This window comes from Lepidochelys olivacea, assembly GCF_965140295.1.
Source record: "Lepidochelys olivacea isolate rLepOli2 genome assembly, chromosome: 9".
Lineage (NCBI taxonomy): Eukaryota > Metazoa > Chordata > Testudines > Cheloniidae > Lepidochelys > Lepidochelys olivacea.
In genome coordinates, this window is record NC_140419.1 from 75224404 (window position 1) to 75793179 (window position 568776).

Below are 568776 nucleotides of genomic sequence, written 5' to 3' on the forward strand. Positions count from 1 at the left end.
TCATCTTTGCACCTGGAAAGTGCTCTGTACGCTGCCAGATACCTCAGAGGTGGTTTCTGAAGAAGCAGCTTCTCCATACTGGCCCCCATAATAGTAAGGAAAGATGGACTCCAGCTGGTGATCACTCCCAGGAAGCATGTAGGGTCCCCTGCTTTATCTCAGGGTGAAAAGTCCAGCTCTATTCAGACCTGCCCCGATTACCTCCCTGGGCTGCTTCTTACCATCACCTTTTACCAGGCCACTTCCCCGCTACCTCTCTATGTTCTATCTTCTCCTGGAGCCAGGACTGACAGGCCTCCTCATGGAATACCCCCATAAATCTCAAACCAAAAGTACAATTTAACCTCTGCCCTCCTTGGGCTTGACCTGTCACTACTCAAGTTTCCCTTACACAGTTCCTCAGTTAAATGCCTTTCAGGTCTCTCTCCTAGGAAGTTCCTGCCTTTTTATCAGGGCTCACCACCAATGCTTGCTCCACCCCAGTGGCTGCTCCTGGTTAGTCCTGGCCTTTTGCCAGACTTCCCTGCTTCAGAGAGGATCTCCCTGGGCCTTCCTCCTTGATCCTGCTGACTTTTCTTCAGTGCCAGGAGAGAAACTGTAGATCTCCTTCCCTTTCTCTGCCACAGCTCCTTCTGCTCCACATGTCCTGCCTTTAAAGCAACCATCCAGATCCTTCCCCGGCTGACCTTCATCTTTGTCTGGCCCATCCTCCAGGTGCAGCCAGCTAGCATAATTGGCCTCTGAGGCCCCATTAACCTGTTCATTGCTTAACATCCCTCTAGCAGTTTGTGGTTCATGAGCACTCCAGCAGGAACAACTTGGAATTCTCCCTGACCTGTGCCAGCTACTGCCAGCAGCTCCTAGACGCTCACGTACCAGAAAAAGCCCCCCCAGCTCCAGCCCTCTGGCCTCCACAGAGCAAGGCTTACTTGTAAGCAACCAAACAAAAACCCAGGCAAGTTGATCCATGCTATAAGGCTGCCTTGTTCTCCACAGTGGACTTTAATGGTAGGATGTCAGGATTTTTTTTTTTTTTTGGACAGCTCAGGCAGTTGTCCATTAATGCAAACACCCAGGACAGGGTTTAAGCAATCCTGGCCAAAGTGACAGTTGGCAAGAATGATCCAGTCTTCAGAAGGGCATGATTGTTGCAACTGTTATTTAGCAATCAAGCTGCATACCCTGAAATACTCAGACTAGCTTTTTGAAATGCAGCAGCCCTTCCCCTTAGGATGTTCGTTCTTCAATTGTCCATTTTCAGGCTTCCTGTTCTCCAAAGTGACTCATGTTGGACTGCTCTTTGCTCTTGTGGTGAGGGGACCTGGGGCTGGCTAGTCGTAGATTCCAAGGTCAGAAGGGGCCATTATGATCATCTGGTCTGACTTGCTGGATAGCACAGACCATAGGCCTTAATTTCTGTTTGAATTAGAACATATCAAGGCTTGATTTTAAAGTTACCAATGATAGAGAATCCACCACAATCTTTGGAAAGTTGTTCCATTGCTTAATTACCCTGACTGTTGATATATGCCTTAGTTCTAGTCTGAATTTATTTAGTTTGAACTTCAAGATACTGGATCTTGTTATACCTTGTCCATGATCAAATGTTTGTTCCATGAGTAGGGACCTGTAAACTATGCTCAAAGATGGCCTACATTCTTTGTTCCTAGATGTATACACTTACATCTGCCCATTTTAAAATGCGTATTCTTTGCTTGTTGCCTTGCTTTCCAAATGATCTGGATTGCTCTGATCAGTGACGTGTCCTCTTCGTTTTTTACCACTCCCCCAGTCTTTGTGTCCTCTGCAAATTTTATCAGGGGTGATTTTGGTTTTCTTCCAGGTCATTGATAAAAATGTTATAGTATAGAGCCAAGAACCAATTACTGTAGGACCCCATTAGAAATACACCTGGTGGATGATGATTCCCTGTTTACAATTAGGCAATTTTTAATCCATTTAATATGTGCTATATTGTTTTTGTATTATTATAGTTTTTAATCACGTCATGTGGTACCAAATCCAATGACTTACAGAACTGTTACAAACACTCTTACCTTTATCAGCAAAATTTGTAATGTCTAAAAAGGATATCAAGATAGTTGGGCAGGCCCTATTTTCCATAAGCCCAAATTGGTTAGCATTAATTATATTACCCTTTTTAATGAGTCCTGCATCAGCTACTCCTTTTGCCCAGGATCTGTGTCAGGCTGTCATGCCTATAATTAGCTGAATCATCCCATTTACTCTTTTTAAATATTGGTTCCCAAATCCTAATCTGTGTGCCTGAGAATCCCCTTTCCCCGCAGGTTCCTGTCCCTGAGCCTTCAGGAGGCAGGAATTAACTTCAAGAACAAATACTACACTCAACAATATAACACACTCATGAGTAGAGACAAGCCCTCTGTTAATATTAGGAATAGATTGGGGGTGGAGGTGGGTCTACAAGGAGTTACACACTTACCCTGGCAGTCATGCAATATGTGCAGACCCTCAACACCCCAGTGTACAGATTAACACAAATAGTTTCAGCCCCAGTCTCCTAGTCCCAAATGGTTCCTTCCAAGTTCCAACCCTTGCGGAGGTCACTGTTGGTTGGGTAGTGTGAACTTGGAGGTGTAGGGGTCTTGGTCTCTGCTGCACGGTTGATGCCTGTAGATCGGGTGACCAGATAGCAACTGTGGAAAAATGGGACGGGGTGGCGGGTAATAGGCACCTGTATAAGAAAAAGTGCCAAAAAACGGGACTGTCCCCATAAAATGGGACACCATTATTCCTAGTTCTTTAAATAGGTTATTTTGGCTTTTAAGGTAAGGGGGAGGGCTCTGAAGCCTACACTCAGGACACATATATGGAGGCACTGACCATGCCATAATCTGGCACTGGTCACAGGCATGGTCAGCGCATAATCTGCACAATTGGCTAGGGCCATTAAAAGTCCAGTTGGTGGCACAACAGAGCTTGTAGGCTCCCTGTCAGGCTCCGTGCAGCTCCTGGGAAGCAACCAACATGTCCCCCCGGTGTGGGGATGCCCAGGGGGGCACAGTGTGCTGCCTCTGCCCCAAGCGCTGGCTTCACAGCTCCCGTTGGCCGGGAACTGCAACCAATGGGAGCTGCGGTGGCGGTGCCTGTGGGCAGGGGCAGCATGCAGAGCTCTGGCTGCCCCTCCACCTAGGAGCCGGAGGAACATGACGCTGCTTCCCGGGAGCACCTGAAGCCCCTCCTGCACCCCAATCCCTTGCCCCCTCTCAGAGCCCCCTGAGCCTGCATCCCAAACCCCTCATCCCTGGCCCCACCTCAGAGCTTGCACCCCAACCCCCTGCCCCAGTCTTGAGCCCCCTCCTGTACCACTAACCAGAGCCCTCCCACATCCCAACCCCCTGCCCCAGCCCAGTGAAAATGAGTGCAGGTGGGGGAATGTAGTGGGAGGGGGCAGGGCATGGGTGTTCGGTTTTCTGCAATTAGAAAGTTGGCAACGCTACAATAGACACAGCTCTACCAATGCTGCTCAGTTTGAAACTGCACCCCACTCTTGCGGGGCCTCTCCTTATTGATGTCTGCTGAACAGATCTGGATAAACATCTACAGAGAACTAGGATGAGCCCACACAATGCACTTTCACTAAATATACTAAATTCTTTTTTTTTTTTTTTTTTTTTGGTGTGGTAAACCAATGCTAATGGATTGTATGAGTTTGATAGCGTGGGTGACCAACGCCCTCTAGTCACAGAACTGGTTATAGTGCAGGGAGTAGCAATACAGCATTCCACCCTATCCTCCCACTTGTTTATGTTCTGGTGCCCAGTGGTTAAAGTGCCCCAGGTCTCAATCCTTGGAAATAAAGTTTATAAAAAGCAAGCTGGGCTGCTGAGGGGTGCACGTTTTTAGTAGCACCTGAGGGAACATCCCCTTGGATTGGATTTTTTCTCCCCCACTTGCTTGTCTCCTGAGGAAGAGCAACTAATCCGGGCTGCTGCAGGAAGCAGGCAAAGCCCTCTTCCCTTCCTCTCAGGAACCAACACCCCAAGCTCACTGGAAGGAGTGTGGGGAGTCCAACAGCTCAGGGTGGTTCCACTCCCTCTTTCTACCTTCCCACTCCCTCCCTGCAACATCCAGCCTGGGAATGGGGAAAGGAACCCTGATGCAGCCTGTCCCCAACCTGAGAGGGAGTGGGGTGAAGAACCCTGGGAGTTACTGGAGGAGTAAAGGTGAGGCTGGACAGGGCAGAATTGATATGGGGCTGGAGGGCAGGATAGATTTGGGTGTTGGGGCAGAACTGATGGACCAAGGGTATGGGCAGATGTGGGGGTAATGACAGACCCCTTACACACACAAACACACTTTTCAGACTGCTTTAAGCTCTGCTGGTGCCCCACCTACAGGAAATGACAGGTAATCTAAAATGTCATGATGCCTCTATGGGGACTGCCTACAAACATTCTGCGTGTGACTTAGTGATACGGACACTGTCCACTAAATGCTGGTCTGAGCCCACCAACCCATTTTGCATAGGTAAGGCTACAATTTTGTCATGGAGGTCACGGAATCTGTAAGTACCAAAAACCTCTGTGACTTCAGCCTAGGGTCTGGGAGCTGCAGGGTCCCGCCGTCTCTGGCAGTGGCAGGGAGCTGTGAGGTACCCACTCCGCCTGAGGCAGGGCCGGCTCCAGGCACCAGTGTTCCAACCAGGTCCTTGGGGCGGCAATCTGCAAGGGGCGGCAGTCCGGGTGCCGTTAGGGCATTTCTGTGGCAGTGGTAATTCTGCAGCAGCCTCTCTCTTCAGCCGCCCCTGGTGGCAAATCGGCGGCAGCTTCTATCTTCAGCCGTCTATGGCAGTGGCAATTAGTCGTGCTGCTTGGGGCGGCAAACACAGTGGAGCCAGCCCTGGCCTGAGGCAGCGGGCCTCCAAGTTGCCATGGGCAGTGGGGGTATCCCACAGCTCCCCAGATGCCATGGCAGGGCAAGGGGACCTCTGCAGCTCTGAGCCCCCATGGGTGGTGGTGGCCCCAGAGCTGCCCAGACCCTTCCCGTTTTATCATGGATATATTTACTAAAAGTCAAGGACAGGTCATGGTTTCCGTGAATTTTTCTTTATTGCCCAGGGCCTGTCTGTGACTTTTACTAAAAATATCCATGACAAAATCATAGCCTTACATATAGGCCACTGCACAGCTCTGAGAGGATAACTTTGGGGTTCTGTTAATCCTACCTAGACGTGACCTAGCAACCAAGACATGAAAGGCTCATTTTAATTTAATCTGCTCAAATCTGAAGCAGGATTTTTAGCTATGAAAATCAAGTGCATTTACCAACTGCACCACTTAGCAGCCACTACTCAGGGCCTTGTTGTCAGAGAATGTTGACAAAGGAAATCTCCCCTATTCCTAGAACGCTATTCACAAAGCTCTCCATTTATTCCTTTTCCTCCGTACTTCTCCTTTTGGCCATTAGATGGTGCCATTACCTAAATTAAACTAATGGTACTATCAAAACGGTGCTACATAGTATGACGGGAGTACAAAAAGTATGCTTCATTTACTAGACTGAAAACTCAGGCAGTTAACCTTTCCTCTTTACCATTGAGTAATCCGACTGAGAGTTTACAAACCTTTTTATTTCATTAAATAGATTTTAATCTGTAATAATTATTAAAGTCAGATTATAATTAAATGCTAAATACTAAAAGGGAGGATTGAAATTCAATTTTTTAATTACATTTTTACCCGTAACCATTTTGTGGACAAACCTTTAAGTCTATAATCACGGCAAAGCATGCTACTGGGACATAGCTGTGGAGGTGTGTTGACAAACTAGGCAAACTATCTTTTTGTCAGCCTCCATAAGTCATCATAGCAGATCTCTTGTATTTTTCCTGGATCCCATAGAACCTCCCTAGGTCTTTTCCCTGACCTCTCTGCATCTCATCACCTGTCCGTCATAGGGCAAGTAATGTCTTCTGGCTAGCCTACCTCCTTTTCCAGCCTGCACTTTAAGGAAAGGTTGCCAGAACAGTATGTGTTGTCTGGACAGAACGTTGCGTCTTTCTGCAGCATGGAACCATTTCTTGTTATGTTGTAGGTCTGTGGAAGAATGAGGCCAAATTTCCAATGTTGGTGTATATTTGCATGATTCCTCTTTGTTTTAAACATGCTTCTAGGATATTAATATCAATCTTATGTAAGCCTATGGCCTAAAGCTCCAGAGGGGAAAGAGCACTTTACTTCCTCTATTGCTGAAAAGGGGAAAGTGCTGCCACAGAGAGCTTCATTTGCCTAGGCTACTACCCACAGTTCCTGAAGTGAAACTGGGGAAGTTACCATAAACAAACATGAACTTATGTTTGGAGGAGGGGGATAGTGGGATTCTTATCTTGTGGTAATGAGATCATTTCCAATCAGTAAGGACTATGCTTAAGGTTCCTAAATGTTCTTGGTTCCCTGCTCATGAAAATTTTGCTGCGAGGGATAACTCTGAGCTGAGTGGCCTCCTGTAAGGCCCAGCCTACCCAGAACTTAAAGAAAACTGAACTGCTGAGCTAGTCCAGGTGGTGATGCCTCAGTGACCAGGCAAGCAGCTCCTTTAGGACTGGAGACAGACCCATAAAGAGACACATGGACTATTGCTACTAACTGATTAAAACTGCGAGTGCAGTTTCATGGATTGATGAAGTGATGCAGCCAAGGGACTATCCCCTGTGAGATTCTTGCCAGTGGAGGAGGAGGAGGTTAGATGTGCTACTGCCGAAGTTGCCAAAAGGGGGAGATGGTATTTTATTCTTTATTTGCATATATGTACTGTTGCTGTATTTCCCCAAGTTTATGACTGTGTTCCATTACCCCAGAAAATTTTCCTTGTGTGTACCCTATCTTGGAGGGCTTGTGAGTGGGCAAGATCTGTCAGTTAAGGGTACCCAGGGAAGGTGTATTTAGTTTGCCCAGATTACTGAGAGTTTGAGCCTGTTTAGTTATTTGCTGAGAAGGTTAACCACCTGTCAGAAGCAGTTAACCTTTTTGCTGCTGTTAACCACCTGTCAGAAGAGTTATGTTTGGAGGCTCCTACAGGATCCTCTAGGTTAGTGTCCCTCACAAGCATTTCCTGAGTAATTCTTCGATGTGGGAAAGCAAAATATTTGTATTATATTTTAGTTACATCAGTGGCATCACAGCAGTTTACAGGTGCAAAGTGGTGTGTATTGACCCCCAAAATATCCCTTTTGGTAACAGTGATTGCTGAAGCCTACAGTTAATGATCAGTTGAGACCAGCCATGGAGTGCCTGGAGCAAAGTGTGAGGGCTTGAGAACAGGAGGGAGGATAAGGCCTAGGTGGCTTTATGTGAACTGCTTGATTGTAGTGGAACCCCTGCAGTTCCCTGCAGAGAGATGTTTATGGAAGATTGTGATCTGGAGATGCTCCCTCATCTGGGACTCTGTTGTGAGTGTGGAAATTTGGCTCTGTGCCCTGTAGGTGGTGGTTGGGAACACCACATGGCTTTGTGCAGCAGTTCAGCCAAGATGCTCTCCAGTTTTGTTAAAGTTTTATTCCTTTCTCATTCACTGGCTTTTTATTTAATGAATCCCAAGATTGTTACAGTCCCCAGTGATATAGCCATGGAAGATGGCTTGTGGAAGCCAGTCCTCATAAGCCAGCCCCCCGGCTTCAAAGGATGAGCTTTTAGACAAGATGTCAGCCTTCTTGGCAAAAGTCTTTGGCTGACGTGCAGGGCTTTAGATCCTCATCCTACAGCCCTTCCCCTGTGCGCTGTTGTGACATCTGATGTGTGGGCAAAGACCAAGGGAAAAGCATTAGAGAAGCCTGTATAGCCCCATCTAGAGTTGGCCCCATATCAGAAGTTAAAATGAAAGAGGATTTGATGCCTAGCTAGAATGGGCCATTGAAATGACACAGGAGTGGCTGTGAGTGCAGGTTAGGTCTTGTGCAACAATTCGTGCACATCAACTCAGTGACTTAGCACATCAAGCTAAATCCCCAATGTGGATAAGCCCTGAGGAGGGAGTCTCAGGGCCTGGCCTTATATGTGGGCTACACCTGGAAAATCAGCAGAGCTCCAGATTTGTCACTGATGTTCCAACTGTCATTGCTATTGTTCCTTAGCAAATTAAACCAAGTAATCTATAGAAAATGTAGACAAACAAGTACTTCATTTGGAAGGGCAAATGCCCCAAATATGGTCTCAATTACAGAAACCAAATAATGTGAGACTTGTGTCTACATTTCTAGTGGGGTTTAAAGCAAAACTGAGCCAGATATTATATCTCTATACTGTACTGATTGCATCATAAATCCATGTGGTCCTCATTTAGACTGGACACGAGTTCCTGGCACCAACTAAGTCATATTTAACTTGAGCTGTCAAAAGACCAGGATAAAGGTCATCTGCCAGGTAGATCTGAAGAGGAGAGCAGCTGGTCTGAACATCAACTTCCTTGTAGTTAATGTTTTAGGATATCTCCTGCTCCACAGAGAGGCTGAGTATCCAGCTCTGTTATCTGTTTGTGGCACCCAAAACATGCAGTTTGTAGCCTCAACAATATGTTTATCATTCTAGCCCATCTTTAACAACCTGATCAAGATACCTGAGGGTTTGTTACAAGTACTACCGTGTAGGTGTTGTGTGCAGAGGCAAAGAAGTTAACCACCATTAATATCAAGCATTCTTTAACTAATTCCCCACACACCAAACTGAAAACAAACCCTGTAGCAATCTTGTTAAATTTTCATGCATCTCATAAAAATGATCATATTTTTAGCTGGCCAAAATAATTAATTTAAATGCACTGGCAATGGCAATCAGTGATGAACTATACCACCAGAAGGGTAAATTTTGGAACATTAGTAACATAATTGAAAGTTCCTAGCAAACTACTGACAAAGGCAATATAAACTTGGTTTCAAATTAATTAATGCAAATAAACATATTAAACGCTACAGGCCAAATTAATATTTCAAAATTCTTCACCATTTATTACTGTGCTTAATTTTCTTAACCATATTATGAGCTATAGACAGATAAGAATTTAATTTTTAAGGTAGTTTAATGAGTTATAAAGCATGTTTCAAATAGGAAGGAATATCTAATACATCCCAAAAGTGATTAATCCCCATATATTTCAACTGGGCTCCATGTGGGTGCAGCAATTTGCCTGTGTGCATTTAAATGCAGGATCAAAGCTGTAGTGTGCTTAGATGGTGTGAGGGGGGAGTGCTTATTTAGTTTAACTACTCCTCTGATATTTTAAAAATAAAACTAGTTCCTATGTATACATTCTAACTTCTGAGAGCAAACTAAAGTAAACCCACTAAAGTAAGCCTATAACAGGTAAATATTTAATGTATTGACAATAATGCTGAGTGAATTTTGCGTTGGTGAGATGTACCTGCTTGAAGTCTGTCATCAAGAAGACTTCAGATGGAATTTTTTTTGTCACTACTGGAATTGGGACTGAGCTGTTTAGGTCCAGATCCAAACTCCCTCAAACTTCACAGGTATTCCAATCTGGAGTTTTGGTTTGTCCTATTATAAAGACAGGACAAAGTGTAGATACTGTTGCCTGAAAGCTTGGGGGGTATTTTGAGCCAGAGATTTCATTTGGGCTCATCACTGGGCTCTGTTAACGGGAGCAGGATTTGAACTGGGGACATAGAGAGCAGAGCTTTTTCTCTCTATTACCTGAGCCAGGCAGATCCCAAATCATGGTTTATTAATGCAATGATGCATCCACCTTTGAGAAATACTGGAGTTTAATCAAGATTAACTTGTCAAGTGATGACTCTGACATTAAGTGGTGTTGTGGGTGAAAGAATCAATGATATAGGCTTAGTGGTGGGATTAGAAATAAATGCAGTGTAATGAAATGAGAACTGGTCTGATCTTTGTTTTTTAGTGCAGGAGTGGAAAATAAAGCCCCTTGAGGGGAAACATCTGGGTGACTTGTTGATTACTATGTAAAAGTGTGGTGATTTGTGGACTTGATGGGACAAAATAGAATATGTTTGTACAAAGGGTAATTGTGGCTTAAAATGCAGATGCAAATTAAAAAAAGACATAGTAGGGGCTAGAGCTCTAGGACATTAGACACCCATCTCAAGCAATGAAAACTTATGTCTGGTAATACCCCCACTCTGCCTTTTGGGTGACTCACTCCATTAATTGCTGCTGATCTGCTTCCTCTTGGTTCTCTGATAAACTGTTTCTTAAAAGTAGTTTCCTATGTAGCTTTTGCAGTGCGCCATCCACTTTCCACAGGGCATTCATAGCTGAAATGAAAGGACTTTTCACGAGATTTCATGTATATTTAATACCACTGGTGACTTGACTTGATCACCAGGGCTGTTGCTGCTACCAGTTTATACCTTCTTTTTGTAGGTCTGTCTCTACTAGAAATGGTTCTAAATTGTAGAATAGTAAAATATAAAACAGTAATTATGAGTTAAATTTCTGTATTAAATTATTTCCTAATCCCATTACCTAGGGATACATACAGTCTTGAGTGCGTGTAATAATCTTGGGACTGATCTCATTATCTGGATAATGCCAACACGTGCAAAAAGACATGAAGACATGGTTTTGGAGGGAAGATTTTCTGTGGTCTAGTTGAAAGAAAAGGAGTACCTGTGGCACCTTAAAGACTAACAAATTTATTTGAGCATAAGATTTTGTGAGCTACAGCTCACTTCATCGGATGCATGCAGTGGAAAATACAGTGGGGAGAGTCCTCACAAGGGAGGGTCAGGGTTTAGTGGTCTTGTGGATGGAATGCCTTTTAAGAAGATTGGATGCTGAAAGGCCCAGCAGTTAGTGATATACCTATTTTAGAAAAAGCAGTCTGGTGCCTCACTACTGTATGGTGAAAGGCATCTTAATAATGGGACATGTTGCTCTTGTAATGGAAAGCATCAGTGATATCAACTGGGTAGGCTTGTGATGTTCAGACTAAAGTAACCCTGTTTTAATAAACATCGTGAGGAACACCCTAATTTAATGAAAAAAGAAAAGGAGTACTTGTGGCACCTTAGAGACTAACCAATTTATTTGAGCATAACGAAAGCTTATGCTCAAATAAATTGGTTAGTCTCTAAGGTGCCACAAGTACTCCTTTTCTTTTTGAGAATACAGACTAACACGGCTGTTACTCTGAAACCTAATTTAATGGTTATAAATGATCAAGCACTCTTCCGTGGTCAAAAATGTTCAAGAACCAAATGGGCTCTGATGACTCTAAGGGAGATAGTTCTGAAACTGGGGAGTTGGATTTTCATTTTTGATTTTACTATTCTTGTACTAAGAGTAATCTCCATGAATGCAGAAATGACGTTGTTGTTGTTGGTCATAAGCCAGAGCTGACACATTATTTCCCACATGCTTGAACTGACACAGCATTTCTGCAATATGTTCTCTTTGTAAGTTTAACTGAATGCAAGTGCTGAAGCATGCATTAATCTGAACAACTTTTTGTGAAAGTGGTATAAAAATGTGGAATGAAAGTAACAGCACAGAATGACATAAATTAAGAGTTTACCTTACTACATTAGGGTTAAAATATACTTTTGAGTGTTCCAAACATTTGCACTGAAATGTATTCCATGAACAATGGATGTTGCTAGCCAAATGTATATGGCAAGGTACTATCAAGGGTACCTCTGAAGAATGCAGCACAGGTTCCATTTACTGTTCCCTTCCTTTGTTCCACAAGGTTATTTTTAAAGTTAATATATTTTAATTAGATACAGATATAGTACATGGTTAGTATTTTTTTCTTACATTAAATATAATCAATTGGAACATGGAACAAAAAATTGAGTAAAATATATACAAAGTTATCTGTCAGATGCAGTTCAGTTCAGATACCAGTGTGGACACTGTATTTAGATTTGTGTTGAAGTCATGATATTTCTGCTTGCCACAATGGACAGGTTGGGAGGCCTTTGTGGTGGTGATATTGGATTCATCAGCAACATTTGCCATGGCTGATTGTTGCACTACCAAGTGGAGGGTATGTTAAGTATGTCTAGAATGCACAACTGGTGTTGGCTGTATCTGACAGAACATCCCAGTGACGCTGAATCAATTCTTATTGGCCTATGCGGTGATCAAGTGTACACTCCCCATGCTGCATTTCTCTGAGGTGCCTTTGGGAAAGCTATACCACGGATTATATTTGCTGTATACATATTACATGGCTCAATATTTCTCTCTTCTAGCAAACCTGTATTATGGTATGAAGCAGGTGACATTTTCCTTGGCTGCTTGAGCTTTGCTGGGGAGTTACAATTTCAGTGTGTCAGGGCCAGGAGCTAATTAAAAACCAGATATCTGGTGTGGTTTGGGATCCTTGCTTATTTTTACCACTTTTAAAAAAAAAAAACCTAGCTAATGGCATACACCTGTGGCATCAAGTTTGGTATACTCTGTATTCGGCTAAGTAGGAAACTGAGTTTGTGCCTTCTGCAGATCACAGCAGTAAGATTATTATTGGGAATGAACGAAGAGGATTCTACCTACCCACTCTTACATGATTTGCTCTGGCTGCCTGTTGCTGTTCAGGGTGTTAGTTTTAACATTTAAAAACCTCTCAATGGACAACCATGTTGAGCTTCAGGCACCTTACAGCTCATCTTCCCTTTTAAGGTCAGAGAAGCAATGCTCCTGTGTTTATGCATTTCTGAATATGTGGCATGCCCTTCCTTTTGAAAATGTCCTGGATTTGGTGTGCAGTAGTAAAGAAGGACCAGAAAAGCTCCAAGTGCAGCTGAAAGTCTGTATTTTAGAAAATGTACAAGAGTTGTTAAATTGCTCTTATTGTTGGAAGTTTTAAAACTGAAATTCAGAGCAATTCTTTAATTTATGCACATGGTAGGCAGGAGCAATTTGACTTGAGTTCAGCAGATTCTCCTCTCTGGCTGGCCTGTGAAATGCAATTGTTGTAATACTTGTTTTCAGTAGGTGGCATAAATTGTTTCAGTTTGAAGTGCTTTTCTTCCACAGGAAGAGGCAGCTTGGGAAGCTTTTTTTGGAGCAGAAGTGCACTGCTTAGGAAACTTAGGGTTTGTTTTTTGCCTGATATAAAGTTTGTGGTTAAGGTCTTGTCAGAGTCAGCTTTTAAAAACTAATTCTTTCCCATCCCCTCTATCATTTTTAATCTGTCTGTGGTCTGTCTTTATTTTATGATGTTGCGTGTTTCACAGGACTTTTTCTTGTAAGCATATGATGAAAGTTGATAACATGACCCCTTGCACTTGTCCAGGCACTCACCTGTTTTGATCACTAGCAATCATCAAGGAGCTGGTGCAGGGGTGAATTACATACTCAGCATAATAGATAGCATAATTAGACAGGTAAATAACCTGCCATATGCATCTCATAGAGTTTTAAAAGTAACCTGCTGGAAACCTCATTGAATCTTACTGTATATTATACACTAATATTTGTACTCTGGAAAACTGAGTTTATTTTAATAAAAATGTTAAATGCCAGGAGAGCAGATTTACTATGCCCTTATATTTTTACATGAGAAAACCCAAAACAATTTTCTTTCCTAACAAATTAGAAGATGCAAATGGGGGATGGGGGTTGGAGGAAAGACTAAAGAGATCACATGAGGGACTTGCAGACACTGCTGGGCATAGTCTGGAATTAACTCTACTTGGAAGTTTCACTTTGCTCCATGGCATTCAGCGCTCTCTCTCTCTTTGATTCTTCTCACCAGTCACACAAATAACAGGCCACTCAAACCACTTGCTCCCACTTCAAATTATAGAATGTAGAGAGATTGCATCAGTGCAGATGCAGGACAATTAAAGAAGTGAGCACTGTGGTATTTTGCCAAAATGATAATGGCAGTTCTGTGTTAATGGAAGTATTGCTCTATAATGAGCATGGGCTGTTCTACATGGGAGCTCTCAAGGTTCCTTCCCCACTCTGAACTGTAGGGTACGGATGTGGGGACCTGCATGAAAGACCCCCTAAGCTTATTCTTACCAGCTTAGGTTAAAAACTTCCCCAAGGCACAAACTTTGCCTTGTCCTTGAACTGTGTGCTGCCACCACCAAGCGTTTTAAACAAAGAACAGGGAAAGAGACCACTTGGAGACATCTTCCCCCAAAATATCCCCCCAACCCTAGACCCCCTTTCCTGGGGAAGGCTTGATAAGAATCCTCACCAATTTGTACAGGTGAACACAGACCCAAACCCTTGGATCTTAAGAACAATGAAAAATCAATCAGGTTCTTAAAAGAAGAATTTTAATTAAAGAAAAAGTAAAAGAATCACCTCTGTAAAATCAGGATGGTAAATACCTTACAGGATAATCAGATTCAAAACATAGAGAATCCCTCTAGGCAAAACCTTAAGTTACAAAAAGACACAAAAACAGGAATATACATTCCATCCAGCACAGCTTATTTTACCAGCCATTAAACAAAAGGAAATCTAATGCATTTCTAGCTAGATTACTTTCTAACTTAACAGAGTTTCTAAGACTGCATTCCTGATCTGTTCCTGGCAAAAGCATCACACAGACAGATGAACCCTTTGTTCCCTTTGCTCCAGATCTGAAAGTATCTTGTCCCCTCATTGGTCATTTTGGGTCAGGTGCCAGCGAGGTTATCTTAGCTTCTTAACCCTTTACAGGTGAAAGGGTTTTGTCTCTGGCCAGGAGGGATTTTATAGCACTGTATACAGAAAGGTGGTTACCCTTCCCTTTATATTTATGACAGGAGCAAATGAACTGTTTGAATGGAGGGGAGACTCATTCTAGTCCAGGATAAATCAGAGCTGGAAAATCTTGCAAGGCATGTCACTAAATGGATGGATTTTCAATCTTAGCAAACTTTGTGAACCCCAGTGGTGGGGACTGATGTTGAAATAACAGATAGATAGTCATATTGGTAGTACCTTGTAGAAACAGCCAATATAACCTGGAGGGAAAAATCCATTTGCTTTAATTTCTTCACACACATACAGCACGCCCTTTCACTCACAGAATCACAACCGAGCAAAAACCTCTAAATTTAATTGAGCTATTTTTGCTATAGGCTGGGAAGAAAGAAAAAGAAAAAGAAATTTCTTTAATTACTTGGGAGGTGCTCAGATTCCTCAGTGATGGAGCCCGTTTAAATAACTAGAAAGACTGAAAAATTTACACTGCTACAATGATGAACGTTCCCCATGATATACCTTTCAAGATCCATGGGTCCTACACGTCTCTCACAGTAAGTAGCTTCCCTCCTTCAGTCCACTAAATGCCACAATAGCAACTATGTGGGTGAAACCAGACAATCACTATGCTCTTGAATGAACTTACACAGGAAAATTATAAAAGACGAAAACACCCTGTCACCTGTGGGTGAACACTATTCACAAAGTGATTGCTCTGTATGATCTCTCAGTCCTCATCCTCAAAGAAAACCTGCACAACACTTTCAAAAGATGAGCCTGGGAGCTTAAATTCATAACTTCGCTAGAGACTAAAAATCATGAACTAAATAGAGACACTGGATTCATAGTGTATTACAACAATCTGTCACCCACTAACAACCCCACCTGCACACGTTTCCTTTCCTTCCTGTGACTGGAGGGGTTTTAGTGGGCCACTTCACCTTGAATGGTCCTCTGAAATTTGTGTTTACTACTTATGCTAAACAATCTGTTCCAACTTGTATTTAGCTGTGACATTCCGAGTACGTTTCCCAGACCTGAGGAAGAGCTCTGTGTAAGCTCAAAAGCTTTTCTGTCTCACCAATAGAACTTGGTCCAATAAAAGATATTACCTCACCCACCTTGTCTCTCTCAAAAAATAGACTAACCAACTAAAGTGCAGAGATTTTAACATTTGCAGATGAACAAACCCAATTTAAATTACCGCTTCACATTTATATAGCACCTTATATCCAAAGATCTCAAAGTGCTTTACAAATACGAATTAATAACCTCACAGATGGTATGGATAGGTGTGATTAATATTAGCCCTCTAATATAGCTGGGGAAAACGAGAAACCGAGAAGTTAGATGACTTGGTCAAACTCTCAGAGCCTTTGTGCTGACTAGAATTTAAAGGTGTGGTGCTACCTCAGGCTAACACCTTCTAAAACTCTGCTCAACCTGTGGGTGTCTACTTTTTCATAGAATCATAGAAGATTAGGGTTGGAAGAGACCTCAGGAGGTCATCTAGTCCAACCCCCTGCTCAAAGCAGGACCAACGCCAACTAAATCACCCCAGCCAGGGCTTTGTCAAGTTGGGCCTTAAAAACCTCCAAGGATAGAGATTCCAGCACCTGTCTAGGTAACCCATTCCAGCGCTTCACCACCTTCCTAGTGAAATAGTTTTCCCTCATATCTAACCTAGACCTCCCCCACTGCAACTTGAGACCATTGCTTCTTGTTCTGTCATCTGCCACCACTGAGAACAGCCTAGCTCCATCCTCTTTGGATCCCCCCTTCAGGTAGTTGAAGGCTGCTATCAAATCCCTCGTCACTCTTCTGCTGACTAAATAAGCCCAGTTCTCTGTCTCTTCTCATAAGTCATGTGCCCCAGCCCCCTAATAATTTTTATTGCCCTCCGCTGGACTATCCAATTTGTCCACATCCTTTCTGTAGTAGGGCACCCAAAACTGGACCCAATACTCCCGAGGTGGCCTCACCAGTGCTGAATAGAGGGGACTAATCACTTCCCTTGATCTGCTGGCAATGCTCCTACTATTGCAGCCCAATATGCCGTTAGCCTTCTTGGCAACAAGGGCACACCGTTGACTCATTTGCAGCTTCTCGTCCACTGTAATCCCCAGGTCCTTTTCTGCAGAACTGCTGCTTAGCCAGTCAGTCCCCAGCCTGTAGCAGTGCATGGGGTTCTTCTGTCCTAAGTGCAGGACTCTGCACTTGTCCTTGTTGAACCTCATCAGATTTCTTTTGGTCCAATCCTCCAATTTGTCTAGGTCACTCTGGACCCTATCCCTACTCTCCAGCATATCTACCTCTCCCCACAACTTAGTGTCATCTGTGAACTTGCTGAGGGTGTAATCCATCCCATCATCGAGATCATTAATGAAGATGTTGAACAAAACCGGAGCCAGGACCGACCGCTGGGGCACTTTGCTTAATACTGGCTGCCAACTAGACATCGAGCTGTTGACCACTACCCGTTGAGCCTGATGATCTAGACAGCTTTCTGTCCACCTTATAGTCCTTTTAACTCAACCAGCTTGGCATGTGCTAAAGTACAACTTGCCTTGAGCTTTTAGATGATGTTAGTTCAATCAATTTAGCCAACACAGTTTAATGTTATACCTTTAAGTGCTAGTCTTGACCAAGTCTCCATGAGTAGAGTGGCAGACCTGGAAATAGAATTTGAGCCACCTGATTCCCAGTTCTTAGCTCAAATGCTTGATAACACTGCCTCTGTATCTTTCCATTAAGATCTGTCAGCTCTGGGTCAGGCCTTTTATGAGGAAATGGGCATAAGTAGTAAAATCAAAACAATGGCTACATCATTTCTTCTGACTACTAAAACATATTGCACCAAACTGGATTTCATCTGCTTTGATTGTGGCAAAACCATCACAAGATGGAGCATTTCTAAGGTTTGTTTTTTTCTGTGTTTGTTAAACCCTATTATCTAATGTGCAGATTTTTTTTAACTGTTCTACAAGGTGTTCATTGCCACAAGTTTAGTTTAAAACTTGAAACTTCAGGTTTTATTGCAGCTGGTCACTGGCTAAATCCTTAAGAGCCTTTCTAGCCTGTTATGGAAGGAAGATTTCAAGATTATACCCTCCTGTAACCTGGCTTTTGCCTGCTGTTTAATCAGCTCATGTGGTCTCCCTATAGAAATCCCAAGCTGTCAGAGGGGTTGCAGTCTACCCTGTGGTACATTTTTGCTGTGTAGAATGTCATAATGAAGAATTACTGGAGAAGACAGAAATGGGGAGGGGATGCTGACCATCCCAAGAATTCTTGAGGAGCCAGCTGCTAGAGAAAAGCTTGTACAGTAATGCCATCATATGAAATAAACTTCTCCCAGCAAAAGTTCTCTATCCACAGCATGGAGATTTGGCACCAGGAGAACCCTGTTCAAAGTTGCTTGGAGTTTAATGCATATAACCATCTGAGTTTTATCATTTCCTGGTTGCATGATGGGAGTTATCTCACAGGTCACCTGCAAACATTGTTGTTGTTTTTTTTTAAATTGGGTTAATGCCATTCTCTGCTTCTTTAAAAACCCTTTCTATCTTCTTAAAGTTTATTTTTTCCTGCAATGTTTTTTTAAGAAAAAAGAAAAGGAGTACTTGTGGCACCTTAGAGACTAACCAATTTATTTGAGCATGAGCTTAATAAATTGGTTAGTCTCTAAGGTGCCACAAGTACTCCTTTTCTTTTTGCGAATACAGACTAACACGGCTGTTACTCTGAAACCTGTCATTATTTTAAGAAAAAGTACGCCAGCCCTGTTGTTCCCCCTTTGCAGATCATCTTTAGGGCAAACTGAAAATAAGTGTAAGTGACAGAATGCCTTAAATATGGTAATAGAATCATGGGCTGTAGTGTTTTCTGCTACAGAGTAAATTTGCCATTTAGCAAAGATAGTGTGATGTCTAAGGGAGGGAGGGTCAAACAAGGAAGAGGACTGTAGCATATAGAGAGGAGACAAAGTTGCTGCTACTTTTGTAAGGGCAAAATCCTTTACTGGTTGGGGGAAGCAGAGTTGCAGCTCGGTGCCGCCTCTGCCACAGGGAAACTACTGCTTACCACAGCCAGATTATATAGGGAATGGCAAAGCAGCTGTATACATGCTCACCATGTGCTGAGTTTGTTGGGGGTCATGGTGGATAATCTTGGAACATGCGCTCCCAACATAATGCTGTGACCAAAAGGGCTAATGCAGTCCTTGGATGTATAAACAAGGGAATGTAAAATAGGAGTAGAGAGGTTTCAGAGCGGCAGCCATGTTAGTCTGTATCCACAAAAAGAAAAGGAGTACTTGTGGCACCTTAGAGACTAACCAATTTATTTGAGCATAAGCTTTCGTGAGCTACAGCTCACTTCATCGGATGCACGCAGTGGAAAATACAGTGGGGAGATTTTATATACACAGAGAACATGAAACAATGGGTGTTACCATACACACTGTAACAAGAGAGAGTGATCACTTAAGGTGAGCTATTACCAGCAGGAGAGCAGGGTGGGCCCCGGGAAACCTTTTGTAGTGATAATCAAGGTGGGCCATTTCCAGCAGTTGACAAGAACGTCTGATTTTACCTCTTATTTTACTTCTGTATTTATCACTGGTGTGGCCATTGCTGGAATAATATGTCCAGTTCTGGTGTCCACACTTCAAGAAGGTTATTGGTAAATTGGAGAGGGTTCAGAGATAAACTATGAGAAAGATAAAAGGGATTAGAAAACATGCCATATAGCAATAGACTCAAGGAGCTCAGTCTATTTAGCTTAATGAAGAGAAGGTTATGGGGTGATTTGATTACCATCTGTAAGTACCTATATAGAGAACAAATATTTAATAGTGAGCTCTTCAGCCGAGCTGAGAGAGACATAACACAATCCAATGACTGGTGGTGGAAGCTAGACAAATTCAGACTGGAAATAAGGAGAAAATTGTTAACCGTGAGTGTAATTAACCACTTATCAAGGGTCCTGGTGCATTCACCATCTCGGACAATTTTTAAATCGAGGTTGGATGCTTTCCTTAAAAATCTTCTCTAGGAATTATTGTGGGGAAGTTCTATGGCCCATGCTATACAGCAGGTCAGAATAGATGTTCACAGTAGTCCCTTCTGGCCTTAGAATCTGAGTATGTGCTATTTCCTAGGGTACCTAGATACGCCCTCTGACACTTGAAACTGCTTTGGCATGGCATGTTAGCCAGGCCTAGCTCCTAGTGTATTGTCACAAGGCTCCAGTGCTGGCTGGTCGCTAGTGTGGCACATCCACAGACAGGCAGCCTCTAAAAAGTTGTGGATCCTCCCAGAGGGAAGGAGCCTTGACTGAGCAAGTAACCCAGAGAGGCAGGGTGGGGATATTCTTCCTTCCCAAAAAAGGGAGAGTGTCCTCCGGGGTCAGCAAGCACCAGCAGCTGGAGGGGAGAGGTAATACATACAGTAATAATCACACGTTCTCCCGTTACTGAGCATGTGTCTGTACTGTCATTCCAGGGACTCGGCCTGCTTGTGCTAGCCCGCAAGAAGGAGACTGCAAGGTCATGCACCGGTACTCTTGTGCATTAAGGAGGGATTTTGCCCTGATGCTTGCATAGTGGGAAGAGGCTCCCTATACCTATACTCTCAAGGGATAAATATCAGTGAAAAGTTTAAAGTTGCCCCAAGGCCTCTGTGAGGCCAGGCTTCTGGTGGACTCTGACTCTCTCACATAGACAGGAAGCAGTTGCAGAGAGTGAGGATATGTCTTCACTGCACAGTTAACCTGGGTGATTGGCAAGATTGGGTTAGCCCAGCCTGGGGTGAGCGTGCCCACAGCAAAGTCCTCCACATGTTACTGTGCCCTTAGCTTCTGCACTTGCCTGTGTGTGTCTGGGGGCATATCCTCTGGTTCTTTGTGTTGTGATGCTCTCGGACTCTTTCCCAATCAGTTGTGGGAGAACTTGTCTGTGCTTTGGGAGGCATGGTGGGAAGGCATTGGAGGATTATTGGCACTCAAGTGATTTTTGCTTGTGTTTTCACTGGAAAGTGACTGGGTTCTAGCCTGAATTAAGCTGAAACTTACCTAAACGCTGACCTACATTCCCAGCCTTGTAAGTGAGCCCAGGCTTAAAACACTTCCAAACCCAGGTCAGGGGTTTTCTGTGTGGAAGGTGGGGGGAGAGGGGTTTGGGCTAAAATCCAGGTAAGATCATGGGTTAACTGTGCAGTGAAGGCATGTCCGGAGACTTGGGCTATAGGCAGGCTAGATTATAGCAGTATCAATATTTATCTCACTTGTTTTCTCCAGGGGTAAGAAGGCAGCCCTTTGAGAGAGATCTAAATCTGCTGTGGGTAATTTTGGTATTAAAACAAATACAAATGCAAGTGCTGAAATGCAGATAACTGTACTCACCCCATAGTGAAATACTGCCAGGGAAAGGGCAGCAGGTGTTCCAACAGACATGGAATTTTTCCCTCCCTCCCCCCAGGGTTTGCCATTTTGACAACACATGAGAGGGGTTTGTCTTGGAAAAATTGTAAAATTCCTCCCTCCCCTCCCCCCGTCCCCATTATTTTAAAAAAGAACAAATGCCCTCCCCGAAGGGAGGAGGGGAGAAGGAAAATAGTTGCATTTAGAAAGGAAAAAGGGAAACATGTTTCAAGGTCAGATCAAGCGAACATGTCGTGATCATTTATCTTCTGATTTGCTTTGTTGCTTGCGTAGGAATGGAGCTGGACTGCAGTTCACCTGCCACGAGACCATGTCCATGAGAGCAGTAAACATGAAGCTGCTGCTTACAGAAAGGCAGAGGGGAATCCTATATTTTATCTCTTCACTCCATCATTCTTACTTAAGCCTGGCTAATAGCAGGTTGGGCTGGTCCTGCAAAGTGCAGAGCATCCTCCAGCTCCCACTGACTTTGCTAGGGGTTGAAGGACATTCAGCACCTCCTGGGGTTTGGCCCCAAGATGATGATGCAATTTCTTATAGACACGTTTCAGCATCCTGACTTGAACTGGGAGCACAGAACACATTCAATTTGATGTGATAAGGATCTCCATAAATCTGGTTCACTTTTTAACGGAAACTGCAAGAATGATCTAATTAAAGTTTGTTCAGTGCACTCATCTGAATCTTATTTTAAACCAGTATGTCTCTCCTGTACCCCTTCTTCCCTTCATTTCAACAGTTCAGGCCATTACCAAACAATCTAATTACCTCTATAAATCACTGGTGAGCAGTGGTTTTGTGTGCAGCATGGTTACTCGTGACAGGGTTTATTTAGTAACATTTGATGGGAAGAACCATTCCTTGCTACCAGCCTCTGTATGTGCTATCCACAGGGAAGCAGGCTGCTGCAACTGGAAAAGGATTCTTTCTTTAGAAGAATTTTTGGACCCATTTTGCTCCAGGCTGTGGAATAAGAGACACGAGAGAGAGAGAGAGCAAGGGGGGAAAAAGACTTAGAGGTTAAAATGGTGTCAGTGTTCCTCTTCTAATGAACTTATGACTTAAGTGAGAGATCACTATTAGGTTCAAGCTCCTCATCCATAGACTAGACCACTGGTGCTCAACTTTTTCCATATTGGGGAGTCCCCACCCTCAGGACATCATCACATCCCCTAGCAATATTGGAAAGGCAGGGTGGTCACAGCCCTCCTGACACCTGTTTGCAGTCTTATGAACATTGCAAATCTCCAAATTGAAAACACATGGTCTAGACTAATTATTATCTGGGACTGCAGCATTCACTGGCTTGTGTAGACAGTTGTGAGGATTGGTGGCCAGTTGGCTACTCTTATCACTTACAGCTTTTTCCACTCAGATCTTTTCCCCAACCAAGAGCTGAATTAAGGCATGTGCCATGTCTTGACTATAACAATGTCATCCACTGGCCTGTCCACTCATTGCTATGCAGGAGTGGGCCCAGAATTTGTGGGGAAACGTGCACCTGGCTTTTTAAAAATTGTCTGCCTGGTTTCTTGTCAGGGTTGCCAGCCTTTCTAGCCAAAAAGAAAAAAGAAGTGTAAAGAGTCTACAGCATAATGTCACTGAACTCTGAGTGAACTCCAAAATTATCCTGGGATTTGATGACCCCTTTGGTCAAGCAGAGTCAGATCATTTGTTATGCATAACTCTTGTGGCTTGCAAACCAACATTAGGCTAAAATAAGACAATGAAGCATTTAAAAACCATCAACCAGCATCATAAAAAGGCAGTTGGGGTTATGTATTTTACAGCATCCTCTATAACTTTCCTCAAAATTCCCAATGCAGGAAGCCAGTGCCTTTAGGAAATCACCAGGATTCTCTTTTCTCTACTCCCCACCCCCAACTAGAGGACGCTTTTAAAATTCAGTCACTCCTGTTTAAAGCCAGGAAGAGAATAGCTGCCATAAGAAAATCACCAGGAGGAGAAAAGAGAAAGGAATGATAACCAGCTCAGAGATTAGCCTTACAAATCAGTGAGGCATCCTGAAAATTTGTTAGAGTGGAGCAAGCTATAAATCAAGAAATGAATTCATTTTATATAGGGTTCCTGTTTAATCTCCAGGTAGGAGTATTTGAATACTAGAGAGTTTGAACTTCAGCTAAGAATGAAGTGTATTCTGACACCTGGGTTAGCGCCAGGTGATTTGGAGAGAGGCTGTCACAGTTCATCTTTTCCCTGCTTGATCTGTTGAAATTCCTAGTGGATCATTGTTAGATGTTGGGGCTCTAAGCTCTGGTGCTGGAAAGCTGGTGTGAGGGGTAACGTGGTGGCTCAGACCTAAATGGGCCACAGCCAAGGAAATTAGGAAGTGTGCGGATCTGACCACTCCCCATGGGGTTCCTACCAGCTGGGTTTCCTGAAGCCCTTGAAGAAATGAAGAAAGAGATTTTTAAAAGTGCCCTGCATTGGCTTAACTTTTTGTCTCCCATTGCCGAATAAGCATTTTACCCTTGGCTTCAATAGGAGCAGAGTTAGGCCAGTGCTGAGTGTTTTTTATCCCCCCTCTATCCTACTCCGGCACAGTCCCCATAGAGTGCAGTGACACATTGCTTTGGATTGCAGGCAGTGTGCTATTACTCCTCCCTCCATGCAGTAGGCTGAATTGGCACTGGGGGCAGAGCTTTGTCCCTTCCTGTGCCAGCTTTGCTGAATTTGGCCCCATGTTTTTGGCTGTTCTAACTTGCTGAGCCTGAGCCTCCAGGTGCACCATGTGCTGAGCTCCCATGTCTTCAATGGGTGTTCTCTTAAGCACGGGGGGTTTGGAAGGTCAGCCCTAGTGCATGTAATCTTGTATAAATAACTTGTTACGATTGCCAAATTTTTAACGTAGCAATTTAAAAAAAGCTTGAAACAAATGTGCTTACCTAACTGTAATTCTTTTGCATGTAAGTCAGGGCCATAGTGCAAAGCTGGCAACTTAATGTACATCTCTTATTGGTTATGAAAGTAGCAGTAAAATGTATCTGGAAACTGAGCAAACAGCACTGATGTGACAACTGCAGAGGGGAAATTCTCCTCATACTGGATAGCATAGAAGGTGAGCAGAACACCTCCATTTGGTTCTAATAAATTATCTTTCAGCAACAAGAAGAAAAACTGCAGTGGCTGAAAGCCATAAACATTCCAGGGCCCAATTTCTAAACATGAGGCATCCAAATCCTATATATGGCCAATCAAACGAGCACATATGGTAGGTTCCCTAATAGTTTGTGTGCTTAGGTACCATTTAATATAATCCATATAGAGGGTTTGGGTGCCTACATTTGACATGGAGCTCCCCATCTTCTCAGATTTCATTCATGGAACCATTCTGAAATATTGCAGGTTCTTTTTCTTTTTCTTTTCTTTTTGTTGTATGGACAATATGAGCTAGCTTCCATCAAATCCAGGATCACCCTGGGAATGAAATGCTTTCAGACTACTCTTTTAATTTGTCTCATATCTGAGTCCCAGCAGAGATAAGCTTACCAGAGGTGCAGACCTTGACACGGCTTTCTTTTGCAGAGATGCCCCAGGAGTCAGTGCAGATGTAGCTCTGTTAAAGTTTGTCATTTCTCCAGGGCCCTTCATAGTAGCTCCAGATGGGTCACTAATACTGGTAATTGCTTGGGTGTCAGTAGTTGATTTGACCGAGGTGGTGGATAACACAATAGTGGATTGGCTTAATTTGGGAAGCACTGTTTGACCAGCTGCTAGATGCGGGGTTGTGACTTCCAAAGATGAAGGTGAAATACTGGTGTTCACTAGAGTTGAGCTTACCTTAGAGGTAGCCTGGGTAGTTGAGGAGGAAGCTATAAGATCTGGAGGTGACTTGGTTTCATTGGTCATTGAAGGAAATGTCGAAACAGAAACAGCTTTAGAAGCCAAACTGGGAGATACCTTTTTGGTTCTGGGAAGTAAATGTAATTTTAAAAACCCTTTGCGTGACCTTGATGGCCTGGCGGTGGGAGCCTCAGGCAGCACTGGGGTAAGGGCCTTGGAGGAAGACTCTGGTGATGGGGTAGAAAGTTGCAATGTTGAAGATTTAGAATTTACCTTAGCATGTGAAAATTTGGATTTATCCTGTTCCTTGAAAACAATTAAATCACTTTTCTTAGAGGTAGCCTGAGTAGTTGAAGAGGAAACTATAAGGCCTGAGTGTGATTTGGTTTCATTGGTTATTGAGGGAAATGTTGAAACAGCAACTGCATCAGTAGCCAAAGTGGGAGATGCCTTTTTCTTTTTAAGGCATGAAAATAATTTTAAAAATCCTTTGTGTGACTTTGATGGCCCCAGGGAGGGATTCAGGGTGGGTCCTGGCACGAGATCTTGGGAAGGTTGTGGGGAGGTTTCCGATATTGGTCCCTGGGAAGGGCCCGGGGAAGTGGGGCCCTCGGAAGGGTCCTGGGTGGGCTCCTCAGGAGATGGCTGTGATGGTGTCTTTGAAAGTTGAAATGCTGAGGTTTCTGGGGTTATTTGAATGGGTGGAGACTTCAGTTTATCCTGTTTTGTGAAAGATAATTAGTTTGCACGTTAATAATGATCTTAACCACTTTCTTCCTTTCCAAGAGATGGCAGCTGGGAGAATGCAGAGCTAACCCATCATGAACCTCACACAGTACCTTATGGGGGAAAACTTCAGTGTACATTTGCCACTATTTTGTCCATTTTAGTTTTAACTGTCCCAAGCTTTAGGGATTTCCACCACTTCCCTTGAAAAGCTATTTCACAGCTCTAATAAGTCTTAGTATCAGGAAGTTTTCCCTGATATGCAGCCTAAGTTTTCCTTTTCTTAATGTTTACCCCATAAATTCTAGCTTTACCCATTTGTGCAGTTGGGGTTTACACCATTTGGATCTGTATAGACGATTACCGTGTCTCCCATTAGCCACTGATGTTTCTTCTGCAACATGGAAATAGGGTTGCCAATTTTGGTTGGCTGTATTCCTGGAGGTTTCATCCCATGACAATCTTTAATTAAAGATTAATCTTTAATTCCTGGACACGCCAGGACAATCCTGGGGGCTTTGCAACCCTATATAGAAACCAGTATCCACACTCCTAGAATCATAGAAATGTGGGGCTGGAAGGGCCCTTCCGTCTCAGCTCTCATGGACAGGGCTGTATAGGCCAAGTTCAGGCTATTTCTTTTATGTCTTCATAAAAGTTAACCGGCAGTAGATGGTACAGTCAACTATAGAGTGGCTCACAGGGTGATTGTCAGATATCTGCTATCAGCAGACAGTGTAATTGGAATTCTATGTGACGCACTTACTTCCATGGATAATACAAACATTGCATTTAAATCAATAAAATTTTGTGGCATTTTTAAATACTTACAGTAACTTTGTTTGTTTGCAAGTCTGAAGGCTTTGACCTCACCTTTGTACCTGATCGGGGTGGTTTTGGAAAGTCCAGAGAAAAACTTAGTGTATTCCATGAGCTTTGTACTAATTTATAACTTTCAATATCTGAAATTAGATGGAAGAAAAATACAAATTAGTCAAGAAAAAAGTAGCAACTCCATGGATATGACACATAAAGCTGAATATCTTGGGCTGTTCAAAAAAATAAGGAAACTAAAAATTTAAGAGAACTCAAATGCTACTTAAGAGAAAATGGCTTCTCAAAAATGTGCCTTTTGCATTTGCTAAATGCTTTGTCATAGTTAACGTGTTTAATTTACAGTAGGACATAGAGCAATATTATATATTTTACGACTGTCAAATTATTAAAAGATTAATTGTGTGATTAATTGCACTATTAAACAATAATAGAATACCATTTATTTAAATATTTTGGATGTTTTGTACATTTTCAAATATATTGATTTCAGTTACAACACAGAATACAAAGTGTGCAGTGTTCATTTTATATTTATTTTTTATTACAAATATTTGTTGGCTTCTCTTGGCTTCCTGATCCAAAGAAGGGTGGACACATGTTCATCTTCATCATTCTCATAATTTTCATCATCATTTTATTTGTTTTTCTACCAGCAGAAAGTTGATATTCTTTTTTGGTGGTTCGAGTTCGGTAGTTTCTGCATTGGAGTGTTGCTCTTTTAAGACTTCTGAAAGCAATCTCCACACCTCGTCCCGATCAGATTTTGGAAGGCACTTCAGATTCTTAAACCTTCAGTCAAGAGCTGTAGCTATCTTTAGAAATCTCACATTTGTAACTTCTTTGAGTTTTGTCAAATCTACAGTGAAAGAGTTCTTAAAATGAACAATGTCCTGGGTCATCATCCGAGATTGCTATAACATGAAATATACGGCAGCATAGGCGTGGGCTTCCTCCGGGCCCGGGGGGTGCTCAACCCCACCACTCCATCCCAGGTTCTGCCCCCACCTGCCTCCTTCCCCCAAGCCTCCCGTCCAGCCTCTTCCTGCCTCTGTTCTGCCTCTGCCCCTGCCCCCAACCCACCCCTTCTCCCAAGTCCCCACCCCCATCCTGTCTCTTCTCCGCCTCTTCCCACCCAGTTCCACCCCCTCCCCTGAGTGTGCCCTGTCTCTGCTCCTCCCCTTTCCTCGCAGAGCCTCCTGCATGCCTCAGAACAGCTGATTGTGGCAGGCGGGAGGAACTGGGAGCGAGGGGGAGGAGTTGATCAGCAGGGCCCCTGGCGGACGGGAGGCCCTGGGGCATAGGGGGAAGCTGGCTGCCAGTGGGTTCTAAGCACCCGCTAATTTTTTTCCATGGGTGCTCCAGGGCTGGAGCACCCACAGAGTTTGCACCTATGAATGGCAGAATTTGGGTAAAACAAAACAGGAGACATACAATTCTCCCACAAGGAGTTCAGTCGCAAATTTAATTACCACATTTTTTTTAAACGAGCGTTATCAGCATGGAAGCATGTCCTCTGGAATGGTGGCTGAAGCATGAAGGGGCATATGAATGTTTAGCATATGTGGCACGTAAATACATTGCAATGCTGGCTACAAAAGTGCCATGCGAATGCCTATTTTCACTTTCAGGTGACATTGTAAATAAGAAGTGGGCATCTTTATTTCCTGTAAATGTAAAGAAACTTGTTTGTCTTAGCGATTGGCTGAACAAGAAGTAGGACTGAGTGGATTTGTAGGCTCTAAAGTTTTATATTGTTATTGAGTGCAGTTATTGAACAATCTACATTTGTAAGTTGCACTTTCACGACAGATTGCACTACAGTACTTGTATGAGGTGAATTGAGAAAAACAATCTTTTGTTTATCATATTTAGATTGCAAATATTTGTAATAAAAATAATATAAAGTGAGCACTGTACACTTTGTATTCTGTGTTGTAATTGAAATCAATATATTTGAAAATGTAGAAAAACATCCAAAACTATTTAATAAATTTCAGTTGGTATTCTATTGTTTAACAGTGTGATTAATCACGATTAATTATTTTGAGTTAATTGCGTGAGTTTACTGTGATTAATTGAAAGCCCTAATAAATATAAAAGCCTTTAATGGGACATGATCAACTTGATGTTCACATTTTTGTCTAGCAGTGTTTTGCCATGCCTTGGTACAAGGAAGACCTTGTTTGAACACACAAGTTGTACCACTTCAACTATCCCGATATACTTAAAGCAGTACAACCCTCCTTAATGTGTATATGTTATATCAGTATAAAAGTGCTTATCCTGGCATAGTGCATTTCCATACAGAAAGGGGAACAAATTTTATATGGGTATAAGGTATCTTTATACCAATATACTGCATCCACTGTATATTAGGGTTGTGTATGAATAAAAAAATCACACCCCTCCCAAAAAGAGTTATACTGGCACAAAAGCTGTGCATAGATCACATCTAAAAGAACCTAGTGGAAAATAATTGTTTCTCTCTATTGTTTAACTTGTTTACTTGTGCATTCCACAGCTTTTTGTGTACCATTAGTTTCAGTGTTTTATGGATGGCTAGTCTGCACTGCTCTGGCAGAGCTTATCTGCACAGTCTTCTCTGAGCCCAGTAAGAGCACTTTTCCAGTAACGGCAGCAGAGCTCTGGGTGTCCTTTTGTATTCCTTTGGTCACTTAACATCCTTACTTTAATCCTTCCTCTATATGACTGATTTTTGCTAACTCTTTATCACATACTTTCACCCTATTTTGCAGGTGCCCAGGTTAAAAAATATCTGACAACAGCTTGGACTTATAGTATTTTGATAGACTAGTGTGTGCCTAGGATGGAAAAGGCTAACAGACCACTAGGAATTGATGCAAGTTGGGTCTTGCTCACTCCAAACCCATGTGATATCTTCAAATTCTGGGCAATAATGTTTCCCTCCCACAGGTTTTACCCACCCTTGCTGGCAAACATTGAATTAAATATTCACCTGTCTTTGGTTAAAAGTTAATTCTTTCTCTCTCTCTCTCTCTTGTTCGTGTTTTTAATCAAATTGGATGAGTACTCAAAATGGCAAGTAGTTTGAACTATCTACAATGCTGAATACAACAAACTCGCTATAGCCGTCTGCACTGCTTCAGCTTCTTGTATTAGTCTCTTCTATTCATAGTCCCTTTTATTGGCTCAGTTTCAGGTAATAGCATGGACTGTTCTCAGAGAGCAGGACAGACCTGTTTTGTAGGTCTCATGTGAAAGTCAAACATCATGCTCCTTCTATCCACTTTGGATGCATGAAGGGCTGAGATCACCCTGCTGGGATGGGAAGCTATGATTCAGACTGAGTATATTGCAGTCCTTGGACCCAGCACTACAAGACTCAGCTCCTCTGAGATAATGACACACAGCACCTAACAGGACTAGATGCTTTCTATTTAGGTCACCAAGTAATTTCCTCTGGCAACTGAGTAATGAGTTTAGGCCCTCCCCCCCCCCAGTCACACTCTTACCTGGAACATACTTTTCATACAGTGCAAGTCTTGCATTTTGACTAAAAAAGAGAGGAAAAACTGAGCTGCTGACTTTGTTCTACCATCACTAATTATACTTCCTTAATGTCTAGCAGTCTGAGTTGCATGCACCTGGAGGTGGAAACTGTAGCAATGCGACTAGACTATTAAAACAGTGCATGTGGATGGAATTCTGTCTTCCACTGATTCCCCCACCCCTTAAATTATATTCTATTTCACCACTGATGGCAGTAACCAGAATACAGGCCAGATGGAGTTTAATCTAGAGTTTGGAGAAAGCTACTTGGCCTGCAAGTGATCCTTGTTTTACTGCTTCTGGGCCTAAGGCAAGCAGAACAGAGAAAGAAAGGAGGTGTGCTCATTTGGTTGAGGGTGTGTGTGTATGTGTTGTTTCTTTTTAAGTCATGAAATAAATATTATATTTGCTCGGTTACAACACCCACATCAAATTCAAATACAATTCAGGTTCCCAGTGTTTGTCTTTATGATGTGTACAATATTATTGGGCTAGTAGCATCAGAAATATTTGTGTGTGAGCATCAGCATCTAAAAGGGAAATTGTGACTGTGTGCTGGGCAAAGGGTTGCAGATTCAGCCCTGTGTCATGCCCACTCCTTGTTATGGAACAAATTAGAGCAGGCTGGAGGTAACCAGGCCCTAACTGGGGAGGCGGTGACAGCTGCTACCTAATTAGCCTGGGCCTGCATAAAAGCCTCAGGGGAAGGAAACCAGAGGAGAGCAGGAGGAAAGGAAAAAGGCAGGGAATGGAAGCAGGGAGGTACCTCCTGCCTGCAGATGGTGAAGGGTTACTTGTACACGGTGAAACAGTGGTGGGAACACACCTGAGAATAAAGTGCACCAGTGGTTACAAAACCCAGAGCCTAACAGAGGCAGAAGCCAAGAGGACCCTGCCGCACCCTGCTACAAAAACCTAATAGGGTGATTGTACATGGAGTCAGAGTGATTCAGGAGTGAGAGTGCTGGGAGTTGGAAGATCTGGGTTCAATTTCCTAACCAGCCACAGATTTCCTGTGTGACCTTGGGCAGGCCACTTAGTTCCCCATCTGTAAAATGGGGGTGTTGTGAGGATAAAAACATACTATAGTAATGGGGGTCACATAAGTGCCCTTGATGTCTAAATTGCAAGACTGGCTGTGATGTATGTAGTGTGCATCTTCTTATAACTCTTTATCTTGTGTCAGGTACTTTTAAAATCTCATTACTATGCTGTCTTTAGAGATAGGCAGCCATTTTGTGTTCATCTGAGCACAGGCTCTCAGAAAGGAAATACTCTCATAAAGATGTTTTTCCTTTTGAGTTATTTGGAGTGAAAGTATTAGCACATGGTTGCTCTTTTAGTATTGGGAAAATACAACTGCATCAAGTTAACATGGTGGGCATTCTAGAAGGCACTATGTATGAATTGATTGGTTAGGAAAGATTTTAAGAGCTTGTAAATGTTTCTTCACTTCTGGCCTAATATCTGCAATATTTATCCAGGCAGGACCTCCCAATGAAAGTAATGACAATGTCCATAAATCCTGTAGTCCATAACCAGACAAGACAGTGGGTGAAGGCTGCAGGACCTTGGGGCCCCATACAGTTTTCACTGAGGTCAGTGGCAAAACGTCCACAGAGTTCTGGGAAGAGGTGTGGACCCCTTGTCCTTTGAGTGTGTTGCTGTTTGTTTGTCAGTTTTTGAGAACGTTCACCTAAGTTTGAATTTTTTGTGCTGATCCTGCGCTTCTTGAATACCTAAACTCGCATTGGCTTTAGTACGATTTTTGGTTCTATGTGTATTGGGTCATATTTAAGCAACTTGCCCTTCAGTTTCTTCCTCTGCAGTGTACTGATAACTTGACTGGCTGGTGGATGCCACAGAGGGCAGGCATGCTGTCGCTTTGTTGCTTTGATTTAATTCCTCCAGCTTTCTTTACTCTCTCCCTCATTTGTCATGCCCTCTTGCTAAGAAGAAAAAGCTGATATGGAAATATGTATTAGCCTTGTTCTGAGATTAAAAATAACTGGGCAGACCATAGCTGGGTTAGGCAGCAGTTTTTCCTATTCTAAAAGAAGTGTCAAGACGCTAAAAATAAATGATCAGTTAGTGATTACATATAAAAACAACCAAAGAACTGGTATATTTGGTTTTAAAATATAAACAGGGGCATGCACAAGCGGGGAGCACAGGCCCCTCACCCAGTAATCGTTGTGGGCACAGAACTCCTCCAGCCCTTGGGCCGCAGTGGTGGTGGTGGTGGTGGGGGGGGGAGGGGCGGGAGAGCGGGATCCTGACAGGTAGGGGGGAGGGAAGAGCGAGCTCATGCCACAGAACCTGCGTCCCCCCGCCCCGGGATCAAAGTTAAATTTCTGCGCATGCCCTTGAATATGTACATCTGTTCAATGTTTAAAATAATATGAACTCATCTTGGCATGGGTTTTATGTGCACAACTTCCTGCCCATTGAGATGAGAATACCTGCCATTAGTTGTGTGGCTCAAAGTTGATTGTGATTTAGATGCTTCTCTTCCCAGGAAAAGAGACACTTTATAAAATCATCATAGTTCACTTTGAACCCAAAACAATTAGCACTATCTTTAATTTCATGAGTCGATATACTGTGAATGATTTATACTCAGGTACAGTGCGTCAAATGTTCTTGCCACTCATAAGTATATAAGAATTGAATGATTTGCTGCCAGGAGCACTTTGTGGCCTCTTTAGTTCACGCTGTTAGAATTTTCATAAAATGTTCATAATTCTTTCAGAATTATTTTGCTTGAGAGCCTTTTGAATGCATGTAAAGATTTTGTTGTTTTTTTCTTTCCTTGTTAATTAAATCATTCATCCAAGACAGCCTTGGAGAAGAAAGATCTAATTTGCAGACCTATCCTTGTGAAAAGAAATGAGATGATGAATAGTCTGGACCATCCAAAGGATTATTACAATTTTCAAGTAAGCTATTTAAGTAAACATCAATGGGAAAATATCTGGAAATGTAATAATTTAATCCTACATCAAAAAACAAAGAGGATAATAAAATATATTGTCGAGACAGAGACTATGATTAGATACAATGACTCGTGAGGGGGAGGCTTACTTCCAACAGGAAGATAGTCTTATTTTGTTTATTCCAGTGCAGGCTGGTACTTGCGGAGGGCTGTTGTGGTTGAACTTTTTCATGATGCAATGCTGTTTGATGCATAACAGGGCAGGGTCTCCCCATTAGAGTCCTGGCATCAAGGCAGTTAGATTAATAGCTTAAGGCCAGAAGAGACCTTTCTGATCATTTAGTCTGAACTCCTGGATGACACAGGACAGAATTTTACCCAGTAATTTCTGCATCAAGTCCTTCTGGTTAGACTAGAACCTCTCTCTTAGAATATATTTTTATTTTAATGTAAAGACTTAAATTTCAAGTAATGGCGAATCCTCCACATCCTTAGGTAAGCTGTTCCATTGGTTCATTACTCTTGCTGTTAAAAATGTGCACTTTATTTCCATTTTGAATTTTAAATGAGCCAGGCAATTATCAGAGCACATTTTTGGTGTTTAATAGAACCTTCTAATATTTTCCTTCATCATTCAAGTGAGATCATAACAGTGAGGCTTCATTAGCCCCAGATATACCTGAATCAGCAGATGAGGTTTCAAGATATGACACTCCTGTCCTTCCACTGGCACTGGTGGAGGAGAGAGAACAAAGGGGAGTGGAGGAAGGGAGAGGAGCTAACAACAGCCTTAATGATGCCAAGAAAACCTGCACTCTGCCCATTGCTAAGGAGACACATAACTGTTCTTCTTGCAAGAGATTCACCCCTAGGAAAGTCTGAATCACTGAGAGAGAACTTCTATCTCTGGTAAGAAGAGACCATTGTGCTGCAGTACGAATGAATGAAGGGCACATTTTCTTGTACTGGGAAGAAGAGACCAGTAGTCTTGATTCAGTCAATGAAAGAGACCTTTCTCCACTGGCAAGAAGGTATCATCCTGCTTCAGTTTAGTTGATTTAGACAAACTTTCCTTTCTAGGGACATGTCTGCACCACAAAATTAAGTTGACCTAACTTAGGTTGGCAAACAGCTGCCTCAGTAACTACATCACTTGTTTCAGAGTAACAGCCGTGTTAGTCTGTATTCGCAAAAAGAAAAGGAGGACTTGTGGCACCTTAGAGACTAACCAATTTATTAGAGCATAAGCTTTCGTGAGCTACAGCTCACTTCCTCAGATGCATATCGTGGAAACTGCAGCAGGCTTTATATATACACAGAGAATATGAAACAATACCTATTCCCACCCCACTGTCCTGCTGGTAATAGCTTATCTAAAGTGATTTCCAGCACAAATCCAGGTTTTCTCACCCTCCACCCCCCCACACAAATTCACTCTCCTGCTGGTGATAGCCCATCCAAAGTGACAACTCTTTACACAATGTGCATGACAATCAAGCTGGGCTATTTCCTGCATAAATCCAGGTTCTCACATCCCCCCCCACCCCCATACACACACAAACTCACTCTCCTGCTGATAATAGCTCATCCAAACTGACCACTCTTCAAGTTAAAATCCAAGTTAAACCAGAACATCTGGGGGGGGGGGTAGGAAAAAACAAGAGGAAACAGGCTACCTTGCATAATGACTTAGCCACTCCAAGTCTCTATTTAAGCCTAAATTAATAGTATCCAATTTGCAAATGAATTCCAATTCAGCAGTTTCTCGCTGGAGTCTGGATTTGAAGTTTTTTTGTTTTAAGATAGCGACCTTCATGTCTGTGATCGCGTGACCAGAGAGATTGAAGTGTTCTCCGACTGGTTTATGAATGTTATAATTCTTGACATCTGATTTGTGTCCATTTATTCTTTTACGTAGAGACTGTCCAGTTTGACCAATGTACATGGCAGAGGGGCATTGCTGGCACATGATGGCATATATCACATTGGTGGATGTGCAGGTGAACGAGCCTCTGATAGTGTGGCTGATGTTATTAGGCCCTGTGATGGTGTCCCCTGAATAGATATGTGGGCACAGTTGGCAACGGGCTTTGTTGCAAGGATAAGTTCCTGGGTTAGTGGTTCTGTTGTGTGGTATGTGGTTGTTGGTGAGTATTTGCTTCAGGTTGTGGGGCTGTCTGTAGGCAAGGACTGGCCTGTCTCCCAAGATTTGTGAGAGTGTTGGGTCATCCTTTAGGATAGGTTGTAGATCCTTAATAATGCGTTGGAGGGGTTTTAGTTGGGGGCTGAAGGTGACGGCTAGTGGCGTTCTGTTATTTTCTTGTGCGTGTATCACTTGTGCGTGTGTATACTTTGCTCTTTTTGTCGGTGGTGCACGTCCTTACCCTCACCAGGCACACTTGTATCAATTGTACTGTCACTGTGGGGCATTGTGGGACAGCTCCTGCTAGTAACAGTCGATATAAGCAACCCAGTGCCTACACTGACACTGTGTTGACCTAACTACATCAATACTGACTCTACGCCTCTCATGGAGGTGGAATTAAGTAGGCGGGAGCAAGATTTTAGTATAGACTAAAATTTTAGCTGCCTATCATTGGCCTAAATCTGTAGTATAGACCAAGCCTAGGAAAGTCCTAGAGATCTGCATGACTACATAATTTGTATAGATCTCCATAGCTACTTCCTAGTGTGATTCAGTCTGTCCTTCATTGGGAAGGAGACCACAGTAGTACAGACTGATTTGGCAAAAGACTTTCCATCTTTGTACATCAGAGACAGTGGAGAGGTTTGCCAGGCTTTGAAATAAAAGAATTGTATGTGAGATGTTTTCTGAAGCGGAAAAAGGTCAACATGTAACTATAATAAACCGGCCTTTAGGAGCATTTTTTGTTGTGTTCCTCTTATCTTGGAGAATAATATGGAGGATAGATTGGTTAGGTATTCAGATTAATTTGTGATAAGGAAAATAATCAGTGCAGTTTTTCTGCTGAAGGGGGAGAGGTGAAGGAGGTGGGTACAGTTGATTTATATATTTCTATAGCACTTATATCAGTATATTATTAATATGAAAGTTCAAAGCCTCCCCATTGGTCTGCACTGGGGAGGTGAGGGGAGGAATGTGCAGTTACTGTACCAGGAAGAAGGGAGTTTCCAGCTCCCTAGCTGGTTAGAATTATGGGTGCATCTACATTACAATAAAAAATCTGAAATATCAAGTCTCAGAGCCGAGGTCAATTGACTCACGCTCTTGGGACCAAAGATAGCAGTGTAGATACTTGGACTCAGGCTGGATCCTGGACTCTGAGACCCACCCCACTCACGGGATTTCAGAGCCCAGGCTCCAGCCTGAGCATGAACATCTACACTGTAATTTTTAGCTCCGTGAGCCCAAACTTCAGTCAGGTGACCTGGGCCAGTCATGGCTAGGCCATGGGTCTTTTATTACAGTGTAGACCAGAGATTCTCAAACTGTGGTCCGCAGATAGTTCCGTCTATGGTGCACTTCCGGTGGCTGCACATGAGAGAATGAAGGGCCAGCCACCTAATTAATGGAGCCATGCCTGCATGGCTCCACTAATTAGGTGCCTGGACCCTGGAGAAGAAGCACATGTAAGGTGAGGTGGTGGCCTTGGGGGGAAAAGGGGGTAGATGGGAGGGGGCAGTGGGCTGAGAACAGGGGATGTGGGAATTTGGGATGTGCAGGGCAGCAGCAGCCAGAGAAAGAGGCGACTTTCCCCAGCTCCAAGGCTGTGGCTGCTGGGGAGAGACGGCCCTCCTTCCCAGCCCCAGCTCTGTGGCTGCTGTGGTGGGGAAGAGACTATCACTGCTTCCCAGCCCCAGCTCGGGCTGCTGCGGCAGGGGAGAGAGGGCACATTCATCACATTAGAAAGGTAAGACTACTTTTATTTATAGAACAAAAAAAGGTAATTAAGCGTTTTTTTATATAGTGCTTTTATCCAAAGCTCTTTACAATAGTTAGCTAATGGTACAATCAACATTTGGAAAGATGATTAAGTGGTCCGCTGAGACCCTCAGCAATTTTCAAGTGGTCCATGAAAAAAAAGTTTGAGAACCACTGGTGTAGATGTACCCTGTGAGGCTAGCAGAAAGACATGCTAACTGGCACTATTTAATCCCTGCTTGCTCTTGGTGAAATTCATGCAAGGGGCCAGCTCAAGGTTTATGCATCATTTTAAGTCCTTGGGCTAGCAGAAACTCTGAGGTACTGGTCATAAAGATGGCAATCCCCACCCTGCATGGCTAGTTGGTTAAACGGAAAGATTCAGCCCCTTTTTGTTTGTTTTTTAGTATCTCAATGTGTAGCTAAAAGTTATATGAACATGCACTGACTTGTTTGTCAAAACTAGGGCAGCCTGTATAGATTAGTATTGTTATGAGTTGAGTCCAACCTTGTTGTTGTGGGTTGGGTGTAACCACTGCCTTTCATTTAGGATGAATATAAAGAAACAACTGAAATAAGTCTCCAAACACAAAGCATAGGTATGTGTCTCTGGCCAAAAAGTGCAAGTCTGCTTAGAAATTTGAATGACCTGGGTGGACCTCCTTCCTGGGCACTGTTTTTGGGTGGGAGGTGGGTGTGAGAGTGAGTCAGCAGAAGCAAAACAGACTGAGGTTCTGTCTACACTGCATTACTATGAGGACTACAGGGATGTGAATCGCAGAATATACCAAAATGTAGCACTCTGCAGGGATGAATTAAAAGGTACTTAAGACCAGAAAATACTTGACTCTATCATCAATTTCTTTTTCTACATGGAACAACCCACAAGACCCCAAATTTAGCTAGCCACTTTTCTTGCCATTTTCAACACACTTTTATAAGGTAATAAATGTTTGCTTTGTCTAAAATCTCTGATTTTATGGCAGGAAAAACACCTCAAAAATCCAAAGCACTAATCCTGAATCAAGACAAGTTCCATCTCTCAGACATTTTCATCCCAGCCTAGTATTCACAAGATCTTACTCTCGTGCTGTGGCCATCTCCTCTGTAGCTGTGCCTTGTTCTGTCAGGCTGTTAATGCTTGGCAGATGACATCATAAAGAGAATGAGAATATTATTAAAGGGGAAACGCATCCAAACCATTCATACAATGTACAGGCCACTTTGGAGGGTTAGATGGAAGTAAATAACTGATGGATGAGCATTTCTAAATAGATTCCAGTTCGTCTGCACAAAAAACTGTAATGCCTGGAATTCACACAGTATTCCATGAAGATACTTCACTCTTTCCTCCATAACTCTTTCACTTCATTATGGAATTTGAATTCTTGCATTCAAAGCCCATTAAAATGAAGTTGGTTTTTAAAATGTGGCATTTTGTGTGTGTGTATGTGTGTGTAAAATATTATATTTAGTTTTTTTAAAAGACCAGATTAATAAATAGACCATTCATGTCTGTCCACCAACTGTCTTGATGCAAGATCTAGGAGGATACAATGTGAGAGGATAAATATTTTGCTTGATTGCAAATGTTTTCATTAATTTGGAGAAACTAAGTGGGAAATGGTGAACATCTGATTATTATGATTTCTATTAAGAATGGCAAGATGCTATAATCTCTTTGCTGTGTGTGTCATAAATATAAAGGGAAGGGTAAACCCCTTTGAAATCCCTCCTGGCCAGGGGAAAGCTCCTCTCACCTGTAAAGGGTTAAGAAGCTAAAGGTAACCTCGCTGGCACCTGACCAAAATGACCAATGAGGAGACAAGATACTTTCAAAAGCTGGGAGGAGGGAGAGAAACAAAGGGTTTGTGTGTCTGTCTGTAGTCGTCTTGGCCGGGGACAGAACAGGAATGGAGTCTTAGAACTTTTAGTAAGTAATCTAGCTAGGTATGTGTTAGATTATGATTTCTTTAAATGGCTGAGAAAAGAATTGTGCTGAATAGAATAACTATTTCTGTCTGTGTATCTTTTTTGTAACTTAAGGTTTTGCCTAGAGGGGTTCTCTATGTTTTTGAATCTAATTACCCTGTAAGATATATACCATCCTGATTTTACAGGGGGGATTTCTTTATTTCTATTTACTTCTATTTTTTATTAAAAGTCTTCTTGTAAAACACTGAATGCTTTTCATTGTTCTCAGATCCAAGGGTTTGGGTCTGTGGTCACCTATGCAAATTGGTGAGGCTTTTTATCCAACATTTCCCAGGAAAGGGGGAGTGCAAGTGTTGGGAGGATTGTTCATTGTTCTTAAGATCCAAGGGTCTGGGTCTGTAGTCACCTAGGCAAATTGGTGAGGCTTTTTACCAAACCTTGTCCAGGAAGTGGGGTGCAAGGTTTTGGGAAGTATTTTGGGGGGAAGGACGCGTCCAAACAGCTCTTCCCCAGTAACCAGTATTAGTTTGGTGGTGGTAGCGGCCATTCCAAGGATAACGGGGGTAATATTTGTTACCTTGGGGAAGTTTTGACCTAAGCTGGTAAAGATAAGCTTAGGAGGTTTTTCATGCAGGTCCCCACATCTGTACCCTAGAGTTCAGAGTGGGGGAGGAACCTTGACATGGTGGCACAGTGGTGGGATTAACCTGAAATCATTTTGAGATCCAGTTGAGATTTTTTGAACTAGAAATACAGATTTTAAAAAGGAATTTTTAGGAAGTCCAGAAAGCAGCTTTGAAACTGAAAGCAGCTTGGTTTCTCTCTGCTTTGTGGCCAAGCAGAGACAAAAGGGGATTATCTTGTGAATTGCAGGTTTTTTTTGCCTGGAGGCAGGGTACTTAACTTCTGCAGGGAAATTCACAGTCTTCCAACCCAGAGGTTTTTTTTTTCTTTTCTTCCTAAAAGTAAATAGGGGGTGTGTGCTCTACCCATTTGCCTGGAGACAAAAGTGGCAGGGTTTTTTTTTAGGATTTTGATTTTTTTTTGTTTTACAAGGAGCACAGGTTTGAAAAGAAATTTTTTTTTTCTTTGGGCTGGGTAAGCGGGTTTCCATATAGTTGGAGGTTTTTTGCTTTAATTTGGGCCCAGAGCAGAGACAAGGGAATTGTCTTTTTCTGTAGGCTGACAATCACTATCAGAGAATAGGTACTCTATTCCAGCACAGCAAAAGTTTACAGCCAAGTTTTGTTTGTTTATTTCTAAACCTCGGGTGTAAAGTTAGTTAAAAACAGAGAGGTTAGAATGGCCAAATCCTCAGCTCGACTACAGCTGGAATTAGCCAAATTTCAGGCTGAGGAAAAACAAAGGGAACATGAAAGACAGATAGAACTCATGCGGCTGGAGAAGGAGGTACAGGAGGCTGCCCACAAGAGGGAAATGGAGGCAAGGAAGCATGTGGAGGAGATGGAGAGGATAAAGGCCCAGCAGAATATACCAACAAACCCTAGCAATCCTTCTCCAGGTACCACTTCCCATCCCAGAAAGTTCCCCACCTACAAGGCAGGTGATGATACTGAGGCCTTCTTAGAAAACTTCGAAAGGGCCTGCCTTGGGTACAACATCTCTACTGACCAATACATGGTAGAGCTGAGGCCGCAGCTCAGTGGACCCTTAGCTGAGGTGGCAGCTGAAATGCCTAAAGAACATATGAACAAGTATGAACTGTTTAAATCCAAGGCGAGAGTCAGAATGGGGATAACACCCGAGCGGTCTCGTCGGAGGTTCCGAGCCCTAAGGTGGAAACCAGACATGTCATTTACCCGACATGCCTACCACATTGTGAAACATTGGGATGCCTGGATATCAGGAGCAAGTGTTGAATCTCCAGTAAATTTGCCCTTCCTAATGCAAATGGAACAATTCTTAGAGGGTGTTCCTGAGGAAATAGAAAGATACATCCTAGATGGGAAACCCAAAACTGTAATCGAGGCAGGAGAGATTGGAGCCAGATGGGTGGAGGTGGCAGAGAAGAAGAAAACTGGTCGCAGTTGGAGCGGAGACCAGAAGGGACCACCCCAGACCACACCCTATTACCGGGGGGCCGCCCAAAGCCCCACCTACCTCCCAAAGAACCCTCCAGACCCCTTATCGTCCCACCACCCCGTTCTCCAGCAACCCACCTCGCCCCGGTGACCCGTCAGCTGGACGATGTTTTAAATGTAACGAGCTGGGACATGTAAAGGCCAACTGCCCCAAGAACCCCAACAGATTACAGTTCATTGCACCGGAATCACACCAGAGGTCCACAGGCCCAGATACCTCCCAGATACCCTTGGAGCGGAGGGAAACTGAGAGTGTGGGCGGGAAGAAGGTCACCGCGTGGAGGGACACCGGAGCACAAGTGTCAGCTATCCATGCTTCCTTAGTGGACCCCAATTTAATCAACCCAGAGATCCAAGTGACGATTCAACCCTTCAAGTCCAACTCTTTCAATTTGCCTACAGCCAAGTTGCCTGTCCAGTACAAGGGCTGGTCAGGAATGTGGACTTTTGCAGTCTATGATGATTATCCCATCCCCATGCTGTTGGGGGAAGACTTGGCCAATCATGTGAAGCAGGCCAAGAGGGTGGGAATGGTCACCCGCAACCAGGCTAAACAAGCCGTGAGGCCTAGCTCTGTTCCGGAAACTTCTATCAGGACCCAGTCAGAGGTGATGGACCTGGACCCCAGGCCAATGTCTGCAACAGCAGTAGTGGATCCAGTCCCAGAGATCCAGACGGAACCAGTCCCAGAACCGGAACCAGCCAAACAACCAACACCAGACCCCGTGCCAGCACTGAATCCAGTACTTGCAACCTCAACACCAGAGGGCCCCACCGAACCTGAACTGGCAGCAGCCGATAACCCTACACAAGAGGCTCAGCCGGAGCCTGAATCCCAACATAGTGCACCAGCGGAGAGCGGTTCACAGTCAACAGAAACAGCTCCATCCCCTATATCGCTTCCAGAGGGACCAAGCCTATGTCCCCAATCCAATGAGGAACTGATGTCTCCAGCATCAAGGGAACAGTTCCAGACCGAACAGGAAGCAGATGAAAGCCTCCAGAGAGCTTGGACGGCGGCACGGAGCAACCCACCGCCTCTCAGCTCTTCTAATCGATCCAGGTTTGTTGTAGAAAGAGGACTTTTATACAAGGAAACTCTTTCTGGGGGACACCAGGAAGACTGGCATCCTCAGAGACAGTTGGTAGTTCCAACTAAATACCGGGCCAAGCTCTTGAGCTTAGCCCATGATCACCCTAGTGGCCATGCTGGGGTGAACAGGACCAAAGACCGTTTGGGGGGGTCATTCCACTGGGAGGGAATGGGCAAGGATGTTTCTACCTATGTCCAGTCTTGTGAGGTGTGCCAAAGAGTGGGAAAACCCCAAGACCAGGTCAAAGCTCCTCTCCAGCCACTCCCCATCATTGAAGTTCCATTTCAGCGAGTAGCTGTGGATATTCTGGGTCCTTTTCCGAAAAAGACACCCAGAGGAAAGCAGTACATACTGACTTTCATGGATTTTGCCACCCGATGGCCGGAAGCAGTAGCTCTAAGCAACACCAGGGCTAAAAGTGTGTGCCAGGCCCTAGCAGACATTTTTGCCAGGGTAGGTTGGCCCTCCGACATCCTCACAGATGCAGGGACTAATTTCCTGGCAGGAACTATGAAAAACCTTTGGGAAGCTCATGGGGTAAATCACTTGGTTGCCACTCCTTACCATCATCAAACAAATGGCATGGTGGAGAAGTTTAATGGAACTTTGGGGGCCATGATACGTAAATTCGTAAATGAGCACTCCAATGATTGGGACCTAGTATTGCAGCAGTTGCTCTTTGCCTACAGAGCTGTACCACATCCCAGTTTAGGGTTTTCTCCATTTGAACTTGTATATGGCCGTGAGGTTAAGGGGCCATTGCAGTTGGTAAAGCAGCAATGGGAGGGATTTACACCTTCTCCAGGAACTAACATTCTGGACTTTGTAACCAACCTACAAAACACCCTCCGAACCTCTTTAGCCCTTGCTAGAGAAAACTTACAGGATGCTCAAAAAGAGCAAAAAGCCTGGTATGATAAACATGCCAGAGAGCGTTCCTTCAAAGTAGGAGACCAGGTCATGGTCTTAAAGGCGCTCCAGGCCCATAAAATGGAAGCATCGTGGGAAGGGCCATTCGTGGTCCAGGAGCGCCTGGGAGCTGTTAATTATCTCATAGCATTCCCCACCTCCAACCGAAAGCCTAAGGTGTATCATATTAATTCTCTAAAGCCCTTTTATTCCAGAGAATTAAAGGTTTGTCAGTTTACAGCCCAGGGAGGAGACGACGCTGAGTGGCCTGAAGGTGTCTACTACGAAGGGAAATGTGCTGGTGGTGTGGAAGAGGTGAACCTCTCCATGACCCTTGGGCGTATGCAGCGACAGCAGATCCAGGAGCTGTGCACTAGCTACGCGCCAACGTTCTCAGCCACCCCAGGACTGACTGAACGGGCATACCACTCCATTGACACAGGTAATGCTCACCCAATTAGGGTCCAACCTTACCGGGTGTCTCCTCAAGCTAAAACTGCTATAGAACGGGAGATCCAGGATATGTTACAGATGGGTGTAATCCGCCCCTCTGAAAGTGCATGGGCATCTCCAGTGGTTCTAGTTCCCAAACCAGATGGGGAAATACGTTTTTGCGTGGACTACCGTAAGCTAAATGCTGTAACTCGCCCAGACAATTATCCAATGCCACGCACTGATGAACTATTAGAGAAACTGGGACGGGCCCAGTTCATCTCTACCTTGGACTTAACCAAGGGGTACTGGCAGGTACCGCTAGATGAATCTGCCAAGGAAAGGTCAGCCTTCATCACACATCTCGGGCTGTATGAATTTAATGTACTCCCTTTCGGGCTGCGAAATGCACCCGCCACTTTCCAAAGACTTGTAGATGGTCTCCTAGCGGGATTAGGAGAATATGCAGTTGCCTACCTTGACGATGTGGCCATATTTTCGGATTCCTGGGCAGACCACCTGGAACATCTACAAAAAGTCCTTGAGCGCATAAGGGAGGCAGGACTAACTGTTAAGGCTAAGAAGTGTCAAATAGGCCTAAACAGAGTGACTTACCTTGGACACCAGGTGGGTCAAGGAACTATCAGCCCCCTACAGGCCAAAGTGGATGCTATCCAAAAGTGGCCTGTCCCAAGGTCAAAGAAACAGGTTCAATCCTTCTTAGGCTTGGCCGGTTATTACAGACGATTTGTACCGCACTACAGCCAAATCGCTGCCCCACTGACAGACCTAACCAAAAAGAAACAGCCAAATGCTGTTCAGTGGACCGGAAAGTGTCAGAAGGCCTTTAACAAGCTTAAAGCGACACTCATGTCTGACCCTGTACTAAGGGCCCCAGACTTTGACAAACCGTTCCTAGTAACCACAGATGCATCCGAGCGTGGTGTGGGAGCAGTTTTAATGCAGAAAGGACCTGATCAAGAATTCCACCCTGTAGTGTTTCTCAGCAAAAAACTGTCTGAGAGGGAAAGCAACTGGTCAGTCACTGAAAAAGAATGTTATGCCATTGTCTACGCTCTGGAAAAGCTACGCCCATATGTTTGGGGACGGCGTTTCCACCTGCAAACCGACCATGCTGCACTAAAGTGGCTTCACACCGTCAAAGAAACTAACAAAAAACTTCTTCGGTGGAGTTTAGCTCTCCAAGATTTTGATTTCGACATCCAACACATCTCAGGAGCTTCTAACAAAGTGGCTGATGCACTCTCCCGTGAAAGTTTCCCAGAATCAACTGGTTAAAATCGTCCTTGAGATGTGGAAAATATTGTTAGTCTTTATGTACTTGGTAGTATATTTAGAGATGCATGTGTCTTATTAACTCTGTTTTCCTAGAGCTCCAGGAAGAAATCCCAGCCAGTGTTTCACCCTAGCTGAGATTTGGGGGGCGTGTCATAAATATAAAGGGAAGGGTAAACCCCTTTGAAATCCCTCCTGGCCAGGGGAAAGCTCCTCTCACCTGTAAAGGGTTAAGAAGCTAAAGGTAACCTCGCTGGCACCTGACCAAAATGACCAATGAGGAGACAAGATACTTTCAAAAGCTGGGAGGAGGGAGAGAAACAAAGGGTTTGTGTGTCTGTCTGTAGTCGTCTTGGCCGGGGACAGAACAGGAATGGAGTCTTAGAACTTTTAGTAAGTAATCTAGCTAGGTATGTGTTAGATTATGATTTCTTTAAATGGCTGAGAAAAGAATTGTGCTGAATAGAATAACTATTTCTGTCTGTGTATCTTTTTTGTAACTTAAGGTTTTGCCTAGAGGGGTTCTCTATGTTTTTGAATCTAATTACCCTGTAAGATATATACCATCCTGATTTTACAGGGGGGATTTCTTTATTTCTATTTACTTCTATTTTTTATTAAAAGTCTTCTTGTAAAACACTGAATGCTTTTCATTGTTCTCAGATCCAAGGGTTTGGGTCTGTGGTCACCTATGCAAATTGGTGAGGCTTTTTATCCAACATTTCCCAGGAAAGGGGGAGTGCAAGTGTTGGGAGGATTGTTCATTGTTCTTAAGATCCAAGGGTCTGGGTCTGTAGTCACCTAGGCAAATTGGTGAGGCTTTTTACCAAACCTTGTCCAGGAAGTGGGGTGCAAGGTTTTGGGAAGTATTTTGGGGGGAAGGACGCGTCCAAACAGCTCTTCCCCAGTAACCAGTATTAGTTTGGTGGTGGTAGCGGCCATTCCAAGGATAACGGGGGTAATATTTGTTACCTTGGGGAAGTTTTGACCTAAGCTGGTAAAGATAAGCTTAGGAGGTTTTTCATGCAGGTCCCCACATCTGTACCCTAGAGTTCAGAGTGGGGGAGGAACCTTGACAGTGTGATATACCAAACAGCTCTCCACTTTGACATTCTGTACACTGATATTGATTTTCTTTGTACACTGGACCGCAATCAGCAAAAGTGTTGAACAATTGCCCAGGGGACATCTGAGAAATGTCTTTAAAAATCTGTATGAACATATGCAACGCTGAAAATCTACTGCAAATATATAAACATTTTTTTTTCTGGTCAAGACATTGGCTCCATGTTTCAGAAATGGCCAAGCTTAGTTAAGGTTTGCCATTCACAGATTTATGGGGAGTAATATAATTTATTCATACATCAGCAAATTACACTTTCTGAAAATGAACTTGTTAAATTTTCTTAAAACTGTCACCTCTCATTTTATTAGTTAATTAACTGCACAAAAGCTGCAGTTACTCCTGAGGTTTAGTAAGGTAGCCTGCAAAGAAAAACAAATTGTGTTACACCCTTATTAGATTGTTTTATAATCTAGAGGAGGCCTGAAAGGATTTGGGTTTTTTAAATAAAAGAATTGTAATGAAGAGCAGGGTTTTTTTACTTCCCTGGACTAGAGAGCTAGAGAAGGAGCTTTCTCGCCTCTCAATTAAAGTAGGGGTTTTGAATCTTATTTCCCAAAAAAATATTTTTCCAAAGTGTTTTGTCATCTGTTTGTTTAACAAAGATGAGCAACTTCTATCAGAATTTTAAAATCTGACTACAAATCCTTTCTTCTGTTGCTCCGGTTCCATTCACTTGTATCTTATCATTCCATAATCAAGCTAGTGCTCCAATGAATTACCAAGGAAGTCAAAATCTAAATGTGCAGTCTGCAACTGTTGCCTTGAGTTCCTTCCAGCTCCATTCTGTATCCCTTCCAATACGGCTTCCACCCACTCCTTTCCACTGAACTGCACTCATCAAGGTCTCGACAATCTCTTCCTGGCTGGATCACATGGTCTGTACTTCATCCTCACCCTCCTGGAGCTCTCGGCTGCTTTTAACACTGATCAAGGGCTCCTGATTAACATCTTATCGTCCTATGGCTTTTGTGATCGTTCTCTTACGATTCTCCTCCAATCTCTGTAGCTATTAAAGAGAATGGGGCCACTTCTAGAGTCAGGTGCTACCCAGTGAGAGTGAGCGAATTGGAATCTTCCTCCTTGACAAACAATACATCCCTTCACCCATCCTTTCTCTCTTTGCACTTTTAAACTGCAAGCTCAGGGAATGTCTTTCAACTGTGTTAGGATTACAGGTGGTTGAAAACATTTAAATGGAATAGGTTTCAGAGTAGCAGCCGTGTTAGTCTGTATTCGCAAAAAGAAAAGGAGTACTTGTGGCACCTTAGAGACTAATAAATTTATTTGAGCATAAGCTTTCATGAGCTACGGAAGCTTATGCTCAAATAAATTTATTAGTCTCTAAGGTGCCACAAGTACTCCTTTTCTTTAAATGGAATAGATTTCCATGGAAGAAAGGCAGTTTTGTTGAAACCAAATATTTTGTGGGAATCTGTAGATTGTAAATCTGTAAAAATTGATGCGGGGGGGAATTCACAATGTTTCATTTCATTTCGTTTTAACTTTTATATTATATTACAAAATGTCGAATGGTCCTGCATTGAATTTTTTTTTTTAATTTTCATTGTAAGGGTAATTTGAAAATGTTAGCTTTTCATTCCAAATCAGAATGAAAAATAGTCAAAATATTGGAATTCCTCGCTGAACAGAAATGCTGGTCCCTGACCAGCTCTAGTTAAGGAAGCAGCTGGCATACCTTGAGCACCATCACTGACTAATAATGAGTTAAAGGTGATAAGATTTATAAGGTAAAAACCAGGCAAAATACACTTAAAATCCTTTTCTTTTGATATCATAATGAAGCAAAAATAAAATTGTTTTTATTTTCCATTGCAGGTAACCTTTTCAAGATATAGCTAAAGGGCAGAGGTGCATGGGCGCAGCAGGGAGAGAATAGAAAACACCTAGCGACTCGTATAGTATTGAAAGAAAATTATTTCAAATGAGCAAACTTAATCTAAGGAGCTGTTTCACTGTATAACAATTCAATTTTTGATTTTATCTTCCCTGAAAGCTTGGAGAGTCGCTGCTAGAGATTACATGAGACACACTACTGCTACTGTATGTACTCAGAACCACCTGCGACAATGTTTTAGCCCCATCAGGCACTGGGATTTCTACCCAGAATTCAAATGGGCGGCGGAGACTGCAGGAACTGTGGGATAGCCACCCACAGTGCAATGCTCTGGAAGTCGACAGTGGCCTCGGTACTGTGGGTGCATTCCGCTGACTACCTGCTCTTTGAGCATTTGTGTGGGGACACACACAATCAACTGTATAAAAACGCTTTCTACAAAACCGACTTCTATAAATTCGACCTAATTTCGTAGTGTAGACATACCCTAAGATTGTTCTCTCCAATGTATCTTCCTGTTAATGAGGGGATGTTTGAGATCCATTTTTCTCCAATGTTGTCTTGTCGAAGACCCCATTGTCAAGTATGTGCACATTTAAAAGGGCGTGCAAATCTTATATCTGGCCATTTGTATAACCACTTGAGGCTGTAAACAGGCATTTATACACCTACGTTCTGGTTTGAGCATCCAAACATTGAATTTGGACATCCTGTTAACATGTCCACATTTGAAAATTGGGTTCCAACTATACATTTCTGAGAGCGCATCAACATTTTGGATTTCAGCTGAGCAGAAAGGAAGGCATTAACTAATAACTCTAACCCATGTTAGTAAGAATGTCTCCCACACAAAATAACTTGTAAGATAGAAATACTGTCTGGTCTCTCAGTAAGATTTTGTGTTATCTATTTAGATTATAGGCTCTTCGGGACAAGGGCTGTGTCTGTCGTCTTCTGTGTCTTGTACAGACTCATGCACAATGCTAGTGCTTAACAGATAATGTGGCATTATAAAACTCCCACAAGGAAGAGAATTTATCTTATTCAGATTCTTTATATCACAACTAAATGGAGTCTTGTCAGAGTTCTCACAGCAGGTAGCATTGCAGGAGAACAGTGCTTAGAGAATAGCAACCAAGCAGAGCGCATGATGAAGTTAATGTTCCGCTCCCTCAGAGAGTCACCACTCAGATTTTGGGTTTATTGCACAGGCTGAAGCAGAAGCAAAGAGTCTAATGCAGCCTAAATTAGTGAAGCGTGCCTGCCCTGCTGAGTCTTGCTCACAGGAACAATTCCTCACCGGTGAAGAGTGGGCCTGGCACAGGCACAGGCATGGCCAGCATCCCACCAATACGCACAAAACATTTTCTCACGTTTTCATATTGATCGTCCTTTTCCAGAACGTCAGCGTTCACTTCCGGATGTCTCACTCCGTCAGCTACAAAAGTCTTAAATTACAGTAGAGAAAAGACTATTAGGAATATAGTACATATAATAACACTTAAGGCAAGCACCCACTGTTGTTAATCCAATAAGCATGGGCATAAATCACCCCTACAAGCTTAAAATACAAGTGGTTTACCTTCCCTCCATCATCAAACAAAAATCACAAAATATACCCAGAAATGAATGCATATGGTGAGACCTAAAATGCTCTCTTGGATGCATCCGATGAAGTGAGCTGTAGCTCACGAAAGCTTATGCTCTAATAAATTGGCTAGTCTCTAAGGTGCCACAAGTACTCCTCTTCTTTTTGCGAATACAGACTAACACGGCTGCTACTCTGAAACATTCTAAAAGGCATCGTTGGTGTTACTTAGATTATCGTACAAGGCCCAGATTTTCAAAAGATTTTAGGTCTCTTAAGTGCCCAGTTTGAGACATCTGAAAGGGATGTGATTTTTTTTCAGGAAGAACTGCCTTCTGAAAACCAGAGGTTTGATCTGTAATTTTAAAAGCTTGCATCTGACTTGTCACTTAAAATGGCCTCGGTTGCGTCTGCATTTTTATTTCACCAGGTTTTTAATTTGCTCTAAAAGAAAAAAAAACCAACCAACAGCATTTCTGTCTCTATACTTACTCCATGGTTGAGATGTCAGATGCTTACCTCTTTGCTGATGAAAAGTGGATACCGCTTTGTTTGTGGTCTTTGTTTAGGACGTGCAGGCTTTGCGAAGAGGAGATTGGTCTTGATCAGTGATTTTGGAGGCAGTTCACCAAAAACTGAATCTAGGACTAAAATCCAGTAACAAATTCATTAGGGAATCAACAATTAATGTTTCTGTTACCATCACACAATTTATATATTGAAGTGATCTTATGAACCAAGTTTCAGCTCATGGTGATCTTCCTGGGAGAAATGGCCATGCTGTGTTTGTTGTAATGAAGACATTGACATATCTGTAATTATATAGGGGGCTTCTGAAAACGTTGCCAGGTTTGTGCTTCAGAAGATTATTGAACTGATGAGCAGGTATATGTACATTAACTCACATTGTGCAGTGAGGAGGAAAAGAGGTGCAATTTTTAAAATTTTGTATGTTAAAGATGACCCCTGGTGCTATCAGCCATTTCATGTAAGCAACCACACAAATCTTATTTTGAAAACTTCGTCTAACTTCAGTTCTAACTTTCCTTCTTCTTTGAGTTCCTATGCATGGTGTGGGAGCACCTCCAGCACAGGAGTTCAGAAGTGCAGCTAGCAGTGTCCGGTAGGGGTCACACATGCACCCTTCACGCCGGCAGACCCCTGATCAGCATAAAGGGTGGCATGATCTGTTTCACCCTCAGTTCCTTCTAATGCCATTCAGCACTGAGTTGGAACACTTTGTATCCTTATTTAGACGGTTAGTTTAGTTAGTTAAAGTTATTAGTCTTTTTACTTGGTTATTGGTTATTTAGTTGTTAGCTACTTAGTTAAAAACAAAATTAAATAAAGAGACTGAAAAGCAGCAATCTTTTCCTTTCCTTTCCTTTTGTCAGAGAGGCTAGTCAATTATATTGTCAATTCAGCCTTTATGCCTTCCTGCTGGAAAGTCATTTCCCCTCACAGATGGACACAACCCTTGGCTTTTTTGCTTAGGGGAATCTCATGTCCTCTCAAAGTGTGCCATCTGCAGGGCTTTTAAGAAGTGCGCTCAGAGATCCAGAGAACATAGACGGGGGCTCTTTTTAATGGAAAAATCTTTGACACCTAAACTTCCTTGTAGATTTCCACCACAACTTGAACAACTACCAGCCATCCATCAAACTCTCTCTAAAACACTCCCACACTAGCATCAATTTCCTGGACACCATGATCAGCTTCAACAATGGAACCCTACAGACAGCTACATACAAGAAACCCACAGATCACCATACCTACCTTCACAGACCCAGTAGCCACCTCAAACACATCAAAAAATCTGTTATCTACCACCAGGCACTCAGCCACCACAGAAAATGGTCAGAAGAAAAAGTCCAGGGTACACACCTTAATATACTTAAAGCCGCCTTCACCAAACAGGGACACTCCACCAGAGAAGTAGATCACATCTTGGAAAGGTCCACCCAAATACCCCAAGAGAACCTGCTTCAATACAGAAAATACACACACCCTAGCCCCAACTGCACAATCCTAGTTGTCACCTGCCACTCCACATTGGAACCCATATGGGGTATCCTTAAACAATTACAAACTATACTTGATATAGACCACATCCTGAAAGAAATCTTTCCTGAATTCCCCTCCTCTGGCCAACCTCATCATCAGAAACAAGCTCCCCACAGATCAGGACCCACCAACCCAGAGAGCACCCGATCCAGCCAGAAAAACAGATGCAAAACCTGCATTCATATTTCCATTGCTACAATGATCAATACCCCCCACAACATGCCTTTCAAGATCCTTGGGTCCTACACATGCCTATCACGTGGTATACTTCATCCAGTGCACTGAATGCTCCAATAACTATGTGGGTGAAACCAGACAATCACTACGCTCTTCAAAGAACTCTCACAGAAAAATAAGACAAAAGCACCACATCACCTCGGGGTGAATACTTTTCACAAAATTATAACTTCATATCTTTCCTCTGTCTTCCTGCACAACATCTTCAAAAGACAAGCCTGGGAGCTTAAATCCTTAATTTTGCTATACACTAAAAATCATGGTTTTAATGAAGACACTGGATGTATGGCTCATTACAACAATCTGCAACCCACTAACCCCCCTTTTTTGTCCTATGACTGAAGGGGTGTTAATGGGCCACTTCACCTTATGCTAAACAATCTGTTCTACCTTGCATTTAGCTGTGATGCTCTGAGTACCTTTCCCAGCCCTCAAGAAGAGCTCTGTGTAGCTCAAAAACTTGTCCCTCTCCCAACCTGAAGCAAATATTCACCAGCAACCACACAACAAAAACACTAACTCAGGAACCTATCCTTGCAACAAAGCTCGTTGCCAACTGTGTCCACATATCTATTCAGGGGACACCATCATAGGGCCTAATCACATCAGCCACACTATCAGAGGCTCGTTCACCTGCACATTTACCAATGTGACATATGCCATCATGTGCCAGCAATGCCCCTCTGCCATGTATATTGGCCAAACTGGACAGTCTCTATGTAAAAGAATAAATGGACACAAATCAGACATCAAGAATTCTAACATTCAAAAACCCGTCGGAGAACACTTCAATCTCTCTGGTCACTCGGTTACAGACCTAAAAGTCTCAATTCTTCAACAAAAAAAACTTCAAAAACTGACTCCAATGAGAGACTGCTGAATTGGAATTAATTTGCAGACTGGACACCATTACATTAGGCTTGAATAAAGACTGGGAGTGGATGTGTCATTACACAAAGTAAAACTATTTCCCCATGTTTATTTCCCCCCTCCTACTGTTCCTCACATGTTCTTGTCAACTGCTGGAAATGGCCCACCTTGATTATCACTACAAAAGGTTTTTTGTCTCTCCTGCTGGTAATATCTCACCTTACTTGATCACTCTCCTTACAGTATGTATGGTAACACCAATTGTTTCATGGTCTCTGTGTATATAAAATCTCCCCACTGTATTTTCCACTGTATGCATCCGATGAAGTGAGCTGTAGCTCACAAAACCTTATGCTCAAATAAATTTGTAAGTCTCTAAGGTGCCACAGGTACTCCTTTTCTTTTCACCAACAGAAGTTTGTCCACTAAAAGATATTACCTCACCCACCCTGTCTCGCTATAAGACCTCAGGCGACTCTGACCTAATGTTGGGAGTCCAATCAGTGAGCTCCAGTGACAAGGGAGATAACCTAGAGCTCGTTACCCCCTAGGAAACACAAGACCTCCAAGGCTCAGCAGCTGGAGCAATCCTGCTGCCCACTGAGTCGAGGATACTCGGGTAGCTCTTCAGCCAGGAAGAGGCCACTTCACCAAGACTTTCACTAGATAAAAGTTCACCTTGCAGTGATCTCAGCCTTTCTTCCTCCTCTCCAAGGTTCCTTGGTGTTTTCTCATACAACTGTCAAAAGATTTCTTAAAGGCTTATGGCACATGTATCCACCGATAAAGGAAATACCACCTTCTTGGGATGTAAACTTAGTCTTTTCTTCACTTATGGATCCTCCATTTGAATCTCTGGCTTCTCGCTCCCTCTCTCACTTATCAATTAAAGTGGCATTTCTGGTGCCACACAGGTCAGCGAGTAGAGTGAGTGAGATTCCGGCACTCACGTCTAAGCCCCCATATACAGTATGCTGTGCAGATTGGGGGACTATGCAACATCACCGTAGGTTTATCCCTAACATTGTCTCAGAATTTCATATTAATCAATATATACGCTTACCTATATTTTTTCAAAGGCCTCACCTGTCCCCAGATGAGGCAAAGTTACATACCCTACATGACAAAAGGATCCTATTGTACTATCTTAGTAGAATGAGAGTTCAGAAAATTTCCTAGACTCTTTATAGCATATGGTAGTGCATCAAAAGGTAGGCCACTCTCCTCTCAAGGATTATTGAAAGGGATTGTGGACTGTATCAAGATTTTACATCGTCGATAAATTACAACTACCAAGCTGGGTAACTGCTTATCCCACCAGGGCCCAAGCTACTTTGGCAGCATGCTTCAGCAGAGTCCAATCATTGACATTTTGTAGAGCAGCAATGTGGTCCTCATTGACCAACCATTTCTCTCTAGTATGAGCATCTAGAGTGGATGCTCAACTTGGAAGATCAGTTCCGCAGTCCATGTTCAAATTAACTCTTAGCTCCCACCACCTAATTCACCAAACTGCTAGGTAATCACCATAAGTAGGAGCCACATATGCAAGAACTTGAAGAAGGAACAGTTACTTACCTTAGAGTAACTGTTGTTCTTCAAAAAGAAAAGGAGTACTTGTGGCACCTTAGAGACTAACAAATTTATTTGAGCATAAGCTTTCGTGAGCTACAGCTTACTTCATCAGATGCATCCGATGAAGTGAGATGTAGCTCACAAAAACTTATGCTCAAATACATTTGTTAGTCTCTAAGGTGCCACAAGTACTCCTTTTCTTTTTGAGAATATAGACTTAACACTGCTGCTACTCTGAAACCTGTTGCTCTTCAAGATATTCTGTGCAAATGGATCCCACTATCCACCCTCCATCCCCACAGCTCAGAGACTTCTCTTGAGACTTTGGGTGGCAAAGGAACTGAGCATGCATGGTTCACTCTGCCCCTTTATGTATGTGAGGGGGTGTGCGTGGGCATGAATCTATTTGAACTTCTGAACTCCTGTGCAAGGGGTTCTGCCGCACCATAAGTGGGATCCACATGGACCAAAGATCTCAACAAAAAAAAATTGCAAGTTTTGTACCTACATAATTTATAGAACATCTAATCTTAACTACTTCGGACACATAGACTATGGGTTTTATCCTGCTGTCTTCACACACGCAAAACCTCCTTTGATTTCATGGGGAGATTTACAGCAGAACTGGACTGAATACTAGGAAAATTAGGAGTTTATTTGCTAGCATTTCCTTTATCTAATTTCACATTTTATCTTGGACCATGATAAGTGAATAGCTTAATAGATTGCATACATGCTTTCTCTGCCATTTCCTGTTGAACATGCAGCTTCTTAGAAGGCTCAAACTTGGTTGCAGAATGTGCAGTATCAGATATATCAAACAATTTTGATGCAGAATCTGATCCATCAAAACATTCCTCTCTTTCACCATCATCACTGTCTTTGTTCATTTTTACCATCATTCCTTCATGAAGGATTTCTTCATCCACGTCAGTTTCGTACAGTTGTTCATTATGTCTGGGAAAAGAGTGGAGTGTGACTAAATTCTTTGATTTGAAAATGATTGTTACATATTCTAGAAAAAGTCTTATTACTGAGACCTTTCTAATAATACTTCCTTCTTCAGTAGATTCACTAAACAGGGGCAGGATTCTGATTTGAAATGTAAATAGTGTCTGATCGAATGCAGTTGAGTAGGTTTAGAATTTTTTTTATTTTGTCACAAAATCTCCTTACAGAAACCAAAGGAAGAAGTGGGAACATTTTAGGGCCTGATCCAAAGACGATGGAAGTATATGAAGATGCTAGGATCATAATTTCAATATTAGAATTGCCATTAGGGGTACGTGTCTTCCTGGCCCTTATGCAGGTGTGTAATAAAAGAGAGGGTATATGGAGCCTCCACTTCCACTCTCCTAGATGGCCAGAATCTGACCCTCCTGACTCCTTTGGATACACAGGAAGAGAGTGGTGCTAATGCTCTGAGCACCTAATCCACCAGTTAGAGCAGTTGGCTGGCTGTGTGCAGTGGAAAAGTAAGCTGCTCCTTACAAAGGGTTGTATTAATGACTGTGCAACTATTGCACGCCCAGGAGTGATGGGAAGCGCTCTGCCTTCTTAAGGCAATATGCCCAATAATGGTGTCACTGGGATGGGGTAGCCTTGCGTGGCTCCTCGCTGCGGGCTGTGCTTAAATGGCACAAATGAGCCCTAAATGATTAAATAATGACAGTTAAGATGGTATGTCACAGTGGGATTTCCCGCTCTTTTTGGTGTGTGTATCAAGGGTGATAGCGTTGGGGAATTGAAAGTGAGTCTGTTAGACCGGGGGTGGGGGCTCTTTATAGAGTGTATTGATGGGAATGAGCTAATTCTTGGAGAATGGTATGGTTAGGTGGGAAGGTTGCCTTAACTTGCAATTTTCTTGCCTTTTAGTGTGTGCATTGTTATGAGGGAAATACACCTGAGAAACTTCAGCGCTAACGTAAAAAAATTTGTTGCATTTGAATATACACTTATCACGGGAATTTTCCTTGAGAAATCACCATGGATTTATTTCATGAAATTTTGGAGATATAGTGGAATGGAATTTAAGGGTCTATTTCAAATCCCATTGAAGTGGGTTTTGGATCAGGATCTATCTGATTAGAGACATTTCATGATTCTAATCCATATTTTAGTTTTATTTTGTACCGCACTCAGATGCTATTGTGGTGAGCTCTTTGAAAGTGTATATACTACTAATGAATATACAACATATACGCCAGGTTTTCTATTAAAATAAACATAAGTTCTTGAGAGATAATGAATACCGCATGTAAAAGTGTTACCTTTTGCCATTTTCCTTAGTAGGGAAAAGTGAAACTTTAATCTGCAAATGAAAACACTAAGAAATAAAATCTTCAACTGAATATGAATAAGGGAAAATATTTCTTGTTTGTACTTACTCTTCTGGGTTCTCCATTTATTTATATGTTCCTCCCTGGTCAATAGCCTAGGACCCAGTAACACTTATTGTAAGTTTTAAAAATGTAGGCAGTTTATTTGATGTGTGCAACATTATTACATCATCAGACGATGACAGCATAGTGTTTTTATGATGTTATGAGCATCTTTTTCTGTTAACTTTTTTTTCAATTTGAGGTGGCAGCAAATGATGACATTAGCCAAACACTGCCTACGATCTCTCTGGGCAATGAAGAACCTGAATGAGATGAAGTAGCTATTATATAATTCCACTGTGACCGGTGTGGGCTAAACCATGGAGAGGGAGTCCAGAGATAATCCACATCCCCTGCATGCTGTGTAGTTCTTCTCTTCTGTGCTCCCCTACATGGCATTGTGGAAGGGGCCTGGGACTTTCAGCAAGGGCAGGCTTGGAGAGAACAGTGGGACTGCCACTTTGCAGATCCGTTAGCTAATTGCTGCTTGTTATGCGTGCTTAATTTAGAGGCAGCAGATGCTGCTGCTATCAATTGGGTGATAGTAGTCACGGAGGGGTGACTACTGAGTTGCTCCTCACTGAACTGCTAGGGAGCTGGAGAGATTCTTTCCCTCTAGTCTATCTAGCTCCTCTGTTCATTTGTGCAAAGTCTATTTACTCTCACTTTTTGGGGGGTTGGCCAATGGAAACAGTATTTTATATTCTAAACGTTTCCCTGAAGCCTTTGCAATGCTACACTAGCAAGACAAAAATACTTAGAGAGCTGAGAAAATCATTTGTAAAGTAGCATTCATTTGTTCCATATTGTGCCTTCAGCTGATTGTTTTGTTGTTATGATATAAAGTTCAAAATCTACCTGGTGAATATGAAGTGGTTTTGGAATGCTGAGCATGAATGGAGACTTCTGCCTGTCACTGGGGTTCTTCCTGTATCTGTATCTTTGTCGTTTCTTTACCAAGATTAGGAGGGGTCATGGATCGGATAACTTAATAGATCTTTTTCTATTTCTGATTTTTGTGATAATGGTCCATAACTGTGCAGTTCACCTCTGGTTGTTTTCTAGGGTGGTTTTTTTTCCATTTAGCAAATGAGTGGGCAACAGTGATAAGATTTTGTAAAATGGCAAGCCACGCAGGCAGTATAGTTGGTGAAGCATGCTGTCAGATCAGAGCCAAGGCTTTGAATAATTGTTGGAAAAACAATTTTTAAAAAACTGCTGTAAAACCACTAGAAATGTTTACATTAAAATAACAAGAAGAACTCTTCAATGGAAACAATATTTTAAATAATAATCCCTGCAACCCCAGACTATGCTAGTGCACCAGTTAATTTTCATTGTACAATGCAACAAACTAACATTAATACTGAAAAATAAATTAGAGCTGAAAAATTATTTCAGTTGAATAATCTTAAATAGGCATGGTGATTAATTTTTTTTAAAAATACAATTTTTAACTTGTATGTGTCCCGTTAAACTTTTTATGTAATTGCTCAAAGCTGTAAATTATCCATTAGGTCCCAGGGAATTTGGCCACTTGTCCTAAAATTAAGTGATTTATTATCATCAGAGTCCACCGATAATCTCAATTAGCATTAGTGTTCCAGGGAGCAAAAAGGGAGCCCTGTGCATGTGGTCAGAATAATGCAAAATAGATGAATTTGTCTAATATAAATATAATGAGCTAAATATATACAAGAAAGTGGGGTTATAAAATAAGAGATGAACTGTATACACACCTTTAGATCCAAACCAGTCACTATCTTTATCTGAACCTCTGTTGCAAGAAGCAATAGCTTCTCACAAGGAATCGGATTGTTGCCGGCACCCAGTGCCGAGAGGCAAAACAACAGCAGGGGTTGGTTCGCTACCCGGTGTGCTTCACCCAATAATCACAACGGGGTGGAGAAGCAGAAAAGTTTATTTGAAGCTTCAAAAAGGTACAGGGAGAATAGAATCTCAGATCCTGCACCCAGAGCAGGAAGTTACACAGGCTTTTATACATCCTTTCTTCAGCATACTTATCCAATAGCAAGCTGCCCTAAGTATCCATATAGCCAGCCAATCCAGTTACCAGCTAGTTCCCTTGTTTTTTGTACCATTTGTTAAACTATACATAAAGCTGCTTTATTCAGCATTTTTCTTCCATATCTGCCCTGTTTGGCCTTGTTTAGTTTCAGGCAGTCTGACTCTGCCACACATTGTTGCAGATCCTCAGCATAACTGCTGTGAGTGCCTCCAGGCGGGGGGGCCAAGGACACTTGGGCCTAGTACGCAGAGCTGCTGCGAGTGCCTCCAGGCGGGGGGGCCCAAGGACACTTGGGCCTAGTGCGAGGGGGCTTCATCGACACTCGTGGTCTTTCATCCCCTTGAGTTACCTAGTGGCCATGCTCCAGTGTCCCCAACAAGGTCACCCAGGGTACAGCCTATTTATGTCTATTTAGATTTCTGAAGGAACTTCGAACAGTCACTGCTTTATTGTCTGACCATATGAAGAGTGAAGGAGAGAGATTTAAGTCAAAACTCTGAATTAGGCTGTAGAAAAAGTCCCATCTCAACCCTCTTTCAGCTTTGCATTCAAAAATCACGAGTTGGGCATCACTTAAGTCATGAGATTGACTTGAAAATTGTAAGATTTTTTTAAATTGGACGTTCTTAATTTGCCTTCTGGTTTTGGAGCCTTTAGGTTGCAGCCAGCTCACATTTGCTTCACAACCATGGGGACTTGATTTTTTGTTAAAATAGAAACTGAGATTATCACCTAATCACAGGATTCCAAGAGCCAGGGCTTTAAAAAACTACCAAATATCATGAGATGTGTGATATAAACATGAGTCGTCAGACTCTCCTGGTCTAGCTTCTAGCTCCAAAAAGAAACTAGGGAGCAGTCAGTCACTAGAAAAATAATTGCTGCATGGTATACACCTCCGTGTATTGCCATGGAGATGCTGGGTAGATAGTTCAAAGTTCTGCTGCACTTGGCTGGAATCTTTTGGCACCACATAACTCCCTCTCCTAGTCACAAGACTGAACACTGAAGTCACCATCCTTCTAGCTGAGGTCATAATGTGAACTGGATGAGGCTCTTTTGGGAGCCAATGTCAGGAATGGGTGGGACTGAAAAGTGGACTCAGATCTCCTCCTTGATGTAAAACACACCACTATCATTAGACCACTGAGCTAAACCATGTTTTAGAATGCTAATCATCCCACCATGGTGTGATAAGTGTATTGAGTGGACAGATATTTATGAGCAATGGAGCTAAAGACTACCATCCCTCCCCCTTCTCGGGTTTACTAACTTGTTTCTGGCCTTTGTTATTTGACTTTTTCATGTATTTTAGGGAGCAAAGTTAAGGTTGAATTGGGCAATGTAACTGAGGTGGTGTGACAGTGAGTGATGAGGACTATATGGCCGTGGGAAATAGGCTGAATCCTTTCCTTGCTGATTTTATGCTTTTTAATGTTTTGGGTTTTTCTACAAAGGGATAGAGTTTTTATTAAGAAAGTATATTATTATTTTTTCTTGGGGATGTTGGCTGGCTTCATTGAAACACTCTTTCATAGTCAACTCTTTTCAGAGCAGTTTTACTTCCCTCTTGGAATGTGTACTTATATGGTAAATATTTATTTATCTACTTAAGACATTAGAGAGAATCATTGCAGTTTTCCTTTAAATTACAGATTTTTTGGTAATGCACATGTGGTTTTCCTTGTTGGGGTTCTTGCTTCAAAGACCCCTCTTCACTTTGATGGTTTCAAAGAGATCATGTGAGTGAGAGGGTTTCCCTCCACCAAAGAGTATTCACTGCTCGAGGGTTCACTCCTCAGAAAATTCACGTATCTAAAGGGATATCTTCTGAAATCTCCTTTGATTGGGGGATGTCCCTCTTCAAATAACTAGAGATTTCCCCTTGCAAGCATTTATTTGCTTCATTCCTTGTTTGTTGTTCATAGGGAAAACACAATACTGTCTTCTACACTTAAAGTAATTCTGGTGGCACTTTACATTCTATTTTTAAGTATGCAATTAATTAAGATTGACTATAGCAGAAATTGTGAGGAATTAAATACCAATTGGGGTCTTATATACAATACATATAAAGGAGCTTTGACAGAACCAGCAAAGTGACTAGCTGACAGGGATTACAAGTTGCGCAGTTAAGGAACCACATCCACAAAGGTAAGAGCTCATTAGTCTGAACTGCTGAAAATCCAAGCCATTTAGCTTGTTTTAAGTTTAGATCATCCAGTTTCATGCACTGAAGGGGACTTGGATTTTTGCCCATACTAATGATGATCTCTTTATATCTTCAAAATTATAAACACTCCTTGGATAATTCCAGCATTTTACATTGGAAAAAGTATATTTAAAAATGCTATATTGGGTGGGAAAGAATATTCTACTTACAGATTCTTATAGATTCTCTAACCATTTAGTTTTTTCTCTTGTTATAGAGGCCAAGGGCCAAATACAACTAATAGACCATTCATAATTAATCATAACACATAGTAATAAACAAATAATACATCACTCTTTAACTTGAAGTTATTAAGAGTTAAAGTGGAGGGAGGTACCTTCAGTAGAAAGAGTTTTAGTAGTATTGGGACTTCAGAAAAAAATGAATGAATGAACTATGGACACCTCTGGTATGCTGACAGGCATTTCTGATATAAAAGCAGAATGTTGATGTCAAGGTTCCTCCCCCACTCAGAACTCTAGGGTACAGGTGTGGGGACCTGCATGAAAAAACCTCCTAAGCTTATCTTTACCAGCTTAGGTCAAAACTTCCCCAAGGTACAAAATATTCCCCCCGTTGTCCTTGGACTGGCCACTACCACCACCAAACTAATACTGGTTACTGGGGAAGAGCTGTTTGGACGCGTCTTTCCCTCCAAAATACTTCCCAAAACCCTGCACCCCACTTCCTGGACAAGATTTGGTAAAAAGCCTCACCAATTTGCCCAGGTGACTACAGACCCAGACCCTTGGATCTTAAGAACAATGAACAATCCTCCCAACACTTGCACCCCCCCTTTCCTGGGAAATGTTGGATAAAAAGCCTCACCAATTTGCATAGGTGACCACAGACCCAAACCCTTGGATCTGAGAACAATGAAAAAGCATTCAGTTTTTTACAAGAAGACATTTAATAAAAAATAGAAGTAAATAGAAATAAAGAAATCCCCCCTGTAAAATCAGGATGGTAGATATCTTACAGGGTAATTAGATTCAAAAACATAGAGAACCCCTCTAGGCAAAACCTTAAGTTACAAAAAAAGATACATAGACAGAAATAGTTATTCTATTCAGCACAATTCTTTTCTCAGCCATTTAAAGAAATCATAATCTAACACATACCTAGCTAGATTACTTACTAAAAGTTCTAAGACTCCATTCCTGGTCTATCCCCAGCCAAGACGACTACAGACAGACACAGACCCTTTGTTTCTCTCCCTCCTCCCAGCTTTTGAAAGTATCTTGTCTCCTCATTGGTCATTTTGGTCAGGTGCCAGCGAGGTTACCTTTAGCTTCTTAACCCTTTACAGGTGAGAGGAGCTTTCCCCTGGCCAGGAGGGATTTCAAAGGGGTTTACCCTTCCCTTTATATTTATGACAGTTGATAACAATACTTAGCCCTTAGTACCATTCAGCAGAAGATCTCAAAGCAATTTGCAAAGATGAGTGATGAGTATAAGCCCCATTTTACACATGGTGAAACTAAGGCGCTGAGAGTCTAATGCTGAAATTTTCAGGAGTATCTGCTGATTGGACGTACTTCCTTTTTAAGTGTCTAGTTTGAGAGACCGAAGTGGGAAGTTTTGAAAATGTAGGCCTAAGATCACATAGTGAATCCACTGGCTGACTCCCACTTGTTTAACTAGAACCACTTCTCAAATAGACCTTTTTAGGTGTATTTTTTAGTTCGTCGCTTGACACTATTACCCAGCACCTGAACAAAACATGAGGAATCAAATTGACCTTACTATGAGCAATGAGGCACTTTACAATGTCCTAGATTTTAAAGTTCTCTAGAACTCTTTCAGATGTTCTCATGTTTTATAAACAAATCCAAAGTTCTAAAAAAGGAAAATCGTCTATAGGATAATTCCTAATACAATTTTAAAAGCTTTTAAAAAATTGTAATTAACTGTATTATTACTATTGTGGTAGCACTCCGGTTATGGACAAGGTCCTCATTGTGTGACACCCTGTACAAACACAGGATAAAAGGATGGTCCCTGCCTTAAAGAGCTTATATCATCTCTTATGTCATAAAATAACAACCCTTGGAAGTCACAGCTTCCCTGGCTGAGCAGATCTTTAAAAGCTTTATATATTCGTCTTTAGAGTGATAGCTTGCATTTCAACAGCATTTTCCCCTCTAAGGATATCAAAGCACTGCCGCGAGTATTAATTAACTTTAGTCTCTCAACACCCCTGAGAAGTACATAAATATTATTTCAGTTTTACACATAGAAGAAAGTGAGTTTCAAGGAATGTAAATAGCTTGTCCCAGCTCCCTCAGCAGGTCATTGCAAAAGTCAGGAATGGACACAGTAACTCCTGGCTGCTGGTTCCATGTTCTTATCAGTAGAAAACATTCCCATCAATTCCCAGGGCTCTGTTAGTTCTTTTGTCTTCTCCTGTTTGTTTCTGTGATATCAAGATATTCTCTGCTTCCAGGCCTTGTAACTTCCCCTATCTCCCATTCAGCCCCAATCTTTATTTATTTCTAGAGTTCTGTGCTCCAAACCCTCCCTTCCACCTACTCCCTTCCCCTTTCCACTTTGTCCTGGGGCCTTGCTTTTAGGATCTTGGAACTGCAGTACCATTAAAAGGTGCTGAGTGATGAGATGAGGAAACTTTCAAAACATTGAGTTCTTCATTCCAGGAAGCTGGAGGAGGCTCAAAACTTAATTCAACATGATGTTCTTCTGGTATTATGTCCGTAGCAATATTATGCTTAACATGTGTATGATACACAGGTTGCAAGTACTAAGTAGTGAGTTAATCATTCCTGTTGCTGATAAAACTAGGCTTGTCGCTCTCATTACACCAACTTTAACACTGTGTTAGTGACCTTCATGCCATTATTAACAATTTTATATTATGTTAGCAAATTGCTCAAAGAGCACTGCTGGTCTGATTGCATTCTGAAGGTCATTAATATGATTTAAAAATCTTACTGTATTCTCTGATTTCATATTTTATTAGCAATATGGAAAGCAATAAAAAGTCTGATTTTTGCTGGAGGGATTCCCCAAGAGACAGGCACAACAGCAGCAGTGTCTCACATTGGGGAGTTCAATTTCTCAATCATTAATTATTTAACTGTATTTAACTGCTGTAAATTCTCAGAGTAATTTTTTTAATGTTGAGTTTAGTGACCTATAAATATACTGGTATTAACCATTACAGTATGAAATCCAGTTGCTTAATGCAAATAAAAGCCAACTCTTCCATGAGGACTTGCATGTGGGGGATCATAATGGCAAATTTAATTTTTGCTATTGAGACACTGAAGTCTTATTGTATTACGGTCTTTGGTATAAATTAACATTACACAATGAAGGATGCAGACGACTCCAGCGGCTGAATTAAGAATGAGCTCCACTCCTGTTAGTGTCCCTGTAAACTTCTTTTGATCACAGCTTCCTGGTTTTTCTAGAGGAAAACCTCCAGCAACCCCATCGCTGTTTTTATTAAGTGAACTTTCTAGCGCATTCAGTGGCTAAATCAGGTAAAACAATAGGATGAAAACTTGGTAACACAAGACAGTGTTCATATTTGTGTGTTCCTAAACTTTTATTTCCCAAAGAATATAATACAGTATAATCATGTGTCTGAAGTGATAGGTAGAAAATTTTCCCATTACCTAAAACCACAAAATTATAAAGTCAAGTCCTTAAGTAGTTCTTGTCCATCAATTAAATGAAAAAAAAACCTTAGAATTGAAGAAGCAAGAGACAGTAGAGACATACCAGAAGAAAGATCATCCTTACACAAATGCAAAATATAGTACCACGTTAGAGGATGTATCCTATATTGAACTGATACTATACCTAATTTGAGTCAAAAGACTGACAAATGATAATTATCCATCCATAATAGTGTTCCCTGTTTTAATAATTTTTTGGCACTAAACTTGTCCTTGATGATGACTTATGCTTTGGTACCATTTGACAGATCACTGTTGTCTCCTCTTATAAATGTTTTTGAGCTATAAAAAGACTCATGTTCAATATTACATTAGAGGCAGTGCTCACCTTTTTCCCCCAGAATGCCCTGATACGAGGACATGCAAAATCGTTTGTGTTAAGTTTGTATTTATCACCCTACGATGACAACTTATATTAAATTGATATTATTTAACATCGTCTTTCTTACTGTGCGGGAAATAGTATAGGAAATAACCTAAAGACCACTTTGCATTTTCAAATAATTTCAAAAGACCAGTAGCATTAACTAATTAAAAGTTGCTGGTGTGGTTCAAAATGACTATTTTTCATTTCTATAGCATCTGTCAGCCCGAGACCTCAGAGCCCTTTACAAACCACAGTTAAATCTGTGAGGCAGGCATGAGATAACAATTTTATTTATTTATTTATTTTTGTAGACAAGGCCATAGGCTTCACCTTCGCAGGCCTAAAAACATGAGGGCAGGTCCTTGCTTGCTGTAAATTGTCATACCTTCATTGACTTCAAGGGAGTTATGACAATTTATAATTGTTGAGGCTCTATCCATGGGGCCTGATTCTGATCTTGCATATATTTGGTGTTCGTGTGTCTTCCTCAGAAATGTGTGTTGCTGGCACTTGCTGGGGACAGGACACTGGACTTGGTCTGTTGGTTGATTTAGTATGGCAATATGTATGTGCCTTGGATTAACTCCATTGAAGCCAATGGAGTTACACAGGTATAAAACCAATGTATTTGAGCTGAATCAGGTTTATGGTGCCCAAACGGGTTTTTTAATTGATTCAGGCTAAGGTTGTTTTAATAGAGTTTGGCCAGCTAATTTGTTTCAATGTTTGTTTTTTTACTCTGATCCAGTTAGAAACTGTTTAAAGCTGGTTAGAGTGACATGGTAGTAGCTCCAATCTAGACAAAATATTTGATTTCAGACTGAGTTAGGGAACAAATTTTATTCTCCCATTGTGCTGTGTTGGTAATGTGACCATTATTCCAAAGGCATGGAATGTTTCACATACAGTAGGTCCCTATTTGTAAATACACTTTCAAAAGAAGTTTAAAACCTGGTTCATTGACTGATTGAAGGAAAGTTAATAATCTGCAGCATTTTGAAGAATGTGGTGAAAATCCCAGCAGAATTTTCTGAAGTGTTCGTCAGATTTGTGTGGAATAGCAATAAAAAAGTAAGCAAGCAATAAAAAAAAATAAACCAAACCAAAAACAACAACCTGGATTCCAGTTCAACAGATGATCAGTACCACAGTATATAGTGGCAACACGCAGCAGGTGACTCATTGTGCAGAAGTAGCATAAGTCTCTGTAATATTCAAGTTTCCCGCTCAGAACTATTTTGTCTCACACAAGTAAAAATTAGGTCAATGGGGAATTTTGCCTGAGCAAGGACTGAGTGAAAACCAAGTATGATCTTCAAAATTTGACCTAAATGTTTTCCCTTCTCGTTAAATAAAATCAAGGACCTGAGTCAGCATTGCTCTGAGTCAGCATTCACATCGGTGCAAATGTGGGTCTCAAATGCTTCCTTTTTGCCTGGGTAGCATTTTACTCCCACTTTTCACTGATGCAAATAAGTATGCAAGAGGAAGAGATGTGTGGTGAAGCAAGCCCCAAATGTTTATCTTGTAGTGATGCTTTTGATGCTGCAGATGGCAGCCTTACACTAATTTTGCCACACAGCGTTACACTGAACATCAGAACTCAATAGGAGCCTCTTGTATTCATGCTAAACCCATAATCATTCAGGAAGGAATCTGTGTAAACGTCACACTAGCGATACTTTTTTTGCTTCTGGTGTATTCATTAAATTATTAATGGCACAATTGCTAATTGCTTATAAATTAAATATGATAGAACAAATTTTGTTCTGTCACAGTGATGTGAAGTTGGAGTGATGCCATTGTGCTTAATTCTCTTTGGCCCTTATGTGTGTGCACAGTGTAGGGAGGCAAATGAGTGTGGCGATTGCCCCTGTTTGAGCAGCCCATGTAAGGGCTCGGTAGAATTACAGTCCCTGTGCTCAGGGGAGTACAGAGGCTTTTCCTTCGCTGCACCTCGATGATGGAGAGTAGGCTATGGCATAACTTGTCTCCACTGCCTCGTGCACCCGCCAGCAGCATGGGGTAGGGGGAGAGGGAAATATGCTATGCTCCATGAAGGGTGGTACCAGTTTGTATACTCCCCGACCACCCTGGGAAGCTCTAAACATAAGAACGGCCAGACTTGGTCAGACCAATGGTCCATTTAGCCCAGTATCCTGTCTTCTGACAGTGGCTAGTTTCAGATGATTCCAAGGGAATGAACAGAACAGGGCAATTAGTGAGTGATCCATCCACTATTGTCCACTCCTAGATTCTAGCAATTAGAGGCTTAGGACATCCAGAGCATGGGGTTGCGTCCCTGATCATCTTGGCTAACAGCCATTGTGATGGACCTCTCCTCCATGAACTTATCTATTTTTTTGAACGCAGTTATCGTTTTGGCCTTCACAACATCCCCAGCAACGAGTTACACAGGTTGACTGTACCTTATGTGAACTAGTACTTCCTTTTGTTTGTTTTAAACTTGGTGCCTATTAATTTCATTGAGTGACCCTGGTATGTTCTGTGAAGGGGTAAATAACACTTCCGTATTCACTTTCTCCACACCATTCACCATTTATAGACCTCTATCGTATCCCCTCTTGGTCTTCTCTTTTCCAAGTTGAACCAGACCCAGTCTTTTTAATCTCTCCTCATATGGAACCTGTTCCATACCCCTAATCATTTTTGTTGCCCTTCCCTGCACCTTTTCTAATTCTAATATATCTTTTTTTGAGATGGGGCAACCAGACCTGCAGGCAGTATTCAAGGCATTAGTGTACCATGGATTTATATGGTGGCATTATGATATTTGCTGTCTTATTATCTATCCCTTTTCTAATGGTTCCTAACATTAACTTTTTTGACTGCCACTGCACATTGAGTGGATGTTTTCAGAACAGTAGCCACTATGACTCAAAGATCTTTCTTCGGCGGTAACAGCTAATTTGGACCCAATCATTTTTGTATGTATAGTTTCGATTATGTTTTCCAATGTGCATTACTTTGTATTTATCAACATTGAATTTGATCTGCCATTGTGTTGCCCAATTTTGTGGGATCTCTGTAATTCTTCACAGTCTGCTTTGGATTTAACTATCTTGAGTAATTTTGTATCTGAAAATTTTGCCACCCTATTTTTACCCCCTTTTCCAGATCATTTATGAATATGTTGAATAGCACTGGGCCCAGTACAGATGTTTGGGGTGGCACTGCTATTTACCTCTATCCATTCTGAAAACTGACCATTTATTCCTACCCTTTGTTTCCTGTCTTTTAACCAGTTACTGATCCATGAGAGGACATTCCCTATTACCCCATGACAGCTTATTTTGCTTAAGAAACTTTGGTGAGGGACCTTGTCAAAGGCTTATCTGAAAATCCAAGTACACTATAGCCACTGGATCACCCTTGTCCACATGTTTGTTGACTCCCTCAAAGAATTTTAATAGACTGGTGAGACAAAAAAATCCTTTCACAAAAAGCCACATTGATTCTTCTCCAACAAATTGCATTCATCATTGTGTCTGGTAATTCTGTTCTTTACTATAGTTTCAATCAGTTTGCCTGGTACTGAAGGTAGGCTTACTGGACTGTAATTGCCAGGATCACATCTGGAACCTCTTTTTAAAAATTGGCATCACATTAGCTATCCTCCAGTCATCTGGTACACAAACTGATTTAAGTAATAGGTTACATACCACAGTTAATAGTTTTGCTATTTCCATATTTGTGTCCCTTCGGAACTCTTGGGTGAATACCATCTGACCCTGGTGCCTTATTACAGTTGAATTTTCAATTTGCTCCAAAATCTCCTCTACTGACACCTTTTATCTGGGATAGTTCCTCAGATTAGTCACCTAAAAAGAATGACTCCATTTTGGGAATCTCCCTCTCATCCTCCGCAGTGAACACCAATGCAAAGAGTTAATTTAGCTTCTCCCCAATGGCCTTGTCTTCTGGAGTGCTCCTTTAGCATCTCAGTCGCCGAGGGGCATCTCTTCAGTGCTCCTCTCTGGGGTTCTACAGTCCTCAATGCAGGGCTGATCCGAAGCAGAACAACAAGGAAGTGCTGAAGCAAAAAGGTGGCATGTGTTTGATTAGGTTTCCGGGCTGAAGGAAAACGTTAGTACACGATGGTGGTGCTTGTGGCATTGTTGGCTTTGAGACATTTTTAGTTCCCAGTTAAAATATGGAACATCATGTACCCACCGACTTGGCAGGGGCATACTGAGCCACAAAAGGAATGTTATTGAAGAGAACAAGGTGTTTCAATTTACAGGGACAAGATTAATTCTACAAGCTTGATATTGGTGAATATTGACTTCGAAAACTTACTTAAAAAAACCACAACAAAACTCTACTGACGGTAGGACCTTGTGGACTGGCTATATTTAATCTTAAATAGCCCACTTCAGTAAGCTTTCTTATTCTGGGAAAGTGTCCAATTCAGACAATCTCTTGCATTCTGCGGTGTGGGATCTTTCATTTCAGGAGCATCAGAGGAGTCTCAGGAGACCCTTTAAAAAAGGGACAGGAGCCTGGGATGGAGGCTTCAAAATGTTGGCAAATATACAAACAAAATATGCTTCTGTCTTAAATTCTTGTAAAATATGATGAAACTGTGTCTCGGAGACTATTCCCAATGTGCTGTTAAAACAAATTGGCCAGTGTTCACAATGAAAAATGCATTCTCCTTCCTAACCTCTGAAAAAGAAAAATCCAAACACACCTATTCGTGAAGATTCCCATTCACTAGCTAATCATTGTAAAAACTGTATTTTATTTTGGAAATCTCACAATATATATTTCAGCACAAAATGCATCAATTCATCTATTAAAAATATTCTCTAGCTTGCCAACTTTTTGCAACTCTCTCCCCAAACCAGGCAAACTTTCAGGGAGAGAAGATAAATCATTACTATCTGATGCCTGTTCAGTGGCCTGTGTAAAAGGAGCTGGTGTTCAGTCCGATTTGTACTAGATAATGGTCCACATAATAAAAGCTGTCCTCATGTTGAACTAATCAGCCCTCTTGCTTATAGAGTCAGCACAGAAACTGAAATACCCTCTGACCGACTACAGGTGCTTGCTCCAGGTCCCCAGTGAAAACATGTTTGCACGGTTAGCCTGGGCTATATCGGCTCACTAGATTCTTGGTTCTCTAGGACTGTACGGGACTCTCTTCAGAGTCCATCTTTCCAGTAACAGATTGTCATGAACTGGAATGTTGAGCAAGAAAAGGCTCCCTTCCTGCAAGGGCTCCATATTATCAGTCTGGAAGCATGTTGCTTGTTTGGGGAATTTTGTCCAGATCAGAAAGCAAAGAGGGCAAATCAAGAAAAGAAAGCCAGGTAGACAAAGTCTGAACAAGGAAGGAATTTGAGCAAATGAAATAACATTAAAATAATAAATGTAATTAATAACCAGCTAATGGACAGCAAGTCTCTATAAACCCCGTAACAGTCTCCATAGTAACCTAATTGCCCCTCAGCCAATGAATACATGCGGTGTTACAATCCTTTTCATTTGTAAGTGGGAGTAATGACTTGTAGGGACACCTTGGAGGGTGGTGAAGCACTGGAATGGGTTACCTAGGGAGGTGGTGGAATCCCCTTCCTTAGAGGTTTTTAAGGTCAGCCTTGACAAAGCCCTTGCTGGGATGATTTAGTTGGGGATTGGTCCTGTTTTGAGCAGGCGGTGGGACTAGATGACCTCCTGAGGTCCCTTCCAGCCCTGATATTCTATGATTCTATGATGTGCTGGGGTTTGTACAGTCAACATCACAGTATAATTAACTGGGTCAGTTTCCTTGCCAGCCAGTCGTCATAGACACAGATTTGACCATGCCCCTCCCCTCCCCATTTGCATGGCTGCCATTATACAGGAGCACAGCTGAGGGCAGAGCAGTGGCATCTGCAGATGGGGAGCTGAGCTGAACTGAGGAGTACAGCAACAGACACTACCCAGTAAAGCACCGTAGTGCTCCAGATTGACCAAGAGCAAACATTGCCTTTAAGGGAGAGTGAGCCACTGTCAGTCTGTAGCAGCAAGACTAAGAGGAGCATTTTGCAGTCCCATTGCTGGCTTACTGGAGAGGGGAATGGCTTGTAGACTGTACACTCCTCTGAAGAGGATTTTCTGGACAGTCCCCAAGTGGAAAGGAGGTGTGACACTATGAACCAAAACCAGAAACATGTTAATTGAACCCCAGGTGAGCCATAAGTGCCAAATTTCACTCTGCTTTACCCTTTATTTCAAATCTTGCCAGCCCATGGAATGAAGGACTGGGATTTTGAGTCCTGGTGACTCACCTGGCAGAGTAAAGCAGTACCACACAGCAGATTCCCATCACTCAAAGCTTAAAGACAGAGACATGTTCCTACATATAGGAGACAGATATTTTTTAATTTAAAAAAGGAGCTTGGAAAATATAAGGGGCACGAGAAATGTTTTGGGGAATGAGCACTGTTATCACCAGTTCTGTTCCTTCGTTCTATTATGTAATTCACTGACAATGTGTTTTCATGGCATCCTCCATTTCCTCCTCTCCTATTTTCTCCTAATCTATTTCTGCAATTGCAGTATATCTGAATAGCTGTAGGTGCAAGGCTGTCTGATTTTTTTCTTCTATCTAATGTAATTTATCTAGAAGTTTATACCTCGACACATTACCATCTTTCTTAGTAAATCTCGATGTCTGGTCTAGATCTACATATAATGAAAGCAATTAGTAGCTGCAGCCAAGTGGCAGGCTGTAGAGAGAGAGAGAGCCACATGCATGCTTCTGTGTGTTATGTATGCTACATTCATATGCAGTTTAGTGATTAAAAAGTGCAAATGGCTTGGGAAAAATCTTTTTCACAAAGTAAGGAAGAACCAAGGACTAGTTATATGTTCATTAATTATTTCTTGACACTGTACTGTCAGATTAACTTTACTGAAGATCTATTGACTGTGACCTCCCATAGAGATGGTTGTAGAGGGCACTCTTAGTATATTGCTGTAGGTAGAAACGAACAGCTAAAGCAAATGTTGACTTCACTCCAAGTACAGTATATGAGTTTCAACTGTTTTAGAACTAGCCACAGTCTTTTAACAAATGTCTTCTAACCTGCCAGTGATACAAAACCTTTGCAAATTAGGAAAGGATATAGAATGACCCAAGAAAAGGGGCATGAACAAAACAAAAGGCTTTTTTTTATTTGAGGCAAAGAGTTTATTAGAGAATATTCTGGTCTTAAGTTTGGTGATTCCTCTACCCGTCCTGCAACCCTCTGTGATAGAGGAACTCTGCAGATGATTGTACCTTTTATTGTGGTGGTCACTGTGGAATGGGACTCAGGTCTGGATTCTTAAAGGTACTTTGGTGCCTAACTCCCACTGCTTTCCCACAGATTTTCTCAAGGATAGCAAAGGGCACATCCCTGTGACACAAAACTCACCCCCTGCCAAATTCCAAGTCCCTGCCCCAAAGCATAGGGGCAACAGAACTTTTCAAAGAAAGGGTTGCCCAAATTTTTTAACGTGGGTAAAATAACATTTTATTCCTAGCCTTGTTCTTTGACATGACTGAACTGGCATGGAAAATTGCAGCTCCAACAGCTAACATTCAGCAAAGCTATAAGCAACTGAAAGCAGGTCTCACAATGGAAAGTGCTGTGCAACCTTAAAAATAGGTGGTGCTGATAGCTCTGCCTATAATTTGAAGCTATTTTTTGCTCAGGCCTTTAGCTAAATTGTGGAGGGGAGAACCCCCAAAAGCTCAGAAAAACAATACTTTAAAAATCCCACAATAGTAGCTCTTCAGATAATTTTAACTTTCCACAGTTCTAGTTGAGAAAAAATGAGACTACATAATAAGAGCTGGATCTGTTTGATGCATATAGGGTGCATACATTACTCCTTGTCTAAATATTCTGATCCGTTTTCATTTCACCATTGGAGGGATATCAGAGTGTGAATTTCAGGATACAACTGCTGAGTCCAGGCCAGGATATAGAGAATGCTCTGCCCTGAATCCCCTATCATTTACACCAATATTACCCCACTGTAACTCAATAGACTTGAGTGGCTGTTGTGATTTACACCAGTGTGAGTGAGATGAGAAGTAGGCCCGGTGCATGGTGACATCAGGCAGCACAACTTGGTTAGTTGGTCTCGGAGCTACAGGGTCCAATGATTGTCGAGCAGCTTCAGTAAACAACCCCTTTTCTTTTCATTACAAATGAGCCCTGTTTCTCCTCCGCTATTAGGGATACTATAGTCTGGAGTATGGCCTGTTCCCAGGACATCTGCAGGAGCTGAGGCTTTTTATTTTATTTTAAAAACTGGAGCTTTGAGGACTTTAACGCTCACAGATTGGGTAGGTATCATGGCATTGCATCTCTGTGTGTTCTAGAACATTACCCTTCTCCCACTGAGCAGCTTTGCCATTAACTTCAATGGGATCTGACCTGGGCCTCCAGTTACCCTTCTGTGACTTCACTGGTAGTTTTTAGAATCCATATTGATCTCTGTTCCACTTGCTCTTAATAAAGTGCATCTGCCATGGAATTTAGCATCTAAATAGATATTCCTTCTTTGTCTTGTTACTGTTACATATACATCCTTCTTTGAGCCATTCCCTCCACTTATTACCCCCCTTATGAAACAATTGGCATATGAATTAACACCCACAAAGGATTTTAAAACTGTTTCATCTCTTCCCACCATAATACCCACCCACCCCTGCTGAGTAACTACAGCCTCAGAGGTATTTAGGTGTCTGTCTATCCCACTGGAATCACAATAAAATTGGTTCCCAATGGTACATGAGTGTCCTTTCCTCTGTACCTCTTGTGCCTGCCTTAGAAAAGCAGCCATACAAAGGTAGGCACAGAGTGGCACTTTCTCTCTTAGATGGGATCACTGGTCCCCTCTTCCTTGAGGGAGCTAACTAGCATATGGTATGCATGAACATATCAGCTGTAGTGCTCAGATAAAGTGGTGATGGGCATGCTAGAAAAACGTAGATTAGATAAGCCAATACAATGCCATCAGAGGCAAGTAAAGAAATAGCAGAGATAATGTAAGACTGTTTCTTACTGCTGTTCTCTGCTCTTCATATAATACAGGTAAGAGAATTGTACTTCTTCTGTACTTTCATTTATGTTCTGTGGTAGAATGTGTTTCATGTCCTTGACTACAGGAGGCAGAAGAGATTTCCAAACTTTCAGTTTACAGACATGCATTAACAAAAACAATTAAATAACCCCTCTCCCACATACACACACGCTTTTTTTTTTGCTTATAAATAAAGCACATCTGCGTCTACCAGTGTAGAGGAAACCTCTGAACTTAGATCCTCAGTTTCTGTGACCTAATAGGTCGCCATAAAACATGCACATAAAATAATGGGTGGGGGAAAAAGTTTTTCCTACTATGGTGAGTGGCTCAACCCGTCCCAAACCACTTTTGATAGGGCCATGTGACATTGGCTAACAGAGATGGGAGGCACACCTCTGATGTATCCATGTAGTGTCTTGTCACTGGGGGAAGAGGACATTCCTTGTGTTTCATTGTTGTGAGGCTGCTACGACACTCCTACTGTTTCACTGAACGTTTTTTTTTCTTTCCTAAGGCTGATAATCACAAGAGACAACATCATCATTTGCCTGGGTTGTGTTGCTAGGTGACACTTCAGCACTTTGCACCCATATTCCACAACTTCGGAGAACAAACACAAAGGACTGTAGTGCAGCAACACTGTCCTCTGGCAGTGTGTTCTCTACATCCCTTAATCTACAATGTAAATTTCTCTTTCAAATTTAACACATATATTTTATATTGTTTGCTTCACATCCTTGCATAGGTTATTCATTCAGTTCCTAACAACCACATACTATTTCTGCAGAGTTTTGTCGTTCCTGATGATGAAGATTCAGATAATGTAGTAGGCAGGCCTAACAGAAGTATAACAAGAGGACAATATACATATGTATGAACAAACTGGATGCCAAAGACTGTGTGCCATTTCATTAGAATTTAATATAGAAGCATCCAGTGCACATCAGGAGCCTCTTAATTCATTACATCTTTTGAATTCTAATTAAACCTATGTAGAATAACCAGTACAAAACACCATTGACTTCAAAGGCGCTATGACAATTTACACTAATTGAGGATCTGGCCCAACATGTTTTAAAGCTGAGTAATGTTAATCTTGTTGATTACTCTTCACTGCGATGTGAGAATTGGGTGTTGGGGGATGGGGTTAAGTCTATCCAACAAGTTATGCTTTGTGTTATCTTTTATCTTTTCTGGATGAATTGTTTTTAAAGGAATTTTTCAGTCATCAGCATCAGTGAAATGAGTTTATGTATTATTAAATGCGACTGACTACTTCTTCAGCTTAAAGGAAATGCTTGTGAAAGCTGCCTAATCACTCACTGCTATATTTCAGACGTCATATTGCCATAAGGGACAAAAGGGAATTTCATTCTTATAAGGTACTTCTTTGCACTTGATAATAGTTTAACTATTTACCTTGATTATATCCAATCAAATTAGTTAAAAATAAAGGATATTTTTGTGGATTACAACCAAGAACCAGATGGGTTCTACTTAAACCTTCTTGCCAAAAGTCTTTTTTTTTTTTTAACTATCTTACACGTATATTTGGCAGTATGAGACAATCAGATGAATAAACTTTTTTATTGTAGCACATTCTGTGGGAGATGCAATTTACAGCAAAGTCTCTGCATCTGTAGCTTTAAGAAAAAAGTTTTTCTCCAGTTTTTCTGTCCTCCAACTAGTTTAGCTACTTGTCGCGTACCTGACCTCAACTCCTCCAGGCTATGTTTGTGTCAGCCTTCAGCTGACTGATTTACAGTCCTGTCTGCCCTAAAATATCCACGTTAGTCATTATCAAACTCTCATTGGTTGTATACAGGGAGACCCAGTGCATCTACCTGTTGGTCTACAGTAATCAACTATGTGTAAGCTGAATCCTGTAGAAAGAAGTAGAAATTAGAGAGATGATCTAGATGCAAACATTTGGGTTTGGTCTGGATTTTTTTGGGGAAAACCGCCCACCAAATTTCAGGGGTGTTTACCTAGAGGATTCCAAGTTAGCTCCTTATAAAGAGTCCCTAATCAAGAAACATGGATCTGGATCTGGGTCTAGGTGTGGATAACTCCTGAACTATGGTTGTGGTTGATATCTGAATTAGGGATTCTGGTGCAGTCCATTTTTACGATACACTCACTTTAGCTTTAGTTTCAGAGTAACAGTTAGTCTGTATTCCCAAAAAGAAAAGGAGTACTTGTGGCACCTTAGAGACTAGCCAATTTATTTGAGCATAAGCTTTTGTGAGCTATAGCTCACTTCATCGGATGCACGGTATGCATCCGATGAAGTGAGCTGTAGCTCACGAAAGCTTATGCTCAGATAAATTGGCTAGTCTCTAAGGTGCCACAAGTACTCCTTTTCTTTTGGCTTTAGTGTATCTATTAATTCTGTAATGGGAAAATATTTACTTAGGAGTTTTATTCATTCAGTCTCACAGGTGTGCCCGGCATTGTAGACATACAATGAGATTTGACATTTCAGATAATCTGGTGGCCCTTTCTGGCCTTAAACTCGGACTCATTTTGCCCTGAGGAGCCTATGATCTCCAGTAATGTAGGCAGATAATTCAAGAGAGTGAAGTGGAGAGACAGTGCTATTCAGTGGGGAAGGAATATACAGTAGCTGTTGGGACATTACTGTTCCATGAGGAAAGTAGGTCATGTGTGTTAGCTGGTATGTTTCTATTTGTCATTTATAAATTTTTTTATGGTGGGGTCCCAGAGCAGGAGAAGATAGTGTTGCAGTGGAGATCAGCAATGGAAAACCAGCCAAAGAGAGGTCAGTTCTGAATTTCTTGGAAAAGGGACTAACTTTATTGAGAGGCAGGAATTTGGCTTTGACTGACTAGGGAGAATTCTACAGTTCTGAAATTTCCTAGGCCTTGTTTTCACTGAGAGGCATGCTGATGGTGCAGATATCAATTTGAATTGGTGGATTGAGGACAAGATTTTTCAAAGGCAGACCTAGCAGTTACACACCCAACTCCCATTGAAATGCATTGATAATATTGCTACTTGCCTTCTCTCCCTGCCTGCCCCACCCCCAGAGGCGTATACACAAATTCAGTAAAGGACTCCCCACCAACTGAATCATCGTCTTCAACAGAAGAGTTTGTGGTAGTGGCACCAATTAGGAGGGCCTGGGGGTGTGAGAGAATGCCCCTGCTCAAGGTTTTTGCACATGCCCAAAGTCGCACAGGCTGTGGAGCTGGGCGGGGGGCATGGCCGGACCACTTTTAAGCAATGATAAGTACTAAATCACTATGGTTGCTTCCAGAGTGTTACTCCAGCTGTGTGGTCATAACACCCTTCCACCTGTCCGTACAGACAGAGGGGTGGCTGGGCCAACTGCTGTGGAGACCTGATACATTGGGAGTCTGTTCCTGTACAGTGGAGTGCAGGGGAGTCTGCTGAGAACTCTACTCCTGGCAGCACCAGCTCATGCACCGTGTGGGTAAAGGAGAGGGGAGACTCCCCAGCTGAGAGATCCAGAGTCCCTACAGCAGGGTGGAGGTCAGGAGAAGGGTCTGGAATGGGATCCCTGCCATGGGGAAGGGAGACAGAGGGACTGGAATTCTCTCTCACCTGCCAAGAAATATCTGAACTGGCATCACTTTTGCGGGGGAGATTTTCAAAGACTCAAATGGCAGTGACATCTAATCTCATTTGACCTTCAGTGGGTTACTTGAGTGGGGGAGTTCTTTGCTGGCTTTGTAGATCTGCCATCTATTGTCTTTGGGGAGATTATGTCGATTAGTGTACTAATAGCCAAATCTTGTAAAATAATAGCATGGGATCTGCTAGGTTTTGTAAACTGGAAAATATAGCTATAACATTAGCCATAACTTAATTTTACCATATCTCAAGTTATCTTTCAGAGAGAGCAAAGTTCTTGTCTCTGGGGAGAGGACCCATTTTTCCATTTCAAATTCTCTTAATGATGCCTTCTTTTTCTTCCTGGTATCCTCATGTTACCTAATTCCCCTAAGAGGGTGTTGTCAGCTCCTAGAAGTGCTGATCATACCCTTTACAAGTTAACTTCAAGCTTATTTAGGGTATGCAGAGTGATAATAACTCTGTCAAAACAATGTGTTCTTTGGTGCATGTCAACATAATTTAAGCATCATGTATCCAGTCTGAAATTTATGTGAATAATTAAAGGCCTGATCCAAGCCCAATGTACTTAATGGGAATATTTCTACTGACTTCACTGGGCTTTGGATCAGGCCTGCCCATAGTGCCACTACGCAAGATACTGGTCAGCTTCCCTACTGTGGCAGAAATATATTGCCAATTAATAATCTCAAACTGAATTTGTATCACCTATTTAAATATCTGCATTCCAAAGACAAATGAGGCTCTTTTTACATTTGTATTGCTTTTTATTCAAGTCATTATACAATTTTCATGGGTTGTATTTTCTTTATAAAAATAAATGAGAGAAAAGTAATAGCTCTACAGAGAAGCACAGAACTTATCGGTGTCCAATCTTTAACCTATTAATGGCTTTTGAAAACCCTGAAAATGCACTTACCCTTCAGGACTGTTGCGCTTTAGAAACAAGCCTCTCTCTTTGTCATTACAGTAGCAAAGCTCCTTTCTGATGAGATTACGTCCTTTTAAAACAAAGTAACTTTTATTAATCTTATGCATATGTGACCACTTGCAGTCTTGACATTTAGGGGGGAAAAACCCATCAAGGAGTTCATTATGATTAATCACATTTATTCATTGGTATTTCATATAACTTTACTAAATCCTAGCAATGGTGTGCAGGTCAGTTTCACTATTAATGATGATGATGATTATGTCTCTTAGAGGCTGTCAAAAAAAAGAGAGAAAGCATTTTTGTACAAATCATCACAGTGTAAACAGAATGCACAGGCAGACCCTACCCTTTATACCAATTGGTAAACAAATCTTTGTTAAGCTCGTCTTGATAGTCTTACTTTGTTGCCACATTTTAATTACTCATCCTGTCTGTGTATATTCTATTGCATTGTGCTGAAGATAGAAGCTTTAAAAATCATTGGTATTTAGGAAAATCCAAAGCTGGGGTGAGGCATGCTCAGGTGCTAATTTATTTACATCAATTAATTTCAGGCCCCTGATGTAAACCAATTAGTATTCAACACTTAATGGAGTCATTCTCTGTCAGATTAGCTTTTTAGAAATGCTTGTCACTACTACAGGACCAGGCAGCAGAACTTTGCTAATAAAACTAGCAGAATTAATGGAGTGAACAGCATAGATAATGACTTAATGTGGAACATACAGTATAGAAAAGAGACTGATCAACTGTCTCCAACAAATGAAGATGTCACTGAGGCAGCTACTTTATTCCAAAAAAGGGCTTAGACAATGTTATTCAAAAACATGGCAAAGTTGTGTCATCATAACTAATTTTCAACCTTTGTGCGCTCGCGCGCGCGCGCTCTCTCTCTCTCTCACACACACACTCATACACACACACACACACAAATTGTCCTTTCCAGCATGACACAGCGTGCGAATAAAAGCTCCATGTTGTGCTGACCCACTGTAATATGAAACTGTTAATTCCAGAGGAATTAGGGATTACTAGAAATGACAAAATCCGAGTTACTGAGCCAATGGGTGGGCATTATTTCCAAATAGAGTTGTGCAGAACATAACTCTGTAGGTGAGACCTAATTTGTGACAACACACTTTTTGCCTACCTTCCGGGGAGCGGGGCAGTGGAGAATAAATTTTATTTCACAGAAAACATCCAAGAGATTAAAATTCTGCAGATGAACAATACAGGCATATCACTTTCAGTATTTGATGAAGGGAAATATCTGTATCCACAAACAATAATAACCCCCTCCAGAGCAGTATCAGTGATATGTAAGCTTTCCTCCTGGAGATAAGATGACTGTATTTACATTTTATGTGGTTATTTTGGGTTTTTTTTTTCCTTTCTCAGAATTCACTGGGACAAAACTTTGCAAGCTTTCTACTGATAATTCCGGTTAGTTTGACTATGCATCTTTATTTATAATTTCAACGAGTTAAAATGTTCTTCATGTGCAAATTTTATGTGTAAAATTCACCTTTATGCAGAGGACAGGCACAATGCATATACACCACTTAAATCCCATGCAAGCCTTTGGAATAGGATATAAACGAGACTTTAGAAATGCGTTGACATTCTGCTGGGCCTCTGCATCCAGGTGAATTTCACCCCATGTGAGAATTGGAGCACAGAGAAATACACTGTAGGGACCAATCATGGATTTCCAAGGGACTGGATTAAATGACCTAGTGAGTTTTTTTCCATCTGTAATTTCTATTATTATGTTCGGTGGAAAATCTTGGAAAGCATCTTTTCTGCAGTGTCTGGCTGCATGCATATTATCATCATTATTACATGCATTTCTGTGATTCCCCTCTACCATCAACTCTTGGGCATCCTATACCGGGATTAGAAACACAATGCTACAGAACTCCCTTTTGCTTTTTGAGTCATAGCCGCCACTTAAGGAGACCAGTCTTTCATTTTCATTAATGTTATACTTCTTGAAATACTTAAAAAAGAAAAGAGAGACAGAAATAACTGTGAACTGTTTGTTAGGTGAGTATTCGTAAACCTTAACCACTTCACATTTACCACAGTCCTGCTCCAATTTCTCTTTGGGGATTGTAAACTCCTACTGAAGGGCCAATTCCCAGTTTCATTTCAGCCCTTTTTCATTGCTCCAATGGAACTGAGTCCTGGGGGAAAACCCCTCACAACTCTGACATCATAATCAAAAAGGCTGACAAAGGAGGTGCTGTTGTCATCTTGAATAGGTCGGAATATGAACAAGAGGCTGCTCGGCAGCTCTCCAACATGAGTTTCTACAAGCCATTACCCTCTGATCCCACTGAGAGTTACCAAAAGCAACTACAACATTTGCTCAAGAAACTTCCTGAAAAAGCACAAGATCAAATCCGCGCACACACACCCCTGGAACCCCGACCTGGGATATTCTATCTACTACCCAAGATCCATAAACCTGGAAACCCTGGGCGCCCCATCATCTCAGGCATTGGCACCCTGACAGCAGGATTGTCTGGCTATGTAGACTCCCTCCTCAGGCCCTACGCTACCAGCACTTCCAGCTACCTTCGAGACACCACTGACTTCCTGAGGAAACTTCAATCCATCGGTGATCTTCCTGATAACACCATCCTGGCCACTATGGATGTAGAAGCCCTCTACACCAACATTCCACACAAAGATGGACTACAAGCTGTCAAGAACACTATCCCCGATAATGTCACGGCTAACCTGGTGGCTGAACTTTGTGACTTTGTCCTTACCCATAACTATTTCACATTTGGGGACAATGTATACCTTCAGATCAGCGGCACTGCTATGGGTACCCGCATGGCCCCACAGTATGCCAACATTTTTATGGCTGATTTAGAACAACGCTTCCTCAGCTCTCGTCCCCTAAAGCCCCTACTCTACTTGCGCTATATTGATGACATCTTCATCATCTGGACCCATGGAAAAGAAGCCCTTGAGGAATTCCACCATGATTTCAACAATTTCCATCCCACCACCAACCTCAGCCTGGTCCAGTCCACACAAGAGATCCACTTCCTGGACACTACAGTGCTAATAAACAATGGTCACATAAACACCACCCTATACCGGAAACCTACTGACCGCTATTCCTACCTGCATGCCTCCAGCTTTCACCCTGACCACACCACACGATCCATCGTCTACAGCCAAGCTCTGCGATACAACCTCATTTGCTCCAACCCCTCAGACAGAGACAAACACCTACAAGATCTCTGTCAAGCTTTCTTACAACTACAATACCCACCTGCAGAAGTAAAGAAACAGATTGATAGAGCCAGAAGAGTTCCCAGAAGTTACCTACTACAGGACAGGCCTAACAAAGAAAATAACAGAACGCCACTAGCCGTCACCTTCAGCCCCCAACTAAAACCCCTCCAACGCATTATTAAGGATCTACAACCTATCCTAAAGGATGACCCAACACTCTCACAAATCTTGGGAGACAGGCCAGTCCTTGCCTACAGACAGTCCCGCAACCTGAAGCAAATACTCACCAACAACCACATACCACACAACAGAACCACTAACCCAGGAACTTATCCTTGCAACAAAGCCCGTTGCCAATTGTGTCCACATATCTATTCAGGGGACACCATCACAGGGCCTAATAACATCAGCCACACTATCAGAGGCTCGTTCACCTGCACATCCACCAATGTGATATATGCCATCATGTGCCAGCAATGCCCCTCTGCCATGTACATTGGTCAAACTGGACAGTCTCTATGTAAAAGAATAAATGGACACAAATCAGATGTCAAGAATTATAACATTCATAAATCAGTCAGAGAACACTTCAATCTCTCGGGTCACGTGATCACAGACATGAAGGTCGCTATCTTAAAACAAAAAAACTTCAAATCCAGACTCCAGCGAGAAACTGCTGAATTGGAATTCATTTGCAAATTGGATACTATTAATTTAGGCTTAAATAGAGACTGGGAGTGGCTAAGTCATTATGCAAGGTAGCCTGTTTCCTCTTATTTTTTCCTACCCCCCCCCCCCAGATGTTCTGGTTTACCTTGGATTTAAACTTGAAGAGTGGTCAGTTTGGATGAGCTATTACCAGCAGGAGAGTGAGTTTGTGTGTGTATGGGGGTGGGGGGGATGTGAGAAAACCTGGATTTGTGCAGGAAATAGCCCAACTTGATTGTCATGCACATTGTGTAAAGAGTTGTCACTTTGGATGGGCTATCACCAGCAGGAGAGTGAATTTGTGTGGGGGGGTGGAGGGTGAGAAAACCTGGATTTGTGCTGGAAATGGCCCACCTGATCACTTTAGATAAGCTATTACCAGCAGGACAGTGGGGTGGGAGGAGGTATTGTTTCATATTCTCTGTGTATATATAAAGTCTGCTGCAGTTTCCACGATATACATCTGATGAAGTGAGCTGTAGCTCACGAAAGCTTATGCTCAAATAAATTGGTTAATCTCTAAGGTGCCACAAGTACTCCTTTTCTTTTCACATAATAGGGGTTTCCTGTGTGGTATAGACTTGGCAGAATGAAAAGGAGTACTTGTGGCACCTTAGAGACTAACAAATTTATTTGAGCATAAGCTTTTGTGAGCTATAGCTCACTTCATTGGATGCATGCAGTGGAAAATACAGTGGGGAGATTTTATATACACAGAGAACATGAAACAATGGGTGTTTCCATACACACTGTAAGGTGAGCTATTACCGGCAGGGGCAGGAGGGAAGGAACCTTTTGTAGTCAAGGTGGGCCATTTCCAGCAGTTGACAAGAACGTGTGAGGAACAGTGTGTGTGTGTGTGTGTGGGGGGGGAATGAAGTGAGCTGTAGCTCACAAAAGCTTATGCTCAAATAAATTTGTTAGTCTCTAAGGTGCCACAAATACTCCTTTTCTTTTTGCGGATACAGACTAACACGGCTGCTACTCTGAAACTTGGCAGAATGACACTCTATTGCCCACCTCTCCCACTTTGTAGAGCCAGTTTAGAGCTCACATCCCAGATTGTGTCCAGGGAGGGGTGGCACGGCCAGATTGTTGCTTCATTGTGACTATTCTTGGCTGTCACAACAGCCCAAATGGCGTTGTGATGGGTTCTCCTGGGGGTGCCACCTGGAACTGGGGTACCACTGAGCCCTCTGACCCACCAGCCTGGGCTCCCTCTCACACTGTGCTGCTGTGGCAAGCTGCAAAGCCTTCTAGCCTGCACTTTCACCAGCATTCATACAAGTAGGGACACACCCAAGTGCAATTACACACAGTGTCTCTAACCACCAGCTTCCCAGCTTGGGACCCCAGAGCAGTACCATCCTGCCCTGGTCAAATCTTGCCAGTAAACGGGTTTAACACCCGGACAGCCTTTCCCTCAATGTGAAGAGGACAATACACACTTGTAGTAACCAAGCAGAGATTTTCTTCAAGCACTCCAGTCAAAACTCACTGGTTTAGATTAAAACATAAAATAAGTTTAACAACTACAAAAGAATAGATTTTAAGTGGTTATAAGTGATAGCAAACACATCAAAGCAGATTACCTAGTACATAAACAAAACTGCAAACTGAGCTTATGGGCAGGTTATTTCTTAATTGTCCACTGTGGTATTTTTTTTAAATCTTTCTCTGAAACATCTGTTGTTTGCAGCTCTCGGAGTCGGGCTACATCTAGTCTAGTTCTGCTGGTCTGATCCAGCATGGCAACTCGTAAATTAAGAAACATATTAGTTTTTTAGTTTCAAGAGTCTCCTTGTGGGAAATGGTAAACAGGAGCTTCTGATTAGCCTTCTCCATAGCCTCCATTATTTTATCCTCTGTCATGTCCCCTCTTTCTTTTACTTCAAAACTCCCATTTGTGCCTTTGAAAATCTTGCCCATAGTATTTTTAATCTCTCTTCCCATTTAAGTTTCCACCACCTCTCTCCAGTGCCTGTAATTATTTTACCTGGATCTTCTCTGGACCTTTCCTATTTCTTCTATTTCTTTGAGTTGCAGTACCAAAAACTGAGCTCCCGGTATAAAATGAGACTGCATAGTGCATCTGAATTGTATAATGGCATGATCATAGTGATGAACTGGGCAAAAGTCTGGGGAAATTACTATGAATTTTACTTGTGACTCATTTCCCTATTCAATTGTGTGAGATCACCTTCCCTGGATGCAGAGAGCTAAATCAAAGGAGGCTGTCAAGGCGGAGTTGAGGGGTCAGGAAGGAAAGGTAAAACAATGACACAGATAAAAGCCTAGTAGGTACTCAGTTTCAAAGGAATTAAGATGATAATGGCTGGGCCATCAGTTGGGGGGAGAATTTACCTACCTAGATTCATCTGGGCTAATATGTTTTACTCTTCACATAACTAAACCTGAGATCAAAAGACTCCTGACTAATTAAAAAGTTGCCCTGGCAGAAAGGGAGGGTATTTTGGGGTGAATTGAGAGTGGTTGGCCAGGCTGTGTCAGTGAAAAGGGTGGCATTTCAACTGAGACGCTCGGAGACAGAGGGAGAAGACTGCAAACAGTGTAGGCTGGGTCTCCTAACTCTGAGATGGGGAATAAGCCAGAGCCCTCTGACCTGTGGATAGAGAGGCTAAGATTAGGTCAGGGAATATGGGTGTACAATTCTGTTACTTTAATTGACTTCTCTAAGTGTTGTGTAATCTCTTTGGCAAATGAAATCAGGCTTTATTCTGAATCCAGTTTCTGTATCATTGCAAGCATCTGCTGTTACAGGCTGCCCAAGAGGAACCCCAGGAGGGTCCAGCCCCACTTGGATCTGCTGAATTGGTATCAGAGTTAGTATCCATGGGGCTGATATGAGAGTGGGAGAATTGTGGAATTTCACACCAGGAGAAGTGAAGGCCCAAGGCCTGACACCTGTTTGGGGTACAGACACAGAGTATGTCTCCACTACAATTAGACATCTGTGGCTGGCCTGTGCCAGCGGGCTCGGGCTCGCAGGGCTCGGGCTAAGGGGCTGTTTAATTGTGGTGTAGATGTTTGAGCTCGGCCTGGAGCCCAAGCTCTTGGACCCTGTGAGGTGGGAGCATAGGCACCAACTTCCACTCTGCCTCGTGGGTGCTTGACCCCCCCCCACTCCTAGCTGTGCCCCTGCCCCACCTCTTCCTGCCCTTGTACTGCCCTCACCACACAACCATTCCACCCCCAAGTCCCTGCCACTGCCAAGCCTTTTCTCCACCTCCTCCCTTGAGCGCACCATGTCCCCGCTCCTCCCGCTCCCTCCTGGAAAGTCCTAAGCACTGCCAAACAGCTGTTAGGCAGCGGCCGGGGGGGGGGGGGCGGGGAGGAGCAGGGATGTGGTGTGCTTGGGGGAGGAGGAGGGGGTGGGGACGGGGGGAGCTTGGCTGCTGGTGGGTGCGGAGCACCCGCTAATTTTTCCCCTTGGGTGCTCCAGCCCTGGAGAACCCATGGAGTCAGTGCCTATGGGTGGGAGGGTCCCAGAGCTCAGGCTGTATCCCAACATCTACACCAGAGTTAAACAGCCTGGTAGCCCTGCAAGCCTGGGCCAGCCACAGGGGTCTAATTGCAGTGTAGACATATCCTTAGGGAGACCCTGAGAGGGGATAGCAATGAAGCTAGGTGGGTAATTTGACAATAATATTTCTGTATTATTTTTCCATCCCCTTCTTAATACAGCCAAAACATATATATTCTTTTTTGCTGCATGGCTCAGATTTTAGGCTTGAATAATCTCTTGTTCCTCGTCATTTGACCATACTACGGTTGTTTTGTCTTAGTTCTGAAATATACACTGAGGTATGTGACTGAAATAGGGCCTTAATTAGCTTCTGGACTGATTTCATGTTAAGTTACACTATTTAACTTCCTAATTTTTGTTAGGTCTGCCTCCTTGAAATATAGTGTCAGGCATTACCTCTTGGCCTGATTCACTCATCCCAGTGAGGATGTCACACTTAGCTATGATTACAGCCATTGATACTTACAGCTTAACCACACTTTCTGAACCAGCTCCTGTGTGTTCTCCATAGCAGTGCTGTTGTAAACCTGCAGGGTTCATTTGTGTTGGCTTTGCCATCTCAGACTTGCTTGTTTGGTTTGCTAAGTGTCCACTCCTTGCAGGTTTGCTGGAAATTTCAGGTTAATGGAAGCTCAAAAATCCAAGAGGAACCTCCTGAGAACCCTCCATCCCCAACACCTATATGCCCTTGAATTCCGTCTCCCCACTCACCCCTCCTGTTTTACTCCATTATTGTTCCCCTCCAGGGATGCTCTGGTGGGAAAGTGGGCTAAGTGGATGTTATTTTCTGTCTTCCACCCATGTTTGGGAGGGAGCTCTCTAGCCCTCCATCCCCACTGCCCCCAAGTCTTTGAGATATTTGAGGGAAGAGGTACAACTTGCTCTCTTCTCTCCTTGTCATACCCGTACAGCAAGAAAGCTGGAGCAGAGTTTGGCCTTTTTTATTACACTGTGATGGGTACCTTCAAAATATTAATGACAAAGGGATAAGAAGCTTTTCCAGTAGTTGCTAGGGAAAACCCGGTTGTGAGGGATCCCAAAGGAGAGAAATGTCCCTCCATATCTCCACCCAAAGGAAAATCCTGGAGGGAAGAGCTTGGGCAGAGTTAATGGGGGGTTGCTGGCTAACCTCAAGATGATACCACTGTTAGAGGTTAAAATTTTAGGCTTTTTGGGGGGAGTGGGTGGGAATTGAGATGCCTATGAGGAGGTAAAGGGCTGTAGGCAGGAGGAACCAGCAATTATGGGCCTGAAACACCACTGGGTTGATGGACTTTTCACACATCTGAGCTACATTTTGAGTTCAGAAATTAAACCTAAACCCAGGCTAATTTTGAGTAGGTTCAAGTTTCACTATGTCTGTTCTTACAGCTCTCCATATCCTCTCCTTTTGTGCGTTCCAGAGTGAGCTGTTCTAATGCACAGCTGCTTATGGTGTCAAGAGTTTGTTTCTGCAAGCCATGTTGCAATGTGATATTAAAGATCAGCCAGTTTATAGTTGGGTAATTGAAATCACCTATGGCGATTGTACTGTTCTAGTAGATTTTTTTCTCCTCCCAGGTGTGTCTCAATAATCTGCATTTACCATCACTATTTTGATCTGGAGGCTTGGCGGTTCAACCTCATTGTTATGTTGTAATCTGTTTACAGTGTAGGAATTCTATCCATATGGATTCTACTTGACAGTCCTGTCCAAGAGAGATGCTCTTCAGAAAGAATTTGCAGAATCCTTTTTGGATAGAACTACTCTCTAATATGGAATGATTAACACTGATATTGTGCTTTTATATTTTCAAAGCACAGTATTAAAATTTACTAATTAATTTACAAATATTTACCATTTAGTGCTAACTATATTGGAGGAGCTGGTTCAGTGGACTGGCAGGCAGGAGACCAGAGTTCCATTGACTTGGTGGGTGTCCCTGGCTCTGACTCATTTAACCTCTGTCCATTTTCCTATCTGTAAATGAGGATAATGTTTTCATTTTTATTTTCCTTTTCATAGTGCTTTGAGATCTACAGCTGCAAAGTGTTATGGAAGTGCTAGGAAATATGATGAGTAAAAATGAATCCTCACAACAGCCATGTGGGAAAGGCGGGAGTATTTTATATTTCCCAGATTCAGCTGGGGAAACCACAACAGAGGTGGTGAGATTCCCAGACCCACACTGTGAGACAGTGGCAAGGTGCAGTAGAAATGACAAGTGCTAATCTCTTCTCTTGCTCAGTGCATGGTCAGTCCCTGCAACCTAACCTCTCTCTCTCATGTTGTTCACTGTGAAGAATTATGTGGGATGCCACTGACTTACACTCATCCCACAAATTCTCAAAAGATATCTAGGGCTCTTCCCAGTGCCAGGCATCCTAGCTTTTAGCTTCCCCTCACTGCTATAGAAGCATTTGTAGTTTTTATTTATAATGTGTGCCCATTTTATGCACCTTTTTTGGATGAAACTGTTACCTGATTGCAGTGCTTCTTCTGCCCCCTGCTCCAGGTACAATCATCATTGTGGCCTGATTGCTTACAACTAGAATCCTCGACTATACAGGCCTTTGAGTGCAGGTTTTAGGTTTTTCCTTCTTTATAGCTGGTCTCTATACAGCCTCTCTGTGAGACAACAATAGACGTTCTCATTAGGTAAATGAATTTTCACACAAACTGACTGTCTTCCTTTGTGAAACCCATATATTTGTAAATTACTGAATAAACAAAAACTGATTCTATCCAGTTTTCAGTTCTCCCAGCACCAAGCAGTGTTACCACACCTGATAAATAAAGGACACAAAGTTAATTCATTTTTCATTTGCATTCCCATCTAGGTATGGATTAGTGAGGCCAGCATTACTGAAGAGCTCTGAATTATGGAGGGTTCCTACAGAAGGATTTTCCCCTCATCTTAAACCTCTTCACTCACCTTTTCAAGCATAATCCCACTCTGTCGAAAGGGATCTCCTCACCTTACAGCCTATGACAAAGGTTCCCCTTCCAATCGACAGCATGAGTGTGATCCTTCATTTGATTTGTTTAACAAGCGAAAAAGGGCAAGCGGAGTATGAGGTTCAGGCATCCCCTGTCCTTAAAGAAAAGCGGTGGTTGTTCTTTCCATACCACAACCCAGGGCACAGCCTCAGCTGAAGATCTGCCCCATTTTTCTTTTCACAGGATGCCAGCTGTCAATAAGTGCCCTGTGTGTCTGTAAACAAACAATTAAAAAGTTTAATTTTTTTGTAAGCAAGTAAAAATGGCAAAATGATTTAGAATTCTTTCCCTTTGCCCCAGTGTAAATGTCCAAGGAGTGAGAGTGGTTTTAATCAGTGACCTAAACTTGTTGAGAGGAGTTTTGATTACTTGAAATGTGCAGATTCTGTAAAAAATTGACATGCATGGCTATTAAAAGAAAATTTTATGCATTGAGAATGCTTCTGAATTCCTAATTTTCCAGCCCAGATGAATACATTTTCATACAAATTCTAGATATGTAATGCACTCTTAAAATGCTTACATTTTTAAGTAAATAACCAACAAAAACTGGTGTCAAATTATATATACATATTTGTGTGTGTGTGTGTGTAAAGCTAGTACATGTTTGATGGGTGGAAATGATTATTGTTCTTTTCTGCATTTCCCAATTCGGTCCTTTTCCCTCATATGGCCAGTAGGGGGTGCTATTGGAATATTGTGTCTTAACTCTTCCTTGACACTTCTACCTACTGTATAAGGAAATCAAAACAGTTCTTCTGTTTTTATATTAACACTTGAATTTTCTTGTTTGTAATAGGAGTGATAAAAGTTGAATTCCAAATATATATTAATGGCATTCATCTCACAGTACATAAAGCAACTGGTAAAATGTCCACATTCTCTGTTGCAATAAACCTAATTTAGAAATAGTTATGATTAGAAAAGGGCCTAGCCTAATCGGTTGTGGTATGCATGGGAAAAGTTCAGGGTAAGTGTATAAGTACTAAAAAAAGATAGCTGCTTGTGCTCGCAACGTATAGGATCACATCAGCATTTTGAACCATAGTCCCGCAAGGGAAAACAAAAAGAAAACACAGAATAGTGTGAAGCTGGTGCAGAGTGGGAGAAGGATGACGGATTAGTAGAGTGGGAGTGAAGGAAAAAGGCAATTGCCTGCAGTCATTTGTTTATAAGAACAATTTACCTGTGATTGCATCCTACATCTGGAAGAGGTTTGGGGAGGTCATGGTTATATTTATCTGTTTGTCTCCAGCCACACCACCTGGGCCTGTGATTTCACCACAACTTGCAAGCTAAGGAGGGTTAGACCTGGTGAGCCTACAGAGCGGGGACTGCCCAGGCAAACCCAAGGTGCTGTAAGTAGTGGTATGGAATTCCCTAAGAAGTAGCATGCTTTCCTTTGTTAGTACTGAATCAATGACCCAGCATAATGCTTGGGGTCACTATCGTGCCAGACAGGTGTCTTTTGGGTGAGTTATAAAATGGAGGTTTTGACCACTTGTCATTAAAAATCCTATGACACTTTTCACAATAGGGGAGGTGTTTGCCCAAGTCTCCTACGCAAAGTCCAGCATGGCGTTCTGCTTATCTTAATTTCCTTTGCAGTTTAAACTGGAGATAGCATTTGTTTTAGCTGCCTGTCCTAAACTGTTAAGTAGTGTTGCTGTGTGCTTTTAAAATAGCTGAAGTGCTCTATCCCAGTTAGAGCTACATTTCAGTAGCAGATGGAAAGATTTATGTAAAACTTTGCAAAGGGCTTTGGGAAGAAAGTTGCTAAATAATAAATGTAAAATATTTCATGGGTTTGCCCTGTCTGAAGTCACCAGTAAGAAAATGAAAGCAGTATGTGTCTGTGTTTCTTTATGAAACATCCATGCTATCTGTAGTAAACATAGGCATAGGTTTGAGCTTTTAATGATCAAGGCCTTTTTCCTTTAATGGAATCTCCTCCCATTGTCCTTTAAATAAATTAACTGAAAAAAGAAGCATTTGATCTGTACTGTAGATGGATGGGAAATAATTTGTGTCTGCTCAATACACAGGAGATGTAAGAGTTTGATACACCTCTCAGCTTGAGAGCCTGGGATTTGCGCTCAAAATTCATGTTTTTAGCTGGGGAGGTCCCTAGTTCAATCACCAGTGGCAGCCAAAATACATAAGTGGGGCATCAAACAAATTTTGTCAAAATACTTCATAAAGGGGGGTTAATACAATTTTCTCTCATCTGCAGAAAGGGAAAGAGAAGCACAAGGTGATTGGGTCATTTGCTTAAGGTCATGCAGTGGGTCAGTGGCAGAGACAGGACTTAGGACCCAAGTCTCTGTGCTCCCAATCCCTAGCCCTATGGTCTGTATTAGACTACCTCTGACAGGTGCTGAGATAACCTGTGTTATGTATCTGTGGTGCTTTCTGCAATACTAGCTGGTGTCACAGAGGAGGGAGAGAATTGTGATTGGCCAAGTGAAGGGACAGAAACTGCTTGCTGCTATTCAACTGCCTGGTGGTTTTTCTTGACTGACAACTGTCAGTTTACAGGCATAGTTACGCTACAAATAGCCAGTCCAGGTTCTAAATTTACCGGAACTCTTATTTTATTTTTTGAAAACAGAGCAAATAGCCTTGGACATGCCTGTCATAATAAACTTGTGGGTGGGGAGGGAAGGGAATTCCACAAATCACATCATGGTATAGGTTCTTTGATTAATTTCAATCAACTGTTTAACAAATAAAGAGCTGCTTTCTCTCCCTTTGGACCCGTTGATCATTTACATTGCACTGAGTGGGGAGCATTTTTTCCTATGGATTTTTTTTTTTTTGAGTAGCAGCTTCCTTCTAAACTGTGCCAACTACAAAGTTTAATTTAGCAGATACCGAGTGGCTCAGATTAAACCTGCCAATTGGAGTGAAGGCACCAAAACAGAGGCGACAATTAACTGTTGATAGTGGAGGGGCACAATTTAAAGGTTCCGGGGGGCATGTGACTGCCCCACATATTGCCTCTGGATCTAGAACAGAGGTTTTCAAACTGTGGAGGGTGCCCCTTAGGGGGGCAGGGAGGAACGTTCAGGGGGGCAAGTGATGATGCCGTGGGGCTTGGGTAGGGACTGCCACCTCCACCCTCTGACTCACCTTAGAAGCTGTTGCTAAATGGAAGGCAGGGCAAGCCCCACTGCAGTGTGAGGGGAGCAGTTTCCCCTGGCCAGAGCCCTGCTGTGGGAGTGGGAGAGGGAGAGCAGCCTGTGCCCTGGGAACAGGCACGGAGTGTGTGCTCCATGGTGATTTGAAAAGCAGGCACCTGGAAGCGCTGGGACTCCAGCAACAGGGAAGAAGAAGCAGCCCCATGTAGCGGTGGGGTGGGGGGGCTCAGCCTGCAGCTGGCTGCCCTGCTGCTTCCTCCCTCCCTGCGCTGCATAGACACAGGGTGAGTGCTGCGGCCAGGGGGAGCCACTGCCTCCTCACTGCTGGGCATCCTGGCGAGAGGTGGCCCAAGGCCTTGCCCACCGCTACTGCCCTATGGGGCAGAGTCTGCAGCAGCCCGTCTGGATGGGTCCCCTCGGAACATTTAGCTGTTGCTAAATGGAAGACAGAGATCTGGGGGTGCAGGTGACCTCCCTACACTTGCCTCCGCACCAAAAGGTTAAATAATGTCAGGGATCTACGTCTTTTGTGATTTCATACACACCTGAGTCGCTGCCCCTGCCCCAAGCACTGCCCCCACAGCTCCAGTTGACTGGGAATCCTACCCTGAATTAGAGAGAGGCCCAAGGTGCAGTGACAGATTTCTACTTCCCTAGAAATTGGGGGTGAGAATCCAGCTTCTAGGTTTGGTCCATTATGCAAAGAGATTCCAGCTGCAAAATTAGGGTGTGCATGGGCCTGGAGTTTTGTTTCAGGTTCTGCTGAAAACTAACCATGACGACTTTGCTCAATGATATTTATATACCTAAACTGACATAATCAATTCACCACATAATGCACGGCTTTAAAACTTGCAAAACCAAAAGTGTACAAGAGCAGTTGCATGCACTAAAGCCTGCAGTTGCTGGGAGATGTAGGCCCTTGGTGAGTCCTAGAGACAAAGGGTCTTTGGGGTCCCCCCTTGCTATGTGCTTGAGGCATGCAGTCCATATCTCACAACAGTTCCATGCTCTGGTTTGTGTTAATCCTTACATGTAACACGGGGCTGCCTGTACAGTTTGTGATAAGGCAGTGAAATTAAATCATTCCTCTGTGTGTTCAAGGTACAGTATTTAAACTACATTATAATAAAACACCAACCCTGTTATGGTTCTGAACAAGAAGAATCACCAAAACCCTATCCCTTGTCTACAGTGGTGTTGCTTGGGGTATAAATGAGACCAGAATTTGGACCATACTATTAAAAGGTATAATCTGACTGCAATTCTTATAGGTTTTTATAATCTTAATTTAGACTGTAAATTCTTTAGTTCTTCAGGGCAAAGACTGCATGTTTGTGCAACACCTAGCATCATGGAGTCCCTATCCTGACTGGGGAAGTTGGGCACAATACAAATCTCCAATATTAATAAACTCTGATTTTCATGAGATAAAATGGCTTTGAGACCGTGTTTATATTGGTGACCTGATCTAACTGAAAAGCTGTTTCATCAGCTTGATACCAGCCTTAACGCCGAGTTCCTTTCCCCATGAAAAAGCAAAAGCCAATATGAGAACATGGACTCCCCTAGCATAGCTAGGGGAGCCACAGCCCTTCGACAGTGAAAATAACATCTCTGAATTTCCACATATAATGATAAAGGCTGTGTTCCTTAATAGAGAAAGTGCCTAATTTATATTCCACCTACTGTAAATTCAACTTCTTTTTAAGGTTGATAAAAAATAATACCTACCGCCTGATGGCACAAGGAGCATGCCTGCTAGCTTCCCAAGAATCTTCCTTCCTTCCTTCTACTTCTGCTCCTGGACTTAGGCCAGCCTCCATTCCTTGCTGTCCTTTCTCCCTGCCAACCTCAGCTGGATACAAAAATAATAACTATAGCTTCCTTTCTGCCCTGTTCTTCCTCCCACTTGACCCGGTCTCCTTTCAGCTTCCTGCTTCTCCCATACCCACTCAGGCTGGGTTCCCCACCTGAACTTGCCCCTTCTTGCTGTTTCAGTTGTCTGCTTTTCTGTTGCTGGTCCTGTTAGCAAGCAGGTAAGTGGAATTTTCATGTCCAGTTAGCAGGGAATGATTTTCCACCAGTGCAACTCTAGATTAATGCTTACCATTTTTCCAAAGCAAAGCAATTACCTGCTCTAAACTTTTGTCACTGACAACCATGTTAGAAATGGTTAGTAAGCTATTTAAATAGACATATGGACACTCCCTTCCAATTTAGAGCTCCCACATATTTATTGATGAGCCCAAAGATTGCAACCAAGTTACCTCTAATTATGTCTTGTTGATTATCTAAACTTGGCCATTTAAACAGTTACCCCAGTGATGTCCTGGAGGGAAATCTGACACCTGGAAACTCCTAATTAAAATTGTCACCAAACTGAAGGAAGCTGAAAACAAGGAACTCTCCAACCATTGCAAGTTACATTGTGGTTTATGTTCAAAGGGCCTGATTCCCTTTTATACTAAGGCTGCTTTATGCCACTCTGGCAGCATAAAGGAGCATTAAGTATGTGTGTCCATCCTCCCCACCCCCATGTCTTCTGAGAATACTTCTCACCAACCTCCAGTGTGTGGGACAGGGTAGGCAGGAGACAAGGATCATGGAGGTGGAAGGCAGAGGATTGTCCATTGATATGACCAGAATGCACTGTTTTAAGGATGTCCTCTGCTTCCTGGGCTGCTCTAACTTGTGCTGGAAGCCTGTCTGACCCAAAATATGGGGAGAGAGAAAGTAACTTAATGCTTCCTTTGCCCCTCCCCATTCCTGTACTCAAGAGTATATTCTGCGCCCATCTTTGCTCCTTTGTCTCTTTTCCTGGACTAAGTATATCATCTCCAGAAAAAGATGCAGATTCATAAATGATTGTTTGCTGAATGATATTTTCTTCTTTCTTGGCAATCCACCACTGATTTAACTATTTCAAAGGTGGTTGCTTAAGCTGACTGCATCTTTACACAGTTGAGTTGTTCCTTATCTGACTTTGTTTTTTAAGATTAAAAGAACTTTCGAATCAAATGTTATCTATGGATATACATTTGTCTTTGGGCATTTACTCTTCTTTATTAACTGTGTAAGTAAAATCAGCTATTGTAAATATAAATAAAGCCCTCTGTTGGACAAAAACTGATTTCCAACACATCAGATGAGAAATATATCAAATACATACCAAAATGTTCTCTGTTTTTCCTGATATTTATATATTCATTACACCCACAAACAATTCATTATTGATAATTAATATTCATTTCAGACATTTAATTGACAGTATTACCAAGGGGTGACTAGATCAGCTTCCCAATATTAAATAATTTTTGCCAATTTGTACTGCTCTGCTTGCTGCTTTACTGATTTCCCAGTTGCTTCATCTCTTCTGCATCCACAGTCAGACACTGGGGGAATCAGAGCAGCTCAAAATCAATAGATCAGCAGCTAGAATGACTAGAAATATGTGAGTTTGCTGTATGACCATGCATTTCACATGGAAGATCTATGAGCCTTGATATATTTGATCATGCTTTCCCAAGGTACATTTTCCCACTGAAACACCAGATATTTTTACAAATATATTCCTCAGAAATGTTGCACAATGTTAAACACTATTAAGAAAATGCACTTTTTCCTCCTCATGATCTTGTCTATCCAAATTGACACTCATTTTTGTTAGTATTACACTGCATTTTCTTTATCATTCTGGTTTAGAATACGTTTTCACAAGTCAGTATAGCTTTACATTAGTGCAGTAATATCCAAGCAGGATGGTTAAAGTCAGTGGTCAACTGAAAATCTGAGGCCAAGAACAATTGCTTTTATTTTATCTATTTTTGGGTGGAGGGGTAGTGCTTTCCTTTAACAAGACAATTTAAAAATATGCCTGCTTGAGGATTTTGTTTCTATTTAAAAATATACCTTAGTGAAATTTTTGAAGGCGGTTTGTCTATAACGAGGAAGTAATTACATTTCAGAAAGTGAGTTTAGTGATGGTGGATTGGCTGCAGTGAGAGCACAGGAAACCAAAGGCCTGTAAAACAGAAACTGCACGTGCTGCAGACGGCAGACTTGGCACTATAAACTATTATTCTGAAAAGTTAGCATGTGACCCTGACACTGTCCTACGCCATAGACCAGCATCCTGGGTTTATTGGGTGCCGTGTCTGTCTGTGTTACAGACAAAAAACCCCCAGCAACTCATCTGCGTTGCGTTTTACTCCTGCAGCACTGTAGAACCACCAGCGGTGCTGCAGCAGAGCCAGGCCTGACACGTTGAGTACGACTTGTCACATTTCAGTGCTGCCAGCTCTGGCAATTCTGGCTGGGGCTGGAGTCTACTCTGGCAATGTGGCCAGAAGCGCGAACCCTCTCATGAATTTCAGCCCTTTGTCTGTCTTCCCCAAATGCCCCCCTCCGGGGGCTGAACAACCACTCAGAGCTATTGCAGGCATAGTCCTCTCCTCCTACCCCTCTCCTCAGTAACCTGAAGCCATTCTCATTGGAGGGGAAGGAGCTAAAGAGCCCCTTTGCTCAGGGTGGCTCTGCTTCCTCCCCTCTTGCGAGCAATGTGGACAGGATGTCAAATCTGTTCCTCCCCACTTCCTCCTTGCAACACCTATCCTGGGCAGGGCGGGGTGGGGTGAAAAGCCTCTGGAGTCACTGTCCTCCCCCAGCTTGGAAAGGGTCTGGGACCCTGGTGCAACCCCTTTCCCCCCTTCCAGGCTTGGGAGACAGGGTAAAGAACAGCAGGAGAAGCAGAGGTGAGACTGGAAGGGTGAGGAATTGTGGTGGGGTGGGACTGCTGGGAAGTGGGAGAGAGGCAGAACTGAGGAGGGGGCAGGGTGTGGGCTGGGTGGCAGAACTGATGTGAGAGCAGAGCTAGGGGGCTGGGCAGGGGACAGGGAGAGGTGGGGGTCAGAGCTCCTGCAGTGGGGCCACAATCACCTCATCCAATACATTTGGGAGAGTAGGCAACACTAATTGTCTCTCTCCTGTGCTGGGGAATGGGTAGGGGGTGTTCACCAGGCACAAGGCAGGTCAAAAAGCGCAATGTAATCTTTTTAAAAAAATCTCATGATTTATTGTCCCCAACTCATTATTTTTGATCCCTTGAGATTGGCAATTCTGCACTTATTTGCCCCAGTTGCCTGCCCCCTGGGACTGCACAGCCAATCAGAGCTGCTGCAGCAATAGCTCTCTTCTCCTACCCCTCCTGTCCACATGGTCCCGCCAGCCCTGGCGTAATCTCATGTTTACAGCCCTGCTGGACAGACTCTGTGGGATTTTCCTGCAATTTCACCTCCAGATGGCTGGGAACTGCTGCGGGACCAGAATGGAAGAGTGCCGCGGGTATTTTCTCTACCTTCCCTCCAGATGTTCCCTGCCTCTCCTGGTGGCTTGAAGCTGGCAGAAGAGAAGGAAGGAGGCAGAGGATCCCAGCTTCCTCAGTCACTGTGTCCAGCTGATGGGAAAAATGAGGAGCTAATGGGGCTGGGCTGAAGGGTGGGACGGGGATGGAGAGGGGACAAAGGAGGAACAGGGACAGATCATGGTTGGCGGAACTGGGGAGGCTGAAGTCAGCTCCCTAAGTCTTCCACCCAAACCTAACACCAACCTTCAGGCTCTAGATTCCTTCACCCAGCTGCGCCAAACCCCACATGGTGCCCCCTACTGAGAAATCACCCTATTATACTTCCCTGATCCTGCCAAGTCTTCTCCCCCATTAGGAGATGTGCAGGGCATTATTTCATACCTGCTCTGCCCCAGCTCCCATTGTTGTAGGGATCTCTAGGAGGGAAATCGGTGACTGGTCATCTCCAGTGTGAAATGCCACACATGGAGCAGCACAGATCTTGGGAGCAATGTTGAAGAGACCTGAATTTAATTTGAAATTTCCCAATATTTCAACACAGCTTGGGAAATCGCAGCAATATACATGGTGTGTTTGAGAGACTGGGTTAAAATTTCTGTGAAATCTTGTAGTGCTTTGTTTGTAAAAGTCTGCTTTTCATAAAGTATTTGTGAAATAAAACACATAGCTGCTTCTTATTTAACTAAGTAATCCTTTCTGTCCTGTTTTTGGTGACTAGATGTCTCACTTAGCCCCCACTGGACACAGCATAGTAATTAAATTTAAGTATATGGTTTTAAAGTTAAGCAGGACTTAATTCTCTTTTTAGGCTACGCTACATCTTTTAATCTTTTGACAAGTATATTTGATGCATATGGGTCTAGATACTGTGTTAAAACAAATATGAAATCATGCTGGTACTACAGCGCGTAATATAATTTATATAAAATGTTTTGCCATATTTAAAGTCTTATCTATGTTTCTATAATAACATGGAGTTTTCAGTGGTTTATATCTGCCATTTTAAATTATGCACTGTTTACAAGACTTACAAGTTGTCAGACCAGATGTATTTTTAAAATTAAAAATGGAGTAATTTGGAAGTTATTTGATAGCTAATAATTTATTTTAATGTTGTCCTTTTTCCTGTTTTGCAAATTTTCTGTGAACGAAAGTTTGTGGGGGAATTTGTTGTTAGGAATTGTTCAAAGAACATATTGGCTAAAAATGTTTACAAAAAAGTTGTAGATGAACCATTTGCTTCAGCTATTTATTAAGTTATTTGTGGTATATGGTTGGTCACACCAATCATATGGTGGTATTTCTGCTCGCTGACTGAAATATTTCAACTTTTATGAATAGAAGGGAAATCAATTGATTTCAAGAGAGTCACATCATGCTTACTTTGTGTGTCAACTTTCATGCAAATACATTCACATGAGTAGTTATGAGAATTTCACTTGTGCAAACATTTTTGTGAAGGAAACTTACTCATCTGAATATTTGAGGTAAACAAATAAAAGGGTCTTGGGTATTGAAGCAAATTTGTGGTTTTAGTCTAATGGATGTTTGGCGTACTTTTTTCACGATATTTCACCCCCTTTTGTCTCAGAACATCAGAATTATGACATCTAGTAGTTTTTAGCTTTTTTTTGCCAAGAGAAATCAGGTGCTTTAAAAAAAATGGATTCACTATGAAATCATGAAATTTACAAGGCAGTTTTGCTGTATTGGGGAGCCTGGTGTTTTTGAGTTCAGTGGGAGGTTGGCAGGATTTGGTCCTTACTTTGTAATATTTTAATTACATAATTAATGTTTCTTTCAGGATGTTACGTTTTATTCATTTCTCAGTACAGTCTTGGAAGTTGGCATAGAGTTTAGAAGTCTAGAGGTAAATTGTTTTATAGCAAATACCATAAATGAAGACTTTCAAAATGAAAAAGCAGACTATTAGATGACTTTTTGCTAATCTCTTCTCAAAAGCTTGATTCTACATCTGCCCTGCGGGTGGGTTTTCTCCAAAAAGCAACTTCTATAAATGAGGCTTTTAAAAATAATAAGATGGGATAATACGCCACCTTTCAGAAAACCCACAGGTACCACCAAACCATTCCTGGGTATAATTGGGCAGTCTAACAAGAATTATACCAAAAACAGAAAAAGTCATATTTTGGCAAAAGTGATTAAGATACTAAATTAATAATTCCATAGAAATTGTGATACTTATGATGGGTCAACAGTATCTTATTTACTTACACCTGCCTCACCTGGCTCAGTATAATATGTAAGAAGAGGTTTTAGTTGCTGTTAAATTTAAGTAGCTATAGATAAAGGAAAACTCATTCAACCTTCAGAGCCATTTACACAAAGCATAATTCTGCAATTTTGGTGAAATTCATCCAAGCTCAGGGCAGAGTAGCTAGAAAAAAGGACTGGGTGTCAAGCCTTGTTGTCTTGTTTCTTAATACTTTATATTCTGTAAAATTTTTCAACTTTATTGCTCCATAGATTCTGAAACTGCAAGGGTAACACTAAAGGACCTTCAAAGAATGAATCATGGCTCTTTGTGTGGTTAAAACTGAATACTGTGGAAGTAAGAAAGTTAGTGTTTGGAACTCAATCTGCAGGTGACTAGATAATCTAGCTGTCTGGGAAGCAAAATTTGCTGCCTTTGTTATAAAAATAAAATACAAAAATAATTCAGAACATGTTTATCAGAAAGCTATTCAAATTCTCCTTTAACCCTTGGCTGCTGGAAAAAAGCAGTGTATGCCCTACCACTGAACGTTGAAAGTTAAACTCTGAAACAGGCAATGGGACTCAGGAAATCTTAACTTCCACAGTGAGAGAGAGACAGAGAGACAAGTAAGTAAGTGGATTCCAGATCAGGTAGTGCATTGCAGCTTATAACTAACACATTGAAAAGCACTAGGAAATGAGTAGGTAGCCCTTGCAGGTCTGAGAGAGGTGTTATTGTCCGTTCATAACGGCTTGCCCAACTCAAATGATGAACTGTGTGCATATTCTGCACTAGCTAAAGCTTATGAGTCCTTTTCAAGCACACAGTAGCCCTAACTACAGTACTTTGCAGTAATCCAGCCTTCGCGGTAAAAAGGAATGGACAAGTACAGTGAGGCCTACAGCAGTGAGGACTGTTTGGAGGCTTCTGGCTGATTATACATGGAGGGGGGTGGGGTGGGGGGGAAAGGCCTTGTGTGCCACAGTGTCACCTGAGCATCCAGAAGCAGTGATGGATCCAAAACGACTCAGACACAGCATTCTATTGACAAGAGCCAGACATCTACCTCAAATAAAAGGTACTTTCACAACATCCAGGCAGTCCAAAGCCTTTATATAGATCCCCATGACAGAAAATCACTAAAGCACTTTTGCGTGTTAATTATACTACATAGGATTAATATAAATATAAAGGATATAAATCTTCATCCTTGAGGGCATAAGCCAAATACTAAATGGGGGGGGAGGGGGCTACGAAGAAACATTCCCTATAGAAGGTCATTCTGCGGTGAAATACAGGCTTTTTTGCACTGTCTTCTGAACCATCTAGTTTTGGGCACAATTGTAAACAAGATTCTGGACTAGATGGAGCACTGGTCTCCTGTGTTAGAGCAACTTCTAAGCTGACAGCCAATGTTCCCTGAGTAAATATAACACTTTGACTTATAAAAAGAACAGGAGGACTTGTGGCACCTTAGAGACTAACCAATTTATTTGAGCATAAGCTCGTGAGCTACAGCTCACTTCATCGGATGAATGCATCCGATGAAGTGGGCTGTAGCTCACGAAAGCTTATGCACAAATAAATGTGTTAGTCTCTAAGGTGCCACAAGTCCTCCTGTTCTTTTTGCGAATACAGACTAACACGGCTGCTACTCTGAAACTTTGACTTATAAAGTTCCATGATTTGGTGATTTAAACATTTCCCCTCTAAATATTGGTGTAGTGTATCCTTTCCCCTCACTGTTAGTTGTTCACTCTGTAAGATATTTAGATGTTTTCTGAGTTTGTTCAGGAGGGGAAGGGATGGGGAGAGAAATTTTGCCTTTTTTCCCCCTTAGCTATTAGTGGTGCTTTACAGTTTGAGGGGTTTTGGCAAAATAACACCCCAGTGACTTCTTCCTGGTAATACCCAGTCTGTGCCAGTCCTCTCCAGTGCTGCTTAACGCATGCATCTAGCCCCTTATGATTCTTTCCTGGCTTTCCTAACTGCCCCTCGTACCATCCTAGTTCTCTTCCTGATACTCTCACTACCTTGCCAACTTTCCGTCTTCTAACCTGACCATTTCTAATGCCCTTGTGGCTCTTCTTGTCGTTCTCTAGCTATGTCACGGTTCTCCCGTGGTCCCTGATTCGCCCACAATTCTCAGGCTTCTTTGGCACTCCAGTACTGTCCATTTTATAATGCTCTAATGTTGCCCCTGATCCTCTTTGACACTCCATTGGTCCTTTGTACAAACCTCAATCATCTTTGCACACGCCACTTAGCCAGAACTCCTCCAAAACCAATATGCAGCTCAGACTCAATCTTACAAAGAAATTAATATAGGTCAGAATCATGGCTTTAATTCTGTGCATAACTTCTACTACCCAGTGTGCTGATAATGCTGGGGTCCATCTCCTTCCCTTCTTTGTTTTTTCAACCCAGCCCTCTTTTTCTTCTTCAGATGCAAGAGAGTAAGATTAGTTAATCTGATTCATCAGAGCAGATGAGGAAATACGCAAAGCTCTATCTCAAGGGCAGTGGTGGTTCCCAAAATGAATAGTTTCATTTCTCAAAAGGAAAAGGAGTACTTGTGGCACCTTAGAGACTAACCAATTTATTTGAGCATGAGCTTTCGTGAGCTACAGCTCACTTCATCGGATGCATACCGTGGAAACTGCAGAAGTCATTATATACACACAGAGACCATGAAACAATACCTCCTCCCACCCCACTGTCCTGCTGGTAATAGCTTATCTAAAGGGATCATCAAGTTGGGCCATTTCCAGCACAAATCCAGGTTTTCTCACCCTCCGCCCCCCCCCCCCCCCAACTCACTCTCCTGCTGGTAATAGCCCATCCAAAGTGACCACTCTCTTCACAATGTGTATGATAATCAAGGTGGGCCATTTCCTGCATAAATCCAGGTTCTCACTCCCTCACCCCCCTCCAAAAACCACACACACAAACTCACTCTCCTGCTGATAATAGCTTATCCAAAGTGACCACTCTCCCTAAAATGTGCATGACAATCAAGGTGGGCTATTTCCAGCACAAATCCAGGTTTTCTCACCCCCCCCCCCACCACCACCACTCCCATACACACACAAACTCACTCTCCTGCTGGTAATAGCTTATCTAAAGTGATCATCAAGTTGGGCCATTTCCAGCACAAATCCAGGTTTTCTCACCTTCTGCCCCCCCCCCCCACAAACAAACTCACTCTCCTGCTGGTAATAGCCCATCCAAAGTGACCACTCTCTTCACAATGTGTATGATAATCAAGGTGGGCCATTTCCTGCACAAATCCAGGTTCTCTCACCCCCTCACCCCCCTCCAAAAACCACACACACAAACTCACTCTCCTGCTGGTAATAGCTTATCCAAAGTGACCACTCTTCCTACAATGTGCATGGTAATCAAGGTGGGCCATTTCCAGCACAAATCCAGGCTTTCTCACCCCCCCACCCCCTCCCCCGGGAACACACACAAACTCACTCTCCTGCTGGCAATAGCTCATCCAAACTGACCACTCTCCAAGTTTAAATCCAAGTTTAACCAGAACGTCTGGGGGGGGGGGGTAGGAAAAAACAAGGGGAAATAGGCTACCTTGCATAATGACTTAGCCGCTCCCAGTCTCTATTTAAGCCTAAATTAATAGTATCCAATTTGCAAATGAATTCCAATTCAGCAGTTTCTCGCTGGAGTCTGGATTTGAAGTTTTTTTGTTGTAAGATAGCAACCTGCATGTCTGTGATTGCGTGACCCGAGAGATTGAAGTGTTCTCCGACTGGTTTATGAATGTTATAATTCTTGACATCTGATTTGTGTCCATTTATTCTTTTACGTAGAGACTGTCCAGTTTGACCAATGTACATGGCAGAGGGGCATTGCTGGCACATGATGGCATATATCACATTGGTGGATGTGCAGGTGAACGAGCCTCTGATAGTGTGGCTAATGTTATTAGGCCCTGTGATGGTGTCCCCTGAATAGATATGTGGGCACAGTTGGCAACGGGCTTTGTTGCAAGGATAGGTTCCTGGGTTAGTGGTTCTGTTGTGTGGTATGTGGTTGTTGGTGAGTATTTGCTTCAGGTTGCGGGGCTGTCTGTAGGCAAGGACTGGCCTGTCTCCCAAGATTTGTGAGAGTGTTGGGTCATCCTTCAGGATAGGTTGTAGATCCTTAATAATGCGTTGGAGGGGTTTTAGTTGGGGGCTGAAGGTGACGGCTAGTGGCGTTCTGTTATTTTCTTTGTTAGGCCTGTCCTGTAGTAGGTGACTTCTGGGAACTCTTCTGGCTCTATCAATCTGTTTCTTCACTTCCACAGGTGGGTATTGTAGTTGTAAGAACGCTTGATAGAGATCTTGTAGGTGTTTGTCTCTGTCTGAGGGGTTGGAGTAAATGCGGTTGTATCGCAGAGCTTGACTGTAGACGATGGATCGTGTGGTGTGGTCAGGGTGAAAGCTGGAGGCATGTAGGTAGGAATAGCGGTTTCATTTCTGTTAAAGCAGGAGCAGTCCGACAACTAGTTTTAGAAGTAACATATCCCATACTTTCAGAGAAGGATGTTAAAAATGCTTAGCGCTAAGGATACGGGTGGGGATGTTTCAATGTCTAAAGCTGTTCAGTTTGTAAAGGACGAAAATGAAATATAACGGAAGTATGTAAAATAATGAATATTGTAGAGAAGGTCAGCTTTTCCCATTCTTACCCTGTCCTACTCATACAGGAAAAAAAGGCCACCACAGCTGCTCTTTGGGACCCACAAAACTTACAACTATCCCTGATTTTGGGGGTTCTACAAATTATCAAGCATAATATCCATTTTATTGCCCCCCTTCTAAACTAATGGATTAGTCATGAGCCCCCCAACCTCTGGGGCTCTTTGAATCCATAACTGTAGGTGCCTCTGGTTTTAGAGAGACGATAAAGCCATTTGAAATGGGTGGGAGTGCTAATGGCTTCCAATGGCATTTGGACCACATCAAGCTCCTTCCTATTTGATAGCCAGTTGCCTGCACATAAGCTGCCTCCTCTGCTGACCTCCTGGGCATCTATCATCCATTTTTGTTATAGTTTTATACTGCTAACATTGTAGTATCTGATCGCCTTCTATGTAAAATCGATTACCGATAGCAAAGTCCCTACTAGACTTTCTGGAGTTGTTGCTCTTCACCCTTTTGGTGCCGGTGATGGGGGTGGATGGGTGAGTAATATAAGCTCTGCATGCAGTGGCATTATGGTTTTCGTTTTGGGGGTTGGGGGTTTTGGGCAGCAGTTGAGGGATGTTAGTGATGAAACTTGTTTTAGCGGAATAAGCATTGGGTCTAAAAGAGGAATTAGTGCATTCTGAGCCTGACTGAAACTGGTTAAGTTTGGCAAGGGAAAAAAATTGCATTGGCCCTCAGAAAAACACTAGGGTGAGCTCAGTATACCCAATGAAACTTAAAGGTAACCTATTTAAAACAGGAAATACTTTTCTACCTAATGTACAGTTAACAATAGAAGTCACTACCACATGAAACAGCGAAGCAAATAGTTTGGTGAGATTTGAAAGAGAATAGGCATTTGTGGGAATAACACTACCATGCCCAGCAACACTAGCTGGGATCAATAGTCTTTCAGATGTTTATCCTCATATATTAGGGCATAAACTGATCACCAGTTAGAGGTCAGCAAGAAATTTCTGGCCACCATTTAGGCTTCATGATTTCCTGTGACGCATTCAGTATTAGTCAATGCTGGAGACTTGATAGTGGATTAAATGGACCATGCGCAGATTCCAAAATGGCAATTCCTATGTGATATATAGATTTGTACTACCAGTGGGTTAAGTTTGCACCACTTATCTATTCCTTTTGCTACTATTAACAAAGGAGTGAATTAATATTCTGTTTTTGTATTCTTACTGCAAATTTTGCCTTTAGAATGGATTCATGTTTTGCCATTTTCTGTTCTCGTTACTATGTTTGTTATGAGAATGAGCTATCATAACTTTAATGTCCAGGATAGTCTGTGAAACACTATAAACGTTTAATAGACTCATAAACACAGACTTTAACCTTTTCAATATTCTGTATTTTGATTGGCTACCCATTCTACTTCATCCCGACAGGTTACCAAGGCTGTAAACAGGAAGAATGGGAATGGCTAGTGAATCAAACAGCAGAAATACTGAAAAGGTCAAAGTAGTGCAGTTTACTATTATCTTCCTCCGAATATATGAAGCGTTACAATTCTGATACCACATTCTTGTGACTTAGATTGTGGCAAGAAGAAGAAATGGGACAAAATAAATCTGTTCTTAAGACAATTATTATAATGTGGATGGAAACTAGAACATACTTAACTCATTTTCCTTTACCAATGTTTTGGTGGTGCTAGGTTTCTGCACTTCCCTTTCATGGCTTGTCATGTACTGGACAAAAAGCAAACCTGCAATTTCAGAACAAATGCTTTATTTTTGGTTATGGAACTGGGAATGCTTCTCCAAATGTTGGCTTAGTGCTAAAATCTCATTATTCATCATCCTTTTATTCTACATAGCTCATTTTATAAAAAATATCCAAGTACTTTTTCAGTCAAGGATTACAAAAAAAAGTTATGCAGTGGAAACGCACACAGTGAATTTGAGCCCCAGGTGGACTCTAAATTGAAATAAATTGACATTGGTGCACAGTATGGCAAATGGACAAAATACCATCTATACCAGGCAATACAGACCTTTGTTTTCAATCAGACATGAAGACTGAGGTACTGTAACAGGCACTCTGTTTTATTAAATTGGCTATGGATTGCTACTCATGCTATTTTTGTCCATGGAACAATTTCTGAAGCCATCTAATATTACCCCTGTTTAGGAAAGAAAAGGCACTCAGACAGCAGGTCAAGAAGTGAATGTGTTGGTGAACTCTCTTTGGAGGTAAGGTGGAGCATAGTAGATGGGTTGAGGGGAACAGAGGAAACAAACAACTCATCTCAGGTTTAGTATAAGATTTCGAGATGGTGGATTTAATCCCTGTATTTCTAAATACAAACAAAGCTATGCTGTCAGATATGGGATAACAGGAAACACAAGAAGATGAAAACATCATTTGGTTTGTATTTCAACAATAAATTAAAAATGGCAAATATTAAACATTCTTAACTTGAGTTACTGTAAACTTATGTCACCTATGCAACTTATTGCACATCTTGTTCTACCAAACGCATATTTAAAGAAAAAGTCTCTTTCATACCTGCCTTCTGCATCCTAATTTTGGTCTGAACCATCTCCTGTAGTTTCAGTTCTGGACTGCATTCAAAACCTAAAGACAACTGTCTTCTAATTTCAATACAAATGCGACTGAAATAATGGCTAATTGTACAAGATTTCTACCATTTTACACTGAAAGCTCAAAAAAACCCATATTGCTGGCATCCTAGTTCTGATAAGTCTTTAAACTTGAACCCTTATTCGAAACCTGCTCCAGATACAAACACAGCAGCTTCAACCCATCTCCTCGGCAATGCAGTTATCTTCTACTAATGCTGATCAAACCTTTTCTACTGAGAGGGAATGCATAATGGTGTGATACGAAGTATGTATTTTTATACAAACAGATTTTGTTACATTATACAATAATTTCATCACATTTCACCAAAGATCTCTTCTACGTATAGTCAAGTGGGTTCTGTGTTGTTTGCCTGCCTGTCAAAGATGAAGTTTGCGCTCCTAGAACTCCTACTGAAGTTACCAGGACTTTTGGGAGTGTATGTGATACAGAATTTGGACCCATATGTTGTATGTACATGTCATTCTTACATGCTTGTTTGGTTTGACTAGTATTACCCATTAAGGGATTTTTCTACTCCATTTAAAGGTATTCAGTGGAAAGGGCTTGACTGCAGTTTTTCTCAGGCAGAACTCCCATGGGTTAAAATTGGGATTTCCTTTATGGAGAAGTCAAATAACATTTAATAGGGATTAAACATGCTACCATTCTCTATAAAAGTCTATAGATATTTAGACTTGGTGGGTTTAGTGATCCACAAGACATTTACAAATCCACTTGTACAATCCACATTTCTGTCAAAAATAGGTCAAATAGCCAATGTATTTATAAAGCTTGAATGATGCAAACAGAGAAAAGATGAATAATCTAATTTTCAACAGTATGAGGTTTTTAGTTGTTAGCTACTATGTTATAAGAACCTAAAAGTGAACACTTAGTTCTTAATTCTCAACAGGATTCTGAGATATGGAACTGTTTTTTTATTTTAATTTTACTTTTTTGCAGTATCATACTGTAGCAAAAATTGTCATGCAATGAGATCGATTGGTTTTCCACAGTTATTGCACAGAATTTCTGTTTTGGTGTATGATTCCCAACATCTGCTGGTGGGCTTTCAATCTGGTTTAACTAGATCAGAAGTTACTAGCTGTAGATATGTGTAACAAAGACTGATTCTTTAATCCAGACAGAACTACAAAACCTTCCACACTGCTCATATTACCTGCCATTTGCCCTAAGTCTGAAATGGAAGGGAAGTTAAGAGTTAAGATTGTTGTTTATCCTTCAATATTTTATGGTCAGTGAGATCTGTGGGAGGGAGCTATTTTAAAGGCCAACAGTAAATAGGAAAAACAAAACTTCCTGCTTTGAGACTAAAGAGAAAATAATTGTCAGATCTAAAATAGCAGAAATTGTACATTGGATAAATATTATTTGTTCTTGGGATGCAGAAGTTAAAGACTTGCATCATTAAAAAAACAATCTAATGGCAGAATAATAGTGATATTTTTTGTCCTGTAATATTAATGAGCAATGTCCCATAATAAAAGAAGCCGTTTCTAGATTCTGCATTTATTTTTGAAATATTTTTTAGTATTTTAAAATGTACTTTTGCACAGGCCAACTTTTAACTGCCATTTTCATGCTGTTGCATCCTGTCCCTTTCTAACATGCAATTGACCAGGAATAGTGCAGCGCTCCAGAGCTAGAAGCATGGAGATCAATATCGCAGTAAGAAGGGGTCAGCATTAATAAAATTTATCAGTAGCTTCTTAGCTTATGGTTGACAGGCTTTAAACAACAGCAAATATTCCTTCTATCCCTTTTCAAGGTTTAAATTGGTATTTACAATTTTAATCAAGAGTCTGATTTTGCAAACATGTACTATCAGGACAAGCATAGTGCTTATTGTCAGTGGGGCAATGTTGGTTGTAAGCATTATGCCTAGTAGTGATTGAATGAAGGATTAGGCCTCATCTTTGCAGAGTCCCACTGAAATAAAGTCCTGTTGCATATGGGTGTGCTGTGTATATACAGACCTCTTCGCAAGTTCAGTTTATCTAGGTTCTGGTACTGCACACATCACAGAGGTATCTAACCCTCTAAGGTTGTAGTTTTATTTTAATTACTCACCCTATCTTCAAGGGGCTTAAAATTTGACCAAACAATCAGCTTTGTCTGAAATTTGACATGTAAAATTACATATTAGGTTCAAACCTCTCATTATTATTCCTTTTTAGCATATTAAAAGAAAAGTTTATTTAGTTTGGCCATTTTCATAATTTACAAGTTTAAAAAAATTGATGCTTACTGCTTTAAGAATCGTTTTGATTTTGGAATTATTTAGCATCTGGGCCATAGTATGGTCTAATTGCTTTTGATATTTAAAAAATAAAATTAAAAACAGCTGAGAGATGGTGGTTTACAAATTGGCTGTTACACATGTAAAGTAAATTTTATCCCACAGTCACTCTTAAGGATCTTAACAACAGCTATCACATATCCTAAATACGTAATTACTGTGGAGCCTTTCTCATCTATTGGGTACATAATACTTCTTGTAAGAAAGGGGAAAAATGCACATTTTAGGTCCTGATACAATCCTACATATATATTTGCAGGAACTTTATGTGAATGAGTAGTTCAAGGGGACCACTCACATGCATAAAGGTTGTGTATATATTTTTATAGGATGTGAGCTTTTGCATCTGATCCTGCAAACATGCACATGAAGTACTCATAGTGGCATGGGTAATCGCACTAAATTAAATGGGACTGCTCACAAGTTACCTGTGTGTGCTTCAGAATCAGACCCTTAGCAAATAGACTGCAAAAGGTCATCAGCTCCTATTACTGTGCCTTTCTTACCTTGTTGTGGGATGAGTGAAACATATAATACATGCTGACTTCCATTTGTGGATCTGCTACTGATATCAGTGGCAGTTTTGCTACATAAATCCAGGGCATAATATGGTCAGATGGTTTCACCCTGCTCTAGTTGAAGCTGTGGCATAATTTCCATTAAAACAACCCCCCTCCCCCCAAAAAACAACCCTAAAAGTTTTATGTTCAAAGGTTTTTAAAGCTTCTTGGTCAAACTCAGTCTAGGTGTGAACCCACTTCATATCCTGAATTAGCTCTGGAGTAATTCTACAGTAAAGTGAGACACTGTCCCTAGCTCTCAGTGATTTTGCTTTAAAGTGACCAGTTTGATAAATGACGTCTTTCCTAAAAGAGAGAACAACATTGCTACCGTGGGAACATTTAAAATTGAAATTCTAAAAAGTGTCAGATTTTCTCCTTTTCAAATAACATAAAAAAGCAAAGGCAATTCAACCACAAAATTATTAAAATATGGTTAAGGGTCTCTATTAAAATCACAAAAGCAAGGAAATTCAGTCTTACCACTGAAATACATTTTCCAGTCGATTCTTCTTTGGGCTATGTGAGGTATTTAAGCACTAAATTAGTGCCTTCCCTTAATGCTCATGGCCATGAAGAATACCTCTTAAATCCCTCAGACATTAATACTTCAATGGGAGCGATGCCTGTGTGGTGACTGCAGGAACAGGGCCAATTTTGCTCTCAAAAGAGGGCAAAGTAATTCAACCCAATTCTGCTCTCAGTTATGCTGCTGTAAATCCAGAGTAATTCCACTGGAGTCAGGTGCTCAAGTACCATGGTGATGGGCAGTCTTATAAAAGCTAACGTAGCTTCTGGTTTTACAATGCTACAACTGAGAACAAATTATGGACCTCTTCTTATAGTCACTCATAAAAAAAAAAAAAAAGCACAAGGAAGCATATAGGCAACTTCACAAATACAGGATTTCAGGGCTGATTGTTTCTTAGATTTTAATCTTAACTTATTCTTTCCTTGTTATTGGTTTGTCACACCTTTAGCATTTGTCGGGCACCGTATGTATGTTTGTGAATAGGGAAATATACTTGGGTTTGATTTTTTCCCCCCAGAAGGCACTAGCTCCTCAGCTCCATTTGGAAGTTAATGGAAGATGTGGGTGCTCAGCACCTCTGAAAATCAGGGGTGTGTGTATGAGTTTGAGAATAGAGGAGAGGACAGTGATCTATACTTAACATAAGAGGGCACAAAAGAGTTTCATTTTGCTCAGAGGGAAACTAAATTAGAGAGTGAATGGGGTGCTGAATTTTTATTTCCTTTGTGGATTTTCCTTGCGGATTTTCCTTGCTTGTGGTTCTCCACTCACCCCCTCCCTCTATACATAATGATCTTTTAAAACACTTTTGTTTATATTTTATTTTATTCTTTTCCATTTTGCCTATCAACAGCAACTCTAGGTGTATGGACAATTACAAAAACAAAAGCCCTCTGCCATACAATAATCAAATACACACAACATCCAAATGATCCTAACAGGACCCAATTCCAGCTAGAACCTTCCACTCTGAACCAACACCTTTTTGAAAAGCTTTACCCCATAAGGCTCCAAAGTGTAATAGTAATCATAATCACCTAAAGTATTTATTGATCTCATAGGCTTTTCTTAAGAGTCCTTATCGGTGGTGGTTAAAAAATATTTCACTATGTGTCTAGTTGTGACTAAATTAGTACATGGTTACTTTGTATATTTTCCATCTTTTCTTTTATTGTGGAGGGAGGGGTGGTGGGGCAGGATATGAGAAATATAATGACTTTGTAATTGTTTCCCTTCTGCTTTTCAGTCCTTTTTAAATAGTTAAAAACTATGGTCCACAGTTCTGAAACACCCAATCAACATAAGTGCTATTGTGAGTAGCCAGATTTAAGCCAATAGGAATAGGAATACAGCTTAGTGTTTGCAGGAGGCCTATGAGGTGATCAAGGGCCCGATCTTAGTCATTACTCAGCAACATGACCATTGTCTTTTCATATGGGTCTCTGGCCTAATGAATGCAGGCTGACCACTTTGAAAGCAAAGGAAGTTTTGTCATTGACTTCAGTGGGAACAGGATCAGGCCCCAAAACTGTGATCTCCAGTGCAGTGTCAGTAGTTAAAAGATTAAATTGTTTTTCCAAAATGTATTCCTATGATAGGAAAAAAAATAATTGCACATTGTCTACACTCTACACCCCTCTTTTTAATAAATTCAGGATTTTCTGTTTGTAGCCTGAGTGGAGTCAGGGTAGCAGCAGCAGCCTGAGATGTGAACAAATGGAAATCTATGAATGCTAAATACTTTCCAGGGAACAGTGCTTGGTTTATTAAAGACAAACACAGCTCCCTCCTAGCTTTGGTGCTAGTCTCTCTCTCTCTCTCTCTCTCTTTTTAAGGGTTTGCTGCAGCCTGTCAACAGAGGTATTTCTTTCTTTCCCCTCCACTCTCCCCCCCTTAAATTGTACATAGGACTGTTGTATTTTTTCTTCCAGCTCAGGCTGAGAGACTATATATGAAATTGTACTAACAATTCAGCTAGGCTTTGTTTGCTGGTGTCTAGCCATTCCTTCCTCTCCCCCAAGACTTATTTTGCTCCTATAGCTCTGATAAGGTGCTGAGGATGTAGCTTTCCAGTTTCACCCCCTTAGCTATGATTAACTGTTGTTTTTCAATACTCCACTTCTTGTTCACATGGGACAGAGCCCCCCCAGTACTATGAACCTGCAGCAATCTGAACCTAAAGCTGCCTCCCTGGCAAGAGCCATCCGCAGAGGCATCCCTGCAGCTAACCCTCAGACCCAGGCATCTCTTTCACTTGGTGTCCAGGGGAGATGGGGAGGGTGAGCTCATGGGGCAAGAAATATGTAACAAAAGAAACTTCATTCATGCTGCTTCCTGCTGGGGGGCGGGGGGGGGGGGAGGAGATAGAGCCATCATTCTACTGGTATCAGTATGCTTTTATTAATTTTTTTAAATCTGTTCAATGTATTGAAGTCTGGATGAAATAAACTGAACGAAGGAGTGTCTACTCACACAATTGGCCCCTACTGGACCATCAACCCAGTGATACAATGACATTTACCGTAAACCGAAACAAGGATCAGCCTTTCCACTGGGTGTATATAATGTGTACATACATCTTATGTACGGTGTGTTTCTATATAAACCATATTTGTATTTAGATATCTCTCTAGACATAGCATTAATGTAGGGTACAACTGCACCGTCTTAAATAGACGATCGGGAAAATCTAGGTCTATTGTTCCTAGGAAAAGTTACCTTCTAAAAATGGTTATAGTCTCTTCGTCTCTCCAACAACCGTCACTACTTCACGGCTACAGAATAAGAGTCCATACTTTCAAAAATACGAACAGACCTCACCTGCACTGTGTCTCCAGGTGGAGTGGGTGACTCTGTGTAGAATACCCCCCCCCACCATCAAGCGAAATATTTTCCCATCGGTGCCAGCGAAATCCCTGTCGCTACCTCTAGGACGAGGAGAAAGACCAAACAACAGCGCCCTCGTGTTTAAGACACAAACCAAATGCCTCAAGCCACCCAGCATGTCCCCCAGCCCTACCCCAGAAACGCGCTGGCTCCAAACCCTGGCCGCGCTGGGCTGCAGGAGGAGTAAGCAATGCCTCCCTCCATATTGCAACATCAACTCCACCCAAGCCCCGCTAGGCAGCAGCCCTCCGGCGAGCCAAGCGCCCCTCGGGCGGGAGAGCACCGCGAAAGGCCGGGGCAGACCTTTCCGAAAGGAGACCAGCGGTGGCCAGACACCCGCTGAGCTGGGCTCGGGGAGTTGCTCGTCGATTTGTGCCCATTGCCCGGCGCGGGGAGGGTTCAAAACCAGGGAGAACCACGGTGGATCTCCTGCGAGAAGCTTTGGGGGCCCTGATAAAAGATTGAAAGGATCAGAATACAGATGGTCTACAATGAGCCCAAGGCCGGAGCTGAGGTTTGTCCGAAATGTCCCAGTTTATACACCACGCAAATAAAGCAACGTTGTTTTTGTAAAAATGTTTATTTAACCCTTTTTTCCCCCTTTCACAACAATAAAATATTGCGTCAATATAAACCCCTGGACTAAAACTGGTCGACGATCAAACACGACAGCGAATCGTGTGTGTATAATTTTTTTTACACCCATTTCGGCTTTTGGGAACCTTTTTTTGTGTTTTTTAAACATAATGCGGAATTTATTGAAAATAAATAATCGTGGGCAACGGCAATAGGCAATTTTGAATAAAATAGTTGAAAAAAGCAACCTTTAATGAAAATAGCGTTTATTATACATCAGTTACTAAACGAATAAACTAAATGATCTGTCTTTAAATTAATAACTTCCAAAAACGTTTAATATACAAAACTGTACAGGTATAAAGTTGGCAGAAATAGTCAGGTCCTCAGTGTCGAGATTTTAGCGCGTACTGAAAAATACTTGAAAAATATAAATGTCAAAATGAAAATCTTAAGGGGGGGGGGGAGAGAAGAGATCTGGGGAGCGCAGTAATGCAATTTGCTAATAAAGCTGCAGCTTCAGGGATGCAAAGCAGCAGGGTCAACATGGGCCTTCCGTCCTAGCTACCGGTATGTCTCCCCTCCCCGAGCTCAGCCAAAAACTGGGGGAGGCAGGGTTGGCCTTGCCTTTAGGTAGTATGGATTGGGGGGGGGGGTGGTCTCCAGATAGCGAGCTGTGTGCGGGAGTGTATAAATAACTATATTCTATATATACACACACAAGGCACACAACCAGCCCAGAGTATCCCCCTCTATGGAGACAGTCATTATACAGTGTGTTTGGAGCAATATTTGTGCTTTGTGTGCGTTTATAATAGGTGATTTTCCGTGTGTGTGTAGATGGCTGTATATTCACACACATCTGTATACACTCACATATATATAGTATGTATAGACATATTTACACACATACATACTACATATCTGTGTACACACACAGAGTACATCTCTACTGAGGGCTGGGAAGAAGGGAAGGATAAAGCACAGCTCCTTCATATGCCAGAAAAATGGTTACACTTTTTTAGCATTTTTATTCACTTGCCTTTTTTTTTGTTTGTTTGTTTTTTTTAATAAAAAGCTTTTCAACAAATCTAGCATTTCCTCGTGAGACGAAAATAAGCTCAGCATGAAACAAAAGCGGGCATTTCCCCGAAATTCATTTCGACACCTCAGGATCCCTCTTTAATATTGAAACAAAAATACAGAGAAACTGATTTCTGAAGCCAAAGCGCAGAATTATTAAGGTGTTTTACTACAGACCTTCGCAGTCTGCCGCTGATCAGAAGCCCAACACAGCTTCAGAAAGAAAAGAAGGGACACATCCTTTATTTTATTTGCAATGCTTAATTTCAGATCTCTCTTCCTCCTCCCCCCCCCCACCCCCGCCTCCGTGGAGGAGGGAACAGGGAGTCGGGGGGGTTATTTCAGAATTGCAATCTGACCGTTTCGTGGTTTTAGGAAGTTATTTGAATAGAAGGAAAAGCTACAACAAATCAGGCTGTTACTCTTCATAACGTGCAAGCGGCAGTCAGCTGTGTTACAGTCAAAGGAGGCACAATTTCCTGCCTTTGGGGTGCAGAAGGGGGACCCCACTCCTCTAGTATGGAATTTGGGGGAATGAAGGGGAGCGAAGGGAATTATCCCTTCTCCCCACTACAGTAACAGTGATATGCCCAATACATGGAGCGGGGGGAATGATTGCTCAATTCGGTACAAATTATGCCACAAATATTGTGTACAGTTTGTAGTAAAACACCTCAGACATTTAAAAACGCTATATAAGTCTTTAAAAATGCAAAACTAGTCTATTGTAAAACAGATTCACCTGAAATACAGCTGATATAACCAAGGCGCTGGAAGGTTATTCATAGGCACACATCTGTCTTTATTTTTTTTTCTTCCTAGTGGAGACCGAAAACAAACCTTGTTTGATAGTAAACAATATGTACTGATCAGCGAAAAGGTTTGAGAGAAAATATTGCCCAGGCGGAAGAGCAGGAAGCCCCATGCTCTAAGTCTTCGAGTATTTGTTTTTGTTTCCTCTTTAAGCATAAGTTAAAACCCCCTTTAGAAAATCCGCGCTGTTCCCAGTCCTGTCTGCGAGCCGAGCCCTATAGTCAAAGATCGTGGCAGGATGTGTCTGTTTTCACGTTATGAGAATAAACCTCATGTTGCTGCTGATCCCCTGGTGGAGTCATTCTTTTCTCTTTTTGCCGTCTGTTACAAAACCAGACACGCACCACTTCTTTCTCTAACTGCAGGCTGTCTGCCAAGGAGGAGATCTCTTGGGCTGCAGGTTTGGGACATTTAAGAAAATGAGTTTCCAAAACCCCTTTGACACTCACCTCTATCGAGGTTCTCTTCTTTCTTTTCCTGCCTTGGGCTGCGATTTTGTCAATACTAGTTGGGCTGCCGGTAGATGAATCTGCCTCTTCTAGCCACTTGTTTAGTAGCGGTTTCAGTTTGCACATGTTCTTAAAGCTGAGCTGCAGAGCCTCAAACCTGCAGATAGTAGTCTGGGAGAAAACATTGCCATAGAGAGTCCCTAGTGCTAAGCCAACGTCTGCTTGAGTGAATCCCAACTTGATTCTCCTTTGTTTGAACTGCTTTGCAAACTGTTCCAACTCATCTGATGTCGGCGTCTCCTCGTCAGAGTGATCCTGACAGTGATGGGAGCCTATATCTCCATGGTCTGCGGGGTCCCTCAGCACTGGGTGCAAGCTTTGGGTAGTGGCTGAGGCTGGGGGTGGTGTTAGACCCCCATGGTCCAACATGCCACTGACTGTGAAGCCAGGTTGCGAGTAGACATTAATAGGCTGTCCACTGGAGGTTATTGATGAGTTATGAGCTGGACTGGCTCCCCATGCGTTGGGATGATTTGTATGGGGCGAGTGATGAGACACATGAGGCGACCTGTGATGGATGATTGCGCCAAGCTGGAGATCTTCTCTTCCTGGCTTCACGTCTTGCTGGTCGAGGGGGCTCGTCGCTAGCGTGGAGGACCACGGAGTCCCATCACTGAGGCTGGTCACCCAGTGGTGTCCGAGAGGATGCCCATTGCTAGGAACTCCCTGTAAGTAGTCACTTTGGAGAAGTTTTTGAGGGTTTCTGAAAGGACTCCCTTGCTGCATGCCCGCAGAGTCTGCATGGACTAAGGAGCTGGAACTGAGAATGCTGTAGGGATTAGAGGCAGCTGTGGCCATGGTTGGTGTAGGTCCCCTACTAGTTATAATGTGGCAAAGGGAGCAGCTTCAGCCTTTGACATCTACCAGGCAAGGGAGCCAAATCAGCAACCACTGAGTTATTGGCAGCGCTGCTGGCCAATGACAGCATTTCATCTGTCGGGAAGCTTTGGCTGCACCAATGAGGGGTGAAGAGGCAGGTCGCGCTGTCCAAATTAGGTTTGCGAAACCCAGGAGTTAAAGTGAGTCTGAAGCAGGAAGTGAATCAATCTTTAGGCTCCATTGGTTGCTGCTAGCTGGCTGTCCACGGTTCATTTGTTTAACTCTTTCTTCACTGCATGCCAAGATTTGTTTTTAAGATCTTATGAGAGGGGAGGGGGGATGACAGAGCATGGTTTAAATTTGTAGTGATTAATTCCAGGTACAGCAAAAAACAGAGGTTAAATGCCGGCACCGAAGACTGACAATCTATCCTTAGCACAGTTCATACGGACTCCCCAATCGGTCCAGCATTGTAAATGCAACATGAAGGTAATTGTGAGATGATAAACTATAGATTTATATCCCCCAACAAACAAAACACCCAAACAACCCCCCCCCCACACACACACACCTAAAAGCAACCACGTCTCAATCTTTACATTTAAGGTCCATATCCTATAATCAGGAAAATTAATGAATATACCCTGCCCTAAAATAGGATTTAAAACGGGTTAAAGGGAATATTTCCTGGAGGGCAGAGCTTTATTACGAATTTAAATTTTTATTTTGTTGTTTGTTAACCAACAGTCAACCGCTTCCCTGATTTAAATACAAACCTTACAAGCTATTAATAGCATTCAGTTATTCTCCCCGATCGTCTGGTCAACTGGGGTCCTTGCTTTTATGCCTATTACATGTCATTTCATATCAGCAGTTCGACAACTTCTAAATCCCACAGCCACTAAGCACTCCTTCTGGGCGACACACTTCTGCAAGGCTCCAAAATATGTACAATATATTTCCTCTTTCCGGATAATTTAGTTCACTGGGATACGTTTTGCCCATTTAGGAAATAAAAAGGTGCTTTCCAATATTTGTTTAAATAAATTATAATGATTTCTCTTCTCCATCAAAGTTTGAAATAGAAAAAGAAATTAATGAGGTGTATCTTCACTAAACACTGTCGTAGGTATATGAATTTTATGTTGCTCGGTGCAAGTAAGAAAAGGGAAATATATTTTGGTGACCAGGCAAAACAATGAGTGTATGAGAGAGAATGGGAAATGCTAAATTTTCTCTCAAGTTCAATTTCAAATAATCTGTAAGTTAGGTTGGAGGAAGACATTGTGTTTCATGCTTCCTCTTTCAGATGGTCTGCTGAGGAGTAGCGTTAGACAAATCTGAGTATTTCAGATTTGTTGTAGCGCTCAAGCAGAGAAAATTAAACACCTAATACCTTAGAAAATCTCTGAAGTTAAAAAATGACCTTTCCTTGCATAATTTTGGAGGTAACCTAGCTGCGTAATTATATTTGCACTTACAGAAGACTGCATCAGAGTTCCCTTATTGGTTTGAAATTCCATTAAATATATTGCAAGAGCTCCTAGGTTAAGCTTGATTTAAATTTGCATACATTTTCATATATTTAGCAGAAATAAAAGAAGGCTTGCAGCTACCAGAAAGTCATTAAGGCATTAGTTTCTCTGAGAAGACAGATCTGGAGAAAATTCAAGAAAATGAATATATGTATCTATATATCTCTGTATATAAACAAGGTGAGCTTTCCTCTGATTCCTTTATAGGTAAGCAGCATCCGTTTCCTCATTATAATAATAATAATTAATAATAATTTCTCATTGAAGCCTAAACCTGCACATCTGATATTTGTAAATTTGAATGTAATTTCTAAAAAGATGCGTGTGGTAAGTTGTTTGAAATAGATTTCGATATTTCTGAAAAATAAGTTATGGAGAAAGATGCTCATTTCCTCTGTGTTTTCTACCGAATTAGGAATGTGCTTTTCCATAAAGGGCAATGCCATTCTTGTATGGATGGTGCTCCATTTTCAGGGTTTTTTCGCCGCTTTTAACCTAAACGTTTATTGTATTGCATTTATTTATTTCGAGGCCACTTTTGCAGCGAAGTGGGGTCCCTGCCCTCTTTGAGAGTTGCAGTATTTGTTGGTGGCTGCCTCTAAAATCGAACTTCGGGAAACTTTTCAGGTGCAGGGGAGGCGGCTCGCTTGGAAAGTCGTTGGAAAGCGTGTTGTGAAGGGTCAGTTGAGAGGTCAGAAGATGAAAAATGTCTCTGCAAAAGAGAGCGATAGCCCCTTTGCCCGTTTCAGAGCGACATTTCTGACGGCAAAATTCCTAGTCAGACTCCAGCCGGTCAGACTGCGGTTGATCATATGTATGGAAAGATATGAAAATAGATCAGACAAGACTTTTAACATAAATATTACCGCTGCCTGATGCCGGGTGGGCGGGGAGGGGAGAACTACTACTGTATTATAAATGTAACTAAATTATTTAAAGTTAATTTGCACTCTAGAGTCTAAAATATTTTTTCCAGTCCCCTCTGTTCTTGAAAATGAATGTTCACGTCAGCCGTTTAATTGAAGTAGAGCCTTTAACGGGGAAATAAAACCCTGAATATCAGATTTTAATATTTTTAAAAATGTAACCAAGCCAGAAGCCAGCGCCATAAAGGTGAGCTCCTGGTAGAGTCTGATCTCGCCTATACGAGAATATGCTTTATTTTAAAGTCTTTTTATCTGCATATAGTTAAATCTTCTTGCTGTTCTAACTAATCTGCTGGAGAGGGTTTCTTTAGCTCTTTCCTGTCAGTCTAACTTCCCAAGTGTAACAGATGCCGCTCTCAAGCGGTCCTTTCTGCTGCTTTTCTTTATTCAGCCTCGCATATTTCTCCCCATGATCTGGGTTTCCATAGAGAGAGGAATAAAAGGGGGACCATGGCCACAAATCCCCTGTCCCATGCAGAATAAAAGAGCCTTATTCAATAGACGACCCCGTCTGGACATGGGAGAAAAATAAGTACATGCAAAGCTACTGTTGCAAGAATTTGTAACTTATTTTTCATAGACTGAGACCCATTAAAGTAATAAAAGTTTCTGGGTCTGGACTCCGCTCTTCAGCTGTTTGGCTCTAGATGCCTTTGCACTCGAAAGATCCATGTTTACCCAACAAATAACTAGATTTAATATATATATTTTTCTGCTAAATCTCTGCCATGAATAACAATAGCTCAAGGAGCCTGCCGTCTTTGGGAAGCTAGAAGTTGCTATAGAGAGAAACCACCATTGAAATAGAGGAGCTGTAATTGTGTCGAGTCCACACACTTTGCAAAGTAAAAGGCAGGACAGTTGAGTTTCTCAGGTCACCTCTGTACATGGCTCAAACTTTCCTTCTGGTGGTTATTGGACTGACGGCGGTACCAGCCAACAAGGCGTTAAATCAAAGTCTGCAGGGCGAGCGGATTTGCAACTCCTTGTTCTTGTGGGCACTTGCAATAAAGCTTGTCGTGGGCACCTCTGTTAGAGGAGAGGAATGGCTCGCTAAAGGCAGGAAACACAGGTTTCCCTTTAAGAAGCTGTTACTGTAAAACAACGTGTGTGTGTTATAGCTATGTCTATAGACACACGTACATAGTATAATTCGCTGACAGGAGCTATCCAAGGAGTATTGAGTCTGGGTTTATTATCCTTGCAAGATTTGATTTGATTATATTTTAGAGATGTTGCCATTATTCAACTGCAGGGGGAAAAGTGGTCGAGGAGGGGGTTCGTTGTGATTGTGTTTAATACAGCATGAAGCTCCAGGCGGTAAGCTGTGCCTCAGTGTCGTGACCCCTACATTGAAAACTTCACCTTCAACACAAGTTCACTTTAGAGACCGTTTGAGTTAGGTTGGACTTGGTGGGAACAAGTTGACATTTCAAGACAGAATCAGTCATAACGGGGTCTGGGGCATGGGAGGGACAAGTTAACTGTTTCTTAAAGCAGGAGTGAAGTTTTTTAATTGTGTACACTGAGGCTCGTGTTGAACCCCTGCTCACCAGATGGATAGCGGAAAACAGGCTACTGTACCGCCCGAGTTAGCGTTCTAACAACCCTGCCTGCATGGGGGAAGGTAAGGAGGAAAAGGAGAATTTACAGAGTATTACCAGAAATTAGCCGATACCGACACAAGCCCAATTAGTTCCCTTTTTGGGTCTCTGTTGGCTGTTCTCGAACGTGAGTAAATGCTATGCTGGGAGGGAGGCACAGCATAGTGCGATCTCAGCACCACAGCCAGGCGAAGGACAGACACTGCAAATTAAAATATTCCTAATGTAAGTTTTAATGCAACCCTCCCCTCCCCCCCCCGCCGCCCCAAATCTCCCAGAACACGAGCCCTTCAGTAATAGCCCCAGCACTGACGGAGCATTGTTGTGGTGGGGGTTGGTTCTGCATTATGGACAGAGGATGGGGAGGGACAATAAAGCAACTCACTCGCAGAGAAAAGCACAAGGTAAATAACATTTGTATTCTAACGGCTGCATTCTCCAAATCGGTTTCATGCGACTCCTCGCCGCTCTGCTCGAGTCACCTGTTATTTTCACAGGTCCATTGTTAACGTCTGAAAAATGTACTTGCCGGCAAAAAGAAAACGTGTTCATTTGTGCACCATCACGTCCTGTGAAGGTCACTGTGATTTTTGGCTTTAAGTTAATTTGTAGCGGGTATTGTAGTTAACATTTGATTAATTTGCCATTTAGATAGAAAATATTCTGGAGAATCTCTCTCGAGTGCAAATTTTGACAATAGATCCCGCCTTGCCTTTTATTAAAATCAGAGCATTTGAACGTCGGGTTTGTTGTTCTTAATCCAGAAATACGGGTGGTGGAAAAAAGACCCAGATTTTTCGGGCTGAAGTCCTAAAATGTTTGCGAGGTTCCGGCACGCAGTATTTTGAAGTGGGCGGATCAGTTTCTCAGACGTCTGTAAATCGGTTATTTAACTCAACACCCGTTTTTAAGGTCACGTAAAGAATCGCATAGAGATTTTTTAAGGTCACACAGAGCTGCACACAATTGCAGTCCCCTTCCCCTTTTCGTTTGCACTTTTCTTATACTGTGATAATTCGAATCTTTCTCTCTCTCTCTCTCTCTCTCTCTCTCTCTCTCTCTCTGTGATGATTTCATACTTCACTCAGATTCTGAGATTTTTTTTAACGTGTGTTCACACACCTTCCACACCTATGCAAGTCATCAGGATCGACCTTTTCTTAGCAGTGTAAATGTGTAGGCAATAATTACCATATACATTTAAGGAAACAGAAACTAATTCAGTCTCAAAATCAAAAGCCGTGTTGTGCATATTTTAACAATAATTAAAATTCGTTTCCTTTATGTACCGATTTCTGTTCAGGAATGCTTACAACAAAATGGATTGGATCTGAAAATGCACTAAATGGTACACTATTTAACCTCTGTTGTTGACTAATGGGACATCGAAGACAAATAGCTCTCTTCCTCGGATGACAAATACCTGTATGGGTGTTTATTAGCTCGCCGAATAATGTCAGTTTGATTTTTTTTTTTTGACTGTGCATTTCTCCAGCTTTATCACTCCGCGTGCGCATGATTCAGTGGTACTGATGATCCAGAGACCTCTGTGTCTCTTGCCCTTTGGAAGTACTTCGTCATTCTGAGGATAACATGTATTTATTGTCCAGTTGATTTTTTTTTCTGGAAGAGGAAATGTTAAATGGTCCAACAGGAAGTTTATTCACTGTTCCGCGTACATTGGCGCAATCAATCCCGATATGAGAATTGAACCTTCAGACCATATTCAGTACCTAAAAGGTATTTTTTATCTAAACTGCATCCACAAGATGTGCATTTTTAAAACAAGTGTAGAGGGGTGAGACATTGCTTGGTCATCTTAGACATTTCCTATGCAGCTGAATGTTTTGGACCTGTCCTACGCAGCTGCATGTTTTGTAGCAACCTTGTTGTTGCTTGTGTCAGTGGCTGTCCGTTCACGTGTTTGGGGTGTGCAGGGAACAGCATAAACCTGCCTGTAGCAAGACCCATTGCAATGAATCGGTGGAGAGACAGGAGGCTGCAGAACCAAAACAAAGATTTCATACAAGGGACAAATAAGAGCGTAGCAGGGAAGTCCACGGCGAGCTGTGTCTGTTTCCGGAGGGCCAGGCACTCACAACCTGTTGTGTAGGAAGGGGGCTCGGGTAATTGGGGCTCATTCCTTAGTTGGATTCCGGTTTATAACGGGGTCCTTTGCAAACCCCACAAGGGGCGAGCTGGCGAGCAGTGCGTGGGGGCAAAAGAAGGATGACACTTCTAGGCTTCTGGTGCAACTACTGGGCGAAGGGCAGTGTCGATGTTGGGGGGAGGGGCCGGGGGTCGCTTGCTCAGGGTCGCGCCTGGTGCCTGCGGCGCCTCGCTGCAGCAGCGCAAGCCAGGCGCTGGCTGCGCTTCCTTGCACCAGCCCAGCCTGCGGGAGCGGCCGGGGCGGGTCCCCGTTTCCCCGGCACGCTGCTGCCTCCCGGACAGGGAGCCGCCTTTCTGTGGAGGGCTCCTCGGCGTCCCGCTGCCCCGAGAGCCGCCGCTCCTCCGGCCCCAGTGGCCCAGCGCTGCCCCTCTCTGTGCAGCCGGGCGGGGAAGGGCGGCAGCCGCCTCCCGCGAACGCTGCTGGGAATGGGAGAAGCCCTCGGCGCGACGCGCCCGCATTTCCCACGGAGCCTGCGGCCACGAACGAGTTAATCCTGGTGCTGTCAAGGGCAGCAGTGTCCAGCCTTTGAGTTTAACCCACCTAATCTTCATGAAAGGAGCAATTTTCTTTCCTTGAGCAACAAAGGCCCCCAATAAAAACCCCGCGCCGCTGCAAACAGAACTTGTTTGCGATTTTAATCGCGCAAGATGATGCCCTGAAATGCAAATCTAGCAAGACTTCAACCAACTGGAGAGAGACTTTTCTTTCCAGATTTCCAGTTTCTGTTACAGCCTCTGGATTTTTATTTGCCACTGAACTCCGATTAAATCCAATCAAGATTTCATTGCTCTCCCCTTTAAAATGAGAATCAGAGAGCTGAGATATATAGAATGCTCCTATACATAGGGGATAGAGAGATGGGCATATTGATCTCTCTAGTCTTGCTTTTCACTATCTCTCCATCTAGCTAATCGATCAGCGTGTGCACATATGGGGTGAATATATGTGTATATAGCATATAACATGTAGGCCAAGTGCATTTCTACAATTCTCTATAATACACTTAGCAAGGGAAAGTTAGATTTAATAATCATTTGGAAACAAATTCATCCGAGCAAATGCAAAGCAGTTTGAATAATAAGTTATAAGCCAAAGGGCAAATAAAAATGCAGAAGGATGACTAGATATGAGGTGGAAAAATTCAATCTCTTGCTTGCTGAGGTTACAGGTTTGTAAGTGGTATTGTTCCTTATGTTAAAAATAAAAATGTCTAAATCCCTGAATGGAACAGAAGAATGTAAGTAGGCGAATACACACTGGAGATAAGACCCTTTGTCAGCATCATAGGTGGGAATTGGATCTTCAGAGGCCTTTCTCTCAAGGAATGATTACCTCTTATGAAATACAGCCCAGCTTATTTGCTAATTGGATCGAACCCACTGGCACATTGGAAACAATTGGTACCAACTGTTTCTCTCTCCTTCCCCCCAAAAATATGAAGAAGAAAAACCCAGTGCCGTGGGACTCTTTCAGGAATGCCCCCTCCCCCCGCCCCTTCAAGTAACCTCAGCGCGAATTTGGGGCTGTAAGGCGGTTAGTCTTTTCTGTGCCTGGGAATGAAAACCGGGAAGAACAGAAAATGCACTCGGCAAACTTTTAATGAAATTACTGGCGTTATCGATTTTGTTTTTATTGGGCTTCAGACATTTTAAAGAATGTCGCTGGCGGTGGGGGGAGCGAGAGGGGGACAAAGCTGTCTGACCCTTATTGCACACTGAATTATTTCATATTTTAGAAAATAAACTGCGTATATTAAACAAATCTTAGCGAGAAGGAGGCTCACTTGGAGGTTTGGAGACCATCTAATAAAGTTTGGGATTTATAGATGGAGAAACTCCAGGAACAGTTTTATAGGCCTTAGATATTCATCTGCAAATCAGATCCCGTATTCATCTAAGAGTTATTCGAATAGGAAACCAGCATCATCTCTGCTGTCCGCATTAGGTGAGGTACCAGTCTGTTGGTGTCAGGTTTTTTTAGGATTACTTTTGCAGGTCATTATTTATAAGTTTTGCAAACGTCCCCAGGAAGCGGTGTGAAATTCCATACAAACCTGTGCCTTACCAGGTTGTCACAGAGGAGAAAGCGCTTCTAAATCCATAGTTTCTAGCCTGCTCCTGCACTTGGACACTACATTTAAAGATCAACGTTCAAGTATTTCGGATTGCTCCCTTTGCAAACTGTTTAGAAATTACTAGTAGTGGGTAAGTAAATTGCAAGTAAACCTAGTGAATTAGGATGATTCTCTATCAGTTTAATTTATGTTTTATAGTTAGTTTAGCCTTCTATTTGATTGCCTTAGTAATGTGAATTGCCTACAGCTGCTGATGATACAGCTTTAATTCTGTTTTAAAGGTCATGTAAACATGTGCCTCTAGCATAAGGAATGCAAATTCAATTCCCTTTTAATGCTTCCTCACATTCACTTCACAGCCTTCACCTAGAAAATTAGCCCGATTTAATATAAAACTGTTTAATGTTATGATTTCATTAAAATCCTCGTTCAATGCAATGCTCTTCCCTTTTCAGGCAAAGGGCACCTAAGTCTGCCTGCGCCTTGCGCTGTCTTGCTTAGCACATGCCCCACGCAGCACCAACAGAAAACCACATATCGGCTAAGATCCTTTACCAAGAAAGACTCAACTTCATATTCGGCTTTATTTAGCTGTAGGTAAACAACATGCCCCTAGAACTAGAGAATCCAGCAACACTGCAAATTATTGTCACAAAGGAGCCAGAGAATTATGCAGGTGTATGCTCCTCTACAGTTGTTTGTTTCTTGACTATCGTAATGAAAGTTTAGTCTTGAGAAGTGTAAAGAGTAACAAAATACTTGATTTCCATCGAGGCTGACTTGACAGTGGGGTACATCGTCTTTCCAAATTAGTATGACGAGAAGCTGGGTAAAGATCCCAAGGTGGTAGGCTTACATATAAAATATCTGTGCCTTGAAGAGAGACCTTTTCAAATGAATTTTTAAATACCGTCAACCCCCGAATTCATGCAAGATGGCTTCATCACACTGTACTGAAAACTTTTTCAACGGTTTTTTTAATTTCATTCTTTCTTAAGGGGCTGTGTACGTTAGGCGGTGTAGTGTGTAAAGAGATACCAAGTAACTAGTCTCCTTTTTACAGCCCCTCATCTTCTCCACTATCTGGAGAGGTTGCTGGGGGGGGGGGGGGGAGGAAGGGGAACAATGTGTCTTTGCTTAAAAAAAATGGTGGGGGGGGATTTTTCCCCTCCCACATCATCTTTACAGAAGAATATTGCTCCGGCTTTGTGGTACCTGTTTGCCAAACAATATTAAGACTGGAGGACTTCATCCATCATTAACCCCTTGTTAGGGGGTTATAACTGAGTCATGCAAATTTTCTGCTGGCTAAAGCTTTGGTAAAACTCAGCTCAAGCGCCCGCCCACTGTAGCTTTTCATAAAAATAAATGGCTTTATCCACTTTCAAGTCCCGAGCGTTACCAACGCCCCCCCCCCCCCGAATGTCACTACTACGGGGCCCTTCTGAAATAGCTTCATTCATAAAGGACATTTGGGAAGGGATCGACCCCCGTTATGGGATGATCTTTTAGTACTTTGCACCCCACATTTAAGAGCCAACTTGTTACATTTCGGAAAATGGCTTCTGTGCATAGGCACGGTTTCCTGAGGGTTCTTACCAGCTACGTTTTAAAAATGGTCTCTTCGCACTATAGCCTATTACTGGGTGATACTTCCAGTAGCATTATTTAAGTGCTGGTTTAAGTGCCGAGAGTCCGTCATCTTTGACTCTGTGTCAGTTTGACTTTCATTTCTGGGATTTCTTTCCCTTTAAAATGCCCATGAAAAACAAAGGAAATCAACACGCTGATTGACTCAACAGACTAACAAGCGCAGGTTCTTCAAAGTTAACACTGATACTTTCTTTGATTGTGCCTAGTATCACAGGGATGCACCCCACCATACGGTATCCCACAGTACCAGGAACAAAGGGAGCCACATTTTACTCTTTACACCGGTCTAACTCGGGACTGGCTCCGCTGGAGTCCATGGAGTTGCTCCGAATTTACACCGGTGAAACTCCGAGAGCAGAGTCTCACCATTGCGTTGTCTTGCTCCTGTGTGACAACCTCAATGTTACTTCTTTGTATTTTTTGTTTTAAACTAGATCATAGTGCAAGTGTCAGTGATCTTACGGGGGGGGGGGGGGGGCTTTCCCATGAAAGGAAAAGCCTCCTCACCCCCAAGAGGCGCCTATTCCAGCCTATGGATGTCTCCCAGGCTTGAGATTTTCCCAGAGCAGCAGAACTGATCCCCCCCCTGCCCAGTCTCGCTTCTCTAGTGGCCTGTGCACTAGTCATTCTTTTCGCACTACTGGCTTTGACTTCAGGGTGCGGATTATAGCCGCGTTCCCATGGTGGCCTGACACCATCCGGATCAGACTTGGGAGCGGGAGTTCAAAATGTGACTCCAACCCCCTTCCTCCCAAGCCCCACCACAATAAAAACAATCAACCAGGAGAGGTGGCTTGAAGCGACACACAGCGCTTCTGAGCTGCATGATTATCACCTGACTGCTGCCTGTGTGCAATTGATGTCACTTATTCACATGACTCCGCAGCTAGAGGTGTCGATTTCAATGTAGGTACATGTTTTCCTTTGGTGGGAGGATCAGTTCCATTACACTGTCAGAAAGACACAGAGATACCAATCCCTTTTGGAAATTAGATATTTCATGAATGCTCCATATGCGTCACAAACGAACACTGCTTGTGTGTGTGTGTAGCTGATGGGACTCGGGGAAACACTTGACCTCAAGTAGCAAGAGTAGATGTATGGTAAAAGTGAAAAAGAAAACAACTTCTCACGTGGGGGGCCCACACTCCTTTGGGGTATGCTGGTGTCCAAACTCCGGATAACTCATTGTTACTTAGTTTAAACAAATCAGAAATTACCTGTAGTCCTAAAACCAAACCTGACTGCCCTTTATAGCATTAAACTATTAGTCATCTGTCATTAAACCCCCTTCCAGTTGGTTTTGACAATTTTACATTTATCTGCAGTTCCCACATAGACATGAAGTACTGTCCTTATCTAGCTCTTCCACCAGAATGAATGATTTTCACAAAACCTTAATTCTTGTAGTAATACCTCATTGGTGATTCTATTAATGTTGCACACCTCATTAAATAGCCCCAAACACAAGGAGGTTTAAATGACTTTATTACATTAAAAACAGCATAGAAAATTACCCATGGTACTCTCATCAAATAATTACTGTAAACTATACACATACAGTGTGGAATTCTTTTTAACAAATCTATTCATAAAAAGTGCAGAGATTCATAGATTCCAAGGGCAGAAAGGACCATTGTGACCCTCTAGTCTGGCCTCCTGTATAACACAGACCACAGAATTTCCCCAAAATAATTCCTAGAGAAGATCTTGTAGAAAAACTCTAGTCTTGATTAACTTAATACCAGTTGCATTACAATAACTTAGAGCAGCGTAAGTTGCTTAAAATATTGAACCACACTCATGCACTTCCTCATATGTTCTTGTATGTTTCACTGTGTGTTTTTCTTCCTTATCTTTTTTATATCTGAAGTTCTCTCCCCCCCCCTCAATGTATTTGATCATTTTTTCAAATCCCTCTGCTGAACCAATCTCTTTTCATGCAGAGGATAAAAAGAGAAGAACTTCAAAGTAGGTTCAGGTAATTAACAGCTGAGGGGAATATAATGTAAACCATAGGCCCTGCTTTGCACCCAGGTCTGCTTTCAGAGCCAGCCGGCAAGGGAGGGCCTATTCCCTACAGCATCCAAATCTGCTTCCTCTGAACAGCTTTGCCAGGCCTCCAGTTATCACATCTGCATTTCAAACACCATGTCTCTGGCATTAATTATTAATTAGCCTACAGTCACCCCAGAGGATTTAAGTTCCAGCCTGCACACACTTATTCATTGACCTCTATCTTAGTTTTTGTTGGAAAAAACCCACTAGAATGCTTAATAATTTCCTTTCTCTCAGTTCTAGTTTCATGGAGGGGAAACTGTGTATTTTCATAGATGGAGAATCGCAAGGTTGCCTAGAAAGTTGTTTAGAGTAAAACGCTATGTCAAGGGTTTGAGCAAAACCTTTCAAAAGATTTGGAGAGAATTTTGTGTACATATTTTTGCCTTTGACAAATGAATTTATGGATTTCCCAGAACTGAGATATGGTGGGCTACAAATAAAATAGAGTTTAGCTCCATGTGGAATATCACTATGGAGTTTTTTTCACAAAAGTAAAACTGAATGTAATGACTGGATAATGCATTTATATGGTCAATCAAACTATGACTTATCTGAAGGCTCTGGGGTTAGAGTACACTGTTGACACCGCTAAGAATGAAAAATAATGTTACAAAGCACTCTAATCTTTTGTCATAAAATATGCATTTCATCCTCAGGAATATAGTGTAAAAAGTCCAAGTTGTCATTCTTCCGTTCAATTTTTCAATTAGTTTGGAATTTCTTTTTATGTTCAGATAACTACATTTCTCACCTCTTCTTTCTTGGCCATTGTATACCTTGACATTAAATTGCCAGTTTTAAGAATGCAAAGCGGTCAGATAGGAAATTGGTTATATGATTAGAATATTATCAACTTAACCATGCTTAGGAAATTGCAAGTGATTGCTATAGTAAGGGTGTGTTGTGTACTGCATATACTCTTTTGTTAATACATTTTAACATTTTAGCATCCAAAAGAAACTGAATAAGTCCTATATTTAACCCTTTTTGCAATTATACACAAACTTCCCTAACTACTGCCATGTTGTACCATTTTATATGCTGTACTATTTCAAATTATTTTTGAAACATAAAACATATCCATTGTTTCCTAAAGGAGTGTTTACTGTGCAATTACAAAGTCATAACTAGTTAACTTATTTGTCAGTCTAGAATTGATTTTTGAAAGCATTTATTCTGAGCATAATACTCTTTTGAGTTTATTTTTAGTAAACTATATAGTACATATATATGTCAGCTTGATGCACACACATATGCAGTTAGGCTATGTCAATAAAGAAAAGAGACAGTTTTTGAAACTACAGATAAAATACCCCTTAGCATGACTTGTGCTTCAGAGAAATGTAGGGCCCAATCCAGTATTCTTTAGTCAGGGGACTCTCCCCTTGACTTCAGTGAGAATTTTGCCTGAATAAGGGACTTCAGGATTTGGCCTATTATGTGACCTCTTATTAATTAACCCATGTCTCGTAAACTGGTCTGGAAAGCATTCAAAGTTCATCTGTTAAATAGTAAATGTTTTAATCTCCATTTCAAATAGTAGGAACAACATTCCTGACTGAGGAGAGGAATATTTAACATCTCTTATTTAGTTCAGAGAAGAATATTATATGCTTAGAGAAATTTCAAAATAAATCAAAGCTTAGTGCTGAAGAGGGGACCAGATCTGAATTAATGTAATTATGTGTAAAGGATCTTCTGTTGACTTCTCCTACAGTACCTAGGGGAACTAATCTGGGACTAGGGCTAAAATCCATTTTTTTTTACATACCTTAGCATCTTCATATTTGTGATACTTAGATTTTAAACCTCTCCATAGTGTGAATATTAATTAGGAACAAGAATTCAATTTCTCATACAAGGAAATGGAGTGGGGAAAATTATGGAAAACAAATTACAAGACAAGGTAGGTGAGGTAATATTTTTTACTGGACCAACTTCTGTTAGTGAGATAAACAAGCTTTCAAGCTCTGTATAAGTTCGAAAGCTTGTCTCTCTCACTAATAGAAGTTGGTTCAATAGAAGAGATCACCTCACCTGCCTTGTTTCTCTAATATCCTGGGACTGACACAGCTACAGCAATGCTGCAAATTACAAATCAGTCAGTTTTAGCGTAACATCTCTAGACTGTTTTAAGATTATGAATAAATTCTATTGGACACCAGAGAGATTTTGTAGATTGAGCATTAAGGATTCTGAATTGTCCTGGTGCTATTTTGACACACCCTAGCTGCTGTGGCTTTGTTTTGATTGTGCTCCACAGTAGCTGACTTCTGAAGAATGACCTCTGATTAAATACAATAAATCCTATAAGGTGGGCTCTGACCCATCACCACTCTGTGTACTTGGGGATACAAATAATTTGAATGTGTGGGGTGGGAGGGTGTCTCAAAATGCAAGAAAATTAACTAAAAATATTCGCATGAAAGCAATCTTTAAACATTCTAAGGAGATCACTCATTTGTTATCAGAATGGACTGCAGCTTTCATGGATGGTCTATTGTATGGCTGACTTTACAGTACATGTACATTGAGGAGTTCTACTGTATTTGGGAGCCTTTTCTAGTCTACACAGAGCAAAAAACAAGTTGTACATGGGTCTGTCCTCTTTCTCACCTTGTCATTTTCCCTCTTAGCTCTACTACTTTCTCTCTCTCGGTCCCCCGGCCATTGTTAAATAGGCTAATGTAAGGAGATTCTGGAATGCAGGCAGATCCATGCTTACAGAAATCCAGTGGCCCTAACCTCTTCCATCAGCATGGAAGAGTACAGCTGTAGACTGGCCACATTTCATCCCACAGCTTGCCTTGAGTAGGGAAAGAAAGAGTTAATCAAAATGTTACAAATTTTTGAAATTTTGATGGAAAAAGGGCAAGAATTTATCAGAATTTTTTCTCTCAACTATTTTTTGCCAGTTTTTGATTAGCTTTAGGGGAAGTAGATTCTATTCCCCAAGTCCTGCAGAGCTCCCATCAGTAGGTCCAATTACTTCGTCTTTGGGGAATACGTTTTGGGATTGTGGTGACAGGAGAGAAGGGAAAATATGTATTTTACAGGGCAGGATTTCACTGGGTGTGAACGATTGTGTTACTCTTGTTACCAGTGATGAGTTTCTGTAAGAAGCCTATTTGTTTTTGTTTTTAAATATATTTGCACTTTGTTACTTTCATTTAAAGCACAAATGTTTTACCGAACAGGTAATACCTAATCCCTGGCTACTCTGAAATCCCATTTTACCTCTGTTCCAATTCTATCCTTCACTTATTTTCTTAAAGTACAAATGTTTGCAGCAATTTTGTAGTGGAGACTACTAGCCTCTACCAGCGACTGACCTGTGATCGTGGTGGTATATATTTTGTATATTCAGATTTGTAGCATGCTGATTATATTTTGTTTAGAAAGTCAGATGGTTAATCCTGTTTTAAAATTATTTGCACAGTAATTATAATGAAAGGTTCTGTTGATTTCTTCAGCATTGAAAGTCCACAGAACTATGTTTGAATTAAAGCCCTGCAATAGTTGCTGTGTTCCAGGAATCTTGTCCAACTGTGCATAAACATTAGGTGGAAAAGGCTCTATACAAAGAACAGCAGGTGATACAGTGGATCACTACAGATAATAAATATGTAGAATATTGGTTTATATGCCAATGGATTCTTATTGGATTATGAACAATAAATGGGGCCAGACCCTCACCTGGTGGAAATCAGTGTCTTTGATTAGAAGGGAGTGATGCTTATGTACACCAGCTGAAGATCTGGCCCTTGAAGTTTAGTCTACTCTGTTCTAAGAAAAAGATCCGAGAAAAGATGTTAGAATTACTTTGCATTATGTCTGAAGTTATCTATAGTCATATAAAGATAGAATTTACCTTCTGATTATACTGGTATGGTAATGATGCAAGCTGAACTCCAATCTACAGGTCATGCACTCTGTATAGTACCATTAATGCATATACAGAGGTCATCAGTAAGAAGCCACTAATTTGTGGTAAATAAGATATTAGGGATATTTCTAATTCTTTGTGATAACAGTTGGTAAATGTTGGCTTTTTTGTGGTGACCAGTGTTTGACACACTATTACACAATACGTTTTAGCAAGTGGTGTGTAGGATGGTTTTTATTCAGGTGATTTTAGTCAGATATTAATATTCTAGTTTCAACATTTCAATTCTCTGAGCAAGATCCTATAAAGGTTTCTGCTCACAGGGGAATTTGAAGATTTCTTGAAGTTTCTTTTACAGATTTGAGTTTGAAATTTCTAAAACTGAGCTGCTTCATGGCCAAATTCTGGTATCGCACCCATTTTAACACTGTTAAGCATTTAATGTACTCCCATGGTCTGGCTGGCAGCGGCCCAACACACAACCTCCCTGCTAGTGACAGGAATAGTCTGCGTGGGGTTTTTTATAATTGTTACTGCCAGGAAGCGGATGTACACAAATATATGGACCAGGCCTCTTGATCCCGAGGCCCTGCACTGGACCGTTGTTGCAGAGCTCCTGTTGTGAAGAGCTTATAGAGCAAGGTTGTGGGAACCAGAAACTGCTGTTCCTACCTCTCCCCCTGCAACATTTTTTTCTGGCATGTGCTTGTGCATAACTGGCAGCCAGAATTTGGCCTATTATTTGCAAATTTATTAAAGGCCTCCCATTCTTTGTGTATTTTTTCTCTACAATTTTAACCTTTTTATTCACACATAAATCAGGTGTTCTATGTATTGGTTCTTGGCTATTGTTTTGGGGGATGTATGCAATGAATTAATTGGGCCAGATTCTCAGCTAATGTAAATCTGCATAGCACCTTTGTCTTCAATGGAGCTAGGCTAGTTTACATCAACTAAGAATTGGTCCCATTCTGATTGAGAATATGTTCACTGGGAATAAATACATCATATCCAGTGTGCAAACAAATATGATGTAAAACTTCTTTTGCCCACAACATAAAACAGAGGATGCAACTACAGGAGGAATATGAAAGGTCTTTTGAAAATATTTGCTTTTTTATTAATATTATTATTATCATTACATATATTTAATCTTAAAACTGTGTGTGTGTGTTTTGTAGTCACCAGAGTTTACTCCTATCCAAATCACATATACTTCTTGAAGATAATTGTGTTTGTCATTATGGAGTTAGTTGAATTTCTATAATAGTAAAAAACTGGCATATAAAAAGTCTCTCAAGATTAATCTGTATATTTTAGTTGGAGAGAAAAATAAGATCATTTGGAATATTTGCTGTAAATAATGGAGTATCACATGCAGGTGAGGGTGGGATTAACAAAATAACCACCCAAACGTGCAGCCTTACTCTTCCAAAGAAAAAGTGGACCACACTAAAACCTAGGAGCTCCCACGCTGCTCCTCTTTTTCACTTTTAAGGAAACACAACATACATTTAGGTATTTGCAAATTGGAGAGACATGTTAAAGGAGCTTTCTGGTGTGGCCTCATCATCTGTCACTCTTATATTAAAAGTGCACTGAGATATACATGGCTGGATGTGGGAATGTTAAATGGGTGTCAGCAAGATTCTAAGTGTTTAATATCATGATAATGCGGTATTGTGGAGTTAAGGTTTGTTTATCCCATTTGACCTTAAATTAATAGTATCTTTCATATCCCTTTTGTAATCCATTAGGTGTTATAATGCCATTGTAGGCCAAATTTACAATTTACTTTCCTGGTGATTCACAGGGTGTAATACAGCATAGAATTTGGCCCTATGTTTCCATATCTTGGTCTCATATATTTCCAACTGATTTACTCTGTAACAGAAAAGAATGTCTAAGAATTCTCAATTTACTAGGTATAATCCTGCATCTCTAACCATGGGAAAAGAGTCATCCAGCTGAAAATGAGAAAATAAACAACATATGAAAATGCTGATTTCTTGTTTTCACAACTTTCGGGCTTCCAGCTACAGTGTACGGACAAAGGCACAACATGAAGGCCAGCATTGCTTTACCTGTTAACAGCTATGTCTTACTTTCTTTTCTTTCCTAAGTAAAAACATTTTCCTAACAGGACAGACACTTTCCAAATGTATATACTTCAAGAAGCAAGGAAAGTTGATGAACATTTTAACAATAATAAGATATGATAAAAAATTCTCATCTGTCAGTTAACATAGTAATGACCTGACACCATAGCAAATCCAGTTTTCATAATTCCTTTCCAAATGATCATGTACTGCAGTTTCATTATTTTCTTGTGAGATTCATAGCAGAATGTTTCCTTTAAATATCCTGGTTTTATTTACTGAAGAGATGGATTTGGTTTGTAAAATACAAAATATTGATACTTAGACCTGGATCCCACAATTTGCATTATTTCTATACACAGAGAAATTGCTGCAAAGTTGCCAGTTTTTCTTGTGTCACTGTATTATATTTTGCATTATTACTAACCTGAGTTTATGATTTAACTCCCTCCCAAAACAAAAATAAACACCTCCCCAACACACACCACAACTTGGTGGCTTTATTTATGTTGTTTTCTACTTCCTCACAATACTTGCTCCCCTCCCCCAGCAGCTACACTACAAAGCTTGTTGTACAGGGACTCCATTAATCCTACATTTCCTAGATGGTATCTGAGGCACAGTGGGTTTCCACAGAAATTAATTTGTCCTGACAACAGGCCTAAAGATTGGAGTCCAGGGATCACTTGGCAAATTCCCTTTAAACTGAGCACAATAATAAACAGAAAGCTGATAACGACAGTTCTAAAAGACCACACAGAGGAAGGACCCAGAATAGACTTGCTCTGTGTATATCTATGAATACCTCTGATAACTAGCGTACAGAAGCTTTATGAATGATAGGAAAACAAGCATGCTGATTTATGCATGTTTTGATATTACAGCACTAGGCAGAACTCAATTAATCTAGATATATAAATTTATAGCTAACTGTTTTAAGGTATATAGTAATTTAATAAAAATAAAATACTAAATGGGAAACAGTATCTAACAAGCCATTCAATTTGCAATTGAACTTAATGATTGTATGACCAGATTTCTATAATTTTCTGTACTTTAATGTGGCTCATATTTTCTCAGAATATCGGGCTTTCTAAATATTTTAAGAAGATGAATAACTGGCAATATTGCATTTAGTAAAGAATGAGTCCAAAATTACAATTACCTCTGGTTTATGAGAAATGTATTTTCTTTCCAACCCTTTGTAAATGTGTTGATTTTTGCATTTGGTTTGAATTGTCCTTCTGTGCAATAGCTCCTTGTAAAATTAAGAGCAGCTTAAAAAACATTACTGGTTTTTCCTCGTCCCTTTGGTGCATGTCTGAGAGTTATTTTTTTCCCAAAGTTTAGGTTTATAAAATAGTATTTAAGTTGCATGTTGAAATATATACCAATATAGCAAATGAATGATTCATTCATTGGATAACCTAGCCTGTGTAAGAGGTAAGAACATTTTAGCATTTTGTTATTTGTAAATAGTCTTGGAGCTTTAAGGATGTTTGTAATTTATAGTGTGTCAATAAACTGATCCCAGGTAAATTTATGAAAAGCTATCATAATATTATGAATTGGTAGAACAAAGTGAGGTAAAATATATGCTACTTAACTTTTTTCAGCTCTCAGGCATAGGATGGCAAATGTCGAAAGAGAGAGAAAATGGATTTTGGTGCCTGAACAACCTTTTGAAAGTAGTCTAATTTTGCTTTTAATGACCAAAATGCATTATGAAATAATACCTCCTCACTGCACAAAAAGGAATATGAAACTGTGTTTAAAGTAGGGAACTAGTATGGTTGACAGGTATGGTTATATACCTAGATTGCATGAGTCACATATGATTACTTTTAATTCCTTAGATATTTCCTTCTAGATGGAAATTCTTTAATATTTCTGCTTATCTCAAGCACCCGCATAGTTTTACTGGAAAAAAATGGTGGAAAATTATATTGTGCTTAATTATTGTCATTGAATTTGAGGATATCATGTAAAAGTATATTAAAGTTGCAAATCTACAGTGCCTGGGGAAAACAGATGCAAGGTAACTGACCCAATGTTCCAGCATGAAGTGATAGCTCAGAATGAAGGGTCACGTTGTGGTTGTTTCTATATCACTACATAAGGCTGGGTGGCAGGCTGCCAGTGGCTGTGTAGTTAAGGGTTTGGAATGCAGGCTGCCCTTGGCATTTGAGATGTTGGGAATTTATATATAAAAGTTCTGTCTTACATGCTATTTCAGCACAGATAATGGGACCAATTCTGCTTTTATTATAGGCAGTGACAAAACTACCGTTGACTTCAACTGAGGCAAGATAAGGTCCGTTATTCAGGTGCTGAACTAGCTGCAGAGGTGGGGTACATTATACTCTTCACGTATAATATATACGGCATCTCTTCTTGAAAAATAAAAAAACTTGCTCTCATTATTGGCTTTAAATTAGTTTGTACACTAAGAATTAATTAATTAGAGCTGACATACTTTTAACATTAAATTCAGAATGAGTCCAATTTATATTTGTTACACTTAAAGAACTTTATCTATTGTTCTGAAATACAGAAGATTTAAAAACAACTATTTTAATGCTCTCCGGCTCCTCTTTCTTGTTTCTGATGCAAGACCAAATTGACTTGCTATGCCTTTTAGTTCATAGTTCTGTAACAGAGAGAATGCACCAAAAATAAATTCCCCTCATATCAAAATCATTCCATGTGTTTCACTATACAAGCTATTAGGTATTTTGAATTTGGACCAAATCAGCCAATGTTTTTCTGCAGCAAACAGTTCCATAGTGTGCTTTATATATTTGATTCGAAGGACTGTGTATTATTTGATGTTCTTATGAGATAAACAATAAACTTTTGAATATGTTTTTCCATTTGAATAAAAGCCTAGGGATGCTTCACCCTGCATCCTAAAGCCTGATTTCCCCTGGGACTCATTATCATGCAGCTCACATTGTCAGTCACCTACACTGTTGAACTTGCTATCGCATAACCTTCAAAACGTTACTAGTTATTATGTGTCATAGGGCAGATTTATGATAAACTAACTTTGAAACAATAATGAATTCTTGTTCTGTTCTGTTTCTGGTAACATTTCTGGTAATGTCATCAGATTTAATTTTTAAACAATACGTCACATTTTCCTTTTATTCTATCATATAGAAGATCCCACTCCCTGTCTGAAATATTTCCCTCCCTAAACAGGGTTTATGATGATTTGATCACTGCCTATAAAGAATGAAAATGAGAACACTTGTCTTTAAACTACCAAACTGCTCACTAAGGTTCATCATGACTCAAATCCATCCTTTGTGATTAAACTTTCGGAATTCTCTGACTTGGTGAGTTGAAGAAACTTGAAGAAAGTTGAAGAAACTTAACCCTTATTCCAGCAGTCAGTATAGACTAACTAGCATTCTGAATACAAGAAGAAAGTTTATGGGCATATGTGACAGAAACATTTCTCAGTATCATTCATGCTGCCAGTGTCTTGGGATTTTGGCTGAGGCTCTAGTTTAGTGGTGACAACTATCAATAGTATCATTATCTTAAGAAAACACAAGCATGTTTTACCATGTATCTTAATAAGTGACCTGGTTTTCAAAAGTGTTGGGGCCCACAGTAACTCCCATAGAATCCGGTCAGTGCTTACTCAGCATTTTTGAAATGATAGCCATTGGTATTGTGAACTGTTGTGAGATCTTAAAACAGGTATGAAATTCATACTGATAATCACTGTACAACCACCCTGTAGGAACTTAGTATGGAAAATACCCACAAAGAAGATGTGCAATACAAAATATCCTGTGGCAAAAGCCACTAGTGTGGTTAATTTGGATCCAAATCAGCTGGACTCAGTGTTGAGGATTGGATTTGCACCTCCTATGAAGTGAAGAGAGCAACAATGCAATTCTAAAACATATTTTGAAGACACATTGATTTGACATATTGCCCAGATCTACTAGAGATAACTGCACAGACAGAATGTTTCCACAAAGGTGGTGTTGGTGGAGTTTAGGGATAAGGGCCAATATCATCACCCTGGGAAAAATCACTTGCTACCATGGCTGAGGTATCATGCTGTGGTTCTGGTTCTCCAAGGGCACTAGGGGCGAAAGTTTCATATCACTCTATTAATATTTATGTAGCAATTCAGGAGGTAATGCATTGCTAAAATTCAACTCAGAAATGCACCAAATTTAATCATTTTTAGTGCTTGAAATTAAATATTTCTATACCAGCTGAAGGAGGAGGGTGGCAATAATTAGAATACACTTCTTACCCCAAGTTATTTGCTAGCTCAAATGTCCCAAGGGATTTTCTACCTCAGGTACCAGCCCAAATTAAAAGGTCTACAAATATCTCTGCATTTTTAGGCAGAAGATAAAATACAATAAAATATAATGTAAGGCATTCAGACATATTTAAGGCCAGATCCTTCAAACACTTATTGACATGGATGTGCACTTGTTTCCCATCCAGGCCAGTCAATGGAACTCTTCTTGTGTGTAAGGGCTATTTGGATGCATAAGGAGTGGCAGGATTTGACCTTTTGCACTGGGCAATACATCCCACCTAAAGGTAGTCAAGAGTATTTTTGGTCATAGGCACAACCCATTTTTGCAGCAATCTGCTCACATCGGAATAGTAATATAAAGTCTGACAAAGACCACTCTCTCTCCTCTCCAAATCTTATGCAAAATCAACAACTATTACTAATGCTGGTCCTTTTAGGGTCAGATTCTAAGAAACAGTTTAATATTTTATTAGTCCAAAACCAAAGGACATTATAACTATTGTCATGGAAGGTTCTTATACAGCATTCCTTATTCACACAAGATTTCCACTGGTTTCAATAGGATTCTGTAGCAAGCAAGTAATGCTAACATGTCATTAGAGCAAAATAAATTTAATGGAAGTAAAAAAATCAATTAAATTAGTTTAAAAAAATCTGAAAAGTAAGAAGTCTGAGGAGAATATGGTACTCACCAGAAAACACTTTTTCCAGGTCCCTGGGATTTATTATGTAATTTTTGGCAGGCCTGCTAACTACATCATGTGGCTACATCACTTCATGTTCTGAACTATATAACATGACCAGAGATAATGAAAGTGAAAATGCTAAGTCACAGGGCATTTTAAAAATGCTTTATTCTGAAAATTTTTCTAAAACTGTATACATTTTATATTTAAAAAGAATTGCTAATACTCTAATAAGTACGCAATCATCTCTTTTGGGTGGAGCTATTAGAAAATGTGAATGAACAACCCAATATCCCAACAGGTGGCAGATTGAATTGGTCATTTTTCCCAGTCTCCAGTGTAGTTTAGCCCATCTCTGCTTTTAAACACTTTTTACTCTTGAGCACTGAAAGTGTTAACTTCTTGAGACCAGATCTTCAGTTCTTGTAAATTAATATAACTCAGCTGAATTCAATATAGCTATCTCAGTTTACACCATCTGAGGATTTCTCTCTCTCTGTACTTTATTTCCCTAATTTTCTCTCTTCCTGATATTTCATGAACCTGCATCAAAGTAATGCAATCAGCAATATTCCTAATAATACAATCCTGTGGATTATTTGATAGCCCAAACTTCAATAACATATAGTCCAAGTAATTTGAATATTTCTATTAAGGGTAACATTTACCCCAGGGTTCAGTAGGACTTCAGTGGTCCCATTGGCCTTGTTCTGCATAGGTATGAATTTCACCCCAAGTTAACAGTTTGGTGTTCTAGCATATTACACATTTTACATTTCTATGAAACAAGAGCCCTGTTGAACAAGGGAGTAAATAAACTCACCAGGAAGTCAAAAAGATAATACGTCAATTTTTCTAATTTTAAATGCATTTTAGTGCTCAAGAAAGTGAGAAACGGGAGTGCTGATTTTCAAGTTTTTAAGGGCTGTACACTCTGTTGCCCTCAGAACACAGATGTGATTGGGAGCTGTATGCAGGACCATAGGAAGTACCGGTATGTTATATATGTACTGGAAATATGCAATATATGATATTCAGGATTTTACTATGTCCATTTTCATTTATAAGCTTAATTGTAAGTGTGTATTTTACAGAACCATTAGAGTTTGTGCTGCGAATATTTGCAGAATGCTGGGCCCCCCCAAATGGAATACGGAAGGTGCTGTGCAGGTTTCCGTATGGTCTCTTACATTAGGTGATACAGAAAAGAGCTGGTTGTAGCAAGAAACCATGGCCTGGAATACTGTACAACATGGTATGCTTCCCAAAGCAAATAAGTTAAAGTCAGGATGTACCATGATATATCCCTGCCATTGCTTTGCCATGTGAGAAAGGGAGTGTGGCAAAGCAAAAAGGGGAAGAAAGCAGGAAACTCTGTATGTGGCATGCTCCAATGGAAAACATGCATTGCATGGATATTGCCCAAGCATGTTAATTCTGGTCAGAAGATTATTAACTTCCTGTTTCCTTTGAAGGGGTGACATAAATGTTTGTACAGTGGCCAGGACAATGGGGCTGGGACCTTTAGAAGCTACCATGATAGAAATAACAGCAGTAGCTGCTGTGGCTAGTCAATGACAGCTTGGTAAAGGGTTGGGAGACACACACTCAGGGCAATCACTTGGACAAATGCTACTCTCATTTACACTGATGTAAATCTGAGTAACTCCACCGAAGTTTCCCCAACAGAATTACTCCAGATTTACACTGGTGTGATTGTGAGCAGAATGTTGTGCATCTGGTCTGGGGTTCATAGGGTGTGGGCCTTCTGTTTCGGTATGTTCACACATCTCATCCTTTTGCCCTGCTGTTGGCCTCAGGTAATTATGTAGACAATGTGGGATCCGCAGTTCTTTTTCACATGAGGATTTCCCTTCCATTCATACTTTACACAGGGACTTAGGACATGGCCCATGGTTTTCTCAAGTGTATCTCATACCTGCTACTCTAATCATGAGCAAAAGCTGCCTTGTTGTAACAAACTGTGTTGGTTTTGTGCATTGTTGAAGCTCAAGTATTGCTCTAAGTCACTGATATATACTAGATGGAGAAAATAGCCTCTGGGCTGCTAAAAACTATGCTGTCATAGTCACAAAGGACCATTATGCCAGCTGGGGAATCACTGGAGCATACCCTGTAGTAGGGGCCAAAAGAAAGAGTGGGGGGAGGGGAGTATGTGGACTGGTGCAAAGGAACTACAGCAGAGTAGAGAATCTAGCTCACTATATACAGCTGATATATACATAGGTGTTATGATTAAACAGGCCACAAAGCCTCAATTACTGGTACCTGAGATATCAATTATGTACTGTTTCAGACATAGTTCGGGTACTGCACTGTACACATGCTGTATCTCAGATACTACTGGGGGTAACCCTGTGTAAATGCTGACTCCCAAATGGCAACAACTGTTTCCAAACTGTTCAGCTCAGAAGGGTTGGGTATTTGCTTCCCTGTAATCCAGATACATTCTAGTATTTTATCTTGTATTTCAGAGCAATTCTTCAGCTCTACTTCTCTGTATAACCCACTGATAAATCATTTAGGATCATTCCTTTTAAGAACAGTAAAAGTGTCACATTAGCTGATTCCTAAAACGATTGCTTGTCTTGTTATAGGTATCTGTTGACCTGCTCCTTTAAAATTACAAGTCTGCAACTAACTGCTCTCTTAAGCCAATCTACTTCCTTTTTTAATGAAATTGTGCCTTTAGCCCTTTTGCAGAGCTGACTTTTCAACAATGACGTTCGTAACATTGTGCTCAGTTCTTTCCTCTAACACCTTGCCCAGAGCTAACTTTCAGCTTCACTCTGTCAGCTGTAAGATATAGATATACTGTTGTCTTAATTACTCATATTTCTCCTGCTGCTCATAATTCTGCTTGTACCACCAAAGAGCTCTTCAGAGAGCTTTACTGCTTCCTTTTCCCTTTCTTTGGGGGTTTAAAGGTTGTCAGATGTATAAATGATCCTTGTTGTACAGCCTTGGTTATGACAGTGTCTTTTGTGGTAGAGGTTTAGTGGGATGGGAGAACTTAATAAGAGAGCTTTTGGATAGGAGCTCTATGGCAGAAAAGAACATATACCACCTTGCATAATAGAGCATCAGACACTGCCTATGGCAAATCCAGTCTCTAATGGGTGTCTTATCTATCTAATCTATCCCTCTTAAATTTTAGAAGCTGATTGTCAGTGGTAAATGGTTATTTGATTCTCACTCCTTCTCACTGGTTATTTATTGGCAATTGATTTCCTGCTGTATCCTGCTAATGTACTTCTGCTTAAAAAACTACTGGTGAAGGAGGACCAGAAAGTCCAAAAGAGCCCTGTGCAATAGCTCTTACACTTAATCCTTTGTGGTTCCAGTTCCCTCTTTATGAAAATATACTATTGTTTCTGTTATCTACATTAATTAACTAACTAATCCATCTGCTATTGCCAGTTGAGGACCCTTTAGTAAACTGATGACATGACGTCCCTGTTTCGTAGGCAGAGGTTCAAATAAGTTTTGTCAGACCAGTGAGATCTCTAGTATGGACCATCCTTGACCTCAGTCCTTCATTTGCAATTACTTGAACTGAGAATTGTGTCTTTTAGAATATAACAGCTTAACAAGGCATGTATTTTTCATAGATAGAATACATCTTGGCTTGTTTATGGTCCAGTGCAGAAAGTACTGTTGTTTTTATTTTGCTTGAACAGATTCAGTGGGAATGAATTCATTGGACATTACTACATCAGGGCTTGTCAAGTCACTATAGTTAAGAGTCTGTTACTCTTTCCGTTATAAAGCTTTCTGGGATGCTGAAGGTGTTTGAGGTGATGCAGGGCTTAGCACCAGCTCAGATACATGTGTTCTGCTCAAGCTTGGCCTGTACCCCAAAGTGTTCTTTGATTTTACTGGTTTTCTTATGGGTTTTTTTTCCCAATTCAGTTGTGAATACGTTGGGCAAGTGTATCTTGGTAACTAATACAGCAGGGATAGTCAATAGGCAGGCTGTGGGCCAAATCTGGACTACCAGGCACTTTTATTTACTTATTGTCATTGTTTTTTAAATTATTTTCTCTGGAGTCTGGATCTTGACTGTGCCTTGACCAAGAAATTTGGATCTTGACAAAAAATAATTGACCACCCCTGCATTACAGTATCAGAGAAATGACAAACAATAACACAAGGAATTATTACAGAATTTTCCTGACCTTAAAACAGCATTAAATAAAGGTCAAGAGCCTGCAGACAATAGGCTGCAATAGGCTCATGGCCAGGCTCATCAAATAGCACAGGTGTGACTAAAGAGGCTGTTTGAGGCGCTAAATGGAAATAGATGAGATAACTTAATAAGAAGCATTGGAACTAAAAAGCAATTCTGTTTTGTATGGAGGAATTGTGGGGCCTGAGGAAAAAAAGCCTTCTTATGTTAGCACTGACTTCAAGCAAAGGAAAAGGGACAGGAATCTTGCAGCAGGAAAGGAAGCAGCAGTAGGGAGGAGAATGGGCATTAAGAGGAAGGTTAATGCTGATACCAGTCAGATAGGCAATACTGGCAGTAGAATGACTGTACCCAATTGGGCAAGGAATGTGGGCGAACCCAAGCAGCAACTGTTAAGATGTTTGTACACCAATGCAAGGATCCTGGGTAACACAATGGAGGACCTAGAACTACTGGTGCAGGAAGTGAAACCAAATCTTATATGGATAACAGAAACATGGTGAAATCATAGTCATGACTGGAGTACAGTTATTGATGGGCATGTGCTCTTCAGGAAAGACAGAAATAAAAGCAAAAGTGACAGAGTAGCATTGTATATCAATGATGAGGTAGGCTGTATAGAAATTAGAAGTGATGGAATGGATAAGAGAGTCTGTTTGGGCCAAAACCACTTTGGGGAAGAAAGCCATTCTAGGTTCCTCTGATATAGTGCTTGGGATATGCTACCAACCATCAGGATCTGATTTAGATATGGATAGAGACCTCTTTAATGAATGAAGGAATGAGACCTCTTTTTAATGAAATAAATACTAATGGGAATTGTGTGATTATGGGAGACTTTAACTTCCCAGATGTAGATTGGAGGACAAATGCTCCTAATAATAGTAGGGCCCAGATTTTCCTGGATGTGATAGCTGACAGATTTCTTCACCAAATAGTTGCTGAACCAACAGGAGGTAAGGCCATTTTAAATTTGGTATTGGTGAGTAGTGAGGACCTCATAGAAGAACTGGCTGTAGGGGACAACCTTGGTTCAAGTGATCATGAGCTAATTCACTTTAAACTAAATGGAAGGATAAACAAAAATAGATCTGCAACAAAGGTCCTTGATTTCAAAAGAGCCAACTCTAAAAAATTAAGGGAATTAGTTAGAGAAGTGGACCGGACTGAAGAACTCAAGGATCTGAATGTGGAGGAGGCTTGGAATTACTTTAAGTCAAAGTTACAAAAGCTATCCGAATCCCATATCCCAAGAAAGGGAATATTTTTAGGGAAGGGTGGCAGACCAAGGTAGATAAGCAAGTATCTCTAACGGATGATTAAGAGAAAGCAGAAAGCCTACAAGGAATGCAAAATGGGAGGGATCAACAAGGAAAGCTGCCTCCTGTAGGGATAAAGTGAGAACTGCCAAAAGGCAAGAAGAGTTGGACCTTGCAAAGGGAATTAAAACTATCAGTAAAAGGTTCTATAGCCATATAAATAAAAAGAAAACAGGGAAAGAAGAACTGGGACTGCTAGGCACTGAGGATGGGATGGAGATTAAAGATTATCTAGGCATGACCCAACACCTAAACAAATACTTTGCCTCAGTTTTTAATGAGGCTAATGAAGAATTCTGGTGTAGTGGTAGGGTGGCTAATGTCAACGAGGATACAGAGGTAGAAATTACCACATTCGAGGTCGAAGTCAAACTCAAATAGCTTAATGGGACTAAATCAGGGGGCCTGGATAATCTGTATCAAAGAATATTAAAGGAACTGGCACATTGAATTGCAAGATCAATAGCAAGGATTTTTAATGAATCTGTACATAACCTGTGACTGGAGAATTGCTAATATAGTTCCAATTTTTAAGAAAGGAGAAAAAAAGGTGATCCATGAAACTACAGACCTGTCTGTTTGACCTCAGTTGTATGCAAAGTCTTGGAACACATTTTGAAAGAGAAAATAGTTAAGGATATAGAGGTAAATGGTCATTGGGATTAAAATACAACATGGTGTTACAAAAGGTAGATCGTGCCAGACCAACCTAATCTCCTTCTTGGAGAAGATAACTGAGTTTTTTAGACAAAGGAAATGCAAAGGATCTAATCTACTTGGATTTCAGTAAGGCATTTGATACAGTTACACATGGGGAATTATTAGTTAAATTGGAGAAGATCAGGATTAATATGAGAATTGAAAGGTGGATAAAGACTTGGTTAAAGGGGAGACTACAACGGGTCATACTGAAAGGTGAACTGTCAGGCCGGAGGGAGATTACTAGTGGAGTTCCTCAGGGATCAGTCTTGGGACCAATCTTATTTACCATTTTTATTACTGACCTTGGCATAAAAAGTGTGAGTGTGCTAATAAAATTTGTGGATGACACAAAGTTGGGAGGTATTGCCAATACAGAGGAGGACCAGAATATCATACAATAAGCTCTGGATGACCTTATAAATTGGAGTGATAGAAATGGGATGAAATTTAATAGTACAAAATGCAAGGTCATGGATTTAGGGACTAAAACCAAGAATTTTTGCTATAAACTGGGGATTTATCAGTTGGAAATGACAGAAGAAGAGAAAGACCTGGGTGTATTGGTTGATCACAGGATGTCTATGAGCTGTCAATGTGATGCAGCCATAAAAAAGGCTAATGCAGTCCTAGGATGCAGCAGGCTAGGTATTTCTAGTAGAGACAGGGAAGTGTTAGTACCATTATACAAGGCACTGGTGAAACCTCATTTGGAATACTGTGTGCAACTCTGGTCTCCAATGTTTAAGAAATATGAATTCAAACTGGGACAGGTGCAGAGATAATCCGAGGAATGAAAAACCTACTTTATGAGAGGAGACTCAAAGAGCTTGGCTTGTTTAACCTAAACAAAAGAAGACTGAGGGGAGATAAGATTGCTCTCTCTAATACTTCAGATGTATAAATACCAGGGAGGGAGATGGGTTATTTATGTTAAGCTCCAATGTGCACACAAGAACAAATGGGTATAAACTGGCCATCAACAAGTTTAGGCTTGAAATTAGGCAAAGGTTTCTAACCATCAGAGCAATGAAGGTCTGGAACAGCCTTCCAAGGAGAGTAGTGGAGGCAAAAAACCCAACTGGCTTCAAGACTGAGCTTGATAAGTTTATGGAAGGGATGGTATGATGGGACTGCCTACAATTGCATGAGGCCCATCGGCAACTGGCAGTAGCAAAAATCCCCTATGATTGGAGACAGGACACCAGATAGGGAGGACTCTGAGTTACTACAGAAAATTCTTTCCCAGATATATGCCTTGTGAGTCTTGCCCACATCCTCAGGGTCTAACAGATCACCATATTTGGGGTTGAGAAGTAATTTCCTCCGGGTCAGATTGGCAGAGACCCTGTGGGGGATGGGGTTGTCTTTCTCTGCATCATGAAGCACAGGTCACTTGCAGGTTTAAACTAGTGTAAATGATGAAATTTCTGTAACTTTAAGTTTTTAAACCATGATTTGAGGACTTCAGTAACTCAGCCAGCAGCTGGGGTCTATTTCAGGAGTGGGTGGGTGAGGTTCTGTGGCCTGCAATGTGCAGGAGGTCAAACTAGAGGATCATAATGGCCCTTTTGGACCTTTAAAGTCTATGAGTCTATAAGCAGTTTTAGTAAGGAAAATAAAACACTGAATAATCACAATATAAGGGGAAGTTAAGAGAAGGACTCCTAATTTATGACACCTGGGACTACTGAAAATGCATAAGAAAAATATTAGTTAATTTCTGCCAGAGCTAACTCAGATTATCAGGTGCAGGAAAGTCATGTTTATAGCAAAAAGAAAAGGAGTACTTGTGGCACCTTAGAGACTAACCAATTTATTAGAGCATAAGCTTTCGTGAGCTACAGCTCACTTCATCAGATGCATATCGTGGAAACTGCAGCAGACTTTATATATACACAGAGAATATGAACCAATACCTCCTCCCACCCCACTGTCCTGCTGGTAATAGCTTATCTAAAGTGATCATCAGGTGGGCCATTTCCAGCACAAATCCAGGTTTTCTCACCCTCCACCCCCACACACAAATTCACTCTCCTGCTGGTGATAGCTATGGGCTATGGGCTATCACCAGCAGGAGAGTGAATTTGTGTGTGGGGGTGGAGGGTGAGAAAACCTGGATTTGTGCTGGAAATGGCCCACCTGATGATCACTTTAGATAAGCTATTACCAGCAGGACAGTGGGGTGGGAGGAGGTATTGGTTCATATTCTCTGTGTATATATAAAGTCTGCTGCAGTTTCCACGATATGCATCTGATGAAGTGAGCTGTAGCTCACGAAAGCTTATGCTCTAATAAATTGGTTAGTCTCTAAGGTGCCACAAGTACTCCTTTTCTTTTTGCGAATACAGACTAACACGGCTGTTACTCTGAAACATGTTTATAGCAATGGATCTCAGAGCCAAGGAATGCCATTTGAACAATGCAGAGCAAGTCCAGACATAGGACTAGCCATGTAAAAGTAAAACAAGAGTATTGATGAATAATGGGGAAAACGTTTTCTTTGCTGCAGACAGCATTAGAGTATAGAAATGAATAAATATGTCCAGGCAAGGAAATGTGCATCTTAACGAGGACAGCTCCTGAACTGGGTGGTTTGTAATAATAATAATGTGCATTTACTAGTATACGATGCCTTCCCTTTGAGATTCTCAGAGTACTGTACAAACATGGCTGCAATGAGCTAGGTAGTTAAATGCTATTACACTAATTTTACAGATGAGTAAACTGAGGTACACCAAGGTATAGTTAATTTTTTCAAATATGCCCTCTAGCGTTGGGTGCCTCAGCTTTTATATGCTAAACTTGAGATACCAAGATTTTGATTTTCAGAGATGCTGAGTCTCCACAACTCCAGGGGAAGTAAATTTTAACTCTGGATGCTCAGTACCACTGGGAAACAGGCCCTGTGTCTCTCAGACTGGGCCTACAAAAATGGAGGCACCCAGTGAGTGGCTTCCTTTGAAAATTTTGGCCTAACTTGTCCAGAGTTACACAGTGAGCCAGTGGCAGAGCCAGGAATTCTGAATCCTAATCCCTCCCTGTTTTGGATGTCAATCTTCCTGTCAGAATTTTGACCAGTGTACAGAATCCCTTAAAAATTAAACTGTAAATAAAACAAGAGTATTTATGACACTTCTGTTGGCATCACTCATTGCTTTGTTTTCTTTTGTTGCATTATTGCTATTTAATTGAAAAGTCTGAGTCATCAATATCAAATGTTTTATAAGGTCACAATTAAAGTAATTTTTTAGAAATTCACACTTAAGGAAGCAGTTGATTAAAATGTGATTTGTGTTTTTAATATGTAACATGTAAGTGAGTTTTTATGCTTTCAGGTAACTTGGGAACTGTGCCTTTACAATTATCTTCCCCCTCTACAGAAAATAGCAAACTGATGAGAAAGAGATTATATTAGTGAAGGAATTTATTATGCATTTTTTTCTATTGAAATGCAAGGAAATTTTGTGAAATATATACAGTATTATTTTTAAGTGTCACTTCTGCTTGGGCATTCTGTGGTAATACAATAAAAACATTATGGCCCGGATCCCACCAGAATTCATGCACATATTCTTACTTTTTGCACACAAATGTTCCCATTGACTTCAGTGGGACTATGCATGAGTGTAAAGTTCAGCATGTGCGTTCGTTTTTGCAGGATCAGGGCCTTAAATAGCCATTGCAATCAAAAGTCGAATGTGAAGAACAACCAGAGGGAGCTTATACAGGAAAGGGAAAAAAATAATAAATAAGAAGACAATAGAGTAGGAATGATGGTCTAATGGATAAAGCATTGGACTAGGACTCAGAAGAGCACTGTTCAATTCTCTGCTTTTCCAGGCTTCCTGTGTGACTTGGAGCAAATCACTTAATTCACTCTGTGCGTCAGTTCCCCACCTGTAAAACTGGAATAGTACTCCCCTACCTTACAAGGGTGTTGTGAAAATAAAAGCCAGTAATGATTGTGAGGCGATGGTAACAAGGGAGCGTAAGTACCTAAATAGATAAGAAAATGTTCAAATAAATAAAATAATGGGCGGAGGGGCACTAAGTGTTGTTTAAATATGGAGTGGAAAGGATGTAAAAGAGAGCATATTCTGTACTTCCTGGTCCAGCACAACATGCTTGCCTAAGATGAGATGGCAGGTGGTGTCTAAATGCAGATGTTAAGTCCGTCTTGTTATGCTACATATATTGTTGCAAAATATAATAAGGTTCTAAATCATTGAGATTTAAAAAAGTTAAAAATACCCCTCCCCTCAAACAAACCTTTTTCAGGGGGTTATTTTGGTATCTTGGGTTAAGAATCTCGCTCAGTTGGCCTGGGTGGCTAACCTGCAAGGAATTAATTTTTATCAATTAAAAATGACTGTTTACTATTTATAGTGGCATTAAAATATAGAAATGCTAGGCAATGTCATCCAAAGCAGCTGGGCAGGGAGCTCTGTGAGGCTGAACATGAGAAGGTGCTTCATGTAGGGGGACCAGGTTCTAGGTGGGAATACAGTGCTGGGATCCCCAGGGAAGAAAACCCCATTGCACGCATCTGTGCACAGGAGTAGGTTTCCTGTGCTGCTCTTTTCGTCCCTTTTCTCCCTGGGCAGCATGGCTCTTCATGTATATTCCTTACATACATATCCATCAGGTTGACCCCTGAAGCCATTATGGTCATATGTTACCTGTATTCAGAATGAGTATATGTACCAAAATATGCACCACACAGACACTCTCAAGTTGTTACCTCCCCCAAATGTGAGCAGTGTGTACATTGATGGGGAATGTCCCTCAGGGTTTAAATATCTATTAATTTTACATCCAGCTTTATGTGGTTGAGAGTTATTTTAGAGTCACTTGGTCAAAATCTTCTCTCAATTACACCTCTACAACCCCTATTTATGTTTAGCCTTACAATACATGTATACAACAAAGATAAGCCATTTTCATTGGTTAAATCAGGACTGAAAATACTCCAAGGGATAAGATCTAAGGTTCCATAGCAATACTCAGAGCAATTTCACTGAAATTAGTGAAAGGGGATGTAATATTATGGGGGGCAATGAAACCTGGGTTTGTTAGGACTGAGAAGGGTGTTGTTTTATATTTATTTAATCAGACATTGTTCTCTTCTCCTTATGATTTTCTCTTGTTAGGACATGGCACATGCACCCGTGTTTTCTCTCTTGATGAATGAAGCAGAGCTCAAGGAGTTTAGTTGAGATTGGTTTCCACTTCAAGAAAGATTGCTTCTTGCTGACTGAATTATAATTTTAAAAAATGGAAGCTGTTCATCAGGAAGCCAACACTTTAACTCCTTACATCTCTTCTGCCTCATATATGATGGGTGAAATCCTGACCAATTGAAGTCAATAGGAGTTTCGCCATGGACTTTAATAGGGTCAGAATTTGACTGTGATGACCCAGCATCAATGTTACACCATCAATAATATTATTAATAACCCACTCCTGTGTATTTTGATAGTACAAATCCATTTAATGTATCATCCAAATTATTTAAATGTGTTCATCAAGGTACCAAGCCTGAAGCTGGATCCAGTAGAGTGCCTATCGGAAGCCCCATTGACTTCAGTAAGGTTCCTCCTGAGTGGAGATAGAATTGCAGGGTCAGGCCCTTGTTAGCAAAGTTTGGTGTTCTAACATATTGTGATATTTCATGTTTGATGAAGCAATTGCTTTGTGGCAGAAGTGAGTAAATAAACACAGTCAATTCACACAAACTTAGACCATGAGATGTGCATAGTAGGTCATTTTAGGTACACATCATGTATAAAATCATATCAGATTATTCCAGAGGACTGAGCCATGAGAAACCTTTGATTTTTGTTTTGGTTTGGAAATTCCAGCTTCATGCTGTCTATGTCCAAGGAACATTCTGATGAGGCTCCCTGCTGTGTCTCCTTTGGGAAAGACAAGGTGGGTGAGGTAATATCATTTATTGGACCAGATTCTGTTGGTGAATGATGAGCTCCATGGAGCTCTTTCTTCAGTTATTTACAAATTTTGAACATTTCCACTTGCAGCAATCACCTCCTGTAAGGTACAAGTATCAGCTCATGACACATTAATGTAGCTCGTTGTTAACATGATACACTTTCAAATCCGTTACCAAATGGCTGGTAGGCCCAAATCTAGCAAAGCACTTAGGTCCATGCGTCACTGTAAGTACATGAGTGGTCCCATCATAGTCAATATGTTCACCCTTTTACAATGCTAACTGATCCTTAGGAAATTGCCAAAAAAGCATAAAGACAACACTTAGCTTTGCAGTCAATAAGTTTACTTGTGCTTAAGTTTACCCACATGCTGAAATACGTTGCTGGATTAGAATCCTAGTGCATGAGCTGAAAGACTGAACCCATATCTGAACCATGATTGACCAGTTGTCTGCCAAATGAAAACAATGTTCAGGGAACTTCTTTTCAACCTTCATATTGTGTCACATTAGATGCATTTCTGACTTTACATTAGTATGTGTGTGTGGGGGTGTTGTTTTTGCCCATTTTGTAATTTTCTGAGGATTTATTTTGATTTGTAAATAGGCAAACACATTAGTTAAAGCCAGATAGCATCTTCTGACCAGCTCTGCCAGTAAATCACTGAGCTATGTAATTGAGTTTGTGTAAAATTATGCATTGTAACCTTGGGAATAAATAAAATAGGGGGAAAAAGTAGATCTTTTAACTCATACCATTTTTTCAGCACACAATTTCTTTTGATTCTTCTTTTGCCCTCCAACTAGATCATGTTTGTTCTTCTTTCAGAGTTCAAATGAAAAACAAACTACAATATAGAAGTGGTGAAATTTAACTGAAATGGGTAATAATGTCTGATTTGGCTTGTAGGTGGAGTGGAAGACAATGCCTGCATTTATGGTTAACTATAAGTGATACACTAGGAAGATGACGGGATTCAGACAAACACAAACAATTTGATTCAGATAGATTGGATACAAGATTTCAACCAGCATAAGGAGAACAGGTGAGAACCCTTGAGTGTGAAGCTGAAATAAAAAGTATTCTGGTGGACAGGGAAAATATTTCTGCTATAATACAATAGACCTTCTATTATATATTAAAACTCTTAATTAAAATCTTCCCAAAGACACCTTATAAATTAAATGGAAATACAAACATGTTAATCAAATGGGGAGGCATATTTGCAGATAGTCACTAAATCAGTGACACATCTTCACAATTTTAACAGTGTTAAATAGCAGGTTTGCTTTGATTTAATTTAATTCAGCGATTCCTTATATCTTCACAGGTATGTTTTCAAAGAAAATCTGCTGACCCTGACTTGTAACTTCCAGTTTTCCTGTTCACTTAGGTTTTTGTTGTTGTTGATTTCCATGCTATTTACAGCCAAATGATGGGGTCAAAGCTTCCTAACAACATGGCCAACAGATGTAGCACAGAGATGACAACTGGAGGTTTCAGTGCTCTTTTGTTACCTGAGCACTGACTGATGGTTGAGATGCTGGAAGTCTGAATGTCAAAGGGCACCAGAAGGCTCTTACAGTCTTTGGAGCCCAAATCTACTTGGGAGAGAAAAGACCCCCCCAAAATATGCGTTTTGCTTACCTTTATGCAGAACTGAAATGAGCTGTTTGCTGGAGATTCATACTCTAGAAAAGAGGCCCCTTATGTGCTCTGAGGAATTTAATGGAGTTCTCTCATCAACTTTTGGATGGAATACAAGCTTTGAAAGCTGTCAAAGTGTATATATTTAATGTTTGGAGATTTGGTGGTTTTATCTAAAAGTGAAACTAGCTATTGATAGAAAAGAAAAATTCTGATAAACAAAATCAGAACAAAACCAGCCCCTCTGTGTGCTTACCGAAAGTTTTCTCCATTGACTTTGTTTGAACTTTCTTTGGGTGTGAGAGTTTAGAGACTATTTTTTTCCCCTTTATGTCAGAAAAATGATTGCTAATTCATCAGGTGGTGTTTCCCCCTTTCTCCACTCCTACCTGTAATTAAAACAATTATTGAAAATGTTTCAAATCTCTGTAGTCTTTAGTTAACTTTTAAAATTTGTATTTGAAAAAGAGCAGTAAAATTAATTTGCATCTTGCTCAGTAAAGTGCTCATGACTTGAGAGTGGATGTTACTGCATTGCCAACAAAAGGAATGGGATTAATATTAAACTTGAATTTATATAGAGTTATTCAGTTAACTGTTTTATATTGGAAATTAATTTCCATATCTCAGAGGTGTCTACGGACTCATGAATACTATGTTCCCAGTACACAGTCAGATAGATATTCCACTTAATATACATGGTACTCAGAGAAAAAAAAAACTTAAGAAGGAGGTAAAGTGAGGCTTGCCAGGATAACTGAGCGAGTCTATATTCTACAGATTACCCAGTATGTAAATTTAAAAAGTGTCAGGGATCATTATTTTGAAGAAAAAGAAATAAGAAAAAAACTACAGTTTTGTCTTTCTAGAAAGAAAAGTTACTTTGGAAACTCGGAGCAACAGAAACTTACAAAAAGGCATGTTTTTATTTTGAAACACCTTCTTTCCATATCTTTGTTTCTTTAATACTTCAGTAGCTGACTTTAGAATCTTATAATTCAGGCAGTCTTGGAACAAGACTTTATTCTTACAACAAGCTTCTTGGTAATCCGTTCTTTTTCATCCTTTAAAAATAACCCTTAAACATCATTACAAATCAATATACTAGGTCAGTTTAAAGTGAATAATTCAAATTGGATAGCATAGATGAAAAGTATAAATTATGAACTGTGTATATAACAGATAAGTACATGGGATCGAAATATATAATATATATTATATATATAACCCAGCTAGTAACTGGAGAAATATTTATGAAAACACATCTATTCCATTAAAGACTTGTGAGAAGTACATATTCATTGATAAAAAGGGTGTATTGACAAGAAAGCACAGAGTATGCTGCAGAAATAGCAAAAATACTATTTACATGTGCAACAGCTGTAATGGTTCTTTCCCTAATAGCTGAGTTCATGCCTGCAGAATATGCAAACAAGTTGGAGGTGTTCATTCAGAAGTAACTGCTGTACTGACCATTTTTTTTATGCGAACATGTGCTTTATTTATATATTGTTTTAACTACCTCCTAATCTCACTGCTCCTCCCCCTCATTATTTTGGTTTGATCTGGAATTGTGGATCTCTCTGCGATTAAAATGAGAAGTGATAACTGGCAGTGCAGAAAATACTGGTTAGTGAATTTTCAAAACAAGCTTAATTGATGAGGGCTTGTGAAATGACCTGTTTTTCTAAAGCATGTGTACAAACCTGCATGCACATGTTTGCATGCCCCAATTGCATAGATGTAAATGTTACTTGAGAGCACATGCATATATCTACACACACCTGATGAGTGCATACGTGTACCTATATGCATGTGCTGAGGAACACTTTTACACACATGCCTTTGAAAATCTGGACTAATATTTATTAGTTAACAAACAACTGAACAAAAATATCAGTAATGATAGCTCCAAATAGTGATATTCCCCCCACCCCACACACATACGTTTTAAAAAATGGCCTAACCCTATTTGTACAAATATTTTCCAGTGATTAAAGGCAGTGTAGTCTCTTCCTTTTTCTATGCTTTTCTGTGGACATTTTTTGACTATAATATAGACAAAAATAATATACAAATATTAATCTGCATCTTTGTTTCAGCACAACCTCAATTTGACATTGCATTTTTGCCAGGTGGAACAAAGAGCAATAAATTAGTTTTGAACGTTTATGATCTTGTATTATAAAGACTCTGCAACAGACGGTGTTCAAAATCAATTGTCAAAGTGATGGGGGATTAATAACTCTGGGTAAGGGCACATTTCAAGATCAACTGGGCATATTTCAAGATCAACTGCCATATTTCATTATTGCAACTTATATTTAAAACACGTTTTGGATGCTTTTTTAGAAACCGATTAGATTTTAGTAGAGCTGAGTGAATAACTCATAATGAATAACCGAGTTGATGAATTTTATCTTCTGTTTGTGGAATGTTTTTTGAAATTATTTGGTAAAATTTTTTTTCAGTTTCAGTGACTATGTGGCTTGCAATTCAAAATCAGAAATTTAAGCTATATTGCTTAGTTGTGACTTATTACAAGACACATGATATTGTTTCTGTTCCCTGACAAGTTGAAGGAAACTCCTATAATCAGATTTCTGGGGTGAATGTTTGTGGAGGGCAAATTTAAAAATCCCTTTCCACAAATATGCAAGTTTATAATTAGTTTTAAGAAACAGAACGGGTAGTAAAAATCCAATGGTATGAAAATAGTTGGAAAGTAAACACAAAGAGACATCAATATCACCAAGGCAAAGTCATTTTAAAATCCAAATCAATATTTACAGACATTTTTTGTAGTATTTGCCCAGCTCTAGTTTTCCCCTTATTTGCTCAAATACCTATTTTTGAGAAAAGATCACCAAGTTTAGACAATAAATGTAAGGGAAGTGTAAAGGAGAGCTGTGCGTGCTAGGTTCCAAACACTGACAACTTCACTGAATAATTTTAGCTCTCCAAATAGGGGTGGTTTGGATCTCAATTGTATTTCATAATAATGACATACATTCAGTGATAGTTGTCTTGTTCTGGTAAGACCTTAGTTTTCTTCATCCCTCAGCCAATGATTTTGGGTCATCAGTGGGAGATCCATTTGTAGACTGTGAGGCTATGAAGGACGTGTGGGCTATGTTTCTTTTTATATATGTATATTATTTTGACTTGCCTCTAAACACTACATATTTTTCAACAAAATGCACATGCATAATCTCAAGAGCCATGCATCCCATTTAACTGTCATTTCCTTTGATTAACCTTCCCCTGACCTCACTCCCTAAGGCTATTTCATTTCCTTTTGCCCCTCCATTTAAATACTGCACTTTATCAGGTAAGTACATCTGTCATTGAAGAGCTGGCTATTTTATTAGAGCTCACCATACATGTTTGTTATAGAAGACTGTTTGCAGAATCTTTCACTGCTGAGGACAGTTTAGTCCAATGGAAACAGACCTGTTGTGAGCAGTTATGTGCCTCCTTTAGAAATGTGTGCATTCGTGACAAAGAAACTACGTAAATACAGTTTATGCGTTTAAACCCCCCGCATTAGAGAGGTGTGTGGATATGTGTTTTTATTCATAGAGTTTCAGGCAAGAAGGGGCCATTATTAGCATTAGTTGGGAATATTTCAAATCAACTTTTTTTATTGGAAAATGCTGATTCATTGAAATGGAAACTGTTCACAGGAAAGGGGCAGTTTTGATAAAACGACTGATTTAAAAAAATTGAATAATTTTTTTGGAATCCTGTTGAAGCATCCTGTTTCAACACTTTTTAAATGAAAAGTTTTGCGTTTTGTTTGAAATGACATCTCATTTCAAAATTTTAGATATAAGGTAATTTTTTAAAGAAAAGGTTGAAATAGAAATGAAATATTTCAAAATTATCAGGATGCAATGTTTCAATGAACCTGATCCAAATTTTATTTTATTTTATTATTAATTCATGAAAAATTTTGAGACTTTGACTTTTTGTTCCAGGGACAGGAAAAAAACTGAAAATTTCGAAAGGGAAAACTGTCTCCTGATCACTTCTAACCATTATGTCATCTAGTTTGACCTTCTGCATAACCTGGGGCACAGACCCTCACTCAATCATTCTTGCATCAAGCCCATTACTTCTGTTCAAGCCATAGCATGTCTTTTAGGAAAATATCCAATCTTGATTTTAAGACTGCAAGTGATGGTGGATTCTCTATGACCCTATGTAAGTTGTTCCAATGGTTAATTACTCTCACTGTAAAAAATATGCACCTTATTTCTAGTGTGAATTTGTCTAGCTTCAACTTCCAGTCATTGGATTTCATTATGCCTTTTCATACTAGATTAAAGAGATGTATACTACCTGAAATTTGTTCCCTGTATAAATACTTGTACACCATGGTCAAGTCGCCCCTTAATCTCGTGTTTAATAAACAAACTAGATCAAGCTTCTTTAGTCTCTCATGATCAGGCCTGTTTCCCAGTTCTTGAATCATTCTCATACCTCTTTTGTGGACCCTTTCCAGTTTTTCAATTTTTTTAATGCCATTCGGAGTTGGATGGGCAGCTTCAAATATTTGCCAATGTCAACTAAGCAAAAATCTCTGGATACCTCTCAAAATGATGAGACGAGCTTAAAATAGTTTATTATTAATTTATATTGTGGTATCACCTACAAACTCCAGTCACGGACTAGGGTCCCATTGTGCTAGGTGCCGTACCAGCACAGAACAAAGAGATGGTTTCGGACTCAAAGTGTTTACAATCTAATTGCTCTCTGGTTTTTGAGCTTTTAGGTCATGTTTCCCAGCTCTTCTTCACAGCCATGTGGGGATAACAACTTACATATTTTATAAAATGAAAGCTGAGATTCTCACAGATCTAGAGCCTTAACCCCCCCCTCCTCCGCCCCCACCACCAGTATCACAATACTTATGATAAAACCATGAGAGTTGGCAATTCAGAGACCCACAGTTGATTTAAACTGGTGTAGCTCAAATGACTTCAGGACAGTTTTTTTTTCTTTTGCTTAAAAAATATCCAGTAAAAAAAAGTCATGTAATAATGTCTGTTGATCTTAGTGTAGGTCTCATAAAATCTAAAGTTTGGGCCAAACTTTATCAGATATTGTGACTTTAAAGGTTTTGCAAACAATTCTCTAGAGCACATATTTCTCTGAAAAACTCCGTAAAAACAGTCTGTTCTTGATGAATACTCTTTAATGACAGAGATGTACTTACCTGGCAGACTGAAGAATTAAATGTAAGAACAAAAAGAAACTGAAATTGCCTTAGGGATTGAGGTCAGGTGAAGGTTAATCAAAGGAAATGACAGTAAAATGCATTCATGGCTCTTGGTACATTTTTAATCATCTCTCTCTCTCTCTCTCTCTCTCATTCAGACCCACACACAGAGTTTATAACTTTTGCCCAATATATACAGGCAAAAAAGGATTATATTTTTGTGTTTGGTTTTTAAACAAATACTACTTGTTGGATTTCTACTGCGGTTTAGCTTCTTAAAACTTGTAGAGAGATGCTTTAAAATGTCTATGTGGAGCAGAGGAAGAATAAGGAAGGATATTAAGAAAAGATGATTTTAACAAGAATATACCATTGTATACTCTGCCTCTGATACATTGCGTTATGAAGGATTTCCAGAAATGGGAGAATGAACACCTTGATTAAGCTAAATAAGACTAGGCTTTGGAGATAAGGTAGAGAAATGGACCTGTTGGCATAAGAATGTTTTTACTCCCTTCCAGTTCTGTGATAACCTATGAATAATTACTCTGTTTTAAAGTATAGAGTAAATGAATATTTTAAAATGATTTCTACTCCCCGCCTCCAAAACAAAAAATTCCCACACAACTGATTAAATTGTGAAGGGAGCTTTTGTCCCATTATATTGGGTGTCAACCATCTTGTGATTGATTGATTGATTTTTGTGTGAAACTTGTTTTCAAACTTTTGAATTGTCATTTTATGCTAGTCACCTTAGGTAACTTACACGCAGTATGACACAAATGAGGGCAGCTTTATGTAAGTTACCATTGCCTAAGGCATCTCTTTAAAAAATGAGAGCAATGCATTTTTCTTCAAGTATGTTTATATAACTGTTTTTTCCCCAATAATGGAAGGAATTTTTAAGGATATAGTAAAAAAAAAAAATTTAACCTTCAGATATGATGGTTTGTCTGTAGCAAGAATGTTTTCCCCACTGTTTGGATCTTATGCTGCCAAGCACTGAGCACCATCAGCTCTTGCTAAAATTGTTGGGAGTTGAGTCTGCTCAGCACCTTGCGAATTAGGCCTTTGAAGAGTGATGGGTAATATAAAGCTAACCTATTACTGTAAAACATTGTTATATTATCACCCAACAAAATTCTACAATAAGTGATGTGTTAGCTGTATCCACATCTGAGAAAAAGTCTGGAAATAGTTTTCCTTGTATTGCCATGCTGTATATCTACATGATCACTACTGGTAATGTTGCATTTTCCTGCTAGTTCCCACATGCTGAATGCTTTCACATGCATGCCATATGTGATGTTTGACACTGAGCTGTAGAGGGTAGGAAAACAGTGATGTACGTCTGTGAGCAAAGCTGTGAAAAGATGTGCTAGGCTAGAGTTAGTCAAAACTGAGCCATTTATCTGAACCCCATAAATGGTACCTGGTTCCAATCCACCCCTGATTTTGCAAAACCAAAACCAACCTCACTTTCCTTGATTTCTCTTGTGCAAGGGAAAATAAATCAGTGACCAAGCCATGGAGGCCAAAATGAGTACTAATTCTATTAATTGAAAGATTCAGTACTAAGGCCTGAATCTTGTGAAGATTTAAATAGCTGAGTGACTCAGGTGCTTAGGTATTTTAGGGATGGGGCTTTTTGTCATATCTTATATTGACAAAATATTTATATTATTATTCTCATACAATGGGAGTTTCAAAGGTCATCACTAATGGGAGGAGAGTCAGGCCAGTGCTGAGTAGTTATGAAAATCCCACACATAATGTTTCTGTTTTGTAAAACTTTTTAGGATTTTTTTTTTGCTTCTATAAAATGTTACATCAATAGTAATTGATGAGCCTTTGATAAAACAGGAATAATCAAAGTCGAATACACTTGGTAAAATTTTAAATGAAGCCCTCTGTACATTTCAGGTGAAGACTATCAGCCAAAACAATGACAACTAAGAAACAATGCAGAGTCTGACAGTGTATAATGTTTCATTAGAAAGACCAATACTGCCACAAAACATTTCTTTTGGAAAACTGAACATAACAAAATTGTATTGCTATTAAACAAAACCACCCAAGAAGAAATATTGCTATAAATATCCAAGCTACAGTCCTTCTAGACACTGACCTATTTAAACAGAAAGCTAGCAATCAGCAATAGCATTCTCTTCTAAGTCATTCAAGATGGCATCAAGTGCATCCTTACCACTTTTCTTTTGATGTTTGTTTTTAAAAGCTACAGCATTTTTGTAGACTCTTATTTCTTCTTCAGCGGTAACACAGAATTTGGCTGGTAGAAGTACTGAAGCCTGGATGCTTAATGAAAGAAACTCTGACTGAAGATTCTGTAGTTTTCTAATGAAACCTTGTGAATGTTTTCTGTATGAATATATGTAATTACCATGTAGGATGTCCTGAGAGGCCACACTGGATAACCCAATGCAAATAAAGTGATGGGAGATTGGAAGGGACTGGAGTCCTCATCCTCAGCCTGATCCATGCAGCGGGAATCTTGGGCCTGTGCAGAGCCCCACTCAGTGCCATGGGACTCCGTGCTGGTGAATGCTTAGACCTGGCTGGAGGATCATTGAAGCCAATTGAGCTCTGCACAAACACAGGGGTTTCCCTTCATGGTACAGATTGCAGGTTCGAGGCCTTTTGTTAGGACAAAAATGTTTTTATGTGAACTAAAACTGATTTGTATTTTTTCTCTTTTCTCATGTTGCAGAATTGTTGTGGGGGGCATGTGTGTTGGGGAGGGGGAATATCACCATTTGCAGCTTCCCCTATCAGCAAAAAACAGGTTTTTGTGTTTAGCAAAAACTGTCCTTGTGTATTACAATGGATGGGTGAAGCTGAAGGTCAAAGGTTAAATTATACTTGCTGTCTCACATTTGCACTGGCTGAGTTTTACATACTGTATGGGATTAACAGCATTCTCATCCTGATGGAGGGAGTCTGGGGACAAGAGAACTCGTTTGAGCATCAGAGTAATATGATCAAAAAATAATGGACCGGCATGAAGCTCAGGACATATTTGCCATTCATTTTCTATTTTGTTTTTGATTTGGAAGGAAATGTTTATAAGAAAGCATTCTTGGCTTTATTAAATATTTTGGTGGAAAATTGGGAAAGACGGGAGATTTTGGAGAATATAAATGCGAGTCTGGTAGTGATATTATCAGCAATACCACAAATGGAGATGAAACTAGAGAGAGGCATAGAGAGGAAGAGAGAGAAACACCTCCTACCACCATTACCATCAAAACAGCAACAACAGCTGTTTTATTTAATTTGTGTGGTGGGGCACATGCTGAAATAGCAGCTGCACCCACAAAGGTCAATGATATTGATAGTTTCTGCCTCCTCTCAGAGAGTGCATCAATGAACAACTTCAACACTGATCTTTGTGAATCAGCCTCAGCCCAGTTTGTGCCACTACAGTCTCCTAAGATTAAAAGAGGAAGATACATTTTAATGATGCCACAACTAACTGGTGGCCACAATAAAGACCTTGGCATTCTAGTGAGCCTCTCCAATGTCCGGTTATCTAAAAGTGTGGGGGGTGAATTGGCACTTATGCGGGAATTATTAACTTGACTTTCTTGTTAAGCTAGTTGTGTTACAAATTGGTTTGATCCATGCCGGTGATAATAGAATAAAAGTAATCCAACAGCTACTATAGTTTGTTAGCTCAAATGAATTCATATGCTTGGCTGTTTGGTAATCTGTTGAAATAAATCGGTGGTCTCAGTTTGATCCCCAGCATTGGTTGGGATCCAGTGAATGTTCTGGGTTGAATGGAGGTTTCTTTGGACATCTTTGGTATTCCCTAGACCTAGAAACAATCAGAAGGAAGAGACCACCCCTCAAGTTGTGAGCCTCTTCTCAAATGGAGTTGATGTGGTCATTCTCTCTGTGGTCATTTCTGCTGTATATGACATTAATTTATAGTGCAATGCACCCCTAACTAGGCACTAATTTCTTTTATGAGTTTTTGAACTGGAAAATGAGCTCACCAAGCTTACTGCCTCAAATTCCCCTTTGCAGAACTGATCATGCAGAAGGATGGATAATATCCAGAATATAGATCTAAAAAATGAACATGAACAATAATGACATTTCTTTATGGTATTAATTTAGAAATACGAGTAAAGCAGGAGTAGGCTGGCAATAGAAGCCTTCATGTTCCATGCTGTTGTCCTTACTGGGGTCATCAGAAGGTCAGGAGTCTAATATTGGCCTGGACAGCCCTGGGCAACTTTGGACCATTTTGTGTGCCCACCTGTAAGTACTAGTTAAGAATATGTGTCAGCACGTTTCCGTGCTTCTGCTCAAAGTACCAGTTCTGTGAGTTAAGGGCCTTTCAGATGAAAAAGGTAGAATCCATTCCTGCCACTCAATGTCTGTGTTTCGTGGCACCAGCTCTACTGTTGGAAAGACAGCTGTTGGGAAGAGGGGCAAGCAACAGGACAATCTGGAATAATGGGCAACTTCATGATATATTTTACATAAGACTTCTGCCTTTTGCATTTTCAAGGACTTTTATTGCTCATAAACATTAATTTTATTTGATATCAGAATGTGGGGGTCTCCTTTAAATAGTGGTATTTAAATACATTTACAATAACTTAATATTTTTTCAATTAGAGTTTCATAAAATAATACAGTTATTTTTTCCCGTTCTGTCTTTGATGAGCCAATATTTTCACCATTGTGCACTCCCTCCTTCCCACTACTTCCATTTTCTCTTCTTCAAATACAATACCACTTCATTTCTTCAAATGAAGACTGTGTGTTTGTATATGGGGGGAATACTTCTCCTCAGATGGCTAGAATGTGTTCTATTTTTGCCTTTTAAATTGTCTTGGATATTAGCACCATGAACCTGCTTGTATACAGCACACCTACCCAGCAACTTGTCAGGGAGTTCTCATTTCCATTGGATTTGGTCTTCTATAAGTAGCATCTTATGTACTGGAGTAGCCTTCATCAGCAATGCTTCCTTTGGTTCTTCCTTGGTTATGGAACAGTGGATTTCAGTTCTCTATTATGTATAATAACTTCAGGAATCTAGTGGCAAAATAATTGAACATTTGACCTACCAAGATATTCCTGCTTTATTAGGCTAGTAGTTGGAGCAAGAGTTTCTAACAGGATTATGGGACCATAATACTGTACTGTATATCAATAGGAGTTGTACAGAATGCAGATAGTATGTGGCCCAAACTGTTTATCTTAGCTCAGCTAGTTTTCACTGAGTTTCACCATATTATAGGCAAGTGATCAAAAGCTCCAGTAGGTCTTTTAGAATAGGGAGAGAATGCTTGCATGAACTGTTAGATCATTTGATAGTTCTAATTGGAATTTATTCTCTATCCAGAAAGTGTCTGATAATGAGTACAAATAACCTGGTACTAGGGCGACTGAAAATTGGCAGTGCACTAAAGGCTGACTAAAGTGTTTTGGGAGACTATCTTCGTCTCCTGTGAGCTGAGTCAGAGTTCCTTATTCACATGTATCCACACCACGCCTAGTAAAACAAACTTTAAAGGAATTTCTGCGCCTGGGGAAGGACTGAGCCATTTTGGTTTTGTTAGCAATTGTGAGAGAGAGACATTGATTTTACAGCACTGCCCATTGAGATATTTAGAGGATTCTCATTCTTACTGTATTTGGGAGAAATTAAACCTGCTGCCCAACTTGAACCAAAATGATAACTTGTCTTTTTTTATTTCTAAAATAACTTATGTATTTTAAATGTAAAATAAGCTAAATTGGTGTTTTCAGTGTGCATTTGGGTGGGAAGGACTACACAATGGGCTTTGCAGATACTTAAATCTGCCTCTGAAAGCATTCATTATTGCTCCTGATAAAACTCTTACTTCTACTAAAAGGCATAGGACAGATTAAATTTTCAGTCTGAATTTTTCCTGTTCCTTGGGTGTACAGCTAGAATAAGGACAGATCACTTGAATTACGTTAGCCTCTGGAAAACAAGGACAAGGCTATATATATATCGCACATTTTTGGACTCTTCACAGAGGAAAAGCAGACATTGTTTATATGAAACAAAATGATCAATTCTCTATTTACAGAATGCAAATGAAAATTGAGTTAAGCTTCTACATTTTCTGGTGCAGCTATCCTTTAGAAAATAGAGCTGAAAGGAATCTGATTTTGCCTCAATTTAGGCTTAAAGTATAAAATATTTGACAATTAATACTTGTGCGTACCTTTTGAAATAACGGACCTTTTGGGAGTTTACAGAACTATGAGATTAGCCTTTGTATTCTACTCTGGGTCTTTGACTCTCTGCCTTGTGGATGTAAGTTCAGTGGATACAGATCTGAAACTTGATTTCCTCAGTATAGCTGCATTAGCATTCAGCTGTGGGTATGTAAGATAATAGTATTAAAAGCAACCTTCCATCCTGTTGTCATGGATGCAGCACAGCCCAGTACTGGTAGCAGTACACCACTAGTCTTTGTACAATCTCATTTTTATCTACCAATTTTAATTACACCAGAAATTCTTAACTGTATATAAAATGTGATTTTATTTTCTGTTTTAGACATTACAATGTAAGAATTGAGCAGCAAATGTTCTTTGTTCAATGCTCATTTTTTTGGTTTTCCAAATAACTGTCAGTATTAGTTATGAGACTGTGTGAAATAAGTAGCCATGAAAGATGCCTGCTTTTATGACAGAATGAGTGGTTTCATGAATTTTAAAGGAGCACATTTGTATTTTCTCTTCTTGAACTACATGAGGCTACTCACAAATAACTGACAGAAAATAATTGTTTGAGGAATTATGATGCCTTTCAAGATTTTGTAGGCTATTACTATTTTCATAATCTTTCACTTACCAGGTGATATACCTGATTTATTTATGTATGTAATTTGGAAATTAAAGTACTCCCATTCTGTCAGCATAGGTACATGTTTTCTCAGGCTAGCTCAAACTCCTGCTCACAAAAATAATGAATATACTAATTTTTTTGTCAGTTACTAAAGAAATGCAACATAACTGGAGAACAGTCAGGTATTATTCCAGACCACATGAGACAATATGGAACTGTTCGTACTGCTCTGTCAGTGTTTTAGGATTTCTGAAGAGCTGATTTCAATATGCAATGACAGTAACCATGTCACTAGACAGTATATGTAGTGTAGTTTGTCAAGATTTAAATTAATGCATTGCTAACACTAACTTCAGTGGGATTTTGTGTGAGTGAGTAAAGACTTCAGGCCTTTATTTATCTAAGAAAATCTTTTTAGTTGTGATTACAGGGACAGATCCTCAGCTGGTGAGAACTGATGTTGCTCCATTCGGTCAATATTCATACCAAATCTGAAGTCAATGGAGCAAGACTGATTTATACTAGCTCAGTACATGGTCCATGATTTTAAAAATATTTTTCAGATTTGGTACCTGAATAGTACAGTAGCCTGTTTTATCAAAGATCTGCTTGACCTGTGTTTAAAATTTTCATTCAAATCAAAACATATCCTTAGACTGAAAAAAAACATATTGCCTCAGTCATTAATTACTTTAATTCTGTGACAAGGTTGTGTGTCGAAAGCTAGTATTGTATGACCATTTATGTTAGACACATCAATCACACTTTTAAATAATTTTGTATTGAGTGCAAAATTATCTTTTCGTTTTAAAAAAAAAGAACTAAAATTAGACTTCTGTAGATCTAGCTTTTTTTTCTATTTTAATCATGACATACTTATGTTCTTCTCTTGGTAGTTTTAAGCTATTTCCCACCCATTAAGAATTGGGCATTGTTTTCTAATAGCAATATCTTAGCATGTTTATACATAAAGGCTGTTTATAATATCTGTTATTTTGACTTTAAACCTCCAAATTCTGTGCACACCCATAATTAAACTACTATGAAGGCACATGCATCAGTCAGGCACCAACATTATGGAGTGAAAATTAAAGAAGCAAAACATCAGAGTGTCTACTGTGTGTGCCTGCTGTTAGACACTCAAGCATGGAGAACAGGATACACCTCTATGGATGGATAGCTTTCCTTATTAAAAAAGCACAGTACGACTCACAGTAGGGGTACATACTAAAACAAGGCTTTGTAGTAATTTCCTTGAAAGAAATTTCCCAAGATAGCAACTTGAAAAGCTTTTAATCTTATGACTGGCTATATAGTGAGTTTGACTGTAGGTGGTATAAAAAAAGACCATTAGATTACAGCTGATCTGGTAGAGTTGGTCCAAAATCTTGTCGTTCCCCCCCCCACCCCCCGATGAGAAATGAGAAAACAATTTTATCTCATGAAAATGTAGTAGAGTATGTCTATGAATGTTCTGGTGTCTTTGAGAGCGTTGCGATCTTTTTTTAATAGATTTTTCTTTTGAGTTAAAAATAATATTAAAAAACCAGCCATAACGCTTTTGCTGGATGGAACAACAGACCTCTATGGCATATTTACTGCATTCGAGATATTGAACTCATTCATTTGATTAACCAAATGTTTCAGCAGGTGAATACTGAAAACACTGCTTTATCTTTTTTACTTTAACTCCTATTTGTTCAGCTGTTGTTGCATGTTGGTGTTATGGTGTCCTTTTGCAATGTAAACTCTCCAGTTTATTCTTCTCTGGTTTGAAGAGAACAATGAAAATACTTCCCATAAACACCTGTGAACTCAAAGAGCTACTATTTGATATCCCATCCTGCAATGGCACTGTGCACTGGAGTGTATTTGCAATGTTCTCATTAACTTTGTCTGATTTATATTATTTATTGAACACAATTATTAAACCTCAAAACATTTGGAAAAATTCCCATACAAATATACTGGAATGCCGTTGAGCATATTGTAGCCAATTGATGGAACATGTTGAACAGTCCATGGTAATTTGATATTCCTTAAAACTGGAGGATTGTATTCTATGCTTTATACAACAGTGGTTCTATTCATCTGTAAAGTGCCAGATCCTACAGTCCTTTCTTCCATGAGCTTCAGTGGAGGAATTGGCCCAAAGTGGGTGCTTTTTCCATTAGAACAATATGATGGTTTTAGTTACAGGGCCACGTGGACGACAACTTTAGGCCCTGTCCTTGCAAGGTGACGAGTGCCTCTTGGCTGGCGCTGACCACCCTCAAGTGCAGGTGAAGTTGTTTCCCATTGAGGCTAGTCAGCGCCTTGTGGGCTTGAGCCAGAACTGAAGAATACTAAACATCTTGTGAGACACCAAAAACTGAGATCAGGGAACAAATATGCTTGATAATCTGTTTCACATTGAAATAATTAAAGAGAATTGTTGCTGCATGGAAATTTGTCTTTAAAAATTAACCCTGACTTCTCATGGAAAAATCAGTTTATTAAACAAGGGTTTTTTTAAAAAATATTTTTTTTCTAGTTATGCTAAATCTGATTTTGGTAGAGTTTTGTCATTGAACTTCATCTGTTTCTTTCAGCACCTTAGAAAGCAGGAATGTAGAGCCCTATTCTTCAGTGCTTATTTACATGAGTAGTCCCATTTATTTCCTATAGGTCTCGTCATAGGATTAAGGGTTACAGGATCTGGGCCTTAGGAAGTGAGACACCAATATTCTCCTAACCTCTGGAACCTGCATTAGTAATTATTGGAATGCATCTTCCTATTTTACAGAATGTGATTTTACACTAAGATGCCAAAAAGTGACACACTTACTTGTTATGGGGCTCTAGAATATTTGAAAAAAGATTAAAGATACATGAAAGCGGAACTGTTGCTTTTAAAATACTAAATATGACGACAATACCTGAATACTTTTGTTAGTTATGGGAAGGTAAAGATGGAAATAGATATAGACATTTGGAAATGTTTGTTTTCATTACATCATTGGTAGAAACTTCTTATATGTCAATCCAACATTGTACAGCTTTATCCTGATTCAGTAAAATAGCTGAATTTCACCCCTTTCATTTGATCAAAATTTGGGAAATCCAGTGTGGAGAAGTCTTGGATTTCTTTCAATTTGTTTGATCATTTTTCTAATCAATCTCTTACTGCACTATTCATTTAACTAGAGCAAAAAGAGTGTCTAAGGTGACAGGATTATGCGTTTGAAGTCGGACCATTTTTTATCTGTTTGATGTTGTTTTAGCTGTCTAGAATTGCTTAAAAAAAAAAAAAAGAGCTGTTCTTTCTGTGTGCCTGCCTGTAAACACAGGGAATTCAGATAATTTCTTCCAGCCACGTCTCAGGATTCTAAAATTCTCCATCCTCAGGAATGGTTTGGTGGTAGTTACATGTTTTCATTTTGAATTCAGTAATTACTAAATGGAAATGCAAATTCTCCTTGACATTCTGAAAAGTTTGCTGCTTTGAAATGATACCATGTGCTGTAAACCTACAGCAAGAAAACAAAGTTTAATGGGTAGGATTAGGGAAATACTTTTATTATTTGTATTCTAAAACTCACCTTTGCGTTTGCAAACATGGGGGTGGAGGGGTTGAGCTGGGGGTGGGGCGGCAGCAGATCTTCCGCTGGTGTAAACTGGCATATCTCCATTTGGAGCTAGGCCAGTTCAGATCAGTTGATAATCTGATCCTGGGCCTGATCCTGCCCTCCTTACTCCGTCAAGGGGAATTTTGCTATAAGGAGTGTAGATTCAGCCATCTATTTTCTGTACCTTATAAAGTTTAATAATGCACTTATTCAGGGCCCAATTCTGCAAGGTGTTGAGTACCCTTCATGGGCACTGAAATAAATAATGGCAGAGAGCACTCAGCACTTTTTAAAATTGTGTACTTTATTAAATAGAATTTGGAATCATTTTGCAAACACAATATATTTGACACAATATGGAAAGGTATTTACAATTCTTTTTTTTTTTTTTAAACACAGGAAATAGCCATTAGGAGGTGTAACAATTACCATTAAGCTGGCTATACCGGTGCACTATACCTTATACACTACATATTCGGTGCATTCTTGTTGGCTATTAAAAGCTCATTAAAAAAATTAAAGTCTCCACAATTTACAATATTTTCCATTGAAATAGCATGTTAACACATTTCTTTAATCACTGTGTAACTGTCAAGGGAAAGGACAATTCAGCTAGTATGTGCATATACTAGAAAAAAATGATCAGATATAATTTTATTTGTTTTATATTCAGTTTTCTGAAGAAATTCCTGCAGGGAAATGGTTAATCTATTTTTAACTAAAGCTTACTTTTGTAATCTATCCAGTGCTTAGAGTTCTGTCATTGATCTATGATTTATGTGATTTAAACCACCTCTTGGCTGTAACATTGGTTGCTATCCAAGATGCTGAGCTGAATACTAATTACAAGATCAAATTTATGCTGTTGGGCTAAGCAGCTGAAGGAGCTTTCCATGTAGGACTCCCTTAAACCATGCCACTGTTGAGCCTTAGTGAAATATATTTTGAGGGGGATGTAGAGGGGGATGCTGAGGGAAAGAGAAACAATGTTACAGTAAAAAATGTATAATGTCCTTTGAAAGCTGTATTTTAAGTATATTGAAGCAATATACAGAACTATATACAGATCGGCAGTGTGTCTGTATATGTGAATGTATGTATTTATAGTAGAACCTCACTATTTCACAGTAATGATTGGGAAACTCATTGAGGAGCACCAAATGGTAAGAGTGACCAAACAAATAAATAAGATTGAGGATATTTAATCCCAAAATGTATTTTGTGCCTTTATTTATATTATTTCATAGTATACTAGTAAATGTACTGTAGTATGCCACTCCAGCTCTCTCCTATAACATCTTTGCTGAGAAATGCTCTGAGACCACCAATTTTATAAGTGAGCATTATAAGTCGTATGGAAGAATGAGTAAGTTTCTTCAGTTTGTATGTGTGTTATTACCTTGGTAGTGATGGTGGGGAAGGAAGAGCTACTTGAAAAATATTCAACAGAGCGGTTTTCCACTGGAAAATGCAGTTTCACTATAATTGAAATATTTTGCAGGAATGTGTCGATTGACATTTTTTAACCGAAAAGTAAACTAATAAATCATTTTTACTTTCTCATTTTGATGATGTCAATGTTTAATTTCATTTTGTGTCAACTTCTATATTTTAAATATTGATTTTAATATTGCATTTACATTATATTTTAGGAATATTAACTATTTTACATTATAATGTTTCGACATTACCAAAATAAAATGATTTTATATTATCAAAATGAAATGTTTTTATAGGACTATGATGGGGATAGAAGGGGTTAAAGGATGTACTGGGCCCAGCTAGTCCCGCCCTTGCAACCCTGCAGAGCATGATCCAACTGGAGACAGGGTTGAAAAGGGAGCAATCCAACTCTGGAGGCTGGAGAGGAGGACAGACCTATCCTGCAGGCTCCTGTCAAAAGGGGCTAGAGATGCCTCCCTGAAGTATCAGGATTGTATTCTGAGCCCGGTTAGGGCTAAGCTTTTGGCTTCCTTTTCTTCTTTGTTTTTCCTTATCTGGGACCAAAAGTGGAGAGAACCAGTGGTAGGAAGTGACCTAGGGAGGGTAACTCAGGGTCAAACATTGGGTCAGAGCATGGTGGAGTGGGTGGGCCTGGGCTCTCCTGCAACAGAGTGGACGCTAACCATTAGGCATCCTAGACCGCTGAGGACCCTATTACAGGGACCTTGGGTTTTTTGAGTTCTTGGTGATTTTTTGCCTTCACCTGCAGCTTGGGGTGCAGGTTGCTTGCTACGTTCATCTGAGTCTATCTCACCAAATGAATGGTGCCCCTCAGTCCCTCCTATTTTCTGTCTGGGGCACACAATGGATTAGTCTCCTGAGGGCTGTAGTACTTTAATCTAATCCAGGTTATTGGGCTCAATGCAGTGGTAACTGGTGTAGGGATTGGTAGCCTGTGCTGTACAGGAGGTCAGACTAGATAATCTGATCCCTTCTGGCCTTGAATTTTACGAATCTTCCAAGATGTTTCTAAACAAAATTATTTCAGAATTTCTGTTCCACAAAAAAAATTAATTTTTTGTTCCAATTTGGAACAAAACCAAATGTTGAACTATTGGAATTTCCTGAGGAATGGAAATTCTGTTTTTCAACCTGTTGTATTCTTTGGGATTTTTTTTTAACCTTCATACAGTGGATCTTTGAGCTACTCAGGGATATCGAGGATGAGGGGACAAACTGCAGGTGAGGTAGTCAATGGGGCATGATGAAATGCAATCCCAAATGCTCTGGAATTTATCAGATTTGTAGAATAAGTTGTTTTGTATGTTTGTATAAGGAGGTTGTGTGTGTGTGTGTATAGAGGGATATGGAGGAAAAGAAATTCCACTTCTGACTATGTCCTTCCTGTTGAAACTCGCATGCCATATCAGGTGGGAATGTGTGGTTTTTCAGTTGTGCAGTGCCTTTATCTCACAATGACCTTACAACAGCAGCATATGCCCTCATGACCCCAAGGCTCTATTATTGCAATTCTATGTCCGTATTGGTCCACCCGTGCTTGCAGTTGAGAATGCAGCAACACAATTGCAAACTGACTTGAGATATTTCAATTAGATTATGCTCACCTGTGTTCTTCAGTGGCTGTGCATAATATAGTGGCTTGAATTTAAATTAGCGCTATAAGGTTTTAAAGCCCTTCATGGTATTGGCCCTGCCTACACGTGAGACATATGTCTTGAGCCTTGTTCTACTGGGTATATGTGCTCATGTGCCATCCACGACCCACCATTTAGGGGTTACAGCATCATGCCTAAAGTCAGCAGGCTATCACACTTTGGCTGTGGGAGGGCCCTCTGGTGTGGAGCTCTTCTGAAATGGGTGTCATTACATTCCTGCTCGCTTAAAAAAACCTTAAAGAGCTTTTTCCAAGGATGTTTTTAGAATGACCACTATTGGCCTTCCTTTCTTCTTCCTTTTCTAAGGGGGAGCCTCACATTTATTTCTTGTTTGTATTTTTGGTTTATTTACGATATCCTGTTTGGTTTTGCTTTGACAAAATCTTTGTGTGTACATGTTTATGAATACATTAGAAACAAATAATATAATATGCATATACTGATATAAAATATACCTGCACATGTGGATGTGTGTGTAATACATCATTTGGGTGCGTTTCTTTTGGACCAATGTTTTAAAGTCACAATTCCATTCTGCAGAAGCAATTCACAGTGGGCAATTATTCTAATATTTCAGTGTCTAAGTGACTGATTTGTGGTGCATATAGATAGATATCAAAATGCTAGCATTTCCAGCCACAAAGAATTGCTGGTACAACCTTGTACCTGCACAATGGAAGCCATTTTAAAACAAAATCAGGTCCTAGATAAGCCCAGGCACACTCAAGAAACTACAAATCACAGCTATAATTTTAATAAGACCATCTTGTTTACTTACTGTAACCCATAACTAATACTGCATTCCTTCTTATCTTGTATACGTGACACCTGCTTTTTCACTGCTTATGCAAGAAAATAATTTGCACTGGAAACAGTTCTGTTTATCTTGAATAAAAGTAAATAAAAGTGAAAAGGGTGTTTAGTTAATCATTGCCCCACTCTAAGAGACTTCAAAGAACTTATTTGCCCAAAACCTCATTAAATGTGCAGCATATTTTAACACATCTGCCTCCACCAATACGGCTCATTATAGCTGGCCCAGCACATTTTAGAAGGCGTGCAAAAATTCCCAAGAGGGGCACAACTTCCTCTGTGCATGAGATCTCTGTCCCTCAAACCCCACCACCAGCTGTTCTTATCCTACACTCACCCATCCTCCCTTGTGAACCCTTTCTATTGATGCACTCTGTGGCAAGAAGAAAAGGAGTACTTGTGGCACCTTAGAGACTAACAAATTTATTTGAGCATTAGCTTTCGTGAGCTACGGCTCACTTCATTGGATGCATGCAGTGGAAAATACAGTGTGGAGATTTATATACACAGAGAACATGAAACAATGGGTGTTACCATTCACACTGTAACAAGAGTGATCAGGTAAGGTGAGCTATTACCAGCAGGAGAGTGGGGTGGGACACCTTTTGTAGTGATAATCAAGGTGGGCCATTTCTAGCAGTTGACAAGAATGTGTGAGGAACAGTGGGGAGGAGGAGTGCGGGGGGGGAATAAACATGGGGAAATAGTTTTACTTTGTGTAATGACCCATCCACTCCCAGTCTTTATTCAAGCCTAAGTTAATTGTATCCAGTTTGCAAATTAATTCCAATTCAGCAGTTTCTTGCTGGAGTCTGTTTTTGAAGTTTTTTTGTTGAAGAATTGCCACTTTTAGGTCTGTAATCGAGTGTCCAAAGAGACTGAAGTGTTCTCCGACTGGTTTTTGAATGTTAGAATTCTTGACATCTAATTTGTGTCCATTTATTCTTTTACATAGAGACTGTCCAATTTGGCCAATGTACATGCCAGAGGGGCATTGCTGGCATAGGATGGCATATATCACATTGGTAGATGTGCAGGTGAACGAGCCTCTAATAGTGTGGCTGATGTGATTAGGCCCTATGATGGTGTCCCCTGAATAGATATGTGGACACAGTTGGAATGGGCTTTGTTGCAAGGATAGGTTCCTGGGTTAGTGGTTTTGTTGTGTGGTGTGTGATTGCTGGTGAGTATTTGCTTCAGGTTGGGGGGGCTGTCTGTAAGCAAGGACTGGCCTGTCTCCCAAGATCTGTGAGAGTGAGGGATCGTCTTTCAGGATAGATTGCAGATCCTTGATGATGCGTTGGAGAGGTTTTAGTTGGGGGCTGAAGGTGATGGCTAGTGGTGTTCTGTTATTTTCTTTGTTGGGCCTGTCCTGTAGTAGGTAACTTCTGGGTATTCTTCTGGCTCTGTCCATCTGTTTCTTCACTTCAGCAGGTGGGTATTGTAGTTGTAAGAACGCTTGATAGAGATCTTGTCTCCATCTGAGGGGCTGGAGCAAATGCGGTTGTATCGTAGAGCTTGGCTGTAGACAATGGATTGTGTGGTGTGGTCTGGATGAAAGCTGGAGGCATGTAGGTAGGCATAGCGGTCAGTAGGTTTCCGGTATAGGATGGTGTTTATGTGACCATCGCTTATTAGCGCCATAGTGTCCAGGTAGCGGATCTCTTGTGTGGACTGGTCCAGGCTGAGGTCAAAGTCACAAAGTTCAGCCACCAGGTTTGTCATGACATTATTGGGGATACTGTTGCTGACGGCTTGTAGTCCATCTTTGTGTGGAATGTTGATGTAGAGGGCTTCTACATCCATAGTGGCTAGGATGGTATTTTCAGGAAGATCACCGGTGGATTGTAGTTTCCTCAGGAAGTCAGTGGTTTCTTGAAGATAGCTGGGAGTGCTGGTAGCCTAGGGCTTGAGGAGGGAGTCTACATAGCCAGACAATCCTGCTGTCAGGATGCCAATGCCTGAGATGATGGGGCGTCCAGGATTTCCAGGTTTATGGATCTTGGGTAGAAGATAGAATACCCCTGGTCGTGGTTCTAGGGGTGTGTCTGTGGCAAGGTGGGCTGGTGCCAAATAGGGAACCCAATTGCTACAAATCTAGCCACTGCTTCTACACACACGTGCATAAGTGTACAGACACAAACCCCTTACTCCTGCCCCTGTGCCCCCTCCCCTGCACATCTTTGTGGTCAGCATTTTTAACTATTTCACTGCTGATTAGAGCAAGTCTGTAAGAAGAAGGGTGTTAGTATTATGAAGATCTACACAATCTGCTTTGAGTGACAGGTTATTGTGGGGCCAGAGGAGGGTGACACCACTTATTTTCCCATCTGATCCATGGAGCTAAGAAGCCAGAAGGGAGGAGCGAATTGCACACTAAGGGGAAGCCAATCCTACAGAGGCTAGCACAGTATCCAAATCTTACTGAGGGAGAGCCAAGCCAAAATAGCTGAGCAGATCTTCAGTACCCCACTGAAGAGGAATTAAGCCCATTAAAACAGCCAAGGTGTTTGAGGGGATGAACACAAACCCAAGAAGTCCAACAGAGAATTCATGAACACATTTTGAACATCTGTATAATCTACTATGTTGTTATCTTGTTTTGGCTTCTCAAGTGGGCGGAGTTCAGTTTGTGGGTGGAGCCTGGCAGAGTGCCACTGTATTTTTGTCCACATTTTGATTCTTGGCAGAAGTTATTGCTGGAGTGAGGATGGGAGTGTCAGGGGAACTTCACTCCCCTCCTCCTCAACAAAGAGTGCAGGGATCCTTGGTGACAGTTAGGCGGCTAGTTCTGCGGGCACTAACTTCATACTGGCAGTCTCCATCTCCTAGCGCAGTGCTTCCCCATGGCTGATTTTGTTACTTCTTTTAAGCACTAGGGACTAGTCCTGGGGGTGCCACCTGTGATCACAGGTCTTGCATGCCCTCTGCACTGCCTTTTCTGCTCATCAAGATATTTGTGCTCAATTAGAACTATACACCCAAGGCCTGATTCTGACTTATACTAAGGCTCCTATAGATTACTCTCGCAATATAAAGGGGCACTGAAGAGGAAGGAAATGTAATATATGTATTGGGCCCGTTAAAAAACTTACCATTCAGTGTTTTTAATGGAAGATGAGGTTTTTTTCATAAAAAATTCAATGTTTGTAGAAAATTCTGGGGGCTTTGTCAATAAACCTGAAACATTGTAAAGCTAAATGTTGATGATTAATGATTTTGATGATTTTTGTTGTTGTTGTTTTCATTTAAATATTTTTGCAGGAAAAATAAACATTTGCCAACTGGCTCATATATATATATATATGAGCCAGCTGGAAAATGTTTATTTTTATAGTTTTATATATATAGTTGAGGAGATGGACAATGTGCTTCTAAAGCACTTAATGTTTTGAAAGCCATTATGGCTAGCAGTCACTCAGCTATGTGTCTTATCCTAGTGATGTGAACAGGCTTGTTAAGTACCCTGAGTCGAGTTTTATTATATCATCGCTAAAGGCTGTTCTCTATGGCTGGTGCAAGGGGTTCGGCAAAATGGGACATGGTCAGGGCAATCTTTGGCTGCAGGAACAGTTCCTGCTTTATCTTGCACCTTGAGATTGGCCTGGCATAGAATGGAGGAGGATCAGAACAGTTCAACAGGGCTTAAAGCCAATTTTGCACCTCATTTTCTGACTTGTCTCTAATAGTCCTGGGCCAAACTCCAGGATCTGACCCAAATATTTTATGTGATTCCTTCCCTTCTCTAAAATTCTAGCCCAATTCCCTTACACCAGGAGCCATGAAAATATGTTCTCAAATATATCTATCTTCATTCAGCCTTAAACATAGCTGCAGGTCCTTGCGGAACTTTGGGTCATCTGCCACAAAGAGCTGTAGTCTATGTGCTACAGGATAATAGCCCGATGGGATAGTCCCTAAGGGTTTTCTAACTCACGGCTTTAGAGACCACCAGACAGGAAACCGTGTTTCAGAATGAAATGCTGGGAAAACGACCCCTTTCCGTTCAGCAATGAAATTGCAGACCAAGTTCAAATCACCTAATAATGAGTGCACTTGTTTTAATATACTTCTTTCTATTAAGGTCGCTTGTGCCTGCAGCTTTTTGAAATGTTGGAATTGATGGAAAAGGAAGTAAAACCCAACCCTCCTTGAATTATCAGCAAATGGTGATGATAATATGCTGGCTGCTGGAGTTCTCTCTTCTGCTTTTGGGACAAGAGACTGTTAGCTTCTCAGCTGATTCTCAGAATTCATTCAGTCAGCCTTGATAGATGGAGGTTTGCTAATCCCACAGATATAAAGCTGTCTGAAGCGGGAAGGGTCTGAAGTTTAACCCAGATTGCTGAACACTAATCAACAGGAAAAGGAACCACAGTGCAAGTCACTCATAATAGAAGCAAAAAACCTGCCCAGTCCATGGGAATATAGTTACCAACCAAATGTTTTCCCTTCAGTTAAAGCACTCACCCCAGCAATTGAAAACTAGAGAGGAATATATACAATAAGCAAGAGTAGAAGTTTGGTGTCTGCCTTTACTAAGAGAGTGACTTTTCCAGAAGGCCTAAACTGTCTTGAAAATGCCATTTTATTTTCTTGCACAAAGGGCATATACCAGGATGTAATATAGAGTTACACAAAAAGTATATAATTCCTACAACACAAATGAAAATTAATAATGTTTAGAGCTAATCATTTTGATGAACATGAGCACAGAAAGGTATATACCTATTTGTTGACTGGGTGTCATCACAGAGACGATGAATGATGATGGATCAGCACTCATCTGAACTTTTTTGGATAAAACAACAGAAGCACAAAAGTTATTTCCATAATGTACTTGAATGTGCCTGAAGTACCACAAAATATTGTCTGTTGCGGGTTGTGATAAAAATGATAAATGTTTGTGTATATTGAAGTGAAGGGTAGTTTGTGTTATTTGTCTGACTTCTGACATCTTTGATTTAAGAAGCCAATCAGATATATTTTTTAAAAACATCTTGGTTTACCTAGAAAAGTCTATGCTACAGTGGTGAAATGCCCACACATCTCAAGAACATGTGTAATGGCTGACACCAGGCTGCATCACTACTGTGTCTGGGACTTGTTCCAAACAAACCAATGGCACAGACTTGAAGAACTTGTGGGAGGTGCCTCAATGGTGCTGTGTGAGCATGTGATAATCATAATATTGATACATGTCACCACTCTGTGTACTTCAGCGGACAGAGCATTTCCACAAGCCAGCCTCAAAATGGGAATGAATGAATAAGATGTCGTTTTCTCCTTATTTTCTTATCAGAAACATTCTAATCCTATTAGTATCGTTATAAATAAACGTTATAATAGCCCAATTACAAATGTACCCTGGATCATTTAAAAACTGTAATTACTCTAGTAGCTTAGGATGACAATGATCATGGCTGGCTATAGCATTTGAACAAATAACAGAAAACTGTATGTAGTTGTCTCGAACATCCCAAGAGTGTCAGGAGGTTGGATTAGGTTCTGAGTTCAGTGGAGCTATGGCAATTTGTACTAATGTTCTGCCCAGAGCATTTAGTTAGTTCACTGTCAGTACTCTTGATTGTAGGATCAAATCTTTTTTGGTTGAGAATCCTTTGATCTTGTAAGGTGAGTTATTTTCCCCCAATTTAGATGCCTCCATGTACCTTACAATTACTTTATATCAGCAGCAGTGAAACCCACACAGAAAACTTGAGGAACATTCTGTGTAGAACATCTTTTCTACATCTTTTAATGCATCCGATGAAGTGAGCTGTAGCTCACAAAAGCTTATGCTGAGATAAATTTGTTAGTCTCTAAGATGCCACAAGTACTGCTTTTCTTTTTGTGAATACAGACTAACACGGCTGCTACTCTGAAATCTTTTCTTTTGTGTCTCTCACTTTTTTTAATTTGGTACATTTTTATGAAAACAGGAACTTTGAATTTTAAAAGTTCACCTGACCTCATTGTTTATAAACTGTTCATCCATTCAGAGGTTGAAATCCCCTTGGCTTTGATATGATTGTTACTGCCATTTGTGACTTTATTTACTTGAGTTTGGAGATTTGCAAGCATATTTGGTTTTAATATAGCTATCTCAGAGAAGCAAACTGTTGACTTAAACCAAATTACTTGTAACACTGGGAAGATGTATTGAATCTCCTTTCCTTTGGCCTGGCACTAAAATCATTTATCCTCTCACCTTCTTTAAGGTCAGAAATCAGTTTTCCCTCTGGGGTGCCAAACAGTAATTATTCCCATTAACATGCTATGCCTCTAAAAGCAAAAATTATTTGACATGAAGTGGAAAATGAGGAAAACAAAATGAAATAATTTGAAGTAGAATACTAACATGGCAAGACTAGACACCATGGTCAATGTGACTAGCTCAGCTTTAAGGTTAGTTAGAAAGAACTTTGATTAAGTTACCTCAGAGCCGGCCCACAACATTTTGGCACCTGAGGCGGGGAGCTCAAATGATACCCCTATGCCCCCTCGCTTGGGCCAAAACTTTGAAAGGTCTCAGTTCTGCCTTCTTCCTGTTCTACTCCACTCATGGTACTGCTCTGCTACCTATCCCAATAAAGGAGAACTAACAACTTAAAATGCCTTGTTCAAAAATTTTAAGTAACACTTAACTTTCTAACACCTGAACAGCAAATGTAACTTTTCTTGTCTGTATAGTAAACACTGGCATTGTTATCTGTTTGAGTAATCAAAGTGGTGCTTTCCATACCTTCTTAGTTACAAAGATTTGAACTGCTTCCTGAAGGTCCACAGTCTGGGCCAGCTCATGCTCTATTGAGATGGTTGCAAGGCCGACCAGCCTCTCCTGTGTCATTGTGGAGCGTAGATGTGTTTTTATTAAATTCAGCTTGGAGAAGCTGTGTTCTCCACTGGCAACTGTTACAGGAAGTGTTAGAAGTATGTGCAGAGCAACAAAAGCATTCGGAAAGAGGGTGGTCATCTTATTTGTGCACATATATTCCAGAACAGCCTTTGGAGTTGATCCTGCTGAAATGTATCTTGAAAGGGCTTTCAGTTCATCACCTAAATCACTCGCATCAATATCACACATGTCATCATGTGTCAACACTGTCTTTAGTGCCCTGCATTGCTGGTGTAGGTCTTCTTCGGATATAGTGAGGAGTTTTGGAATATCATACAACATTCCAAGTATACTGCTGTGTTTCTTGAACTGCATGAAATGTTCTTCAACTGCCTGTATTGCACAATCTAGCACCTGGTTAAAGAATTCAACTTTGAATTGTTGTTTGGGGTCTCTTATAGGATTATCCTGTGCCTCGTAATCAAAATGTCGTCTTCTTCGGTGACTCTTGTATTCTTGAATGGGTGGGAAAATAGCTTCAGTGTGAAGTTCCTCTGCCAACTTCTGTGCACTCTTCAGAACGTTTTGAAATCCCTCATCTGACCAATAAGACTGTAGGTATGAATTTGCTTTTTCCAGTTGTTCCATTGCTCCAGATATATCAAGATCAACACCTTGGAGTCTCTTGCTTACAACATTTATTTCAAACAGTATGTCATGCCACAACACTAGGCCGCACAGAAATTTGAAGTTATGTATGTTTCTGGTGATTCCATTTCCCTCCGCCACTGTTCTCCCACGAACAGTTCCTGTCATAGCATTATCCTCCATAATGGCAACTATAGCATCATATATCTTCCCAATTTGGTGTTTGATAGGCTTTATCGCCTCCACTTGACTTTCCTATCATGTGGCATTCAGTGGTTTGTGTCAGAGAGGATGTTCCCAGATGTTGCTTCAAAATTTGCCATCAATGAGTTGATGCAGAGAAAAATACATAGATGCTTTGAATTACATTAAAAAATTCAGCAGCCTCACTAGAAGCTGATGCTGCATCACTGACCAAGTTCAATGAATGAGAACTGCATGGGACAAAAAAAGCTTGAGGGTTTAACTCTCGGATCCATGTTTGCACTCCTCTGTTCTTTCCTCTCATGTTGGCACCATTATCGTAGCCCTGACCTCTCATGTCAGCTGTCGCAATTCCCGTATTTTCCAGCTTTTTAAGAAGCACATTTGTCATACCAAATCCTGTAGTATCATGAATGTCAATAAATTCTAGAAAATGCTCTCTGACAGTCACCATTGTAGGGACATTTTCACTAGGTTCTGTTGTTGTTACAAAATGCACCATTAAAGTCATTTGTTCCGTACGGCTGATGTCAGGTGTGCAGTCCAGAATAACAGAGTAATATCTTGCTGACTTCAGATCTGCAACAATCTTCTGTTTGACTTTTGTTGTCAGTAACTGTATGATCTCATTTTGAATTGTTTTTCCAAGATAGTGATGTGTGTACATTTCTTGGGTGGTGACTCTTCTTAGATGCTCCTGGAGTACAGCGTCAAACTCAGCCATCAGGTCCACAATTTTAAGAACGTTTCCATTATTTGGCACATACAGCTGATCTGAAGTGCCACATAGGTTTTGGGTAGCAAGCATTGTCACAATGGCAATCAGCCTTTTCAGAACATTTTGCCAGTAAAGAAACTCTCATGCAATCTTCTCTTGATGTTGATCATTTATGCTGGCCTTTAACTGTAGTCTCATCTCAAGCTCTTTCCACCTATGGAATGCTCTCTGGTGATTTGCAGCCTTCTCATGGAATGCCAGATTTCTAGCCAGATTTTTCCAGTCCTTTGTTCCTGTAGAACCCAATGTGGCTGGAACATTAGACTGGAAGAGTTTTCAACAAAAACAGTATGCAGCATTCTGGGTTTTTGAGTACATAAGCCATGGTCTCTCCACTTTGTCACCATTGGGGATTTCACACCTGTAATGTGTTGGATGGAAACTTCTATTTTCATTGTCTTTGGGGAACATGAAGTTTTTCACTTGCTGTGGCCCATGCAGTACAAGGAAGTCCCTCAGGCTACTGCTCAAGTGGGTCCGCAGTCCTGGATCATCTAGACTTAAGGAACTAAACTCAGCAGCAGCTGTTTCTTGCGCCTCCACCACACTCTTCTCTGATCTACACTTTTCTTCAGGAATGTGCATGGTTCCATCCATTTGAGATGGAGATATGGATGCTGCAGTAGCTGCCAGGTCACCTGCACTCTGACTAACTGGAAGATCAGGCATCTCCTCATCACTCACATCCTCACTGGGGCCGGAAGGCTCACTGTGAACATTTGTGTCTTTGTATCTCAGGAGAGCTCCTTCCTGCTTAGATAGAAAATCTTCCTTTGCTTTCTTTCTTTTTCTGAATGCTGCCCCAGAGGGGTGTTTTCTTCTTTCACTCATGACTGCTATTCTGTGCCAGCTATAGTGGCTCTCAACACTCAATTGAAGGGGACAAATAAGCAGGCTGGTAGCAGGGCCTGAGTAAGGGAAGATTTCAGCGTCTTAAGGGCCTAACTGGCTCCTACTACTTCAGTTGACTGCCTGTGCTCCTCAAGTGGGCTCAGGGAAGCAGCAGGAAACAGGAAGCTCCCTGAGAAGCTGGTGTTAATCAGTCCAGGCTCCTGGGGGTGCTAGAGAGGTACATAAGAGGCTCTTCCTCCTCTTCTCTTTCCCTGCAGCTCCTGCTGCTTTCTGTTATTCCCTCTCACCTTTTCTCCTGCCTGCCTGTTACGTCTCTTGTGCCCTCCAGCACAGCACTCCACCACAGCACTCTTGTGCCCTCCAGCACAGCACTCCACCATCTCTGTGCATCTAGAGCAGAGAGAATACATATGCACCAGCCGCAGACACCATTTTCTATAATCTTGGTCCTAGTAGTGCTCCCCCCACAGTCTGGCACCTGAGGTGGTTGCCTCAGTTTGCCTCATGCTAAGGCCAGCCCTGAGTTACCTGAAGATTTTATATATTATCAAAGTTTCTCTTTCTTGGTCCAGCAAGACGTCAGATGGAGTTTTATTGTCAGCCTGAAAAAATCGTGTCCTTTGTTCTCCAGCCAGGTGTAAAACGCAGTTCCTCCCCTCTACTCTTATAAGGCTCAATCTTGATAGCATTGAAGCCAATGGGCAAAATACCCACAGACTTCAGCGGTGCAAGGTCAGGTCCACAGTCTTGTGAGGCTTTGTGAGTTCAATTTTATTAGCATGTTGTAGATTACCTCGTCCTTTAGTCCAGGCATCTGTACCAAAGTACAATTATGTTTCAAAGTTCCAGAATGTTTGATTTGGATTCAATATTTCTATTCTTTGAATACATGAAATTGTTTAACTGCCTTTTTTTGAAATTTGTGTGAGTGCATATCAGTCTGCCTCACCGGCCTTTCTCCCATTTCAGAACTTTCTGGACAGGTTTAAAGGATGGGCCTTCAACTGGATACAAAATCTTGTGCATAAAAATTAATTAGCCATGCCATGAAATTTATCTTCGACATCACTGAATCTTTTGGGAGTCCTCATCTCCTTTCTGTGTCTGAGCCCATTTCCTCATTGGAGCAGCAGGTTAACATGTTAAAGGGATACTGTCAACTTGAAATCTGGACAATTAAAAAAAGATGTTAAAAGCAATTTCCCATACCACACATGCTTGAGTCTCCCTGCCAAATTTTGCACATATACAATGATTTTCTTATTTCCATTATCATGTCTTTCTTTCCTTGTGAAGTTGCTGTTCAGGCAGAAATGGTACAATTGATGATACAGAAAGGGGCTGTCAAATGCACAAGTGAACAAACAAGAATTTTTCCCTTCTAATCTCTTTCATTTATAGTAATTGTTAAGTGTTATGTCTCTCTGAATTTTTTTTTAAACCTACCAGAGATCCAGGTCTGATTTTTGTTTAAAGTGACTTTTAGGTGTTTTAATAGACACTTCACTTTAGGGATTTTTGATCACAATTTATATTAAGGTTCCCTTTATAAAGAGTTAATAAATGATTAATTGATGTTATGCACATGTTACACACGCCTAGTATGTATTAGAAACTGTTATAAGTGCATCTGTAGAAGGAGTTATAGAAAGTTATAAGACATGTTTATAAGCAGTCTATTTACTTGTCGGACTCTATAACAACTGATTAATGATTTATGAGATCATTTATTAATAATTTATTGTCTTTTAAAACTATTTATAAATGGAGGCTGAATACAAAGTGTGACTGATTTCTCTGATTTCTGGCTGCATACACGTTAAAAAGTTGAATGTACTGCTCTAGTAGATATCCTTCATCTCAAATGGCAAGACATTGCCCATTGGTCAAGTAACCCTTGTTCACATCTATCCACTAATGAAGGTTGCCTGATGCGATGAGAATCAATTTGATCAGATAGCGGGACCCATATCATTAGTAAGGTATCTGTTGTCCCATCCCTATCTATCTGCCGGAGAAGGGTGCTCAGTGTGGTGAGAATCAATACTAGGATGTCATTGCTTGCTACAGCTGTGCTTTCCTCTGTCACCTCGCTGAATGACATAGTTCATATCATGATGTCAGTCTCGTTCTCTTGTTTGCTGAAGGAAGTGTGAGCACACCTAGGAGTGAGCTTGTCTGTGTTCTGATACTTCCATTTTCCTTATTTTGCACACATGCATCTATAAGTTTATAGTATAAAGAGTCTCAAATGACTCCATCTAGTGTAATTGTTTGTATAGCTCAATGGCAGAGTCCATCCAGCTGGAAAACTAACAGGTTTCTAGTTACAAACACAACCTCTACCCTATAAACAACTCTGTAACTGCCTACTAGGAACCTCTGTACAGGCTGTTAGGTCTGTATAATTATGTAGAGACTGATAGACTCTGGGACCAAGCCCATGGCTTGGTGAACTAGTGGACGTGAAACACAGAATGTATATGAATCTCTAACAGCTGGATCTATTATGTTGATTGGTTATTTATTACTGAAAAAGCCTATTGTGATACAAAAAGTTCAAGGCTAAAGTTAAACCATGGCAGGTCAAACTAGAGAGCTTTATTCATTGTAGTGGCCTTTATTCATTGATGGCAGAATACTTAGTGCCAGTGGTCTTAGTGCTAGACTCTCAAATGTCTTGGCAAAATGAATCCAGTGCACCATATATGGTGTTTTACTCTGCTCTGTGGCTTCCTGCTTTTCACATGCAAAAAGAATTAGACTATCTAAAATGTGCTCTGTATTGTATGTTTTACTTGCTTGTGCTATTTTGATCATTCTCCAGCAAGACAATGTGGTAGGCCTCAAGTAGAACTCTCATGTAAGTAGCCTCTGTTTAGATATTCCTTACGAAGTGATGACTATTCTGATCAGAATGTTGCCTTTTCTGCTGGCCTGAAATAAGAACTATACTGCTGTATTGCAGTCACATCTCTTGATCAATGGAAAAAGAACAGAGCTCCTTGAAACCAGCAGGCTATACTGTATATTCAAGCCTCTTAGATTTCATTAACATTTTGTTAATGAAATAGTGCTTTGTCACAGTCTTGAAAACTTAAAAGGGTATTTAAGCTTCTTCCATGAGTCAATACCATATAATGTCAACATCACCACCAATAGATAATTCAGAGATGTCACACAAAGCATATTTTATACCATTCACAGTCTAGCAAAACAGCATAGCATTTATGTTGTTTAATCCATCTTCAAAAATCTTTTGTTCTGAAAAAGTTGTAAATCAATCTTGCTAGTATTTACTGACGCAGAACAGATGTAATCACCATGGCTCTATTGCCTTCCGTGGAGAAACAAAGGATTTACAGCACCTGAGGATCTGGCCCAAAATAGGCTTATAAAACAATTCTTAACACCAAACTTTTCAGGAATATAATGGTGAATGACACATTTCCTGCAAGTGACAATATGGCCAAATTTAAAGTGAAGTAAATAGCCTGAACCATTACAGGACAGCACAGAAACAAGTGCAACAGATTGTAGAAAGATAATTTGAGTGTTAGGTCACATCATGATTTTTGAACTTATTTGAGGAATAATACATTTTCTGATTATAAATAAATGTGCAATATAGAAATATGTATATGTCTAAAGAAACATAGCCAGTTTGATCCTATTCAGACTGGTGTAGTTACTATGTCATCCCATGTAAATGATCAGAATCTGTCCCATAGTCTGGTATATGTACATATCTCTGTAAATGTATATGTCTGAGGTGGTCAAAGAAATCACTGTTGGGATCTGGATATGGTTTTGGCAAAGACAGGGTTTGGGTTCTAGGCTGAATCCTGACCAAGGTTTTGGGGGTAGATTTAAGGGTGCTGATTTCTTTGGGCCTTGATTTCATGAGGTTTCAGACTAAATTGTGGAAATATCACAAGACCAAATGCCCTCATAAGACTTGGGTTGCATCCAAGAAAACAAGCACCTTCTGGTTTGGAATCTGAAAAGTATAGAAACATAGAAATTACCGTAATGGATGAATATTTTGTCCCCAAAACTGGCCAGTACCACCTGAGATGCATTAGAGCAGTGAGTCCCAAACAGGGGTATGCATACTTTGGGCGGAATGCAGAGGTCTTCTAGAGAATACTTGAACTCAGCTAGATATTTGCCTAGTTTTACAACAGGCTACATAACAAGCACTAGCAAAGTCAGTACAAATTAAATTTCATACAATGACTTGCTTATACTGCTCTATATACCATACACTGAAATGTAAGTACAATATTTATATTCCAAATGATTTGTTTTAAAATAATATGGTAAAAGTGAGAAAGGAATCAATTTTTCAGTAATAGTGTGCTGTGACACACGTATTTTTTGTCAGATTTTGTAAGTAAGTAGTTTTTAAGTGAGGGGTATGCAAGACAAATCAGACTCCTGCCAGGGATATGGTCATCTGGAAAGGCTGAGAGCCACTACTTCAGAGGACAGTGCAAGAAGCACTGCAGTAGGCAGTTATGGAAAAAGCAGCCAGAATGAAGGGTTGAGTTCAGATGTATGTATGCAAATCTGCACCCATTCCATCCAAAATCTGGGGTAGGGAGTGTTGACTTGGAGGTTTGGGGTATATCCAGAGTCAAAAATACAGCAATGCTCCAAATTAGCTTCATCATGACATGTTACACAGTAACATTACGTGGTCTGATTGAGTTAATGTGTGTGATATGTCCTCACAGAATCCTATGGTGTGCTTTGTCCTGTGGTTACATAGTCACCAATATAGCTTCTGTGTGCGATATGACATCACCCTGAGATATACTGTACCATGAGGCCACCTAGATTTTATAGAATTCTTATGGTTCATTCTTTCACACTATTTCTTATCTTCTTTCTTTCTTTCTTTGATCTCTGCATCATTTTCTTGACTTAGCCTTTTCAGTTTCTCAGTATTTCAAACTAATTGTCTAATGAGGTAATTACATACGAAGTTTATATTTACCTTTGTACTTCATAATCATGTTACACTAATACTTTATACAATTATTGGAAGTGTAATACAATTTTATATAAAAGAAGTAAACTTCAGATTCATTTGAAGAAAAGATGGAAGGCTTTACTCCACACTTTGGTTGACTGTAAATACTGTTCTTATGGTTATTTCTTAGCTGCATTATGTCTATCTCAGGTTCAGACTCCCTGGAAACAAGATATAAATTGATGAGCAATTCTTTTCAAAAGAATTCTTGTGCTTCTATGGTAAAGGTCTGTGTTTTATTCACATTCAAGAACGTTTTTAAAAAAAGGTAAGCAGGCAACATGGCAAAAGAAAATATCATAGACTTGCTGAAAGAACCCAGCAGGAAAGAGTATCAGCTCCACATAGACAAAAATGTAACTAAGGGAAAAATAGTTCTAATGCCTTATTAGAGTTGGCGATTCCTGTACATTGAGGTAGTTTGCAGTGTCTTCGTTTTTTAGACTAGGGGATGCTTTCTGGCTTCATTGCACACAGCAGGAAGGAAAAGAGTGTGTGGCTCATCATTTGCAGCTTTATGTTGTTTCACAACCCAGGAACCACATGGGGCATAAACGGATGGCTCTTTTCTGTGAAGAAGTCAGAAGGCTTGCAGTCTTGTTGCTTAGAGTGAGGATAAAATATGGAAAGAAATCTATCAATTGGGTGCAAACTAAAAGAACTTGATACAGCATGTTGTGTCCCAGTAGTGTTAAAATAAGTATATGATCATTATACAGCTTTCATGAAATACCAGCTGTATCTGATAGCAAATGAAAATGTATATGGCAACAGATAATATGCAATGCATTCAACACATTGTCTGGCTATGCTGGCTCAGACAAAGGACAGGAGACACTGGATGTGGTTTGATTAGACTGCAACCTTATTCCTAAATGCTTGGGAGGACCCAGCAGATACAAATGTACAGTGCAGATATTTTCATAATCATTTACATTTACTTGGAAGGGGGCTGCTGTCAGCTCTCCCATTTTACCCATTCTGGTTCCCAGCCAACATGCTGCTGGGCCTTGCCCCCCTACCGACTCAAATGAGGTTTAAAGGGGGGACTATAAAGGAGCAGGGGGTTGACTCCCTGCTGTACCAGTCATAGGAGCCTCAACTCTTTCACCCCAGTTTCTGCTCCTTTAAAGAATAACTCCTTTAAATCCTTTGTCAATCCATTTTGTCTTATCACTGTATCGCTTCCCTATGGAGTACCTGCACTGGACACTTGCCCCATGCTCACATAACGAGTTATGACCTCACAGCCCAACCCCCTTTTCATGTCTGCCCCAACAAAGCTACCAACCCACTGCAGGGAAGATGAAAAATCTGCACCTTGATTTGGCCAATGTGGTGGTGAAGGGAAAAAATTCCTTCCCAGCCTCCCCATGAAAGGAGTAATGTCCACAGTGGATTATGACGTACCTGGTATTTCACTACTTTGCTGAGCTGCTCTGCCTGGTCCAGGTAAAAGAGGGCTCTTCCTGCATCTGTGTGAACATAAATAGTCCCCCAGTCTCATTCGGTCACCTGGTGCGGGGGGATGGATCAGTGTCCACACGCTGACCTGGTATAGAACAGCCACTGCAAGTCACTCTCTGGCTCTCTAGCCCTTAACGAGGAACACACCTTTTCCAACAAACCTGAAAATGGCCCCCACCGTTTAATGTGTAGTGAGGTCATTACATTAATGCTAAACAATTGGAATTGTCCCACAAATCCTAGCATATTTGACAAGTCAATTTAAAGCAATAATAAATATACAATTCTAGATGCAAATGAAAATTTGATAGAACAAAGGTTACAAAAGAGAAGGAAAAGGCCATGATCCATCCCAGTCCACCTTTAAAAACCCAACTTGAAGTAAATACATTGAATCTGAAATGTCATAGACAGCACTGAAGTAAATGAAGCATATGACAATGAAAACAATGTTGAAGACTTAAAAGATGTTACTTGCAGTTAAAAAATAAAAAAAGTATTCCACACAAAGTATAATTCAACTATATTGGTATAGTGCCGTTCAGGCAAAAAGTATTCCAAAGTGTGTTACAGATTTAAATTAAACAGTTACAAATAAACGTTAAATAATAGTGGAGGCAGAGAGAAATATAGAGTAATAGGGAGCAAGAAAAGATACTGTATATTTAACTGAGAACTGAAAATAGATGGAGTGCTAATGCAGGGGAGAAATACAGAAAAGCTATTCCAGATGGTAGGAGCTACATCAAAGATTGTTTTTTCACAGACTGTAGTGAAATGGTATGACGAGACAGAGAAGTGGCTAATGTTAGCTGAGCAGTGACAGGAATAGAGAGGTGCAACTTCGAATGAAGGGAACAACTCCCTTAGATGGAACCAACCTTCTGATAAGGGTAGGGGGCACTGATCATTCTTTACTCATTGCAGAGGAAATGGGGATACAGCTGTGATATTGTCTGTCTCTCTGTCAAGGGTATGATTCTATTCTGTTAATCTCTTGCCCTTCTTAAGGATATTGAGATTTATTGACAACAATGACTAACTCTGTGAAGATTTGTCATTGAATTCAGTGCTCATGGAGGTATGGAGATAATAGTGTTGGCCTGAACCACAGAGATGTTGTGGAAGCTTCTCCACACAGCTTTGGTAATGCAATTACTCCTGACTTACCACATCTTTGTTGTTCAGATCCTGGCCATCTGCACAGCAGATGCTGCCAATCACATGATATTAAATTGTGGGTTTATGATATGTGCAATTGAGAACCTTTCCTTTCCAATTAATTGGATAAAGTACTTATTGTTAAAACACTGAACTGGAACTCAGGAGATCTGAGTTTAAATTCTGGTTTTGCCATAGACTTTCCTATATGCCCTTAGGCAAATCACATAGGCCTTGCCTACACAGAGGAGTTGCGCTGGTGTAATCTAAATTATTTAAAAACCAATTTAGTTAAACTGGTGCAAAACCCTACGTAGACACTCTAATTTCAGTTTCAGAGTGGTTTGTTTGGTTTAGCTTAAATCTGTTCCCTATTGGCTTAAGTTAAATTAATAAAAAGCAGGTTTATATTGTTTTAAGAGTATCCACAGAGTCTTTTGTATTGGTTAAACTAAATAGATTTTAAATTGCAGATATTAAATTACACCTGTGGTTAAATTGGTGCAAATATGCCTGAAGACAAAGCCTAAATCTCTCTATACCTCAGTTCTCTATGTGTAAAATCAGGCTAATTACACTTTCTTTCTCCCTCAATTTCTCCGTCATCAGCTGTTTAGATTGTAAACTTGTGGGAAAGGGACGATCTCTGACTTTGTAATTGTACAGCACCTAGCATAATGGAGCCATGATCTCAGTTATGGATGCTAGATAAGATTGTAATACAACTAGTAGTAATAATAATTTAGGCAATACATGGAATATTTCCTCAATGTGTCACACCGTAAAATCCATCCTGTGATTTAAATTAAAGCTGAAATAATTTATCAAAAATCTGTGGATTTCTTTACTCTTTATGCTACATTTTGTATAAATTAAACCCCATTGCCTTGTTCAAGGTAATTTGGACAACAGAGCTGTGCAGTTCTCCAGTGTACCAAAAACGTTTATATTCATACCAAGAGGATGCACTGGGTAGAGGTTCAGCTGTCTGGAGCCCATTATGTCTCCTACAGTTTTTATCAATTTTTTTCTAAGGGAGGCAGTGCTCTGTGTGTGTGTGTGAGAGAAAGAGCATTGCCTAGAAGCTTTGGTCATCACAGTGTATAACTATCCTTTATTTTTAGTTGGAGTCTTCTGAATATCAGGTCCCGCTGCAGCTAGGAGCAGTGACCTTTTAGGTTTTGAATCTGCTCTTCTCTGGCAGATGCAAGACTGAAACTTTGAAGGGGAACCCCCTCCTGTTCCATGTAAAACTCTTTGAATTGCCCCATATATGCTTCTGAGGCTCCCCTCTCATATGTAAGATGCTTTGAAGATGAATACTCCATCAGAAGGAAAACATGAAACAAACCTTACTCCCTTATGTCAGGGAGTGCTGTAGAGCTCTCAAAGATGTTCTGTACAATGGTTGCTCTTTGGTGGGTGGGAGAAAACAGGCTGGTTCATCAGCCTGTCAAAGCATCAGAAGAAAATTTCACAGGGCTATTTGTTGGGTGTGTGTTAGGTGAAGGAAATGGATTTGCAATCCCCATAATATTCAGATACAGCAACACCTAATTCAAGTAAACTTTTGTGTGAAATTTGTTTAACTAGCAGCTTTTAAAAAAATACTTTATTGTTTATAACAAAGATTGCCACATTGTTTAGGGACACAGCACCAAACCCTGCCCTCTCTGCCAAGGGTACAAGATGAACTTTCATGAGGTGGTACCATGGGGGAGATTTCCGGACAATTTTTGGAAGACTACACAGAGGTATGTATCCCCCAGTGCACTACATAGTCCAGGTCCATTCCTAGTTGCCAGCTGCACCAGCTGTTCAAGACAGGACAGGCCTGTTGAGCAACCACTGCCTGGATCCATTGCCTGTTGATCTTCCACGTAGGAGGACATGGATATAAATGGTTGCAAAGCTTAATTCAGTCATAAGGTTGGAATAGGTGCCTGCAGAACAGCTCAGCTGCCATTCCTTGTCTTGTTGTGGGGACTATTTTTCTCTGTCCCCATGGAAATCCTCAACAGCCAGCCCAGTATGTTACAACCAGGATTTTCTTTTATGTTTTTAGCATGTCATATATATGTACTCTGAGAAAGTGTCGAGCCCATGAGTCTTAGGAGACTGGGTAGCTCATAGAGACTGGGAAAGGGACACAAAGTCTATCTAATCTGTCCATATCTGTGTATTTATGTGGTGCTTATTACCAGAGTATCTGACTGTGTTATTGAAGTCTGCGAGTTAATTTCTTCTGGCCCAGGTGAGTGTGTGACCAAAAAGCCGTCATTACCATCTGAAGAATGTTACATGGTCTGTGTTGAATGAATTAGTGGTTATATAATAAGAAAAAATAAAATTGATTGTCATGAACATGTTGGTTAAATTAATCCTGCTTTTTCCAGAGGCAAAGAATAGTGATGGGATTGAGTATAGGAATAGAAGGAGAAGAGAAACAGAAAGACACAAAGTAAAAAATATGTATTGCTTTGTGGAAAGTGACGCTGGCTTTCTTTAGATAACCTGGCAACATTTTTGTGTAACTTCCCCTTCCTTCACACAACCCTATACATTTAAAGTCATCAGACAATTTAAAAATTGCAAAGAGTAGTCAGAGCAAGTGAACAGGAGATGAATTATTTTACTTTTAAATCAGAAATGAAACAGTTGTAATAAAGGGCATGTATTTCTGCTTTTTCTAGCTTGCTCAGATTTAAATGAGCTTCCAGAATATTTACAAGCTTCAAAGCATTTACATTTTAAAGTAAATGTTCATTCTTTGACATGATGGATTTCCATCAAGTGACTATTCAAATAAACAAAGTAAGTGACTCCATTCCCACCTGTTCCAGAAAAGTATCACTTTTCTGTTAAATAATAGGCATGATTGTATTCTTTCTATCTTACTCTATGTATCTTTCTGCCCACCAGTCTACTGAGGAATATTGATGGTTGGAATAATTGGTTCTTTTTTGGTATTCTTTTGTTTTCTCTGGGATGTTTTGATTTCTTCGCTGAGTCCTTTTCGGTTTTATTTGTGTCATGATCTGGTTGTTTTAAAATTTACTAATTCTGGTAGAGCTCTGAGTGTAAAGAAGAGGCAGTATTTTGATTTGCTGTGCAAGTCATGTACTGGTATCTGGTCTCTCTCTATTTATCTTTTCGAGTTGAAATTTCTCAGTTGTTACTAGCTATATTTAGCAAGTGAACTCAATCTCTCTCCTCTGTTATTTTCTATCTGTCCCTGGCTTCAAGGGCTGGTTGTGCACACTACAGTGGATAAATGCAAGAAAATCTAATAATGTCTTTCGAGTACAAACATTTATCTAGTAACATATTTTATTTTAACTGTTAAAGCAACTATATAATCACTACTCCATTGTTATAATTGGATTTGGAAGTGTATTTGCGCAATTTCATTATATCGCTAGCATTTTGTAGGTTTACTCAGAGTATTTAATAATCTCGTAATTTCTACTTGGAAGAAAGTAGAATTTCTACTGTATGCTCAGTTTTTGTCCTTCATACATTTACACTCATTTCCCATGGAAAGATCAAGAATATAACATATTGTAGGATCTTTTCCTCCACTGAAAACGTGGTTGGGGATGTACTGTTTCTGCAGAAAGAGACTGATCCAGCTCCCATTGGCATTAGTGGTCTTCTTTCTGTTGATTTTACTGGGAACTGGGTCAGGCTACAAGGCTGTAAATTGCACACAGTCTTCGAACATTTGTTATATAGGACATACAAAACAACATACAGGAAACTTTTAGTGAGTCTCTGTTAAAGAGATTAAAGTGATGAATATTTCAGGATTCCCATAAACAGGTTATGGACATATGGTATATACTGCTAAGCTACAGTTGCTTGAAAAATGGGGAAATTTTTCACTAAAAAAATCATGAAAATTGCACCCTTTTTATTGAAAAATTAAAAAGTTGATTTTTTTTGACTAGCTTAATGCTAAGTCCATTCACGCCTACAATGACGCTTAATACAAACAATCTCTTTCCCCCACATACCCAAAACTAGAAAATCTTTCCATTTTAGTGGAATTATTATCAGCAAATTTCATTTCCATATATTCACAAATACAATATGTAGGTATTGCCAGTATCTTAATTTTGCAATCACTGGATATTAATTACTCATTCCTATATTACATTATTTTTTAAGTATTGTGGTTTGCTTTTTAAGGAATTATTTTTCTCTTCTGCATTGCTGCCACTCTACTGACTAAAGATTTGTTGCTTTAGTACTGTATATCTCCCTTTTAGGGGATTACTGATTACTGGCAAACCTCTAACCTACCATTTTAGTGGAAGGTTATTGAGAAGGTGATGTGGGATCAGCTGTAATTGCTACTTAAGGTCATGAGTGTCCTTGATCTCTAGTGGCCAGGTTTTAGATATGGAGTTTTAGCATAGAGATGGTGTTGGGATCTATGGTTGAAGAGCTCCTTGTGTGTTAGCTACAGACTCAAGAAGTGTCCATACTGGTTTGTTAGATGTCAGCACACTTTGACATCACTGCTTACAAAGTTTTGCAGACTCATCAAACTGAGTAAACTGAAAGTAGATGGAAATGATGTAGGAAAATAAGGACTGCTATACTAGATCAGACCAATGGACCACCTAATCTAGGCTCTATGCTATTGAACATTTTTATCAATGACCTGGAAGAAAGCATAAAATCATCACTGATAAAGTTTACAGACAACACAACAATTGGAGGAGTGATAAATAATGAAGAGGACAGGCCACCCTACTTAGTGAATTGCTTGTTTTCTATGTCAGTTACCCCAAACTCCAGGTTTCACTTAGTGGTTAGCTGCTTGTCCTACAGCTGATTTGCTCTGTACTTTTTTCTTTCAGATTAGTCCACTAAATATGAATTGACAAACCTAATCCCTTCAGTGCCTAACTCCAACTCATTTCAAAAATCTTTTAATATGTGCTTGCCTGTCACTGCCTCTCTTCGCAGCTCTAGAATGATGTATGTAGTTGGGGAAAGCTTCTCAAGGAATAGGTTAGTGCAGTGAGTATGACTTCTATTGAGGATATCCAGCCTTTGAGGGAGATTTTCAAAGACACAAAGAGCAGTTAGGTGCCCAACTTCCATTGAAAAGTCAATGAGAGTTGGGTGCCTAACTCCCACTTCTGCCTTTGAAAATCTGCCCCTTTGTCAATAAGGGTCAGTCTCAGAGTTGTATTGGATTTCAGCATTGCTTCTGGAATCTTAAATGTCAGTTCTGGCACACAGTGCCATTAAATGTCTATGACTGGCCCAGGGACTGTGACTTTCCTGTCTGATGTGGACCTTGCGTCAGCATGTGATGGATCACCATATGTTTGTATCCTAAAGACTAGATTAATACAATACACTGTATCTGGAATTATCCTTGAAAAAACAGAGATGGAACAAGCCATTATATTATGGATCTCTTAAATTGTCAATGCTCCATCCTGTGCTCTAGCTACTTGTTCACACTTGCTTCCCCATGTAATTCAAGGTGTTATTTGTGATCTGTAAAGCATGGCATGGCCTGGGACCTCTAATGTAAGAAAATGACCCTGTCACTATATCCAATTGCAGGAGTTATGATCCACACTGTCGATGCCAAAATTTTAAATTGTCTGTGATCAGCAGCAGAACATTCTCCTTAGATTCCACTCTTTGTGAAACCTCAGGAGCCTACTTGAGCTGGACTTTTGTTGAGTTTCAGGGCACAACATAAGGCATAATTGTTGGTTGAAGCTTTTGACTGAAAGTAGATCAGCTGAATAGTTTGTGGTGGGATTTGTCTCATTCGTTTAGTGAACAGGATCTTCTATTATTGATCTTTTACTAAATATAAGCTTTTTAACTGAATGTTGTAAATAATAATTTCATGAGGTAATATAAAGCACCCAAATGCCTGATACAAATTTCTAACTAAATACATTCTTTGCTGAAGATGTATATATAATCTCCATTAAAATGAATGGAATCTGTATTCCTGCATCTAGGGGACATTCCTCATCAAAGGTGAAATTTTGCCCTTAGAGGCATATGTGCAACTGAAGTTTTGTCAGAAATTAAGTACTGTTTTGCTACTTTAAAAGCATGGTGACAGCACAACATTCTTTTAGAAATGACTTTGTGAATTAATTGCAAATTACTTATTAATGAAGCAAATATTCAGGTGTCACATGAACTGAACTACAAGATATGCTTAATGATTATTTTGTGAGAAAACAGTTTAGTGTTTGTTTGATCCTCATAGTGTTAACAGCAGTAGGAAAGGAGGAAAGTATTTGGTGTCTGACTGGAAACTTGAAACGTGCAAAAGCACAGTATGAGAAAAGCAGCATAAACTACCAAATGGCTGCCAAGTTGGTGAAGAGATTGAAGAAAAGGAGAGCACTGACAAGTCTGAAAAAACCAATAATGACTAGATATTAAAATGTAAAACCTTTTGTTAGTGTGATCCTGAGGTTCCAGGTGGAAGTCATCTAAGGTCAAGAAACCAAAAAGCGAAGTTTCTTATAGCAATGTTAACGCAGCCACATCCTGCGCCCTGAAAAATGGGGATGAAAGCGTTTACCTTACAGAGTTAAATGAACATTAAAAAAATTTCTTCCAATGTCTCAGACAAAAGGTGCTCTGGAGCTGCAAAACATTATTTAGGTTTTAAAAAAGTAGTAAAAAAAAATAGATGCAGCCAATTATGAATATTGTTTTTTTAACTCTGTTTCTGGTGAGCTTAATGGAGCCCTGATGGATGACTGTAGTGAACCCAGTGGGACCTTTCCCCCTAGAGTTGGCAGACAGTTTGCTGAAGCTCCACATTTTTCCCAGTTGTTCTCAGTTGCAAAGCCAGGTGTGAAGAGATAAATAATACCTTTGCTGCTCTTCAAAAGACCAGAAACACGGGCGTATATTTATCGGGCTGGATTGCCTGAACTTTGAAGCTACAAACACCAGGTGTCCTTGTGCTGTTGCTGCTAAATTATTTACTATTCTGTATGTGCCTGTCTGCATGGGATGTTTAAAGAGGGGTCTCTGAGGTGAAACCCCTTTAGTTTACTCAGAGCTGACACTGGAATATTCATTGTCTCATTAGATTTAACCAAAATTAAAATGAAGGTTTCCATTGATGGAGTGGTAGTACCCACGCTGTCCGCGCTGGCAACCCTGTGTGACAGAGATGTGAAAAAGAAACCAAGTAAATGGAAACAGGGCTCTCTTTATGGTAGGTCTAATTTCTTGAGAGAGATGAGAGTTGACAGATTTATGTTCAATTTTAAACCCCGGGTGGATTATATAACTTTCTAAATCTCCAAAAGTGATACGAGATTAGCACACATCACAGAAGCTCAATCCCAGCTATAAGCATGATTCAAAATTTCCCATAAAATCAAAAATGCAGACTTGACTTCAAGAGAACAACACAGGTTTGTCTTAATATAAAATTAGTTTTATGTCCTCTCGGAAGGCAATTGTTTGATGTCATCACCAGGTGAAACATAGCAAACATGCATGCCACTATTTTAAATAGAAATGAGTATGTTCGTGATCAGTGGTCTTGATTTTAGGAGTCTAGTCACTATAATCAATATATGTTAAAGGCTATGAAGTAAGTTACTGCAGGGGGAGGGGAATAATTATGTCCATGTGCTGAGGGGATCCTGTGCTGGTGAAAGTGAAGAGTTGTGCCTGGGCACACGCTGACTACCTCACCAGGCCCACTGAAGTGCCACTGTGGTGGTTTGGCCTCTGCAAAGCTAGAGGGGGTAGGGAGCCATTTGTGCTTTTCTGAATTCCCCCCTTTCCCTCAAACCTGTAGATCAGCATGGCTCAGTAATATAGCTTGTAATGCCTTCCACTCTGCACTCCTCCTGGAGGGGACAGACAAGGTCAGGGAACCTTTGGAAGCATGACTCCTGCAGGAGCAGTTCTCTCCAGGGATGGTAGGGGCCAATGGGATTGGGCAATATAGGGGAACAAAGGGACATTAAGGAAAATGGTCTCTGTCTCATAGGTCATGAGGTATCTAACAAAAAAGGGAGTTAAATCTTCTACTTGTTTCAGGGTGGTGGCAATGGAGAAATGGGTAGGAAGAGGAGTTGAAAGTCATGGAACTTCCACTGCCTTGAGCAGGTTAATCCCATTCGGGAGACAGTGGGACCCCCAGTATTCTCTTCATGGGAGCGTTTGTCGTAAATGACGTGCAGACAGTGGTGGCATCGCTGAAATTGGAGTCAGTGACGATGAGCACTCTGTATAAATAAATGAGAAAATAAAACCAGTTTCTGTTAATGTTAAAAGTAGTTGCAACTCAAGCAAGTGAAAAGAATTAATTCATAATTAGTGTTTTATTAAAATATGTAAATGTGCAACTGATTGCATTGGCACAAAGAATTTTACAGATGATAAAATTAATTTCCTGGGTCCTTTTAATAGTTTTAAAAGACATTCTACTCTGGCAAATAACAAAGTAACACTCTTAGATCTAATAGAAGGCTTGCTTAGTCATAACTGACAATTGATACATCTTGAGTCGGAGCTATAGTACCTGGGTTGCAATGAAATCGTAATTCTATAGGATGAGCTTTTTTCATAGAACACTGAAGATATTATACAGCACATTCTTTTTATGCCTCCTGTTTTCATCTTTAGTTGTAAATGTACTTAGTAAGCAAGAATAAAATATAAGCAGACATGCTTTAGATAGACATGTGCCAAGCACCCTTAACTTTCATTGAAGCTTGTACTGCGTATATATGGAAAAGAAATGATCTGTAAGTAAAATTTAGAGATAAACAAAAATGTTTCATTAACATTTAAAGGAGGAATTACAGGTGCCAAAAACATTCTTATTTAAAATCCACTCACCTGTCCTGTGTTGTTCATAGTTTGCCTTATCCCTTGTGTCAGTTAATCATGTTTCAATGGGATTTGGGTCCTCATTGTCCATCTTCTCTTCCATTTTTAATACTGTGTTGAAGCGTGAGTGTAAAATTTGCGACATCCCAATAGTATTCCTTACAACACACTTTGATGTCACATATCCAGGGATTATAACTTTTAATTCAGGTTCAAACACACACACACAAAATAACTGGATTGACACATTTTTTCAAATACAAAGGTCTAGTGCTGTAACAAGGGGAGTATGAATAATGAGATTCAAACTAAATTCCTTCTTGTCTGCGACCTATTGAAGTCAATGGGAGTTTTGCCTACAATGTAACTGCATGATTGGGCCATAATGGACACATCCTGCTCCCACTGAAATGAGTGGCAAGGCTCCCACTGACTTCAAGGGGAGCAGTATTCAATAATTGTTCTTTGTACCAAGTTTGTTCCACTGTGAGAATAATCCTGCTAATATCTTAAAAAAATGGAATAGCGCTTGGAGTTAAGAACCTGAGGCTACATTTTCAGCATATGACTCCCACTGGCATGTGCTTCAGTTGCTCAGTTAAATCCCCATGTACTGAACATCAGTTTCTTGATGTGTACTTCCACCTTAAAGTTGTATCACAAAGCCTTACCTGTACAATTCTTTGTGTTGTTCTGAGAGACTTTACAGCCCCCAGAAAATGATGTCATGTTAGTGCAGGAGGATTACAATGTAATGAGAGATATTTGGAAGTGGAAATATTTTGGATTTCCTTTGGATGTTTGTAAGAGCTCTCTCAATGTGGTTACATTCTTTCCTCTGTGCTTAGACACTTCTCTAAAAGTTTATTTTCATACACACCCATCATAGTTTATGGTACAACTACTACATAGTCAATGGATGATTGACCTTGATCGGCCCTCCATAAAGACTACTTTGGGAATAGCCCCTTCCCCCCATGTCTTTGTGGCTGCTGCACATATGCTTTAAGTCCTCATGATAACTCTTGTAAAAGTTTTGTTTAAAAAAACTACTAAACAGCTGCAGTGGCTAGCTTTTCTACCTCAGTTTCTTGACTATTTTTTAAATTAAATGTAAAATGTGATCGTAAACCTTTCCTAAAATTAAATACAGTTGATGACGTTTCTGAGGGTCATTAACTGAGCTCACAGAAATTATTCTTTTTTATTTCCTAAAAATACTTGCTCTGCTTTAAAGAAGATCAATATGTACACATAGCGCGTACTACCTTTGTTACAGAAATCCTGCCCTGTCCTGCGTATGATGGTGGTGAAACTTAGAAGTTCAGAAGATGTCCTGCATCCTGTACTATTCAATATTTTCTTTAGTGACTTGGATAATGGAGTGGAGAATCTGCATATAAAATTTGCAGAGGACACCAAGCTGGGAGAGGTTGTAAGCACTTTGGAGGATAAGATTAGAATTCAAACAACCTTGACAAATTAGAGAATTGGTCTGAAATCAACAAGATGAAAATCAGTAAAGAGAAGTGCCAAGTGGTACACTTGGGAAGGAAAACTCAACTACAAAATGGGAAATAACTGGTTAGGTAGTAGTATTGCTGAACAGGATCTGGGGTTTATAGTGGATCACAAATTGAACATAAGTTAACTATGTGATGAGGTTGTGAAAAAGACTAATACCATTCTGGGGTGTATTAACAGGAGTGTCATATGAAAGACACAAGAGGTAATTGTCCTGGTTTACTTGGCCCTGGTGAGGTCTCAGCTGAAGTACTATGTCCAATTCTGGGCTCCACACTTTAGGAAAGATGTGGACAAACTGGAGAAAGTCCAGAAGCGAGCACAAAGAATGATAAAAGATTTAGAAAACCTGCCTTATGAGGAAAGGTTAAAAACACTGGGCATGTTTAGTCTTGAGAAAAGAAGAATGAGGAGGGACCTGATAACAAATATGGTTTAGGACTGTTATAAAGAAGAAGGTGATCAGTTGTTCTCCATGTCCACTGAAGGTAGGACAAGAAGTAATCAGAGTAATATACAGCAAGGGAGCTTTCAGAAAAAACTTTCTGAGTATAAGGATAGTTAAACTCTGGAACAGGCTTCCAAAGGAGGTTGTGGAAGCCCCATCATTGGAGGTTTTTAAGAACAGGTTGGAGAAACACCTGTCAAGGATGGTCTAGGCTTACATGGCCCTGCCTCACCACCACCAGGGGGCTCAACTTGTGGCCTCTCAAAATCCCTTTCTGCCCCATGTTTCTATGATTCTATGTTTATTCATGCTGAGCACAGCAATGACAAAATACTCCAGAAATCAGATTGACTGATAAAACAAAACTAAGCAGGAGGCCAACCAATTGGCCAACCAAGTTATCTGGCCTTCCACATTGGAGAGAGAAATTTAATTTCTATTTCCTGGAGAAGCAGAGGTTAAAGGGACTTAATGTGAACAGGACAAATACTACATTTCTTACTAAGTTCTTGATCAGACAAAATTCCAATTGACTCGAATGGGACAACTCACATACTTAATGTTAGGGACCTATGCATGATGACCGGTGTTTGCAGGATCAGGCCCTGAGGTAGACAGAGCACACAAAGACATGATACAGTACAACAGACCATGTAAAAAAGGGCTGTGAGGGATCATTTGAGGAGAAGCCAGGAAGAATTCTTTAGAGACAGATTTTAAGGAATGATTTGAAGGAGGAGAATGGATGCTTGGAGAAAGGGTGGAGATTTAGTGTTCCAGGCATGGGATGGCAGCAAGAGTGAAGACATAAAGTAGACAGTGAGAAAGGTAGAGTAAAGAGAGAGGAGTAAGAAGAGTGTAAAAAGGAGGAGGGGGAAAAGAAAGTAGAGTGTATAGTTGAGGGTGAGACTATGCTGGCCCTTGTAGGTAAAGGAGAGGAACTGAACTTTAATGGTTAAGGACAGGAGGTCAATGAATGTATATGAGAAGCAGGAAAAATATGGTCAGAAGTGAGAGGAGGAAGATTACTTTAGAAGTGGTATTTTGGATAGACTGTATAGTATGGGGGAGATGGGAGGCCAGAAGGAAGAAGGTTACAATAATCAGGGTGACTAATGTGTGGGCCAGGGCTTAGCAGTGGTAGATGTTGAGGAAAGCTGGATTAGTGAAGAAGGAGAAACACAGGGATCAGCAAGACATTGGACAATGGAGAATAATATGACACAATAAACAGAAGAAATAAGTAAAGGCTCCCACTAATCTCCCAAGATCCCCCATGCCATAAAAATAGAGCTACAAGTAAAAGAGATTAAATAAAAATCATAATGAAGACACATTTTGTGTGTGTGTGTGTGTGTGTGTGTGTGTGTATTTCACATGCATGTACTTGTGTCTACTTTTCCTAGGAGTGGTCTCTTCTGAAATTAATGAATCAGTCTGATCAATGGAATCTTTTTCTATTTCATAAGTAGATTATGGTACAGTTTATATTGGGTACAAATAGAAAAGATTTTTAAAAGTAATGAGCTTAATTTATTGGGATAAAGATTATTAATTTTATATCAGTTAGCTTAGTTGAACAAATCTGCTTACAAATCTGTTGTATGCATCTAAACATAGTAAGAATCCAACAGGATACATCTATACCATTAACCACTGCAAATTGTTTCCATGATCAGTGTGAAACAAATAACTGTTTATAATAATGATGGCGATTAAGAGACTGATCAGTTTTTCACGTGAATGTACACAATTTTAGTTCTTGACATTATGATGCACTGCACGTGGGCAGAACCCCATTGAAGTCAGTGAGGCTCCATGTGGATGTAGGCGTCTACCCAGGTGCAGTATATTGCATGATCAAGACCTTAAATGTTTAGACTGAAAACTCTTTGGAACAGGTACTATCTCTTGTATTGTGTTGTGCAGTGTTCATCACTGTTGGACACGGATTGGTGACCTGTTGGTGTTACCATTAAAAATAATAATAAAAAATTATGTAAGGACTTATTTAAAAAAAGATTTAATCACTGGTGGTATTTGATAATAGAGAATATGGCCCATTTCTAGCCAGATGTAAAAGATACAATTATATGGACAGTTAAAAGTTCCTTAGCACAACAGAAATATTCAGTCAAAAGTTGTAAAGAAAGTCAAGCTGAACACTGAGAAAAATTCAGAAAGATAAAAAAGATTTCATTTTGGTGGTTCACTGTTTTTGCAGTTTGGCAGCTGTCAACATCTCAAAATATCATCTCACCCAAACTGTTGAAAGAAAGAAACCCTTTGATTTTTCCCTTGAGACTCTGAAGCTGAAAATGGACTCTTTGTAGTCTCAGCCTCATTTCAGAGGTTTTTTTTAAACATCCTTGCTGGCAGGAACAAGTAATTCATAAGTGGAGCCTCGGTTAATTAAATAAGTTTTATCATTTTAAACTTGCCTTGTAAAATGAAAAACGGAAAGTAAATCTCTAACATTTTCCTCTTTATTACAAATCTTAAGAGACTAAACATCACATTTCTTGCATCATTAATAATGCAAATTAGTTTTTGTTTGGATCTCACATAAGTTTATAATTAGAAGTAAATATTTAATGCACAGATCAGGAAATCAAATCATATATGGAAGAATTGTATTCTCTAGTTATTGGAAGTTAATGTAGAAAGATTGCAAGTACTATAGTTTTTATTTAACCTTTCTCACTTGCTTTTCTTTCACCAGCACTCTTTGTAACTTGTCATTAAATACTACTATATTCCTTTAGTATCTGTTTTTCTATCTTTACAGTAGCCGTAGCATTACGCATTTTCTTAACATTATTAGGTAAAGGTTAAGCATATAGGTTAAGTATATAAAATGCTTATTGTTATTAAGGCTCTTTAACTATGTTTTGGTTTTGATTATTGGCAGAAAAGCCAGATAATTCTTTAGAATAATACCTAGAAATTAGTTGACTTTGCATTACTTTTTCTTACTTTCCTTTAAGAAGAAACAGATTGCCAAGAAAGATTAAGCTTTGGTGGTTCATATAGAACCTGCTTTAGTTCTTTAGTTCTTTATGAGGGTACGTGCAAAAAGGTATTGAAATCCTCTAACTTATTTATTTACTAACATAGGGATATGCCACAATTTGTGAATGGGTTGTATAATGTTGTATTCAGCCCTTTGTTTACTTGAAGAGCACTTTCTCTTTGCATATTATTCCCAGAAGTACTTTCTCTCCTTTAAAAAGGTACTTCTGTGCAGGCATGATAACTACAGTGCTGGGTACACCAATTCACATGCAATATAAGATCACTCTTGGAAGTACTCACCCACCTTCTAGTTCTACAAGATGAAAGAAGCCTTATTGCCATAGGGTCACTGGTTTACTGTACCCATGGGCACCCCCCAGTTTCTAATGGTAATATAGATCTGGAAACTCAGTTGCTACTATGTGTTGTACTAATGTTTGATTGGACAATTTTATTTGTCAGACTGAATTATACGGGTACAGTAGTAATGCAGTTATGCAGTTTAACTAAGAGTTGGTATGTTATTGTTTAGTGGTTAATAATACATTTAATCTCACTGTTATATCAATCAGTGACTGACCCTCCTTACACCACATACAGACACACTCTAACTCTGTAAACCGAACAGAACCATTCCACAATGACATCTGTGCCATCACGACTCAATTTATTTTTATTGTACTGGATAACGTAACAAAAATAATACGTGTTATGTTATCTTGTGCATGAAATCTGATAGTGAAAAAGACACAAGAAAGAGAGTTTTCCCATGATAAAAATTTAAATAGATCCATTTATCAATGTGACAGAGAGAAAGAGAGAGCTGATTTGACCCGGGAGTTAAAATGTTTGAAATTTGAGCGAGGTATTTTAAAGAAAGCAGAAAATGTGCTACAGATATACTGCAATTTTTTGTAGATTATTAAACTGAAAAAAGATATCAACAAAGCAATAGATTGTTCCTATCTTCCAATCTCGTTGATGATTCTGGAGCGTATTAAATACTTTATATCCCCTTATGTGGGAACCCCTTTCTTTTCTCATATCTTTTGCTATTCCACTTCAATAGATTTACTTTGTGGTTGGTTTTATACCAGACCTTGCTCAGTTGCACATGTTAATATTCTGCCAGATAACTCATGCTGACTAGCAGCTTGAATAAACAGAAATGAGGGCATTGTTTTCTCACATAATATACAACAGTAGGGTGGTTTTAGCCGTTGAATTTTCATATTGGGCCCTATACTCCTAGTAGGGTGGGCAGAGTATAGAAAATAAGGGACTCAAGTATCTCAAAAGCAAGCAAGGAAGGAATGATTACTTGGTGGAGTTTGTCCCTCTCCTCAGGTGGCGGTGGAAGGATTTCCATGCTGGGGACCTGTGGGATTTGGAAGGGGTAGGATGATTTGGGAGGATGGAGTCTGTGAGCAGCTGCTTTTCAGGGCAGGCTCCCCTTAAACATGGGCATGTTTTGGAGTGGGAAACCATGTGATAGTTTAATGTTGCTTGCATAATGCAGCATAACTCTCCCCTGTAACTTTGATCTTCCTCAGAGAGGGGGCGAGTTTGCAGCTGTAGCGGAGAAAGCCAAACGGCTGCATTTCTCCAGGAGAATGGTGAGGCTGGGCAGCAGTGGAGAGGGGCAAGCCCTCTTTACAAATGACCTAAGCATCATGGTGCTGGAAACTGATTATCCCCTGGCTCCTCAGACTGCATGTGGTTATAGGCCATACCCCCTGTACACAGCTTCTCCACAGAGAAGAGTCTGAGTCTGGTTGTTTTTATCTCGAAATGTACACAGATTTTAGACTATTTTCCCTCCTGTAGATTTTTCCATGCAGAGAAGCATATAAGACATTACTATTTATAGTGCACAGTATGTGCACACAACATAACATCTACTGGCTTTTCAAGCAAACATCCTAGCAGTTTGGAGGGAGGGGGAAGCATTCCCCTTTATCTGGCCCTCGCCTTTCCCACTGTCACAATGCCTCAGGCTTGCACATGCCCACCACACTGGTAATGCGAGGGATATCTGCAGGCTCCCTCAAAGGGGAAATTGTGCTGAGGAACACACATAACCCCTACTAATGTTACTGGGTTACTTCTACACCTTTTCCAGTCTGATTTACTCCTTTTCATGCTGTGGGGTTGATTATAGGGCCCACAATCAAGGAAAGTTAACATGGCTGTCAATGTGAGTAAAGTGCAAATATGGGGAGGGGGAACAGAACACAAGCCAAAATAAGGAAAGAACAGGTTAAAGAATGTTTAGGTAAATTGGATGTATTCAAGTTGGCAGGGCCTGATAAAACTCATCTTAGGATACTTAAGGAACTAGCTGAACCAATCTCAAAACTCTTAGCAATTATCTTTGAGAACTCATGGAGGATGGGTGAGGTCCCAGAGGACTGGAGAAGGGCAAACATAGTACTTTTTTAAAAAAGGGGGAGCAAAGAGGACCTGGGGAATTATAGACCAGTGAGCCTAACTTCAACACCTGGAAAGATACTGGAACAAATTATTAACTGGTTTGTCAGCACCTAGAGGATAATAGGGGTTATAAGGAATAGTCAGCATAGATTTGTCAAGAACAAATCACGCCAAACCAGCCTAATTTCCTTCTCTTACAGGATTGCTAGCCTAGTGCGAAAGGGGAAGCGTTAGATGTGATATAGCTAGAGTTTAGTAAGGCTTTTGACACAGTCCCATATGGCATTTTCGTAAGCAAACAAGGGAAATGTGGTATAGATTAAAAAACTATTAAGTGGGTGCAAAACTGGTTAAAAGTCCACACTCAGTGTAGTCATCTATGGTGTGCTGTGAAACTAGGGGGACATATCCAGTGGGGTCCTGCAGGGATCTGTCCTGGGTCCAGTACTATTCAATATTTTCATTAATGACTTGGATAATAGAATGGAGAGTATGCTTATAAGACTTGTGGATGACACCAAGCTGGGAGCAGGTGCAAGAACTTTGGAGGACAGGATTAGAATTCAAAATGACCTTGAAAAATTAGAGACTTGGTCTCTAAATCAACAAGATGAAATTCAATAAAGAAAAGTGTAAAATGCTCCATTTAGGAAAGAAAAATCAAATGCACAACTACAAAATGGGGAATAACTGGCTAGGCAGTAGGACTGCTGAAAAGGACCTGGTGGGTATACTCGATCAAAAATTGAATGAGTCAACAATGTGATGCATTTGCAACGAAGTTTAATATCACTCTGGGATGTTTTAACAGGAGTGTTGTATGTAAGACACAGGAGGCAACTGTCCCAATGTACCAGCTGAAGTACTGTGTCCAATTGTGGGCACCGCACTTTAGGAGAGAGTCCAGAGGAGAGCAACAAAAAGGATAAAAGGTTTTGAAAACATGACCTATGAGAAAATGTTAAAAACGCTGGGCATGTTTAGTCGGCTGTTGTAAAGAGGAAGGTGTTCAATTGTTCTCCATGTTCACTGAAAGTTGGACAAGAAGTAATCAGTGTAATCTAAAGCAAGGGAGATTTAAGTTATATATTAGCAAGAACTTTCTGAGTATCCGGATTGTTAAGTACTGAAATAGGCTTCCAAGAGGCTAGACTAGATGACCTCTTGAGGTCCCTTCCAGCCCTACATTTAACTGCTTCTGTGATTTAAGACTACAGAAGTTACAAAGAGGTTGTAAAGAGCCAGAAAGTCTGATTGGGATGCTCCAATTGCCCTTGTTGACTTGGGGAGAGTATGGAGAAACCTAACCAGAATTATCCATTTTGTCTTTAAACACTCTGACCTATCTCTCTGTCTAGGTGTTTATCCCACACTCATCACTATGGCATCTAAGTACCTTTCAATCTAGATATCATACCTCCTAATTCACCGGGTATAATACTGTGAAAATGTTCAAAGCAAGTTTGCTATAATCTGATATTTTCAATTCCATAAACCCTGATCCAGCAAAGCACTTAAGCACCTGCATAATTTTAAACAAGTATATAATCCCATTGAAATAAATGGACTACTCATATACTTAAAATCACATATGTGCTTAAGTGCCTTGCTGGATCAGGGTCATAAAGAGCAAGGTGTTTAGAAGGGGATACTTTGTCAGAGAAAGTTTGGTTGCAAGTGATGGAACTATTATATTTTATATTACAGTAGCACCTACAAGCCCTAGCCAAAAATGGGCCTCCACTTTACCATGCACTATACATATATAGTAAAAGACAGTCTCTGCCTTAAAAAGTTTACAGATAGAGAGGACAGACAATGGGTGGAAGGCGAAACAGAGGAACAGCTATGTGCGGTAACTAACCCAAGCTCACACAGATCAGTGGCAGAGCCAGCAATGGAAAGCAGGTTTCCAGTACCCTAACAACTGCACCATACTACCTCTCTTTTTGTTTCTTGATTCCAAAATCAGAAAGTTCTAATCTAAGATTGACTCTTGATATGAAAAAGATGACTGACAATTACAATAAAAATAAGAGGAAACTGTTGGAAAGGCCCAACTCAAATTATGTTCTCTCAACATCTTTGCAATCTGTATAAATATGGGAGGAAAGACAAAACAACTCTGATTTCTCTTTAAGAATGTGGGTAACCATTGGCCTAGAATTATATTAGAATGTTTTCCTTGTATTGTACGTTAAGTCAATCTTTGCAAATAACCCATGTCTATGAGGGCATGTGTATTTTGGGTCTTGTATAGTTTTGGTGTCTGCTAAATACAATGAAATTTGATAGCACACAGAATTATTCACATGGAATGTCACATTTTTTTTGCATGTACTTCTCAGATATCCATAAAAGAGTTTACACATTTCTAATTACTCATTCAAAAAGAGACTCTACAGCACTCTTAAATGAGAGCCAATTTTTTTCTCTGTGTGTTCTGTTTTTACAGCTTGTGGAAAGCTTATTTAATGAAAGTTAAAGGAAGCAGTGAAAGTCACTTCTGAGAAAAGACTGACAGATATGAAGCCCCTTTTCACACTTCAGAAGAAGTGGAGATAGTAGACATAAAACCTTACAACTGAATAGTACTCTATTCATCTTAAACTATAGATTTATTAGTGGTTGAATCATGGCATGGATTTTAAGGAGGCAAAGAAAAATATTTTAAATTATTAAGTCCATGTTGTATAGTTTATATATCATGTGTATGAAAACAGAAGGGTTGGGGTTGTTAATGAGAAAACTGCCTGTACATTTCCATACGGGAGTGGCATTTCTTTCAAATTATTTGTTTGTAGCATTTGGAGCTGAGTTAGTTGGATGGTGTATTAATAACACAGTGTATGCGGCAGTTAGAGAGAATTGCCTCTGGAAACAGAAGTATGAATCCCAGGCCAGGAAAAAGAAGAGGCAGGGCATATCAGGTAAGAGATTAGTCTTTAGGGAAGAGAGCTGCTTCATCTTGTCTGTCCCAAGTCCTCAAAATGCTATGAAGTGACCTAAAAGATTTGTTTTAATGTGTAAACAAGCTGTCAGGTTTTTTGTTTTTAAAAAGCTAAATGAAAACAGGAAGAGCACAGCTAAATTGTGAAACTGAGAGGTTAACAAGAAACTGCTACTCCAGTTAATATAAATGTGTATGCCTCTTGTAGATAATAACAAGCCTTTAAGTGTACGTCTTTTAAATATTGTGAGGTACCCAGATGCTATGGCAATTGGTGCCATACACACATGCTTATATCAATGAATAAATAAGCAAAGTGGAATGAATTTAAGCATCTAAATGCTAAGCTCTCTGCATGCTCTTCCTGTTTTTCGTTGTGCAGTTAGATCTATCTGATTATCCAGGAATGAAATGGAAAAAGTATTAATAATTTTGTATAGTGCTTTGTCTATCATATAATATGAACCATATGGACCGGATCCTATTCCTATTGAAGTGATTGGGAGTTTTGCCATTGATTTCAATGGGAGAAGGATAGGGCTGCTTATCTTCCCAATCAGTGAGATATCCTTCATTCTAACTGTGGCAGACCTCTGCATAACATAGGAATAGTGAAGGGAAGTCACCTAGCCATTGGAGCTTACACCAATATGCAGTTTAAATATGTTGAGCATAATATTTATATTTTTTATTCACTTTTATGTGAACCTAATACAACCAGCCTCATAAAGCTCACTCTTGCACCAGATTAAAGTGGAGTCTCCGTAGCATGTACTAGTTGTTCATAAATCACGGTGGCAGTTTGTTACTGTCCACATTCTGGTTTTTATGCAGAAGGTTTTAATCATTAAGATGTACAGTATTATCTCAGGCATGGCTTTAGTCCTCAACAAATTATGCTGAGTGGTTTTTTTGTATGTATAGCATTTGTAGAAAATGGTGTGTGTACTGTGTGCTGTTTGAAAGCTGATACACATGATACCATTAACTAATATATTAACAAGCACTTTAACTACATGCTGCCTAAATATACAGGAAACTCTCTTGTGTATTCATACAATGCAGCAAAAGTACTTATCGCACCCAGTGTTTACCTTAGATGTCTGTTTCATCTCAATTAAAGGTATTCTGGACTGTGAACGTTTAGATTTCAGGTACAGATCTCCATTACATGAAAAGTGCTTTGATTTATCAAACTCTATAGGTTTACAGCCTTGGTTGTAATATAAACAATTCCTAAATCCTATCCAGCTTGCTCTGAAAACTGTGTTCTAAATGCATCCAGTGATCCTGCATTCAAATGGTTAATCTGTACTATGTTCTGTTAAAGAAAAGGAAAACTGTCACCCTGTCATTTTAGAGTCTGACACTAAGCTTGTCAAAAGAGACAGCTGTTAAACTGAATTACTGTTGACATGCAGAGAAACGGCCCTTGCCAGATGTAAAGGACATCTGCAGCAATGAAGTGGTACAGGGTGGCTTTTAAAATGTGGTCATACTGGTATTTGAATAGAATGTCTATGGCATTAAAACATGGCCTTGACTCAGACAGTTTAAGGCAGCGAACCAGAGCCAATGAGAATCACAAAGAAGTGCTGATCTGTTGCTATATCCATAACTTATGCATGAATATGAAAACAGTGCAGTGTCAAAGCTATTAAGCTCTTATCTTGTAACCAGGAGGATGTGGGCTTAAAACACAGCAGGAAATATTTTGTATTTCAGGTCCTTGAATATATGGATAGGTGAGGTGTAAATTCATAAGGTGGATTATACAGAGAATGAACAGAAATAAGTCGTCTTGTCTTCTGCTAACAACTGTTCAGACAAGAATTGCAAAGGGCATTAAGCTTGTGTACTGGATATGCCTAGCCAATGTCACAGATAAGGCTGCTTCTATATGTAGTGTGTGTGGGTGGGTGGGGAGTTGTCTTTGGAGAGAAAAGCAAATAAAATGGAAATAACTATATGGGGATACCTGTACAATTTTGTCAGAATATTTTAACAAGATCAGCACAAGCAAAAAGTTAGGATACCAAATTCATTTTGTAAAAAACAGATATATTATGAATATTTTATAATTTCATGATTGAACTGGCTGTGGGGAATTATGCACATCAGATAAGTCTGTGGTTCTTTGATTTGCATGATTTTAGGGCAGAAAGAAGAATGTTTGGGAAAAATGTATCAGTTAACCAATTTTGCTAAATGTAGGGAAAATTAAATATTACGAGCTGACGGCTGTATTCATTATTAAATAAAATTGATGTTGGAAGCTTTAAAAAAATGGAGGCCAAGCATTTTTGGAATATGTTAACAGATCATATCTTGATGATTTATTTACATCTTTAGTGGTGGCAGAAACCGAAGAGTTTGTAATCGGTAAGGAGGAAGACAAAACCAACATTTCTAAATCAGCTGGAAGGGGGTGGGGGAATTGCCCTCTTCCAGAAAAAAAAATTGTCTTAGAGAGCAAAAATCCCCATAGTGGTAGGTATGGGAGGTGGAAGGTTTTGCTTTGCCATGGAAGAAGCGGAGAATTCTATCCCAAAACCTCATGGACTCCCAATATGCTTTGAAGGTATGGGCCACACACACAGTGTGAAAGCCTGTAACACGGAGACATCCACCATCAGATGCTGTCTATATTACATTGTCACTGTTTTCTGACACCATAATGCAGAAGAGAGAGGATCTGGTCATTTAGTCTACTCTGATGGCCTCCAGGTTGTTCAAAAGATTAATTGCAGTGTGTGATTTATTGAAGCTACACACAAGCAACTTGGCACATCGCTAGATACTGCTGCCATCAAAACTGATCCAGTGGCCACTCAGACACATAGTCAGTGGTGTTCTCAGTAATCTGTATGGCCATAGTTAGTTGAATCATGGCAGGAGGCACTTCTGAAAATAGTGAAAAATAGGAAAGCAAAAAATGTGTGACCAAGCGACTGCCAGCTTGGAATTGCAAATTTCAACAGCTGTCCAAGGCCTTCTTCCTTCATGTGTGAGAAGGGCAAAAAGTAAAGTGCAAGCATTTTAGCTACCATGATATTAAACAAGAGGGTCTCAGTGAGGTTGTGATAGTACTTATTGTCTTTTCTATAGTCTCCCTGGTCATGCACGTCATCCCACCTCTTGGTCGCTATCCTTTTTAGTGACAATGGATAAAATGCTGTGGTTCTGTAGTGTGAGCAACTGGAGAACTTTTTGTGGCACAATACACTATAATGGTGGGGTCACTTTTTTATATATATATAAAAGTGACCCCACCATTATAGTGTATTGTGTGTATATATATATATGTATATATATATATATATATATATATATCCTTTCCACTGGGACAATGTTGATACCCACTGCTGCTTACTAATGGTTCAAGAGCATACAAATGAAGGTTAATACCCTGGCTCACCCTCTCTGATGTATGATGAAAACCTCACATCTGACAACTTTGGCATTGTATATAAATAGCCACTCTCCCATGAAGACCAGTTTTTGTCTCTGCATAAGAAACATCTCACTGCTGTTGGTGCTAATGATGCTGATGCAGTATTAACCGGAACTATGCCTTCCAGAGCAGGGGATTTTGATTAGGGCAATTGCCTAAGGCAAGGGTTCTCCGAAGCTTTCATAGTGTGGATTCCATGTTAAAAGAGGAATTGTCTCAGAGATCATCTCCTCATCTATTGGCCATCAAATAACTTCCCTGTGGCAAGTACAGGAATTGCTTACATGGAAAACTCTGTTCAATTATGTGACCAGCCGCCAGACTCCCTGGAAGTGCTCTAGGAAACACTGGAGATCCATAGCCCATAATTTGGGAACTGCTAGTCTAGGGGGAACATAAGAAGGCCTAACATTAGAGTAATCACCAGCCCTACCACTCCCTGTGGCTCTGGCTTCTTCGCCGCCATTCCCAACGTTTCACACAACGTGCGTACTCGTGTGTGCTGCAACACCAGTAGCACTTTAGAATGGCAGCTCCTCTTCTATGGCCATGTTGGGATTAGTCTGTTGTTCCACCTCCTAGATGCTGAGATTCCCCACCCCCCACCCCCCACGTCCATGCCCTAAATCACCTCCTTTAAGGCTGCCCAAAGGTTTTTGCAGGGCCTGAAAGAGGTTACTTTGGGCATTTGTTTTCACCATGTGTAGGACAACATCTTAAACCTCCCTTTCACCGAAGGTGGTTTTATACATTAACACAAACAGATTGAAGTTTCAATGTGCATTCTTTATTAACTAGACTGTGCTGTAGCTCATTGGTGCATGAGCTGTATTTTGCAAGATTGTCTAGTTACGAAAGCCTAACTTTTCTTCCCTGCATTAATCCCATTACATGGGATCTGCTCTATGGGGTCCTCTCTGTCTAAAGTGTTCAGTATCATATCCTCTATCACTCTACCGGCTAACATGTCTTCCTTTATGACATCCCACCACTTCTTCTTGGGTGAGCCTATCCGTCTTTTCTCTTCAGTCATGATCAGCTGGATTCTGTTACCTACATAGATGTCAGGACTGCGCTTTACATGACCTCACCACATAAGCCTGCATTCCCTCATTTTTTCATTTAAGGGTGTAAGTTTGAGCATGTAGTTATGTAAGTATTACTACGGCATAATTATTAATTCTGCATAACTAAGAATCATGTGCAAAGTTTAGAAAAGTATATGCAATTATATTATCAAGATGACAATTTTCTCCATGTTAGCAATTGTAATGTAATAAAGTTTTAAGTGTGTGTATAAATGACACTCATTAATATTATTAACTCATTAATGCTTCTGATAGAAAAATCTATAGCTCCTATTCCAAACTAATTCATACACCTTTAAGTTCGCATTTCAAGGTTTTGATTGACACCAAAATAAAATAGCTAACTCTCAAATTATAAAAAGCAATTTAAATGTTGTAATAAGTAAATGTATTTGCAAGTCAATGCAAGGAGCATTTATATCTGTTATTAGTGATGTATATACAATTTAAAAAAGTCTTTAGAACACAATATTTTACCAAGGCTCACAAGAAAGCTGAAGATGCATATAAATGCAGCCTCTTCCTCTGATTATCCGGAGCATGTGCATTAGGTGCAGCCAACCAGAGGAAAACATTTCAGCTGTGTGAATTCCATCATGTAATCAATCCCAGAGTGAAACGTGAAATTCAAAATGTATCACAAAAAATGGACTCAGAATCTTAACTGATATCCACATAGAGCAAAAAATATTCAGTCTGATCCTGGGCTGTAGGCACAGCAGAATGTGGGGTGCAGTGGTGAGGTTGGGCCACATTTATGCCACCCTGCTACTGGGGCCATTCAGCTGCTGGGCAATCCGCTGCCATAAATTACATCACCCTTGGGGCTGGTCTACTTTATGCCATCTGCAATGGGTCATTCTGTCAACTGAGGAGCTCTAATCATGCTCCCTGCACTGGGGAAGGGATTACGATCCTGAAGGTTGCCAGCCCAGGTCTCACTCGCTTGCCTGCTGGAATACCACTTCCAGTGCAGTCAGACGTGGTGCTGGCCACATCACTCCTATGTGTGCCAATGGCCATGAAAACTGATGTGCCTTTGTCACATCAGCCTAATGATCCCTTGGCTTGTGGGGGGGAACCTAACCTTATATATATATATATATATATATATATATATATATATACACACATATATATAAAGCCACTAGGCATTGTAGTTGCTTTGTGCTATAGGATTTGTGCAAAAGGCCACCGTACAGCTGAGACTCGGCCATTTTGAGACCAGTTTCTCTGTCTCGATTTTCTATTCACTCATTGCATGTTTACCAAGGAATCTGAAAGTACAAAATTAAAAAAAAAAAGAAAGAAACAGCTAGAACTGGGTGAATAATAGGAAAAATAACTTATAATTTACTTGAGAAAATATTGCCATATTCATAGTACAAATGAGTTTCTAAATATATCCCACTTAACTATATAGCTGGGTGAATAATAAAGAAATGTATTGTCAAATAATGTACTCAAAATATTTGAAAATATGTTGAAAAAATTATTAGATGACTCTTATTCAACACCTTTAAATACAGAGGGACAGTTCAGATCTCAGTAACTCCAAGTCTACACTGATGTAACTTTATTGACTCCATCAGAGTTACTCCTAATTTTTACAAGTGTGACTAAGAGCAGAATCAGTCTCAAAGTATCCAACTTTTACTTCTACAGCATTTTACAGTCAGAATGACAATATTATGTGTCATGTAGGTTAGTGAATTGAAGGGCACATATACATGTGCTTCTTGGTCATAGGATGTGACACCACTCTGCTACTGAAATGTACAGGCTAGGTGATCAGCCATATCCAAAATGTACCTGCCATTTCACTGACATGCATGTCTCATGTCACAAAATGCTGTAATCTATCTCACATTAGGGATAGGCATTTTCTGTTCTGTTGTATTTATTTAGTCATGGTGGTGTAAAGAACAAAACCTCACCCATTCGGGATATTCCAGAAATCTAATTTTTTTAAGTCATATATAGATACACACACACACACACCTGTTCATCTAAATACGTCAACTAAATCTATATTTCTCATTATATTCAAGCTGAGAGATGATTTCTACCTTTTGAAATTTCAGATTGCTCATCAGAAGGTAATGGGACAGATCTTTACCTGGCGTACACTGGCATAGTGCCATTGGCATTGACAGAGCTATGCTGATCTACTCCAGCTGACGATCTGCTCCCAAAGGTGTCAGTCTCCCATTTAAATAACACAAACAATATTTGAACTAGATTATATTGGTAAAATGAAAATACTACATATTGGTTTATTATAATCCATATCTCGAGGAGCCCAGTGTTCTCCAGGGAGTGTAACAGATCCTGATTGCAATATTTTGAACTTGAGTGTCTAATTAAGCAGATAAATATGTAAAATCATACATAGCCCGATGGCTCTGAAATTACCAAATGGATTTGTATTCATACATAAGTGCAAGTTATTCTGTCTAAGACAATCAATAATGTAAACTCAGAGTTTTCTGTGTAAGGCCAACAGTTTTAAACATATTATATTATTATTTGATGCGCATCATCAGTGTGCTTGGAACTCTACTGTACATGCCCATAGTGGAAGATGGTGGTCCTTCTCTTAGGGGGTTACAGTCTAAAATGGATAAATAGCACAGTTCAGACTAGAGCTGAGTGAATAATTATCAAAGAATAATTTACCTTTTGAATTCAGCCTCTTCCTCTGCTCGGAGATAGTGTGACTTCTTTGAATGTTTTGTTGTACAAAGATACTCAAAAAGCTTTTTGTGTGAAAGTTCTTCACGCTAGAATGAATGTGAGAATGTGAAGTCATTATTTGAAGTTGCAATTGGTTGATTAAGTGGTGTGCAGTCTCCATGAGAGCTTGGAGTGTGTTTTTGTGGCTGGTCCCTCTGCAATTGGGGGCCTGCTGCCACCTAGCATTTTGCTGATTGGACTTGATAGGTCAAGATCTCCAATGATATGCACCCTGTGCAATTCCCCTTAAGTTAAAAGGAGCTCTGTGGAGTGTACATCAATGCAGAAACTGGCCCCATATTTCATCTTCATGGGTTATTTGAATGTTTTTCTTGGTTTTCTTGGTCTCTTTTTCATTAGCAATGAATGTTTGTGGCATTGTGAAAAGCTAGGTAACATCTCTAGCTGCATCCCATGTCAACAAAAGCTTTTAAAGGTTATTTCATGGGTACATCCTGCCTTTCCAAACATCAGTCTCTTCTGTATTTAATAGAAAGCATGATCTGTCCATTCACGCTGCTTTCCCCTCATCTTAGAATTACTGGCCATGTGTCTTATCACACTGACAGATCTGTGCCACTAAATACCAATTTTCTAATAGTTAAATGAAAGAGTCATGTCTTACCCAAGTGTTATCATATAAATTAGCTAAAATATCAGCTTCATGTGGGACATCTTTCTAATGGTGCCCCTACGGCCCTTATTGTTTTAGCTGTTTTACAGTTGAATGTTTCATGTTTTATGTAAGCTATATAAGCTAGGTAAAGATTAAGAAAGAAAGCTACCTGTTTATGACATACTATGATTAGACCAACTACAGTAACTGATTTACAGATATGGGTATCCCCTGGGGCAGGCTTTTAACCAGACGATCAACATACCTTGCCTTTTGTTTATTTATCTTGCTACTTAATACTTCTTACAGCTCCTTTGATATGGATGAATTTATTGCATAAAACACCCTCTGCACTAACCAATGTTCCATTGCATTGATAAAATTGCAGGAAGGATTAATTAAATGAAAAGAACTTAAGAAGAATTTTCTACTTTTGTTTACTTGTGACCCAGATATTTAGTATTTATCTTGTGCTGAGTCCTTACATGTGACAGGAAAGATTTTTACTTTGGCATGCAGGGAGTTCAGATGGTATAGAAGGTAACAATATTTCTTATTCACACAAAATCCAGTTCATTTATCATCAATATCCACAGGAAATAATAATCTCTTTATACATCACATTTCTCTGAGCTCCACAAGATTCTTGTTATGGTTTCTTTCCAGCTGCTTTTCTCATCCTCGTGAAAGAATTGCAGGTGAAGTGTTGCTGCTTACCCATCAGTAATTCTAACAATTATTGACTGAAACCTACTGGTAATTACAACTCTGACAGTTTTTGATAAGGATTTTATATAGTTCTGATGCTCTAAAATATTGTTTCATCCATGAAGGTCTTGAACTTTAAGTTGTGGGACTCCAACACAACCATATTTTCCAGATCCTTGAATAGAAAGAGGTTAATTATGTGGAACATCAAGTCTTTGCATTTATAGAATTGCAGCATAAGGCAGAGTACCAGTTCAACACCCTTGCTTTCTCTCACTCTGGAGCAATGTTATACTGTCAATCAAACTGCTGTTCAGAAGGCAAGCAATTTGGGAAAGAAATATATCTGGCACTTTATGGCTTTCCCCATTTTATCAAAAGGCTTTCTGAAAAAGTATTTTTGCAATACATTAAAGCGATTAAAGCACAAATGGGCCAAAATCTGAGGAGACATTTCTAAAATAATTGTAATTATTAGTCTGTCTTGCACTACAGATTTTAGACTAGAGTATGCCTCAAGAAGTTACTCATTTCTAGCTTCCATATTTTGTAAGAAACACTGTTCATCTGTCTTTAAATACTATTTCCTGATATTTGTTGTAAGTCTCTCCATTCCGTGTACCCAGTATACAACTGCGGGAAAGCTGAATTTTACCATCTGTGAAAGTAGGTATGCTATTAAGGCCCTGACCCTGCTAATGATCAAAGTGGAGTCTGAGTCTGCACATGGGTGCTGCAGTTCTCCCGCTCACGTGAAGTTTCCAGGTTAGGGCTGAAATCTCGAAAGACTTACAGGCAGTCATATGACTTTATGATGAAGTGAAACTATGGCTGTTGTGCACTTTACTCATCGTATGAGAGAGAACAAGAAAAACCACTGAAGAACAAGTCAGCAAACCTCTGAAGAACAAGTGCAATGCAGAAAAGAAGAATAAGTAAAGAGAGGAAAGGAATCCCTGGCTCTGCTTGCAGGGCAGCAGGGGCTATAGTCATTTTAGCACAACAGGGCAGACAATAATTATATCAGAGTTGTGAAGTGTAATACCGTAGATCAGAGATTCTCCAAATGACTAGCGACCCATGGGGATCTGGAAGGTCACATGATACTGGCGCCTTCTCCTTGCTTCCAACTGTAGAATTACATGAAAAGCGGCTAAAATAGATTAATTAATATCTTAATACTGGTTTTGCACATAAGCAATTGTTGTAATTGGCACAAGGACGTCATGCTATCAGATATTGGTTGAGAAGTGGTCCTTGAGGCCCATGCTATGGAAAATATGAGGTCCACACTAGTACCTTTAAACCCCTGATATAGAGGGTCCATGCTTTAAACTCCAATTCAAAATAACAGGAATATCATTGCCTTTCTAAACCTGGGAATTCTTCTCATTTTTGTCAGGGTGTCCAGTGGTTCATTTTGGTTACATATTTGGCTTTGACTTTAATTTTCCTCTTGTCAGCCTTTGTAAATCAATGCGACCTAATCGGTGCTCAGCACTTTTGAAAAGCAGGTGCCTAAATATGGCATATAATATGGCCTAAATATGGATTTAGGATCCTAAATTTAGATTCCTGTTATAGAAATTTTGCCCTGAAGCTATAGCAAATTCCTTGAAGACCCTAGGGAAAAATCAACACTGCTATTAGCGGGTACTTTTTCCAACCGGAGAAATTATTATTTAATCCAAAAAAGATGTTGTTTTATGAGATAGGGCATCAGATATACTCCAATTCTGTAAAAAATGTTACCGATAATTTAAGAACTTAAAAAACAAAACAAAAACCAGTATTTTGAACTCCAGAGGTCATCAATAAATGTTAGACACCAATAAATGGAAAGCAGACCCAGCAACATAGATGGTACAGTGGAAAAAATTAAATTGTGTTGAATGGGAGCAGGACAGGGACCCTATTATATAAAGCTTATGCATCATTCTCAAACATGATTTTAGCATGCCAGCAAAGAAATAAGAACAAAAAGATCAAAAGACTGTGTGGAAATTGTTTGAAAGTAGCAGAGTCCAATCTTAGTTTGCCTTGGGACAAAAATTATGAAATGGTCCTGCCCTTTTGAAGTGAATGAATCATTATGCCATTGATCGATGTTGGAGTAAGATTGGCCCTGATAAAAGAATCAGAATCAAACTGTTTCAAAATACCTTACAGTACCTAGAAGAAATGACAAATGGAGATTGCAAGAAAGATGGAGAAAGGGACAGGCAAAGAGAGATTAACAAAAGACAGGTGTTTTCCTGCTGATTGGTAGAACATGTAAAGTGTGATGAGCTGGCGAATGTCAGATTTTAAAGAAAAATTGGTGACACTTAAGGTCAAGGACAGTTACTCCAAAATGCATGAGCCCTGGAGGATGCACAGAAGGGATTGTTTAAAGCAACAAATACTGGGCCTACAACTGGGCCACGTTGGAGTGAACAGCAAAGCCACCACAGCAAGGCAGCAGAGGCCTTTGACAAGTTCTGGGAAAACAAAACAAAACAAAACAAAAGGGTGACACAAAGGGTAAAGGATGCTTGGACACCTGTTATGACAGCAGTGACTAAACATACAATGACCAGATCAGGGTGGTTAATTCAAAAATCTGCCTTCTTAACAATGTGTATGTGAACTCAGCAGGGACATGAAATGGTTTTGTTTTGTTTTACTGACAATGTGTTCTTGGCATCATGTCTCTGCCTGGGGATTCAAAGCAAATTCTTATGTAACACTGGATATAGTAAATGGCAGGGAGGAGCGTGAAGAGAGAAATGCATGTATCTCAATTTCTAGTTAAGAAGCACAATTAAGTTATGTTTTCAATGATCGATTTCCATTTCTAATACACTGGTAGCAGAAATGTCTATCCTAAACTCCGGATGTCCCTTATAAAGTTCAAAGTGCACAGTAATCAATTAATCGGATTAAGCCATTTATATCCAGGTCCTGCTGCAGATTCAGTGCCAATACTTTTACTTTGCTATCTCACCCAATTTGTACCCAGTCCCATCCTCCAAGTTAAAGGATCACATTTGGGATCTCCAGCTCAAGTGCCTTTTGCTGACCACAAGCGCAGTTGTATGGCACGAGGAGAGAGGCAGTCTCTTAGGTAACCCAGACCCATACTAGTTATGGTATTAAAGGTCAGTACCAACGCCTTGAATTTACCTAGAAACCTGTAGGTGACCAGTGTGGAAGAAGCTGCTTCCCATGTAGTGCTCTACTGAACAAGCAGGCCACCACATTCTGGGTTAGCTTCAGTTTCTGAACAGTCTCCAGTAGAACGTATTGCAGTAGTCTGACACTGAGGCGAGAAAGGCACGGGTACGTGTAGCGTAATTCACATCTGAAACCAGAGATTTATGCCACACGCCTTACTAAGTGTTGATGGAGAAATGCACTCTTCAATACAACCACACTCTGAGCACCCAGGAGTAGCCATGGGTCCAATACAACCCCTGTGGATATGAACCGGATTGACAAATAGTGGTATGATATGCAAGAAAAACCCTTTGTTGCTGTATTTTGAAAGAAAAGCTGTGTGGAGGAACTTAGAATGCTAAGGCAGCATTTGCTGGGTTAAGAGTACCCAGTGGGGGCAGCCAAGCAGCACAAAATATATTTAGAGGTAGCAGAAGCTGAGCCTCAGTGGCAGCATATTGTGCTTGCAGATCATCCTGTACAAGGAATAAATTACAGTTGAGTTTGTCAACTAATTTGGTGGAAGTATGAATTCTTTATCTATTAATCAACGTAGAGAGGCATTGAAGCAGCGATAAACCATTCGTCTCACTTTAGTTTCTTGTTTCAATTTAATTAGAGATGGCCTGAATTGATTGGAAAAATGTGAGGTATCTCTGAATTATAGAGGTATCAAATGGAGTCTCACTGGCTTTATGAGATCCTAGGAATAGCAGGTCAAGTAGACTGGACTCTTTTCCAAAACTAATACCCATAGAAACCTCCAAGGCCATAGAGATTGTTAAGACAGCAACTTTCTAATGTCTTTTAAAAATGTCAATTTGCTGTGGAATGTAGAATGCATAAATATGGCCCTCTTCTAATGCTCCATTCTTGTGGCAAGCATGCCCATGTTATGTCACCACATACGTGGGTTGAGTTGGAATGGATGTACGGTAAGTATTATACACCAAACCCTCCTCCTAAAGTAACTTCTCAGAGCTAGTTCTTCAAAGCAGGGATGACCGTTGTGACCTCCAAACAAGCACAAAAGACCTTCATGCCTCTAGAAGCTTCTGATTTGGTTTAACGGGTGAGCAAAGGTTTCAGGTAGGGAGAGATAAAAGGTCTAGCATTTGTGTTTGGCTTGGACAATCATCCCAAACTTCAGATGCTTACCAAAACTATTTGAACCTCTATGTCCTGAGTAGGAAGGTTGAAAATCAAGTACTTTTTGGGTTCCAGGTGGAAGTACTATGTGGACAGCTTTTCTTGTGGCATTTTACCAGCTCGGATTCCATTCCCAGCCTGGATACAAGTGGGGAAAATATGTATCCAGACATTTCAGAAACTTATAAGAGGGTTGATTTGATTTTAGTTTGCATCTAAAAATGAGGAGGTGGTTTGAGATTGGAATTGAAGGTATGTGTTGTACAGGGCAAGATTTTGAACCCCTCAGTCACACTGAAGTCAGTGTGATTAACAGTCCACCAATGTATGTAAAGTGTTCTGACTCTGGTCCTTAATCTGAACTGGTTCACTCCTCTGTCGCTACATCTTTTTTTCTCTTTAAACAATTTCTCTGCCTCTAGTAGGTATTTGTGCAAGGGCTGGAGGACAATTAATGTCTCTGGGAAACTGAATTTCCTCACTTTTTAGCATTATCTTAACTCTCTGTCCCCTGAAATCAATGGTGCAACTATCATTGATTTCCCATTTTTAAAGATCTCATGCTAAACTCTTTATATTTTATTTCTATTAAGCAGAATTTTGCAGGGGTTATAAATATGGTATAATATTTGTACACAGATACCGTACACCATATTTGGTGACTTATACAAAGCCTCAGTGGGTCACTTTGCTCACTTATTTTTAATGGAAGAAATTATTAATATTTTAAAGAATAAAAATGATAAATATTAGCTGCTTTCCTCACTGTAGCTAGGTGTCCTTCCAATCAGACATCAAGAGATCATATACTGAAACTGGTATACAATGCCACCGGCATATTATGGATAAATGTGTTTCTCTTATGCATTCCATCAAGATGATTATTTAATTGCTAATACCCCATTTTTTTATTTGCACATACAGATTTCAAGTCTGTGCATTTATAGATTTTGACACTGTGTTGATATATCCTACTTTTCAGATGTCTGGCTCTGAGATTTGTGAAATTATTAAAAAAAAAAAACAAGAGTTTTGGTGGTGTCCATCCTAGCTCTCAGTGGACAGCTGCCAAAACCATTATACCATTTGGTACCACTTGGCAGTGTCTGTAGAAAGGCGTGGATTTGAGATGCAAAGAATCAAAACACCCCTTTCACCTCAAAAGCCGTTCTGTCCATGGCCATGCTAAAGCATATAGGTGAGGCAGGGAAACTTGCATTGCTACTGCCTTTGCTGTTCCAGATCTGTAGATGAGTAGAGGACTTCCAGTTTCAGGATAATCAATCTGGCATCCTTCACCAGCTTTAAAGCTTTCTGCAAAGCTCATCTTTCCATACAGACTTTCAGAATAGTGGTGGATTGATGGAGGAAGGCCCCAGTGGGTTTGTGGGGTGGTCGCTGGGATGAGTCAAGTTGGTTGTGACAGGTTTGTGAGGCCAGTAATTCATAATATGGTATTTTAAAATGCAGTTTTAAAATGATTTACTAGGTGTTTCTACAATGCACGCACTGTAACAGTCAAATAACATTCACATTCTATTTTATGGTCTAAATATTGATGGCTCTTGTGCGGGCATCATGGGGGTATACGGGTGGGAAGAGCCCAGCAAGGAGAGCCCAGACCCATGTTTATGCAGTCATACCAGGGCCTCCCACAATAGCAGTGTCTCTTTTTTGTGGGGAGCACATGCACACATTGCTCCTACTTCTTCACACTGCCAGGCAAATTGTGCCAAAGCGACTGTGTGGCGGTAGGACTCTGGGCCTCTATACTAGCCTGTAGAGAGGGCCAGTGCACTATGGAGAGTTGTGCCAGTTCGATGGATGATGCAGTTTGTGCACTAAGCAGCCTCGGGAGAGAATGCACTTGCTTGCAGTACAATCTCTCCTAGTGCCCTCTTGGGGTGGCATAGCTCCATGCTGCTCCTTATGCAGGGCTGTGGAATAAATGCCATGATCTAGCCCAAAGTAATATGAAAACTTCTACTGAAACATCTGACAGCACAATGAAGGTGTCTTAGTCACCTTTGTCCGGCTTGTCCTCGTCCGTCTGTCCACAAATGCAAGTCGACGCCACACCATTCTGTTTTGTTTTCAGCACGTCCTTTCCATTTCTGGCCAAAGAGTTTTGTCATGGGATTGGCCCAGCACGTTGTCGGTCTACCCAGTGGTCGCTTGTGGTCTCTCGGGATCCAGTCACTGATGCGGGTTGGCCACCTATTGTCTTGCCTGTGAACTATATGACCCATGAATCTTCACTTTGCGTCATACATGGCCTGCACTACATCGGTCACCTCTGTATGTCTTCTGATCTCCTCATTGAGTATATGATCATGGAGGAATATTTTACACAAAATCCTATCTCCCTACCTCAGTGTTGGTGTGGGGATGAACGAGGTTTGACAGCAAATTACCTCGGAGCGTATGCTCTGGCAGGTCTTACCAAGCCGAGAAGGTGTTGAGCTAGCGTCTAGGGTCGTAGGGAGTCTGAATGTACCTCTGTTACTCCAGGGCAACCCAGCCAAAGTGGAGGGGGTACTGCAGCTACAGGGCACAAGGGACGGCATCCTGAATGCACTGCTGCAAAATTCTTCTGCCAAATAAACCATACAAAGCAGAATAAACCAGGAAACTGAGCACAGAATCATGAGTCAGCATGACCAATGCTCACACCCCAGGGTAGCACAGGACAAAAACCGGAAAGTGACTAGAAGAACAGCCCACTATTTATTGCAAGTCACAATACAAGAACACTATCATCTGATCCATACATCGATACTTATACGGAAGTCATAAAATCAATAAAAGCAGACATCATCGGGATATGAGAAAGAAGAACGAAAGACCTCATTGCACAATGGAAAAGTGGAGAGCAAATATTCATAGGAAGATCATTTGACAATAGGGCAAGAACTGGAAGCACTGGATTCATTGTCTTAGTAGCAAATTAAAAAAAATTCTAACCAATTCTGCCAGATACAGGCTATGACCAGAAAATATGATGACAAATTGTGTAGCCCAGATCAGATTTTCTTTTGGCTAATTCTTTGCTCCTGTTGTCACATAAAATGTCATTAGAAGTTGCATCATTCAGGCATTTTAATGTATTCCTATCAATTGCATGATGCATTTTAGTAGGAATATTTTCACTGCAGCAAATACCATAAACAGTTTCCACACTACAGTATGTTATACTGACACCAGAATTGGTTCTTCTGATGCTTCATTTCTTTTATGCTGAAAATTCAGGACCAATTCAGCTTGGTTTTATGCATCATTAGAGATTTACAATTACTTTGCTATAGTTTCTTTCTGCAAGCCTATCTCTCATGGTTAATGCTATGGATGTCCTGTTGTGTAGAGGCTGGTGTTAGCTACCTTATAGCAATAAAGTGTTTGCGAAGGATTTAGAATTATGAGTGGCAAAATTCCCCATGCAGTGGCTGTAATACTGTTATCCCTTGCTGAGCTTGGGTTGAAATATTTCTTCATCTGTTCAAATTAGGAAAAATGCTGCTTTTTTAAGAGGTTTCAAGGCATTTCCATATCATTTTTGTTGAATTACTGCAAGCAGAGATGAGAAAATTATGAAAAATTCCATTTGGGTTTCATGATATTTAAAATACAATGATGTTGTATTAGAATATGATAAACAGGAAGGCTGCCTCACTTTTTGACCTGACCGATTTTAAAGCAGGTAATTATTTAGGACTTAATATTTTTTTAATTTTTACTTATGTTGCTAAGTTGCATTGATTTCATAGTGTTTGGCATGTGTATAATAAGTGAACCCTGTACATACTATAATTCACACAACTCATGATCTATGTCAGTACTACACTGCATGGAAACAAACATGGATTAGAGAGAGGAATATGGGATTGATGTAAGGCCCATTAAAATCAATGGAAAGACTTCAATTATTTTCAGTAGCCCTTAGATCGCGACCTAAATGAGCAAATTACAATTATGGAGTTTTCTATTAACATACCTGTGTTATACATTAATTTAGTACCCTTTTGTATGCTTAGTTAGATTAACAGGTTGCCAGGAGCATCACCAGCAGTGTTTCCCAAGGCTTCAGTACAAGGATTATGTAGTCAATCCACACATGGCTTAAACTGTAGAAAAAATGGACATAGTTATCAGAGAAGCTTTGACAACAAGGACAGATACACTATCTGGGATATTCCCTCAGAGATTCTTCTTCCATCTAATGAATGTACTCAGGTCAACAGTATGGGCCACCAGACCTGGATGAAATTTGTAAAGCTTTTGAGGAAAATGTACACACCTCAGCCCTATGCAAGTCTTAAATAGACCATGTCATAAAAAAACCTGTTGATCTTGAATGACGTTAGAAAAAAGACATACTGAAAGTATTGGAGGGCAGTGTTTTGGAAGAGTGTGGAAGGTTGTATGGAGTTTTTAAATCCACTGTTATAACATAGTAATCTTTCTCCTTTTACACAGAATAACTTGGATCCCAGTGAGAATGAACAGACCTGATTTACAAGATTCTGATACCTGCTAGTCATGTAAGTGTGTCAAAAGGACACTCTTATCTGTTCTTTTTGAGTATCCTTTAATTAAACCATTTTGGAACATGGCTGAAAAAAAGACATCATGCTATCTGATTAAGTAACTCCAGTGATAAGCTGCCAGAAGCTGAAGAACCAGTTCCTTCAGTCGCTCCGAGCCTTCGGCGGCACTTCGGCGGCATGTCCTTCCGTCACTCCGGGTCTTCGGCAGCATACAAAAGGGTACTCCGAAGGCTCAGAGCGAGTGAAGGACCCGCTGCCTAAGTGCCGCAGAAGGCTCAGAGTGTCGCCGGGTGAGTAAAAATTCACAGGAGAGCCTCCCCAGCCGAGAGCTCAGGCAGGACGGACAGGACGGTCCCACGGGCCACATGTGGCCTGCAGGCCAGTGTTTGCCCACCCCTTTAACAACCGGTTCTAAACCGGCTTCTAAATTTAACAACCTGTTCACGTGAACTGGTGTGAACCGGCTCCAGCTCACCTCTGCTTATTTGACTATAATGTACAAGTATATTTCATAGAATATTCACAAATATACATGCCACACTCCCACTGAGTTCAATGCTTGGATGGTTTGTAGGGTCTGGTTCTTAATGAAATAAATGCTATTTCCTTCCTGAACTTTTATTTCTAGCTTTGCATAGTCGTTGCATTTGCTGTTACCTTACACAATTATATAATTTATGACCTATTTTTTTTGTTTGCTTGTCTCTTTTCCCCACGATGTTAAAATACTCACTGACAATTTGGGTTCCTTTGTGTAGAGGTGCAGAATCAGCCAGCAGAGAAAATGTGCCTGTTCACCTATAAACTACCCATCAGTGAGTAGATACAGGCATTACATATTAGGAAAACAGATAAGATTATAGTGGAAAGTCTTTTATAAGCAGTGTTTTCAGCAAAGTGTGTCTCCAAAAGGCATCAATTCCCATGAAGATGTTAATGTCTTTGAATAGGCAATTCCAGGGTTGTTACAATACCCTTGGATTTACCACTTCTGAGGAGGACGGTTTTTCTGTCAGCATTATCGTAACCAGAGACTATGATTTCACCATCATTTCCAAGTCTGCTTTGTTCATGGCCTAGCAGGTAATACACCAATTGGTAATCGTTTTGGTAATACACAAATTGCCCTAATACTATGAAAAACATTGTTCATGTGATAACATTTGACTTCCCAACTGCTGGATTAAATTGAGACCTGAAATAAACAGGTGCAAGTCCCATGAAAGTCTCTGGGGCAAATGCACTCCCAAAGCTTCAGAGGTGGGGATCATTGTGTGGATCTTCTAGGGGGAAGGGCTGGAGCCCCTTGAAGTGAAGCTTACTTCACTTCCCTCTTGAGAGCCCGCTTCTCATAGTTTGGGGGAGGGTAGCTGGCAGAAGTTCTGATGAAGCCCATTGGCTTCTGTGCACCAATGGGGAGGGCATAATAGACCTTATTCTGAGTTCTATGTGCCATTACACTCTGGACCAGCAGCTCCCACCCATGCAATTAGTGTAGTTGGATCTGTTGCAGGCATAGTGCTAATTACCTTTTGGGGACTGGGAAGAAATTTTTCCCTCCCTGTAAGGTGGGTTTTTTTTTTTGCCTACCCCACAGGACAGAGACATGGGGGTTCAACAGGAGGTTACATCCAAGTTGTCTCACCTTGGCAGTGCAGGTACTGTACAGGTGCAATATAGTGCAGGCAATTGTTCAATAATGGTCCATTCCCTGATAAACCAGACTAGGAAGTGAATTTAGGGGAAGCTGGGGAAAGAGGTTGGGGGCTTTTAATGTCTCTAGCCCTTTAATCATCATACTTTGGGTGGTGGGGTCCCAACAATATTCTGGCCACAGGTGTGGAAGAGGTAGTGGGCTGACGGCAGCCATCCATCAGGCAGAGTGTATTATTGAAAGAAGAAAGAGTGACCCATATCATACAAGTTATTGCCGGATAGTTCACAATAGAGTTAAATTAATAAGATTGTGGCCAGTTAAACCACATCCCTTGTGTCATCTTTCTTCCTGCATGTCCAGGACAATTCAGCAGTGGGATAAATAGTGCCATAAGTGACGGTTAGTGTATCAGTTTACCCCATCTTGTTTTGACCAGCTTTCCATCAAATGTAATGCATCAGTGATCACAGAAGTCCATTTTGAGAGCACTTTATTTTGCTGGGTGAGGTAGAAACAGCTTACAATTGATTATTATGTTAAATACTTTGTTCTAGCAACAGAGAATTATGAGGACCTATAAAGTGCACCTCCCTTTGCACTTTTGGCTACTCTGGGAGCTGGGATGCTGAATAGGTGGACCTCTGGTCTGATCCAGTATAGCAGTTGCTATGTATCAGACCTCTACAAGTCAATATACAATATAAATGAATACAACATAATGTTCAAGTGTACAAAGATACGAAAATACCTGTTATAACATGGTAATGTGGCTTCTAGAACAATTAAAAAAAACAGAACTTGAGACTGCCTGGCTTTAATGGAGCAGTTCCAGGAAGTGTTCTGAGTGTTTTCAACATCTCATAATTCAAGAGTAAAATTATAATTCCAATTACAATTTCAGCCATTTCTGGCCTTGAGAAACCTATGCTAATATTTATTATTATGTGATTGACCTATGATTTCTCCATCATTTACATTAGCAACCTAGGATATTCATAGTAACATCCTTTAAATCATGTAAGCAGAAGTCAACAGTGCACAGTGAAACCACACACTGCAGTTTATTTATTTAGCTAGTACAATCTATCTTGACAAGACAACCTTATGAAATGCATCATCTCATTTCCATAAGGTCTCTAGGGGACATCAGGCACATATGATCATATAATACATTTTCTATAATCTCACAAAGTGAGTCAATTCAATCATAGGTACAAACAACAAAATAAAGTCAGTCTTTCAATACCAACATTGACTGACATCATCTGTAAATGTCAGGAAAACTCTGACATGGATCTTTTACAACATGTATCACCCCTATACGTTTTTGGAAGGAATTCTGAGAAAAAAAAGGGGAATAAGAGTAATTTAATTTGCTTTAATCTCTTTCCTAATCTTGGAACTTCAATTTTAAATAAATTGATGATATCAATTTCTACAGTTTTATAGGAATTTAAGGTAGAAATCGTTGATCTCTTTAGAGGGTTTTCTTGAATGATATGAAAATACTATGCAAAAAATCTTTTCATTGCATGGCCATTTAAGTGAATGTGTCCTGCTTATGAATATCCAAAGGTAGAATCTGCCCCTCTGTTGCCATCTTTCAAGCATGTCTCTTGCCAATGGCTGAGTGATACCGAATTAATAGTTTGCTTTTATTCTTCAGTAAATATGCTCTTCCAATAATCTTTATGAATAGATAAGTACTTCCTGAAAGTCTGGGATGTCCTTTCCATGGACCATGTTTCAGGGAAAGCGAATATACACGGAGTGTGGTGCAGACAGATGGTTGTTTTTGAAAATCAGAGTGTTACCTATCCCCACTGGCAATAATTAATAGTAATATTTCTAATACTAGACTTGTTTCATTCAGCACACTACATTTAGTCTGACATAACTGGTACCACTTGCTGTAAATACTATAATTTTTATTAACTCTAAAAATACTAATAAAAAAATCAAGAGAAACAAAAGCTCTTTTAGTCAGGAGAGGGAGGTTATAAAAGTGGGTCTTTTTTGCTTAGTATAAATATTTTTTCACAGATTAGCATCCAGGCGAACTGACAGTGGGAGCATATAGAAATGAAGGTGGTCAGGGGAGGTGGCATTTGAATATACAAGTGAGGTTGCAAAATGAGTCTGGGGCGTCTCACATGACTTTAAAGATAGCAAAATGACTTGGATTTATCTTCTAGGTGAAGGGAGAAATGGAAAATGTTCCACATATCACATTGTTTTTGTTATTTCTGGGAAAATTTCAGTCTTCCATTTGGATTAATAGCACACCTCCTATTTGTGACACCCCCTCCCAACTCAGTTTTTCCCACTGCAGGGCTCACCAGTATATCTGTTAGAATCCCCTGTGAAAATTTGTCTAACCTATAAATAAGGACCCATAAATGTGGCTGTAAAGGTGATTCTCTTTTGTGATTATTCTTTCTGGGTTAGGTTTAAAATGTGCATGCTGAGTTTTTGTAAACACCATAAGGTTAACTTCCATGAGGGGTATGGATGTTAAACTGGACAGCCCCCCTTAAGTCAACTTATAATAAGTGGCATAGCTAAATCCTTCTGATTATTTAGTTTGATTTATAAAATACAATTTAAAAATGCCCACCCCTGGTTATGGGTGCCCTGCCATTACTTAGAATTACAGAACTCATGCAAATCCAAGCAGCTTTACCTGTAATTTAAAAACCAGAAGTCTTCATGCAAAATCCAATACCCCACATTGCCTTCAATCATTCCCCTCCCATCGGAACCCTCATCCTTCTCAAAAGCCAGGGAAATTAGGTGGGCCTTTTAGCTGGCCCTGAAAGTCAACAGGTTTGGGCTGTCTCAGACTATTTTGGACCAAGGGTGGGGAAGTGGTTCCAAAGCCGAGGGACCCCCAGAAAGAATGCCCTGCCATCAGCATCCTCCCCATTAACCTGGCACAAAGCACTAAACATGAGATCTCTTTCTTAGATGTTAATCAAAGTAAACTAGTGAGGGCAGTACAGGACCATCTTTCTGAGCAGTGGTGCTAGATTATAATAATGAACAATTTATATAGCGCTGCACTTTACCAAGACAGAGCCAAATACACACAGTGCGCTACCTCAGGAAAAGTTCTCATTGACCTGAAAGACAGCTTTTCCTGAGAAGAGAAGCTGGAGCAAGCTCATGGAGTAAAACGTTTCCCTTATCATGAGCAATCTAATCATAGGAGATTTATTAGCAATGTAGAAACTAATGTTGAGTCAGAAAAATAGACTTTCTGGAAGGATTGTTTTGTTGCAAAATGAGTTTTGCAGATAGAAATTGTGCCAAATCCCAGTTGGCTGTGAGACTGTCTCCAAATGACTGTGAATGTTACGTTACCATCCTACTCATACCAAAATGAGTGCAATATATGTTGTGCTTTGCTTCCAAACTGTCCTTAGATTTTGTAAAACCTCTGGGGAAAGGCTGGCTTTTAATCCTTGCTTCTCAGCACTTCCACTTCTCAGCTTCTTGCCACTCTCCCATCTTGTCTTATTTTCCCCCTTTTCACTTTTAATAATATATTTTTAGAACAACATTCTTTTAACTGTAAATTCAGAGCTCTTACTCAATTTACATTTTTTAAAAAATGTGCTTAAAAATTTTGTAAACTAAAAACCGAAAGAACTTTACAGCAGTCTGTAACTGCCAAACATCCTGGCATTGTTGCCTGAAAATGAATGTCAATGAACCTAATAAGTTAATCGGACTCTGTCAGCCTGTTGGCATCTGTGAAAGCTACTGCCTAGATGTATACCCAAGAGGAAGAGAAGAAAGGGATGGGCGAATAAAAAAGCGCGAACAGTATCCAGATATGGAGTTCTTGTCATTGTTTTTGCTTTGTTTCTTTGGGCCAGATCATCAGCAGGTGTAAATTGTCACAGCTCCATTGACTTCACTTGAGAAATGACAAGGTACATCAGCTGGGGATCTCCCCTTTTCATGTTTTCTTTCTTTCATTCAACTATTAACTAAGAGTTGGTCTACCATCCAAGTTTAGGCCCCAATCCCACAAGCACTGATTATCACACTGCGCTAAGAAGTTTGCTCTCTAAAATCATCACAGTAGGAGTATGTTTTACTTTAGTTGCATTTACATTTCTTTTAGTTTTACTTTTGCAACAATAGTGGAAAAAATATTAACAGAATGGAAACCTTTGCCAGCATGAGCACCAGTAAATCAGTGACCCCATGACTACATAAAATCAATTGATACTATCATAAAAACAAACAAACAAATGTGGATAAAATAAAATGTGCAAGAAACCAATAATGAATTATACCTAAACTTATCTCATTCATGTTGGACGATTGATTTAATTTGAGGGAGGAGGGGTTGTGTAAGGGAGAAAAATGAAGCACGCATATCTCTAATGGGGCAGGAATCTTGCATTGTAACATCAGTGTTACTGGCAGGTGTTCAGATGCAATGGTGATGAATGTAATATAGGCAGGGATACATAGAGCTGGAATAGGATAATAGGTGACAACCCATTTTGTGTTATTTCAGTTGATGGAACGGTCATCCCTAAGCACATTGTTGTAAACAGGAAAGGCTGGTATCTAAATGCACCCCTGTTGCCAAGAAGGCTAATGGCATATTGGGCTGCATTAGTAGGAACATTGCCAGCAGATCAAGGGAAATGATTATTCCCATCTACTCAGCACTGGTGAGGCCACATCTGGAGTACTGCGCCCAGTTTTGGGCCCCTCACTACAGAAAGGATGTGGACAAATTGGAGAGAATCCAATGGAGGGCAACGAGAATGATTAGGGGGCTGACATACATGATTTATGAGGAGAGGCTGAGGGAACTGGGCTTATTTAGTCTGCAGAAGAGAAGAGTGAGGGGGGATTTGATAGCAGCCTTCAACTACCTGAAGGGGGGGTCCCAAAGAGGATGGAGCTCGGCTGTTCTCAGTGGTGGCAGATGACAGAACAAGGAGCAATGGTCTCAAATTGCAGTGTGGGAGGTCTAAGTTGGATATTAGGAAAAATGATTTCACTAGGAGGGTGGTGAAGCACTGGAATGGGTAACCTAGGGAGGTGGTGGAATCTCCATCTTTAGAGGTTTTTAAGGCCTGGCTTGACAAAGCCCTGGCTGGGATGATCTAGTTGGGGTTGGTCCTGCTTTGAGCAGGGGGTGGACTAGATGACCTCCTGAGGTCTCTTCCAACCCTAATCATCTATGATTCTATGATAAAGCTCATGGAAGTCAATGGAAAGTCTCCCATTGACTCCTGGGGTTCAGATTAGGCCCAAAGTGAACATTCCTCATTCACATAGTTTACTGGAACAGGGGGTCAATGCATAGAAACTGTAGCAAGTGTAGGATTGAACGGTCCCATGTCTGGCCAAGATCCACTCACTGTAGGGAGTGCACATTTGATGCTTTGTATTTGTGTCATGGAGGAGTACAAGTCCTCTGTTGTCCCCCCATCAGTGATACCTCAATACTGAGTTTAAAAGGTATTTTGCAATATCAGGATTGAGTCTTAACACAGGAAGTTGATGGCAGGAGACTCAGAACAGGACTGCTTTCTTTCCTTCTTACCTTTCCCCAGTATGCTACATGTCTCTGTGGATACTGCCGGCATATCGTGGTGCACTTCATTTATCAGTTTTGCTCTCTGAGCTGTTGTAAAGTGGATGAGAAATTTTGGAGACACTGTATTTGTTTTATGGGCAATCAATTTTCAAGTTTCATGTAGTTTCCTATGTTTTTCATAGAAAAAAATGAGAATTGGGTAAAGTTATGGCAGAGTCAAAATTTGAATGCTTATGTCTTTGGCAGCTTTCAGGCTGACCATGCCAAATGCCCTGCTTTACACATTATCAGCCTATGCTTTTAACACAGAGGACTTCACTCACTCAAGCTCTGCTTGGGCACAGTGGAGAGAAGGAGCTGTAGTCAGGGAGTCAGTTGTGACCGATTCTCAGCTGGCTAGTCCTGGAATTATGCTGGCAGAGATTCCCCCTACACAGGGGTATTCTCCCTTGACAATCTTTGGTCACTTTAGGTTCACTTTGCACCATGCAGAACATATAGCTTTTCCACACTTGCCGAAAATCTGTTCCAGAGAACTTAAACACAGATCACAAAGACAGATCTCCTACCGACACTTTATTTGCTGGTACTCTAAAACCTAAATTTTACTTGCCCCTGTCACTCTAGATGGGTAGTCTAACAAGAGCAATTGGTGGTGATGCTAACATAGGGATTCAGCAAACCATCCCAATTCAGCAAAGCACTTATGTGCTGGAATCCAGCTGACTTCAATAGGATTTGAGCACGTATGCTTTGTTGAATTGGGGCCATAGTAAGCTAGCTGCCTTCCCTGAAGTTTTCATGCTGGTATTCCCTTTTGAGATGTAAAGTACCTGAACTTTTCCAAATTAGTTAGGTCGTCTCCAGTTAACATGTATCAGTGCATAAAATTTCCTAATTATTACATTTTTAATTAAAATGCCCCCTCCCCTCCTTTCTTCTCTCCACCCTCCTCCTCTGCCCATACCTCCTGTTCTGATGCAAGCGTAATGCTGACAGACCCCTGTCGTCGTCAGGCAGGATCAAACCTGGGACCTCTGGAGCTTAGTGCATGAGCTAAAAGCCACCTGGCTGTTAGTTAAGGCTGTAGGGCAGACTCATTTTATCTCTCTAAGTGGCCTCGGTTCCACTAGGTGGGACAGAACACCACACCCAGAAGGTGTGTGGGTTATATACTTCCTCTACCTGAGGAAGCGCATCCCGAGCTTCAGAGTCTTCCCAGTTGAAATCCCGGACGAGCCCCCACTTGTAATGCTGACAGACCCCGGTCATCAGGATTGAACCTGGGACTTCCAGAGCTTAGTGCATGAGCCTCTACCACATGAGCTAAAAGCCAACTGCCTGTTAGTTAAGGGTGTAGAGCAAATTTATTAATCTCTCTCTCTGTCTAAGTCGTCTCAGTGCCACTAGATGGGACAGAACACCACACTCAGGAGGTATGTGGGTTACACAAGGATGAACATGCCTGCTCCACTACCATCCAGAATTAACGTTAACTTTGGACATTGTTAATTATTGCTCTCTTGCTCACTTCACTGAATGTTGCTCCTCTGAAAAGTCAGGTTGAACATGGTGTTGAATAATCAGACTATATTCCTTCCAAGACAACTTCTGGGCATGTTGATAAAACAATAAATGACTAAAAATGTACTGTACATATGATAAAATACATTTGAATTATACACTTATTGAAAAGTCTCCAGAATTTGATCAGAAATGACAACCTTTCTATAGTTTTAAACTGTCCTATAGAACTTAATAGAGAGTTATTTCCCTTTTATAGAATTCTGTAGAATGTTTAAAAAAACATAGCAAATCTCTAATTCTTGTTTATATTCAATAGGGTTTTTTTAGAGTATTTTCTATGAATTCCTGTGCTTTCATCCCTATTAAGGGATGAAAGATTTTTTCCATGAAGATGAAGTTCAAAACTACAACAAAATTCAAATGTGATTACATGATATTTATTGTAATAGAAGGGGCAACATTTACCTGAATCTCTATTCCTTGAGCATCCAAATCTTCCACTACTGTGGAAGACTGCAAGATCAGGCCTTGAGCCAACAGGAAGTACAATTTTTTACAAGCAAATAAGGGAGCCAATATAACTCTGGACTGTGTGATAACATTCAGGAGATCATGGCATTTTTCAGTCTTACCCAGCTCTTATAAATTAACGTGGAACCAATGTCTCCATTTAACCAAAAGGAAACCCTAAAGCTGTGCTGGAATGAAACACAGCATTGTAACTCCTGATGATATGTCTAAACTTTACATGTGTAAATAAATACAGACAGCTAATGTTATTTCCTAATTTTAGTTTGATGCAACCAATTACATTTTTCACATGCATTAGTGATGTATCATGTCAAGGAAACAAATTTACTTAGTGTGTAGTAACTGTTAATGAAGAAGTAAAATAAACATCATACCCAATCCACAATTATAATTGTGAGGTATTGTCTAGTAATAACTGGAAATAGACAAGCTGACGGATAATTTAGATCAATGGACTAAATTAAATGAATGAAAAATTAAAAGAGCATTACATAACTGACGCAGATCTTTCACAGGTAAGGTGGACTTGGCCAAAGATTCAGGCAAATGGTTAAAAGTACTTTAAGCTCATTGTTGTGTGAAATTTAAAAATAGACATGACAGAATCAGATCTTTCCCCCACTGATCATACATTGCTGCAAGTGGGGAGAAACCCTATAGAAATCAATGGCAGTTTTGAAAATTCATTAAGTAACATTGGTATACAGATTCTGGAAATGCTACAAATAAATTGACTACTTGCCATCCTAGAGAAGTTACCAAAAATCCCATGTAAAACTCAATAGGAACATTTTGGACACCACATTGGATTTGTGAAAAGAAATCCTGTGTTGGTTGTTGTACTGATGAAACATGCTTAGCCTAGCTGGGTGGAAAATGCTGATTTGTTGAGAGTGAAACATTTATATAATACAATATAAAATTTGTAAAAAAAAAAAAGTCTATAGGAATGAAACATTTTGATTTTATCAGAACAAACCATTCAATTGATCTGAAATGAATTGTTTTGTGGGAAATTTTGAAATGTTTTGGTTTTGTTCCATTTTGGAAGTGAAAAAAGTCAAAGACACAGAATTTCCTCTGAAACAGAAAATCTAGTTCTAGGTCGGCTATAGGAAAACTAAAAGCAGAAAGTCTCAATATAGACAGAAACTCAAAAGCCATCACTCAGTGTTGATCTGAATACTCTTGTGATTGGCTGTACTCACTACCACAAAAGGATGGACTTAGAAAAGAGGTAAGCAGCAAAAGTTTGGGTAAAAACAGAACTCGAAAAGAATATTGCAGAACCTTGATGGAAATCAGGAAACCATCTGCTCTCCGAGTCTAAGCTGTAGTTTCAGCTTCATTTCTGAGTGATGTATGTTTATACCAAATTAATAAAAAAAGAAGTCTGTCTGAGTGCAGATGATCACATAATTGTTTGTTTTCCAATATTATACAGCAAAGTGAGAAACAAAACTAAAATTGAAAGTGATAAAGGGCTAGTTTAAAGGTAAAGAAGTGGAGAAAAAATCTTGGGGACATAATGTAAAAATCAGGAAAGTAGGAATAAAATGAGGAATTTAGGAGAACTATGTATTACAAAGGGCCAGGTGGGCCTTCACTTCTACCTGTGTAAGCCTCATTGGTGTCCATGGAAATCATGCATGAATTTGAAGGTAGATATTGGTCCCATGGAATGAATTCCCAGGGAAGTAAATTGAAACAAAGTTCTATATCCTGCTATCATTTGGTACTCAGAACTTTCATTGAAGTCGGTGAGGATTAGGAGGGTCTCACTAACAGGAAATGGCCAAAACAATGTAAAGGGGTTTAAGAGACACTTATCTTTGATCCTTTTGAGTGAGGGGATGATGAAAAAAAGCAGAGAGGATGGATTAAGAATACTAAAAAAGGAAGATATTTTGGATAGGATAATGTTCTCCTAAAATGTCCTGGATACTGAAAAGAAAAGAGAATGCACCATAGGCAGATATGGTATCAGCAAACACATTGCTCAGTGCAGCTCTCTCAGAACTGAGATTTTGCAAGGCAGGGGATAAAGGGTGCAGAGTAGGAAAACTCAGGAAAACAGTGCTGCAGTGCTAACAAAATAGAACTATTGTGAAAAACAGTGATTTCCTGTTGTAGCACTGACCAAGGAAACCAAGTCACAGAGGGTGGCCATCTCACAATGCTTTTATAAGAGAAACAAGGTGGGTGAGGTAATAAATTGGACCAACTTCTGTTGGTGAAAGAGACAAGCTTGAAAGCTCATCTCTTTCACCAAGAGAAGTTGGTCCAATAAAAGATATTACCTCACCCACCATGTCTCTCTAACATGGTGGGTCGAACACCCAGTACATTTTATACACACAATGAATTTTATATACACACAAGCAATAATAACCCACTTTTCAGCACAACAATGATAACTATAAGGAAGTGAAGAGTCAGGTGATGAAATTCTGAGTCTATTTGAGATGCTGTTGAGTAGGAATCATGAGGTGAACTTACATGGTAGAGAGATTGTGTTGCTGGAAGACATGGAAACACGATAACTCAGAGCCAGATTCTGCCACTCTTACTGATGTTGAGTTATCCTGCAAGTAGTCCCATTTGTGTCCCTCAGCTCGAATCGCTATCTTTCCCCATGCTTCCCCTTTACCTCTTTCCTTGTTCAGTCACCTTTGTATCATCTAAAGATAGAAGACACACTAGTTTAGGAATGGTTAAGGAACAGGAATCCTACTGGTTTATTCTGTTTTCTGTAACTTTAAGGTTTTGCCCAGAGGGGGATCCTCTGTGTTTTGAATCTGAATACCTTGTACAGTATTTTCCATCCTGATTTTACAGAGGTGATTCTTTTACCTTTTCTTTAATTAAAATTCTTCTTTTAAGAACCTGATTGATTTTTCATTGTTCTTAAGATCCAAGGGTTTGGGTCTGTGTTCACTTGTACAAATTGGTGAGGATTCTTATCAAGACTTCCCCAGGAAAGGGGGTGTAGGGCTTGGGGGATATTTTGGGGAAAGACGTCTCCAAGTGGGCTCTTTCCCTGTTCTTTGTTTAGCACGCTTGGTGGTGGCAGCATATTGTTCAAGGACACGGAAAAGTTTGTACCTTGGGGAAGTTTTTAACCTAACCTGCTAAGAATAAGCTTAGGGGGTCTTTCATGCGGGTCCCCACATCTGTACCTGAGTGTTCAGAGTGGGGAAGGAACCCCTGACAATGCCTTAAAATACAGCAGAATGTATCTCTGTCTACAAGATCTTGGCACAATTGGCAAAAGTACTGTGAGACTTAAGTACCTTTGTATATAAAGTACAGATGCTGAAGACTTCAGGGAACTTGTGGAGTGTACAGTTTCAGCCAGCAGACACCTAGCAGAGACGATTTTCCAACCAAAAGGGACCTAATATTTGGTGTTATTTCTGATTCACGAGTGATGTTTGGTCTGAACACAGAAGCAGACCTAAAGAAGGAGCATGATATTGCCTGCAGCATGCAACAGAGTTTATGGCACAAAACGTTTGTCAGAGTGCCAAAGGGAGTGATGAAAGAGGCACAGCCTGTGACATATCAGCCATAGCAGGATCACTCACATCACCAGCTATTCTTTAGTATCTGCAGTTAGAAGTGCGTACATCCTCTCAAACTGGGCTGGGGCAAGCATTGATTTGAGCTAAAACAGTCTGGATAGAAAGCTGGAACCTAACAGCAATAGTATTCCTTCCAACTCTCACAGGATCCCACTGCCACAGGCGAACACCATTTACTGGAGCGCTAACATAAGAGCACGTTGTGCTGCATGATCCATCCTCTGAGATGCTCCTACCTCTGAGATTGAGATAATTTGCATTCGCATTAGCGTGACTAGGAGAAGCAAAGTAGTGGGGCAAGTGTCCAACCTTTGCCAGAGCACATTTGTAGTAAGAAAACATATCAGCATTTGTGATGTGTTTTATTGCAATTTCGAATTTTTGCAATTTTTCTTCAGAAATGGAAAACAATTCTATGACATCCTCTATACCCTTTTAGGGTAACATACAATGAAAATGGAATCACACAGTACAGAGTTCACAGCTGCAGAAGGATGGTAAATAGCAGAGGCTTCTGACATGGATGAGATTCTGCTGTCACCGAACAGGAAGAGTGTTATAGAGAAACTATTGATCAAACACCAGCCTTATGCTTTATGGGAGCTCAAGAAACTAACTGTAGAATTTTTTGGACACAAATCAAGAAATAGAGACCATGTAGAAATGAGATACCATAAAAGCAACCAAGTGAGTGAAAAGATCAGAAGGAAAAGTATGATGAAACTGACAAAAATGATTTAATGATATTCAGGTGGAATTTTTTGTTAGTTCTTTCCAGTCATTTCTCAGCTCAAATTTTAATTTTTAAGTGAAATGTCATGAAATCAATATTTTTGTACCAAAAACCAGTAAGATTTTAAATTGTGCCCATTTTCAAATCAAATTTCAAAATTTTTGCATTGTGCACTCATAATAGCCTTATTATCAACCAAAAACATGTGTATAATTCTGTTTTTTTCCCCATTTGATTGTTTTTGTAAAACAAACCATTTTTGAACATTTGGAACACAGTGCAAAATATTTTAATTTACGATGTTTTAGAATATAAAGGAGTTTTTGATTCTTTGCAGTAGTTGTATTAAGGTGTAATTGAGCAACACAATAGTTGGAGTGAGTGGCAAATAGCGTATATAGGTCATGATCCTGAAAAGAGTTACAGGCATACTTAAAAGGGACGTAGTTTTTTATTGAAATGTCCTGATGATAGAAAGTGTCAGGTGAGTTGTCACAGATGATAATGGCACAAGAGTAAAGGTGATGGTGCTGTTTGTGATATGGATGGTTGACCACCAACAACTGAACTAATAACAATGCATGTCATATAGGCCACAGAGCAGCGTAGTGAGTACTAGAGGAGAAATCCTGGCCCCCCACTGAAGTCCATGGGGCCAGGATTTCACCATCGGTCAGTAGTCACTACTGACCTGGAAAACATTCAAATCAATGATGTCAAGGTGAAAAAACTCCTAACCCCATAACCAACCCTGTGACTAACCCAGCTTCCCAAATTTTGCTCATTGATGTACAAAACCACGGAGAGGTTTCAGAGTAACAGCCGTGTTAGTCTGTATTCGCAAAAAGAAAAGGAGGACTTGTGGCACCTTAGAGACTAACCAATTTATTTGAGTATGCATCCGATGAAGTGAGCTGTAGCTCACGGAAGCTTATGCTCAAATAAATTGGTTAGTCTCTAAGGTGCCACAAGTATTCCTTTTCTTATAACCATGGAGAATTGTTTGTCTCTGTATTTCCATTTCCATGGCAAATGTATACATTACATTTTAATATATTGTTCCCCAAAAGAAAGATTTAAATATTTGTAAAAAGAGACAAGCCATCTGAAGAAGACATTGGTGTGATGTTATGTTCTAAATGTGATTTGTTTTATAAATAAATTTGCATAAAAATATCTATCCCTGGATGTCATAGTTCTAGTTTATCTTTAATTCAGATGCTCACGAAATGTAAATTATTTTTACAGCTAAATAAAAGCTATACAAAGCTGCCAGAAAAGAATAATGAGACGCACATTGTGCCATGCAGTCATGATAAATCCAGAAGCACCATGGTTACAGTCAAAATGTAAGGCCCCCCAGCAACTAGGGAATATGAGCACATATAGATTTCTTTGACTAGCTTTAGCAAACTAATCTTAACTGGAGAAGCATGTCACGCATGACATTAGTTCAGCAGCAGAAAATATTTACCTAAAAGCTTGACAGTCACCCAATATGTGGAGTAACTGCTGGTATTTATATAAAGCTTTTATTATGGAATAAAAGCATCAGTGTGTTTTGGGCTTTATTCTGCCAGTGCGTGTGCGTGCGTGTGTATTAGAGAGAGAGAAATAATGATATCAGTATTCTTTTAGCATGGTAAGGTTTACAACAGCTATTGGTGAGAATATTGATGTTAGGATAAAAAAGCTTATGAAATATGAAGTGATCCTCAGGGTGGCAATGACATGCTTTTATTTTATTTTCTCTACTTGTGTGCTGGCATCTAGCTTCTTCGGAGGCAAACAACTCACAGTGAGAAAATGTGGTTGTATCTTCTTTAGCATTGGAGGTCTCATGTTACGTTAAAAAAAAAGGTACTTCGCAAAAATGCAATGGCTGTGGACTGTGTCCTGCACTCCCATACATCTGTGTCAATCCAAAACAACTCAGTTAACTTCAGTGGAGTCGCTCTGGATGGAGGCTGGTATAACTGCGATTAGAATTTGGCACTCCCTCTAAGGAGAAGTTAAATTCTGGCTGCCTCTACAGATACAGAAATATAGATGTGACACGGAGACCCACTGGTGATTCACTACTCTGAGAATAACTCTTGCCAGGCCTGACATACTCACTACACCTAACACACTGATGTCATGATATATACCCAAAAGGTGTCATGTACTATGCCATTGGAACACTAATAAATCCCGGATCATTACTATCCTTGTGTGATGGATGTATGGTCAATCCACAAAGGATTATACAGATGTGCCGGAATTATGATTAAAAAGTGTTTAAACCAGGCATGTGGAGAGGAGCTGAAATACATTTTTTTTCAGATAAAGGAATGCGGTTCTATCTGCTTAAATATCTCCCCCAAGTAAATTGAGCAAGGTGTGACCAAAGACAAAGGAGAACGCATCTGCATGCCAGGCAAACAAAGCTATCAGGAGAGCAAGTGAGGGAAAAGTGATTATTGAACACTCTCAACGGGGGATGGATACTTCACCCCCAAGAAGCCATCCTGCCTCTTGATGCAGGGTCATTGAACTTTGAGAGAGAGATTTTTCAAAGGTTTACTGGACTATAAAGAGAGACCAGACCTGAAGAAGAGCTCTGTGTAAGCACAAACGCTAGTTTCTTTCACCAAGAGAAGCTGGGCCAATAAAAAAAAATTACCTCACCCACCTTGTATCTATACAGAGAGGGGCAGAGAGCTACTCAGTTACCCTTCACCTGGGGAGACAAAAACTTGGACTTTCTGGGGATTCAGACTAAGAGCTAGTCTGCCATTACTGGAAAAGAAAAGCTGGTGAGTAAACTACCTTGAACAAAGACTGCAGCTTGCTAAGTTAGGTCTTAACCGTTAGAAATTGTATATTTACTTTTGTTTGTAACCTTTTCTATCTTTATCACTTATACATGAACTCACTTAAAAACTCACTTTCTGATCGAATCAACTTGTTTTACATTTTATCTAAACCAGCCTAGATTTGATTTGATTCAATTGATGTGATTGTTAACTCCAGTCAAGGCAACAAGCTGCTGTTTCTATTTCTTTGCAGGAGCAGCGAACTTAATACCCTCTGGGAGTGTTCCAGGAGAGGGTTGGACTCTGCAGGGAGACAATGTGGGGGAAATTCAGGACTGGGAGTGTTGGGGTCACTCTGCAGACAGTAACTGGGTGCTGGAAGCCTGGGCATGACCTGCATGCTTATATGTTGCCTGTTGGGGTCTGTGCTTTGAGCCACAGCAGCAGAGCATTTAAGGCAAGCAGAGTTACAGGGCATGTTGTGACAAAACCTCTTACTGATCTGGGTTAAACTCCAAAATGTCACAGGAGAGACCCAAACAAAATGCCTGTTTTGTTTTTTGTTCATTGACCCACAGATGCCAATTGTCAGCATCGCCCCACTTTGCCACCCAAATACTTTTTGTGTGAAGATGGCTATTGTAGGTAACAGTGGTGATGGTACTTGTTCTCTAGGTCTCCAGAAGGAAACCCAAACCTCTCCACCAAGAAAAAGAGAGGCGACACTGGGTACCAATACTCTAACCATGTTGATGAAATTCATAGTACTTTATAATTTGATTTAAATACCTAAATACATATTGTTAGCATTTCCAGTTATGATCTCCAATTTTGATTTCAAACAGGTTCTTTAGAATAAAGAATTCTATTATTTTATTTTGAATTAGTTTGCTGTAAATATTACACTAAGGAAATGATCACTAGAAGTAGTCATTAAAATCCAAAGATGGCTAGATAATTATGGGGCAAGGGGCCCTAAGGAACTTCAGCTGATATTAATTGAGACATACACTTGTCCAGATAAAAGGCATGGTGAATAGACAAAACACCCTTACTGGGTTAACAGTCGTAAAGGGTAAATTCATGGATGTAAAAAATGAGGGCAGAATTTGGTCAAGATGTTTCATTTACAGGATTCAGTGTAATTGCGCAAGAGTGCAGATAGGACTGTTCATTCCCTGAGCTGTGCTCTACCAGGGATGCCTCTGGCTGAGTTTCCCAACAAGTAAAACTGCTTGACTGATGTGGTCATCTCTAGCAGATTCAAGTACCCTCAGTTGCCCTGTTCTTAACAGGAAAAAACAAAAACAAAACCTGCATACACAATAATGACTGTTCCCTGCCTCAACTGCATGGGTGCTACAGTGCTGCCTTAAACAAACTAAGCACTCAGGCCAACCTGCTCCAAAAAATTGTGGGTCCTGCAGAGCCCAAGAAATAGGAGCATCTGAAGAGTCTTTGCAAAAGAAGGAGCACAAAAAAGTAGGGCCTAGCTATTCAGTGCAGCCACAATGCCTCTGCAAGCAGCATATTTGCATGGGATATTTGGGAGGAAGTAGTCACACAACATTTCTGTCTCCCAGTAGCTTTTGGAATCACATATTTTCTTTGAAGCTGTGGCAGCCCATATACAGTACCTTGCTGTGTTGGCTATCTTTATTGTTTCTGATGTTGCCAGTGACCACATTGTGATCAACTCACTAATCTGAACTCTCCCTATGGCCTTCTGGCTACTTGTGCATTGTCTTCCCTTTGCAGTAGTTCCTGAATTTTGCAGAGCCTCTTAGGTCCTGGTCCCTAGCTTTCATTTGGGTCAATGGTTGTACGAGCTTCCTTCTCCCCTTGCTTTCAGACACTCATTTTACTGGTGGAAAACAGTGGAGTGTACAACAGACAAACTAAAACATGAAGGGAAAAAAAGGAGAGAAAGAGAGTGTGTGCAACCCAGCATAGAAGATAAATGTATCTTCTTGTTGCTATTGGAGCACTCAGAGGCTGCAGTCTAAATAGATATGACATGACACAGTGCTTGCCCCAAAGAGTTAGTTGTGTCCACATTCACACAGCTGATAAAAAGGTAATTGGGGAAAAACGGTCTACATGTTTTCACACTGTTCTCCAGGGAAGGGTTTTTGAATTGCCATGTATCTGGTATGTGTGATGTGTCTATTTTAACCTGTCCTGACTTTTTTCCATTTTGATTAAACAGGGGGAAATAGAAGCCAGACACTTACATTCAGATGATACTAATGGCCAGTTTCTAAATATTACATGAACAGGGATGAATCCTGAAGGGTGCTGAGATTCCTGTGAGGTGCTGAGTGCCCTCAGCTCCCATTGACTTCTATAGGAGTTGAGGGTTCTCAGCAGCTTGCAGGATTAAGCCTGGGAGCCCCAATTTAGTAAAGCATAAAAGCAGCTGTTACTTTTAAATAGGGTCAGTGAACTTTGAGAGAGAGATTTTTCAAAGGTTTACTGGACTATAAAGAGAGACCAGACCTGAAGAAGAGCTCTGTGTAAGCACAAACGCTAGTTTCTTTCACCAAGAGAAGCTGGGCCAATAAAAAAAAATTACTTCACCCACCTTGTATCTATACAGAGAGGGGCAGAGAGCTACATATTTAAGCACATATTTAAAGTTAAGCCCACGCTTAAGTGCTTTGCAGAATTGGGTCATCAAGCACATGTGGGAGTAGTCCCATCAACTCCAGTGGACCATGCATCTGCTTAAAGTTAAGTGTGTGCTTAAGCTCTCAGCCAGGTTGAGTCCAGAATGCACATCTCCCATGTATGTCAAACATCCTCTGCTCTGCTTATTTTGTAAAGTGCATCAGGCTTCAAGAGCTCAGTTCTGTTCTTTGGAGATATTCTGCCTCTCACTTTTAACTTTAAAATGTGAAAATTGTCACTTTAAAAATGTGTATCTAGCTATTTATCTATTGAAGTCATCATAGCATTGAAAAATTTAAGAGCAGTAAACCTCTTGGCCTTTTAATATTTTATATCTACGATGGCCAATCGTTTGAATAGAACCAAACAATGCTGTTTAGAAACATTGGAAAAAGAAGAATAACGCTCAGCTGATGGCTCGTATGACAAGGTGCTGCTCAGAGTGAATTTTTATGCTTGAATTATAAACCCTTGAAAAATGGGGACCCTAATGCAAAAGCTGACACAGCTTTAACTAAAGCAGCTCTAGTAAGTGCTGCTATAATTATTTGCTCATTAATTACAAATTTTGCAAGACGCGAGAGTAACACAAATTGGAAAATAGGAATAATTATCAGTAATAAAGCCACAGAAGCTGGACACATTGAAAGTGTCTTCCTCTTTAAATTTAATAATAGCAAGACAGCTAGAAAATTAATAAGAAATACATAATTGAAAATTAACCTTGCAAATCTGCTGTTAATAAACCATGGTACTCTTGCATTACAATAATTTTACAGAGCCCTTAATTTGCATTTGAAGTGCTATCCCAGGTAATACTTTGTGTTCAGAACAATCTATGTGTGTTTGGGTTTTCAGATAAAATACAGAGTGTGCACTTTAATACAGTTAAAGTTTTTGGACCGTGGAATAATGTTTACTCTGTGTTCTGAATGGCCTAGGAAATGCATTTTTATAACCAGAATGACTGGAAGCCAAAAGTACAATGGTGATCTTGTGCCTGCCGTTATGCCTGAATGCTGTTTTGTTGTTGTTGAACCAGAGTATTGTGGAGCATGCTGCTTTCATCCTCAATTTCTTTCCCATTTGCATAAATATTCCAGTTTTGGTGATCAGACCTATTGATGGAGCTTCCCTCGATATGGGATTTGAGTTATCCCAGGTCTGGGCGCCTGGGTTAGCCAAGTTCAGCTGCGAGCAGCCACACTTCTAAGCCATATCTGGGACATACCTGGGTAGCCATGTCTGGCACTGCACTGACCTGTGTTCAGCACTAGAACTTCTGGGGGCATATCTCATGGTTCTTTGGGCTGCACTAATCTGCACCGCCGTGCGGTGTGAGCCTCTGACCCCCCTGGCAACATGCTGGGCTGAGAATCTCTGAGATGGCATCAAGTGCTGTGCAGAGATGTAGCAGGCCACATTGGAATGTGGGGTTTAAATCTTGACTCACTGTATATAAACTGTTAGGTGACTTCTGGTGCAGAAGAAGAGAATAGGTAGAAGGGCTGAAAAATATGGCCCAGAGGGAATTGGGGGAACGTATTGGAGGACGGTCAGCAGCCAAGTGAAGTAACTGGGATTATCCACACTGCAGGGTGGGTGGGTTGTGGCCCAAGTTAAAATGGAGCCTGAGCTCTTCCCTCCATCCCCAGTCACGCAAACTGGTCTGGTTTCAAAGTATGTCCAAATCTGGGAGAAAGGATTTTTGTGTTGGGATGGGGGTCGGGGATCGGGGTTGGGGGGCTGAAACCTGGGTAAGAGCCCACGTTAACTCTGTAGTGAAGAAGTATTCTCAGGAACACTTGTGAATGTTCAGTGAGTCAGTGGTAAGTAGCACTAAGCACACAGTTGCTAGGCTACAGTGGATGCTGTCATCACTGTATTTCTGGGTAGATCTGGTGGGAGGCAGTGTAATCCAGTGGACTGAGACAGAGCTGGGAATTCAGAACTCCTGAGGCCAACTTCTCAGCTAGTGTAAATCAGCACAGCTCCTTTGATTTAATGGAAATGCACCAATCTACTCTAGTCAAGAATCTGGTACATGGGTTCTATTCCCAGCTCTGCCGATGCGCCTCTGTCTCCATATCCATAAAATAGGGATAATACTTATCTAGCTACTTCCTATGGCTGTTGTGACCATTAAATAGTTAATGTTTGTAAGTTCAAAGTACTATATGTTATACATTATTAGATCTGTTTTATATGTTGCATAAAACAAGTAAAGAGATTCCTCTTTATTTTCAAATTGGAACTATTAGTCCTATTGTATCTTGCTAAATGGCCTTTACATAGACTATGCTTTATAAATAGGGCACTGTACTTTTCCTACTGTATATCATAGTGCACTCACACATTTATTGCCAAGTGTTTCACACAAAGGTGTGCAGTGTTTCATTACAGTGCAGTGCATTACGAAATGCATTACAAAGTGGCTTTTCGAAAAAATTTATTCAGACACACAGTATTTGGCATCCTAGAGGAAGAAGAGAGTATTCTCAAAACATGGTTTGTGCACAATTCCAAGCACCCCCACTGACTGCATATAAAATGTTGGCTTCATTGTCCCAACCACAAATCCTAGGGAAAAGGCCATTTGGGGTCAGCGATTCAGCTGTTTGTCTGTTCATTTTATGTAAGAGGGTAGCAGCAGTGTGCTTTCTGTCCAAAGCAGCAATAGCAGGAACACCTTGCCTCTGAAAAGGCTGGATCCCCTGGTAGAGCTGAGGAAGGTGCTGAAAGAAACCTGGAAAGCAATCGCTGTCAGATAGTCTTTGATTTGAACTCTTGTCCCTTTATCTGCTACACATGTATGCTTGACACTGCAGATGACGTAAGGCCTTTGTCACTTCCTTCCACAGTATTCTGCCTGTTTCAGAGACTCCTTCAGGGCAGACATGGTTTTGTATTGGCCTGCTGGGCGAGGGAGTAGCGCGAGCTGTACTATTGCAACAGCAACAGTAATAGCTGATTACGGTTCTATAGTGACTTCCGCCAGAGGAGCTCAGGGTCCTTAAAGGATATGCGTAGCTTCAACTGAGACTACCCTTGTGGGGTAGGTATCTAGAGAGCCGTAAGAAGCTCAGCTCTTTCAGTTCATGGGCGCACGGAGTGGGTTTGAATTTTGGTTAGCCTGTGTACTAAGGTTGCCCCTCTGAGGTACGAAACAACAGTGCAGCAGGGGATGCTGAACCCATAAAACTGGAGAGCTGGCAGTGTGTACTGAGCACCCTGACAGATTTCCTGCAACAGCTACCTCAAAAATGGAATGACCCTGGGAAAAATCTGGACAGGCAGCCCCCTTCTGTGTACTCACCCTCAGAGCATCTCTGAATCCTGCACAGGGGCGTAACTGCTGAAGCTGGGAGTATCAGAAACTGCTCATTAGCAACCTGGGGTTATCAGATACCCAGGTCCTGACCTTCCGTTGGTCGCAGGCCTCTCTCATCATTAAAAGCAGCCGCCTCCCCATGGATTTCTGCAGGGAGTTTTGCTGAAGGTTGGCTGCTGTCTGCACCCTGCCATGGCAGAACTGTTGACAGGAACTGCCTGCAGCTGTGCATGTGCAATCAGCACCACCGGGGGAAGAGACTTTCCCCAAGTCAGGAGGTACGAAAATATAAGCAGAGCTGTGTGCCAAGGGCAGCAGAGGGGCTGAATGCCCAATGCCAAGAAACAAGTGCATCAGGTGGGGCAGAGAGTTGGCGAAACCATGACTCCACCCTCCTACTTGCTGTGGAATGGAGTATGCTGCACCAGGAAAAGGGGCACCTCAGAATACTCCCTCCTCAGTGGAAACAGAGGGGCTGTTGCCTTTGTGGGGCAACAATGCATCCCAGTGCTCCCTGTAGGCAGAGTAGCTGCATGCTGCCCCTCCTTACAGCTGTGTTTAAAGAGCCAGAAATAAACTGTCCCTACAGGACAAGGAAATGGTTTCCTTACTGTGAGGTAGGTTCTGCCATTCAAACTCCAGTTGTGTAGCCCCTGCCTCATTGAGTAGCCCCAATGTATTCAGTGGGAGTCCCTACAAAGTCAGGTGGTAGTCACCGTGCAAGGGCAACGTAACCCAGCCCTACATCTGACCTTGTTATTTTAGGGCCAAGTTCTGATATCCTTTCTGACCTGCAAAGAGAGTGGGACTATTGGAGGTGTAAGGTACTATTCATCCTGAGCAAAGGTATCAAAATGTGTCATGGAGCATCTGATGATCAGAGGTTCCAACCCTCCACAATTCCACTTGACTTCAAACATACTAACTACACTTCTGTCTTTTTCACTGCAATCTATTAACAATTTTAACCTGTCATCTTAAGTCATTGAGATGCATTTTTAAAACACTAAAAAGCAGCTGATAATTCAAACTGATCCAGGCTAAAAAAATGTTAATACCTTTAATCGATCAAAGCTAATTAATATAAATTGGGCTGGGTTCACTACCGTAGCCAAGTATAAATGGTGACGGTGACATCAGTGAGGCTGGGGTCTGCCAACCTGAGTTACACTACTGGAATGACAATGGACTGATTTAACCATGAGGATCTCATTTACTATTTCATATTTAAAATGAAGCCTAACCTGTAATTCAGGTTTATGGGGAGTGCATATTGTGGAATCAGTGTAGAACAGATTCCAGCACAGATAAACTTTGCAATTAAAGGAAATGTTTGTGAATGGCATACTTACTGCATACACCATAACATCTTAAGGCCTGGTGGAAATCCTTTTAGAATGAAAAATTACTCTGGAATAGCTTTTAATAAACAAATGGCTGGAACACCTTCTAAGGTTTTCCAACACACAACCTCTGAAAAAAATCATTTGAATGGCACAGAGAGAAAATTGCATTTTTTTTAGGCTCCTGAACCAATAAAACCATCATCCTCATAATAATAAGAACAATAAAAATACAGTGGGAACTTTGGCTTATAAATGTAGGACCTTTCAGCAACAATTTTAGCTTTATAATAATGGTGTCAAAGTAGCATAGGTCCAGATCCATCCACTTAGTGTAAGGCACTGCAGCAGGTATGAGAATGCTCTCCTGTTCCTACTATTCTATTTGCTTTTAGGTTTGGCCAGGGAGGAGACTGACCCTAACACAGTTCCTCTCCATTCCCTTGAGATCTGCAGCGTGGGGATCTGTTCCCATGCAGAGCAGGAGCCACTGTGGATGCTGGCCCATTGTCAGCCCCTCAAAATGTGGTTCTGCAAGTTCATCTCTATTTGCCCACCTCTGGTTTTCCCTTAATCCTCTAGCTCAGGAAGTAAGGACTCTTTGGCTATGTAGACACTACAGGGATAAGACTACAGTCTTCTGCTTTTACTGTCCTGTGTTGTAGAAAGAAGATCTCCTTGTCACTCCTATGATGGAACAGGCAGACGTAAGAGTGGGGCACATTTATCTAGGCAAAAAGCATCAGGTCACATTATGTTTGAACATACAGTACATGATAAAAACACATAAAGGGTTATAACAAGTAAAAGAGTCACTGTGATTGCTCCTCGTTGAAGGAACTAAGGCCCAACGAGAGGAACTATGTACATCCAAGCGAAGGAACATAGGCCAGGCCTTGATCTCATAAATTCTCCTTCTGTGCAAGGAAAAATGGTCCATAAAGAGGCCTTTTAGCTGTATCTAGTGTATGAAGCCAGGCTCAATTGCTTATCACTAGCCAGCAGCAATCCAGTTAATTGGAAGGAGCACTTCAGTGGGAGTCGTGGTGATCCAGCACCCCTGATTCTCAGGTCTCTTCTTCTTTAGACACTGAAGTGTGGATTTAAGTGCCTAACTTTGGGGCACCCAAATTTGAAAATGTTTTCTCAAAAACTTTTTCATTCCAAAATGGCCTTGTCAGCATGAGAAAATCGTGACAATTATTCTCTTTGAAGTATTTAAGGTATTGCAATAGAAGCAAATGCCTTAACCAATAAAGTCTCTTTCTTGCGGTTGATGGAATAGAAAGGAGGGTTGTACATCCAGGATTTTAAAATGTTCAATTTATTTAAACAAAAATGTCACTGCTTAGGTTTGTTTTCAGCTGAAAGTGGATTTCCAATGCCCCTTTGTGCTAATAGATAATTTTATGGTATTGTCATCATTATTAGTTTAAGCTACTAGAATCCAACCTTTGTTTGTATATGGATGGAAAACCAGTGCACTGGTTTCTTCCTATTTGGACTCCCCCGGATGCAATGGGAATAAACAGAATAGAAAGATTTGTAACACAGGCAAAGCAAGAACAATTAACATACTGTTTAAATTTGCAAGGCTTGAGGATTTTATCTGGAGTTTATTTGTAAAACAAAAGTGTATTTCACTTTGTTTTTAGATGCTCTTTATTGTGTTATTCATGCTTACTACACAGGAGACAAGATTTTTCATGTAACAGTAATATTTCTGTTGCTGTTCCAAAAATAGACTAGGAGCCATGAGATTCTAGTAACAGATTTCTCCCTCTAGTGGCTGCAGAAAGGAAATACAAAACTTAAAAGACAGGTCATGTTTATTTGTTAAGCATAAAAGTGCATATAAGATAAAAATAATTATATTTATCCCCAATTTAAAAGAAAAATCATTTGATGTTGTAAGTGTGATTTTCATCTGTAATATCTGTATATTTTTTCTGCGTTTCGTTAGTTATTGAGATACAAAACTGAGGCAGGTAGAAGCGGAGGCAGAATTTGGCCCATTTATATTAAATTACCATTAATTCTAACATACAACTGAGTTTAGATAGTTAGTCAACACAAATTGAAATGAATTCAATTTACTGTCCTGGATGTATATCAATAGAGCAGTAGCAATGCTGGTGATTGGTGGAGAATTATAGTAGGTTTAATATTTCCTCTCATTTCATTTGGCGGCAGTGAGAAGGGAAGGTTTAATATAACCATCTATTGCTTATCCCCAATTTCCAGATCTGCTGATACTGACATATCTACTTTGTCTAGATACAGTGCTACCAACATAATTTTTAGTAACTGTGCTAATCTCTGGCTTGCACTGACAGAGAAGTGTACTTGAGAATAATTGCCTGATGGTGCTCCAACTGTATTCTCATAAGGAATAGGGAATACTTTCTGTAGCATAAGTGGATATACAAAGAGAACAGTGAAAGGAAGAGATAGGTGATCTTCGAAGAATTTGAGGTTTTGTGGATCATTTAAATTATATTTTGGGTTTAAACACAAGTCTAATTTTGTGAAACTTTTTCCTGTAACTTATCTTCCATGTTCTTTCAAATGTAATTGAATTACACCCTCCCACCTTTTTTTTCCTAGCTGAAAGGAAAAGTGTGCTATGTATTAAGGCTAGCAGAACATCAGTCCCGCCCATGAAAGCCAAATGGCGCAAGTGAGTGCCTTGTATCTAAGGTACCATGTATATATGTTTTTTGGTTGTTCTCTCTTTTTGATCTGTTCCTTTTCTCACAAACTCTGAGATGGAACATAAACCCAATAATGCTTGAGTCAAACTACAATAATGGAAATGGCTCAAAGTAAGGTGAAATGAGTTCACCTGCTCCTAGTGAGAAGGGATCATGCAAACTGTAATGTTGACTTCTCTCTCTCTCTCTCTCTCTCTGTTAGCCAAACTCAGGTTGGCACGAGCGGGCACAAGTCCCATTGACTTCAGCAAGATTTGCACTTTCTTATGGCAAGCTGAGTCTGTTTCTCTCCCTCTTTTCTTCGAACACTTCCTTAGTCAAACAAATCTGGTATATTTGCTAGCTATCTAGCATCCAAAATTCAGTGGGAAAAACAAATGGGAGAAAATGAGACAACACCAAGCAATGTTTCACAGATGAAAAGAGAGAAGTCCTCCTTTGTATTGGGGATAATTTTTTGTTATCCTAAGAGGTTTCATACTGAGGTGTAAGAAAGGAAGTTATTAGAATCTGTAACATTGTTATATTCATCTTCCTTAAACACTAGCTGAACTAAATTGTAACCTACCATCATGTAATCATCAATTATTTGAATGCACAGCTCCATGGAGATGCTGGAGCATGGGAAATTCAGCAAGTAAAAACAACCAAGCAATACATGACTAGTTAGAACAGCTGTCTTGGTCTATGTTTGAAGGGAGAGAAAACCTTTTGAAGTGATAAACACCCATTTTTTCATGGTCTGTGTGTATAAAAACATCCTCACTGCATTTTCCACTTTTATGCATCCGATGAAGTGAGCTGTAGCTCACGAAAGCTTATGCTCAAATAAATTGGTTAGTCTCTAAGGTGCCACAAGCACTCCTTTTCTTTTTGCCATGACATTGTTAGGCCCTTCACCAAGGAAAAATTCCAGCAATTATACAGAAGAAGATTGAATTTGCTTGAATACTCCTGGCTAGTGCTGTGCAAAAATGTCCAGTTCATTTTGTATGTTTTCAGTTCTAGCCCCTTCTCAGAAGAAATGGGCCCCAGTCAGAAAGTTTGACTCTGAGAGAGAAAGAGAGACACCAGCAGTGAAGTTTGGATCCTCGTTTGGATTCCAGACGCTTCCTCAAAGTTTGTGGTGTTTTTCAGATCCAGGATATCATAATTCCAGGTCCATCTCTACTTCTGAGTAAACTTTCACTTTCATAAAAAAAAAATGATGCAAGCCAAAGCTAACTCAACTGTGGGGAGGAGGTTTCTTCAAAGCTCTGAAAGATGATGTGTTTGAGTGGAAGTAGGATGCCAAACTTCTTTGAAAAAATTCTTTCAGGGTGAGAGGAGAGGTTGTGGCTGGAAGAAAGAAAATTAAAAACACACATATGATCTCTGTCATGACCTCCTATGACAATTACAGTCCACTGGAACAATAGAACATCTGCCTCAAGCGTGAAACTCATGTGAGCAGGAGACGTAGGAAATGGAGCCATGAATTTAGAGTTCATTTACAGACGAGATCAGGTTGACCACAAACTTTAGTGACTGCAGAGCAAAATGTAAACTCCACTTTTCCCAGGTGGGATTTTTCATTAGCATTAAAATCAAGTTTATGATTTGAAGCTTCTCTGGTTATCTTTAGTGTTTGTTTTTAATACAGCTCTCATTAGACTCTGTCCAGATCATCAATCCTGCCAGCTAGTCATGCGCCAAAAAGTCATTATTATTTTTAGAATTTAATCTTTGGTTGTTTTCATTTGACTTTTAGGGTTTTCTGTTTTCAAACTTTTCTCTGCAACTATGGAGACTAACAGCTTAATTTTTAAATGAAAGCTGAGATTCACATGTACTCACATGATTCCAGTACCTAGAAATTTAAGAGAAATATCAAATATTGTGAAATTTGCACTCAAATTGCAAAAGTTAACAACATTGGTACTTTACCTTTTGCCAAAGATTCCACTACAGCATCACTTTTGCCATTTTTAAAGGAATTTTGGTATTGATCCCATTTTACCCTAAGACTTTCTGAAGTTCTTCTTGCTGTGGTTCTTCTGAAGTTCTGACTTACCTTAGACCCTGATGCAGCAATCTAATCCATGTAGGTAGATTCTTATGGCTGCATGCGGTCCCACCAAAGTCAATGGGGTTCTGTTTGGCTACAGGAGTCCACTTACACCAAGCAGTTTGCAGGATGGAGGCCTTAGATTGTAAATTCCTAGGGAAGGGATTGTCTCTTCCTACATGTTTGTATAGTACCTTGTACAATGGTGCCTTATTCCTGGTTCAATTATAAATAAAAATAAGTCCATCACATTGTTAGGCCTTGTCATGATACCTCCTATATGTCTTCTTTCTCCCTGAGGAGGTGTGATTCTGTTATCTGTCTTCCCATCTTTTTGAACACCAATAAATAAATAATTCAGTCTCTCAGCAGTTTATAATTCTTCAGCTAATAAATCACTCTTCCCTTCCTCTAAGAAGTCTATGATCTGCTTTGCTGGCCTCTTGTTGTGTGTACAGCACCTGAAAAATCTATTATAATTTCATTTGATCCTCTTCTAAAAGTTTCCTTTCATTCTCTGCCTTTGCTTTTCTTATCACTTTTTTATGCTCTCTTAACTTCATTATGCAATCATTCCTATCCTGCTCTGCATTTGATGTTTTATAACCCATGTCTGCCTCTTTCTCACCCTTGATTACTTTTACATTTCTCTGTTCCTTTGCACTGGCCCCCTTTAAAAAAATTCCTTGTGCAATTATTGCTAGATGGCGCGCATATTGCTAGATGGCATGCATAACCCTTGGGCATACATTAATTTATCTTTGAACACTTTCTATTTCCCCTTTGTGTCCTTTCCCTGCTTTATCCTGTTCAATTTCACCCTGCACTTCCTGCATTTTTCCAAATTTTGCTCTGCTGAAATCCAATCTTCTTGTTTTCTCAGTTTCTTAGTTGAACATTAATCCCAATGAAATCCTTAACTAGAGTACAGTCCTAGTTTAGATGGTTCTCCCCTCCCCCGCCCCCACTTCTGCATCACTAGTTATAGCACAATTGTTACATAAATCTAAATCTAGAATTACTTCCTATATAAATCATATCCAAAGGCCACAAATTTGTTGCTCATTTTTTTCTTCCCAGTTTTAGTGTCTCATTATGATCCTGGCCCAGCAAAACACTTAAGCATGTGCTTAACTTCAAACACATGAATAGTCTATGAATCATGTCATTAAGTGCTTTGCTGAGATGGGGCCTATGTTTAGGAAGTTAAGATCTTTTACGAGTAGTAGCTTGTGCATTTTCCCCCCTTTTGATTTCTTTACTGTCTCTGAATTGTGTTATTTTCCTCCTTTATTAACTTTGTAACAGCCGTAATTGTTCAAAGAAGAGGTAAAGCTGTCTGTGGGTCTAAAGCATCAGAGACTGTGTGCAGAAACACTTCATTCCTCCTTGCATGTTGGATAGATTGCAGGAAAGAATAATTTGAAAGAGGCACCAGGAAGTTAGTCTGTGTGTACATGGCAGGAATGCTAGCTGCTGTTGTGGCATCTCTGAAAACACTTTTCTTAATGTAGAACCATTTTAGCTTTAGAATCATGGAGTTCTCACCTGTTTATTATCCAGCTTGCAGCCCATGAAACAGGTGCTTAGAGATCTGCAGGTTTTTCTTTACATGTATAAGATGATTTTCTCATGTCTGAATCCTTTATAAACTCTTAAACAGTCTATCACCTTCAAATTTGCTTCCTCCCACACTATTCGTTATCCATTGTCAGGATATTTCAACTACATTTACAATTTTGAGACTTCCTGTATGTATATTGGTCTTGGTCGTCTTCTTTTTTTTCCCTTATGGTTCTTGCATTATTTTACAGAGAGAGAGACGTCAGAAAAACTCCCTTGAGTGACCTCCTTATTAATTTCATGGTTTTGCCCTGGCTTCCTGAGTTTTATTTTCATTCAACATTATTTTTCCTCTCTATGGAACAATTACATTAATGTATTGTTTGTAATCTCTGAGGACATATATTGAAAAGAGAATTACTAAAAATGCTATATATTTTCATTGAACATTTTCAAACAAAAAGAAGATGTTTTGTTGTTAGAAAAAAATTTTGTAGTTTTTTTCCAAAATAGAAACTCAAAAATATGTTGGATTCCAGGTTTTGGATTTTTTTTTTACCCCCTTTCTCTCCTTATTTTCCCCTTCTCTACCTTTTCATTTTTCCCCAGAGAAAGTCGACTGGGGGTAAAGTGGTGGTGGAGGTTTCTGAGGCAATGAGGCTTGTGGTTTACCCCAACATGGCGGGCATTAAAGATATTCCTGAGGTAATTGCTGGCTTTGAGAGAATGCAGTTTCCTAACTGTGGCAGGGCTATTGATGGGCCTCATGTGCCCATAGTTTGCCCTTCTCAAGGAGCACCTGAGTACATAAACTGAAAAGAGTACGACTCCATTGTTATGCAGGTACTAGTGAACCACAGAGGCAGATTTATGAATGTCAATGTGGGCTGTACAGGAAAAGGTCACAATGCCAGAGTTTTCTGCCATTTGGGAGTCTACATTCATAGATAGGCTGAGACACTATTCCCCTCAAATGACATTGACATAAATGGTGTTACTGTCCCCACTGTTATTTTGGAGGACCCCATGTACCTCCTGTTGCTTTAGTTCATAAAACCATACCCTGATATCAGAGGCCCTGGCAAAGAAAGGTTTAATTTACACTCTCAGAAGGTGTAGCATGGCTGTTGAATGCTTTTGGCAGATTAAAATCATGTTGGAAGTATCTACAAACCCATCTGGATGCCAGTGCCATTAATGCTGTCCGCATTGCTGTGGCTTGCTGTGCTCTTCACCTTTGTGAAGCCAGAAGTGAACCATTTCCCCCTGACTGGATCTGACAGCAAGGGAACGCTGGATCGGTACCCTCAGCCAGAAAGTACAGCTACCACTGCAGGAGCTGGTTGCACCCAGGCAGCAGAAGTCAGGGATGCTTTAAGTTCCCACATTTGGACTCACATGGTCCAATGGAAGAGGGGGAATAGCACCTGTATGAATGCACATGGGGAAGAAAACCAGCTCATTTATTTGGGGGTAGGGGTGCCATGCTTGGGAGGAGGTGGTCTTGATTGCCCTGCAATGTAAGTGTGAATGACATGATGAATAATGAATTTGGTTGGGGGGGGGGCACAATGGCTGTACAGATGGAATTTATTGACATGTGAATTGCCGTATCTAGCTAAATAGAGGAATACAATTTGCTTACTAATGCCTAATTGCTCCTGAACATGTTTTTACCATTATTATCTCAAATCGTGATTGTACAATGTGATGCAGTGATAGCAATAAACTGTCTTGAAAACATGACATGCTTTATTTGTAAACATATCTTAAAACAGTAAAGCACTCCTGCCATCTTGGCCAGGCCAGCTGCCATTAGAAAACCACAGACTCGAAAAGAAAGGGCAGGAAATTGTTAATACCCCCGAACAATTGCCCTGCTACTACATGTCCCCTGGCTCCATGTTCTCCTTTCCCTTCTTTAGATGTTTACCCCTCACTTGGCGGCGGAGGGAGGGAGGTGGAGGGTATCAAGAAGAATGGAAGAAGGAAGGCTGCATGATGTTTAGTTACCCAGCACAGCCACTCATGAGTCCTGAATGCATGGGCTGCCCTGACCTGGAGATGTCTAAGCTACTGCTTGGCTGACAGTACATTGCTGGGGCATCATGCTGTTATGTAGGGAAAGGCAGCAGGAGTCAGTGCTCTTGCAGCCATTATAGACAGGAGTTGACGGAACAGTTCTCTCTGTTGAGCTCTGTCCTCCTCCCTTGGCTGCTGTCCTGTTCCAGGATCTGCTTTGCGAGTGCCAGCTCCCTCCCTGAAGCCCTGTCCTCCACCTGGGTGGTGAGCCACAGGCTTTCCTCCTGCTGTCAGCCTGCCATTGTCCCAGTCTTCTTCTGGTACTGGCCTTGCCCTCTCAAGAACATTGACCGTAACTTCATCACAGAAACGCTTCCTTTTGGAACAGTCCATGAAGTACGTTGGGCCAGCGATCGAGCTCCTGAAAAATAGCAGGCAGAAGAGGTTGAGGGTCCTGAAACAGGACAAGAAACAGAGGGTTATTGTTTAAAGTAGTTCAGTGAAGGAGCACAGAATTAATTAATGTGGCATCTCAAGGACATAAAATGCAACAGTTCTAAAGTGAATCTATACACAGCTTCAGTCCTCAGACTGTCTCTGGACAGAACCTTGTTAATCACAGCTAAGTAGTGCAGAGACAATGGTAAGTTTCAAATTATAACCTTTGTTCTATTTCATAAAAATTTCATAACTAATTGCCATATGGCAGGGGAGTGTTTAGTGACCTCGCTGCAAAAGGCTTTTTCTGCCATTGCAGGCTTTTCATATTTCAGAAGCCATAACTGTGGCTATGGTGCCTTATTGACAGAGAGAGAGAGATTATTCCAAGCTCCTGGAGGGAAACCTGCACTGCATGCAGCTGACGTATTCAAACAAATAGTGTCCGAACAGCACATTTGCAAGTGGAGTGGACTAGTCCACTATCCAGAGGGGCCTGGAAAATACAATCTTCCCTGCAATGTGAGTGACTATCTGGAGTTCCAGTTTCAGGAAAAGTTTGCAGCTATCAGTAGCCAGGATTGGGTCAGAATCCATGAGGGAATTAACATGACATTAGCTCACACGTGGCTTCCCGTTATTGCTGCATGTAAACATGCTGAAATCTGTACTCTACCCCGGCATGGATTACCTATAACTGACATGGACTGGATTCAGAAAGAGAGGACTGTTTCCCAAACACACACACTCAGTTCACTGTTTACAGGTGATGGCATAGACCCAGCAGGAGTGATTACAGAGTGGCAAATTTCTAATTACTGACAGGAAAACAAGAATGACTGGAGCAAACCTCTGTGACTGAACAGTGAAAATTACTTGTACAGATGTTTATGAATATTTGAAGTTCCAAGCTCCCATTTTGAACTCCACTTGGTGGACGCAGGGACACCTAGGTACTGTTGTGTAATCCACTAATGGCCAAACGTTGGTAGCTGGGGCTTACCATTTTTGCATTGTTTCTTACAGCAGAAATCCCTCCTATTACTGTAATAATACACTTACTGGGCTCTGGAGCAGCTTCTATCTCCACCAGGTTCTCTGCAGGCTTGGCAGTGGGTTGTTCCTCAGCCCTGGTCTACACTAGGACTTTAGGTCGAATTTAGCAGCGTTAAATCAATGTAAACCTGCACCTGTCCATATGATGAAGGCCTTTTTTTCGACTTAAAGGGCTCTTAAAAGCGATTTCCTTACTTCACCCCTGAGAAGTGGATTAGCGCTTAAATCGGCCTTGCCGGGTCGAATTCGGGGTACTGTGGACACAATTTGACGGTATTGGCCTCCGGGAGCTATCCCAGAGTGCTCCATTGTGACTGCTCTGGACAGCACTCTCAACTCAGATGCACTGGCCAGGTAGACAGGAAAAGAACCGCGAACTTTTGAATCTCATTTCCTGTTTGGCCAGCGTGGCAAGCTGCAGGTGACCATGCAGAGCTCATCAGCAGAGGTGACCATGCAGAGCTCATCAGCAGAGGTGACCATGATGGAGTCCCAGAATCGCAAAAGAACTCCAGGATGGACTGAACGGGAGGTACGGGATCTGATCGCTGTATGGGGAGAGGAATCCGTGCCATCAGACCTCCGTTCCAGTTTTCGAAATGCCAAAACCTTTGTCAAAGTCTCCCAGGGTTTTCCTGGGAAAAAAAACGGTTTTCCTGACAGCCAGGAACTGTTTCTCACCCTGGACCTGGAGCCAGTACCCCCCCGAACCCACCCAAGGCTTCCTCCTGGACCCGGCAGGCCGAGAAGGGACCTCCGGTGAGTGTACCTTTTAAAATACTATACATGGTTTAAAAGCAAGCATGTGAAAGGATTAATTTGCCCTGGCATTTGTGGCTCTCCTGGATGTACTCCCAAAGCCTTTGCAAAAGGTTTCTGGGGAGGGCAGCCTTATTGCGTCCTCCATGGTAGGACACTTTACCACTCCAGGCCAGTAACACATACTCGGGAATCATTGTACAACAAAGCATTGCAGTGTATGTTTGCTGGCGTTCAAACAACATCCGTTCTTTATCTCTCTGTGTTATCCTCAGGACAGTGAGATATCATTCATGGTCACCTGGTTGAAATAGGGTGCTTTTCTTCAGGGGACACTCAGAGTTGCCCGTTCCTGCTGGGCTGTTTGCCTGTGGCTGAAGAGAAATGTTCCCCGCTGTTAGCCATGGGGAGGGGGGAGGGTTGAGGGGGTAGCCACGCGCTGCAGGGAGGCAAAATGCAACCTTGTAATGAAAGCACATGTGCTATGTATGTAATGTTAACAGCAAGGTTTACCCTGAAAGAGTGTAGACACTGTTTTATAAAATGTGTCTTTTTAAATACCGCTGTCCCTTTTTTTTTCTCCACCAGCTGCATGTGTTTCAATGATCACAGGATCTTCTCCTTCCCAGAGGCTAGAGAAGATTAGAAGGCGAAAAAAATGCACTCGTGATGAAATGTTCTCTGAGCTCATGCTGTCCTCCCACACTGACAGAGCACAGACGAATGCGTGAAGGCAAATAATGTCAGAGTGCAGGAAAGCACAAAATGACCGGGAGGAGAGGTGGTGGGCTGAAGAGAGTAAGTGGTGGGCTGAAGAGAGTAAGTGGCGGGCTGAAGACAGGGCTGAAGCTCAAATGTGGCGGCAGCGTGATGAGAGGAGGCAGGATTCACTGCTGAGGCTGCTGGAGGATCAAACCAGTATGCTCCAGTGTATGGTTGAGCTGCAGCAAAGGAAGCTGGAGCACAGACTGCCACTACAGCCCCTGTGTAACCAACCGCCCTCCTCCCAAGTTCCATAGCCTCCACACCCAGATGCCAAGAACATGGTGGGGGGGCCTCCGGCCAACCAGCCACTCCACCACAGAAGATTGCCCAAAAAACAGAAGGCTGGCATTCTGACATTGTAAACTTTTAAAGTGCTGTGTGGCATTTTCCTTCCCTCCTCCACCACCCCTCCTGGGCTACCTTGGTAGTCATCCCCCTATTTGTGTGATGAATGAATAAAGAATGCATGAATGTGAAGCAACAATGACTTTATTGCCTCTGCAAGCGGTGATCGAAGGGAGAAGGGGAGGGTGGTTAGCTTACAGGGAAGTAGAGTGAACCAAGGGGCAGGGAGTTTCATCAAGGAGAAACAAACAGAACTTTCACACCGTAGCCTGTCCAGTCAGGAAACTGGTTTTCAAAGCTTCTCTGATGCGCACCGCACCCTCCTGTGCTCTTCTAACCGCCCTGGTGTCTGGCTGCGTGTAACCAGCAGCCAGGCGATTTGCCTCAACCACTCACCCCACCATAAACGTCTCCCCCTTACTCTCACAGATATTGTGGAGCGTGCAGCAAGCAGTAATAACAGTGGGAATATTGGTTTCGCTGAGGTCTAAGCGAGTCAGTAAACTGCGCCAGAGCGCCTTTAAATGTCCAAATGTACATTCTACCACCATTCTGCACTTGCTCAGCCTGCAGTTGAACAGCTCCTGACTACTATCCAGGCTGCCTGTGTATGGCTTCATGAGCCATGGCATTAAGGGGTAGGCTGGGTCCCCAAGGATAACTATAGGCATTTCAACATCCCCAACAGTTATTTTCTGGTCTGGGAATAAAGTCCCTTCCTGCAGTTTTTGAAACAGACCAGAGTTCCTGAAGATGCGAGTGTCATGTACCTTTCCCAGCCATCCCACGTTGATGTTGGTGAAATGTTCCTTGTGATCCACCAGAGCTTGCAGCACTTTTGAAAAGTACCCCTTGAGGTTTATGTACTCGCCGGCTTGGTACTCTGGTACCAAGATGGGGATATGGGTTCCGTCTATGGCCCCACCACAGTTAGGGAATTCCATTGCAGCAAAGCCATCCACTATGACCTGCACATTTCCTAGGGTCACTACCCTTGATATCAGCAGATCTTTGATTGCGTGGGCTACTTGCATCACAGCAGCCCCCACAGTAGATTTGCCCACTCCAAATTGATTCCCAACTGACCGGTAGCTGTCTGGCATTGTAAGCTTCCACAGGGCTATCGCCACTCGCTTCTCAACTGTGAGGGCTGCTCTCATCTTGGTATTCATGTGCTTCAGGGCAGGGGAAAGCAAGTCACAGAGTTCCATGAAAGTTCCCTTATGCATGCGAAAGTTTCGCACCGCTGGGAATCGTCCCAGACCTGCAACACTATGCGGTCCCACCAGTCAGTGCTTGTTTCCCGAGCTCAGAATCGGCGTTCCACAGCATGAACCTGCCCCATTAGCACCATGATGCATGCATTGGCAGGGCCCATGCTTTCAGAGAAATCTGTATCCATGTCCTGATCACTCACATGACCGCGCTGACGTCGCCTCCTCACCCGGTATCGTTCTGCCAGGGTCTGGTGCTGCATATACTGCTGGATAATGCGTGTGGTGTTTAATGTGCTCCTAATTGCCAAAGTGAGCCGAGCGGCCTCCATGCTTGCCTTGGTACGGTGTCCGCAGAGAAAAAAGGCTCGGAACGATTGTCTGCCATTGCTCTGACAGAGGGAGGGGCAACTGACAACATGGCTTACAGGGTTGGCTTACAGGAATTAAAATCAACAAAGGGGGTGGCTTTACATCAATGAGTATTTCAGGCAGGACTTCACAGAGGGTTCCAATAAGAAATGGTGCACCTAAGTAATTGTTCTTATTGGAACAAGCAGGTTGGTCTGGCCTCTGATTGATACATGGCTAGATTTACCTCTCTGCACCTTCTGTGTGAGTGACTGCAGTGTGACCTAGCGGTATGAGTCCCCTAGACGGGGGAGGGGGAAAGCAAATGAGTACAAAACAAATCTGGTCTATTTCTTGTTTTGATCCACTACATCTATCTTTTACATCTTTGGCTGGCAGCAGATGGTGCAGAAGGACTGCTAGCCATCCTCATCTCTTGCCTGCCTGGCAGAAGATGGTACAGTAGGACTGCTAGCAATCCGTATCACCTGCCTGCTCACCATAAGATGGTTCAATAGGACTGACTGCAAGACTAAAGAGAATGACTTAATCAAGTCACTCCAAATTTAGTCTGTGCGCCCATGTCCACCCAGGCGCTCGTGATTGACCTCACAGAGGCGACCAGGAGCACCTCGGACATGACGATGACGGCTACCAGTCCTATTGCACCATCTGCTGCCACAAGGCAATGGGTTGCTGCTGCTGTGTAGCAATGCAATACCGCGTCTGCCAGCACCCAGGAGACATACGGTGACAGTGAGCTGAGCTGGCTCCATGCTTGCTGTGGTATGGTGTCTGCACAGATAACTCAGGGAAAAAAGGCGCGAAACGATTGTCTGCCCTTGCTTTCACGGAGGGAGGGAACGAACGGGGGCCTGACGATATGTACCCAGAACCACCCGCGACAATGTTTTAGCCCCATCAGGCATTGGGATCTCAACCCAGAATTCCAGTGGGCAGCGGAGACTGCGGGAACTGTGGGATAGCTACCCACAGTGCAGCGGTCCGGAAGTCGACTCTAGCCTCAGTACTGTGGAAGCACTCCGCCGAGTTAATGCACTTAATGCACTTAGAGCATTTTCTGTGGGGACACACACACTCGAATATATAAAACCGATTTCTAAAAAAACAACTTCTATAAATTCGACCTAATTTCGTAGTGTAGACATACCCTCAGAGGTGGGGGTGTGAGTGTGTGAAATCAGACAGCTCCTCTGAGCAGGGACCAAGAATTTGCTGTTGATCCTGATCCACAGCCTGCTCTGGCACTGCTTTAATTAAAAGAGTCACTCCATGCTCATGACTGGGGGCCTGCTGCTGGCTCCCATCAGTCCCCATGCTGGATTCAGGGGCTAGTAGGGCACCATCCCAGCTCATTAGGTCATCATGAAGCACAGTTGGCTCTGTGCTGGGCACAGTGCCCAGGATCCGGTCAAAGTCACCATAAAATGGGTATGTCATTGGCAAGTTGCCCAAGGTGCAGTTCTTGTCCCTGGTCTTCTGGTACTCGCTTTTCAGCCTCTTTCCCTGCATTTTGATCACCTGTCAGGAAATCTGCAGCGCTGTCAGCTTTTTAGCTATCTGCTGGTATGCGAGGTCATTCCTGGTGCTTTTGCTGAAGTCCACAGTTTTACTGGCCTTGCACCAGAGATTCACCAAAATCTGGCTTTGCTTCTGTGACTAGGAAGCAGCTGTCTTTGAAAAAAGCTTGATCGGTTCGCTCTCCATTGCAAACCGTGGAGGCTCTTTGATAGTGCACTTGCAGATTAGTGATCAGAAGATAATGGTGTAAAACTGACCTGAGCTGCTGCTGTTCGCAAAGGTGGGATGGTTTCCTTTTTCAATAGACTGGATTGCAGAGTGTTGGGAGAGTGAGCACTAAGGAAGTTATGGGATACTTCTTACTGACTCCCGGAATCCAACTCAAGCGGCTGCATCTACACTGCAAAGCAATGGATCTCAGACCCTGTGTCATGGCTTAACTCGACCTCAGACTCTCCAGCCCTGTAGGGTCCTGGGACCCTGGTCTGAGCCATGGGTTAGCGCAATTTCACTATAGATGCAAAGGGGGTTAGGTTGGAGCCCAGGCTCAGGTATGGGCTTATGCTGAAGTGTAGGCATACCCTGAGAGACAAAAAATGAAACCAATCAAACAAAAACCTGAAAAGTTTTTTGTTTTTGTTTAATCAGAAAACGGGGCGGGGGGGAATCAACTAAAATTAACTAAAATTAATGTTCAGCTTTTGCTTCAGTTGCAAAGACATTTGTCATTTTGAAAAAACTATCTAATTGCAAATGTTCATTCCAGCTCCAATCCGATTCAATGTTAATGTTGTAGTTTGAACGGAATAACTTGTTTCCTCCAGTGTCTCACAAGAAGTGCACAAACAGAATGGTGTCTTTTATTCACTTGATAAGCTCTTATTTATTATGTATAATTTATTTATGATTCAATAAGGACAAATGCAAAGTATTCCACTTAGGAAGGAACAATCAGTTGCACACATACAAAATGGGAAATGACTGCCTAGGAAGGAGGACTGTGGAAAGGGATCCGGGGGTCATAGTGGACCACAAGCTAAATATGAGTCAACAGAGTAACATTGCTGCAAAAAAAGTGAACAGCATTCTGGGATGGATTAGCAGGAGTGTTGTAAGCAAGACACAAGAAGTAATTCTTCCGCTCTACTCTGTGCTGATTAGGCCTCCACTGGAGTATTGTGTCCAGTTCTGGGTGCCACATTTCCGGAAAGATATGGACAAATTGGAGAAGGTCCAGAGACAAGCAACAAAAATTATTAAAGGTCTAGAAAACATGACCTCTGAGGGAAGATTGAAAAAATTGCGTTTGTTTAGTCTGGAAAAGAGAAGACTGAGAGGGGACATAACACTTTCCAAGTACATAAAAGGTTGCTACAAAGAGGAGGAAAAAAATTGTTCTTAACCTCTGAGGATAGGCCAAGAAGCAATGGGCTTAAATTGCAGTAAGGGAACTTTAGGATGAACATTAGGAAAAACTTCCTATCTGTCCGGGTGGTTACGCACTGGAATAAATTGCCTAGGGCAGTTGTAGAATCGCCATCTTTGGAGATTTTTAAGAGCTGATTAGATAAACACCACTCAGGGATGGTCTAGATAACACTTAGTCCTGCCATGAGTGCAAGGGACTGGACTAGGATGATCTCTCAAGGTCCCTTCCAGTCCTATGATTCTATAATATTGCGTGCATTAAAGCTTTTTAGCACAGAACATACTTTCCCTTTCACTTCTTTCATAATTGTTCACTGGAAAGACTTTATATTTTAAAAAAATATATAGGATCTTTGCCAAACTACAGGCTAAAAGTGTGACATGATATACTTACACTTTCTCCACTGGAGGAATTAGCATTCTCACTGGTGGCTATTCACTGTGTATCTTCTGGTCATTAGTTCAACAGCCAGCTTAGCCAAAGTATGCTGTGATCTGAAATCAGTAATTTGACACTGTTAAAATATTTCCAGTTTCGGCTGCACTCTTGTACGATTTCAATCCAGACCACCTTGTGTCATTTAATTCAATAGGATTTCCAATCCAGACCACCATGTGTCATTTTAATTAGAAGATAAGAACAGGCAATTCAAAGCACAGGCTGAGAGAAAATTGGAGAGGCACTCTATATATCCTTGTGTATAAGTTCCTCTAAACAATAGCACGAACGCTATAATTGGAAAAAAAGATTAAATAGTAAATGAAAACAAGCTCTAAGGGTAAGTTTTATGAAAAGACTGAGCAGATTATAGTGGGTAAAGTTATTTTCATTTCCAATAAATCAAAATTAGTCATTATAAACTGAAGGAAATAAATATGGTTGTTTCTGCATTATTAATTTGACTAGTATTAAAAATTTCCAGATTTAAGTATGTATATAGTTGCCTCAAAGGGACTGAAAGCTTCTCTATAAGCTTGTGGACTGTGGTAGGACAACTCTATTATTATTATTTTGTTCATTATTTGTACTGAAGTGGTGCTAAGGAGACTCAGACCTGGACCAGGCCCCTCTTGTGCTAGGCGCTGTACAGAACACAAGGATGGTCCCGGCCCCAAGGAGCTTACAATCAAACGGCCCCTGAGGGGTGTTTGAGTTGGCATCTGTTCCAGCACAGTCCTGTACATTTTATAAAATAAACTTCATGACCAAGATTTTCAAAGGTGACTAGTGATTTTAGGGGCCTCAGTGTTTGGATGTCCACTGTGAGACACACTAAAGGGGGCTGATTTTCAAAAGGTGCATGCACTGCAATTTTGGAAAATAAGCCCCCACATTTATGAGTCACCACTTGAAATCTTGGGGGACAGCACGTTGTCAAATATTAGGGCCACTAGGAATGTGGCACCACTCTGAATTTACCCTTCCATGGCTTTAGGTATGCAACTAGCGCAAAGTGAGATGGGGAGACAATGCAATCAAGATACTAAGCAGAATTTTAGACGTCCCAGTGATTAGCAGTTAAAGAAGAAAAGGCTGCTGACAGTGAAGGGAGAAAAAAGAGTGCTGATCATTTTGAATACACCTTTCTTTACAGACTCCTGCACTCCTGACTCAGGCAAAATCCCATTGGATCAATGAGAAGCATTTAATATCAAGCGCCATAGGATCAATGAGAGTGTTAGCAGAGTCAAGTGTGCAGTGTGCGGACTTGCAGTGTGGGACTATCACAACCCCCAAGAGATATAACAGCTTTACAAATGCCAGTAGAGAGATCTGGCTTCTGCAGTTTGGCTTTTATTTTGAGCAGAATATTATTTATCATCCAGACTTTTATAAAAAGCCCTAAAAAGGGGGGAACAAAGAGATAAAGTGGCTGCAGCTTAAAACCTTGCAGGTTGCTCAAGTGCAAGGACAACAAGTAAGAGATGTGCATAGATAATTGCTTTACCAGTCTATCTAGAAGAAGTGTAAAGAGGATTTAGGAGGAGTAACAGCCTGATAGTCTAATTCAGCAGAACCAAAACCTGACTTTTCCCACAACTGTATAATGAAATTCTGGCACTCCTTTCTAAATGGCAAAGGATATGCCCAGTTTATTGTCTTTCAATAAGTACTAAATAATGACACCTTTTTTGCTACTTTGTTGCTGTTTGCCAATCATGGACAAACTTCATTCTTAACGTGTTCTCCTTAGATCTCGATACTGCACATGTGCAATATAGTCATCATTAAATTAGCAAAGGCACAAGTGGTTTTTTTTCTTACCGACAACAGTTGGCTTGAGTCATCAGTGCATTCACTGGCATTACAGCAGTGAGAACTGGGATAAATGGCTGGTGAATCAGGCTCTGTGTTTGGACCACTAGGAGCAGAAGAGTGGTGGAGACTTCATGTTAATGCCTTTGATAGCCCACCTGCTCCCCCACCTGCCTATAAGAGGCAGTTCACATGGAGGAGAAGATCAGAGAGCAGCCAGCAAAACATTAGGAAGGGGACATTGCACCCCAGGAAACCAGCTGCTTTGAGAGAACAGGGAGGTAGCCGAGCCAATGGAGTGGGATGGCGATAGAAGGAGCATTGGGTCAGGGTGGAAAAATAAATCACATAATTTGGAAAAACAAATACTGAGTTTCCACAGCTACAAGTTGACCTTTTTAAGCTGTTGTTGACCATGCAGATCATGTAACCAGCCCAGCAAGTTGTGACATGTCTGATGACTAATTGTTTAGCCCCACCCTGTGGCAGTCCTCCTCCTTAATAACGGCAATATTGAATTTGATGATTTTTTTCTTTATTTAAAATTTTGCAAGCAGAATTTCTTAGTGCTTAGAAATAGGTGTGATGCAAAGCCAACTCTCCATATTCCTGGCCCAAAGATCAGCATGAAAAAGGGTTTCACCAAGCCAATTTCCTGATGACTAGGGTAGTTAAGTGTGAAGTCAAGAGCTACACATTTCCACAACATCTGAAGCACAGAGGTCTGTGAATGTGAACCATTTTACAAAGAAACAGCTCTTAATTAGGTATACATTTGAATATAGCTTTTATTTTACATTCAAATCAGTTCAGATGATAAGAAAAGAGTCTGACTTCAGCCAGCCCCCCCCCCCCCAATAATATGTGACAGTTACCAAGATGCAGCAGCTCCTGCTACGAGGCACAGAGTGGAACTGCAAAGTTATACATGCTGGAAACAGTGCAATTAATCTGAAAGCAATTTAGCACTGCATTGTGTAGGGGTATGACAGGCTAGAGTCTGCATAAAGAAGCAGGAAACCCCATAAGAAAGAAGTGAAAGTAGTTCTGGTTATGTTCAGCCTCAAAGCTTTTTATGTCAAAGTACGTGTGAGAAGATCCCAAGTGTCACTGGAAGGTATTTTCTATGAGGTTTGGTGCCTGATGTTGGAACATGCTTCATTTCAGGAAATGAATAGCTAGCTAGTGGAGAAGAGTGTCGTGAATTAGCCTAGGATTAGGATCCAGGAGTAAAAGACTGAAACTGTGGACTAATCTAGTGTTTTAAATTGAGCAAGTGGGTTGCTGCATCAGCTTCAGGCATGTCAAGTCTGTCATTTCATTTTGCTTTACTTAGCCGTTAGGTACTGCCAGGTTCCAAGTCAATTTTAGGCATGCAATAGACTCTGTTCTCTAGCCCTGCTTGTGTTAAACCTCTACGATTAATATTGGAACACTGCCATGATTGACCACTGAGGTTACAAGATGTTTTTTAATTGTAACCTGTTGCTTTCTTTTTTCCTTCCCCTAGCTTCTCTTCCCAGCCCAGGGAAGGACTGGCTACTTGGGAAATGGATATTCAAATGTTCTTTGACATTTCTGTGGACTTGTTTCTTGACATGATGAGCCATATTGCATGGTGCTGGATAGTCTCTCTCTCTTCCCCTTTGAGGAAGCTACATTGCTCTTTTTAAACAGCACAGACATTAATGTGTTGTATTTGCTTTTCGCCTACAAAATCTAAGCTGGTCTTTTTACTGTGATAACCTAAAAACTCCACATCTGAAAGTCTTATTTTGAGTCGAAGCAATTGCAAAGATTTTCATTTTCCATGTATTATAAAGATAGCTTGGAGGAAGGAAAATCAGGGGGTGGGTATGTTGTTGCTTTTACCAGACGTCAGAATATTGGCTGATTCCAGAGCAACTTTTCTTCTTGAGAGAGGACTTGCGAACATAATCAATTAAAGAAGGAATCTGATTTTCTTGTAATTGTTTTTCTGTCCACATGAATGATGTAAGGGTATATTGGAAGAATTCACTCTTTTCTAAAATAACCGGTTTACCAGTTGATTTATGGGGTTTTTTTTGTTTGTTTTGTTTTTGTTATTTTCTCTGTAGGTGAGAAAAAGGTTAATTTGCTGGAGGAAATCATGTCTGTGCGAGAGAAGGTCAGCTTGCTCCATCATCATGTACTGCTGTCTGAAGGTGACCTGAACCCACACAACTTGGTTGAATGGAAAAATTAGACATTTTGATTTTTTTCAGAATAGTGCCTGCAGAATTTCAGTTTTCTCCAGGGGTTTTCACACCTTCACCAGAAAGGAAGGACTGTATGACCCATTTCAGTTACTCTGATGTCTCATTACCCAGTTCAGCATCAGTAGCCCAGTCTCGTTCCGAATGACATAAAATTTCTGATAGCTGATTATTGCATTCTAAAACTACTAATTTAATCCTAAATTGTGCCAGACTCATGACTTCTCCAATCCTCCACTAGACCATGGGCCAAAACAACCCCTGGTATAGCACAGAATAGCTAAAGTGTTTTTTAAGTTGCTGTGGTTAGCACAATCCCTCAGAACAATTTTGCTGGCCCATGACCAGGCAACGTGCTGGATGCTCCAGGCTCACCACTCCTGCTTTTGTCACGACCACCCCACGAAGGTTGAATGCTTGAATCTCATAGTGCCATCAATGGGAATAGTAATTCTGAAGAGCACCTCTCAGGACCTGTCTCCTTGTAAATTGATGGTATTAGAAATAGTAAATGAGTGAGTGAGTAAGTACGATGGTCTGAGAAGAAATAAGATACTTCAAGTGGTACCCTACCAGCAAATACTCTAGACATCTGTGGGCTAGACTTTGAGGTAAAAACATGGCATCAAATGCAAATCTTAGTGACATAATTAGCAAAATCCTGTTAGCCTTACTCAGTAACTTCAATGGGACTATCTGTACGGGATAAGGCCAGGAGGATTTGGCCCCAAAATGATTTCATGGGACACTGGTGGAATCAATTGCATGATAATAGCACTTTATCAAAAACTGATAAAGAATTGCTTCTCCAACAGAACATGTTTATGTTAAATGTAACAGAAGCTGAATGTCTATTTAATGTATCTATCTGCCTGTCTATTATGCACCCAGCACCCATGGTATCTGAACACAGCAAAATGATTTAGCACACTGGCAAATTGAAAGACTGTATTCTTCACCCTTTCCTTGTATGCTCCGTGGAGTGTTCTTGACTTTTCCACCCCACATATTTATTTATTTGCCTTTCCTCTCATCTATCTATGTTCATATAGCATGATCATCACATGACTTCTGAGCATCTATTTTGTGTGTTATTCTATCTTCAGGAATGAGAATATGGGCCGTACTTGGAATGTTATGGGGGAAAGCTATTAGAAAGAGAGGCGATAAAATATTGTAACTACATTTTTGTTTAGTTAATTACATTTTTCAACTTTGTGTTGAGGTTAAAAACTGGTGTTACCTGGGCATATTATGTACATCCTACCCATATTCGTTGAATTGACTATTTTAATCATTTTTATTATTGCTATGCAGTATTAAATTATGGCATCATTGATATCACTGTTATGTTTTCAGAGTAACAGCTGTGTTAGTCTGTATTCGCAAAAAGAAAAGGAGTACTTGTGGCACCTTAGAGACTAACACATTTATTTGAGCATAAGCTTTCATGAGCTACAGCTCACTTCTCAGTTGAGCAGTTTGGGGTAGATTATTTCATATTATTTTGCTTTAAGATAAAGCTCCACTCCTGCAAACCCTTACTGGTATGCTTAGCCATAGACTTCAACAGGGTGAGCAGACTTTCCTGACACAACTTGCATGAGTAAATTACTCACATTGGTTTGCAGAGTCTGTCTTATGAACTAAACTTCTAGGAGTTAATCTGAAATCTTGGTAAAATGTGAGATGTAACATAACATCCATATATGACAATGTTCAGTCCAGTTATGTAAATTCATGTATTAAGTGCAACTAATTCAAATAAGATGTTCAAGAGTATATTAAAGCAGTGAAAGCATAAGGGAAATTCTAATATTCAAATTACAATCTGACAGCACTTGGGCTCCAGTTCATGTAATCAAACCTATTCAGGGCAGAACTTAAGCATATGCTGGGACTTAAGTACCTACTTGAGTGCTTTCCTGAGTCAGGACCTGGATGTTTTAATGAGGAGTCACAAAGCATTGCAGATTAAAAGGAGCTTCATAAATGTGCAGTTCATAAAATTTGGGGACTACTGTATATTCTCATTGCTCTGAGCAATGAATACACACAATTCCCATTAAGATCAATGGAATAATTGTATATTGATACATCTGGGTGTAGGTTAGAAGGGATACCTGCCATTGTATTTCAGCATTATCTTAAGTTTTGGAAGTGGCGAACTATTTTTGCTGCATTGTAGCCTGGGAACTGGAAATGCTGCTCACCACCCTCAGGCATGGAAAGGGCCTCCTATGGCATGCTTACTTTTAAACCTAAGTAGGGAGCAGGGTTGAAGGACTGGCTCCAACCTTGGCCTGCCCATAAGCCTGAGACCCTACTCTATGCAGTAACTCCGGATTTCTGTTGTCACACTGGGGCAATGCTTTGAAATACAGAGGGTTCATCAAAATCATAGTTTTGATGAGAATATTTTTGTTGTTTGACTTTTTTCTTATTCTAGGTCTGATTTACTGGGTCTGACTCCTTTATATGGTCTGCTGATTGATGCCAATAAAATGCTTCACCAATCCCTTGCTTTGTTGCTGCCTTTTACATTTTTTCAATAGCTGGCTTTGAAATAAAAGCTTTATTTGTAAACATGAAACCTCCAGAAAAACAATGGCTTTATCTAGAGGGACTTAAGGGATTTTCTCAGGCTTGTTGACTAGCATGATATAATGACTCTAATATCGATCCCACTTATACCAGTACAAGTAAAGTGTAACTCCATTAAAATCCGTGGAGTTACACAATGACAATGAGATCACCACTAGACTCAATGTATTCATTTGTACCTTTTCCACATGGTACTGGACATTTGTGTTTTAATTAATTTTATTGCTTTCAAAATATTAAATAGTCACCAAAATGTTCCAATATAGTAGCAGAAAATGTTCTCTGATATATGTTATGTATCATACCCCCATCATCATTTAATAATATCCTTCAATTATTATAAGCTTTTCTTACAAGGCTTGGAGTAAGACTATTATTAAGATAGGTTTGAAGACAAAACAATTCTTATGGAGATTCCAAGTTAACAACTGGATTTCCTTTGAAAAGCTGGGGAGTGGGAGAGGAGGAAAATATAATGCAATAATAGACATGTTGTGATTCTAAGGGGGATGACTAGAAAACTTTATTATATGGACAAAATGCTGCCTAGAGACACAAAACCCCCCAAGTAATATAATTTATATATGCAGAATGCACTAGAAAACAATTCCTAAAAGATGAAGGTTACCTGGCAGTTAGGAACTTTACTTCCTAGTACGTAGACCCACTGTGGGCATCTGCCTCTTCCAAGACAAGATAACAGCAATGACTTGTGGGGGTAGTTGTGACACTACTGAGGAAGGGTAATTAATTTCCTGAATAAGGTATCTGGTTTATACTTCCACTAGAGAAGCTTTCAGAACCCGATCCTGTGATCCTTACTCACTTGTTGTTATTCAAATGAATATTCAGAAATGCTGCTAGCAGTATTAATCCAGCAGTAATTATCAATATCTGAGAAACATTAGGTTTTTCACAAACATTGTACAGAATAAAGCAATATAAACAATTTATAGTTCAGTTATCCTTCAGTTCAGCTATGGCAAAACTCATGTTGGATTCCAACACTCCTGCCTTCTGCTTCATTTTTTCTTTAAAGGGCTCTACTTCACTGAAAACACATGTGAGTCTGCCAAATATTACAGTAAGCCATGAATGTCAAATTCCAGGCCTGTGGGCTGGACATGGCCTGCTTGCCTGGTGTATTCATCCAGCTCTTGTCTCAAGATCAGTTTGGGGGTCTGTGAAATGTAAACTTTCCAAAAATAAAAATAAATAAATAAATAAGCTGAGTCCTTCTGGTTGTGAAGAGCACCTTCTAAATCTGAACTGCTCTTCAGCCAGCCAGCCTCCCTAAAGACAGCTCTCATAGGCGTAGATAGCTTCCCTTCATCTCCCCAGGCTAATAATTCTATCTTAAATGATGACACTTTACATATCAACATTGTCAAATATTACAGTGCTGACAATCCATACCATGTGCCTCTGCAGTGTGATTGGGTGGAGGGGTGAGTATAGTGCATGGGGTTAGCATGGTAGGCAATACCGGGTGGCAGGCTATCATGGACTGAGTGTAGACAAGGGCTGTGTTATCACAACCCTCTGGAGACCCCACTACACTCAACAGTTACACTGATGTTCTGCCTCATAGCACAAGAGGCCACAGTCAGGAGACTGAGCAGCTGCAGCTCTGGCTGCCATCAGTAGAGCAATGTTATAGTAATATTGCTATATGTTATAATAAGTGGGATTGGGCTTGTTTTTTTAAAAGTCACTTTACTGTTTTGAGAGTAACAGGTTGCGGCTTATTGGACTTGTTTTATTTAGAGGTTGCTTATTTGGGCTTTTTTGGTGATAGATGACTTCAACACAAAGTTATAGTTTAATGATAGTTGTGGGAGTGGTTTCAGTGATTGACTGGTATCAGTGTGTACGCACAGCATTAGCATTTTAGAATCCTCCTTTCCCCGCTCCTGTTCAATGAAGAAAACACACCCAAATTCGTGAACTCTCTGGTGCACCCACTGACACATCTTATGGTCCAATTTTTTGTCCCACATCAGGATATGCTTCAATGGTTCAACACAAGAATGTACCACACTGAGGCAACAGAGACCATGGAGGATGGAGAGAGTGAGGATGACCTTTTTTAATACTATAAGTATGCACACATTTATTATTTCAATATTTTTAATGTGTAACTTAATGTTGTATGGAGCAAAACTTAGAACTAATAAAAAAATGGACTTTGTATAAATACCCCCATTCTCCTCCCCCTGAAATGGGCGGGGCTTATTTTGAAAGGGAGTGCTCATTCCCCCCCCGCCACCAAGAGTTGGCAACTCTTTCTGTGCTGAGCAGAGGTGCAGCAGTTGGCAACCAGCTTGGGGGGCAGGAGAGGAAGCTCCTACCAGCGTTTTGCTCACCCCCCCCCCACTTTGTCCTGCGCCAAATTGGAGAAAAAGTGAGCATTGTGGGGGAGAGGAAGAGGAAGGAGACAGAGCAGGATCCCGGGAGTCTGTGCCCCACTGTCCCCTGATCTTCCCCAGCCTGCAGGGAGCCAGCCCCAGGTTATCTGTCCGTTCTGCTAGTGCTCTGCATTTTCCCTGAAGGCCATGGATTTTCTGACCCTGCTGCGGGGCTCTGTGTGGCTAGAGGCCCTTTCCCTATAAGGGCAGCCAGTCCAAGCTTCTCTATGTTAGAGGGACATCCTGGTCCCTAAGCAGGTGTATAAGACGTTGTTCCTGCCCCCACCCAAGTCCTCCATCCATTTGCTTTTGGAGCCGGCTGAGGAGCTGCTTTTCCTACTGACTCCTCAGCCTCCAATGCTGCCCTCTTTTACCCTCAGCTTGGGCAGGGGAAGACGAGGGCCCTAATTAGTGCTGCTGTCCTCCAACCAGGCCAGGGAGATGGGGTAAGGAGGCACATAGAATCATAGAATCATAGAATATCAGGGTTGGAAGGGACCTCAGGAGGTCATCTAGTCCAACCCCCTGCTCAAAGCAGGACTGATCCCCGACTAAATCATCCCAGCCAGGGCTTTGTCAAGCCTGACCTTAAAAACTTCTAGGGAAAGAGATTCCACCACCTCCCTAGGTAATGCATTCCAGTGTTTCACCACCCTCCTAGTGAAAAAGTTTTTCCTAATATCCAACCTAAATCTCCCCCACTGCAACTTGAGACCATTACTCCTTGTTCTGTCATCTGCTACCACTGAGAACAGTCTAGAGCCATCCTCTTTGGAACCCCCTTTCAGGTAGTTGAAAGCAGTTATCAAATCCCCCCTCATTCTTCTCTTCTGAAGACTAAACATCCCCAGTTCCCTCAGCCTCTTCTCATAAGTCATGTGTTCCAGTCCCCTAATCATTTTTGTTGCCCTCCGCTGGACTCTTTCCAATTTTTCCACATCCTTCTTGTAGTGTGGGGCCCAAAACTGGACACAGTACTCCAGATGAGGCCTCACCAATGTCAAATAGAGGGGAACAATCACGTCCCTCGATCTGCTGGCAATGCCCCTACTTATACATCCCAAAATGCCATTGGCATTCTTGGCAACAAGGGCACACGGTTGACTCATATCCACCTTCTCGTCCACTGTAACCCCTAGGTCCTTTTCTGCAGAACTGCTGCCGAGCCATTCGGTCCCTAGTCTGTAGTGGTGCATGGGATTCTTCCATCCTAAGTGCAGGACTCTGCACTTGTCCTTGTTGAACCTCATCAGATTTCTTTTGGCCCAATCGTCCAATTTGTCTAGGTCCCTCTGTATCCTATCCCTACCCTCCAGCGTATCTACCACTCCTCCCAGTTTAGTGTCCTCTGCAAACTTGCTGAGAGTGCAATCCACACCATCCTCCAGATCATCTATGAAGATATTGAACAAAACCGGCCCCAGGACCGACCCTTGGGGCACTCCACTTGATACTGGCTGCCAACTAGACATGGAGCCATTGATCACTCCCTGTTGAGCCCGACAATCTAGCCAGCTTTCTATCCATCTTATAGTCCATTCATCCAGCCCATACTTCTTTAACTTGCTGGCAAGAATACTGTGGGAGACCGTGTCAAAAGCTTTGCTAAAGTCAAGGAACAACACATCCACTGCTTTCCCTTCATCCACAGAGCCAGTTATCTCGTCATAGAAGGCAATTAGATTAGTCAGGCATGACTTGCCCTTGGTGAATCCATGCTGACTGTTCCTGATCACTTTCCTCTCCTCTAAGTGTTTCAGAATTGATTCCTTGAGGACCTGCTCCATGATTTTTCCAGGGACTGAGGTGAGGCTGACTGGCCTGTAGTTCCCAGGATCCTCCTTCTTCCCTTTTTTAAAGATGGACACTACATTAGCCTTTTTCCAGTCATCTGGGACCTCCCCCGATCACCATGAGTTTTCAAAGATAATGGCCAATGGCTCTGCAATCACATCCGCCAACTCCTTTAGCACTCTTGGATGCAACGCATCCGGCCCCATGGACTTGTGCTCGTCCAGCTTTTCTAAATAGTCCCGAACCACTTCTTTCTCCACAGAGGGCTGGTTACCTTCTCCCCATGCTGTGCTGCCCAGTGCAGTAGTCTGGGAGCTTACCTTGTTCGTGAAGACAGAGGCAAAAATAGCATTGAGTACATTAGCTTTTTCCACATCCTCTGTCACTAGGTTGCCTCCCTCATTCAGTAAGGGGCCCACACTTTCCTTGACTTTCTTCTTGTTGCTAACATACCAGAAGAAACCCTTCTTGTTCCTCTTAACATCTCTTGCTAGCTGCAACTCCAGGTGTGATTTGGCCTTCCTGATTTCACTCCTGCAAGCCCGAGCAATATTTTTATACTCATCCCTGGTCATTTGTCCAATCTTCCACTTCTTGTAAGCTTCTTTTTTGTGTTTAAGAGCAGCAAGGATTTCACTCTTAAGCCAAGCTGGTCGCCTGCCATATTTACTATTCTTTCTACACATGTTCCTGCTGCCCCCCCCTTCCAGGTGGGCATGGTGGGGGTAAAGAGGCCGCCTTTAATCAGGAAGCTGTTCCCCTGTGCTGGGGGAGGGTTGATGCTGCTGCCCCCTTCTCCGAGACCTGACGGGGAAGTGAAGAGGCCCATGCTCTTGCTGATACCCCAACCACAAAATAGATGGATGGCAACTCTTTGGGGGAGCTGTGTATCTGGAGAGGCAGGACTGATGGAGGGGTTCTGTTATTAATGGGGAGGGCTGGGTTTGTGTTTAACAGCAGAATGAATTGTGTAGAGAATTAACTGGGGGGGCGCTGTCTATATTTACAGGGGGGAACAAAATTAATGGTGGGCTGCATGTCCAGGGGGCACATATAGAATTATTTGAGAAGGATATGTGACCTAAGGACTTAATTGAGTGGGTCTGGGTGGAGGAGTTATGAGCTCTCAGATTAAGCTCATTATGATTTATTCATATTTACAGAACATTAATGTACTCTTTTTATATTGGACTATATTGGCAAGTATGTCATTCTCCCATTATTTTTTTATTTATTTCTGGTTGAATTTCCTGAAATTCAGAGAGGAAAAAAGGGGCAGTTCCAGCTAAACGTTCAAAAATCAGTAAACTGATAAAAAAAAATAACATGACGATATATAAAAAACAACCTGATGATATTTTTCGCCAGTCTCATTACTGTTTTAATGTATTTCACGATTTTTGAACAAATGGGGTTGGTACTAATGATGCAGCAGAACATCTGATGCTGTGGTGGGGAAGTGGGAGCAGGAGGAGAAATAAAAACAACTCTTTCGTTTAGAGAAAAGAAGACAAGGTATGCAAATGATGTCATCTATATGCAAATAAATGCATCACTGCATGTATAGAATCTCCAGATTTCTGGACTTTTGTCCTTAATAAGTATGTGCAGGCAAAAAGTATAACTGGGTTCAAAAAAGAACTAGATAAGTTCATGGCAGATAGGTCCATCAGTGGCTATTAGCCAAGATGGTCAGGATGTAACCCTGTGATCGGGGTGACCCTAAGCCTCTGACTGGAAGGGGAAGACAGGGTGGATCTCTCCAAAACTACCTTGTTCTGTACACTCCCCTTGAAACTCTGGTACTGGCCACTGTTGGAGATAGTACACTGGGCTAGGGGGACAATTGGTCTGACCCAGTATGGCAGGTCTTATATTCTCATATATCCCCTATATTAAGAAGTGAATGTACAAGATCTTATGTAGGCTAATATTTTTCATGTAGAACAGCCTAAAAAATGGCCCCCAAATTGCCAGGTCCATTAGCCCAGTGGTAAGTGTTTGATTTCTCTGACTTTACTAATGATTGCCAAGAACATGAATGTTCAGCTTCAGAGACAGAATAAATAGTAACTGTCTGACTAAACTGGTGTAACTGATGTGAAAGACCCTTCCACTCCCTTTAGGTTTTCATTAAAGAAATGTTCTTTGTTTAGTTTCTCTATCCATAAAATTGCAAGTCCAAATTTTGTTGTTCAATCCATATTTCTCTGTTTGGGTTTTTTGCCTATAGATATTCCTCATTAGCTTTTCTAATTGATTAAATGCCTTACTTCTTGAATCAATTCTTTATTTTTCTTTTCATTTTGATTTTTTTAAAATAACGTGAAAAGCTATGTTTATTTTTGTCTAATCATCTTGGATGTTTTGATCATATATAATAGAACCTTTTATTGCCTTCAACAACCATCAGAATCCTTTCTTGCTTTCCCTTCCCCTGGGCATATCATATATTGTACCAAGTTTAACCATTTGGCTTTAAGAAAGTATCTGAAGAAGTTTGAAGTACACAAACATAAGCACACACATATCTACACAGAGGATATATTCCTTGTAATTCCCATTTGTGTATCATGGAGTTTGTCACTGTAAGAATAAGCATATTTACCAATTCAATATACCTTTAACTATATATAACCTTTAGACATCCTATCTTCCTGTGACCAATTGTATTTGACAGTTGGGTTTATTAATCCTGTATCAGCATTTTGGGCATTGGTGAAATATACCCATAGGGAGTTTACAAAAATGGCACAGTGTGGTATAAAGATTTTATCAGCATAGATTGGAATAATGGTGTGACGCATGGCCAGAAAGGGTAAGCATTCTGCAGGGTAAATGACCCAAATTCAACCTCCGGAGACATATTGGTAGATAATGTTTGTGGTTTTGTGTGTTTACATATATATTATTAGAAGTTAACAATGTAATCGAATATTTCCTGTCTATGCTATATTCTGTTAATTCAGAGATCCAATGGAGATCTTAACATTTAAATGAAGTGTAAATATAGTGATACCACTGTATTAATTTCTCTTTGAAGTATATAGCAGATCACCTGCAAATGGTGGAAAACAGGCATTATGCCTTATGTTAATTCCTGTAGCTAATTACTGGTGATGCTTAGGAAATAGATCTACTTCAAAGTCTTGAAGATTGCCTATTGTTCACCTAAGGATTCCATGCTGTCAAGAGAAGGCCAGGAACTGTATAAATGTCTCCTGGGGCCTGATCCTTTTTATCTCAGATCTGCTTGATACTTTATGTAGGGGAAGCTTGAGTTGTAAGACTGAGATCACCAGTCCCATCTGGATCACCCTGAGTATGAACATTGGACTATAATCTATGGACTAATTCTGAAAAAACTCTTTGCAGCTACAAAGCTCACCATCTCTACTATGAAACTGATCTCAGAACTGTACTCATGTCCATATGTGTACTGGTTTCAGAGTAGCAGCCGTATTAGTCTGTATTCGCAAAAAGAAAAGGAGTACTTGTGGCACTTTAGAGACTAACCAATTTATTTGAGCATAAGCTTTCGTAAGCTACTAAATAATATCGTGTGTATTGATATTTTAACAAATACTCTCTTTTCTTTTTAAAATTTTTTAGTTTAATTACTAAGAATTGGCTGTAAGTGTGTATTTAGGTAAAATCTGGAATATCCATTAATTTTGGAGGTAATGTGTCCAATCCTTTGGGATTGGTAGAACTTTCATATTTGACTTGTCTGTCTGGGAGGGAGCCCAAAAGCTGCGTTGCTTTTAAGGGAACTGTATTTTGGCTCCTGTGTAACTAGTAAGGTATTATACAGCTGTTTTGTGCTGGCTTGGTAAATTTAAGTACTGGAATATCCACCAGTTTGGGGGATTGTCTGTCCCATTCTTTGCAGTTTGCCCTAATTGAGTAACCTCAACGTGGCCCCTCCTGGGACCCTGATCACAGACGGCATTACTCATGAGCTGTTATTATTCACCATCATGTATTCTGTATATTGCATGTGTTATGGACTAACATTTTTAGAAATATTTTAGAGAGTTCTTAAAAACAGTGCTCGGACTATTTCTTACCATGTGCCATACCTGCCGTGTGTCCAGCTGCAACTACATCAGATATATACACAGATTTAATTATGTTTATATAATAACAATTCTATATCATAAATAATCTAGCCCCAGATGTATATATAAAATTGTTAACAGTGGATTTATATATATTTATGCTAGCAGTCAAGGGCTCTATAGCACCAGGAAGACTCTTAATAGGTGGTAGTAGTGTAGTTAGCACTGTTCGTCATCAACAGAACACAGGATGATTTGTGGCATACAGGCATTTAAAATGCTTATGTAAGACCTCACATGAGGGATATGTCCAAACAGCAGAGGGAATACTTTTGAAAGCATCCATCTCTTGACCTTCTATAGTTTGCTATAACTTTGGTTTCTTGATTCAGCCTGTCTGATGTCAATAAATTGCCGTAATAAACAGTGGATAATAACAGATTTGTGTGTGGCAGTGGTAAATTCTGGCAAATAGTGATGAGACATACTCATCAAGGGCCAGGTCCAACTCCTACTGCAGTGAATAGGGATCTATCCATCTCTGTGTCAGGAATAGCATCAGGCCCCAGATAAAAGCCAGTTTAGAGATGGGTGAGGAATAGTTTGCCCATCTCATAAATTTTTTTTAGATATGAAAAAAAAATTCCTTTCCCAAATCAGGATGAAAAGCCCAAATTTCAGAAATTTTTGCAAACCAAAAAATTTAGAAAATGATTTTTTGGGTCAATCAAAACATTTTGTTTCGATAATTTCATAGAATCATAGAATATCAGGGTTGGAAGGGACCTCAGGAGGTCATCTAGTCCAACCCCCTGCTCAAAGCAGGACCAATCCCCAATTAAATCATCCCAGCCAGGGCTTTGTCAAGCCTGACCTTAAAAACTTCTAGGGAAGGAGATTCCACCACCTCCCTAGGTAACGCATTCCAGTGTTTCACCACCCTCCTAGTGAAAAGGTTTTTCCTAATATCCAACCTAACCCTCCCCCACTGCAACTTGAGACCATTACTCCTTGTCCTATCCTCTTCTACCACTGAGAATAGTCTAGAACCATCCTCTTTGGAACCACCTCTCAGATAGTTGAAAGCAGCTATCAAATCCCCCCTCTCAGTAATCTCATCATAGAAGGCAATTAGATTAGTCAGGCATGACCTTCCCTGGTGAATCCATACTGACTGTTCCTGATCGCTTTCCTCTCGTGTAAGTGCTTCAGGATTGATTCATTGAGGACCTGCTCCATGATTTTTCCGGGGAATGAGGTGAGGCTGACTGGCCTGTAGTTCCCAGGATCCTTTCATTTCAAAATGCTTCATTTAACTTTTGTCCTTTTTTCTCTTTTCAAACAATTTTTAGTCTACATTTACTAACATTTCAAAACAAAAAGTCATTGTCACTCAAAAAACCCAAAACGTTTTGGTTCAAAAATGTTGAAACAGGACATTTTGACAGGTTTCAGAGTAGCAGCTGTGTTAGTCTGTATCTGCAAAAAGAACACCTTGTGGCACCTTAGAGACTAACAAATTTATTAGAGCATAAGCTTTCGTGGGCCGCAGCCCACTTCATCGGATGCATAGAATGGAACATAGAGTAAGAATATATATATATATATATATATATATATATATATATATATATATATATATATATATACACATACAGAGAACATGAAAGGTGGAGTAAGAGGCTAATTAATTAAGATGAGCTATTATCAGCAGGAGAAAAAAACTTTTGTAGTGATAATCAAGATGGCCCATTTAGACAGTTGACAAGAAGGTGTGAGGATACTTAACATGGACATTTTGACAATTTAAAAAAAAAATGGATTTTTTTTTTTGTTGGGAGATTTGACAAAATTGACCTTGTTTCATAAACAGTTTGGGTTTAGACAAATTGGCATTTTTTGGCAAAAAATGGTTTGCTGCAAAATTCTCTCACTGTTCTACATACTGTGCATTGTGTAGTATGCTAAGCAAGCAATAGTTAGTATGTCGGTTTCTTCTGTCTTGCTCAGCTTCATGGCTATTTTTTTAACAAATGCGAAGAATTTAAAACTAAAGATCAGCTTGCACGACTTATAATCAGCACTCTCAGAGGTCAGAATAGACCCAATAGTATTCTCTGGACTAAGAGGATTTCACTGTGTTTTGAAAGCTGTCGTCTATTTTCTTTGTAGAATAGTAGGACCACTTTCCGGACGTACAGGACCTGATTCCAGTCAGACTGATTAAAGAGGTATAAATCTAAAATAATTCCATTGAAATCAATAAAATAACAAAGGCATAGAACGGGTATAAAGCAGTGCAATCAGGATTGCATTATTCCATTGCAGCTAAAACACAACAAGATACAGTAGAACTATACATGTATATATATAAATGTTGAGGTAGCAACCATTTTGACAATATAGGTACCCCTTGAGCTATTTTTAAAGATTTGCTTTTTGAAAGCCACGCTAGTAAAGCACTTTTGGTCAACTGGTTTGAAAATGTTTGTGGTGAAAACAGTACTCCAGAAATGGGCAGGGAAGACAGCCATGGAGACTAAAGATCCCTGCTTATTTGCAGAACAGATACAGGTCAGGCAATTTCCTCCACTGTCTCCCAGTGTGCCTCAGCCCTGACCTAGAGGTCCAGCTGAAGTATGCCCATTCTCAATCCTTAATTGCTTATCTAAATAGGTTAGTGAGCATCCATCAGATGGTAGCTGCTTTTTGGTTAGACTCATCACCAACCCAAGATGCAATGTGGCATTATAGTGAGATATTCTAATACTAAAAAGATACTAATCTTTTGAGCCATTCAGGCTCCACAAACTTTTCTTTTCTTTTCTTTTTTTTGCAGTGGAGATCAAATGTCTGGTGAAAAGCCTTTACTTACCAGAGGTTACACAGTAGGTGTCCTTCCCAAACATGTCATGGAAGTGTTACATTAAGAGCTTACATTAATTAATTGTGGGTGTTTTCTATTTACCCGAAGAAAGAGCTGGCTACAGTGGTATGTGTCCCTTTACACTGTGTTTACCATTTTAGTATAAGTAACAGCAGGCAGAATGTATGCCATGGAGTTGTAGCCATGTTGGTCCCAGGATATTAGAGCAACAAAGGTAGATGAGGTAATATCTTCTATTGGACGAACTTCTGTTGGTGAGAGAGACAAGCTTTCGAGCCACACAGAGCTGTTCTTAGGTCATGACCTGAATACTGAAGAAAATCTCTGTGTGGCTCGAAAGCTTGTCTCTCTCACCAACAGAAGTTGGTCCAATAAAAGATATTACCTCACCGACCTTGTCTCTCCAGGCAGAATGGACATGATTCATGAAGTATATTCAAAGGAATGCTCCATATAATGCCTGTTGAAATGAACTGAATACACAAAGTCAGAGAAATAAAATATACCTAGCTAAACCTTACTGTAAGCTCAATATGAATTACACTCTGGTACAAGAATACTTGCACACCAGAATGTTATTAAACATGCTTTGCTAACAAACAGCCCACTGTCATTAGTAAAACAAATTCAGTTTAATTTATGGTTATGAATTTGTGCTGGTAACTAAGATCTTCCAAGAAAATCAAGAGAAGTTTGAATTTTCCATTGACATAGGGCTTTTATTTCTGTCTATCATGGTAATGTCTGAGAGTATCCCACATAAAATCAGTAACAATAGCAAAGTCCCTACTGAACTTCATGGAGTCTCTGGCTCGTCTCTCTTTTCAGGGTAAAAACTGCATGGGGTAGGGATTTTTTGTTTTTGTGCAATTAATTAGTTAATTACAGGTTATTTTGGCTTCAGGAGTGGAGGGGTGGAGGTTAGTGGAGGCAGAAGAGGTGTCAAGGCTGTGAATGTTGTTCTTTTGATAGAAAGGCCCTTTCCAAGTGCTAGTCATGTGCTAGAAGGAACATGCATGGAAAGAGCTGTCAAGGAAATAATAGGAGTGACAATTCTAATTTTGCCAGTGCCAAGGTACATACTTCAAGTCCCATACAAGCATAAACAACATTCAAAATAAAAGAGGGATTTGTATCCACGGGTGTGAATTTCTTACATTGTCTTGTCAGGAAGACAGAAATAATTATTACGGGATGAAGATGGGAATTCCCCTTCAAAGATATTCATTCATCAAGAGAACAATTTTCTATTTTCAGTGGCATGTGTGGGTCCAGACTTCTGAGTATCTCAGTACTCCCTCCCCAGCCCCTATTACTTTGGCAAGGAATGACTGTATGCTATAGGGACCATACCTTCCCCAGGCAAGTGGATTCCCAGCCAAGAATGGATTTGGGGCTTTTGGCATTGAGGTAATGCATGAGTACCACTGCATAGTAGAAACCACTGATTGTTTTCAGCAAAGTAACGGCAGTTGTTTTTAACTACCTAATTAATTATTACTGACGGAATAAAGGAAACCCAGTATTTTGGTTCCTGAGCAGAGCAGACATACTAGAGATGTTAATCACGCAAACATTGCTGAGCAAGATAAAAAAAATCAACAAGGAAATAAAATAAAACATTTTTTTCTCTCTCTCACTCTAGTTTTTTAGCTGCAAGACTATATTCTATCCTCAGTCTTTGTACAAAACTTCAGTTGCCACAAGGTGGACCAAGTTACTTTGCAAGTAGTTAAAAATGATGGCTCTATTTCTCTACTGCCCTGTGTTATTATTTATATCTATGCAAAGTGAGCGTTGAATGTCCATAAAATGCTACCACACTCATTTGGCAGTGGTTTTTATACCTACTTTGCATTTACTTTGCACAAGAAAGTGCAGGAAAGGCAGCAGGAGCACAGACCGCTGCAGCAGCCCCTGTGTAACCAAATGCCCTCCTCCCCAAGATCAATAGCCTCCTCACCCAGATGCCCAAGAACGTGGTGGGAGGGCCTCCGGGCACCCAACCACTCCACCCCAGAGGACTGTCCAAGTAACAGAAAGCTGGCATTCAATAAGTTTTGAAGTGCAGTGTGGCCCTGTCCTTCCATCCTCCCCTCCCACCCCACCCGGTGCTTCCCTCCTCCACCACCTATCCTGGGCTACCTTGGCAGTTATCCCCCCATTTGTATGACGAATTAATAAAGAATGCATGAAACAACAATGACTTTATTGCGCCTCTGCAAGTGGTGACCAAAGGGGAGAGGGGAGGGTGGTTGGCTTACAGGGAAGTAGAGTGAACCAAGGGGGCAGGTTTTCATCAAGAAACAAACAGAACTTTCACACCGTAACCTGGTCAGTCATGAAACTGGTTTTCAAAGCTTCTCTGATGCGCAGCGGGCCCTGCTGTGCTCTTCTAACCGCCCTGGTGTCTGGCTGCACGTAATCAGCGGGCAGGTGATTTGCCTCAACCTCCCACCCGCCATAAACATCTCCTCCTTACTCTCACAGAGAATGTGGAGCACACAGCAAGCAGTAATAACAATGGGAATATTCGCAAAAAGAAAAAGAGTACTTGTGGCACCTTAGAGACTAATAAATTTATTTGAGCTTAAGCTTTCGTGAGCTACAGCTCACTTCATTGGATGCAGTCTGAATGCATCTGTACTCATTTTCTTTTTGCGAATACAGACTAACACGGCTGCTACTCTAAAACCTGTCAATGGGAATATTGGTTTTGCTGAGGTCTAACCAAGTCAGTAAACTGCGCCAGAGTGCTTTTAAACGTCCAAAGGCACATTCTACCACCATTCTGCACTTGCTCAGCCTATAGTTGAACAGCTCCTGACTACTGTCCAGGGTGCCTGTGTATGGCTTCATGAGCCATAGGAGCAAGGGGTAGGCTAGATCCCCAAGGATAACTATAGGCATTTCAACATCCCCAATTGTTATTTTCTGGTCTGGAAAGTAAGCCCCTGGCTGCAGCTGTGCCCACAGACCAGAGTTCCTAAAGATGCAAGCGTCATGTACCTTTCCCAGCCATCCCACATTGACGTTGGTGAAACGTCCTTTGTAATCCACCAGTGCTTGCAGCACCATTGAAAAGTACTCCTTGCAGTTTATGTACTCACTGGCTTGGTGTTCCAGTGCCAAGATAGGGATATGGGTTCCATCTATGGACGTTGTCTGGGCAACAACACAGACTTTGGGTCTGCTGTGACTCCAGGCATCACCTCACCTTCCATTCTAGCCTGACTCTTGCCAGGTGCTACCTTTGATCTCCGGCCTGACTCTGACCTGGATTCCTGCGTCTTATTCCAGCCTGGTACAATCTGTGATCTCCAGTGTCTGACCAGGTCTGACTTTGACACTGATGCTTGCTAATTAAACCAGACTCTAGTGATTCCTCTGACCCCTGCTCATTGACTGCCACCCCTGATTAATGGGCTCCAGCTCAGCTTGACTGCTAGACCAGACAACCTACAGCCCTTACAATAAGTCCTTTATGCCATGGCTCTTCATCAATATCCAATTTTATGGACCATTAGAAAATATGTACATTACACCATTTTGTGCATGACTTTCACCTATGCAAGCCAATCAGTTCTGAAGTGTTATGCAAGATATGTGGATTTCCATATCAGTTTATGGATATGGGGTGTGATTTCTGAAAAGCACCTACGTGACTGAGGTGCACAAGTCCCACTGACTTTTGAAAATCTGACCCATTCTACTTGGACATCCTCCACATCATGCTCTTCTTTGCCACTGTTGCCAGACAAGACAGATTACTGCAGTGGCTAGAGGTGCACTACCCCTGGGCTAGCACAGATTGAGGAGGATATTTTCAAAGAAATTAAGGAGAGTTAGGCAGCCAGCTCCCACTGACTCCCCTTTGTGCCTTTTAGAAAATCTTCCTTTTGTAAATAAAGAGGGAATAAATGTATGTTCTGCTATGTACATTCTTGTCCAAACAATGTACACACTATGCCTATTCTGTGTACAGTCTCCAGGGCTGTCAGTCTGGTATTGTTTTAGAAGCATTGAGCATTGGGCCAGGTGCTTGCCTGGTGTAAATCAGCGTAGATCCTTTGAAATCAATGGAGCTATGGCAATGTACACCAGCTGAGGATCTGACCTACAGTATGTACCTCTATAAGACTCAGTCCTCCAAGGTACTGATTACTTTGACCTACTCCAGCAAAGCATTTCAAAGTGCTTAACTTTAAGCATGTGAGTAGTCCCATTGACTTCAGTGAGGCTACTCACATCCTTTGCTGGAATGGGTCTCAGTGATCAGCAGCTGGCAAGATAGAGTCCATTATGTATTGTGTGAATAACACTTTATTTTTGTTTAGCTTTTCAAAGTATTTCTGGCAATGTGTAATGTTCATAAATGAGATCAATACAGATTTGAAACCTTTTGACAGTACACTTCCAATGCAGTTGTGAGTAGTGGGGACTTTCTAACACTTGAATGTCCTCCTTACCAGTGGCCACGCAAAATATGTGCCGCTACCATATATTTGTCATTCTAGCAATTACTACAAATAGGCTATCTCGATAATAAAGTATATTTCCTGGGTAACATATTGTAACCAACTGTATTCAAGGACATTCTGGACCTCTGTTTAGAATCTGATTAAAAGGGGAAACATACCCGGCCAACTGGTAGTGATCCAAACTGCCCTCCCTCCTTCCCCCACATTTTGAAGGTACATTTTTAACATGCGCTAATCTAATGAGATTCATTGAAAACCTTGTGCTAAATCACTGGGAAGTCACTGTTACTTTCACCACTGTACTTCAAGTTTGCCAAACTAGTTGAGCTCATCTTTATCTTCAAAGTGAGTTGTGTTTCATATTCTCACTTTATATCTGTAGGATGCGACCAGACGACCCAGAGGAAATATCATTTTATCCTAGTTGTGACATGGATATGCCTCTTCTTCTGTCATAGAACTATTCTGTCAGACCCAGGGGATTTGAGGAAATATGTTAATTTCAGATGTTACCCAGTGCCTGCTGAACAGAGAAGCTCAGGGATAACAAACAGTGCTAAATTCAGCCTGCCCTAGTCCTTGTAAAGTGGACCATCCTTCAGAGGTTCTCAAAGGGGGGGGTGGGAGAAGGGAGGTACAGAATGTATTCAGTGACCGGGGGGGAGGAGGGAGGGGATGAGAAGCTTTCAGGGAAAAAACCTTACTGTGCACATTTTACCCACAGCAATGAATAACTAGCAAACCTGATTCCTCCAGATATAGCATAAGAGTCTACTTAAATCACAGAGAAATCACGTACTTTTTGTGGTTGGTCAGGGTATAAAGAGCAAATTTTGTGGATGTGTTCATACAGTTGTATAGTCCCTGCCTCCCTTACTTGTGTGCTTCCTTCAGAGCTGGGTGGCTGGAGAGTGGAGAGGAGAGAGGAGCCACCACTCTCCTGCCACCCAGCTCTGAAGGCAGAGTGGAGAGTGGCGGCTGCTGGCCAGGCAGCCAGCTCTGAAGGCAGAGTGGAGAGTGGCGGCTGCTGGCCAGGCACCCAGCTCTGAAGGCAGAGACGCCACCAGCAGCAGAGCAGAAGTAAGAGTGGCATGGTATGGTATTGCCATCCTTACTTCTCCACTGCTGCTGCTGGCAGCGGTGCAGCCTTCAGAGCTGGGCAGCTGGCAAGTGGAGTATTCGGTGTTATCTGAAGCTGCAATGAATCTCGTAATTCTTTTTGCATCTACCTACTTATGCGAAGCAGCCTTTTCTGCCCTAGTTTACATCCAAAACAATAACGATCTTGTCTTTGTGTAGAAGGGGATCTCTGAATAACTGTCTCAAGCATCCAACCCAGGATGGACTTGCTCTGCTCCAACAAACAGGCTCACCCATCACACTAGTAACAATAATGTGATGCCAGTAAGGAGTATCTCACTTCAAATGTACATGGTATATACTTAAATGGCTCTGTTTGAATCAGTGCCTTACTATTTTTAATATTTAGTGAGCATTGCATGCTGTTGCTTTTTATTGGTATATGTGCTTGTGTGGTGGGAGGGGAAGCATAAACTACTACAAAGAAGGGGGAGTGCAATCAAATACGTTTGAAAGCCAGTGCTTTAGGTAATGGGCAATGGAACTTTTGCTTGAGGAAAGAATGAGGGGGGTGGCCTGAAATCTGTCTGTGTATCTTAGATTATTCACCTTTGAGCCAGATTGTGAAGCCCTCACTCAAGCTGTTACTCGAGTAGTCTCCTTCACGCTAATGGGACTACTCAGGGGTTGGTAATTGCTCTCTAGTATGAGGAAGGGGTTCACAGTCTGTCCCTGTGTATATGAGCACTGCTCTCCCCTCTCTCTGACTTTTAGAGTTGTCCCGTCACGATGCAATTAGAAATCTGACTCACTGGCTAGAAATTTCTAACTTCAGCTTGTAGGTTTCTGTACTTTTTTTTCTGGAATGTATTATGCCAACTATGATGTCTACATACTGTATAAGCAGAAATCTTTGCACTGGGATCAAATTTCCAGGATGACTTGTAAGGGGGGGCGGGGGCGGAGGGGTGGGTTACTAGTTGCAAAAGCACACTGAAGTGTATTTGATTGTGAAAATGCAAATATAAGAAAAATATAGAGATCACTGGGTGAAATCTGAAAAATATGCCTAACACCAATAGGTCAAGTGAAGCAACATTCTAAAAAATAGCAGTAGAAGAATAAATCTTCTTCTGCCTAAAATGGCTTAATATTTTAAGAAAACCAGACAGAAAACAAAACGCAATTTCACCCAGCAGGAAATGGTAATGCAGCCATGAGGAATATCAAAACACATACATTCGTTAGTATTAAAACCAACACATGACAACATCAGCCGGAGCAAGATTAAAATCTTAATTTAGCAATTCTATTAGTTTGTAATTGCTAAAAGTTGAAGATTGAGCAAGAATGAAAAATGCTAAACTCACATTTGCTTAGCCTTTTTGGAACTCTAGCTCAAAATGTACCAGCAATAACTACCAGCTTTGTAACTTTCTTCCTTGGATGATACACTGAATAAAGAAAAGGAGTACTTGTGGCACCTTAGAGACTAACAAATTTATTTGAGCATAAGCTTTCGTGAGCGACAGCTCACTTCATCGAATACATTCAGTGGAAAATACAGTGGGGAGATTTATATACACAGAGAACATGAAACAATGGGTGTTACCATACACACTGTAAGGAGCGTGATCACTTAAGGTGAGCTATTACCAGCAGGAAAGCGGGATGTGGTGGGGGGGGGAGAGCTTTTTGTAGTGATAATCAAGGTGGGCCATTTCCAGCAGTTGACAAGAATGTCTGAGGAACAGTGGGGAGTGGGGGGTGGGGGGTGGGGGATAAACATGGGGAAATAGTTTTACTTTGTGTAATGACCCATCCACTCCCAGTCTCTATTCAAGCCTAAGTTAATTGTACTCAGTTTGCAAATTAATTCCAATTCAGCAGTCTCTCATTGGAGTCTGTTTCTGAAGTTTTTTTGTTGAAGTATTGCGACTTTTAGGTCTGTAATCGAGTGACCAGAGAGATTGAAGTGTTCTCCAACTGGTTTTTGAATGTTATAATTCTTGATGTCTGATTTGTGTCCATTTATTCTTTTACGTAGAGACTGTCCAGTTTGACCAATGTACATGGCAGAGGGGCATTGCTGGCACATGAAGTGAGCTGTAGCTCACGAAAGCTTATGCTCAAATAAATTTGTTAGTCTCTAAGGTGCCACAAGTACTCCTTTTCTTTTTGCGAATACAGACTAACACAGCTGCTACTCTGAAACACTGAATAAAGTATGTCAAGATACATGCATCCAACAAAGTGGGTACTCACCCACGAAAGCTTATGCGCCAATACGTCTGTTAGTCTATAAGGTGCCCCAGGACTCTTTGCCACTATGTCAAGACACATTTTTCAGATTGGTTCAAATAATAGTTCTCCCTTTCAACAAAATCTTCAGTCTTAAATAATAATAGCTGAAAATATAATTTTGTCCTTTTAATTATGTTTATAAACTCTCAAAAATGTAAACGATGCATTCCACATATTTTGTTATTTTATAATTTCAAAAATCAAAATCCTTACAATTAATTTAAGTAATGAACCATGGAAATGAAAAAGGGAGCAAAGTGTCACATATACTTTTCTTATGGTCTGTTTTTTATCCCACTATAGTGAGCTTTGTTCGAGTAATTTCAGCTTTTCATTTATTTAACACGTCTGATTATCTGTTTAAATTGTCACAGATATCCCTGCCAACAGTCTGGCTGTACTGTGAAATGTCCCAGGATATGTTGATGATACTAGAATAGAAAAAAAAACATACTTTTATAACAGTGATGTTTTAAAACCTTTTTTACCATTTATTTTACCTGTAGCTGTTTCCTTTTTTGTTTTTACTGTATAGCACGTATTTGACTATCAAGTATATCACAGCAAATTATCCTGACCATTTGTTCTCCAATGGCAAAAGTTGCATCCACAGCTTAGCTAAAGCATGTTTTCAAGTTAATTGGAAAGTCGCTATTTCTGCGCAAAGTTATTCCAGTAACATTCTTATTTTGCTGGTTTAAAGTCACAAGCTGTTATATTGTTCTAGTGAATGAGCTATAAGAATACTCTGAAGGCAGAATCTGCCACTAAATACTTAATTAAATTTCTAATCTGCATATGAGAAACGTTATATATTGTACCCTTCAATAAAGTACAGTATCCCTAAAGTATCAAACTATGAAAAATTATTTACAGTGTGTAATACATATATTATTTGAATCTACCTGTTAGCTTTTTGTAGCCTAATTATGAGTGAATGTGATAAAAGCTCACAATTAAAGCATCACAGTCTATATGGCACTATATGCTGACTGAATTACATGCTCTGTGAGAAACTACCCTGGAATTTATTTTGTGATAGTCATTGTTGAAATTATTATTAATCAGAAAGTAGCTTCCAAATGCAACTAGGTACAACTTCTCATTTATAACAACTGTTGTTTTATAAAAAAAAAAAAAAAAGTTACTAGGGACTGTGGAATTGATCCAGATCACCTGTAAAGAGTCGATAATTATTATTTCCAGCATTATTAGCTCAACTTTTACTTTTAAATTTATTTTCACATTTACTCAACCCTAATTGCTTTAAAACATAGTTTTTGATTCTGGAACATATCTGATACTGTGGCTGCTAAATCCATATTTAGACACTTGTGCACTAAAGCCTTGACCCTCTCAGACCTTGATGTCTCTTAATCAACACTAAACAACTTCTAGATCATTAGTAGTGGGGCCACCTCTCAGATCTTGTCTTACTCAAAACAATTATTTATAATGATCAAACTGATACTTTTTAATAATTTGATATAAAATTAATTATAACCCACCTAATGGACGTAGCAGAATAAAAAAATCACCACTGAAACTATAGTCAAGTTGCAGGATGTACACTTTCTGAATTATCCTCCTATCCTGGAAAAAAATAATATTATATAAGAAATATCCGCAATTTTCTGGAAAGACTAAATTCAAAAGTTTAAAATAAATTCTTTAAGAACTCTCACATTCCCACTCAGTTTATCAATATAAATAAGTTGGTGTGTGTGTGGGGGGGGGGTTATGTAATGCATTCAAAACGTTTTTATCCAGAGCTTATTATTCTCAATTATTTAGGCGGGGATTGCCAAAGGAGCCTAAGGGCCTGTCAACATTGCCCCACAGTTTGGCCTATGGGGTGGGGGAGGAGGGGTTGAATAGCAGTGTGAACCAAAGGACTGCATTGTAATTTCCCAGTGTGTGCATGTTGCAGGGGTGAACTAAAAGGTTCCAGGCTCTCATAAATGTAACCCTGTTGGAAGAGGATTACGTTAATGTGAACTAGCAACCTTTTAGTTTGTGCCTGCAGTGTCCACATCAGGGAAGTTATAGCGCAGTACTTTGGTAGGCACTGCTATTCATGCCTCCCTACTCTGAACTGTGGGGCAGTGTAGACAATCCCTAAGAGAGCTAGGGCTCAGGTTTTTAAAGGTGTTTCTCTGTTTAGCATTGGACATAATTAACCCTTGGAACAATTTACCGAGAGTCGTGGTGGACTCTCCATCACCTGACAACTTTTAAATCAAGACTGGATGTTTTTCTAAAAGGTATGTTCTGGGAATTATTTTGGCCAGTTTCACACAGGAGGTCAGACTAAATGATCACAATGGTCCCTTCTGGCCTTGGAATCTATGGAATGACTGACTTGGGAGCCTAAATCTCATTTTCAAAAGTGACTTAGACACTTAGGACCCTAAGTCTCATTGACAGTCAACAAGGTTCTAATGGGATTTAGGCTACTAAACCTTAGACCTTTCAACGCTGAGCAGAGAAATGCCTAAATACTTTTAAAAATCTGGGTCTCATGCCTACCTTCCACTGAAGGTCAATTGGAGTTGGGTGGGTAACTCTCTTGGACCACTTTGTTTATCCAAATCTCAGTGTGGTTTTTCTTATGTATTGTAATAGTAATCATTTCAAGGAGGACTATTTTCTTCTTGATGTTTGTTTTCAGTTAACTAAAACTTGTATTCATTATTTCATCTGAAAATGTTTTGTATTAATCCAGAATATTTGGATTTTTAAGAATTCAAGAGTCCTTGTACATAGTTCTTCCCTACAGTACATTCCATTTCAGTAAACAAAATTTCATTTGCACCAAAATTGGACAAAACTTGAATTTTCATTCTGTTGTGTTAATAGATGTCTTTCACAACCAACTTCTCAAAAAAACTTTCTTAAGACCGTCAGTCACTAGAGTTACTGTTAATGTTGCCAAATGAAAGATTAGGATGAAGCATTTTGTTAAACATATTTTTTTTCTTCATTTCTAGGGAGAAAATTGTTCTAGCATCACGGTAGCATTGTTCAAGCAACCTTTTAAAAATTGAGTAGAACATCTAAGGCCAGCCTAAAAGCAAATACAGTAAATATGTGTTAAACACGTCATCTGGAGTACTTCCTAAGACTTGTCCACGTGGGGAAAAAGTCTGGAAGAGCTAGTGCAGAATAGAATAGCTATTCCACAATAGCTCCTGGTGTGGACACTCTTATGCAGCATTAACTGCTTTTTGGGTGGTTTGAGTCAATCCTTGGAGATAGTGCAGAATAGCTATTGTGCTTTAAACTAGCTATTTTGCAGTAATTTTTCTGTATTGTCAAACCTTTAGAGTCTCTCTTAGTGTATGTTTTTATCCATCTAAATAGTATAAATCACCTAAATATGTCCACAACTATGCCCTCTGCTGGAAAAGTAAGAGGAAATCTCTGTAAAATGATGTAATGGGAAGTTTTTTATGCCTGAGCATTATGACTGTAGGTCCTTACTGTATCATGATTGGTGAACTGGAGTCAGATGGCCCATGTTCCTTGGAGGGTCTGTTATTGAGGGGACATCAGTGGAACAAGGAATGCTGGGAGAGAGATAGCCTGGAAGCACCTCAGTCACATGGACAGAGCCTTCCACGTGGCCTCCTTTGCAGAAGTGCTGAGCAGCTACAGTGCTTAACAGAAGCCAAAGGTAGCAGCAGCTGGTCAGCATTTCTGAAAATGAAAAGGAGTACTTGTGGCACCTTAGAGACTAACAAATTTATTTGAGCATAAGCTTTCGTGAGCTACAGCTCACTTCATCGGATGCATTCCACTGAATGCATCCAATGAAGTGAGCTGTAGCTCACAAAAGCTTATGCTCAAATAAATTTGTTAGTCTCTAAGGTGCCACAAGTACTCCTTTTCTTTTTGCGAATACAGACTAACACGGCTGCTACTCTGATTTATGAAAATGTGGCCATTAGCTCCCTTACAGAGGGCATGGGTGCTATTAAACTGAGAACAGATATTACATGGAAAAGTAGCCATAGGTATACTCTTGGGCATTGCATGGAGAAAAAAGTTCACCCAAACACATGACATTCGCAGTAGTTAAACAGTTCCTTTCCACACTGAAAAGGTACCACACAGTCTTGGTGGGAGAGGTGATGGTATGTTTATCACAACAGTGAAGAAATAAATGGTAGCCATTACCAAGGTGCATAATTCAGCAATTACAGTTATTTGTTTTTCTGACACCTTCTGCAAACAATTATCAAAAAAGTCTAATATAATTTGATTCTTTTTTTTTTTGCACTGATACTGTACATTAACAGAGCAAATAAAAGGGGGGGAAAGTGCAGTCCCGTGTAATAAAGAAAACAGCGGCAAACTATTAATGCTCTTTGAAAAGAGTAGTTTTAACAAAGTAAGCAAGAATCATTTTCTTTGGTTGAGTGTTGATTCCCCAGTGTGCTCTCAGTAAGTAATTAGAATGGCCCAGTGAATGTCAGCATCAGCTTGTTTATTCTCATTATTTTATCATTTTAAAAACCCTCTAGGTGATGAGACATGCAGTATAGAACATAATTACCATTATTAGCATACTAATTGGACACAAAAATAGGCCAACTACAAGGTAGCCAACTGAATAATTTCACATTAATCAAACACCATAGTGAATAAGCCTATTGTTAAATTGACAGCTACCATAATTGGCAATATTTTGCTGTGAAATATCAGAATTTCCTTGTAACATCTCTCTGATGCTATATAATTTAATAATTTCCCATATTCCAATCTTTAAATTTATATACCTAGTTCAAGTTCAAGGAAACATCATGATAAGAATACTAGTCTATGAAGAAGTGGACTAAGCATATAAAGACTGCTTGTTAGCATTCAGCAAATGATTTGCGTGATAAGAAAACAAAAGGGCTACCAATTTAGTTACTTGTTGCTTTCAGCATTCCATTCAGCACTAAACACCTATAAAGGCTCATGATAACATTTTGTTTAAAATCTTTTATATTAAAGTCTACTTTTCTACCTAAAGGAACCTTAGAAAATGGGAAGGATTAAAAAAAAGTAGGATCTGCAAATGTCATGCCGTTGGACAATTTTCTGGGTTGGCTAGTTCATTTTTTAATTGTGTATTTGTTATGGTGCCATACGATTCCTTCTGAACTGCTGAATAGAAGGCTGGACTCTCCCCACTAGACGACAGAGTTCCTGAAATGCTCCATCAGCACCAGACAAGAAGGGAAACTGCTCCTAACCCTGCTAGAATTTGAAAGCCATTAGGGGAATGGGAGAGGAAAGAGCGAGTGGGAAAAACAAAGTGAAGCCGAGCCCTGGTCTACACTATGGGGTGAGGTTGAATTTAGCCGCATTAGGTCGATTTTAAAATGAATGCGTCTACACAACCAACCCTGTTCCATCGAGCTAAAGGGCTCTTAAAATCGACTTTTGTATTCATCCCCGGTGGGTTGAATTTGTACTCATCCCTTTTGTACTCATCCCTTGCTGGGTCGAATTTGGGGTAGTGCAGACGCAATTTGACAGTATTGGCCTCAGGGAGCTATCCCAGAGTGCTCCAATGTGACCGCTCTGGACAGCACTTTGAACTCTGATGCACTATCCAGGTACACAGTAAAAACCCTGGGAAATTTTGAATTTCATTTCCTGTTTGGTCAGCGTGGCGAGCTCAGCAGCACAGGTGACCATGCTGTCCCCCCAGAATTGCAAACGAGCTCCAGCATGGACCGAAAGGGAGACACTGGATCTGATTGCTGTATGAGGAGAAGAATCTGTACAGGCCAAACTCCAGTCAAAAAGAAGAAATACTGATCTACTTGCCAAAATTGCACAGGGCATGGTGGAGAGAGCCTACAACAGGGACACACAGCAGTGCCGCGAGAAAGTCAAGGAGCTCAGGCAAGCCTGTCAAAAGACAAAGAAAGCAAATGGTTGCTCCGGGTCAGAGCCCCATACACGCCCCTTCTATGATCGGCTGCATGGCATTCTAGGGGGGGACCCTACCACTACCCCACCACTGTCTGTGAACACCTGCAAGGGAGGAGTCTCACACAACAGAGAGGAAAATTTTTTGGATGAGGAAGAGGAGGAGGAGGAGGAGAATGCGCAGCGGGCAAGCGGTGAATCCATTCTCCCCGGCAGCCAGGACCTTTTCATCACCCTGGAGCCAATACCCTCCCAAGGCGGGATCCTCGACCCTGAAGGCGGAGAAGACACCTCTGGTGAGTGCACATTTGAAACTACAGTACAGGGTTTAAAAGCAATAGTATTTAATGTTTGATTTGCCCTGAAGACTTGGGATGCATTCGTGGCCAGTACAGCTACTGGAAAAGTCTGTTCATGTGTCTGGGGATGGAGCAGGAATCCTCCAGGGATATGTCCATGAAGCTGTCCTGGAGGTACTCTGAAAGTCTTTGCAGAAGGTTTCTGGGGAGGGCTGCCTTATTTCATCCTCCACGGTAGGACACTTTACCATGCCAAGCCAGTAGCAAGTAGTCTGGAATCATTGCAGCACAAAGCATGGCAGAGAATGGTCATGGGTTTTGGTCGCATTCAAGCAACATTTGGTCTTTATCTTTCTGTGTTAACCTCAGGAGAGTGATATCATTCATGGTCACCTGGTTGAAATGGGAATTTTTGTAAGGGAACAGTAAAAGGACCCCGTTCATGCTTGGTTGTTTGCGCTTGGCTAAAAGGGATTAGCCCAGAGAATAGCCACGCGGTGGGGTGGGGGGAAGTGTGTGCTGCACATCCACCCGAAAACCGCAGCCCCTCCTTTTAAATGTGAAACCCAACCAGCATTGCTTGCTATGGGAAAGGATGGCGCTGGAGTTTGAAACTATTCCCACATATTATGAAGGCGTAAGAAGCCAACCCTGCATACGAAAAGGCTTATCATGGCTGCCTGCAAACCGAATTCTGTTGCCCAGCCATGTGTGATATGTCACCATACTGGCAGGCACTCAATATAAGAGGTAAAATGTGACCTTGTACCTAAAGCACATGTGCTGTGTGCTGTGAATTGCTTGATTCACTGTGAAAGAGTCTCCCTTTTGTTCTCAGAAATGTTAAATCTTAAATTTTACTCTCCCTTTTTATCTCCCCATAGGTGCAAATATTTCTATGCTCCCCCTATCATCTCCGTCCCTGAGGTTATCGCAATTAGAGGGCGGAAAAAACGCACTCACGATGACATGTTTTCCAAGCTCATGCAGTCCTCCTGTACTGATAGGGCATAGCTTAATGCATGGAGGCATTCAATGGCAGAGGCCAGGAAAGCATTAAGTGAGCACGAAGAGCAGAGGCAGGAGGCGATGCTGAGGCTAATGGGGGAGCAAACGGACAAGATGAAGCATCTGTTGGAGCTGCAGGAAAGCCAGCAAGAGCACAGACTCCCACTGCATCCATTGTATAACAGCCTGCCCTCCTCCTCAAGTTCCATATCCTCCTCACCCAAATGCCAAGAACATGCGGTGGGGGAGGCTCTGGGCACCCAGCCACTCCACTCCAGAGATGGCCCAAGCAACAGAAGGCTGTCATTCAAACAGTTTTGATTTGTAGTGTGGCTACAATAAGCAATGTGGCCTTGTCCTTCCCTCCTCCCGCATCCCACCCGACCTAGGCTACCTTGTCAGTTGTCTCCTTTTTTTTAGTTAATAAATAAAGAATGCATAGTTTCAAAACAATAGTTACTTTATTTCCTTTGCCAGCTGTGATCGAAGGGGGGAGGGTGGTTGCTTACAGGGAATTAAAATCAACAAAGGGGGCAGGTCTGCAGCAAGAAGAAACACACACAGTTGTCACACCGTAGTCTGGCCAGTCATGAAACTGGGTTTCAAAGCCTCTCTGATGCGCAGCACACCTAGCTGTGCTCTTCTACTAGCCTTGGTGTCTGGCTGCTCAAAATCGGCCACCAGGCGATTTGTCTCAATCTCCCACCCCACATTAAACGTCTCCCCCTTACTCTCACAGATATTATGGAACACACAGCAAGCAGCAATAACAATGGGAATGTTGTTTGCACTGAGGTCTAACCTAGTCATCAAACAGCACCAGTGAGCTTCTAAACGTCCAAAGGCACATTCTACCACCATTCTGCATTTGCTCAGCCTATAGTTGAACAGCTCCTGACTACTGTCCAGGCTGCCTGTGTACGGCTTCATGAGCCATGGGAGCAAAGTGTAGGCTGCGTCCCCAAGGATAACTATTGGCATTTCAACATCCCCAACGGTAATTTTATAGTCTGGGAAGTAAGTCCCTTCTTGCAACTGCTCAAACAGCCCTGAGTTCCTAAAGATGCGAGTGTCATGCACCTTTCCGTGCCATTCCACGCTGATGTCAGTGAAATGTCCCTTGTGATCCACCAGTGCTTGCAGCACCAATGAGAAGTACCCCTTGCGGTTTACTACTGGTTGGCAAGGTGGTCCAGTGCCAAGATAGGGATATGTATTCCATCTATCACCCCACCACAGTTAGGGAACCCCATTGCAGCAAAGCCATCCAGTATGACCTGCACATTTCCCAGAGTCACTACCCTTGATAACAGAACGTCAGTGATTGCTTTGGCTACTTGGATCACAGCAGTCCCCACAGTAGACTTGCCCACTCCAAATTGATTCCCAACTGACTGGTAGCAGTCAGGCGTTGCAAGCTTCCACAGGGCTATCGCCACTGTCTTCTCAACTGTCAGGGCAGGTCTCATCTTGCTATCCCTGTGCTTCAGGTGGGGGAAAGCAATTCACAAAGTTCAAGGAAAGTGGCCTTACTCATGCGAAAGTTTTGCAGCCACTGGGAATCATCCCATACCTGCAACATTATGCGGTCCCACTAGTCTGTGCTTGTTTGCTGGGCCCAGAATCAGTGTTCCACTGTATCAACCAGCCCCACTGCTGCCATGATGTCCCAATTGCCACAGCCCGTGCTTTCAGGAATGTCTGTGTCCATGTCCTCATCACAATTGTCCTCGTGCTGACGTCTCTTAGCCCCGTTCGGCACATACTCCAGGATAATGTACAAGGTGTTTACAATGCTCACAAGAGCAGCAGTGAGCTGAGTGGGCTCCGTGCTTGCCGTGGTATGGCGTCTGCATGGGTAACCCAGGAAAAATGGCGCAAAACGACTGTCTGCCATTGCTTTCACGGAGGGAGGGAGGAAGGGGCGACTGACGATATGTACCCAAATCCACCCTCGACAATGTTTTTGCCTCATCAGGCATTGGGAGCTTAACCCAGAATTCCAATGGGCAGCGGAGACTGCAGGAACTATGGGATAGCTACCCACAGTGCATCGCTCCATAAGTAGATGCTAGCCATGGTATTGAGGACACACTCTGCCAACTTAATGCGCTTAGTGGGGACATACACAATCGACTGTCTAAAATCAATTTCTAAAAATCAACCTAATTTCGTAGTGTAGACGTACCCAGAGAAAAAGAATGTCTACAAGGAAAAAAGATGAGGTGTTAGAGCAATAGGATTGGAGCAGATGAAGGGAATATAAATTGATAGTGAAACAAAAGAAGCAGAGCAAGAAGAAGGGATGAAAAGTAAAGAGGTGATGAAAGAAACTGTTAGAAAGAAAATAAGGACATAGAGAAAAGAAGGTAAGGTGAGAGGCAAGGAAAGGAGTAGAGTTTTGGAAAAATACAAAACAATATTCCTCCTTTAAATTCATGGCACTAGCAGGCAAAACAATAACACTGCTGCACATTTAAGTTAATTTCTAGGGCTGTCAATTAATCACAGTTAACTCACAGGATTAACTCACAAAAATAAACTGTGATTAAAAAAATTTATCGTGATTAATTGCATTGTTAAACAATAGAATACCAATTGAACTTTATTAAATATTTTTGGATGTTTTTCTACATTTTCAAATATATTGATTTCTATCACAAACCAGAATACAAAGTGTACATTGCTCACTTTATATTACTATTTTTATTACAAATATTTGCACTGTAAAAATGATAAAATAAATAGTATTTTTCAATTAACCTCATACAAGCACTGTAGTGCAAGCTCTTTATCATAAAAGTGTAACTTACAAATGAAGATTTTTTTTATTACATAACTGCACTCAAAAACAAAACAATGTAAAACTTTAGAGCCTACAAGTCCACTCAGTCCTACTTCCTGTTCAGCCAATTGCTAAAACAAACAAGTTTGTTTACATTTACGGGAGATACTATTGACTGCTTCTTATTTACAATGTCACCTGAAAGTGAGAACAGGCATTCACATGGCAAATACCTTGTGGCCGGCATTGCAAGGTATTTATGTGCCAGATATGCTAAACATTCATATGCCCCTTCATGCTTTGGCCACCATTCCAGAGGACATGCTTCCATGCTGATGATACTCGTTAAAAAACTAATTAAATTTGTGACTGAACTCCTTGGGAGAGAATTTTATGTCTTCTGTTCTGTTTTACCTACATTCTGTCATATATTTCATGTTATAGCAGTCTTGGGTGATGACCCAGCACATGTTCGTTTTATGAACACTTTCACAGCAGATTTGACAAAACGAAAAGAAGGTAACAATATGATATTTCTAAGGATTGTTACAGCACTCGACCAAAGGTTTAAGAATCTGAAGTGCCTTCCAAAATCTGAGAGGGATGAGGTGTGGAGATTGCTTTCATATGTCTTAAAAGAGCAACACTCCATGTGGAAACTAGAGAACTTGAACCACCAAAAAAGAAAATCAACCTTCTGCTGGTGGCATCTGGCTCAGATGATGAAAATGAACATGCATTCATCTGCTCTGCTTTGGATCGTTATAGTTTGGAACTCGTCATCAGCGTGGACGCGTATATTCTGGAAAGGTGGTTGAAGCATGAAGGGACATATGCATCTTTGGTACATAAATATCTTGTGATGCCGGCTACAACAGTGCCATGTGAACGCCTGTTCTCACTTTCAGGTAAACAAGACTTGGGCAGCATTATTTCCTGCAAATTGTAACCAAACTTGTCTGAGCCAGTGGTTCCCAAACTTGTTCCGCCGCTTATGCAGGGAAAGCCCCTGGTGGGCTGGGCCAGTTTACTTGTTGCATCTGCAAGTTCAGCTGATCGCGGCACCCAGTGGCCGCGGTTTGCTGCTCCAGGACAACGGGAGCTGCTGGAAGAGGCGTGGGCTGAGGGACGTAGTGGCCACTGCTTCCAGGGTGGAAAAGGCGCGGGCCGAGGGACATACTGGCCTGGAGCAGCGAACCGCGGCCACTGGGAGCAGCGATCGGCCTAACCAGTGGACACGGCAGGTAAACAAACCGGCCCGCCCCGCCAGGCGCTTCCCCTGCACAAGCGGCAGAACAAGTTTGGGAACCACTGGTCTGAGTGATTGGCTGAAGTAGGACTGAGTGGACTTGTAGATTCTAAAGTTTTACTTTGTTTTATTTTCGAATACCGTTATTTTTTGTACATAATTCTACGTTTGTAAGTTCAACTTTCATTATAAAGAGATTGCACTGCAGTACTTGTATTAGGTGAATTGAAATATACTATTTCTTTTGTTTTTTACAGTGCAAATATTTGTAATAAAAATAAATATAAAGTGAGCACTGTACACTTTGTATTCTGTGTTGTAATTGAACTCAATGTATTTGAAAATGTAGAAAACATCAGAAACATTTCAAAAATGGTATTCTATTATTGTTTAGCAGGCGATTAATCGCGATTAATTTTTTTAATTGCTTGACAGCCCTATTAATTTCCCTTTATTTCAGTGAAATAAAAGCATGTTTTAAAAGGTTTCATGAAAACTCCATTGTTTTTTACTCTGATCACAATTTTTGCACATGTAAAAGTGGGTATTTCATGCATAAATGTGCACAGAAACTGCAACATGTACATTGACATCAGACATTAACAGTTCCTTCAGACCAGGTACAAATATAAGAACATATCTGGGTGGTTTGTTCTGATCCATTCGTCTGTGGGTAGATTTAGGAATATGGCTGCTCAAGTGGAAACTTCAAACGAAAAATTGTGTGGGCAGATTCTATTGATAGACAATTTTAGATAAATAAAAGGAAAACAAGTTAAATAAACCAAGATAAGTCACCTGTTTGCGTAAATAGCAGCATTAGATTACTGCAAATCACTTAGAGATGGATTCACAGCACATTGAAGTCAGTGGGCTTTGGATCTGACCCTTACTGAGCTTTGCTTTCCATGATGTTCAAGGTGCATGAAATAAGAACTTCAGAAAAAGCTGCAGCAGGGGAATGCTGGGTGGGAAAGGTGCTATTTGAAAAAGTTTGTCCCAACATGATACTTAGCTGTGTGTGGGCCTTGGCAAAAGCTCTACACAGACAATGGACCAGGTCAAAAAAGTTGGGGGGCCAAGGAGAAAGTGACCAGACATTGTGCAGCATGATCTTCCTCCTCTGTGGTATGGTGCATTGGGTTGTTAGTATTGTTGCCCCTTTTCAGCCCCAGTGCCTAGTCAAAGCTCAGGGCCCTGGAGATGTTCCAGTTGGAAGCAGACATTGCTGGAGTCTGACATGCTCTTGATGCAATCTTGTTGATTCACAAGGAGTGTACAAAGTCCTGCTTTTCCAAATGCAGGGGGAACTAAGAACAGAAGGAGCAGTTGCTTAGCTTACAGCCCCAAACCTCTTCAGCCAATCGCCTCAAAAGCCCTCTCTCTCTCTAATTTTTCCCAGTGTCACACTGTGCTCACAGGCTACTGCTTGGCTTTCTTGCTTTTTTGCCTCTGCCTCTCTCTCCATTCTTGCATGTTCTCAGTTTCTGTTTGTTCTCTCCCATAGCCAGCTGGTCACAATACCCAATACCCACAATACTCCATACTCATTGACATGGTGTTAATATCTTGGAAGACTCTATTAGGCCTTGTTTTAGGTGTGGCACCTTAACTGTCTCTTACAACTATCTTAAATGAAGGGTGTGTTTATGCATCAGTCTGAAGTAGGTTTTAACTTAACCCAAAACAAGGTTTTAGCATAATGGTATAAAGACCCACCATGGGTTGCTAATGTAGCTAGAACATTGGATCTTTAGCTCTAAAGCACAGGCCTGTACCCCTTGCGCGTTATAAGAAACTAAACAAAAAACCATCTCCATTAGCTAGTAGCAGTAGTAGCCTTTGGGACTCTGGGTGATACTAGATAAGGACATGGCACACTCACCAGTGCGTTACATAAGGATATGATACGATTGTTAGCAAGGCAGGTTAGCTTGTCAAATCACTGATTGCTTACCATCATCCTTCTATGCTTCATCCTATTCTAACAGCTATGGGCAAAGTTAAGGGCCTGATCCTACAAACTGCACACCCCTGAGCCCACCTACTAAGGGGCTGGTCTTGTGACTTAATGTTGATTTAATTAAGAGCAGGTGAAGATCCCTGTAGGCAGCAGCTGCTACTTCAAAGTCATACATTGGCTTTTATATTCTATTGTCTTACTGAGAAAAGGTTTTATTTTTTTTATAGAAACGCCACTGAAGATTATGTTGAGATTTGGCTGCCTTATACTGCAGGAATCCAAGAGAAAAAGACAGCTCCATAAAAACCACATCAACATCTTCATTCATTCTTTGTTTGTTAATCAGGTAATGAGCATCTCACTACTAATGATTGGGGATGAGGGCTGTTAATATACTGCAGATTGTCTAGGTTATTGATTAACTGATATGTTTCACTTTGTATTGCTTGTCCTTTTTGAAGGCAACCCACAATAAAAATATTATTTAAATACAAGAGACTGCATTTAAGACAGATCCTGATACTGGATAGAAACAAAATTGATTATTTGAAATATACAGTAAAGCACATGCTTACAGACTTTGGACAATCAGGACTCAGATTCAGAAACCTGTAGCAGGCAAAAGTGCTTAGTGCCTGAAGGTCTCTTTCCCTAAAGATTTATCTTTTCATAAATAATGATACCAAGCACTTTTCATCCATAGCGATCAAAGCTTTTTACAGAGGTATCATTATACACCCATTATGCCCATGAGGAATCTGAGTCAGAGAACGGTGAAGTGACTTGCCCAAGGTCACATAACGGAACTAGGAATAGCAGCCAGGGCCACATTATTGCCACTTGGTCAAGCTCCAAAAATGTGCCAGGCATCTCCACGCAAGAAGGAAACTAGAAAGACTCTTAAGAACATGTCTCTCTTAACACATTTAAGAGTAGTTTTACAGCAGAAGGCCTGACTTTGGATGAAATGGACTAGCCAGATATTGCATTGCTATAGGAAATGTTAGCTTTGTAAAATGTCTGCTCACCTTTGCCTGAATTAGTAGTACAGACTGAGGAAAAAAAATCTCAAACAGCTCGTCTCCTTTTGTCACTTATGCTGTCCCATGCTAGCTCCAATTGTAGCCTTTGGATCAAATCTTATATAATGGGCAGCACTCTCTACAATGATTGATGGTCAGTTAACTCAGTATGCACAGTGCCTCATCTACTTGTATATATTAGTTCCACCATCCAAGTTATTGAAAAAATGTTGTGAAGAACTAGATTTATTTACAAACTAGATCCAAACTATGACATAACCCTACATATGTACAGTACATCATAGTTATAAAACAATAGTATAAGTTATACAACTACTGTAACTTCCGAATTTGTTGTTTCATTGCCTCTGAAAGAGTGAGTGAATAATGAAAATAAACAAATAAAATCAATGGAGCTATACTGATTTACAGCAGCTGAGGATCTGGCTTCATGTAACGTATGTAATCACAATAATCGAGCCATAAAGGGAAAAACTGGGAAATGTAGTTGTTGAATACATTTGAATAACGAGTGCATTCAAGGAAATCCCAATGTATTTGTGGATATTCCACAACAGAAAAAAAATTAATTTATCAAATTGTTCCCTAGGAATTATTTGCTCAGCTCCACTCTGTACTGTATCAGACAGAGATATTTCCGAAGAGTAAAGATTTTCTTTTCTTGCCTAGAATGACTCAAGTAGAAATGCATATTCCAGCCAAAAGAGAGATTAATGTATGAATTATGTTGTGTTGCCATTTTACTCAATGCTGCTGCTCCCTGTAGGGTAATGGCGGTGAGATTCATTCTAGTGTTGCCAGAAGTAAAACTGGAGTAGATGTACTTGACTAATTTAGCAGTGTGTGAATGCTTATTTTGTCATCAATCATCCTTACCAATACCACAGTACTTTGTGCCTAACAGGTGCTTTCCAGCTATTGTTCAAAGGTGGATAACTATATTTATTCCAGCAAAGAGTCCTGTGGCACCTTATAGACTAACAGACTTATTGGAGCATGAGCTTTCATGGGTGAATACCCACTTCGTTGGATGCATGCATATATTTATTCCCATTTTACAGATGAAGAAACTTGGGAACAGAGAAGTTACGTGACTTGTCTGTGGGCACACAGTCTATTGCAGAGTTGGGTGAAGCGCTCAGGTCCCTATGAAGAGTCATCCATGAAGTCTGGATTCAAAAGTGTCCAGATGGAAATGGTGTGATTTAAATGTGTATGTCTTCATTTAGGGTGCAGAGAGGAGGCAAAAGGATCTCAGGGCAAGACTACATTACAAATACTATATCGGCATCATCTTAATTACTCCACCTCTGCGAGAGTCGGTAGCTATGTCTTCACTAGACCCGCTAAATCAATCCCTGCTGCATCAATTGCAGCAGCATTGATCTCCCTGGTAGACCAGCCTAAGTTGCTCAGAGGTAGCAATGTAGTTATACTGAAGTAAGTGTGTAGTGTAGACCTGGCCTTAGCAATTGTGTTCTCTCTCTCTCTTCCCTTTATGATAAAGGAATAAAGAGAATACAAATAAGCTATTGATCCTGCATCCCAACCCCCTTTTCTCACTTCTTTTGCTCAACCCCTTTTCCTCAAGTAAACTTATTACTAAAAATTAAAGTATTGGTATTAATCTGTGTGCTGATGCTGTTATTTTAACAGAGCAGAAGAGATTTACATATAATTGTGGCATGGAAGGAAGTTATTGTTCAATAACAGAGTAATTATTAACTCTAGTCTAATAGAGAGTAGAAGAACTTGAATTTCATGCCTTCCTTTATCGGTTATTTTTCTATTTGAGTTGTTTTAAAATGAATTTAGTCTGTAGATTTTGTATGTTGGTTTTTAAGGATCTAAAATCTCAGTGAACTTTATTTCCTCAGAATGTAGATTAGCCTTTAATGAGATCAACGAGCAGTGTTGGTATTTCACTGGTCAAAATTGTAAATGCATTGTTGCATTTCCTATTTACCCTGTGGCATCAGGATTTCTGTGTGTTACTGCTAATGTGTTTGCATTCTATTAGCCGTCTATAAAATTTATGATCAGAGAGACATTGCACAAACAATGCAGGGAGTAGAGCGCTTGGCATTATTTTAAGAATAAAGCAGCACCAAAAAAATGGTCTAAAAAAAATATGGCACAAATAGGGTATTAAGAATACTTAAGATATGGGGCAAATAGGGTATTGAGAATGTCTAAGCAGTAAGGAGTTGAGATCAGTTTCATAAAAACAATACATTTGCCCACGCTGAAAGGCTTGCTAATTTCCATAACATGTCAGAGATGAAAGAAATTAATATGGCTCCTAATGGTCAGAGGCAGGGGGAATCACAAATTATCTGAATAGCAAGGAACCATTAAAGGAGCCTTGATTAGCCAAGGGGAGGGGTAGGAGGAAGGAACACACAGGTTTCTGAAAGACGGAGCTGAAGGGAGGTCGGCAAGGGAAAATAAAGTGGCCAACTGTGACTTTAGGGAGATCTGAAATGACTAGTTCTATTCTAATTCTTTGACTATCTCATCACCGTAGTATCTGAGCACCTTCCAGTTGTGCATTAAGCACTACGACTAACATCTGTCAAGTGTGGTTTGTTCTTGCTCTCATCCTCTCCCTGAGGGAGAACTGTGTGTGCACCAGAGTGTTTTGGTTTGGTAAGTTATTTTTTGCTTGTTTGTTTTTTATTTTATTATATCATGTACATGCTGCTCTGTGTTTATATTAGAGAAGGCAGATAGAAGAAACACTCCTTGCATTTGGATGGAAGATGGTGAGGTTTGTAATAGTCCTTAGTTACTGTCAAAGCTAATTCCACAGTCTTAGACCAGCTCTCGAGAAACCTCTGCCTCTTGAGTGAGTTTTATCTTGTAATCGAAGGTATAATTGTGCCTGAGGAGTGGAGTTGCCAATGACAGTTCCCATGCAGGAACATCAGATAATCTTTGAGATATCCTGGACTCAGTCATTGGAAGCCTTGCAGGTAAGGACCAAGACCTATAACTTGACTTAGTGTTCTATGGGAAGCCAATATAAAGAGTGAAGGACAAGTCTGATGTGCTCGCAGTAGCCTATGTTGTTGAGGAGTTGTTGCTTAGTTCTGTACTAGCTGGAGTTTCCTAAGGGTTGACGGTTTCATGCCCAGGTATATTGCATTGCTGGATACTTGGATGAAGATCAGATAGAGTGGAGAGCACAGAGGAAAGACTGGAAAGCCCTCAGAGGAAATTTTAAGGGACTGAGAAGAAACAATTTGTAGAAAGACTAAAGAGGCCCCAGAAACGAGCAGGGGAATAGCACGTGTCACAAAGCAGTTGGATGGCTAATGTGCAGATCAGTAGGTCTATTTTGCCTGAGCCTATTTATGATGTTCTTCCGAGTTTGCCCTTGGAGTGACCAGTATGTTATATCTCTGGAATTTTGCAACCCAGCACCATTTCCAGCCAGAATTAACTGCACTGTTATGGCACTATTTCTAGTGATGCTGCCTGTGGAATAGTACCCAGCAGCTTTTAGTAAAGCTAGATAGACTGTTTGAATAACTCAGCTACATAATTCCTGGAATTCCTCCCTCCCAGATGAAATGCTTCTGTGAATTATATCAAACATGGCAGTTCAGGGACTATGCAAGCATACAGGTGGCAGGTACAGGATTTTTAATCCTAATCAAAAATTAAAGCCCACTTGAGCATTGAAGTCAGGGTCCCCTATGATTGGAGGAAACACAAGCACTTAGAGGTGTCTCTCCATCAATCAACTAAAGATCAGAGAAATCAATTTAGCAGGCAAATGCCTCAGAATGTTATTGTATATATCTACATAAAAAGAACCAGTGGCTGGGTGTCATTGTAAAGAGGATAAAATTGGTGAGAAAGATAGCTCTGAGCAGCAGAGGTCCTTTGTCATCAGAAAGCTGGGACTGGTTAATATTAAAATACAATGCCAAAATAGAGGACAGATTTTGGGGTATGTTGCTGGCCATTGGCACTGTTTCACATAAGGGAAAACCCTGAGTGACCCAGAGCTGCTGCAATAATTCTATACCGGCCCTTCTCCTGGCCCTCCGCAGAGAGGGTATGTCTAGAGTCAGCATGTTACTGCACTCTCTAGATCCACATCTTCTAGAATGGCCTCTTTTGGCCTTAGGCACCCAGGCATGATTTATAGGATCTCTAAGGCTGCTCTAACTTCCACCAGGGATGAAACTGGCTATTGTCTAAACCAACTATACCCTTACTCCCGAGTCCTGTGCCAAACACAGTTCAGCCAGATCAGAGAATTTGGGCCACAGAATGTGTTTTCTTACAAGTCAAATGAAATAGTTTGGAAGTTGCGAAGAGACAGAAAAGATATGAAGATAACGACAAGCACGGATCTGGATTAAATTCTGCTTTTGGTTACACGGCTGTAAATGTGAAATAACTCCACTCTAGTTAGTGACTTCCTCTGAATTTATATTGTTCTGTCTAGCATTTAGCACTTTCCCTCCAAATGTTATGGATTTCCATGCACCATTTTAATGTTATCCATCCATGTGTTCCATTTTATGCTCTTACTTGCGTCCCCTCGCTCTGTAATTTCTCATATTTCTTATTTAACAATCTGGCTTTCCATCCTCAAGTATCACTGTATTGCCAGATGAAACTGTTATTGTTCTTATTACAAGAAAAATGAAATGGATATATATAAAACATAGAGACAGTTCCATTTTCCTTAAAGTCCATTTTATTATAATGAAGTCCCACTCTTAATATTCTGTGATCTTCAATGTCCTTTACAAGTAACTTTTTATAAATTAATCTATAATCTAATTCAAGTCACTTAAAATGGATAACTATACTCCAATTATGATACTGGGAAGGGCTTTTACATAATATGGGCCTTTATATAGATGGTTAACACTCACACTGTAGTTTACAACATACTGTATGAATCACTAATTAAATGCCTAAGTAGCAATAATGGAAGTAGAACTATCAATACAGAGGCGATATCAATGATGTAAGGCATTAATAAAACTTTATGGTACCATTTAATCTTTTTTTATAGGTACTCTATTACGTCGGTAAAAAGAACAGGCAGGAAAACAAAAAAGTAAGAGGTGGAACTTAAAGAAGGAAGGAGATGAAAACTAAAACCTAGCTTTCATCTTTACCTTTTCCACAAAACTGGCTGTAGACAAGATGAATGGGACAGGGCACAAGCTTTTATAAATGAATTTAGCATTTTTTCCCTGTTACAGCACTTGTACACTTCATTGAAATGGTGTAAAATGTGTCCTCAATGGCTCTGAAGGTAAATGCTATTTTAAAAACCTGGTATTTTATGGAATATGTCAAGGGCAGCATAAATAGTATCTTTAAAATAAGGGTATAAGTTTAGTAACATACTGACCTGAAAGGAACAGCTAAACTGTTGTGTTCCAGCTGTTGGCTAACTAAGAGGACTAGCAGAGTAAACATATAAACATTTATATTGGAAGTAAAAACTGTTAACAAAGGTATTTTATTTTTAAGCCAAAACACAAACTTGGCTTTCACTGCTGTCCAAGGACCATTCTAGGCAGCTCAGCTTCTATCCTGACAGGACATCTACTCTGTGTTCTTTGGACAGCTTCCAGTGTCCCCTGCAGGAAAGCAATCTGCCAATTTGCATATCAAAGTAAAGGAATAAGCCAACCCCAATAGACCTCTAAGGGGAAGTGAGAGTATATGGGAATTTTTAGTTTTAACAACTCTCAATACAAAAAAAAAAAAGACCACCTCCATGCCTTTCATGCAAGCATTTGAAATGCTTTCACAACACGTTTAAACAGAAACAAGAATTTAACCCTTCATATTCTCTTCGACTATATCACAAATACAGCAGTGTTTTAACAAACAACAAGGGGCAAGGTATCTTTCCTTAGAAAGCTAACTTTAGATCAGTTCTGCATACAGCATATTGAAAATGATTGCATGAGACATCGTATATGCCTTTCATATTTCTAAAATAGTATGTCAATAGCAAAACAAGCATTTTGTGTTCTGTGTTGGAGAGATAACATGTTTATTTAATTCTTATTTTTTAGTCTTTATCATTTCTCTTAGCTTCACAGGTGGCATCTGACACCATATGTATTGGAGATCCTTGCTGTGAACATCTGGGATAGAATTAGAACTGAACTCCACCCTAACTAAATGTCCATTGTTGCCCGATTTCAGGGCAAAACAGAACAGATAGAACTTGCTTGGTCGATTCTAAAAAATAAAATAATAGAATCATAGAAAAGCAGGACTGGAAAGGATAATCTAGACCACCTCCTCCCCACACCCCATGCTGAATAGGAATCTCTCTGTGTATTCTTGTAAAACTATGAAATTAAAATGAGTATGCTATAAAAGTCCCTTTCCAATACCCTCTAAAAATCCAAGAAGTAATCTTTTTTGTCATAGGAAATTTATTATTCCTCTTGCTCATCAAATACTGCTCTTGACAACCTTCTACCCTAAATGTAGAGAACCCTAAGACAGCCATAATGTTGGAAACTTAGCAAATGAATCCAAATTCTTGTGCAGACTTCTCCTTTACTACTGCATATCACTTTACATTCCAGTTATGATGTCAATTCACTTTGAATGTCTTTCAAGAATGGTGGGATTTTAATGGCAACTTCACTGTTAGGTCTCTAGGCTCCAAACCCAGTGTTAATTCCATAAACAAGTTTTTTGGTACATCAAATATAGTTGAAATCAACTGAAAAAGATATTGCCTTCTTCCTATAACATTTAGCAAAATCCATCCCCAGTATCATTAATAATATCAAAGATATATAACATTAATTAAAGACGTCTTAATAAGACTATAAGTTTTCTTTCAAGTACCACATCTGGCATATACATTACCTTCAGATGGCTCAGTGGCAGCACACACAATTTGAGCTCTTTTTGTCCACAGAGGGGGTTGATTTTGTTCTAGCTGATGTTCAGCTGATCACCAACAGTTATCCCAGAGTAATCATTGTCCACTGGCACTAACATTCATCCACACAACGGACTAAGTCTTTGAGACGTAGCCACAATGTTACCTCTTTGGAGTCACTTTAGGATTCTTTAGACATTTCTGGAGCTTTTAATATATAGTCGGGGTTGTTTTTGTAGTTGTTCTGTAATTCGGTAGGAAGAGGTTATGCCACTGGCTCCAAGTCTCAGGTGTTTTGAACGCTTCAATAGCTTATGGTCTTTTCACAGGTTTTTCAGTAAAAAAGAAGGAAGGAAGGATCAATGGAGGCTTGATGCTGTTTAACAGTATCAGTCTGAGTCCTCTGCTTGTCAGCCACAAGCATCTCTCTTACAGTATCTGTCTTAATTACATTCAGACATCATCACCATAATATCTGAGTGTCATATCATATCATATAGTAAATGAATTTGAGTATTAAACTTGGGACAAAATCCTGCACTCTTCATGCCCAGAGAAATACAGAGCGGATGCTATAGAAATAATAAAAAGCCAATGGGACTCATCCTAGTCAAGGGGAGACATGGAAGTCAAGGGACGTTTTGAGGTCAACTATGTCAGGTTTTGGCCATGGATTCCAAGCTTGCCACAGCTTACATTTGTACTATAACAGCCTTAGGCTTATGTAAATAAAATAGTGGCAGGCAGATACAACAAAGCCGGAAATTAGGTCAAAACTAATGTCAGTGGGGAAACAACCCCCATCATGCTTGCACAAGACATAAGATGACACTCTGCGGACTTGTTAAGGAATTTTCCCCATGATAACTCTCACTTCTACTCACTAAGGGCAGCAATATGTGGCTTTGTCTTCCACTGAAGCATCAAGACCTTATCACTGCCAGAGACAGGATTGTGCATGTGCCTGACAAAGTGTAATGGCTAACACAAGGCTGAACACTTTCTATAATTTGCTAATTCTCCTGAGGTTACCGTCAGTTGTAAGCCAGGTTACCGGACTTTGGTCAGAACTACATCTGACCGGGGGGCAGCCTGGTATAACAGATTTTACAACCTGAACTCCCAGTTTTTTCTTTTTTTTTTCCTTTTTTTTTTGATCCAAACAACATGACTCTCCTCAGGTCTCAAGCATTTAAGGTAAAGAGTATTACAGGAGTTTTGCCAGGGAAACACATCTTTACTTGATTAAACTCTCAGGGGCAGATCCTCAGCTGCCCTAAACTGGCATAACTCCATTGACTTCAGTAAAGACACACTGATTTAAACCAGCTGAGGAGCTGAAGATATGGTCTTTGGTCTGCATAAAGTTTTGTTTTAAACAGTATTTCCTGGTTGCATCACCATGCAGTGCCTTTCATTCTTCTCTTTTCTCTTATGTGGGCTGGGAATTTTTACTGCAGGTTCTCACTAAGGTGGGAATTCAGACAGAAACCAGATTCAACTGGATCCAATAAGTGCTTGGTGCTTTGTTTTTTAAATGTTTCTGAGGTGGTTGGATATACTAACAGTGCGAGGGTTTGCAACGTTACATTTTACACTATGCATTTTCCTTTTCAACAGTCCCAATGCATTGTGTTCTCTCCTTTTAGTTTATTATGCAATAAAAGATGCTGTGTTTATTTTTATTTATTTTATTTCTAGGTTTCATGCTCAAAGTTCTCATATATAACTTTGTTCACATAGAATGGTAAATTAGGAGAAATTTTAAGCTTTATTAATTATTATAATTATTGTTGTTATTTATTTGTATTGTGGTAGCACCTAGGAGCCCCAGTCCTGGACCTAGGCCCTATGGTGCTAGGCACCGTACAAACAGAGAACCAAAAGATGGTCTCTGCACCAAAGAGCTGACAATCTACGTTATCTTTGAGTGCTTCAGTACTTCACACTCTCTCTAACACAGTATAGGTTGTTTTCTTTATTTTTAATGATAAAAATAACCTTTGAAACCATCTCTATTCTCTCTTACTATTCCAAAAGTACTTTCAGCCTAATTTGTCTCTTTCAAAAAATTCTAATTTCCTCACAAGAATAACTAGGTCAGGTCAGTCAGCACTATAGCGATAGTTCTGAGGTAAAAATACTCCTCCTATTGACTTCAATAGGTTTTTGGATCAGGCCCTTGGTCCTGATTTTGGAACAACCCTGGGATAATGATGAAGAAAATGTTTTGAGAGTTATGTTTCTGCCTATTCCTTGTCACAGTGAGTCCTCAATCTTTTCCTTGGCTGAATTCGTCCTCTCCTTGTTAGGTTCTCCTCAATGCACCCTTTCTCTGTTACTAGAATTGCTTGCATTAGACTGAGGGCCTTTTTATCTTTTTGGTTCCCCTGTGGGGATGAGGTGACTTTATTTGGTTCTGGGGAAATTAGGGGGCTAAACCAGCCTAATGCATCAGCAGTGCATTTCTTTTTCCCAAATCTATGTTCCTCACAACTAGATCAGGACTTTTGTAATTGCTTGTGACTCCTGTCTTGATGCAAACTTTTCAGGAGAGTTCAAACCAGACCCCTAAAACTAGGGGGTGGAGTAGTTTTATGCCTAGGAAACGCCTTCATTTTCTCAGTATTCTAGTGAATTTGATATCAAGCAATCACTTTTACCCCCCCTTACCCCCACCCCCGATTGCCTTGCTTCTGATCCTGCCTGGATGCTAGACACTCTTGTGCTACTCTTTTACTCTGCACAACTCCTCTTTCCCTCATGCAGCTTGTGGTTGTATGTAAGGAAAGCCCTCACCCATCAGGTATGCAGAATCAGGCCCTTGATGGGTGTGAATTTTGTTCACACAGTAAGACTCCATCTGCTGGTCAACACTGCAAGCGCCCCATTTCTTCACATTAAATTACTCCGTAAAACAATGGAACTTCAGTATATATTTTTCTTCTCAGTGTAAAAGCATTTAGCACAATTACCTGCTCAGATCCCCTCTTCCTCACCACTACTTAACTTTGTTTATAGGCTGCATGGGCCACATTGCTTCCTGTATCTGAGTTGAGAGTATGATTCAATAGAATAGCCACAACAAAGTGATACAGTTTGCTAACTAGCTAGCCATGAGATCTATTTTTTCAGAGCTCATCCCTTGAAAATTTCACAAAAGGAAAAGAAGGTGAGATAAAGCTAGTGGCAATAAATAAATTAAGTTATTGACACTATGGACAACCGTGTGAGTGCCACAAGGTGGGCAAAACTATTCAAGTTAAATGTGGCATTATATAAGGTTTCAGAGTAGCAGCTGTGTTAGTCTGTATCCACAAAAAGAACAGGAGTACTTGTGGCACCTTAGAGACTAATCAATTTATTAGAGCATAAGCTTTTGTGGGCTACAGCCCACTTCATCGGATGCATTGAATGGAACATATATATATACATACAGAGAAGTTGGAAGTTACCATACAAATTGTGAGAGGCTAATTAGTTACGATGTGCTATTATCAGCAGGAGAAAAAAACTTTTGTAGTGATAATCAAGATGGCCCATTTAGACAGTTGACAAGAAGGTGTGAGGATACTTAGCTTAAGGAAATAGATTCAATATGTGTAATGACCCAGCCACTCCCAGTCTCTAATCAAACCCAAGTAAATGGTATCTAGTTTGCATATTAATTCAAGCTCAGCAGTTTCTTGTTGGAGTCTGTTTTTGGATTACAAAAGAAACTACACCATCTGCTCAAGAAACTCCCTGAAAAAGCACAGGAACAGATCTGTGCAGACACATGCCTAGAACCCCGACCAGGGATATACTGTCTGCTTCCCAAGATCCATTAACCTGGGAATCCTGTACGCCCCATCATCTCAGGCATTGGCACCCTGACAGCAGGATTGTCTGGCTATGTGGACTCTCTCCTCAGGCCCTACGCTATCAGCACTCCCAGCTATCTTCGAAACACCACTGACTTCCTGAGGAAACTACAATCCATCGGTGATCTTCCAGAAAACACCCTCCTGGCCACTGTGGATGTAGAAGCCCTCTACACCAACATTCCACACAAAGATGGACTACAAGCCATCAGGAACAGTATCCCCGATAATGTCACGGCAAACCTGGTGACTGACCTTTGTGACTTTGTCCTCACCCACAACTATTTCACATTTGGGGACAATATATACCTTCAAGTCTGCGGCACTGCTATGGGTACTTACATGGCCCCACAGTATGCTAACATTTTTATGGCTGACTTAGAACAACGCTTCCTCAGGTCTCGTTCCATAATGCCCCTACTCTACTCGCGCTAGAATTAATGACATCTTCATCATCTGAACCCATGGAAAAGAAGCTCTTGAGGTATTCCACCATGATTTCAACAATTTCCATTCCACCATCAACCTCAGCGTAGACCAATCCACACAAGCGGTCCATTTCCTGGACACTACTGTGCTAATAAGCGATGGTCACATAAACACCACCCTATACCGGAAACCTGCTGACCACTATACTTACTTACATGCCTCCAGCTTCCATCCAGGACACATCACACGATCCATTGTCTACAGCCAAGCTCTAAGATACAACTGCATTTGCTCCAATCCCTCAGACAGAGATAAACACCTACAAGATCTCTATCAAGCATTCTTAAAACTACAATACCCACCACTGAAGTGAAAAAACAGATTGACAGAGCCAAAAGAGTAACCCAGAAGTCACCTACTACAGGACAGGCCCAACAAAGAAAATAATAGAACACCACTAGCCGTCACCTACAGCCCCCAACTAAAACCTCTCCAGCGCATCATCAAAGATTTACAACCTATCCTGAAAACTGATCTCTTACTCTCACAGATCTTGGGAGACAGACCAGTTCTCACTTACAGACAGCCCCCAAACCTGAAGCAAATACTCACCAGCAACCACACACCACACAACAAAAACACTAACCCAGGAACCTATCCTTGCAACAAAACCCAATGCCAACTCTGTCCACATATTTATTCAAGTGACACCATCATAGGACCTAATCACATTAGCCATGCCATCAGGGGCTTGTTCACCTGTACATCTACCAATGTGATATATGCCATCATGTGCCAGCAATGCCCCTCTGTCATGTACATTGGCCAAACCGGACAGTCTCTACGCAAAAGAATAAATGGACACAAATCTGACATTAGGAATCATAACATTCAAAAACCAGTAGGAGAACACTTCAACCTCTCTGGCCACTCAGTAAAAGATTTAAGGGTGGCAATTTTGCAACAGAAAAGCTTCAAAAACAGACTCCAATGAGAAACTGCTGAGCTTGAATTAATATGCAAACTAGATGCCATTAACTTGGGTTTGAATAGAGACTGGGAGTGGCTGGGTCATTACACATATTGAATCTATTTCCTTAAGGTAAGTATCCTCACACCTTCTTGTCAACTGCCACCTTGATTATCACTACAAAAGTTTTTTTCTCCTGCTGATAATAGCTCATCTTAACTAATTAGCCTCTCACAGTTTGTATGGTAACTTCCAACTTATCTGTATGTATGTATATATATATATATATATCTTACTATTTTGTTCCATTCTATGCATCCGATGAAGTGGGCTGCGGCCCACAAAAGCTTATGCTCTAATAAATTTGTTAGTCTCTAAAGTGCCACAAGTACTCCTGTTCTTTTTGCGGCATTATATGTAATTCCTCATAAAGTAAATCCACCATCACATGCATACTTTTACCAGCACAAGCTATTTTCCACACCAACTGGTTCATTGGGAGTTTGCAAAATTTCTGATCGCTAATGGAGTGTGTGCTGTCTTCAGACAGATGCCACTATAGCTTCCCCACCCTGCCTAGGGAGCCTAAATACCTTTGAAGATCTGGGCCTTCGTGCCTGTACAGAACACCAGTGTTAGTGAGGTTGGAACAATGGGGTGTAGGCCCAGGGCAAACGAAGCTTGTTGAGAGTTGGAGGCTGGAGTTTGCAGGGGAAGAAGCCCTTCCACGATTTTCTTGTTTTATTTCTAGAAAATGTCAAAAAGGCTAAACGTGGCCAGTATTCCATTGCCTGCAAAAATATTGCTCTTCTCCTGACTGGCTCCCTGCCCATCTCTGCCTCTGCAATGTATGTTATTGAAGCAAATGTATAATCTGTGGAATTCCTCGGATTTATCTTTACAATTCTGAGACATCCACCATTAGTATATTAAGAGGGTTCAGCCTCTCAGTAACTAACAACTCTGCCTCCATTATGGCTAATGTGGAAAAAACAAAGGGACATGCAATTTTTGTGCTCCTAGAAACTAGAGAATGTCTTTTGTTCATGAATATTTTGAGCATAATAACGGCTGGGCCATTTTGTATGGCTAGAGGGGCTAATAAGTAAAACCTCAAGTACAAGGGCACCCAAAGAACATATATTTGGGCATTACTATGCTATAGCATTTAGAAATGATGCAGGGAACAATTTTTGCTAAAGCAGGTCTGATAAAATTAACATGACTGTATTAGAACTGAAAAAATTATAATCCCATGGATACAGGAGAGACGTATGAAAAAAACCCCTCATTACAGGCAAGACTCATGGCATATCTTAGATTCATGAAAATGCTGAATGTTTTGTGGATTCAGATTTTTCACCGGTTTCTATGAAAACAAAATCTTTGTGTGTTGTTTTGAGGATCCTAAACACTCATTTCAGTTATGTTGTAAATTGGACCGAAAGGAATCTAGAACAGTGGTTCTCGAAGCTGGTCCGCCGCTTGTTCAGGGAAAGCCCCTGGCAAGCCAGACCGGTTTGTTTACCTGCCACATCCACAGGTTCGTCCGATCGCGACTCCCACTGGCTGCGGTTCACTGCTGCAGACCAATGGGGGCTGCAGGAAGGGGGGCCAGCATGTCCCTTGGCCTGCACCGCTTTCCGCAGCCCCCATTGGCCTGGAGTGGTGAACCGCGGCCAGTGGGAGTCGCGATAGGCTGAACCTGAGGACGCAGCAGGTAAACAAACCAGTCCGGCGCACCAGGGGCTTTCCCTGAACAAGTGGTGGACCGGCTTTGAGAACCACTGATCTAGAATACTGGCTAAACTTCTTGCAGTATATATGTCTTGTTGAAAAAATAATAGAAACCTAGTCAAGTGAAAAAAGGTTGCTTTGCAGCATTCTAGGCTCAGATCGTCAAAGGTGTTCTGACAGCTAGCTCCAGTTCAACACCTGAATATCTTTGAGGATCTAGGCCATAGTGCCTATTCAGGAATGTGGGGAGAAGCAGGAGATGGTGTGATGTTGCACTCCATATGATTTTATGAAAATATGCTAATGTGTGTGAATATAATGTAACTGGAATATGCTTCATACAAAAGGTCTCTTGTACGGTATCATTACAAAGTTTATAATCTACTGAGTGTGGTCATCCTATATGTATGAATGTATCATTCTTGTATCTGAAATTAGAAATATGAAATATAACTCAGAGGTCCTATTGTAATTATGCAAAGTGTGGGCCATTAATGGTGGTTTGGAATCTCGATGGCTCTCATTAACTAGGACAATAATCCCATGGCTCTGTTTACTTGCAAGCTTTCCTGTGAGTCAGGCCAGGAAGAATGAAGGCTTGGGGTCTCACAGGACATGTGACCATGTCTCCTGGTACTGAAATCCATCTTAAACGTGGTGCTTTTCCATTTAGAAGGAGGGGTGGGGACCCAGAGAGACAAAGATTCCCAGCTGTGCCAAACCTATAAAAGGGGCTGGAACAGAACAAAGGGGGCTGCAGTCATGAGAAATCCCCTAGCTACCACCTGAGCTGTACCAGGGGAAAGGATTGGACGCAGACTAGAAAGGAGTATAGTCTGTGAAAGAAGCTTATTGAAATATCTCTGAGGGTGACATTTCATCTGTAATCAGTTTCTTAATGTATTAGGCTTAGACTTGCATGTTTTCTTTTATTTTGCTTGGTAATTTACTTTGTTCTGTTTGTTATTATGTGGAACCACTTAAATCCTACTTTTTATATTTAATAAAATCACTTTTTGCTTATTAATTAACCCAGAGGCAGTATTAATACCTGGGGGAGCAAACAGCTGTGCATATCTTTCTATCAGTATTATAGAGGGTGGGCAATTTATGAGTTTACCCTGTATAAGCTTTATACAGGGTAAAATGTATTTATTTGGGGTTTGCACCTCATTGGGAGCTGGGTATCTGGGTGCTGGAGACAGGAGGAATTCTCAAGCTGTTTTCAGTTAAGCCTGCAGCTTTTGAGGGATGTGATTCAGACATGGGTCTTGTTTGTAGCAGGCTAGCGTGTCTGGCTCAACCAGGCAGGGTACTGAAGTCCCAAGCTGCCAGGGAAAATGGGCTAAGAGGTAGTCTCAGCACATCAGGTTGCAGTCCCAAGGGGGTCTCTGTGACCCAACCCATCACAGATGGGTAAAATGCCTTGGTGCTAGGGCTGGTCAAAAGCTGTCCATCCAAACTGTTTTTAGAATTCTTTTTGCAAACAGTGTCTGTTTTCTGTGGAAAATTTAGACTTTTCTTTGGAAAAACACCCCCCTACTCCTCCAAATTGAAAATTTTCTGGCTCCAAACTGAAAAAAAATTAGTTTCCAGATGAAAATGCTCAGGTTTCTTTTGACAAAACAGAGAACATTTCTGCAGGAAAAGGACCCATTATACAACCACTTTTACTTAAAAAACCTGTGCTTGAAGTATCACCAATGTCAGGAGAAGTGAATGGTGAACCAGAGTGACCACAATGTTGGGGCTTATGGAAGGGTGTGCTTAAGCAACTGGTATATATTAAGGTGTTAGCACTGGTCCTGGGGGCCCAGGGCAGCTGGACTGCGGGGGTCGCAGATCTCAGAAGAGGATGCTAGCCCAGGACCCGCCCCCTGAGAATGTGCTAAGAGACTCAAAACTAGAGACAGTGGCTGGATTCTGCTTGTTGACAGGAAGCTTAAAAGCACACAGGTCCAGTGTGAGAGTGTCCAGTAGGGGGAGCTTACCAGGGCTGTGACAAGCAGTCTAGGCTGAACACTCCTTTCAGCTGCACCTGTGTAGCCATGTTGCATTCTGTGGGGCTCCGCGGTTAAAGCAGACTGTTTATAAGACCATAATTCCAGTGCTCAGTATATTTTTGGTGTTAATTCTTCTGTTGACACATGCGTCAAGCACTCCTACGCTCTCATTTTAAGCACACTAATGCTTATGGAGACTGAAGGTGGGTACTCTGACCAGAGAAGTTTTCTAGTTGTGCGTTTACTAATACAGGCATGTAAAACCGTTTGTTGTTATAAAATTCTCTTGGGGGTAGGGAATGTACAGTTCTGAAGGATTGAAACTTCCTGATTAAACAGATGCTTTGGCATGTTGCTTTACTCCTGGAATTGGATCAGAAATTCTCTGGCCTCGATGGAATAAGCAAAGTATCCACAGATCTTATGGGGTACTCAAAAAATGTTTTTCAAACAGTCATTGTGTAGGTAGCTGCTAAGAATTTCCTTTAATTAGCATAAAAGGAAACACAGGACCAACTCTTGCAGTCCTTTGTCCTAAAGACAAAACTGCCATTGACTTCAAGAGGAGTTTGGCCTGAATAAAAATTTGGCACAGAGCATCTATTGACCCTCCCTGGATATAAGGGAGATGGGTCTGGCTCTGGCTCTGTAGGAAGACAGACTAACCCTAGGAATAGTCAAGCTTGCCTATGAGGCTTGGCCTCGAATTTGTTATACTGATATTAGTTTCTTTGTTTAAAAAGTCAAACTCCAGGAAAGGTGTGAGTTTGCTGAGAGTTGGGGAGAGATAGATTTTGTGTACCGATGATATGGGGGCTAGTGAAGTGCAGAAACAGCCAGGCAGAGGGGAAAGATGGTGCAGTGATTAGGGCACTAGCCCAGGATTTGGGACACCTGCATTCAATTCCCTGCTCTGGCACATTCTTCCTATGTGACCTTGGGCATGTCACTTGGCCTCTGTGTGCCTCCCTCTACCCTCAGTAAAATGGGACTATTGTATTCTTCAGCCTCAAGGGTGCTGGGAGGATAAATACATTAAAGACTGTGAGGTGCTCAGTTACCACAGCAATTGGGGCTAGATAAGTAACATAGATTGGTTTTATTTTATCTTATCTAAAAATATTGCAAATCCCTGTAGGTGTGTGCTGTGAGTATATATGTATGTGCTGCAGTCCTGTGCTGAGACTGCTGTGGAAATTGCCTGCTCTTTGTCTGTGCACGTTCTCCTTTTGGTGATTTTGCAGTCTATTTTGATTGGCTATTGAAAATGTGTACTTTCAGTAGAACCCTGCAAGGCCTTTCTGCATCTGACTGATTTCCATCCTTTGGGCTCTGTCCTTCAAACATGTATCATAGGAAAGAGGAAAGCACGCTTGGAACTGCTAAAGAACAGCCTATAATCAGAAAAGTGTATTCACCTTCCTCCTGTGGCAAGTACACTTTACTGTCTCCTAATAAACCAGCTATGTGAACTGATACTGCAAATAACATCCTCGTGTGTATGCTACAAATAGAGAAAAGAGTAAGAGCCTGATCCTGAAAAACCACATTCATATGAGCAAGGATTATTCATAGAGCTTGTCCCTGCAAAATCTATTCCTAGCAATTTTTTGCCCTTCCTACTGGGCATTTTTGCTTGGTGTCTGCATATTAGATCCATGCATGGTGGTATCTAATGCTGCAGCTACCTGTTACAACGTGATTGTATTGAGTAATCTACCACTATGCCAAAAATATGTATATATAGAATAAGTTAAAATATGAGTGGTTTGAATGCACAGTAGCAGAACTTAGTTCTGTGTGTGTAATTTACTGGCTCAGTGTGATCACATTTCCTTCTAGTGGCCGACTTAGCAACCATAAAGTCTGCTACTTACAGCTAAATGAGTTCTCGGTTAGCTCAAATGGTAGAGGCCTGTGATGTTCGTGCTTATGGTCTCATTTGGGTAAGATTTTAAAAGAACTATGATATGAATGGGACTACGTGTGCTTAAAGTTAGGCATGTGCTTAAGTGCTTTGTATGTGGACATTAGCTGGTAGCGTGGCTTTGTCTTAAGGGGAAAAAGTTAGGCAAAATTTTTCAAATCTGGGTCTTAAGAATTAAAGATTCCTAAATCCATATTGAGATACTTAAACAGAAGATATTGGAGTGCCTGAGTTTAGGCATCCCGATTAGAATATTTTGGCCAAAATCTAGGTAATCTTTTAAACAGTAAGGATTGTTTTCTTACACTGAGAAATTTAATTATGTACCTGTCATAAGTAATTTCTATTAAGATTAGTCATTTCTATTATGCCTGCTTTGCAATGTCTGTATGTTAAGAAGGTGATTCTCATTTGTAAATAATTCTGATGTTTCTTCCTATCGGCAAGGTTGAGGGGATTGATCAAAACTAAGTCTTATTCAAATGAATGCACACAAACAATCTCAGCCAGTAAACAGAGTGACCTGGGAAATATATCCCTGTTTAAAATTCTTCTCATTTGTTCTCCTCATTAAATGTTTATTATAAACTGATAATGTAACCCTTAAAATGGGAATGCCAACAGTTGCTAAAAACACTAGTGGGTTTTTAATTCTAGAAATGTAATGATCTATAACAAAAGCTTTTAAAAAGGTCCTTTGTCATGTCAAAATAAAATAGCACTTTTTTCATTTTTTAAATCGATTCTGTTGTCTACCAGTTAAATTGTCCACAAAATCGTTATTATTAATTTAAGTAATGAATGATTGAAATGTTAAAGGGAAAAAAAAAGCTGCATCCACTTTTCTTAGTCTATTGTTACTGCCAATATACTGAGCTTGGATAAGTAATTTCAGCTTTTTTTCATTTATTTAATATTTCTTAGATTGGTATCTGTTTAAGTCATAACAGGTTACCTCTGCCAATAGGCAAGTGCTGTAGAATTTACTACAGTAAAATGCAGGCATGCCTCATGTATCCTTAATTTATTTTGAGAGATCCCATCTTTTATCTATAGAATCCTGCTTTCTCAGCAGGATGAACTTCTCTGTGAGAAAGTAAATTGGTTCTAATGTGGCAGAAGTCCCAGCAAGCAGTGCTTATAATTATCCGTTCTGATGTATCACAGAAATGGGTGAAAGAGTTAAGTCAGCCTTTAGTATCGTCCATAATTATACCTGGTCAATTGTCTCCAACTAGAAACTTGCAATTTCTTACCACTTACTTGGTTTCACAGAATGAAGAGGATTCACTGCTTTTTGCCAACATTCAGATCTGTTGTTTACAATTTCAAGAAAATTGCAGACACTTGGTGCTACTGAATGCTCAGGTTTCACACTGAATTTGCATGTGCTAATCTTGTAGCATGCTTTTTTTCCCCCTTTTACTGATTTGTCCAAAAACCTTTGTTTTCCAATCTTGAAGCTAGCTGGGCTGTGCTGTGCATTCCTAGTATTGTATGGTGACTCAGCGATTCAAAGGCTCTTGATCTTTAAAGGATGGTAATTCATCTGTATCAGTACATACTCCACAGCTTTCTGAGCTTTCCAATAGACTAAAAAAGTAAGCTTCAAGTACATGTCCATTGTAATAAAACGGATCAAAAATAGTAGCAGCAACATTGTGTAAGACAATGCTGTGTATTTGCTTATGAAATAGTCGGTCTTTGTTAGTAGTGTGAATGCTCGATACGGAACAAGACTATATCTTCACTGAAAAGATTCCAGCAAATTTTGTAATTGGAAGATTTATTTTTTAATTTAAAAAAAAATGGATGCACTGTAATAAACTGATTCTGATTGACCAAGCTTGACAGACTATAATTCTTTACTTTAAAGGTGCTTTAGTGAAGTAACATCCCAGGTGACAGGTATATAGTGTGCGAATCATTACAGCCAAGTATGCAAGTGAAGTACAGAGATGAAACTCTTGATTTTACTTTGAATGTCCTTGCATAACTGTCTCTCAAGGCTAGAAGTTTGCTCCCATTTATGTCAATGGGAGTCTTTCCATTCATTTTACTGGGAGAAAAAAAGGACCCCGGGGCCTGCTCCAGCACATTTTGATATTGGTCTGGAAGATTTTAGTTAAAAAATACTTTATGAATAGAAAAATATTGATTGATTACTTCTAGCTTAAGACATTAGTAGCATACTTTTAGGTAATAAACATATGCTTTGAAGACTGAAGTATTGAAAATTGGTTGATTGCTTGTTTAGCATTTTGTTGAATGCTGCAAAACTTGGTGATTTTGCTTTACAAGGGAATATCTGTAGGTCTTGATTCATGCTGGTCATGAACAGGGTTTTGTCAGAAAATGCTGACTCATCAAACCTGACTTGTTTTATGGAACTGTACTGGGTTTGACAAATCACAGACAGGATTCTCACAGAACCCTCCTGCTTTCCTGCAAGCCAGATGGACCAGCTGCAAGGTACCCCAGACTTCCAGTCTATGGCTCCAGGGCAGCCCCACCATGTGGGTAGCTTCAGGGCTGGGGACCCCAGGACTTCCAGGCCCTCTGCCATCGAACAGGGAGGCTGAAAGCCCTAAGAACCCCAACTTGAGACACAGGGCCTGGAAACCTTGGTTCTCAGGCTCCATACCACAGAGCCAGAGGCTTGGAAGCCTTGGGACTGCCCTATGTTCTGTGCTTAAGAATCTGGGCAAGTACTAGTAGCCATGCAGGTGGTAAAGGCTAGTGGCTTCCTCCCCACTTACTTTCCTGAATATCCTCACTGAGTTAGGTTACAATCTGGCCCTTTGGGCTCAATCTTAAGGTCCTTTTGCAAGCAGAACTCTCTATTGCGTCGATGGGAGCACAGTGCATGAAACAGGACCATCTTGTTCTTGCTCTTATGATGACGCAAAGTAATAAGAAATGTAGATTTAATCACCATGAAAGTTTGCATTTGTATGCATCTTAGAAGGGAACAGGCTATGTTTGAATTCTGCTTATATTAATTTTTCTGTTAGTATGTTATTTGTAGTCCAGGAAACTAGAAAGTGTAGATGCTAAAGGCAAACGGGACTGCTTAAGTTATAGATAACTTAACACCTGTAAATTCCAATATATAAAATACTCCTCTCCTTTCACAAACATACACACAAGAAAGGAGGGAAGATAGACCTAACTGTGTCTTATTGAACTTGATGACTGTCTTATAGTAATCACACTTTACCTCACTGAACTGTCCTCTTTCCACCATAAGCCTTTTTATTTGTGAAATATTGTAGATATGGTATTTTATGCTATCAGTAGTTTCCACTGGATATCATTATGGTGCTTTTGTTAACTATGAAATTATTGTGTAGCTCTGTATGTATGTGTATGTAAACAAATATTTTTCAGTTTAGTTTGTCTTGTTATTGAACTGTCTGTATACATCAGTATTTTTAAATGTTTTTATTATGCTAAATTATTCATTGAATAACTTCAGTAAATAATTCTTGGTCCACATCTTGTTCATGACCAGTTCATTGCTAGCATTCAATATTTTAAACTCATGTTGTTTTGATTGGAGACAGAGGTCACATGGTACGTCTGTTCCCTGGTTGCATGAGTTTAGCCCTTAGACTTAGGTTTCCAGTGTGAGTACTCATGGGTATTCATTCAAAATTCATTTTCTGTAGCTATTCTGCAATATTCACTTAAAATTTGTTCTTTCATTGAATATTCCTGCCCTGAAGTAATTTTCTAGAATATTCAGAGAACAAAGAGAAATGGGATTTGAAGAAACTGAAGCATCCAAATGAATAATCCGTTATTTTTTGGTTTACAGTCACCCAGCTCTACTGAGTGGTGATAATGCTTTGCACTTCTACAGCACCTTGTGTCCATAGTTCTCAAAGCTTATGCAGACATTATATGAGAGAGAGAGAGAGAGAAAAGAAGTCACTTGGCCAGCATGACATTGTGGCAGACAACCTGGCCTGATTAGAGGTTTGTGATACAATCTCTCCTTGAGCTTTCTAGTGAATACAGGCTACATGCACTTACTCCATCTGCTGCTCTGACATGCTCTGAGGCCTGGTGTGGAAGTAGACAAGGCATTGGCCCTGCCTCCTCCCTGGCCTCTTTCTGGTGTCCTTCACACAGAGAAGCAGCCTTTCTGCTCCCACAAGTGCAAAGACTACAACTGTGGCAGGTCCCTGGGGGCTGCACAAAGGAAGGGAGGGTCCTTGCGCCTTCCTGTCCAGATATGTAAGGGTAGCCAGAGTCTGGCCCCTCGTGAAACAACACAGCCCAAGAGTCTTGATGCTGTTCCCTGCTCTAACCATTAGGCATCATTACCTGCCAGGCTTTGAGAAGCATGTTATCTACTGTGTTAAGTTCAGAAGGTCATCGCATCACCCATTAACAGTAAAATAGGGTGCATTTTATTATTTTTAGTATCTGTAGAAGGATTTATATATAAAATAAAAATGACATCTACTATGTTTCATAGAAAAATATTACTACTATTATCAGACAAATTGAACAGTCTCAGTGCAAGTATTTAAAGTAGTGGTACACAGTAGTAATATAAACAGTTGAATTTATCTGAGACTTAAATAAACCACAATTCATGTGAAGACACTTCACTATGCATTTTGAGTGGTTCTTAGGAAGAGTTTATAAGCTTATAATAACATTTGGTCATTATTCTTCTATCATGTGTTCTCATTACTTCACAAGGATTAATTGGCTGACGGTCATATATATGTATTAACGGGTGCCAACTGTACTTTTTCAACATCATCAGTATTTACTCTGATTGCCATGTTGAAGATAAATACCTAATTTTACCATTAAATGGTTCTAAATGGCAAGGGTTTCCAACAAAATACAATAGTGGTAATATGACTGGATGTAGTAAAGCTGTAATCTTGGGCAACCAATATTTAATAATAAATATGGAATAAGTTATTCTTGCTTAAGGTTTTACAGCAACTGTACTTGGTATTGATACTTGATATGTAGTCTGAATATTAGGTTTTGTCAATTTTTGTTTTCTATTCTACATTATTTTTTTAAAAATATTAAACAGTAAATAATATTTCATATTAAACACACATTTTTCTACATAGCCCCAGTTGCTAAAATAGGGCACTGTCCATGATACATTTCTCTTCTGATTTTGTTTCCATTTTATCCATTTTTTACATTTACTGCTTAAAGAAGATGCTTAAAATGGTGTCTTCCCCACTATCTGAGGTAGTATTATGGATGGTGGGTGACTTTAAGAGACTGCTCTGTGACAAAGTTCAGCTTTATTTGTCTACTACCTGCTAGGAAAGTGATAAGTGCCACTGAGAGACTAAAAAGTTCATTCTCTCTAGCAAGGTTACTCTTCCTGATGAGCATTAAAAGATAGCTTTAAGCCATTCACAATTATGACCTTGACTAGGAAAATGTAAGTTAATAAGGCTTCAACAAATTATGGTCTTTTTGGTCGATTTGCCTAGTGAACTGTTAATTGTAAAACTGAAAGACATTATGTTCAGCTTTCTCTACCACATCTTTTGTGTTTTAACAGTGACACTTCATTGAGTGCAATTAACAAAGCCTAGGAGATTTATTAACACACTTCTTCATGGCCAATGATCCATTCCACTTAAGACATAACACTGTAAAATGCACATTATCTCCTTTTGGCACTTACAATAATGCTTCATGAACTAGGAAGGCATATGTTAAAGCAGATAAAATAGCATTATTAGCTGACAAATCTTACAATTTATTAGACAGTTAATTTATCAGCTTAAAAGACACTTAAAACAGCTGTGCATTTAATGTCTTTTTAATGTATCCAGTAAAACTTGCATAATTGCCTGTAGTGCAATTTATTTTTAGCTATGTTGCAAAATGTCTGCATTTACTGTTTACATCTTCTTTAATTTTTCCTGCAAGGCTCATCTCATCTAGGCACAAGCCCTAACAATGAGGGCAAATGATCAGATGATAAGACTTCTTGTACAAATGGCTACCCATGAATGAACTATTCAAAACTACATGCTGAGCTGGACCACAGAGTTTTAGCACTTTATCTCCACCCCAAGGGCAAAAGAGAGGAAAAAAACAGGGGTGCCTCAGACAGCACTGTAGTCATGGACTGCCAAACACGACACATCAGAGACTGACAATGTCTGCCTTTACTGGCATTAGCATTTGGAGCCCATTCTGAGCCACATGTCTGGGGTGTAAACTAACAAGGCTCCAAGACTACATTAGCAGAGGTGTTTCATTTTATAATTAAGGTAACTGCTCCCTGCAGATCAATTGTATCAGACATAAGTACTATCCATGAAGAAAGTGTCGGAGAGGATACAAATTTAATGACTCTGATGCATAAATTGCCTGTGTTTGTTTATTGCTCTCTAATTTAATGGAACCTTTGTTAAATGTTTCTGGCTTTTTTTTTTTTTTTAAACAGGCTCATAGTAATGATTTCTGTGGGACTGAAGGGTGCTTATTATGAAAATAAAAAGTCAAACATAGCAGTTTTCATTAATTAAATGTCATATTAGTTTTCATCTTTTATAAATATTGTATATAATCCACCTACAGTAAGAAACCAGGTCTGCAGATGATGCCCTGTGTTGTCCAAGTGTTAAAAAGGGCTATTTTCTTCCTCTTGCAGAAATCAGATCTGGATGTGAACTTTGCAGATTTGGACTGTCTCAATAATTTACGAAAAACAAGAGGGTAGTCAATTTACAAGAAATAAATGGGTAAGCACTAAAGATGGTTTTGGATAAAATATAAACATCCCCTTCTTTGAAATGACTCCTCTTTTTTGTAACCTGAACTTTTCTGAGGTTCTGTATTTTCCCCCAGACCTTTGCCATTGCAATAGGGACTGGAAGTGAAAGTGAAGAACTTTCCTGTACTATTTCTGACCTGACTACCTGACTAGAAGGCAGATGTGCCAGCCTGCTTGTGATGAAACCTGTTCTCTTGAGATTTCCAGCCCAGTTTTCCAAACTCTTGAGCTCTGAATAGGGAACCAAACTTCTTGGTTTTTATCCAAACCAAAACCCAAGTTCGAGTCCTTTTGAGATCCTCTCCTTCTTGGCACAAACCCATTTGTTCTTAATTCTTAACACAGTTATTAACCCAGAACTCTTGACTAAGATCCATATTGCAAAAGAATAAAACTTCTGTAATAAAAAATTATTCAGTATTTGATTCCTAGTCAACATGAAAGTTACCAGCAATAACTTCTCCCTACCACCATAAGTCACTTCTGCTAGTTGACAATCTGGCAACATGACACATTAATTATCCCACTGAGTGCATATGAAAAGAATAGATGAATCACTGGAGTAAAGAATAATACTGGCACTTACATACCTATGTTCATTAAAACAAAGTTTTATCTATTACATTTTTAATTAAACCTAAACATATAATAGTGCATTATTCATGCAGAGATAGTCATCTAATGAGAACTGCTTTACAGTTTGATTAGTGCAGCATTGTTGACTATTTTATTTCTGTACAGTAAATTGTTGGAGAGTTGTCTTTGTCCCAATTACAGTTCAATTCTGATTCATTCCATTTTCTTGTGGGTAGCAACCAAACTGCCACTGGATGAATCTCAAATAAAGTTATCAATCTGTTTATGGGAGTCTGAATTTTTGTTTTTTTGGTGTTTTGTTAAAACTACGCTCCTACAGTCTTCCTTCTGCTCTCCTCCCCTCTGCCAAGAAGATGCTATTCTTTTTATATTCTTACAATGTGTCATTAAAATATATGTACTTAACTTTATGAAAATGGAAATTAAAGCTAGGGAAGAAACCAAAGAGAAGTTTCTGTTCTCATTTACACTAGTATAAGTCTGAAGCAATGCCACAGGGTGAAACAGAGTTTCTTTGGATTTAAACTGGTATCTTGTAGCAAATGGCAGTCTAGCCGCTAAAATATTTAACTTAAAACTATCCTAATATATTATTAATCTCTTATTTCATAGAGAAGTAAAATTCCATTTTCTGAGCAGATTAAAAATACTCACCTGTAACATTAACACCTTTCTTTAAACCTATATGAGTTCTTGTTAAAAAGTTTTCAATTTTGGAAAAATGATGATATAATCCAAAGGGATGGGGAGTTGGAGAGAATGTGTTTGACAATAAGTAGCCACTCAGCCTTCTAGTTTTGAATATTTCCTGTTTTTTAAGATATGCTACCATAGATAGCAATATTATTTACAGACAGAAGACATACCAGATTATCAAAGTGCTGAGCATCCAACAAACTCCCATTCACCCAAAGAACTGTTGGCTGCTTGGTACTTCTGAAAAATTAGGCCACTTATTTAGGGGTCTAATTATGGACTGAGAAGTCCAACTGCCACAGTCCATTAAAAGAACTTTATATTTCAGGACTCAATTTACAGTCAATGGCTTGTTTCCATCTAGCAAACTGCCAGTATGTGGGGGGAGGGGAGGAAGAACATATGTTTTCCATAAACTCAGAATTCTATCCACTCCAGCGTACCCAAAGCCACCTCAGATGTGGATGGCTGGAAATACAGATTCTGCAGCAGGTTGACCTTCTCTGCAGAAAGCTTATTCATAGAGAGAAGGCAAAGAAGAACTCCCTGCATTCCAGCAAGCTGTTGAGCAGTTCAGGGGGAGGGTGAGCTTCTCTAACTAAGCCCCCTTCCTCCAGTGCTCTAGAAGTCCCTAATTCCTCAGTCTGTCCTTCCTTTTCCAGCAAGGACCATGCAGTTTACAGGAGTTATATGTCCCCTGGATGCTGTTAAAGACCAGTTTAAGAAAAATTACTTAGAAATGGGAGAGCTGTTTCCCCCCACCTTGAAGAGGAGGCCGGGGGTCAGGAGGCCTAGAGAGCTGGATCTTGTTGGGGTTGCCTGTTTTTCTCCTAAAAATATTTTCAAGACCATAGAACAGAGATTCCTTTTCAATGGCATGCAAGAGTACAGAGTTTACAGTTCTTTCTCCCAGACATGCCATATCAAACCAATGCCTTACAGATAACACTGTGAATGGACTACATAAAAGAAGGAGAAACGGGATATTATTTTTAAACACACAGTTCATAAGTGAAGAATAGAGAAGAGATGATAACTCACATCAGGTGAAAGGTCTTATGATTTATGTAATCTCTGCTCCTTCTAGTGAATTACTGAGAGACGGAGCATTTCCTGTATACAGTATCAGGGACAGCATTACTTTATTCCATCAGATTGTTCAACATTGGAATCATTAACGGTTTAAAAAATAAGTGACCGTCCTGCAGTTCTGTTTTCTTTGATTCTGTGCTGCCCCTAAGTTGGTTACTTAAGAAATTACTCTACAGGAGCCTGAAGAAGGATGATCTGCAAGCCAGAGGTCAGTTTTGCTGTCTTTTGATAATATTTTATTTGAGATTATTATTAGAAAAGTATTTTCACTGTTTAATTTCAAGGTTGCTCTGAAGCCCCCAGCTGTCACATTGTGTCATTAGAGGGAGGCTCTGCCAATCTGAATACACTGCTGGGGAATTATTTATTTTTAAAATAATAGCTTGCATGGGTATTTAAGAAGTAAATACTTTGAAGATGTTTCTATTGGCTGTTGGTTTTATAAAAAAATAACATACATTTAAAGAGAGACGGTCACTTTCAGTAAAATGTACTTACTCAGACCTAGGAAGAACATATGCAGAGATCTAGTGGTGGGGAAGACTTGTCCATATCTACTAACTGTTACTGCTGATGTAAGTTTTCAACAAGCAGACTTGGTAGGGTTATGTGATATTATAAAGCCAACCGAGGGCATGTTCAGAAGCTTTCATCGTAGGCCTATCTCTGTTCTCACTGAAGTCAATGTTAAAAAAACTCCCGTTGACTTTACTGGGAGCAGAGGATCCCATCCCAAGCCCCAAGTTTATAGTGCAAAATCTAATATAATTTTGGGTCTCTTTTGCACTCTTTTGTGCATTTAACCTGCATTTATAAAAGATGAACCTGCAGTTAAACCTGTTCTCAGCAAAGGTTGTTTTTCCTTTCTGAGTATCAGATGCTAGATGTTTGTGTTGAAGAGGAAATTAATGGCCTAACTAATAACTATATTGAAAAACAACAGCCACAGTCTGTTTGCTCTTTTAGGTCCCACTCCTACTGAAGTCAAGATCAGGTCACATTTCAAATTTCTGATCAGGTTAGTTTATATCCCAGGGAAATGAATAAAATGAAGATTTACCGACTTTATAAGATGACTTTGTGTACCCCCACCTTTTACAGTCACGGACATGCAGATGAATGGCAAGGAATGACAAACAGTTTATGTCTGAAGGATCATGGGGTGCTGATATTTCTGTGTCTGATACATTACGTGTTATGGAGCATAAGAGTAAGCGGTTAAAGATAAACCATCTCACCTTTGTCCAGTCTCAGATCCAGTGGGTTTTTCACTTTTTTGAAATAGCTCTAGTGCTCTGGCTGGCTCTGATAATGAAATTACTGTCTAGTCTTGGTGGAGCGGGGAGAGAGGGAGCCCAGATTGTAGCAAACAAATGCTAAAAAAGCGATAAATGAATCACAAAAACTTATCTTTAACAACATGTATCATCAATAAAAGTAATGAAGTAGTGAGAACCATTTCAAACCAGCCATACAGTAATTTTATAAGTTGAAATAGCCATGCAGAAGAGGTGTTGTTGCAGAAACTTGACTGCAAAGCCCTTGTTTGCTTCCCTGCAAATATTTTTTAAAACAATTGCAAATTCCCAAAGAAAGATCTTCCAAAACTTTCAAGCTATTATTGCACTGTTTGAGAAGCAATGTTTTCTTATAGATCCCATAAAAACTGCTCTTCGGGGCTATTCATTGAACCCCAAGGGGCAATGGATATCTGCTTGGATATCCACGCTTGGGTTCGTGCTGTATAATATACAGACTAATATGTTGCTCTCCAGTAGCTATCACACCAGGTATATATAAGCCCTACTACTGGGAAAAGCCAATGGATAGTCTTCTCTAGGAGACTTTTGAACCAGAGGGTCTGGACTCTGTTCTCAACACTACATGTGTGGTTGAGCTGAGATGACGATGAAGACAGGGTTTTGCTACAGGAGCTTAAAACAAGCAGCATGCTCTGACAACTAGTTTGATGTAGTACACTTGGGCTCTTTCCAATGAACTATACCAATGATTTTATACATTAACTGGAATTATAGTCAATACTCGGTTCTAAATCTCCATCTTCACACCTGGAATTCACATCCAACAGTTCCTCTTTTGTCCTTGATCCAGCACTGCACCTGAATCCATGGCTCTGAAACTGCCAGCCTGGTGGGATCTTAAGCATACCAACACATTTTCATCATTATTACCAGGTGCATGGAGACATAGTCTAAACTGGTGCCAGTTTAAGAAGAGAATCAGCTTTGAGGTCACACAGTTGATTACCCGAGTGATTACTCTGCTTCATTTATTACAGAGCATCTGTACTTTAGCTCTCATAGCAGTAGTTCTGTCTCACTTTGGAATTAAATTACTATAAGCCAGGTGCATGAAGTACATTTAATTTACAGCATGAAGGAATACATTTGTTATTGCAAGAGTGATACTACCCATAGAACCAAATGGATGGGTGAAAAAAATCTGAACTCTATTCCTCTCCTAATACGCCCAGCATCTTTAGGTAATGATCCTAAAAAGGTAGAGGGAATACATTGCCAAACGTGGCATATGCAGACATAAAAAGGATACATTTCCAGAGCTGTATGGATAATGTCCTGAATTCCCAGAAAAGGTGGACAAAGTTCTGCTTTTTATCTATCAAGCTGACAGGCAATGGACATTGCATGCATAGAGAGATGTTAGATGTCATAATATGCCGCCAAAGTAAAGCAAGAAATTACTGTGACTTTCATCTCAGAGCTCCTGGGAGAAAATCAGGAACAAGCCGGTATGACACTGGATAGAACAAACAGGAGCATGCAGCTTTTTCTTTCTGGGGATAAGCAAATCAAACCACACAGTAAGAGGACTGTAAATTACCTTTTCAGTTTCTAGCATATATTCTCCTCCACTATCCGCCCCTGCTGTACAGGATTCCAGTGTGTGGGAGTGAGAAAAACTGCTCTTTGGGGCTATTCATTGAACCCCAAGGGGCAATGGATATCTGTTTGGATATCCATGCTTGGGTTCGTGCTGTATAATATACAGACTAATATGTTGCTCTCCAGTAGCTATCACACCAGGTATATATAAGTCCTACTACTGGGAAAAGCCAATGGATAGTCTCCTCTAGGAGACTTTTGAACCAGAGGGTCTGGACTCTGTTCTCAACACTACATGTGTGGTTGAGCTGAGATGACGATGAAGACAGGGTTTTGCTACAGCAAAACAAGCAGCATTTTCTGGTTCTGTGTTTGCATCCCTTCCCATGCCGGTGGGGATTACTTATCCAGTAACAGCATGGGTCCTGTGGGAGATGGCCAAAGGAACCATATCAGGGGCTTTCCCTCTGGAGGACTGAAGATTCCCACTTCTGTATGAATTCTCAGGAGTGACCTCTTCCCTGGTCCATGCAGCCCAGCTCCTCCCATCTAAAGGAATAATCCTTTAGAAATTCCTCCAGGTCATCCTTGCAAAATTTCTGTGCCACTCCCTGCCATGTGTTTCTCCATGGAGAAATACTAGTTCTATCTCTAGTAGCATTTCTGTTTCCTTGACTGTGTGTAAGATTCTTCCATTGATGACTTAACATTCTGCCACAATAAGCAGTGTTTAACTGTGAGAAATAATAAAATTAAAGGCTTTATATAGACCGAGAGAACTATGTGGTTAAGATAATTTCTTGAATAATTTATCAAAAAAATCACTTGAAAGTGTCATATACATGCTAGAATATTTCCAGTAGTAGATTTTGTATATATTATTTAAAATAAGTATATACATACCTCAGTATGTTTATGTGTATGTGAAAATGGTAATTTTTGCAGCTAAGAAACAGCATTCTGCATTCAACTAGTACAGGAACCTCATCAGTATAGGGGAAAGTACATTTGTCACTATTACAAGTAGTTAAGGTCAGTGATCTCTTATTGTATACTGAAGGTTTGGGGCCATGACAACTTACTGCATTTACCCAACATGTCACTAGTTAGCTCAATCAGCTTGTTTGGGATCTGGATAGTCTTTTTTCTCTGGGTCACTAGTTCAAATCCAGCTTAGTTCAGTAGTGACCAATAGCCATTACCATATTATTGATACAGTGTGGCCTGTTTAGTTTTTTAGAACATAAATTGTAACATGCTAATTTTTCCTATCTCATACAACTGTCATTAGTTTTGTATTCATATGATGAAATATCTCACCATAGTTTGACTTCAGTGGGGGCAAGATCAGGCCCTATATTATATTTAGCCATTGAGGCTGTGATTTTCAGAGGAGCCTAAGATTAGGTACCCAACTCCCACTGAAATTCCCTTAGACTCCTTTGAAAATCATAGCCTTAATTATTATTACAAAACACAAATGGGTCATCTTAGTTTGTAAAGACTTTAACTATTGATAAACCATGTCTCAGTCTATGAAGCTAAATAGTATTGATTAAGAGCACTGATAACAGATCACTGAGAATTAACATCAGTGAGAGACCTCCTCCACAACCTGCTCAGCTTCAAACACACAGTTTCAGTTAAAGACCATAGTACGTCCACATACTTTGATCCTATAAAGAACAAGATAAATAATCTAAGTGAGCCCTCTTTTGTCCTGTCCACACTAGTGCAAGGCAGATGACTGTGGAGTTCTAAACACCTTAGGCAGGAACATTTTGCTCTGTTCAAGTTACAGGAATGAGCTTAGGCGTGAAATGCCAAACCACAAGAAATTCAACTTTCTGGAATTCTGATGAGCTCAAAATAGGACCCTTATTTGCAGACAGTTGTGTTGCTTTCAAATAAAACTAGGTCTATTTCCAAGTGAAAACGATCAGAAAGGAGTTAATTATTCAAGCAAAATTAGCAGTTACATCCAAAAGATTCAAATCTTTTTTTCTTCAATATTTTCTTCAATAAACACTATGTCCACTGGACCCTTTGTTTCCCATCTTTTAACAAGTTACCGATTCATCAGAGGACCTTCCCTTTTATCCTTCTTATCCTTACTTTGGTTAAGTGCCTTAGGTGTGGGACCTTGTCAAAAGTTTTCTGAAAGGCCAAGTACACTATATCCACTGGATCACCTCAACCAAAACAGAACCAGATTGCTAGCATGTAAAATTAAAAAGGTTGTAGAGGAGTTTTTAAACTAAAGAATGGTACAGAGGAGCACACCGTATGGACAGACACATCCATTGAGGAGGATTTATTAAAAGGGATAGTCTATATCCCAGTAAAGAGGAGAGGATAGAAGTTAATAAAGAACAGGTAGGAACTGAAGAGAAACAGTCACATGAAAGAGTCCCATTCAATTACATCACATGAAGGCAGACAACTAAACATTACAAGCAGTTATAAAATTTATCATACAAATGCAAGAAGTCTAAATTCTAAGATGGCTAAAGTAGAATGTCTGTTATTAAATGAGTATAGTGATATATTAGGCATCACAGAAACTTGGTGGAATGATAATAATCAATGGGATATGGTAATATCAGGATACAAAATATATAGGAATGACAGAGTAGATCACACTGATGGGGGAGTGGCACTATATATGAAAGAAAGCATAAAGTTAAATATAGTAAAAATCTTAAATGAATCAAACAGTACCATAGAATCTCTAGGGATAGAAATTCTAAGGTTGGATAATAAGAGTAAAGCATATACTACCAACCCCCTGACCAGGATGGTGACAGTGATTGTGAAATTCTCAGGGAGATTAGAGAGGCTACAAAAACAGAAAACCCAACAATAATGGAAGATTGCAATTATCCCCATATTGATTGGGAACATGTCACCTCAAGGCAGGATGCTGAGAGAAAATTTCTAGACACCATTAATGATTGTTCCTTGGAGCAGCTGGTCCTGGAACCTATAAGGGGAGAGGCAATTCTTGATTTAGTACTAAATGGTGCAAAAGATCGGGTCCAAAAAGAAAATATAGCTGACCCACTTAGTAATAGCGACCATAATGTAATTAAATTTAACATTCTTGTAGGAGGGAAAATACCAAAGAAACCCTCCACCGTAGCATTTAACTTCATAAAGGAGAACTGAGGAGGCTAGTTAAATGGAAATTAAAAGGAACAGTCACAAGAGTGAAATGCCTGTAAGTTGCACGGATACGTTTTAAAAACACCATACTAGGGGCTCAAACTACATGTATACTCCAAATAAACAAAAAACAAAAAAACAGTAAGAGGGCCAAAAAAAAAAGCGCCACCATGTCTAAACAACTGAATAAAAGAGGTGGTTAGAGACAAAAAGACACCCTTTAAAAACTGGAAGTCAAATCTACTGAAGAAAATAGACAGGAACATCAACTCTGGCAAATCAAGTATAACAAGTGTAATCAGGCAGGCCAAAAAAGAATTTGAAAAGCAGCTAACAAAAGACACAAACTAATAGCATTTTTTTTTAAAGTATATCAGAAGTAGGAAGCCTGCCAAACAATCACTGCGGCCACTGGACGATTGAAGTGCTCAAGGGGCATTCAAGGAAGACAGAGCCATTGTGGAGAAGTTAAATGAATTCTTTGCATTGGTCTTCACTGCAGAGGATGTGAGGGAGCTTCCCACACCTGAGCCATTTATTTTTTTAGGTGACAGATCTGAGGAACTGTCCCAGATTGAGGTGTCAGTAGAAGAGGTTTTGGAACAAATTGAAAAATTAAACAGTAATAAGTCACCAGGACCAGATGGTATTCACCCAAGAGTTCTGAAGGAATGCAAATGTGAAATTGCAGAACTACTAACGGTGATATGCAACCTATTGCTTAAATCAGTCTTTGTACCAGATGACTGGCAGATAGCTAATGTGATGGCGCTTTTTAAAAAAAGTCTCCAGAGGAGATCTGACTGGTAGGCCTAACTTCAGTACCAGGCAAATTGGTTGAAACTGTCAGACACACAGATGAACACAATTTGTTGGGGAAGAGTCAATATGGCTTTTGGAAAGGGAAATTATCCCTCACCAATGTATTAGAATTGTTTTGACGGTGTCAACAAACATGTGGACAAGGCTGATCCAGTGGATATAGTGTACTTGGAATTTGAGAAAGCCTTTGACAAGGTCCCTCTCCAAAGGCTCTTAAGCAAAGCAAGGAGTCACAGAATAAGAGGGAAGGTCCTCTCATGTCCTCTCGTGGGTCAGTAACTGGTTAAAAGATAGGAAACAAAGGGCAGGAATAAACGGTCAGTTTTCACAGTGGAGAAAGGTAAATATTGGGATCTTCCAAAGATCTGTACTCGAACCAGCACTGTTCAACATATTCATAAATGATTTGGAAAAAGGAGTAAACAGTGAGGTGGCAAAATTTGTGGATGATACAAAATTACTCAAGATAGTTAAATTCAAAGCAGACTGCGAAAAGTTACAAATGGGTCTCATTAATGTGCAACAAAGTGGCAGATGACATTCAGTGTTGATTAATGCAAAATAATGCACATTGGAAAAACATAATCCCAACTATACATATAAAATGATGGAGTCTGCATTAGCTGTTACCTCTCAAGAAAGAGATCTTGGAGTCATTTTGGCTAGTTACCTGGAAACATCTGCTCAATGTGCAGTGGCAGAAAAGTTAACAATGTTAGGAACCATTAGGAAAAGGATAGATAATAAGACATAAAATATCATAACAACACTATATAAATCCATGGTATGCCCGCATCTTGAATACTGCCAGCAGTTCTGGTTGCCCCATATCAAAAAAGCTATATTAGAATTGGAAAAGGTGCAGAGAAGGGCAACAACAATGATTAGGGGTATGGAACAGGTTCCATGTGAGGAGGGATTAAAAAGACTGGGACTGTTCAATTTGGAAAACAGAAGACTGAGGGGGGATATGATAGAGGTCTATAGAATCATGAATGGTGTGGAGAAAGTGAATACGGAAGTATTATTTACCCCTTCACATAACACATGAACTAGGGGTCACCTAGTGAAATTAATAGGCAGCAGGTTTAAAACAAACATAAGGAAGTACTTCTTCACACAATGCACAATAAACCAGTGAAACTCATTGCTAGCAGATGTTATGCAGGCCAAAAGTATAACTGGGTTCAAAGAAGAATTAGCTAAGTTCATGGAGGGTAGGTCCATCAATAGCTACTAGCCAAGATGGTCAGGGACACAACCCCATGCCCTAGATGTCCCTAAACCTTTGACTGACAAAAGTTGAGACTGGACATCCAGGGGATAGATCACTTGAAAAATTACTCTATTCTGTTCACCCCCTCTGAAGCATCTGGCACCGGCCACTGTCGGAAGACAGGATACTAGGCTAGATGAACCATTGATCTGACCCAGTATGGCCATTCTTATGTTCAAAATGGAAGCAAAATTTGAGTGACAGGCAAATTACACACACAGAAATCACATTTTCATGTTAAATTCTATGGCGCAAAACCATTACTTCATTATTATTTATAAAGGTGGATAGAAATAAATATCTTTACAGGTGGGAGAGAAATATCAGACACACGCAAATATGAGATTTTAATATATAGAATACACATTTAAATTTTTGTAAAAACAATTTCAAGAGGTCTGCCTTAGTAAAGGATTGTGTTGTTTTATGTAATAAGAAAAGAAGTACTGTAATTCTGCAAAGTTTTGGTGGTTTGAAAATCAGAAGACGAAAAAGGGGTCTACCTCCTATGGAGAGAAAATATTTTCATGCACCAGGTCAATGATCTGCAAACAAAAAAAAAAATCTCCAGTTTAGACACATTAGAGCATTACCTCCTATGAAGACATTTCAAACTATTGGGTCAATTATCTAAGTCAGCAAGATGCTTACATATGGTCATAGACATGGTAATGGCTCTGCTGAGCCTTCATGGGCTATTGAGTAAACTATAGAATTCTTCTGAAAAGGCTTGCAATGAGCATTACTCCACTAACTTGCAATCAAGAAGATTTGACAACGTGTGGAATATGGTTGGTATTTGTCTTTTCTTGATACCATCCTCTTGAAAAACCCCACGTGTATTATAGAAATTGAGAATTTAAGCTATAATGTAGGTCCTTATTCATGCTCTTGTACCTGTCCTCTGACCCCAGTTTGGTACTATCAGTACCAGTGTGTCAGCCTGGATTTTCAGTCCATTTAATCATCTGCCTCTACCTCTCCCCTTGTTTGTTTCTAGCTCTACGCTAAGAAGACTACGTCTAAAATGTTATTGAATGATTATTGAATCACCCGTAACAGTGATAAAATGGTTATAAAAATGAAAACTGACACAACACAAGCACACCCTAGAGCTGCAATGCCTTCTGCACATCTCTCTTTTCCAAACACAAGTCTTTATCTTTTTCCCAAAATGATAATTTTACAAGAATAAATGTGCAGATATAGCAGGAGAAGCCATCCCAATATTTAGCAGCATCAGCTAAATATAATGATGTGCTCTCAGTAATACATAGGGGCCTGAAACCACTGTAAAGTCTAATAGTTCAGTGTCATCCCTCCCCCCCCCCAAAAAAAATCTTCTGTCTATGGGTTAAACTCATCAGTATTCTGCAACTGCTTTGTGGTAAAACAAAGCAATGCTAAACCTGACTTGACCAGCTTGTTAAGTGGGTTTGGGTCTGCCTTGCATTACCAGAGCAGTACAAAGCAGACAGAATATACAGTTGAATCTGGCCCTATATTTCTCAGGCCTAAGGTGGTATAGAAGTCTCTACACTAATTATTCGCTGATTAAAGTAGAGTTTCATAATGTGCATGTGCTGTAATCTGGCTGGAAGGGATGTTTGGGAGAAATATACAAGCACCAAAATACTTGCTTGGGAAGTTCAAAGGAACTGTATTATAATAGGAATAAAACAGACGCTGTAACATCTGCTGATGTCTTCTTAACTTTCCCTGGCCAGGGTTCTTCTAGCTGTACAGAGATCTTCCTAACTTTGATTTTACCCTAATCCCCCTTTGGACTGAGCATCTATGGCTGTCCAACAGGTCCCTCAATATAGGGAAAAGGGCTACTTGATTCCCAATACCTTCTCCTATTTCCCAGGGCAGTGCTGCTGGTCCACCAGGCAAGAGGCACAAAAAGCAGCTCCCTCTAATGGTCCTGTTTGAAACTACACATCCCCTTTTTAATTTGTGCACTGAACAAAACAGAGTTGCACGTTCTTTTAAACATGCTTTTGCAATGACTATCACTGTTGTCCACATAAACATCAGAACGGAAAACATGGTCTGTTTCTTTCACAGCCCCACACTTGTAAATTGTAGTTGGTGTTTCACCACTGCTCTGAGTTACAGAAGTTGTGCACTTTTCCCAAATGTGTTTGATTATGGATGGATAGGTTATAATTAAATGTTTAGACTGTCCTTTTTCCTCCCTTTTAAAATCTGATTTAATGTTTTCCTTTTGGAAGTTTGCAAGCTACTGTGATGCATGAAGGAAGGTGTCTACATACAGAGGAGGAAAATGATGAATACATGTATAATTGTCACACAAATACTGTGGAAAACTTCATTCATGTGTAAATCCCACAGAACTGCCCCAAGATTTTCTTTTTATGTATCAGGCACTTAATGAACATGATAGCCCATGGCAAATTAAATATCAAATAATTCTTTAAACTACTAAGTGACATTTATAAGCATGGTAATTGATATCTAACTAGCTAAAGTTCTCTTAATAAATGCCTAGCCATTCTTTAAAATTTCAAAGTATTAATTAAAGTAGTGTATTTGCAGTGATTTACTGTAGTCATGTCAGTATTTCCTTTATAAACCTCCATGTTTGACACACCTCAATGGTACAGAATGGCCCTGTGAAAAAAAGTTGTTCTCTGCCAAGCCCTAAACCAAAATTCAAAATTTTTTTTGCCAGAAGTGGCTCCACAGCATGCTTCCCCTCGCCCTTGAACCCACAGAAGCCCCTCCATATAAGCACCACATGGCCAAAGATCTGAAGGTTAGGGCGAGGGTGCTGGATACAAGGAAGGATGGAGAGCACGTTCTGCACATCGTGTTTCCATGAAGAAATCCATTCTGTAGTGCCTGCTGCCCTGGGGAACTGTCCATGCCTCCTTACCTCTTAAAGGGAGTTGTTCACATGTATGACAGTGTCTTGAATGGTCTGAAAACTGCTCCCCCCTGAGAGAAGATGGAAGTGAAAACTCCCTGTGTAAATCTGGTCAGAGGCTTTTTTTAGGTGTTTCCTCCCCTGACCTAGATTTTTCAGGGAGTGTGGGAGAGAAATGGAACATTTAGCCTATTTTTTAAAATGTATGACTTAATAGCTCACAGGTTTTAGGAGCATGTTTTTGCACACACATAGTATTGAATTTACATTGATTTTGTAAAAAGTTGTTAAGTGAATATTCTCATCTAGGATGAGACTATCATCAAGTCACTTTATAATTAGTTGTTTGGAAAAGTGACCATGACTGCGTTATCCAGCTCTAGTCTGTATTTTCAAGGTGCTCCGGGTAATATGGATAGATGTTGTTATCCATAACACCTTCAAATATACACGCATAACCTCTGCTCTCACTGCTTGTCTTTCAGCAAGCACAGAGTGTGGGCTTGGTACGCCTGCACGAGGGCTCGGCTAGAAGGGATCCTCATAGTGGCTGTTGAACTGTTACACCGCTGGTACTGCAGGCCTGGGGCTACAGCGATTCCACAGCCTTAGTACATCCCAATATGGAGAAGTCTGAGAGGATTCTCATAGCAGCAGAGCGTATAATCCCACCTGCCCTCCACAGGAATCTGTTGTGCAGCTGTGTAGTGGCAACGATCATTGTATTCCCTCCAGTATCCCCACTGTATCCCCTGTGGCCCTCCAGCACGGCAATTCTGCCCCAGTTCTGTTTCCAGCAGGAGCTATGGAGACAGGAGCAGGATTTGGTCCATTGAGATGGTCTGCACTAACAGCCATGAATGCCACTACCCTGTACAGGGGGCCAGATGGAGCTGTACCACCCCAGGAAGGGAATTGGAGAGACTGTTTCAGGCAGATATGATTTATGCTAGGTTGCTTCTTGCTGCTGGGGGTCTGCAATCTACTCCATCTTCTATTAGGATGGAGGAAACTACTGCCCCCTAGTGGGCTGAACTCACTCTACAGGCTGGTAAAGGGGAGGAGCTGAGCTGTGACTTATCCTCCTCCCCCAGCAGGAAATCCCTTTGCTTCCCAAAGTGCAGGGAGTTCAGGGACTGCTATAGTCAACAGCCCTTCCTCAGTTGCAAAAGGGGGAGAGGCTCATCTTCTTGCATCTAACGAAATGTCCCAGTAATCTGAGGTGAAGAGGAAAGAGTGACCACACCACACCTTAAGCAGGGATCCTGTGGTCTGGCTTGCTGAGGCATGGAGTATACCACTTTAAGGGGGGGCAGGTAGTGAGGCATGGACATTGCTGCTGACCTGAAATGGGTCAGCATAGTGTCACTGACTCATCCCTCAAGGACTGGAAGAGAAGGGAGTTGATAAAGGGCAAGCCTGGTAGGAGAAGCCCTCTTTTCCCCAGACCAGCCTTAGGGGAGCAGCAATCACTCTCCCACCCTTGGAAGTGGTGAAATACCAGGTTTGGTCCGGCTTTGGCCAGGTTTGGTCCAATGTAGGCACTGTGCTAGCCACTCCTTTCTTGGAGGTCTGGAAAAGAATTTCCCCCTCTTGGCCAGATTGGGCAAGGCAGAGCTGTGTTTTTTCACCTTCCCCACAGTGGGTTCGTGGGGACTTAGGGTGAACAGGGAACAGGAGTTAGACTGTGATGACGCAACTCATTATCTAAGTGTGGGGTGGATGTTCAGTGCAGGTACCTGGTGGGGAGGGGATACAGTGATCAGATAAATAGTTTGCTAAAGGACTGAAAGGAGGTGTTTGTTAAGGTAGCAGAAACGGGGGTTCAGGGTGCTTATGACTGGCATGGTAGGGAGCCAATCCCCCCTTCTTTATAGCCCACCTTAACCTTCATTCGAGGGGCAGGGATAGTAAGGTCCCAGCAATGGGTTGGCTGCGAACCAGGATGGAAAATGGGGAGGTGTTCTGAAGAAAGCCCTCAGGTAGATATTAAATGATTGTGAAGTTACCTGCACTGAACACTTTTATCTGCCGGATATTCCCAGCTAATAATAAAGTTGCAGCCTAATTAAGCCATATCCGGTGTCTCCTGTCCTTCTTCTGGAATAGCTGGACAATGAGTTCATTGTATTCTGTTGGGTTATGTCACAACTTTATTGCTATTTTTAAAGTGGATTTTGCATTTCATGATAGTTTTCCCCCTCCCATTCCAATGAGGTAATTGCATGACAACTAGATTAATATCGCTTACATACTTATTAAACTCAATAAGTGGTCCTGTGCAAACAATTGCTATTTAATTACCATATTATCATCCTACTAAATTTTAATTACTGTTCATTTAAAACACCTCATATGTTATCATTCATGTTAATGTGGATTTGTTTCTTTGTAAATGTACTTTAACTTTAGGTTGGGCTAGTCTGCAAAGCAATCAAGATTGTTTAGGGTTTAAAGTAGCAGTATCTTTCACAGTAGGTTTAAGGCATTGCAATATAATGTAGTAATTAAAAATACAAACACCATCCAACATAGCGAAATTAATAGCGTTGTACAAGAGTTCGGAAAAGACTGTACTTACCATGTATTTAAAACCTCTTTTCAAACAAACTTTAGCTTAAAAATCCCAAATCAACAGAAATTAGTATTAAGTAGCCAAGATTCAGCTCATTTTTAAGAACCAGAGGAATCTGAAGCTACTCAAGACATTGGACAAATGGATTAAAATGTCTATAGTTACTGTATTAGACACCCCTCTTCCACTGATCATCATTTTCCCCTGTGACAAGTGTCTGTTTTCTTTCTCTCATCTGCGAGTCATTTAATTACTCCCCAGAGAAAGGGAAAAACACATCATTATTTTCCGTTGGAGGAAAAGACCCATCATAAGCAGGTTGTCAATTCCTGCAGCAGAATGGAATGAGCAGATTCTCACAAGTGGAAGCAACCGCACCTTATTGGTCTTGCTATTTATTGGTCAATGATATCCTAAGACAAACGAGATCATTCTGTGTGAAAAGGTGGAGGAAAGGTTTGGGGCCAGAATGCAGAAGACTGTGCAGATGAGCAAGGGTTGGTGGCTCTAGGCTATATTTGCTCTTTAATTCAAGCACCTTCAAGTGCCTTTAAGTCCTTTGCTGTGTCTTCCAATTGGAGGTTTAGTTCAATGAAGTGCAAATACCATCCCTGAAGACTTGATGCTGGTATTTTGGAGCCTGACAAGTATAGTGGGCACTAAACAGTTTGGGCGGGGGTGAGGGGAGGAGAACAGTCTCATCTGCCCTGCACGACCCCTTCATCTGGCAGAAGTACCACAGTACTAAAATAGCTGTTAAAGGCACATTAAAGCCAGGCTGAGGGTAAACTTGTGTTACTTTATTTTCCAGTTTTGCTGAAATGAGGCAGCACTCCAGGGGCTCCAGTGGCAGAGATTACCTCCTGGTCTGAGAGCAGGACACCCAGAGTGAAGCACTGGCCTTTCCCCACAAGCCAAACACCTTTCCTCCCAGAACACTTCTAAACAATCCATCTGTGTTCAGGCAGCAGGATTCTCAAGGTTGCTACACAATCCTCAGTTCCTCCTTGCACCCTGCCATATCAACAAAACTGAAACTAGAGAGTAAAACTACCATGAGTGAATACTTAACTCATCATATTGTGCACAGGCTTTTTATCATACACATCAAGCACATATGCCCACGTACATTATGCGAGCAGGGTCCTCAGACTGATCATTTTAGATAATGCCTGAGCTCTCCCATTTCTTTCCTAAGTTCATTGTGAACAGCACAATTTGAATCCAGGTTCATCGTAAAATGGACCTTCTTCCAAAAGTGATTCAAATAAGAAAGAAGCTTAGTAATCATTATAGCATGGAAAGAGCTTTATCTGCAATGGTCCGGGAATTTTCCAGGAGTTAGAGTTCTTTTTCTGTCTCGTTCTGAATCATGTTCCAAAAAAGTTCATGTATTTTTCGGCGTACTAATACAGTTACTTGATTTACTGCAACCTGGGAATTTTCATAGACAGGCCAGTAATTGTGTGACCAAGTCCCATAAACTCCTGTAAAGACTTTATTGCCTGTCAGTGATATGTCTAAAGGAAAGCCAATATGTTACATAGGTCCATTACTTTCCTAATAGATAAAGGTGACATGGAATGATATTAAATCAATCCTTTTCACCATATGAAACTTTATTGGCTAGCTATTCTTTTAGGGTCTGATCCAAAGGCCATTGAAATCAATGGAAAGACTCCCATTGACCTCAATAGCCTTTGGATCAGTCCCTCAGAGCTTGATATTGCAACGTGCTCAACACTCTAGGTGTGACCCAGCAAATCACTTAAAGCTAAGAGTATGTTTAAGCCAAGAGTTGTCCCTCTGAAGTCTGTCCTCCAGCCCAATTTAAGCTAATTATTTTTAAATGAGAACATTGATTTTAAAAAACATTTGAGAAAAATTAATTTATTGGTAAATAGAAACATTTTAAGAGCTGTCAGGGCAGTTGATTTTGTCTCAGAGACAGAGGTATGCTGAGGGGTGGGGAAGAAGTACACTTCTCAATCTCTGCATGTTCCTGTGTTGTAATGCAAGATTTTTTTCATTGCCGTTACATATATTTTGTATGAACTATAAAGAAACACATAACTAACTGGCATGGCCTTCTCTGTGCAGAACTAGACCATGTGTTATATTTTTTTCACCCATATTCACTAAAATATTTTAGCTAAAAGAATTTATGTATTAAATAATATTAAATTACAACATTTAATTGCTTATAGGATATAGCTAGTACCCAGGAGGCTAATTTGTTTGCATTAGTTGGACGGGTCAACTGCTTCAAACATGCAGATTATAGAACTACTGGTAGATTGCATTACACCATTTAAATAAATAGTAGCAATTTGTCAATGTCATCTTTAGCTTCAACATTTTCCTTTTAAACCTCAGGAAATAGTAGTTCCAATTAAATTGACCTTTTCTTTCTGAATATTGTTGTTATTACTAGATAATGCTCTTAAATCTTTTGGCAAGTAAAAACTAGAAATAAAAACACTTCTGGAGTAATGTTGCATTTACGGATGAACTTTCCAATCAAACTGGCATTCTTTATAAGTAAAAGTACCAAATTTAGTAGCTCCGTAAATTTTACAAGGCAGCTATACAGGTATATGTCAGCAATAGATTAAAATACACAATTGCTGTATAGCAATATTTAGTTCTTTCTTTTGATTTCATAAAGCTATTCTAGGCTATTTGTGCTTTGTGAAGTTTAAAATCTACAAAATGAATAAAACACTATAATAAAAAAATAAAGAAAACAGATAACTGCTGAGACTACATCTAAAAACAGATAATAAAATATTACCTTCCGACTACCCCTCCACATTCCTCAAGCCATCCCCTACCTACACACCTGGGCATAGTAAAATTTTGTTACAAACATTGCAAAGTAACTTTGAGACCAATCCTGCTCCCATTGAAGTCTATGTGACTGCAGAGGAAGTAGTGTATGTCTACACTGCACTTACAAATCCATGGCTGGCCCATGCCAGCTGACTCAGGCTCACAGGGCTTAGGCTAAGCAGCTGTTTAACTGCAGTGTAGATTTTCGGGCTCAGCCTGGGCTCCAGGACCCTGTGAGGTGGGAAGGACTCGGAACAGCCTCAGCCTGAATGCCTACACTACAATTAAACAGCCCCATAGCCTGAGCCCCATGAGCCTGAGTTAGCGGGCACAGGCCAGCTGCAGGTTTTTAAGCGCAGTGTAGGCATACCCTAAAAGTTTGTTGTAAAAACAAAAATTCAACAAAACTGAAACTAGAGAGTAAAACTACCATGAGTGAATACTTAACTCATCATGTTGTGCATAGGCTTGTTATCATACCCATCAAGCACACACGCCCATGTACATTACTACCATATACCGATGAGTATTTTACTATACTAGTATGTCTAGGGCTTTCTAATCTTCTGATGCCCTTCCACAAACATTAGCATTTAGGCTGGTTCCATCAGCATCAGATTGTGGCCACCACTGTGGTACCTCAGAAGTGTTTTGGTGGTACCACGATTTGTACTTTTACAGCCAAATCTTGCCAGCTGAAGATTCCTCCTGTGTAGTGGCTGCTACACCAATGCCTTCCCAGTCCCTAGGGCAAAGGATGTGGACTGGGGAAAGGGAATGGAACTATGGTGCTCCTGTGCCCTGGCACATCTCAGCTGCAGGAATAAGGCAGTCAGGCCCACTGCAAACCCCAGGTTCAGGAGAATATAAAAGGCGTTTAAAGCCCCTTTGCCTCACACCTGCTTTGTGTCTTGTGGGAGTGACGTTTGACTGGATATGAAGATTGGGACCACAGAGCAAACCCTCTTCCCTTTTCAACTGCATCTGGCAAAATGCTTCAAAAATACAAGTACCTCGTAGCTCAGACATGAACTTGAATCACTCATACAGAGTGGCAAGAGACGCAATGATAGCATGAGAGAAAATTTCAGCAAGGAATTGACCACAGTTATCATTGATTGGCTTTTCTCATCTTCTCTGTTGGAACTTGGAAGCTACATGTTTTTTAATAGATTCCCTTTGGGAACTCAGTGGACATGTCTCGCTTGCTTGCTGTTCTTATTCTGTTGCTACATCTAATGCTGCATCAGTAGACTTTTTATGAGCTCAGCATCTTGACTGATGTCTTTCAGGTTGTGATACCACATAACTAGTTACACTAAGAATGTAAATGAGACAATTTTTTATGCTGCCCTTTGTCATACCTTCTGTTTAAGTGATGCCTTTCTTTAGCAGTGTTAGGAGCATTCAACAAAGCTTCTCACACTTCAGCAGCTTGTGTAAGGGTACACAGTTAGCAGAGGTGGCTTCAGCATGGGTTCATAGGTTCGACTGCACCTATACAAATCATGAAACCAAGGGTACCCGAGCAGTGCTGTGACCCCATGTGCTAGGTCACAACACCCGGAGCAAGGAGCAGGGACCAGCCTGTGGGACAGGAGCCACCACTGCAGGTGAGTTTGGGGCAGACTTGCTCTCCAACTCCCTTCCTGCCCCCATAGGTCTCCCTGCTGCACAAGGCCAGGATTGGGGTTACGGTACTGGGGTGCAGAGTATTGCTGCAGGTATTTATTGCAATACTCTACTAGTAATAACAAATTTATGATGCAAAGTATCATAAATATAATATGATTGAGTTGTTGAAATAAATTATCATCCTCTCTTTGCATTTAGTTTTTGTTTCGTTTCATATTACAGTTATGCTAGAGTTTAGTATAGTTAGGGCCCTTCATTTTCGGTTTTTATTTTATTTAATTTTTTCCCAGGAATTTATTAATATTTATTGCAACAATAACAAAAACAGGTGAAAGTCAATGGAAAAAACTATTAATAATTTTTCTGGGTAAATATTTTGTTGGACAGAAGGACAGGGGGGAAAATATTCAGTAGATCAATGCTTTCATGAATGAAATTCAATGAGGTTTAATGAAGAACTAAGATAGAACTCAAAACACAATGCCATCTCTGAGTTTAAAAAAATATCTCTCTAATCCACATATAAAACTTTTCATTTGAATAAACAGTTTACTGTTGTAGACTAAGAACTATTAACCTATAAATATTTACATTTAATTATTGGGCCACTTCATTTGCAGCACATACACTCAACTTTTTTTTTTTTTAAACTTTTAAATACTTCCTTGTGTTCGGAAACATTCTGATACAGATTTTTGTTTTCTTCCCATTTTAATGTGTCAGATCTTTAAATTGTTATCTGCTAATAGCTTGAAATGTGTATGTGATGGGCATGAGCTTCATCAGTATGTTCAGATGCACACGCACTTCAGAACTTGCATGCGTGCCTGTTTGTTTATTGTGTGCATCTTCTAGACTAATGCATAGTCTTATTTCAACAGGCAGCTTTGCATATACACACAGACTTATGTATTATCGTAATACATACATCTCATGCAATGTATTGTATTTTCCTAATAAAAACAAGGGTTTTTTAAATATATTTGAATGATACAAAAGTAGGGTGAAAATCGGAAAAAAACAAATACTTTTTGTAAAACCCAGGATTTTTTTGGTAAAAATCAGTTTAAACTGAAAATGAAGGGGCTTCAGTATAGTGCACCCACTGAATCAGGAGGCTTTATTGCCCCTGCCAACTAATATATGAAAGTAGCTTTTTTGTGATCTCAACATGTGAAAGTAGAGTGCTCCAGTAGAGTGCTGAACCAATGATGAATATACAGCATAAAAACACTGAAGGTTTCATTTTATTATATTGAGCATTCAGTATACATAATTCAATAATAACTACGGTATCTGAAACAAGGCCATGAAGCAAAAACACTTACTTTAATAATACCTCATGCAAGACAATTGCTTAAAGCCTTGAAGAGCTAAAGATCTCTGGAAACCTTGTGGTCTAAAACTGAACAAGACAGGTCACCAGGTATCAAAACAAAAAACTGATTTCCCCTAGTTTAATTTATGATCATTCAGAAAGCAGGTCCTGGAGACATATTCTAAACTAATCAAATTATGATGTTGTCATAAATATAAAGGGAAGGGTAAACCCCTTTGAAATCCCTCCTGGCCAGGGGAAAGCTCCTCTCACCTGTAAAGGGTTAAGAAGCTAAAGGTAACCTCGCTGGCACCTGACCAAAATGACCAATGAGGAGACAAGATACTTTCAAAAGCTGGGAGGAGGGAGAGAAACAAAGGGTTTGTGTGTCTGTCTGTAGTCGTCTTGGCCGGGGACAGAACAGGAATGGAGTCTTAGAACTTTTAGTAAGTAATCTAGCTAGGTATGTGTTAGATTATGATTTCTTTAAATGGCTGAGAAAAGAATTGTGCTGAATAGAATAACTATTTCTGTCTGTGTATCTTTTTTGTAACTTAAGGTTTTGCCTAGAGGGGTTCTCTATGTTTTTGAATCTAATTACCCTGTAAGATATATACCATCCTGATTTTACAGGGGGAATTTCTTTATTTCTATTTACTTCTATTTTTTATTAAAAGTCTTCTTGTAAAACACTGAATGCTTTTTCATTGTTCTCAGATCCAAGGGTTTGGGTTTGTGGTCACCTATGCAAATTGGTGAGGCTTTTTATCCAACATTTCCCAGGAAAGGGGGGGTGCAAGTGTTGGGAGGATTGTTCATTGTTCTTAAGATCCAAGGGTCTGGGTCTGTAGTCACCTAGACAAATTGGTGAGGCTTTTTACCAAACCTTGTCCAGGAAGTGGGGTGCAAGGTTTTGGGAAGTATTTTGGGGGGAAGGACGCGTCCAAACAGCTCTTCCCCAGTAACCAGTATTAGTTTGGTGGTGGTAGCGGCCATTCCAAGGATAACGGGGGTAATATTTTGTACCTTGGGGAAGTTTTGACCTAAGCTGGTAAAGATAAGCTTAGGAGGTTTTTCATGCAGGTCCCCACATCTGTACCCTAGAGTTCAGAGTGGGGGAGGAACCTTGACAGATGTCATTAAGATCAGTAGCCCATCTTCAGTATTGATCTATAAAGACCATATAGCTTAAGCTTGAACAGAATCATATTGTTTGGCATTATTTGTATTTATTCATATATTGAAATATTCCAATCCTTGACTTTAAATCACCTTTCCACACCCCTGATCCAGAGGATGGTCTCCACTGGGCCAAACCCTGGGCACAAGTTAAAGTTGTATAAAGGCTGTTCTAACCTGCATCACCTGCCAATAACACAAGGCACCGATATGACAGCTGCGGACTTCTGGGGGGAAAGGTAAAGATAAGGGAAGCATCACTGTCACTAACAACATTTTTAAATGTTGACTTAGAATTAGACAGCTCAGCTGTTCTCCCTCAGAAGCCCCCTAGATCATGCATATTACTAAGAGAGCTGGGTAAAATGTCAACTTCGTTAAGCAGAAATACATTGGGCCAGTTCCTTGGTTAATGTAACTGCTCATAACTCCATTGACTTCTGCTGATGATCTGGCCCTTTGTCTCTAGTTAGGGCACCTGTAGGTTTCCTTAATGAATTCCATTGTGGGCTGCAGGGGAAGGGAGATGAAAAAACAAACTTCTATCCCAAACAAAGTGAGCAGACAAGGCATTTGCTACTACAGTTAGTGAGCTGCATCATAAACAATTAAATCAAGATTAGAGCTGTAACAAAAACTACTCCAGGATTTATCTGAAGACTTTTCACTTGCACACCACTGATGTGACATTTAATATTGAGGCTGATGTATCACCCATCACAGTCTTCTGGTGAGATGTTTTACTTTCCATATGCATCAAGTAGTGAGTTCATGAGAACTTGACCTTTTGTGCCACAATCAGCTTTGGGAAGCTTCAGTTGTTTCCACAAGCACTATTAAAGCAGCATTATTATTTTTATTTGCTCCTGGTTATTAAGATTAACTAGAACTTTGCCTTTATGTACAACTAATACCCTTAATAGCTAGTTTTTCAAATATGATCAATATTTTTTTTTAATTTCGTTTACAATGTAGCTGTCATGGATTGACTCATAGGTAAGGAATGATAAAGTTTGGGGGACAGGATTCAGAAGTCCACAGGATCAAGTTTAGCAACAATCTATATCATTACAAGCTAGTTACCATTTCTCTGTCCCTATAGTCAGTCGATGTTTCCAATGGAATCAGCTATCAACTGAGCAATTTGAGTCAAGTATTTGAGAACAGAGCTGACAGATGATCAGTGTCATAGCCCTTTACGTAGTTGCTATGGTCGTAGCTATCAGTAATGGAATTTACTTTTAGCCCTGAATCTCTCTTTCATTGACACATGAAGTCTATGGACTAGATCTCTTCTCAGATATACCAGCTTTGCATCAATGTAAATTCCACTGATTTTGATAGAGATAGGTGTGATTTTACACTGGGGTAAGTTAGCAGAGGATTAGGCCCTATGCGTACTGCCATAGTTTCATGCCGTTTTAGTGCAGTCACTAGCCATTGCCAAAGAATTCTAAGCTCTTATAATGAACTGGCAACAAAACAAAAATTCATATTACAAGACAGAATAAATCAATCTCAAATTAATATATGTACCATTTGCTGTTCTCAAAAATAATGTGGGGGTAACTTTGGAAGTTCCATAGTGGGCAGTTGTCTACGTATTCTGTTTTATTAAGTATAGATAGTTTAAGACTAGAACTGAGTTGTAATTTAAATTTAATAGCAAATAGATACTACTATGATGTAGTCACTAAATTAAATAAATAGAAACTAACCATTCATTTTCCCTGTACGAATCCATACCATGTTTTTTAGTGCTAGGATTAATGAAATCTTTTATACTCTTCATTTCTGTAGTCTCCTCCCACCCAGATAAAATACATTAGTAGATATTGTTTCATTACTTAGAGTAAAATTTGCCCAAACTAAAATCTGTGCATCTATTTTACTGGTTTGAAAAGGAATTATTGTAGGACCTTTCTGGAGACATGGATTTATTATTTCATCGTTTTTATTTTTAATATGAAATACTGCAATCCTTACTCAGGCAAAGCTCTGATTGACTTTGTCTGTATAGGGACTGAGTAAGCAATATAAGATTTGGCCCTGAGTTCCTACATGGTTCCATATAATGTTAATGTCTGTTAATATTAAAAACACTGATATAGAAAACAAACAACATTTACAGACAGAAAAAAAAACATGAACACAAATTAAAATTGAGCACATGCCTGTTTTTCTTTTATCTAAGAGATAAATACCTCTCAGGTTACATCAAATTCTTCAGTTTTGTCTTTACTCCAATACATAAACTGCTCAAAGGAAGCAATTTCTTCAGAACCTAGATATGGATCTTAAATCTGTTACAAAAGAGCTTTCCCACCTTCTGAGTATTTATAGCATTCTCTGCAAAATGGTATTGGAGTGCCTCTGAGGATCAGTCTCCTTATATTGCCTTTATACAGGTTCATTCCACTGATATTATCAATCAGATAAATACTTGTCTACCCTGGGTCCATAGATCAGCTGTGCTCCACCTGTGGTAAGGTGTATGTACGTGTGTAGGAGACTTGGGAAGGTTTGGGTTTCTCCCTGGGTTTCTCCCAAGTGTGCTGGGAGACCATGAGTGTTACAAGGCAGGACTAAGGTCTGTAGGGAGAGCTGGTTAAGGACCTGACAATAGTTGCCTGTAACAGGATGGCAGTCTCCAAAATACTTTAGGGATATCTACACTGCAAAGAAAGACCTATGGCACTAGGGTGACCAGATGTCTCAATTTTATAAGACCGTCCTAATATTCAGGTTTTTTTTCTTATAGAAGTGCCTATTACCCACCCCCCCTCCACTCCCTGTCCCAATTTTTCACACTTGGTATCTGGTCACCCTACATGGCACAGAGTTTCAGAGCCCAGGCTCCAGATCAACAGAGAATGTCTAGACTGCTATTTTTAGCCCCGCAGCCCCAGCCCCATGCATCCGAGTCAATTGACCCACACTCTGAGACTCTGCTCCAGGGGTTTTTCTTTGCAGGGTAGACATACCCTTTATAGGGGTCTTCTGATGAGTCACACTAGGTACAGATGCTAAAACCCTGCATTAAGATTCAGGGTAATTACTGCTGAGTCATGCAGGCAGATGGTTCCCAACTAGAGCCAACCTATAGATGAGACAATAACTTTCTACATGTATATAAACTCTGACTTTATGATGAGGCTGATTTTGGGAGTGGGGTTGGACATTAACTCAGGATTTGTGCACTTTGAGGATGGAGTATAAACTCAGTTTGTTCATAGTGCTTACTAGTACTTTGCCTATGCAAAACCCAATTTTGCATGCTCAAATATAACTACATAAATATATATGTATACAAACACAGAACTAGATAAATACAAGGGTGCAAAAACAGGGGTGGCCGTCAGGACTTTCTGTTTAAAGATCAGGCTCTAAGGTTTTAAACTGAAGGTTTTAAAGTTTTATTAGACTGACATTATTTAATTCATAGTCTTGTACCTTTTCTATGATTAAAGTGATTGTCAAGCCTTAATTTTGAATTTCCTGGCTGTGTTGCCTTCTGTTACTGTTCTGCATTTGTATGTAGATGTACTGCAGTTTATATTTAACATTTGTATTGATTTTGTGAAGAGTGCGTTTAAAAGAATTACATCTCATCACCCAAGCTGATACAAAAGCATAGTTACTTTGAATACTGTCCATTAAACTTTGACATTTAAAGTGTTTACTGTGAATATATATTAAGTTTTTCATTAGAGGCAAGATCTGGCTTTCTTGATGTGACTCTTACAATAAATCATTCTAATCCAAAATAAATAAAAAGATGTCAATTTCATAACAAGCTGTCTTGTAAATTCCTTGGTGTGTAGACCAGCAACTGCTATTGTGGCAAAATGGTTACATTTGAGTTTCTTCTCTTTGGCCCTCAAGAGGGGAAAAAAAGACCATTCATTGTGTATAAAACCTTTTGCACTTTGACATAAGTCCTTCCAGCAGAATCCCTTTTTTATTGAAACAAACTTAAACCATATTTCATTTCACAAAAGCAAAATGTGCTGAACATGTGCTTTTTAAAATAGAAGCATGTGCATCAACTGTTCTACAAGAAAATACTTTCTGGGAGAAGTCCCCTGGGAAGGTCCATTACTAAAAGCCAGCGAGTACAGGAAAAGAGGGAAACAGTATTAGATCAAGCTTTACTAAGCTGGATGTCCCAGGCTGTTGAAGAAGTGATATTTAATATGCACACTCTGGGGCTCCTGTTGAGTGCCCTGTTTGGTAACCCGGATCAGGATGCTTGTTTAGTGGATAAAAGTGTAACTTTAGAAATTGGCAGGAACTTTCTGTGCTTGGCCACCTGTATTCTCAGCCAGATATAGTGTAAGGAGTCTTAGACAAGCACGCTTTTCAAAGTTTGTTCTGTTTCACTTCCTTACAACTGCCAGGTTCAAAAGAACCATTTTAAAAAAAACCATCCCTCTCAGTTCAAAGATGTATTTATTACACTAGCTGGTCTTTATGATACTTTGTCTTCCCATTACTAAAATAATACTTCCCTTTCCCCCCCTTTTTTCTCTTCCCTGTTTTGCTGTGAAAACATAGCCATAAGGAAGGGTCTAGCCATTTTATTTTCAAGAATGGCATAGTACAGTAACTAGTTACATAAACAGGGACTTTTGTTGCAGAATTTTTGCTTTCAATAATACTACTCATATAAAAATGTGGATATTCATAACTGCCTGCACAGTCAATCAGCATAAAATACTGCCACTTCAGGGACACAAAGGCTCTGAGCTTCACAAGAGACTGGACTGAAAATTTTGACCTAAGAATATAACATCTTCCTAGATCTCATTATGCCCATTCAAAACCATCTGGGGCTCAAAATAATGAGCGTTGTGAATTTATGACCCCATAGATCTAGCAACAGTCCCTTGGCTGTTGTGTTGGATTAGTAGATTTACTGTTAATCCAAACACTGTGGGCAAAATTATGTCTTTACACCTGCACTGCAGATCCCTGAAAATTATTTAAATGTTTGAAGTGTTAACAGCAGCTCCCATGCTTCAGGCACGATCTGCTGGCATTCTGCCATCATACCAAAAGTGCAGCTCCTCAGATCCACATGCCCTCCCCACTTGTGATGGCTGATCTCCAACAGTGCATGTGTTGTAGCAAAATGTCACATGCTACTGTCCGTCACCCCCTAAAAGTCAACTTAGTCACATGATACTCTCTGTAACAGGTGAACCTAAAGTCAGTTTAGTGCATATAACATGCAGTCGGCATTGAGGAGGATTAATCTATGTTCTGAAATTGTCTCAGTATATAGCCAATAGAGAACTGTCTTGCTGAAATACACCCAGAACTACATATAGCTAAACAGAATATTCAGTGCAAAACCTTTTCTTAACAGGCAGCCATGTGGACTTGTGATCTTTCTGGAAAGGTTCGGAGCCCAGAAGTCAATAATTACATTAAATCCATAAACATATTTTCTTCATCTCTGACAGAATATTGATGTTATTCTTCATTTCTTTTGATTTATTTTACAACACATTACATAAGAGAACTAAACCATAGAATTTTTGTAGACACCATATGAAAGGGGAGGGCGGAATTTCCAGGGCATGTACCATTGTGGATAGGACAAGAAGCAATAGGCTTAAATTTCAGCAAGAGAGCTTTCGGTAGGACATTAGGAAATACTTCCTAACTGTCAGGTACTATCTATTCATATTTAAACAGCATCACAGGGGAAATATTTAGTTTTTTAAATATTAGTCTCACAGCAAAATGACTGACCAAGTAATATTATTTTATCATCAAGTACAATTGGTTAATAATATAATAAAAATATCCTGATAAATTAATACTTACATCACACAGTGTTTTAATATTCTGTGCTGCAAAGAGTCATAGGAAACCCATTAAAGAGCCACTTGGGGCTTGCAAGCCTCAGTCTGAGTATCACTGGTTTAGGGTGACTACGTTACTTACATGAAGCAACGACAGAAATTAACTATGCTGATCTCCCAGAAACTTTTATATACACCTCTTTTGCCATTAACTTTAGTCAGGCTATATACTGTACAGAAAATTTATTTTTATAAATGTTTTTATAATTTCTCCACGCAAAAAAAGTATGATCTGTATCTTTCAAACTATAAAGCCAAGTTGCAGCAGAACCTCAAGTCCAACCGTGCTGCCCCTGAAGGGAGAGAAAATTATAACTAATACAGTTTAGAAATCTATAAATGGCTTTTTATAAATGCCAAAGTTGAGGGTATTTTTAAAGTGCAATGTCTCAAGATCTATAAAGGCAGAAACAAATGTCTTTGAACTGGCAAGGGATTTTCCCATCTTTCCATTGGAACAAATTGTTTTTTCTAGCCATGAATGTTGCTAAAATTTAACACAAGTCCAGGAGTGCATACTGCCTACCCTGTATCTCACAGCAGTAACTTGGGGAGGGAGGCAAGTAGTAAATATTTTTGTTGCCAATTATTTTTAATAAATATTTGCTGCTTGAAAGCTATTTAGAGATTACGAAAGCTAGATATTCTGGGGGAAGCTAGCCTTGCCATGTGCCCACTGACCTATCAAAGGTGCATGATAAATGCAATGAGTAACATGTTTCTGTACATGGATATCACCATTATTTTAAACAGTGTGGGTGGATGGGTGGTGTATTGGATGGTGCAAAGGCGAAGTCACAGTTTAAATCTATGAGTTTGGGATGGTTGCATCCCAAACATTACCAGTTTACTATCAGATCATACCCACATGTTTTTACATTTCACTTATGTTACAAAATTGCTGTTTGAGAAAAGTTTTAGAGTATGTTTTTGTTTTTATTAATTAACGGAACAACTTTATGTATCCCTCCCCTGGTGAGTCCAAATATGCAGGCCTCAGAGAGACACAAATTAACAAATTCAAAATTCCTCTAAAATTTTCCCCAATTTAGCTCATGTTTTTAATCCTGATGGTAAAATATTAAATATTAAACTTGTCATTGTTCTAGGATTACCTATTGTGTGTCTGGCACCTGGCGCCACTATTCCGGGAAAAAAACCTCCATATTCAGAGGAATGATGGTAACATTTCTTAGACAAAATGATTTTTTAAATGATTCTTCTCTGAAGCTGCTCAGGAGTTTGGAATGGTGTAAATAGTTCCAGCAGAGATGGATTAATTCACAAAATACAGGGGAGATGGCCAAGTGAACACAATAAATGCAGTTTCTTCTTTTAGCATAAACATTCTTTGTGATAATTCAGTAAATGGCAAGATTTAAAGGGCAACACTGCCCACTCTCTAGAAATTCTTGGCCTTAAATATGTTCGTGTGAGCTATCTGGACTCTAAAGTTTTAGCTGAAGTTTGGTTACTCCTCACATAGGAAAAAACCATCATATTCGGAAAGAAGAAAAGTGTGGGGTTTTTCCCCCTTATTGACTGTATTGCTGGGATTGTTTTACAGATAGTTATCCCTACCATGGGAGCTGGTGCTCATATAAGTTTTAACGCATCTGTAGTGTAATTCTTATGCTGCCATGGTGTGACTCGTCATATCTTTATTTAAAATGAAAACAAATGAAAACACCACAAAGCCAAGTGGAATGACCTCATTTTCTCAACTCATTGAGGCCCAAATATGGAACACAATGTGGGAAACAAAAAACACAAAAAAATGGCCATGGAAAAAATGTGGAATGTGGAGATTCCTTTAATTCATTTAACATTTTTCTTCTGACCGAATTCATCATTTTTCTTATAAACATGTATAATACTAAAACCAAATGGAGATAACACCAGGATTGCATAGGGTGTATCAAACCTAAGCAGATCAGGTGAATTTTGTAGGCACCTGCTTTTCACCTGCCTAGATTCTTTTCATTGATTCAGTCAAATTGATTCTAACTGCATTGTGTCTCCTTTTGACACAAGGTACTGGTGAGTGACATTAAAGATTTAGCTGCACCAAGCTGATTGGACATATTTGTAAGATGGGCAAATCAGTTAGAAATAATCAGAAACCTCCCAAATTTAAAACTCAAACCAAACCACACCATTTGTTTACCTATTCATAATATAACTATCAGAGACTGCTTGTCATTTCCTGTTTTTCTCTGACACTGGAAATAAAAGTACCAACATACCATACAAGAGACTTACCAATCTTCAGGTCCCAATCGACCTAAGGACTTAAGCATGTGCTTAATTCTAACTATGTAAATACTTCCATTGGGTAATGGGACTGCCCATCTCCTTAAACACTTGCTTAAGGTCCATGTTTCGGCTTCTTTTGGGACAACCAGGAGGAGGAGGATTTGAGCGTATGGGTGGCCCCTGCCCATGCTGCCTCTAATTCAAGTCATGTTCCCTCTTACCCTGCAATTCAACTAGTACAGTCTGTGCCTACCTGCAGGCTCTGCTCCTCCTGTTGCCCCATGGCCCCAGAAGGCCCTCACTGCTGCTTCTTTACTAGCAGCTCTGGGGTCCTTGCTCCTCTCTCTCTTTCCAAGGAGCAGAGTCCAGACTCCTTTTCCAAAGAGCTGGCCACAAGGAATAAACAATAATATTTGGATAACCGAGGCAGGAGCAGGGAGAGGGCTAGCAGACTGCCCATCAGCATTTTCATATGCGGGGATAAGGGAGGCAGGAGCAGTGAGAGCCCAGAAGCTCAGTCAGCTCTGTTCCCTCTCCCGCATTGTGACAATGGTGTCAGCCAAGCCTGCACACCACTCCCTCCTCCCCCGTCCCAAGCCTCCTGTAAATCTCTGGGGACTTCTTCCTTTCCTCCCAGACTCTTCTGCTGCTCGGAGGGCTGGGGCCGTTGCCCAGATGCTCCCTGTCTTGGACTTTTCTGGCAATGTAGTGTGGAGAGAGAGAGAGGCAGAACAAGCCATATTGCGGTCTGTGCCCATGAGAGCCCTGCTTGTCATCCTTCCCCTCTATTTTTTCCCCTGTTCATTTAACAAGTGTTTTCCTCACTGATCTTTCATTATTTCCTCGCCTCGTTATTTTCTATTCTTTTTATTTCTCCATTATAGTCTCCAACAGTGCTGTTTAACATATGTCCCTGGCATTTATTTTCTGGTGACTAAATGCATATATTTTTGGGGGACGAACGATGCTGCTGGATAATGCAGAAATACTTGTCCTGCCCAAGTACTAAGTCTTTTTTTTAAAACCAGATTAATTAAAATTAATCACCAATATACACATTTCAAAACTCATCACATCACATAAATAAACGCCAAATGAAAGAACCATCACAACCATTCCCTCAAAATATTCAAGCCTAACCTTTTCTGAGTAACGGGGGGGGGGGCACCGAGATGAACAAACTAGTTATACATGCACAGAAAGTAGCAGGCTGAAAGTAATTGTGTATTCAGGTTTAATGGAGCTGACTCTCCTGCTGAGATTTCAATGTCTGACAGCATTGCTCACATTGCCCCAAATGCCCACCCTTTTTCTAATGTTTGACCTTGGGTACGATTATATACCTCTATGTATCTCCTGTGATGCAAAACCATTTGCCTGTATCAGTCATCTCTCACTGTCAATCCGGTTCCAACTTACAGCAGGAGAGAACCAGTCTGATGCTACTCAATGCAGGTCAAATTAGCGTCAATAGATATTTCTTCCTCATCAATAGAAAGAAAAAAAAAGAGAGAAAAAGCTAGAAAGAAAAGCATCGCTATAATATCAATTAACAAAGTGACATACAACAAAAGAATAAAGGCACCCACTTAAGCTCTGTTACATTTCATTATCTCTCATTGTCTTACGTACCTTATATGAGTAACGTGACCTACAGAATAAAGGCATTGAGCTATGCTGCTTTCCATTATTGATTACTTTTTATTCTCTTTGCAACAGCAGGCCTAGTCATTCAAGTGCAAACTCACTTCATCTGAAATATGCGAGGGTATTTACCCTGGGAATGGCCACCCCAATCTATTGACTTACAAATTTGGGACTGCTGTAAGTGCTGCATCCAGTTTTGGTTGTGGATTTAGGAGAGAGTGAATTCATCAGAGGAGGAGCTTCCTTAATGGTTTGGCCACTCTGTGTTGTCTTCTCTCTTCTAGGTCTAATTAAATTGAGTTGAATGGAATTTAAGCTGAGCAGCAGTATAGGTATCTGGGATGGCTTTGTTTTTTGTTTTTTTACAGGAGTGGGTCATTAGCCTACTCCCAACCGGGGGGGTGCAGCAGCTCACTCTAAAAAGTATTCCAGTGCCACTGCTGCCATGGATATTCCCTGTCTTTTCTCTTCAAGGACCTCTGTTCTTTCCTTAACGCTTCCTTCATCATGTATTTATTCCTCTCCAAAACTGGCAACTTGCCCTTCATGTCTTTTCCTCCATAGTTTTCCTTCTCCCATCTATTTCTCTTAATAGTTTCCCCTCTTCATTCCATTCCACCATCCTCCAACTACTCATATAGTGGCTTCAAAGTATGGGGAACAAAGTATGGAGGACTGATAGACTACCTTCAACCTGTCTGGCCAAGGTGACCCTTCCAGGAGTAATACTCCTCTCAGCATAGCATTCAGGGCCAGGTGGGCACACAAGCCTTGCCACCACATTAAGGCACAGTCCATGGATAAAGGTTACAACAAGAGACAGGCACGGTTGAAACAGGAGAAATCATGCACAGATCAAATAACCCTACATATCATCATAGAACTGTCGACTGAATGGCAGGTTCACCGCTCTACATGAACTTAATAGATTTCCAAAAATCCTTGGACAGGGGGGGTAGAACAGTCTACTGAAGTTGCTCTGTCACTATGGAATCCCTCAGAAATTTGTGATCATTCAGAGCTTCTGTGAAAATATGACATGCCAAGTAATTCATAACCTCAAACTGACTAAGCCATTCAAGGTTACTATAGGCATCAGACAAAGATCGCTTATGTCACCCATGATCTTTCTATAGGTAGTGGATTGGGTAATGAGAGAGGTCACAGAACAACCAACGGGTATACAATGGACTTTCACACAGAACTTAAATGATCTTGACTTTGCAGACAACATCAACCTGCTGCCCCATACCCCCCAGAGACATGCAAGCCAAAACAAATGATCTTCAGGCTTATGTACAGTTAGTAGAGCTGAAAATCAACATCCAGAAAACTAAAGCCATGAAATTAACACACAACAGGAAACACTAATAACACTTTCTGGGACTGACACGGAAGAGGTCCGACTCCTCACGTATCTTGGCAGCACTGTAAGCAAAACAGCTGGAATAGATGAAGACATTAAAGCCAGAATAGCAAAAGACTGACATGCTTTCATAACCCTGAATTAGATTGGGAGAAACAGAAACCTTGCCCTCCAAACTAAACTTTGACTATTTGACAACCTTGTAAATTCTTTCTTACTAAAAGGTGCTGAAACTTGGAGACTTAATAAGACCTTACTATCTAAACTCTGAGTCTTCATAACAGCTGCCTTGGACAAATCCTTAAACATCAGATGTCCTGAAATAATGTCACAAATGAAGAACTTTGGAAGAGGACAAAATAAACCAGTAAGACAGAAATTGTGGAACAAAAAAGGAGATGACTAGGACACACTTGGAGGAAAGACCCAAATAACATAACAAGACAGACATTGGACTGGAATCCTCAGGGCAAGAGGCAATAAGGCAGAGCAAGACCAACATGGAAATGTACAACAGAAGCATAACTGAAAGTCTGCAAAATGACAAGGGAAGAAACTGACTGCAACAAGAGACTGCTAAAGATGGAGTGCCATGGTTGGCTCTATGTTCTAGGTGGAATAAAGAGGCATAAGTTAAAGTCAGACAAGAATGACAGTGTCAGAGTTTTCATCCAACACTTCAATGCCAGTTGTTTTTCCCCTCTGTTTTGTATCTTACATCTCTCCATACTCCAGTTGTAGTTGTATCACTGGAAAAAAATTTTACTCAACATTTCTGACAGCCTCATCACAAACATGACTCTGTTCTGGTTAATCAGGAAAGCAATGCAGTGTGCCCTTCTCCAAAGGGCTAAAAGTGGTGTTCCAGTGATACTCCTAACCAGTGCTGACCTAACACTTAATCCAGTATCATTAGTACAGTATTGCCTAACAACCCCAAACAAGAATCATGGCTCCATTGTGCAAAACAATGTACAAAAAACAAAGACAGTTTCTGCCCCTAAGGATCACAAAATAGGAGTCAAGTTGCAACAAGTGGACAAAACAGATAAATGAGGCTGTAGGTGAGGGTTGGGGGATGTAGTCACAATAAAAGTAACAGTTTAGCAGAAAAGCCAATGTCTTTGCTCACTGACAGAGGTACGCTTTAAAAGAGGTTAAGGTAGTGGGTCTATGAGCTCTCAGAGGGAGATTTTCCTCAGAATTAGGAGGCAGCATGGGCAAAAGTTCTATGTTCCTTTCCATATGTTCTATGCTTTCATTCGGACACTCACAGCTTGTCTGTGTTACAGGTTACCAGATAATGGTTACCAGTGACTGTTTCCCTATTTTGAGAGAATCCCAAAGTAGCATCCTACTTAGATCTGTGCAGGTTTTGCTTATTTTATAGGACACCATCATCGTATTTATCTTAGTTCTAAAAAATATTTTCTTTGCGGTTTACCATAGCCCACTAGAAATGAAATCGCTTTCCTGACCAAATGTCCTTTGCATGCCCAAACTGGTTGCTTTTGTGGACGTCTCAGGAATACTGAATTGCAGGTGTTTCATTCTCTCCTAAGAAATAAGGAGTAGAGTATCAGCATTTGGAAACACAGATCAAGAATTAGATGGGCCTGGCAAAAAAAAAAAAAACTAAGCAGGACAGAAAGCAATGTGGTTACTAGAGCTGTGCAAAAAGGGCCAGAATGAAGGTTACCTCATTTCAGGTCTTGTGAAAAACATTGACCAAGTTCACTGGTGACTGGAAAGCCTCAGGTGAATTTTGGTTCTCTTCCCTTTCCATAGATTCTAGAAAGTGATTTAGGCCTTTGTTTGAAATGGTACAAAAAACCTCTGATTTTTACCCCAAATCAGGCATAACTTTTGGGGTATCAACCCAAAATTTAGGACTTGTGAACGGACCAAAATCTAAACCACTAGACCACAACAACATTGAGTTTCACATAGCTCTAGACATACATAGCCAGAGCATAGCTGGCCTTGTATAGATGTAATGAGAAAGGACACAAGAAGCCTCTCTCACCTCTGGCACTGCTGTGCCTGGGTCAGCCACAGCCCTCAGACTTCCTGAACACAAGGAAGTAAGGCCAGTGGTGTCATTAGAATCCAGAAAGGAGATAGAGGGGTGGAGTCATTATCAGCTCCCCTCCACAGCAGATAGCAGTGCTGAACCAGGATGGTTGGGGGACGCACACCCTGCATGATGTTAAAGGCTCTTTCAATTGAGTGCAGCTAATCCCATCTCCCCCACGCACACACACACAATGCACTCTCTTTTCAAGCATTTTATATCTTTTAAAGAAACTCTCAAAGACAGACATTGAGGAGGATGCAGCACAACCTCTACTATAGTGCGATGTAAACAACTGACCATGTGAACCCAAAGTGTCCATGATAACTGTGGCAAAATTTGACAGCCAGCACAGTGCCATGCCCCCATCTGCAACTGGGAGTGCGGTACCATTGGAAAGGAACACTTCTATTTGAAGAGTGTTGTGCCATCCTAGGGCATTACATGGGCACAAGGTATGGCACAGAGATTGAGAAGTGATGACTGGGCAAGGGTGAGGAGGGGTGGCCAAGAATGGTATATTACCTATCTTGAGCCCAGGATATCAAGTCAGATGAGAGCAATAATGTGGTCAGGCAGCATGTGTTTACTCTTCTTTGGGCCTCTTATGGGTTGTTATGCCTCAGTCTTTTTTTTTTTTCCTCCTGTGAACCTGAACACCAAGACTCTGTATCTTCCTGTGTGGGTCTGCCCTCGCTTTTTATGGAGCAAGTATACTATACATTCTTTCAACTAAGGTATAGTAAAACTACTTGGCTTTACTTTAACATAGAGTAGGCAATGGTCACACGCATCTAGGATGTGCACCCTTGGAAAGGAACATGCATGTTGCTTTCAGCTCTGGTCACAGCCCCTTTCCTTGTGTCCAGGTTTTCTTTTTTCCGCTTTGCTCATATCTGCAGCAGCACAGGAATGCACACGAAACTACAAGGGCTCTTTGAGGCTCCATAGCACTCTTGTTTCTCTAAGTTTTACATCTCCTTGTGGTCAAAGAGGAGATTTATACTACTTTTTTCCAGTGCATTGAATGCAACAGAGGCATAATTGCAACCACTGTGCTTACCTAAGATTAGAGAAAAGAGTGCTATTTAAACATAAGTCAAAGTGAAACTATTTACACAGTCTTAGTGGGATAGCAGTGTTTAAAATTTGGTTTAAGAATATAAGCAGTAACATAAATACATTAGTGCATGTAACATTACAGAAAAAAGTGCAGTTTAAACACAAATGAAGAGTAAACAGTAGAAGCTAGAGAAAAGATATAGTGGCAAGATGTTAATTCCATCCTCATAATTAAATGTAAAGATACAGCAAGATCTGAAAAGGCACTGTGTAAACAAATGAGGTTGGAGGTGTAGCTTGGTCCTTTCCTTAATTGCTTTGTCTGGATTACAATGACATGGTTTATCCATCTCCATGTAAATGCAAAGAAGAACCCTAACAGCCAAGTTGCTATATTATATACAAGCAATGTGGCTGTTAGATTTAGGATTCCTTTGTGAGTTTACATAGAGAGCATTTCATATTAATTATAGATCCACACACAGTGTTCAACCCTAAATAGCTATCTATACATCTATTCTATACATCCTTTTATAGCACTTATTCCTATTATAGATTTCCTGATATTCTACTTTTCCAAAATGTCCGTATAATGTTGCCTACAGCACTGGATTGACAAGTAATAACCTTTGCTCTGTGGAAATGTCTCCATGCTCAGAGTGCCACCTCTCACCTAGTTAAAAATGAAACATATGCTAATCAGAACAGAGTGAATAATTCATTCTGCTAAATTAGCCTTCCCCCCCCTTTGTAAATTGTCCATGTGCAACTTACGACTTTCTCAGATTTATTCGTTATTCAGACTTACACACTGAATAATTTAGGTCTGAAGTTTCTTCACAAGCGGTTCATTGCTAATAATTAATTTTGAAAATCCAAGCTGCATTGGTTAGTTTTGATTGAATATATAGGTCACCTGGTATAGATTTGTTCTCCGACTCAGGTTTCAGTCCAACTACTAACTCATTTTCTAGATACTGGATAGCTGAAATGTATTCAGGGTTTATTTATTTATTTGAGTGAATATTACTGAATGCTTTTAAGGTAGCTGCTGTAAGGGTACCTTGATTAGAACCTGGGTCTGAAGAGCCTGGGACAGCTGACGTTCCCACAGTGCTACTGGGAGTTCTTGCAAAGCCACAGCTAGGGAACACTGTGGAGAGTAGGTGCTGCAGGAAGTAACACTAGCTCCCTTGGGTGGGTCAGTGTCCTGTGGTCCTCTGATTGGCCAACCACCCTATTTAACCCTGGTATGTTTAGGCAGCCATACAGAATTTGGCTGGTTGTGTCTCCAGACTTTGCCTTGTCTCTTCTCCGGTCTCTGATCCCAGCTGACTCTGACCTGGTACTATCTCTGATTTCCAGTCTCAGTCTCTGGCCTGACTCTGACCCTTATTTATGCCTCCTGATTCCAGCCTCGTACTCCCTCTGGTCTCTGACCTCAGCCTGACTCTGACCTTGACTCTTGCTTATTGAACTTGGCTCTTGCAATTCCTCCAACACCTGCTCAGTGACTACTGTCCCAGGCAGACCCCAGCCCAAATGTGACTGGTAGGCCAGAACGCCTATGCCCTGGTCCCCTCAGCTGCCTACCTCTAATTATACTGTATCAACCTCATATCTACTAAAGCAAGCATACATAAGCCCAATCCTATGTAGGGTTCTATTAGCATTGGCCTCCACACACATGAAACATCCAACTGAGAAAAATAAGGACTTGTCCACACAAACATTTAGTTTGTGGCAATCTGGGATATGAATCCACACTCACTAGCCTGCTACACACTAACTGTCCATGTGGACCCTGCTGGTGTGCATTAACAGTTCATTAGTGCACTTTGACTTAGTCCTTTTTCAAACTAAGTATTTATGAGACTATACAGATGCAGGGCGCAGTTCTAATGGATCCTAATTCACACCTAACAGCTCAGGCCCAACAGACAAGATAGATGGGGCAATGCCTAATTTGAGAATCCCACTGAGGCTTTGGCAAGAGATGAGGCATCTGGGCACTGGTCTGAGGCAGCAGTGCATGGGCCCAGTAGCCAGAAACTTAGGTGCCTACAGGATTTATACAGCAAAAATGTAGGGGCTTAGGAAACTTAGGCAGTGGCTGAGCAGGGGTTTTGTGAATGCCAGGGCACCTAAATGTTGGGTTTAGGCACTTAAGTCCCTTCGTGAATCTGACCTATATGTATCATTAATGAAAACTGTCAAGTATGGATTTTTTTTAAATGTTTTGTTTCAGTGAATTTTAATATACAAATTCAGAAAGTAAATATAAACCTTATGAATACATTTGAATAATAATTATTTAAAATTTGAATGAATATTTTGAAAAATTCACTATTTGCTCAGCTGCAACTGTTCATAACTGGAACTTCAGTTGTTTCCACCCTCACTGTAGTAGTGTTAGCTGGGAGAAAATTGCTGTATTTTTTGTATCAAGAAATGGAAGTAGGGTTTGCAGCCATAGCTAAACATGCCTATCATGCAGAATAGCTCTTTAAGTAACTCTTAAATGCAGACCCTATGCACACATAAAATAAATTACATTGGTGAAAGTCTTCATTTATACACATAGAAGGATATCCTGCAAGTTTCTACCAGGAATTTTGCTTCACTGCAGTTCATGCTGCTTTCTCTTGTTTACCAATGCATCTACATAATTTCAGTGCAGTTCTGAAGGGTATTAATAGACTGGCAGTTTTTAAACATACCTTATTATAATCAGCACAAACTATTAGTTGAAACTATTCAATAACATAACACTGACAGATGGAATGCAATGACCCTCAATAATAACTGATACACTCTCATTGTATAAAGTTATACTAAGACACGATTGTGTTGTCTTGAGTTATGACTTAGACTGATTGCAATATGGCATGCTTTTGCTTTTTCAAAAAATTAAGCTTACTGACATTGAGATAGTACAGGATCTAAATTGCACTCCAAAACTTTCTGTAATGAAAAACAAAGAGTAAACGGTACCTGTAGATGAATGAGAAAAAAAAATGCTTAAATACTAATTTTATGTTGCTGAGTGTTTAGTGAGCAAGGATATAATTTCTATTAAAGTCATATCCCATCAAAGAGTCCAGATCCTCAGCTGGTACAAAATGACCAGTGGCTTCATTGACGGTAGTAGAGATAAGCATTTGACACCAGTTGAGGATCTGTCCAAGTGTGCCATACACCATCAATGGGTGTACTGCAGTTTGAACAACTGTGTTGTAACAACAAAGAAAATGATAGCAATATCCAGTGTGCTCAGCATCAGGGTGATAAGAGAGATTACTATAAAATGGAATCTGGGCTGTCTGCAGGAAGAACTTCCACACTGGTCTCTACATTTGAACACAGTCATGAATATAGCTCTTAATCTATTAGGACAAATGAAGCAGATTACTGGATGAGCAGCTGATCTCTTTCCCCCTCATTCTTAGCAGCCCTGTAGAATGAAAGGTTTTCCTAAGCAGGGAATTCAGGTTTGAATACACAGTGGTGAAGATTGGGAGTTTCAACGAGCCAAAGTGTGGGATTTTCAGAAGAGCCTAAGTGAGTTAAAAACACAAGTCCCAATGACTTTTAATAGGACTCATGTTTTCAGTACTACTTAAAATCCCAGGCAGGCACCAAGATCTAATGTTTGTGTGCAGGGGACTTTGCATACTCCAAATCCCAGAGTATGGTAGGGCACTTGAAGTTATGCTGCGGTGGGAGCAAAGGCAGGAGCAGAACAGCTTCCTGCGGCTCCTCATAATATTTTGGCTTAGGTATAAGGCAACCCATGGGTGAGCTCTTTGAGGATTCCTGGAGGAATCAGCGATGCTGAGCCTGGTGGGAATATGAGCTGGAGTTGCAGTGCTAGGCAAGTTATTTTGGTAACTAATGAGAAATTTACAGAATCTCTACATCATTCTGAGGTAGCTAAAGAGAAGACAAAACTAACAGGTTTTCAGGGATGACTATTCATAGAGTCATAGATATTTAGGTCAGAAGGGACCATTATGATCATCTAGTCTGACCTCCTGCACAACGCAGGCCACAGAATTTCACCCACCACTCCTGCAAAAAACCTCACACCTATATCTGTGCTATTGAAGTCCTCAAATCGTAGTTTAAAGACTTCAAGGAGCGGAGAATCCTCCAGCAAGTGCCCCGTGCCCCATGCTACAGAGGAAGGTGAAAAACCTCCAGGGCCTTTTCCAATCTGCCCTGGAGGAAAATTCCTTCCCGACCCCAGATATGGTGAGCAGCTAAACCCTGAGCATATGGGCAAAATTCAGAAAATTACAAACTAAATTATAAACTACAGAAAATTCTTTCCTGGGTAACTCAGATCCCACCCCATGTAATATCCCATCACAGGCCATTGGGCCTATTTACCATGAATATTTAATTACCAAAATCATGTTATCCCATCATACCATCTCCTCCATAAACTTATCGAGTTTAATCTTAAATCCAGATAGATCTTTTGCCCCCACTGCTTTCCTTGGAAGGCTATTCCAAAACTTCACTCCTCTGATGGTTGTTTTGGTGAGCATGTGTGTTAGAGATCTCTCACTCACACACATTCTAGGGAGTGCTGCAATTTCATTGCATGCTCTGTCTACATTTTTCAGACACACAGCTCTGAGTTAAAAACAACTGCAAGGTGCAGACTGCTGCAAACTCCATGCACACTCTACCGTGCCTTCGCATAAATATTCTCTCTTACCTCTGAAGTTTTCCTCATCTCCTACAACAGTGCTAGGGGTCAGACACACAAAGGTGCTGTCCCCTGATTGCAGCAAACACCACCATGTGTTGTATGTTTGATGAATTAAAAGGATGCTGCCAACTTAATTACACTGTAACCCTTCAATAAAGGAAGGGCAGAGCTGATTAACTAGTGAATAATTGGGGTCTGATTGATGGCTTTTTCCCTCACTGCTAAAGGCTGTATATATAATTATTTTGCCTGTGGGCCTAATTTTGCCACTGTTAGCTTCCACTGTTGTCATCAGCTGTAATTTATGAATAGGGCCTGAAGCCTTAAAAAAGTCTAGAAAATGAAATAGCCCTGAATCCCCAGATGTGTCACCTGCAAATGGCCAGCAGGCAGCCTCTAACATCAACATTTGCAGCCATTTAGCAGCATTAACACCTCTTGCTTAGCTGGAAAATAATATTCTCCTGTGTCAACAACTCTCATCATATAGATTTTTGTCTGACATGTAATAATGGTGCATCATCCCCATCAATGATTTAATATATGTTTCAAATGCAAGATCAATTTATTGTAACTGAAGAGAACATTCTTCTAGAGAGGCACTTAAAAAAAAAAAATCCTGGCAAAGGAAGACCAAAGTATCCTCACTGCAATTGGCAGGTTGACGACAGCATTAGTCAGTACAGTGCCAGCCAAATAACATTTGAAGACTAATGATTTTGTGAATTTAATTTTTTTTAAATGCAGCATCTTTTTCAATAATAATCTGAATAACTCTTTCAACTTTGAAATCTTCAGTAGGGGGAGAAAAAACAACGATCTAGCCGATCACTAGTAAGATACTACCTACTATGCTTAAACTCTGGGCCAGATTCCCCAGCTACATGAAATCAGCACCGCTCCATTTCAATTGCTGGAGCTGTGCTGTGAGGATCTCACCCTACATGTTATAATTTAAAATATGTTCTCATATTTTGACAGGAAAACATAAACTTGCCATCAATCCAGCAAAATAATTGCAAAAGTAGATCTGTTTTAAAGGATTGAATTAATTTAGTAGCAAAGAACAGAGATGCCCCAAATAAGAGAAGCAATATTGAGAATATAAACCATTCTGATTATAGCTGCTCTGCTGCCATCTGCTAAGGAATACTGCCTATTTTATATTCCAGGAAGAATTGTTTAATAAAGTAATAACAACTTAGATACACATTTTTTGTAACTCATATTTAAACATTGCAGAGGGAAAGCTTCTAATTTATAAGCCCAGATATACAAATCCTATCTCTCAAATTTCTTTTGTTGTTTTGGCCTCACAGAGAGCTCCCTTGCCTATGAATCACATGAAGATTTGAAGAACCTTTCACTCAAAGCTCAGTAGTGTGCCAGTGGGCACTGGCCAGGAAAAAAAAGATTGATATTTGCCCTCTCTTCTTATCTGCACTTGATTTATAAGTCAGTGTGAGTATGCAAGAGAAATAAAGGCAAAGACCTTGATGCCTCCCTGTGGAGAATATGCACCATTTGGATTGAAGGCATGAAAGAAGAGAAATTAATGGTAAGCTGTTCATCTGTCACTACTGCCAGCCTGATGGTTTTGCAGCGAAGGAGAGGACTCGATGACATGCCCTCCAGTCAAGGGCATGACTGCCCGCTGTTCTCATATTATAAACACAGTGCTTTGGGTTTCTAAGGGATTTACATTTAAATTATACTGTACTTTGGGTAGGCAAATCTTTACACAAGTTTATTTTCTTGACGTATTAACATGCAGGATTTTGCTGGCTTTCTGTAGAAGAAAAAAAAAAGTTAAGTCTCCCTATTTGATAAAAATGTGTAGCATACTCTTAAAATGTCTCCATAGTTTAAAGCAGTATGTTATAATGTAATGAGATTTAAACTTATATATGCATTGAAGAGTTAGGCACATGCATAAACTGATAAGCTTTAGTTATTCCACTCTGTGGCACACAGGAAAAGATTAAAAAGTTCAAAGTCTGAGCTGATTGTGTTTATTAAAAGTGGTCTATACCAACACTGCCGCTATCTATAGCGATGCTAGGCACACGACTGGTAGGATAAAAAAAAAACCCACAACATTTTTACATTGTGCTAAAGAATGAGAAGAATGTACTTCCTGGTAAATGAAGAGCTTGATGTGGTTTGAAAGATCCTGTGCATTGACAGAAGAAATTAAAGCCCTGAACCAACAAAACAGTTAAGCATGTGCTTAAGTTTAAGCACAAGTAGGTCCATTGATTTCAATGAGACTAAGTGCACATGTAAAGTTAAGCATATGCTTAAATGTTTTGCTGGACTGGGGCCTCAACTATTACATTTTAATTGAGGTTTTATAATACTTACACATCTATTACTAATATTTAATAACTGAGGGTACAGTAGGCACAAAGTATAAACCTGCCTTCAGCTTTGATTTTAAAAAAGAAAGTACATTTCTAGCTCTTCTGCTTGTGGAGAAAAGCTTGAAAATAGGATGTGAATGCACCCTAAAAGCTCAGAAACCAGTAGGCAAACAAAGAAAGAACCTCACCTTTATTTATTTGTTTGTTTTTAAATACCATGATTTTAAAGTTAATCTGGTGATTTTGGGAGCCTGACTCATGACTTTTGATCTGTCGACGTTGGCAGTACTGTAGTTCTATAGATTTCAATAAAACTCTTCCCATTAGTAAGCCCTACAATAAGCAGCGTTCGCTCTTAGTGTGTCACAGAGTTAACAATTTGCACACCACTGCTGAGAGGTATAGATCATTTCATAAACCCTGCAAAGATCATAGAATCATAGAATATCAGGGTTGGAAGGGACCTCAGGAGGTCATCTAGTCCAACCCCCTGCTCAAAGCAGGACCAATCCCCAATTAAATCATCCCAACCAGGGCTTTGTCAAGCCTGACCTTAAAAACTTCTAAGGAAGGAGATTCTACCACCTCCCTAGGTAACGCATTCCAGTATTTCACCACCCTCCTAGTGAAAAAGTTTTTCCTAATATCCAACCTAAACCTCCCCCACTGCAACTTGAGACCATTACTCCTTGTCCTGTCCTCTTCTACCACTGAGAATAGTCTAGAACCATCCTCTATGGAACCACCTTTCAGGTAGTTGAAAGCAGCTATCAAATCCCCCCTCATTCTTCTCTTCTGCAGACTAAACAATCCCAGTTCCCTCAGCCTCTCCTCATAAGTCATGTGTTCCAGACCCCTAATCATTTTTGTTGCCCTTCGCTGGACTCTCTCCAATTTATCCACATCCTTCTTGTAGTGTGGGGCCCAAAACTGGACACAGTACTCCAGATGAGGCCTCACCAATGTCGAATAGAGGGGGACGATCACGTCCCTCGATCTGCTGGCTATGCCCCTACTTATACATCCCAAAATGCCATTGGCCTTCTTGGCAACAAGGGCACACTGCTGACTCATATCCAGCTTCTCGTCCACTGTCACCCCTAGGTCCTTTTCCGCAGAACTGCTGCCTAGCCATTCGGTCCCTAGTCTGTAGCTGTGCATTGGGTTCTTCCGTCCTAAGTGCAGGACCCTGCACTTATCCTTATTGAACCTCATCAGATTTCTTTTGGCCCAATCCTCCAATTTGTCTAGGCCCCTCTGTATCCTATCCCTGCCCTCCAGCGTATCTACCACTCCTCCTAGTTTAGTATCATCCGCAAATTTGCTGAGAGTGCAATCCACACCATCCTCCAGATCATTTCTGAAGATATTGAACAAAACCAGCCCCAGGACCGACCCCTGGAGCACTCCACTTGACATTGGCTGCCAACTAGACATGGAGCCATTGATCACTACCTGTTGAGCCCAACAATCTAGGCAACTTTCTACCCACCTTATAGTGCTTTCATCCAGCCCATACTTCTTTAACTTGCTGACAAGAATACTGTGGGAGACCGTGTCAAAAGCTTTGCTAAAGTCAAGAAACAATACATCCACTGCTTTCCCTTCATCCACAGAACCAGTAATCTCATCATAGAAGGCGATTAGATTAGTCAGGCATGACCTTCCCTTGGTGAATCCATGCTGACTGTTCCTGATCACTTTCCTCTCATGTAAGTGCTTCAGAATTGATTCTTTGAGGACCTGCTCCATGATCAACTGTTTGTTTGTTTGCTTAAACTGCTATTGCAATGAAACAAACCCATCCCGAATTCTATCCCTATTCCTCTGCCCCCATAGCCACCAGATTCTGTTGTGCTGGGAACAGGCTGTGTAGGGGGCTGTGGGACCTGTCTTCTGTGAAGGCTTCAAATGCTCACTGCTGACCATGCTACAAAACCCCTTTCCCTCTGTACTATCATGGAGAAAATCATAGAGGAAGCTCAGTTACTGGACACAGCATTTCCATTGCCTCCTCACCTGCATGCACACTCTTCCAAAGACAGTCTTCAGTGCACAAACTATGTCACTTAGCAACATTTGTACGAACCATTTTGTTAAGAAGCTCTAGCATCCTCTGTGCTTTAGAGCAAGGACTTGATATTTGGCAGGGAAGATATGTTGGGGTCAGGACTGTGCCTTTTTCTGTTCCTGCAGAAAGCCTGCCCAAATCTGGCTAGGTTATAAGCATTTAAAAACAGTTTGCACATGCTCAATAGATACTTGTAGAGAAAATCTATGAAGATTCCACCTGAACTGAGGATGCTCCATCTCCTCACAGCTCCCATGTGCTGATCGGTGTGTGTATATGCCAGCCCCACAAAGTGAATTAGTGTGGTCCAGCCCAATACCTTATTTTACTACACTCTATCCAAACCCTGCACTGAAGACAGAATTTTTTCCTCATCAGCTTTCCTATGGTGCTTTCATCATAGCATCTTAGTTCTGTACAAAGATTAAAGAACTTAGTTTCACAACACCCCTCTGAGGTGAGGTGGAAGTGTTATCCCCATAGGGATATTATACACATGGGGAACTGAGGCACAGCGATTAAAGTCAGAACTGTCAAAAGTGCCAATAAATTTTGGGTGCCAAATTTGGGGTGCCGAGGATTTGATGTTTCACATTATAGCATTCTGTATGTTCAGACCAGACCTCCCATTGTCCTCAGCTGCAATTATGAGTAGAGCTGGGGGAAATTTTTTGGCTAAAACCTTGTTCACTGAAAGATGCAGATTCAGGCTGACCAAAATATTTCACAAATTTGTGTCAAAATTGCTACTTTGTTTCAGTTGAAAAAACCTGACAGCAACAAATGATTCAAAGAAACTGAAATATTTCATTCTGACATTTTTGAAATGAATTGTTTTGACTTTTCTATTTGAAACGGCTTTTCATTTTGAATTTTACTTCAATTTTATTGAGGGGGAAATGATGTAAATGAAAACAAAAACTTCATTTTGCCAAAACAATTTTTTTTCTGTTTTGACCAGTGAACCAAAAGATCAGTTATTGGCAGAGCTCTAGTTGTGAATACTCAGCATTTTTACAAATCAGATACCACGTGTCTCAAGCTGGGAACTAAGAAAGTGAGGTGCACACAGTGGGCACCTGTGAAAATGTTACGTGACTTGCCTAGCATCACGTAGGAATCCTGTGACAAAAGCAGGGAGAGAATCCAATTTTCCAGAATGGCAGTTAACTGCCTTAATCACAAGACTATCCTTGCTCTTCCTGAAGTCCCCTGCTCATTCACTCAGCTTGATGTCCCCCACTGGATCCCTCGTTATTAACCTTTGACCTCACTCCTGAGCCTGTTTTCTCTTTTGTTGTCCCCAGAAATCAATAGTAACCTGGGCTCAATTTTTCTGCACTCTTAGCTGAGGCGGTGGGACTTACATCCACCTGCTCCAGTACTACTAATAGTACATACCTTCCAACTGCCTATGAGGCTACAGTCGTAACCATAGGCACCGGAATTAGAAGTGCAGGGGGGACTGCAGCACCCTCAGGTTTTACGTGGGGTCTCGGCTGCTGGCCCCAAACCCAGGGATCCAGCTGCCAGCCCCACACCTGGGACTCTGCTCCTGGCCCCATGCCCATCCCCAGCTGTGGTCCCCAGCCTTGGCCCGCTTACCCCTGACTGAGTCCCGCCCCCCTTCTGGAGACACAGCCCTGCTCCCAGCCCCAGCTCTGGGGTGGGGCGGACAGGGGTAAGGAGGCTGGCTTTTAGCACCCCCACTATTGAAAGTGTTCCAGCGCCACTGGTCGTAGCAATCAACAGCCTAATTAACTACACCTGATTCGTTCCCAGAGTACAGTCTGTTCTGCACATTAAATGAGGCTGGGGTTCCCTGGAAAAAATACTATATGATAATTTAATCATAATGACTGTATCATAATGCATACCCACAAGAGGGACAAATTAAAGTTGCACAAGCAACTTTAATTCTGGCATTTCCTAGCCTTTGAGTGCTTGAGTTTGCAACCTTAATGTGTAGAGTTTTGTTGGGGTTTGACTGTTGTTTTGGTGTAGGACTGTGTGTTATAAATGTATATATCAATATTATAGTAAATGCTGAGCCTTCCATTCACAGGGATTCTTCTGCCTGAAATAGCTGGTGAATTTGAGGCTACTGATGAGTCATAATCATAGAATATCAGGGTTGGAAGGGACCTCAACAGGTCATCTAGTCCAACCCCCTGCTCAAAGCAGGACCCATTCCCAACTAAATCATCCCAGCCAGGGCTTTGTCAAGCCTGACCTTAAAAACTTCTAAGGAAGGAGATTCCACCACCTCCCTAGGCAACACATTCCAGTGTTTCACATAATGGCTATATATGACTTGTGAATTTACAACCCACAGTCCACCTGATTGGTGTGTATGTTAACAGGGTATTAATGGGTAGGGATGGGAGAGTAAAACTGCTACTGGTATAGAGGGTGTTCATATATAGAGGGTGTTCATAAAACAGGAACACTGGATCAAATTCAAATTGGGTGAAAATGTGCACTTCCTCAAAGTTGAATGAAGTTGCTAATATGAATTTAGCTCATTGGGAGTGAGCACAGATACTGATATTAGGTTTGATAACTAATTAGGGACTGTAACCCAAGAATCCCTCAATGCCAAAGGAGTTACAAGAATATCCTGATTCTGGAATGTACATTTTGTTTCTCAAAAGAATGTCCTGTGAGGTCTTAAATGAAAGCTAGGATCATTAATATTATTGTGAAATGTATGTACTGATACTATTTAAGGAGCTATGTATGTACACTGAAAATATGTTCTTAGATTCTGTATCATAGCAGAGATGGAGAAACAGTTTTCCAGTCAGACAAAATATGTTTACACAATGGAAAATACTTTTTTACATATGAACTCAACTGAGATATGTGAAGTTGATAGGGAAGAGACAGGAAAACAAGTGATGTGAGGTTATACTGTCTGAGTACAGACAATGAACTTTGGAGATATAAGTAGAAGGCAAGGAAGACAACTCCTTATCCTGCACGTAGGAAGTAAACAGGCAGTGCTTTTACGTTCATGAAAACAGGATCACAACCAGCTTTGCTGAAGATGCTGCCAAATCCTTTGGGTGAGATAAAGTTTATTAGACCGGAGGTTAGCCTCTTAAATTAAGTTTAATCTCTAGAAAGAGTGTTAGGATTTGTGTTATATGTAACCATTGTTTCCATTATCCTTACTCACTATGTCTTGAATCTTTGATAATAAATGTATTTTTGTTTTCACTATAAATATATCTCAGTGCTGTGGTATTAAGCAAGGTGCTGATCCTGAGCTGATGTATACAAGCTGCTGTGTACACTGTTCCTTTGGGAACAGCAGAGTTGGTATTTCTGTGAGTGTTCAGTGAAGAACAGCTGGACATTACAGGGGGTACACCATGTTTCAAGGTGGGTCAGAGAGTGGGGGGCCCCTATTGCTAACCTGCAAGACACAGAGGCAAGTGCTTGGGTGGCTAACAGTCTGGTGTACCCCAAGAACCATCACAAGGACATTATTAAAAGCTATGTCCTGTTGATTTTTACCCTAAAGAGCTGTGGTGAACAGCTTTATTTCATGATCTAATTTGGCAATGTTACCTGTTCTTTCTGAAAAACCATCAATAAAAATAAAATGTAAAACTGAAAAAGGAATGCATTCTCTACTATACTTTGCCAAAGGTAAAGCTTGGCTAATTATGGGAAATGTATATGTTAAATGAATACATTTTAAAACTGATCAGAAAATGTTTGGGGGTTTTTCCCCAAAGAAAATGTCGACTTTTCGTTGAAAAAGAAAAAATGGAGAATTTTCATCTGAAAATTTAACATTTTGGGGGTTTGAGTTTTTGCATGTTTAGTCAAAAAGCTGAAATTTTCTGTGGAAAACAAAGTTTCTGTGGAAATTTTCATTTTGTAAAAAATCCAGTTGTCTGTCAAACACCAATTTAGACAGAAAATTTTCAACCAGCCCTAATATTGTATTTGAAACATTTCACAAAGTTCTTCCAATAAATTAATGACAATGTATTCACCTGCATTCATAAGCAGGGAGACATATAAAAGAATCATCAAATAATAGCTTGCTTATGTTTGGCAGTGAGCTCTGACTAGCATCATTTTCAGTCATTGTCACCAACTGACTGCATGTAGGAACCTGGGGGTTTATCATTACACCATCCAGTCTTAGAAGTATGTTTTAGACAAGATCTGCTCTACTTTCATATAGTTTAACCATCTACTTCAATGGGAGCAGGATTGTGCTTAAAATGTAACATTTCAGAGTTAATCACAAAAGGAATTGTTAATATTTTCTATAATTATTTTTCAATATCCGGACTGCATTGCATAATGTGTAGCTGCTTATTTTCGTATCAGTTTACCTGGGCACTTGATGATTAAAACTTATTAAATAAATTCATTTTTATTTTTTTATCTCCTAAATATGATTATAAATGACCTTTGATAAAGAGTTAACAGAGAATATGTCAGGAAACAGCTCAGAAAGAAAAGATTAAAAGTAAACAGTCTAGAGAGGTGTTTAATTTCAGTTTTCTTTGTGATATAAGAAATCTGTAAATTTTAAAGCCATCACGCCATAGTTACTTTTATCAGTAGGGCTCTTTTGTTTTGTTCTGCCACCTAATTCTTTTGATGACAATGAGTCCACAGTTTTCCAGTGACTGATTTCGATTTGCATGTTATTGTCAGTCTTTTATATTTTATCATATCTCCACTTTGGTTTTTATGCGGATCCTCACATCAAAACGCAAGGGCAGCTTCAGCTAAACAGCTGGCTGGATTTGCATGAAAATGGACTGCCCTTTTTCATTTGTTTGTTCTTTGGAAATTACAGTAGGTGAGTATCTGTCTCAAATTTTCCAAACAAATAAAGATAAAACTTCACAGATATTAAACTGTGGAGCATTAAACTGTGTCATTTTACATATAAAAAGAAAAGGATTAGATAGTATTAGACTGTAGAGCTGACTAATGAGAAACAATGCAAGTGACTGAAAATGAAAGATACAAAAGAAACATAGCAACTTCTGAAAGTTGAAATATTTCCTTTTTTAAAATTCAAATGATAAATAATGGTATAAGTATTTTCCCCACAAACCTATAACATTTTCATCAGTAGAAAACCATAATCTAGTATAAGCAATCATATATTTAATGGCATTAAAATACCTTCCATGGTCATATGCTTACAGGACTGCCCCCCAAAGTTGGGTATCTACTTACTTCACACTCTGTTCTGTGGTATATCCAGAACCATTTGAAAATGTGACCAGAGGGAGATGACACTGAAATGCTACAAATGTTTTACACAGATATTCAGAAAGGGTGGACATAAAGGTATCTAGACATGGCCTGGGAATGGAATCTTTCATTTGTCATAAACCTGCACAGCCTTCCTATTTGCTTCTGGGTCTAATTCAAGGTGTGTTCACCTGACTTAAATCCTGGCAACTCACAGAGCACCTCTCTCCCTGTGTAAAGCCATGGCAGCTGAAGTCAGATGGAGTATTTGAACCAACACCAACAAGCTTAAATACCTGGGGTCACCAGCTGGGGATTCTTGATAGAGGGCTCTTGACTCTGAATTTACTTCCCCATTAGCCTGAAAGAGAAGGGATCTATTGGCCTTGCACCATGTCATAAAGGACCATTATTATCTCAGGGGTTGTGTAGAAAGAGAAATAGTGCTTAAATAGAATATCTTCAGCTGGTGTGAATCAGCATATTTCCATTGTTGAGCTATGCAAATTTACACCAGTTGAGGACCTGGCATGTTATGTGGGTCTGATTAACAATAGAGCTCCTAAATTTTGCAGCATATGTTATTTGGATTCTATTTAAAAACATATTTTTTACATTGACCTCTTACAGTAGCTTCCTGTATAAATCCATGGACATAGACAACAGTAATTATAACTGCTGTGCTCCTAGCCTCAGCTATTGTGATGATCATTTAATATCTATTGTCATTCACTGGGAACCATCATTTTATTCCATTGTGTACAAACCATAGAGACATGGTCCCTGCCCCAAGAAACATGCAGTTCAGGGGTTAGATTATAGCTTTAACACCCACTGCAACGTTAAGCAGTGTCAGAGGTGTACAACACCAATGATGTGACCTAAGCATTCTTACTGCAGAGACCAGAAGGAAGACTGGGTGAGTGAATACAGTAATTCACCAGCTCTGGACCACCAAACATTTTTGAAGGGGGCAGAGCCATGGCCAAGTCTGTCTGCTATGGCTCCTTCAACTCATTTTTAGCACTGAGATTCTATCAACCCCCTGTGCAGGTGCAGCCTAACCCCCATCTTGAGCATGCCCTGAAGAGCAGCCAGAATCTGGCTGTAGCTTAGGCTTGTAAAACAGCTTGGCTAATTGATACACCTAACAATGATCCCCTTTCAAAGTCACGTAGGTATCACTTTGTGCCTGTCTGCCTGTGAGCTGGGGGAAATAGCTGTGTTATATATTACTTTGCTTAGTTTGTTGAAAGAAGCGTATCAGTGAGGTTGGATATGGTATGGCTATTACAATAATATTTAGCAAATGCAAATGTCACAATCTAGTTTTTCCTCACAGTATGGCAAACTATTGATAAAAGAACGATCTCAATGAACCCTGGCCCTCTAAGCAGTTGGATTGCATTTGTTTATATGACAGTGTTTTGTTTTTTAAACCTGTCGTAATACTGAGAGGACATCTTAAATTTCAACCAAGAAAAACAAATGTGGCTCTTTTATGTAAATGTTTTATGTCTCAGTAGGTTTTGTGTTAAACTCCTGTACAGAGTTGCTGTGTGTTATTGATAACATGGAACTGGACTTGGTGGATTTTAATGTCCTTTTTCATGTTTATAGGGAACATTTTGAAGCAGCAATTAAAATAATTAAGGAGGGTGAAGAAATCTTTAGCATGCAACAAAGATTTGTGCAGAATGTTAATTTCTGTCAAATAAGTGAATATATGCACAGATGCCTCCTGACAGAGGCTGTGATTTCTGAGTGCTTTGCATGCCAAATAACTTGTTTACCCCCTCAATGTTTGCCAAGTTTACTGTCAATTTACAAATAATTTCCATTTTGCTGTTTATTCTGCTGCCTTTTGATGGATATGTCTTCCAGACTTTTATCTTGCATGTAGACAAACTAATTAATATTTTCCCTTCAGGCAAATATTTTTTTCTTAGATCTAAATGTGGGTTAGATTCTTCTTCGTTTCCATATGCTTTGTTCTGTCAATCATTTCTGTTCTATGTTACTAAAAATGTACCTCAGTGGATGTCATTTCTCATGTTTTACAGATCCATTTCACCTACGTGTGTGTGTGTGTGTGTGTATTTAGAGAGAGACAGACAGAGTCTGCATACTAAAGAAAAAATACCAATTTAAAATAAGATTAGATTTGGGATTTAAGCCTTTAAAATCTAGTATGTTCCGTCTTCCTATTTGCTACAGTGTCCTTAGCTTGACCTCATTGTTCCTAGACATTATTGTACATGTGGCACATAAGATGAACCACCGAGACGCGCTCATATAAGGTCTTATATACTTCAATATCTAGGTACTTTTAAAGATATGTGAAAGATAAATTTTAAAAAATATTCAGGCAGTAAAACATAAATGTAGATTATATAGGTTCCATGAAACCTTTAACAGACGGGAAGAGAATGTGATTTTTTTTGGTTGGTTGTTTTAGGTACTATACCTCTTTTATACAATAACCCTGTATATTAACTTTATGTCACTAAAAAAACCAAAACAAAACAAAAAAACCCACAAGTGTCAATTAGATAAATTGAGTCAAATAGTTAAGTGAGTAAATTTTCAAAACTTATACAGTCATAGACATGTCTGTGCAAAATAACTTTGTTCCAAGCTACTCTATTTACAGAATGCTTGGAATTTCCTGTATCTGGAAGTATTCTAATTGTTACTCCATATACTGCAGTATGAAGAATATAAGTCTGGCCTAACTTCTTCAAAAGTTTTTGCAGGTTATGGTATGCTTTGTGGACAAGTCCTAAGATCCTTAGGTTTTATGCACCGGTTCTGTGTATGCTTATCTTTATCCATGAATGTCTCATTGACTTTGCAGGATTGGGATGGTGGGAGTGAGACTTTGCAGGAATTGAGGCAAAACTCCCAAAGAAGTCAATGGGAGTTTTGCCAGATGAAGAAATGAGCAAGGATCTCATTGTTTTGTCCATGACTCTCTTTTAATGTATCAATATAATTTTCTGTGTTTCTGCTGTATTTTTAGCACATTAACCTGTGGGGCAAAAGTGTTTAAAAATAAAATTAAATTCTATTAACCTCCCCAGCATCCCCAAATGTACAGAGAGTTGGAGTAATACCAAAAATAACTCCCTAACCTATCATTGTTGCACATACCTGAAGTGAAGTTGCCTCTTCTGAACCACCTTATTTACCAGTTAAGTACTTGACTGTCACTGTCAGCTAGATTGCTTTGGCAAAAGAGTGGCATTTTGAAAACTACCAATTCACTGTTTGCATAAGTTAACGAGGTCCTTCAGCAATGTTCAGTGAGGTGTAAACGCATCATACCGCAGTGCCACAAACTATAAATGGGATGTCCAGACAGGAAATCATCCACTATTAGAAATTTGCCATATACTGCAAGAAAAATTATCCACTAATAAGCAGAAAATCCATTCCAAGCTGCTCCAAACTGATGGGTATCTTATACCTATAACAACGGTACAGATTGTTTAGAAGTGTTGTATAGAGCCTGTCAGTAATAACCAACAGTGGCATGATGAGAACTCAGAAAGGTGAGTTGAGGTAGCTCCTCACGTATCCCTTGGTTCCCTCTGTTAAGAATTTGTGGACTCTCAGCTCTCTCCCTTTCATTTGTGTCTGTAAGGTTAGATAACGTTTGATGTACGGTAACTGCTGTGGACTTAAAGGGACACGTTTTTAAAATGTGGCCTTCATTTTTGTGTGTACAACTTTGCATATTTTAGGCCTTTTTTCATTTGTGTGTGTAGTCGACAACATTTACATAAACCAAACTCATTAGGAGACATAGAACTTACACATGCAAAACCATCATAGAAACGTAGGGTTGGAAAGTACCTTGAGAAGTCAAGTCCAGCCCCATGCACTGTGGCAGGATGAAGTAAACCTAAACTATCCCTGACAAGTGTTTGACCAACTTGTTCTTAAAAGCCTCCAATGATGGGTATTCCACACCTCTGGAAGCCTATTTCAGAGCTTAACTACCCTTGTTATTAGAACATTTTTTCTAATATCTAACCTAAATCTCAGAAATATCTAACCTAAATCTGCAGATCAAGCCCATTACTTCTTCCTGCCCTCCGTGGACGTGGAGAACAATTGATCACAATCCTCTTAATAGCAGCCCTTAATATATCTGAAGACTGTTATGTCCCCTCTCAGTCTTCTTCTTTCAAGACTAAACATCCCAAGTTTTTTTAACCTTTCCTCAGAGGTCAAATTTTCTAAACCTTTTATCATTTTTGTTGCTATCTTCTGGACTCATTTTCCAATTTATCCATAGCTTTCCTAAAGCGTGGTGCCCAGAATTGGACACAGTACTACAACTGAGAACATAAGAATGGCCATACTGGGTCAGACCAAAGGTCCATCTAGTCCAGTATCCTGTCTTCTAACAATGGCCAATGCCAGGTGCCCCAAAGTGAATGAACAGAACAGGTAATCATCAAGTAATCCATCCCCTGTCACCCATTCCCATCCTCTGGCAAACAGAGGCTAGGGACATCATCCCTGCCCATCCTGGCTAATAGCCATTGATGGACCTGTCCTCCGTGAACTTATCTAATTCTTTTTTTGAACCCTGTTATAGCCTCAGCCTTTGCAACATCCTCTGGCAAACAACTCCACAAGTTGACTGTGCATTGTGTGAAGAAATACTTCCTTTTGTTTAGTATCAGAGGGGTAGCCATGTTAGTCTGGATCTGTAAAAGCATCAAAGAGTCCTGTAAAAAGAAAAGGAGTACTTGTGGCACCTTAGAGACTAACCAATTTATTTGAGCATGAGCTTTCGTGAGCTACAGCTCACTTCCGATGAGCTACAGCTCACTTCATCGGAAGTGAGCTGTAGCTCACGAAAGCTCATGCTCAAATAAATTGGTTAGTCTCTAAGGTGCCACAAGTACTCCTTTTCTTTTTGCGAATACAGACTAACACGGCTGTTACTCTGAAAAGAGTCCTGTGGCACCTTATAGACTAGCAGACGTATTGGCACATAAGCTTTCATGGGTGAATACCCACTTCGTCAGATGTATGTATTACACAAAATACTACATGTATTCACCCACGAAAACTTATGCTCCAAAATGGCTGTTAGTCTATAAGGTGCCACAGGACTCTTTGTTCCTTTTGTTTGTTTTAAATTAGCTGCCTATTAATTTCAATTGGTGACCTCTAGTTCTTGTGTTATGAGACAGAATAAATAACACTTCCTTATTTACTTTCTCCACAGTCATGATTTTATAGAACTCTATCATATCCTCTCTTAGTCGTCTCTTTTCCAAGCTGAAAAGTCCCAATCTTATTAATCTCTCTTCATACAGAAGCTGTTCCATACCCCTAACGATTTTTGTTGCCCTTTTCTGAATCTTTTCCAATTCCAATTTCCTCACCAGTGTCAAGTAGATGTGACAATTACCTTCCATGTCTTATATAAGACACTCCTGTTAGTACACCGCAGAATGATATTAGCCTTTTTCATAGCTGCATCACATCGTTGACTCATACTCAATTTGTGATCTTCTATAACCACCAAGTGCTTTTCAACAGTACTACCACCTCGCCAGTTATTCTACCTTTTGTAGGTGTGCATTTGATTTTTTTCCCTTCCTAAGTAAAGTACTTAGCACTTGTTTTTACTGAATTTAATCTTGTTGAATTCAGACCATTCTCCAATTTGTCAAGGTTGTTTTGAATTCTAATTCTGTCCTCCAAAGTGCCTCCAGTCCCTCCCCCCCTTGGTGTCATGTGCAAATTTTATAAGCCTACTCTCCACTCCATTATCCAAGCTATTAATGAAAATATTGAATAGTACTGGACCCAGGAATGAACCCTGCATGACCCCACTAGATATCCCTCCCAGCTTGCACTGAACCATTCATGACTACTCTCTGAGTGATGTCTTTTAGCCAGTTGTGCATCCACCTTAGAGTGATTTCATCTAGACCATATTTCCCTAGCTTACTTATGAGAATATCATGTAGGACTGTATCAAAAGCCTTACTAAAATCAAAATACAGCACATATAATGCTTCCCCGATCTCCTAGGCCAGTAATACTGCCAAAGAAGGAAATTAGGTTGGTTTGGTATGATTTGTTCTTGACAAATCCATACTGGCTAGTCCTTATAACCCTATTATTCTCCAGGTGCTCACAAATTGATTGTTTAATAATTGGTTCCAGTATCTATCTAGGTATCATTTAGGCTTACTGCTCTATAATTCCTAGATTCCTGTTTGTTCCCCCTTTTTAAAAAAAAGGTATTATATTTGCCCTTCTCCAGTCTTCTGGAACCTTACCTGCCCTCCAGGAGATCATTTATATGATTCTGAGATTGCTTCAGCTAGTTCCTTAAATACCCTAGTATGAATTTCATCGGGTCCTTCTGATTAAAGTTAAATGTATTTTCTAAATATTCTTTAAGCTGTTCTTTCCCTATTATGGCTTGCATTCTTTCCTCCTTGTTGTTAATATTAATTGTGTTGAGTTTCTGGTCACCATAAATGTTTTTAGTGAAGATTGAAACAAATACCTCAGCTTTCTTGATGCTATCAGTTATTAGCGCTCCTTCTCTGCTAAGTAGACGACTTGCACTTCCCTTCATCTTTCTCTTGCTCCTAATGTATTCAGAAAACCACTTCTTATCGCCTTTTATGTTCCTTGTTAGGTGTAACTCATTTTGTGCCTCAGCCTTTCTGAATTTTTCCTACATACTTGTGCTATTCTTTTATATTCCTCCTTACCAATTTGTCCATGTTTCCCCTTAGTAGGATTTCTTTTTGATTTTTTCAGGTCATAAAAGAGCACCAGATGGAGCCATATTGCCTCTTATTATTCTTCCTATATTTCCATTGCATCCATCAGGATAGTTTAATATTATCTCCTTGAGAAACTGCCAGCTCTCCTGAACTCCTTTTTCTCTTAGATATTCTCCCCATGGGACCTTACCTGCCAGTTCTTTGAGATTGTTAAAGTCTGCTTTTTTGAAGTCCATTGTCCTTATTCTGCTTATTCTCACTCCTTCCTTTCCTTAGAACCGTGAAATCTATCACTTGCTAATCACTTTCACCCAAACTGCCTTCTACCTTCAGATTCACTACCAGATCCTCCTTGTTGGACAGAATCAAGTGTAAAATGGCTGTCCCTGAGTTACTTCCTCCACTTTCTGGAACAAAAAGTTGTCCCCAATACATTCCAAAAGCTTACTGAATATTTTGTGTTTGCCATATTGCTTTTCGAACAGATGTCTGGGTAGTTAAAGTCCCCCATTACTACTAGATCTTGTGTTTTGGATATTTTCGTTCTAGAAATGCCTCATCCACCCCCTGTTCCTGATTTGATGGTCTATAGTAGCCTCCTACCATGACATCAGTTCCGTCTTTTATCTTTGCCCAGAGATTCTCAAACGGTCTGCCTCCCACCTCCTTCGGAACCTCAGGACAAGCATATATATTCTTGTTGTATAATGGAACACCTCATAGACTCATAGACTTTAAGGTTTGTCCTTCCCAAACAAAATATACCTCTCTATACCAATATTACAGTCGTGATGCTTATTCCACCAAGTCTATATAATGCCAATTAAGTCATCATTTTGTTTATGTACTAATACTTCCAGGTCTTCCTGTTTATTCCTCATACTCCTTGCATTTGTGCATAGACATCTAAAATGTTGACCAGACTCCCCCACGGATTTCCCTCTCATTGATCATGGAAGTAATAGAAAATGTGCAAAAAAAATGCACACAACTGAGACTGGTTTGAAGCCCTTTGAACATATCCGTCACAGGGGGCTATTCTGGTTGTACTGGCAACTTACACCATGAGAAAACTGAGTCCAAAATGCTGATTTTTCTCTACACAGTGATATTATCTAAAAAAAATCCACACTATTTTTTTCTAGCTGGAAAATGTCATGCTTTATAACAGAATGCAGGGTGCACCTGGTAAATCTGATGCCACTTATGGTATGGAGTCTGAATCCTTGATAGAGTTCTTCATCCAGCTGATTCTCCTGCAGGGGCAATCAAAGACCCATGGGCATCCATTTTGGATATAAAGAAGTCCTCACAGACTGCAGGGACTTCCCACGTGAGATGTAGTCTTTTAATTATTTAACCAAATTATTTAACCATCAGCACTATATTTCTGTCCAAGATCAGTCATTAAACTTCGTATTGGCAGGATTGTTTAATATGCCTCATACTCATATGTTTCTCATGGGTCAATATGAGTTCAATAACCTCCAGCCATATTGGCCCAGTAATATTTTTTATTCTGTATCAGTGGTAGCTATAGCCGCTTATATTACATCAGAGGATAAAACGCAAAATGGATATGTTAAGTCGATCACCTCAAGATGAACACATAGAATCATAGAATCATAGAATATCAGGGTTGGAAGGGACCCCAGAAGGTCATCTAGTCCAACCCCCTGCTCGAAGCAGGACCAATTCCCAGTTAAATCATCCCAGCCAGGGCTTTGTCAAGCCTGACCTTAAAAACCTCTAAGGAAGGAGATTCTACCACCTCCCTAGGTAACGCATTCCAGTGTTTCACCACCCTCATAGTGAAAAAGTTTAATATCCAATCTAAACCTCCCCCACTGCAACTTGAGACCATTACTCCTCGTTCTGTCATCTGCTACCATTGAGAACAGTCTAGAGCCATCCTCTTTGGAACCCCCTTTCAGGTAGTTGAAAGCAGCTATCAAATCCCCCCTCATTCTTCTCTTCTGCAGACTAAACAATCCCAGTTCCCTCAGCCTCTCCTCATAAGTCATGTGTTCCAGACCCCTAATCATTTTTGTTGCCCTTCGCTGGACTCTCTCCAATTTATCCACATCCTTCTTGTAGTGTGGGGCCCAAAACTGGACACAGTACTCCAGATGAGGCCTCACCAATGTCGAATAGAGGGGGACGATCACGTCCCTCGATCTGCTGGCTATGCCCCTACTTATACATCCCAAAATGCCATTGGCCTTCTTGGCAACAAGGGCACACTGCTGACTCATATCCAGCTTTTCATCCACTGTCACCCCTAGGTCCTTTTCCGCAGAACTGCTGCCTAGCCATTCGGCCCCTAGTCTGTAGCGGTGCATTGGATTCTTCCGTCCTAAGTGCAGGACCCTGCACTTATCCTTATTGAACCTCATCAGATTTAATACATGACCTTATTGTAACCAAGAAGATCACTAGTTTGCAGAGTGAATGGTAATAACAAATTAATATCATTTACAGACCCACTTGGATGCTAAATCTGTAAATAAAACAGAGCCGCTTGGTGCGGAAAATGCTCTGATCCATTCCACTATATCTATTATACATAACCCTGATCCAAAGCCAATTTAAGTCGACGGAAAGACTCCCTTTGGATCAGGCCCTAAAAGATCACTATGATGAGTACCTATTATTGAATAATTATGCCTATTATGAAGACACAGGTCAGCAGGACCAACATGGGATCGTGACGAGCTGAATTTCAAATGCTGCAACTTCTGGTATAACAGCATTCCCATCAGCATTTTCTTGAATAGTATCTTAGGTTTCATGTACGGTGGCATGAAGTGCAACTAAATATTTATCCCTGAAAACAAGGCCAAATATGTTTTAACGGTGCTGGAATTTACTTTTGCAGCTACTCACTTGTAGGCTGCCCACAAGGGATTAATTCTGGGCTGATTTACATCCCATTGAAATTACTGGGTCAAATGCATTCCTTCTCTAACTCCTCTTACGTCATTGATCTTACACCAGGTATGAATTAGACTCATTGATTTCGCAAGGTACAGTGCAACATAGTAAGGTCTATTGGTTATGAAGCAAGCAAACTCTTTCCCAGGTTGTAAACATGAACAACAGTGGTGTCTGGAACATATGTAAGAATCATTGGTCTCAAATAGAAGATACTAGTTCTTGAAGGATGGCATCATCAAAGACAAAAATAGCAACCCTTGAAAAGCCATTATTCAGCATGGTATTTTGAATGTCTTGGTGCCATGCAAAAACCAATAGGCATTGACTGGTTTTACAGAAGGTGTCAAAGTGCTGTTTGTCCACTGCCTGCCATCAATATTGCTCTAGCACCTTTCATTTCATTATGGAAACTAGGTCTAAACAAAACCGCAGACTTTTTGGGGATGTTCACAAAGTTTTGGTCACAGAAGCATGATATATTCGAGGCAGAGTACATATCTGTAGGTGCCCAGTTCTACTCAATTTACACTACTGTAACAGAAAGCATAATATGGCAAATACAGGTTTGTTTCATATACAGATCCAGCTTCATTGTCTTTCCCAGCTGCTTTTGCAGTTCTTCTTTCTATCAGGTTGGTCGCCTGGCCTTCCTCCGGTATCCTCTGTCCTCTCTCATAATCCATCCTCTGGAATTCTTTAATCCCTTCTGATGCCTTTTCCATCCCTCTAAAAAACTCTCCACCTTGTAAACCCATTGAAAGCTGCCAGGCCATCCAGCTGCTCATAAGCATCCTCTGACAATCCGTAGCTCTTCTGACCCCCGCAATACTCTTTCCCTTTCCTCTACTTCAACTACCTCCTCAGCTCTTTTCCCCTTGCCCTATACAACATTCCCCTGTCCCTGGTAGCCTTCTTCACCGCTCCTCAGAACCACTCACAGCTCCTGTTAAAGTCCATATAATGATCCCCAAAGGGATCTCAGACTTCAGATGCTGAAGCTAAAGTGCACATTGTCTAATGCACTGTGGACTTTAAGAGATGAAACAGTTAGATACTCAAATGCCAATCTGATAATTATGAACAAAAAATTAAAATGTGTTTAGTATATATCATCGTATGGAAAAAATCTTATGGAAACATTAAGCAGCCTGTTATTCTAAAGCTCTTGTAAACACTGTTTTGTAGGAACAACCTATCTGAGATTATGTAAACTCAATATTGATATTAACAAGATATACTATGCTGTTCCCAGCTAACTGAGTGGAAAGTACATTTTAAATGACAAAGAATTTGCATTTTATGTGAGCCAGTTTTCTGATTTATATACTTTCTCTTAAGTCCTGTTTTTGTTCAACATTTCACAATACTTTGTGCTTTCAAAATGTAATCAAATCTTGTCAGATTCTACCCAACCATGTTTGGCTGAATGGGAATATTAATATCAGCTATTGATATCTTTATGTTAAAATTTGATTTATTGAGCAAGCGGCACATAATCTGTGGGGGAAATACCTAGAGATAACACCTTGAGATGATTAATTGTGTTTACAATGCATTCCTGTAATTATTTACAAGAACATTTATGCATGAGTTGCTGCCCTGGTTCAAAAGAATAACTCATCAGATTGTCAAGCTTTCTGCTCTTGAGTATTCTAGTTAATTGCTATCTCTGCTAGTTGGGTCTCATAAAAACCTTCCTCCACAGAGCTGAAAGCAGAATTTCTAGATCTTAGTTCTACATGCAAAGATAACCCTGTTCATCAGTGGGAATGTCAGTTTCCCCATTCAAGAGGGAAAGCCAAAATATTTTTGGGAGCGTGAAACCTACAATAGATGGGTGTGATGTCACCAATGGAGCTTGCTGGTATCATCAGGTATAGCTTTTTTAATGGGCTAAAATGATAATGTACTAACAAACTCCATGTCAGGTACACTGCAGTTAATTTTATTGATATCAAATAACTGATCAGCCATGTGAATTTCCTACATTTAAAAAAGAATAAATAAATCCCCTCTTACATTAGCGTGTACTTTCGCATTGCATTTTCACTTGTAAGCTAGCTATCAAATGGAAGGATAGTTTGGGGAATGTGTTCCTCACAACTATCTGTGTTTATTACCAAGCTAGTAATAATTGTATAATTCAACCTTTTGGAATTAAATTTTCCCTTACAGATTCTCACACATAGACATATGCACACACAATTGCACAACCTGGTGCATTTTTTTGTTTGTTTGTTCCGTTGCCAATTTTAAGATTTAGTTAGTTCATAACTGAGTTTACTGTAGTTACAGAAGTAATATCCTGCCAGGAAATAGTTGACAATGTTTAATAATTCCTGGGGTTATTTCTGTTCCAATCCACAATCATAATTTTACAAATGTTTCTGGTGGTATTTTGCAGTACAAATCCTTCTTTGCAATTTTTTTCTTCATGTTGACAGTATATTGGTCAGAATACAAGGGAAACCAACCTATTTGCTAGTTTAATTAAAGATGCCAATAAAATCCTTAAGGTTTGCCTGGGAAGGAGCAGATTTACTTGCTGCCTTTATGCACACTGTGGGATTTAACATTTTGAGAATTGCTTTGGTGATTTTTCCCAGGAGATAAAGGAATGGATTAAGTGAAGTAGTTTCTGACTATAATTGGTCTGGTTTAGACACTTAAAAATAACTTTAAGGAATAAGAAAACACAAAACAAGTTTTGAAGTAAGGATTTAACATTTTTTTCCCTGGCTGTGTTTATTTCAGCTTTGGTATCTCGTTGTGAACTATCAAAGTGTGTTGTACACAAGGTAGTTTATATGTACTTTAGCTGCTCTGAACAGTGATCCAGGCGAAGAGGACAGATGTCTGACAGAGAAGAAACAAAAGGCCTAAATCTGAAAAAACAGTGGGGAAACAAGAAAGGGAGACAAGTGAAAAAAGGTTTTCAGTCTTTTGATGAGTTATTTGTTCTTTTCAAACAAACTAAGCCGCATGTGATTGTAAACTTTCCCAATATTTTTGACCCCCCTTAATAAGCTGAGATATTCCAAAGAAAAGGCTCACACCACCTGTTGCTTAGGTGTTTCTGGCACAATACCTTTGTGGCTGGCACATTTATGCTGCTCCTTTTAGTTGGTAAATTCAATCAGTAATACACATGGGGGATTACAGAAAAGCTGTTCTGCGTATTTTCTAGTCAAACACATGGGATCTCTTTTTGCCTCCCTTTGTTTTAGGATATGATGGGCCAGCCAGTTGCGAGGAATTGCAGCCAAATGATTCATGTCATACTCATTTAACAAGACAAAGGTAGTTTTGGCACAGATCAAAACCATTAGTCGCCAAGACCAAATCTAACACCATAACCTCCTAACGCTGTCAGCTCTTATCATGCAGAGCTTATTGGGAGAAGCCATGAACAGGCATTATCTAATTCTTCATAAAAATGTAGCAGACATCTTAATAGCTTTGCCAGCTTCTGGCTAAAGAAGTTAAATCTTAACCATTAGTAAGGTGGCACATAGGTGCCTCAAAAGTTACCTCTGGGGGAAACTATAAAGACCAGAGAAGAAAGAAATTCTTACAAATAATTTTTGCTCAGAAATATATCCAGTAACATCACAAATGAAGTGTCATCAGCAATAATAAAAACTGGACTCCAATCAAATAAAATCTATCTATACACCTATATATACATCTAACATGAAACAGTAGCATATTGACAGACTTTTTATTTAAATTCTTTTTGTCTAGAAGAAGCGGGGCTAGGATGTTGGTTCCTCTGGGCCATAATTACAAAGGTATTCAGGCAGAATTCCCTAGTGGGAATTATAGAAGTGCCTAAGCAGGTTATGTGTCTAAATCACATGGAAAATAAATAAGAGTGGGAGTTAGGTGTCTAAACTACTTAGACACTTTCATCAATCTCACTAGATGCCTATCCATAGCTTTGGGTGCCTAAATACTTCTGTGAATCTGGCCCTTTGTATTTTCCACAGTCTCTTTAAGAAAGCTTCTGAATGGACAGAAAGGTAGCAAAGAGTAAAAGCAAGAATGATCAGTATTCAGATTCAGAACCCTGATGATGTGTGGCAAACTTCCTTGCCTTCCAAACTCTGTCCTCTGACACCCCAGGACAATCACTTTTGACAATGAGATAGTGGTGCAGTAGTTTTCCAAATGGCATTTGAATTTTCAAGTGTCTGGATATGTAATAAGGAGAGTTGTGCACAGACAGGTAATTCAATTTCACAGGGGATTTAGATATTCTGAAGTTTTGTTTAGTTCCTCTGAGGAACAAAAAAAGAAAAAAATATAAAATTCTCCACAAAAGATAATGTAGCCTCTGCTCCAGGACAGTCTGTCTGGCAGTCCCAGAGCAATAGATCCTGGAAGCCTTGGGGTTCTCTGGGTTCAGGGGCAGTCCGCATGGCTGCTGGCTGCCCTGGAGCTGCAGAACCTGGACTGCCGAGGAGTTGGGTAGGTGAGCTGTCAAGAAATCAGATAGGTTTCTAATGGAAACCTGCCTGGTAGGCAGGGTTCTATTGGAATGTTGATGAAATGGAGACATCTACACTAAACTTTCTGATTTCACTGAGCTGGCAAATTCTGACACAACAATGTTTCATCTGAATTTTTCCAACCAGCTCTGGTGGTAAGGCAAAAATTAAGTGGAATCATTCCCACGTACACCTAACAAAAAACCTAGACAAACTGATGCCCCAATAGAAAGACTTTTAGGATTTAAATGGACTTGTTCTCATTTATACCAGATTTGAATCTAATCCATAACAGTCCATTTTATTATTTATTTTAGTTGTGTAGTGTACATTTTTAATTTTATAAAAGTGCCTAGAGCATGTATATTAAACAAACACTTAAATAAATTAATCTGTGTAAGTAGTGATAACATTTTTAATATGAGATCCTCACAATTAGAAACATATTTAAGAAGACATGTTAAAAGGTCCTGAAATGTTCTTGAAGAAATGCCACATGTTGCTGGGGGCAATCATGAAACATTTCCATATAAAATACTGTGTAAACACATACAAAATATACATATATGCAAGCAGAGTGTTGAGTGTGTGAGTGATACAGTAGTGGGGATTATTGGCAAGTGTTAATGTTATTGAACTTAAAGGTTATCTCTTGGCCTTGACTCTTGGATCTGATATACAAATAGTGATATCTCGATCTCTATATCTCCAGAATAGTAAAAATGGATATGCAGTCTATACATTTCAAAGACTGTAGGGGTTATTTACATGCAGCACTTGATAATTATTTGCAGTAGAATTCCATTACTAGTTACAGCTGAACTGCTGGTTTAAAATATAACAATGTGAAATAAATATAAATTTCCTTAATCATACTGTATTTATTCATTTCCATATAGAAAACTGAGGAGAAAAATTCAAAAATATGAAATTTGCAGTCCATATCAGTGCTATCTCATAAGAACATAAACATCTAATTTGTGTATGCATCTATCTACCAGATACCTCTTGTGTATTTGTCCATCTAATGTCTATACATGTCTGTTTTTATAAGTATCTGTCTGTCTACCTAAGCATCTCCTACGAAAATGCCCCCATAAAATCTCCATGGACAGTACACAATATCATCAAAGATACAAGCCTATATAGATACAATTCTGGGGTAAAGTACTCTGTTTCTGGTTTGGAAATATGATAAAAGTCAGCCATTAATTCAGGGCCTGAACTAAAGTCCATTAAAGTTAATGGAAATACTCTCACTAAATTCATGGGCTTTGGATCAGGCTTTAAATGAAAAGTTGGACTAATCTCTCAAAATTAGAAGAAGCATGGCAAAACTGCACGGTCAAGAGAATAAACTGCCACACCAATAGAGATGGTTGATTTTTGTTGTTCAAAATGTCAGTGGCTTTATTTCTAAAATTAATTTTTTGCATATTTTTTCTCAATGTATTTTGATTCTTTTAGCAACAAACCAAATACTTTATGGTTTTTCTTTATTTTTTCCCTTTATCTTTCTTTGAACAGTAGAAGGGAGAGTGGAAAAAAAGGGAAAGAACAATTAGCCATTTTGAGTTCTGTATAAGGACGGAGGCGCTTACCATTTTCCAACCAGGTCTTAAAAACAGTAGCTGAACTCTGAAGTGACAAATCATTTTTGAAGCTTGATTCTGAATGGTTCTGAGCTATATGATGAAGTCCTCTCTTACGTGAGTAGCTACAACGAAGTTATTCCAGTAATTGTATGAACAGAAAGAGTTAACTTATATAGAAGTCAAGGGCCTGACCCTGAGTGATGGTGAACACTTGCGATTCCCACTGGGAAATATGACTTTTAAGTAAATTGGAATAGGAGGTGCTCAAAACTTTACAGGATCACACACTTGAACTCTCTATTCTGCATTTACTGGACCAAAGCATTTATAACCATTCTGGCAAGGGAGACTAGGTAGTGCTCTCATTCACTGGATCAGGCTTCCTCCTCTTGCATAGTAAAGTTATTTGAATCACAAGCAAAATATTTTTGATCTTAATCTAGCTAATAATGGACATTTGTCCACACCATACAACTACATCACCCTTTTCTCCCAAATAAGGTGAAGAATAAGTAAATTGTATCAAGCAAGCTTTCATGTTGCCTACTTGCATTATGTTCTCGCTGAGTGACATCAGGGTGTAACTTTCACTACAGATTCACAATCCAAAGTCCATTGATATCAGTGGAGAGACTCCCATTGTAAGGCCCGCCAGTCTAGAACCCCAGCCTGCCAGACAGTTGGCACCTCCAGGCTGCCACGCAGCAGCAGCCGTAACCAGCTTGTGCTCCACTGCTCATGACCCACTGTGGACACAGACTCTGAGAAATCCCGCCTCAAGGGGTTTGACCGGCAGCAGCCTTATGACTCCCTGTCCTACATAAATGCAAGGGGTGTTCCAGGAAATGTCCAGGCAACAGTGCAGATTTCCTGTAGCTGGCATAACCATTCCTGCTCTCGAACTCCTGGCTTTGACCTTGGCTTGATTTGAACTTCACTCCTCATCTGAACCCTGAAACCTGACTCACTCTGACCCTTGGCATTAACCCTGGCCTGGAACCTGACTATGAACTCCACTGCTACTCCCAGCCTCAGGGTTGACCCTGCTCTGAGCCTTGGTCGTGACCATCCTTGTTAGAATCCTGACACCCATTGATTTCAAGGAGTTTTGGATTAGGTCCCAAGTGCCTACATTTTTTGCATGTGTCTGTGTGTGAAAAAGGAGGCTAGTGCTGGACAGGTCTGTACAGCATATACAAGATAAACTAGTGCTAATTCATATCTGATGAGCCATGTGGTGTTCTCTCTTCACCCATCTGATGTATCTGTGCTGACTGCAAGATAGCCATTGGTATATACTGTACTGGGTATTTACACATGGGCTTGGCAGACATATAAACCCAGGGCTTAGAATCAAAAGGGTACTTCTGCAGTAGCGCTGTCAAAAACCATGGCCCTCAAGCTGTCTGCAGATTCCATAATATGAAAAACAGTCAGGAGAAATGAATCTATGTTGACAGTATTGTTTGATCTAAATTTCAAAGGGAAAATTGAAACCATGCTTGGGGTGCATGGAGGGTCTGTAAACAAAATTATCCACACCATGCCATCTTCCTCCAGATCCCCTCCTCTTGCTGCCATTTGAGATTATGAAGCAATGCAGTAAATGAGACGACTCAGTAAACGAGTTATCTAATTTAAAATATGAATGAGTTTCTTGAGGGGGAGGGGAGGGAGAACAATTGGAAATCAGGGACTGTGGCCACCCTATCTGTTGTCCAAAGTGGGAGTCCCAATATCACGCTAATCCTTGCTTGTAGGAAGCAGTAGAGGAGTGTGGCTTCTTTAAAGCTAATGGTCACAGTAAAAAGACAGAATAATTCTCTCTCTCTGATACAGCAGCCAAATACTTGCAGACTAACCACAATGTACAAGCACAGGAAGGCCATGTATTCTGTAAAGAGAAGAGGAGGAGGACAGCATATCTGTGATGCTCTACAGTTAGCATTTTACTTAGGGTGACCAGATAGCAAGTGTGAAAAATCAGGATGGGGGTGAGAGGTAATAGGTTACTATGTAAGAAAAAGTTCCAAAAATCAGGACTGTCCCTATAAAACTGGGACATCTGGTCACCCTAATTTTACTAAATGTAGTGTGTGCTCAAATTCTGTTACTGGCATATGAAAAGACTGAGCATGCAAAAAGCTATGTGCAAATTTGGAGCCAGATTTTGAAAAAATGGCCCACTATGTATCATATACATCATTGTGCATATTGAAGCTGCCAGCCCCTTCCTTGGGAAAACCATCTCCAGAAGACAGCAGCAAATGAGAGCTTCCCCTTCACTCATATTCACTTAAATGAAGTATGAGCTTCCAAAATTAAACTTTCTTCATTTCAGCAGGTGTGAATACCCAGTCATCCCAGCAAGGTGTTAACTTCCACAAGTTAAGCCTGGGAGCTGCTTCAGTTGTACCCCCTTCCCTCCTCACAATCCTCTGGCTACAGCCCAGGTAATTTTGAATTTTGAAGGCCCTGTGTACTCTGCATTTTTTTGAACCAGTGTAGGTACATCAATGCTATCTAATGAGTTACTTAATTTAAAAAATGAATGTGTTCCTGGCCGGGGGTGGAGGGGAGAGAGAACAACTGGAAACAAGAGACTGTTGCCACCCTAGCTGTTGTCCAAAGTGGAAGTGCCAATATCATGCTGATACTTGCTTGTAAGAAGCAATAGAGGAGCTTGGTATGTAGCTACCCCAGCACTGCAAATTGCTATGGAAATGAGCTGCAGCAGTAAGATGGGGTTTGAACCAGCACAGCTTCCTTCAAGAAGTTTCAGGACAGGTCACACCAGTGCAGTGTGTCTACGTTAAGTGTTTGCACCAGCTAACCACATTGATGTAGTTACACCAGTGCAAATCTCCTTCATCTAGATGAGCTCTAATTCACTCCACAGAGTATAAAGAGAAGTTGTCTTTAAACTGGTTCACCACGTTTTTTTAAGTTTGCCCATTGTGGAAAAACCTGCAAATACCAGGCAAATAAATATAGTGGATTCACTTTCTGGTATATAAATGGAATTTTTTTTCAAGGAAACAAGCTCATTTGTTTGAATCAGCCACCTGCTATATCTTGCCTTTGGGATGGGGAATGTCATTTATTTTATGTTTGTATGGCCCCCTACATAACAGGGCCCCAAACTGTCTGAGGCCTCCACGTGCTACCACAGCAGTGGTGGGCAACCTGCGGCCCGCGGAACACACGGGGTCCAGCAGGGTAATCTCCTGGCGGGCTGCCAGACAGTTTGTTTACATTTGCACAGCTGCCCACAGCTCCCAGTGGCCATGGTTCACTGTTCCCGGACAATGGGAGCAGTGGGAAGCAGTACGGGCTGGAGGGATGTGCTGGCCACCACTTCCCACAGCTCCCATTGTCCAGAAACGGCGAACCGCAGCCACTGGGAGCTGCAGGCAGCCATGCAAATGTAAACAAACTGTCTGGCGGTCTGCCAGCGGATTATCCTGACTGCCCACACGCAGCCTGTGGGCCACAGGTTGCCCACTACTGTACTACAGTATAAATTCAAAAAAACCCTGAAGTTTATGGCATGCTTTTGTAACCAATTAAAATTGCTAACCCAGTTTGTCAAATGATTCACTGCTACTTTGACACATCAGCTAAAGTGAGGACGGGCCTCTCCACATAACTTCAAACTAATGTACCTCAGTAGTAGGAGGGGCCTTGCTCATATGGATGTGAAGCCAGCATGCTCTATAAAGAGTAGAACGGCATGCAAATTGGAATTTCCACCCTCTAGAACATTCCAGTATTTCAAAATTTGTTTCTGCCCCAAATTGGGATGAAAAGTTGAAGTATCAAAATTTTTCCCGGAATGTAAAGTTCAGAAAAATTTCCATCAGGAAATGTCAAAACGTTTTGTTTTGGAACTCCTGAATCTAGACATTTTGTTTCACTGCCTTGAACTGAACCAAATGTTTTGTTTCAAGTCAGTTTGACAAACTGCCCAAGATGCCTCGCTATATAGTCAGAGGGGACACCACAATGTATTACGGAGGATATCGTGTGATCCAGGAGCCTGGCCCGCGGGGGAGAATTGGGGCATGAATCACCTGACCTACAACCCCCATGGCAACATAAGCTGATGCAGTTTAATGTCAAAACAAAACATTTCATTTTGATTTTCCCAGTGGGAAATTGGAAAATGTTGGTGACACTGATGTTTTTCCGCACAGAAAATTTTGGTTTTACGTAAACTGCGTTTTCCATTGAAAAAACATTTTCGTAGAAAATTCCCAACCAGCTCTTATAAAGAGCTCTAGAGCTCCTGAATGACAGCTCGTTGCTCTTTGGCAGAACATGTACTTGTGCTAAAACAGTTTATTAATAGCACCTCATCAAAATTAGCAACATTTAAATAACTAAAACTGACAAAGTTTTGTCAGCTCAAACAGCATGCATGAGAAAACATGCGGTTGATATTGTGACAGTTATTGAAAGGCTGCAATCAGTATCAATGGCAAAGGGATACAGTGATGTTCCTTGTGTTGCAATATGTCTAGTAATGTGAGGTTTCTGTATCATATTGACATGGAGAGAGAGGGGCAGGAAGAGCTGCCAGTGAACTTATCCTTCAGTGTCTCCAGCCATGAGTCCTTATCACCTGCCATCAATTCCCTTCACCTCCAATCTGCTAGTATTCTGTCCTCGGATCCCTAAAAAGCTATATTGACCAAGCTGAGACTAAATATGTATGTTGGGTGTTTGTTTTTATATTCATTCCCCTAATGCTTTGTTCCATTTGTTAATGAAGAAAGTCAACTTATCACTGGTCACAAGCTCCCAAATGGAAGAAATACAGTTGGACTCTGCAGAGTGATAACAGTTGCTGTATACCGGCAGTGACACTAAGTCCTGGGCTAAGAGTGGAAGAATTGTGTGATTTCCCCCTAGAGACAGGCAAGGGCAAGAGGCCTGACACCTGAGGGAGTGCAGTCAGATGGACCAAAAAGGGGAGTAGATGTGCTGCAAGCCCTGTAACCATGACAGCTTCCATAACGGTGAAATGCACCCCAGTGAAGAGGGCCTGCATATGAGTTAAATCCTTTAAGCCATCACTGTTGGTCATTAAGGAAGTATGATATCTTATGTGGACCCTCTCCACCCAAAATGAGGTGAAATCCTGGCCCCATTGAAGTCAATGGCAAAACTCCCATTGACTTCAGTGGGGCCAGGATTTCACCTTTTAACTTCAAATGGTGGAGAATCAAAGCTTCTGGTTGTTCATCTTATCACTGTGCCATCTTGTTGGTGCTGGGGAGTCTCTCTATATATTTTGTTTATGTTCAGCTGACATCAGCTGAGCACAACATACAGAAATTACAAAAACATGCTGTGTATCCAATAACTTCCTATAATTTTAAAGCCTATCTGGTCACCTTGGCTTTACAGATGACATTATCTGGCTTCAGCACAATGCACTCAGCTGTTTGAAACTCATTCCACGGGCCAAATGACTTATCTATCAGTACAGCAGAGATGAAATAGACATTACCTCCCTGTAAACACAACAAGAATAAAGAGATGTTTTAAGACTAATGGGAGGCTACTTTTGTTTTTTTCACTGTACGCAAAGACTGTTGCACTTACAATATCACCAGTCTATATTTTTTTCATATTTATTGACTTGAGACTCTCCTATCTGTACTATCATTGAACTTAGTGAGACTACTTGCATGTATAATGTTATTGATGTGCCTAAGTGTTTGCTAGATTGATGCCATAGTGCGGACTGCAGCCAGCTGCTGCTGTCAGGGCCATTGACTCTGGTGGCTATCGTGGTTCTTGATGATAATTATAAAGATTATTAACTATCTATATTGCAGTAGCACCTAGAGGCCTCATTCAGGTCAGGGACCCATTGTGGTAGGCACTCTCTATATATAGTGAATTATAGTCCCTAACCCAATGCGACTATAATCCATAATCCAATCTATTACAAAATGGTAGTTAATTTTTCTACAGTAAGTCACCAGTGAAAACATTTCCGAAACTTTAAAAGTCTCATAAAGATGAATACACAGGCAAAGGGCCTTGTACTGCTCTCAATTCATGTGTAAACTCTCTTTGATATCTATTGAAGTTCCTCAACATATCAAATTACTTTCAACTACCTGAGAGGTGGTTTCAGAGAGGATGGTTCTAGACTATTCTCAGTGGTGGAAGAGGACAGGACAAGGAGTAATGGTCTAAAGTTGCAGTGGGGAAGGTTTAGGTTGGATATTAGGAAAAACTTTTTCACTAGGAGGGTGGTGAAACACTGGAATGCGTTGCCTAGGGAGGTGGTAGAATCTCCTTCCTTAGAAGTTTTTAAGGTCAGGCTTGACAAAGCCCTGGCTGGGATGATTTAATTGGGGATGGGTCCTGCTTTTGAGCAGGGGGTTGGACTAGATGACCTCCTGAGGTCCCTTCCAACCCTGATATTCTATGATTCTATGATTCTATGAAAGGCATATCATCTGGCCCTGTGTGGTGATTTCCGTTGTTGTTGTTTTATGGCAGGGCTGTATTGCTGTAAATCAAGGTCACAGCCTTCGAGTCATAAACACTAGAAAGCAATACATTGAACCACCCCTAGAGGCAACATTTTTAATTAGGTGCAAAGCAAAGCAGGAACCAGCCCACACAGAATTTAAGGCCAAAAGAGACCACTAGCTCATCTAGTCTGACTTCTTGGGTATCACAGGCCACTTCTCCACATGTTTGTGGTTACATGAACATATAAGTAAAATAAATTGCAAGAATTCCTGATTTTTTTGCCAATCTAATGTGTAACACAATAGCTAACCTCAAGGAAGCCCCTACATTGAAAGGGAGAAAGAAGCACTATGGCAAAACACCAAGTTCCACAAGTGCTGCACTGACATAAAATGTCGGAGAACTAGCCTAAATAACAGCTAGGCAAAATGAGTCATGAGCTATGAAAACATTCCCGAGGCTCCAACAACGAGAAGGAATTTTGGATGGGTAGCATGGCTCAGTCAAACAGTTAACCTTTGCCAGATCAATTTATTGCAGGTTAGACAAACACCTGTCAGGGGTAGTCTAGATCAGTGGTGGGCAACCTGCGGACTGCAGACCACTCACGACCCGTCACAGTAATCTACTGATGGGCCGCCAGACAGTTTGTTTACATTTGCACAGCTGCCTGGAGCTCCCAGTGGCCGCAATTTGCCAATCCCAGCCAATGGGACCTGCAGGAGGCGGCATGGGCCTATATAATACTTAGTTACATTGGTCTAGATAATACTTAGTTCTGCCATGAGTGCAGGGGACTGGACTAGATGACCTCTCGTGGTCCCTTACAGTTCCATGATTCCATTCTGGTGAGCCTCGGAATTGGCAGCAGAAAATACCCCTATGGAGAATCTTTGATTTTGAAATGCAAAGAACCATTTAGGCCTTGTTTACACTTGTTGCAGGGTGTGGGGTACGTATAGCTACATGCTGCAATGAAAACCTGTGGTGTGATGCTACATGCATCAGTGAAAGGCACATGGAGCTGCTGGAGCCTTTCCCCACTGCATCTCCCTGCCAGAGCCATTCCCTGCGGCCAGAGCCTTTCTCTGAAGGCAGCAGAACACTACATTGCTAAAAATAGCAGTGTAGACATGGGAGGTTCTGCTTGAGTATGTAGAGAGCTGTGTAGGGTATATACCCTAAGGCTCTGAAATGTCTTTACTCACATAAGATGTGCCTCGCCCTCTGCACTGCTACTTATACCCATGCTAGTGGGGCCATGCAATGTATATACTCTACCCGGCTCCATAAGTGTAGACTTAGTCATGAAGTATGTGTAGTGTAACAACATGGAGGAATGAACCTGGGGAGAGAAGGTGGTCCTGTGATTGAAGCACAAGATTGAGACACGTGAAATGTGTTCTATTACAGCTATACCACATCCGTGTGTGATCTTGGACCTGTCACTTCACCCTTCTAGGCCTCGTCTGTGAAACTGGAACAATAAAAGAGGGATGTTGTGAGGCTTTACTCACTGATATTTGTAAGGTGCTTTGAGAAGTGCCATGTCTGTATTTAAATATCCTTTTATATTTGCTGAATATTAGTACCGACAATAGCAAAACAAAGTGCACTGACAGACCATGTCTTACATTCAAAGAGAATGGGGGTGATCATCTCAGTGAAGGTTAATTTAAATCTCCTCTCAGAGGGGAGTCAGAGCCCCTAAGATCTGATTTAGAAGCCTCAGACCTTGAGCTCATGGCATCCTTTAAACAGTCAATTATAAGAACTGTCAATATCTACACAATGAAAGAATTTAGAAAAACCCAGAATGAAATTTTTGAAGATCTTACTTACAAAAGGTCAGATTTAGAACATCCAAAGAGACTAAAGAGCGTGCAGTATTTTTAAGAAAAGGCGTCTTAGACACAAAGAACTTAGTGGTGTCAGAGACACCTTTTAAATCTCCAGTTAACATGAAATTGAATCTTTATCATTGTTCTCTTTGTGGCCTAATGGAATTTGAATATGCAGGTTAAGAGATGCACATGTGCTCTCTAACATTCAGCCCTAAGTGAGTAATGAATAGTTTGATTTTCAGAAGTAGATTTGTTAGTCCTATTAGGCAATTCAGACTAAAATCTTATCAGATTACAGTAGCAAAAAGGATAAAACCACATTAGAGAGACAAGGTGGTAAAGAATGAGACTGACACAGACTCTTGAAGGACTGGCTCTGCTTCTCTTGATGGAATTGCCCATTCCACTCACTGTAGTGCACATAGGAGGCATGAATAGGAAACATGGAATAGGTTTGGGGCATCCCTATGTCCTGACGATCCCAGATACCAGAATGGCTCTTTGGGGTCATATGCAGCAAGTACAACCAAGAACAGCCCTTAGGCTGCTTTAATTTGTACCACGAGGAATGACCTGGTGCTAATCAGCCCATGATCTTGGGAGCACAAATGTGGTTTAAGTTGCACTACGTTTTCTTTGATTAAATCTCAGGCTCTGTGTCTTAGACTTTAGTCTCAACTCTGCCACAGAGTTCAGGTGTGAGCTCTACAAGTTATTTAGGTCAAGACACCTAAATCCATACTAGACACCTAAAGCAGTGGCTTGGTTTTTCAAAGGTGTTGGGCAATCAGACATCAGTACGTGCTGTTCGTGCCCAACAGCTTGAAAAATCAAGCTACTGATACGAATTCCTAAATACCAAATTAGATGCTTAATTTTGAACACCCACGTATCAATATTCTTTGCTTGTTTCCTCATTTCTAAAGTGGACTTGATAATGGGCCTATCTCATAGCAGTGGGTGATTTTCAATTCCTTAATGTATGTACTGTGTTTTTAGGTGCTATAGAAGTGCAAATTATAATAATTATTGACAGTGGCTACACACCATGTTCTTTTTGTTTATGTAAAATAATTGTGTGTAGCAGTGATCCTTCCCGCCCCTCAGTCTGCCCTCTCTCCGTCTGGCTATTGTTTGGTTAACTAGCAAATACTAGCTGAGACACCTGTGTACCACATAAAGACAGCTGCATTGTATGTATGTGCCAGTGCTGATCTATCACATGAAGTTGGTTAGGGTTACCTGAGCTGTGTAGGGGGACTCTATTGGAGACATAATCCATCACACAGTTAAAAGAACATTTATGTTCTTTTGAATTTATTCCTTTGACCTCATCTCCTTTTGTTTCCATATTATTTTTTTTTCTGTCCCGCTGCAGCAGTGCTGCTGAGTGAAAATAAGAGACAGCTTGGTGCAGTCCAAAGTAATCAGTTTCATGTTAAGATACAGATGACCCAAAACTGATTTGTATATGGTGTTGGGGTGTAGAGGGAGGCACCCAAGTGAGCTGTACACTAATTTAGCAGCAAAGGCTGGATTGCAATCTGTCTAGGATGGAACATAATAAATCCTGCATCTTGGCAGGGGGTTAGACCTTGCGGCCCCTACTAACCCTGTGTTTCTATGATTCTAGATCATCCAGTCTATCTTGCTAGGGCAAGTTTGTTTCCTCTTGAATATTTATTAGTGTTTTTAAAGTCTACTTTTAATTATTCTAGGTGATGAAACTTTCCTTACACTCCAAAAGATCTCACTTGTTGTGGAGTTTTTCCTTATATTCACCAGACATTTTCCCTTATTGAATTTAATTCCATTATTTGTAATTTTATCTCATTTTTCTATCTTAAATCATTCCTCTCCCTTCTTTGTATTATATACAAGTGTTTCAAGTATTTGTAACATCTACTTTCATCACTTAGACAATTAATACATACTTAAGTAATTTGTTTTTTCCTCAAAAATCAATACTCCAGCCCCCAAATCATGTTTCTTGTTTCCTGGTAAGCTTCCTACAATTTCTCACTATTTGTCTGGTAATTAGATGTCTAGAACTAAACAATATATTCCAGGTGCTGTTTTATCAGACCTTTATAGAGAAGGATTATTTCCTCTCTACTTTGTGATATGATGCTTCTGTGTACGCAGTCAAAAATTGTTTTTGTCTTTTTTGTTGCCACATTTAATTGCTAATTTACCATGTGTGATTTATGAGCTTTCCTTTCTTTGACATTACTGCTTTCCAGTAATGTTCCAATGAATTCCTGGTAAGGAATGCCAGTGCATGAAGCAATCAAACCTATTTTCAAATATTTCTAGTGGGCATGTTGTAGAATTTTCTCTACATACACTACATGATATTGCTGTGCTCATCAATGTGTTTCTACTACCTTTACCCAGAACAGCCCACAAGTTGTTCACATCCCTGCAGCACACACAAAGAGGGAAATTTCTGAGTTGCCTAGCTCTGTGGCTCTTCCTTCAGCAGCAACTCTGTGCTGAACAAAGAAACAACACTTTAAAGGAGTGACCTCCTTCTATTACATGGCAAAAAAGAATAAATTTACCCTCCTACAGACAGACAAGAATAGGTGATTTACAGGATACGCCTACTGGAGAGAATCAAGATGAGATTTTAATCTGTTGTATTGGCAAATAGCATAACTACTTTAAAAATATTATTTATGAACATCTGAACCCTCTGAACTTTAAGTGCCTTCTGGTTAGTATGCCAAATTATATCTTCCTGAAGTACCAACTCTTACTGTGGCCTCAACAGTGTGTGTACAGAACCAGAACATCACAGCTGCCCTCCTTTCCTGTGTTTCTTCTCTCGTCCAGGTCTGTTCTCTTCACTAGTCTTCAAACAAGTGTCCAGAGTATCAACAGACTGAGCTTTATAGCATTAACCTGAAAGCTGAAGAAATCTTACACCATAATATGAATGGGACTATTTGCTGGTGCCTGGTACAAAGCTCATTCAAATAAATGGGAGTCTATCCACTGACTTCAGTAAGTTTGGATCAGTATCTAAAAGAGCAAAGACTTGTTCCTAACAATGACACTTGAACCGGGATGTAAACCTATTAACCAAACTCTCTTGGTAATTTTATTTATAGTATCTAATTTATCAGTATACATAGTGCCTTGGTGCTTAAAGAAGATAACTTCATAACTGAAGACTCTATAAGGACAATGAATTATTGTTGTCATACCTAATACTTATTGTTAATGTGTGTTAAAATGCTATAAATGCAGCTAATTTATTTAATGTCAGTGCAAACACCTGGAGAAGTCCTATGAGTATTGGCTGTAATAGTCTGCCAAGAGAAACAAGCCTCCTGTCAGGTAAAAGAGAGATGGTGTCCTGAATGCAAGAAAAGGCACTAAGACCAAGTAGGGCATCTGGAGTGGAATGTGGTGAGGTGGGCTTAGAAGACACTTAGTGGTGGGAATGTGAGAGGCAGAAAGACTTTCATTTAATTCCACCTAACAAAAATCTAAATTGATGGTTTTTACTAAATTTACCAGTTATCTAATTCAAAATTTCCACCAGTTTTAGTTTTTCACATCAGAATCCAGATTGACAGGCAGAACCAGGATTTGAAGTTGAAGTTGTCTTGAAATACAGGAAACGTTATTTTCCCTGGGAAATAGCAAGTTGTCATCAATCAACAAAACTACTTGCTGTGGATTGACTCAGCCATACAAGTTTGCAGTATAAGCCTTCAGATGGAACTGAGTGCTGTCTCAGGACAAGGGTCCAAATTGTAGGAACAGTGCTTAAACTGCCGATTTATGTCTTCTCTAATAAAATGTTTTCATCTGCTATGGACAGGATGAAATATTCCTTTTTATCTTATTTTTAATATGATTTAAATTCTATAAAGACAACAGGAATTTGCTGAAAGCTTACTTTTTTAAAAGTCTGATTAAAATGTGTTTGTTTAATCTTCTTGATGTCTGTTCAGACAAGCATCAGCATGGTGACAAACATGATTATTCATAAACATTTTAGAGTTGTCTATTTCTGTTTTCCTTTTCTTCCAGTCAGGTTGGTTTGTTTGATATCCTGTATGGTTATTCTGTAAACTTTGGGTATTTCTACCTTTGCATATGGAGATTTGATTTTTCTATGTGTGATTTTGTTTTGGAAGTTGTCACTAAAAATTCCTATTTAAAAAAAACAAATTGCACCAATTTTATAATTGACTTTTATTTGAAGAAAATACCATTTCAAGTGTTTAAATATTAAAGTATCCAATAACAAGGAATTTCCCCTCAGGCATGACACAACCCTGCTGAAACAATTGTCTTTGGAAAATGAATTGACTTTAAAATAATATGAACTGTACTTACAAAATTGTCCTCTGTTCAGTAAGTCACTGTTTTCCAGTCTCACTGATCATTTTATTTAAAAGCCCATACAGAATTGACCAGGTGAACACTCATCACTAATTTTTGGGCCTGTCTCTCTTTTGGCTTCCCCGGGTTTGGATGAGGCCCCAAAACAATAAGATTGTTGCAGTCAATGTAAATACTACAGTTTTCCCTAATTGCCAACATCAGTTTTGTTTGGCTTGTTTGTAATTTGCAAAAGAACTTGTGAGACCAAAACTTCAAATCCTAGGCTATATATTACCCCACTACTGATGGTGTCAGATAAGAAATTATACAAATCCAAAGCTGTGGATGGTCAGCCATTCGGATACAGTACTTCTTCCGTTCCCCTCCCATTCCATGTTGTCTCTCTCTCTCTGCTCTACTCCGTTGCATTCTGTTCTGTGTGTGGGTCCTGCCAGGTGAAGCTGACTCTGACACTAGTTGCTAGTTCACAAGAGACCTGGATTCCAGCAATAGGTGTGTGCAAAATGTTTGCAGCTAATCTCTTTGCCACATGAAAATTGGCCTGGTTTCGGGTTCTGCTGCATACCTGAAATATAGCAGGAACAATGAAAAAAGTTTGCTAAAGGTTTGCAGACATTTAGAGAAAATGTGGGCTCATTTTCAAATAAACAAGGGCCTGAGTCTGAACAAAATTGGGCACCTCTATGGCTTTCCAGAATGCAGAATTCTATTGAATGCAGAATGTAATCAGATCCTAAAGTAATAAATAAAAGAATATATCAGCTGCAAGTCTGCAACAAATTTGTTTATTACAATTTCTTCAGCAGAGAGATTTACCTAGGAGAAAAACAACATAAGTGGCTATATTTTTCAGTCAAAAAAAAATATAGTCTCAGAATCTCTAAAAGTCCATAAGCATTGTAAGTTAGGTTGTAGTGTCAACTCTCACTGATGATTATGTATCCCAAAATCTCAAATTTTAAAAGGAGTGTAGTGTGTCATTGGTAAATGTGATTTTAATATATGATTAAGAGCAAAGTACTGTAACATATCTGGGCAAGTGTCTAATTAGACATCTGTTACGCAGTTTTGGACAATGCTTCAGCTAAACCAGCTGAGATAGGTGTGACTGAATATCATGATGAGCAAACTATTAATTCTTCCAGCATAATTACTGAGGCAGATCTAAAGCCAAACATTGGGGATGGTCACATGTTTTTTTTGGTCAAAGAAGCCAGAAAGTAGGCTGTAGTGTGAAAGTTATACAAAGACTTAGGAAATACACATTGATTATTAACTGCATACTCTGGTCTTAATCAATACAGCTAATGGAGTTCTTGCATATCATTTCAAAATGATGATGAATGTTGTAAAAGTAGATCTTTTGGACCTTGGTTCTTCTGTCTTAAAGATGCTATTTTGGTTCAAATCTTGGTGATGATTTTGTGAGAAAGTGGTTTTATGGTTAAAGGTATTTTCTGGAACATACAATGGATATATTGAGAGCTTCTTACCAATAAGATTTTATGAGTATACCCAAGATTTGGTTGTGTTGGAATAAGATGAATGTTGATGGATAAATATACCAGTACCCCATAGTTAAATAAAGGTCTAGATATAAAAGCACCTTCCTTATCTCTAGCTCACTAGATATGTATGGTATGTCAGTATTCAGCAATTCTCTTCAGGAAGGAAGACAAGGGTTGGACTGTTGGATTTCTCATTGTATGGGCTAGATCATTACTAGCTCCATATGCCTGTGCAACGGAGTGGAGGGCACACTTTGTACAGGCTCCCTGTACCATAGGTTGAAGTGGGGAAGGGGAAGAAGACTGCAAAGCTGCTACTCTCCTGCCCTTGCACAGATGGGGGGCAGGGGAGGGCAACATAGTTGCACCAGTTACACCATGGGATGTGAGCTGCCCTGGGCACAGGCCCAGCACAATTTGCTTCCTCCACACAGCAACAGGGAGATCAGGAGGAAGATAGATTCTGAATCAATCTGCTTCCCGTGCTGTGCTGGAGCAGGACATCAATGTTCTGCCCCAGCTCAAGTCAGATTGCAAAAGGACAACTGAGCCCTAATGGTTTAGCCTACAAAGGCTAAACTGGTGTCAATCTGGTCAAACCGGTTTTTATGCTACCTGCCGAATCCAAACATTATTTTCTTGATCTAATCAACTTGTTTTAGGATTTACTATGTGATTTTTTTTTAACAGTAACAGTCTTTATCACACAAAAACACTTGATCTTTTCTGTGCTTGGCTTCCCCCCCAACCCCCCCCGTGCTGGTATATTTTCAAACCAATCATTTTGTGGATTATTTTCTAACATTATAGCTTCCTCTTCTCCCCTCCCCCCCCAAAAAAAGATGCCATTTACATTAGTTGGAGAACAGTGCTGCCTACAAGAATGTGAAAATAGATTTCATTTAATTAATGATCTGGAAACAGGGAGACATTACATAGTAAATGAGGTTTATATATGATAATGTTAGATTTGTCATGTAAAAGATTGCTTCTTTTCAGCTCTCTGAAAGGACTAAATTTTGCTTTTGTACAGCTTGTACAATGCTAATAAAAAGAGAACACTCTATGGAAAGTATAACAATAAATGAAATCTATAATTCTAATGAGCGGAAAGAGATGGTGTTGTTTTAATATAAACGTAGATTAGAACTAGAAAAAAGCTTTAAAAACCAAGGGGCTCAATCATGGCTTTCCCACAGGCTCCACATATAGGGCATTAGTTCAATAACTTATGCGGTATACATAGCATGCTAGCTAGTGCAGTCATGCTGGCTGTTGCATTTGGGGATGGAGCCAAGGCTTCCCACATTTCTCACCTCCTACCTGCCCACTTCCATCCACATGTAATGAGGTCCAGCATAATTTACTTCCCCTACAGAGTGGCCCCTGAAAAGGCTGCTTCCCTCCTCCCATCCCAGCATAGGCAGCTACCACAGTATGGGTAGGTGGTGAGGGTGAAGAAGGCAGAGCTTTACACTTCCTTACTCCACTGTGAAGAGTGCAGCATGGACCCTGGTCTGGCCTAGGGAAGGAAGAGATTGAGGGGAAATGGTCTGAATTATTTCACTGCAGAGGTATTGTATTTCTTTTTATTGTGACAATTAAAAATATGGAAAACAAATTTTAAAATTTGCTATCTTTATGTGTATCTAATCATGGTCAAATCTTGTGATTTTTAATCACAAATCTCCTAATATTTTGTTGGTTTTTTTCCTTAAAGCCCCTTTTTTTCCTTGTTGGATGCAAGAGATTGCATTTTTAAGCTCTTCTCTGCAACTAGGAGGGCTAGAAACTTTTTTTTTTTAAACCAAAGGTGAAATTCTTAGGCAATCTGAGTGTACCACAAAAACGCAGAAGCCAAATAAAAATAATCTAAAATGTATTTTTAAAAAGGTCTCATGATTTTTAAGTCAATGCTGCTCTCTACCTATCTGGGTATTCTATGTCTCTCATCACCAGGGTATCTGAGCACATTCCAAAATTACAAAGAGTTCATGTAAATAGATATTAGTTCTATCTTCCTCTAAGCCTGTAGACCCTGGACTTTTATTTTTTATGTCCAGCATGGCTCCATCTACTGTCTGAGGACAATGACTGAAACCATATCAGTGTGATCCTGCCCCATGTGCAAGGTGGGACAGCAGGATTCTATAATTGACTGTATCAACAGCTGTGCAGAGCAGTATGAATATGGCTTTTGATACCCAAGAAGAAATCATGTACCGTGTACCAGCACTGTCCCTTTTCCTGAACCAAACCCTGATTTTATCTAGATGGAGTTTTAGGTGACCCTTGAGGAATTTCTCAGCCAGCTGAAAAGGCTAGATACAGGGTGGTGGTTGGAGAAATTTGTAGCATCAGGTATTGAAATTGGTAGTGTAACTGGACTATGACATGATTAGGAGGGTAGTAGATTTGCTTCCTCAGAAAAGGTATTATCTTAGTTAGTAGGGGTGCCAGTCCCAGGTGCCCTTGACTCTTTCACTGGTCAGGAATGATGGATCAGACTCACAGGGTATAACTTGGGTTTCCTGCAGTACTTCTAGGACTTCCTGTTGCGTGAAGGAAGGTATTTAGAGAATGAGGGTACCATATTCTTGGATTATCGATCTGTTGTGTTACTCCTGGTATTACAAGAGGATGTCTTGGATGCAGGTGATTTCTCTGAGGAGTAGGCTGATAGTTCTTCCCAGTGAGAGATGTTGAGTTCTGGGACTGAGCAGGGGCATTCTGCATTAACAAAGCAATTTATAGTCTAACGTAGCTCAGTGGGGTATGACCTGGTGGAAAAGAGGTGGGGTTTCTCTACTTTCTCCATGGCCACATACACAGGCAATTCCTGCCAGCCTATTTTTTGATGAACATATAACTCTTTTGTTGCCATTTTCTTCTTATGACAATGATCTTCAATTCGCCAGGCATTTGTTTTCTATTGCATTTTATTTTGAGACATCTCTTGAGCTTTTTCGTCCCTTAGTGAAGGAATCCACACAGATGGGGGTATCTTTGATTACAAAATAGAGTTTACAACCAGTAGAGCCACTGTGGATTTACCACTCCTTCATCTTCCTCCAATCAGAGTTTAGAAACAGTAGGTCTGAAGGAATTACAAGAACCTCATAGTGCAGTCAATGATGTAGAGCAGATAAAGAGGGAGAGCTCCCTCTCCTAGTAGAACCTACTAACACACAGGTACTGAGGCTGTGCTCTTTGGAAAGGATTTGCCCTTAGTGGAGGGAAGCACACAGTTCTTTATTCAATGCATTTATTTTTTCAAGAAGCAATTTCTGAGATGTGGCATCTCATGCCTGTTCTTAACCTACAGAACTATTCCCAGACAAAGAGAGGGTATCTTCCAGCTGTCTAGCTGCCTCTCATATTTGCAAATATATTTCTATCCAAGAAAAAAAAGCTCAATTAATACAGAACAATAAGGTTATTAAAGCAGACAATCATAGAAAAGGTAAAATGCCTTATCATTAGGAAAGGGTTTTATGTGTGTCAAATTAAAGCTTTGAAGCTCATATTATTAGTGGTTTTGACCTTAACAATTGCCACGTCTTTTCTGATGAATGTTGCTATCATGATTTTGTAATATTTTTAAAGTACCATGTTTTTAAAAGATTCTGAGCAAAATGATGTATTCCTTTAACAGATTATTCCAACCATACTTCAATTCGGAGCAATAATTTAAATATTTTTTCATGTTAAGTTCAAGGATCAAATCAAATGCACTTCAAGATTCAGAACAAGCCTGTTTTAATAGTCAGTCTTGATCTGCCCAGACTATTTATAATGGGTATAGTTTAAAGAGGTTTCTGTTGCCCTGCTAAATATATTTTGCTTTAGTACAAAGAAAATGCATTAATTTAACAGACTTACAGTATTCTGATCAATATTGTCAGATCAAATTTCCACTTTTGTGTGTGTGTGCTATAGAAATATATTCCTTTAACAACTTAAATTATTTATGGTGTATTAATTTAATTTAAAGTAACTTTGTTGTTTATATACAGTATGCTTCACTGTATAGCTGTGCTATAGTTTGGTCCATGAAAAATGGAAATGCATTCTTTATACGGGTTTATTTCATTGGGCTATAATATATTACTGTTTTATTAATCAATCAAGACAAGGATTTTCTCACTGGTAGAAAGTTCATTTCTTTAACTTTTCTAAACTGTATATGCACCTTTAAAAAATGTAATCTGCAGCTCACTCTGCAAACTCATTAACATATATCAATTTCTTTGCAAACTGTCACATATTCAGCTTTCCACTGCAGATTTACTGATGTAAATTCATCTTTTCACTGCATATTTGCCATCATAAAATTATTTCTCCTCTGCAGAGCTGGTATGTAGCCAGCTCACTGCACACTGGAATTCATGTTCCATTATCTTCCATCTTGTGTAACTCATTTACACATGTGGCAGATGAGTACAAGGTGGGTGAAACAAAACTGACAAAAAACCCTTACTATTCTGATCTGTAGCATTCGACATCCCCTGTGAACTCTTTGGGCCTGATTCACCAATGTGTTTTTCAGCTTTATGCCAGTGTAACTCTGGAGTACAATGATATAAAACTGGAATAACAGCGGTGAACTGGGCCCTTGGTGTCCAGGTATAAATGACAAGTTGCAAGGCACTGAAGAATTAGATCCTCTGATTCCTGTCCTTTTCTCAGCAGACTCATTGGTACATATTCTATTCTCATCTATATTCTCTCTAGTTCTCTGCAGACTAGCTAATACATAATCAGATATGTACTCTCCACAGACTTTCTGATGTCCAACCAGTTCGCCATAGGTTTGCTGATTCATGATTTGTCAGTTCAATTGCCAGTGCGTATCCTGTTGTTGACCAAATTTTTAACACAAATTCATTTTGCAGCAGAGGCTCTGTCACATAACCATTAATTAGGTTTGGAAAAATAGAATAATAACTTATTTTTAATGAATTTTCTTCAACAGTACTCTGTGCACTAGCTTTTGAACAGGATTATATGCATGAGAACTTCAAAATTTTGATACCAAGCCATTTGAGTTCTCTCCCTGTGACCCATAATAGTTTAGCTTCCTGAGGACTCTAATACCTTGGTCTAATTTCAGTTTTTGGATTTAGTGTGTGGGTGCTGGGTGGTGTCAGTGACCTATGATATACAGGAGGTTAGAGTGGATGATCTGGTGATCACTCCTGACCTTAAATTCTGTTTATCTGATTCCCACATTATGAAATACATTTTGCAAAAATAAGAAACATTTTATTTTTGCTACGGTACATCTATGGCTAGGCTGATTTGCTTAAACTTTGATAAAATATTATTCTGGTAATGAGATAAGAAGGCTTTCCAAACCAAAAGATGTTATCTTATAGTTAAAAAGCTCACAAATAAAAGTTGGAGTGGAAGCCAGGAGCCATGCTCCATTATACGGTTTTCTTCATCTTCGTAGATGATCAGTAGGAAATGGATTTGAGTGCCTTAAATTATTCCCCATCATTTACTGGTAATCTACCCAGCAGGTACTGTATGTACCCTAAGTGCTGATTTTTTTTAAAGCATAAGAGGGAGAGCAAAGGAACTTTTTATTCTAAGTCATTCTGTAATTTACACATTTTTGTATCAGCCCACTTACTAGTGCCATACATAAGTGTTTCCTCTGAACAGATTTAATTTTTAATTTTCCTGAATCAGTGTTAACCAGGAAAAAGGTAATTGTTGTCAAGAGTATTCAAACTGTCAGAATATCATTCAATCTAAAAGCTGTTAGAATCTGTGCAAAAGTAATTACTGAAACTCTATTCAACTGTAATAATAACCTGCCACTGATGACAGCAATTACTGGGAAAGTGTAATAGAAATCAAAGGCGCATTTTTCTCTGACAAGTACATTTCTAACTAAGGTTTACATTGGTTGAATAGTGTTGACAATGATGATGTGCTGTATCACTCTTAATCACGGTTGGCATGATGTTACAGTTTGAACTGTTCACTGTTAGAGGGAGACTAATTGCGTGTTTCATCTGACACTGTCCATGCTTTCTATACATAAGAATATATATTAGAGATGAGCAGAGCTCAAGTGTTGTGCTTCATTGCCTAGCTCACATCCTTTTTAAGTGTAGGATATAAGTACTTTTGTACTTAAAATAGAGGCTTCTAAATAGAGTTGGAATGAACCGAGGTGAGGTCAACTTTTAGTACTTTCAAAACACAGAGCTCTGGATAAGGTATAGCATGGGGGCAAAAGTCAGCCCATTTTACACATTCAGGCTAATGAAAGTCATCATCTGAAATGTCTTCATTTCTGATCAAATCAGCTTGAGAGGGAATGGGACTCAAAACCTGTGGTCCTGACGTCATCTTCCCGTGAGAGCTGAGTACCAGCGCTTCTCCTGAAGTACAATAAATAAGGGCCAGAACCTCCACTGGTGTAAATTAGCATAACTCCTTCGACTTTGATGGAGTTACATTGTTCCGTGCTAGCTGAGGCTCTGTCCCTAAGTATCTAATTAAGTGAGCTAGAACAAGAAGGGTCTGAGCAGCCCTATCCCTGCAGCACTCACTCCTTCTTTAATGATTCCATCTCAGAGCTACTTGAGGAGTTTCCCCCACAATTTTCTTCCCGGTTTGAGCATTTGCTATAGTACTGCCTTGTAAAGGTGTCCCCTTAGATGTTCCTCATACAGGTCTCCCCATAAGGCTTCCTGTTCAGAAGGGAAGCTAATAAAAATTGTAGTTTGGGAGAGATCTGTGGGCAGTTGCCCATAGGGTCAAATATGTTGGCCCTGTCCAATCGTTACCAAACATGACAAAATATCACACGGGAAGCTATTAACAACAAAATGAGCATATTAAAATTAGAGACTAAGGCAGTGAAAACTAACTAGAGCAGAACAATGCTAGCTTTAGGGGTTGCATACATAAAAGACGACATACACAGTTCTACAGCTAAGCCAACTGAAAAGATTTTTTGACTAAGATGATGGTCAAGTTCTCATGCAAGAAATTAAGTCCATTGACTACATGTGGAAGAAATGAAGACAATGATCAACTGGATAACATTGTGTAGTTAACGATGTTCCCAGTGTGAGAATTGTTTTGTCCTTGATACCTTCCTACACCTAATGGGATTTTATGTACATTATGCACATTATTACTGCATGACAGAGCCAGAATGCCTTACCCCCTGATTCTCAATGAAAACTCATTGTAGATGTGACCCAGGAGGAAAATAGATGAAAGCATGAGTAAACAATCCTTTTAATCCACAAAACTGGCCATATCCATTAAAGGCAGGCCAAACTACCTACAGAGAATTCATGCTCCATGAGCAGGGATTTCTGAAAGACCTACCGGTGCTACCATATTAAAACAAACCCGCTGATATATTTGAGCATTCCTGAAATTCCATTTTCTCCTACAGTTTCATTTTTACCAAGAACCCTCTTCAGTGAATGAATGCCCTGCTATAGTGAAAAATCTCTGCACATCTTGGGTTAATTTTAATGGTCATCACACTGCTAAAAAAAAACCCACCAGCTATTTCACCCTCTAATCATAAATGCTGTCGCCCCTTCTCCCCAAATTCACAACTGCACCAAAGAAGAGTAAGATCTATATAACTGAAATGCATGGATACTGTACGCTCCACTTTCAATTCACCATGCCTCTGTTACGGTGCTGCCACAACTGTCATCCTTACAGATGTGAAACCTGCCGCTGGAAGAGCAATCTGAATCCCTTTCAAATGCTGACTCTGCCCTGTGGTAACAGAAATGGAACCATCAAAGCAAATCTCTTTCCCGCCTCCTTTCCCGGGAAAAGCAGCTGGTCAGGGAACTGTGCACATACATTAAAACATCAAAAAAGGCAGCTTTAGGCCAACAGTTCTTGGATAAAAAAGATTAGATGCCAAAGTTAGCAGCTTAGTGGAGAGGGCAAAGGGATTAAAACAGGAGCTGAGAGAGGCTGAGCATTTGAGACAGACAGACAAAGACAGTACTGGCCCGTCCAAGGAGAACAGTGCCTGGGGCCCCCAAGCAATGCCTGCATGCACAGAGCAGTCAGACCAGCTCCATTCCAGCTGATAGCAATGGGCCATGCATGTCCCACAATGGCATTGAAAGGCCCCCCCATTTCAGGGGACAGGCTGATTGCTACAGAAATAGCATGGATACTGGCAGGTTGCTAAATCATATCGGACAGAGGAAAATGAGCCCTAAATTACATAGATTTCACTCTCTTGCCAAGGGATGTTGTGATGTCCAAATATATAACTGGGTTCAAAAAAGAACCAGAGAAGTTCATGGAGTATAGGTCCATCAATGGCTCTTAGCCAAGATGCTCAGGGACACACCCCTATGCTTCTGTCTCCCAGAAGCTGGGAGGGGCAGCTGGGGGTCAATCACTCCAAAATTGCCCTGTGCTGTACACTGCCCCTGAAGCTTTGGTACTGGCTATTGTCAGAGCCAGAATATAGGGCTAGATGGACCACTGTTTGACCCAGTATGGCAGCTCTTAGGTCCTTAACCACCTTTCTCCTTGGTTCATCTTACTCATCACCAGAGCCTCCCCTGCCCCACGCTGGGAGGAGCTGGCTCTGATTTGCTCCATCAAGCTATCATGCTGCTTTTTGTTTAGCATACTTGAAGATGTCACCTGGAATGGCTCATCACATCCACCTGGCATGCATTATTAACAAATCCTTGCTCTCTTATCATTCATTGAAGTCAAAGGTAGCTTTGCCTGGTTAAAGAGTGATTAAAAGGGGAAAGACGATTTGGCCCGTTTAAGTCACCCCCCATGGCACTGTGCATTCACATCAGTCTTTAGGAGTAAAACCCATTCCCTGCCCAGAACTGTTTACATTCTAAGGGAGACGAGACTAATAATCATAGGTCAAGATGTGGGGCCAAAGCTCAGGAAAGGGCAGACATGGAAATGGATGATGGGAAGGCTCCCTGGAAGAAGTGTAGTTTTAGGAGAGATTTGAAGACAGAGAAAAAGAAATGCTTCAGCAGCAGAGCTAGTACTTGGTGATCCAGGGACTGATGGGCAGGACCAATTTGTAAAAGTATCTGCAAATTAGTTGCCCCTTTGTGGATGGCAGCATGGGACAGAGGGGCTAGTATCTGTCATCAAGAAATATTGGCTAAGGAGCTATAAGTCACATTTCTAGTTACAAAGAGACATTGAATGGATCCCAGTTCTTCCACCATTGTCCTCTAAATCCCTGCCTACCTATATCTTCTCCTTGTTTCCTAGACTTCTCCAGGGTGAGTTGCCTTGGGCTGTGTTTCAATACACACACACACACGTGTGTAGCATCAGAACAAAGGAGGCGAGACAAGTAGATGGAGGTGCAGGAGATAGTGGTGAGATCTTTGCAACATCTTTTTGAGTGAAGATAGAAATTTGGCATATAGACTTTCATAGATGGCTGTGGAGGTGACACAGCTATTTGCACCTCAAATGTCTCCAATAAGCATCTGTCTTTGAGGTCCTGGCTCTCTCACAAAGCAGTCAATTATACCTTCAGGCCCCCTTTTTGTTCTGTATTTAAATGATCAATTCTACAAGCAAGCCACAAATTCGCCATTTTAACTCAAAGGTCACATGGCCCCCAAGCTAAATGTCTTGTATTAAGAAAAAGGAAATGATGTTCTTTATGAAGGGGAGTTTGTCCATCAAAGGTAGCAAGCAAGAATGGGCCAGTGGCTAGGGAGCTAGCCTGGGACTTGGAAGAACTGGTATATATTCTCTGCTCCAGACTTTTTGCATGACCTTTGGCAAGTCACTTTGTGCCACAGTTCCTCATCTGTAAAATGGGAGTAGTGTTTCTCTACATCACTGGGGGGTTGTGTATATGTAAAGACTGTGAGGTGCTCAGACACTATGGTACTGGAGGTTATATAAGTATGATAGATGATAGGAATAAAGGGATGATTAACCAACTCAAATTCCTATTATGCTGACTTGTCTTGCAGACTTCGTGGCTTTCTCCTAGGGGACGATATGATCATGATGGTTTCCTTTGACCTGAGCAGGCAAATGGGCTATTTTGCCATTCGGACCTATATCGCATGCATCCTGACTAGTTTTGTCCTGGGTTTCCTTCTGGATCAGAAGAGACCCCCCACACCAGTCATGACGTCTCTGGATAAGGCAGATGGTACTGTAGCTCCAGCACTTGTTGTCTCATTAGAGGTGTGTTTAGCTAGCCAGTGAGGGACATTTTCAAAAGCAACTAAGTGACTCAGCAGGCCTATTGAAAGTCAATGGGACTTAGACTACTGAGGCATATGGGCCAGATCCTCATAGGCATTTAGGCGTCCAATTTCCACTGATTTCAATGGGAGTCAGGTGCTTAAATACCTTTGAGGATTTGGGTCTGTTTTTGAAAATGTTATCCAGTGTTTAGGATGCTAGGTCCTCTCACTTGCAATGATCTGCCCCCAAAACAAGAAAGAGCTGGGATTGCTGTTCTGCTTGAGGTGGCCAGTGGGAAATCTGCAGAGCATGGTGAGCCTCTGCACATTAGCATGAGCGAAACCCTGGCATTTGTTCTCGACCAAGCCGCTGACAGTGTGATGCATACACACTCTTGAGGGGATGTGCTAGATTACTTTAGCAGGCTGTGCCTGTTGCATCACTCCACCAGCCATGGCCTTCCTGCCACATAGATGATTATGTATCTAACAGCAGCTTCCCAAGAGTACAGTTCTAACTGGTCCTATGGGTGGGAAGATCCTCTTTAGTGCACCGGGTAGAGCTGTACTTTTTAGCTGCTGGGGCCCTGCTCTGACACTGGGCTCTGATAAGAGGTTGCGGCACACATGAATGCAGGTGTGCATGCTCACGCACACACAAGTGCAAGGCTAGCAGAAAGGTGAGAACCCTGTTCACTGTCTAGGTTTGCTCACCATGCTTCGTTGTCTGCTTAACATGATGATACTAAACTGGGAGGAGTGGTAGATACGTTGGAGGGCAGGGATAGGATACAGAGGGACCTAGACAAATTGGAGGATTGGGCCAAAAGAAATCTGATGAGGTTCAATAAGGATAAGTGCAGGGTCCTGCACTTAGGACGGAAGAACCCAATGCACAGCTATAGACTAGGGACCGAATGGCTAGGCAGCAGTTCTGCGGAAAAGGACCTAGGGGTGACAGTGGAAGAGAAGCTGGATATGAGTCAGCAGTGTGCCCTTGTTGCCAAGAAGGCCAATGGCATTTTGAGATGTATAAGTAGGGGCATAGTGAGCAGATCGAGGGACGTGATCGTCCCCCTCTATTCGACATTGGTGAGGCCTCATCTGGAGTACTGTGTTAAGTTTTGGGCCCCACACTACAAGAAGGATGTGGATAAATTGGAGAGAGTCCAGCGAAGGGCAACAAAAATGATTAGGGGTCTGGAACACATGACTTATGAGGAGAGGCTGACGGAACTGGGATTGTTTAGTCTGCAGAAGAGAAGAATGAGGGGGGATTTGATAGCTGCTTTCAACTACCTGAGAGGTGGTTCCAGAGAGGATGGTTCTAGACTATTCTCAGTGGTAGAAGAGGACAGGACAAGGAGTAATGGTCTCAAGTTGCAGTGGGGGAGGTTTAGGTTGGATATTAGGAAAAACTTTTTCACTAGGAGGGTGGTGAAATACTGGAATGCGTTACCTAGGGAGGTGGTAGAATCTCCTTCCTTAGAAGTTTTTAAGGTCAGGCTTGACAAAGCCCTGGCTGGGATGATTTAATTGGGGATTGGTCCTGCTTTGAGCAGGGGGTTGGACTAGATGACCTCCTGAGGTCCCTTCCAACCCTGATATTCTATGATTCTATGAAGCATATTTTGACCCTTTTGTTATGATCCAGAGTGATCTCCATTTACTATCCCATAATATCTTCCCTAGATGGTGACTCTCCCTTGGTCTAGCAGGGGGGAAAATTTAGCAGTCTAACAGGTCTTCACCACCTCTGCCTCCTCTGATCCCATTTCCAGCATCTTAACTATTTATATTCTGCAGTATGCTATGCATCTTGTGTTTTCTTCCGCTCCCCACCCTCCTGGCTTTCCCCTGAATTGTTGATAACAGCATCAGGCCTGCAAGATCTCCTCTGACAATAGAGATGCATTCATCATTGGACAGGCCTAATCGGATGCTCTCACAATCACTGCAATGTCACCCCTCACCACCAAACCCCAAAACAATAATAAATAAAATAATAATAATAATAATAATTAATAATAATTCCATGGTGACCAACTGAAAAGCAAAGGGAGGAGTGGAGAGTTTAAAGTCAATTTCAATGGAGGTAGAGTTCAATTGCATTCTAAGCATCCAAAAGAATAAATGACAACAGGCAGTGTGTTCTGCATGGCTGGGAAGAGCATTGCTGCCTTGAAATACCTTCCAAAGGCAGGTTTCCACAACTGGATTTATCCATGGTGGGGGCTTTCCCTTTGGTATGCTGAACTTCAGGCTGTCAAGAGTAATGTATAACATCCCTGTTATATTTCATAAAAATAATCCCAAATATATTTAAAAACAGAGTCCGCCTACATTACTTTCGGTGGTATTTGAAAAATCTTCTGTCATATCCCAAAAGCTAATGCAAACACAATAAGAAAATATTAGGTTGAATTCTACCCACAATTATATCTTACGCAAACTCAGCGGGGTGGAAGGGATAGAAGCAAGGGTAATTTTGTTTTAGCAATAAAGAAGCAGGGTATGCAGAGTGCCCACTCCAGAAACCTCTGTATCGTGCAGCACACTGGATGATTTCACACTACTGACTATTGAAACTGTCTTCAGAGAAAGCAACTTCCACATTTGATCTCTGTGACTGGGCTACCGGATCCCACCTCTCAGATGTAGCCCCATTTAATAGTTTGATCCAAACCCCTTTAAAGTCAGAGGAAAGACATCCACTAACTCACTGGGTTTTGGATTGGGCCCTAACTGCAAATTAAACCTGGGTATCAATTCATTGATGTCAGTGGAGTTACATGAGTTTAGCTCTTGGTGTTCTATGCCTTAACTTTCACCTGCAAGAAATACGCTGTTGTCTTGTCCAGGCAATTCTCATTTATCACAGGCTTAGCCAGGAATCTCATCACTTATCCTCCACTGCCCATGGCCTATAGGGGTCCAGCCTGGACCCACTGTGGGCATTAGGGGGTACTCCATCAGCTAGAAAAACTTCATGGTTACCACATGTTAGGCACACATCTGGTGGTCACCACCAAGACGGATGGAGCTGATGAAAGTGGTGCCTTTTTTTTATATATCATGTAATGTTTAAACGTTACTGGGCATCCAAGCTGAAGAAATCATAAACTCACAAAAAGAGCCATAATTCATAGAAACAGTTAAATTTTCACCAAAATTGGAAGCAAATTTCTAAATACAATTGATAATGTAACTATGTACTCAAAACAGTACTATTCTGGAAAGTCTGGGAAAAGGTTAGGTGAGATAGTTTATGCATTTTCCCAAACTTTTTTTTGCCTTTGGTTAAAGAAAAATCAGTAATCACATGACAGTATGAGCTTGTTTGTACCACATATTATATCAAAATATGTCATTATTTGTAGAATGGACTGATTTGAGAAAAGTTTTTCTGTCTGCTATTCTTATTAAGTTATGCAGATAAGACCCCAACCGCCTAATTATAAAACTCACCTTTTTGATGTTATCTGCTTGGCCAGAGACATCAATCGAAAGCACACATGGTACAACTGTAATTATCTTCTTACTATCACTAAATACATTGACAATACATGTAAACTACTTATATAATGCTTAGTAGAAGGACTGTAGAATGCCTTGTATGAATACATCATTTGAATAACAAAGTACAACCATGTACTTTATGTAATCTCTACATATAACTATGAGCTACTCAGTGTCTAACGCAACACCCTTTTGAGCTACATTTACTCATAAAATAGTCCCAGTAATTTGCAGATAGTTGAAACACTTCTATTCCCCCTTCGAATCTGTCTGATGTGATTGATATTCTCTTGCTACGCTCATCACTGTCACAGCTGCATGTGTCACAGCACACCAAATCGTCCCTGTGGCATTTGCATCGCCTTGTTGCACAGGTATTCTCACAGCCACAATGCACAAAGGTGAGGATGGCTTCTGGAGCAGGTGGCAGCACCATCATTTTAGGAACAAGATGTCCCGTGCTAACTATCACCCATCCATTGTTGACAGGGGACACTTGAAGATACTGAATTGTGTGATTCCATGTGTATGACTGTTAGTGGTCACATTTCAGATGCTGCCCGAAGGAGGCGATTGTTGGTGGCAGTTTCTCACTTGTTTTGTTCTTCTTAACAAACAATGCATAGTGCATACGTATTATGCAGAGATGCTTGCTTCTTATCACAGCACAGTCAAGATACCAATGAGATATACACTGCTGCAGCTGGAAAAGGTGTAGGGGGGTTGGACTGCAGTTTCCTACCTTCAAATCTTGCTAGTGATACTGAGTAAAGACTACTTAAGTCAGCTACTGCTGGGTTCTTCATTAACTCTCTGTTTCGGTCAGGTCTGTCCATGCCATGAATTCAAAGTAATGGTCCTAATTTATAAAGTCATCAACAGGCCGAGATGTAGCTACCTCCCAGAATGTTGTATTGTCTTTCATGTGTGACCGTGCCTCAGTGTCTCTCTTTGCCCTCAAAACTGCTCACGCTGTGGGTAATAGGAGAAGGCTTATAAATGACAGCATGCAGTTTGGTTGCTGGCACACCACAGCTGATATTTCATGCTAGTTTTTGAGATGGGAAGAAATCAGTTTTCTTTTGCACAAAGCTAGGGGGAAAATGAGCAGTATTCACATAGAACGTATCTCATTAGCCTGATCTTGAGCTGACCAACACACAGCTTCAAAACCCAATAATTCAAGCTCTGTGAGACTTTCACTTTGATTCTACAAAGTGGTGCCACTATGAGCAAGACATGGAATGCCAACAGGTGCAAGTGACGTACAAAGGATACAGTGGCATTTTTGTTTAAAGGTAAACTTTCGAAGTCCTCTAAAGTTCATAGACAAGTCAGATTTTCTTGGAAATTTGTATGCTTTGAGAAGGCCTTGGATATCATTTGTGGAGCAAATTTTGGGATCATGGTCAAGGAGCTCCTGAGATACAGCTCTCTTCCCCTTTCAGCAAATGACCTGTGTTTAATTTTAAAGTATTCACAAATGCAGAACCAGATTGGTTTGAACACTGGTATGCCAGATGAAGACCCAAAATTGCATTTGGGGCACAAGTGTGGGGTCTTTGGTGACTAGACCCTCCCCTTTCCTCTGAACTGATTTATCAATGGGGCAAACTACCCAGGGCACTCCAGCAAAGTTTTAGGTGAAGGTACAGCCAGCATTGATGCAGAAGGCATGTGGTGCTGAGCAGGGGGATTGTCTGGAGAATGAGTGTGCTCGGTACATGCCACAGGCCAACACCACAGCATTCAGGGGAACTAAGAATGGGCATACTCAGTCCACACTATGGGCACACAAATCCAGATCCACAGAGGAACTTCAGGGTTTGGCAGATCAAAGTGGTGCCTAAAAATGGGGCTTAGGCACCACTGTGATCTGCCAAACCCCTGCTCAGTTGCCACCCAACCCCAGTAGGCACCTAAGCTTGCTTGGCACCTAAGCTTTTATTCTAAAAGTTCACTAGGTCCCTATGTTTCTGCATCTGAGCATGTGTGCTACTACCTGGCTCTAGGTAGGTCAGATTCACAGACTGACATTTGCTTCATGAAATGTCAGAATTCTCCTTGACAATGACCAAAGAACAGAACGCAGAACAGCCCTTATTGCCAAAACACTGAAGAGATATAACAGACATCCCTGCTCTCAGTGAAGCCAAACTCACTGATGAGTCCCTCCTTGAGGAGGTGGGAGCAGGCTACACTTACTTCTGGATTGGCAAGGTCAAGGATGAGCCGAGACAGTAGGGGGTAGGGTTCTCCATATGGTCTGACATTGCCGAAAGCTTGACTCTCTCTCCCAGGGAGTCAATGATCAACTTATGGTGCTCCACATAATCTTGTCCAGAGACCAGTATGCCACTATACTCAGAGCCTACGCACAGAAAATGACTCATGCAGTCGAGGTCAAGAAGGCATTTTATGAAGATCTCAGCAGGGCCATCAGAGGGGAGCCACACCAAGACAAACTCATTCTTCACTGAATGCATCCGATGAAGTGAGCTGTAGCTCACGAAACCTTATGCTCAAATAAATTTGTTAGTCTTTAAGGTGCCACAAGTACTCCTTTTCTTTTTGCAAATACAGACTAACACAGCTGCTACTCTGAAACCTGTCATTCTCCGTGGAGACTTTATTGCTTGTTTCAGATTGTGACATGTGGAGCCGGGTGCTAGGTGATCATGGCATTAGGTCAAACTCCAATAGCTAACTACTTCTCTCTTCCAACAGGTGAGCAAATATAAGACAACCTGGATGCATCCCAGGTCAAAACAGTGGCATGTGTTGGCCATGTAATTGTACAGCCTAGAGATATTAAAGATGAGCATGAGGCACCAAATGCTGGTCTTACGACTTGTGAGAAGCTTGTAAGGTAGCTCGATGAGAACGACCCTGAAATACACCAGATACTGGAGACCATGCATACCATACACAAGTCCTACATCTTGGACAAGAAAACAGCAAAGAAAGAGACCAGGTACCATGAGGCCAAACATACACTACAAATCTGATTAAGGCTAATGAAGAACCACTGATGGGAGCAGAAGTTCTGCAGAACTGCAGAAAGCAGCTGACAAGCATGATATGAAAGCATTCTATGAAGGTGCTGTGTTTGGCCCAAAATACAGTGGTACAGCCTGTCTTTACAGTAGATGGTAACTGACTGTTTACAAAGGCAATACTCTCTCTTGCTGGGTACAGCACTTTAAGAGTCTCCTGAACTGTCAATCCACGAGATCTGTCAAAGCCATGGACTCACTCCCACAGCATCCTGCCCTGGAGCAGCTGTCTGTGGATCCTTCTTTAAACAAAAGTTACTAAGTCCATCAAGCAGCTGTCCACAGGCAAATCACCAGGCCCAATGGTATTCCACCTGAGAGTACAAATCTGGAGGTGTCCCCCTGGACAGATATCTCGCCAGCCTTTTCAAGACTATATGGAAACAAGGTACTGTACCCCAAGCGTATAAGGATACTTTCATAGTTCATCTATACAAAAGAAAGGGAATCATATCTACCTGTGACACATATTGCAGAATCTCACTGCTATCTATAGTAGGGAAGATCCTTGCATGGGTTGTCCTCAACAGGCTCGTCGCTCACCTAGTGGACTCACTATATCCAGAGTAGCTTTTGTGCTGTCTGTGGTACCATGGACATGATTTTTGCAGACTGGCAAATATAAGAGAAGGCTCATGAACAGAACAAGGACTTGTACATGGTGTTTGTTGACCTGACCAAGGCCTTCAACACGGTAAATTGTGAGGGCCTATGGGAACTCTTTCATAAATTTGGCTGCCAAGAGAAGATGATTGCGGTCATCTGCTTATTTCATGATAGCATGATGGACAGGGTGATGCATCAGAAGCCTTCCCTGTCACCAGTGGCACCAAACAAGAATGCGTAACAGCTCAAGTCCTTTTTGCCATTGTTTTTTCAGCCATGCTCTTGTTTGTATTCCAGGACTTTGACAGAGGAGTGCAAAGTAGGATGCCAATATCTGGTTGCTGTCATGATGAAATGCTCACAGTTGGTGAATTTGCTATTACGGTCAAGGCTGAGCATGCACTCCTCACTCAGGAAAAACTACCATCCCAGGAGTGAAGAACAGGACCATATTTATCACTGTTTATTAACATTTGCTTATGTGAGCCCAGAACCTTAGCTGGTGTAAATTGGGGTAGCTTTGTTGACTTCAGTAAAGCTATACCATTTAATATCAGCTGAGGATCTGCTCAAAAATCTGAAGTAGCAGAGATTCATATTTAGAAGTTTTCTTTAGAGGTTTCATTGGTTTGATGCTAGAGACTGAAGAGGAATAAGAGGAGAAAGAATTACATTGATTGACATACCTTTGGTACATATGATTAAGCTTCCAGTGATCGAGCATAAACTATATATCGTGGAAATTAGATACAATGCTGTTATGCTATAGCTCAAGCAATATCAACAACACATTTTCTCCTCCTAAACTTTTCACTTATTCTGTTGATCTAGGCAGCCTAGAGCTTTAGTTTATCTTTTCCTGGAGTAACTCCATCACTGATTTCTTTGCTTTTATACTCACTTTACATTTGAAAACATAATAAGTAGCAGAACCTGGCTTATAAATGCATCGTTACCATTTTTTCCTGGTGTGATCATCTCAAATGGACTATCATACAGAAAATGGTATATAAAGGCCAGTATGAGATTTCAGTGTGTGGCAGCAAGGACAACATCTGCCTTGCATATTTGTACTTGCCTACATAATCATGCATAGCTTTCTATTTTTTCCACGAGTTGCTCAAGCATATAATAGAGTTCCAGTGAGTTCAAACCTCCTGTTTTAGATGATGTTTTAGTGAGTTGTTCTGTCACAGTGTGGAAGATATTTTTTGAGTCAGACTGAGGAAAGTATAGAGGTTATGAGCGAGTATGAAGCAAATTATTTCCCTGAACTGTAACTGCTAAGCATATTATAGTATCACAATTAATATTCTATGAGAAGTAAAAATAAGACCTGAGATAAAGACAGGTAAGGAACTGGTTAAAAGGGAGACTACAACAGACATGGTGAAAGATGAACTGTCAGGCGTGGGGGAGGTTACTAGTGGAGTTCCTCAGGGATCAGTCTTAATCTTAGTTAATGACCTTGGCACAAAAAGTGGTAATGTGCTAATAGCATTTGCAGATGACATAAAGTTGGGAGGTATTGCTAATATGTAGGAGGACCAGAATATCACACAAGAAGATTTGGACAACCTTGGAAACAAGTAATAGAAATGGGATGAAATTTAATAGTGAAAGTCATTCACTTAGGGACAAACAACAAGAATTTTTGCTATAAGCTGTGGAACATATCAGTTGGAAGCAACAGAGGAGGAGAAAGTCCTGGGTGTATTGGTCAATCACAGGATGATTATGAGCTGCCAGTGTGATGCTGCCATGAAAAAAGCTAATGCAATCCTAGGATGCATCAGGGGAGGTATTTTCAGTAGCAATAAGGAAGTGTTATTACTGTTATACAAGGCACTGGTGAGACCTCATCTGGAATACTGTGTGCAATTTGGTTTTCCCACGTTGAAGAAAGATTAATTCCAACTGGAACAGGTGCAGAGAAGAGCTACTAGATTGATTATAAGGAATGGGGAACCTACCTTATGACAGGAGATGTAAGGAGCATGGCTTGTTTAGCTTAACAAAATGGAGGCTGAGGGGAGATATGATTGGCCTCTATAAATACATCAGAGGGATAAATACCAGGGATGGAGAGGAGTTATTTAGGTTAAGGGCCAATGTTGGCAAAAAACAAATGGATATAAATTGGCCATCAACAAGTTTAGGCTTGAAATTAAATGAATGTTTCTCACCATCAGAGGAATGAAGTTCTGGAAAAGCCTGTTGGGGAGGGGTGGGAAGTCTATCTTGTTTCAAGTCTGAGCTTGATAAATTGAAAGAGGGGATGATATGATGAGATTGCCTACCTTGGAATACGGCCCATCTGCAACTGCTATCAGCAAATATCTCCAGCAGCCAGAGATGGGCCACTAGATGGAGAAAGCTATGAGTTACTACAGCAAATTCTTTCCCAGGTGTCTGGCTGGTGCGTCTCACACATGCTCAACATCTAACTGATCACCATATTTGGGATCAGGGAGGAATGTTCCCGCAGGTCACATAGGCAGAAACTTTGGGAGTTTTTCAGCTTCTTCCACAACATGGGGCACAGGACACTTCCTGGTTTGAACTAGAGTAAATGGTGGATTCTCTGTAACCTGAAGTCTTTAAGTCGACATTTGACAACTTCAGTATCTCAGCCAGAGGTCATGGGCCCACTATTATAGGAGTGGGTGGGTGAGGTTCTGTGGCTTGTGATGTGCAGGATAGCAGACTAGATGATCATGATGATCTCTTCTGGCCTTGAAGTCGATGAGTCTACAAGGTAAGTAGGTGGCTTACACCCTGAAGTAAAACTCAGTGTGATTGGTCTGTAATTCCCAGGATCACTCTGAGTACATTTTTTAAAGATAAAGATATTGACTACCCTTCAGTCCTCCAACAGAATAGCTGATTTTAGTGAGACTGCATATTTTTTTTGACAGGAGCTCAGCTACTTCATTCTTACATTTCTTCACAACACTTGGGAGAATATTCTCATGTCCCAGTAACTAGCAGCTTCCAGCACCTCTGTATAAGTTACAGCACCTCCTCTCACATGTCGGTCTCTCCAAGTTGGAAAGCCCATGAGGAAAACAAATAAAACAAAACAAACAAACCTCTGAAATGGAAATTGGCAAATTTCCCCCAGCTGAGTCAAGGGTCTTTTTTTTTTTTTCACACCATAAAACACAAAACCATCTATTTAGTTAGAAAACTAGGTTTTATTGCTTTCAGAGTAATTTCCATAAAGACTAAACCATAATAATCAGTGAATCAGTGAAATAACCCCAACTGTTTGAGTACCATTAGGCACAGGAAGCTAAATTCAGAGATTCAACATTTACAGTTGTTGCTACTTCTTGAAACGATTTCACTGCCATCATCCTCTGATATTTTGGTTGATTAATTCTCTAATTTTTGCAATGTGAAGCATTTTATGTGAGGATTGTTAAATTAAATGAATAGTTTAATGAAACTGGTTGGAGCTAATCAATTGATTCAAATTGGAGGGAGGCTGTGTATTTAAGCCACGGCACTTATGATAGGCTAAGAGCTACAGCTGCTACACCTCTGTAACAATATAATTCAGGAACAGCTACTTCATGAGCAACTTGGACATAGACATCACAGTTTTGTAGATAGGAATGGACTGGCCCTCAGCAGATAATGTTGTCAGCAATCAGCCAGAACTATACAGACTCTAAAAAGGGAGCAATTTCTACCCAGTCCCTGCTTGGGTGCATAGGTGGGGAGGGCACAAGGAGCCTGTGCAGGGGGTTGCCAGAATTTTCATCGGCATGCAATCCCTGCTTCTTCTCAGTAGGTGCCTCAGAGGGGGAATGGAGACATGGGGAGAGAGGAGCTGAGCAAGGGCAGGTCTATGGCCTCTTTCCCAACCCCAGCACGCTAGCCAGTGCGTAAGGGTGAATATGCTGCATTCTCTTTATGAGTGGTGTACACTGTCCGGCAGCTGCCAGGAGAAAATCTTGCTGAGTCAGCTAGAATTTCTTATGGGCACTCCAGCTGCAGAGTACACTCTCCACTATGTCCAATAGTGTCTAGGGCACAATCTACCTCAAAAGTTACTAGTGTAATGAGAAACGCTAGCTGTCACATTCCTGTGCATATGGGAAGTGGAATTAATCTGTCATTTTAAAACATGCACACTCCTTAACATTTCGTTTCATGTCATAAGCCAAATGGTACTAACAGTTTTGAAGCAAAACTCCCTGTTGGTTTCAATAGGGAGTACTGCTTCATAGTCAATAGCACAATATGCTCCTTACCCTTTTTAAAGCCCCATTAGCCTTTTTAAATGCAGCTTTGGTTGACAGCTACATCAGAAGGAGATGAGACCAAATCCTATTCCCCTTGAAATTATTAAGAATTTGCCATCTCATTCTCTTGCTGGTTTTCAGTTTAAAAAACAAAAAAAGAAATTAGGCACCCTTAATGCCATGGACTACCTCTGTCAACTTTTTAGCTATCTTTACTCAGAAAGGCACTTTAAGCTCATCCTTTAATCTAAAGGTACATTGTACTAGTGAAGACAGTGGGTTTGTTTGTGTGAGTTACTGCCCACCAGCATGTGTAAGGGTTTCGCAATTGCACTCTTAAATTCTTTAAGATAGGTTAAGCAGTTTAGGTAGCTTATTACTAGAAGCATTAAATGCTAAACTATTTAAAATCTTACAGCTGCCATGAAACTACCCACAGAGTACAAGAAGCTTAAGTGTTTAAGCCATTTTTAATTTTTTAGGAGAACTCAGTGGTGACCTTAATAAATTTAAAAGCTAAGGGTGCTCATTCCTTAAAGCTGCCATTATGATATTTTAAGAGTTTGTGTCAGTTTAGGCTATTTTAATCCTTTAATTCAAATTAGAAGTGACTTCAGGTCCTGAGCTGCTTTAAACCATTAGCATGATCGAGACTACTCAGCACTTAAGTCTGCCACTAGCTCACTTCTTTAAAGATCAAGGCTGACATTTTCAAAGGAGCTTTAGTGAGTTAAGTACTCAGAGCCCTTTGGAATCCCAAGGGAGTTGGACACCTTTGAAAATTCTAGTCCAAGATCTTAATAAGGTAAGAGTACCTCAAAGCTAAAACAAAGTCTGCATGCAACCCATGTTCAAAACAATTTCACCTCAGGTATCCTCAGAGAGATTTCTTGTACAGTTGCTGTATAATTAGATAATTTTCATTAATAATTTTGGGCCCCAGTTCTTCAGAGCACATGCTTACCTTTAAGCATATAACTAATCCAATTCCTATCCAGCAAAACACTTGAGCACATGCTTAAATCCCATGAACACCAATGGAAATTAAGTGAGTGCTTACATGCTTTCCTGAATTGGGGGGAGATTACTTATATGCCTAAAATTAAAGTGTTAAAATACTTTGCTGAACCAGGGCCTTAGAGAATAACAGATGAGTATTTCCTGGTTAAAGATTGTAAAAGAGCTACATTAACACCAGGTATTGAGATAGTATAAGATGCGAGTGGCTGTCCTAGAAGGTGCAGAATGAATTAGAAAATTTGGGGTTTTGCTTTCATTTTCAAACACAGGAAAAAGGAATCTCATCTTTTCCCTCAGGTACGTAGATGGAGGGACTGTTCTTAAAACCACTGCACATAAATTTCAATTCCTCTCTGTATTTTGGGCACTCGGGCCAAAAATATGCAGATCTGGCAGGCAGATGTGCTTTGAGGGCTTTTCTGTGCTCCTTCACACAGAAAAGGTTTAAAAATAAATGAGTAATAGAATTCACAATACTTCACAGATCATAATGAAACAAAGTTTTGGATAATATAATAATGGCTAATAAATTCCACCTTAATAACAGGTACATTTTTGTTGTGCAATCAGGATTATTTATTAATACAAGTAAATACCAATACTTAAAATAAGAAAAACCTATTGCCTTTGTCTAATAATCCCCTCATTTAAAGAGAATGCCACTACTGCTACAGTATTAGTTATGTTTAATGCAACAAGGAAATGACTCCTTTAAAAAATAACCCTTCAGTGGTACTCTGTGCATTTTTATTTTAGAATATTAAGTTCCAGTTTTTATAGTCTTAGCTCAATCTATGGCTTCATAAAACACCGTAAATTAGATCTAAGCTTCAGTAGCATGTGAGATGATTTGATCAGCATGGGATTGCCCCTACCTCATAAAACCATGTCTCCTGTGTCACCATCCAATAATACTGAGTTATGACATGGGTGCAGTAGCCAACCAAGAGATATAAGCAATTCCATGAAATTAGCTTTTACTTCTTGATTTTTCAAGGGAGAAAGAAGTTCTTTTATCCAGGTATCCCCTTTCCAATCTTACCATTCTAGCAGAGTCAGCTAAGTGCAACCTCTTATCAGCACACTCATTACCTGTAATTTACATGCAAGAAGCAACTGAAAGTTTTAGGATGTAATGAATGTAAAATCAGAAACCTTGTCTGTGCCATCATCTAGCCCTGCAAGTACAGTAGCTATGTCAGTGACTGTATTAAGGGCTATTAAAATGGCTTTGATGTATTGCTGTTTTTGGTGTGATTTTCTGGGTTTTATTATTCCTCTGATTATCATTTACTATTTTAAAATGTGATATACTATTATGGAATATGACTATTCTGTCCTTCAGAGGAGACATCATACCACATCCCTTCTGTTCATCATCAGTGGCTGTACGGGTGGAAGTATTGTATCCCATGGTATTTTAGTGTCCTAGCCAATATTTAGATATTATTTATCATCAAAGAAGGTTCTAATATTTAAGGTTGTGTGTGTGAGGCAGAGCTGCATACATAATGTCTGCACAGTCATAGCGCTACTAGTATTTAACTTGGTGAAGTGTGTTTAAAATACTGCAAATTAATCATGAATGGCAATGTATAAAACTGCATTTTATTTTCCTCATACTCTGTGTGTTTACAAATAAGGTCTGGCACAAATTCTGTGACCAGGAACCTTTTATTTAATCAAGGACAAGTTATGACTACATGATTCTTCAATGTGCCTTTGCTGTCTAGCCTAGTGATTTATTTCGTTGCAGCTTAGTTTCTCTTTGAAACTAGAAGAAAACTCCACACCGTCTTTTTTCCCCACACATCATTTCTAACACCCAGCCTGCTAAGATTTCTGTTAGACCTAATAACAAGCTGTGTTTATCGTAGTAGGTGGAAATTCTTTCCCTTAAAAATTAATAGGGATCGCTAGCTAACGTCACCTCCTGCCCCTGAAAGGCACTGTTGGCAATTTTCATGTTCGTACTGTGCCGTTGGTTGTTGCTTGCTCAGCTATCCATTTTGCATGTGTACATTCAGATTTTGCTTGCATAAAATGGATTCCAAACCGCCTTTGCAGGAGCAATCACAAACATGTGGAGGAGCAAAAGACTTCTTGATGCTGGAAATTTGGTTCATGGTAGTCACAAACAGCTTTTGGAACATATTGAATGTATTGCACTTGCTATGATATTAAAATCATAGCTAGCCCTTTCCAAGGGTTACAGACATCAGTAACACTTCCCTCAGAACTCACCAGTTTACTGACATTTGCTTAGCAGCTTAGATCATTCTTCATCTTGGACCTGTAATTACCCATTGCTCTTGTGAGGAATTGAGCAAGGCTGAACAAGCTGCCAGAACTGCATGACCAAGCTACTGGCAAATTCAAATGACTATGAAGTGAAGGAACAAGTAGAGGGTGATATTCCAGATGTGCTCACTATATTGCAATCTTGTTTTGCGTGCAGTTTTGTGGGGAGTGTAAGACTAGCTAGCCCATGGCCTATCCTGGATGGTACGTGTCAGTGAAAAAGAATGAGAGAACTGAAGAGGTAGACTCCAATAAACAGCAGAACTGTTATTAAACAGAATTATTAAACTTACTCCAATTTAATGTGAGCTACATGAAAACTCAGTGGTTTTGCCACCCAGGCATTAGTTTGTGCAATCCTTTATTTAAAGACATAGTCTCATCCTAAGATCTATTTTGCTTCAGGTTCAAATGAACCCACAAATAAAGTAAAATACAGCCCAAACTGCTAAATTTTGTCTGGTTTCACTCATACTGAGAACTGCAAAGTTTCTAGCCAAAACACTAAACTGGTCTAGGGTGTGCCCCCAGCTGTGCCTTGCTCACCTGATTTGAGGTTTATTGTGCAAGTTTCACACTGCTCTGCTTTTAAGTTATATCTACTTTCTCCACATGAAACCATGAAAGAGTCACTAAGGGAATGTTTACACTACAATAAAACACCCATGGCTGGCCCATGTCAGCTGACCTGAGCTGGCAGGGCTCAGGATGCAGGGCTATAAAATTTCAGGGCTGGAGCCTGACCTTTGAGACCCTTAGAGCCCAAATATCCACTCTGCAATATTGCAGCCTAAGCCAGTGGGCCATCCTCGGGAGTTTTATTGCAGTGTAGACATATCCTAAGGACCCAATCTTGTGAGGAGCTAAATAACTGCAGGAGGTGCTGAGGATGGATGTAGGACTGAGCTCAAAGAGAGGAAGGAAGTGAGCGTGAATTTAGCCTAAAATAACAGCAGCTACAAATTCATAACCCACTCTGTTAAACGTGTTTCAATAAAGGCTTCTCTTTCCCATTGAGTTAGGGCATGGCCAATGGGAGCTGCGGAGCTGGTTCTCGGGTCAGGGACAGCACATGGAGCCCCCATGGGCACCCCTTTGCCTAGGAGCTGGAGGGACATGCCAGCCGCTTCCAGAGCCATGTGGAGGCGGACAGGGAGCCCGCCAACTGGACTTTTAAAGGCCCAGTAAGCAGTGCTGACTGAAGCCACCAGGGTCCCTTTTCCAAGGGGTGTTCCGGTCGAAAACTGGACACCTGGCAACCCTAACAGAACGCCAAAGAGCAGACAGGCTCACAAGCACAGCTGCACATGAGGAGTTCCAGGATCAGGACCACAGTCCTATATTCACAAACATTTTAGTGTTTTGTATCATTCTTGTCCCCAAAACAACACTAATTGCTTTCTCCCATTACTTTAATTAACTTCTCCTTACACTCAGGAGACTGGCCAATTTTGGATTTTTTTAAAAACACACAATTAACAAACAGAGCAAGCTTGCTCAGCCAGCCAATCACACCTGTTGCAAGAGCAAATGCATCTGCATCCAGTTTTACTATTTATTTGGCTTTTATATCCTTCGCTTCACCACTGACATGATGCCGCAAAAAGATGTCTGGCCAAACTGCTGGTTTTCCTTATAGCTGAGTTATCCAATGTATTGCTGGAGGAATATATAAGTTGGAAGTCAAGCTTCCAAAAAACCAAACAGCTCTTCTGATTAGTATCTCATATTGTGATCCTTCCTGCTTCATTTGTTTTCCAGATGGGCGAAATAAAGGTCAACAACCCTAGGGCAACAATCTGATTTGAAAGAAATGTGATTTCTGAAAGGGAAATTTGCAAAAATAGTCATAACCTAGAAATGAGAAACCTTTTAAGAAACTGACAGTTCAGACTAATCTTCCATGTAGTTTATCTTCCTGAATTGTCAATATTTTCTTTTCCACTCATGGACATGGCTAAGCCAGTTCTAGGCCTTTCTGGTATTTTTTATTATTATAATTTTTATTATTATCACTATCATCACAAACAAGAAGATAAAAAGGGATTACCATAAATTTAGTTTTAAAAAAATCCCTAACTTAATATGAATACCTGGAGTCCAAGGAATGAGAGCTGCAAGACCAGTTTTAGGATACTTCACCCATAGTTTAGTAGGGATAGGCATTTATTAGATTCTGAGGCAGACAGACACGCCCTGTAGGCATAGTAAGAACCAGAATAATTCTGTTCCAACGGGTTACAAGGTTTTGGCAAAAAGGGATAGACCTGTTAAATCTTCCATAGTGTCCAGACACTCCTGGTTTTGGCTGCTGTCTACATTGATCCTGCCTAGGATCATGTGTGCATCTTCACCCCACTTTGTAATACCCTTAAGCCTAGGGATAGACGCACTGTGCTCAGAGCCAGGAGACCCTGAGTTCTGTACCCACTACTTCTACCAACTGGCATTTTTGACTGTGCAGTTCACAATGCTTTTTACTGACCAAGGTCTCACCCTTTCTCTAGGTAGGCAAGTATCATTTACTCACTTTACAAATAAAGTTATCTGCAAGTTGCACAAGATCATTTTAGGGAGAGTTGTGAATAGCTCCCAGGCCTCAAAGACAGACCCACCTCTAATTCACTCAGTCATACTGCTTTTCAGAATTAATATGCCATGCCAGGAATACAAGCTAGGAAGCTTAACAGTCAACGGCCCACCACTGTCTCACAAAATGCTTGTAACCCACTGGCAAACTGCATGTCATGTCTCTCTCTAGGGAAAACTAACATAAAGGATAACAACCTGCTTCTGCTAGAAGATGTTACTTTAGCTTGAGCAAGAAATCTGCATTGTAGGTCTAGAGGTTGTAGGTGCTTCACCTCATCCTGCTCCTCCCCATCTTGCTGCCATCCCCAGCTTGGACAGAAGTGATGCTGCTCCTGGAAGGAAGGTATACAAGGGGGAGAAGGTGCATGTGAGCATAAACGCACTGCAGATTTGGGATTGGTTCCACTCCCTGCAGCCCTACTTGGGGGGGATGCAGGGAGCTGATTGACTCCTTGCTCTCATAGAGGGAGTGTAACACGGCTGCCTTGGTCCTGCCTCTGTCTCTATCCACAGATTCCCCAGAGACCCTTTTGCTGGTTCAACATCCTGGGCAGTTTATTTACAGTTGTATCCTACCACTTTCACGGCATACGGATGACCTGTCCCGAGCAGAGCCATTGCTCTCTTCCTGCCTGCTTTCCCCCTGTGCCTTTTCCTTCCTGTGCCTATTTGTGGGCTCTTGGCTAATGGCTTAATTGGCCTTTTCGCCCTGCCCCACCCCAGCCCACCCACTAATTAGGCACAGCCTTCCATAGTCAGCTCCAATCTTCGTCTGTTTGGCAAAGTGCTGACTCAGGCCTTTGTACCTAGCATTCTGTCACTGGGGGGTTTATATAAGGACCCCAAGCATATGCAGCCTTGTCTGGTGCTTGAACATGCTGCCTCTCTGCCCCTGCCTTGCTCCCTTGGGTATGTGTGCGGGATCTGCTGCTAAGCTGGCCACCTTTCTTGGGGTCTAGAAGAGCTTTTTTCCCACCCAGCAAAACTGGCAAACAGCTTTGTGGGTTTTTTTACCTTCTTCTTGGCACCCAGGTTGTCTGGCTGGAGGCTACAGATAGTTATTGCAAAGAGAGTTGAGTTTTCAGAGTGGCATTTCTAGGTAATATAGGGCAATTGTGGACCCTTAAACCCATTTGTGGGGGGCTTTGCAGGCACTGGCTTGGTATCTGGAGACGGCAGCCTCTGTGTCTTGCACAGCCTGGGGTTCCTACAACTGAACACCTTGTTTCAGCAGAGAAAGGAGCATGTCACTGACCATTTTTAAATCAAGATTGGATGTTTTCCTCAAAGATCTGCTCTAGAAATTATTACAGGGAAGTTCTAAGGCCTGTGCTTTACAGCAGGTCAGGCCAGACTAAATTATCAGAATGGTCCCTTCTGGCCTTGTAATCTCCAGATCAGTCCTTTAGCTGGTAGTTATGGGAGGAGACACTATGAGCCTTCTCCTTTTTGAGTCTGCGACACTGGTGGCTACTGTGAAAAGTGGAAATCTGCCCTGGAACTCTCCTCTCTAGGTAGCAATAGAGAACACTCTGCCAGTGAGCTCCCTCTCCTTTAAACCAAGGGGGGTGCAGCTTGAGTACTCTGCTGAGCACAACTGTGTCAGCATCCTGGGGAAGAGAGGTCATCTGTCGTGCAGGCAGGTCTCAAGCCAAACAGAGCAAAAGAAAATCTATCCGATGTTTAGGGTTTTAATCCAACTTTGTTATTGAAAGAAAAGAGAAAACCCAAATTGAAGAACTGAGGGATTTTTTTGAACTCTACATAGTCCCTAAATATTTAATGGTCAGATTTTCAATTCAATTTGCAAGTCAATAATGACAACTTTTTGGTGCATTTTATGGATGTCTTTCCCCAGACTATTTATTATTTTCCATAATTAAAATATCAAATGTACTAGGAGTTTGTTTAGTGGCAAGCGGCACTGTTTATCACTATGTACCACCATCTTCCAACTGATACTGATTTATAAATAAAAATTATCCCAGTTCATTGGTCAACAAATAAGTGATTTGAAAAAAAATAGAATATAAATCACATCCAAATACAAAGTACAACATCCACAGGAGGACAGAGTGGTATTACATAAAGTGTTATATTAAAATTGACAAGCACTATATACTAGTGGAATTAACTGGCTGCTTTTGTGTTTAGATTTCTAGTTAACTTAGCACACAACTCTGACAGAACAAACAGTATGACATTTTTTATCTAGTTGCTTTGCGGGCCTTGGAGATATCTCCCAGGGGAGTAATGGGGGGCTTGTCTATCAAAGTCATTGTTTACTTTGAAATGATCTCCCCTTGCCACTGATAATTATTATCTTTTTTAAGTATAGTTTGTTTAGTCAGCATAACTAAGGATCTCCATAAAGATCCAGCAGCAGGTTCACCTGCAAATAATGTAAATAATATTATTGTAAAACAATAAAGGAGTCAAAAACACTTGGGACTGAATCCTTTCTCACTTACTGTAGTGTAAATCAGGAGTAGCCCCTGAATACACAGCACAGGTGTAATTTTTTATGGAAATTAAATATTAAGAAGCTTTGGCTCTCATAGGATAACTCAATTGATCCTAATGGTGTAAATGTAGTATAAGTCAGATCAGAAGCAGATCCTAAAGTTATTTTAACTACTCCTTGCTTATTTACATCAACCTCAATTCAGCAAAGCACAAAAGCTAAAATGAAGCCTGTGCTTAAGTGTTTTGTTAATCAGGGCCTGAATATATATGATTATGAGTGACTATAACAAAAACTAGCAACATAAACAGGAAGGAAAGCTAAAATTGTGTGAAAAAATACCAGACAGGGCTTGGATTAGCCTACTCATGTACGTGTGTTTGCAGAATCAGATTCTTGGATTACAAGGTTACAGTCTAGAGAAGATCTTTTCTTCCTGTAAGCTTTTTGGGGCAGGGACTATAACTGATTATGTGTTTGTCCAGCACAATGGAGTCCAACCTGTCAGTGGCCTTTCAGAGCTATCAAAAATAATATTTTAAATATAATGATAGTGAGAAATTATGATACTATGTACATATGTAATATAAACATTAGTTTTAGAATAAAAATTACTTTGTGTTGGGAAACTTTCTACTCCACCTCTTGAATTTTAAAGTATCCAAATAAATTGACAACATACATGCTGGCATGAGATGAATATTTCCACTCCAATGAGAATAATATTTTCAATGTATTTCAAGTTAATCCACTACCACTAGCTGTTTGCTATTCTAGAAAGCGCAAGTGGTGAAATAAAAATATTAGCAATGATCTTTAAAAAGTTTTTTAAAATTATTCTTTATAAATTCTTTGGCAATGGCAATATAAATGCCATTCATCACTATGGATTCACACCCCCTGAGTTAATATGCACTCCATTTCTTAAACATTGAAGTACCAACTGCTTGTTTTTATTAATAGTTGTTATTTGGCTTACAGGTACCAGTGCAGTAGAAAGGACTAGTTTGTGTTTTTACTTTTACAATTTGATAATAAGTCTAAGGTTTCATTCACAGAGGTAAGTGAAATCCAAACAAAATGTGTAAAGTTTACTTCTATTTCATCATCAATCCCCATACATTCTTTCCTTTTCAAAAATCTTCCAGTATCATTTGTAACCAAACATAAATACTACTGCCATAAATGTACTTGCCAGGTGAACAAAATATATTTTTGCAAGTTAGACGTAATTCCAAACAGCATAGGTTTATTAGTATACAAAAGAAAAATATATATAAAAAGCCAAGAAATCAGTTAGTTTTTCTCCAGTTTTATTACTTCATAATATATAATTAATACAAAAATTATGATATGATTATCAGAATTACCATTCTTTGATGGATGAGGAGCTTACAGTTTAAAGCTTTCAATTATCTTTGCATCAGAATTTGCAGTTTTAATCCCATCAAATATAACCCGTACAAAAGGCACTACAAAAACCACCCTAACTCTTGTATGTGTGGACCAAAGGCCCAGCTAGCCTACCCAGAGGTATAAGGCATGCTCTTACATCCTCAGGCCCCTCTGTGGGTGCTCAACATGGGTCAGAATTTAGCCCTAATTGATTAGATCTGATGTTCCAAATCCCAACAGGCACCAAAGAGCTATTCTCCAACTATCCTAAAAAACTTGGACTGTCAGTGAAAAGCTCTTTTTTTTTTTTTTTTTTTTGGTAACAACAAATGCCTAACAAACCTAATTGTCTAAATAATAAATGAGCCCATAGCCTCATATAATGCCATATTATAACTGATCCAAACCACCAAAGAGTTGAATTAAATGACTCTCCAGCTGATTTGATCTAGAGTTTATGGATTGGGATGAAGATCATGTCCCCCCAAATCTCAAGAATTCTGATCCTCCCTCCCTGTGTGAATATGGAAGAAAAGAAAAAAAAGCGCCTCACCCTTTTCCTTGCTGCAGGGGCCTTAAAATGCATTTCACAATCTTTATTACATTTGTATTTGAATGGAAACCTGATAACTCCCCTTTCGGAGCCCTCAGGTTTTCCCCAAAATTTATGTTTATTTCACAAACAAGTGAGATTTTTACAGCCAAGCAGAGAACATTTAGCTGCTAGAGGGCAAGAAGAACTCGGCTTTTTAAAAAAAGCAGCCAACAAGACAAGAACATGTTGAAACACTGTTTGATAGCAACAGTGGTGGTATTGTAGTGCTAATTATATAATTCACATCCAGGCTATATCTAAATCTTACCAATTCTTTCGCATAACATCTCTTATCCATCCAAACATCTAAATCACTTGTCCAAGCTCTCATCATCTTGCATCTCAATTATTGCAACATTCTTCTCTCTGGTCATGAAAAATGCACTCTTGCCCCACTCATATCCATTCAGAACACTGCTGCAAAAGTCATTTTCCTAGACTGTCGCTTTGACCATGCCACCCCTCTCTTTGCATCCCTCCACTGTCTCCCACTTCTCTATTGCATCAAACATAAAACTGCTTGTCTTCAGTTTCTAAACTCTTCACAATCAATCCCCATTCTACCTATCCTCTCCAATTCGTTACTGAGCTGTTGATGCTCGCCTCCATAAGAGACTTGGGTAGTACGGCCACAACTGGAATGTTAAAAAAAAAATGCTGAATGCTGCACCATTTTTTAAGGAGTATCTTGCCTTTCATAATTCTCTTTTAGTGCAGGGCTGAAGTCCCAAGTCCCCAGTAATAAAGGTGCTATTTAAAAAGTAGAAAATGCTGATTGTTGTTTTACCATTTTATCTAATGGCAACTTTAGAATTTAACACCTGTGGCTTTTTATGAATTATTCTCCAGGACTGCTTTAATGTGATCAATAATTCTGGTTTTAATAGACCATGAATATTGGCTTTTGACTTGGTGCTATTTCTTGATGATGTAATCCTAGAAATAATGATCTGCCATTAGAAGTTGGCAAATGAGAACAACAATGAGCTTCACATTCCTCACATTTCTATAGCAACAGAATTCCTGAAACTTAAAGAAGGTGGGCTAAGTCCAAGTATCTCTGATTTCATTTTGTGGCTGCTGTGGGTGCTCTCTCAGACTTTCTGCTGATCAGGCTAGTGCAATTTTACAAAGAATTTATGCATAATGGACATAAATCTCTCTATACGAGCCATCTGAGAGGCAAGAAAAATGGCCTCTGTCAAGGATCTACATACAGAAATGCATTAAACAACAGCTCTCTGTAGATCAGGGGCCTCAGTTTTGAATGTATGTTTTGGGAAATAATGAAGAATAAAAGTAAAACTTTGGCAATGTATTAAAACTTTCGGGGGCGGGGGGTAGCTGGCATGTTTTTATAGCCTTAAAGGATAAATGGTAATGATAATACATTTCTCCAACTTTTAAGCTCATCTTCCAAAGCAAAATGCAAAAAAGCTTTTTCTATGCACTACTGTACAATAGAAGCAGTTATTCATCTGGGACTTCACACCACTACTGTAACTTCCAGTTAGCAAAACATACATTAAAAGCTGCTGTATACCACTATGGGAGGCCTATTGATGACTGTGATTAATGGCTGTGCATCTAGCACTATTGCTTACATTTCTGCACACAGGTCTTAATGGTGCTATTTGTGAATTATCAACACACACTTATGCAACAGGAGGGTATCAATCAGTGGAGTATGCATTTTAGCTTGTGACTGTGTTTGTTAATTACACCATGTCTTCTGTTTTACTAGTACGTGGACAATATTTTTCAGTGACTGACAATTGCCAAATGTTGATAAAGCTAATTTAAAAACAAAATCATAAAATGAAAGTATACTCATTCCTTTCAGTGTGTTAGTTATTACAAAGAGAAGCATGATGTTATTACAGAGTGGAGGAGCTTCTTTCCCTTCACATTTCTGTGATTCTTACTTTGTTAGACAGATCCTCATAAATTATTTTGTTGCTATAGCAATACTTTTCTGTGGGCCTGATTCTCATTTACATTAGGGTTCCTTGACATAGTTCTAGAAGTGCAAGGAGGCCTTAATAGAGACAAAGTATATTTATTCTCACTTTAAGACCCCTTTACACTGCCAGAGTGTGTAAAGTGGCTTTAGTGTAACTGAGAATGAGGCCCTGTATGTTTAAATGAAATCTCGACTAAGGAAATCAATTTCTTCCCTCCAAAATCTCCTACATCAGGTAGTAGGTTTCAGTGTGAAGTCTCATCAGTATACAGCTTTGATCCCAGTTGGAGCTTTTGGGTGCTATCTAGATTAGGACCTTTGGGTGCCAACACTATCTATAGAATACGATTCTAAGAATGTCACTCTGGTGTGTCACTCTAAAATATCCGTTGAGTCAGTGTGAAGTGATGAAAACAGCTACAAGCATGGCTGAAAGCTCTTTGTTTAGAATATGACCAGGTTGAATCATCACTGGATTTAACAGTCTGTCACCATCCAATTATTAAATTCTCAGCCATTTTAACTTTATGAATTACACACATGCAGTGCACAGCTACAGTAAGGCTATGCCAAGAGTCCTAGACGACTGTGGTATCAGAGGTTATTCAACCAGTCACCATCCTTACTCTGCAGCTAATTTGCATACAACAATATCATTGATTGTATGAGGGAGACTGCAAAGATGATGGATTACTTGACCCAACTGCCACCTGCTCAATCCACACAAATCTCCCACCAGAAATTTCCCAGACAAAAATCAACACAACCACCCCCACAAAACCACCACCAGAATGCACAATATCCCCAAACACACACAGTCACCACACACCCCTCATTCACCACCTTCAGTAATCCCCCAGCACAACCCACACATAAATCAACACAAATCTCCCAGCACACACATTTGCCCATCCTTCCTCATATTTCTCATAAAAGTAAACTTGGATAGCAAAGCTGCTGGTCCCTCACTAGCTGATAAATTAAATAAATAAATAGAATTTTTAGTCTGGGGAAATCATACATTTTGTGAAATGAACCTTAATTGCAATCAACCATGATCAATACATTCCATAAAAGTCCACTCTTTAGGAGGGAAGGCAGACGGGGGGAAATCATATGATTGGTAACTAAGTATGTTTACATAATAATTTTAAAGAAACCTGAATTGCATTTACTTACAGGCTCAACTTAATCTTACATTTCACATCACTGAAAACAATCCTTTCAGTGAAGAAGAATGCTTTAATTGCCAAATTATATATCTAATTATCCTTTTATATAATTCATAGAATCCAGGAGTTGGTCATCTGGTCTGACTCCCTGGATTGTTCTGTTAACTGGTGTTAATTGTTCCTTATTTTCTTGTGTTTCTCCAGTTGAGTTTTAAATAAGCCAAGTGATGGACCTTCCACCATTTCCTTGGGAACTTTTTCACATGCTAACAAATCTCACTATCAGGAAGCTTTTTCCTGATAATCAACCAGAATTTTCTCTTTCTTAATTTCATCCATTACTCTAGTTATACACCATTACCAATGTGCTAATCATCTTCTCACACTTTTTGGTGTTTACACTTTTCAAATATTTTTAGCCTGTTATCACATCCCCCTGCCAAGCTTTACATGTTTAATTTTTTTAATCTTTCCCCTTAATTCATTCCCTCAAGGCTCCTTTGTTGCTCTCCTCTGAACACTCTCCAATCTGTCAATATCTTCTTCATCATGAGGTACACAGAAGTGAATGCAGTCTTCCAACTGTAGTCATACCAGAGCTACATAGAGAGAACCAATACTTCTGTCCCATGACATGAGGCCAGTGTGTACGCAAAACAAACTTTCACTGGCTTTTTTCCCCCCTGCTATATCACATGGCGTATTCATACCTCATCCGTTCCTTAATATATCTCACATGTACTGTAGGAGATACAGATGATAGTCCCAAGACACTGTGAAGGGGCCAGAACCCAGCCTGATTCTTCCCAGCTGGGAATTCCCCAGTGTAAGGAGGTTTCCCTGAGCATCTTAGCTGATCATATGCAGCACTTCAAACCCAGTATAGGTATGTGACAAGAGTGGGAGAGAGTGTGGTCAAAGCTGTCTGCATTCCATAGGCAATTGAGGAAAGTGGCCATAAATTAGGTCAACCCAGAGATTGCTGTACACTTACATTAGGAACCAGATAGGGCCTTACACAGGCCCAGGATTTTTCAAGGTAGAAATGTGGCTTAAAGGCTTTTCTCCATCCTCCCTATGTGGGCAGTGCCTCTTAAACTGCACCACTCAGGAGGTGCAGCTCAGAGGTGGGGCTAGTAAGCATAACAGAACTCAATCATCTTTATTTTTAGTATTCTAAACAATATGGGTCATGTTATAGTTAATGATGAAAATTATACACACCGGACTCCAAGCATACTCATCTAGTGCATGTAGTTAAAATACACTCTAAACTCTGTAAATGGACAGAGGTTTGGTTGAGGCATAGCCCATGCATCTATAATCAGCTCAGAGTCTCTGGCCACAAACCTCACGGTGGTGATGGAGTACTTCATAGAAGGCTGAAGTCATTATGGGCTGTCGCAGCAGATGCTATGAATGATTTCACAAATACCCTGAGACTTGTATCTTGGGTTGGAGGTCAAGTACAATGTTGGTCCGTCCCTCAAGCAAAATGCTTTTATACAGGATTTGCATAGGGCCCCAGTATTTGGCCTTAAATTTCAAAAGAAATAAGAATTAAGCCTTATAATTCAAAATACAAAAATGGAGAACATTATATGTCATAAAAGATCAAATGAGGCTTTAGGGACTGTGTGACATCAAACACACCATTTGAAAAGTTGCTGTCTGAGGTAATTTCTGTGCCTTAACTGACAGACTCAATATATTAAGAACTTATAGCTGCCAGGTCTAAGGGCCAGGTAATGTAGAAATTCTCTCTTATAATGACCATCATCCATGTTTATTAATTAGTTCTTCACCCCTGCCAGGTTGTCCTTTAAAATTATTCTGATTCATATGAATGTAAATTTTCCAAAAGAAACAATGCTGCTGCAATGTAAAAGACCATCCCAAATTTCCTTTGCTCACATTGCATTGTATCATCACAGCAGAAATAGTATCACAAGTGCCCTCTCCTGGTAAGATGAGACTTGATGTGTTTCTTTTACCAGCTGAGATGTAAAGAATAAGAATGAACAAACTGAGTCCCACTGCTAAAATATTCTCTTTTATTTTCAGGGAAGGGTTCCTAACTAACTACACTGGCAAAGTGAAATCATCTGATCATTTTTAAGCAAAATTTTCTTTTAATTGCCTGTTATTAAGATTTTTTCCGTAGGCTTGAAAATGATCTAAAAATATTATGTGTGTATTCCTGAGATTCTCAAGGGGGATTTCTTGTCCAGCAGTTAGCATCAGTTTAAGCTTCCAGCAAACCTTTAGTCCTGGCACATTTGTTACCCTCTTACTTTGCTCCCCACTCCCAAATTCAGTTTTATAGTCATCGATCTTTTAGCATCCTTAATTTTAATCACTAAAGTTGCCATTTGTTTGCTTGTGTATCTTATTTTAATTCTACTGCCCGCTGCTCAGACTGAGAAATAAAAATAGGATACTCGCAGGCATTGGCTAGGGAAGAATTACTGAAGAGATTATGTGCATGGCAAAGTAAGAGTGAGCTTTGCAAAATGACTTTGATCAGACCTGGCATTGACTGCTCTCTTATGTATCTCCTTGCAATTGTTTTAACTCTAGATTTCATTTTTTGCATCAATTTTCTTGTTCAAGTGAAAAGTAAAAGAAGACCTTGTGTTCCTCTACAGGAGCTCCTGCTCACTGTGCACATGCCATCTTTGCCATCTTCATGTTTTTTCAATTTCTCATATGCCTCATAATGCAATGTCTGAAAAAATATTCCTCATGTGGGCCTGATCCAAACCCCACTGACGTCAATTGAACGTTTCCCATTGGCTTGAATGGGCCTAAGATCAGGCCCCAGGACAAAGAAACACAGGAGTTGCTATTTTATCCTTGAAGGATTAACAAAAAAAAAAAAAAAAAAAAAGGCATGTTGTAGTCTGACAGCCAGGCAGTTATTCACATTATCAATTGCAAGTCATCCAAGTCCTCTCAAGCACATAACTGGTTTGAGCCTTGGGTCTGGACAGTTTTGGCTATGGTACCTATTCCCAGCCCACAATATTGTAAGTGAGGAGTGCAGCATTGTTGACAGTTTTATCAGCTAAAGCCAGAAGTGGTTTGGGATGCCCACAAAATGGCAAAGACCCTTCAGCATTTTCATGCATGACACATTTGGGGCTCATGGAGCAATCTATCATTCCAAGGACAAGGAATCTGTTGGGCTGGTCTGTCCCACAGAGGACACACAGAAGTTTATAATGACAAGGGTGAGTGGAGACTCCTCTCCTTCTGCCTAGTTGCCATGTTCTCTCTCTTATAGCTGCTTACATAAACTGATCCAAGCAGACCCTCTACTATGGGGAAAATGGTGGAGAGTGGGACCAATGTCCCACTCAGAACCAGAGACTCTGCATTACCTTATATATTCTGTGAGTTTTTGCACCATACTTGGTCAACATATCAGCTGTGGTTTCAAGTGTCCACTGTTCACTATCCAGTTCTGCATGGCATTCTAGGTGAGCACCCATGATATGGGGGCTGAAGTAGGTACATCCCTGGTATGCTGCAGCTCAAGGATTTACACTTAAAATGGAGATAGTAGGAAATCCCCCCTTAGGCTGGGTCTACATGAAGAACTTGTGTTGGAATAGCTACATCGCTCAGGGACATGGGAAATCCACACCCCTGAGAAATGTAGTTATGCCAACTTAACCCCCAATGTCAATGGGAGAGCTTCTCTGATTGACATAGCTACTGCCTCTCAGGAAGAGGCTGATAGGAGAAGCTCTCCTGTTGTCACAGGTAGAATTTCACTCAGCGCTGCAGCTGCACCACTGTACATTTACACAAGCCCTTATTTGTCAAGAATTGACCTAAGGGCTAAGGGCTTGGTTGACATCCTATAGCAGTGCTAAAGCAAGCCTGCATGTCTGGTTACAGTGGTTGAAAGTTATCTCCCAGTATGCCCCGGTGGCAGGGGTATGTTGTACCTCCCACTTACTCATTACTAACCCTTATCAATCCTCCACAGATCTGTCACCTGGCAAATGGAGTTACACCAGGAAGGACAAAATTGCAATCTGACAAGAGACAGTGGTAGTTGTATGTATTCATATCAGGTATATCAGCACATTCCAAAGTAAAGGAATTAACTCATTTCTTTATTTTGCATAGAGTAATATTTCTTTCATAATGTTCTCTAACATTAATTCTAGGATGGAGGAACTTAGGAGCAGGACCAGTTTGTGGATGATCTTTCCCTAATGCCCTAGAACAGTGGTTTTCAACCAAGGGTACGCAGAGTTATTCCGGGGGTACATCAGCTTATCTAGATATTTGCCTAGTTTTACAACAGGCTACATAAAAAGCATTAGTGAAGTCAGAACAAACTAAAATTTCATACAGACTATGACTTGTTTATACTGCTCTATATACTATACATTGAAATGTAAGTACAATATTTATATTCCAATTGATTTATTTTATAATTATATGGTAAAAATGAGAAAGTAAGCAATTATTCAGTAATAGTGTGCAGTGACGCTTGTGTATTTTTATGTCTGATTTTGTAAGCATGTAGTTTTTAAGTGAGGTGAAACTTGGGTGTATGCAAAACAAATCAGACTCCTGAAATGGGTACAGTAGTCTGGAAAGGTTGAGAGCCACTGCCCTAGAACAATAATTACAATACCAGATAAAGTGCTGAAAGATTGCAGAAGCAATAATTATAAATTGTTAATAAATAGAATTCAAGTTTGTGAAGCTGAGGAAGACTTTGACTTTAATTGGTTACTAAGGGCTAGATTCAGATACCATTAAGGTGCTAATCAACATGTTTAAGGGTATCAGAACCCTGTCCCTACAAAACATCTTTCCTTTCAACAGGATGACCGTTTTCAGAAGCAAATTATCTGAAAGGCAGATTTCTCCTGTGATATCATGAAGCCATGTGAAGTTGGGGACAAAGCATGGTCCCACTGAAGATAATGGAAGTTTTGCCACTGACCTCCTTCACACTAGGATTTGGCTGAAGGAGAATTTCTAATATAGAAATACAGTACAATTTACAGTTTGTTGTGGAACATGTGTTGGGACCCTTCCATACTATGGTCAAAAAAGTAGTTACTCTGCTGCGGTTTTGAAATCACAAAACAATACGTAGCCATATATTTTGTCACTGAGTATGAGGATATTGTGCAAACAATGCAGCAACAAGGAGCAAACAACCCAAACAAAAGTGAAAATGAATTAATAGAAATAGCAGCAATTTTCCTGTCAAAGTTTTCACCTGGACTACTTAGTGTCCATCCGTCCTACTCTGTGAATTTTGTACAGATAGTTGCATCACAGCTACATGATTGTTTTCATGGCAGGACTAATTATATTGCTGACATTCATTGAAACATTGAGCTGAGTTTATGCAGTACCCAGCAGAAGCAAGGCAGTCCGTCAGAAAGCAGTGAGGTCTCTACTATCTACCCTATGTACACCAACAGCTTATAAAAATTCTTTAAATCCAGTGGTGAATATATTACATAGCTCTTTAAATTCAGACAGAATGTCCTCAGTCAGTGGCAAGAGGTGACTATCAACCACAGCAGCTTTGTTAGGATCACACAAATTAGCATACATTTGAATTCCAGCCAATTTATTCATGGTATCTCCTATAGGCAAATCTATTCAGATGCATCAACTCTTTCAACTATTCCCATTTGGATAAAAGCTTCCAGCTCCTTTGCATCTGCTTTCCTAACTGACAGAGGCAGGTGTCTTAGCTTCTGCTGTATTGTTTTAACATCTTTATATATTTTTACTTTATGCATAAAGCTGCTGATAGAACCAAATTAAGTACTGATGTCTCCCCTTTAGAAACCTGCAGGTGACTATATGCTGGGCTGGTTGGTGGCCACAGTATATTGTAGATGAATGACAGCCTCAGTCATTCTATGTAATATCTCAAGGTATTAAAGGAAAAGTAGAGATGAGATCCATATTTAGGAGTTTTTCTCCTGCGGTCTTATACATGCAACTCTATCACTTTAAGGATAGATGTGCACATTTATTGATGGAAGAACAGCCTCATAAAATGGGGGCCATGGAGCTACACCAATTTACACCAGCTAAGGATCTGGCTCACAGAGATCAGACTGCTTTTTATCTGGTCATCATTAACATACATGAATTTTCCATACAAATATTTACAAATCTCATTCATACCTTGTATTTGTCACCTTTGAAAGACCCATTTGTGTTTGGTCAAACTTTTATCATTGCCTGTGTATTAATTATGTTCACATTCAAAAAATGGTAATTATAAATGATAAAATCTACTTGCTCCCAATATAAACTGTCTGTCATTTTCTCCATTGAAGGGATCTCTTATTTATTTCTCCATGACTCTGATGTTGGGGGGAGGCTGAATCTGTTGTTTTCCAAAAATGAGCTATCATACATCTGGCTGCTAGTAGTAGCTGTGTTATCAATGGGTCTTTTCCCAAGTCAATAACCTCCTTTGGACTGTGACCTAACGGAATCCTCAGGGGTTCTGTGGTTAGCCTAATCTTAATTATCTTGAAAAATCTATTTGTTATTTTCCTCCAAAAACTATTATCTTAGGGCATTCCTACCACACAAACACAAAGGTTCCTATTGTAATAATTTTCCTTAATGGTTACACAAACAGAGGAGATTTTGGTCTCTCTCTAGATATCTTCCTTTTGTTCCAAATAATATCTGGTTTTAGATCCTTTTCCCATTTTTCCATAATAGGAGTCTTATTTTCTAGATCAAGCAGTAACAATTGGTTATACAATACGGAAATCGGGCCCTTTCACGTGGTTTTCCTATAACTAGTGTTTCTATCCTTGTTAATGGTCTCCTGAAACTTGGCCTTCCTTTGTAGCATTTGACAAAATGCTTAAGTTACAAAAAAGTCCAAATTGGTATATTAGTATTCCCCATGATTTCTTTGATGGTATTAATTCCAATAATTTTATCATTATGGGCCAGCTAGCTGATGTATGGATGTCCTTTTTTCCTCCCATAGGTTATATACTCAATTAGATAACCCCTACTGAAATTCTGCCACCATGTCAGGGCTGATTCCCCACTCTGGCACAATTAATACTTGCCACTCCTGGATTGTATTAAACTCCCAAGGTTACAGCTTTTCTCTGACCTTGGATTGGTAGATAGTGCCACCACCCAAGTGCAATACTCCTTTGGGAACCCAGGAAGGTATACTTGGGAATTCCTTCCTGTGGGGTACTCTCAATCCCTTTCACTCCCCGTCTCCGGAGAAGAACTGAGAAAGAAAGAAAAAAAATCAGCTGTTGCCATCAGCTAATTAAACATGTGCATAAACCTCTTAAGACACAAAAATCTGATTCTGTTCTTTAAAAAGGTAAATAGCTCTCTTGAGGTCCAGTTTAAAGGTTACAAGCAAAACAAAAGCACCTGAGGTTAGCACAGAGGAATCCACAAGCCATAAAGAAATAAAAGAGATTAGGTTTATCTTGTCTTCTAGACATTTCCTGATCTACTTACATATCTGGGGTTTTAGCTGAATAGTTTCTAGGTATGATACTGATGATTTTTCATACCTGGCCCAAGCTTCTCACAGCATAACTGCTCCCTGTCTGCCTCTCCCCGAGAACAACCGCAGAAAGACAAAAGGGAAGTCTTGTTTCCATTTTAAAAAGTTCTAGCCTTCCCATTGGCTCTTTTGGCCAGGTGCCCACTTACCTCCTTTTAGCTGTGCATAGCAGTGAGACTTTTTAACCCTTTACAGGTAGAGCAATTAGAGAACAGCTACTAAGAGGGATTGTATAGCTATTGGCTGGCTGGGTGTCCATAAAAGGGAGCTATCCCGCACCCCTTCATTTATCACAAGGAGAGATACTGACTCCTTAGTTACTTCATTTGTTTGGACCACACAATTCAAATGAATCTTGCAGCTGTTTAATCATAGCTTCCTCCAGCCCTATATTTAATAGTTGAGATTTTGTATAATTAATTTTATAGCCTGACATATCACTAATCATTAATTTCTTTCAGAATGTAAGTCATAGATTGTACTGGATTGATAACCATGAGTATCATGTTGTCTGCACACAGCACAACATTTCTGTTCCATGTTATCAATTGTAACCCCTATTATGCTACTATTCTGACTTTTTGTGTGTGCCAGAAATTCAAGAGGGTAAACATGTGGATAGAGAACAACTTTGTTTGGTTCCTCTTTATTGGTGTATACCCCAAAGAATTTCAACTGGCCAAGTACATAACTGTGAATCATAGAGATGTATCAGGACAAGTATAATCTAAGCATTAATCTGAGCTCTCATCATCTCTGAGTACTGAAAGACAGTAGTTATATTGCACAGTCTATTCTCTTCTTTTTAGTCTTAGTCCCATCTATATGGGGTTGGCTCTTCAAGTCCTTCTTGTCCATTCCAGTCTGTCTTGAAGCAGTTCCTCAGAAATTCCATAGCCAATTAAATCCCTTTGTATGACATTTAACCATCTAGTTTTGGATTTTCCAACTCTTCTCCTATGCTCTACTTCTAAATTTAACATCCTGTTTCCTATGTGTTCTTCTGATCTTCTTTTCACATGCTCAAACCATCTAAGCCTGGACTCCCTAATCTTTGCTATATTAACTGGTGCCACCTTCATACTGCCCCTAATTCATTCATTCTAAACATGGTCCGTCCTTGTAACCGCAAGCATCCGTCTTAACATCTTCATTTCCACTGTATGTAAAATCTGCTCCTGTCTCTTTCTCAGTGCCCAACATTTGGCGCCATACACAAATGCAGGCCTGATTACCATCGTTTCAATGTGATAGGCAGTCTCCACACGGTGCTCACGTCTCTCCAGTTAGCCCATGTCTTTTCTGTTCTGCTGATGAGTTTGTCATTGAATTTCACCATTTTCCTGTACTATCAAACCTACACACTTGAACTTCAGTTCCTTTGGTAGTGGTTGCCCACCCGCCCCAGATTTACAGTCTCATTGTCTTCCTGCAGGGTATCATCAAATCTAAACCATATACTTTGTTTTATTCCTGTTGATTTTCATGCCATTTCTTTCAAGTTCACCTCTCTAAGTCTTCTTCCACGTCCTCTTTTCCTCTCCCACATAAGCACGACATCATCGCAAAAAGCATGCCCCAGGTGCTACTCCCTGGATGTTTTCTGCAAGTGCATCAAGAAACAACATGAACAAAAGGGGGCTTAGAGCTGAGCCTGAGGTACTCTGACTCTTACTTCATTGCACTGTCTACTCTCCACAGGTAAAATGTATACCAGCTTTCCTGTGTGAATAAGCCACTTCATCCACCAGACAAGATATACAGCAGAGTGATTCTACCAAATGCCTCATTGTACTACATAGTCACCAATGGCAAAGCAGGTTTAGATACTACAAGTTTTCATGAGACCAACAGCAAAAAACAATGCCTGCTTTTCACCCTCTTTCCTTTTCCTGGGGCTTAAAAATTTCCTTCTTGTTTCTGTGGCTGTATCATTATGATGGCAGAGCTTGGCTCTTATGGTGTTATATCCTGTACAATGCTTCAGTCTTTTTTTGCAGCTGCCTTAACTTCACTTTTGCAGGTCTCTGTTTGTCATGAGAGTGGAACAGTTTCTCCCCAGGTAAAAATCAGTCTCAGTCAACACTCAGATTTAAATACAAGAGGGGAATGCTTGTTCCACAGTCAGGGTCCCAATCAGCTGGTCACTGAAGTCATACAATACAACATACTCTCAAAGCACTAACATCATTTTCAAGCAGCTTAGCAGTGCATTGTGCACACTGTCTAAATTGGAACTGTGCACACAGCCACCACATTGGCTTAAAGAGAAAGTTCTTGTCCAGGGCAGTAATACAATATTGTACTTTCTAGTCCCATCTGGTAATGATAAAATTTGTAATGGAGTAAATCTACTGTCCCTATAGGCCTTAGCAGGACACTAAGCATGTCACAGATGACACTAAGCTGCGGGGAGAGGTAGATACACTGAAAGATAGGGATAGGGTCCAGAGTGACCTAGACAAATTGGAGGATTGGGCCAAAAGAAATCTGATGAGGTTCAACAAGGACAAGTGCAGAGTCCTGCATTTAGGATGAAAGAATCCCATGCACTGCTACAGACTAAGGACCGAGTGGCTAGGCAGCAGTTTTGCAGAAAAGGACCTGGGGATTACAGTGGACAAGAAGCTGGATATGAGTCAAGAGTGCGTCCTTGTTGCCAAGAAGGCCAATGGCATATTGGGCTGCATTAGTAGGAGCACTGCCAGCAGGTCGAGAGAAGTGGTTATTCCCATCTATTTGGCACTGGTGAGGCCGCCACATCTGGAGTACTGTGTCCAGTTTTGGGCCCCCCGCTACAGAAAGGATGTGGACAAATTGGAAAGAGTCCAGCGGAGGGCAACAAAAATGATTTGGAGATTTGGGGCACAACTTATGAGGAGAGGCTGAGGGAACTGGGCTTACTTAGTTTACAGAAGAGAAGAGTGCGGGGGGGGGATTTGAGAACAGCCTTCAACTACCTGAAGGGGGATTCAAAAGAGAATGGAGCTCAGCTGTTCTCAGTGGTGGCAGAAGACAGCACAAGGAGCAATGGTCTCAAGTTGCAGTGGGGGAGGTCTAGGTTGGATATTAGGAAAAACTATTTCACTAGGAGGGTGGTGAAGCACTGGAATGGGTTACCTAGGAAGGTGGTAACCTTAGAGGTATCTAAGGGCTTGACAAAGCCCTGGCTGGGATGATTTAGTTGGGGTTGGTCCTGCTTTGAGCAGGGGATTGGACTAGATGGCCTCCAGAGGTCTCAACCAACCCTAATCTTCTGTGATTCTAAGCAGGAATTCCCATCTTCTTGCACCTCAAACATGTCTCCTGTAATTGCCGTGAAATAAATTCCAAACAAGTGCAGACAAGTCATAAATGTTATTTTTTACCCTATAGTAGCTCTGAGAAGAAGTAAAGCAATGGGACAGACTTAGAAGATTAGTAGCAAGCCTATCTGTGAATTGGAAGTAAGGAAATCTATACTGTAAAGCAGATGATGATACATTAAGAAAACAACGAACCTAAATCTCTACTTCTCTACACAATTTTATATCTGTGACTCCACTGAAATAATGGTGTCACAATGCTGTAAAACAGATGTAACAAAGTAGAGATTCAGCATTATTATAGCATTAATTTCTCACCATTATCCTACTGAATCCTGTTGCTTCAACTCCCTTTGCCCTTCCCACCCCCTAGTGTTTAATACCACAGACCCTATACATTTCCACATTTGGGTAAATCTTTCAAATATATATATATAGCCTTCACTTGATTCATTTTTATATATAATTTCAAACCAATCATCAATATTATGTTTAAGTATTTTTATCTATTTAAATTTTCACGTGTGCAAACTTATAGATTTTAAGCTCTTTTAAATTTTATTTATTTCAATTCTCACAGTTGCAGGAAATTATGAGGGGTTAAACAATTATTTAATAACAGTAGATGTTCAGATTCAAAATGTACAAAGTATATATCCTTAAATCAAACTCTAGGTCTCAAACAGTATATTTCTTATTTTACCTATCTGCACATTTCAATTATTATCAATGGGCATGTTTCTGTGTGTGTGTGTTTGTGTGTGGTGAAATCAACGTTTACTGACATTCACTGACAAAAATCTAATCCTTCTAAGCCTACAGAGAGAGAGAGAGCCTCCTAAAGATAACGAGGAGTCTGCTGGCACCTTAAAGACTAATAGAATTATTTGAGCATAAGCTTTCCTGGGTTAAAAAAAACCCACTTCTCCACGCATCTGAAGAAGTGGGGATTTTTAACCCATGAAAGCTTATGCCCAAATGAATCTGTTAGTCATTAAGGTGCCACTGGACTCCTCCCTGTTTTTGTAGATACAGACTAACATGGCTACCCCTCTGATACTTGGCTCCTAAAGATAATGATTTTACAGCACATTTATATTAACACCTTGCATCCCAATGAATCCAAAACCTTTTGAAATCCTAACCTTATAGACATTCTATGGCCCTGACCTTGAATCAAGATCTGCTAGTATGGAGCCTGCGTGGATTCCCCTGATATCACACACTCCACTGGCAGAAGAACACATTCTACTGAAGCACAGAGATCTCCTCTAGTGGATGTGATCATACACTGACACCTACATACTATGGGGATATATGCAGTATAAATGCCTAATTGAAATGGATCAGGTCATTACCAGTGAATTACAACCAACTCTGGGGTGAGGAGCAGTAACTATTTAACTTGACACAGCAACACCACATTAACAGCTTTGTGCTAGAACTGAAAAATACAACATATGGTTAAAACAGGGAATTTAGGGAAGCAGAGTTATTAATCCCCATTGTTCAAACCAAATTCCAGAATCAAGTAACATCTCTCTTCTTATGAGCTAAGATTTTACACTAAAACACTTCTTCTGCTCTTGCTTGCTTATGCTGAGCTATTGACTTTTCTTTGGTCCTAATCAGACGTTATTGCTTTCTCTTTATTTGGTTTTATAGCTATTTAATGAATATTCTTCCTAAAGGAAGAAACAAATCCTGAGAATTTAAAGATCTAGAAAAACTTATTTGTGGTTGGGAGCTAGTGGTAGGTCTTTATCTTTGGTGGGTCTAGGTACCATAATGAAGTAGATCATTCAATCAGATAAAGATCATTCTGATGCAGAATCACTTCCAGATATATCTCTAATTTTGCAGGACATTGAACCGTGGATAGTCACTAAGTTTCAGCTCTTTGCTTCATAAGTTCTCAGAGTGGAGAATCAGACAAAAGGATGTAGGAAAAAAATCATTCCAACTGCAAGTGATACCAACCTGTATAAGTGACAAGTCTGATCATTAGAGTTTAGGGTCAGAAAGTACCAAGGCTCTTCACTTCCATTGACTCCAAACATAAGCAGTTTATTTCAGTGGAAATTAGGAGCCTAAATATCTCTGAGGATCTGGGCCTAAATATTTCACTGTTTGTATCTCAGGAGAATGTTAAGTTGGAAAAGGAAATTGTATACTATGGAAAACCAAATTGTATCTCAGGAGAATGTTAAGTTGGAAAAGGAAATTGTATACTATGGAAAACCAAATTAACAGTAGAAATCTAAGGACACACTGGATAAAAGAAGGTGTGGAAGTAATTGAAACTGTGTAAAGTAGGAGAGATCTGCTTGAAATAGTGATAAGATTCTAAGGGCCCGATCCTCCAGTAGGATCCAGGTGGGCAGACCCCTACACTCATACATGACTCCATGAAGTCATTGGGGTTCTGCATGAGAGTGTTCCAACTGCAGGACAAAGGCCTATGTTTGAATCATCTTTGCTAGAGAACCAGTTTATCATGTATCTGGCAAGACTCCTGGGATTGCTAACTTAAACCAAGGTGGTAAAGCCTCCCAAGAGAGACCCATTTGTTTTATAGCAATCATTTATTTTACATGCATTTGAAATCAAGACTAGATTTCAGTAAAAATCAAGGTTAACAAAACCACTTTTTAAATTCATTTTCATCAGCTAGGGAACAAGATGCTGAATGTTATTCTGTGGAATCCTGCATCATTTTAGTGAGAGTCAAACGTATTGTTCTGATTACAATGAAGTTAAGTTTTTTGAATTCTGAATGAACTCTTCCTCAAAATTTAGCTAAAGATCAGCTTCAGAACATATACAATAATTAAAATTCTTCTTTGCCAGATTTTAATGCAATATTGACATCATATAATTAATTGAATAATATCACAGGGAAAGCAGAATAAATTATCTTTTGCTGATTAGTGTCGTGTTCCTTACTTTTGGTGGGACGTTGAAATGCAACAATGTTGACAGCATTAGATTTTTATTTTATTCAGTTTTATGTGGTTTAGAAAATTTTCCCTCTCTTTTACATTTGAGCACTGTGTGGAACCCTGAAAAATAGCTGCAACATTTATATTTAAATCGATAATGTCCGAGTTCTGAACTTTGCAAAGATGCTTCGCCTACTCTTGCTGTCATTAAAATCTAAAATGTAAACATTTATAAATCATTGTGGGCCAGATTCTGCCTCTCTTATCCCATGATTCCAATGGAGCCATTCAGGGAATATGGTACAGCTCAATGTGAATATGGGTGACAAGATCTCAATAAGGGCTAAACTGTGGCATTTAGGTATAGCCTGAAGTAAGGGGTGGTGTGCAGGTGCATTGCATAGGGACAGCACCAGAAGGCATTGTGCCTCAGAGATACTGCTCAGAAGAACAATTCCTCCTGGATTCCACTGGGGAGGGACTAACTTACAACATCCACTGTATGGAATGGAACATACTCTTCCCCACTCAGCCAGCCAGCTTCACTGTGACCTGGTGTCATGGATCTGCCTACCCCTTGAACCTCCCTACCCATTTGCAGTGGGGGGAGTGTGCAGCTGCTGCACAGAAACTGCACATCTCAGAGTGCCTGGAGCTGTGATCTTGGTAGCCCCACTGGAGCTATGCAAGGCAGGGGAATCCTTATCTACCACAATCCCTATTATTCCCCTGAACAGACACATTAATGTTACAGATTAAAAAATGTTTTTGGAAGACTAATCCATTTTAAAATACATACACTATAATTTCTATGAAGTAAATTCTGAGTATTAACTATCTTTTTTCATTATTGCTTTACTACTTATGTCAATAGTGACTGGAAAGCTAACATCTCTAAGTCATTTGTATTTACCAAATTAATACCTGATAAGATCTCTCTCTGTAGTTGCAAGTGTTTTTAACAGACCTGATACTAGTTTTTTCCCTTTTTTCCCTGTAAATGGTGTCATTGGACATTAATAAAATCTCTGTTTTTGTGGAAGCTGCTCCTATGTTTTTTGTTGGTTCTTTGAATTAGAATGGCTGTTATGAATTTGACAACGGTTATCAAATCTCCCCTGCAGCAGACTGTCAAGGATATGATGGTCAAATGTTTCACATATTGCAATCAAACCATTTGTGTTTAGTTTGAAGAATTCCAAAAGAAAGCTGTCAGCTAAGAAATGAAGTCGAAGTAGCCTGAAGCTTTTGGAGCATGTTGATCCAATTATGATGATCCACTCATATCCTTCAGCTTTTTTTCAAAATCAATTTTCATTTTAGCTCAGGGGGCTTTTTTTTTTTTTTTTGTAATACAGAGAAACATCTGTAAGGGTATTTCAGATGTGTTGTTTCAGGAAATTTATTTTTGGTGCAAGAAAGCATTGAACTCTACAGATATTTTGTAAGTGTCATTTGTCTGCAATATACATATTGGCAATACATAATAATCTGGATCTGAATTCTAGATTTGTTTAAATGTGTTCAGTCCAGCTGCTTCACCCTCAAGCAAAAGACCACAGCACACTCAGAATGGGTTAAATGGCCATCACATATGGATGGAAAGATACCTACAATGTCAGTGTTGATGGTTATGTGCCAGATTCTCAGCTGGTGTACATCCGTTGTCTTCAACAGAGCTATTCCAATGTACACCAGCTACAGAGCCAACACTACATATTTAATGTAAACTCACCACAAAAAAAATGGTCAGGCATTTATTTTCCTTTCTTTAATTTAAAGATCAAATTTGAAAGTGCCTAAATATCACTGTTGTTCAGTTGTAAGAGGGCTGTGACTGGAATGCCTTGACCTGCTACTAACTATGGTAGACTGAGAACAGAATGATACCACATTTTGGGTGGTAATAACACAAATGAGCTACATCCTTCTCTCCTCACTCACATCAGTAGCCACGTTGACTTTAATCAAGCAATGGAATATGCACAAGTTAGAACAGGGTCATTGCACATTATTCTCACACCAGATAATATGCTATCACCATGCTGTTTTCATACGTGATATATGCCAAATATGTCATAAATGTAATTAACAGAGTAAAAGCTTAGAAGCTGGATTCTAAACTTTGGAGACTACTCTTGGAAATGCAAAATCTCCAGTGCCCAACAGACACAAGCAAAAATCCTCTACAAGTGGAAAAATTTGGGAGTCTACCCATTCCGTTATCTTTGCCCATATCTTCTGCTTGATCCAGTTCTGCTTATTGTGCCACAGACATCTAAAAAACCCCAACTCTATAATACTTGGGATTTGATTCTCTTCTGATCTGCATCAGTGTAAATCTGGAGTAACTCTACTGAAGTTGGTGGATTTGCAAAGGTGAAAAAAAAGTGCAAACTTCAGGAGATTCAGGGTGTCAGAGTTAATTATCTATCAAAATATCATGGACACACTCACTGCTAACTAAACCTGTATTATGAACAAACAAAGCCAATGCTGCCTAGTGAAAACCCCATAAACTATTTGGTGGCTATCAGAATCAAACCATTCAAACTGGCAATAATCTCAGAAATAATCTACACACTGAGCAAACTGCCATTCTTTTGCCCCTTAGTTATAAATAAACAGATAATGAAACTGTTCAGACAACACCTGTAGAAGGACACAAATCTCTTAGATCAGCAGTAAGACAGTAAATAAAGTTCTAGGGAGAAGTGAAGTTTCACAATATACACTATTATCCCACTTTTGATTTACTAAAGACCATGATGGTTCATTCCACGTGGCACTGGTTAGCTTTCTCTACAGCTTGTCTTCAAGATACGTTCAAAGCAAAATTCTGCTGCCTAAGGGTTCTTGTGAGGGAAGACGACAGGAAGTTTCCTCTCTCCATGTATTGGCAAGATAGGATTTCAAACCTAGTGCTTAGGAAGAACCCACTACAGCCTAGGCAAGTGCATTATGACCGAAGGGTCTGCTATCTGGATCAGGTGCCCAACCACCCATGCATATACTGTGGTCAACTGGAGATACTAAGAGAGGGGAGCATGTTGCTCCTTTAGGAATGAGTTAGGAATATTTCTGAGCCCATTCATTCCCTGAGCCATCCTACTGTGTTCTGGCAGAAAAATTTAGACTCCCCTGCCTTACCATAATGCACCCAGGCCTAGGAACTTATAGGACACTCATCATTGTGATATGTGAACACACAAAGTTCCAAATTTTTCAGCAGCAGGCTTGGTTAAATCAAGATATTGATGTCAATAAAGTTGTTCTAGATTTCCTGTGGTATAACATAGAACAGAATCTGATATAATATAGAACAGACACTTAGATACCATCACACTTTGCAATACTTAGACCTTGTCTGCACAGGAGGGGTTGGTACACACTAACTGGGGGTTGTGTGCATTGAAATGCTCTGCATATACATGGCACAAAACCCTTAAAGTGTAGCCATGCCACAGTTAAAGCATAATCTGTACTACACTTTGGAAGTGAACATGCTTAGCTTTGTGCAGACATGCACGTCTGTTGACTCCACTGTTTGCAGGATGGGGGGACAAAGTGCAAGGAGTCTGGAAAAATTACAAAACTGCAAATAGTACAACCAAGAGGAAGGGTGACAAATCTGAAGGGTACGTATATTCTTTAATATGTATGCCATGCTTTGAAAATAGAGAGCACTATGAGCTCAATTGCACCATAATAAGAGAGGGTTGTGGTACCACACTACCTCAGCAGAAGCACTGGGCATGCCCACTGCTTCATTCTTGCCTCTTCCCTACCCTTCCTGGCCCTTTAGAAGTAGGGAGTTAGTAGCAGCAAGGAGTCCTTGCACTCCCAGAACGTAACAGCTACAACTCTGAGAGGTCTTTAAACGAACTGTGCAAGTGAGGCAATGTTCCTCACAGAGCAGAGTATAAAGATTGATCAGATGGTGTTCAGGAAAGTTAGAGAAGTCTCTTAGATGGAACAGAAATGCCTCGTAGCTGAAGTTGCCTACCTTACATCAACTCCCCTCCAGTGAAGACCAAGGCTAAGAGTATGAATTAGTAATTACTCTAGTCAAAAGAGCCATCCTTATTAAGGCAAAACTCCTATTAACTTGCCTGAGAGTCTTGAGTGTTCTCTAAGGGTCTTGATCCTGCAAACACATGTGCAGATTCAATCCTCTGATTTGGCACCACATTTTTGCTCCTTCAGCAATTGGTGTAATGAAGCAGTTTTATACCATTTAGATGCACAACTAGCCAACTGTGCTAGTAAATCAAGTACTTAGGTATTCAGGTGATATAAAATGCACTTGCCATTGTTTGCAGACTGGTGCAAAACAGTAGTCACAAAACCAGAGGGTAAGTGATGGGTCTTTTGAAAATCAGGATCCAAATGTTTTCAATCTATCAGAAGAAAGTGAAACTAATGAGGCTGATTGTTGGGATTGTTTTAAAATAAGGTGATTGTTATGGTAACCTCTTGTTGATGGTCCTACCATATCTGCCCTGCTGAGCTGTTTCTGTCCATGAACATTGCATTGGAAGGAACAGTACATCAAGGAGAACCAGACAAATCCATCAGCATCTATCTAGATGTACTTGTAACATTCAAGAGCAGTCAGACAATTGAGTAAAAGGCTCAAAACGAACCACATTGAGGGGTCTTCCTTAAAATACTGTAAGAGGTGTTAACACTATCAGAAAGTGCTATAAACTGACAATCCGAGAGCCTGAAAGTCCCTATTTAGTCTCTAAACATACTTATGCAGTGACAGCTTTAAGCTTACCTCATCTTGTTCAGCAAATGCATCTCTCAGTGTGAACTCTGTTCTTAATAGGCCACTCTCAGTGTCAGAAGGTTGCTCGTTTCCTATGCACCTTCTGAAAGTGTCAACTAATCTAAATTGTACCGGGGGATTCCATGTTAGGGGGACGTATCCAGTAAGAACTGGACTGAGACCACCAACTCATTTGAAAAAAGCCTCTAACCTTTTGTTGGGTGATAACTTTCAGGCACTCCTGACCTGGCCTAGGTTCATACCAGTGACAAAGAGGTAGAGGACTCTATATCTCATCAATAACCCCCAAGTTATCCTGTCCTCCCAATGGGCTTCAGTGTTAATAAAAATCATAGAAAACATTTCATACACAAAATAGGTGAAGAGCGATATCGGTGGAACTCAAGGTCTGATGTTCCCTTAAGGGAGACTTTATATCACTCTGTTGCTGAATAAAATAAAAACAATGCCCAGATATTTCAGACATATGTAGAGCATTGTCAGCATGGAAGAAACAGGTCCAGTCTCTCTAGACACTAACATTTTACAAGGGGTAAATGAGGCAAAATGAATACAGATTATGATCTTGAACTGAGAAAAATACCAGCCAAAAATTCCAGTTGCCAATATGTTATGTCAGGTAAGATAAAACCTACTGAATTTAAATTAAAACCCTATGTTAGCAATTACTGATTCATTTGAAAAACGATGACATGTAGTAGGAAAACTTCAGCAAAGTGACAATGATTTCTATCAGCTGAAGATCTGGCTCTAAGCTTTGTGTTTTAAATTTGAGCAGGGAATAACTGAAGTAACATTTTGAGTATGTATGTTTCTATCTTTTTAAAGGGAAGAAAAAATATTTCTAGTCTCTTACCCTGCCATGATCCTTCAAGTTTTCTGCTTTGCGCACAAACCTTGTATCAAATTTATGCATTAAAAAACCTAATTTTTTTAGAATTGTGTTCAGTTGTTTAAATTTCAGACTTGAGTATATGAAAGGCCTTTTTTTTTACTAGATCTGTTGCTCAGGGGCAAATACATAAAGATGATACATTTCAAAACTGATGCTTCTGACTTAAAGTTTAGCAGAGCCATCACTCATGTCATACATGCCAAGTCTGGTGGAATTTGGCATAGCTGTTTAAATTTTAACAAGGGATAAATTAAATGAACCTTTACCTAAAATGTGCTGCTGAGGACAGAATGCCTAGGGTTAGGGTACAGATGCTAATGTATCAAGAACTGTTAAGCTCTCAGCTTCACATTAAAATACCAGTGTCACATAGGATCAGTCCCTACAAATCTGCCAAGAATGATACCATTTGGATCAAACAATAACATTTTAGTTGGGCTGCACAGATACTGTTTGACTCTCATGTACTTTCCTGGATGAATTACAAAAGCAGGATTTAGAGATTCTTTCGGGAATTAAATGCTCAGAACTATTGGCTGTCAAGCTTGAAAATATGTTAGATCTGCATCTCTCTACAATTATCTTAACTTTCTTGGAACTGAGCCCAGCTATTAGCAGGAGGTAAATAAGACAAAAATTGACAACACTGTACATTGTGGGGCAAAGTGTTGAAGGATGAGTTTTAGATGTAAACAGCTAATGGATTTCTTAGAATTTCCATATTTGATTTGAAGCATAGAACATTTTTGAAGCAGGTTCACCTCACTTGCTCTCTCAAAATTCAAAAGACGTTTTGTTCATTTCAGTTTTTCAGGAACCGGGCATAGTGTTTGTTGCAAATGTGCTTTTAATGTCCAGTATTATAATAGCTTGAGATTGGTGGAATTCAGTTCAGCTCTTGGCATGAGTTGTCACCAATGAAATGTAAACTCCTCAGTGTTACACAAGTTTAAATCTCCATTATAATTTCAAAGTACATTCACATTATTTTCTCAGCTTTTGCTCTGGAATCCAATACATATTATGTCAGTCTTAAGGAGTTGAAACAAACAAGAAGTCAAAACAAAGAAACTGTTGTGGTTCTGGCTAGCCAGAATTCTGTGGTTATGAATATGTTTGGGGGTTTTGTTTTGTTTTTGCTTATTTATTTACAAGCTTGTTTGGGTAGTTTGCTTCTGTTCTATTTCCCCACCTATCCTTTTCAAAACTATACCCCGGTCTCCTGTGCTATTCCTTTACTTATTAGGATTAAGGAGCCCAGAGGCATAATGATGGTTTCAGCAAAGAATCTGAAGTTTCTGAACTTGCAACTCATATTGCAGTTAATGTATTGTATATCTGCCATATAACTGGCTTTAAAATGCTCATTTGGGTATTTATGATGAAGCGCAACACAAGACAAAGTAACATCACCTAATCTAATACAAATTAAAGCCCCTGTTCCACAATGCACTTAAAACACAATCCTAACTTCAACCATGTGAGTAGTCCCCATCTAAGTGAATGGGAATTTTCACATCCTTGAAAAGTTAAGTATGTGTTTCAATACCTTGCTAAATCAAAGGAGTAACAGTATAAACAAAGACTGAAATAACATTATTCCTGAGTCTCTATTTTATCAATTAAGCAGATGCACTCTGTCTTTATCTCCCCTTTCTTAGTGATAAAAATGGTATTTTTCCTGTAGGCTATGGATTTGCCTCTATATGCTGGAAGCACAGCGGAGTTTGCCAGCCCTTTCCACCTCCTGAACTTGCAACTCATATTGCAGTTAATGTATTGTATATCTGCCATATAACTGGCTTTAAAATGCTCATTTGGGTATTTATGATGAAGCGCAACACAAGACAAAGTAACATCACCTAATCTAATACAAATTAAAGCCCCTGTTCCACAATGCACTTAAAACACAATCCTAACTTCAACCATGTGAGTAGTCCCCATCTAAGTGAATGGGAATTTTCACATCCTTGAAAAGTTAAGTATGTGTTTCAATACCTTGCTAAATCAAAGGAGTAACAGTATAAACAAAGACTGAAATAACATTATTCCTGAGTCTCTATTTTATCAATTAAGCAGATGCACTCTGTCTTTATCTCCCCTTTCTTAGTGATAAAAATGGTATTTTTCCTGTAGGCTATGGATTTGCCTCTATATGCTGGAAGCACAGCGGAGTTTGCCAGCCCTTTCCACCTCCAGTGCAACCTGATTATCTCTTCAGAGGATTTGAGCTGAGTTTTTTGTGAACCCTGATCTGATTTTTTATTTTTGCATTGAAATCATGCAAAAATTGCTTTCTCACGCAGTGTCAACATCAAACCAGGAGAAAGCTGGTGGTTTTCAATGAATTTCACTTGGGGGTTTGGAGTTTGTGTCTTAAATTCAAATTAAACTTGGGGTCGGTGGTGGTGCTAACATATATATATGGAATCTAAATACAGTATTCACAAGGCCCCCTTTGAAAAAGTACCACTGAATTTCACTCAGCTGTGAGGTCAGTTTTCAAATTCTCCCTCATTCTGTCACTAGTAAACTAATCACTGTGTAGTAATAAGCAAACAGGTCTGAGTTTCTGCCTAGTTTCCTTAAACTATATAAATTCATCCTCATTTCCTTAGGATGTAAGAGAGGAATCTGTATGTTATACATACAATATACTGCATTGTGCCGACCAGAAACTGTGCGCATACATGATTGACAGGGTCTCATGATCATGATCCGCAACTGAAAAAAACATATAAAGTAATTCATCAAGGCTCCTAATTCAGCACGATACTTAAGCACATACCTGATTATAAGCATGTGAGCTGTCCTGTTGAAGCCAGCAGAACTGCTCATGTATACAATTAAGTACGTTGCTAAGTCAGAACCTAAATACATGACTTATGATGACCCACAGACTGTCTTTGATGTTCTACTGAAAGAGCACCCACATGGGGCTTAGGACTGGCAGCAAATATTAGTTATTTCAGGAAAGTTACAATATCATTAGTCCATTGAGTTAAAGAAAATAATGCTAAATGAAACCTCTTAACACATACCACAAAGTAGCACTAAGCCAAGGAAATGGGCAGTTTTACATACAGCTTGTCCAGGCTCACCAAGGGTCACGTAACAGACCTGTTTACAAGTACACACTGATCATTCTTCTCTGCCACATGTGTATAAAAGAGCAATTTAAAGTTTCAGGAATGTCATATCTGAGCTCTGATTCCATCAATTCTCTTTGGCTCTAGGTTTCCCTTCAGTGGTTGGAATGTAAGTTATGGAAACCTAAGGAGAAAGTTGTAAATTTTCAGGCTCTGTCAACTTCAAAATCTCCAGCTGATGGATCCCTGATTTGACACCAATCTGGTTGTCAGTCACTCTTGCAAACTGTAACACACTAGATTATCAAATGTGTTGGTGAAATCTTACAGGATAGAATGTTTTGAAAGTACAGATGTGCAAAGGGCTCGTTCAAGATTACCATCCATTCACATTGCAAAGCATCTGCTAAAAGACAGTGATCATCCTCCAAAACTTTCCAGTTTTGCCTTTGATAGTGTAAATATTGCGGTAATTCTGCTATTATCTGGATATTCCCTACTAAACTAGGCCTATTTGGTAATATAGGGCTATTGGCAAATTTTTAAGGTGACCTCCACTTTCTCTCACAGTTTCTGCTTACTGTCAGTGAGACCTGAGTATGCTCAGCATTACTGAAAGTCAGGCTGCATTTGTTAGGACACTGAAAGATAAATTTATGGCGAGTGAACAACATTAAGCACCCAACTTTGAAAATTTTGGGCAATGAATTAACATTAATTCATTTAACTGAAAATAAATTAACTGAAAATCAGTAAACCAAACGTAGCGTAGTTCCAGCCTAAACTGAGTCTCATTTGAATTGATTCAGGAAGTTTGAGTTCATCTGAAAGACTACTAACAACCATCTAGTTTATACTTCTTTTGTTTTCCCAGGTGAGCTTATTAACTGCAATATGGAACTTACTGTTTTCTCACACATTTACTTTTAGTCAACGTAAAGTTTCTATTACCCAGTAACCAGCTTTTGAAAGCAGTAGCCTCTTCTGTGAGTACACAGAGAATATTTTCTTCATTTCAGTTTATTCAAATAATTTAGTTCCATTACTAGTTCATTCAAAATTAAGAAACCAGTTGGGAGTTCAAGAAGCAGAAAATTTGTTTTCCTCTTCTAGTCTATGAATTAAACCTAGGTGATAGGATGATCTACTAGTTCTAAAGTCTTGAAGGCCATGGTGACCAGAACCAATCAGATAATACTTGTTTGTTTAATAAATCATTTTAAAATGCAAAACATGTTTTGATGAACTTTTTTTATATGTATCCAATATATTTAAGGTATTAAATTAAAGTAAATGCTGTTTTTGTACATTTTAATTGAATTTGAATTTCCATCCAGATAGAGCTTTACACAAATCACAAGTGAAATATTAATCAACATCAATTAAAATGGTAAGCTATATAATTGATAAAATAAATATGTATAGATATAAGGTATCCTCCTGGTTAGCAAGAAGAAGTGCCAAATTTAGCATAAAGGGTCTATTTAGTTGCAACTCAACATGTTTCAATACCTACCAACCAGTGAGAATCAACCTTTCTTTAGGAAAATAACTAAAAAAGTGCAAGTGCAAAACTAAAATCAATTACTTAAATCAAGGTTTACTGCTTGCTGATTTAAATTTTGATTAAAATCGGTGGTTTAAGTCAACCCACACTGACAAAAAGGCATTGAAGAGATTCAAGGCAAAAGGTAGGATAAGTTCATGTGAGAGAGGGTGGGAGGTTACAGGGGGACAATAACATGGCAGAAAGCATGTCATACATAGATTGTTATAGCTGCTGAATATTGACTAGATTGCACAGTTGAGAAGGGAAAGGTAGGAAAGCCTAAAAACAGACTAGAATAGCCTACACAAGGCAAAATGGAAGTGGTGGGATGGAGAAGAAGGAGCAGATACAAATGGTATAGCGAGAGAAGCAATTTGATTTGGTGGGAGCCTAGATATGACAAAAGAAGGAAAGAGTTAAAGATTAACTGTGAGGGTGCATGAAGACTGCAAGTGATTGGTAGGAGAGCACTGTTGTCAGTGGTGAAAAGGAGGGAAGGATGAGAAGCACAGCCTTTGACATTTCATCTGAGAAGATAGAGAGACTTGAAGTGAGGTGGGCCTGAAGTGAAGGAGAGCAGGAGAGGTAGTTTTGAGACTCTTCAGTGAAGAGGTAGCATCAGATCACGAGAACGGAGAAGAGAGTAGTGGGAGAAAAGGACAGAGCCTGAGGAATTCCAATAGAGAAGGGAAGAAAGAAGAGGACATCATGAAGAGGCAGCCAAGTTTAAAGGCTAGTAACAGAGTTTGGGCTGGACAAGGAATTTCCCTTGCTTCTCGCCTATAAGTAAATGAGTTGCTCTCTCTCCCTTCTCAAAATAGAAATGAGAATTACAAGAGTATTTTACTGGCAATTATGAAAGGGAATCCTCTCTGGCAGTGACAGCAAACAATAAAAAGGCACACTCAATATGGGCATCCAGCATCTCTAGTCATGGAAGATACAGTAGTAACTTGGCTTGAAAATATCAAGTAATGAAAGTGCCTGTCCTTAATAAGCATTTAGTTTAATTGCCCCCATTATAGCCTTTATCAGCAGCAGAAAGAAGAAAGGACTGATCTGTCAAGCAAAGTGAGAATGTCAGGGCAGTAAGAAATGCTGTCTGCTGAGCTGCACTGAATGCCTAATGAAATTGCCTGCAAGCACTACGGGGAACTTCTGCATTTATTCTACAAGGACACTCTCTAGAAATCCCTGCAGCCTCTCAATATATAGTTATATAGATCCTACATAAACTAATCTGTCTGCAAAGTGGATTAAATAAACCCTGAACATGGACTGGAAAGCTTCTTGAGATACCTGAAGACTATTGGTGTGAGCTTGTTGTAAATGAGATATCAATAAACTATCAGAGTTAATTGCTTTGTGTGTAATTCTAAAAAACTTTATGGGGTCATAATTTTAAGCACAAAATTTTGTCTTTACAAATGACACTGAGCAGTAACCCATTTCTATGTACTGTGGCTCATAGACTCATAGATATTAAGGTCAGAAGGGACCATTATGATCATCTAGTCTGACCTCCTGCACAATGCAGGCCACAGAATCTCACCCATCCACTCCTGAAATAAACCTTTCACCTATGTCTGAGCTATTGAAGTCCTCAAATCATGATTTAAAGACTTCAAGGTGCAGAGAATCCTCCAGCAAAATGCCCCAGGCTACAGAGGAAGGCGAAAATCCCCCAGGGCCTCTTCCAATCTGCCCTGGAGGAAAATTCCTTCCTGACCCCAAATATGGCGATCATGATTCAAAAACTGTACATTTGGGTAGGATATGAAATGATGTAAAAGAAAAAAAATTAAAAAATCACAAGTACACAAGTACAAACAACTACAGAACCAAATGTAAACTCATCTCCCATATAAAATATACAAGTAAATGCTTATTTTATAGTGTGTGTTAGTTTTTGCTGTTCCAGCCACAACCCATTAGTAAGATTAAAGTTTTACACAGGAGTTGTTATCAAAAACTTTACTTACTGCTAATATTTAAAATTAAAGAATAATAAAAGGGTGTTTAAAAAAAAATAGCCTGATCAGGTTTTCTCTGCCTGTTCTCACTCAGGCAAAACTCTGCACTGATTTCAATTATCTGTAGATTGTGTTGAGCTGAATAGGGAGTTTTGGCTGAGTAAAGACTGAAGGTTTGGGTCCACGGAATGCAAAGGCTGTTCTGATCAGAAAAATGACTATTTGAAAATGGCATCTTCTTACTAAACAATTCTGCCTGTGCACTCTGAGTCATATCTTCTTACTTTAATGACAAAAGTCAGGTTTTGCCATTTTTTACTCAAGACCTTCAGAGCCAATACGACTCTGGGAGAGAACATTGATGCATCAGCAGCAGAATTTTAACTAAATTGCAGTTGCAGAACCTTTATTACTGGTGATGGTACCTGAGCCAGAGCGAACACAGAGTCACTTTCATCCTGGTTGCGTTTGCAGGGTTTGCACTTAGAAGAAAATAATCTTTTTATTTATAAGCTAAGAAAATGTAATACAGTAAGATAGGACAAACAAGGAACTTTGCCTCCCCCCCCCGCTTTTTTTTTTTTTTTACCACAGGTGGCCATTTTTACAGAACTATTTTTCAGAGAATAATCTCACTTAAAGGAGAGAACATTTGGAAAGAATGTGCTACTATTTCACACACAGTTTAAATTTATTGACACTGCAAAACTCTTCTTTTCTACTTACGTTCTTATTCTAAACCCATCACTATGGGGTCTGAGCACCTGAATTTCTGACAGAAGATTTGGCATCTTTAAACACAGGAGTCATGTTGTCCACTTTCACCTCTGTGGAGAGCAGATATGCCCTTCCACAGAGGGCGAACTTTAAAAAAAAAAAAAACTCACCACACCTTAGAACTTGTAGAGTTCTCTTTCAGTTCCTTCCTGGAAAGCAGTTATTGGCAGTGGGGAGGAGAATGACAGAGCTTAGCCTCTGCATTCAATAGATGGATCTGCAGGAAATTCAGATAAGATTCCTGTAGCTCCCACTCATTTGCCTCTGCTCAACTGCCTGGCTCACCCTCCATTTCTTCCGCTAGTTGCACTGCTCTCATGTACCTGCTCCCCTTAGGCCTACATGATAGAAACATCAGAGGGGAATCTGGGAGTTAACTCCTGTATGGATTTTTGAGGGGAGTTTTCCAAGGAGAATGCCAGTTCCCCCAAACTCATGAAGCCTTATACACAGAAAGGAGGGATGTCTGAGGTGGAAAAAACTGGAAGCATGCCATATTGGTTCCACTCTCCAATTCCATAAAAGCATGGCAGTCTCACTTCTTGTTCCTATCTGGCCCTCATGACAAGAGTCTCCTATACCTTTTGGGGTACTCCAGCAAAATGTCATTCCTGCAACTTGCATTCAATGATTACATTATCTGCTGGTGGTGTAACACTGTTCCAGAGAGCCTACTCCCAGGTATTGCACCACAAAGGAGCTAGCCTGTGGTTATTTTGGGAACACTTACAAGTTAATGAGGGGAAAGGGCATTTAACACCCGCCTAGCTCTAGTTTTCATAGTCCCATAGGAATACTTTGATCTTAGCTCCAAGGAGCCGAGAAGCGATATCTACTAGAGACTTCTCAGGCAGTTATTCGTTTATGTTTGCAACAGGATTTAGGCATTCGGTTTCCTTCTTTCACCCAACCACAAATAAAGGGGCATGTCAAGAGGGAGTTAGGATAAGAACTGTTACAATCCTTCCATTTGGGTCTTTACTTTTTTCCCTATCATATTAAATGGTGTCCTTGTTTTGTGCCTTAGCAGCAACAGTAGCAGTGATTGCAATGCAGCACATCCCTTTGGAAAACAAGATCTACAGTCTCCTTTCATGCTTATCATGCCCTTTTGAGTCTGATGTGTAGCTCTTAGGAAACCTCTAACAATTTGACCCTCCCTTCCCCCGCCAGAGGCTGACAGCATCAGCTTGATGATGCTCCTAGCCCCAAGTAACCAAAGTGTGAGACCCAAGGTTGTGCCCAAACCCCGTTCTCTAGATGCAATGAATCATACTATCTTTACCCCCAGTGGGCTGGTCCAGCCAGAGATGCTCTCTGTTTGACATACCTCTGGTTTATTGGATTTGTAAAGGTGACCTTAAATATTTTAATGGTAATAATTCTTTCAAGGGTTTGAATCAGTAAATGTGCTATGTTCATATTTTGGCCTTATATACTGTAGGCAATTTAATCCGTATAAGTAGTTTCAGTGATATTAACACTGTAGGCAAACTGGTACTAAAGTTTAAATGTCAGAGAGCGTTTTCCTATTAGATCTAGTGCAAACAGAGCATTTTTTATGGAGTACTGAGGCATAAAATACCAGTAGACAGTAAAGACAGAGTGCCAATGAATCTGAAATAAACAAGAGGTGAAATTTATAGCATTTTCAAACATGTTTCCTATCCAAGGACTACTGCAGCTGCACAAAACTATAAAATTAAAGATAAGAGAAAAACCTTGTAGCACTACACAATAAATGAACTGTGTTATCTATCTGGATTTCTGTAACTTCCCAGAGATTTGCTATTTCACCTAGGATTTATTACACCATTGTGCATATTCTGGGTATCATTTTATATTTCCTCCATTACCCTAGTCGTTATCTAATAGACGGGCCAGGTTATAATCACTGCCACAGGAATCCTCCCCAATGCAATAACCCTCACCTCTTGAAAGAGGTAAAGTTGGAGGATGCTTATATGAGCATGTCAATACTTAACCAAACGCTTTGTACAGATCACAGTAATCTATGCTCTTGCAGTGGGTGTGAGTCTCCAAGGGGCCATGTGGATTCTCAGATATGGACCCTGCAATCCTCTACACTGGAGTTTTTTTCCTAATTGAACAAAGTATGTCCTATATAAACCAAGGCTGGATCTGGAACTGTGGGCATTGCAACCTGTGCTGTAAATCATCTGCTAGAAACAACTCTGCAGAGAGAGAGTGATTTTCATGATGCAATACACTCCATGCCATTTAATGCAGGTTTGCAGTAGTCCACAAAGCCTACTGCAGAGCCTGAACTATAGGGTGAGTTTCAACTCAGCGACAGGAATAGTCCTGTAATGCTTAACCTTGAAACCTGCCAGTGTGTAACAGCAGCCACCAAAATGTGTGACAAAATGTCACAGATGCTGTAAACCACAGATTATAATATTTTTAACCTCTTTGTAAAAAGTCTTCCTCCTTTTAAATCCAATTAGGCCAGTTGGAGGTGGGGAGAGGTTGGGTGGTCCCTGCACAATCTACATGGGAGCTGCAGGGAAACGGTCCCTGCACCAGCTTCTTTTGAGCTGCCTTGGGGTTGTTCTTCCCAGGCTCTTCTAGTTCAGATAATGAAGCTCCCATCCCATGCTATGCATCCAACTAAAGTCTCCTGCAAAGTAGCAGTGCATCGTTTGTATGTTGACCCCAGATCTCCTCAGGCAGATTTCGTCTTCACCCACACCTGCCCTTAATTACCCTCACTACCTTAGCTCAATGCATAACTGGTCCGGGACTCAGTAACTTGTTTGTCTCTATGAACCAATACAATCAATCAGTCACAATTTTCCAAACTGTAGTAATACAAGTTCTTGATCTCATGCTTGGTAATGAAGATGCCGCTTAATGAAGTTTGGGTGCTTAGTGTAAATGCTGCTTCGTAATCAACCTATATTGTATGCTGTATATTATGCTCCTTTCTTCAACACTTTGCCAATCACTATTATGCCACTCAACACAATTGTTAATCTGATTTTTACAAAGTGTGCTGAAGCTTGCAAGCTGTTTGATTCAGAAAAGATATGGGTAATGGCGTAGAGTAAATGGGTTTAGGGGATTGCCGCTAAAGGACTGAATATTGACAATTTGCAAATCATTTCTTCACGTGACAAAAGTGAAGAAAGGCCATGAAATCAAGGTAGGAATAACCACAAAGTGCTTCATATGTGGGAGATAATGACAACAGGAAAAAAGAAAGAAACAGCAAAGTAGGAATACAAATGTATGAATAGTGTTTCTTTCCCTTTGGATTTTGTTCCATCTATCCTACAAATAATGTTTTCCTTCTGATGCTCTAACAGAACTTGCAGTTACATCATCATCATTATTACTGAGAATTACCTTACTTATATACAGCACCTTGCATCAAAAAGTGCTTTAAATGCTATGGGCCAGTTTGCACCTAACTACTCCAGGACTGTTCAAAGGGGAGCAAAGAATGCAAGCCCTTACATTCTGTGCCCCCATGCAGCAGCAAGCTATAATCACCTGGGGCATGAGAATCCCAAAGGCGGACGACAAAGGCAGGTAGAAGGTGGAACCATGGCCCAGACTCCCACTGGGGAGTGGCTTCACAGGCATGGTCTTGTGTTGGGAAAGCTATAAGCCACGAAAGATCTCATAGTCCTCAGATGCACATGTGATGCACACTGAGTTGAGTGTAGTTGTACATTTGTACAGGGAGGCAACCTCTGATCCTGAGAGATATAGAGGAATCACTTCAGTTATGTTGTGCCATTTAAAACTACCCGGAGAATTTAGGTAGCCAAAAGGCAATTATTGGAAAATGGAATTGAGCATGGATTCTAGGAAATGCTTAATCACATAAATGGACATGGGATTTAGGGCCTGATGCTGCTAACATTCCAGTGGAAGTTTTGCCTGAGAAAGAACTGCAGGATCAGGGCCTTAATCGTTGTTAATACCTTCCTTATTCGTGGATCAATTCAATCATGATTAAAAATGTGAGTAAGCTTTGACTATGGCACTTGTAATATAACTTCCACCACATAAGAAGCAGCAGCAAAAAATATTGTTTCTCCATGGGTCCTAACTAACTTTAAGGGATAATTTTTTAAATGAAGGAGTACTTTTTAAAAGAAAAATAGTTACTTTAGAATATAGTTACACTTCGCAATTATGCTGGGGACATTTTTTGATAATTGTAATGACCACAGGTTCATTTACACATGGAAAGTTAACTTCATGATTGAGACTTCATAGTGATACACTGGATTCTAAAACTATAGGTATTAAGTATGAAACTATATTAATAAATAAAATAATAATAAATTATTCCGTCATATAGTTAAACTTCTACTTATATTATTAGTGATCATAAATTATCAAAAACATAATCACAGTATATTAATTGTATTAACAGTGTAATTAGAGTCATAGACTTTAAGGTCAGGAGGGACCATTATGATAGTCTAGGCTGACCTCCTGCACAACGCAGGCCACAGAATCTCACCCACCCACTCCTGAAAAACCCCTAACCTATGTCTGAGCTATTGAAGTTCTCAAATCACGGTTTAAAGGTGCAGAGAATCCTCCAGCAAGTGACCCGTGCCCCATGCTGCAGAGGAAGGCGAAAAAAACCCAGGGCCTCTGCCAATCTGCTCTGGAGAAAAATTCCTTCCCGACCCCAAATATGGCGATCAGCTAAACCCTGAGCATGTGGGCAAGACTCACCAGCCAGACACCCAGGAAAGAATTCTCTGTAGTAACTCGGATCTCATCCCATCTGACATCCCATCACAGGCTGTGACAGGTTTCAATCGGTCCACCGAGCCTCTAGGGGACGATGGAGAGCTACTGTCCCACTGGCAGGCCTTAATCACACCTTTCGGTCACTGGGGAATTAGCGGAGAAGGTGCGCCGGCCCCAGCCTGCCGCGTGCCCCTCCGGCCGGGTTGGGCCGGCCCCAGCCTGCCGCGTTCGGGATTCTGCTACCCAAGGCGGGTTGGCCGGGATAGGGGGAACACAGGCCCACCCAACTCCACTGCGTTCCAGCCCAGGGCCCTGACAGCGGCGGGAGGAGAGGGTCCCGCCGCTGGGTCAGCGGGGAACCATCCGCGCCCGCTGACCAAACACACCCACCCCACGGTGCAGTTCTGCCCCTGGGCTACTTCCTACCCAGTCTCTCAAGCGGGTCTCTCCGGTCCCTCCAGCTCGTCCGGGTATTCAGCTGCTGGCAGCTCCAGCTTCCCCACTGTGTCGGACTCACGCTGGTCCGGGTTACAGCCTGGCCCCTCCAGGTCCTCCGGGTACTCAGCGGCTGGCAGTCCTGGTCGCCTCAGTCCTTCATCCAGGTCAGGCTTCCCCTGGCCCAGGGCTTCCCCTGGGTCGGCAGCAGGGTCTGGAGGGAGCAGCCAGCAGCCTGTGTCTGTCTCCCTCCCTGGTGCTACCCTCACTGGGCAAAGGGTCCCGCCCTTTGTACTTCCTGTCCCACCCCTCCCCTTCCAGGGACTGGCGTAACCTTGGTCTGGCCCCGCCCACTCAGGCTGAGAGGGTGGCTCTTTACCGTCTGGTTCGGAGGGAAGCCACCCTGGCTCCCTACACAGGCCATTGGGCATATTTACCGCTAATAGTCAAAGATCAATTAATTGCCAAAATTAGGCTATCCCATCATACCATCCACTCCATAAACTTATCAAGCTTAGTCTTGAAGCCAGATATGTCTTTTGCCCCCACTGCTCCCCTTGGAAGACTGTTCCAGAATTTCACTCATCTAATGGTTAGAAACCTTTGTCTAATTTAAAGTCTAAACTTCCTGATGGCCAGTTTATAACGATTTGTTCTTGTGTCCACATTGGTACTGAGCTTAAATAATTCTTCTCCCTCCCTAGTATTTATCCCTCTGATATATTTATAGAGAGCAATCATATCTTCCCTCAGCCTTCTTTTGGTTAGGCTAAACAAGCCAAGCTCTTTGAATCTCCTTTCATAAAACAGGTTTTCCATTCCTCAGATCATTCTAGTAGCCCTTCTCTGTACCTGTTCCAGTTTAAATTCATCCTTCTTAAACATGGGAGACCAGAACAGCACACACTATTCCAGATGAGGTCTCACCAGTGCCGTGTATAATGGTACTAACACCTCCTTATCTTTACTGGAAATACCTTGCCTGATGCATCCCAAGACCGTATTAGCTTTTTTCATGGCCATATCACACTGGCAGCTCATAGTCATCCTGTGATCAACCAATACTCCGAGGTCCTTCTCCTCCTCCTCCTCTGTTACTTCCAACTGATGAGTCCCCTGCTTATAACAAAAATTCTTGTTATTAATCCCTAAATGCATGACCTTGCACTTTTCACTATTAAATTTCATCCTATTACTATTACTCCAGTTTACAAGGTCATCCAGATCTTCCTTTTTGACATCCCAGTCCTACTCTGTAATGGCAATACCTTCCAGCTTTGTGTCATCATCATTTTAGTATAGTTCAACCTAAAACAGAGAACATTCTTCACAAGATTATATCATTTTAGGACTGGGCACAATTTGAACTTTAGTTCTTTGTCAATGTCTTTCAAAGCTGACATTCTATGAAAGCAAAGTACTCAGAGGTGAAAGTAATCCTTTATGGTCCGGTATGGCATACCAGCAAGAGCCAGTGCGCCGGACCGGACCGGCTTCCCCAGGCCGGTGATTTAAAGGGCCTGGGGCTCCTGGCAGCAGGCAGAGCCAAGGGCCCTTAAATTGCCACCAGAGCCCCGCTGCCGGAGCTCCCAGCCACCTCCGCGAGCCCCGGGGCTCGGGCGGCAATTTAAAGGGCCCGGGGCTCCCAGCGCCGCTACCACAGTGGAGCCCTGGGCTCTTTAAATCTCCGCCAGAGCCCCGAAACCCAGGGTAGCAGCAGGAGCTGGGAGCCCCCAGGGCTCCATCAGCAATTTAAAAGGCCCGGGGCTCCCAGCTGCCGCTACCGCAACTGGAGCCCCGGGGATTTAAAGGCCCCGCCTCTTCTGGTTGAGGCCACGCTCCTTCCAGTTGAGATCCCCCCGCTCAGGACTCGGGCATACCAGTAAGTTCCTTAAATTACTTTCACCCCTGAAAGTACTGTATGAACATACAAGTGTTTTTCCAAGTGCCAGAGTAATTGGTGCTATAGAAGAGTCATTACAGAGAACTGGGAAGCTGTAGGGGAACAAAAATCACACTATTTCAGAGGTTGGCTATGTTTTCTGGGCCACACTTCCTGAACAAACATCCAAGCACTGATGATCATTAATCAACAGGAGTACACATCACAAAACACACAACAGTAATACTCATAATTTGTCTACTCAGGGGATGTAGGGTTAAGCAAGTATGGAATCTGAACTATCTCCTCTACACAAGGCAAAGAGCTCTTCCATGAAACCTTTTGTGTTCCAAAAATACCTACAACTGAAGACAACCTGAACCAGCATTTATAAACTCCTGGCTACAGACATGAATCTCATCCACACGCAATCATTCTTTTGTCAGTGAGCATGTGAGTAGGCCCTTTGAAGCCAACAGGAAAATGTGGGTGCTTAAAAGTTAGGCATGTGCTTAAGTACCTTGTTAAACTAGAGCCCAGTTTAAAAAAAAAATTCAAATTGCCAGTCAATAATTAAAGAAAGTCACAAAAAAAATCAACCAGGCTGTTTTTAACTAGCCAAATTCTGTCTTGTTTCTGGACACAGCAGAAGAGTTTACCCACTTATTTAATTTTAAATGGGAATGACACTCGAAGAACCCATTTAAATTGCATCTCTGCATACATCTTGTAGTTTAAAGCAATTTTTAGTGGTAGTATTCTTTTGTGAGAATCATCTGAATACTGGCAGAGTTTGTAGACAAAAAACCACCCCCCACACATAGAGAAACTGTAAATAAGATGGTTTTTGGCTTATTTCTTGATAGAAGACAATATCATATTTAAAACACATACAAAATGGCTTGTGATAATTGCTATTACATAAATAGATGATAAACCAATAAATTAAAGTAACAGTGCATAAAATGATGAATTCTGATTGACTTTAGGCAATATAAAATAATTGGAGTCTTTATTGCTCTTCTCATTTTTAATGAGATACTATGCAGTACATCCTTGTGACAGGGATGGAAAGGTAAATTAATCATTGTGCATCATCATCAAGCAGTGTAAACATGGCCAAACTTAATTACAATATAATAGATTGTTAAGTGTCTTCCCCACAGAGGTGTGATAGCTCTCATACAAGTGATTACAACCAAGATGACTATCGCACAAGGTATTCTTTAAAGGCTTGTAGTAGCTCTTGCATGTATCAAACAATAAATCTGATTGCAAAAGCCATGCCAGTGAGGCAGCTTTCCACAATACCAGCTACCATGGAACTTTGTTCAAGAGATGAACACAAATTATGCTGCAGTGTTAACGAAACTTAGCTTGATTCAGTTGGTATTCAGGCAAAACTCCCATTTGACTTTAAAAAAAAAGGAGGGTGGAGGAGTTTTGCCTTTCCAGTCAGTGAAAGCTTTGCCTGAGTAAGGAATACCTGATCAGGCGCCTTCATTCCATTTTTCAACTTGACTTTAGTGCCCCTGTCCTGCATATAAAGCTGTGATTCTTACAGATATAGAGAATAATGAAGTCATATTTCCCCATGTAATTCAATAAAAAAGCATCTTAGTAAAATAGTATATTGTTGTTGAATAAAGGACTTCTGAAATTTTGTTTATAAATTATAATACGTTAAAGAGAAGTGCAAAAATTACTTTATATATCTATATATACTGTGACAAAGTTCTTCCTCTGCCTTGGTGGGTCCTGTGCTTATTGGCGGATTTTCTCACATCAGAGGTTCACGGCAGCCCTCAGTTTGGCCACTTTCGTGGCTCAAATCTGCCGTTCACTCAGTTAGCCTCATCACTGGCCAGCATGGGGAAAGGAAGAACAACAATCCCCACAGTCTCTGCTGATCCACCTAGTGGATCGGGGAACAAGCCAGAGACCTTCCCCTCTGGTGGAACCCACAGTCCAATTCAACTCCTCCGGTACCAAGTAGGGAGTTGGGGGGATGGAGGGAACCCAAGCCCACCCTCTAGTCCAGGTTCCAGCCCACGGCCCTGTGGATTGCAGCTCTCTACATGGCTCCTGTAACAGCTGTGTGACACTACAACTCCCTGGGCTACTTCCCCATGGCCTCCTCCCAACACCTTCTTTATTCTCACCACAGGACCTTCCTCCTGATGTCTGATAATGCTTGTACTTCTCAGTCTTCCAGTAGTATGCCTTCTCACTCTCAGCTTCTTGCGCCTCTTGCTCCCAGCTCCTCGCATGCACGCCACAAACTGAAGTGTGCTCCTTTTTAAAGCCAGGTGCCCTGATTAGCCTGCCTTAATTGATTCTAGCAGCTTCTTGATTGGCTGCAGGTGTTCTAATCAGCCTGTCTGTCTTAATTGTTTCCAAACAATCCACTGATTTTTCTGGAACCTTCCCTGTTACCTTACCCAGGGAAAAGGGACCTACTTAACCTGGGGCTAATATCTGCCTTCTACCACTCTCCTGTAGCCATCTGGCCCGACCCTGTCACAATACACTTTATAATGACGGGGGGGTGGGGAGGGGAACAAAAAGAATCCTGACAATGGTACTGGTCCATTACTAGATGGAAATGGTAGAAGTATCAATAATAATGCAAAACAGGCTGAAATTTTCAATAAATATTTCTGTTCTGTATTTGGCGGGAAAGCGTATAGACTCATCATATGTGATGATAACACTCTTTCCATTCCACTATTGTCTCTGGAGGATGTTAAATGGCAACTACTAAAGTCAGACATTTTTAAATCAGAAGGTATAGAACCTTGCATCTAAGAGTCTCAAAAGAGCTGGCTGACCATTAACATTGATTTTCAATAAATTTTGGAGAACTGGGAAGGTTCCAGAAGACTGGAAGAATGCTAATGTTATGCCAATTTTTTTTAAAAAGGTAGGCTGGATGCCCTGGATAATTATAGGCATTTCAGTCTGACATCGATCCTGGACAAGATAACGGAGTGGCTGATACGGGACTTGATTAAAGGAGGGCAATGTAATTAATGCAAATCAACACAGGTTTATGGAAAATATATCCTGTCAAACTAACCTGTTTTTTTTTATGAGCTTATAAGTTTGGTTGATAAAGATAATAGAGTTGATATAATATATTTAGTTTTTTATAAGGCCTTTGACTTGGTACAACACAACATTCTGATTAAAAAACTAGAATGATATAAAATTAACGTGGCACACACTACATGGATTACAACTGACTGTCAGATCTCAAAATGAAATTGTAAATGGAGAATCATCAACTAGCAGGTATGTTTCCAGTGGGGTCCTGCAGGGATTGGGTCTTGGCTCAACACTATTTAACATTTTTATCAATGACCTGGGAGAAAACAAAATCATCACTAATAAAGTTTGCAGATGACACAAACATAGGGGGGAGTGGTAAATAATGAAGAGGACAGGTCACTGATACACAGTGATAAGGGGGGCACAAGCAAACAATATGTGTTTTCATATTACTAAATCTAAATGTCATACATCTAGGAACAAAGAACGTAGGCCATACTTACAGAATGGGGGACTCTATTGTGGGAATTGATGACTGAAAAAAAATTGGGAGCCATGGTGAATAATCAGCTGAACATGAATTCCCAGCATGATGCTATGGCCAAAAGAGCTAATGTGATAGTGGGATGCATAAACAAGGGAATCTCAAGTAGGAGTACAGAGGTTATTTTACCTCTGTATATGGCACTGGTGCAACTGAAGCTGGAGTATCATGGCTGTTTCTGGTGCCCACAATTCAAGAAGGATGTTGATAAATTGGAGAGGGTACAGAGAACAGCCACTAGAATAATTAAATGATTAGGAAACATATCTGATATGACAGACTCAAAGAGCTCAAACTATTTAGCTTAATAAAGAGAAGGTTAAGTGGTGACTTGATTACAGTCTAAAAGTATCTATATGTGTAATCAATATTTAACAACGGGCTCTTCAATCTAGCAGAGAAAGATATTACATGACCAGTGACTGGGAGTTGAAGCTAGACAAATTCAGACTGGAAATATGGGGAAAAAATTTAAGGATGAGAGTAATTAATCATTGGAACAATTTACCAAGGGCTATGTTGGATTCTCCGCCACTGGCAATTTTTAAATCAAGATTGGATGCTTTTCTAAAAGGTATCAGCTAAGGAGTATTTTGGGGAAGTTTTATGACCTGTGTTGTACGGCAGTCAGACTACACAATGGTCCTTTCTGGCCTTAGAATCTATGAATATCATACAATATTTTCAACTTCAGGTGCTCTTTTTACATTCTTTTGTTATTAGTAGCATTGTAAGTGACACTGAATACTTGTGTTTGATGGATCTACTCTACCATTACCTCTCAGCACATAACTTCAGTTTTTATGTCTTAAGTTTATATTTGCATTAGCCAGACACACAGTGCCCTTCAATGAAAATGAACTTTTGAAGACAACATACAGAAATTTTTTTCATGAGGACTTTGTTTACTAACAGAATGTAATGTAACAAAATATGCTTTAATGTTAGCCACACAAAGTAGCACTTAAGGATGGTGATAACAAATCTGTTTGTGGGAAATAATTGACAATCTGGATAAGAAACGATATTTTATTGAATAATGTACTATCCTTATGTCTGTGTGTAATTTGGATTTAAATTCTGCAGTGTGGATAATAAAAAAAATCAGACCAAGCAATATCTTTTAGACCTAAGAAGGCAAAGTTAGTTATGTTTGCTTTATAACTCCTATTGGTGGTCAGTCACCTCATATAGTGTTTGTTAGGACTGTTTTTTAATGGATGTCAATTCAGGACACTGACACTGATATGAATTGGTCAGATGTTTGCATTAGATAACACATCTTTAATGACTGTATAATACCAGGAGGTATAGCTCAATAACTATGCATTAACTATGCCTGCTGGGTGACCCACTGGGTGCAAGTCAATTCACCTCTCTGTGTCTTAGTTTTCACAGCTGTGAAATGGGGATAATGATACTGATTTCCTTTATAAAGTTCTTTGAGATCTACTGATGAAAAGCGCTGTGTCAGAGCTAAGTATTGTTATTAACCATAATCATGATAATGGATTCTCTGTAACTTGAAGTTTTTAATTGATGCTGTGAGGACTTCAGTAATTCAGCCAGAGGTTAGGGGTCTATTACAGGAGTAGGTTGGCTAGGTTCTGTGGTTTGCGATGTGCAGGAGGTCAGACTAGATGATCATGATTGTCCTTGAAGTCTATGAGTCTATGATCCAGAATTACTTGCACATCCTAAACTCCTGTTGAGTTCAATGTGCTCATCATCATATTTATTTCCCAACAACTATATTCATTATGAATATCCGAGTTTAACTAAACCATTAACTAGAACACACTTCACATTGTAATGTAAACTTGATTCACATAAGGGTCCTTCCATTACTAATAGAACTGTCCTGCCAGATAATGAGACACTGGGTTTGGAACATGTGGGTCTACAACAGTAAACAACACTAATTATTGACACTATTATACTAGTGCTATATTAGAGATCAAAATGGGTTTACAATGAAAATGATACTCTTGTCCACTCCAGAGCATTCATGAGATCATATTCTGCGACCATGGATGATGGAGCAAGAAGAACATAGATGGACAGGAACCATTGTAAATCTCCATTTTACATTGCCACATGTGTAGGCTGCAGCTGAGAAGCCAGTGGAGCCCAAAGAGAAAGTAATGGAGCTTTCTGTCTCACTCTAATTCGCTAGTCATTTATTTATATGCCCTATTTTCTTGCACCACCTAAAACTGATCTTGTTTAAGCATAAAAAGACGTCAGAGCCCTCCATGAACAAGAAACACAGAGTGTATTCTGCATGTCGCTGCTCCATTTTCACTCCTTGGTAATGCCTTTTACAAATGGCATCCCATTTTAAACGCATAATTCTTTCTAATCCCTATGAATGTACAATGATCCCCCCCCACTGGAAAGGAAATGAAGTAGATCTGAATGATCCATATGTTGAAGTAGTATATTCTTATCATTTAAATGATACACTCTCCATCAAATATCTATAAAAGTACACTCATGACACCCATCCAATGATCTCTTGGCCAGAGGCACAGACATCGTTTTAATTTATTTTGGAGTAAAGGTGCTTTCCCTGCAGGGTTTGAATAATCTTACTATGAATTAAACAGATGTTCAATAAAAGAGAGACTTTACTAAATATGCCACGTTAACATAGGAAAAGGGGATGAAGAAGGGAAAATTGTGGAAAATATGGTTTCCTAGTTCATCATACAACATGTCACAATTTTAACCAAGGTCTTTTTTTATAGATGGAGCTATAATAAAATAGAGGGACACAGTAGTAACTTCTTCTACACTTCTCTCACATCCTAGCTACACTGGAATGAAACCTCTGTAACAATGCATGGTTTCCCCCTCCTTTGGAACAGTGTGATGCCCTGCAGGGATGCTAACATGGAGACTATTCATCTCTATCCTACAGCAGCCAATGGAATAGCTTTCTCCCAGTCCTGCTGCTGCCTTTTCACAGGCCCCTTAACTACCTCTAGAGCTGAGAAACCCCAAACCATTGTACAAAGATATTAGAGCAAAAGCAATAGGACCAGACAACTTTTCTATTGACTTTTACCAGTGTTATCAGCCAACACAGACAGTAACCAAAGGAGGTGAAAGGGAATTGAATGCTTCCTTCCAAAGAATCTGGACAGGAGAAGGATGACCCACGAAGCAGCACTGCATTGCAGATTAGAGTAAACAAATGAAAGTCAGTGGGTAGCTTTGGTGCACCAGGGTTTAGGATAGGACCAATACACTCACTTCATTAACAGGAAGACTGCTTTCAGTGGACACTGCTAATGCCCTGTCTACACCAGCAAGTTTCTGCAGTAAAGCAGTTTTCTGCACTGCAACTCCCAAGGAGCACACACGGCCAAGCCACTTAGTGCGCAGAAACTGCGAAGTTGCAGCGCTGTGAAAAAAGCACCCCGACAAGAGGCGTAGAGCTTTCTGCGCCGGGGCTGCAGCGTACACACCGTGGTCGAGTACAGCGCTGCAATTGGTCTCCGGGAGGTGTCCCACAATGCCTGTTCTCGCGTCTGTGGTAATTGGTTTGAACTCTACTGCCCTGCCCTCAGGTGACCAACTGTCAGCCCTACCCCATAAATTCCTTTGCAAATTTGAAAGTCCCCTTCCTGTTTGCTCGGTGATGCACGCAGTGGTCTCAGTGCATCTTTCCAGGTGGCCATGCCTGCTCCACACACCAGGCGAACCGCCACTTGGGGCAATGCCGAGCTGCTGGACCTCATCAGCATTTGGGGAGAGGAGGCTGTGCAGTCCCAGCTGTGCTCCAGCCATAGGAATTTTGATACCTATGGACAGATTTCATGACACATGACAGAAAGTGGCCATGACCGGGACACACTGCAGTGCAGGGTCAAAGTGAAGGAGCTGCGGAACGCCTACCACAAGGCGTGGGAGGCAACCCGCTGCTCCGGTGCTACGCCCATGAGCTGCCGGTTCTACAAAGAGCTGGACACGATACTCAGCAGCGACCCCACCTCCACTGCAAAGACCACTGTGGATACTTTGGTGGCTCATGTGCCAGTCCTCCTGGACCGAGCCAGGAGAAGAAAATCTTGGACGAGGATGTGTAGGAGGACCCAGAGGATGACTCAGAGGCCACAGATGCATGCGGCCAGGATCTCTTTTCTACCCTGGAGGAGCCTAGTCAGTCACAGCAGTCAGATCTTGGCGAAGCGCAAACAGGAGAGGAGGCCCCTGGTAAGTGGATCTGATTTTGGGAATTGCTGAAGCGAGTTGTTGGGGGCAGGAGGGTTGCAGAAAGCAGACTTGTCTCCCACCGCATGCCTAATCTGAGCCGTGGAACAGGCTGTTGATTGACTCCTTCATTTCACGGGAATCTCCCTCAGAGATCTCCAGGAAACTCTCGTGGAGATACTGGGCAATCCGCCACCACAGGTTCTTCAGCAGAGCTGCTTTGTTTCTTGCCCCATTAATGGAAACTTTCCCACGCCACTGTGCCATCACGGTGAGGCAAGGAGGGACCATTGCTGCACACAGGCAAGCCGCATAGGGGCCAGGGTGGAAGCCACGGTTTTGGAGAAGACCCTCCCTTGATTCCCTGCTCACCCTCAGCAGCGAGATATCTTCCATAATGATCACATTCTGTGGAAACTGTGGGGACAGGAATGATTATCAGGTACCCCCTGCAGTGCTGGCTCTCCCCAAGAGCCAAGTGCCCAGTGTACAGCAGGGTCCAGGAAGAGTGATTTACCCTGCCCCTGAGGCTACTCACCATTTTGGGGGTCTTGTGGATCATTTGTGCTTGCCTGGGGTCAGTACTGGCTGTGTTTTAAGTCACCGAATCAGTGTTGTCTGTGTTGCGAATGATACTGCTTCTGTAAAATGTTGCATTTAAACTTCACAGAGATGACCTTGGGAGCACAGCCTCCCTCTTTGTTATCGGTGGCTGAATGGCTATGCAGAATTAGAAAGCGTCCAAGAAGATCTAAGTAGGACTTTCTGCGTGATGTTATGATGCACTCCGCTGCTGAGAAACAGGAATTGAAGGAGTGGCAGGATAGCAAGAAGAGGGACTGAAAGGAGAATGCGGCATGCCAGAATTAAGCCACAGAGTGGCCCTTAAAGATTATGGAGCGCCAAGCAGACACGCTCCAGGCGATACTAGCTTTTCAAACCGAGCAGCTCCGCACCCACCCTCCCCTGTAGCCACTGTCGCAAAACTCTTTCCCATGCTCTCCACAGACACTGCCAACACACTCTTATCAACTTCCTGGCTCCAGTCTATACCCACAGCATTCCACTCCTCCCCGCTCACAGTCCAGCACTGCAGACTCCCACTACCCACTGCACTCAACACCCATCCCTCTGCAGTTTGGCCCTGCTGAAGTACAGTACCCACTGCATTATACTCCAAAGGAGAAGGTTAGATATGACCCCTGGACATACACAAATCTTTAGCCGTCCCAGGATCCCACCTCCTCCTGGGACCTTCCCTTCCCCTATCCCCCTCTGTGCTGATGTGTTGGGCTTTTTTTGTTTGACTCTCTTCTCCAGTTGTTTTTTAATAAAAGAATTGTGTTGGTTTGAAAGCAATCTTTATTCTATTAATTGAAAGAAAAAAGAGCCCTGCAAAGCAATATACAATTATGTTAAACCCACATATTGCATCATCTGCACCAATCACCTGGTAGCATTACAAGCACTGCACTCCTGAGCATAGCAACAAATAGTAGTGGCTTTCACCTTCAAATTGCTGCCTCAGGGCATCCCTGATCCTTATGGCCCTGTGCTGCACCCCTCTAATAGCCCTGGTCTCTGGCCATTCAAACTCAGCGTCCAGGCGCTAAGCTTCTGTGGTCCAGCCCTGAGTGAAGCTTCCACACTTCCTTTCACAAATATTATGGAGCATACAGGATGCAGCTATAAGCATAGGAATATTGTCATCAGCCAGGTCCAGCTTCCCATAGAGGCAGCGCCAGCAGGCTTTTAAATGGCCAAAAGCACACACAACAGTCATTCTGCACTTGCTCAGCCTGTTGTTGAACAGTTCCTTGCTGCTGTCAAGTTGCCCAGTGTATGGCTTTATAAGCCACGGCATTAAAGAGTAGGCGGGGTCTCCCAGGATCACAGTGGGTATTTCGATTTCCCTTTTGGTGATCTTCTGGTCCGGGAAGAAAGTCCCTGCTTGCAGCTTCCTGAACAGGCCAGTGTTCCAAAAGATGCGTGAGTCATGCACCTCTCCGGACCAGCTGACATTAATGTCTGTGAAACGTCCGCAGTGATCCACAAGTGCCTGGAGAACCATTGAGAAATACCCCTTACGATTAATGTACTCAGTGGCTAAGTGGTCTGGTGCCAGAATTGGAATATGCATCCCACCTATCGCCCCTCCACAGTTAGGGAAGCCATTTGTGCAGAGCCAGCCACAATGTCGTGCCCGTTACCCAGAGTCATGGTCTTTCGGCACAGGATGCAATTAATGGCCCTGCAGACTTCCATCAACACGAGTCCAACAGTAGACTTTCCCACTCTGAACTGATTAGCAACCGATCAGTACCAGTCTGGAGTAGCCAGCTTCCACAGTGCAATCGCCACGCACTTCTCCAATGGCAGGGCAGTTCTCATTCCCATGTCCTTGCGCCACAGGGCTGGGGCGAGCTCATCACACTGTCCCATGAATGTGGCTTTCCTCATGTGAAAGTTCTGCAGCCATTGCTCATCATCCCAGCTGTGCATCACGATGTGATCCCACCAGTCAGTGCTTGTTTCCCAAGCCCAAAAGCGGCATTCCACTGTGGTCAGCACCTCCGTGAATGCCACAAGTGATCTCACGTCATAGCTAGTACGTGTGACAAGATCAATGTTGCACTCCTCTTGCCTTTGTAGTTTAAGGAATAACTCCACTGCCACTCATGACGTGTTGGTCAGAGCGAGCAGCATACTGGTCAACAGTTCAGGATCCATTCCTGCAGACCGAAGAGACAGAGCACGCAGTACGCACACCATTGAAAGATGGCGCCAAATGCAGACGGAAGCACAGGGATTGCTGGGATGCAAAGCAATGCACCACGGGGCATTGGGACAGGACCCAGGATTCCCTGTGACCCCCTCCACCTTCCCACAACTCTTAGTGGAAGAAGAGGAAGAGGTGCTCTGTGGGATAGCTGCCCAGACTGCACCGCTCCGAATACCACTGCAAGTGCCACAAATGTAAACACGCTATTGTGCAGGCAGCTGACAGTGTGAACACACAACAGCAGTTTCCCTTCAATGCTCTGTGTGGTGCTGTAACTCCCGGCACTGTGACTCTGCCAGTGTAGACATCCCCTAAGTGAGAGTAGGAAGGCCAGTCAAGTTAGGAATCAACATATAGGGTACTGTTTCTCAGCTGGTGGGTTGTGACCCCCAAGGATGTAATAAAAGACAATCAAGGGGATACAAGGGCTTGAAAAAATTATTTCATTCTAGTACAATGAAAATCTCGCTCCTCAGCTCACCACACAATCGTACCCTTCATGGTCAAGTATTTTCTGTCAATAACACTGCACACAACGTCTCAAAACACACACACCACACTTACACTCACACAACTACACTCTATAGGCTTATCAATGGACTATTTTAACTCTTATTTTTATAGTAAATTTATGGGGGTCGTGACATTTTTTGACTTTGAAAGGTTGAAAAACACTGCTCTAGAGCATCCTTGGTAGTGACAGTCCAGAGGGCAAAGTGTTTCTTACAAGTCCCAAACGCTGCATCTCCTAAGACTCCCTATGCAGGAAAATCACAAAACAGGCAATATTTCAAGAACCATCAACAGGTTCAGTGATGCTAATGTCTCCTGTGTTGCTACGGGAGACGGGGGGGGGGGGAAGAGGGGTATTATGACAGCTCCCCAGAAGACAATAGTGCAGGGACTTTCTTTTAAGCGAACTCTCCTTTGTTTTCAGTGTGTTTTGCTGGGGACTGCCCCCAAAGAAGATAGTGTAGGAAAGGTCTTCCAGTCCTCTCCCATGGACTGCTAGAACCACCAAGGGGAAAAGATAGAGGGGCTGGGAGGAAAGGGAAGGAAGAACAAACAATGCTACTCAGGGTTTATACAGTGAGCATAGCCTTTAGAGACACCATCTGAACCTTTGGATATTTATCTCAACTAAGTCTAGACTCCTGGCTTTTTCATGAGCACCCATCTCTGACATTCTTTCTGGCTTTTTTGGCAATCTATTATGCAGCTGAACTCAGCCACAGCAAGGCCAGTATGTTTATGATGTGCCCAAGCTTTCCTGACAGATAATTAGACTGTAAGTTGGATCACAGAGAATTTTAAGAGCCAAATGAAAAATTCCTTATTTGCAAATGTTCACAGCTATGAATCCCAGGGCTGATTTGTTAAGGAAGATTTATTGTATTTTTAAGGATAGCAATTTGCCATGCTTGCACAAGGGACACTGTGTAAGTATCTGCGCCTCACTCTACCTGGCTGTACTAATGTATCAAAGCGGTAAAATCTAGAAATATTTCTAATATATTTATGGTATGTATTTTGGTAAAATCTGATGACACAGAAGGTTGAGAGTGACTTCTACAAATGCTACAATCAATGCTCACCACCCACATTAGTTAGTACTTTCAATATCCATCCAATAGTAATAACACTTGGAATGCAGTCTGAACTCTCAGGGTTGAAACAGTCTACACAAATGTCTTTAGCTGCAGAGGATTTCCACAGGAGAATAACAGAATGAGCTTATGCTGAAGACCAATAAAACTTGTACATTCAATCTTCATTTGTGTTTGCATGCAAACGTGCTTCAGTTTTTTGTTTGGAAAAGGTTGGTGTAGTAATTTGGAAAGTGCTGGATCTACGACTATTCAGACATTATTGGTAGCTCTTAAGTGCTGGTGCTTTTCAAACCATCATGACTCACAGAATAGCACATGCAAGCCAGGCATGTGATTTTTCTCTGTATATGAGAGAGAAAAAAGATGTGGCATACACAAGATGCAGACACTATTTCTCATTATATGGTTTAAGTGGATTAATTTATTAGGGAACAAATCCTGTGCCCTCCCCCACCATACTCAGCCAGATCAGCCCTTTAGGCTGGTGATGCTTGGCTGCCTTGGGCAGCTACGACTAAATTGGAGCAGCCCTGAGGGCACTCTCTGTTGCACCAGTGCCTGAAGCAGCGCCAGGATCAGGGCACTGCAAAGATGGCATAAAGACACCTTTACCCCATTGCCCATATCCCCGGGTCCTACACCGAGTACAGTTCAGCTGAACTAAACCCAAAATATTTCTCCTTTGCCACTGCTATAGGCTTTGGTACACCTGCACTCTAACTCAGAAGAAACATGTGGCCATTCTGGAGCTCCATTGCTCTGTTCCTGTGCACTACTCTCCTTGTCATTTCCCAGAGTTCAGCCAAAAACTGCTTTGAGCATAAGAAGTGGTAAAGACATATAAGTCTTTTAGGGTCAAGCACTGTGTGTAAGGGCAAGAACCACTAGCTGTATCTCACCCCACCCCACTGAAGGGTAGGGTGTGTTGTTCTCAGAAAATCCTAAAATCAGTTTGGATCCAGAAGTCACTGATGGGGAAAAAAATCACTGCCGATTATAATGCTTGGTTGATTATATTTTGGTTGCCCTGACTTCAAAGAGGCTCTAATCTAACTGTCCCAATTACAGTCTGAAGGGCTCAAAAAGTAAGAGAACTGTTTAAATATCTTTAGTTTTATTAGCCACCTAGCTCTCTGTCCCTGAAGTCCTCCATCCCATCCCATCTGCCATCTACCAACAGTAGTCTCTCTGTTGAGTTCAGTGGGAGCTGTGTTGGGCCCTTTGTGATGACTGTGATTCCAGTTGCCTATTCAAGGAAAAGAAAACTTGAATGACTGAAGGAAGTCCCTAATGAGACTGAAATTAGTAGTTGTATATTTTAACAGTTTGAATAGTGCTCCTAAGATTGAGTGATAAGATGAAAAGCCTGGAGAGTGAAGGAATCAAGAACTCTCAAACTAGAGACTGATTTGCAAGTGTTAGCAGTTACTAGGGAATTTGGGTGGGTCCTACACATCTTTATCTTTTTCAGCATTTTGTCGAACCACAAAAACTCAAATATTCTTTCCGCTCTGACTGCACAACCTATTTGTCACCTAACACCCTACCCTGGAACCTATACAGATATCGTTAAACAATTACAACCCACACTCGATGGGGACCACATCCTGAAAGAATTCTTTCCTGAACCCCCTCTTCTGGCCTTCAAACAATCCCCCAACCTCACCAAGTTCATCATCAGAAGCAAGTTTCCCACAGACCAGGACCAACCAACTCAAAGCGACACCAAACCCAACCATAACAACAGATGTAAAACCTGCAGACATATCTCTACTGCTACAATGATCAATTCCCCACCCCCACAACACACCTTTCAAGATCCATCAGTTCTACCATGCCTATCACAACATGTGGTGTACCTCACCCAGTGCACTAAATGCCCCCATAACACCTATGTGGATGAAACCAGACAACCACCACACTCTTGAGTGAACTCACACAAAAAATGATAAAAGACAAAAGCACACTATCACCCATGGATGAACACTTTCACAAAAGGATTACTTCATATCTGCATCTTCTCTGCGATCTTGAACCTTCAAAAGACAAGCCTGGAAGCGTAAATTCAGAACTTTGCTAGGCACTAAAAATCACGGTCTTAATAAAGACACTAGATATATTACAATCTGTAACCTACTAACCCCCACCCGTTTTTGTCCTATGACTACAGAGGTGTTAACAGGCCACTTCACCTTGAAGGGTCCCTTAGATGTGATGCATCCGATGAAGTGAGCTGTAGTTCACGAAAGGTTATGCTCAAATAAATTTGTGAGTCTCTAAGGTGCCACAAGTACTCCTTTTCTTTTTGCGAATACAGACTAACACAGCTGCTACTCTGAAACCTGATTTGCCTTGTATTTAGCCGTGATACATTTGAGTCCTTTCCCAGACCTGAAGAAGAGCTCTGTGTAGCTCTAAAACTTGTCTCTTTCACCAACAGCCAAAGTCTGGCAAAGGGCCTTTTTGAATTTATGTGAATGAAGACTATTAGTGATTTTAAACATCAGTGTTTAAAAAGAAAAAAGTCAGTCAGTAATGTCTACGTTCAGTAGCAATTAACTGTATCCTTTCAGCCTCTGTGGCCCAATTATTCTGCTGCACAGGAGTTGGGTTCTGATTCAGATTCAAAGCATTATTATTAATGATAGTTTGAGGTAAATGTCATCAAATTTTATACCGCAAATGGGTACACACAGCCAGTTAAAATAACAGAGCTTGTGTCAGCAAAATTCTCAGTAACAACAGGAAAATTTCCTCTCCCAGAAGCAGAATAGTCTGAGCCTTTTTGAACATCCTTAACACCTCTTACACTCTTTTAATTAATATAAGTGAGGTTTCTGTCTGCCAGTGCCAATCCCAGTTTTTATGGCTAGCTTTGTATGTGTGAGAAAGACTAAGGTCATTTTTCAAAAGCCTCCTTTCTGGCACCTGCAAAATTTGTATCCTCATTCTTGCACTTGCAAAATGGATTGTAAGTGCAAACTTGGGCATGTGCTGCTCTGACCTGTTAAACTGCAGGTGCAAAAATTCAGACTGATATTTTGAAGGGGCAAATTGCACCAACAAAAGGAAGGTCACCCTTTTGAAAGTCCTGCCCTAAATGTATCCGCTTTTTTCATCCTCCCCTTATATAGAGCCCACTTTCTGCTTCAACAGTGCCTGGCTCCAGGGTCAGACTGAGTAGATGAGCAGCTCAGAAGCACTCAAAGACAACGATTTTTACTGCTGCCACCCCAATTCAGACACACAGTACAGGAATATTCAGGAATACACGAGGCACTTCTACTCGCTGCCAACAAGTGTATGGGCTTTCAGTCACAGAGAAAATTTGTGAGTTGTTGTCACATGGGAGCATGAAGCAGTAGATAATGTATGTAGCAACTTCCGAAATGTGCCCTCAGGACAGACTTCAAGTCCAAAACAGAAAGAGGCTTGGTTTACATTATCAATTTATGTTGGTATAACTACGTGACACTGTGTATGGAAAATCCACACACCCCTGAGCAACATAGTTATATCGACCCAACGCCCCCGGCGTCAACAGCATTGTGTTGATGGGAGGGCTTCTCCTGTAGACACAGCTATCACCTCTCAGGGAGATGGAGTACCTACGCAGACAGGAGAAGCTCTTCCGTCGGCATCGGGAACATCTTCACTAACCACTACCGGGGTGCCTCTGCAGCTCTGTACGTCCAGACAAACCCTAAGACAAGGTGCATCTCTTCCTCAGAGAAACAACCATGATTTCTTACTCAGTTCCCCCTCCTCCTAGAATGATCCTGCAGAATTTATCCTGTAGCTCTGATACTCTAATCTTCTGACCACTGACTGTATATGAATTAATTCAGTACTTTTCAGTGATTAAACTGGAGCCAAAGTTTTCTGAAAGATAGGGCCCTGCTTAATGGAGAACTCAGCCAACGTGCGGCATGTTACAAACAGCTTTCCCTCTCAGTTTTGGTTCTCAGGTATCATTTGGAACACCAGCTAAGAGGAACGTAAATAATCTGATCAAAGCCTGATAACAAAAGTGGAGCTGAATTAGTATATAAGGCACCAAGCGAGGGTTGGGGCTCACGCTGGCAAACTTGCAAAAAGACAGCCAGTACAAACCAATGTGACTGATATTTGAGATTAGAGATGATATTTACTGTCAGGCCAGCTCTGTGCTAAGGAAAAATATAATGATATACATAGCTCATAAAAAATGAAAATCTGAAGAGGTCAGCTTTCACCATACTCTGAATGTGCTGGCATGAAAAACGAAAGGGCAAGTGAATATGGGTGAAACTCAAATGTTTAGGGGACTAGAAAGGCTTAAGAGATAAATACCAGCTTTACCCTGAAGGTCAGTGGTTCAAAGTAAGAGCTAATCAACCAAAGTCTTAACAAACAAACAAACAGCTTCAAAATAAAGTCCTGCTAATGTTGGCAGCCAGTGAGAGGATTTGAATGGCAAGATGATAATAGCTGACTGCTGAGGAGAGTCAGCTCAAAGGACAGCCTAGAGAAGGTGGCAAAAATCAAAAGGCAGAATGAGAGGAAAAAAAAGAAAGGGACAGATTCTTATTTACACTAAGGTCCCTTTGAGCAAGAATGTATTTACTGTCAGTTTAAGACCTGTTTACACTGTCAGAACAGTACAATTTAAGGCCCCATTACACTTTCTCCAGCAGTAGAAAGAGGCCTTAGTGTAAATGGGAATTGGACCCAAAATGTACACAAACAAATAACGTTTAAAATAAAAAAAAATGTAGCTGAATTTATCGAATACCCTACAGTGGGAGATGATGACAGGCAGCAAGCTAGACACTGTAGTAAGTTAGGCATCAGAAATCTTCTGGTGTTGGGCTGAAATCCCTTGATGAAAGCACAGAGGCAAATGAGACAAAGAGCCTGATTCTGAACTCAGATTGACATCAAGCAGGGATAGCGACATGGGAGTCAATGGAGTGAGTTCATAATCCGGCCTAAAGATTTACTAAAGGGCTTCGGTATGTAAAATTAAATGTGTAAATAATCTGGTGCAGAATTGTGTCTTTTTTAACCTGCTGAGCAGTTGGGGTCTTTCTGTTTGTTTTTGGTCCAGGGGAGGTTTCCCCTTGTATAGATGGCATTTGCGTGTTTAAGAGGCATCTACCAGTTTCACAACCAGAACTTTCAGCCCATAACTTCTGTGTATGAGAACAGCTGGGATGTGAGCCATGGCACTATCAGCTCTGCTCAACATGTCTGAACTCAACACACAAGCCCAGATCCAAACACCTGCAAATCTTTGGGAAGATTGGATGTGGATTCAGATCCAGGTTGTGCACCTTGGCCCGGCTCTAATTTCCTAAGTACCAGTGCAGTTTCTCTCTGCCAACATAATTCATTGATAGTTATGAGTGTTCCTCTGAAAGGTTTGATAGATTGTGAAGGAGGAAGCCACTGACGCGCTGACCCAGTAAATTGTAAAACTATATTATGCTGCATAACAAAGGAGTTTAATCCCTGTTTTAAATGCAAAACTCAACTCACCCTCAACTCTTGGAGATGTTGATCACAACTCCAAATATACAACATCTTAATATTTTGCATTATGAAATCAGTTATCGTGTCTTGTTCTCACAGGAGGGTGGTGAAGCACTGGAATGGGTTACCTAGGGAGGTGGTGGAATCTCCATCCTTAGAGGTTTATAAGGCTCTGCTTGACAAAGCCCTCGATGAGATGATTTAGTTGGAGTTGGTCCTGCTTTGAGCAGGGGGTTGGACTAGATGACCTCCAGAGGTCTCTTCCAACCCTAATCTTCTATGATTCTATAATTCTATGAATACCAACACAATATTTATATCCAGATCATGAACATGAGCTATGCACCTTCCAATACTTTCTATTGAATTAGTATGAATTGCAACCCTTCTCATGTAAACAATGGCACATATAGGCCTATTTCATCATATGTACATTTACAAAGTACTTACAGTCAAGAAGGCCTCATCTACTATATTGACTGATAGATTAAAATGTAATATACAGATTTAAAAAGACTGAAGCCAGATATATTTTTTGAAAAAGGTATGTTCACAATTTCAGCAATTCCAGAAACAAATAAAATGAGCCCTTAATGACTGTGGTCTATTATAAATAACCTGCGTGAAAGTAGCTTTTAATATCCATTCAACTCTTTTTTTCAAATCAGTTTTAGACCTTCAAGAGGTTTCAAAAGAAGCCTAAAACAATAAAACAGTTTGATTTAATTTTGCTGGATGTTTGATATAAAACATCGGACATTAAAGGATACAAAACCAGCAACAAGTGCAAATAATTTAAATCAAATTACAGAGCCCCTTGAAAATAATGAAATTAAAACCCTTTTCTTCATATTGGTATTCATCTGCTCTTCATTGCTGTTTGCAGCAGCAATTTGTTTTTATCTTCTTCACTTTGAAGAACAAACTTTCTCCAAGATAAAAGCTTTTGATTTTAATCAGTAACTGAAATGTCATTCTATCGGGATGCAGATTCTAAAGGCCAATCAGGAAGGAAAACGCCATCAGTCTAAACCAGCATGACAATCATGTAAATATATGGCCTTTGATGATAAAGTTCTGTGATACAACACCAGATATCAGACTACTTTATGCCCTATTATAATGATCCTCACTAACACTCCCTCATGCTGTATAATGTTCAAAGCAAAGAGATGTTCTAGAGTTGTTGTATACAAGCTCTTACAGCTTCACCTCTACAAATCTGATCTTTAGAATCTTTGTGGATGAACAAACTAAATGGATACTTGATTTCTAATCCAGTGAGCTGTTCAAGAACAGGTTTCCCCTCTAATCAGCCAATTTTGGCTGTGATTCATGAAAGCCTCCTTAATAGGATGTAAGCAAGTGCATAAGTGCTGTCTTGAATAGAGATGGACTTCATTTAAGATCCGGCTTAACAGTTTTTCTTTCCTGAATCAGGGCCAGAATTAGGTGTAACTCCAACACAGTTAAACTGGTGTGAAATCAGAATGTGCCTACCCTATGTAAACATTTAGCATTATTTGTGTATTATTCTATATTATTGATGTAGTGCAGTTGATGTGCATGTTGCTATTCCCTGACAAATAAGAAGAAATGGTCCCTGTGCAAAAAAGTTCCCACCCACTCTGTTATTTATCTTTTCCCTCCCACTCTGCTATTTTCTCTCTCTCTCTTCATCACTATTCTCCTGCTCGCTTTACATCACCTCTGTGCTTTTATTTTACCTGTACGGTGTCCCAGGACCAACACCCCACATCTGCTATGCCTCCTTTGAAATGACTGAGCACTTTGGGAAACACTACTTTATAGTGGGTGGAGTTCCATGAGCTTTAGATGGGAGGGACCGTTTGGCAACTACTCAAATGTACCTTTAAACAGTGGGCCTGCCAAAGCCAGGAAATTGCAGAGCGCTGAGAAAATTGTTGAGTCAAATGCAAACTGCGGAATTCACCATTTCATTGCACCTGCAATTTTCTGATGGCAATGCTTATTACTGACAGCCTTTGAGTGAGGGAATGCTTTTAAGAGCGAGAGCTAAATCTGAGGCCACCAGTTCTGTTAAACAGCGTGTTTCCCACAGAAAAGGGGTGTCCAAAGCCCTTTACCATTTGTGTTCAAAAGTTAACTCCCATTCTAAAAGACAGCTTACAGTCACAGCACTCAAACTGGGATCAGAAAAAGGCAGCCGCTCTGCTCCGATCTGGGGGAGCAGCACAGCAGTTAGATAGAAAGAAATATCCTCATTTGGGATAATATGAGAGTTAATTGTTATGAAAATTATTCTGATTTTCTTCACACTACACATAAGCAAATCAACGTTGCACCCTTTATTGCCGGCGAGTCTTCATTTCAAACAATGCAGCGGAGTGAGAAAAATCAGGATGATTTGACTGCCTATTTTAATAAAATCTTTAAAATAATTTTTTCTGTGCGCTGCTGTTGCTGCTTCTTCATTAAAGGAAGAGGAAAGCTGCTTGAGATTGTCCAGTGCCTAGTATTCATGAGGAACCTGCATAAACAAATCATTTGCTGGACCAAAAAACAAACTATCACTACTCACCATTCCTTAAGTTTGGTGAAATATCCAATCAGTCTCAGTGGGTGGGGGGTTTCAGGAAGAAGAATAACCAAAACAAAACACACCATACACATTCCCATAATGAAGGGTCTAAAAATGCCCTACTCATTGATGCAAAATTACAGTTATTGTTTATCCTCCTTCTACTTCACGCAGCTTTATACAAAACGCACCACGAAAAATACAACCAAACAACCGACACATTAGTTAAGAGACCTTCCATTTTACTTTGACAGTTCACGATAATGGAATTTAATTGTGGAAAAAGCTGAATAATTTTAGCTGAATGTCATTTGGTTCATTCAAACTGGGAATCAGGGACATTTTTAACAAAGGTTTTCAAACTTCTTTTGAAATCAGGAAGCTGCTGTGCACAGATAAGGGGAGAGGTTTGAGGATTCTCTATCAGAAATTTCAAGGTTTTTTCCATCTGCTTTTTCACATTAACTGGTAATTATCCAGAAAGGCACATAATAGTGCAGAAATGACAGAAGCTGACAAAGGTTTTCCTAAGATATGTAAATTGTCAGTGATAGGCAAGGTGCAACAGAAAGGCTTTCTACAGCACAATTATTTATGCCAGTTTCATTTGCTTTTAGGTAGCAATGATGGCATGCTACACGGCAGCTTCTTATCATATGCACTGCACATTAGCTTCAGTACCAGGCACTAAGAAAATATGGCAAAAAATGTAGCTTTAAGGTTGGTGGCCTCCTCTGGCTTGGGTTTTTTTATTTCTGAGATCGCTCATTTATTTTTAAGAATTCTCAACTTAATTTCTCATACTGTAATAATAAATAAATAACTTTCTATTGAAAACTGTCACACATTTATTAAATTTTGCATATGAATATACATTCCTGAAATATGGATTATTTTAGGTATGATGGCTTCAAAGAAGCACTCAGCTGTTTGTGCATGATCTTCATTAGCCATTTTCACTGACTGCATATTTTCTGCAAATAGGAGGGTCCATGAGAGATGCTAGGATGACAGACTACTCCAGTTGAAGAGCAAAGCCACCACTGTAAAATTCTCATCTGCTCTTCTGTATTCTGTTGGTTAAACACATGATGGAACATTTAGGATGAGCTGCTATTCTATCTCCTCTTAAAAATTTCACACACTTGAGGCCAGATTCTGACACCCTTTTCTCATGTTTAGAAGCACCTTTCTCCACAAATAGTCTCATTGGTACTATTCGGTGCAATATAATCAGAATCTAACCCTCAGTAAGTATGCTAACAATATAAGGCGATGCATAGCTTTTGAGTGGTACTTTGTACATGGGTTACGTAATGACTCATCTGCCTGTATCAAGCTGAGTTGAGGGGGAGAGCATGAAGGCTGGACAAATAGCCCCCTCCCCCTTTTAAAATGAGGTTTTGAGTTTGTTGGGTTCTCTTGGGATTTATTTATTTATTTATCTAAGTAAAACACAGCAGAGAGCAACATCCTTTCCCTGGTGGCCTATAACTAAGGCCTTGCTTTAGGTGGGAAACATATAAATCACATAGCCATTGTGCAATGGTGTGCATGGAGAAAAATTCCTTCCTGAACCTTGCAGCAATCAGCTCATACCAAGAAGCATGGGGTTTAATTGCCTTTTACTGAGCATTCACTTACAAATATTATTAGAGTTTATAATGTGTGTGACAGCTGAGTCGCTATTATGTATTTATCTATGAATACCGGTATATAACCATAGAATCACAGAACTGGAAGGGACCTCGAGAGGTCATCTAGTCCAGTCCCCTGCACACATGGCAGGACTAAGTATTATCTAGACCATCCTTGACAGGTGTGTGTCTAACCTGCTCTTAAAAATGATATGACTATTGTAAGTGTCCTGGTCAGTGAGGTAAAGTTACTGTAAAATTATGGTGGATTATTAATATTTCCTGAATGACTGTATTGATCTAACTTAGCAGGGGGCTGTGGGAAGAGTTAACAGGAAAGCAACACAACAGGATCCCAAGCACACACTTAAAAGATACTAGGGCTAGCTGTTAGCTTAAAGGATCCTGCATCCTTTCACCAAAATGAGGAGGCTGTAGATCAAAAGAACACTAAAGAGTTAAAAAGCCTTCTAAGGAGAAGACGAAGGGCACTTGCCGGAGAAGATGTCTAGGGAGACAGGCTGACAGACTCAGAGAGAGGCTCTGAGTAAGAGTCTATAGGGACCTACTACTACCAGCATCCCCATGGTAGACATCATCATGGTAGACACCATCCCCTGAGAGACAACTAACAGTTAGAGGAGAGATCATAGGTGCGGTTCACCTGGAAACTGTGTCATATAATCTAGCCTTGTCTAAAAAAGCAGGATGTCCCTATGCTTGTATCACCTTTTTGATTATTAAGTTTCACCCTCTCTTCTCAAGTTTTACCTTCCTTTTCTCTTTCGCTTATGGACGGCTCTCTCTGTAAAGCATTGTGTGGAGGTGTCTATGGAGAATGCAACATAAAATAAATTGCAGTTATCATCGTTCCCGTAGGCCATTTGGAGAGTAATCAAAGAATTTCAGTTGCTGCTGAGCTGAGCGTCATAGCCCATTAGTAAAGTCCTGAACCATTTATCTTCCTTCTGGTGCTTCCTGTGTCACCTCCAGTACTTCCTCGGAGTTCTCACCCTTGTCCCTTGCAATCCTGGCACAGGCTGCGAACAATCTGCTTGTAGTGACGATGCTTCTTGTGTGTCTAAAACCTTGGCGACCAGGATGAGGTTAAAGGAAGTGACTCTGTATACATCCCTGCAGGCATAGCATATATCCTGAGCTACAGAGACATCACTCCCGTTGCCTGTTAAACTGATGACGCGATGCAGCCACATAAAAACCACACACATACTTGTCTATTTTTCTAGCAAAGAGCAATTTCTATCATAAAATAAGTGTCTAACCAATGAATAGAGTGAAGTATAGGCACTCGCCGGCCAAGCAGCAAGACCCAGACATGAGCACAAACTTTCTGCAAAATTCCCTGAAAGCATTCACAATTGAACATATCAATCCTAAAGTAGCAGGCCCCCTTCTCAGCACATACTCCTGAGATCTAATTGCTTCAATAGTGACCTGGAGAGACCAACTCTAGGGCTCAAAGAATACATCATTTTCCATGTCCATTCAGTCCTTGACCTCTGATCAAAAGGTTAGCCAGGTCTCCAGTTAGAGGCAGTTAGAGTAGTGTTTTCTGTGATATGCAGTAAAAAGGGATGAGACCATGAATATGTGTCCAGAAAGCCCTCAGATAGCCTTGAGATGGTGGCAACTTTTGGTCACTATTGACATAGGCTGGCTTCAAAAATGCTAAAGTCCTGGAAATACTAAACAAATCCAATTTACCACATATCAGTGGAAGCAATCTGAGGAGCAAATGGCAGGACAGAACTTGAATGAACCTCTGAATTCCTTGTAGCAAATCCTTACAACAAATACTGGGTTTTTGCAGGAAGAATTGACGTTAAACCTTGGACTAATTTTCTTTTAGTAACCATGTGGTATTTACTTAACTTCTTACATCCTTCTGCATTCAGAGAGATGTGTAGCTTGGCATATTATGAGCTAACAGCTAAAATGTTACCTAATATCCTCACCCTGGTCAACAAGGGCAACTAGACACATGTGCCTTGTTTTGCAAACTGACTGGACCAGTTGGTCAGGGTCTTTCTCGGTAAAATCTGCCAACCAAAAAATTTCACTGGGACTGTCAAGAAATCCATCATCACTTACCTCCCTCAGCAAAGGCACAAAAAAGTCTAATAGCTCTGCAGTCTCTGGACAGTCTCTAAAATAACACGGTGCCGTCCCTAGCCGTTGCAAGGTAGAATTTCAAGGCCAGACTCTCAGCTGGTATAAAGTGGCAGAGGCTCCTTTGAAGTCAATGGAAATATGCTGGTTTACACCAGCTAAGGATCTGGCTCCACACACATTATTCTTTAACTAGGCTCCAGGAGCAACAACTGGAGCTGCATAATTACCCTCAGAGCCACAAATTTCAAGGACTGGACATTATGTTTTCAGTAAAAAAGTATGAGCTGATTAAAAACCTTGTTATCGTTCTGGAGCCCTTTGAGGCAGTTACTTGGCAGGCCAGTTCAGGAAGCCAGATTCTAACCCATATGCAGTATTTATTCTCTCCCTTTGACTTAGCTGCCACCACCTCTTGGCTGGATATCACTGGCTATCTTTAAACACGGTTTGTGATTAACGCTTCCACTGCTGGCAGTGGCGAGCTATTGTAGTACAATGGCTCAAGAAAAAAGGCCAGAGTCATCGTTTCTAAAATGCCTGTTAAAATGCAGGCGATTGCTTAAAACAAAAAAATCCTAGCCTTCCTGTGTGTGGGAAATGCAAGATTATCAATGTAACTTGCCAGAAAATAAATAAGGTAAATCGGAGAAGGAAGATCAAAGAGATAAAGCAATAATATAATACTTTGTACTTCTCTAGTGCTGTCCATCACTGAAGCTCAAGGCATTTTACAACCAATGAAATAGACTTCACCACATCCCTGTGATGTAGGTAAGTTTGGTTGGCCACATTTTACACGTGAGGAATTGGCACACAGAGAAGTTATATGACTTGCCCAATGTCAAGCAGCAGCTGAGACAGGAATCAAACCCATGTCTCTCAATTCCCAGTCTGATCTATAGGCTTTGCAGTCTCTGTGATAGTTCAGTAAGCAGGAAAACAAAAAAGAGAGACAGCTGAATCTCAAAACCTTCTATATTTGCCTTTCACCTACATTCTCTGACTGTTCCACTGAAAATATCCAAGGGGCACCTTATCTTCAGGATTAAGACAGTAGTAAAAGCACTCAGAAAATTATTTCAGCCCATAACAAAGTGAAAGTGCAGAAGAGCCAACTTTGCCCATAACTCTGCCCAAAATGTCAGCAAACCACCACTTTTAAGACTGCTATTTTTACACAAAGAGCAACACTTTGTGGGGGCAAGTCTGCTGGCATAATGAAATTCCTCAGCATTACCTCAATGGACACATGAGTTCAGTTGGACTTAAAGCATCCCCCTTCTGAAATTGGTGCTCTGTGGCTGAGGTTTGGTCAATATGGAAGTCATTGAGAGTCTTTCCACTGACTTCAATGGCTTTGGAACTTGGGTCAGGCTCTCACAGGCCTTGTCTACACTATGAAATTAGATCGAATTTATAGAAGTCGGTTTTGTAGAAAGCATTTTTATACAGTAGATTGTGTGTATCCCCACACAAATGCTCTAAGTGCATGTATTCGGCAGACTGCGCCCACAGTACAGAGCTATCCCACAGTAGCTATCCCACAGTTCCCGCAGTCTCCGCTGCCCATTTGAATTCTGGGTAGAAATCCCAATGCCTGATGGGGCTAAAACATTGTCGCGGGTGGTTCTGGGTACATATCGTCAGGCCCCCGTTCCCTCCCTCCCTCCGTGAAAGCAGCAGCAGACAATTGTTTTGTGCCTTTTTTCCGGGTTACCCGTGCAGACGCAATACCACGGCAAGCATGGAGCCCGCTCAGATAACTGTCACTGCATGTCTCCTGGGTGCTGGCAGACGCAGTACTGCATTGCTACACAGCAGCAGCTTATTGCCTTTTGGCAGCAGACAGTGCAGTATGACTGATAGACGTTGTCGACGTAGTCCAGGGTGCTCTTTTAACTGACCTCAGTGAGGTCAGGGGCACCTGGGCAAATATGGGAGTGACTCAGCCAGGTCATTATCCTTTTAAGTTTCGTCTCATGGCAATTCAGTCCTGCCGTCAGTCCTACTGCACCGTCTTTTAATGAGCAGCCAGGAGACGATGATGGCCAGCAGTCATACTGCACCGTCTTCTGCCGAGCACCCAGGAGATGATGATGGCTAGCGGTCGTACTGCACAGTCTACTGCCAGCAAGATGTATAAAGATAGATGAAGTGGATCAAAACAAGAAATAGACCAGATTTGTTTTGTATTCATTTTCTCCTCCCTCCCTCCATGAAATCAACAGCCTGCTAAACCCAGTTTTTAGTTCTATCCTTGAGGTTTTGAGTTCTATCCTTGAGGGGGCCATTCTGTTTCTCGCAAAGCCACCCCCTTTGTTGATTTTCATTCCCTGTAAGCCAACCCTGTAAGCCATGCTGTCAGTCGCCCCTCCCTCCGCCAGAGCAATGGCAAACAATTGTTTCGCTCCCTTTCCCCTGGATTGCCCGAGCAGGAGCAGATGCCGTAACACAGCAAGCATGGAGCCCGTTCAGCTCACCGCAGCAGTTATGACCATTATAAACACCTCGCGCATTATCATGCAGTGTATGCAGAACCAGCACCTGAAAAAACAGGCAAGGAGGCGACGGCAGCGCAGTGATGAGGACATGAACACACTTTTCTCTAAAACCGCGTTCCCCCTCAATTTGGAGTTCATGGTGCTAATGGGGCAGGCTCATGCGGTGGAACGCCGATTCTGGGCCTGGGAAACAAGCACAGAGTGGTGGGACCGCATAGTGTTGCAGGCCTAGAATGATTCCCAGTGGCTCCGAAACTTTCGCATGCGTAAGGGCACTTTCATGGAACTTTGTGACTTGCTTTCCCCTGCCCTGAAGCACAAGAATACCAAGATGAAAGCAGCCCTCACAGTTCACAAGTGAGTGGCTATAGCCCTGTGGAAGCTTGCAATGCCAGACAGCTATCGGTCAGTCAGTAATCAATTTGGAGTGGGCAAATCTACTGTGGGGGTTGCTGTGATGCAAGTAGCCACAGACATGTATTATATTTTAAAAGGTACACTCACCAGAGGTCCCTTCTCCAGCTTCCTTGGGTTGGGAGGGTATTTCAGTCAGGGTGATAAGAAGATCCTGGCTGTCGGGGAGAATGGTGTGGTCTGTGCTCTCCCCAAGCTCGTCCTCCTCCTCCTCATCTTCCCTATCTGCAAAATCCTCAGGCATGGCAGAGAGTACCCCATCATCAGAGTCCACGGACAGGGGTGGAGTAGTGGTGGCGGCCCCCCCTAGAATTGCATGCAGCTCAGCGTAGAAGCAGCATGTCTGGGACTCTGTCCCAGAGCGTCCGTTTGATTCTTTGGTTTTCTGGTATGCTTGTCTGAGCTCCTTAAGTTTCACGCGGCACTGTGTTGCGTCCCTGACATAGCCTCTGTCCCTCATGGCCTCTGAGATTTTTTTGAAATGTTTTGGCATTTCATCTTTTGGAATGTAGTTCTGATAGCACGGATTCCTCTCCCCAAACAGCGATCAGATCTAGTACCTCCCGTTCGGTCCATGCTGGAGCTCTTTTTCAATTCTGGAACTGCATGGTTACCTGTGCTGATGAGCTCGCCTGGCCGAACAGGAAATGAGATTCAAAAGTTCCCAGGGCTTTTCCTGTACACCTGGCCAGTGCTTTTGAGTTCAGAGTGCTGTCCAGCAGTCACAATGGTGCACTGTGGGATAACTCCCGGAGGCCAATACTTTCGAATTGCATCCACACTAACCCTAATTCGAAACTGCGATGTTGATTTCAGCACTAATCCCCTCGTTGGGGAGGAGTACAGAAATCGGTTTTAAGAGCCCTTTATGTCGAAAAAATGGCTTTGTTGTGTGGACGGGTGTAGGGTTAATTTGGATTTAACGCTGCTCAATCCGACATAAACTCGTAGTGTAGACAAGGCCACAGTGTATATCACTGCATGTTGTTTTAGGCCCTATCCTGTGTTCGGTCCAAAAGACTTGATGTCCAAAAAAGGGATTTTAAATTTCTTTTGAATGTCTCTTTTTTAAAATAAAACATCAATCACAACAACAACAAAATATTAATTGTTAAATGGTGTTACAGTATTATCTCCTGGCACTGAAGACAAGCGACGAACGCATTATACACAAAGGGGAACTATTTAAATTTGCAATGAAATGCAAACCTACTCAGATATTTAATTTTGTTGCAAATATCTCCCCCTACCCCCCACCCGCCAGCTGAAATTGTGCAACTGCAAAAAATACGTGGAACATATTTGATGCATCCTGTTTCTGTTGTAAACAGGAGGTTGCTGGAACAGAACTACCCCAGTTCTTGAAACTATTCTATTCCAACCAAATGCAAACATCAAAAATCAACCTAAAAAAAGCTGAGGCATCAAAGAATACAGTAGCTTTATAGCGAAGAGCTGTTTTCTAAATCCTGACCTTGCAATATCCTACAGCAAGTCCTCATTGCTTTGTGCACATTCTAGCTTTTGTTGTTGCTGCTGTTCTGTGGCTCGAAAGGTTTCATTCAGTCCCAGTGAAACATTGCAGCTGACATTTTGTCATGTAATGGACCCTACTATTTTACAGGGATAAAAACCAGTGAATCAGCGCTGAGGCATCTTCAGCATAATTGGAGGAGGCATTGACTTGACAACTTTTTTTAATTTTAGAAAGAAATTATACAGACGTGGTAAATCAATCTTTTATGACTTAGTAGGCAGAACTGTAAGAAGTTTAAAACATCAAACTCCTCGAAAAGTTTCTGTCCTCTAAACCCAGACTATCAAAATGACTGGGAAATATAAGTGTTACAGCTTTTGTTGGGAACTCAGTAGGTAAAAGCATTTTAGAGAGATTATATTTTCCCTCTCTATATGGGGAGAAATGAAGTCACAAGAGCTAATATTGCACTTGTGTTCCATCTTCTGTAAACCCTGGGCTATAGTTGAACACACACACACATGCAGGCAGAACATCAGACAGATCACATAAAAGTGAAATTTCCTTTGCAGAATATGTATGTGTAGTTTAGCATCTAATCAGCATTAGATTTGCTTCTTACCTGCAGCGTGGCAAATGACGTCAAAGACGTGTCTGTATCTCCTCTGTTCTGTGCAGTCAAACAAGTTGTCAGCAAGGGAAAAGGGAAAAGAATTTTCAATTTCAAGGCCCCTTTAGATCTGGCACAATAATATATCAAGCATTTTCCTTGAGTGCTTAGGAAATAAATGTGCAGAATTTTTGTTGACAAAATTGGCAGCGCTGTACTTAAACACTCATAGCTTCCAAAATATCTGTTTTGTCTCCTAACAGGCTGGATTTTGTTTGAATTTGCTTTTTGTAGTCATACATCTGTGTAAGATCACAGACTCTGAAATCTATGCTTGTTTTAATAATGCTATATACATCACATATGGAGAAATAATGAAACAGTAAAGCCCTAAACAGACCAACCTCTAAAATTAATAGAGGAAGTAGTGAGATTACAAATGCACTAACATGAAATTACAATAAATCGGCTAGCAGCCTAGTCCTGCTTGAACTACAGTGAACGGGCACTCTGCCTTCAGTGGCAACAGGCTAAAGCAGCAATAATAATATTTAACACATACATAATACTTTACATTCATAGATTTCAACATACTTACCCGCATTTGTAAAGCATCATTATCCCTATTTTATAGATGAGGAAAGTGATGCACAGAGGGGTTAAGTGACTTTAATCAAGTCACATGGTGAGTCAGTGGCAGAGTCAGGAATGGAATCCAGACTTGTGCTCTTTCCACTGAATCCAGCCACAGGGATTTCCCACTCTGTGTACAGAAGCCTGCTCACACCTGTATCCAGCCCTGAGCTGAATCATTGACCGGACATCTCAGTGAGCACATGCTGCACCACTCACTGGCAACAAGAAATCAAGATTTAATGCACCCTCCACTGCTGTGAATCACCAGCCAGCTGTTTCGCCCTGCAGTGCTGAAGAGGCAGCCTCAGCTGATTATAATTTGTTTGTGTTTTGTACTGGTGTTTCCTGCCATTGCAGACCTTCTGCATTGGACTGGGGGTGACATAGTCTTCCCAGCTTCTTCAGATGTATAATTTAAGTGTAGGTCCCACTGGCACCAAAGTAAACCTATTTACATCCTGACAATGCAGCCACATGCAAGATGGGAGCTTCCACCGATGCAAAGGAAGGAAAAATAGCACTGCTAAAATGTACTTTAACTATAGAAGACATAAGGATACCTTTTGTGGTACTGTGAGAAGCTTTACTGTAAAACATTACCTAGCTAGATGTCAGCACAGAGGCAGTGAAAACTAGACAGCCATTTACTTATTATTATGATTTACATTAGAGTAGCAACTAGAGACTCCAACCAAGATTGGGCTCTGAGCGTGCTAGTCACGATGCAAAGACATACGTAGTAAGAACTAATACGCAAGAGAACTTGCAATATAACTAGACAAGATGGACAAAAGGAGTTGGAGGGGAAACGTTATACCCTTTATCAAAGTGTTGCTAGCTTCCATTTCAAATGAAGGGAAATCATTTGTAATATGTTCTGCACATGATAAAATAACCCATGTTGGCAGCACTTTAATGAATAAAATAAGGCTTTTAAAAGCCCAGACTTGCTGGCTCTTGCCAGCTCTCAGGTTTTAAAACTGTTTGGCAGGACTTTGCTTACTAAGGCTCCCCACAGCTAGGTGGCAGTGGGCAGAGGTTCAGGTAATCTAGCCCAGTGGTTCTCAACCAGGGGTATGTGTAGCCCTTGAGGTACATCAATTCATCTAAATATTTGCCTAGTTTTACACCACACTGCCTAAAAAGCGCTAATGAAGTCAGTACACACTTACATTTCATACAGTCAATGACTTGTTTATACTGTTGTATATACCGTAACAGCGATTCTAACTGTGGGTTAGTTCGTTTTAACGGGGTTGCCAGGGCCCATGTTGGTACCCAGGGCAGAAAACTGAAGCCCAAGTCTTTAAGTGAGGTGAAACTTGGGCTACACAAGACAAATCAGACTCCTGAAAAGGGTACAGTAGTCTGGAAAGGTTGAGAGCCACTGATCTAGCCTGGCCTCCATTAGAGTTTGGAGCTAGGCCTCCTGGGACTAGTCAGGGTTAATAAGTGATTTTGAATCTACAAGAGGGGACATGTGCTGGTAGACACTTAAGGGGTTCATCCAGAAAGTCTCACGAAACCTGTAGGCAATGCTGACTATTTGTATAGCCCGCAGGTTGTCTGTAATAAAGTATTTCATCTTGTTGAACCTCACGTGACACTGTGGGGGTCCTTACTCCTGCCTGCATCACAACATAAGACCAGCCGGCCTCAGAGGCCCGTCTCCTTTGTGTCAATAGCTGTCCATTTCTCTGCAGCTTCCTGGTTGCTTCCACTATATTTGTCATGGAATGGAAGATCCTGGCTGGAGTGGAGTTGTCAGCCACCTCTGGAGAACCATTCCTCTTCTCAGGACACTGCAAGGAGACCTCCATGGGGCTGGTGATCCAAGACTAGGAAAGGAGATGAGGTAGGTCCTCCAGGGCTGGGTTCAGGAATTCATATTCTCTCACCCTAAGCAGGGCAAACAAGACTTTTTTGCATGCCCCCTCCCAAGTGAAAAACCCTTTTAAAGGGATATTCTTGGAGCATGGCTGGCCAAAAAGGCCCGGTAGCATATTTCATAGGGTAGCATCAGGGCTCTCAAAAGAATTAAGGCAAGATCACATTATCAAAACATTCAACTCGCTTTAATGCAGCCAGAGCTCTCGGCTAGCTAAACCTGCCTTTCCTAGAGCTGGCAACAGACAGCACTTCCCACCAAAACAACACTTACTTTCAGTCCTCCCTCAAACTATACCCACCTGCAACCCTGCTAATGGGGGAAAGGAAGTTTATGACAGTGTGTACAAAGGATGGCTTCAATAAGAAATGAGGAAGGCCTAACCTTTTGAACTGGAGAGACACTGTATGAGATTAATAGCAACAACAATAAACCAAATTAAAAAAAAAAAGTATGAAAATTAGAGCTGAGGTAAGAAATTAGATGCTGGGCATGTCAGTAAAGCTGTTTTTGGAAGCTGCTAGGATCAGGGCTGTTTTCTTGAGTTTATTTAGTAAAGTTGTGTTTAACTTGCTGCGAAAAACTATGTCTTTCCATCCTGAAGAGAAGGTTTTAGGCAATCCACCCCTGACTGGTTTAAAGACATTGCCTTCTCCTCATACAGTCATACTTTATAGCAGCAAAGCCAGCAAGATTTTTCCTAACATGGAAAATTAGTTATAGGTGACAAAAAGATTTTGAAATACACTGAATATATGTAATGAAATGAATGTTTTTTCTTTGGTAACAGTTACAGCTGAGCAACCCCCTGAAAAATGTTCAGTGACTGTCCCCTGGAATAAAACCTTGAATTCAGTTTAGCTGGGTTTGTATTCACTTCCCATGGACAGTCTGACCCTGGTGTTTATGGACAGGAACATTCATGGGCAGAGCTGGATTAAGGCATAGGCACTATCTAGGTCTGGTGCCTTGGGCCCTGGCTTCTGGAGTCGTGTGGTTTCATCAGTGATTTAAGATTTCATATTTTATAAAAGTTTGTAGCTCTCAATGGTGAAGAAAAGCTTGAAAATGTGACCTGAGTGTAACTGACAGAGGAATATCTGCCTGAATCTGCAGACAGCCTGAAACAGCAACTCTGAGGGGTGTGAACTGCCTCAGTAAATCTCAATGAAGTGTTAACTCCAAGACCCACTGCTCTGGGGAACCTCACCAACACCCCTCCCCTGACAGCAGACTGTGTATATGGCAGGAGGAGAAAAGCGTAGTAGTCTTGATTCACACATTCACTCCAGCAAGCAGATACACCCTGGCTGCTGAGGTCAGTACTGGGGCCCCTCTTCCTAATGCCCCAGCTGCTGTCTCTGTCTCTGTGGGAGGTTTTCTGCCACTCCATGTATGGGGTTGGGAAGTTTTCTGCCACTCCATGTATGGGAGTGGCCATGGGGCAGGTGGGATGCCGTGTAATGAATGTTAAGTGACTATGAGAGGATGTTCCTCGGCAATAAAATGTACCCATCACTGGGGTTACCCACACCAGACACCAGATTCTAGAAGTGATACTCATCCCATTAAGGAACAAAAAAATATACCTCATGATCCATGTACGCAGTCATAACTAAGCTTGAATTTGAATGTTAAATAATTGCAACAAACTGCTTGAGAACCAACTACAGATGGAGAATTATTCACCAAAAGCATTCAGCAAATAATTGTGAATAATGAATGCATCCAAGAAAATTGTAAGCTGAAAAGGAGGTGAGGTAAAATTCATTGGATAAATTATTCACTTCAAATTATTCATTCAGTTCTAGTAATAATGAATTAAAATATAGGCTTCAAGAAGAATATAACTGGGTGTGAGAGATTTTAGGTGACAGAAGGAGAGAAGGGTAAGAAAAAACATAGCCAAGGTAAAAGTGCCACAAAGGCACTGGAGAATTTGTCTCTGTTTATAACATGTGTCCAGAAGCTGGGCAAACTTCCTCTCTTTAAGAAAAGGAGTACTTGTGGCACCTTAGAGACTAACCAATTTATTTGAGCATAAGCTTTCGTGAGCTACAGCTCACTTCATCGGATGCATACCGTGGAAACTGCAGCAGACTTTATATATACACAGAGAATATGAAACAATACCTCCTCCCACCCCACTGTCCTGCTGGTGATAGCTTATCTAAAGTGATCATCAGGTGGGCCATTTCCAGCACAAATCCAGGTTTTCTCACCCTCCACCCCCCCCCCCACAAATTCACTCTCCTGCTGGTGATAGCCCATCCAAAGTGACAACTCTTTACACAATGTGCATGACAATCAAGTTGGGCTATTTCCTGCACAAATCCAGGTTTTCTCACATCCCCCCCACCCCCATACACACACAAACTCACTCTCCTGCTGGTAATAGCTCATCCAAACTGACCACTCTCCAAGTTTAAATCCAAGTTAAACCAGAACATCTGGGGGGGGGGTAGGAAAAAACAAGAGGACACAGACTACCTTGCATAATGACTTAGCCACTCCCAGTCTCTATTTAAGCCTAAATTAATAGTATCCAATTTGCAAATGAATTGTTTCATATTCTCTGTGTATATATAAAGTCTGCTGCAGTTTCCACGGTATGCATCCGATGAAGTGAGCTGTAGCTCACAAAAGCTTATGCTCAAATAAATTGGTTAGTCTCTAAGGTGCCACAAGTACTCCTTTTCTTTTTGCGAATACAGACTAACACGGCTGTTACTCTGATTCCTCTCTTTAGTTAAATAAGTATTCTGTTAGACACTGTAGCATTTCTCTCTAGCAACTGGTTGCCACCCTAATCTCTATTGCATCAATGAAAATTACCTAAAAATTTCAATAGATGTCCTTTAGTATATAAGTCCTCCTTCAACATGGGAGCGCTTTTATTAACTCTTTATGTCCCACATTCTGTAACTATTCAGAGGCCATGCATCTTACAACATTCAGTAAAGTTGCCTTTGCAACTCCATAAATAAAGTTGTGTTTTGTTTTCCATATAGTGCAATGAATAAACTAGCACAGGCAGATGACTCTATTAAAGTTCAGCAGAGCTGGACATGAAGTCTACATCCCTAAACTCATGCTGTTGCTGCTGTCATGGATGGACATCACAGAGCAACAGAGTCCTAACTAGTTGGATTTGAACAGCAGAAAATCCTGTAAGATGTTTGTGATGGGTTCGGTCACAGAGACCCCCTTGGGACTGTCACCTGATGTGCTGAAACTACCTCTGAGCCCATTTTCCCTGCCAGCTTGGAACTCCAGAACCCTGTCTTCTTGAGCCAGACACGCTACTCCTCAGCAACACAGACCCAGGGTCTGAACCACACCCCCAAAGCTGCAGGCTTTAACTGGCAACCACTCAGCAGATTACCTGTCTCCAGCACTCAGACACCCAGTTCCCAATGGGATCAAAACCCCAAAGAAATCTGTTTTACTCTGTATAAAGCTTATACAGGATAAACTCATAAATTGTCCGCCCTCTATAACACTGATAAAGAGATATGCACAGCTGTTTGCTCCCCCAGGTATTAATCACTGACTCTGGGTTTAACAATGAATAAAAGTGATTTTATTAAGTATAAAAAGTAAGATTTAAGTGTTTTCAAGTAATAACAGACAGAACAAAGTAAGTTACCAAGCAAAATAAAACAAAACACGCAAGTCTAAACCTAATACATTAAGAAACTGAATACAAGTAAATCTCACCGTCAGAGTTGTTCCAATAAGCTTCTTTCACAGACTAGACTCCTTCTTAGTCTGGGCCCAATCCTTTCGCCTGGTACAGTTCTTTTTAGTTCCAGCCCAGGTGGTAACTAGGGGATTATCATGACTGGCAGCCCCATTTGTTCTGTTCCACCCCCTTTCACATTCCAAGCATATTTTCACAAAGCATATGGAGTGCAATGTCACAATGTTCTTTTTAAAATTTTCTTATCCTGAGAGATTTTAACATTCTAGATTAATGTTCCTTTAAAATCTCCAAGCCAGATCTCAGTTCTGTATAAATTGGTGCAATTCCTTTGACTGCAATGGAGCTCCACTTAAGATTTGGCCCTTTTTATTATTATTAATTGATAACATCCGGGGAAGAGGGTGTAAATCTGAGTTACCCAGGAAAGAATTTTCTGTAGTATCTGGCTGATGAATCTTGCCCATATGCTCAGGGTTTAGCTGATCGCCATATTTGGGGTCGGGAAGGAATTTTCCTCCAGGGCAGATTGGAAGACGCCCTGGAGGTTTTTCGCCTTCCTCTGTAGCATGGGGCACGGGTCACTTGCTGGAGGATTCTCTGCTCCTTGAAGTCTTTAAACTACGATTTGAGGACTTCAATAGCACAGATATAGGTGTGAGGTTTTTTGCAGGAGTGGTGGGTGAAATTCTGTGGCCTGCGTTGTGCAGGAGGTCAGATTAGATGATCATAATGGTCCCTTCTGACCTAAATATCTAAATATCTATGAAAGCATTTTCAGCCTTCTGAGATGTCACTGACCCCTTCCCAAAGGCAGGCTATGACACTGGTTCTTCATCTATTATATACTTGAGAGCTTGACTAAAGATATGGCTTCCTCACTCAGGAAATGACAATGGTCTTCTCTCCATCTCACCAGAGAAATAAATATTCAAAGTTTGTTCACCTACAGAATCTCTTGCATGCTTTAAGTTCATCATGTCCCACAAAAGCTAAACAAAAAACTATCTACAAGATGACCCAGGATCCAATGAGTTGATAGAACAGTGTGATCGTTTCATGACCACTAGGCCATGCCTTAGCCATAAGTCAACCTTATCACTGACTGTGAAGATCACCAGGGTTCACCAACAAACTATGTCATAGGAAGCACATAGCGAGAAGACAAGAACACTGATGATGCACAACTTGTGCTGAATCCATCTACCAACAACACATAAATGTCTTGCAGGTCTAGGCCTCTGTAGTTACTGAAGATACGACAATCTGCTTCTCTGCCTTCACACCTGCAAAATCATGGCCCACAGACCTGTTCTACTTAGTGAACCAACTAATCGACCCAGATTTAACAATGCTCTTTCATATTTTAAGTCTCTGTTAGGTAAAATAACATTTACTCTATCCTTGATGCCATAGATTTTATTATGACCATCTTATTTTGTTCAGCAATTTTAGCAGGAAGCCTATCATTTATTCCTATTGAAACAAGAATGCTGATGTGCCATTGCAGCAAAAAGAAATTAAAATGGTAGAACAACATTATAAAACAGGGATTTCAAAAGGGCCAAATTCTTGACCATGATAAACAGTAAAAAGAAAAGGAGTACTTGTGGCACCTTAGAGACTAACAAATCTATTAGAGCATAAGCTTTCGTGAGCTACAGGTCACTTCATCAGATGCATACAGTGGAAAATATAGTGGGGAGATTTTATATACACAGAGAACATGAAACAATGTGTGTTACCATACAGACTGTAACAAGAGTGACCAGGAAAGGTGAGCTATTACCAGCGGGGCGAAGCGGGGGGAGATGGGAACCTTTTGTAGTGATAATCAAGGTAAGCCATTTCCAGCAGTTGACAACAACAGGAGGAGGGGAAATAAACAAGGAGAAATAGTTTTACTTTGTGTAATGACACATCCACTCCCAGTCTTTATTCAAGCCTAAGTTAATTGTATCCAGTTTGCAAATTAATTCCAATTCAGCAGTCTCTTGTTGGAGTCTGGTTTTGAAGTTTTTTTGTTGAAGAATTGCCACTTTTAGGTCTGTAATCGAGTAATCAAAGAGATTGAAGCGTTCTCCGACTGGTTTTTGAATGTTACAATTCTTGACGTCTGATTTGTGTCCATTTATTCTTTTACGTAAAGACCGTCCAGTTTGGCCAATATACATGGCAGAGGGGCATTGCTGGCACATGATGGCATATATCACATTGGTAGATGCACAGGTGAACGAGCCTCTGATAGTGTGGCTGATGTGATTTGGCCCTATGATGGTGTCCCCTGAATAGATATGTGGACACAGTTGGCAACGGGCTTTGTTGCAAGGATAGGTTCCTGGGTTAGTGGTTTTGTTGTGTGGTGTGTGATTGCTGGTGAGGAACCACACAGACTACACTGACAGCTTGTGCCACACACTCTCAAAGAAACTGCGGAACCACCTGATCAACATCCTCTACAGCAAACAGGGAAAGATTAAGAATGAGCTCTCAAAACTGGATACTCTCATAAAAAAACAACCTTCCACACAAGCTTCCTCATGGCTGAAACTCAGTAAGTGTATATTGCATAAATACCTCTATCATCTTTAAAAAAAAAAAAGTAAAATGACTTCTTTGTAGGATAACACTCATCCAGATTTTCTGTATATTTTAGGTGTTCTCGATGCTAAAAGAGGATGAGTTCTGATTCTAAACATCATGATTAATTAACATTAATTAAAACAGATACTGTTTTTAAAACTGTGTCCTTGTTTCCAGACTCTGATAGATAGTACACTGTCCTATTCTATTTCCCTCATGCTATCTCTCTAGGTTACACTGATCAGAGATTCAGAAATTCAGAACTGTTTATAAATTATCTGGAATTGCAATGTGGGCTTCAAAATCTTAACAATCAGGATCTCACGGAGTCTTATGATCTAGTAGGTTATGTATTTTGTGATTAGGGCGACCAGACAGCAAGTGTGAAAAATCGGGACAGGGGCTGGAGGGTAATGGGAACCAATATAAGAAAAAGACCCAAAAATCGGGACTGTCCCTATAAAATTGGAACATTTGGTCACCCTATTTGCGATATCCCTGAGTACTGCACTAAAAATCTTAGGGGGATCCCTACCCCACCTCCTACAGGAAAAATCACTCACTGGGAAACTGAAAATCTTAAAGGTGGTGGACGCACATGGAAAGAGTTCCAAATCTGTCAGGTTAAAGAGCTTTGGTAAGCAAGAGAAGAGAAGAGAGCCGAGTAGGTAAAATCTTCTTAAGTGTCACAGTTTCAGTAAGGTAATCGAAACCGTCCAGATTCTGTGTTAACTGACCTCTACAAATTACTCCCCCCAAAAGCCAGAACTAGCAAACTTGAAGCTTTGAATATACAGAAATGGATTGTATGTTTCATCCAGATTATTTTGCTTTTTCCTGCAGCCTCTTGCTACACTTTCAGATTCATTTTGAACTGCAGTCGTATTAACTTACACTAAACTTGTCTTTAATTAAATGAACTTTCCTTGTTTGTAGCTGGAAGGTACTTATGCATGATCAAAACTCCATTCTAATAATGTTCAGACTCACCACTACTTAGTTAACATCACCGTTCAAAATGAAGAATCAAGCAGGTGAGTGCAAAGAAATTTAGAGACGAAAGCTCCCCCTGGTGGCAGAACACCTGTGTGCCATAAAGAGCCTTTGTTGTGTATATTATCAGCCATCAATTATATGTGTACCCCAAACGACACATATAATTTATACCCTATGACTTTTTACATGTTATATGAGATACACTCCGAAGAGAAATGATATCAAGTATTTTGCACAATTTATGGCAAAAGCAATTATAATTAACATTATATTAAATATTAAGTGAAGATCATAAAATGTTGATTGGTACTGATTAGTTATATTATCCGTAATTAGAAATCACTGCATCCTTCACCAGGTACTGTAGTGCTTTGCTTATGATTTCTGTACTAAATTAAATGAATGATTCAGGCTTTGCTTCTGCATTTAAGTTAGGCCACAACCAGATTCAGAAAAGCAGGGCACAAGTCATACAGCTGCTGTAAATGTTTATAGGCCAACAATCCTAAAATAGCTTCTCCATGGGCTAAATTGTGACTTGGACTGTGCTCCCATGTGAGAGAAAAGGAGGAAGTAAGAACTCCTCTTAGATAGCTACCAAAACCTTGGGTCTAGGACATAGGAATAAGTGGGGCTACTTGCCTATCTCCAGAGCAAGTGGCTGGCAAGGAGTGAGGAGTGGGCAGGGAATGGGTGGAGCCTTGTCTACAGCTCTCTCTCTGGTCACAGTAACTGAGCCAGTGTGTAGCGGGTATCGAGTACTAATATACTGTTGGTATAAACTCAAAATAAATACCTACCCACTAGGGCTGTTGATTAATTGCAGTTAACTCATGCGATTAACTCAAAACAATGAATTGCACTGTTAAACAATAATAAAACACCATTTATTTAAATATTTTGGATGTTTTCTACATTTTCATATATACTGATTTCAATTACAACACAAAATACAAAGTGTATATTATTTTTATGACAAATATTTGCACTGTAAAGATGATAAACAGAAGAAATAGTAGTTTTCAATTCACCTCATACAAGAACTGTAGTGCAATCTCTGTGTCGTGAAAGTGCAACTTACCAATGTAGTTTTTTTGGTGACATAACTGCACACAAAAACAAAGCAATGTAAAACTTTAGAACCTACAAGTCTACTCAGTCCTATTTCTTGTTCAGCCAATCGCTATGACAAATAAGTTTGTTTACATTTACAGAAGATAATGCTGCCCTCCTCTTATTTACGTCACCAGAAAGTGAGAACAAGCATTTGCATGGCACTTTTCTAGCTGGCATTTCAAGGTATTTACATGCCAGATATGCTAAACATTCCTATGCCCATTCATGCTTCGGCCACCATTCCAGAGGACATGCTTCCATGTTGATGATGCTCGTTAAAAAAATAATGCATTAATTAAATTTGTGACTGAACTCCTTGGGGGAGAATTGTATGTCCCCTGCTCTGTTTTACCCACATTCTTCCATATATTTCATGTTATAGCAGTCTTGGATGATGACCCAGCACATATTCATTTTAAGAACACTTTCACGGCAGATTTGACAAAACGCAAAGAAGGTACCAATGTGAGATTTCTAAAGATAGCCACAGCACTCAACCCAGGGTTTAAGAATCTGAAGTGCCTTCCAAACTCTGAGAGGCACAAGATGTGGAGAGCATGCTTTCAGAAGTCTTTAAAGTGCAACACTACAATGTAGAAACTACAGAACTCAAACCACCAAAAAAGAAAATCAACCTTCTGCTGGTGGCATCTGACTCAGATGATGAAAATGAACATGCTTTCGTCTTCACTGCTTTGGATTGTTATCAAGCAGAACCCATCATCACCCATGGACGCAGGTCCTTTGGAATGGTGGTTGAAGCATGAAGGGACATATGAATCTTTAGCGCATCTGGCACGTAAATATCGTGCGACACCGGTTACAACAGTGCCATGAGAACACCTGTTCTCACTTTCAGCTGGCAGCATTATCTCCTGTAAGTGTAAACAAACTTGTTTGTCTGAGCAATTGGCTGACCAAGAAGTAGGACTGAGTGGACTTGCAGGCTCTAAAATGTTACATTGTTTTATTTTTGAATGCAGGTGTTTTTATACATAGTTCTACATTTGTAAGTTCAACTTTCATGATAAAGGGATTGATTTACAGTACTTGTATTTGGTGAATTGAAAAATACCATTTTTTACAGTGCAAAAACTTATAAATCAAAAATAAATATAAGCACTGTACACTTTGTATTCTGTGTTGTAAGTGAAATCAATATATTTGAAAATGTAGAAAACATACAAAATATTTAAATAAATGGTGTTCTATTATTAACAGTGCAATTAATCACAATTAATTTTTTTAATCATGTGATTAATCACAATTATTTGTTTTAATCGCTTGACAGCCCTACTACCCACCCATCACACACACACACACACACACATACTCTGTGGGATGTAGACCCTGGATTTTTCATAATACACAGACTCCTGAGCTCTGTGTTAGGCAGTTGAGAGTTTCCACTGTGTTCTAACTGACAAGCCCGTGAGAGGAGATTGTGGGGAGCCAGGAAAGGTTAAGGGATATGTCTAAGTGGAAGCTAAAGATCAAATGGCACTGTTTGAAAACTGCAGGGATAACCCCAGAGTCCTGGCCAACATTTCCCCTGGTAATGAAAAAGGTTCTAATGTCCACGTCTGTGTGTAAGCTATTGTTCAGCATATAATGGCTGCGCCATTTGCTTCCACAGTCACTGAACTACCAGTATTTTGCCCTTTTCTTTGTACAGTACTTTGAGATATCTGGAAAATGAAAGTTGCTATAAAAAACCCAAATCTATTCAGTTCTGACAATCAAGAGCAAGCCAGCTGTGCCCAGTTGAACTCTGCCACTTTCCTTGATAGTTCTCTAAGCTCAGGAATCCCAGAGGGAACTTTGCAAGATCTGTTTAGAGCCTGCTGGCAAACAGTCATAGAAAGGAAAAATACACAGTAGCAATTTTTCTTTTCTGAGGGCACGCTTAGGAGCTGTTCTATTGAAGAAAGTCCTGTCAATCTTCCTGAAATTATAATGCACTGTTGTCTTTTGTACCTATTAGTAGTACCTAAGAGCTCAGAAGAGTTGTTGTTGCAGGTGCTAGCCCAGATGCTTAGTTGGTATTAATCAGTGTAAGCATAGAAATCTGCTGGTTTACATCAGCTGAGGATCTGGCCTCAAATGCACAGTATGCAGTGTTACATATAACCCTGGAAGGTAATATGTCTAGTGGTCAAACTGGGGAAAAGTACTAATTGTATGCTCCAGTTTTAACTTCCCCCTGCAGTTGGTAGAGTGAGACAGAACCAGATTGCTAGTTATAACCCATCAGCTCTCTCTCTCTCTCTCTTACAGTTTTTACATTTTTGTATTAAAGTGAGCTCATCTTGATGTCTACGTTTAAGGCAAGGTTGTGGCTTTCAAGGCCTGCAGACAGTGTACATTCTTTTTGGGGGCTGCTTCCTGACCAGATTGCTCTCCTCCCCCATCCCCAGTGCGTGGTCTATGCAGGACTGCAAGAGGGGTCTAGTTTATGGTCTCTGTCCTCTCCTTAGCCGTCCCATTCCCTTGATGTGGCTTATACCATGGGTGGGTAACAGAGGCAAGTGGTATCTGTTCTCCCAAGCACAGAGACTGCCATCAGTGAGGTCCTTGTGCAGCCATGCAAGGTGGTGAGCTTTATGATTTCATTCTGAAGTCACACGCAGTTCCAATGGCTGTCCCACAGACTGAAATGAGAGACAGAGCTCAAATACATGCATTTACCTCATTGAAATGTTTAAGCGATTATTCCACTATAAGCACAGGAAATAGCACAAATACTGTAAATACTTCCAATAACGTTAAAAACCCACCCAGGGAGATTTTTAAAGACATACATACACTGTAAATATGGAGGAAAGGCTGTCATTAAGAGCAAGGCATTCTGAGCATCACCCTTGTTTATCATTTCCAGCTCCAATGCTTCCGTAGGAAATCAGGTTGCCTGAATATGGGCTGCCTATCTAGAAAACTAAAGTCCATCCCCGTTAGGAGTGCAGGCCTTAGGCAGCCAACACTCCCAGTGCGTGACTACAGGATTGCATTGTGAGGGGCATTGTGACTCAGCAATAACTGGCCACCCTCAGTCAATCCAGTCCTGCCACATCCGAAGGAGGGAACAGAGTACCAGTTAGAGGACTGCTCACAAAGAAACAGAGCAAGAAATACTCTACTGTCAGCAAGCAGCACTTGTCAGCCCACTCTAGCTCTGAGTTGGAAGCCAGGAAGAAGAGAAATACATTGGCAGAGAGGCCCCAAATGGAATGGCAGGGTGAGAGAACGGCAAGAAAGCAACCCCATTATTTCGCAAGGATGGGCTGTTAAGCATGTACTTAACTTTAATCAGATGCTTAAGTCCTACTGAGACTTAATTTGTTACATTTACACCCACTTTATGTGCCCTTTCCATTGCCAGAGCAGTGTGAAGGGCCTTAGTGTAAAGAATCAAGCCCTCTGGCTTTATGCAGTCCAAGAACATTTCTTTATTTGCCTGGGGAATACATTAAACTGTCAAACTCAGAGGACTGGAGCCACAGTTAGAACCTGATAGAAGTGTCTACAACTCCATTCAGTAAGCTTCAGTGGCACACATTAAAGTTGTCAAATGAGGATAGTCCATCATCTGCTGTGAAACTGGAGAACATGCTGGTAACCATGTTATTGTTGTCAAATAGAGAGAAGCATCCACGCTCCAAAATGGCTACTGTGAATGGGTTTCTGCAGCCACTTTTAAACACTGAACATTTATAAATAGCCTATTTAAAGGGTTGTTTAATCTTAAATTGGCACTTTTAAGTAAAAGAGACTTTCAGAAAATGAATCTTAAGCTATTTCTCTATTTATCTTTTCCATTTTAAGTCACTAAAGGGGAATGAAAAGTGCTTCATGCCCTAAGATCCTGAAACCTAGTGTCAACTTTCAGAGCAGCCGTGTTAGTCTGTATTCACAAAAAGAAAAGGAGTACTTGTGGCACCTTAGAGACTAACCAATTTATTAGAGCATAAGCTTTCGTGAGCTACAGCTCACTTCATCAGATGCATATCGTGGAAACTGCAGCAGATTTGAGCATAAGCTTTCGTGAGCTACAGCTCACTTCATCGGATGCATTCAGTGGAGAATACAGTGGGGAGATTTTATATACACAGAGAACATGAAAAAATGGGTGTTACCATACACACTGTAATGAGAGTGATCAGGTAAGGTGACCTATTACCAGCAGGAGAGTGGGGGGGCAAGTGGGGGACGACCTTTTGTAGTGATAATCAAGGTGGGCCATTTCCAGCAGTTGACAAGAACAGTAGGGGGTGGAAATAAACAAGGGGAAATAGTTTTACTTTGTGTAATGACACATCCACTCCCAGTCTTTATTCAAGCCTAAGTCAATTGTATCCAGTTTGCAAATTAATTCCAATTCAGCAGTCTCTTGCTGGAGTCTGTTTTTGAAGTTTTTTTGTTGAAGAATTTGCCACTTTTAGGTCTGTAATCGAGTGACCAGAGAGATTGAAGTGTTCTCTGACTGGTTTTTGAATGTTATAATTCTTGACGTCTGATTTGTGTCCATTTTTTCTTTTACGTAGACACTGAACTGAAGCCAGCGCTTCTAGTCTCATCTTCAACTCTAGCTGTGAGCATCTCCTGCCTTTGAAGTGTTTGTGGCATGGGCTGAGGGCCCCTACAGAGCAAAACCAATGGCTTTAAGTATACTTGTGTTCTTGAATCTTACTTACAAAAAAAGCCACTGGCTTCCGTGCTCTGAGAATGGCTACAGCCTGAGTCACAGATACTTCACAAGCAGGGGACCAGAGACTTAGACTGAATCTGAAAGTGAAAATGTCCATTGTCTGTGTGCCTTGTGCAGCAGCGATGATGGATTGGGGTGAGCTGAGGTAAGGCCTATAGACTGGGAAAACTGCTTTAATGGAGAATGAATTAAATCCCCTCACTGTAACTCTGAGGAGAGGGTGAGAATTTTGCTCCTCTATTGCCACGTATTTCACCAGCATAATGTCTGGTAACTCTGGCTTTGGGCTGGTGAAGGGAATTGCACCCTGACAAACTCCTGGACAGTGGCGGAGATGGACAATATCTGCATTGTTCTTAGCCTTTCTGAAATAGCTAGCTGAGGGGCTATACCATATATCTTCTTTGACACAGGCAGAGCTAGGCTTCCTGTCCATTTGTTTATCTCATCAGACTACCCAACTGCCAAATGATCCTGCTGAGAAATTAGTAGGAAAAGAAAAAAGAATGGAAATAATTATATAATGCCTCCCTGGGAAAAGGAAGTTCCCATCACATGAAGTATTAAGAGGCAGCTGCAATCTACATATTACATAACTGCTCTAGGATCTGTGCTTCAAAACTCTATAATCCCACTGCACCTAAAAGTACCAAAAGCTAATGAATAGATTTTTGTTACAGGGATTTTTAAACTCCACTGGCCTGCGGTGTTGCCTCTCTATTTTTTCATGCTTTCTTCTCTCTCAAACCCACGTATTTTTTGATCTCAGAATCATCTGAGCTAAGGCTTTCTTTCCCCTCTCATTCAAATTAAACCTCTGGAAAAGCTCCTTACAAATCCTTAGTGTGTCACTTATTGACCGTAAAACCCAGGCTCTGGTTTTCTCATAAGAGTTAGACAATAATATTTTAAGACCATTATCTACATGAGTGACCGATAGAGGTGGTGGTGATCCTAACTCCCAATAGGACAGGATAATCAAATATGTTATTTGAGCTCTCCAATGTGTTTGTCCACCCAGATCACTTGTACTGCGGATGATACTGTATTGAATACTGTGAAAATCATGGCTGAGTTGCCAGCATATGTGGTGTGACTATTAGAGATACAGGGGAAGTTAAGCTACTGTAGCTTCCAGTACTCTTCCAATATAAAATAGTGAGATGGTTTGAGGAGGGTGGTCAGTATCTTCCAGCACAATGCGGAGGGCGAGATGAATGCTGGCTGGCTCAAATCACCTTCACAAGTAAAGGGCAATGCTGCTTGCCCTTCCTTCCCCGGGGAGGCCCAGAAGGCATTCAGTGGAGAGAGCAGTGCTAATCTGTTTAGGGTCCGTAAGATTCCAAAAAGTGAAGTGCTCAGCCTGGATGCACTGAATCACTGCTGCTCCTTAGTGTCCTGGCCATGTCCCATCCCAATCAGCATTGGAACAGTAGCCACTGGAGTTAGTGGATAGTGACCCACAACAAGTGACAGGGTTATTTGTAACCCTGGCCAATGCCAGGTGATTTTGGCCAGCAAAAAGCCAATGAAGCCTCTTTCTAGTAATCATGTTACACAGGTGCCATATTGTGTCCTTGTTACAAGCACTGCCTATTTTTTAAGGACTCTGAGTACCTACAGCCTGCATAGACCCCAAGAGAGGGGACAGTGGGAAGTTATGGCTAATTTGTGCCACCTCAAAATCCCCCCAGTATATTTTCCACCACTGGGGACCCTACCATAAGCTGGGATAAACCAGCAAAGTTGGGGGGAGGGATAGCTCAGTGGTTTGAGCGTTAGCCTGCTAAACCCAGTGTTGCCAGTTCAATCCTTGAGGGGGCCATTTAGGGATCTGGGGTAAAAATTGTGGATTGGTTCTGCTTTGAGCAGGGGGTTGGAGTAGATGACCTCCTCAGGGAGGTCCCTTCCAACCCTGATATTCTATATAAAAAAAAATCAAGCCCAATGACTGGCTGGGGTGAGAAGTAGCTTTTAAACTGAGAGAGGACAGCATGAAGACTGCAGGATGAAGTCTCCTGGTGTTAATTTTATAGATTAATTTATTGTTCATGGAAGTGAGAGATTAGAATTCTTCATTTACTTTTGTCTCTAGGTTTTCTTAATACTTTCCCTTGTCATCATCATTTTTTTCTGTAAAAGCATTAAGCAAATCATAGAATATCAAGGTTGGAAGGGACCTCAGGAGTTCATCTAGTCCAACCCCCTGCTCAAAGCAGGACCAATCCCCAGTTTTTGCCCCAGATCCCTAAATGGCCCCCTCAAGGATTGAGCTCACATCCCTGGGTTTAGCAGGCCAATGCTCAAACCACTGAGCTATCTCTCCATGTTGGTGTGAAAGCAGGAAAGCCACGTTAGGGAAATTGCTACGAATCTAAAGCATTTGCATCAATGCTCTTCAGAAGGTATCTTCTGTCAGGTCAAATGACACAAGAGAAAAGCTCTGAAGCTGAACAAGACTTAAGCCTCCTCCTAGAGAAAATTTTAAAAAGCAAACATAAAGTCTACTGTGAGCTGTATCCGTTTTAATAGCTAATATATTTATACTTATGTATTTATTTCAGGACATGCTGCAAGAATTGTGCAATATATTTGATTCATTATCGATAGGATTTTAGAAATAATTATTTGATTCACTAGGTATTAACCTTGATTCTGAAAATGATGTATTTGATTTGATAGCTTGTCTAGATCAATAAGAAATTATCTGATATATTTTAGTCAGTGCATGTATCCACCTTTATAAGTAATGGGTCTAATTCAATGGTTGATTTGTCTGATTTGTTAAGTTTTCCTGCCTTTTTCTGGTGAGAATAAATTCAATTGATGTCTTTATTTCAGTATGAACTGAATCTTATTCACTGTGCATTGAAGTCATTTTAGTGAGTAACAGATGAGATTTCACCAGTAATAAATGTTTCAGAACTTAGAGCAGTCATTTCATTGTGTAACATTTCTATAGCATTTCTGATCAGTTCGATGAATGGCTTCTCACACAGAATAATTTTTACAAAGAAGAAATTGTATGGAAGATTTTAAAAAAAAAAATCAGAGGTGGAAAAAACAATTGCACTCTGGGCCTTTAAAACAAACATTTCTGAGGACAGGTAGTACATTTTTTCTGGGGAATATCCCCGTCCTATGGAAGGTTCCTTCTGTCAACGTTTGTTGCATTTTTAATTAAAGCCAGGCAGAGAAATATTGGAAGACAAAAAGAGAAAATGTCATTAACCCTCTGTTTCTCACACAATTGGCTTTTATTTTACTTTGCTTCACGGTTCCCCCCCTCCCCATCTTTTATGCAGCCATCATTAATCTAGGTCAGATAAGATTTTTTTTTCTTCTTGCCAGTCCCTAAAGCTCAGACAGCTTCAATCTACTCTCCCATTATCAAGTGTTTCGTGCCTACATTTGGGTTCATTGGGACACATTCTTTACTGCTCTGATAATAACTACTACTACATCATCAGTGCATCTGCGGTAAAAGCATTTTTTCATATTGTTTTTCCTTTAAAACAACCAATGTCCGTATTCACCTAATTCAAACCACTGTTGTTGTTTTTTTTGTTTCAATCTATTGTTCATGTTACAATAACGTCAATAATTCAAGTCCCATAAAATAAGAGCACTATGTATCTTCATTACAACTCCCAAACTAAACACCTGGTGGTATCTTGAATATATCTCAAAGGGAAGTAATTCTTTGGACAGGAGCAGAGAATATTTTTGGGGAAAGAGATGGGGAGAAGAAGAGAAGATCCACAGATCATCAATGACTGATTTAAGAATGTGCATAGACAGGCAGCGAGAATTCAGGAATGAACTCCATACTATTGATAGAAGGGCTATGTGGCTCAGGAGAAAAAGTGAGGAATGAACTATGGAACAAATAATTTCCCTAAACAATATTTTTCATCAATTCAGATTTTTTTTAATAGAAGGAAAAAATCTGCTTCTCAAATGTCAAGCACTTGAAAGACTAAAAATAGATCACTGGAATAAATAAATTAACCCAGAAGACAGTACTGATGCTCCGCAGGCACCAGGGATTAAATACATTCACTAAGTTCAAAGTAGTATTCTAGATAAGAGATCTTTGTGCCGCAGCCTGTACTGTTATTGATTATGGGATCGAGGTGCTGTGCACTCTTATAAAATGTACTCTAGACAATGTGTCTTAATCTGGGAATAATATACTGCCTGCTGCGGGATGCATGGTGCTAGTTTATATTTACTTTTTTATTTTAATTTTGTTTGTGCCTTAATTTTCTGGACTGCGTCTGTCCCCTTGTCCACCTACTTCACGGCTGCTTCCCATTGCCTCATCAGCACTTCATGAGGCAGCGTTTCCTCTCTGTGACTGACAAGATGTACTTCAAAAGATGTTGATTCAGCAGGGCAAGGGGTAGGCGGCCAAATGGGAACAAGTGGGATGCGAGCCATGTAAACCTTAGCTAGTTGTCTTAGCCTCAATAGACAGATAATGCCTGACAGATAATACCTCCATTTTCCTTTGAGTTTGATAATAGGAGGGAGGAAGGACTGGCATCTTTCTATCAAAACCATGCATATGCATTCCTGCTGATGTAATAATTAAAGAAATACTGATTTCTTACTAAATTCTATTCTGTATGGGTTCTTATATTGCCCTTATCACTGTAGTATCTGAACACCAGCATATTAAGCCCCGCGACTACACCTCTGTCACATGTGGTTTGTTCTTTCTCCCATTCTGTCCCCAGCGGTACAATTGTGTCAGAGCGCTTAAAGCCAAAAGGGACCACTAGATCAACATGTTTGACCTCCTTTATATCACAGGCCACTGACGCCACCCAGCACCCGCACATTAACCCAACAACCAAAAGGAGACAGAAGTATTCCAGCCCACAGGAGATTAGACTCTGCCGTGCCACAAGCAGAGATTAGAAGGGGCCGAGGTGCCCCCGTGCCCTAGGCCCCTGCCATGACAGGGAAATGATTGAATGAGGCACACCCAGACAATCCTGGCAACTGATCTGCACCCACATGCTGCAGAGGAAGGGGAAAAATCCCCAAGGGGTACACAGCATAGGGCTGTGTTTCGGTAGGAGCTCTCTCTTTCTAAATGTGAATGCAGCTTTGTGCTTGTATTAGAGAAGGCTACAATGAAGAAGTGTGCCTTGCATGTGGAGCAGAAGGTGGTCAGGTTTGTGACAGCTTTTCGTTCCTGTGGGAGTTGGCTCCACAGTCTTGGGCCGGGTCTCTGGTGCCTGCACAGACAAGCTTTGCCCTTGTGGTAAGAAGTTCCAACATGACTGGCGTGGAGTTGTTGACTATGGACCTCATTCCCCAGCTTTGGGTGATCTTTTAGATACCCTGGTCCTAGACTTTGGAGTGCCATGAAGACAAGAAGATTTTGCATTTGACACAGCGTTCTATGGGAAACCAATGGTGAACAGGTCTGATGCACCTCTGGTAGCCCGTGTTGCTGAGAAGATGCACTGCAGTGTTCTGTGTTAGTTGGAGTTTCCTAAGGGTTGACGGCTTCATGCCCAGATGCATTGCGTTGCGGTAGTCCATCCAAGAGGTGATGAAGGCATAAATACCAGGCCAAGTCATTGTCCTCTAGGCTGGGGTGAAGTCTCCTAGCCAACCGGAGATGGTAGCAAGAGTTACTTGCCCATGTTGCTCTGTGAGATTTTAGCATTAATGAGGCAAGCCAGGAGCACTCCTAAATAGACTGGATCATGCTTCCTTAATTTCCATTATTATTAGAGGGCTAAGACAACTTCTGATATGCGATTACTAAGATGTGCAATACCAACAAATATGCATCTACATCTTGAACATCCATCCACAACCTCTTGCTGTCGCCTTTTAATTGCAAACTAGACACACAAGGCGCACCTGATTTGGTACTCATGCTCACTACAAGGTCTGCTGTCACAAGTCACGACATCAGTTGCTGCAGCCCGCGTGTCCGGCAGTGCATAATTTGTACAAGTCTTGAAGCCCCCTAACTCCACAGTTTATTGAACACTTTTCTTCCTTGCTTGGATAGATTTTATGCAGACTACAACTGAGGGAGCCACATTGCTGATGACACTGTCATGTATGGTCACAGTTATGGGGGTAGCGACACCTCTGTCTCCTTTCTGGTCTCAGGGAGTGCACATCCCCTCAGATTGTAAGCCTCTGGCGCTTATCTGTCTTGGGACAGAATCTCTCCAGTCTTCCAGCCTTAGGCCAGGACCTGAGCATGCTGCTTATTGCCCAGCAGGTCTGAGTGGGGTTTAGGCACCTGTGTTTCCTCCCTTCAGGAACTTGTGACCAGTGAGCTTGAGCAAGACCCTCTTTAAAACAAATGACTTTTATTTAACAGTTTTATTTAGCAGATTTTAAAACAGCAATCAGCCTGCCTGCATATTTAGTCTCATCTAATCCTACATTTCACCACCAGCTAAGCGAGACAGGCTTTCCATGTGAGTTACAGGAATTGACCTGAACCGACTCAAATTGTCTTTAACAACAAAATCCTTCTATTATCTTTGGGTCTCTCAGGCTGGTTTTCCCAATTCGAACTGCCTCGAAGAATAGGCTAAAGCTAGTAAGAAGCTGGCTCTGGGATTATCTCTCAGTGATTCTTAAGTGTCAGCTGTTATACAACTCTTAGAAAGGGTCTCCCCTTGATTTTGACCTTGGATCTGCTATCCAGGAAGACCCCATGACTAGAGGGAAGTGCACTCCCCCCCATACATGGTACAGAAACAGTATTAGTAATTATTAAACAGAACCCCCGCATTTGTCACATGTATCAATAGATATTTCCACTTCACTTTATGCCTGCTGAAAGCATGCTCAACACCAGCCTGCAATGGTGAAGCATGTAGCTAGATCGCTGTCTTGACTGGTTTCATGTAACTGAGATATGGCTCTATGTGCCAAGCAGCAACAAGTGTGGTGGATCACAGCAAATCATAATAGGGACGGAGACACCATTAATGTCAACGTTGTGGGGTGGGAAAAATCCAGAGTTTTTAAAAAGTCTGGCATTGTGGATTTTACTTGCACATGCAGGGACTTGCCATGATGGCCTCTAAGGCTTACATCACCTGGGGTGGGGGGAAGAAGGGGCGAGGGTCTTTTCTGTTAATGTATTCCTGGGTTTGATTGGAGAGCCCAGAATGGGCACATGAGTTTCCTCTGTAGCCCCTGCACAGTTAGAGAAGCCCAGTTATTCAGCAATCTCTGAGACTTTTGCTACCTACTTCACATGCCACTGTAACATAGCAGATATTGCCATGCAAATGTAACCCACACATCTTCGGGGTGTGGTGTTCTGTCCCATCTAGTGGCACTGAGACCACTTAGAGAGAGAGAAAGAGGTTAACTAATCTGTTCTACTGCCTTTGATAGCAGCCAGCTGGCTTTTAGCTCCTGTATCAGAGGCTCATGCACTAAGCTCCAGCGATCCCAGGTTCAATCCCGATGACCGGGGTCTATCGGCGATACACAAACACTCATCACAGAAGTATGCATCATGGGCTTCCCAACCCAAACGAGTGGCTCTCCAATGGGTAACTATCTAAGGTTAGTGCCAGTTTGCACAGGAACCAATCACTCTCCCACATTCAACAGTATTTTCATCCTTCTGGTTTGGTGCTGCAGTGTTGGGCTAAGCTCTCTAGAGAAGTCTCCTTCCTCATTCTGAAGCTCTTGCCACTGCTGCTCACTCCAGGTCAGAACAACTTGGTCCCATTAGTCTGTAGTCCTGATTTAATGTGATGCTTTATTCTGTGAGCTTCATGCAGAAGCTATACACAGAGCCAGTTACTACAGAGGTTGTGAGGAGGGGGGTTGAGCCTTGCAACACATATTATATTAGCTGCTGGTCTCCTTACCTAGCTCCCTGCGGGCACTGCTGACACACACTCAATCAGCTCTCCTGAGCTACCTGAGGAAGTTGGAGACTACTTTTGAGAGACACCAACAGACATTTATTGGCACAATTTTACCATTCATCCATGCCTTCATTTTAAAAAACTGATATGGAGGAAATGGCAGAGATGAGCAGTTATGGGCCTTTGATTCCTGGATGGCCTCCAAAATTTCCCACAAGCTAGTGATTCAAGAAATTGGGGCTCTGAGATAGGTACCCAGACCACAGTGCAAATGTAATGGTGCACAACAGTGTTGTACGTGAGTGCTAGAGGGACCTGCACCTGAAACAGAATGGTTAGTGTGGATGCAATGCACCTTTGGCATTTGCAATGGGGCAATCCTACCACTTCAGATATCAATGGGGTTCAGTTCTCTATTGTGGACGCAGGCCAATGTAGGAAGGAGCTCTGTCTAGCGGTGTGCACGGCATTAACCCTGTCTTGGCTATCACAGAGCAGGGCCAGAAATATATTTGAAGTATATCGCATGCATTCAGCTCTAATACACAGAATGCATGACAGATGCTACAGATTCAAGATAGAAGTCCAGTGGTGGCCTGTTCAGGAGTGTTCTAGTGACTTTTGGGCACCTCACTGGCTGCTTCAGTACACTAATATTAGTCCTTTCCTTATACTGACTGACCTTTCATTTCGCCAAAACAAGCCTTTTATTCGGGACCTCTCAGATGTAACCTTGCCTCCTATGATCATAGGGCCTGTATTTGAACACCTAGGGCTCATTAATATTTCCTACAGACTGTTGAGTGACTAGCAAATGAAGCAGGAAGTGTCCCAGATGTTAGAAAGAAAAAATGGAATTATTCATTGCTTACTAATGTGAAAATACTAATGTGAGAAAAGCATCCTTGAAGAGAACCTTGACTAAAATTCATTAGAGTGATATGAAATCACCAGTTTAATTATGCATTTTTGAAAATGTATTTATTAGGCCTGATTCTGATCCAATTATACCAGTTTTATACAGTTGTGAGTCCACTCATTTAACTGGAATTGCACTGGTGCATGTCAGATCAGAATCAAACCCATAATCTTGTCACTATACCACTTAAGCTTTTCATCAACCACCTTCAAATCCAACAGATAAAAGAGATTGAGGCACCCATAATTTCCAAACTATGTCACTGAACCCAAGAGGTTATCTCTGAAAATTCCTCTTCAGAAGAAATGATTCCTCAGAAGGACAATTTTGTCCAGACAAGTTATCCTGAGTTTAGGCAACAGAAGAGCTGAGAAATAAACTAATCTTTTCTGTAGCCCAAAAGAATGACACGTTTGCTCAACATATAAGCCAGCCATAAATGATGCATTTTAACATAGGATTTAATACATCATTTTGTTGTGTTACTCTAGTGTATGTAGCTTCTATTGCCACGGCTTCATGATTCACGATGCCTGGAATACAAAAAGTTTTAAAACCCAAGTTATTGTGACATGAGTCGAAGTCATGTGTTTTCTAAAAGAATGATTGAGTTTTAAACTATTGCTTGTTCTAGACCTGATCCAGAATGACTAGGTCTCCAAGGGACAGTTACTCCCCAAGGCATGAATGCGTGATTAAACTAAATGTATTCCATAAATGCCTTGATGACATTAAACTAAATTTTTTAAAGAACAGATGGAGAAAGTTAATAAATATTTCATTCTATATTATAAAATTCACTTCTCTATTCACAACTTCAGGGATCCTTCGTTTCGTAGATATCAATAAGTCTGATGGATTTCTTGCTGCATTCTCATACTTCTGCCCTGGTGTCTCTTATGGGCTCATCATTTCTGCATGCTTGGATTGTTTTATGGGATCAGTGAAAGGCAAGTGACTGTAAATCTTGACCTCTTCTGCTCCCAGATTACATACTTTTATTCTTTGTGGCCATAAGTGTTCAGCTTCACACTGAATAGATAATTAAATGACAAAAATTACCCAAAGAGAGACAATTTATAGTGAGAAATTATCACCTGAAGAACCGATGGGGCACAAGCATAACTCTAACAGATATAATTAAAAAACCCTTTAAAATTGACAAATAAAACATTTAAATATCTGTGTATTTCTAAATGTCAGGAAATATCTATTTGCTGGAGTACTATAAGAGATATTGTTTATATCCATCCTTATTCAAACAAAGCTCCCATTAATGGAGATCAATGAGAGTTTTACTTAAGTGAAAACTACAGACCAAGTCTGTTATTCATAAATAAGATGTAGTCTTTACATTGGAATTACAAATTATCATTCTATACATACCATGGATTCTGTAAATGAGTAATTAGAACTTGCTACAGTGACTTTCATAATATTTTAGGAAGAGTAATAATAAATAATTTATACCTCCAACAATTTTCACTGTATTCTACAATAGATTTACATCACATTATTAACTACAAATAGTCAATAGCATGGCATATAGCTTAAAGATATATGTTTGGAACAAATAATGGCATTCATGAATTCAGCACATAATTTTGTAAGTTTGATTCAAACATTATGCAAACCATAAAAACATGCAAGGGCCTAGCAAAAATTACTTCAAAGCACTGAGATCAAACCCAAAACACATAGTGACAGCACCAAATCTTGTCATTACTCTAATATTTCTACAAATCCTCATGTATAATACAAATATAAACTAGCTTGCCTTTTGGATCTCAATTGTCTTGTATACAGTGCATTCAAATTAGCATGTTTGACGGTAACTAACCTGCAAATCGTATGCACTTGAGTAATTCCAGACACTTACATCTTTTATCTGCTTATTTGGGACTGTTTCTTATTCTGTGTTTGTACAGTGCGTAGCACAATGGGAGCCTGTTCTCAGTTGGCCTCAAGGCACTACTGAAACAAACACTAATAATAATATTGTTGTGCCCATTCCCATTTCTCTAAATTCTGTCTACTTCTCTGTCCTTGGATTGTGAACTCTTCACAGCGACAATATTTCTTGAGTGTTTAGAAAACACCTAGCACACAGTGAGTAATACCGTAAATAACTGATAAATGATACTAATCATATGTTTTGTTATGTATGTAACAGATGTGGGGCTGTTCACATATTTAAAGTTAGGCGTGTGCATTTGTATTTGCAGGTTTGGAACCTTAAAGGAGCCAAAAAAATTGTGTATCTCCCGACAAATCATTTTCCTGTTGTATTTAAAAGCCTTGTAATAGTTGTCCTTTAATGTCAATGAGAGCTTGCTCACTCAAAAAATCATCCTAATTGGTTTTCACGAATAGACATTACAGGGTATATCATCACAGCCAGATTTGATTACATTTAACAAGAAATGAAGGTACTAGAAATTTCAACATAATATCCCTATCCCTCTGAATATTTATAAATAGTGAAGCCCACAGCCTTGTTTTAGATATGCCCAGTCTATTACAAAATGAAGAGTATTACATTGATTTTGAAGTGAGAATTGATCCAGAGCTGTAAAATTTGGGTCTGAATCTGAACATTTATGTTTTTACAGGTCTGTCTACATGTTTGTATCTGGACCTTTGGTCTTTCCCATGATAAGGATGGGAAAGCTATTTGGATATTTTGGCACTGAGGTTTTGGTTCAGAATCAGCTCTATTTGAAATGACTTGGTTTATATTTCCAGTGTTCCTTAGCATCATTTAACAATGACCCTTAATCAAGCACCTAAGCTACAAAAATTGTCTAGTTCCCCAAACAGTTTTGTCCTCATTTTCAGGTGGTTTCAAAGATCTTCTCAGAGGGTTTTTCAGCCGCACAGCTTGTTTACTCCACTTCCAGCAGAATGCTTCGGCCAACAAGATAAAAGAGAAGTCCAGAAAGTAAAACCAAGGGAACCCCAGTTGCAGCAAACATAAATGACCATCCATAATACACATTTACAGGGATATTGTCCATGCATTTTTCACTTCTTTCCAGAAGTATGTATTTCTGGAGATCAGCTGCAAACTCCTTCCACATCACAAAGAGAAATATGAGCAGGAAAAATAAGCCTCCTAAAAAGAGACAAAGATCGATGATTTTCAAAGTGTGATCAGCATATGAAATCATTAATGATATTAACAAAATTCTGTCTACGAATCTGTACTGGCTATATGTCAGTGTTTGTTTTTAAAGCTGCTTGCCATTCACTAAATAGACTGAATATGAAAAACTGGCATTTGAGCTTTTCAAACTATGCAGCAAGCTTTGTAAAGAGTTTCTTTTCTTTAAAACAGTGCAAAATTTTATGTAACATTATTTATATTTATAACATCTGATTATATTTTATAATAAATATAAATTCCCAAAAATGTTTTGACACTGAATCAGCAGAATATTTACATAAAACCCGCACTGACCACTCAGTTTTGGTCATTCAGGCCACACTTTTTGGCTCCCTTATATTAGAGTCTAGTGCTGGATATTATGTAGAAAATTGCCCCTAGGATAACATAGTATGGGGTCAGAGCCTACTCTCACTGAGTGAAATTCACCTCTGTGCAGTGCGTCTTTACAAGTGACGCTTAATATGGTCTTCCCATTTTGGCTCACTCGTTGACATTGCAAGGCTCCCACTGATTTCAGTGGGAACAGGATCTAGAGCCATGTTAATTTTGAAAAATGGATAAATTTTTCCAAATTTGGAAAAATGTGTATCATTTCCATTTTCATCAGAGGCTTTTTTGCCTGGCAAGAGTGGAATGAAACATGGGCCAAGATTAAAACAAAAACCTTATTTTTATCTTCTTGAAAAAAACAAATCAGACATTCCAGCTAGAACCGGCTTTGCTTTCCACAAGAAATGCAAAAATGTGGGGATGTGGATTTGCTGATGGTGAGAATCATTTTGCATAACATTGCTCTGTAGTTACTTCCGTGGCCGGACAGAGAAAGCACAATCAATGATGGATAGACCAAGTGCAGTGGCTGCTGCAGCTCTGGTGACCTGCCTTTTTTCATCTTGTATGATGTTTTCTTGAGCATTAGAACAAAGTATCAAAAAAACACCTGACACTGGGCCTAGAAGATAGTATTTCACTAGGAAATACAACATAAGAACATAGAAAAGTCAAGCAAAGCCACTCTACATAATCTCAGATAGATTGTTTAATAATAATAATAAATAAATAATTTACACCACAGCTAGAAATGTCTATGAAGTTTTGAATTCTTCGGGGATGGTACAGTTTTGGGGGAGTATTACCCATATTCTCAAGCAATACCTTGATAATCCTCCTCTACAGCCATGTGCCAGAAATGGACTGAGATCACAGTCAGATCTGGATAGTGGGTTAAGGTAGTATTCAGCTTCAGTGCCACATCAGGAGAAGGTTTTGAAATTGTGCTCCTATTTGTTGCCACAAAAATCTTGCAAGGTGTTTTTGAAGGACATAAATCCACACCGTGTAGAGGTCAAGCACAGGAGTTTATTATGTACAGCACTGACAGAGTGTCACCTTGCTTATTAGTCTTAGAGACACTGTCAATTATTTGATTACAATAGAATATATGGATTTTTCATGGGCGGGGGAAAGTGACTGACTAGGCAGTCCCACATCCCTGGTTAGGTCTAGCAGCAAGACATGATAGCACAGTAGCCAATGGTCAAAGGTTACATAATGCCTCCGCCCCTGGTCTTAAATTGATAAATTAACATTTAACATTTAATTAGTACTTTAATAAATGTAGTAGTACAAAATATATATATTGAATTTTGATTTGGGGTCCATCGGAATGAAGTAGCTCCTTTGATTAACAGATACATATCTAGGGGTAAAAGCAAAGAAACAAAAGTATATGGCAAACCAGATTGTCTTTTAAGTTGTTCATTTGTGTTTTAAGGCAGGCATTGGTCCCTGGGAAAGGGAGGTGGGAGGAGGCCATATCTTATACTGACATGCTTGAATCTTTCATAAACTCACGGTTGGAAGTGTGGGAAGAACATTTCCCTACAGAAGAAACTAACACAACAAAACCAGAGCTTCTTTGTTCTATTTGCAACTTTGAATAAGACACAATTATTGCCCCCAACATCTGGCATTTTGCTGACCAGGCATATCTTAGCAAAAGCAAGGTTATCTTTTGGTTAATCTGCTTTCTTTTAGCTATTGCTAGGCCTCTGACCTCTTGACCAAACTCTGGACTTTGGGCCTGTACACAAATCCATATACCAGGTGATTACATGAGCAATGGATTTTAACCCTTCAGTTTTTAAAATACATTGGCTCAAAATGTCAGATGAGACCTAGTGATCTCAATAGATTTCCACATTCATAAATGGGGAAAACATCGCGAGGTCAGCTTTTTTGTGAGATTCCAGCTGCATCTGAAACAGAACTGGAAAATAGTTGCCTACCAGATCTGGATCCAACCCAGAACGGGTTCACATCCAGGTATCCTAATCAGAAACTTCCTCCCCCAAAATTCGAAAGATGGAGACTTAAGATTCCAAAGTATGGCCCATCTTTATCATGTGGGTGGATTCTTTGAAAAAGAGGAGACCCCTTCCCCTGTCACAAAACTCTAGTTTAGCCCACAGCCATGTCATGCTCCAAAATATCATAGAAACATATTATTTATTATGTTACAATTAGTGCAGTGGTCCCCATTAATCAGTCAACATTATCACACAGAGTTTTGTAAAATACTACAGATTTGAATAACCTACATCACCTCAAATACTGCTGTATGCTAACTGTAGGGAAGTGGTGCCTTTTCAATGGTAAAGCCAATGATGGTTAGCATTAAATAAAGAAATGTAATGAGTCAGATTATGCTTCAGTGCTTTCCTGCATCAAAGCCTAACAGAAGGTCTAAATGAAGGTATATAGGATCCAAAATAATCTTCAGCTAAGTCATGCTGTGTTATATACAAAATGTGTGTGTGTGTGTGTGTGTGTGTGTGTGTGAGAGAGAGAGAGAGAGAGAGAGAGAGAGAGAATGAAAGCTAAGTCACTAGATTTGTCTTACTTTTATTAAAATTGCAGACCGGCTCTCCAGTACCTTAGAATTTGAACCTATGAACATACTAGGGGAACTCTATTTTTTTCTAATGTTTTAGACTTATAAGGAAAAGGCCCTATGCCTACCGGGACTGGATGTCAAGGAGTTAAATGCTATGTGGTCTAATACCCAGATGTTCATTATAATTTGTAGTAGCACTTTAAATTAAGCGTCGCAAATAAGTAATTTACATGGAATATGACAGTTGTATGTTTAAAATACCAATTATCTTGCTATAAGGAAATTGCTATATGTATAAATTAATAGTCACACATTCTTCACAAAATACAATATATTGATAAGAATGTAATTAAGTCTTTATTGTTAATGTAATTGAAAATTAAACTAATTGGATACCAAATGAACCTCAGTAAGCATCCTTCTTAAGATCAATTCATTTCTTATTAACATACGATATCTACCTTAATAGACCTAAATAAAAAAATATATTCCTGAGGGGCATGGGACAGTGATATGCTAACATACATATTTAGATCTAGCTTGTATCTACTCTCTTTTAAAATATATATATATGAAATTTTCTTCTGAAAATGGGCATATACATATATATATTTTGATATATATATGTATATCCCCATTTTCAGAAGAAAATTTCATACCTTCACTATAAAGATGGAAGAAAATAACTATCATTGGATGATGACTGGACAAACAACATAGGAAAGCATGAGTGGCCAATGAAGAGGAATGACAACCAATATTCAGGGTCCCATAGTGCTGAATAGGAAAATGTCTCCTTAGTCCTCACTAGAAAAATCACCAGCTCTTCACACTTCAGGATTTGTTATTAAACAAAGTACTGGAGAGGGTGGCACCAGAGTAACAATGGAATCTAAATTAAGAACAATTTCATACTCTTTGAATGTGACAAAAGAGAGAGTAAAATAAGCAATTTCTCCATCAGAATAATTACAAATGAGCTGGAGAAGAGCCCCTGGAATTTACAATCACAGTAATGAGAAGACAAAATGAAGAGGACAAATGGAATAGGAAAATAGAAGAGGAAGTGCAGAGAACTGAAACCGGAGTTAACAGCCCTGCCTCAGGATGCCATCAGAAGGAACAGAAAGGTCACTGGGACATTGAAGTCCTAAGATTTTAACTGCAGAAATCAAACAGGGATGAATAAAAATTGATCAGACCCTTAGACCCTTGACATTTACGCAAGTGCCTGTAAAACGCTATATGCCACTTGCATAATAAAGATAAAATGAGGAGCATGGCTATGCACTGTAGTGAGCAAAAGAGCCACTTTGGGGGTCAAGTAAAGGATTGGGGATTGTTTTGCTGCAGTTAGGCTTTTTGTTAATATAGTATTTAGAAGTGTGGGGACAAGGTGGCAGAGCGCAATGGTAAGAGATTACTAAACCAGACAACCTTCCTGCTTACATATGCAGTAGTGTTGTCTCTGTTGTTGTGTGTTGGGTTCTGGTAAGTATAAGCGACTGGCATGTCAAATGAGACAGTCCATATATTCCTCTTAATAGCTCAGTGGTTTCTGCTGGGTAGAAAATTAGCAGAGTGATCTCTTTCTTTTTCTCCTTCTGCCTCTATTCATTAGGCTGGTATGGAAAAAATTAACTGTGAAACTTAGTCGCAGTGCTGATGAGGTCAATGGCATCTTCTGGGGAGTGGCTAATTGCAAGAAAATTGAACTTGTGGCATTAAATCTTTCTCCTTCATACCCTGATGACACCAGCTAGGGGCTAACTGCAAGACAACTAACCCCTGACTCTTTGCCTTCCCACTCTAAAGGATAGTAGCACCTAGTGAGTAAATTGAAGTCTAACTCTGGGGCTCTTTCTTCCTCTTGTTTTATATGCTTGTGACACCTTTATAGCAGCTAATTGTAAGGACAGATGAATGAACTCAATCTCTAACTCTTATTCCTTGGAAGCTAAAGAGTTTTCATATAATCTGCTAGTTATAGGAAAACTGAACTTTAACTCTCAGTGTCTCATTCACCTTCTAGACTACTAGTTTCTTAAAGAACCTTATTGTAAGAAAATGGAATGCTGACTTTCACCTGTCTTACATAATAGATGCATTATATACAAAATACCTGGTGATTGCTGAATGTGGAGCTCTCATTTTGGAAAAAAGGAAATAGAGTATAAAATACAAAGAATTCCAGCCATAAGACTGGCATAGAGTTTGTCTTTAATTTTGCAATAAGCCAGTATTACAGAACAGATTAATACAAGCACACACACACACAAAACCTCAGACATCTTGCTCACAGTAGAATTACCTTATAACATTGGAATGGTTCCTCTTAATTGCAGAGTGGTTATTAGAAATGTTTCACTGTTAAAGTATTCAGGTCATTTGTGTAAAAATGTAACAGGCTGGAATCACACAACAATATTTGGAACCCTGGATAATAACATTCTGATCTGAATGGCTGAGAGAAAAATATAGACATATTGGATTCTTGTGTATTTGTGTGTTCTGTGATGGGGGAGCTGGTACCAACCCCTATATTTAGGTTGCCTAACACTTTCCATTATCAAGTATTCTTGACCTTTTCTTTGAGAAGGTCTCACAGCTCTATTGTTTGCAGCAGGCCTTTGCTCTTCCCCCAACAATCCCTTCGCTGCCTCTCCTCAACTCAGCACATGGACAACAGGTCACATGTTCTCTTAACCCTACCATTTTAGAGCCTGATCCAAAGCCCACTAGCGTCAATGGAAAGCCTCCCATTGACTTCAGTGGCTTTGGATCAGACCCATACATTCTTACCATTAAACTTGCTTGCCAAATTATCCATGGGAACTGAAACAAAAGGAGGCACAAATACAGTCAAAGTGAATTTATTTCAAAATACAAACAATGTTTTCACAAAATATTTTGCAGTATTCACCCAGCCCTAGTGGTGACACCGTAATTACAATTAATTATATCATTGTCTGACTACTGAAACAAGTGAAAACTAGCCATTGGTTAGTGTCTTTCTTCCCAAAAGATGCCTTTAAACTATTGACAGAATGTCAAATTCTAGAAAGAAAGATGATATCCTGGTTAGCTGCTCGTGTGGTTGAGTCATTTTTGGAAGCAGGGTGGCAAGGACAACTGTTTAACTGGGGCAGGGAGAAAGATCTACAAATGAAACTAACAATAAACATCAAGCAGTTTCCGGTTCTATCTTCTGAATTATCCTTCAGAATAAATCAAGCAAAATGAGCTGGTTCTTCTGAAAGAGCTCTCAAGAATACCACCCACAGAGCACAAGATTTGTTATGGTAGCTGGCAAGCTATCAGACTCATCCTCTGAAAGTACAGTAAATAATGAGAGGCAGTTCTTGGAAAGCAAACTTAAGGAATCCAGTGGGATGATAAAAACTTCACTGTGAAACACTGGATTTCCCCTGCAGTGTAGAGACACACAGTCTGCTGTTGCCAATGGAATAACTTAGAGATGGGGCTTCATCTTCAGTGTCAGCACTGCCCTCAGAGAAAACAGCCAAGCCATCTTTTAGGCTCTCTTTCCTACAGTGTGTGTTTTAAAGTATAGCTTTCAGTTCTAGGGGATACTGATGGTATAGACTGCATTTTTATCTAGTTGTTAGGGGTATCTAGAGTGTGAGACAGTGTCAATCTAAATAAATAATAAATGCACATAGTAAAATCTTTGCTTTCCAAGAGAAATTTAGGAATATCTGATTTACCAAAAAAAAAAAAAATTGCTTTTCAGCGTATTTACATCTATGTTAGATTAGGAGTCTTCCAGGAAAGAACCTCACATTGCTTTACAAGCATTAACTAAGCCTCCTAATGTACCTCTGAGGAAAGTAGGAAAGTCTTATCAGAGTAAACTGAAGCACACAGAGGTTAAGGATTAAATAACGGCTTTCCTAAGGACACAGTGAATCAGTGGCAGAGGCAGGAATAGAACTGAGGAGTCCTGATTTCTAATCTCAAAATCTAATCACTAGACTACACTCCTCTCTATAAATTACAAATGTTTTCACACTTCTGAGAAGATAGAGCATTTTGTGAAGAAGGTTAATTAAAATTGAGCTTCAGGCCATGAGTAGAAGGCAATGTCAGCTTCCTCTTGTACCATCAGACCAAATCCTGCCATCCACATGATAGAGAGTCAAAAACCAAGATATTTTCAGAACAGATTATATTTTATGGAAACAAAGAAAATAACTACTGAGCAATGCATTCCAAATATTTTAGAGACTCAGTTTCAATAAGAATCCAGACATTTGGATGTTTATCAAAAATCATCTGGTGAACCACTGAGTAAATCTTGCTGGAAATATCACAAGAATGATCACTTTTGCAAGGTTGCCCCTTCTTTCGGTTCTCATTTGCATTAAAAATACAGTGATAAATCACTGAACAAGAAATCTACTTACCTAGGACAGCTCCCAAGGAACTGATTTAGTCTAATGATAGTTAATAATAATGACTGCTGCTTAAATAGAGACAGCATTAGCACAAATTTTATTTAATAGGAGCATCTTTGGCTAAGGCTAAGAGGTTATGTGGTACACAATCAGGTATTTTAAGAACTGTGAAATTCTTGGTCCTGGTTTTTAATGAAAAAGTTGTCAACTAAAGATTAAAATAAAACACCAACAGTGAAATGTAGTGAGTCAGTTTTATTCTTCTTTTTTAAGTACAGAATTTTACTTCCTTTAAAATCTATTCAACTTTGAAATAATGGCCTATTTCACAGAGTATTTCCCAATGACTTCAAATGGCTACTTGCATGTTTCAAGTTATGTATGTGCTTAAGTGTTTTAATGAATTAGGCCCTGAAAAAAATTAAGACAATTCCATTTGTTTTCCCTGATCCTACGAAGAGTGCCATATATATAAAGAAAAGTTAACCAAACTTTTGTCAATCAGGTTCATGTTTGGTTACAAGGTTTTTGATTTTTGGTAAAAGGTTGAAAACAATGATTTATTTTAGTTAAACAAATTCACCAATTCCAACAAAGCCCCCACAATAATCTCACCAATCCCAAAAAGAGAGAGGAAAAATGTCTTGTAATTCCAGGTGCTAATAACACTACAGTGGAGTGATTAATCAGGTTAGCATGAAGGGTTATAATTTAATGTTTCTAGTTCATTTTCCTGACTTGATGCTACTCTATATAATTTTCAGATTAAATGTGAATGTGTCCCTCAAGTTTTATTTCACCTTGGATTTTATTGATAGTGTACAAATGTTTATTTCTGTCCACTGTTGAGGGCAATATACAACAGTGGTCCAAATTAGAAGATTGCATTGCAGGACTGGGGCCTAGCTAATTACTATCAAAAAATACGAGGGCCATAGACCCCATTTAGGCTCAGAGGTCTTTCCCAGTGGATTGCATAACAAACTCAGAGCCTTATACAAGAAGAAAAAAATGCATTTCTGAAAAGTAAAGTCTTTTATGGCAAAGCAATATCTTTCTAAAACTTCATTTAACAAAATTCATTTTTTAGGGTGGTGGGGAAATACAATTTCTCCGAAGTCAGTGCTTAAATTTTCATACATAATTTGCCAGCGCTCACATCTTTCTACTACTGTTCCTCATAATTAGAGTTCCTACCCTTTTCATACACACACATACACACAAAGAGGAACTTGGTCTCAGCATTCCAGGCACTAGTATATCCAATTACCATGACTTGGCAGCTTACCAGATGTGATGAGGAATCCACCTCCTACTTTATAGAATCTAGCATTGAAAAAGGGCACACCACACACCAACAGGAATCCTCCCACCAGACTGGCAGCAACAGCTAGTACAATGAATGCAGTCCAGAAACCTCTGTACACTGTACAATGGGAAAGAATAAAGTTGTTGGAAAGGAAAGGAAAGGAAAGGAAAGGAAAGGAAAGGAAAGGAAAGGAAACCAACATAATCAGATCAGTTTTCAGAAGTCTATGAAACATGCATATAACTCCAGTTTCAGCAACCATAAAAATAATAACCTTGCTGTAATGAATACCAGGATTATGAACAATTTTTAAATATTTTATTAGACTTACTGAGTTATTGTTCATGTCGAGAAGAGTTGTATCGGGCATATTACTAACTCCCTAGTGTCCTCAGATATACAGTGTATGGCCAGCACTTGAAAAGTTTAGCTTATTTGTCATGTACTTCATACCATAAATAATGGGCCTAGACTGAATAGCAGAACTCCGATGGGTGTGTCGGGAAGGCCTGGCTCAAAAGGGTTTTGATTGCCAGGGTAAAATATGGCACAAACTTTGTGGGAGAGCAACAAGCTTGGGGTAGGAAAGAAAGAAATGGAAACTAAACTCAAGGACATAGAATCATCTCTTTTCTCCGCTAACCCTCCCCCTCTCCCCTCCCCCCTTTACTTAGCAATAGTTGAAGATTCCGGGTTCATGAACCTGGAGTGTTGAGCCACATTCACCCACAGAACAGGTGAAATACAGAAAGCAACAGCGCTAGTTAGCAGGAACTGTAGGGTTTTTGTGTAGTGGGCACTTTCCCGCTAAGAATAGGGCTGATCGCCAACTTATTTCACTGAACACCGTCTGATGGGAAGAACTTTCCGGGAATACCACAATCCCCGACGAGATTCAATCAGGTGAAAAGGCCCCATAGCCCACCACCCATCTCTTCCGCCATCCAGCCCCCTCATGCTGTCCTCTTCCACTTTTTGTGCACTGTGTCTGTGAAGCAGTAGTTATGACTATTTGACTTATGCAGGAGAAAATGGGCGATTCTGTCATGATTCACACACGAAAGAAAAATGATATTACAGCAGACACATTTTACTCATTTTAAGCCAGCCTGACGAGGAATCCATTTAGTAAAAGAATCCTGAACTTTGAAAGAAATCCCATGATTCATGTCTATACCTTAACACCACATCACCCCAAATTCTTCCCTCAGTTACATCCTATTGACTATGATATGGCCCTCAGTCAGTCACTCTTTCCTTGGGCACCTCCCGCTCTATGGTATTTTACATATAAACACTTTCTTACTTGAAATAAAGCAATACTGTACTCTTAACTAGTACTTTCTGTTGGCAGATCTCAAATACTTTAGACTGAATTAAGTTAGCTTCCCAACACCCTTTGTGTACATAAGCATTATTACATCCTGATGTTATAGGTGAGGAATAGCATTGTAAACCTGGATGCAAGTGGTATATAATTAAGTCTAAGTCTATAGACAGGGACGCAGTAAAGACTGGATGCTAAACATTAGGCAAGAACTACACAGTTCTGGCTAACAATCCATGCAGAGAATATCCCCATATCATCACTCTAGTATTATCACTGTGTCTCCTACAAAACAACATAAGCTTACAGGCCCTAGGGTGAGTAACGAGTTCCTTTCAGAAAGACTAAGGGACAGTGTTATAGGAGAAGATATTTCTTTGTATAACTTTTTGCTCACACATGGCACTTTAAGTAATCTAACAGCCTTTCAGAAGCCAGTCTCAGAAAAGATTCATAAGAGGCAGCTGAGGGGTTTGTTTCATAGCACGGACTGACAGACAGGAACAGATGGCTTGGGGGCCCTTCATTTAGCTCAGAAAAGTTAGTCTGTTTATTAGTAAAATCATTCAGAAACTGGTAACCCTGACTGTCTCTTGTAAGAAAAAAAGAAAAGAAAAAAACCCCCACCACTGCTTAATTAACTCTGGATGGTGTTTTTATACAGTCTACGATAGAGCCTGAAATGTGCTACTCACTTTACTGTCAACACACACATCATATCCATTTTATACTGCAGTGTGCTCCCTGGGGCAGAAATCATACACAGCACAGAAAAAAAAACAGACAATTTTTTTAATGAATTCCCCATAAAAAACGATATTGCTAAAGGCTAAGGAAAAGGTCAAGATGTTTGTTTGTACAGTACACCTGCCCCAGGTCCCAGGAGGCACAGCAGAGTGATGTGTACTATTTAAAGAAATCAATTAATTTTAAAAAAAGACTAGTGGATTAATTCTGTCCTCTGCCACCAGTTATATTAAAATTCCAAATAGCAGCTAATTCATTGCAGAAATCTAAAAATATATGGGGATGGGAATCCAGGGAAAACAATGGGGGGAAATCAATTTGAATTTGTTGGTTTAACTGATTTTCTGTATTTTAGTAACGGACTCAGTTTGCTTTGCCAAAGTAGGTCTTTTAAGAATAGTTTTTAGTGCTTTTTCTTTTAACAAAACCAACCCAACAGTTTATTCACTGACTCAAGGCTAGACTAGCCCATGCCAGTACTCAGCCACACCGGGGAATAAGGGTAAATATAACACTCATTACTCCTTGCCCAGATCATAAATCCGGTTGCACTGGGGAAGAGCAGGAGCTACTTGCCCAGTGCTCCTCCCTGGGAGGAAGAGGGCAAGGAGGGGTTGGAGAGCAGTGAGAAGCAGGAAGTGCTTTGGTTCCACATCACTTACTTGCTGGCCAGAGTAGTCTGCTGAACAAAGCAGGGGAAGGGGGCATCACAGTTCAGGGCAACTCCACCTATATCCCCCTCCATAGTCCAGCAAGGGTATCCACTGTTAGGCTTCCAGCTCCTCACAGTTCTCAGCTTTCCTGGACAAAGCCCCATGTCTCTCTCTCTTCTGACTGGGGTTTTTCCAGGCTGCACAGTTCCCTTCCTACACTGAGAAACTCCCAACAAGTCAGACTGCCTAGCCAGTCCAGCTTCTGTGCTTGCTCTCTCTCTTCAGAGCCTATGAACAGCCTAATTTCCCACACAGCTCTTTCTAAGCAAACCATGTTTATTCTTAAGGTAAAAGCATTACAGAGAAAACATGTTAAAAACAATAGGAACGAACCTTATATTCCTGCCAATCAGTTTAACAAGGGATTACCCTCAATCTCCACAAGGGCTCTGGTAGAAGTCAGTCCTTCAAACCCCACAAAGGGGTTTTCTGTGGTTACAAATTCATAACAGCCTTAGCTCAGAACAAGCACACTCATACTTAAGTTAATCTTGTCTTTATAAAGCTTGGGCCTTTGATCTTCAGACTTGGGAACAGGTAAGATGGAGCTTCCAAAAGCTGAATTTTTGCATAACTGGAGGCGGGGAATTTGCATTCACCTCCCCCTTGAGATTCCCCTGGAAACCACTTGACCCTTTGTCCAACAGTCCTTTCTTGTCTGTCCCATTGTTTAGTATAGTCCTTTGAAGTTCATAACACTTCCCAGGGCTCACACCCTACGTCTCTCCTAGACGGTCAGATACAATCCTGGCCTCGCAATAACAAATAACCTTTGCATTTAATATGATGGATTCTAGATATACCTAAACTTAATTCAACACGATTTTTCAAGAATATTGCAGGAAATTGCCCCATCTGCCATAAAGGGGGAGAAAACTGCTCTGCATAAAGGAATGAAATAATTTTCCCTGGAGATGGGCAGCAAGTGGGGAAGTGGACAGCAAGGTTCTGTCACAATTCAGTTCCCAGGTCTGTTCCTGGGACAGTGACGCTGCAGTTGCCCTCACTCAGGGTAGATCATAAAGTTATGATCTAGCCCTAAGCCCATATTCAGAGCCTTCTTCCTAAGGAGACCAGTGTGACCCAGGTCTATAACAGGTTCCTGTTGGCGGGCAGTTTGCTTCTGGGGTCTGAACAAAAGTGTGAAAACAAAACAACAAGCTGCTCTTTTGTTGCTGACATTCAGTTGCACCTCTGTCATCATGCGTTTCTAATAAAGCACAACAGACAGTTTCCAGTGACCTATCCAAGTGTAAGTTCCTAGTGTTCTTTCTACCATGGTGTGTTAGCATATCCCTGGTAGAGTTGAGGGATTAATAGCAAGGGAGGTAAGAGCCTACTGAAAACACCCTTCACAAAAGAGCGCTAGATCATAATTTTATCATGTTGTCCAAGTAAGGCTGTTGCATTAGTGGGTGTGCAACCAGGAGACGGCAGTTGTGCTTGAGAGAAGTAATTTACTAGATACATTAGAAGGGTGTAGGATAGCTGTGCTGGCTGGCATGCATTGAAGGGCTGGAGTCCTGGCTCCATTTACTCCCTACATACCCTCCATATGGTTGCTCTCGGAGGAAAGCATCTGGAGCACAGCCCCCTTTGCTTCCTTAAATTGTGGGGCTGCAGCTGTGGCAAGGACTCATATAGACTCTGCAAAGGGGAGTGTGCCCCCATTTTCTCTTATGCCCCCATGCAAGTTTATAATGGAAGGAAACAAGATCAAGGTCAATGAGTAATTACAGTATAGATCTACACATCTGAGCACTCTATTGGATCCCTGTGAAAAGAAGAGGTGAACACAGCTGGTTAAGTACCAACCTGCAGAAGCATCATAGGAAGGATGAGGGAAAGGTCCAAGAGCAATGGGCATAGGAAACAGGTAGCCATGCATGCAATACTTGGGATGTGCTTGGCTAGCTGAAAAAGAAATGGAGAATAAATAGCATTTCATTTTTATTATATGCAAAATGACAACGTTTATACTCAGATAAAATGTCCAATCCTGCAAAACCTGCCAAACACTCATAGACATTAAAGGGAATATGGAGTAAAGTATAAGTTGAACATGTTCAAAATGCAAAATGAGATAGATAGGATGCAATGGGATTTGAGAACATTACACAGCCAGTTTTAATTCCCTCAAAAATTAACTTGAGCCAGACAAAATCATAGGAATATGGATTTGTTCAAATTAGAATAATTCTCCCCATGCCTAGGTTTTTTTCCATTCTGTCTAGAAGTGATTAAAATATTTGGATACTAGAACTACCTACCATATAGCATCTCCAGTTTGTGGGAAAGGAAAGCACAATTACAATGGAACTGTCCCATCAATATTAATACTACTGAGGCTTATCATGATTAATGGTAATAGAATTAATGCTAAATGAATTAATTAATGATTGGCCACTTATCTTTAAATGTTCCCCAGCTCATAGGAACAGTTATAATAGGTGGACATTCGTTCATACTAAATTAACTATGGAATATCTATTGAATTAATTATTACATCCACAATAGCAGCAAACTAATTTGCCATGATCAATCATATTACAATAAATACCTAAAGAAATAGTACAGATTTGCCAGTTATCTAATATTAGTGTTATTAAAAGGATTCCAACTGGTGATTTATTTCATCATTTTACTTCACGTAACATTATATTATATCATGGATTCCCATGTAATGCAATTGGGTAGTAAATCTTCTCAGGACATTTTTTTGACAGAAACACTTTCTGTATGAAAAATTTTATACTCTAACAAATTTCATACTCTAGCAAATTTTCAAACTCTAGCAAATATTAATTTTATAATGGAGACAACCATATCCTAAAATATACAGTAGTTTGCAAAGAGTAGGAATCACCTGAAATGTTGATCATCATATAGTAAATTCACTGTGGGTTCCTGACAGAACTGCATTGTTAACTTTATGATCATATGGTAAATTTGCTATGACTTGATCGCATTTTGTGGTGACCCCACTACATGTAGTTTAGAGAGGGACTTAACCGCTTTAGGAAACATCAGTCACAGATGAATATTGAATAACTCAACTATCTGAGAGTTGGTTGTCTGTTCTGTTGACTCTTCTCAGCCTTTGAATACCCATCAGTTTCATTTTCTCTTAGGCTGACCAGACCGCAAATGTGAAAAATCGGGACAGGGTGTGGGGGGTAATAGCAGCCTATACAAGAAAAAGACCCAAAAATCGGGACTGTCCCTATAAAATTGGGACATCTGGTCACCCTATTTTCTCTGATGTTATTCCATAAAGTTCCATACCCCACCCTAATGCAGTACTCCTGAAAGTGATACTGCTGACTCAGAAACAGTGATAGGCAGATCTTGGTGACATTCAGTGCTTAATTTGTAAAGAAAGAGGTGCCAGGACTGAAAATGGTGTCCAGCACACAGTATGACCTCTCACACAGTGTACATGCCAGGTCCAATGAAACTAAATAAATTCTTTGCTTCAGTCTTCACAGCTGAGGATGTTAGGAAAATTCCCAAACCTGAGCCGTCTTTTGTAGGTGACAAATCTGAGGAATTGTCACAGAGGAGGTGTTGGAATTAATTGATAAACTTAACAGTAACAAGTCACTGGGACCAGATGGCATTCACCCAAGAGTTCTGAAAGAACGCAAATGTGAAATTGTGGAACTATTAACTGTGGTTTGTAACCTGTCCTTTAAATCAGCTTCTGTACCCAATGACTGGAAGATAGCTAATGTAACACCAATATTTAAAAAGGGCTCTAGAGATGATCCCAGCAATTACAGACCGGTAAGTTTAACGTCAGTACCAGGCAAATTAGTTGAAATAATAGTAAAGAATAAAATTGTCAGACACATAGAAGAACATAAATTGTTGAACAAAAGTCAACACGGTTTCTGTAAAGGGAAATCATGTCTTACTAATCTATTAGAGTTCTTTGAAGGGGTCAGCAAACATGCGGACAAGAGGGATCCAGTGGACATAGTGTACTTAGATTTCCAGAAAGCCTTTGACAAGGTCCCTCACCAAAGGCTCTTACGTAAATTAAGTTGTCATGGGATAGGAGGGAAGATCCTTTCATGGATTGAGAACTGGTTAAAAGACAGGGAACAAACAGTAGGAATAAATGGTAAATTTTCAGAATGGAGAGGGGTAACAGGAGTGGTGTTCCCCATGGGTCAGTCCTAGGACCAATCCTATTCAACTTATTCATAAATGATCTGGAGAAAGGGGTAAATAGTGAGGTGGCAAAGTTTGCAGATGGTACTAAACTGCTCAAGATAGTTAAGACCAAAGCAGACTGTGAAGAACTTCAAAAAGATCTCACAAAACTAAGTGATTGGGCAACAAAATGGCAAATGAAATTTAATGTGGATAAATGTAAAGTAATGCACATTGGAAAAAATATCCCCACTATACATACAATATGATGAGGGCTAATTTAGCTACAACTAATCAGGAAAGAGATCTTGGAGTCACTGTGGATAGTTCTCTGAAGACGTCCACGCAGTGTGCAGCAGCAGTCAAAAAAGCAAACAGGATGTTAGGAATCATTAAAAAGGGGATAGAGAATAAGACGGAGAATATCTTATTGCCCTTATATAAATCCATGGTACGCCCACATCCTGAATACTGCAGTCAGATATGGTCTCCTCATCTCAAAAAAGATGTACTGGCATTAGAAAAGGTTCAGAGAAGGCCAACTAAAATGATTAGGGGTTTGGAATGGGTCCCATATGAGGAGAGATTAAAGAGGCTAAGACTTTTCAGCTTGGAAAAGAGGAGACTAAGGGGGGATATGATAGAGGTATATAAGATCATGAGTGGTGTGGAGAAAGTGAATAAGGAAACGTTATTTCCTTGTTCCCATAATATAAGAACTAGGGGCCACCAAATGAAATTAATGGGCAGCAGATTTAAAACAAATAAAAGGAAGTTCTTCTTCACACAGCGCACAGTCAACCTGTGGAACTCCTTGCCTGAGGAGGTTGTGAAGGCTAGGACTATAACAGAGTTTAAAAGAGAACTGGATAAATTCATGGAGGTTAAGTCCATTAATGGCTATTAGCCAGGATTGGTAAGGAATGGTGTGCCTGGAGTTTGTCAGAGGGTGGAGGTGGACGGCAGGAGATCACTGATCATTATCTGTTAGGTTCACTCCCTCTGGAGCACCTGGCATTGGCCACTGTCAGAGTCAGGATACTGGGCTGGATGGACCTTTGGTCTGACCCAGTATGGCCGTTCTTATGTTCTTGTGTTCTACATCGCACCTTGCACAACTGACAGAAGAGGTGCCAGGGCTGTGCCCCGACAAGAAAAGAGGCCATCCAGGAGTCAAATACCCATAACTGCTCATCTCAGCCATTTCCTGGGGCTGAGCTCCAGCAAGCCCCAGCGCAAATTAAGGTCTGATGGCATCACTGCCTGAGGGTTTGCCCTCCCAGGAAAGATGTCACAGAAAATGGTGGCTGTGTGAATGACATTTAACTGTATGACTGGGAGACCTTTAGAAGCCTAGGTTTACATAGTACTCAAAAGGTTTACAGAGATCGTTTGAGTGATTTCTCTTTAGTGCTCATCTCCGGTTTTGGTAGCCGGGGAAACTGAAGCCCTCTAATTATCTACAGAGTAGACATAACTGGGGCATCAGCAGTACAAATACCTCCATGCCTGTGCCACCCAGCCACCTCCAGGGAAGAAAAGACGGCTCAGTCTTCATGCTCCATTCAGCCCTGAGCTCTTCTACCCTCAACAAAGAGTGCTACTCAGTGTCAACCGTGATGGCAGTTGTTTTATATATGAACACCTATCTTACCGAGACCACCAAATTCACTTCACATGGATCACTTAACTACTATCAGATGAGCTGGATTCCAACTGGCAAATCAGAGGTTTGCAAGGTTAAACTTCTCCATTCTGCTTAAAGTTGTTTTCCAACTAATTAGTGCAGTTTCAAAAAGATGAATTTTGCTATCATCGGTGTTTACTAATAGTGGGTGCGCTGATTCTCATAATTTCCATGAAAAAAGGGAAATAGACAATGCTGTAAAGTAAGTGTCCTGATTGCATTTACACACAGATTTATATGGGTCTGATCCTACCGAGTGCTTAGCATCTCCTGCATTGGCCGGAGTGTCCCACAGATTGTAGTCAATGAGAATTGAGGACACTGGACACCTCATAGGATGAAGACATTCATAGGACAATAAAGATAAAAGGACAGAGAGCCACAGGGTTCTAGTCTAGCAAGTCTGTCTGGTGACTACATGAAGTAGCAATAGGGGCATGAGTGGGAGTTCTGTCCCTGTTGGAGAAGATGATATTTAAAAAGGGAGAAAATGGGTGAGTCACTGTGCTCCTAGAATCTGTAAAAGACCATCTGAGACCAAAAATTTCAGAGTTAAATAGAGCGCAGAAAAAGTGTCCTGATCAGGGGGAATTTGGGGATAGCTTTGGTTTTGTCCTATTTTAAAATGGCCAAGCAGATCCTGTGAAAAATAAAATAAATGTAAAGACAGCTTGCTTCTCAGTTGGGAGAGACCTCCCTCACTGACTTGCAGTCCAGATTGTATTTTTATAGCTCAATTTTCTGGTAGAATTAGAGCTTTATAATAGAAGTGCTGATACAACCCTAACACAGCAACATGGACACTATAATAAACTATCATTGATGTCAGATCCAGCCCCTTAAAACATTGCTAAACAAAGATATAAAATGTATCAGTAACACTCACTGAACCAGAAGTTCCATATTGTCTCCTCATAATCCTCGCCATAGAACCAGCATCTCCAAAAGAAACCTTCATGGTGAAAAGTGAGGATCTCTTTTCTCACCTCGCTCAAAACCTCATCCTACAAGAGAATAAAGCACAAGCCTATGAAACTGTATTAACAAATAACATGGAATTCATCTTTACTATTGGCTTAGTTACTAGGCTGGCAAGTCAGTTTTTGAGGGAGGGAGTGTTTTGGGGTGGAGGGGGTTGCATTGTCAAAATGACAAATAAAAGTAACATTTTAGCATCTTGAATTGAGCTCCATTAATACAGACCTCCTTGGCTATGCAGAATGCTATTGACCTCAGGCCTTTATCTGCGGCTTTCCTAACTTTCTGATAAGTGAAACATTTCTTCAGATCTTTGAGAAAATAGGATTTTTTTATCCTGTGCAGATCCCATCTTGCAGTCTTTATGCACCAAAATTACTACTGTCTATAAACCTCTCATTAACCCCTTCTATTGGATGACCCAAAAAGGTCTCCCCCTCTCTCTGATCAAATCAGTGGGCGCTGTGCTTAGTTTATCTCAGACAGAAGTTACTCTTTGTCTATATCAGTATATCCTCATGAGTTCAACTATGACTGCTGACACACACTTACTTATCTTGATTAATTTGCACCAATTTCTCATTTATTGTAACTTGCATGAAAGTTCTGCAAACATGAGACACAAGTCATGTCAGGAGAACTGTACTGTCTGTGCTGTGAGTTAACTCGTTAGGAAAATAATTAAATCTGTCATTAAAAACACTTATCTTTATCCAGCAGAGTTTGATGGAGCATCAACATCACTGGTATAGAGCTTGATCCTATTAAGGGCAGAACACCTCTTGGAAAGTATTGCGTTCAATGGGATTTGAGGCACTCAGCATCTCCAAGCCCTGGAGTCCTTACATACCAAATACCAATATACAGGTCCTATTGGGTTGACCAGAGACACACTCCCTTGGCTCATCTGGAAGAGCTGCTTCTTTCAGGTTCAGGTATGAGCTTTGACTGCAGTGATGTGCAAGAGGCACATACCATCAACAGGGTGACTCTGCTGACTTGTTAAATCTATGCTAGTTTTGATGGCTGGTTGATAGCTAAGATACAATCAAGACACTCAATGAGCATAAGAAGTAGAGCCTGCCAGTTTAAAAGGGGGTAGAGAGTGTGTCAATGGGGGGGAATAGCATGGAGCAAAGAATAGGGAGCAATAATCCAAGTATAAAACCATTGATTAAAATAAAAACAATAACCTCAGAAACAATAGTTGATGCTGCTCTGACCTGCACTTCCGGGACCCCTTTGCCAGACAGACAGTTGGTGTAACCACATATCTTGAATATTTGGGATGTTTATTTTATTTAATAAAGTGCAACACTTCTAGCCCAGAACCTTTTTCACACTAGAGATCAAAGTAAATTTAAAACGTTCTGAAACCTCTCACGTTGATGTTTCATTTCTAAGTGCAACAAAATGGAGCTGGACATTTATGCTTGCTAAACTTTTGCTCTCTGCCCTCTTTGGCCTTATTATACTGTTTTACACAAAGATGACTTCTGCTGGGACGTCTGTTTTCTATATGAAAAGTCATTTGGAAATATGGCTGATGCAGCCAAAAGCCTACACTTTACTCTGAAGTGTAGTTGTCCTGGAACCAAGAACACTTATTGTTGACACCATAAAGTTTTCCAAAAGTGAATCATTGAACAGAAAAAGCAAAAGTAATTGGTTTGGACATTAAAGTAAAGAAAAGTCTGCATAACAGAGGGATATTTCTTAAAAATGTTAATACTACACACATTGACCAGCCCAAAAATTTTTAAGAAGAATTTAAAGAATCAGAGAGCAAAAACAATATTATTTCAGCTGTTATTTCATGGCATTTATTGAACAGTTTCACCATAAGCAAATTCAGCTAAAATCAGGGTTTCTAAAGGGCCATATTAGAACTTAGCAATAAAATGTCATTTTATTATATGAAGCTCAGCATAATACAGTTTGTCTTTAGTGGCTGATGCTGGTATCAGCAAATAAACATATTACATTTTCACATTTCAACGTTCTGCTCCATAGCTATCAGAATACAGAAGTGTTTCCTGTAATGGCTTCCTATGCGTATTTTGCTTCAAGTCTTTATCAATGATACACTTTATTGAGATGCAGGTTGTGACTTTATAGGTAAGGCCGAGTTGAGTTTTTATACATCAGATGTATATACAATAAGCACATATTACCATTGCCTTAAAACTACCAGTACCAACACTGAGAGCATTTGTGTTGGTTTTAAAACATTTCTATAGCAAGTTATTTTAAACGTGTATTTTTTAACTTGCAGAATATCACAAGATTTCTAGCTTTTACCTTTGTGGTGTGAAGAGTTTTATTTTCAGTTTCAAAGATTCCACAGGTCTCTGTTGCTAGGAGCCAATAATCTGTCCCAAAAGCTATGAGAAACAGTAGAACACCAATGCCACCAAGAATTCCTGCTATAAAGGCTGGTATTCCAGCCTTCATGATGGAACAACAATAGGTAGTAAGCTTGAAAGTCAGAAAAGAAGAAAAGTACTGAAGTGTCCAACGTTTGAAAGGGAGACTGAGAGGTGGAGTATGCAGAGAGGATGCTATTTTTGGACACAGATTAGCATAGTTTCATGACTGGTTTGAGTTGCATGACTGGTTTGAGTTGCAGTGGCAAAAGGACTAATAAAAGCAAATGAGCTGGCACAGCCAAACAGCTGTGGTATTAAAGAAACATTATAACTATCTATAGAGCTAAGGTATGAAGATTCCCAAATAAACATATGGGCATTCATTTTACAAAAGCAATGTGGAGAGCTCATCATGAAAAACAGTTATTGGACTGGTGTCAAGCAGCTTCTGTGAATCGATTACGTAAAATTGTCCAAGTAACGCCTACTGCGTGAACAGGTTATTTTTATATTTGCTCTGTGTTTGTGTGGCACAGAGTCTGCGAACTGCCTGGTCAAAGCTGAAAACTCCATAGCCGCGTCTAGAGGCACATCTTTAGCTGCTCTGCCACAACTGTAGTATGAAGGCGGCACATCCACCATCCCCAAACTATTCCCTTACTCCTTCTGCTCTCACCTCCTCTCCTCTCGCCTTCCCATTAAAATAAAACACAAGTCTTGATTTCAGATGAAAAAAGCAATATTTAAAATTTGGCCAATATCTCTTTTAAAGTCTCTGTTTCAGAGGCGATGCTGCTCACACAGTACTACCTCCTGTTGCAAGTATAGTTAATCATGTCATGTGACTATGTTAAGTCAAATCATAAATAGGCATTTAAATCAGGTGCAAGTGGACAGATAGAACACTGGTCCATCCCTTTAGGTGGTCTTGAAAAGACTCTCTCTTTTCTACTTTCATAAAGAAGTACAACTATGGTGTTAATTTGCCCCACCAACATCTAACCAGACCAGGAGGGAAATGTCCCCTCAGAAATGGGGAAATCCTTAATGAGTAGAGAGTTCATTCTCATTTGGATTCTAATGTTTTTTGTCCTCTTCTGAAGCATCTGTTATAGATTACTGCCAGGGACAGGATGCCAGATTAGGAGAATAATAATTTCAGGATGGCAATTTCCGTATTCCTGTGACATGCCAAGAGTGCTGGCACAGGGACAGAAATTCATGTTTTTGAGAAAATGCAAGATATCATATCTTTTGAGTATATCAAAACTAGTTCACAGTCTTCTGCCTGATGCTCACTAGTAGAATAGACTCACTTCTTCATACAGAAGACAGCAATTTCTTTATACTTAAAGTAATTTGTGTTGCCAGATTAATTTGTGAATCTGTTTGTTTTGTCATTAAAATTAAGTGCTAAAGGAGAACCTGAACTCACAGTAAGAATCTGGGGATTTCTTAGTAAGTCTTTTTGACTAGATTTAGCCATCCAATGAGGTAAATGGGCAGGTGAGGCCATCCATTCTGTCTTGTTTTATGAACATGATAACTTTTAAATGATAATGATAGGCTGTGTCATCTGCATGGTTATTCCTTAAATATTTCATGCAGCAGCTCTTAAATCACATATTGGATATCTGGTTCCTGGATATAAAATGTCAAGAGTGGTGTCTCATTATAATTATGTATTTATGTCCACAGGTGCACTAGGCCCATTATAGAAATCAGAAGCAAGGTAGGACCTTGCTCAAAAGAGCCCACGTTCTAGTAAAGACATGGCAGACTACAAACATAGTAGGAAACTAGGGCAGGGTTACAGGAATAAGATAATACGACCATTAGAATAGCCATGTACTTCATATCCCCATCATTAATTCTCCCCCAGGCTAGTCTGTGGAAGCAATGCTGCAGAAATAAGTTTTTAGGAATGGTATGATAGAGACAAACACATATTGGAAGAATGTTTCATAGCTGGACGGGGGTGGCTGGAACGGGCATGGAGATGTGCAAGAAGGCCACGGGAGCGGTGCTGAGGCTGGCATTGTTGGTGGAGCAGAAGGGGTAGGTTAGTAATGTGGCCTGAGCTATAGCCTGGAGCTGATTGATGGTTGTGAACATTCATTTTATATCTGGTCAAGTCTCTAAAATGGTTGAACATCTTTTGCTAGTTGTATGATGATGTGAGAGTCCCTAACATATGAGGCAGCAAGATGTGATCAGCAAGTGCAGAGAAGCAGCATTGGATGTCCCCAAATGCATGATAATACTTTGCAACTAGATAAGGCCTTAAGTCATCCCTTCTACCACACAGCTCGGGAGGTCGGGGGTGAGGGGAAGATGAGCCTAAGTTACATACAGAAAGGCTGGAAAAGTTGCTTCAGGAGAAGTGAGACATGTTTCAGACCATTGCACTCGGTAGCCATCCCCTGCTCTTTCCCACCCTCCCAACACGCCAGTCAAAGGAGAGGAAGAGTCAGGGACCCATCACACTACATGACATGATCCCTCCTAAACTCACAGAATTTACATTGCAGTTTGCTGAAGAAGTTAAAATCAGCTATATGCTGAAGTCACATGAACCACTGCCACTAGGGAAATCAGTAGTAGCATGGCAGAGAGTTAGATGTTTTGACAGTGCTGGAGAGGAGGATTTTGGAACTGCACAAAAGATATTCCCATATAGTCTGGTTTTTACACCCATTTTGCTCACTGATTCTCTGTTTGCACATTTGGTGGCCCTGTTGTGCCCTCTTATCACCCCCAACTCATATTCCCTGGCCCACCATGCAAGGGAGAGGATGGATAACAGAGGGTTTTCAAAAGTCATATTTGTTCAGTGTAATTTCTCTCCCTCAGTGCATTCATCCATGGATAGCAATACTTGTGGGCCATTTATAGGACATTCACTGAAGACTGCTAGTCTCATATAGTCTTAGGATCAGTCAGACAAGTCACCAACAGGATTGGGACCCATACACCAGGCATTCTCAATCCCAGCAACATGCATAATATCAGAGCTTTTTGGAGCCAACTCAAAATAATCTAAATAGCTTCCCCACAGACTTTGAACTAAGGTGTTTGATCTGCCTTGAGATGCATTTTGGATATTCCCATTCATTTCAACAAGAACTATGTGCATGTATCTGAACACAGGGCTGAATTCAGTTTACGAGAAAAAGCTCTCTTCAGCCTAGTTTTAGAACTCTGATCAAACCAAGCAAAATCCCTACAGCTAAGTTCTCAATTGAGAGCTCAGTAAGGCTTTGCACAGCCAAAGCATGAGTCAGCTTCGAAGAACAAAGAATGTAGATGAGCAGAGTGGAGCTGAACTGAGCTGATATCTTCCTTTCTTTTCAGACCCAACATGAACCTGTCCCAACTACCAGCAAACCATCTCCCCTCTCGTCACCTGCTCCTTATAAAGGGTTGGGAAGGATCATTTAATTCATAACAGCTGGCCAGTCCTGCGACTCTTGCAATTCTGCACCTAAGCAACACAGAATTGTTCCTGCCAATTCCTAGTCATCCATCACACACATGCAGACTTTTACATAGTTGTGAACCTCAGCAATATATACTCATCTTAGAATCACCTGATTAGTTTGAAGGCAACAATTATTACAACTAGATTACCTCTTTAGATTGAATAGAAAATGGTTAATTAAATACAAAATGGCAAGTACCCATCAATTAATCCTCAATAAATGTAATTTAAATCAGTTTCCATTTAACTAACATGTAATACTGGTTAAACCTGTTTTAAAAGACATGGAAAATCAGTTCCCTTCTGTACTGGTGACCTATATCTTAAAGTTGAACATAACTGGAGTTGGAAACCTTGGGGATGTTTTCAAATGCTCAGTTAAGATGTGGGTTTGCATTGCAGATGTGAGATCCTTTTTACAGATTGCATGGTATCTTATTAAATAATTATCTAAGATCCTTAAGTTAAAGCACAATATGGGCACTTGTTCCTTTTTTTAAAAAGGTCCTAATGAATTTATTCCATCGTGCTGTGTATGCTTTCTAATCAGTTGCATGTGGCTTTGAATTTTTTATATTAATTCTAATACGTAGTTGCAATCTAGTTCCTTCTTCCATTTGGAAAGTTTCCTTTTTGAAACTCAATCCCTTTGGCAGAAAAACTGTGTGTATTTGAGGTAAAGTATTGTAAGCACCCAGTGCTTGCTCTAGCTAGACTGTTATGCATATAGCAAAATATTTTCCAAATTCTTAACATGCAGAATAGGAATTATGTTTAGAATGTCAGAATGTCTCTCTGTTTAATTAGCTTCCCTTTCTCCTCAGCATGCCCCATACATGCATTCTTCAGCATTAGGATCTGGAAAAAATCCTGAACCTCAAAGACAACAAAACTGTGTGCTAGGCCTCAGACCCTCATTTATACCTAGCATTCATCTTAATAGAAAAGATAGTCTTATATTTTCAAAATATGCCCCATGATTCATGCTTAGGACTTCAATTAAATTGTTTTAATTTATCCATGGGATAATTAAAAATACTGTTTCAAAACAGGGGCACATCCAGCATTCATATACATATAGGGTAGGATTTTCAAATGTGCCAAAGGGAGTTAAGAGAACAAATCTCATTGACTGTCAGTGGGACTTGGGATTAACTTGTGTTCCTAACTCACTTAGGCATATCTGAAAACCCCATCTATCTATATACATTTACACATAATTAGCTATGATAATGTTGGTGTTTGAATTCATTTTCCTCCCTTATATTAAAGGAATTGTCTCCTTATTGGTAAGTGCTCTGTGGAGCTGCTAGAACAAGTTAAAGTTGTAATTTGGGCTGTCAAGTGATTTAAAAAATGAATTGTGATTAATCACACTGTTAAACAATAATAGAATACCATTTATTTAAATATTTTGGGTGTTTTCTACATTTTCAAATATATTGATTTCAATTACAACACAGAATACAAAGTGTACAGTGCTCACTTTATATTTATTTTTGTTTACAAGTATTTGCACTGTAGTAAACAAAAGAAATAGTATTTTTCAATTCACCTCATACAAGCACTGTAGTGCAATTTCTTTATTATGAAAGTTGAACTTACAAATGTAGAATTATGTACAAAAAAACTACATTCAAAAATAAAACAATGTAAAACTTAGAGCCTACAAGTCCACTCAGTCCTATTTGTTGTTTAGCCAATCGCTCAGATAAACAAGTTTGTTTACATTTGCAGGAGATAATGCTGCCCGCTTCTTGTTCACAGTGTCACCTGAAAATGAGAATAGGTGTTCTCACGACACTGGTGGAGCCAGCATTGCAAGATATTTACGTGCCAGATGTGCTAAAGATTCATATGTCCCTTCATGCTTCAAACACGATTCCAGAGGACATGCGTCCATGCGGATGACGGGTTCTGCTCAATAACAATCCAAAGCAGTAAAGACCAAAGCATGTTCATTTTCAGTCAGATGCCACCAGCAGAAAGTTGATTTTCTTTTCTGGTGGTTTGGGTTCTGTAGTTTCCGCATCGGAGTATTGCTCTTTTAAGACTTCTGAAAGCATTCTCCAACACCTCATCCCTCCCAGATTTTGGAAGGCACTTCAGATTCTTAAATCTTGGGTTGAGTGCTGTAGCTATCTTTAGAAATATCACATTGGTACCTTCTTTGCATTTTGTCATATCTGCAGTGAAAGTGTTCTTAAAATGAACAACAAGTGCTAGGTCATCATCCAAGATTGCTATAACATGAAATATATGGAGGAATGCAGGTAAAACAGAGCCATAGACTTATAATTCTCCCCCAAGGAGTTCAATCACAAATTTATTTAGCACATTATTTTTTTAATGAGCAGCATTAGCATGGAAGCATGTCCTCTGGAATGGTGGCCGAAGCACGAAGGGACGTAAGAATGTTTAACATATCTGGCATTTAAATACCTTGCAATGCCGGCTACAAAAGTCCCATGCAAACTCCTGTTCTCACTTTCTGGTGACACTGTAAATAAGAAGAGGGCAGCATTATCTCCTATAAATGTAAACAAACTTGTTTGTCTTAGCGATTGGCTGAACAAGAAATAGGACTGAGTGGACTTGTAGGCTCTAAAGTTTTACATTGGTTTGTTTTTGAATGCAGTTATGTAACAAAAAAAAAATCTACATTTGTAAGTTGAACTTTCACGATAAAGGGATTGCACTACAGTACTTGTATGAGGTGAACTGAAAAATATTTCTTTTTTTATCATTTTTACAGTGAAAATATTTGTAATCAAATATCATAATATAAAGTTAGCAGTGTACACTTTATATTCTGGTTTGTAATTGAAATCAATATATTTGAAAATGTAGAAAAACATCAAAAATATTTCATAAATTTCAATTGATAGTCTATTGTTTAACAATGTGATTAAAACTGTGATTAATAGCGATTAATTTTTTTAATCTCAATTAATTTTTTTAGTTAATTGTGCGAGTTAACTGCGATTAATCGACAGCCCTAGTTGTAATATTATACATCCTTGTAATAATAATGCTGTCTCCAGAGAACAAGAGGCCAATAAAAAAAAGCCACCTTTCAGAGACATCTTTATGAATTATTAAATTTGTGCCCAATTCCTAGAGGAATTAGTGTGAAAAAGATGTATAGCCATACTTTTAACAGCGACCACTGCCATTGTGTGCCTCAGTGTTTTGGGTGTCATGTAAGGTGTCTTGTGCACCCAAGAAGGGAGGCACCCAATATCAGTATGAATATTTTGACCTTAAAGTTTAGAAGACTGCTCTACACTTTCTGTGTAAGCCAAAGAGAAATAACTCTATGAACTGCTTAGGGAATCAAACTGTTAAAATTTATTTCCACAAAACCATGCAATATTAAATGATACAGTGAATCAATGTTTTAAACACTTTTTAAAGGACTAAAACTCTGCAAAGAATTAATTAGCCATGCACTGAAGCCCAAGCATTTAACAGTTTTCCACTCAATTGTAGGATTTCAAGACCACCAACACTGGATACGGGCAAAGATTACCAAGTGTATTCTAGGCTGGGATTTATATTGGTCATAAGGCTAGGGCCACTGAGCAACTGGAAAATACTTCATGAAAGCTTTGGCTGAGCTATTATACTTTGCTTAAAGAAGCTTAAAAAATATTCCATACTTTCTGGAAGGTTAAATTTGGGGCAGAGTGAATCACTGGGAAAATATGCACTGTATAAAATACTGTCTTTTCTGCAGATCACGCAAAACGTTAACACAACAGAGATCTATTTTACAACCCCAGTCCTGCAAAAGTTTCTAGCCCTCGTGGCAATGGAGAAAGCTTCAAAATGTGACCCCAGTGCACTCTAAAGGCTCAAAAGTAGAAGGCAAATAAAAAGAACATCAAATCTATTATTTTTACATAATCTAATGATTTAAAGCCACTCTCATGATTTTTGGTGCACCTGACTCATAATTTTTCAACACTTGCGGTTGGCAAATACTGGAGAAATAATACTGTTTGTTTGCTCCTTTAAAGAGACAATACCAGCAGCTGGCCACATTAACTGGAGTTAACAATTACTTCAGTTCAAAACACAGCATTGGGTTGGTTTAGATTAAAATAAAACAAGTTTATTAACAGAAGGACATAGGATAAGTGATGCCGAGTAAAGGAAATAAAGGCAGAGATCATCAAAAGCAAATAAAATTGAAAACACACATCTAAAATTCTAAAACTTAATCTTGCAAGGTTCAGTCTTAGTTTAAGATGGTTTTTCTCACCAATTATTCTTTGTCCAGCATGGCTGACTGTCTCTCAGTCAGTACCTTCCACAGAACTGCAAGGTACTGGTTTCCCTTGTCTTCTTAGGTGAAAGATAAATATGGAGTCTCTCTCTGGACCTTTTATTCCCAAAGAATTGTCTTTGTTCTCAAAGTTAGGAAGGCTCCTGGGGGACTCCATCGTCTGTGTCTCTCTGAGGTGCAGAAGCCATATTAATTCTCTGTCTCTCGAGTTCAGGCACAAGACAGCCCCACTGGTTTTTTAATAGCTTTGTTTAAAGCTAATATGTAAATTAAGGTTAATCCACATCCCTCTGTCTATCACCTTTACCTAGGATAGGCTGTCTTCTGAAATAGGTTCTAGTAACATTATACAGAGATAATTCATTACTTCTCATATAAGGTTAACACATGCATTTATATTAATGACCAGCGTGCTGTTAGTTTTCAAATGATACCTTACAAGGCATATTTTCTACACACATCATTACAGTAGTGTGTAGGTGTGAATACAGGAGCGCTTAGATTGACACCTTCTGAAACATCTGGCAAGGGCTACTGTTGGAAGACAAGCTATTGGGCTATACAGACCATTGGTCTGAATCAGTATGGCCATTCTGATGTTCTTCACCAACCCAAAACAAATATTTTATTTAGATATTCCTGATGACAAATGAAAATTTGGGAGCAAAATTGATTGTCCTCCATGGAAAATTTCAATTTTGCAAAAATTTAATTTTCTGTCAGAAAATCATTCCCACAGAAAATTCCTGACTAGTTCTATTAACCATATATTGCAGCTTTGGAAAGAAATTCAAAACTGGTGAAAAATCACCCATTTGATAGGCTTCTTGTCCAATAATACTACCACAGATAAGTTATTTGACAAGACATGGAAATCATAATTTAAAAGAAAAAAATCATTCTTTATTTTTTTATCCAGTACCCAAAAATGTGCTAGGTACCTCACAAGACATAAAGATGATACGGTCATCACTACAGATACCAATAAATCAGCCAAGAGGTTTCAAAAGTTT

The 568776-nt window shown here is 40.4% G+C and overlaps 3 protein-coding genes across 29 annotated transcripts; 1 reads left to right on the forward strand and 2 right to left on the reverse strand.

Annotated features, from left to right (window-relative positions):
- Window positions 1-113674: 113674 nt before the first annotated feature.
- On the reverse strand, window positions 113675-117053 carry POU3F4 (POU class 3 homeobox 4). Its single transcript, XM_084638218.1, has one exon. It carries the CDS (start codon window positions 116857-116859, stop codon window positions 115774-115776), a length of 1086 nt encoding a protein of 361 aa, XP_084494344.1. The 5' UTR covers window positions 116860-117053; the 3' UTR covers window positions 113675-115773.
- A 1443-nt stretch (window positions 117054-118496) lies between these two features.
- Window positions 118497-375728, forward strand: LOC311526465 (uncharacterized protein). 27 transcript variants are annotated; one of them, XM_084639547.1, is made up of 10 exons: window positions 121234-121349; window positions 140748-140865; window positions 149943-150090; window positions 151964-152033; window positions 152963-153098; window positions 226970-227034; window positions 227991-228123; window positions 276132-276229; window positions 306603-306721; window positions 331901-332933. In XM_084639547.1, the coding sequence occupies exons 7-10, from the start codon at window positions 228077-228079 to the stop codon at window positions 331967-331969; spliced, it is 333 nt and encodes a 110-aa protein (XP_084495673.1). In that variant the 5' UTR covers window positions 121234-121349; window positions 140748-140865; window positions 149943-150090; window positions 151964-152033; window positions 152963-153098; window positions 226970-227034; window positions 227991-228076; the 3' UTR covers window positions 331970-332933. The 27 variants fall into 27 exon arrangements, 16 of the variants coding, with proteins under 16 accessions (XP_084495666.1, XP_084495659.1, XP_084495672.1 ...); XM_084639533.1 differs by lacking the exons at window positions 121234-121349; window positions 140748-140865; window positions 149943-150090 and adding an exon at window positions 118522-118595; XM_084639542.1 differs by lacking the exons at window positions 140748-140865; window positions 149943-150090; window positions 151964-152033 and adding an exon at window positions 375285-375728 and having other exon boundaries at window positions 331901-331991.
- Window positions 375729-538975: 163247 nt separating this feature from the next.
- Window positions 538976-560076, reverse strand: LOC311526636 (transmembrane protein 182-like; the record flags this gene model as incomplete). Its single annotated transcript, XM_084639847.1, has 5 exons — window positions 538976-539335; window positions 547992-548129; window positions 552615-552713; window positions 557531-557648; window positions 559924-560076. The coding sequence occupies 5 exons, from the start codon at window positions 560074-560076 to the stop codon at window positions 539106-539108; spliced, it is 738 nt and encodes a 245-aa protein (XP_084495973.1). The 3' UTR covers window positions 538976-539105.
- Window positions 560077-568776: the final 8700 nt, after the last annotated feature.

Excerpts from the sequence above, each read along its gene's own strand:
- POU3F4 (XM_084638218.1), bottom strand. The coding sequence starts at position 116,859 with ATGGCCACAGCTGCCTCTAATCCCTACAGCATTCTCAGTTCCAGCTCC.
- LOC311526465 (XM_084639540.1), top strand. The coding sequence starts at position 228,077 with ATGATTTCACCATCATTTCCAAGTCTGCTTTGTTCATGGCCTAGCAG. Across the intron at positions 276,230-306,602 it reads GACCTTTTTTAATACTATAA|AAACGCCACTGAAGATTATG; the intron begins GTATGCACACAT and ends TTTTTTTTATAG. Across the intron at positions 306,722-331,900 it reads ATTCTTTGTTTGTTAATCAG|AAATCAGATCTGGATGTGAA; the intron begins GTAATGAGCATC and ends TTCCTCTTGCAG.